At 38.9% G+C, this 558,601-nt stretch overlaps 2 protein-coding genes across 11 annotated transcripts; one reads left to right on the top strand and one right to left on the bottom strand.

Annotated features, from left to right (window-relative positions):
• Positions 1–14,433: 14,433 nt before the first annotated feature.
• On the top strand, positions 14,434–41,379 carry TMEM242 (transmembrane protein 242). Its single transcript, XM_081944101.1, has 4 exons — positions 14,434–14,635; positions 17,698–17,798; positions 22,109–22,246; positions 40,865–41,379. The coding sequence occupies exons 1-4, from the start codon at positions 14,497–14,499 to the stop codon at positions 40,961–40,963; spliced, it is 477 nt and encodes a 158-aa protein (XP_081800227.1). The 5' UTR covers positions 14,434–14,496; the 3' UTR covers positions 40,964–41,379.
• A 75,625-nt stretch (positions 41,380–117,004) lies between these two features.
• On the bottom strand, positions 117,005–542,154 carry ARID1B (AT-rich interaction domain 1B). 10 transcript variants are annotated; one of them, XM_081944091.1, is made up of 24 exons: positions 538,918–542,154; positions 504,732–504,926; positions 437,136–437,273; positions 410,780–410,890; positions 311,385–311,426; positions 248,491–248,734; positions 222,133–222,258; positions 221,381–221,470; positions 195,708–195,887; positions 186,214–186,541; positions 184,085–184,213; positions 160,839–160,984; positions 152,098–152,204; positions 151,149–151,307; positions 143,175–143,384; positions 141,417–141,621; positions 134,172–134,310; positions 132,571–132,743; positions 130,494–130,644; positions 126,357–126,473; positions 124,291–124,387; positions 122,327–123,119; positions 120,843–120,973; positions 117,005–119,924 (listed from the first exon to the last, which is right to left on the bottom strand). In XM_081944091.1, the coding sequence occupies exons 1-24, from the start codon at positions 540,676–540,678 to the stop codon at positions 118,194–118,196; spliced, it is 7,503 nt and encodes a 2,500-aa protein (XP_081800217.1). In that variant the 5' UTR covers positions 540,679–542,154; the 3' UTR covers positions 117,005–118,193. The 10 variants fall into 10 exon arrangements, with proteins under 10 accessions (XP_081800217.1, XP_081800219.1, XP_081800220.1 ...); XM_081944093.1 differs by having other exon boundaries at positions 152,098–152,186; XM_081944094.1 differs by lacking the exon at positions 126,357–126,473.
• Positions 542,155–558,601: the final 16,447 nt, after the last annotated feature.

Below are 558,601 nucleotides of genomic sequence, written 5' to 3'. Positions count from 1 at the left end.
AAACTATATATCCCAGAATCCCAAGTTCATTTTCCTCGTTCCTCCCTCTTAAATCGCCTAGCAATGTAATCTGCGAGGAAGGCAGGGATGGGACAGGAAAGAGATGAGAGATTAAAGGGAAAACGAAAGGGAGGCTGGAGATAATTGATAATTAGTATTAGAACAGTAGTAATAGGTCGCTATTTCTAAATATTGGCAGTTTGCCCGGTGAAATGCTCAGTTCTTATTTATTTGTAAGTTTCAGTTAGATAGAAACCCAACTTAGTTAATATGGAAGTTGTTATTCGCCGTGCCTGGATGGTTCCGAACCTGCGTCAAATCACCGGCTTAATTGAATAAATATAATTGTGTTAAGTCTGTTGAGAACCCACAAATATAATTTAATTTAATACTATTTATACCGTATCCTTTGAGTTTATTGTCATCTGCTTTCGAATTTTCTTCCCTCTACAGTTCTTCTGTTATTCCCATGATATTTCCTATTATAACCCTGTTAATTTTGCCATTTTCTTTTACATTACAAACTTGCCCACACTTTAATTTTTACATTCCATTTTGAGTCATGCTAACACCTACATAGATTACCAAAATGTCTTCCAGAGTGGGGGGTGGGGGGACCGTTATTTTGAATATATTTGAGGGAAGTGGTTACATTAAGCAGGTTCAGTTCACCCTGCTCCATGCTTCTGATGGCTGAAATTAAGGTGTGATCTCTTCCTTTTTTTGTATGAACTACTTGAGATTAGGTATGGGAACAGAATGCCCCCAGGAGATGAGCTACTAAAATAATTTAAAAGCCCAACATTATCAGCCATTTTCTTTCTAATAATATCAGCAAAAAGTCTTTCACTTACTCCTGGTAGATCATAGTAATGTTGCATAGTAATGATTCCAGATTTAGGAGGAGTTTCCCATTTTTGCCATATAATGCAAAGTAAAGAAGCAATTTGAAATAAAAATTATCTAACTGATGTCTGAGAATAATAGTCTTTGTATTTTATTTATTTATTTGTATCCTGCCTTTATTAATTTTACAAATAACTTAAGGTGGCAAACATATCCAACATACCTTCTTCCTCTTATATTCTCCATAATAACAACCCGGTGAGGTGAGTGTGTGTGTATGAAAGAGAGAGAAATGTTCATGAATCTGAAGATAACAATAATTTGTGGAGTAGATCCACTGCAAACAACTGCTTCAAAGAAATTAAAGTCCTATTGATTTGAATGAATATGTTCTAGATATAACACAATCTATATTAAATCTGATTTTTGTAGTATATTTCATGGGCATGAATTGACAGAGCGTGGGAATTAAGAAATTTTAAATGTCTTCAATTTCTTATTTAATCCAATTGTTAGTGCACTTGTGAGGACATAAGCAAATGCCAATTCAGAATTAATATTAGCTGAACTAAGTTGTTGTGTTGTGCTACTGCTGGAACAGGTTTGCTAATAACAATATTAACTCTAGCCCCAAGGGTTTACCTGACATCAAATACAGGAAAGGCAAAGGTCTTCATAACTTTTCTTCTTTCTGCCATCCTACTAGTAATCGAACCAACTAGTAAATAACTCCATAGCATAAGTACTGTTACTAGCCTACTCTTTCTGATGGTAATTATACAAAGCAATTGCCTAGAATTTTTTTTTTAAATGGCAGACTTCATGCTGTTTATCTTAGAATTTTTCAAAGTTGGCAACTCTTAAAATGGACTGGAGAATTCTGGCTTGAGAATTCTGGGGATTGAAGTCAAGTTTCCAAAAATACTGATTTATTCTAGCTGCCATGGCAAAGACATTTTTCCTTACTCTCATGTAACTTAGTTAATGTATTTTCAAACCTGCAAAGAAAGCTTGTTGAGCTGACCTTTTTCTTGTTTGAATAATCCCAGTACTCTTCAACATCTTCATCAATGATTTGGAAGAGAGAATAAATGGGGAACTCATCAAATTTGCAGATGACACCAAGCTGGCAGGAATAGCCAACACTCCAGAAGACAGGCTTAAGATACAGAAGGATCTTGACAAATTGAACATTGGGCACTATGTAATAAAATGAAATTCAATGGTGAAAAGAGTAAGGTTCTACATTTAGGCAACAAAAACGAAATGCACAGGTACAGAATAGGTGGTACCTTGCTCAACAGTAGTAACTATGAGAGAGATCTTGGAGTCCTAGTGGACAACGATTTAAATATGAGTCAGCAGTGTGCAGCAGCTGCCAAAAAAGCCAACACAGTTCTAGGGTGCATAAACAGAGGGATAGAATCAAGATCACATGAAGTGTTAATACCACTTTATAATGCCTTGGTAAGGCCACACTTGGAATACTGCATTCAGTTTTGGTTGCCACGATGTAGAAAAGTTGTGGAGACTCTAGAAAGAGTGCAGAGAAGAACAACAAAGATGATTAGGGGACTGGAGACTAAAACATATGAAGAACGGTTGCAGGAACTGGGTATGTCTAGTTTAATAGAAAGAAGGACTAGGGGAGACATGATAGCAGTGTCCAATATCTCAGGGGTTGCCACAAAGAAGAGGGAATCAAACTATTCTCCAAGGTACCTGAGGGTAGAACAAGAAGCAATGGGTGGAAACTAATCAAGGAGAGAAGCAACTTAGAACTGAGGAGAAACTTCCTGACAGAACAATTAATCAGTGGAACATCTTGCCTCCAGAAGTTGTGAATGCCCCAACACTGGAAGTCTTTAAGAAGATGTTGGATAGCCATTTCTCTGAAACGGTATAGGGTTTCCTGCCTAGGCAGGGTTGGACTAGAAGACATCCAAGGTCCCTTCCAACTCTGCTATTGTATTGTATTGTATAATCTGCAATTGATTTTAGGATCCTAGGTCAACACTGAAAAAGCTTAGTCACTGCTTGTACTACTAAGGTAAAATTCCACAAGCATAAAAATCTATGCAGTTCTACTTCAGCAGATACTAATAAGCTAATTCAATATTTGCCTGTTTGTTAAAGTAGGAAAGTACAGTACAAGAAGACTTAACTGGATCAAGACATCTTCCTAAACCAAAAACTTAAGGATCAAAATAGGAATAACACAACCTAGATTGCCCTTATTGTTGATTCCATCATTCTTCCAATTATAACTCAAGTTTTTGAGGATTGATAAGCGTGAAACATAGGGCACCAGCTTGAGAATTATGAGAGAAAGAATTAATTGAACTCATTAAACTAAAACATACAGCTCCTGGTTCTCCATCAACACCCATTATTGGTGCAACAAAAGCATTTGTTTTAGCGCTTTTATGATTGTTCTTCTTGTACCATATCCGTCATCAGATGTTGTCGATCATGTTGGCAATTCTATTTTTTGTCAACATCCACATGAAAAAGTGCTGCTGAGTTTTGTCCAAACCAATCCCTTATATTTTGAAGCCATGATGTTGTTCTTCTGCCTAGACCTTGTTTGCATTAAAGCTTTCCCTGGGTGTCACATCACCTGTCCAAAATATTGTAACGTTTGCTTTTTAATGGCTTTGATGGTTTCTCTTTCCTTTCCCAGGTGGCTTTTATGATACATAACCTTTAATTTAGGCTGGGGATGTGAATGTATAAACTACTCTTTAGGGTACTCTTTGCTAGATCTACATATCTGCAAAAAGATAGAAACCAAAGCATCAAATAGAGACCAAAGACATTAAGAGAACCCTAACTTTTGCTGCCAATTAATGATCATGTTTGAAGCCCAGCTATGGTAACGTCCTTATAGTAATTGTACCCTGCACCAAAGTATGATTTGTTGAAATTTATACAAGTTGCCAAGTGAAAACTAAGGAAGTTAACTAACCAAACCAGTTTCTTGGAGGTTTAAAATCCAGATCTGACACATTTAGGGATCCAGGGTACAAAACCTTTTGATGCAATAGAAAGATTATCACATTATTCAGCTTCATGAGAGTAAGAAAAAGGCTTAGCTGAATATCACACAGGAGAGAATTTACCTTAACCTATTTTCCAATATCTACATACCGTTATTTCTTAGAATACAGTAATCTATAAGATTTGCCAGAGCCAATGCTAGAGAAGAACAAACATTCTGAAGAGAGAGCCGCTAACACTGACGTTTCTAAAGTCTGAAGTTAGATAAGATTTTTATTCTGAGAAATACCACAATTCTGTGGTATTTATATCTTATGTGATTAGATTAACCACAATACCTTATGCCACCAGGCTTGAAATTTTGGGATTGGCGAAGCTAGAACTACACCAATTAAGGTCTGACCTAAGTGTATTATACAAAATTGTCTGCTGCAACATCCTATCTAACATCAAAGACTACTTCAGCTTCAACTGCAATAATATACGTACAAACAATAGATACAAACTCAAGATAAACCACTCCAAACTTGACTGCAGAAAATATGACTTAGGCAACAGAATGGTCAATGCCTGGAATGCACTACCCGACTCTGTTGTCACATCCTCAAACCCGCAAAACTTTAACCTTAAATTGTCTAGCGAGTTCTTCACCCCTTTTCTAAGAGGTCTGTAAGGCGGCGTGCATAAGCGCACCAGCGAGCCTACCATCCCTGTCCTATTGTCCCCATTTATTCGTACTCATTTTCTGTGTTCATGTCCATTGCATACTTATACCTGTTATCTCATACATGTTTGACAAACTAAATAAATAAACAAACAAAATTCTGCTTTTCTACGTCTCATGCCATCTTATCTGCTAGATCTAGAGTTCCTTGTACAGGAGAAAATTATTGTAAATAATCTGTTTCAAGATTGGCAGGTGTGTTAGTTTGTGAACACCAACACACAAAAACAAAGTATTTGTGCACCTTTTAGACACATTTATCATATTGATTTAGAAAAGAAAAATACAGTCTAGAGTTTTGTTATCACTTTCCTGGACAGTGGCTGTATTAATTTTCAGGACAGAAGACACTTACTAAACTCATTAAGAATCTATGTAACATAAAAAGTTGATATAAGCTGTATCATATGAATTAACAGTCTAGTAAGAAAAGTACTACTACTAAAACAAAGTGCCTAGGAAAACATAAATACTGTATTCATAACTCAATATTCATTTATGCAGGAAATAAGCTAAATCAGTCACAATATCATCTACATACACAAAGAAATAGTTTGTTCTCCATATAAATATAATTCTTCAATCTCAGATTTTTCTGAATTTCTTTCAGTTAGTTAATTGAATTAATTAGTTTAATTGAACAAAACTCATGGATTTGGGAATAGAACATTCCAGGGAATTTTGGATTATGCCAGATTCTTTCCTAAACCATGGTGTTCCAGGAGCAGTTTGACTATGCTCAAAAACAAATTCTCCAAATCAGAAGTCGTTCAGTACATTCCAGTACAGTTCTGTTCTGAATTGACGAACTGAGCATCCATGAATATAGCACAATTGGATGAGCTCACTAAAATATTATGCTAAAGCCAAATGAATCACAATCTTAATTAATTCATAGCATCAGTTTATATGCTGCTCAAGTCCAAAGACTTAAGCATTATTGTATAGTGCAATGTATTAATGCATCTGAGAATATCATGTCCTTGGCCAGGCATTAGAATCAAATACTGTACACAAGCCCTGTTATATAGATATAAAAAATAAAATACTACCTATTTTTCCAGCATATTGCCCCTTTTTCAATGATTCTCATTTTCATATCTAGAGATTTACTAATTGGCTCAGTAAAAGAAATTCCCATTGAAGTTTTCCCTATATGCAGAACTGCCCTGCAACTTCTTGTGTTTCAGGAATGGCACAAAACTTGTTGAAGTCAGCATTTCTTGGGTCTGGATGGAAAAATCTCAAATACCTTCCTTTCTACTTTTCGATGGTGCTGGATTGAAGGGAGATGCCCTGCGTGGCAGGCTAAGAATTCCCCCCCTGGACAGACTAAGGAGTATCATCAGGATATTGGACAAGTGGTAGTTTATTATCATTATTTTTACTGGAAATAAAAGGGTGAGCTGCAGCAGATTTAATTTAAACAAATTGAATAACCTTATTTTTTAAAAAAAAAGAACGCCTAAGATAACATTGCAAATTAGCACGCAAGAGTTCTTGATTCCTTTTCCCTCTGTATCCTTTTTATTCACTGTGTCTTTTTAAAACAAAAATAGTGGACTTGACTTTTTGATCCCTCCCCCCCATGGATAAATAAAACTTGAATAAATTATTTATTAATTTGGGAAACATTACAGAAATCTTTCCAGCTGAAGAAAGGACAGACATCGTCTAAAGTAATGCACATCATAATTCATCAATGAATTTGATGAAATCTTAAGCAGATACATTCCTTTTCCTTCCCTTTTCCTGTTTAAAGACCCTAGTTTGAGGCAAAAAGCATTTTATGGCTGGGTTCACACAGCATGTTAACTCATCATGCACAAATCCATGCATTGTCCAAAATTGACAGATAATACGGTAGCAAACAAGACTTCGATCCTAGTTGGTTAACTTGCCATGGTCTTCCTGAGAGAAGGGGATGCTTTTAAATACAGTATTCAATGACAGTTGAGCCTAACATTTCCATGCAGCTAATATTACTTGAGGAACCACAATAAATGTGGCAATTAATAGCCTAACATCAAGATAGTCCTCAACCTACAACCATTGTGATCATGTGATTGCAAGACCTTGCAACTGGCTGTAAATATGAGCCAGTTGCCAAGGACCTAAATCTCATGTGACAATGGGAGTAGCATGATGGGGATAAGTGCAAATATAGTTCATAAAACACTTTTTCTGAGACTGTTACCAATGTTACCTCAACTTATAAGAGCAATTGACACTAGAATTTTTGTTGTTAAGCAAGGCAGTTGAGTTAATCATGCCCAATTTTAAACCTATTTTGCTCCAGTTGTTAATCACAGCAGTTGTTAAGTGAATTGAGTGGTCCTTTAGTGAATCCTGCTTTCCTCAATGACTTTGCTTGCTGGAAGACAACTAGGAAGGTCGCAAAGAGCAATCAAAGGCTCTGGGATGCTACAACCTTTATGAATACATTCCATTTGTCAAGTGCCCAAATTTTGATCACGTGACCATGGAAATTGTGTGATGGTTGCGTAAGTGCGAGTACCAGTTTTAAGTCACTTTTTTCCGTGCTGTTGTAACTTTGAACAGTCACTAAACAAATGGCAGTAAGTCGAGGACTATAACTTTGAACCATTGTTAAATGAACAATCATAAATAGAATACTACCTAGAATGGAATAGCTTTAGTATAGATTTCATCTGATGGGTGGAATGCTGAGTTTCAGCTTTACATACAAACTTGGCCAGCCCTGGAGGTGTATCAACAAAGAAACAAGAGATATATGGAATGCAGAAAGTGCAGGTCATTATAACCCTCCCCACTTTGCTATTTTCCATTATATCTGAACATTTTGTATATAAATGAATAAATGAATTTGCCCATTGCATCTTTTGCAATATTTTGATTTCTCTTTGGTGTGTTTTGATATTTGTTCAGACCACTTGTCTGAAATGGTATGGGGGTTTCCTGCTTGGCAGGGGGTTGGACTAGAAGACCTCCAAGATCCTTCCAACTCTGTTATTCTGTTCTGTTCTGATATCAATCTGAGACTGAGATTTAAGCCAGTCCTTTTTCAGCAGATGCTCTTAAAGCTCAGAAGCAGTTCCAAGTATGAAATGCTTTGGGGATCACAAGGGACTGCCTGTAATTCTGCTGTGGTATGCAGAGAGACATTGTGGAGTGTTTGCTCAGCAGAAAGACTTGAGAGAAGAGAAAAAAAAGGATCCTTTAATAAAGAAAAGGATTCCATTCCTAGATAATACATCTCACTCAAGGCTACAAACCTAGAAGGAACATTCCCCACATATTCTCTCCCCACCCCAGAGTTAGAAATGATATTTTATGATTAAAGGGGGAACATCAATGTCAGAATCACCAGCTCCTTCCAATGTCAGAATAAAAAACAAAAGAATCAAGTTCAAATCCCCACTACTCAGCCCCACAGATCAGTAAGCGTGAAAGTTGACTGTGCAACATTGAGTCAGTCACTCTTGGCAGTGGTGAAATTCTGCCGGTTTAACAACTGGTTCGGTGATTGTGTGTTTGCGCATGCTGTTCGTGTGTGCCCAGTTTTACCAAAACGTATCTTCCACGTTACTTCTTGGGGAGTAACACAGCCGAGGCGAGGAAATCCGCTCTGCTGCACTAATCAGCTGAGAGGATATAGGTAGGTAAAGTGCAAGGGCAGGCGGGCGGGCCAACCTGATCGTCGGAGTGAACTGGTCCGCTCTCATCAGATTGTCAGAGCTCCAGTTCACCTGAAACGGTCCAAACCGGCTAAATCCCTCCCCTGGCTCTTGGCCAGGGCAACCTACCTCAGGATTGTTGCTGTAGGGGTGGAAGGAGGCAGGGACATTAAAACGTTAGCTCTTAGTTTAAAGGTGGGGTATAAATCAACTAAAAAGAATCTTTTCTCTGTTAATCAACCTCACAAGATTGTTGTGTGGACAAAATGAGTAGGGAAAGAGCCAGATCCAAGCATGCTGTGAGCTGTCTGGAAGAAAAATGTCACATATCAAATATAACAATAAATTTCAACCTGTGTTCCGTGGACCCTGGGGTACGATGTCGTCACAGGGTATCCGCTTGATTTAAATCTTGAGTTAAGTCTTGTGGGTCCGTGGCCATGGTCTGTGGCCACAAAAGGCATTTAAAGGGGGGGACGTCGTGAAGAAAAGGTTGAGAACCCCTGAAATATAACATAAATGAACCTCTTAACTTAGGCAATATTGTGTACAAAATTGTGCCTGAATTATAAATCTTTTTTTCTGAACTGTATTGTTTTAAGTGCCAAGTGAGAATAGACCCTGACAAATGTAAACACTATAGGATGACTCCATCTAAGCAAGTACATTACTGCAGGCAGTTTATCTCTTAATTAGATAAAACTTTGTGTGTATTTATGATGCTGTAAAACCACTGATCAATGCCAGCATGAAATGTTTACTAGAAACCTTCAGCCAGGGCAGCAGAAATGGTTCTGGGAAACTAAAGATAGGCTCACTAAAGAAGGAAAGTGTACATAATGGTTTCTACATAAGAACAGATAAGTCTGATGGAAAGAATTACTGCATAATTTATTTACTTATACATTTTAGGCAATGATTTCTAGCATGTGCGGCTTTTTAAAAAGTCTCAGGCTGATTAGCAATAAATTGGAGACCTGTACAGAAAATGCCCATTTAAAATCAGACTCATCAGACTCCATTCCTCCTTTCAGCTCTAAATTGCATAATGAACTTTAGGTGATTCTTATTAAAATTATCCTTTGGAAGTTTAACCCCAGCAATGAGAGACCAGGATCTTTGGAGCGATTTTGAAATTTGTACAGGCTCATGTAGAAATCTTTCGGGGTGGAGTTATGATTATTTGATTATGTGCATGAGGTTAGTTCAATTCTTAGCAACATAGAAATTTTCTCTAGGATGATTGTTCCCAATCTGGTTTTTCAGGTCTTTCAACACTGCACTCATTGTTTCTAGAACTGAGGCTATCTATCCTGTTGCTAGTCATCCTTTTCTTCTCTTTCCTTCCTTCTTTTTCTAGCATTAGAGTCTTTTTCAAAAACTCTGGGTCTTTGTGTAAAGGTAATGATAACGTTTCCCCTGTTCAGTCCTGTCCAACTTTAGGGGGCAGGGTTCATCTCCATTTCTTAGTCGAGGGAGCCAGTGTTGTCCGAAGATGCTTCCATGGTCATGTGGCCAGCATGAGTATACGACGAGGCATATGAAACGCTGTTACCTTCCCACCGAAGTGGTACCTATTTATCTACTCACATGGTTTTGAACTGCTAGGTGGGCAGGAGCTGGCACAGATAAATAGGAAGTCACCCCATCGTATGGTGCTGGAGTCTGAACCTGGGCTCTCAGCTTTCTAGTTGAGAAGTTTAGGGTTTATATCCGCTGAGCCATTGGTCTTTGTGTAATGTGGCCCAATTGGATGATTTGAGCTTGATAATTCATTCCTCATGTGAGAATTCTGAGTTAATTGGTTCAAATATCCATTTGTTTGTTTTCTTGGCCATCCATGCTACTCTCAGGAGTTTTCTCCAACTCCAAAGTTCAAAAGCATCAATACTCTTTCTAACCTGTTTCTTTGCACTCCAACTTTTGCTTCCATCATATGCCACAGAGAAAAGTCTTAAATAGGATTCCTTCCCTGAAGTCATTTCCATCTTTGCAACAGCACAGACTAGCACTTGTTCAAAAGAGCACTGAACTAAAAAAATAGGTCAAGTGCCATTCAGGCATTTTGTGGGCATATTTCTATACAGAAATTATGTTTCTTGTCTCTCCTGGAGTTCAAGACAAAATGGTCACAGAGAACAGTGGGGAAGGATATCTCCATGACTGCTAAAGGGGAAAATACAAGCCGAGCAGATCACAACCCTGACTACATCAATAACCAAAAGGGGGATTAAAGCAGTTCATATACCCAGCAAAAATAATGTCGAGGGAAGAGAGAAAGCACTACTAAAAAGGAATGGAATGGAATGGAATAGAATAGAATAAGAAAACTTTATTGTCACTTTAAATATAATCAGCATAACATTAAAATGAAATTTTGTTGTATTCAGCTCTCAAAAGATAACCATTATGCAAATATCCACTTATGCATATATGACACAGAGAAACAGATGATTGTATCCCAAGGACTGCCTGTATTAGTGAATCAGAGGATGAAGATGAATGAAGAAAATAACCCAGAATGCCCTGTGCTAGACTCACATGGAATACAGCCACAGGGTAAACACTCTGAGAATGATTCGGGTGTAAGACTGCGTAGCAAGTGTGCAGTCACAACAACTGCTTAATAACAGAAAATTAGAGAGGAACTATAGATAGGAAAAGGGGCTCAATTCTAATCCAGTGATGTGATGATCATAAACCACTTATAAAGAAAATAGATGTTACATTTGCTATTTTAGTCATCCCCAAACAAAACATTATTCAGTGTGGACATTTGGAAAATTATCAGATGAGTGCCATCAGAGAAAGCATTATTGGACTGTTGCAGCTACTGGCAGTTGAAAATACTAATCCTAGAATTTAGTCTAAAATACCTCTCAGTACAAAACATATAAATCATTCAGTTCTCAGGGTAAGGCAGGGGTGGGTGGGCTGCTGCAGGTTCACACGGGTTGGGGTGATCCTCTAGCTAAGGGTCTGCCCAGTTTGGCCAACCTACAAATCCCACCCTTGGTGTCCCCTCCAACCCCATCCCGCCCCTCCCAGGAGTCTCCACGTGAGCGGTTTGGGATGCCAGGTAAGTAAAGGGCCCGCACGGAGGCTTGGAGCAGGCAAAAAACAGGCCTCCTAGAAGTTCCAGAAATGTTTTCAGCTTTCAGAGGGCCTCCAGAGCCCCAGGGAGGCCGTTTTCACTCTCTTGGAGGCTTGAAGAAAGCCTCCGGAGCCTGGGGAGGGTGAAAAACAGGCCTCCCTGAAGTTCCAGAAGTCCAGAAATGGTCCTGTTTCTGGCCTCCAAAGCCCAGGGAAGCTGTTTTTACCCTCCCGGAGGCTCAAGGAAAGCCTCTGGAGCATGGGGAGGGTGAAAAACGGGCATTCTGGAATGCCGGAAACACCCCCCCACACACGCCATGGTGTAGGAGACCAACTATGCCACGCCCGCCATGGCCACGCCCACCCAGCAATTGGGCGGAGAACCTGTTGCTAAAATTTTTGAAGCCAACCCCTGGGTTATGGGCCAATTGTCATGGAGAAATCTATATGATCACTAAGAGTCAAGACCAATTGATAATTCATCAATCATACTCACACTAGAACTTCAGGAAATCAATCTGCTTCAAAAACATCTATATAATAAATGTAATGTCTTCCAAATACATAGGTTTTCTTGAAATCAAGGAAGTAATGGCGCTTTGGATGGAATGTGTTGACTTCATTGAAATCATGGGCGTTATCTGTAAATTGTTGTTTGTATGCACAGATTGTGTGATCACAAGTAAGAAGAAACATCTTTACTTTAAAAGCCAATTTTAGGGACCATACTGTTTTCTTTGTTGACTTCAGGAATAGCTTTGAAATTGGGGTATGGGGAGACATGGTAGATTTTTTTTTGTCTTTTCACTGTATTTTTCTTCTGCAATAAACTTTATAATTATACTTTTGCTAGAAATTTTGCTTAGGATTCCTGTGACCTTGCAATTTATCAAAGGAAGCAAGGAAGCAAGCATGAGCCACATCACAATCTGACTGTGATACATTATCTGATCTTACTTTTATGTTTGAGAAGCACTTCAGTGAAGAGATTTAGACAAAGTCAAAGTCTATTTGATTTAGAATACCACATGTCTGCAGATGAATTGCAGAATTTGATTAATTACTGATTATATTCAGACGCAATAACATTACTAAAAGGCTTGATTTAATAGCTAAGATGATGCAATCTGACATGGTTAGTGAATGTCTGAATCTCCTTTGCCTCATCAGCATTTAAAAAGAAAATGAGCTGCTTCGATTCTTGTGAAATCGTCTGTAGATTCATCCTGCTCATGATAGTAATCATTCAATAATTCTTATCTACACAAAAGGAACTGATATTTTTTTAAAGTCCAGAATTTCTGTACAAGATAACATTTAGCTCAAGCAGGCGCCTGCCTAATTTCATCAGAGAACAAGAAGGGGGCGAAGGTGTTGCAGTCAGACTTCCAAGATCATATTATAGCTAATCTCAATAAAAGTAGTTTTAATTTTCTTGTGGAATTGATTTCCTGGCCTACCTAGCAGGACTGACAGAAGTAAACAATCTGTCAGAGAAACTAAGTTTTCTGTCCTGGATACATTACAAATAAAATGGGAAAAACTCAACTGCTGCAGGGCGCAGAGGAGAGCAACCAGGATGGTTAGGGGACTGGAGACTAAAACATATGAAGAACGGTTACAGGAACTGGGCATGGCTAGTCTAGTGAAAAGAAGGACCAGGGGAGACATAATAGCAGTGTTCCAATATTTGAGGGGCTGCCACAGAGGAAGAGGGTCAAGCTATTTTTCCAAAGCACCTGAAGGCCAGACAATAATGAATGGAAACTGACTAAGGAGAGATTCAACCTAGAAATAAGGAGAAACTTTCTGACAGTGAGAACAATCAACCAATGGAACAGAAATTGCCTTCGGAAGTTGTGGGGGCTTTAACACTTGAGACTTTCAAGAAGAGATTGGACTGCCGTTTGTCAGAAATGGTGATGGGTCTACTGCTTGAGCTGGGGGGTTGGACTAGATGACCTATAAGGTCCCTTCCAACTCTGTTAATCTGTTAAATCTGTTTCACCAGAAAGTGTTTGTAAGCTATGTTTTTTCTCCTTCACACCTAGACACTAGAAGGATGTGTATGTGACTTCTTTATGCCTTTACCTCCAAGGGGCTGAGCATCAGCCTCAGGATTTAGGGACAATCTGTTCATCTTAATAGAGAGATTATGGAAGTGCAATCAAAATCTGGATTATGTTCATAAAAAGATTTTATAAAAATGCCTGAGCCTTGAGTATCTTCCCCTTCAACCAAGGGATGGCGATGGGGAAGGACCCTTGTCCTTTTGTACTGCATCCATAAAGTTCACTTTTCTAGAAATTAGCACATAATTGTTTGTCTTAAAAACCGTATGTACTCATTCAAACTCAGACATTGATCTCAATCACTTTTGTATTGACCAAAGTTTATTTTATTTATTTATCACGCATGTATAAGATAACAGATATAAGTATAAACATGATTATGAATACATGAAATGGATACGAATAAATGGGGACATTGGGACAGGGACAGTAGGCACTTTGGTGCACTTAGGCAGAACTCCCTTACAGATCTCTTAGGAATGGGGTCAACAGTAGACAGTCTTAAGATTAAAATTGTGTGGGTTTGGGGAAGAAACTACAGACTCAGGTAGTGCATTCCAGTCATTGACCACTCTGTTGCTGAAGTGTATTTTCTGCAATCAAGTTTGGAGCATATTTAAAAAAAAAACATTGTTGTTGTTTTAATTGCTGCAGGAGGATCAATGCTTTAAAAAGTGGCGCTGTCTATCCCAAGATATTTAACACATTTCTAGAAGAAGCGCTTTTTTTACCCATCCGTTGATTTCGGAGAACCTCCTACTAAACTAAAGCTTACTGGTTCAGGAATGTCTTACTCCTACACCACTCACGCTTGGAGTAAGGGCCCTCTAATCCCACTGGAATTTATCCTCTACCTTTCCGCCAACGCAAAACCTAACAAATGACAGCCAAAGCTTCGAGGACGACTCCACCATCTACTACACGGCAAAAGCAGCCCCCCCCCCCCCCCCCATCGCCGACGCGCTGCAATCGCTCCGATTGTTTCCGCCGCTGATCCCGGCAGCACAAAAACACGAGTCCGCCTACAGCCGCATCTCCATCCGGGTAGCTGTGGAGGGGAGGCTCGGATACTTCCCTCCCAGGCCCTGGAGTTCCTCCGAATATGGGGCCGCTTGCCCCAGAAGCAGATACGCCGGGTCCCCTTTTGGGGGTCGCCGATACGCGAACGCTTCAGGCTTCGGGGAGCCTTGATCTCAGCACGAGCCCGACTGAAGACGAGCAGCGACGATTCGCAATCAAAGGTCGCTTGCTGCCAGCGGCTAAGTTACAAACACGTGAAAAAGGGGGCAGTTCTGGGGTCGCCGAATTGAAGGGGTCTTCCTGAGTTTTTGAAACCCAGCTCTTAACCTTAGAGCGGGCGGGAATTAGGCGAAGTCGTACTAAAGTATCCTCAAGGAGCAGTTTTTGCACAGCGAGCGTCCTGCTTCTTCATTGCCGCACGTGTTTGAAGGATTCAGCAACCTCATCTCACACGGAACCTGATTTCTTTCCATTAAAATCAATTTCAGTAAGAAGCCGATATTTAGGTAGCTCAGCCATCCTGCTCCCGTCACCAGAACACCATAGGATGTTTAAATGTCTGTGGAAATTCTCATGATTGTCCCAAAGGTGCTTTTTCAAGAGATTAACTAGAAAGTTCAGTTGCCTCTTGAAAAAGCACCTTTGAGACATAGGATGTCTACTGGTTTTATTAGTGCAAAGTTCATCTTAATGGGATGAAGAAGGAAAGGAAAACTCTGATTTTGTGAGTAGGCGCGCATGTGTGATGAAACTGAAACCTTTTCAGTTTTGATTGATTATAGGTGGATTTAATAGTTCAGCTATTTTAGGAGGCTCCCTGAACCTAGAGCCCTCCAAGTATTTTATATTTCAATTTTGGAAACTTCCTTTTTTTGGCTCAGGAGATTATGAAAGTTGAGGGAAAGTTATCAAGCTTCGGTTTACCTTTTATTCTTAAGAAATAGCTGGGAGAAGATGTGAATAGGTGAATAATTTGGAATGTTGTTTTATATCATTAAATCATGGCTCTTGATTAGGGTTGCATTGTAATGTTTGCAATATTAATGAGACCATTTTTATCCGTGAAAAAGAGCGCATCTAATTTAATTGGACATTGATTTATTCTTACTTATGAATATTATTTGAACACGTGGCACTTAATTGAATTCCGAAGAACAAACTTTCGGCTTCGAGAAACTCAGAACTAGATAAATTTGTGTTAGCTTAATTGACCAAAATAAACAATAATTAGGTACACAGGATAAAAAATAGAGACAGAAGTAAAATAAAAAATAAAAAACTGATCTCCTTCATTTTGGAAGATATGATGGAACACTTTCTTTGAAGCATAGATGGTTTTTGTGTAGCAGTTTTATTTCCTGTGTAACCATTTTATGGACATGCAAATACTGGTAGGGTCTTTTACAGTCTGGATGTAGGCCCAGTAGAAAGTTGGGCTCATTTTCCCCTTGGATGACTGTCTTTAATCACAGACTGTTGATTCTGCAGTAGTACATTTTCATGGGTGAACTTGGTGAAATCAGTGTATACCTCTTTTCTAAAGACATGCTGCTTTCATAAAACAAGAACGATCTTAAATAATGTATAACATTAGTTATTCTGATATAAAGACACCCAAACTGCAATCTCGGCTGTTCAATGACACAGTCTTATAAGATGAAAATGAAGATGGTGTTTCCTTCAGAGAAAGAAACTAGTGGTAGTAACTTACAGGAAAGTGTAGTAATGGCACCAGAAACACTTTAACGTGTTACATTATTATTTAACTGTACTTTTTACTAATCTTCCCGAGAAAAGTTATTTTGTTTATTGATAAATGTAGAAACTCACATTCATTCCAAATTCACACTCTGCACTTAGAATTTGTACCATGAGCATACTTGGGACAGCCACTTTACATAATCTCCCAAACAATCTGGAGATTTAAAATGACACGTAGTGCTAATTAACAGAATAACAGAGTTCCTGCTCAGGCAGGAAACCCTATTACATTTCAGACAAATGGTTGTCCAATCTCTTTTAAAAACGTCAGTGTTGGAACATCCACAACTTCTGGAGGCAAGTTGTTCCCCTATCAGGCAATTTCTCCTTAATTCTAAGTTGCTTCTCTCCTTGATTAGTTTTCATCCATTACTTTTTTCCCGGCCTTCAGGCGCTTTGGAGAATAGCTTGATTCCCTCTTCTTTATGACAATCCATTAGATATTGGAACACTGCTATCATGTCACCTCTAATCCTTCTTTGGTTTCTACTAGACATACTCAATTCCAGCAATCATTCTTTATATATTTTAGCCCCCAGTCTCTAATTGTCTTTGTTGCTCTTCTCTGCACTCTTTCTACAGTCTCAACATCCTTTTTACATCTTGGGGACCAAAACCTGATGCAGTATTTCAAGTGCGATCTTACCATTGCCACTTCACATGATCTTGACTTTATCCCTCTATTCTATCCCTCTGTTAATGCAGCCTATGACTGCATTGGTTTTTTAGGCAGCTGTAGCATATTGCTGGCTCATATTTCAGTGTTTGTCCACTAGGACTCCAAGATCACTCTCACAGCTACTACTACTGAGCTAGGTACATCTATACTATACCTATGCAACAGTGGTGAGTTGCAGGCGGTAGGCCCCAGTACAGATGTACTGGAGCCTTCCCGGAGCACTGTATACCATTCCGGTACGGTGTTCCGGAGGGCCCACCCGCCCACTCGAGTTCCTTACCTGTCTTAAGGCTTCCACACTTCCACACACGTGCATAGCGTGTACATCACCTGCGCGATGCTTCACGGAGCAGCTGGAGCATCGCAGAGGCGCTAAGATGCATGCGCACGTGTTGCACGCATCCATGTGGACGCTGCTGGGCCCGTTCCAACCGTACCGGAACCCACCACTGCTATGCAAGTATGCACTTGATTTTTTTTGGTCTAAATATAGAATGTTACTTCTTTCACCATTGAATTACATTTTATTAAATAGCACCCAATGTTCAAGTCTGTCAAGCTCCTTCTGTATCTTAAGCCTATTTTCTGGAATGTTGGCTATTCCTAACACTTGGAATAACAATTCCAATTGTTATATCCTTTTTGTTCTGTTGTTTTTAACCTGTTTATAATAAATAAGCTTATCATGTGCATAGTTTGGCAATTGTGACAGTTTGATACTTTTCTCTCTATTCAGCACTAAAAGACTTTTGTTTCAAATAGAGATCTATTTTTGGTTCTCCCTTTTTCATGATAGAAATGGAACTGATAATTTAATCTTTCCTTCCTTTCTATCTTTGGCAGGTGGGCTTTTTCTTGCTTCCGTCGCTACTGCAGGAATGCTAGCAGGTTTTGGTATGACACTTGCTGTGACGAAAAAGAAAAGTCCCAATTGGTTCAATAAGGTTAGTTTATTTGAAGTTCTTGTGCAGTTCTGATATTTCAAAAGTGTGTCATAATGGAATAATAGTGATGCAATATAGATATATTATGCAATATGATATATGATAAGATATATACAGTATGAGTTATTGTAGGTAAGTGCCTGCTAAAAGAACAGCTTTCTTTTGGAGGGGGGGGGGAGGAATTCACAAAGAAAATATGGATAAAAAATGAAAGCTAAAATAGGGTTAAGTCTAAAGTTACAGTCGCCTAAACATTGAACTAGAAAGGATTTTGTTGAACTCTGCTTTATGGGTGGAATACAGGTCTTTGTATTCCACCCATACAAATAGATAAATAGAACAGTGATTGGTATTTATTATTATCAGCTGGAGTTCAAATATCATTCCAGAAATCCAGTCCTAATATCATCAACGCCATGTGTTCTGGAACTTCCAATTCACCAAGCTCTGCTTATAGCAATCAGGTTTGCCACTAAAAAAGATGATTTCAGATTCAGATAGTGAGGATACAGTGAAATTATACTAAATCGTGAATTCCAAACCAAAACAGAAATTCTGCCTTTTCTTGCCACTCTATTACAAGCCTTTCATGATTATTACCACCAATGGTCCTGTAGGTAAGATCTTTTTAAAATAATATCAATAAATAAAAACTTTAAGCAAAACATTGTTTTTACTTGGATATATTTTTCCTTAATTGTAACTGTGTCCAGTTTTGGTCACCATGATTCAAAAAAGATCCTGAGGTCCTAGAACCGTGATGGCGAACCTATGGCATGCATGCCGGAAATGGCACACAGAGCCATCTCTCCAGGCACGCGAGCTGTTGTCTGTTGCTCTTCCAGGTTCCGGTGTGCCAGTCAGCTGGTCTTCATGTGTGCAGGACCCGTCAGAAACGGGAAGAGCAGCTTCCCAGTGGGCATGCGCAGGCCGGGAAGCTGGTCTTCCGGTTGCCAGCCTGCACATGTGCACCAGCCAGCTAGTCCTCTAGTTTCTGATACATATGTGAAAGAGTGCAGAGAAGAACAACAAAGATGATTAGGGGACTGGAGACTAAAACATATGAAGAACGGTTGCAGGAACTAGGTATGTCTAGCTTAAGAGAAAGAAGGACTAGGGGAGACATGATAGCAGTGTTCCAATATCTCAGGGGTTGCCACAAAGAAGACAGAGTCAAGCTATTCTCCAAGGCACCTGAGGGTAGAACAAGAAGCAATGGGTGGAAACTAATCAAGGAGAGAAGCAACTTAGAACTGAGGAGAAACTTCCTGACAGTTAGAACAATTAATCAGTGGAACAGCTTGCCTCCAGAAGTTGTGAATGCCCCAACACTGGAAGTCTTTAAGAAGATGTTGGATAGCCATTTGTCTGGAACGGTATAGGGTTTCCTGCCTAGGCAGGGGGTTGGACTAGAAGACCTCCAAGGTCCCTTCCAACTCTACTATTGTATTGTATTGTATTGTATATGTGCACACAAAGACCAGCTGGCTGGTGCGCATGCACGTGCCAGAAACCGGAAGATCAGTGCTGAAAAGGTTCACCCACTCTGCCCTAGAAAGAGTGCAGAGAAGAGCAACAAAGATGATAAGGAGTCTAGAGGCTAAATCATAATGAATAGCTGAGGGAACTAGGTATGTTTAACGAAGAGAAGGCTCAGAGGAAGCGTGATAGTACTCTTCCAATACTTGAAGGGCTGCCACAGGGAAGCAGGTGTTGATTTATTTTCCATAGCATTTGTGGGCAGGAAAAAAAAAGGAATGTGTGGAAACTTGTCAGAGGGCGATCCAACCTGGAATTTCCTGACAGTAAGAATGGTTAATCAATGGAACAGCTTGCTCTCAGCTCTCAGGGTGCTCCATCCTTAGAGGTCTTGAAGAAAAGATTGGGCAACCCTTTCTCCAGGACGGTTTAAGGACTTCTGCTTTTGGCAGGAGATTTAGATATTTTTCCCAGTGGACATACGTTGAAAGTCTTTTCCTATATTAAATGATCCAAGCTAGTTTTAACTGAAAGATGGCTTGTCCATTTCATCCTTTAACAAATTGCCTAGCTGCTTCTTGATATTGAGCACTTTGGCTATTTCCATTCCTCAAAATGCCTGAAGATTATAGATAAAGCTGATTCACCTTGCAAAACAAAAAAATGAGAAAGGAATAATTAACCTTCCCCAAACTTTATAATCTTGGAGAAAGAAAGTTTCCTCCTGTCCCTGTTTTCCATGCAAAAAAGAATAGCTTACACATAGCTTCCATATTCTTATTTCATTCTGGGGTCTTTTGTCTAATTGTGTGCCAAGAGTCCATGTAATGCTATAGGATGGGGATAAAGAGCTGCAAAACTGCCAAGCCACTTTCCCCCTTGAAAGACCTGTTAGGGCAGGTGTAAGTAGGTGAGGCATGAATTCCTGAAAATGTGGAAGCAAATTGCCTAGAACACTACAAAATTATACCTTGAAACAACTAATTTTAGGGTGGTTTTAAATATATCATAGGTGACTCTAAATAATTCACTTTAATACTCAAACCAGACTTAAAGAGATCCAGTGTCATGAACTAGTATAAAGTCTTTGTTATGCAAGTATTTGTAACAATCATTTGTTAAATAAAACTGGTAGAAGGCATGAAAAACATGTGTCATGTTGCTTATTCAACTAATTTTTATTTCTGTTAATTGATTAAATTTCTGTCTGAATATCAATGGACTTTATATTATTTAGGAGGAGAATAAAGAATAACAACTACAGAACCTTAAGCAGTAATCAAGTGTATTTTCTAATCTTCAAAGTAGTTCTCTTAGACTCGAGATATGAAATGGTAGCCTAGAAGAGCAACATAAGAGATTAAAGTTAGATTTTTTCCCCATAATATTTCCACCCATGACTTACCATCACTGAGCAAAACAAGCTTTCAAAGTAATGTTACTAAATTATACATATTTGGGGGGAAAGATCAAGTATTCTGCTAGGACTAATGGTGATGTTTTTATATGAAGAACAAAAATCAACAGTTGATTAAAAAGCCCTACAGGCAAACAATAACAAGCATGTGACCAAAGTGCTCCTAAAATAGCAGCTCCTTCCTCCTTTTATGAATGAGATCTTTTCTGTACCACTAGGGAAAAGTCCAAAATGTCATTCTCCAGCCATTTTTTCAACACTTGTTTTGAAGTTCTAAATAGCTTTTGTGTACATCATATGACAGCATTTTACTATGAATGACAGAGTTATTGGGGTATTTTATCCCCTCAAGGAATTCTCTCATGAGCATACATTCCTGAGCTAATAAGCCAGGTCAGCAGTTTTCCATTATCATTCTTCTGAGGCATTCATATTGCAGAAATTCCCATATCGTATTTCATTTTAACTCTCTCTTTTCATGATAAAAAATTGAAAAATTCCTTTGATGTATTATCTCCACATTCTTACCCTATACATAATAAAATCATTTGTTGCATGGTTTTTTGTTTTTGTTTTTACAGAGGAGACGGCCATCTATGAAAACATTCAACAAATAATAAAATAAACATTTAAAATAGCAATACCAGACACTGTAACAGTAACCTAATTTGGTAATTTGTGTTACTTTGACCACTTCTCCAAATTGTACCTCTAAAGTAGCTTTGGAGATTGACTCTCTTCAATAACTCTCTTTAAGTTACTTAAAAGTCTGGTATAAAGTTATCTAGCTGCTGAAAAAACTGCTGAGAATAAAAACATTCATGAATCATACATTTATGAATGGTGACCCATTTTTGTCTGCCTTTAAACTATATAGTTTATTTAAGGATCCTGTAAAAGAAATGTTTAACTTACGTGTTGATAATCTCAAAGGTGCTATTTCAAAAGGCAAGTGGACTTTGTTTTTCTTTGAAGAGGTTTTGCTTCTCATCTAAGCTTAATTAATTATTAATTATTTATTAATCGTGAGAACCGATGAAACTTCTTGGATGAGAAGCGAAACGTCTTCAAGGAAAAACAAATACATTCCAGATGCCTTTTGGGGAAAAAAAATCACCTTTGAGACAACCATGACCTGGATGACTGATAATCTCCATAAACACTTACATGGTGATATGCTTTAATTGCCATGTGTGTATTAACAGATCTTTAAAGGAAGATACTTTAGAGGAAGGAATAAATATGTTTCTCTCTTGTAACCATATTTTTAGTGCTATTAATATTTAGAGAAATTAAGAGCTTTTACCCAATCATAGGGGAAAGTTAATATCATCACATAATTTCTTCATTGCTTTTTATTTATGTATGTGCACAAGTAACGTGTTTTCCTTCACTTAAAAATATATTATTCTAGGGTGTAATTGCCACGGCAACTTTGCCAGAAAGTGGTTCTTCCCTTGCTTTACGGGCTCTTGGATGGGGTTCACTCTATGCCTGGAGTGGAGTTGCCTTGATCAGCTTTGCTATCTGGAAGGCTTTGGGTGTACACAATGTAAGTATCTCCCATTAATGTTGTATGCTTTGGTGCTTTAGAAATGCCATAAATTCAATAAGCATTTCTGTATGTATGGGGATGAGCCATTAGGATACACTTTCTGTCCAATATTAAATTTCTTTAATTCTTCTCTGGTTCTCTGAAATGTGGGAAGCAGCATAATGTGTCTACTTCCGTTATCTTGAGCAATACTTTCTTCCACATTTTTCAAATGTTGGAGTAGTAGCAAAAACCTGCAGCAAGACAAAGAGAGATTAAAAACAATCTACAGTAGATTTCTTCTAGCTCCATTATCAATGATTATTAGTCAGGTTGCAGAGGGATATTTTTCCTCGAATTGACTTTGAAATTATCACTGATTGGTTTATCTACTTAAGTAATAAGGTTGATTTTCTAGAAGATCGTTTTAAACAACGTTATCTACACTACAGGGTATTGGTTTAAAGTTTCTTTTGATGTCAGGAAAGTGAGTAGGGAATTGTAGGACAGATAATTATTTTTTAAATCTCAAAAAACCACAGTGGCATGCTCCTCCTGTATTTTTTTTATTCAAATAAATTTGTACGTTTACTTTTTTTAATTGGCACATCCAAATAAAATTTGACAGAATGATAGAATAGTATCACCTAGAAATGCCCTTACTAAATGGGAATGTGAGAGTGTGTAAGTGAAATTATAAAATAATTGCAAAGGTGAAGTTGCTGCAAAAAATAGAGAAAAATCAGATAGGATTTATGAACAGAAAAAAAAGGATTATCCTGATATTCTGGGTACGCCATTTTTATGCACGTACGGATTTTCCCCACTGTGAAATCATAGCCATAATTTGTGCACAACTCTGATTAAGGGTGAAGAGCCTGTGGTGCTTTAGATGTTGCTGAACTGCAAATCCCAGCATCCTTCACCAAAGATTACAATGGATGGAGATTCTGGAAAGTGTGGTTAAAGAGCACCTGGAAGATTGCACTGCCTTTAACGCTGCACATGGCTATGTTATTAGTACAGCCTGTGTTTTATTTGTCCTGTGAATCTAAAATAATAATAAGAGTGAGATGTTTGCATGCAAGGTTTTACACCTAACACATAGATTGTGGTAATTAGCTACAGGTGCTGCTTTGGGAGTAAATGTTGTTTGCCCCAAATGGTTAGGGAAACTAACAGACTCAATTGCACACAAGAAAAATCATACAAGAGACATAGGCAGTGTTCCCTTTAGGGATTAAGAGCCAATTAACAGATTACATCATCATAGATTAGCTATTTAGAAGAATCTTGATATGAGAAAAAATGTCTGTAAAAAAAAAGTGTTGCTATACTTACTTTTTTTAGTCAGGTCTGAAAAGAAAAAGAAGCATTTTCACGAGTAAGAACTTTAGGGAGGTTGGAAAGTCACTTTTTATTTCATAGATAGAATTTGGATCTGTTAAATTGATGTATTGTTCTCTGAGGTAGTAAACATTATGGAAGTAATAATACTCTGGGGAAGTGATAAGCTTTGTTGCTCAGGGCCATCAGCATATATTTCTAAAAAAAACAGCTGATCTTTTAGCCGGTCTGATGAAAACACAATTTGATTGTCTTGACATACAGTTTTCGTTCTCCAAAGCCTTAGAAAAAGGTTCTAACTGCGTCAGAGGGATCCTCATTGCTGCTGAATTGAAATGTAAAAATTCATTGGAGATGATTAGCATTACTTCCAGCAGAGATTGGAGCTTGGCGCCCCATATTCTTTGTATCTGCAGTTCATGTTCTGTTTGTTCTTTGATTTGGGGAAAGATTGGAGGGACGCAGTATCAGGTGTATAAGAGCTGCTTGCTTTTCTGCTAAGTTGAAAAGATGATGTGGCACAGGTGAAGCTTTATTGGGACAAGGAGGAGAACCTGGGAGGCAGGCTGATAAAGGAGCTCTACCAGTAGAAACTTGGACTCTTGCAGGATCAGAGGTGGGTTGTTCCTGGTTCGGCCGAACCGGTAGTGGTATTTTTACCTGGGTCGCAGAACTGGCAGCGGCCCAGACTGACCACGCCCCCAAACCGGTTCCTTGTCTCTTCTGCCGTTGCCAGCATGTTTCTGCGCATGCACAGAACAATTTTTAGTCAACTGCACTTGCGCAAGCAACGTGCGACCGGCATGCATGCGCAGAGAACCAGTATCAACCGATTCAGGAACCCACCCTTGTGCAGGACTATGACATTCCAGTCCAAAATCACCTTCCCAAGACTTTCAGTCATCTCAGATATCAAATGGGGAATTTGAAGTAGGCTTGCAGAGATGTGATGCCATCCAAGAATGGTACAAAGGCTGCATGTGACGATGACCTCAGCTTTGATTCACACAGTGCTTAAGGTTTTATTTTGTCTTTAGTTAGCTTCTTGTGTGAACTCAGAAACTGTGGTTTCATCATGAATGACAAACATTTAGCAGATATGAGTTCAGTCTTACATCTAGTATGGATCTTTTCGTGTAGGAAATAGAGAGAAAACAAGAAGCTCCAAGAAAATTTATTTTTGAGTTGTAAACTATTCTAAAATGATCAAGGTAAATAACTTCAGCATAGAGATCTCATACACCTCTTCCCAGCTGAACCTGAAGAGGTGTCTTACAAGGAGCAATACTTTGTAAAATATATAAGAAAGGGTAATCTGGTGTTCTTTAAGCTGACCATCTGTCGGATGGAGGTAGGATTATGAAAAAAAATAATTTGGCTACCAGTAGACATTTAACAATCCTATTCAGTAACTATATTATGAGTCATGATGATTGCAACAGCTGTTTAAACCAAAAGGTAATGAGAGAGAAAATTGGAATGGTCCCCAGCCCAGCCTCTAAAGACATTAGTCATCAACATTGTTGGCACAAATGTTAGAATGGAAAGAATAACTGTAGGTGTTCTGATTGCCTCAGATAGCCTAGGACCTTCAGAGACAGAGCATAGTGACATCCATTATCATTAGGTAGCCTTTCATAAAATAAGTCTTGCTAGGAAAAATTAAGACTTATTAAAATGAAAAATAAAAACGGAATGATGCAATAATTTATCTTGGCTGGAGTTGAAGAGGCCTTGGAAAATCCTTTGTAGCACTACAGCTACACCTGCTGGCAAGAGAGTAGATAGGACAACTTTCACAGATTTTTTTTTCCTTTTAGTTTTAGATTTTGATGCATTGTTTTTCTTTTACCATCTCATACAGGTTTACAAAATTGAAAAATTGTTGCATTTTCAGTATTCAGAACCTTAATAAATCAGGGCATGGACTAGATACAAAACTTTAAAAAGTGGGCACTTTGCACTAAATTGTTTGGGGGGGTAGATGCTGAAACAATGGGAAGTCATATACCTATTTAACCAATTTTCTGTTTCAAATGAATGAAAACATCCTAGAGAAAAGATGCTATAGGTTAAAAATAAACCTGGCTCAGGATTAGGATGTAAACCTAGAACTATTTTAAACTATTTAGAACTATTGTCTGTGCCAGATTGAGTTCACAGTCTGGAGTGACCATGTACTCAGTTTTGCTATCTAGTATTGTGATGCGAGCTGTGGACTGCTTTTCCTCATCTTTGCTTGTGCAGCTGTTTAAACCTTTTGTGATTAGATCTGGTCATAACCATATCCATGTGAGTTGCTTTTTCATTGAACACAGTGCCTCCCTAGAAGATGCCTCAGACATCTTCTCATGACCTCCTTTTACCGGTCCACAACAGAAAGCGTCCTCACTTATTGCATTACGGTGTGGTATGCTGGTGTTGAAAGAAATGTCCTTCTGGGTTCGGCTCCCAGGGAAACATAGAGGCTTCTTGGAAATATGGTTTTAATGGTGGACAGGACCACATGGCTTGAGTCCTGAACAGAAAAGGTGATCACATGCTTCAATGTTGGTGGAGAAGAGAAGGAAAGGGAAGGGGCTTAAGAAGGGCTTGCAGGGCTTTTTATAATCTGTTCGGCCCCACCTATCTGTTTCCTGTTCCTGTGTAAGAAATGTATTCTGATTGGTTGTCAGACTCACATGGACCCATGCAAGGGCAGCCCTCTAGGCTGAGTTTTGAATCCAGGTTTGGTTGAGTTCTCAGATGCCATGTGGTGAGTTTGGTAAAAGGCAATATTATCCTGCCTTAATCCCATCACTCTGGAGCTGAAGGGGAGAACTCTTTATTATGTAAAGTGGACTAGCTCAGGCTTTAATGGCTCATTGACAAAGGGGGATGGGCAGGAAGCTGCAGGCAGCTATTCTGTCTTTTAAAACATGTTTCTTCCTTTTCACATCCAGAGAAATATTCTGCCTTTTCAATATTTCCTAGGATATTTCATTTTTCTGGGAGAGGGCTGGGTGATAACTTTCTACAATCCCTCCTTTGTGGAGTGGAACGCACATGTTCTTGACTAAAGATAAAAATTGGTCTGATCAGGGAGGCTTAATTTTTCTGATGGAAAGGCATTGAGAGAGACAGCAGAAGGATCCCTTCAGTGGCTCCAAGAGAGCTTTCAACATGAAGGTCTAGCAACCAGGGCACAATTTCTGGAAAGAAATTTACAATATCCAATTTACCATGCCAATTATTTTCAGATGTTTGATATCACTTTCTGTGAGCTTCCAGACAGGTTACAAGCAAGCAGAAGTCCCAAAATTCTTCAAAGCCATGCTTTTCCTTTAAGTTACAGGCTGCCCATTTCAAAGGGATGGTTCTTGAACCTGCCCTAGCTCTTATTCAAGGCTCAGGTTTTGAAGATCCTTTCTGCTACTCTTCAAGTGGGGGAATTGCCTGAAAGGAATTGACCTTCCCCCATGGGATTAAAAGGGAGATATCACTGTTTAGGCTTTTTTGCAAGGGCAAAAATCAACCTAGGAAAAGTTTTGTGTGGAGTTAAATCAAGGAGATAGTTTCAATCTAATTCTGAATGGGACCTCTCTCTCTCTCTCTCTCTCTCTCTCTCTCTCTCTCTCTCTGTGTGTGTGTGTGTGTGTGTGTGTGTGTGTGTAGCTGCTTCTGCAATATAGAAAATGCAGACATTTTGGACAAACTTTCCCTCTCACCTGACAGAAATCTAAGGTGTTCAGAACTTGCTGTGCTAGCCATTCTCAAATACAATTCTTACATGAATACATTCAACTGATTACAATATAAATGAGACAGGAAAGAAAACCTTACAATAAATTTCTGTGAAGGAGGCAAAGAAAGAAAACTTTACAATCAATTTTCACACACCCCCCCCCCCATAGTCTTTACAGCTGTCTTCTGGGGATAGAAGAGAGTTTTTTGGTCTTTACTTCTTCATCTCCTTCAGGGTTCTTTCATGTCTGCTAGGGTGGCATACTTGGTTTGGTGGTAAGGCTGGTGAGTTAGGCTTCACTCTGGTTGCTGGACATTCAGTGGAGGACTAGATCCAAACCCAATTCCTGGCTCAAATGGATGGAGGGTCTCCTCTAGAGGCATCTGGATCCATGTGCTCTGCTCATCTCTGCAGGGCTGAAAGACATGAGAACAAGGTCCCCTCCCCCACAGAAAAGGCATTGTTGGAGGATTAGAGGTAAGGGAGGGGTGTGGGGGGTAGATAGGTTGCAGGCAGAGTTTGAAAAATAAAACCATCAGTTACTAAACAGATAAACTGGTAACATTATGGGGATATCACAGATGAGATATGGGGTCTGGATTCACATGCCTCAGGAAAGAAATGAACGGGTAAAATCATTTAAACACACAATAAATGCAAGGATGGAACTTTTCTTGCAAATGAACTTAAAACATTTCCTGGGTTGTTACTTTAAGGTATAGGGAAGGAAGGAAGGGGGAAAAAACCCTCTCTTTACTCTGTTTCTGCTGGCCAAACAGACACAAAGTAAAGACCCCCCCCACCTTCACTTAGTTTTCTGGACCCAACAAACTGAGTGAAGACAATTTCTGCCAGTTTACTATTTTGTTTCTTTGAACACTTTAAAATTCTTGTCTTTTTGGATTGGAGACATTTTATAGTTACAATTACCTTGAGGTTGCACAAAGACTTAGACACACATTTACACAAGGACAAGGAGAAAATAAGAGGGGAGGGGGGAAGAGAACTCTGAGGTTTACACATCCTAGTCATTCCCAGCACTAATCTGTTAAATTAGGGAAGGCACAAATCTTAACAAACAAACCACGTAGTTGCATAGAAGACAGAGAAAGAGACAGATTGGAGGAGGAGCTTCCAATGATGATGGCAGGCGTCTCCTGAGCTCCAAGAACACCATGGAGCTCCCGCCCGATTAAGGGTTGCTGCCAGCCCCCGTATCATCCAAGGGGGCCGAGAGTTCGATAGCCCGACCACCCAGGCATGTTTCGGGCTTGTTTTGGCCCGCCAGGGTGGTCGGTGAAGACCGGAGGGAGGAGAGGACTGGAGGGCTGCAAACGGCTGCAAACGGCCACCAGCAGGAAAAAGCAATGGCTGCGCCGGCGGGAAACGCTGAGAAACACCAAGAATAGAAGAGAAACACCGAAAAACCCTAAAAGAGCCGGAAAAGAGCCGGAAAAGCTGAAGGAGAGTGAGAAGAAGGGGGTGAGAGGCCCCGGAGGCATTGGAGGCATTGGAGGCACCGGAGAGATCCCTGAAACATCAAAGGACCCGAGGGAGAGAAACAGGAAACATCTGATAGGTGAGAAGGACTGGGAGGCAGCCGGAGGCTGCTGGAAGAGACAAGGGGAGATGACTGCGACGATGGTTGAATGGAGGAAGTTGCAGCCAGGGACCCCTTGGGATATTTTGTCATCTTGTCATTCCTGGCTACTTGCTTCTGGCTACTCCCATTCCCCCCCACTCCCGGGCCCCTGCTGGCTCGAGCGGACTAACATTGGGAGCCTAGCAGCTGGGCCAAGAATGCCCCCCCCCATCCATCGGGGGGGCCACATACACCATGAAACAGATGAATGGAACTATCACCTATCCTGTGCCTACATTTTCCATTTACCACCTTTGCCTTTCCCCCCACCATCTGGGATATTCAATCATGGCTTGCTCTCCCCCCCCCTTTCTCTCCAAGTTCTAAGTACCACCTGGACATTGAAAAACCCTCCGCCCTCCATTGAGACTCTAGCCCACTGGTTTTTAACTATTAACTTTTATATCATCTGCACCCCTACCCTATCGGGATGGTCAACAGCCTACCAATTTACTCGAGGACAGACCTGCTTCGCTTGCGGGAGGCCCCTCTCTCGCAGGTATGGCCCTTGGCTCTCTCAAGGGCCAGCCTTGATGACGGGTTCGTGAACCCCGAGAGGTGGAAGAAGAGGAAGCTGAGGGGCTTTTTAGCAAAATGTTTTATACTGTTTTTAGGGGGTTCTGGGAAGGGGGGGGGATAACCAGGCCAGGAGGGAAGCCAGTGCCACACGAACAGGTGAGTCCAGGAGGGAAGTAAGCGGAGTGGGGGGGGAGAGGGAACAAACTATTCCAGTAGAGGGTTGTTTTATTACAGCGGTCGCGGGGAGGGGGGGATGCGAGGACAAGAGAAGATCACAAGGTCGGTTGGGAGACCATGGCTGCTGGCTACGCCCGGTCGTTTGTACCAACCCCCGCAACCTAGGTGGTTGGGATCTACAGAGACAGGGCCTGCGGCTGATGCTTTGCAATGCAAGGTCCGTGACCAACAAGGCCCCCCTCATTAATGAGTTGATCTCTGAGGGGGAGCTGGACCTTGCAGGAATAACAGAGACCTGGTTGGGTCACGAGGGTGGTTTGCCCCTCGTGGAAATGTGCCCACCAGGTTTCCATGCATTTCATCAGCCCCGGGCCCTGGGTAAGGGTGGAGGGGTGGCGGTGGTTATACGGGATGGCCTAGAGCCGAGGGAGTTCACTGTTTCTCAGATACCCCGGTGTGAGTCACTTGGTGTGAAATGGGGCCCAGGGAGGCAGTGGGGTCTGCTGATTGTATACTTGGCTCCTCGCTATACGTCAGCAGCCCTGCCCGAGCTCCTCGAGCTGATCTCGGAGACGGCGGTGGAGATCCCCAAACTTTTGGTTATGGGGGATTTCAACCTGCTGTCGACGGGAGCAGCATCCGAGGTGGCTCGGGAGTTCATGGCTTCCATGACAGCCATGGGCCTGACCCAACTAATTCAGGGCCCCACACATGAAGGTGGCCACACACTGGACCTTGTTTTTGTATCTGAGCAGTGGACGAGTGATCTGGGAATAGGGGACTTAGACATTACTCCCCTGTCATGGTCAGATCACTCCTGTCTCCGGCTAGACTTCCCTGGCGCTACCCCCCACCGCGAGGAGGCGGAACCAGTTTGTCCAAGCTGGTACCGCCCCAAGCATCTGATGGAACCTGATAGGTTCCAGTCGGAGCTTGGGCCGCTACCTGTAGCCCTGACCCGCACTCGGTCGGAGGACCTAGTGGCCGCCTGGAATAGGGCGACGGCTGGGGCCTTGGACCGGGTTGCGCCTTGGCGACCTCTCCTACGGCAGCGACCCACCCGGGCTCCCTGGTATACCGAGGAGCTGAGGGTGATGAAGCGCCAGAGGAGACGTCTTAGAGAGCAGGTGGAGGTCCTCACGCTCCGAGTCTGACCGAACACAGGTAAGAGCCTATTTACGGACTTACCTTGTGGCATTGAGAGCGGCCAAACGTAGACATTGTGCCGCTCTTATTGCGTCTGCGGATAACTGCCCTGCCGCCCTGTTTAGGGTCACCCGCTCCCTCTTGGTGCAAGAGACGCGGGGGGCACCCTTACAGGGTAGAGCAGAGGAGTTTGGAGAATATCTGCAGAACAAAGTCGCTCAGATCCGGAGCGGATGGGCCCCCTCCAGTGGTCTGGACAGGCCGTCAACAGTGAGTCTTGTGAGTCCACTCTGGGAGTGCCAGGGGAAAAAAACGCCCTGGAGGAATTTGAGATCAATGGATCGGGCTGATTCCCTTCCGCATATCTTTTGAGATATTAAAAATAAAATAAAAGTCTTTGACAAGTATTCTAATTAATAAACAAACTTTAATAATAAAATAAAAAAGTAAATGAAACAGAAAATAACTAATTGTTACATTTTGATAATAAAAACTCCGGTTACCAAGTTGGCAGCCGAACAAAGAAGAAAAAGAATTCTGGAATGTGTAACGCATGCGCAATAAATCACTTTCAGATAAGAACTTTTATGACCTGCGCAATAACTCTTTCTTAGTTTAACTCTTGAATGTCAGTTCATGCCTAGCAAACTTTTTAACATCGTGACAGGGAGGAGTTTGACTCTGTTGCCCCCGAGGATTTAGACAGGTTGCGTGGAAGGCTGCGACCCACCACATGTTCATTGGACCCGTGTCCCTCCTGGCTGGTACTGGCATCCTGGGAGGTGACACGAGGCTGGCTTCTGGGCCTGGTGAATGCCTCGTTGGGTGAGGGATCCTTACCTACCGTCTTGAAAGAGGCGGTGGTGAGGCCCTTACTCAAGAGGCCTTCACTCGACCAAATGGAGCTAGCTAATTATCGTCCAGTCTCCAACCTCCCTTTTTTGGCGAAGGTTGTTGAGAATGTGGTGGCGCAGCAGTTTCCGCGTCACCTCGATGAATCCGATTATCTAGATCCACGCCAGTCCGGCTTCCGACCCGGGCACAGCACTGAGACAGCCTTGGACGCGTTGGTTGATGATCTCTGGAGGGCCAGAGATAGAGGTTGCTCCTCTATCCTGGTCCTATTAGATCTCTCAGCGGCTTTTGATACCATCGACCATGGTATCCTTCTGCGCCGGCTGGAGGGGATGGGAGTCGGAGGCACCGTGTTACGGTGGTTCGACTCTTACCTCTCTGACCGGATGCAATATGTGTTGACAGGGGGGCAGAGATCGACCCCGAGGCCACTCTTGTGGGGTGCCGCAGGGGTCGGTTCTCTCGCCCCTTCTGTTCAATGCATACGTGAAGCCGCTGGGTGAGATCATCCGTGGTTTTGGGGTTGAATACCATCTGTACGCTGATGATACGCAGCTGTACATTTCAACCCCAAACCACCCCAACGAGGCTGTTGCAGTGATGTCCCGGTGTCTGGAAGCCGTCGGGGTCTGGATGGGGGACAGCAGACTCAAACTCAACCCCTCCAAGACTGAGTGGCTGTGGCTTCCGGCACCTCGGTTCAGCCAGCTGACTCCATCGCTGGCCATAGGGGACGAGCTACTGCCCCCTGTGGAACGGGCGCGCAATTTGGGCGTCCTCCTAGATGACCGGCTGTCAATGGATGACCATGTGGCAGCCGTGGCAAGGGGGGCGTTCTACCAGGTTCGCCTGGTGCGCCAATTGCGCCCCCTACTGGACCGAGATGCCCTACGCACAGTCACTCATGCGCTGGTGACGTCTCGCCTAGATTACTGTAATGCTCTCTACATGGGGCTTCCCTTGGGACGCGCCCGGAGACTGCAGCTAGTCCAGAACGCGGCCGCGCGGGTTATCATGGGGAGGTCTAGATACTCCCACGTAACACCGCTCCTGCGTGAGCTGCACTGGCTACCTGTGGTTTTTCGGGTGCGTTTCAAGGTCCTGATTACTATCTTTAAAGCGCTCCATGGCTCAGGACCTAATTACTTGCGGGATCGCATCCTCCCACATACATCCCTGCGGCCAATCCGCTCTCATAGAGAGGGCCTTCTCCAAGTGCCGTCCACTAGGCAATGCCAGCGGGCGGCGCCAAGGAGTAGAGCCTTCTCTGTGATGGGCCCAACCCTCTGGAATGACCTCCCCCCCGACATTAGAACCACCTCGGACTTCCGCTCCTTCCGTCAAAAATTGAAGACTCACCTGTTCCGACTAGCTGGCCTGGCATGATTATAAATGTTACATCTATGAACTCCTGGTAGTATATTCTCATCTGGTTATTTTAAGGGTAATGTTTTAGTTTTAATTGTTTTTAGGGCTTTTAGCCTCATATTTATTTATTCTTCTGTACAGGACTCTTAATTTTAACCTCCTCCACATACATACATACATATATTTATAGCCCTATTTATATTTGTATTTTATCTGTGATTTATTGTGGACTGTACACCGCCCCGAGTCCCTTTTTGGGAGAGGGGGCGGTTTAGAAATGTGAATAAATAAGACAAGACAAAAGAGAGAAATCCCAACATTTTCCCTTTTCTTTTAAGTACCTTTTATGTAGCCAAATTAGTTTTTTCTGTATCATCTTTCAGCAAAGCCCATTTTTCTACATATCTGTTTTGCTTTCCCTTTCATTCCGGCCAGGACAGGCATCTGCTTTTCATCCCAGGCCCCCAAAAGCTCCCCTAGGGGGGTTTCCGTGGCCACCCACGAGCTACCGCTTCCCATGATCCCGCTCATATCTAGGGCTCACTTCGTCCTAGCCAGGCTTGCCACTTCGTATTCCCGCTTCAATTTCGTGTCCTTAGAGGACCTTTCGCGCTCTCTTAAAGGGACTTTTTTCTCGCCCTTCGGAGGGACTATTCGCGCCCTTCGGAGGGACTTTTCATCGTGCCCTTTGGAGGGTCTTTTCGCGTTCCTCACCGCAGGAACCTTCTTTCGCGCCCTTACACGCAGGGATTTTCTAACAGTTTTCAAGTCTTGGGGAGAGACTCGGGAGGACCAGCCACACAGCTACCCAAGAGGGGTCCTGTCGTCAGCGGGTATGCGCACCTCCTTTTTTCCTCTCTCCGCACAATGGGCATTCACTTTTTTCTCTCTCACAGGACAAAAACAGCAACAACAACAAAAAATAAAAAAAAATCATTCACTTTTCCATCCATTTTCACACGCATGCAGGCATACACACATTTCCCATGCTTTAAAATTACATTTTAGAGAATTAAAATTTAGAGGTACTCACCTTCTTTCCATGCAGCCTTTGAGCTCAAACTCAAAACCCCTTTAAAACCTACATCCAAATGGTTAAGGCCAAGATAAAGTCCACCCACAGACTCAATGGGGTCTGTGCCGGCATGGGAGGCTTACCTGGGCCATATCCATTGGTTAGGCTAGCTAGCTTGGAGTCCCATCTGTGGGGTGCCAATTGTTGAAAGAAGTGTCCTTTTGGGTTTGGCTCCAAGTGGGGAAAAAGACACTGGAGACATGGAGGCTGCTTGGAAATATGGTTTTAATGGTGGACAGGACCACATGGCTTGAGTCCTGAACAGAAAAGGTGATCACATGCTTCAATGTTGGTGGAGAAGAGAAGGAAAGGGAAGGGGCTTAAGAAGGGCTTGCAGGGCTTTTTATAATTTGTTCGGCCCCACCTATCTGTTTCCTGTTCCTGTGTAAGAAATGTATTCTGATTGGTTGTCAGACTCACATGGGCCCATGCAAGGGCAGCCCTCTAGGCTGAGTTTTGAATCCAGGTTGGTTGAGTTCTCAGATGCCATGTGGTGAGTTGGGTAAAAGGCAATATTATCCTGCCTTAATCCCATCACTCTGGAGCTGAAGGGGAGAACTCTTTATTATGTAAAGTGGACTAGCTCAGGATTTAATGGCTCATTGGCAAAGGGGGATGGGCAAGGAGCTGCAGGCAGCTATTCTGTCTTTTAAAACATGTTTCTTCCTTTTCACATCCAGAGAAATATTCTGCCTTTTCAATATTTCCTAGGATATTTCATTTTTCTGGGAGAGGGCTGGGTGATAACTTCCTACACTGGCTTGGCAGCCGTGGATAGAAAGACACTACAGAGGGTGATGAGCCCAGCACAAAACATCATGGGCTTCCCCCGGATGCCACTAGATGAGATAGCTAGGGCTCGCTGTCTTAGAAGAGTGAGGAAAATCCTCAGGGACGACTCACACCCTGCCCAGCATTTCTTTATTCTCCTACCACAGGGTAGGAAATATAGAAGCATAGACAGCTGCAGAAACAGGCTGAAGAACAGTTTTTATCCAGGGGCTGCCAGACTCCTGAATGAAAAATAACCCTACAACAACATAGTATGATTGACTTGCAGGGACGACGCAACACGCAATAAGTTCACATGGTGCAATAGGACTGAATGTCCATTTCTTTTGGCAGCTAGAGGTTGAGATCACGCGATTCCTTTACGGTGTATATGGACTAATTCTGCTTATGACAAAATGTTGATTTTCCTTAGAGTTCTTAACTTCTGTGGTGTAGATCTGCCTATCTTTAATGATCTATTAATGAGAGGTAGACAATGGTATTGTTAGCTAAGGAACATCTGATTTAAAGTAGCTGAGAACTTTCTCGGTTCCACTTCTTGAAACATGGAATTCCCTCTTTGAGAAGTAAATCTGTATTTTTCTACCCTTCTTTTCTGGCATTTGAAAGCAATTCTTTTCTAAGAATGTTTTAATTTACTGGCTTTTAATTTATGATAATTCTTTCTGTCTCTCGGTTATATTTTTAGTCTTGGTCTACTGGGTTTATTTAATGATTAGGTTAGGTGAAAATAGCTTTTCTCTAACTTGGTACAGGTAGTCCTTGACTTATGACTACAATTGAGCCCAAAATTTCCATTGCTAAGCAGGACAGTTGTTAAATGAGTTTTGCCCCATTTTGCAACCTTTCTTGCCATAGTTGGTACATGAATAATTTCAGTTGTTAGTAACACATTGTTAAATGAACCTGGCTTTCCCATTGACTTTGCTTGTCAGAGGGTCCCCAAAGGGAGATCGTACTAACCTGGGACACAACAACGTCATAAATACATGCCTGTTGCCAAGTTCCCGGAGTTTGATCACATGACCATAGAGATGCTGCAGTGGTTATAAGGGTGAAAAATGGTCATAAGTCACATTTTTCAGTGTTGTAACTTTGATTGGTCACTAAATAAATGGTTGAAAGTTGAGGACTACCTATATGTTGCATTGTATGGCAAAAGTACAGATTGTAATACATAGGAACAGATGGCACTGAGATGCCTTCATTATTTAGCCTTACATTAAGAAGCCAACAAGTAAGTACATTGTCTTACTATAGCTAATTTGCTTTCTCAGATTTAAAGCAGCATCATAATACTCTGATGTGTACATTGAGCTGATAAAATGTATAAGTTCATTAAGTTGAAATTAGGTTATGAGATGCTCAAACTGTCCTGGCCTATCTGTCTTACGTTCCTTCTCCTATAGATTTATGTTTGCTTTGAAATTTATATTGGTTTGAGAATAAGAAAATAAAAGCTATGAGTACATTACCGCTTTTCTACTTATTTTCTCTATTACCACTATTCTATTTATTTTTTGTTTCCCCGAAAATAAGACCTTCCTGGATAATAAGCCCAATCAGGCTTTTGAGCACATGCGCTAAAATAAGCCTTCCCCTGAAAACAAGCCCTCCTGAAAATATTTAAACACATGCGTAGCCGGTCCCCACCATTTCTTCTGGTTGCTTGCCATGCAAATAACACGAGGTGAGGAGGTGAGGCTGGAGGTGGGGAAGGGAGGGGAGAGCATGCTCCATGCACATGCCCTTACCTAACAGTCGCTCCCGCAACCCTAGCTACAATGCCCCTTCTGTCATGCTAATGGCCACTGCAAAAAGAGTGGCAGGCCCAGCGGTGCACAACACAGCAGCAGTGATGAGGAGACCATGCTCACCTCCTCCTGCACCTCAAAAATAATAAGACCTCCCCGAAAATAAGGCCAAGCACTTATTTCGGGGGTGGTGGTGGTCAAAAGAAAACAAGACCCTGTCTTATTTTCGGGGAAACACGGTACCCTAGAAAAGCATAGCATGATTTTTTGTAAAGGACAAGGGCATATATGTCACAATTTTTCAAGCTTCTGTCTTGTTAAAATCAGAATATCCACCAAAAATATCCAAAGTACCCACCAAATCCAAAGTGTCAAACTGTTGCGCATTTCCTGACTTAGCCTTCGTCTCTCCAGAAATGTTTGTATTATTTAGAACAGGGTCAGTTTGTTTGCAAATTTACTGTGTACTAAATTGTACAAAAGTTCTTATGTCTTAAGTCAGCAAAGTTTTTTTTTTCCTTTTTCTGAACAACTGGTCTAATTGCAAGGATTTTCACAAATATATTACTTTAAAGGAACATACATAATCGTTATAATCTTTGTGCTAGTTTTAATTTAATTGCCATACAATGATAATAGCTACATTATATCAACAGAAGAACCACTTGATAGGAATGTGTAATGGTTTTCCAGCAGTTACAGCAGAATTGTCGTAATTTATTTTTAGCCAGAGGAAATAAGCAATGTATCTTTGTATTTAATTAAAGCTGCAGTTGTAATGCTTGCCAGCTTCAGGAACGTTTCTGTATTTGCCTCACCTAGCTAATGTTTTTGTTAAAGATAAAAAAAAGGAAGAAACAAAAAGCTTTCATAATTTGTAGTGGTCTATGGCAATTAGAAAGCAACATGAAATAAGTAATGAAGACTCTTTTCATCATGATAGCCTTCATAAATCAGTTTTGTAATCCCTTCACAAAGCAGATACTATCATTTCTTTTATAGAAAGGATGAGTCATAAAATATTTATGAACTTTTAAAAAAAAGTATAATGAGGACTACACATATACAGATGGTGGGTGCAAACCAGATTGGGAGGGATTCCGTGACCTTATAATATATCGTCTTTGTGACAAAATTCATAACATCTTTGTTTTGTATACATACATTAACCTTTAGAACTGCTGTGAGTAGGAAGGCTTTGACTACTTTCACTGTGTCTAATTAAAAGGGAAATTAATTGTTTAACCTTATTTTTTATATTTACAGCCTCCCCTATTTGGTAACCCTGAGTGTCTTCCCCATGATTTAAGAATCAAAACATTTTAACAAAATGAAAGAAAATTCAAAAAGTTTTCAAAAGTCAAGAAACTGCAGCAGGTGTTAAGTATTCCAAATAGAATAAAATAGAATTCTTTATTGGCCAAGTGTGATTGGACACACACAAGGAATTTGTCTCCAGTTTCATAAGCTCTGAGTGTACATACAAGTAACAAGTGATAAATCATAATGCCAATCATCATACAATCATCATAAATCATAAGCTAAAACACTCAGTGATAGTCATAAGGTACAAAATAGAAGCAATCAACATACAAACAACAAATCTGATAATCATAAGATGCTAAAGGAATAGGTAATAGGAAAGATGAGAAGGATAATAGTAATAATACAGCCTTACTACATCTTTTGATATATTAAAACAGTGTTGTGGGAATTATAGTCTCCATGCAGCTTTGATGTCATCAGTGACCTAGGCAGGAGAAAACATGCTGTAGTCAGAAGTTCTGATCGTGGCACATCATCCTATCCGGAAACCAACATATGAGTTTGTGTCCCAAAGTTTTCGAGATACAATTCAAGACAAGACTGTCGCTCTTAATGTAATCAAGTATCAGATGATTAGGACCTCCTTTACCTAATCTTCTACATAAATCTTTTTAAATGGTGTGAGGGCATATTCTTGGTTGTATCCCCCTGCCTGCAAGAATTTCAGCAGCGAAGAAACAGCTTCAGTAACTGTCTCATTCTTACCTACCTAGCTCTTTTTCTTCCTTAGCAGTTAACCAGTTTCATAAGCTTGATCATTTTTCCTTTGGGGTTTGACATCCATCAGTTTATATTAAACAGCTTACCTTAAAAGGAGGTAATTGGCTAATTAATTCCATTTTAATTAGCATCTGATTTTGCCTGTGTAATTAAAAAAAAAAAGTCACCTGCTCCAAACCGTAGAGATAGAGTGTAACTATCCAAGAACTAATATGGTCTCTGCAGAATTTTGTAAAGGGAGAGCAACTCCTTAGCATTTCAGGAATGTCTTTTTCACTCTTTTCCACCCCATTCAGACTAGAATGAACAGATGCCTAATCTCTCTGTAATAGCAGAGTTTACGTTCTCTTCACCTGCTTTGTTTCGCTTATCTACTTTTAAAAGGCAGGATGGAATAAAAAAACACTTTAGGGTGCCTTTATAGTTGTCTGCTGATGAATGAGTGGTGGGTTAAAATGGGAAAAATAATTATTTATCTTTTATGGTAAAAAGGTTGACAGTTTGAAGAGGCCCAGTTGTTCTGGGTGTATGTCTTTCCCAAGGAGATAAAGTAGGATCTCCCTTTCTTCCCTCCCTCCCTACAAAAGTGAAGCTCACTACAGAGAGTTGTCTTCAACATTACTGAGATGACAAGACAAATGTTGTGTAGGGTTCAAAGAATTTATATTAGCCGAAACTAAAGAGTAATGATGGAGTTCACATTTTTGGTGTTTCATCAGAATGTAATAAAGTTAATGCTTACTTTTTAATAGGGTTTTAGGGAGAGATAATTTTTACTTTCCAGCATTAATTACTAATTGTTTCCTTGTTTCTTTATACTTATATCCTGTCTTCTATTATGCAATTTCAAATAGAATCCATGAAGGTTCCAGCACTGTTTTGTTCAGTTATTGACATGAATGCAATTCCTTAACTTCAACAAGGCTGCTGCTAAATCTACTCTATTAGACCTTGCTTATTCTTTTCCTTTGAAGAAAATCTGTGAGCTTGAAATTGGATTATGGTGATGATTTCATATATTTATATGTCCCTTCCTATACAAAAGTACTCACACCCACGTATGGTAAAAAAAGAAAAGAAAACTAAAATACTGTAGTCACAACAAAATATTTCATCCCATATTGCTATGGAGAAAGCCTCACTGAAGAGAGAGATGTTCAACAGGCATCCAAACCATCTAATGAGAAGCATCTCACAAATCTGAGGAAGGACCAGTGCCAAGGTTAGGTACCACCATAGAGGAACGCAACATACAATTGCTTACTCTGTGGTTCAGATAACATGCAGTAAGACCTTTTGCCTGGCCCCAAGTTGTTCAGTGTCTTCTAGGCCAGGGGTCTCCAACCTTGGCAACTTTAAGACTTGTGGATTTCAACTCAGCAAAGCTGGCTGAGGAATTCTGGGAGTTTAAATGCACAAGTCTTAAAGTTGCCACGGTTGGAGACCCCTGTTCTAGGCCATAAGCAGAAGCTTAAACCCAACTTTCGAGTTAATTAACAGCCAGTTCAGTTGCTTCAAATGAAGTGTAACTTGTATAAGTTTTCAGTCATTAACCCATCACAGTCTGCACAATTGGAACGATTGTCCCATTCAACGTGCTTTATAATCTAAGGGTGAGTTTCCAATGTATAGATAATAACTAGACTATCCCTGAAAGGATACAGTTGGTATATCGGTCAAAGCTGGTAATTGGCAGTCCTAATCAGAAATCAGTAGATCTATAATTTTGACGATAGTGCAGGAGCAACACTTAAAATACTAAGTTTGTATTTATTTGTAACTAAGAGTTTTTTTTCTTATTTTCTCTGTTGCATAAATTTTAAATCTCTTTCATGGTTTTTCTTGGCTAAGATGCAACAATATACATGTTTATTATAAATGATATTAACCAGATTTCTTTATAGCCAGGAGTTTAAACCTACTAGCAAAAGTGATAATTTTTACAAGACGAATTTGCAAACTTGCTTGTCTTTCATTTGGTTTGTTTCAAACAGCAATACATTATAGCCTAGTTACACCAAATAACCAATCCATTGTTTTGTTCCTGTTTGTTGATGAATAAAGAAAAACTTGTTTTTCTGTGTGTGTGCATGTTTACTCAAAATAGAAGGAGAAAAGGAGAATACTATCAATGCAGTGAATTTATGGTCTGATGTGGTTTTACATTTGTTTTTTTATCTTTTTTTTTTAGATGAATGAATTTCGGAACAAAATGCAGTCATTATTTCCATCAGTTCGAAAAACTGCAGTAAATTCTGATGAATGGGAGGATATTTGGAAATCTAAGTGAACGTCATATGGAGGAATTTGTACCAAGCCTTACAGAACTACAGAGGAATTAAAATATTCCTATTCAAAATGGCATGCAGTTAGAATTATCAACACATGCCCCCTTAATTTTCCAGGCAAAAGTAAATTTTGCTCTTAGTAGTTTTCACTTTAGTGGTGATTAAGTGCAGAAAAAGATTAAAAGGAGCACAGACCTTGGTTTGAAAAAGCATGCTCAATATGTGGTTATAAAACAAAGACATTAACCCTAATGAAGAGATGACTTGTTGACCAAGTTAATGGGCAAGAGTATCCATATGCTGGTCCCTCCACCACAGTGATTCATAGTGGTTTTTAAAAGATGGTATAAGCCGCTAAAGCAGACCGAACAATACTTGTGAAAAATTATACAAATAAAGTGATGGTCATTAAATCTTACACTTTGTTCACTGGATTAACATGAGCCTTCAAGAACCAGGACTATAAAGATTCTCAGTGCAAAGAGAAACACAACATATGGTGGGTCTATGTGGCAATCCATTTCTGACACTAGTTACACTCCAAAGAAAGAAATTGCTGGGCCTTTGCAGATCTCAGATTTGTTCTCCAAACCATGATGTAATTCAAAGAGAACAAAAGTTTGCTCTTCTGACCAAACAGCCTCTTGGATTGCAGTAACATTCCAATCCGAAACAAACAGTCCTGAGCATTGGATAGTTGTCCTAAAAGTGAGTGTGGAAATGGAGAAAAGGAACCAACTTATTTTTTCAGATTTTGGTGTACCAAACAACCATAAATTAGTATTATTTGGGAATAGCCATGACTAGTTAGGAATGAATTGGTAAACATGAATTTGGTGATATTGGCTGTATGAGAACCAACCTTACAAGAGAGTTTAGTAGTTGAAGAACAGCTGAGACATTTCAATGCATTAATATGATGATGAAACTGTGAAGAGATATTTAGATGTATCAGATACTGGGATATCTTTTGAACCAGAGGATTAACAGACTGCTGGTGTTGAATATATTTATAAAATTGTAAAACAGCATTTAAACCTGCCCTAGAGGGAAAATTATTCTGATTGTTCCAAATGTAAATAATAATAATAATAATAATAATAATAATAATAATAATAATAATAAAAAATATTTATTTCTTAGCCGCACCCTCTCCCGAAGGACTCGGGGCGGCGTACAATAAAACATATAAAATACACATCTAGACAAGACATATATATATCAAAGACGTATACCAAGACGTGTACAAGGAGGAGGTGGGCTGATGAATAAAAACAATTAAAATCACAATGTTTAAAAACCCCTAAATAAATGAATACAATTAAATTACCCAAATAAAAAACCCGTCAGGAGCGATATAGTTAGATCATAGTTGAGCCAGGCCAGCTACTTGGAATAGGTGGGTCTTGAGCTTTACACGGAAGGAGCGGAGGTCAGAGGTATTCCTAATATCCGGAGGGAGGTCATTCCACAGGGCTGGGCCCGCCACAGAGAAGGCTCTACTCCTAGGCGCCGCCCCTCGGCACTGTCTGGTGGACAGCACCTGGAGGAGGCCCTCTCTGTGCGAGCAGATTGGTCGCAGGGATGTATGGGGCAGAATACGATCCCGCAAGTAACTAGGTCCTGAGCCATGGAGCGCTTTAAAGATCGTTATCAAAACCTTGAAACGCACCCGATAGACCATAGGAAGCCAGTGCAGCTCGCGCAGGAACGGTGTCACATGGGAGTACCTAGTACTCCCCATAATTACCCGCGCGGCTGCGTTCTGGACCAACTGTAGCCTCCGGGTGCATTTCAAGGGAAGCCCCATGTAGAGAGCGTTACAGTAGTCCAAGCGAGACGTCACCAGCGCATGAGTGACTGTGCGTAAGGCGTCCCGGTCCAGTAGGGGGCGCAATTGGCGCACCAGGCGAACCTGGTGGAACGCCCCCCCTTGCCACGGCTGTCACATGGTCATCCATGGACAGCCGGGCATCCAGGAGGACGCCCAAATTGCGCGCCCGCTCCACGGGGGTGAGTTGAATGCCCCCGATGGCCAATGATGGAATTAATTGGCTGAACCGGGGAGCTGGTACCCACAGCCACTCCGTCTTGGAGGGGTTGAGTTTGAGTCGGTTGTCATCCATCCAGACCCGTACGGCTTCCACACACCGGGACATCACTTCGACGGCCTCGTTGGGGTGGTTCGGGGTGGAAATGTACAGCTGAGTATCATCAGCGTACAGATAATAATAATAATAATAATAATAATTTGAATTTATTAGCCGCTCCCTTTCCAAGTAGGACTCGGGGCGGCGTACAATGGAGCATATAAAACATAGAAGATGTATCAAAACACATAAACGTACATACATACAAAACACACATGATATCCCACCCCGAAACCACGGATGATCTCGCCCATATATGTGTTGAACAGGAGTGGCGAGAGGACCGACCCCTGTGGTACCCTGCAAGTAAGGGGGCATAGGGTCGACCTCTCCTCCCCTGCCAACACACGTTGCGTCCGGCCAGAAAGGTAGGAGCCGAACCACCGCAAAACGGTGCCCCGGACCCCCAACCCCTCCAGCCGGCGCAACAGGATACCATGGTCAATCTAGATAGTACAATAAAAAAAAATGGCGGGTAGAGAAAAAACAGAAAGAAAAACTCTGCAAGGACTTTCTCAGTCAGAATGGACATTTGTGTGTTTAAATGTAGAGAAGAACACGGATATAACAAAAATTACTGGCGGATTATTCAACAAGCATTATTCAATGGATGAAAAAAAATTAAGGGTATACAGCTTTATCATGATAGAAACATAGGAAAAACGAGAATGTTACTAAAATGGTGTCATCTTACATGCTGATGAAGACATGTCTCACATAAACTTGCATAATGCATGTTCATGGTATAACGAAGCAAAGGATTTCTACTTGGTCAAAGCTTTTGCTTTAGAACAGTTGATATGGAGCCTCACAGTGACAAGAGATAGCTGTTCACTCACTATCTTTGGAGTCCCCAGAGACATTCCTTGCATATCACTGTTGGGACCAGCAGTGAATAGGAAGCTCTGCTACTCTCCACATTTGTGCTTTTTGCAGTTGGCCTGATCCAGCTGGCTTTTGCTTTTGTTCTTACTAGCATACACAATTGTCTTTATTACAAAAGTCAGACAAAACTGGGGGGAAAAAACTGTTCCCTTCTGACAAACGTTTTGTCAACAACATGAAATTAGATTTAATTTTCACCAATTTCCCTTGTAGCACCAATGTCCCTCAGTCCAACTGCTCTAGTGGAGATCCCAACTTCAGAAAAAGGCTAAAAACTGGACCTTCCCTCGTTCTATAAACAGATGTTTTCCATTCTCAGAGAAAGAGTGACTGATGTCCCTATACAGTAGGCTGCTGCTTTTGAAACATTAGAGAAGAGGAAGCAACTGGTGTGAGGCAGTTTTTCTGAGTGGCCAGACCAGTTCTCATTTTTTACAAGGCACTTTGGGAGTCCCAGAGACATAATGTGGATGATTTTCAGTTAGCATGTGAATTATGAGTCAGTACCCTAGAAAATGTGAAAATGTGATTCTAAAACAATGTTCTAATTGTAAGCCAATTAAATGCTGCCATCTGGAAAAATGATTATTCTGTTTAAAATTAATGTGACAGAAGAGTAGGGGGTATCTGTTGCTTGTGTGCCCCTCCCTTATTATTAGTTAATGGGCTATTTGGTTTTTTAAAAAACCTATTCTTATTCTCTTTGTAGAATATTTATTTGACTTATCTGAATATTCCTAACATAATGCTGGTTAGGAATCTGCCTTTCATCACACTTGTTCCCTCAAACATTAAGTACCTAATTTAACTAAAGGATATTTTCATATACTTCAAAAGGCAAATTGTGTATGGCATTCCCCAAGTCCTCTTTCATTGATTTGACCACTGGAGTAATTTAAAAAAGTGTTTTTCTGATTATGTACAGTGTACGGCGGAAAAAATCAATAATTGTTGCTTAGTCTATTGGACTTATTTACATCCTGAAATTAGAAACTGTAATACACAAAAGGGCTTTGTGTATGAAGAAAAAGAACAAAAAAGGAACACAAATCACTCTGATTTTTTTCCATACATGCAAACTTTGATAATTTTCTTGGTGAGTTATCACTGTCATGTGCATTTATAATTTTAAAAAGTTAGTTTATTAAAACAGCCTTCCAGCATTTCTTCTCCAGATGTGTTAGAATTGCAGCCCCCTCCCCAAATTCTCAGTGTTTGATTGTGCTGGCTGAAATTCTCTGAATGCTTGCTCAAAAACATCTGGAAAGTGCCAGTTTAAGAGGGCTGTTTTTAGCTGGAGAAGCAACGATCCACCTCAGTTTAATTTTCCTGTTTATTAAATCTGTTCTAAGACACGTGTGTGTGTGTGTGTGTGTGTGTGTGTGTTTTCAAGTCAGTTTTGATTGTAGACTGCCTAGATTAGTCCCTGCAGGTTTTTTTGGCAAGGTTTTTCTGATGTGATTTAGCCTTGCCTCCTTCCTAGGGCTGAAAGAGAGTGACAACTCAAAGTCACCCAGTCGGCTGCCTAAGGTGAGACTAGAGCTCGCTATTTCCCAGATTCTAGCCTGAGGCCCTAACTGCTCCAAGATGGATCCAGAATTCATTGAGTTAGTTATGAGTACCCGGCTTGGTAACATTGCTGATTTGTGAGCTACAGTATATTGATTATTGGCTGACTTCTGGGTGCAAATGGAAGTGTTGGTTGTCACTTTTAAAACTCTTGTAAGGCTTGGGATCTGGGTATCTCGAAGGCTATCTGCATTGGTGATGTTAGGGATGTAACCCTAGTCTTGGCTTGGCAATGTATATAAGCTATGATTGTAACAAATGTATCTGTTACTTTAAATGCTAAAGAGATGTAATTGGTTTGTTACCTCAAGCAGCCATAAGAGGGAGCCAGAATGACTGTTAGCTCTCTGTTTTGTTAGACGCTCATCGGTGTATTGTGAGGTACTGTGGTTTGCTACTGTTAGCTGTTTTGTGGGCTAGATTGACTATTTGATAACTGAATGACTGAACTGTGTATGACCTGGACTGTTAACTGGACTCTGAATACCTCTATATTTCCACATAGCGAACTACTATATTTTATACTATTCAGTGTCCCTGTATGCTGGTTTGTGCGTGTTCTTCCATACCACTCTCATTACGCTTCTCTGCACACTCGCTCTCCTAATGGGGAACTTACTTACTTAACAAGTGATTTCTGCCAATCCAGTAACATTTGGAAGAGGGTGACTCTCTTCAGGCACCCACACTGACAAAGTGTTACCAAGGAGCATTTTGCCTTGTTCTATTGATGTGAAATACTGTATTTTTCACACTATAAGATGCTCTGGACTATAAGGCACACATTAGCTTTAGAGGAGGAAACAAGAAAAAAAAAAATCTGCCTCCCAGCATCTATCCAGTATTCATCTGGCTAGCATCCTTGCAGCAAACAGCTTAAGTCAGCTTCAGCACATTATCACAGCTCCAGCATGTGGCTCCTCAGGTCTCTGCTCTGTTGCACCCACCACTGGTCAACTGAGCTGAGCTGCTGTCGCTACCTGGAGCCTTTGCTGTCGAGCAGCTGATTGACAATTGGATCGGCCTCCTGATCAGCTGTTCTAGGCGGTGGGGATCGCTGTTGCCCATTCGCAGCCACCCATTCGTTGCTGCCTATCAGTGGTGAATAATGGTGAATGGCGGTATAGGGGTGGCAATAGGCAGTGGTGGCGATCCTGTCACCTAGAACAGTTGATCAGCGATATTCCTGGAGGCCGGTCCAACTGCCAACCAGCTGCTCAGCAGCGAAGGATCCAGCATTCCCTGGCACCAACCTTCCTCCCCCCCTCACAATATTCACTCTATAAGATGCATAGACATTTCCACCCACTTCTTTTGGGAGGGAAGTGCGCCTTTTAGTGCGAAAAAATATGGTAATCAATTTTTGGGAGAAGTTTGCAGCAACTGAATGGACTGCATTTTCTTTGTGCTAGAAGCAATGTAATTTTAATTTAACAGAAAAATGGTGTGACATTGTGCTTTGTGGTGATCCTATTCAAGTTGATTTCCTGGTTGCTTATGACCTCTTCAAGAAATTCATCTTGTAATCTTGTAATAGAGATTATAGACAGACTTTAGCAGAAAATTCATCAGACAGAAAAACCCTGTGTGTAATATTGTAGAAATATATTTCATTAAAATGTAAAACTTCACATGGTTAAAATGGTTATTCTTTATCAAATTTTAAACTTTAATCAATTGTATTATCTGGAGTTCTCTGGAAAATATAATTAGTCTATGAAACAAGCCATGGAAATGGAAAAGTGGTTACTATAGAAAAAATATAGAAGCAACTTCCTGCTACCAACTTCTAATACAGTTTCTCTCACCGCTAATTGGTAATAATAGGATTTTTGGAAACCAAATCTAGAATCTACCATCTCCAAGTCACTGATTGACCTTGCAAGGAAGAATTAGAAAATTATTTCTCCTTATTTCACAGAGTATTATACAAAGTTGTATACTTTACGCAGGAGCGGGCTTCAAAATTTTTAGCAAGGGGTTCTCTCCCAGTTGCTGGATGGGTGTGGCCATGGTGGGCGTGGCCTAGTCGGCCACCTGCACCACAGTGTGTGGGGGGGAATTTTTGCCTCCCCAGGCTCTGGAAGCTTTCCTCAAGCCTCCGGTAGGGCAAAAACGGCCTCCCCAGGTTTCGGAGGCCCGTTGGAGGCTGGAAAGGGGCCTGTTTCCGGCCTTCCCGAAACTTCTGGTAGGCCCATTTTTCACCCTCCTCGAATCTCTGTGCATGCCCTGCACTTACCTGCATCCAAAATGGGCCACGTGGGGACTCCTGGGAGGGGAGGGCTGGGCAGGGCCAGCTAGGAGTGAGGTTTGGAGGTTCTCTGAACTGCACAGTATCTTAGCTAGAGGTTGTCCCAAATCCCTGCAAACCCCCAGCGGCCGACCCCTGACTTTACGGATATGACCATTCAGTTCTTTCCAAGGTAGATTATGAACTGGAGCATGTAAGATTTCACTAATCAGATAAGACAAATGGGGGATTTGTATGATCCTTGACCAGCCTCCATAACATTGTCTTACTGGAGACGACTTCCGGTCCCTGAAGGCGACGGACGTTTGCGTCCGCTGCTCGTCTTCTCGGTGGGCTCCCTTTAAGCTTAGGGGGAGCACAGGGAGCCTTGGAGGGGCTCCCTGCCATAGGGCGGCTTGTTGGGGCTCCCTTGATCAGCGGCAGCCGCAGGGGGGTCTCCAGCTTCGCCCCAGGAGCCGGGGAGCGTGGGGGGTGCGCAGCAGCGCTCCTTCGCTGAGCGGAGCCTGGAAGGAAACAACTAATCGGACGTTACAGCTGAAATGCGGTGAGGTGGGAAGCTTCCCTCAATCTCCTTTTTAACTATTTAATCGATGAACAGCAGCCTTTCTTAAACTGTGCTTTCAACCTTTTGAAGTGTTAAGACTGGAGTGGGGGTTTCACACACCCCTCAGAAAAGCGGCGATTGGAAAATCCCTCTCTCTCGGAAGAGAGAGAGAGAGTGTTAAAAGTTACTTTCTCTTCCTTTAAGCAATGGGAGGATGATTTCTTGCTACAACTGCAAAGGAGGACTGCTGAGTTGATTCTTTTAAACTATTTTATGGAAACTTTGGACGTTGCTTTCTGATCTGAGAAGGGGGAGCCAAGATGGCCAACTTCCTCCTTCTTCTTGCACTTATGAATGAAGTTTCCCTTTTGAAAGAATTTCTGGCTTTGTATTATATCACATCCTAGAGATCTCCAGGAGCCTCTCCTTACACGTATCTCCCTTGATTTATATCACCTGGCTTGGAGCTGTATAGAGACTAATGCTCTCCTCTGGACTTGTTTGCCTTATGACTTCGCCCGGTTGTGTCTTTCCACAGACGCCATTTCTTTGTGCAGACTTATAGCTATCTCTGAACTTAATATGGGCCCTAAAAAACTACCGCCTGGTAAGCCGTCTTCGGCCCCAACATCTTCTACATCCAGCCCGGTCATCCAAAAGACACCACTGGCTTCATTTTTACAACCTAAAGCGACTGAAGAGAGCTCAAAGGAACTATCCATTGAGCAAATGTTTCAAACTATTATAAAGGGACAGGACAAACTGAAAAAACAACTGGCAGATTTAACTGATGAGCTCAGAGAAACGTAACAACAAACAACACAAAATAAACAGAGAATAGGTGTGCTGGAGGAGGGCGCGACTAGGCTGAGGGAAAGGTTAGGTTAATACAATCCAGAAGGGGAATGTAGAATTTGAAAATCATATGATAAAGGTGGAATTTGAGAGAATGTCTTTTTTTCTTAGATTTCAAAACTTGCCAGAAACAGAGAATGAAGATCTCAAGGAGATCATGACCACAATTTTAGCAGAATACATTAAAAGAGATAAACAACAGCTATGGTGGGGTATTGATTTGTTTTATAGAATCAATTCAGCATATGCTAGAACACACAATGTTCCAAGGGAAGTACATGTTAAATTTCTTAGAAAGACTACAAGAGATGAGGTCTTAGGAGCTCAAAGGGTGGGACCACTAAAATATAAAGAGAAAGAAATAACCATTCTTAAACAGATTCCAAAGAAAGTAAGAGATAAGAGGAAGAAATATTCCTCTCTAGCAAAGAAATTATATAATAATGGAATCTGGTTCAGATGGTTATTGCCAGAAGGAATGCTGATTTTTCTGGGAGGGCAGCAGAATTAGAATCAACACAGTTGTGGAGGCGGAGGCCTTTATTAAGAAACATAGTGCCCTCCTAGATGAAACAGGACAGTACACAAGATATGAAGGAGGGAGGGGCTGCGGCTCTGCCAGCAGAAAGGGGGGAGGATGCAACACTCAGAAGACTCAGGCCACAAAAATGAATTGAAACATTATTGCAATTGTTGTTATAATGTAATTTTTGGAAGTGATACAAAAGATGGTTGAATATATTGATGATTGAATGTAAAAACAAAAAGCTGCCAATGTTTATTCAAATTTTGATGTTTTCTTTTTCTTCTTTGTAAAAGTTGTGAGATTTGGGGGGGATTTCTACCTTCCGCATGATGTAGCTGTCAACATTTTCTATACCTATTTACCCTTTTCCTCAAAACGTGTAAAAACCAATACAATTTTACAATAAAAAAACATTTTCTTACTTAGCAAGAATCAACTAAAAATTAGGCGCATTTTGCATATCCAATGAATAGGATCTTAGCTGAAAACTTTTCCTCTTAAACTGACCTCAGTAAGATTAAGTCTACATGACCAAGTAATCCATAAAAATGAGATCTGCTTTACAATTAAAATAATATTCAGACCACAGTTTGTTTACAAGATCTGTAAAAGATAACTGTATCTCAGTCTATTTGATATGTATGAGATGTTGAATATTTTATAATGACTAGGCTTATGTCCACTGTGTTCACTGAAAGCAGCAGCTTCAAAAGCATGCATACGTGTGCACATATGCACACATAAACCAGGAAATTATTTCTTACTTATATAAACGTGGAATAACTTCTAAATGTTGTTTTGAAGACTTACCTGACTGCTAATATTCCAGTTAATGTCATATTTTTTCAAATTAATTTTTTAGCTGAATCTTGAGGCAGACAAATAATGAATGTGAATGTTTCTTTTGCGGAACTAGAAGCAAAAATTCTGAAGAAACTTTAACAAAAAGTGCCGAAGGACACATCTGTGAACAATCAGAAATTCTCAGTGAAATGTAGGAATGTACTCAGAACACATCAGATGTTACTAGAACATTATATTCTCCAAAAGGGAAGAGATAATGTATCAATATTGGACTTTGATGGAAGCTTAGCCATTATTCCATATGTTGTAATCTGGCTCAAAATTAATCTTGGCTAAATACCACTGAACACTAATTATCAAGTAGGACTAAATCCAACTGGCTTGCTTTCATCAAGAGATACGATGTACGCAGAAAGATCTTCTTAAGATTCGTCTGGGCCTGTATTTATTTCCATAAATCTAGAACAGGGGTGGGTTCCAGCAGGCACTACTGCCGGTTTGCTCGTGTGCGCACTTAATGTGCGCTGCCTGCACATGCATAGTGCAATTAAGATTGTTCTATGCATGCGCAGAACTGAAAAGATGGCAGCGCCAATAGCGCTGACCCAGGAACCGGTTCGGGGGCATGGTAGGCCTGGGTCGCTGCCAGTTCCAGTGACCCAGGCCGCCAAACCACTACTGGTTCGATACCACTGATCTAAAATAATAATAATAATAATAATAATAATAATAATAATAATAATAATAATTTAATTTATAGACCGCACCCTTTCCTAAACAGGACTCGGGGCGGTGTACAGTCATATTAAAAACAATGTGGATACAAAAATATAGATATACATAGATACATAAATAGACGGAGGAGGTAGGATATGCACTGTACAATAATAAATTAAAATTCGAATAAAAATTAAAAATTACCCTTAAAAACTACCAAAAATACGATGTTTGCCAGGAGGTTGAAAGTGGGACTATAAGTCAGCTAGGCCAGCTAGTTGGAACAGGTGGGTCTTAAGTTTCTGTCGGAAGGAGCGGAGGTCGGTAGTAGTTCTAATATCGGGGGGGGGAGGTCATTCCAGAGGGTTGGGCCCATCACAGAGAAGGCTCTACTCCTGGGCGCCGCCCGTTGACACTGCTTAGTGGACGGCACCAGGAGGAGTCCCTCCCTGTGGGAGCGGATTGGTCGCAGGGATGTATGAGGTGAGATGCGATCCCAAATGATACAGAGTTTTGAATAGGTTTCAGATTAAAGCACTAAAGTTCTCAGTATCTCTGTTTGTTATTACAAATGTGCTATTAGATGAAATGCTGGCTGAATGTAAGCACTTCAAGAGTAGGAGTGGTATCCTATGGGATAATTAGGCATTATTGTAACTGATATGATCTATGTACATACAACCTATACAACCTGAAATATTTTTAATAGCCATTGGGAATTTGTGAGATTTAAAATTCAGTTTCCTTTGCAAATTTCCTCAAAAAGATATTCCACAACATTCAATGGAATTTCTGCCAAAATAAGTCTGCATAATGTTTCTGCCTTAACAGGAAATATGCTGTTCTGCTGTCATCAATAAATCTTAGAAATGCAGTTTCTAGGATCAATAATACCAGGTCAATATAATCAACCTTCATGAAACCAAGTCATTTTACCATTGATTTAAAATAAGAACTGGGATTATGCTAGATTTCAGGGGCTGAGGTTTAATTTATGAAAAATTTATTGTGATAATGTATTATTTGAAGTGAACCATGTCGGTTTTTCAAATATATTTCTTACTCTGAACTCAGCCAATCCAATCTCATTTCTCTTTTTGAACAGCTGAATGAAATGAACATACTAGTATATCTGAATGAGTGTGTGTGTGTGTGTGTATGTGTGTGTGTTCCAGCATAACTCTGGAATACCTTGAGCAATTTCAACCAAACTTGGTACACAGATGACTTAATCTTTGGAAACAAATACTGTGGGGGTAAGACACCCCTAACACCCCTCGTGTGTGTGTTCTGTTAAGATACAGCCTGTTGTGCCTTAAAATTACTTCTACTGTACTGCCATAAAATGGCTTGTACTGTACAGTGCAGTGGAGTCGTCATGGTAACGGCTTCACAGTACTCCACAAGGGGTTTCCCTCTGGTAAGGGAGAAAATCCAACATTAGAAATTATGTTTGGTCCGGACATTTTCAACACAATCAGGACTTTTCCTGTCTAATACAGGATTAGGATAAATAAATACCCAGGCAACGCCTGGTTATCAGCTAGTCTCATATAAAAGGTTAAAAAAAAAACCTATGGGCAGAGTGGAGAGATGGTAGCTTGAAGAGTCATGGCTGTGCCTGCATTCATGTTATTGAAGCCCTGCCTTCTTTTTGCATGTATTATACATTAAATGTGGGAATGACAATATGGGCAGTCCTCGACTTACAGCAGTTCATTTAGTGACCACTCAAAGTTTCAATGGCAATGAAAAAAGTAACCTATGATCTGCCACACCTACAACCATTACAGCATCCCATGATCATGTGATCAAAATTCAGACGCTTGGCAACTGACTCGTACTTATGACTGTTCCTGTGTCCCAAGGTCATGTGATCACCTTTTGCAATCTTTTTACAAGCAAAATCAATGAGGAGGCCAAGTTCACTTAACAACCATTTACTAACTTATCAACCACGCTGATTCACTTAACAAGTGTGGCAAGAAAGGTTGTAAAATGGGCAAAACAAATGTCTCGCTTAACAGAAACGTTGGGCTCAATTGAGGTTGTAAGTCGAGAACTACCTGCATTACAGATAGTCTTCATCTTATAACTACAGTGTGAACTAAAATTTTCATTGCTAAGCAAGGCAGTTGTTAAGTGAGTTTTGCCCCAGTTTACACCCTTCTTTGCCAGAGTTGTCAAGCAAATCACTGAAGTCAAGTGAACCCTGCCGTCATTAAGTGATTCTGCTTTCCTCAATTGACTTTGCTTGTCGGAAGGTGGCTGGGAAGGTTACAAATGATGGTCATATGATCCCAGGACAGTGCAAGGGTCATAAATACATGCCTGTTGGCAAGCACCCAAATTTTGATCACGTGACCATTGAGATGCTACAATGATTGTGTGAAAACCGGTCAGAAGTAACCTTTTCAGTGCTTCAGTAGCTTCAAATGATCCCTAAACAAATGGTTGTAGCAATAGCAATAGCACTTAAATTTATATACTGCTTCACAGTGCTTTACAGCCCACTCTAAGCGGTTTACAGAGTCAGCATGTTTTCCCCAATAATCTGGGTCCTCCTTTTACCCACCTCAGAAGGATGGAAAGCTGAGTAAACCTTGAGCCTGGTGAGATTTGATCTGCCAAACTGCTGGCAGCCGGTGATCAGCAGAAATAGCCTGCAGTTCTGCACTCTAACCACTGTGTCACTGCGGCTCTTGTAAATTGAGAGCTACCCATATATGGTCATAGATGCCAACTTGATTTTTTTGATTCCTCTGTAAAAGACAAAGAAAAAGAAGGAAAATCACTTAAGGTTTCTCCATATTTTTAAAGATTTATAGACATGATTTATTCCATTGAACCTTGGTACTGATCCTTCCAGAATCTGCTAGCTGTTTTTATAATTTTAAAATGTGGGACACACACACACACACACACACGAGAGAGAGAGAGACAGAGACAGAGACAGAGACAGACAGACAGACAGACAGAGAGAGAGAGAGAGAGAGAGAGAGACCCAAAATATACGCATACACTTTGGCCATGACATTCCTCCTTTTTAATTGAGGATGCCACTGATAGAGCATCAGGCACATTTTCCTTTTGAAGTCATCAAAGATGTCCCAGGCTTTTCCTTTGAAGAACAAACAGTGTAACTTCATTATTCTGCCAGTATAACTCCACGGAAATTCGGATGGTAGGAATCACTGTCTCCGTAAAGCAGAATGATAGGCAGATGTCCATGGACGCCCAAAGGATTTCTGAAAACAATGTGATGATTTTTCCTCATCTCCAAATACTAGATTCCATTAATGAAGACAAATCTATGCAGAATTCTTCCTCGCTACCCTTTCTCCATGATAAATAGTTGTAACTTCAGGAAAACACCAATCAACCATGACCACCTGTTTGCTACAGAGGCAATATTCTTCCAGTATTTGAAGGAGATGATGGATATAATTATCAAAGTGACATATATTCATCTCTGCATAAAAGAGTGAAAAAGTCTAAGAAAACAATTACAGCTTCTTGTAAATGTATAAGTTTCTTCAATGTAATAGTATTAATCAAGGTCTGAAATAACGCAATTTTTCAAACAAAAAGCTGAGCAATCTAAAAAAAAAATCTATATCAGAGGTGGGTTCCTGCTGGTTTGGCCTGGTTTGGCTGAATCAGTAGTGGAAGTCAGGCCTGGGTCGCAGAACTGGCAGCGACCCAGGCCTGCCACGCCCCTGAAATGGTTTCCACGCTGCCACTTGGCTGCCGGCATTTTGGATTTTAGTAACTGGGCTGCGCAGTTAATTGTAAATTGTTCTGCGCATGTGCACAGAACAATTTACATTGATCAGTGCACACGTGTGCAGCGCACGTTGCAAACCAGTAGTAAAACCAGCATAAACCCACTCCTGATCTATATCTATATCTATATCATCTATATTTATATATTTATCTATCCAGTGGTGGGTTTCAAATTTTTTTACTACCGGTTCTGTGGGCGTGGCTTATTTTGTGGTCATGGCTTGGCAGTCATGTGACTGGGCGGGAGTGGTTTGGCGGTCATGTGACTGGGTGGGCATGGCCAATTTAGCCATCCATTTTGCTAATTTAGCAGTCCATTAAGCAATACACACCAGCCCCCTTTTCTATTCTTTTTAATACTGCATAAAGTTTTGCTCTAGGTTTTTGTTTTTACTAGTGGGGATTTCTGGGAATTTCTCTTCTGTGTTAGAGGCACTAAAATAACCAAGATGAGATAAGGTCTGCTGCTGGAGGGAGTTGGACTAGATAACCTCTGAGGTCCCTTCGAGCCCTGATTGCTGTGCTGTTTAAAAGCATCCTCTGAAGTTGCGTTTAGTGCCAGGTTGGTGGTCCTTCCTTCCTCTCCTTTTTCTTCCTCTCCCTCCCTCCCTCCCTCCCTTCCACTATTGATTAGCGTAGCCTGAGCAAGGATAGCTAGACACACTTTCAATAAGCTCTCAACTCCATGCCAGAGGTCTTGAAACATGGCAACTTTAAGACTTGTGGACTTCAACTCCCAGAATTCTCCAGCCAGTAGAGCTTCAACTGTGGAGTTGAAGTCCACAAGTCTTAAAAAACAAGGTTAATTTCAGACAATAGTTTACTTTTAATAGATTTATTTAGTAAAATAATTATTATAAAAATGACTATGCATTTCCTGCTTTCAAAACTTTTGGACCAGTGGCTTCTCCTTTACATTTCGGAAATAAAGTCAAATGTAGTAAAAACTACTTATGTTCCATTCAGATATTATATCGCACAGTTTTTGTCTTCCAGAACTACTTTTCTTCCTCTTGCCTATGTAAATATGAAATCATATTTGTGTGTTTGCTATTACAGAAACAGTTTCTGTTACAAAAGTTTTGAATAAAACCTAGAAAGTACGGTAAGTCAATTGGCCTAAGTCTTTGCAGCCATGAGCATTAGTGGAGGAAAGCTGATCTTATTTGATTGTCTTGTGAAATTGGCAGCTCCCCCCCATTTACAAAGCTGAATAATTTCAGCCTTTCTTTTTCACTTTCCCCTTTAATTCACATTTACTTTAGAAAACAGCTTTCTGTTGGAAAAGAAATCACTTGTTGTTAAATAATACACCTTCATCCATTGTCCATTGCCTGTCTTTCTTTATTAAGGGTTAGAAGTTTAAGCTAAAAGTCTTGGAAATAATCTCATTGCTTTCAGAAACCATATTCAACATTTCCTATTTAGCTACTTGGCTGTTCTTGCGGGTGGGGTCCTGCCTTTAAACATATTTCCTGAAACCCTAATAATTCAAAAGAATCTACAGGTTCTGAAAAATGGTTGGTGGGAAACTGCAAAGAAGTAAGATTTGGAAATAATGTGCCCGGCCTTATTTTGCTCTTGATTTTGGTTTAGATGAATTCTAATCTTTACAAAAAGACAGTACAAATCAGGTCTGCTTAATAAAATTTATCACAAGCTCAGAACATCTTTGCCATTTTAAATTTTTTATTAGCACTACGATCATTTTACAATTACATTCATTATGGTTGATTGTCCTTCGCCACTTTGAGGATCCTACAAGAATGGGAAAGTCATATACAAGTTTTGAAAGATTATCTGCATATATTGAAAGAAAAGAGACAAAAATAAACAGATATAGAAATATGCCCAATCAATTTTAGTTTTGATCAGTAATTCTTATTGGTAATATCCTAAACTCGTATAGGATGCTTGTGTAGATGATAGGATGACATGTTCCCTGCAAATTCTGATTTGAATGCTTCAAATACCCACTGCCAGATGAACGTGCAAATGATGGGATTTAATAAATGATTATATTCCACTGAATAATCAATAATCAACACCATTCTATTCCCCTGAACAATCAATAATCAACACAATAAAGCTTATGTTTGAGGGGAAGATTAAAAAGAATAGAGGGAAGAGGCTGCAAGATGAAGGACAGACAAAAAGAGATATTTTTATACAACGTGTAATTCACTAGTAGGAAATAAGGCTTCTAGCTTGGTTGGCTTCAAAAAAGGGTGGGGCAATTCAGAAAATGGTGGGATTGTTGAGTTTGGTGTTTTTCTTGCAGACATTTCATTACCAAACTAGGTAACATCATCAGTGCTAGGACTCATAAAAGTAATAGGAATGCCTCTGAAGGCCATCTGCTGGGAGATTAACTTGCTTCCTTGTCCACTGTGAAAACAGGCTACAGGTCTAGAATCTACAGGATCTGGAATCTGATTCAGCAAGGCTCTGCTTTTATTCCAATGTTATGTTTCTTAGATACTTATGAAGAATGGAATGGAGTCTTCTCTTGTAGAACTATTGACATACCGCTGGCTTGAATACTTTAAATAAAGATGGTACATTAAAGTATGAAATGAACAGCTTATTTTCTCATTCTAAAACCATTACTCATTACTTAATTACTCATTATTACCTTATAATTCAAGCTTTGTTGAAGTCAGGTGACTTCCAACTGACGCATTTGGCTCTCAATTTAGGATTATGATGCCTTAATTATTTCGCAGTAAGAAAGAATAGGTTTTATTGTGATAATTACATAGGATGGCCCAAGAAGCTTCTGCAAAGCTTAATGTACTAATCAATCCCTTCAGGGAGACTAATGACCTAAATGACGTTTTCTTCAAATTATTTTAATATGTAAATTTTATCGCTACATAATGTGAACTGGGAAGAATGAGTTTTATGCAAACAATCTACTGTATGTTAAAGTCTTTGACAAGATGTTCAGTTGTGTTTGACTCTTTATGATATGATGGACAATTGGGCATCATTTCTGCCAAACACTGTTTTTGAGTTCTTGTACCTGTATGCTTATATTTCAGCTCTTCAAGGTAGGCCAGGTCAGGAAACAAATACTGCAAAAACTACTGGAACTTTACAACAATATTTCTCAACCTCAGTAACTTTAAGATGTGTGCACTTCAACTCCCAGAATTCCCAAATCAGCATAGAGAATCCTGGGAATTTAAATCCATATAACATAAAGTTGCTGAAGTTGAGAAACACTGCTCTATAATATATTACAATATTATAGTGATAGCATCTTGAAAGCCTGGTGGGCCACAGCTTCCCCAGATCTGAGGCAATTATTTTCTTTCTCACATTTCTCACATCTGTCTTTTATTCTTGGCTTTGCTAGCACCTCTTATATTCCTTCACCAATGTTAACTTTTCAGTTGTCCACACCATGTCATTAGTAGTAGAATTTTGTTTCCTCCCCTTTCTGTTGATCTCCCAATCATTAGGGTCTTTGCCAATGTTTCTTGCCTTCACATTACAAGCTACTTAAGCCTCTATTTCATTATGAGTGCTTCTAGTGAGCACTGGTTTTACTTTAACTAAGAATGAATGACTTATTTTTCTTGCTATCCAGGATATTTTTTCACAGTTTTCTCAAACACTGGGATTCCAAGTCATCTATTTTTCTTTGTTCAGCCTTTCTGATGAACCAGCTTTCACAGCCATTTGGGAAAACGGTGGCCTTGACAATACTTATCTTTACTGTCAATATGATGTCTCTGCACTCTAATATTTTGTCTAGACTTGTCATATTCTTTCTCCTACGCTGCCTCGGCACAGAAATTCAAAGATATGGTGACTGTATCCATGAAATAGAGAGCATGTGCCATGAATATGCCACTTGGGGGAAACGATTGTGACAGATTGAGACAAAATATTAAAATTCAGAGATAACACAATGACAAAAACATACATACAAGGCCATGGTTTTCCAAGTTGTAATAGATGACTGTGAAGGCTAGATCTACTATTACAATCTCTCTGCTTATTTGCATTGGATTGCACTACTTGTTAATGCAACCTTATGGCTTTCTTTAAAAAAAAACATTGAGCAAGAGACTGGCATCTGAACTCTGTTCTTTTGCCTTCAACAAGTGATTCTTGAAGAATTCCTCACTGCCAGCCATCAAAAATGGCATCATCAGCCTAACTGCTGTTGTTGATGTTTTCCCTCCCAGTTTTAATTCCAGTTTTCAATTTTTCTAGGACAGCTTTTCTCATATGCATTTAGGTAAAAACAAATGACCAAGGTTGGTGGTCTCCTTTCCCAGTTTTGAAGCATTTAGTGGCTGCTCCATACTCCATTCTGCTTCCTACCCTTCATACAATTTCTTTAACAGGCTCTGCCCATCTTTTAAAAAGTTATCCACAAGTTTTGATATAATCAATAAGAGACATCATTATTGGCACTCCTTTGCTTTTATCCCCTAGAAGTTGTGATCTCAGGTGCCACTGTCTTATCGGTCCTTATTCCACGTATTGCTGAAGTCTGAAAAATCTGAGCCGATGTCTTTGCGTAATAAGAAATACACACAATTGTTCAGCAGTGTATTTCTTGGCAGTGTCTGATGAGATAGGTGGTATTAACGCAGCTACGCCTTTTCTGCATAGTTTCACTGGCCATTCTTTCTGGGGCAGAAAACAATTATTGATAGAGGACACAACTTTTTATGTGTACGAATGGATATACATATGTGTGTGTGTGTATGTATGTATGTATATATGTGTGTGTGTGTGTGTGTGTGTATATAAGGTGTGAGCCCACAAAAGCTCACACCTTTTTGTACAAATTGTTACGCAAAAAAGATGTTAACCAGATTCCTCTTGAACTGTCTGCCTACACACACACACACACACACGTCTTTATAGGAATGCACTTACTTACAGAGCCATAGAGTGAATGACTCCTAGAATTGGAAGAGCAATTTGGCTTCCTGAATCCAACCATCGACCAATTTAGGAATCCAAATTAAATCACCCCCAGCAGATGGCTGACTTCCTTCTGCTTGACCCACCCAGCGAAGGGGAGATTAACACTTCTCTAGGTAATTAATTTCATTGTCAAACTCATCTTGCTGTTAAGACATTTTTCCATACAAATCAAATCTCCAACTCATCTGCAAATCATGTGTAGCCCTATCCCTGGCTTGATTTGCATTATGCCGAGAGCAAGCTTCCAGATGTTTTCAGCTCTAACTTCCAGAATGCCAGGCTATTGCCATAGTAGCTTATGAGTGTCACACTTCATGACTTCCTGAGTGCACTGTGTTGCTTGCCCCTGATTTAGACATGCTAGAATCTCGCCAGAGAGTTGGAGCCGTAGATCCAAATCATTTACCAGTCAAACTCTCTTAATGCTGTCTGACAGCTCTTCAAGTAACCAGGAGGAGTCAGGTAGAACTTTTTCTGACTAACACATTTTATTAAAAGATGTAAGCATCTGATGATGTGAGCTGCAGCCCACAAAAGCTCACACCTTTTTACACAAATTGTTAGGCAAAAAAGGTGTTAACCAGATTCCTCTTGAACTGTCCGCCTACAATCTTTGCGCATAGTAACGCTAGAATGATATGTTCATTGAGGCAACTTAGTATTTTTTCCTCTGGAACAAATGTATGCTATTTTTGCTGAAGCACTCCCTGTTAAAACATTAAAAAACTTGATAGACGTCCAAATTCTTATTTAGCTTGTGGCATATGTTTGTAGGAAAGGACCTTCCTATATTTGCAAATATTCCATTGCTAGAGAACATGGTATGCTCAAGCCAAGAACAAATGTCCAGGAAATGTGAAATCCATAAAGATAACAACCAGAAGGACAGAGAGAATAATATTTTGCAAAAATAAATAAATAAATCAAAGGAGTGGCATTTTATTCCATGTCCAGCAGAGGGGGGCCTAAGCATACTCTAAAACAATCAAATCAGATTTATTTAGTGTTGCTTCCTCTGTAACCTCTACTAGCTTTTAGTAATTTGGAAAAGAAACACTGATATGTACTTTCCTAAATTGAAGGTATAATAAAGAATAAGTAATTGAAGTATTTAAATGTAAAAGTGCCCTCATAGAGAGATGTACATTTTAATAAATTTGTTATTATGTAAACTTTAATAGACTAACATTCAGGTCACTTATATAATGAGGTACCTTAATCCACAAAGCAGCATTTACCTTAACAGATGTAAATTTTATCTGGATGACACATTTTTCTTTTTCGTTTAATAATATTTTTGACTCTGGCTTTCACCCTGAGAAAAAAGACTTTTTAAAAACCTTGTTAAGTACAGGTTTAAGCTGTAAAGAGAAAACCTCCTCATTAATTAATGTGCACTACATCTAACAAGATTTTTAAAATTACATTTCTACTATATTTTTACTATTTACAATTTATCTGGTTGCTATATTTGATCATATATATGAGAAATCTGCAGATGACACAATCATAGTATATTTACTGAGAATTTAGTCCAATAGTTTGGTTTGCAAATTCTCATGAATGGAATTCTTTTTATGGGCAACTCTCACTGATTTAAGGGATTTTTTTTACTCTTGAAAACTTCCTGTGTATAGGAAAGTGTGAGAGGTGACAATTAAGTTGTTACTGAGCTGGTGTGTTGGTAAATTTTATTTCATCTGTGTCAGAATGGAGGAATAGCTTAGGATCCAACAGGGCTACTATAGAAAAAATAGAATTAGTAGGATTACTAGGGGTACCCAATCTGGACTGCAAAATTGATAATTCCTAGAAGGCAGCAAAGAATTTTTTTAAAATTCTGTATCTGGTGGTCATCCATAATTTCACAGCCAAGATCTGATATTTCTAAGGACTGTGCATATTTTTATTTATGTAAACTATGTGGTAAAACACAATGCAAACCCCAAATAAAATGTTGGTATATTAACCAATATGACTACACATGTGTGCATATAAGAGAGGATGCATTAGGTTTTAAAGAACAAGGCAACAATGTGGGTTTAATAAATAGTAGAGGGAGAATGTGTATTAGCTGGTTATTATGATATTTGTTTTAATTTTCTAGAGGCATCAATGCCATTTAAACAGGGAAAGAACATCTAGAAAGATAAAGTAAAGGTAAAGGTTCCCCTCGCACATATGTGCTAGTAGTTTCCAACTCTAGGGGGCGGTGCTTATCTCCATTTCAAAGCTGAAGAGCCAGTGCTGTCCGAAGATGTCTCCGTGGTCCTATGCCGGCATGATTAAATGCCAAAGGCACATGGAACGCTATTACCTTCCCACCAAAGGTGGTCCCTATTTTTCTACTTGCATTTTTACATGCTTTAGGGCTGCCAGGTTGGCAGAAGCTGGGACAAGTAACGACAGTTCACTCTGTTATGCAGCGCTAGGGATTCAAACCGTCAAACTGCCAGCCTTTCTGATTGACAAACTCAGCATTTTAGCCACTGAGCCACCGCGTCCCATCTCTAGAAAGATAGTTTGTATCAAATATTGCCAAAATCAATTCTTTTCAAAACTGAAAAATTCAGATTAATATTTTGCAAAATCTTCCCATTTTCTAATGAATCACTGGAAGACCCAATGGAATGTACACTGCACATTCTTCTAATAATGCAGTCTTGTAATGTTAGTGCCAAATAATTTGATTCATACAACAGGCTAAATTTTCCACCAAGCTACCGCTATTCTGAAAGGATTTCTTAACTTAATTTCACTTTACTAAGCCCTGACTAGAACAGAGATTCTAGCCATGAACACCATTATGAGACTGCCTCAACATGTCATGTTGCAACTAGAATAGAACATGCATGCATTTTAAAATGTTAAGAGTCCTTCACTGCTGGGCATTTGATAGCACTGAAAGTCTTGCAGTGAAAAAGAATCTAGCAAATGCAGTAGGGCTGTTTCAGAGATCTGACTTGGAAGTTGGTGGAAATAAAAAAAAGGTCCCTGTGACGTTCAGATAACACTGTCACTAAGTAAGTCATTTAAAAATGGAGTCTTTCCAGTGTTTAAGTGCACTGTCTATAAAGAGGCGATGTTTCCCTTTCTTTAAGTTTCCAGCAAAACTCAGGTTTGGCTTTACAGTATATTTGTCTGACTTCTGTAATCGCTTAGACAGTACATTCACATCCTGCCTCTTCTCTGAGATTTCAAAGAAGTCTTTCTGTCATTTTTCCTTCTTTTGAGGTAGGATTGGGGTAGCTGGGGCTCAGAGTAACTATTCTCAATGATCCAGACAGCTTTGTGGTTGAATGAGACTCGAACAAAATATCCCTCTATAAGATCAACAGATTTACTCTACATTCTGTTTCTTTAAGCTGCAGAAGTCAGGAAGGTAGGCAGCTCTTAATTTCTATTCCATTCTTTAAGATCTAGAAGCTAGGAAGCTCTTAATTTCTGTTCTGTTCTTTAAGTTCTAGAAGCTAGGAAGTCATACAGGTACGGTATTAATTTCTAGTTTGTCTAAGGCTTATTGTAATGGTAATAAACACAAAGATGCTTCAGGCTAGGGAAAAGTGGCACATATTTAAAGGATGTCTGAATTTTTTGAATAGCAAGCTATTTTTAAACGTTGTGTAGCAGTTTATTCATGTTGTTGTTTTCTTTATTTTACAATCCATATCAAGAATACAGAAGCTACATAGTCAGAGATGATTCAAGATGTGTTTTTTTCCTGAGACCAGCAGCAAAAATAATCCCTCACTTTCTTGGTTTGTAATGACTCACACTTAATGTCAAATAAAATCTACACAAGCATCTTTTCCCATCTATGATTGGATTGAGAATAAAATAGTACCAAGACAAAAATCAAACAATTGCCCTTTTGTTGCACCCAGATGTGTTGATATTTCATTTTACTAACGCCCTGTGCATATTTTTAAAAAGTAACAATAATGGGTAAAGTCAAAATTTTCAATTTAAAATAAGCTAAAAATTAGCTCGTTGCAATTGAGGAAATGTGTTATTAATTACATTCTGCTTAATTGTTCCTTGTTGGCTTTTCCTGCCAGTAGAAGCATCTAAACAAATTGTGTTTAGCCAGTTACCATATTAGGATTGCAGAAATTCAGTTGGCCACAAGATTTTACTTTTACTTTTATTCATATTTCTAGACCGCCCCCTCTCCCAAAAGGGACTCGGGGCGGTGTACAGTCAATAGAATACATAAAAAGATACATAAATAAACAAATAATTAAATATTTAAATACTTAAATAATTAAATGCTTAAATAGAGGAGGTTAAGAACTGTACATTCAAGTAAAGCATTTAAAATACAATATTTAAAAAACGACCCCTAAAAATACCCCCAAAGAATTAAATTTAAAATAGTTCCCCAGAAATTCCAATTAAAAGTATCTCCCAGGAGGTAAAATAAAACTATGGGTGTGCCAAGCCGGCTAATCGAAACAGGTGAGTCTTTAATTTTTGTCGGAAGGAGCGGAAGTCGGTGGTGGTTCTGATATCGGGGGGGAGGTCATTCCAGAGGGTTCACAGAGAAGGCTCTACTCCTAGGCGCCGCCCGTTGGCATTGCTTGGTGGACGGCACCAGGAGAAGTCCCTCCCTGTGAGAGCGAATTGGTCGCAGGGATGTGCGCGGCAGGATGCGATCCCGCAGGTAGCTAGGTCCTGTGCCATGGAGCGCTTTAAAGATGGTAATCAACATCTTGAAACGCACCCGAAAAACCACAGGCAGCCAGTGCAGCTCGCGCAGGAGAGGTGTTATGTGGGAGTACCTAGTACTCCCCATGATGGCCCGCGCGGCTGCATTCTGGACTAGCTGTAGTCTCCGGGCGCGTCCCAAGGGAAGCCCCATGTAGAGAGAGTTGCAGTAGTCCAGGCGAGACGTCACCAGCGCATGAGTGACCGTGCGTAGGGCATCCCGGTCCAGTAGGGGGCGCAATTGGCGCACCAGGCGAACCTGGTGGAACGCCCCCCTTGCCACGGCTGCCACACGGTCATCCATCGACAGCCGGGCGTCTAGGAGGACGCCCAAATTGCGCGCCCGTTCCACAGGAGGCAATTGCTCGCCCCCTATGGCCAGTGATGGTGTCAGCTGGCTGAACCTAGGTGCCGGTAGCCACAGCCACTCGGTCTTGGAGGGGTTGAGCTTGAGTCTGTTGTCCCCCATCCAGACCCCGACGGCTTCCAAACACCGGGACATCATTTCGACAGCCTCGTTGGGGTGGTTTGGGGTGGAAATGTACAGCTGAGTATCATCAGCGTACAGGTGATACTCAACCCCAAAACCACGGATGATCTCCCCCAGTGGCTTCACATATGCGTTGAACAGAAAGGGCGAGAGGACCGACCCCTGTGGCACCCCACAAGTGAGTGGCCTCAGGGTCGACCTCTGTCCCCCTGCCAACACACATTGCGTCCGGTCGGAGAGGTAGGAGCCGAACCACCGCAAAACGGTGCCTCCAACTCCCATCCCCTCCAGCCGGCGCAATAAGATACCATGGTCGATGGTATCAAAAGCCGCTGACAGATCTAATAGGACCAGGATAGAGGAACAACCCCTATCTCTGGCCCTCCAGAGATCATCAACCAACGCGACCAAGGCCGTCTCCATGCTGTGCCCGGGTCGGAAGCCGGACTGGCATGGGTCTAGATATTCGGATTCGTCAAGGTGTCGCGGAAACTGCTGTGCCACCACATTCTCTACAACCTTCGCTAGAAAGGGAAGGTTGGAGACTGGACGATAATTAGCTAGCTCCATCGGGTCAAGGGAAGGCCTCTTGAGTAAGGGCCTCACCACCGCCTCTTTCAAGGTGGTTGGTAAGGACCCCTCACCCAACGAGGCGTGCACCAGGCCTAGGAGCCAGCCTCGTGTCACTTCCCAGGATGCCAGTACCAGCCAGGAGGGACACAGGTCCTTTAAACATGTGGTGGGTCGCAGCCGTCCACGCAACCTGTCCAAATCCTCGGGGGCAACAGAATCAAACTCCTCCCAGAATGGTCTCACAAGACTCACTGTTGACGGCTCGTCTGGTCCACTGAAGGGGGCCCATCCGCTCCGGATCTGAGCGACTTTGTCCTGCAGATATTCCCCAAACTCCTCTGCTCTACCCTGCAAAGGGACTTCCCGCGTCCTCTGTGATAAGAGGGAGCGGGTTACCCGAAACAGGGCGGCAGGGTGGTTATCAGCGGATGCAATAAGAGCGGCGCAGTGTCTGCGTTTGGCTGCTCTTAATGCCACAAGGTAGGTCCGTAAATAGGCTCTTACCTGTGTTCGATCAGATTCGGAGCGTGAGGACCTCCACCTGCTCTCTAGGCGTCTCCTATGGCGCTTCATCACCCTCAGGTCCTCGGCAAACCAAGGAGCCAGGGTGGGTTGCTGCCGTAGGAGAGGCTGCAAAGGTGCAACCCGGTCCAAGGCCCCAGCCGCCGCCCTATTCCAGGCGGCCACTAGGTCCTCCGACCAAGAGCGGGTCAGGGCTACAGGTAATGGCCCAAGCTCCGTCTGGAACCTATCCGGTTCCATCAGGTGCCTGGGGCGGTACCAACTTGGACAGTCTGGTTCCGCCTCCTCGCGGTGGGGGGTAGCGCCAGGGAAGTCCAGCCGGAGACATGAGTGATCTGACCATGACAGGGGAGTAATAACTAATCCCCTATTCCCAGATCACTCGTCCACTGACAACAAAAAGATGGCAACAAAAAGACGCATCCAGGACTCTAACTCTTTATTGCTACCTGGTTGCCATTTAGAATTTTGCAGACTAAATATACCCTGCTTTCCACTTGAACTGGAGTTTCTGGCTTGCTCCTGACAAGAGACAAAGGGATAAGTCAAAAATAAAATTTGGCTTATGATTCTGGCTTCTTAAGAAAAAAAAAACCCTAAACAAGAAATGTCATCAGTTTCCTGTTCTGCACAGCTTCTCCCAGCCAGCAAGAGAAGTAAAGAAGATGCAAATGAAAAACACGGTCACTCCTAGCAAACCAGAATTCTCAGTAATTCTGGCTTACAGCCAAATCAGACCATTGTGGGGCGTTTTTTTTTTTTTTTGCTGTTACTGATGGTACAGACTGTCTTTTAGAAAAGTTTTAAAAGCAAAGTAGAGGTTAGATCCATTATCGATACTCTAAATTAAAAGAATAAATGAATCAGCCAACTGTAGTTAATGGGCAATTAACATAATTCTGGACTGGTGTAGCTGAAAGATAATGAAAAAGCTGATTGCAAATGAGTCACAAGTAATGTGGGAGGCTGTAATAATCCTCCAATTCTGAATGAGAATCCTATTTCTCCTTTAATTCTGGATGCTCCGATTGGTGAGGAGCTTTACTCTGCCGTGAAATTCACCCATCAGGAAGGGGGATCCATGTGTCAAAGAAAGGTTACTGTCGCTTAGAAAGTTTTGTATTCCCTGCCTATTGCAGATTGGGGCTGTTTAAAAATGAGCAGTGTGAAAAAAGGGAGAATGGGAATTGACTAAGGAAATTTTACAGAAAATAACCAATCTCAGCATGAAGTCCTACACATATTACAGGTAGTCCTCTACTTATGACCACAATTGAGCCCAGAATTTCTGTGGCTAAATGAGAAATTTGTTACATGAATTTTGCCCCATTTTACGTCTTTTCTTGCCACAGTTGTTAAGTGACTAGCTGCAGTTGGTAAATTAGTAACACGGTGGTTAAGTGACTCTGACTTCCCCATTGACTTTGCTTGTCAGACGGTCACAAAAGGAGATCGCAGCAACTGTCATAAGAGTGAACTAGTTGCCAAGCATCCAAATGTAAATCATTTGATCATGAGGATGTTACAACGGTTGTAAGTGTGAAAAATGGTCATAAGTCACTTTTTTCCAGAGCCATTATAACTTCAAACGGTTACTAAATGAACTGTTGTAAGTTGAGGACTACCTGTATATACAGTCCTACATACATTATGTGTTCTATCTACACACATTATAGACCGCTGGACTTTCTTTAGGACAGCACATCTGGATTTGGGTTTCTTATTCCACATGCATCAACTTAGTATTGAGAAGTGTTCCTCAACTTTGTCAACTTAAAATTGGGGGGATTGCAACTCCTAGAATTCCCTAGCCAGCCTTAATACAATAATACAATAGTAGAGTTGGAAGGGACCTTGGAGGTCTTCTAGTCCAACCCCCTGCCTAGGCAGGAAACCCTATACTGTTTCAGACAAATAGCTATCCAACATCTTCTTAAAGACTTCCAGTGTTGGGGCATTCACAACTTCTGGAGGCAAGCTGTTCCACTGATTAATTGTTCTAACTGTCAGGAAATTTCTCCTCAGTTCTAAGTTGCTTCTCTCCTTGATTAGTTTCCACCCATTGCTTCTTGTTCTACCCTCAGGTGCTTTGGAGAATAGTTTGACTCCCTCTTCTTTGTGGCAACCCCTGAGATATTGGAACAATGCTATCATGTCTCCCCTAGTCCTTCTTTCTCTTAAGCTAAACATACCCAGTTCCTGCAACCGTTCTTCATATGTTTTAGTCTCCAGTCCCCTAATCATCTTTGTTGCTCTTCTCTGCACTCTTTCTAGAATCTCCACATCTTTTTTACATCGTGGTGACCAGAACTGAATGCAGTATTCCAAGTGTGGCCTTACCAAGGCATTATAAAGTGGCATTAACACTTCACGTGATCTTGATTCTATCCCTCTGTTGACGCAGCCTAGGACTGTGTTGGCTTTTTTGGCAGCTGCTGCACACTGTTGGCTCATATTTAAATGGTTGTCCACTAGGACTCCAAGATCCCTTTCACAGTTACCACTACTGAGCAATGTATCATCTATACTGTACCTGTGCATTCCGTTTTTGTTGCCTAAATGTAGAACCTTACTCTTAACCCATCTAGCTGTAGTTCCCTAATTTTATGCCTTCTAAAACTATTGGATTTTGTTCATGTCAGGTGGCTGTTTTCGGTGTTAACATCCAATATAACTAATGTTTGTTTATTTATTTATTTATTAAACAAACTTATGCAGATGTCTCTTATAAAGGGAACTTTGAAAAAAACAAAATAAAAACACAGTACACTAAAAAGACCATTTAAAATAATAAACAATCACACCCTCTACGGTGTTTTGTTTTTTACTCTAGAGCAGTGTTGGTGAACCTTTTCAGCACCAAGTGCTGGAACAGGAGCGTGCACATGCATGCGCGAGTGTGTCAGAAATCAGAAGTGTGTGCGCATGCACACACCGGGCGGCTGCTTTTTTGGTTTCCAGCGCACACATGTGCACCGGCCACCTGGTCTTCTGGGTTTTTTTGCGCATGTACATGCGAAGACCAGCTGGTGGGTGGGCATGCGCGTGCTGGAGACTGTAAGAGTAGCCGCCCAGTGCGGATGAGCACTGGGCGGCTGCTCTTACATTTTCTGGCACTTCCACGTTTGTGAAGACCAGCTGGCTGGCATGCTGGAACCTGGAAGAGCAGTGGGCGATGGCTCACGTGTCCAGAGAGATGGCTCTGCATGCCACTTCCTGCATGTGTTCCATAGGTTCGCCATCACGGCTCTAGAGGAAGCTCTAATAGTGGGAAAGATGGAAAGAAAGAGAAGAAGACAACTAGCAGCAAGATTGGATAGATTCAGTTACGGTGTTGGTGGGTGTACTATCGAAAGACCTGAAACCACAGTTTAGGGACATCCCATCTTGGAGAATATCTATTTCCTCAACAGGAGTTGAAAATGAAAATAAATCAATCAATTAATCAAGGTGAGGTTCCCATAAGCTCCTTTCACTTATTCTCAAAAACCTTGGAAGAGTACATTTTAGAACAAAACAGTGCAGCAACATGATGGTAGGTGGTCTTCATTTCTTTTTAAGCTTATACACCTAAAGGTCTCCAGGGGTAAAGAGAGGAGATGGCACTCTCAGTTCTGGCCAACACTTTTAATCAAATCTAATGGATCCTGAGGTTGAAACTTTTCATATAATTTTATCTAATCAAGGAGAGAAGCAACCTAGAAAAAGGAGAGATATACTAACATTGAGAACAATTAATCTGTGAAATGGTTTGCCTTCAGAAGTTGTGGATGGTCCATCACTGTAGGTTTTTAAGAAGAGACTGGACAGTGGAATGGTATAGGAACTCCTGCTTGAGCAGGAGACTAGAAGAGTTCCAAGGTCCCTTCCAGCTCTGTTATTCTGTTATCCCTGCCTCCCCTTTATCTCCAGTGGATTTTGCTGTCTTGTTCCTTCACTTTTTTAAAAAAGCCAACCATGATGTCGTAACATTGGCAAGTTTGAGAAAAATCAATTTGTTTGAGAAAGATCCCCCCTTTTCCCCTTCTCGAAAAAGAGGAAAAATTCTGCAAACCTCTAGGAATTCTGGCCCCAAATTGTCTGCCAGAAGAGGTATTTCATCTACATACAAGTTATTGCTGGAGACTGTAATTATATCCCCCACCCCCAGTTCAATCCACTACATTGTGGTGTGTTAAGGGTAAACAGTGTACATCAATTTTACTGGATCTCTTTCATGGAAGTGTAGGGGGATATGAAGGGGATAGGAGGGAGGAAGAGAGGGAGGGGGAGAGAGAGAATTTCAGGATTTGTATCAGTGGTGGGATTCAAATTTTTTTACTACCAGTTCTGGGAGCGTGGCTTGGTGGACATGGCATGGCGTGGCATGGGTCGGTGGACATAGCTTGGGGGCGTAGCAGGGGAAGGATACTGCAAAATCCCCATTTCCTCCCGATCAGCTGGGACTCAGAAGGCAGATAATAGATGGGGGCTGGGCCAGACAGAGGTGGTATTTATTGGTTCTCCGAACTACTCAAATTTTCCGGTACCGATTCTCCAGAACTGGTCAGAACCTTCTGAATACCACCTGTGATTTGCAAGTATCTCATACTTCTAATAAATATCAAATGTATCACATAACATTGCAATGATTTAAGACTCTAGTGGTTAAGTCAGCAAGCCAAAAACCAGGAGAGTGAGTTCTAGTCCCATCTTGGGCATGAAAAATTGGTCAGGTGACTTTGGCCCAGTCACTCTTTCTCTCAGCCCAATCCTCCTCACCTCACAGAGAAGGTAGTCATTGTGATAAAAATAGTTTGTCACCTAGTTTGTATTAGATATGTTTGTCACTTTGAGTTTCTGATAAGGTAATAAAGGTGGGATAAAAATAAAAGAAACAAATTAAGTAAAATTGTACACCTGCAATAGAGAATTGAAGAGCGCTTTGTGTCTATCTTGGCCAAGTTATTCTGTTCTGCTTTTATACACAGCCCCAATAACTATCATTGTATACTGTATAGTGTTATACTCTCTTTAAATTTCCCAGCCAGCATTGTAAATGATACATAGTAATGTATCATTTACAATGCCGGCTGGGAAATTTAAAGAGAGTTTAAATTCACACATCTTAACATTGCCAAAGTTGAAAACCACTGCTGTATAGGCTTGAATTGTGAGTCATTGAAGCTCACGTGTTAATCCTTTAGTGAAATAAATGATACTTTGTTTCCCTAAAAAAAAAAAACCCTACCTGGATAATAAGCCCGATTGGGCTTTTGAGCACATGCGCTAAAATAAGCCCTCTCCTGAAAATAAGCCTTCCCTGAAAATATTGCAACACAGCAGCAGCCATGAGGTGACCAGGCTCAATGCCTCCTGCACTTCAAAAATAATAAGACGTCCCCGAAAATAAGGCCAAGTGCTTATTTCAGGGGTCAAAAGAAAATAAGCCCCTGTCTTGTTTTGGGGGAAACACAGTACTGTTGGTTTTTTAATATTTCCCCTTTTTCCCCCAACTGTGGATACAGTTATGCACAGGAGGCAATATGAAAACATTTCTGAAAATCAAAATAATTTTTTGGGAAAGTGAAATTTTAAGTTTTTAGGAATGGGGCAGTTTTATTTTTAAATTGTAACTGGCTGAACATTGGACGTAACGGTTTTATTCTCCTCCAGGTGTTAAATCAAGCAAACAAATAGAAAACATCAGGTGGCTGACCAAATGTTCTTGAGCCAGAACAAAGAGGGGGGGGAACCATTGGGGCCCTCTTGTGTTGAAAAGGTGAAAGCTTTCCACTGCTTGAACAAGTGTAGCACTTTGTGCACGTTACAAATGCAGGCGATGAACGATCTCTTGGAAGGGGAAGGAATACCCAGCCCATTCTGAAACGGAGCTTTAAATGTTCCCACTTGAATCCCTTGGCAATCAAGCTCTCTGAACAAATTGGAACAGAGACTGTTCAGATGAAGAACTTTCTGCAAGTCTTTGTGGTTCTACATTTGGACTTGGCCTGGAATAAGCCACATCTCCCCCCCCCTCGCCTTTTTTTTAAACAAACAGCAAAAGAATTTGGATATTATCTGTTTGCATGAAGTGCTGCTGGTGAACAATCCTTCAAATTTTGGAAGTCAGGGCTTTCATAATAAGGCCTGATTTTCTTCGCAATCAAACGCAGGCCCATTCATACACATCTACCACATGTCTTTCTGAATAGAACTCAAAACAGCTGCAACGTTCCAGGAATTAATTGGATTCCATATCATTTGCATTTTACATAGTTTACCAATAAAAGACAGAGAGAGTAGCTTATTAATGTGCAAACTAAATTCCTTCATAAATAAAGTAAGGAGCATTTTGCCGGGCTGTAATCCAAATTTTAATAAGGACACTCCTTCCTTTCCCTTCTCTTGCACTCCTGATAATACCGCCGGGTCCATGCCAAGGTGGGAATTGATATGCAAGACCGAAACTCAGGCAGCTGTGGAAGACGCCTCGTGATTGCTCCGGGCTCTTCCAGGACTTCGTCTGGTTAGGCGTTATGATTTGGTAATGGCCATTTTTAGACAACACCAAAGGCAATTCTAAGATCTGCTGTCACAATAGATATACTATAAATAAAGTCAGCATAACTAGATTAAGAAACTGGCAAAATAGCAATGCAGAAAGAACAGAAGGAAAACAGAAACACAGGATGACAGCTAAATGCATTCTGTACTGGTAGAGAAGAAATAAGGGAGCTGGTGGAATTTGTTGGAATTATTCCATCTAGCTTCGGTCCTTATCAGGAGGATGGTGATTTTGTTGGGAAAAAAATATTCAGTTTCCATTGAAAGATTCTTACCTACTAGTCTATGTAAGGAACTCAAGGATGCAACATGCTTGACCAATGGGTTATAAAATTTGCTGTAATTTTATATGAGTGACTTAAGATATTGCAAACCCAGGAGAGTTGTTGATTAAGTGGGGATTTTAAAATACAAGCTGTTGTTATAGCATGGGTTTGCTCTGCCAGCACCAGCCTAATAAGCAATACCAAGCCACTGAGTAGCAATGGGAAAAGGGTAGAACTTTGACAGGGTGTGAGTCCCTACTCTGCTAGGATATTAATCTTTAGACCTAACCTGATCCATTGAAAAGGGTGAGTTGCAACTCCCTCTAAGGAAATGATGAGAGTTCAATCAACACACCTGGGAGCATTAAGTTGGAGATGTCTCCAAAAATTATCTCGCATTATTCTGTGAAGACAAGATAAACCATCACATCCTGTGATGAAACCATCAAACTACACCTGCCTATCCATATCCCAGGTCCTTGAGAAGGATTTTCTCAGAGGATAAAAATGCCAAATCCAGGCTAAACATCTGGCTGACTGTGTACCAATCAATGCTGTCTCTGGGAATTCTTTTATGTTTGGTCATGATGAGTATCCTTCCCCTGTTGTGTATGCATGATGTAGTTATCTTTTGGAGAGACTTTTGGGCAGAGCCAAAGGGAGGAGTCAAGCAAGGAATTAGTTTAGAGTCTTTACGTAAGCATAAGAGAGAGAAGTCCAGAGCCCTTGAATGCTGTTGAACTTTATCTCGTTTCACCCAGATGCAAACCATTAATCTGAGAAGATTGCAATGTGTAGTCTTGAGCAATGAAGCAATAAATGGAACCCTTAATGTATGGACCTGGTTGTTTACACCTAACATTATCCAAGATGTCTTTTCTCTTATCTAATTAGTTTTTGTTTCAATCATCAGAGATAATGTGGACAATTTGGGCAATAAGTGGCAATTTTTGGTCTTACACCTGCCACAACAACAGGTGAGATTCAATCATTTCATCTTCCATTTTCTTATATGCCTCCCCAAAGAGCAAAAAAGTGGCCTTGGCAAGTTATTCCTCACCTGTTTTTGCTCTTCAGTTGTGTATGAGATAAAGTGGAAGCGGGGTAGTTGTATGTCTGTGGAGTATCTTTGAGTCAGTTTTGACTTCTAATAAGTGCCTGGATAAGTCCCTGCCATAATGTTTGGCAAGACTTTTCAGACATGGTTTGCCATTGCTTCCTTCCTGGGTCTGAGAGTGAGCGACTGGCCCAAGATCACCCAGGAGGTTTTGTGCCCAAGGTGAAACTAATACTCATGGTTTCCCAGTTTCTAACCTAATGCCTTAACCACACCAAACTGGCTGTCACATGATTGTATATGTATGTTAAAAAATCAAAATTACTACAGAAACAGTTGCTTAGAGGGAACCCGTTTTCAAGATGCCTCTCTACGATTTCCTCTTGTTCATGGACTTTGGAAAAGCAATTAACTCTGAAGTAAGTAGTTCAACTAAGTCAGCTATTTATGATGGCTATGAGCAGCACAGATTGACACAGGAGGAGTTAGTTGATTGGGCAGGGAATTAGTTTATCTTCAAATGAAACTGTGTCTATTTGGGGCTAAATCTAACCTCCTCAGGATTAATTGGCTAGGTCAATTAATTCAGCTTTGGAGTTTGCACAGCCTGCTCTCCTCACCTGACCTAGTTAAAAGTGAACAGTTTGACTCCCATGTTAGGACTTTTTTTACTAAGAAGAAAATCAAGCTGACTTCAATGAGGCTTATCACCAAAGAAAGATATGCAGAAATGCAAACCCAGGAAGTAAGTTGTCACATTTTCCGAATACACTGAAACCGTTGAATATTTTCAGTATATCCATATCATACCAGGTCATGAATCATTGACTAGAATTTTTAAAAGGTAAGATGACCTACAGGCAGCACTGTTACCAACATAAATATCCCAATATAGTAGGAATGATTATGTACCAGAGCTCAACATCATAAAGGTAATTTTTTGAGATTCATTAACCATACCTCGATATCTGCAAAATATTTATAATTCTGCCAAATAAAGCCAGTTTAATATGTATAACAGCTTGGAAGGATTTTGAACAATTCTGTTCTTTTAAAGCCATTGCAGATATATATGAATATATCAGCATGACTATGACATGCTACATTCTGTACAGAAAGAGAAGATGCCATTTCCAAAACAGATTTGTTTGCTTTGCAAGGAATGTAGGCTGATACTAGCTTTCTCACATTCTAAGGGTGACTGCATTTCTGTTTGCACTACATACAGTTTCCAGAGCACTGATTGAAAGGATGATAGCTATGAAAGAGGGAGTAGGAAGCAAAAAAAAATCAGATCAACCTGCTGAGATACACAAAAAACAGACTCCATGAAGAAGTGAAGTAAATTGCTAGCATGTTATTTGCAACCCACAGCTAAAGGGTTTGGGAAAAGTGGAAGATTGGATGGGGGACTTAAAGCAAACAGCTTATAGATTTCATTCAGGGATTCTCTTTCATTACATTTTTTTTCAGGCTGCCCTCAGACCTGTTCCTGATTTGATTCTTTATTTATTATATGTATTAATATCAACTGAATTACTATTGTTACAGCCAGCCATCCCTCAGTAACATTATCAGTTGCTTTCGGGAAAGTTTATTTTACTGATCTAAGGCGAGGTGGTATTCAGCCAGTTTTGACAGGTTCTGGAGAACCGGTAGCAGGAGTTTTGAGTAGTTCGGAGAACCGGCAAATAGGCTGGCCCCACCCCTGCTGCCTCCCAGTCGATCTTCTTTTGTTGCCCTGAACAGGAGAATGGAGCTGGAAAGCAGGTTAGGGAGTGGTGGGGAGGGAATGGGGATTTTGCAGTATCCTTCCCCCGTCATGCCCACAAGGCCACACCCACAAAGCCACACCCACAGAACTGGTTGTAAAAAAAATTGAATCCCACCACTGGCCTAAGATGATATTTAAATATGTCATTGTTAAAAGATGTGGTTTGTAAAATGGATGAAAGGGGATAGGCATTATGATAAGAACAGGTTTTTTTTTTCATCCTATCTCATAGGAAGTTCATAATGATTTAATCTTGTGAAAACATTTTTCCTTCTTTTGATGAGTTTCACATCAATGAAATATGAAAGATTGATAAGATCTGGTGGAAAGTGCAAGCTGTGGCCTGTTTTTCCCCCTAGATGTGGATGCTAAAATCTTGACAACAGTGCTGGCAAGGAGTTAGAGAAATATTATTATATTACAGGTATTTTTTGACTTACAACCATTCATTTAGTGACTGTTTGAAGTTACAACAGCACTGAAAAAAATGACTTATGGCCAATTTTCATACTTATGACCAGTGCAACATCCCCATTGTCACAAGATCAAAAATCCTGATTTCCAGCCATATAAATAGATTGCATTTTGAATTCTAGTTCTTTACGGAATTGAATTGAAGTGATTTTTCATAAAAATCACTACGTACAATAAGCAAGTTACGACTTGACATCTTTGATAACTTGGTAAGGTGTCAAATGTACCTGTTCTTCCAACATTGCAGACTGAGAAACAGTTTTGGAAAATTTGTATCATTTAAAATTTGATCCTTGTTCACTTGTCCAAATTTTATTTTATTTTTACAAGTTTGGGATTAAGAAAAAGTGCTTAAAGACAATTAATAATATATTGAATTATATACTGACAATTTTAACTTTATGGCTTTTAAAGAATTGTTTAAAAATATCAGCAACAGCATCAGGGGTGGGTTGCTGCTGGTTTTACTACTGGTTTGCAACCTCTGCGCACTGTGCGCTGCACGTAAATTGTTTGTAAATTGTTCTTTGTGCATGTGCAGAACAATTTACAGCAAACTGTGTATGCGCAATCACTAAAAATCAAAAGGGTGGTGGCGAGGAAACCGCTTCAGGGGCGTGGCAGGCTTGGGTCGCTGCTGGTTTTGCAACCCAGGCGTGAATTCCACTACCGTTTTGGTCAAACCGGGCTGAACCAGGAACAACTCACCTCTGAACATCATGCACAAAACAAACAGAAAGAAAAAAAAAGAATGCAGAAAGAAAAAAAGAACAAATTAAAACTTAAAAATAAATAAATAAATTAGAAATGCAAGGGGTATACTGACAGCTGTATATACCTATAATAATAATAATAATCCATAACTATTCTACATCAATAAGTACACAATAACAAACACAAAACAGGCACTGTCTTTCCCACGTTATTCAACATTTGTGATATGAGTGAGAAAACAAACACATTGCATGCATAATGTCACATGTACATTTGTGGAAGTTTGTCAGGAAGAAGTAAATTTGGGGGGATTAACAATATTATGCATTGTTTGGAAATCCCATTGTGTTCAATGAGGCCTGGTCTTTAAAACTAATAATGCTATTATCAAAAATGTGGAATTTCATGGAGCTACTTGAAACCAAGGACAAGAGAGCCAGCCGCTCCGTGCCATGATCTAACTAGACTTCATTTATTTATTAAAAAATATATAGTCATAAATCAAAAAAGGGAAGAGAACAATGTTAGAATAAAAAATGTCTACGGTAAAAAGAACCTCTTTTAGCAGATCTAAGCATGTTGGCATCATCTCCAGAATCAGTGTTTTTGACCACCATTTATTTATTATCACTTATCATATTCGTATGTTGCCCCTCTCACGTGAAAATGACTCTGGATGGCACATAACATTCATTTAAAAATGCATAAAGAACAGTCACAATTTAAAAAGTAATTATAGGAAGGTACACAAAACAAGAGAGGATATTAACTATAATAAGGCAGCCATCACAGTATCTCCCCTGTCTCCTGCGACCATGTGCACAAGCGTCCAGGATGGTGGGCGGAGCTTCCCCCCACCGCCACTACCGTTTCGCCCGATTCGGGCTGAACCGGAAGCAATCCACCTCTGTTGTTTATGTGTATTGTGTGAAAAGCTATTGGCGGATGGGGCATCAGATTCAACATATACATTCAACATATACATATAGCCATCCTGGTTTTTGTGTAGGTTTATTACCAGCATTTTGATAGGGCAATAGAGAGAAATCACTTTCTGGAAAGGGTGAGAAGTTTGCATGCCTGATTTGCATGGCTAATTGCCTATAATTTGGTTACCTGTTGTAGAGGTTTTTTATGTTACCTCCCTCTCTGCCAGTAGCCACCTCCTTTTTCTGGTCTTTGAAAGATAATATTCTGATTAAGGAATGCCCCAGAAACTTTTTCACATTCATGAATCAAACAATCTAGCAAGCATTTGTACTCATTTTTAAAAAATTTCTAAAGCCCTATTGTTAACAACATATGTGAGAGATGCCAAAAAGATCCAATGTGCTCTAGACAGTTTCCAAAAAGAAAGCTCTATATAGGACAGGGCTTTCAAGATATATAACTTCTAATTCATATGTTCGTAATCTTCTAATTAATATATAACTGGCACTAGGTTGCTTGGGGAACATTCAATGTTACAATGGACCATGTAAAAGGTACTTACAATCAAATTCTAGAGTTCTGACAGTGCCCTCCCACATGGTCACATTTAGGGCACTTATCAACTGGCTTACTTTTATGGCCCACTTGCAATGTTCCACAATCATGTGATACAATTTATGGTTTTTTTAAAAACAGGAACTAGCTTTCACTTAACAACAATTACTGTGTTCACTTTACAATTGCAGCGTTCGCTTAATGACCACAGCAAAAGGGATCATAAAATCAGGTCAGTCACGTGGATGATTCAATTTAGCACCGTCATGACGTATGATGGAAATCCCAGGCTTCCTTACAGTCATAAATCGAGGACTATCCGTAATAAATATACAGGGAAACTTTATCAGTTCTCTACCTTCTCTCTTTCCCTGCTAAGTGCATCCACCTTGCATGGATTTTTGGTACAATAGCAGCTGACATACAAGTTGCTCCTGTAGAGAGATACCCTTTTATTAAGCCTATCAAGAATTAGCTAAAATGGCTTCTGGGTGATGCTATAAGTAAGGCCTCCCTCATTGCTGCATTGCTTGAATTATGAAAATGGAAGGGGTAATGGAAATAGCGGAAGCTCCCTATATTACCTTCTCTCAACCCAACTTTGTTCTAGTAGCAGCCTCGCTGAGGTCTTCTTGTCATTATCATCCCTGAACAGCAACATCAAGAAGGTGGTACAGTCATCTCCAAAATCTTTGGACATTTTTCTCCATCTATTCAAGGCAAAGACCCAGGAAATGAGAATGGATACAACCTATTAATTTCACCACCTTGAAAAAAATTACTGGTTCAAGCAAATTTTTCCAATACTGATACACTTTGCATCCCTAGCCTATTCCATGTGGGATAATTGCTCTGGTTATTATTTCAGAAGAAATGGATGATTACATCTCCACTACCTCTGAAGAAATGCGGGACAACAGAAAAACATGCTCATTCATAGTATGATGCTAACAATGCCACATAAAGACACCATATTTGTTTTTATTTGTTTTCTTATTATGGTATAATACCAGATTCTAGAATGAAATGCTTTGAATATCTTGAGCTAAGGGGAACATAGAAAATGACGAGGCCTTCCAAAGTTCACACTTATCACATACGTTGGCCTGCCTGGTCATCTTCTGGTTTTCGGTACTCAGCAAAGAGGAAAAACTTGATGCACATTAAGTCACAGCTGGGTAGCCATAGCTGATTGATTGCTCAGCTCCAAGAATCAAATGTAAGCAGTTGGATTTATGAAACATCTTCTCCTACATCTATTTAAGCAACCAGCATCCCAGATTATTTAAAAAAAAACATTTAGCATTGTAAAGGTGCTTCAGGACATTACCGAAATTCCCAGACCTCCTTCACTAAATCATCCATCTTTCCTCTTTTAATTTCGGAAATGAAGTGATAATTTTTTGCTCACTTCCCAAACTCTCTCTACTCCATCTTTGGACTGTCAGTAAAGCTATTAGGCTAATGTTTGAGGACTGGCAAGAACCTCCTTTTCTGTTTTGAATTGGATTTCTGCAAAAGTCACGATTGTGTTAGAAGTGTACATTTCAAATTTGAAAAGAGTTTCTGGGATTGCTAATATTTTAAAGCCAAACTGAACTAATATTACTGTATCAATGAGATTAATGAGCTTTTATACATTTATAAGAAATAAAATCAGTGGCATTGAAACATGCAACAAGGAAAAAAAATATCTTGATAAGCAAGACTTTTGGGTTTCTCTGAATCTCTCATTCTTGACTATAGGAAACAAAGTAAGACAAATGTGTTGATTTTTACTCTTAGATCATTGCTTTGTAAATAGCCAGAGCCTTTTCGGCTTATGATGGTCTTTTCTTTACTACAGCTCTCAGGGTCTGGGATGGGCTGATTTTCCCTACATAAATGAATTGGCAACAAAGAAGAAACTAAAAAAAAAAGTTTAATATAGAGACTGAAAATGAAAAGGAGAAAAACAGTTAAGTTAGAATCCTCCAGTTTGTTGAATGACATTTGTATTTATTTGAGAGTAGGCTGTACGAGAAGAATCAAAGCCCTTAAAAGTATCTATGAGTTCCAAATAAGTACAATTTATTAATGAAATTATACATTTTGACAGAAAGATTGCATCTATGAGGTTTTGGTCCCCCGTGGGGAATGAAGAAGCAAAGATGATGGCGTGTTCTTCATGCGAAAGCTTACTGAAGATATGACCAGAACGTATTTCTGTAATGGTATGTGTGAAAGACCCTGGGGGACTTGGCAAGGAGTGCTGCCAAAGGAACCGTAAGATAAGAGCCTTCATAGCGCTCAGATGGATAGTGGGTGGGGCAAGGGACTCAGAAGAGACTATCTCTAGTTTCTTGGGCTATAGAGTTTCATACTTTCATACTTTCAGAGTTGCTAGATTCTCTCAATGTAGCTTTACTATGTAGTAGAATTGGTTGTTCTGGTTATGATTCCTTTGGTTTATGCTTAGAAGATTGACATTTCCAACCAGAAGAGCAGAGAGGAAGACGTGAGGAATGAGAGGACCAAAGGCTTGGAATCTGTATCCCTAATGCCCATATGTGTAAATAGAATAAAAGAAGCAAGTAGCAACTTACATCTTACTTGGCTGTTTTATCTTTCTAAATCAATCAAATTTGGGGCTGGTGGTCACGTTAATAAAAATGGGTGAAGGCATAGAACATCAGGAAAAATAAACACATTAATAGATTAAAAAAAAAAACAGCAGGCAACTAATTCAACAACCATAACTTTGAGGGCATGATTAGCATGCAGTTGGTTCCTGCTGGCTGTTTTTTCAATGGGCCACTCTGTTCCAAGCAAGATGTCAAATGGAATCTCAAGCAAACTGAAGACATCAAGTTTCAGAGCAATAGCATCAGCACTTAGACTTCATAGTGCTTTTACATCCCTCTCTAAGCGGTTTACAGAGTCAGCATATTGCCCCCAACAATCTGGGTCCTCATTTCACCAACCTCAGAAGGATAGAAGGCTGAGTCAACCTTGAGCCGGTCAAGATCGAACTCCTGGCAGTGGGCAGAATTAGCCTGCAATACTGCAGCCTAACCACTGCGCCACCACGGCTCTTGAAATAGGCAGCCACCACATCTCAGCATCCTGGTGATGAGCTGCCGTGCCATCTTGACAACCAGTGGTTTCTCACAGAACTACAATTAGTCCTATACTTATGACCACAACTGAGCCCAAACATTTCTGTGGCTAAGCATTTTACAGTATAGTTGTAAAGTGAATCACTGCAGTTAGTAATATGGTTGTTAAGTGAATGCGGCTTCCTCATTGATTTTGCTTGTCGGAAGATCGCAGAAGGTGACCACAGGACACCGCAAGCATCATAAATGGGAGTCAGTTGCCAAGCATCTACATTTTGATCACCTGACCATGAGGATGCTACAATAGTCATAAGTAAGAAAAACCATCATAAGTCACTTTTTCCAGTGCTGTTGTACCTTTGAATGGTCACTAAATGAACTATTGTAATTTGAGGACTACCTGTAATCTAATGACAGATTTCAGATAGCACCTGAGGCCAAAATCCATAGTTTGCAATATTTCCACATGATATGAAACATCATGTCCATTGTGTTCGAAGAGGACCTTGACATCTACTAGGTATTGGGAGGATGTCAAGACTTGTGTGTGAATTGGATTAAAGTGAGGGAGAGGTGTGCATAGTCTGCCGCACTCTCTCTTCCCAGACTCCATCTTGCTCCAATAGCAGGACAAGAGTCGAGACAGTTGGATATGGGCTGGGCGCAGTGGTGGACCGGGCGTCTTTTGTGTCTTGCTGTGCTCTTAGCATACCACATCGCTTGCAGAGACCGCCTTCATGACCTTTGTCTTATTCTAGTAGGTTTCATCCTCTCAGTCCACCGGAATCTGTCTTCATAAGCTTGGGATAGATAAAGTCCCTATCTCACTGAAGATCAACGACCCAATGGCTACTCTCAACCTGGTTGGCCAGCCTGTTGAAGCTGTTGTCCAGGGTATGGCCACAGTGCATGCTGCAGTTACTAGGAACCACAGGTGAGAGCTGAGTGACAGATGTGGACCAAACAGTGGTGGGTTTCAAATTTTTTTAGAACCTCTTCTGTAGGTGCGGCCTGCTTTGTGGGAGTGGCTTGCCTGCCATGTAACCGGGTGGGAGTGGCTTGCTAGCCATGTGACCGAGTGGAAGTGGCTTGGCAGTCAAGTGACTGGGTGGGCGTAGCCAACTTGTAAAATGTGGTGAAACTTACTTAAAAACGCTCTTGCTTAGCAACCAAAATGTTGGCTCAGAAACTCTGGCATTTGAAGCACGCAAGTGTTAAAGCTGTCAAGTTACAACACCCTTGCACCCCTACGCCTTTAGAAAAAAAAACCCAGGGGTGTTCAAACTTGACAGCTTTAAGACTTGTGGACTTCAGCTCCCAGAATTCCTCCTCTTGCTCTTCGTCTTGATGATGTGCGGACGGGCGGGAGAAGGGAGCTGGAACCGGTTCTAAACGGCACTGTAGATTTGTGGAACCTCTTCTATAGAATAGGTTAGAACTGGCAGGAACTTACCCCTGGGACCAGAGGTGGACAAGCTGCCCTAAAACGAGCTGCCCTAACAGGACATGACATGCCCCTACATCAGAGGGGCTACCCCTCCCTGAACACCCTATACACTCCATTTCCACATACACATTCCACATACACATTCCATTAAAGTCAAACCAAACACATTGTATGGTTTTTCCATGATGTGACCCCATGATTGGGTTAAACTAGACAGCTCATATGCACTGATTTTTAAAGGCCCTGGTAGGGAACACAAGCTTCCATTTCCATTCCACCGAGTGACACTAGGGGACTCTTGACACCGCTTATTTTAAGCTTAGTGCCTGTTTCCATCCGTGGCCCCCGCCTAACTTAAAATTGGTTGCCGCTAAGACGTGAGATGTCTCTATCTGTGGCCATTTGTTTCTTTTGTTTTGCAATGCACATCAAAGATGCCTGGAAATGCTTTAGATCTGTGCCTAATTTTTTCATCAGTGACTAAGCACCTCTCTGCCATTACCAGAGCCATTAATTTAAGTATCAGCCTTGTTGGAATAGCCTGTTCTTCTCCAGTGCCAAGGATGTCCAGGCAGCCATTGATTTAGGAGACAATATCACTGGCTTCCAAGTTTATGAGGCAATAAACAGCTCCCGCATATTGATGACTGAGAAGGTGTTTGCTCAGCACATTTGCAGAAGCCGTTTATTACCAAGGGCTGTGCTTTAAAAGCAAATGAAATCACAACGATTCTCCCTCCAGTCTCATGGGGTGGGACGGAGGAGGAAAGAAAATAAAACCTGTTGTTTTTAATTCATTCTTCCGCTTATCTTCCTCCTGCAAGTAATTAATATGATTGACGTTATCCCTCTGGTTTCTTGCCAGCAGAAGGTCTGACGAGAAGGCTCGGCTTTCTTATGCTATTTGGAGAGAAAATACTTTATAGGAAAAAAGGAGCAGGCTTCGGAGCGCAGTGATTTTGGACTAGCAAGAAGCTACAGACTTTGGCTTTGGACCCAAGAGACAAACATTTCAAATACATTTTTTTAAAAAATGTTGTTTAGGACAGAATAATTACCCTGTTTTTACTATTTTTTTCTACCACTCTCTTTTTCAACAGATGAAACACTAAAAACAACAACACAATTTTAAATTTTTGGCTTCCTCCTGATGACATGTCAGTGTTTATAGAAGAGGGTTATTAGTCCTATCATGCCCCATGGAAGAGCTTTGCAGACTCAGAGGGGTGAGAGGCTAGATGAGCTGCTGGATGTCCATCAAAACATTATGGGGAGGGGGGAATTATGGTTTGGTTTGCATATATGCAAAGAAGACGGGAGGTTGGTGTTAGATATTAACACAAGCTACTGTGGTTTCCACTCCAGTCCTCTGTTCAGGCAGGAACAGAGGTTTAATCTGATTGGTTGAGAGGTCTGACAGCTCCCTATAAAAGGAGAGCTGTCAGACCTAACTGCTGCTGGATTGTACATACTTGACTGTTGTAATAAAGAGCTGTTGTTGCATTAAACCTGAGTCTGCCTTCTCATTGCCCTATTGTTAGATTTGGGCAATGAGAGAACAGACTCCGGACACGTAGTGACTTAACAGCTCTTTATTAGTAGTAGTAGTGATCCAGCTTGCTCTGTGGTCGGAGGGTTCCCCTTTTATAGGGATCGGGTACGCCTCTCGACCAATCAGAGTGATACCTGTTTCCCGCCCTAGCGGCGGACCTGAGAGGAGACTTGCTGTGATATATGCTAATATCTAACACCCCTCCCCTCTTAGATGGAGCATTCCGGTTAGTGACATAGTCCTTTAAATATGTAGGTGCTTGTCTTACACGGGTGGAACGCCTTAGTTCGGTTTGCTCTGGGGTGGTTGCAGGATCGGGTTCGACTGTTCTTTCTGCTTCGCGTTCGGGGGTTGGTAGGCTTTCATCACGTTGATGCAGTTCTGGTTCGCAATCGCCCGCTGGCTCAATCCGGGGTTCTAGGGTGTCGTGCTCATCTGTATTTGAGTTTTCGGATGGCTGACCTAGCGCTGGCAGAAAGTCTTCGCTCACAGTTCGTAGGTCTGAGTGTGCCAGGCGACCCCGTAGCTGATCTATGTGTCTTTTCCAATTTCTTTGATCTTCTAGCTCTAGTAGATATGATCGTGGACCCGTGATACCAATTACCTTTGCCGGCATCCACAATGTTCCCCCTGCATAGTTGTGGGCGTATACGGAATCCCCTATGCTAAAGTTCCGAATTTTACTTGTAGAGTCTGGGGTGACGTGGCAGAGTAATTTGGGTGAAGACAGTCCAGGTGAGACCGTAGACGGCGGCCCATGAGTAGTTCAGCGGGGCTCCTACCCGTCGTTGCGCTGGGGGTAATATGTTGAATTAAAAGGTAATGATCAATGTGTGTTTGCCAATCACCTGGACCCATCCTAGCGAGGGCCTCTTTTGCGGATCGCACCATTCTCTCCGCCTGACTGTTCGATGCCGGATGGAATGGCGCGACGAGGGCATGCCGAATTCCCTGACCTGCTAAGTACGATCCAAATTGCATGGCCATGAACTGGGGCCCGTTATCGGATACCAGGAGGTCGGGCAGGCCATGGGTGGCGAAAAGTCGCCGTAGTACCTTAATGACTGCCTCTGCCGTGGTTGAAGTCATTAGGACTACTTCTAGCCATTTGGAGTATGCATCCACAACTATAAGGAAGGTCTGACCTTGGACTGGCCCTGCGAAATCGATGTGCATTCGTGACCAGGGTGCTTTAGGCTTCTCCCATTCTGTGGCGGGAGCTTCAGGGGGTGCTGGTCTCGATTCTTGGCACGGATCGCAAGTGGCCACCCATTCCTCTATCTCTTTGTCCATGTTTGGCCACCACACGTAACTTCTTGCTAAAGCCTTCATCCTAACGATCCCCGGATGCCCAACATGTAACGCTTCTAGCACATTTCTACGTAACGCATAAGGAATAACAACTCGATCCCCCCACAATAAACAACCTTGCAACACTGAGAGTTCATCCCGTTTTGCCCAAAACAGTTTGAATTCCGGGCCCACGTTTCCCTTCGGCCACCCCCTCCAAACCCATGTTTGAACTTGCTTTATTATATTGTCCCTAGAAGAGAATCTGGCAACGTCGCAGGAAGAAACCGGTCCTGAGTCCAAACAGTCAATTAACAGCACCGGTACCTCTGGAGTGGGGTCTGGCAAAAGATCCGGGAGTGGGCAATGGCTGAGTGCGTCTGCGTGTCCTAGAGTGGAGCCCGGTCGATGTATCAGCTTATATGAGTACGCGGCCAGGAAAACAGTCCACCTGGTCATGCGTGGCGAAAGGGAGACTGGTGTGGGGCGGTTTCCCGCCAAAAGTCCCAACAGCGGTTTATGATCAGTAATTAGCTCGAAATCGCGCCCGTAGAGGTATTCGTGGAAACGTTTAACTCCAGCGACAGTGGCTAACGCTTCCCTGTCCATCTGGCTGTAATTCCTCTCGGCCGACGAAAGAGTCCTGGAGTAGAAGGCGATGGGTGCTTCGTTCCCGTTTGGCATCCTGTGGCTGAGGACTGCGCCGACGCCGAATGGGGATGCATCGCAGGTCAATACTAGTGGTAGCGTCTGGCTGTATTGCACTAGCAGCGAGTCGATTGTGAGTAGGCGCTTGACTGCGGTAAAAGCTGCTGCTTCGGGTCATCCCCATCTCCATGTTGCGTTCTTTTGGAGTAGTCGATGTAATGGCTCAGCAACGGTCGCCTTCTGTCTCAGAAAAACGCTGTAGAAGTTAAGTAGTCCGAGGAAGGCCTGCAACTCGGTCTGATTTCGTGGTGTGGGGGCGTCCTGGATCGCCTTAATTTTCTTTGAAGTGGGGTGTATTCCCTGACCATCGATTCTATATCCCAGGAATTCTACGCTAGGCACGTTAATTTGGCATTTTTCTTTTTTGAGGCGGAGACCCTTCTCTCTAATTCTGGTCAAAACAGTTCTGACTCTTTTTAATAGTTGCTCCTCGTTTGCAGCGGACACCAAGATGTCGTCGAAATAGGGGACGACTCCCGGTATCCCTTGCAAAAGCCGTTCCATGACGCTCTGGAACAGACCTGGGGCAATACTCACACCGAATTGTAGCCGGTTGCATTTGAATGCTCCTCTATGCGTCACTATAGTTTGGGCCTCCGCCGTGGCACTATCCACAGGCAATTGCTGGTAAGCTTGTGCCATGTCTAGTTTAGCAAATATCTTTCCAGGCCCCAACGAGTGCAATAAGTGTTGTACTACTGGCACAGGATATGCGCTTTGTTGTAGCGCGACATTAATTGTGCATTTATAGTCCGCGCAGATGCGGACTGATCCGTCTGGTTTGACTGGGGTCACGATGGGAGTTTCCCAGCGCGCGTGATCCACCGGCTCAAGGATTCCTTGCTCTACTAATTTGTCTATCTCTTTATCTATTTTTGGGCGGAGTGCAAAAGGCACTCGTCTCGGTTTGAGTCGGATTGGCGCCACTTTGGGGTCTAAATTGAATGAAATAGGTTTACCCACATACTTACCAAGACCGGGGCTGAACACATCCTCGAACTCCTTAAAACTCTGTTCAGCGCTGCTGTTCTCCATGGCGTTGATCCCGGTAACTTCTAACCCCAGGGCTTCAAACCAATCTAGTCCAAGAAGGTTTTGTAACGGCGCGCTGGCGATGGTCACGGGCAGCTGGGCTACGATGTCCTTGAAACGAATCTGGAACGTGCCTTGGCCCACGATGGGGACTCGGTTCCCCTGGTAGTCTCGTAGCAGGATGTCTGGTGTACGTAGTTGGCTCTTTTTGAGGCTAGGGATAGCCTTTTTCATGGAGGCCCATGAAATGATCGTCAGGGACGATCCTGTATCAACTTCCAGCTCGCAAGGAGAGCCCTCCAGGAGGACTGTGACTTTCAGCTTTTTAGGTCGCTTGGTGCGGACCTGACTTATTGTGGTGAGATAGGTTCGCAATTCCTCTCTCTGGGTCAACTCTATCTCTGCATCGGTATCCTGGGAATACTCTCTCTCAGCGTTTTGGTAATACGCTCTCTCAGCTCTTTGTGTGTAATCTCTCTGGGAATACGCCCTTTCAGCTCTTTGTGAATAGTCTCTCTGCGTAAACTCTCTTTGGTTTCTCTCTGGGCGCCCTTTTTGATTTCGCCAAGTCCCTGGGTTGGACTTCTGTTGGCGGTACATTGGAGGCTGCCGTGAGGAGGCAGGGACTTCGCTCCGGCACACTCGTGCGATGTGCCCAAGTTTGTCGCAGTGCGAACAAACAACGTTCCTGAACCAACAGGTAGACCGGGGGTGGTTTCCTCCGCAACTTGTGCAGGGTGCAAACGGAATCCGGATCTACCCCCAGGCCTCATGTGGCTGCTCCGCATCAGGTGACTCTCCTCGAACTCGTGATCCTCGAAGTCAGGATTGATGTCCTCGTAGTGGACTCTTGCGTGTCTGGGTGCTGTTTGGCCCGCGCTGAAACCGCGTTGTATGGTTTCCGATGATCTTTCCGCTGATTCGGATGCCCTTGCTTCGTTGAGTGCTATTTGTAGGGTTAAATTTGGATTGGCCAACAGCCTTTTCTGTAATGCAATGTCCTTTAACCCACAAACAAGTCTTGCCAGGATTTGCTCGTCCAGATCCCTGAACTCGCAGTGAGTTGCTGCTTTACGAAGGGCTGCAACATATTGGTTGATTGATTCTCCCGCCTTCTGGTTCCGCGTGTTGAATTCCTGGCGGCAAACGTGGCGGGAAGGTTTTGGCGCGTAATGAGTTAGCAGAGTCTGTTGTAGCGCCGTCCATGATACCACTTGTATCGGTGTAGGCTCGGAGAGGTCTCTGGCCGTGTTGAAAACTTCTCGCCCACAGTAGCTGAGGAAGATGTTCTTCTTTCGGGAGTCGGTTATCCCTGTGTATTCGTTTGCTTCGAGGAAGCACTCGAAACGAATCATGTATGCCTCCCATTGGTCGTTCATCGGGTCGAACGGGGCGGGAGGTGTGTGCATCGCCATCTTCTCTGTGTTGAATTTGCCGCGCTGCGATGGCCTGAGATGGCTGCCGGAATTTCAGGCGAATTCCTGGGCTGGATCGAATCCTGGGATTCTGGAGGTAGTTTCTTCATCCTATCTGTCTCTCTATCCCACCTTCGTCGCCAATGTTAGATTTGGGCAACGAGAGAACAGACTCCGGACACGTAGTGACTTAACAGCTCTTTATTAGTAGTAGTAGTGATCCAGCTTGCTCTGTGGTCGGAGGGTTCCCCTTTTATAGGGATCGGGTACGCCTGTCGACCAATCAGAGTGATACCTGTTTCCCGCCCTAGCGGCGGACCTGAGAGGAGACTTGCTGTGATATATGCTAATATCTAACACCTATCTAACAGTTGGACTAGAAAAAGATGAGATGGGGCAGAATAATTTCACAGCAGTATGCCAAGAGTGCAGTTATGAGCATGTCAGTCAGAGAAACAACACTTGAAAAATGAACATTGCCTTATCAAAGAACTGAAGAAAACCTCCAAATTGATTTATAGGAACAGTAACCTCCTCTCCAATGTTCCTTATTTCCATCGTAGTGAGAGGTCTGGACTTGCTTTTCCTCTGAGATAGTCACTCTGATCAGTGGTGGGTTTCCAAATTTTTTACTACCGGTTCTCTTTCTCTCTCTCTCTCTACTGCTCCTGTTTATGTGTACATCTGGGAAGTCATCTTGTTTCCCCAGTAAAGGTTCATTAAAAGGGCCAGGACTCTAGGTAGGGGCATGCACTACTTTAGATTCAATTGGGAATAGGAGATTTTAAATGCATGGGGGCAAAAATGCAGCCTCTCTCCGTGACTCATTCATGCAACCGTGTTTCTTCCTGGAATTGAACAGCTACAGTAGAAAATGGCCTTTTTGTGTAGCCGGAGATTATCACATTGCTTGTTACTTTTTGAGAAACTTTATTATTTATTTATAGAATGTATCTCTACTTTGGTCCATTAATAGACTCCAGGTGAGTTTTCTCAGCAGGTAACACAGCAACCAAACAATGTGACATGGATAGGAAGAGAGGCATTGTCTCACAACTTTCATTCAAACTCCATTAAAATCCTCTCATGGTCACATGTGATCTTCCAAAGCCAGCTGGCATATCTAAAGAAGTAACAGAATAACAGAGTTGAAAGGGACTTTGAAGGTCTTCTAGTCCAACCCCCTGCTCAAGCAGGAAACCTTATACCATTTCAGACAAATGGTTGTCCAATCTTTCCTTAAAAACTTCCAGTGTTGGAGCACCCTTAACCTCTGGAGGCAACTCCTGAAGTGAGGAACTGTGATCTTCTCAATTATATTGAACCACAACTCTCAGCAACCTGAGGCGGAATGTCAATAGGATGGTGCTGGGGATTATTAAAAAAATATGGTGGTCCACAGCACACGGACAACCACGCTGCCACAATTAAAGATGTTCCGTCTGCAGTCTTCCTACATCAGCCTTTCATCTGCTTTTTTTTTGCCTGAAGTAGGAATTAATAAGATTTCCTGCACACCCTTCAGAGCTAGAAATGAACACAACGTAGTTATTTCCCAAGTTAGTCTGAGATGTTTGAGAAGACAGACCATTTCCACCATTTGCCCAACTTCTAAAGCACCATCATTGCTATGCTATTTCTTTTCTGGCAAGCAATAGCTGGCACAAAATAAGAGTGGCAAAGAGAAAGGAGAGGAAGATGATGTTTTTCCTGTTTTTCTCCATTTCACTTATTCTTTATTCTCTGGGATTCTTTCATTCATGGAATGGTTCTTCAAGTTGGATCTGTTGAACTTTGGTGACATTTCAGTCTAAAGAATCACTAGAGGTTATTTCTCAGCTACCTGTGCTCAGGTCTTTCAAAATGCTACTCAACATAGATTGAAGAGTTTGCCATGGAAACACACACACAAATGCATACACACTCACACAAACACAGAGGCCATCAAATGCTGTGTTGTAATTACTTCCCAATTTTAGCAAGCCGTTTCATCAAGAAAATTTCACATCAGGATTAGACATTATTTCATGGCTTTTGTTATTTTAATCATGATTTTGGGAAAGATATTACTGTATGCGATGTGCGTCTTTGCAAAGGTAGGTGGTCCTCAAGTAACTGATTAAGCATTTAAAAATCTGCACAACCTACTCAATTTTTAATTAGTTTCATAAATTATCACGAGGTGCCATAAATCCAGTACTATCTTTATTCTTTATTAGAATAATACGTTGCCATTGAGCTGATTTTTTTTTCATTTGTAAAGTATTTTAAGAGGCTCACTAAATAATCCTGTGGGGTAAGTAATTATCTCTATTTTGTAGATGTGGAAACAAAGATCAAGACAAAATTATTTAGTTCTTCTAAATCTCTCTTCATAACAGAAAGAATGTAGGAATTATTCCCTCCTGATCATTTTTTCCCCTTACAACAGGGGGGAAACAGCATAGCTGGCTGGGGAATTCTGGGAGTTGAAGTCCACAAGTCTTAAAGTTCCCAAGTTTGGACACCCCTGCCTTACAAATAGTGCTTGACTTATGACCATTCATTTAACAACCGTTTGAAATTGACAATGATGATGAAAAAAAGTTTGACTTGTGACATGTCCTCACACTTACGACGCAGTGTCCCCACGGTCATGCAATCAAAATTTGGTCACTCTGCAACCCACATGTATTTCCAAACAGTTTCAGCATCCCAGACTCATGCCATCACCATCTGCAACCTTCCTAGGAGACTTCAGATAAGAGAAATCAATGGGAGGGGGAGTCTGATTCACTTAATGACTGTGATGTTTCACTTAACAAGGGATAGAAGTTCCCGTGCCAATTATGGTAGTAAGTCAAAGACTGCCGGTATTGTTAAATCATTCTTTCCTTAAAATGCGTGAGCTCAAGATTCATTCCTCTTTTGCCAGACTGTAGCAAAGTCACAACATATTTGGTCTTAACAGTAGTCCATTAATGAGCCATTTTGTGCCCATGATTGTCAGTCAAGATTTTAACTACACAGGACTTAAGCACTTGTGAAAGGTTATAGTTACTGGGACCTAGAAACTGAGTGATGAAGAACTGTCTTCTTAGATTCATGATCCGGAATTACTGACTTTGCAACTGTCAGGCCTGTAGTTCTGTTCCTTTTAGGATCTTTGGCCTGCCACACTTTTTATTAATTTCTTATGCTGTTTCATTTAGTGTAGTAGTTGGGAGGGGGGAATAGAAAGGAGTAGGATTGTGGAATGTATTGTTATGGATTTTCTTAGAAGCTCAAGCTCGTCTTTTGTCTCCGCACCTCGACACCTGGCCGGAAGCAGAGGGGTGTACATGCCAGCGTGGAAGATGAAGATTGGACCATGTGATGAATTATGGGGTGTGGGGATAGATGATGAACTTTCAACTGGGTGAACCCACAGGATGTACATTAGAGTTGAAATTTTATAGCATAATGCCAACATGCCTGTCTTATTAAATTGGAGTTTTAAGGATAACTTTGCTTTGAACAATGATTTAATTCTGCATGATATTTGGAACGCTGACAGCAACATTATCATAATATACTGTTATTTATATGATCTCTCAAAGGAGAAAAAATCACTATGACCCAATTTACAAGAGCAGACCACAAATCCACTTGAACCATGTTTATGTGAACAGTGCTGGGGAGAAACTACAGGGTCTTGCCCACTTAAGGAGAGTGCAAAGTGCCTTTATATAACCATGTTTTCCCAAAAAATAAGACCTACCCCGAAAATAAACTTAGCATGATTTTAAGTACCACATTTTTCAGAGTATAAGAAGTACCAAGGTTTTGAAGAGGCAAATAAAAAAAAAAGTTTTTGCACTCTGCAAACCTCCCAAAAACGGCCGCCTGTTTGTTTTCCAAAAAAAGGGCATGAATAGTCCTTAGGAGGCTTGTAGATTTCCTGGTGGGTGGCAAAAATGAGCAAAAAACAGCCCAATTTTAATGAAAACAGGCTTGTTTTTTGTTTTTTAAAAAAGGGCATTAGGAAGCTTATATAGTGCTCCTGGGGGTTAGAGGGGGGGCAAAATTGAGCAAAAAACAGGCAATTTTCTGCTCATTTCTGTCCTCCCCAGCCCCCAGGAGCTCTCTGAAAGCCTCCTACAAGCTATGCATGGCCATTTTGGTGAAGGGGGCGGGGTTTCAGGAGGCAGAAAATGCTGTATTCAGTGTATAAAATGCACCCAGATTTTCACTCTCTTTTTTGAGGGAAAAAGGTGTGTCTTATACTTTGAAAAATACGGTATGTGCCTAATAGAAGCCCAACCCCAAAAATAAGCCCTAGTGAAGAGAGTGGACGTTGCCAGCATAGGAGGTAGCTCAACCATGTGTCCCCTCACAAAAACGGGCAGAGATCCCTGAGGTGCGGCAGATCTTCCCTTCCCCGGTCACCTCAGCCCCTTAATTGTGGCCCTGTGGATCAGGGCCTTGGCCCAGTGAGCCAGCAAGAACCAGGAGCTGCCATCTGGGCACCTGGAGTTGTTTCTGGCACACTCTCCCCAGTCCCAGCTCGGTCTGCAGTGCCAAGTAACCTCACAGCTGAGGGCCTCTCTCTTCCTTAGCTGACCTTGCAACTCTGGAGCAGGCAGCGATCACAATTTGTGCTCCGCCAGGCCTGGAGCTCAGGTCTTGCTCAGGCTGCTGCTACGATGAGCCAGAAGGCCAGGCGGAGAATCAGGATCACCTGAAAATAAGGCCTAGTGTTTATTTTCAAGCCCAAAAGAAAGTAAGACTGGGTCTTATTTTTGGGGAAACACAGGAGTTGTATAGTAAATGCTGACCACTATGAATGTCAAGTGCCAATCATAACATGGGTTAGATTTTCTGCTTAGATTGAGATAAACAGGATAATAAAGTGGAGGTCAACATAAGTCAATCAATAGTTGCTTCCTAGTTCCCATTTAAAAATACAAGTCTTGATTCCGAGATAATTCAGGAGGCATCATCTCCAAATAAGTGAATAAACTATTTAAAGGTGGTTTACTTGAGTTCAGGGTTTTTGGAAGTTCAGGTGTTTGTTTACTCCTTCACTTCCCATCTCCTTCCTTTAGCCATATATGGGGAAGGGACACTTTCCTTCCTTCAGTGTTCTTCCTGGGACTCATAACACACATTAGCATCAAGCAATGCTTTATGACTTATGCAGAAATATAACTCGAGGTGCATTATTCTGGATTTTCATGTATGACTCGTCTCTCTCAGCCATTGTGCTGCCCTGTAAACATACAGACGCTTCCTGCAGGTACATTGGGGAGTCACATAGCTGGAAATAGGGAAATTTGTTTGCAAATGGTATTCAAGAGCAGCAGGATAAGATTGTGTTTAGTTTTGTGTCAGCTATTTTTATTTTTCTGATACCATAAAAATATAGTCCAGAGAGAGCAGTAAGAAAATCATATTTACAAATTTCTGTGTGGGTATGCATGTGTGTTTCTTTTGATACATTTTCATAAATGCTGCTTTAAACAATCTCTGCAAATATTGACTTGGTTTTTCCATATATAACATCGTAGTTCATGTATAAGATCATATTTCAAAGCTAATCTAGTGCTATTTCATGATGACTACAATTTTAAAAGTCTCTTAAGAGCCTTAAGCTATCAACTTTGGCCCATTTATTTGAACATTTGCCTCATTGAACCCAGTGGAATTTATTTTGAGGGGACCTACAAAGTATTTTGTAAGAAATCTCCTTGACTTTCAATGAAATCCCAACATTTTGAACTGTTTTTTTCAAAAAATCACATCCTGTGTTGATCAATAAAGCGCCTTTTGCCCATGATTGGTCAAACTATTATCCACCTGGCACTAAAGTCACAAAGCCCGTGACTTCTGCACACAAAGCATGTGCTCTGTCACTGTAATGGAATGTGTGAATAACCTTGGGGAAAGGAGGGAAGAGATGCTGCCTAGGAAATAAACAGACAAGAGAGGCCAGTGGCTTAACAGTCAGGAAAAGAAAATTGAGGAGGATCCACCTTAACAAATCAAGCAGTTAAAAGTGATGGTGGGAAATTTTGTAATGACAGACTTGCAAGATTGTGTTAATATAACCATACAATAAAATAGATTTAGCCCATCTATGCGTGTTTTCTGTCTGGTTTAGCCAGGAAAACTGACAGTCACAGAGCAATAGCTTCTTTCGTGGATAAACAGACATCTTGATCTAGGTTTCGTGCTTTTCAGCTTCAACATTAATCTGCCATAATTTTATTTCATCCTATACTCCATCTGCTTTCCAACCCACATTTTTAGTGCAGTGACAATCATTGTGCTGAATTTAATACATAGTGAGTCACAGATAACGGATTTGAAGAGCCTTAAACATTTTTAGTGGGCTTTCACCATGAATATTGTGTTCTGGCCATCACACTTTAAGATGAATTCAAATAAAGTAGAATAGAGGGGCTTCTTTTTGTGCCATATCTGTCATTGGACGTTGGTGATCATGTTGGCAATCCTATTTTTATCAACAACTGTCCCTCATAGACGGGCAACAAAGTCCAATGAAGAAAGATTGAAGTTATTGAAACTGTTTAGCCTTTGATATAGGCTATGATGGCTCTCTTCACATATTTGAAAAAAATAAGATCTGCTTTCTATTCTTCAGGTGTCATGACATGAAATAGACATCCAAGGTTTAGGAGGGTGAACTGCAATTGAATTATGAAAAAATAATCTTCCTTAGATTTGTCTGAATTTCACTGACTTGGGCTGGATCACTGATTCAGAATTATAAATGAAAAGAATGACACAAAAGTACTGTTGCGTTGCGTTGCGTTGCGTTGCATTGCATTATATTGTATTTATTTACTTGTGCAATACCTCTTCCAGGTATTCTAGTAAATGCACATTCATCAGTTAATAAAACCATACAATAAAATGACTTATGTAAAGAGTATCACCAGCCATGTTAATTCATTTACTACTACAAAACTATTGCTATTCCAAAGATTCTGTGACAAAGTGGGTGTTGTGGTGCGCTGGCAGCCTGCGGAGCTCACCGCAAAGTCGGACAACGAGGAGGTTGGGGAGGAACATGGGCCAGTCCTCGAGTCTGGGGAAGGCTCAGAATGAGAGCTCTGCCTCAGAGGCAGAGAGGGGCCCAGGGTCATTTGTGAGTTATGTGCTACCTCTGAAGCCTCCAGAGTTAGACAGCAGCAAGGCAGAGGAACAGGCTCCCCCTGTTCCCAGTGCGCGCATGTGCTGAGCTGCCAGAAGGCAAGAACAGTTAAGATAGAAAGGACGACTTGGGAGTAAGACTTGGAGGTGTTTGGCCCCTCCTATAGGACATAAAGGAGGGGCAAAGGCATGTGAGCCTTTGCAGGAAGCAACTTGGTTCATGCTGGTCAGTTTACCTTCTAAAGCTCCATTTTGACTCTTTGATCTGTGTGGCCTTGCCACGTTAATTGCCAATTAAGACTTTGGCAGAATTTCAAGGAATATAAAGGTGGGTGTTTATCAGCCTTACCCCGAAGTACTTTGGCAGACTACTGTAGGACTCGTTACGACTATTTGGGACTCATTATGGGCTGTGAATGAACATAATTCACAGCCTTTGAATTAAAAAGAGGGTTTTTGGACTACATGTGTGCTTTTTACTGTAGCAGGAAGCCTAGATCAGAACAGCAATTTTCTTGAATGGTAACAAGGGAGAGGCCACTCTGACCTCAAGGAGCAAGCTATTTCCCATTCCTTGGACAGCGTAAGAGGGAACTAATCAATATGCCTACTTGGCCATCATGTATCAGAGGGTCAAATTGTAACTGGAACACATTACTACCAGGAGTAATGGGACCCAGTTTTATAAATAATAATCAGCACCTTGACCTAGGCCTGGAAATCAAGTTGAAATCAATACAACCTCTGCAAAATAAATGCCACCATACTTTACTGGCTTTTACTTGCCAAGAAGAAGGTGGTTGAATATTGCATCAGATATAGTTTCCAAAAGTATGGAATGACCTTCAAGGGTAGCCACATGTTGAATGAATTTCAACTCATCAGAAAATGAAAATGGCATTAGTGCCTATAATCATCATTTCCTGGCCCAAGAGAATCTGCAACTGACAAGCCAGTGGTACTGGTCAAGGATTCTACTGGCCACAGCAGAAGTTACTATATATATCAATGAGAATTGCCAGATGATCCACCTGCTTTTCAGGGATTCTGCCGCATATTTAGAGCTAAACATGCCCTAGAACCAGAGGCTTCTGAATGAACAGAAGTCACCTTGCTGGATTCATTCCAAGCCCCCTTTTTAAAATTCCAACTTGTCATTTATAGCTTCCAGTGGGTTAACCATGGGCGGAAAAGGCTAACTGCCTTGAGACAAATCAAAAAGCACAGTCGTAGGACAGAGCAAACATAGGTGCTGTAGGCATGGGGATAGCATAAGAAAAGGCCACCATAAGGTATCGATAGACATATAGAAACACATCCCATTTACAAATCATTCAAAAGAGGCAATAAAAAAGCTAAGAAGAAAACGAAAAGAACAGAACACATCTTCTCTGGCAACCTACAACCAGATAAGCAGGGATTAACACTATATAATCAAGCAGAATAGAATACCCTAATCAAGGAAAGACCAAGGAGAAAACAATACCCCAACCAACACTGGCAGGGCAAGCTATTGTATATAAATAGGGAGCAAACCAGAGGTGGGTTCAGCCCGGTTCGGCTGAACCGGTAGTGTAATTCAGGCCTGGGTCGCAAAAAAGGCAACGACCCAGGCCTGACATGCCCCCAAACTGGGCGTACCGCTTGGATGCCACCATTTTGAATGTTAGTGACTGTGTGTGTGTGCAATTCACTGTAAATTGTTCTGCTCAAGCACACAAAATAATTTACATTGAACAGTGTGTGCGTGTGTCTGCCGCGCGGGTTGCAAATCGGCAGTAATGCCTGCAGCAACCCACTCCTGGAGCAAACCCCACGCTCACTCATACTGATGATACTACCTAGTTGGTTAATGAAACGTCTGCAAGCAAACAACCAAACTCAGAGACACCAAGGATTCAAGAGTCAAGGAGAATTAACACAACTGGATTTGGGAGTCACATAAGTAGCTTTGTGCTTTCTGTGAACCCAACCAAATGTTGTTTATTCAGTAAACAAGGTAAAGAAAAAAATGTGCCTGGCATTTAAATTATATGTACACTAGATTATGATGTTAGATGAAATGCGAAAATAGTTTACAGTCATGTATACCCTGGTTAGAGAGAGTTAAGTGTATGGATAGACTCCTGCCCCTAAGAATAATTGCCTGCATTTATGCAACTATAAATGCCAGTTTAGAGTGAGATACTCTGATTTAAAATGTGGAATTCATAGGTGAAATTTGCTAATTATTTTTTTATATTATGAGAGCTGGAAATAATTTAAGATGATATAACAGATAAAAGAAACACTGAAAGCTAAATTGCATAGGATTATCTGGTGGAAAAATGTACCTCCATAAAATGAATTCTTCTCATAAAATCTTAAAATAAAATAAAATCACTATTGAGTAGCTATTTTGATGCTTCTAAGGGCTGAACTAGTGGGGCATTATGGCTCATCAGTTAAAGATGCTGAACTTGTCAGCTAGAAAGCTGACAGCCGAGGTTTGAGACCAGAGCACCATGTGACAGGATGAGCTTCTGTTACTTGCACCAGCTCCTGCCCACTAGTTGTTCAAAACCATGCAAATGTGAGTAGATAAATAGGTACCACTTTGGTGGGAAGGTAATAGCATTCCATGTACCATGGCACATAGTCATGCTGGTCACATGACAATGGAAGCATCTTTGGACAATGTGGGCTCCTTTGGCTAGGAAACAGATATGAGCACTGTCCCCTGGATAGAAGAAAGCTTTGCATTTTTAAGGGTTAAGCTAAGGTTATGTTCATAGACGGACTCCATGTCTCAGAATACCTAACTGCATAAGAAAAAATTGCTATCATTAAAGAACCTCTCAGCAGAGAAAACATCTTTTCTCAAGAGCTGAAGGCAAACATTTAATACATAATACTTCAAAGTTTGTTAATTATGAAAGGAGAAATGTAATTAGTCATCATAATTTCAGAGTTCGGTTTATAGCCAGTCTTTTTCAATTAAAATTGCAATCTATAATTTTCCTGGAGGAGTAAGATGGCTCAGATCTCAGCAGATTAAATTCAGCGTGTATTAAGAAAAGTTTCATAAAGGTTGCCATAGAGAAATGAGTTGGCGCAGTTGGATATAAATGTTAGCTTACAATTGTTCTCTTCAAAAGCTAACTTTTGATATTTATGTGGCTTACAAAGCACAAGCCCCACTGAGACTCACTGAGCCTTTAGAATATTGACTAATATTGATTTTTGCTAACTTTATTTTTGGAAGATCTTTGATTTACTTTTCCTGAATCTGTTTTATTCAGGTCCACTCAAGCGTATTTGGAGCTATGTCTGCGGACCAGGATTCTATAGACTGCAGATCCCAAATGGAAATGTTCCATCAACATCAATTACTGGAATTCTGGTGTAAAGCTGGTCCACGCCCTGTGATGCACCAAGGAAAGGTGCAGAAGTACCAAACAGAATGAACTAGCAACCTAGACTGCATTAGGTCTAGCATTTGTAGATTTCCCTGACAATGATATGCTAAATAAATAACTGCAATTCATTCCATTTATCCATTCATCTATCCTTTTATAGCAACTGGTTGAGACTTTTAAATAAAAGTAAACATGGAAGAAGAAAGCTCAGACTTCTACTGCTGCTATTATCAGAGTTAGGAGTGATTGCAAACCAAGAATAGCAATAGCAATAGAAAACAGCACTTAGACTTATATACCGCTTCACAGTGCTTTACAGACCTCTCTAAGCAGTTTACAGAGTTAGCATATTGCCATCCAACAATCTGGGTCCTCATTTTACCATCCTTGGAAGGATGAGTCAGTCTTGAGTCAGTCTTGAGCCAGTGAGAATTGAACTGCTGAACAGGTGGCAGCTGGCAGTCAGCAGAAGTAGTCTGCAGTACTGCATTTTAACCACTGTGCCACCATGGCTCTTATACCTTTTCCCTTCTTTTTAAACATTAAAAATATGGATTGCTTTGAATGTAACCCAATATTCATCCCCACCCACACTATCAAGCAGAGAAAGAAAAGAAGATAGATCCATTTCTTCCTTTCCTACTCTATCCTACTCTATTCCTTCCCATAAACGGTGGCAAGAGAAGCAGAAACATGCTACAGCACATTTGAGTCTTGTACTATCTTACTGATGTACAGTATTCCTGGATCTTCTGGGCTTTATTCATTACAGTGGCTTTGACACCCACCAGACCCCTGACTGCACACTTTCTGTCCAACGTACCGCCTCAGGGTGTTGGACATGGGGTGAAAACCTTCATACATTGTGAGGAACGTCTGGATCTTCACATTGGCAGCTTCCATGTCCTTTTTTTGGCTACTTCATGTTCTGGGCAGGATTTCTGATGACTTGCAGAGCATACATGTTGATGGCATAAAACTCGTTCTTCCCATTGAGCTAGCTCTTTAGGTCCTCTTTGATCCTTTGGTGGTACCTGGATGTTGCTTTCTTTCTTAGATCCTCATTGTGGTTCCCATGCAACTGTGGGATACCAAGGTACTTGTAACTGATCTATATCTCTGCTATGTGATATATTCTTATTACCACAATTTGTGTGTGTGTGTGTGTGTGTGTGTGATCATATATGATTTTGGGGAGAGTAATAACATTTAAAGATGTTGCTCTGAGGCTGAACTGTGTGGTAGATTGAACATTTGAAACTTATCAACACATAAAGAAGTGGATTTATTGAACCTCGAGAGAAGGAATGAACATTATTTTATTACAGTAGAGTTAGGGTTACAATTTAGGTTAGGATTAGGGTTAAGAAAGCACCATTACAGAATCTTGCACAGCTGAAATTCTATTCACTCTCTCCTCATGAACCATTTATTGATGTAATGAAAAGATATTCTACGTGGGTAAGGTTTAAGAATGGAAGAGGGTTTTTTTTATTATTCTCCATAGTATATTCTATTTGTTTCTGGTTTTATCCTTTTATCTTTATCTTTTGGTTTTCTTCTTATATCTCAAAATAGTAACGACAAATTCCAGCAATTCAAGATGACCAAATAAAAGCATTATCTCTGTCTGTAAAGGGAAACAAACTATCATCTCTCCATAAAACAATGCTTTGGATGTCACTTCCAAGCTACAAGACATTCTGAAAAGTGGATGAAATGAGTGGAAAAGCCAATGGGGCGATGTCTCTGAACATATTTGGTCAAGGCCAAATAATATGTCACAATTGATTATGTGATCTGGCTGCATATGTACACTAATTAATTAGTGTCAAATTGTAAGAGATAACTCTTGCTTATTTTGTAATTGCTGAAATGAAGATAGTAGCCAATCCTTTAAAATACAACATTCTAGCTATTAACATAAACATAAATGTGCAAAACATTTGGCCAATGTTTGATGACATTTTTGACTTGGAAAAAGTGGGTAACTGAACGATATTGTCTTTTAGTATGGAAAGCTACTAATCCCTATCCTTGTAAAAGAAAAAAGAATATACTTGTATCAGAAAAAAGAATATACTGGAGAAATCATGCAAAGAGTCTTGGGTGATGGTTATTTCACAAGTCCCATTACACAGACAGGCATTTCTTGGCAGAGACTTCACTTCAGATGACAGAGTTGGAAACCCATTGATAATGCTTATAAAGCTGTGCCCATATTTCACTGAAACAAATATTTCTCCTTGCAAACCAACTATAGCGATGGTTCTTCTGTTCTTATGGGTTCATTACTTGAGATGCCAATGGCTGTAATGAGCTGAGGCAATTGATTCTGGATGAAGCATTTTGTCTTAGACCAAGGAGTACAGATGGGGATGAATTAGCTGCAAACTAGAATTAGAAATTTGGGATCAAAAAGAAGCCGTCCTTTGGGCAGAAAGGGAGATCCAAGCGTAGAAAATTTCCCTAATAAAGAGTTTTGGGATGTCTGCTAGTTTCTCTGCCTTGTTTTCTCTAAGGTAAAGGTAAAGTTTCTCTATGTGCTAGTTGTTCTCAACTCTAGGGGCGGTGCTCATCTCCGTTTCAAAGCCGAAGAGCCAGCACTGTCCAAATATGTCTCTGTGGTCATGTGGCCGGCATGACTAAACACTGAAGCAGAGGTGGGTTGCTTCCGGTTCCGCCCAGTTCAGCCGAACCGTTAGTGGCAGCGGCGGGAGGCTCTGCCCACCCACCAAGACAATTCTGGGCATGCGCACGAGCGAACTGGTAGTAAAAATGGTACAAACCCACCACTGCGCCAAAGGCGCATGAAATGCTGTTACCTTCCCACCAAAGGTGGTTCCTTTTTTTCTACTTCCATTTGTACATGCTTTGAACTGCTAGGTTGGCAGAAGCTGGGACAAGTAATGAGAGCTCACTCCGTTACGTGGCACTAGGGGTTCAAACTGCTGAACTGCTGACCTTTCTGATTGACAAGCTGAGCATCTTACCCACTGAGCCACAGCATCCCTAAAATTGCTTTCTCTAGAAGCTGTCTTTGTCTGCCTCAGTAGAATTAGCCTTTGGAGCATGGTTTTCTAAAGAGGTCTTTGCTGACCAAAAATGCAACCATGTACTGGCATTTTGCCTAATAGTTTAAAAAAAAGAGCTGAGTTAACGTAGCACATCCGAATTGACCTTCAGATTGTATATGGTGAGCCACCAGCATGGAAGGGGGAATTTTTTTGAAAGAGCTCTTTCAAGAAAACTCATCAGATTGAATGAAAGTATACCCTAAAGCATTGCTTCTGAAGATGAATTTACACCAGAGACATAAAACAATATCACTGGGAATTTAGCTGGGAATGACTTGGTCTTGTTTCTTCTTGCTTCAAGCAGATCTGTAACGAACAGAAATGAAATCCAGAATGCTTTTAATTCCCCTTGAAAGAATCCTGTTCATGTCTGAAAATTAAGATATGGCTCAAATGTTGGGTTTTTTCTTTAGTTTTCCCAGCAAAAGAATTCACTTAACTATCCAATTTCACATGCTATGGTTTGCTTTTTTGTTTCAAAAGTTAATACATTTATAAAAAGCAGGATATCGTTCATGATGTTTATGACAACCTTGTCTTGGAGAAGCCTGTTGGTGTGCAGAAACTGCTTTCAGCAAATAGATAAGAGCCACAATTGGTTGCTCTGCTGCTAAACAAAACTGCATCTAGCAGATGACAATCACGGGTGTACTGAGCCTGCACAATGGTGCCATCAGTTGGGTGTGTTATCAAAATTGTCTGTGCTGCTAGCTTCGACTTGCTCAAGTTTAGAGAGCAAGGGAGAAATAGAATCACTTTAGTTCAGTCCTTCCCTTGTGCATCCTATTACTTGAAAGGTGATCAGTAATCCCACTTCAAATAAGGTTAGAAGTCTTTGAAATAGGTGCCATGTGTGAGGCCGTCTAGAGATTCACCATTTTGAACTTTGTCATTTACTAATCTTAGGTCGTTCAATAGATATTAACCTTTATTCTGTCTTTAGTTTAGGCTTGGCCAATGGTTGACATGAAAGTGCCCCTCTTTAAAAAAAAAAGTAAACAAGCAGATTTGAACCCAGCGATCAATGTCAAGATGAGAAATAGGAAAGTATTTATTCCATCTCCCTCGTCCTCTGAAATACACCCTGTCTCTTAGAAAGCATAGATCCGCTGGAATGAGAGACTTTTAATAAATAGAGTTAAAACAGCATTGTCAGAATGAAAGAAGTCTTCCCCATGTCCAAACCAAGAAATAGATCCAAATAATGAGTGAGCAAACTGCTTTCCAGTGTAATACAATTGTCAGTCACAGCTGAGTAGAAAACCCAGACAAAATAACTGTATTCACTGCTCTGTCATGGGGTTGTTTAGATAGGGCCAAGGCCCAGAGGAAGATATTAATCTGCAAATGAAAGAAAAGCAGCTACAATAAATGGATTGACAAGGTTCATTGAAATGCTAGGATTGACAGAATAGCAGCTGATAGCAATTGCTAACAGCCAGTTGAATGTGTCTACTGCCAGGAGGGAGACAAGGAAAAACTAATTGCTTAAAGGAGAGATATGTGACACTTTCTGACTGAAAGATACTTTGGGTGGTCTGCTGCCGAGCCAGGCTCTTAAATGTGAGGGAGCCCACACAAAAGTAAAAATGAAAATACAATTTAAATTTCATTTAACACACGGCATTAATTAAATATTGTTAATGCCCCTCATGTGCTTAGTAATGTTCTTCTTCCATCACTTTAAAAATTATAATTTGGCATTACTTTTTCAGAACCCAGCCAAATAGCTAAACAGACAGATACATCTTTGGCATCTCATATGCATTTTTGGAGGAAATAAGGAGGATGAAATAAGTATGTGACTTAAACGTTGAAAAACTACCCCCACGCAGGTTTTGGAAAGGAATGGAAACCAAATGTTACCTCAGTTCCATTTCTTCTTTGTAGAACCTTCCCTGAAATACAACAACACATAGCTAAATCCTGAAGTGGCATCTTCTTTCTCAGATTCCCATTTTTATAAATCTAGATAGCCAGCTCAAGTCTATACATACCTATTGATAGACAGGTGTGTTGTCCAATCATGTCATGCTTCTGATATATAACTTTTATTATTGGCCAGTGATAAGACAGTGGAGATGTTGACAAGGATGACAGATGAGATGTTTCTCCTGCCATATGGCGAGGTTGGAATCTTGTTGAGATTCCGGCACAAGGAGAAGCGTGACTTCTTTTCTCTGCTACTGTTCAAACCCAACAATCAGGGCTTGAAAAAAAAAACTTCCATTCAGAGCTAATCTGAAGAAAAGTCCAGTTGTGCTACAGAGGAAGAAAATGATCATCAGTTTGAATCACAGATATTATCTCTTTGCTAGGTTTCATCTTTATCATGAGATTGATCAGCCCCAGAGTAGTATGTAGGCTGAAAAAGCCATCTGTGGAGAGCCTAATTTATAACAATCCCAAGGGGCAGGAGAACACTGGGGGCTTCTGGGGACAATAACAGTGGGCAGCTTCTTGCCTGTACAACACAACAGAGATGGTGTTGGGGGGATTCAGGTGTTTAAGTAGAAATTTGCAGAGTTCCTATGCTAATAGAGTTAACTGGCTGGCTTTAGGCCATTCTCACTTTCTACTAGCCTACTTAACAGGGATGTTGTTGTGGACAAGGATTAGAAGGAGGGAATGCTATGTATATTTCACCAGCACCTGCATAGAAGGTGAGGTATAAACTCTAATAAATAGCTATACCCATTGTAGGACTTGAGTTAAGTCTCTCACCCACTCCCTGGACTAAATTGGCATCTGACTCAGAGGTCAACTTTCTTCAAGTCCTAATGGAAATTTTAAATGTTTCTAGAGAGGCGTGGGGGGAAAAAGAGCTGCCATCATCTCTGTATAGCAGTTGTTCATTTTTCCATCCCAATGATTTCCCCTTCAAGGTTTCTGACTAGAATTTAGATGGAAAAGTTGTGTACATGTATATGTGTATGTATGTATGCATGCATGTATATGTATGTGTGTATGTGTATGTGTGTGTGTTTTCAAAATAATGTAATGAACGTCAGAATGGAGGGTGATAACTTGCTCCTGCTGTTCTTTTCTTCTAGAGAATGGAAAGTGAGCTTGTCTGAAGATTCACCTAAGCTGTTCCACTAAACATGGCACTCAGCCCTTATTAAACATTATCAAGATGAAATTTATGTGGATCTGCAGCTGCATGAGAGGGACATTCTAAGATGAGAATGAAAAGTGAAGAAGCCCTGGCTATGACCAAGAGGAAAGTATGGGAGTTCTTATCTAAGATTAGATCAGAGGAAAAAGAAAGCTGGCATAAAATTCAGACTGTTCTTCCATTGTCTCCTTCATTCTTCATTGCTATCACCTTTCTAGTTTGGAAGTGTTACAGTCAAAAAGTACAATTATAAAATTGCCATGAAGAGCCAACACCCTAAAGTGTTGGTTCGGTTTGGAGAGGTATGGGTTGAAGTAGAAGAGAATAGAATAACAGAGTTGGAAGGGACCTTGAAGATCATCTAATCCAAACCCCCTTGCTCAGTCAGGAAAGCCTATACTATTTCAGACAAATGGCTCTCCAATCTCTTCTTAAAAACTTTCAGTTAGGGAGCACCCACAATTTCTGGAGGCAAGTAGTTGCACTGATTAATTGTTCTGTCAGGCAATTTTTCCTTAGTTCTAGGTTGGATCTCTCCTTAATTAGTTTCCATCCATTGCTTCTTGTCCTGCCTTCAAGTGCTTTGAAGATTAGATTGAAAGCATATCCTTCCCCGTGGATTCCAAATGACAATTCTTTATGTCAAAGAAAATGCTGCCTGACAAGGTTGTTGTTTAAAGGGACAAATTAGGAGAGACTATTTACCTTGAGCTTCTGAAGAAAAGCCAGGACACTGACTGACTGACTCAATAAATAATTATTCATGTTACTCTACATCACAATTATCTCCAATTCTGGTGTACATTATAATTACACTATAGTTACAAATAGGTCCATAGCCTTCACACAATTTGGTGTGATTCTAATGCTGCTGTGAGTGGAACAGGAGCAAGATATGTGCTCATCTCCTAAAAGCAGCTGTGCTTGGCCAAAGACAGCCAGGGGAGTGCTCAAAACACGGGACAATCAATTATTCCTGGGTTAAAAGCTTAACATGTTTAGGTACTGTACAGGAAATGTCAAGATCTTGTGTTGTGCAGCAAAATGATTCAGAGGGAGCCAAAGCTTTCTAGAACAGGTGGGAGGAAAATGAAGCAAGCAGCAAATCTTCCCTTTTATCTTTGTGTTGAAGAGTGTGCTAATTATTAATCCAGGCCAAGCTACATTATTATTATACGTGGGTAATCTACAGTTATATTCACAGTCTATTGCTGGTGGAAACTTAATAATTAAAGTGCTAACCAAGGACCTAAGAATTATTAAGGCGGTGTCTTAAGAATATAGACAGTTCCAAACAGGATGGTTTTGTTTTTGCTTGTTTTTGTAAAATTAGAGTGTTCAAGTCTGTTAAATTCAATATTTGCATATACTGAGGGGAGGGTTGTTTTTGGCTATGGCTCTGAGGGTTCCGATCACAATTGGTTGTATAAAAATGGATTTCTTTTTCCATAAATGTCTATGGAGATTCTGAATTATCTAGATCATGATTATCCCAAAGATGATTTTTTCCAAAAGGCAACTGGACTTTCTTGGTGTCTTCTTTGATAGCGTTCCACTCTCATTCAAGACGCTGAAGACTTGAAGAAGCTCCTTGGATGAGAAGCAAAATGTCTTCAAAGAAAACACCAGGAACCTTTTGGAAAAATAACACCTTTGGCACTTTTTCCATAAGTGTTCAACTTCGATCTGTAAGTTCTGATATTTTATAATTTTACTCTTGTTTTTCCTCAGCATCACCCAGACTAGCAGCATCAATTAATCATACTTTATTCTTTTCAATAACTGCTGAATCAGGCATGATATGAACAAATGTCTCTTTGGATCTTAACGTCCTATAAGATCTTAACCCACTCATTTCTCAAAGCTTTCTGAACTTGATGATCCCAGTAGTTTTCAAATCCAAGCCTCTGGCAAAGTTTCCAATAATTCTGGCAACTTGGTCATGATGCTCCTTGTGATTTTGTGAATTTTATTATAGCCACTAATCAACTGGTCAATTATTTCAACCTCTTTACTGCAAAGATGACATTTGCAGTTGTTTGCTACATGTTGCATTTTCACCTTCATGCAATTAGTTGGCAAAGCTTGTTCTTCTTGGCTAAAATAAAACCTTCAGTTTCTTTTTGTAATACTCCTGACCTTAACCAACATCATGTGGAGTTTTTATCAAATTTTCCTTTCGTATCCATGCTTTGTTCTACCAAATGATCCAGTTTTTGATTCTCTCTTTCCTCTATTTCAACCTCTTTACCCTTGTTATTTTCAAGAGCTTTCCTTGATTGACTGGCTTCAGTTCTTGGCTTTTCTTAATGTAGTCATTCAGGTCATGCCTTTCTTCCTCCATCATTTGCTTCCCGTGTAGAAATCTTCTACTCTTGTTGGCTCATCAATATCATTTTCTGGATGCAAACCATGATGCATTAGCTTTCTTATCTTTTGATTCTTGTTATCGAGTTCCATCTGGCTCCTGTTAATTATTCCTGCTGTGTATTTATATCAGGGACTGGCCCAATATTAATTGCTTCAATGATGCTTCACTTTTGATTTCAAAATTTTCCAAACTCCCAAATATTTGTAGCCTGATGAATCTTCATCATTAAGCTCTATTCCATCATCTTCAATCATGCTCCCTACCTTTATGTCTATGGTGCACACTAATATCTTTACTTAATTCTTCTGTGCTTGTTAATAAGGAATTTAGTTCAGCTTTTGTTTTTCCAAATAATTTTAAATAATCCATATGGAGTAAATGTGATATTTTACTCCTTTTCTGCCAATTCATATTCAATTTGTCTTGCTTAAAATTGTTGTCAGTGTGGCCATTGATACTATAAAGAGATAGTTGACAAGTATCTGGATGTATATAATGAATTGGTTCCACTGTTAAACTGCCCTGTTAGGTCATTTCCTCCTAATATTCAGTCAGATTCCATTTTCCTGTAACTTAAATTTGTTATTTTTGGCCTATCACCTGAAACTGTAAAGACGCTGTATAAAATTGCTACCAATATGCCTGTCAAAGCAACAAAAACAAATCTGAGTTAAAGGAACGAAAATAAACTCCTCCAGCCGAAGTAGACTCAAGCTATTGTTTGTTACGATCATATTACTCCAGAGGCTTTACCTTCCCACTTTTCTTTTCCAAAGGTAATGACAAGGATAGAGAAATAGATCTTTTTGCTCTTAATACAAGAAATCCACTGTAGGTGCAACAAGTCGGTTTCTCAGTGAATGAGGTCCTTTGGCCTCCTTAATTTTTGCGAGTCTAGGTTTAGGATGCCCGAGTTTGCAAATATTTCTTTTCTATGAATAAGTAGGAAATCAGACACATCTCAAATAACATAGCAATATTATTCTACAATACCATGAGCCAAATGCTCACTTCTGCAAGGATTTTAAAAAAAAAACATATCCAAAAGATGACCGTCCAGCCTCTGGTTACAGACCTCACCATTTCATTTAGCAGCCTACTGCACTGGCCAACAGCGGAGGGAATGGGATAATTTGGCACAACCAACTTGCTGTGGCCAGCTCATCATGGCCAACTCGCTGCGGGGCAACTTGCCGTAGCCAACTCGTCATGGGAAAACTTGCCATGGACAATTTACCAATTTTATTTAATTATTTAAAATAAATATTATTTTAATTTTTGCCATCGCATTTGATTCGCCCTCCTTTTGCATCCTTTCTTTAATGATTCTATTCCACCAATTCTTTGATATTAGTGTAACTCTTGTCCCGCAGCAAGTTGTCCTGTGGAGAGATGGCCACGGCGAGTTGTACTGCAGTGAGTTGGCCATTGCAAGTCGGCTGTGGCGAGTTAGCCATGGCGAATTGTCATAGAGCGGGTGGGTTCCTCTTGATATCTGAACCTTTTTTGTTGTATTTCTATCCCATTGGTTCTGATCCTGCCTTCATCCCTTCTTCTATGTGTCAGCCTTTAGCTCCCTTTAAACATAACCATAGTCAGTTCTCTCTTTGGTAGACTAAATGTATCCAGAGCCTTTAATCTTTCTTTTAAGTGCTTGATTTCTAGATCCTTTACCATCTGGAACTTCTATTTGTCACTTTTTTTTAATTGTGAGGTCTGCTCCGGAGTGGAACAATTATTTAATTAATAAACTTATATGCCACCCAGCTCACTATGTATAGCGATTACTGAATGGCTTATAATGCAATAAAACCGTAATCATGGAAGCATTAAAATTAATTTCCCATGCTTTGAATTCTGCTGCTGTTACTGCAGCCCAAGTGGCTCATATTTACTCAGATCTTTGCCATATGTGCTACTGAAAGTCAGGTATCCTCCATCCTCCATTCATGCTTTTCCTTTTTCCTGCCCAAATGTAGAACTTTTACCTTTGGTTAAATTCTATCCAATCCGTTTCAGCTCAGTGCTCAAGCCTCCTTAGATCTTTTTGAAACTTTCAAGGTGTTCATTTTTATACTGGGTTTTTTAAAAAATCACCTTTTCCCGTAAATATGGAGGATGCTTTTTTTTTTCTCAATGGATTTAATTTCTTGATAATATGTAAGAGAAAGAGCCCTTGATCTCTAATTATTTTATTGACCCTGCTACAGTAGACAACTTAGATCAGATACCTGCTTAAATTAGCAGAAAAAGTACTGACCAGAAAGATCTTCTCACCATTATTTCCAAGTTAACGCTGGTAAAATTTCAACCAATTTTAAGTTAGTAACATTCCAAAATATATCCTATCATTTAGAGCATACGTTGCACAGCCAAATGGCACTTATTTGCTTAATAAAGACCTATATGAATACAACTTGAGAGTTCTACTAGTAAAATATCTTGTGGGTCAAACACCAGCCAGAGATTATACTGATTGTTCCACATGTATTAATGCTATTAAACTTTTCAAGTTTGTTTTAAGTTTGTGCTTCCCCCCCCCCCAAATTCTTTTTCTAACAGAGCCATACAAATTTAGTATTAAATAATCCAGTCAATGATCATGCTCCATGCTTGTTCCAATGAGCATATGAAGTTGCTTCCTTCTTCATCAAACACTTTTATAGCCAGGCTGTAGCTATCGCTGAGCTGAAAAAAAGTGTCAAGTTGAACATAATTTTGTGCAGCACCTTTTCCCAATGCAATAAACTCAAATTTTACAAATCCCAGCCAGCATGGCCAAGACATTTGAAGGTTGTTGCATAACATAATTAAGAAAGAAAAGGACCCCAGAATGCTTTTATAGCTTCCTAAATCTGCCTCATTTCATGAAGGGCAGTTACAAGCGGGCTATAATTTAACATACATTTCTGATTATATTGTTAGGTGTAAATTAAAAAGATGAACGAGACTGTTACCCATGCAAAGATTATAATGGGGGGGAGGGGAAAGAAGAAAATTGCATAGTCAGGGGGAACACAAGAAAGTTACATGGTCAATTTGGATAATAATGGCACTCATTTTGCCTAGGAAACTACCTTGCATCTTTGAACATGTCTATTGGGGGGGGGGGGGGAGGGGTAACATATTTTCCAGAAATCCCAAGATCAGTAAAAAAGTAATAAAATTATCATATACAAACAGCTCCTATTGCCAATTTAAGACAAACAGCAACAACTTTGTGCCTGTACAATACTCAAATGAAATGAACTAACAGTGAGGAGCAATTCTTACTAGTCAATTCTGCAGACCTCACTGTTAGTCCAGGCCAGTAGGTGATACGTTATTTCTGGCAACACGCCAAGCCTCTGGTAGTTGTGCAAGGGGGCCTGCTTTTGCGTGGCCTCTGGAGCCTCCAAAAAGAGCATAAGACCAGGACATTCTTTCCTGCTCTTTTCAGAGGCTGCAAGAGCATTCTCTGGTGTTTCCAGGCCTGGAGCTGCCTCAGACAGGAATTTCAAAAATATATTTACAATGATGCAAGTATTTATTAATTAAATAATAAATTTATTATTCTTTACTCTGAATTGTTTCTCGTTTGTCTGTGTAAGTGTGTGCATGAGAGAGAGAGAGAGAAGCCATCAGAGTCTGCTTAGGCATTTTCTGCAGTTTTGATATGCTGAGCTCAAAGGGTTCGCCTTCACCGTCCTAGGCCAGGGATCTCCAATCTTGGTGACTTTATGACTTATGGACTTCCAACTCCCAGAATTCCTCAGCCAGCACAGCACAAGTCATAAAGTCACCAAGGTTGGAGATCCCTGGCTTAGGCCATTTAAGAGAGTTGTGTAGGCCAACACATGCTCAGCCACAACATGAGAGCCTGTAGCATTTTTCTCTAGCACATGGTGGATACCAGAACTATGTCGTATTTCTTGTCTAGGGCAACTATACCAGCAAAGAAAGAAGACCTATCTTTGATCATGTTCCACAGATTCTTTGAAGTTTACGTTTTTGGGAAACATGGAAAAAATGCATTAAAAACACTACTTATGACTTGAATCTCATGATTATCAAGATTGGAAGTATAATACACTTCAGCTAGAAGGACCCCATCAAAAGATCTGCCCGCACTCTGATCTGCCTCTGCTGATCTTGGAAGCAGGATCTATCATGTTCATTTGCATGAGGAGAATTGAAATTGAACATGCAAGAGAGAAAGTGTGTGAACAAATTTTCTTTCGTGAAAATGGGTGCGATAGCTATTATGATATTATGAGCAATGAACTCCTGTGACTAGAACATTCTGGATGCTTACAGTATTGCTAATTTCTATGAACTTCCTAGCACTGCTTGAGAACCCAATACCCGAAGGTATCTTCTGCATCGTTCTACTCGAAGGTTGCTCTCATTTATTTTTGCATGTTGAAGTGCGATGAGCATAGGTAATTCCTTGATTTGCAACCATTCATTTAGCAACCATTCGAAGTCACAAGAGCACTGAAAAAAGTGATTTATGACTTGTCCTCAGCTTTAACAACTGGTACAACTTTCCCATGGTCACGTGGTCGAATTTTGGGCATTTGGCAATTGTTAGGTATTTGTTACAGATGCTGCATTCCAGGGATGTCTTCCAGCTGGCTTTTGTCAAGCAAAATCAATGGGGGAAACTGGATTTCGGGAGTTCATGGCTTCCATGACAGCCATGGACCTGACTCAATTGATTCAGGGCCCGACACACGAGGGAGGACACACCCTGGACCTTGTTTTTGTCTCTGGCCAGTGGTTGAGTGATCTGGGAGGAGAGGACTTAACCATCACTCCCCTGTCATGGTCAGATCACTCACTCCTTCGACTTGACTTCCCTAGTGCTACCTCCCGCTGCGGGGAGGCGGAACCGGAAAGCACTAGATGGTTCCGCCCCAGGCGCCTGACGGAACCAGATAGGTTCCAGACGGAGCTTGGGCCACCTCCTGTAACCCTGACCCGCCCCCGGGTAGAGGACCTGGTGGTCGCGTGGAATAATGCGACTACCGGGGCCTTGAACCGGGTGGCGCCTTTGCGGCCTCTCCGGCGGCAACGATCCACCCTGGCCCCTTGGTTTACCGAGGAGCTAAGGGTGATGAAATGCTGCAAGAGACGCCTAGAGAGTTGTTGGAGATCCTCCCGTTCCGAATTTGACCGAACACAGGCACGAGCCCATTTAAGGACGTACCTTGTGGCATTGAGAGTGGCCAAACATCAATATTGTGCCACTCTCATTGCATCCACAGAGAACCGCCTTGCCGCCCTGTTCCGGGTGTCCCACTCCCTCTTGTTTCAGAGGCCGCGGGAGGCCCCTTTACAGGGCAGGGCAGAGGAATTTGGGAAATATCTGCAGGATAAAATCGCTCAAATCCGGAAGGATTGGGTCCCTGTCAGTGGTCCAATGGAGACGTCCGTGGTGAGTCTTGAGGAATCGACCTGGGAGGAGTTTGACTTGGTTGCCATCGAGGATTTGGACAGAATGCGTGGACGACTGCGACCCACCACATGTTTATTGGACCTGTGCCCCTCCTGGCTTGTGCTGGCATCCTGGGAGGTTACACGAGACTGGCTCCTGGGCCTAGTGAACGCTTCGTTGAGTGAGGGGTCTCTCCCTGCCGCCTTGAAAGAGGCGGTGGTGAGACCCTTGCTCAAGAAGCCTTCCCTGGACCCCATGGAGCTGGCCATTTATCGTCCTGTCTCCAACCTTCCCTTTTTGGCGAAGGTTGTAGAGAGTGTGGTGGCTTACCAGTTTCCACGACATCTGGAGGAAAATGATTATCTAGACCCGCGCCAGTCCGGCTTCCGTCCTGGGCACAGCACGGAGATGGCCTTGGTCGCGTTGGTGGATGATCTCTGGAGGGCCAGGGGTTGTTCCTCTATCCTGGTCCTATTAGACCTCTCGGCGGCTTTTGATACTATCGACCATGGTATCCTGTTGCGCCGGCTGGAGGGGTTGGGGGTCCGGGGCACCGTTTTGCGGTGGTTCGGCTCCTACCTTTCCGGCCGGACGCAACGTGTGTTGGCAGGGGAAGAGAGGTCGACCCTAAGCCCCCTTACTTGTGGGGTACCACAGGGGTCGGTCCTCTCGCCACTCCTGTTCAACACATATATGAAGCCGCTGGGTGAGATCATCCGTGGTTTCGGGGTGGGATATCATCTGTACGCTGATGATACTCAGCTGTACATTTCCACCCCGAACCACCCCAACGAGGCCGTCGAAGTGATGTCCCAGTGTGTGGAAGCCGTACGGGTCTGGATGGATGACAACCGACTCAAACTCAACCCCTCCAAGACGGAGTGGCTGTGGGTGCCGGCTCCCCGGTTCAGCCAATTAATTCCATCTTTGGCCATTGGGGGCGTTCAACTTGCCCCCGTGGAGCGGGCGTGCAATTTGGGCGTCCTCCTGGATGCCCGGCTGTCCATGGATGACCATGTGACAGCCGTGGCAAAAGGGGCGTTCCACCAGGTTCGCCTGGTGCGCCAATTGCGCCCCCTAATGGACCGGGACGCCTTACGCACAGTCACTCATGCGCTGGTGACGTCTTGCCTGGACTACTGTAATGCTCACTACATGGGGCTTCCCTTGAAATGCACTCGGAGGCTACAGTTGGTCCAGAACGCAGCCACGCGGGTAATTATGGGGAGTACTAGGTACTCCCATGTGACACCTTTCCTGCGCGAGCTGCACTGGCTTCCTGTGGTCTACCGGGTGCGTTTCAAGGTTTTGATAACGATCTTTAAAGCGCTCCATGGCTCAGGACCTAGTTACTTGCGGGATCGTATCCTGCCCCATACATCCCTGCGACCAATTCGCTCGCACAGAGAGGGACTCCTCCAGGTGCCGTCCACCAGACAATGCCGAGGGGCGGCGCCTAGGAGTAGAGCCTTCTCTGTGGCGGGCCCAGCCCTGTGGAATGACCTCCCTCCGGATATTAGGAATACCTCTGACCTCCGCTCCTTTCGTATAAAGCTCAAGACCCACCTATTCCAAGTAGCTGGCCTGGCTCAACTTTGATCTAACTATATCGCTCCTGACGGGTTTTTTATTTGGGTATTTTAATTGGTTTTAATGACCAATCCGCTCACACAGAGAGGGACTTCTCTGGGTGCTGTCCACTAAACAGTGTCGGGGGGCGACACCCAGGAGCAGAGCCTTCTCTGTGATGGGCCCAGCCCTGTGGAATGACCTCCCCCGTGACATCAGGATTATTTCCGATCTCCGCTCCTTCCGTGTACAGCTGAAGACCCACCTCTTTCAATTATCTGGCCTGGCTCAACCGTAAATTTTTTCTTATTCCTCCTGACAGTCCTTTTAAATTTTTAAATTTTAAATTTTAAATTGTGTTATTATAATTGGGGTATTTTAACGGTGATTTTTAACTGTCTAATGTGATGTAACTTGTTACCTCCTCCGTGCATGTATGTCCTTGTATATATGTATGTTTATGTGTTTGTATATATGTTTTATGTTTTATATGTTCTATTGTACGCCGCCCCGAGTCCTATCTGGAAAGGGAGCGGCTAATAAATTCAAATTTATTATTATTATTATTATTATTATTATTATTATTATTATTATTATTATTATTATTATTATTATTATTATTAATTGTATTCAATTATTTAGGGGTTTTTTAAACATTGTGATTTTAATTGTTTTTATTCATTAGCCGACCTCCTCCTTGTACATGTCTTGGTATACGTCTTTGTTATATGTATGTCTTGTCTATATATGTATTTCATATGTTTTATTGTACGCCGCCCCGAGTCCTTCGGGAGAGGGTGCGGCTAAGAAATAAATATTCATTCATTCATTCATTTGTTAACTACAGTTAACGAATAACACTAAATGTAGTGCCTCACTTAACAACCATGGCAAAAACATCATAAAAGCAGGCATGACTCGCTTAACAAGTAACGTTGCTTAGCCACAGAAATTCTGTTAAGTTGAGGACTACCTGTAGGTGCATACTAGTCTTGCTAGATAATTTCTTTTGGAGACAGGTCTGTCAGGAATTCTTTCTCTTATTTGTTTCAGCACTGGGGAAATAATCTCTTAATTCTCTTAGCCCTTCTTGAAAAATAGCCCTTCTTTACCAGTTTGATCTCTTCTATTTCTAACTTTTAGATCTCTGACTCTTTTAGTCACTGTTTTGATTATTATTACATTTAATGTTGTTTTTATTGCCCAGCTATTTATAATTTTATAAGTTAATAGAAATAAATCTAAGATGAGAAGTATAACTCGGGAAACTGAAATATAAGCTAACTCAATCAAATTATGATTGCCATTTTTACAGAGTTTTATTCAAGCATATATACCTTGAGTGCAGCAACTTTCGTAGACACAGTGAAAATCAGCAAAATTATCCTTATAAGTAAGGATAGAAAAAAATAAGGTTTTTGCTTGTTACATTACCTGAACACTAGATGAACTCAGAGAGAGCAGAGCAGAGCAGAAAAACATAACCTTCGCCATCATTGTCTGAAACGGTTGGGATTTCATGAAGAAATGAGAACATTATTCAAGAACACCCATCACAGTGCTTAACAAGATTTAATGTACATTTATTCTTAACATGTGGAACATATAAATTTTATACTGAATAAATGATATTCATTAAGCCAGAGGAAAAGGAGGAATTTACATCAAGTTTTTTTGTATTTTTTAAACTACATTATTTTGAAATACAAATGTGTATTCTTTGCACTGAAAAATCTTTGAAGTTGTGTTTTCTTTCCCCCCCCCCCCCCCATATATGTTTTTCTGTAGACTGGTAACTTTTCTTAAATCAATCCGTACGTAACCATTTCCACATCTTGATTTATAAAGTAAGTTGTGAGCAATTGCTCTCCCGAAATAGAGCATGACTTTATACATACAGAAACTTGTACATTACCCTCGTGGTGTTTTTTTTCCTTAGTTTTTGGAGTTATGGCCCAAAGAAAATAATAATAATATAATAATAATATAATAATAACAATAATAATAATAAAATTAAGTCTACCATCACTTTGTAGTTACCACATCATGAAAAAAATAAATCCTTGTACTTGTTTTATTTTTTTTTAAAAAAGATGAGGGTATGTTTAATGTACAACTTCTATATACAACACTGCCTTTAGGCAATAAAAAATATTTTTAAAAAATGATTTAAAGGAATTGTGATGAATTGTCATTGTGGAAGGTCAAACAATAGATATTGATGTTGACAGTTCTGGTGAGGAAGCAATTTGTGTTGATCGTCTTCAGAGTTATGTTTTTACTTTCTTAAAGAATTGGTTTTGCTCCTAGCATAGTGTAACCGTTCTCCTACAGAGAACCCCCAAAAATGTTGTGGGCAGACGAGGAACTGACGGTATTTCCTTGACCATCCACCACACCTACATCACTATCATTCTTCAATTGCACACAGTGCTTTGGGCAATGGCAGTAAGGATGGTTGGAATTTCTTTTGTTCTTAAAAAACAAAAAGCACATTAACTCAGCATATTTTCCCTCCACTTTTGCATTTGACAGTGGCACGCCCCTTTCTCCCAACATCAAATCATATTTTGCTATATCCTGACACCCCCCAATTCAAGGTTGCTTCCCCTCCCCCAAAAATATGATTCAAACATGGGAAAAACAAACAGGGACAAGGATAGCTATGAAAAAGAAATGTGATCTTTGAATGTACTAGAGAGAGACTTTGGTTAAAAAAATAAAATAAAAAGATGTACTTATACACATAGACAGCAAATATTAATTCCATAACTGTTCAAATTAATGTTTTAAAATTCCCAATTGGTAAATAGCGAATGGGGCAGAGGAGCAAAGATTCTTTTTCTTCTTCTTTTTTTCCCATTCTTCCTACACTGGATAAACAGGTACAGAAACCAGCCAGTTATATGTGACCCTTTAATCTCCACTCACACATGCTTGCGTCTCACTTGTGTCATAACTGCCCTATCTGAAAGAGTACATCACAGATGACAGATGCAACCATAGAGTTCAGGACAGCTGATATTGAGATATCCAACAAGCGGCCCTCATGTAAAAGGAATTCGGAGCGGTTTTCCTCCACCCGGGCCATGGCCAACAAGGCCTTGGCTGCCCTGCACATCATGTCCACGCTTGGTGGCTCCAAAGGCGGAGGCTGCATGTGCATAAGGTTATGCTGGCTCTGCTGGTACTGGGCCATGGTGACCCCATCCTCAAGGAAGCTTATCAAGTTTCCAATGCTTCCCTTCTGCACAGCTATTGCCCTTGCCACTAACGTGTCCCCTCGGGCGAGGTTTGATAAGAGCGCCATTGACATTTCTCGGCAGACAGGATTTTTGCGTTCCCCGACATACCTAACTAAAGTAGCATACAGTTTCTCCTGACGACTGAATGGGGGCGTGGCCAATATAAGGTCCACATTATTGTCTTGGATACTGAGTTTACACAGGGTTTCCAGTACAAGTCTCTGAGGCGAAAGGATTGAGTTGGGCCCCACAGTTGGAAAAGGATCTTGTGCCTCTGCCGAGGGGCACACCATCCAGTGCAGTAAGCCATCCAAAATTGGCAAACAGATGCTTTCTGTATAAGCAGATAAGTCTAGCTGCCCAGAAATGTTGGCTAGTGTGACCAATGTATTATCCCTCAAGACCTCAAGGCAGTCCCACCACCACTCATCCTTGCTGCAGGCCACCCCTTTGTCCACTTCTTCCTCTTTTTCATATGTCTGTGGTGTACGCTTTCTTTCTGGGTGCTCATGATGAAGAAGAATCAACTTTCCCAAGATTAGCACCAAGCCTGCATGTTTAGACATTTCCACATCATTGCCAGGCACAAAAGATAAGCTACGGACAATATTTGACACACAGATGCAACGCTTGGCCAAAGAATCTTGCCAGTGAGTAATGGTACATAGAGGAGTCTCATCTCGACTCCTTGGCTCATCTTCCAGCAGTTTGATATTTCGATGACTTTTCACTTGATGGATCCCAAATGGAAATTTATTACTATCTGTCTGAGAATTAGAGTCGGGGTCTTCAGACAATGCTCCCGGACGAGCTGACAAGACATCATCAATAGTGGCTGATATGCTTTTGTCTTGCTGTTCCTCAGATTCTTCTTTCCCCTCTATATTCTTCTTTTTACCTGAGGAGACTGATAGAGATGGCCGTCTGCAAGGAGGAATCTCCATCTTACTCTCAAAGTGGGTCTGAATGTGTTCAGTTGTATCACCCCCACCAAGTTGCCAATGAAGAAGCCCACTGTTGAATTCCTGAACGTGGCCCAGCCTATCAGATCGGTCAACAACAAATAAGTTGTTTTTCTTTACAATTTTTATTGGCAACTTGTCAAACTTACTGGCTTGTTTTGGCCTCTCACTTGGATCAAGAATGGCACCAGGTGGAGCAACAAGAGTGCTCTTTCCTTCCTCTGTGCTCTCAGTTTCATCTTCTTCCTCTTCCTCCTCCTCATCTTCCAGGTCATCAAAGTAATCGATACATTCACCATTGTTTTCTTCCTCTTTCCTGACATCCTCTGTTACAGACTGCCCATCCTCATTCAGAGATGAATTATGATCTTGCAGTTTTGGTCCTGGATGTCCCACTTCATATTCCATAAGGATCCCAAAAATATCAATCAGGCATTTTCTAAAATATTCCACCAACAGCTCAAGAAAACCAGATAACTGAGGAAACAAACAGAAAAAAATGGTAAAAAGAACATTTTAGTTTATTATAGAATTGTGAAAATAAGAAATGATTTGTTTTAGGAAAAAAAGATCTTTAGATTCCCTTTTACAAGATTCAGAATTGGTTAGTCCTTTCTTCCTATTTAATCTGTAGATTAGAGTTATAAAGTTCAGAGCACACCATAATAAAAAAAGTTAACAATTATGAATTCCTTAAAAGTTTACTTTTGAGTACTATTTAGTTCATGTGATTGCAAAAGTGAACTGAGTTTTCTTTTCAAAGAAAATTTCTTTCCTTTTCAAAGCATGTGACCATTTACATATAATCCTGAGTTACAAGTATGAGTATAATGAGCCTTGATGGTGCATTGGTGCTAACTCTGCTCGTTGCCAGGAGTTTGATTCCTTCAATCCTGACTGACTCAGGTAGACTCAGCCTTTCATCCTTCTTAGGTTGGTAAAATGAGGACCCACATTGTTGACTCTGTAAACCATTTAGAGAGGGCTGTAAAACACTGTGAAAGTATATAAATCTAAGTGCTATTGCTATAATTGTATAATTATACAATTATTTATATAATTCTTTGTCTTACCTTATTTTACTTTAGCAGTCAAAACAAGAAGACTCATAGCTTTTACATTCACAGATTGGTGTAATACAAGGAGTTGAGCAAAAACTAATGCCATGGCATGACAATGTGCACCTTTACCTCCCCATTACATTACAGGAAAATATGCCAGTTGTTGATCCACCATCTATGAGCTGTATATCTTCTTTGGTCTTTGGAGGACTTGCCCTACTCCTAAGGGGAACTGGATGGCTCAGGCATTGGAAAACATAGCAGCAAAGAATGTGGGATTCCCCTCCATTTACACATTGAATGGTGACATCGAGATGAAAAATAACCAACCTACCTGTGAGAGATTGAAAGTAGCAACCGTACTGTCATCGTACAGAAGAATGTTAATAGTGTCTAATGCCCAAGTACTTTCTGCAAGAAGGCCTGATTTAAGAGACATCATCACTCGCCAGGCTTCCGGACTCACTGAAAACAAACAAAGCAAGAAAGCATTTATTAAGAAGAAATCTGCAGCATTGGAAGCCTGAAAACAGAGACAATTTGTTTTTTTTAAAGAGCAGAGTACTATACTTGCACAACTTCCAAAGTATGTCCAAATAATTTTTGATGCCCTATTATATAATCATATGAAAAGAGGTAGACTATTGTGAAACTGAAGGGATGACCTTCTCTAAAGCCTAGGAAATTGACAGAGACATTAAGGTTTTATCTCAGTTAATTTGGAAATACATACGTACATGTGTCACACATGCTTTGTGGTACAGAGTGAAAACTCTGTATATTCTGATGAAATGCTCCACTTTCATTTTGTAAAATGCAGTTAATCTCCACATCTTTAGAGTAGGAGGGTGGAGAGAAAAAAAAGCAGCTTTATAATACCAGTAGAAGAGGTTGACAGGGGAAATATCAAACTGCTCTATGTTTATTGGTTTCTTCATCTTCAGAAAAATTAAAATTATGTTTGCTTCAGCACTCTTACAATGCTCACTTAAAGCATACATTTATAAAGAACCAAAGTAATTTTTGTTTTAAAAAACTGCTAGGTATTTCTCCCTAGGAAACGAATTCTCCTGGAGTTTCCTTTTAGGGAAGGAAAGCTACCAAGAGAAGGATAGTTTTTGCAGCTTGAGTGATATCCAAACATATCAATATACCTCTGTAAGGTGCAACAAGATACTATTCATCAGCAACTTCAGAAAATGGGGCATATATCAGTGCAATAAGACTATCTTTGCTTTCTTTCAGGAAAGAAGATGACTGATCAGCATGTCCAGAATTTGTCATATCATATCATATCATATCTCATAGATCAATTTTCCAAGCAACAGTACCGTTATACTGCTCCAAGTCAAGCTTCCTCAGCTTTACATATATTTTAACTGTTTCCTTTTGTTAAGAGTTACTACTCCATTAACAACTTTACTCCTTGAAAAGAGAGCTTCCAAGTTAAAATTTCAAGTGTTTTTTGTTTAAGTTACTAGATATAAGATACATTATATGGGAATTCAGACTTTTGTTCTGAGATCATAAGCAACCATTAATTATGCACAATATAAAATACTATGAAAATACATAAGAACAATATCATCTTAAAATAATACAATATTGTACCTCTTACCACCATTATACTTCCCTAAATATTCAGTAATCATTTGTATTTTGATGATACATAAATCATCATTCCTACCACGAAAAAATTTGAGCTCAGCTTCAATTTAATAAAACTAATTTTTTAAGTGAATTAATAGAAATAAATACAAGCTCTACAAAATTATTGTAAAAAGTTTCTTCCTCTGTAAGGACAATAGGAAGACTTACCGATATCTTTTGAGGTAATCTTTCGCCTTGGTTTTAAAACTGGTTGGGATGCTTCTACTGAACCTGGAGGAAAAGTGACTTCCCGCCTAATAGATGGTGGTGGTTGTGTTGGAGGACCTGTGACCTGCGAGCCTGGAAGAGTGGGCATAACTTTTGGCATCTTCATAGAGGATAGGAATGGAGATTTACTGGGAGACATACGATTTTCATGAGAGCGTGGGAAAGATGCAGGGCTAGGAGCTCGAGATATGTGGTTTGGCATTGATGGTGGCGTCTGATAGGATGACTGAGGAGGTCGAGTAATAGGCTGCATGGAAGCAGAGGATGACATGTAAGAAGGCTGTCGCTGGTTGACATGAGAAGGCCACTGGCTTTCATGGTTTATTCTCTGGTCAGGTACCATCATATCATCAGTACGATTCATCCCTGGATAAGGTGGGGCCTGCACAGGGCCTCCGGGGCCTTGCCTGTTCTGATATGGGTAAGACATATCATTTCTTGTGGGCCACACGTTTTGTTGGGGGCTTTCACTGGAAGCTGATGACTGCATTGGGCCACCAATCATCTGTGGAGGTATTCCATGTTGTTGCATTTGTCCAGGAGCCTGCATCCTCTCTCTGTTATAAGGATATGGATACTGTCCCTGGATGGGTCTCCTGTCTGGTCCAGAGTAAGCACTGCTGTACTGGTTAAACATCTCCTGCTGTTGGTTGCTATATTGCATGTTAAACATATCTCCATCATGCCGTTTTGCTGGAGGCCCATACATGCCATCCATATGACGTTTGTAGCTCTGAAAAAATACACACCAAATATTTAAAATAATATAAAGTGTTATTTTTGTATGTTCTTATGCATTTGTGTGATAGAATATCTGAGCATGTTCTTTCCCTCATGCATACACATTTTCCTTGTGATGATTCTTATGTGGCTAAATGTTGCCAATAACATTTATTTATTTTGAAACATACACAATACAAACCCCCAATTAATAATATGCAAGAAAATTAAAAAACAAATTATAAAAAACTAAAAACAGAGGAATGTATAACATGCAATAACAAGTAAAGATGAACAATCTAGGCACATCATTTGTACAGTATATCAAGCATTAAACAGTATATGAAGAGTTCACATTAGGAAAAAAGAGAAAACTATATTGTAAATGATGCTTGTTAGTTAAACAAAGCCCAGAAGAAGAAGAAAATCCTCATTGCAAAATTTTCTTGTAGGTTCCACTTATTTTTAATTGCAAATAATTTACTTTGAAATGTTATTAGTTATGTATCAAACAATCAATAAATATAATTGGAATGGTGTGGAAGAAAGGTTACATCAACACTAATTGCTCAGTTCTATTATGGAGGACAGGCGATGGCAACTTCTGCAAATTCACCTTTCTCCCTTCTCCCTAGTTGAAATATCCTTAGAGCTTTTAAATAAGAAGGCAGAATTATCTTCCTTTCTACTTTTATACAACAGTAAAATAGTCTGTTTATGAAGGCTATGGGTTCCCCATGTCTAGAGATTTTTAAGATGCTGGTCAGCCATTTTTTATGAGTGATTTAACTGTTTTTCCTGCACAAGGCAGAGAATTTGACTAGCTACTCCTTGTAGTTCCTTCCAATTTTACAATTCTCTGATCCTACAAATCCCCCCCCCCCCTCTAAATTTAATGCTACCACAATTTAGTCATTGCATATGGAACTATTTGGGATAAATCGTATTAATTATCGATGCTTTCTTATAAATTTCTCAATCAATAAAACAGAATAATTTTAGTGCAGGTTCTGTATCATAACATTAGCCAATTACTGTTAAGAACCATTCCATATAAAAGGATACAAATATACACTGTTCATAAGTAACAAACATTGTTGTCCACTGTTTACTTTTTTTGCCAGTGCCAAATTAGATTTCTAGAATGAATTTTGCGAAACGAATAGCACTATAAAACTATTTACCTGCTGCTGTGGAAACATTCCAGATTGGTGTCCTCCATAGGGGGGTTGTCCAGAAGGAGGAGCTTGCATTGGATACTGCGGTCCATACGTTTCATGCCTGCAATGAAAAATATGAGCTGTATGTTAGTGCTTATGATTTCCAAAATGCCCCAAAATATTGAAACTTCTTATCCCATTAAGACAGTTTCTATCTTTCATGAAGCCTGAAAATCTCCAATAGCACCCTCTTTTTTCATATCAAACACCCTCCACCAAATGTAGTACAGTTTGTTTTAAAAATGAAGTGGTTTTAATATTCGATTTCATACACTCAATTCCACTCAAACGTATTCAATACAAATGTAACAGAGTAAATCAGTGATCAGTCTCTTAGAATAATTTACAAAAATATATCAATATTGGTAAAAAAAAAGTGATGTCTCTGTATTCAGGATTGAAAGTGCCTACCATCAGATAAAAATAACATGTGGCCTGGATGCAGACATGTTTCACCTTTCTTCGGATGACTTAGCAGTTTATGATACCATATTCTTGAATCTCACTTGGCAATGTCTACATGAGCTTTAATACAAAAGCATCTGACTAATGTACTGTAACTGAGAAGAAATGCAACTGACTGGCTGAAGCAGATTCCATACTTGATATTCAGAATGTTGGCAACAATATATGATTACCTAATATCGCCAGAGTACTACAATTTTAAAATCATTTATGTATAAATGAGTAATGCGTGACCTAATAGCCATTCTTAGATTTTTTTTTTAAAAAAGATTACAAATCTGAAGTGGAAAGATAGTTAACTGGAATACAAAGAAATAATGGAATGTAAAACAACAGTAGCAATACTATGATTACATATCTAATAAAATCAGCTAAGACTCACTCTTTTAAACGATTTCAATGAGCTTATTATATCTATTGGGCTCCAAACTTAGGAGTTTTAGGTGCAGCCTCAAACTTACCTGGAATTGATGAAAAGCACCATCTAACTATATTTTATCCAAATAGATAAAACGTTTACATTTGTTCTTACAATGTGACATCTAAATGCAGTCATCAAATTCTCCCATACCAGGTTGAATGCATTCAGCATTGGATGTAAGCACCATGAGCTCACCCAGGATATCATACTCCTGAAGTGGGCTAGCTAATATTATGGTAACAGCACAAATATCATGATCAGAAATGTCACATAGTACAGCAGAAAAGTACAGAAAATGGGGCAAGGGAGAATGGGGGAGTTTTGATTGGACACAGCAATCTGTGTGCTACTCCTGAGACGTACGTCTAAAAGATAAGGCACTTACCCTGGGAGAAAAGAGAGTGAATTTCCCAATTTCCCAAGCAATGCAGTTTCCTGGATTATTGCATTGTTGCATTAAATACACATATGGTTGATTTATAATACCTCAATAAAAAAAATCTATATTGCCCCAGTGATCTAAAGTGGAGAAATCTGCTAAAAGTGAAAGTAATTGAAATTTCAAGAACTTCCGTGATCTACTTTGTCACTAAAAATATATGCGGCTTAAATTGTGTTAAATAAGGGTAGAGATAATAGTCATGTTATCACTGTATAGCGATACGTGAAACAAATTTATTTTAGGGTTTGAGAGAAAGGAGCAGCACCCTGTATTTCAAGCACATGTTCAATTAATTTATTTATGAAACGACATCAACAAAGAAACATCTGAGAACCTCATTGTTTTACAAATGAATGTAAAGTAAAAGGCTGAGAAAAGTATACTCTGGTGAATGGTTTTATAATGTGTAAAAATGCTGTAATCTCAAGTTCTCTACATAGTCCAAATGAATCCATCTCTAGAATCCAAACTTTTAAAAGCTTTCAAAAAAGCCAAAGGAAAGCATAAAATTATCTACCAAGCACTGCAGCCAGGCAACCATCATTATTCTCAAGGAATTTATGCCAGTGTCTTGCAGAAAATCCGAGAGCATGAAATGCAACATAGCAATCCAGTATAGCAAATTGCACCTCCTATCCAGTAATCCTTAAAATTTAAGTTTATCTGTTAACACAGGTATTTTAAACAGATTAAATTATTCACCTTTGTTGCCCAGGATAACAGTTAGGAGAGTACATGCTTGGGTCACTGTTTGAAGGCACCATGTTGCTTTGACCAGGTGCTCCCATACTGCCTTCAGGACCCAGCCCATGATCCAACCTAAAAATGACAAAGGAAACCTCACACTGTAAAAAACACTTATTCTTCAAGTCTGGTGAATTAAAATAATAATAATAAAAAAAAACTTATGGAATAGCCAATTTCAAATCAACATTTTCTCTAAGACTGAAAATGTTTTATAGGCCACTGCAGATTTTTTGATGAATAAAATTTTAGAGGCTAGCTTTTTGCCTGATGTATAAAGAACTATGCAGTTGCAAGTTTCATATCTATTCATGAAACTTACTTAGGATTCTATGTAATTAATAACTAAAAAGTAATTGTAGAGAGTAAAGAGGATGGCCTCGGTATTTATTTACTTGTTAAATTTATTTGCCACCTATCTTGCCATGGGACCATTCTGGGTGGCTTGCAAAAATAAAACAAAATTAAAATGGTAAAAAAAATGTAAAAATAACAATAGTAAAGGAATAAAACAATAAAAATAAACAATGGAAGTGCAACAATATGAAATGAAAAAGATAGTGGAGGGGAAGCAGGGAGCTCGGGAGGAGATGGGCTTAGTCACATCCAGTGTTGTATTTCCCCACTTTCCAAGGCCAATTATTAGGTTACAAATTGAAGAACACATTTGTCCAGATAGTGTTCGGAAGCAGATCAGAGAAGCAGCTCTATCATTTATTGAACTATAAAAAGGGGAAGAGGTACAATAAAATTTGCAAGGTTCTTTTATTATAGACCCTTGATGGCGAACCTATGGCACGTGTACCACAGGTGGCATGTAGAGCCCTTTCTGCTGGCACGCATGCCATCGTCCCAAGTCAGATCTCCTTAGTGTTTCTTTCATGAGGTTCTATTTCCCTGCAAACAATGAAACAGAAGCTCATGAAAGAAAAAGATCTTACCTCTTGCCACACTGTTGGGATGCCCTGCCTCCCGCCCCAGCCAGCTGATCTTCAGTCTCTGCTGCGCATCCATGCATGCCTGTGCATGCACGTGCATATTCACGCAAATTCACGCATGCACATCTCTCAGTTTGGGCATGCGTGCATGCGCAGTTTGAGCATTCGGTGTCTAAAAGATTCGCCATCACTGTTATGGACAATCTCAATGAAAGTAGTTTTAGCCTTCTTGTGGAATTGACTTTTTAGTTTGGTATACCTAATGGTGTTGACCTAAATCTTGCAAATCTGTGTTGTTACCACTTTACTGAATTAGGAAGCTGCTTCTGAATGTTATGAACTTTACTCTATCACCTTGGCAATGCACCCTGGGTGCCTCCCTCAACACCGTTGCTCCTACTCTATATAGTCATTCTTTTTTTTTAAATAATGTGATCATTTCCCCCAAAATATCATAATCCTAATGATAATCCTCATCATAATCCTTAGGGCAGGGGTGTCCAATCTTGGGAACTTTAAGACTTGTGGACTTCAACTCCCAGAATTCCCCAGCCAGCCATGCTAGCTAGAGAATTCTGGGAGTTGAAGTCCACAAGTCTTAAAGTTCCCAAGTTTGGACACCCCTGCCTTAGGGGCTACATTTACATGATGAGTTAAACCATTTTGAAACTGATTCATTTTAGCAATTTTGGGTATGAAAATCCACAGGCACTTCTAATATTCTGATCAGTGATGGAAACTAATTTGAATTCACTACTTATCTTTTTAGTAAAGTATAATGACATAAAAATCTCTTCGATTGCTTTATAAAGCAAAGTTTATTGCTCAATATGCATTTTCAATAGTCTTTTTCTTGCTGTCAATTTTCTTAGTAGCATTTTTCAAAAGTTATCTATAAAGAAGAAGGTGCTTCAACAAATGAGCCAAAATTACAATATATTGCTGCTTTTCTGGCAGATAGATAATGCTAAACCAGAAAGCTCCCACTGCCAAGCTGCAGAGAAAAAAAAACACATTCTGCATGAATTGTTTTTTTCCCAGAACACTGAAACATGGCAAGAAGCATTTACTGGTGTAGCACTAATTTTTATGCAGTTGACTGTTACTGTAAATGGTATAATTTTGAAGAGGATAAATAAATAAAAAGGTTCTGCTACTTTATGCATTTTATCGTGCTTTTACAGCCAGTGTTCGCCATCCCCTCCCCTTCTTTGAGGGGAAGAGTTTGCTTTTGCAAAAAAGGGATCTCCCCTCTACTGAATTCCAGCCAATTAGCAACTCCTCTCTTTTCTTCTCTCTGGCTATGGTCTTATGACTAGGGTGTGTGTGTGGTGGCCTAGTGGTTAAGACGCTGGGTTTGTCAAGCAGAAGGTTGGCAGTTTGAGACCCAAGTACACAGTTCAAAGGCATGCAAATGCAAGTAGTCAAATGGGTACCACTTTGGTGGGAAGGTAACAACGGTCCGTGAGTGTCTTTGGGCAACATTACCAGCCAGCTTTAAATGGCTGTTATGAATGGGTGTTGTTGTGGGGGGGTGGGGGTTGTTGTGTGGGTGAGTGGGGGGGTTGTTGTTGTGGGGGGTGGGGGGGTTATTATTTTATTATTTATATTTATTTTATATTGTGGTTTTAAGTCCTGTAAACCACCGTGAGTCACCATGTGCAAGTAGGTGGCAATATAAATAAAAACACTGGCTCCTTCAGCTAAGCAAGAGAAGAGCATTGCCTCCCCTAGTGTCGGACACAACTGGGAAGGGAAAATCTTGACCTTTTTATGGTCTTATGATGCTAACACAGAACTAAGCTCTCAGGGTGGGAAATAGACTTGGTTTATAGAGTGAACTCAGCGTATGCTAGAACACATAATGTACCCAGGGAGGTACACATTAAATTTCTCAGAAAAAGTACAAGAGATGAGATTCTGAGTGCACAAAGGGGGCAAGAATTGAAATACCAGGACAGGCATATAACCATTCTGAAACAGATCCCCAAGAAAGTGAGGGAAAAAAGAAAAAGTTACTCGCAGCTAGCGAAGAAACTATACCAGAAGGGGGTGTGGTTCAGATGGCTGATGCCTGAAGGTATGCTAGTATTCTGGGAGGACACAAGAGTTAGAATTAATACACCCATAGAGGCAAAGGCCTTTATGGACAAAAACAAAGCACTCTTAGAAAAACCAGATGACCCTACACCAGACACACAGGACACGGGAGGGGCCGGAGCTCTGCCAGCAGGGGGAGATGGGGCGACACCGAGAAAAACCAGATCACAAAAATGAATAAGAAAACTTTCTTGACATAAGTTGACCGAACTTATTAATTGAATTTATATGCTGACTATATGTAACTATTTAGTAATGAATTTTTTTGCAAATGTATACTTCGAGTATGGAGGGAGGGGACACCTACCACACATTTCAACCGTCAAAGTTTGTACTTATCCACTACCTTTTTCCTTGTAAAATTCTAAAAAAACCAATAAAACGTTGTTTAAAAAAAAAAAAAGAACTAAGCTCTCCCATTGGCTTAACTTTGAATTGGGTGTGGGAGAGGATGGGAAGGAATATATCTCTGTTACCTATCAGAGGTATCCAGTTTTCCCTTTCTACATTGGTGAGTGTGTATTGCTTGCCTGCATACCAGAGGATATTGATTCCAACCCCATGTCAGTTATGTGTGTTGGGTCACAATGTGAATGAGGATATGCATCCATATGGAAGTATTGTTGACTTTATTGAGGCTGGGATGTATTAAATGACTATCCTGAAAATGAGAATCTTTGTTTACGTAGATTTTTGTAATGTACTCCTCTACAACAGATAGCACAAAATCATTAGAACAAGGTGCAATTTCCCAGTGGCTGGTTCATTAAGCATACACATACACAAACATACACACAGATACACACACTGAATAATAATGCTGAAATCTGATTAAGCAAAAAATATATCAAATATAGCTCAAGGCGACTCCTTGTTCAGCACACACTCACTTATTAGTTCTTACTCAAAATGGACTCAGTCTCTATTAGTGGTTCTGCTCTCGCTGATTTTCTGAAGAGCATTAAATGGCTCAGCTAAATGGTCTGTTAGAAGAACAGTGACAATGCAGAATCTTTTCACCATTTTTCTCTGTGTTTTGAAGCTGATGAAGTCTCACCTCCGGTCATAACCACTTCCATAGGGAAACTGTTGGCGTTGTCCTATGCCCATGTTGGAAATGGTTCCAGCGGGACTCTGGCTGTACATATCCTGCATGCCACTGTTGGGCATTTGTCCAGGGGCCATGAAGGGTTCACTATTTCCAGGCACTATGAAAGAAAGAAAGAAAGAAAGAAAGAAAGAAAGAAAGAAAGAAAGAAAGAAAGAAAGAAAGAAAGAAAGAAAGAATATATGGCTTACCTATGTTATTTGAAAGATATATTATTAAGAATTATTAAATACCATTTATGTTCAGAGAACTGAAGCAGAATAATTCAACAAACAGTATCACAACTGAGGAGATACAAACTTCAGCAACAAGTGCTATTATAATGCTACTGGGTATTTTACTGTGGTTTACAAAGCTGGGACCACATCGATACTCTAAGCACACTGTATTTTATAATTTTAAATCCAAATAAAAATCTCAAGCATTTTTTATGTTTTCTGCTTTTTTTTTTCCTCAAGAAAGGAGTCTACTACTAACCAATAAATTTCCAATGGATCAAATGTATTAGCATTATGATCACAGCTATCCTTGTTCTCTAAGATCAGCCTACACAAATGAAATATATATCTCCATACCTATTTGTGTACTGAATTTGGAAAGGAAGATGTCTAAATATCTACTGGCTACTGGATAATGGATAGTTTCTAAAATATCAATCTACCGACAAGTAAGGTTTTTCTCCCTCCTGGAAGTGGACATAAAACACAAATCTCTTCCGTTTTTGATGTTGGCAGGAAAAAAAATGTAAGTGACCAGGATTGGTAAATCTGGGCACTAAATAAAAATGTTTTTCCTAAGTTCTTTACAGCTTTTGATTTGCTCATTTTAAATTTCTGCTTTACCACTGCTGCTCTTATTTTATTGATTTACTTGTTTTATTGCTCTATTATTTATTCCTGCTTTCAGATTTCTAACTGGAAGTCACTTTGGAAATCTCCTTGGGACTTAAGAGTAATAAATGATTTCATAGATACAGAATATTGTCTAGTATAAATCATGACTCAGTCATTATCTCTCATCTTGAAGTATACAACAAGGTTCTTGTGAATGTAAAATAGTTGTTGTAGCTGTATATACAGATACCTGCCTACATACTGTACATACATAAATAGAATCTAGCTGTGAAAGATACTCTAGAGAGGCATTTTTGTTCAGGTTTTCTGAAATAATTGAGTCCTGCTATACAGTCAGAATTTTGCTTAAAGTACAGCATTGCTCCACAAATACTGCTAAAGATTCAGTATGACTTTTTTGTATTTTTATGTATCTTCACATATGACTGTTAAAGGGATTTGAATCTTATTAGTAGAAGTCATGATATAAATGTTCTATTTAACTCAAATCCCTATACATTTTAGACATTGCTGAGACTTTTGTCCAGATCTAAAAATCTAGCACTTGGAGCAGGTTCCCATAATGTGGAACTGTTGCAAAAGATCCTTACTTCCATGTCAAAAAAGTTTTCCCCAAGAATATTATAGGGTAGATACCCATTTTTAAACCACTACATAAATTTCTTTATACTTAGCATGCCAATTTATTCCTGTAAACTTCCTATAGCAGTTCTATCTTATCTAAGTGAAATAAGACAATGACAATGGGTGATTACTGGTACATTAAGATTTAGACTAAAATAATATATGTTATATAATTGTATGTCTTATTAAACTGGCTTGTATATAATCTGAGTTTACCAAATCCTGTTACTTACAGAAAAGTAATAGGCCTAAATTGAGAGTATTGATATAATTCGAACAATATAATTTTAAAACTCTTTCATATAATTTTCTGTATCATACAAGGAACTTCTTAAACTTATTGGCAAAAATTCTCTGCACTAATCTGTTAACTTCCAAAGTTACTTATGAAAGACAGAGAGACAGAAAGACAGAGAAAAACAAAGTAAAAATATTTTTTATACCTTTGTAATACAAAGATGGAGAATCCCATCTAGGAAGTGATAATACACAAACATAGAGTCTATGTGCGTGCCCCCCCCGCCCCCCCAAATAATGTCAGCAGATACCTTTTCTCATCCCACCAAAAGGATCCTTGTTCGGCTCATAGGGCATTCTTCCCATCATATCTGGCATATTCATTGATTGCTGATAGGGTGCATTTGGAGTCATGGAGTTCCGCTTTGAGTATGTGGAATCACTTATATCCGAAAAGGGATCATGTACATTGACTGAACTATTTCTAAAGAGATAGAACATAAGAAAGTATTTGAGTTATAGAGACACAGTTATAGATGAGCAATGCCTGATCAGGTGGTGATCCATAGAGTTCAAAAAGTTAAACTGTTGTGAAAATCACCACTGTTGCCTTAACAGTATAGGATATATAAGATATTCAAAATATATAGAACAAGTGGTCAAGTACCTCATTCTCTACCTGTTCAGAGTGGAATATGAGAACACCTATTTGTCCAAGGCCCATAAAATAAACTTCATAACAGAACTGGGATTTGAACAAAAGTTTCTTAAATTCAATCCAGCAGTCTAACCATCCCAACACAGTGCCCCCTTTCCATCATTTATATGTATCACAGGTCAATCCTTGGTTTCAGAATTTCTTAATTTATATCAAGAGTATTATCCCTTGTGAAAAGGCACTGTATGGTTAATTTATTCATTTTAATTGCCCCAAAATTAAATATATGAATATAAGCAGATAACCTCTCAAATTTAGTTGACAGATCACTGATCATATCCAGCTTCTGTTCATTGAATATTCCCCAAATTTTATAAACAAAGAAATACCCATTTGTATGTATGGAATAACACGCATGGACAACACCGGGCAAATTTAAAAATCAGTGAGTAGGGTTGTACATGAATGTGCCTGTGTGTTGGTAGATAAACAATTCAAATTGTGCACAAATAATTATTTCTGAGAGGGGCTGACATGTTTTTTTTTTCTCAATGCCAGATGCTGCAGGAAATAATGGAGAAGTCCTTTTAGGGAAAAATAGAAGTTTGTTCTATTTACCAATTAGTTCTCTACAATAGGATTAAGCCAGGATAATGGTTTACTTGGAATTGCTCGATAATTTTCTCCATTTTTTCTGGTTGTTTATGCATGCATCTGGACACAGTTGCACACATATCTATACATACACACAAAGAGTTCCACAGTGAAAAAGCAGAAACTTCATCCTGCAAACTCACATGAAATTACTCTTAAGGCAAAGCTTTTTTTACAGTTTTAGTTCTGCCATCAATGAAGCTCTAACCAAAGACTGAAGAGTTTGGGGTCTGTGCGTGTAATGAGGAAATTGAAATTAAAAGCAACTTTTTCACACATCAGTTTGAACCTCTGCATTTTCAGATCCCACAACTCTCCTTTTTTCATTCCTGGTCAGGGGGAGGGGTGAGATTGACAATATGGTGGCAAAGAAAGATGGGGTAACTGCCACTCACCATCAATGATGTCATGGGCAGCATCCAAGAAATGCCCGTGACACTCATTTTCCAGATACCAATAATATTTCCCACAACATGTTGCATTTTGAGTCACAGGAAAATGCAACATCCCTGAAAGAGAGAGAAGGTGTCTGGATTTGGGGCAGTGACTGCACTTGCCAAAGCACAGATCCAATATCCTGAAAGGCTCTAAGAAAAGTACCTGCTGCTCTGTGTAGGGGTCATCTGTCCATGAGGTGTGGACGCTGGTGTTGGAGGCTTGAGGTCACTTGGCACTTCTGTCATAGAATTGCTCCCCGTAGACTGAGGGGTCTGTGGACCCTGGAGAGAACCCGAGTTAGCTGAAAAATTTTTTAAAAAGAAGAAGGAAGAGGAAAAAAAATATCAGGTGTGAACTCTTGCATGGGTAGAAAGAAAACCGAGGCACAGAAGCAGGAAAGAGAGGTGTTTGTGAAGAAATATCTTTATTTTATTTGAATATACCTCCTAGATGAGATGTGATTTATTTTATTAAATTCTGCTATGGCTAAGAATTAATCATTATATACTGCTTAAGCAAAATTTGTCCAGGTCTCCTTCAAGTTGATGACCAACAGGGCAGATATAATGGAATTGTACAGGTTCCCTGTATCTGAAACTCTAAACTCCTTTCAAAATATACTTGACTTGTAAAAATAATAGATTCACAGACCACAACAGAAAAGTCGGAAACACCAAGTTAATGTTCTTGGATCATTTCCATAGAATCCTAGATGGTCTTTGAGGTTGGTTGTTTTCTTGCAGACATTTTATTATCCAACTAGGTAACATCTTCAGTGCTGGAGGAATTGGTATTAGCTCTTGTTTACATATAGTGGCTTGCCCAGCCAAGTGTTGGTGGGAGTATTGTTTACTATATTTGATTGTTTGTCTGAATTGATAGTTTCAAACTCAAGACAAACTCAATTCAAGGTGGATCATTTCCCTAGAACTGCTTCCAGAGTCTCAAGCAAAATAAATCAATGGACCTTATATTTACAGGGTCTTATAAAGGAGAAACTTTGGTAAAGTTAGTGTTCTAATATCTTGATGTGAGGATCCCAATATATATATACTGTGGAATCATAAATACTTAGGATGAAGCTAATAGAGTAATCTTCTGCCAGGCAACGAAATGTCTAAATTAGCTCTTAAAATATGGGATTCCCACCCCCTCTCATTACTGACTTGACCTGTTCACTAATTGCTCCCTAAAATATGGTGAAAATAGTAATTTCTGCTTCAGCTAGAAAAAAGAGCTCATATAATGTCTGCCACAAAAGATCTATTATGTTACACACTTTGTATATAACAAGTTATTAAGCAAAGTTATTTATTTACTTTACAAAATTTATAAGCTGTCTCAATCCTAAAGGTCAAAAGAAACAGTACAAACAACCATTACCAATTACGATAAATCATCCCAAACCTAAGTATGATAGGCACCAATAAAACTAAACTTTCCAAATGCTAAATATATTCTGAAACAGAAGTGCTTTAATTTTTGTATGAAATATTAGGAAGGTTGGGCTGTGGGTACGTTTGGGATATGGGGAGAAGAGCTGTCGTCTGCTGCATGCCCCAGGCCCTTCACAAAACTGGGATCTGCATCAAGACATGATAGCATTGTTCCAATATCTCAGAGGTTGCCACAAAGAAGAGGGAGTCAAACTATTCTCCAAGGCACCTGAGGGTAGAACAAGAAGCAATGGGTGGAAACTAATCAAGGAGAGAAGCAACTTAGAACTGAGGAGAAATTTCCTGACAGTGAGAACAATAAATCAGTGGAACAGCTTGCCTCCAGAAGTTGTGAATGCCCCAACACTGGAAGTCTTTAAGAAGATGTTGGATAGCTATTTGTCTGAAACGGTATAGGGTTTCCTGCCTAGGCAGGGGGTTGGACTAGAAGACCTCCAAGGTCCCTTCCAACTCTACTATTGTATTATTGTATTGTATTAAGCCCTCTGGATGACCTGGATAGATAGCAAAGACAATTCTGGCAAGGGTGGTTTGATAAGTCCCAGGGTTGTGCTGTATAGGCTATAAAGGTAATGACCACAACTCTGAAATTAGTTGGGAGGCCTACTGGTAATCAATGTAGCAACTTCAAAGTATATGTTACTTTAGTCCAGGGAGGACAAACCTTGGCAACTTTAAGATCTGCGGACTTCAATTCTTAGAATTGCTGGCTGGGGAATTCTGGGAGTTGAGTTCACAAGTCTTAAAAGATGCCAAGGTTGAACACGCCTGCTTTAAAGAACAGAATAGCATTATGTTGCACAACTATCCCATACTTCAAAGTTACCACCAGAATGGAGCATATATAGTTTGACAAGATTAACATCTAGGTATAGAAAGAATAATTTGAGGTTTCCTCAATAGATGAACCTTAATTCTACCGTATCTCAAAAGCATCCAATTAGACTCGTTGGCTAGACTACTGTGCAGTTGTACATTGCTCCCTGAGGCTCGGCCAGAATCCACAGCAATTTCCAAATCACAACTGCATTGAAATGCCTGTCTTTTTTTTATACTGTCTCAAATATCCAGTTGATAATACCAGAGAAGGGAGAGGAGGGTGGGAAGCGGGGAGTGAATGAAAGCTTTCCCATTGCCTAGCAATTCCCCCTTCCTTCCCCCCCCCCCCCGCCAAATTGGAAGAAACAAATAAATACATGAATGTAGCCACTTGGAACTCTATTAATAGGAGGCCTAACATGCTCTCTAGGATATCCCTACCTTTTGCCAGAAGCTACAAATGTATAAGCTAAAGTAAACAATGGAAAGGTTACTGAAGGTTAAGTACATTCACATACTTCAGTCTTAACAGCCAGACGCCATGCTGGGAAGATAATTTACACAGCGTGAACTCGGTGCCCTAATTCTGACAAGGGGGGAGGGAGGAAAAAGCGGTGGGAGGTTTTCTAAGAAACATCACATGTCCACCGTGAATGAAGGTCAATCAAAGGGCACCTTTGTTTATAACCCAGCCCCTTTCCTCGTTTATCTTCCGCTGGGGATTCCCTAGTTGGCTGCCTGCCAGATTTTGTGACATCACCTGTCAGCTAATAATAGAAATGCAGTCAGCCACCTGCCAGCAAAGATAGATGGGTTTTTGGTTACAGACTGACTAATTAAAAGACTGCCTTAGCCCTCTGTGCTCACACTCCCCTCCTTGTTTCCCGCTGCCAAGGAAACCCTGGGCTCTCTATAAACTGAGGCTCAAAGTTTTCTAAACTAAGCCTGCTGAGAACATTGGAATTACAGAAATGTTGGCCGGGGGGGGGGGGTTGGCTCTTTTCCTTCAGTCAGTTGAAATGAAATGCAAAAACAATTGGCCTGAATTAAGAAGCCAGCTCAAGACTGCTACAATTTCAAAGGATAGAAACATGTTTTGCAAATTTGACTTCTAATAATATATTGGGACCGGAACCTTTGTCAGTGATGTGGTAGTTAAGTGAGTTGTATGTGATTTTATGGCCTTTTTTTGTTGCAGTCATTAAATGAATCACTGTCTGTCGTTAAGCGATTCATAAAATTGTTAAGCAAAAATGGCCCCCCCTCCCTTGACTTTGCTTGTTGGAGGCCTCCTGGGAACGGCATAAATGGTAATCACACGATCCTGAAACACCACAACCATTAGAAATTCATGCTGTTTGCCAATGTTATGTGACTACAGGGGCGTTTGTGATGTGAGACTTTACCAGCCTCTGTGTCCATGTTATTTCTTTTTTCAATCTGTTCCTAACTTTTTTCAAAGTTAGGAAGATCAAAAAAAGCAAAATAATATACCTGCTTCTAGTACATCTTAATTAAGCTGTTAAGCTGTTAAAGTATATAGGCAGTTCCAAATAAGGTTTTTTTGTTGTAAAGTCTGAATATTCAGGTGTGTTAAGTTCAAAATATCCATGTATCTAGGCCACCCTTTCGGTATTGCTCCAAGGGCTCCTATCACTATCGGTACAACCATTTCTTTCTTTCTCCACAATAGCTCAACTTCATTTTGCAGATAGAGGTATTTTGTTATTTTTTTCTAACGGTTTTTCTTCAATTTGTGCATCACCTGGTATTGCAATATCAATGCAAGACTTTTTTTTCTTTTCCATAGTGATGTCAGGCTTGTTGTGGGTCAGGTATCGGTCTGTTTGGATTCGAAAGTCCTGCAAGGTTTTGACTTGCTCTATTTCAATAACTTTGTCAATTTAGTTCTTGGTGTTCACATTAATTTTTGCTGCCTTTGAACCCAAACCTCTGACAAAGCTTCTAATGTGTAATTCTGGTGTCAATCATGACATTGTAGCTAATCAATCTGTGAGATTTTGCTGCAGCCACTGATAAAGTCATCCATTGTTTCATCTTTCTCATTGCATGAAAGGTATTTGCTGGTTTTACTGACATTTATTATTATCATAATTATTATCATCATTATCATTATTACTTAAGATTTAATCTTCAATTTGATTCACATTCTAGGACAGGTAACAACTTAACAGTTCAAGTCCTAATGAAGAAATTATTGTTGTTTCTGTTTGTTATTGTTATTATTGTTGTTGTTATTGAACGTGAAGGATATTTGGGCGCTTTGTCTATCATGCATGTTTTTCTGAAGATTCCCAGTTTGCTTTTTATTAAATGGATACAGAGTAAAAACTGAGCATCAAAAGAGCAAGAAGCTTGTTCTCTACCTCTACATTGTAATCTTTTTCATGAGAAAGTTTATTTTCTTTGAGCAGGGATTTTGTGAATGGAGTCATGTCCACAATGGCAGATATTTATGAATGGGAAAGTGCCACCATGGTGGCTGTTTTGTGTCCTGATGCTTTTTCAGCATTGCAAATTAGCATGCAGTAAGGTGAAATTCAATTATAGATACAGCAGTAAGTTAGGAAAAATATGGAAAACATAATTTGGTAAACACACTCCTTTCTCCCCTTCAGTATATACTGAGGAGAATTCTGTTTAGTAATTGACTTTTTATGAATAAATTGTGATTCAAAGAACTGAAAGCTGAAACACTAACAGTCCTCTATTTCCTTTATTCAAGCACCATTATGCATTGTTAACTCTTCATATATTTTGCACTATTGGTGTGTCCATAAATTGCTTGTACAGAATAAGTGTTGAAAATTAGGAAACTGACTAATCCTTATATATTTTATAAAACCCCTAACTCAGCAGTAAAATCTATGAACAACAACTCATATTTGATGATATTTTTCCCAGATGTAGTCATGTTTTTGTTTTAAAAATGGAGTTTCTACTTGGTCTAAATATTTTTTTTGAACTAAATAGGATACTGATAAGACCTTTAAATGTGGGCTAAATGTTTACACCATGAACTCTGACATTTCTCTGCTTTACCATTTACTCAAAGTAAAGCTAGATTTTCCATTTGAAATCTGTTTACTTCAGGCTGTTAAGAGGGTATTGAGGTGTAAACAGTTATGATGGAAAGTAAATAGTGGCACACTGGTTCAACTATATGGAAAATCATTCCTAACACTAATTCTTAGTGTTTACGGAATATCCATCTAAACTAAACTGTTCCAGCACCATCATTGACACGATAGGGCTTTCAGAGAGATATTACAGCAATGGAGTTGCTATTCAATTTATCCCAGTATTTTAAGTTTGCTGTTTCACTCCACAGCATACGATTACTTCCATTGCAACAAAAGGCAAGTTATCTACAGCAAATGTTTTTCTAGTATTTCTGCTGGAAAAATAGCTCCCATCTCTGGAAAGTAATATTTTAAAGACTGATAGCTTTATTTTGTGATATAAACTTTCTTGGACCGAAGCCCACTTCATTATTAGAAATAAATATTGCTCTCAGTTGGCAAATATGTTTTTATAGGTGGGTGTGTACATACACACAGAACATACTTAAGTATTTTCCTAAGGCAATAGCATCCACAGTAATATTAATTCCAGAATGAATAAAATCCAATTTTATGAATAATTGTCTAGTTTGGGAATTTTTCATTGCTGCCTATAAGTGAAGTATTTTTTGTTGAAGTACGGTCACCTTGTCAGACAAAAGAACTAAGAGATCTAAGCATTCTTCAGTTCGTTTCTCAGTGTTATTTTTCTATTCTTTTTAAGGAAACTGACTGTTTGTTCCTGTCCACAAGCGCTAGTATATAATATCATATTGGAGGAACAATTGAATGGCCAAATAAAATAGTAGGTTGACTGAATTATATTACAATACACTACCTATGGATACCTCATCATTTTAATCTCTCTCTTTATACTTCTAGCATGCATTTTTTACATTCTACATTTTATGGCCTATGGTAGGCTCCTTATTATGCTTCCTCCCCTTCCTTGGGTGTCTCAGTCTTCTTGCAGCTACTAGCAATTTTCATTTTTTTTCTTTTTCTTTCCATACACCTCTCAATAGGTTACGCACTCTGAAATACTCTAGATGGCTATTATGTATTATTTCACTTTCCTATGATCCCTGTTTGGTCCTCCTATTTTTGTAGGAGCCGTGGTGGCACAGTGGTTAGAATGCAGTATTGCAAGCTACTTCTGCTGACTGCTGGCTGCAGTTTGGCAGTTCAATTCTCACCAGCTCAAGGTTGACTCAGCTTTCCAACCTTCCGAGGTGGGTAAAATGAGGACCCATTGTTGGGGGCAATGTGTTGGCTCTGTAAACCATTTAGAGAGGGTTGTAAAGCACTGTGAAGCGGTATATACGTCTAAGTACTATTGCTATTGATCTACAATTTGCTGCCTCTATTCTCCTACTTTCACTTTTTTCTAATGCTGCCCACAATTCTATTCTCAGATTTCTATTATCTCCAAAACAAACAAACAAACAAACAAAAACTGTACATGCTTTCCAAGTTTTCTGTGATACCAGAGCTGATGAGCAAACCACTGTCCCAAACTTCATCACTGATGGTAAAACATTTGTTGTCAACATTAAATGTAGTATCGATGAAAATAAAATGTTACGAATAAAAAATGTAAAAACAACAGAAGTCCATAGAAAGATTTTACTATATGCTGTAAAGTATTTGCTGGAACAATGCCATTAGAATTTTGCAGATCTAAAAAAGTTAAATAAAAATGGAAATACAGCTTGATTCTGCTTCGGTAATGTGGAGTGCATTTTCCTTCCATTAGAAATTAGTAGTAAACATTTTAATAGTTATTAATGAAGTTAAATTTAATATGTAGAATGTCGGTACAGATTTGACAGATATTTGCACGTGTCAATATGAATATATGCAAATCCTTTAAGAGATCTGTTGACATAGATAATCAAGAACTATTAAAATCTCCCTCATTTATGAGCTCCAGAAATTAATTAGGAATATCTACATGTGGCAGATGTTTTTATGAGATTTAAGTTTTTAGTAACTCCATCTCCTATGCAATTTTTTTAAAAAAATGTTTCTGTAGTTCTTCAACTTACCAGGAGATGGCGGCTGAATCTTAGCTTGTTTCTTAGTATCTCCAGTGCTGAAGACTTCTGGAGGGGGTTCCTCCCCTCGTTCAATCTTGCATTCAAAGGCAAAGAGGTATTGAATATATTGTTTTTTCAAGGAACTGGCTGCACTGCTCGAAGTGCCAACGTTTAGGTTGGTAGCCAGCTCACGCCACTTCTTATTTTTATTAACCTAAGAAATGAAGGAAGGAACAAATACACAAATAAATAAAATAGCAGGTTGAAAATGAACTGCAGCAAAGTAGATTGATTAAAAAAACTGAAAAGGGAAAAACCTACATGTAATGTCTTTCAAAAAACAAAACAAAACCCTAATGCCCATTATTCCCACACTTAATAATGCATAAACATTATCTGCACTTACCAAACCATTAAAAAAAACTTACTTTAGCTATATAAAATGCTTTGCTATTTACATCTCTACTTTTTATGCTTTCAGTGAGCTTGAGATGTGTAGTGTGATCAAATTTATTTTATATACTTTGTTCCTCTGACACACAAGCATGCAGTCTGAGTGTTATTATTATTTTTTAAATCAACTTTTAAAAACGAATTTTAAATGGCAATAATGAAGATATTGAAGTGCTTTAACATCTTTCAAACTTCTTCAAAAAAGCAGCTCCAGATTTGTTTAGCTAGTATTTCTGGTTCAGGGGCTAAAACTCCAGGCCCTCTATAAGGGAGACAAGCACTAACTATGCAGAAATAAAGATGGATTATGAATTTATTTTAAAAAAATCTACAGAGGAAATACTAATGAATGAAATAAATGTTATTGGTAATGCATGACACTAAAATTCTAAGAATTGCTTAAATAAAATTGAATGATTTATGAAGACCAAAAATGAATACTGTATGCATCCTTTATGTAGATCTATTGTAGCATATTTTTTTCACTTCCCGGTTATGTGTATATGGTTAAAAAAAATCTAACCAAATATGCATCTATATATTTTCTCAATTATAGCATACACAGCTATGTGCTTTTCTTTCTATATCTGTATTTGAAATCATATGTGTATGGAACAGTCATTATTTACAAGATGTTCCATATTGGGGTACAAAATTTTATTAGGCATTATTTATATAAGCAGTCTCATTTTACTGATTATGCATGAAGATGAAATTCAATACTCATCTTCCCCCACCCACCCCTGTCCCCCCAGCAAAATATCAACATAACCAGTTTGGAAGAGCAGTTTAAGGCGCTGGTTAGAATTCAGGGGACCATGAATTCTAATTCTGTTTTAGGCAAAAAGCCAACTGGATGATGTTGAGCTAGTCACTCCCTCGCAGCCCCAGAAAGGAGGCAATGGCAAACCTAAAAAAAATTGCCAAGAAAACCTACAGGGACTTGTCATAATTTTTAATATGAAAATGAATTTAGTACCACCAGAAAAGTGTTATTTGGGGGGATGGAGGTTGGGGATAGCTACACTGGACAATTAAGAAATCCAAGGTAATCATATCTTTTAAATATATTTTAACACTTTTCTTGAGATTATTCACTCTGAATTCTGAATTGATATGCTTGCCATTCTGCATTCTGAGGTTCTCTGTGTATGCTTAAATGTCATTCTTGAAGCCAGAGGTACCCTATCTTCAGTCTTTGAAAATATGTAGATTAGAATAATGTTAAGTTGCATTTCAAGGCTAGTCTCTACTTTTGCCTGCAAGGTAAGGTTAAAGTCATTTGACAATCTGGCATCACTCACAATCACTCACCTGGGCTAAACCTCCAATCTCCTTAACACAAATATAGAGTCTAAAAAGATCCAGCGGCTTCTTGCCAACAGCAGGGAGACCAGCTACAGGTGTTCCCCTTTCTTCCATGAAGTTGAGATAGCGATCCACCCAAACTTTCCGCTCTGGCTCAGTTCCCAGCTCATACATTTTGGTGATCTTCTCCCCGGTTGTGTTGGAGGAACTTGATTTCTAAAGCAAATACATTTCAAAAAGAAAGTTGGGGAAGGGAGGGAGACGAGAAACGGTAGTAAGAAACTAATACAACATAGATAAAGGAGGATGTTAAACTAAAGCTATCACACAACAGACAGGAATGAAGGCTACTAGTTCAGGCACAAACAATACATTCTGTCCACATGCTGCATTTCATTTATAAAACAAAGGGCCCAAACTCCCAATTTCATTGTTTTCATATTAATTCAGATAAGCTTTGGATCTCAGAATGCAAGTTTCTGATGATGCCTGAGGCTAGTAATAATTTCACTCTATTAAAAAATGAAACCCTGAAACACAAGATAATTCAAACGTTCACATTCAAATCAGTTCTGCTGTAATTAGAATTAAAAGAAATCTAGTCCTTCACACCACTAGTGAAGCAAACAAGGAAACTACAACTGGCAGTAACTTCATAATACTATTCACCATAATTCCTAATTCAAATATAAAAACACATATAGTTAAATACTGTTTCCTGACTTATTAATCTTGGATTTGAAAGTTGAACGTTTCATGGTTCTTTTTCCATATGCCTGTTTACTCCACTTCCCTATTCTGTCTATATGGTTAAAAACATTTAAGAAATGTTTAAATAATCAGAGTAGTTATTTACAATCTGCCAAAGTTTCACATTCATTTTATTTTCTTTATTGATTTCTTTTTCTATCATCAATGACACTATCCTGATCATTATCATGTGTAGGAGAATTACTCAAACATGACCTGTAACTTTATCTAAAAAAGAATTTCTCTTACTGATTTTAACCCTTGGAAAAATCGGTGCATTTGGCACTGGAAACTTAGCACATGGTATTCTTTTTCAGGATGAATTTAGCTTTTTAAAGACTATTTTTAGACAACTACGGTATTTAAAGACTTGCAGAGTAATAATCTAAAACTGTATTGACTGTGAAAATGTAAAGAAGGAATTCTATGCTACAGGTGGAGGCAAGGAGAAAAAGGGGACAATTACTAAATACACGAGGAATACTAATCCATCTGTAATTAAAGAAACTAGATTATGATTGAGTTTAAATCAAATTAGATCAGAATTACTTATTGCTTTCATCTTGCCTACTTTAACCTACCCTTGTCCAATTCTTCGAAGATGGTTATTCGACTCAAAGACCTATGTTGTTTTTGATCTGAAAATTATTGCACACCCCTACACTAATGGTGCAACAATGTTACATGTGGGGTTGACTATGAAGCCAGTGGTGGGAGAGTACTATGTGTTCCATTATTTTTTAAAAAAGTTAAAGGCTTCCTGTCCTGTCATATTCAACTCTAAGGAGAGATGCTCATCTCTGTTTCTTAGTTGAGGGGGACACCACTATCTGAAGATATGTCTCTGGTCATGTGGAAACCATGACTATACGCTGAGGCGCACAGAACACTGTTATTTCCTCAGCGAAGTGGCACCTATTTATCTGCTTGCATTTGCATGCTTTCAAACTGTTAGATTGGCAGGAGCTGGGGCAAGAATGGGAGCTCACCTTGTCATGTGGTGCTTGGGTCTCAAACTGCCAACCTTCTGGTCAACAAGTCCAGAGTCTTAACCCCTAGCCCACTGCACCCCTGGTTCCATGGTATAAATGCTAAAAAAGGACTGAAGCATTGCATGGTGAAGCATTGCATAGCCTGCCATCCATATCCAGGCACTGAAGCTTATTCTTACATCATTCAGTAAATATGTAAGTAATTTTATCTCTCGCCTTGTGTCTAGCCTATGGAATTTTGTAGGTGTTTGAAGAAGATGGAATGGGATATCTTCCGCAACTCATCTTTCAGGCTGTTCCAGGGAAAAAAAAAATCCTATTCCATTTCCTTCAATCCAAAATTTCTGTTGGCTCCAGTGCCTCCATGAATAGAATTTCTAAGTTTCCGTTTTCATACCTGGAGTACTTATAACTGTAATCTAGTCTGTTGATTTGCAGAAAATGAGTAATTATGTGCCTCAAGAACATCTGTCTGTACGTTCTAGCTGGTTGCAAAACTGGATTATCAATTTCATAAAGCCCCTACATTTGGAAAGTCATCTGGCATGAACATGAAACATTAACACTTACTAGATATTTAGATCCAGATTTTTATTTTTTATTTCAAGTGATCACAGTATTTCTAAGGCCAGTCAGAGGCCATTTCCCCATGAATAGTTTAAACATCTAGCATCATCTAGCCATTATTAAGTGATATAAAGCTTGTCTCCATTATTGTTATTTTGGCAGAATGATGGTTGGATGATTTAGAAGGCAGTATAAGCTGCTGGCAGGAAAATGAGCAGAGTCAAACATTTCTAGGTCACATTGATTTCACAGGAGATTTAAAATAAACTTAGAATTCTTCTGCTGAACTATACTGTTTCATTTTATGTAGACTGGGTCCATGGCTTTTAATTAACTAAATTATCCTGCCTCTAAAGCTTTTTACCTTACATACAGAATTCTAATTTATTCACTGTAATGCTTCCTGGCTGTAACAGTGTCTATCACATTGTGAAATAAAGGACAATGTCAGATCTCCTTTTAGCATATTTAACTATGGGACAATTATTAATTAACACAACTGAATTTGCTTTACTAGATGCCAATAAAGAGCTGCAGCAACAGAACATCCTAGCATAAAAGCATATAACATGGTTACATTTCTTAATTCATTAGGATGCTATTTCCTTCATATATCAGGCATTCAAAGCACTATGTAGCAAGCTTTTTTTTCTTTTTTCTTTTTAGAAAACAGTTTGCTTCGAAAAAGAAACAAAAAGAATTCTAGCTACGCTGCGGATATTAAATGTTCTTTTGAAAAGGTCACTTTCAAGTTGGAATCCAGTTTTCATTGTACTGTTTTGAACAATAATTCAGAAGAAAGTTGACAAAAATGTATACTCTCCTGAATAACAAATTATTGCAGCTAATATCAGCATTGCTCATTAGTTTTGGTACTTCCTCATTCATGATATCACATGTTTTATAATGGCATAAATGTTATCTAAGTTTAATACAATCCTTAATAATTTTTCACTCTGCTCCTGGACCAATTGCTATTACAAGGAACATTCAGGCTTAATGGCCAAATAGAGGTTTTCAATTTTACACAGTGAAATACTTCTTGTTACAACACTAAATCATCCAAGAATGGAAAGTAGCCTCAAATCTTTTCTTTGCTGGACATTTGTACTGTCTACATACATAAAGAAAAGTCACTTTTCAATGAGATGGTGCAGGCCACAAAGTGACAACTTAATCTGAAAACATCACAATTTACAGAAGGTAAGAAGGACTTCTCACTGCAGGAGCTTTCAGGCTGTCAAGCACAGTGAAGTGGTGCAATTTTCTTTTAAAATGAAATATTAACTTTGAGAAGAAAAAAGAGGAAATCTTCCCATAGAAAACTTGATTTTCTACTGCTTAAGCCCTACAGCAAAACACATTAAAATTTCACATTTTGCACATGCTGCTGTTCAGTCAAGCACAAATTACAGGGGCCTCATATAGCCAGGCTGAATGGAAAGTCCATCTTCCCTTAGAGGGAAGTCTTTATTTTATAAGGTTCATTATACCCTAAATCTACTAAATTATGAACTAAATTCAGTTTAACAATCTGAAGTAAATAGTAAAAAACAAACAACCACAGGTGAATTTATTTGATACACAATAAATACTTTTGAGAGGATAAAAAAATATCCTGGTGCATGATGAAAAATTATTAAGAATTTTTGGCAGAAAATCAACACATCCTATAGGGCTACATTCAAAGCTGCCCCATATGCCTCTCACGTCTGTTCTAAAGGACCACCAGCAGCTCCCTACAACAGATTTTGGGCTCCATGGGCAAACACAGAGAAAGAGGAACATTGATTTGTGTCATTACTTCAATGGAAATGAGGCATAATACGATGAGATAAAACTTATCACTTCTGCATCTAATATATTTTAATCAGTAGTTTCATTACAAAACTATGTTAATGGATAGAGATAATATTTCTCTTATCTTTTTATGTGACAATTTATACACCTGGGGGTTGCATTTACAGATAATCCTCAATTAGTGACTGCCTTATTTAGTGACTGTTCACTGTTATGAGATGAGACCCAGTTTGGTGATGAGAGTGAGTTTGGTTTAATGGTTAAGGTGCTGGCCTAGAACTAAGAGACTATGAGCCTTAGTCATGGAAAACTCTCTATGTGTCTTTGGGCTAGTCACTCTCTCTCAGCCAACCCACTTCATAGGATTGTTGTTATGGGAAAAATAAGAGAGGAAGGAGTATTAGGTATGTCCATTTTCTTCAGTTATTTATACACAATAATAAATAAATAAATAAATAGAAAAAGTAACTCTTCGACCAATCCTCACATTTATTACCTTTGCAGTCTATAGGAAAGGTCAAATAAGACCATAAGCACAGTCATGGTTTAACAGTGATACCGTCACTTAGCAACCAAGTTGCCAGTCCCAATTGTGGCTGCTAAATCAGGACTACTTGTACTAGCCCAAAGTTTGCATATTCTCTTCATATAAGATGTTCCAAAGACATTGCACTAAGCAGGGGTGTCAAACTCACAGCCCGCAGCCCAGATGTGTCACGCTCTGGCCACGCCCAGTTTAGCGAAGGGAGAAAAAGTCGCAATACGTCACGTGATGACACCAGTTTGACATCCCTGCACTACAGTCTTTGCATGTGTACATGCAAGACATTTCAGCTAAAGTTATATATTGTGACAATGTGGCACATTGTATAGGGAAATACAGCTATTAGAAAGAGAATACATTTTTAGGACCTTATTTTTATCTACGAACATCCTGCTGTGAATACTGCATCTTCCTCACTGTAAGAGTCCTGACTATTTTCTATCAGTTTGGAATTTGTATCTGTTATTTGGATTATCCAAAATGCAATACTGACAGAATGCCAAACCCAGCTGCTGATTAGTTTGTGTGTCTATTGTTACCCTAATCATTGCTTCTTGTAATTACAATTACATAACAACAAATATTTGATATTTTTATATATATTAGGTGTCCATCCGTTAGATGCATGACTTTTGATATTTACTGATAATTGTAATTATTAACCTGTTCAGGATGTCATGTATTTACTCTAATATTTATATTAATAATGGATCCTTATTGTAACCAGCATATTGCATATTGTGAAATGTATATATATTGTAATTGCACCTGGTAGGAAACAGAAGTTACTTAATTTAGAAGTATATTTATTTAAATATTTATTAAATGTATGTGTCACCCATCTCATCTATAGTATTACTAAGTAATACAAATATATCTAGTGACATTCACACAAGCCCTTTAGCCTGAGATTGTTTTTTCAAATAATGACCCAGATTTTCTACTTTCCTAAATCCTTTCACAATGTTGCCTTTTGTTAAAGTTTTGAATTAATTTCTAAAAACTCTAGAACATAACAATGTTTACTTCAATTGAAAATAAGGTAATTCCTTCCATTTCCTCTAAAAAAAAACCAGAAGTGGATCTCTTTTAATTATTGCAGAAAGAGAAATATGCATTTCTAATACTTTCCCTGGGGATATATAATAGCTAAAAAAGCACATGGATGAATATTTTCTCCCCAAAGATCTTTTACGTTCGTGAAAAATGCTTTAAAGGATTGACATTCTGTGCACTTAATGTATCCCCATCTAATATAACAACCCACAGTTTGTAGAGTTGGTATTTAGACTTCTAGTTGGGAATAGCTATTTTTGAGCATAGAGGGAACATACACCAGAAGGATGCCTTCTGAGACTCAAAGCCAATTGTTCTGAAGGATTCAAACGTTATTAATTGATTTCAACTCTTTTGCCTCCCCTCAGTTCTTTTCTGTTACTGCTGATGTTTTTACATTAGATATAAAGGATTCTGAGCATAGATGTAAAAAAAAATATATCCGATGATCTTTTACACTGGACTTTCTAATTGCATTTATATTTTCTTTGGAAAAAATTTAGAGAGAAAGAGAGAGAAGGAAGGTGTTTGGAAGTACTGTTTCCAAGACATCAAGTATTCCTAAACTTCACCTAAAAAACTAGAAATTACCATTAACCGAAAGATCTCAAGGAAACAGGTCTGGAATAAAGAGTAGCTCTCTTTGCCTCCATAAAGTTTAAGTAGTCTTTCTATAAACCAAAGGTAATCTTTGATTTACAACCTTTCGTTTAGTGATTGTTTGAAGTTTAACAGCAGCACTGAAAAAAATGACTCATGACCATTTTTCACACTTATTTTGATTGTGTGATCAAGATTTGGATGCTTGGCAACTGGCTCATTACTTGTGATGGTTGCGGTATCCCGGGGCCTTGTGACCACCTTTTGTGATCTTCTGACAAGCAAAGTCAGGGGGGAAGCCAGATTCACTTTACAACCATGTTACTAACATTTGCAGTGATTCAATTTGCAACTGTGGCAAGAAAGGTTGTATAATGAGGCAAAATTCACTTATCAACTGTTTCACTTAGCAAGAGAAATTCTGGGCTTAATTGTGGTCGTACGTCGGGGACTACCTGGAGTATGCTGAAACTGCAATTGCCAGAACTCCTAGTAAGGAAGGAGGGGGGGGGGTTATAGCCTCAACATATTTGAGAACACTAAGCTGGGAAGGCTGATCTTGTGTACATGTCTTAATGTCAGAATATTCCATGATTATCTTTCCCCCAATGATGAGCAATTATGTGGAGTGGGCAACAGCATTTCCCCCCATTTTTTAAAAATATATAAGCAAATTAGTTTTTAAAAATGGCAATTTGGCATGAGCTACTTTTGGAATGCTGATTTTGGAGGCCCCTAAACATTTTGTGACTGATGCATCAACAAGGTGAAAATACATATTTTTTAAAAAAAATTTTTTTTAAAAATACTGCAGAGAAATAATGTTTCATTTTATACATTGTCTTTCATTCTTGTCTTTTCACATATTCCATTAAACTATTTTTGCTATTTCCATTAAACGTCACATAAAAATCAAGATATGGTTGAAAGCACTCTGCTGAACTTTATAACAAATTAGAGATACCTTTCACCATTCATGTTATCACACAGCAAACATTTCTTAAAAGCAGAAATGTTTTTCTTAATGTTACAATAAAAATTAAAGTAGTTGAGGAAAATTAGTTAAGCTTTGGTATCTGAAAACTTTGTAACAAATAATGTTCTTGTTAAAATGCTGTCTAAAAATTATATTTACACTTTGCAAGATTTCACCCATTCCAAAAATAACTTTCTAATGTGGCAAGTACATATTGCTGCTCAGAAATTATCTGAATTGTTCTGTAATGAACGCAAGTGAGAACAACAATGTTTTTAAACCAGAAGAAATGAATTTTTAGCGCTATGCTATTTATGACCAATTGAAAATCCCTTTAGTTTGCTAAGAGTTTGGACCCCATAACAGAGACAGAATGTCCTGATCAACACAGAAAGCATGCTTTGTAAGCTGATGCATTATGAGAGAAAGATTTGCTTCACAACATCCGTTATTTAAAATTGGGCTGGGCCAAATTTTGCCCTCAGTCAAGCAAGCTCAACCCCCACCTAAACCTGAGCCAAAGAAGGGATGAGCTGCACATAGAGAACCAAGAGCAGAATTTAGCCTCTGCTTACATTAAAGAAATCCTTTAGTGGATAAATAATGAACAAAAGAATCTATAAAACAGACAAGCAAGCATTAAAATATTAATAAATATTTAAAAAACCCAAAAAACAAAAGCCAGAGCCACTTACAGGGCTTGATGGAGTCTTTGGCCAGCCTGGGCTGCCAATGCTATCACTTTCATCTCCATGAAATGAGGAGATGCTAGCAGAACTTGGGGACATTGGGGAAGGGACTGGCAGGTTGCCTGGGGTTGGGGGCTGAGAAATACCCTGAGAGCTGTAGCTATCCTGTGGTAGAGGAATAAAAAAAAGGACAAAGGCAGGGCAAACTTTTATTAAAAAGGAAAAAAATACAACCAGTTTAACAGACTGACCATTTTTTTAATTATATGAAATATAAACAGAGACACACAGAGAAAAAAATACACACGTACAATATACATATGCCTTATGACAACATTTATCATATAATCTTGCAATTTTGCTGGATGCTTAGCTTAAGCTGCTATGCCACCATGCTTTCGTCAAGCTAAATGAAGCATCAAGCAGGGATTTCCCCTCATGAGATAAAGAGAGAGAAAGAAAGAGACAGAAAGAAAGAAAGAAAGAAAGAAAGAAAGAAAGAAAGGGAGAGAAAGAAAAAAATATATAAAGAAAGCTGATCATCTTATTTTTATCAAATAAGGATATAAAGCAAAGGATTAAAGTATGCTGTGGCTATTGAAATGGCCAAAACAGGAAGCTACAATGGAAGACAGAGGAAACATGGCTGCTGCCAAGTACCAAGGGCAAAATAAGATCCACTTTTCCCCACTCAGGGATTATTTGAAACCCCCCCCCCCCTTAGAATATTTTATTGAGCTTTATTTCCCCACCTCCCAAGGTAATGCCGTAAGAACTAGTAACTTTCAGATCCAGATAAGGAAAAGAATAAAACCAAAATAATAGATTGCACATGAATGGGGAAAAAAAACATGCAGGAAAGAACTGAAGGGGCAAGCTCAAATCAGAGAATGAAGGACAAAGCCACAGAGTTCTGCTGTGCCAAACCAAGAATGCATGCAAGGGAAGGAAGTACCTTTTTGCTCTCTGGCTGAGGAGGTCCTTCTTCTTTTCCATCCGGTTTGAGAGGAACAGGCAATTTGGACTCGCCTTGAGTCATCAAATCTGCAAGACCCATAGGTGCTAATTGAAAACAGGAGACATGATTAAGGGTAACTTCCTTCTGCCCCCAACTGATGGAACAAGACGGCCAGAAAAGGTGGATGTTCTTTCTCTTATGGAAGCTGGGAAGAGTTTTGTATCTCAGCAAATAGATTTTGAAAATGAATTAAATGTTTCTTAAGGGGAAGCAATTACACAACTCTTTACAGCCACACATGCCACATTCATTCTGGAAAATGACGACCAACTTTATTAGGCCCATCTTTGATTTGTGAGCTGGCAAACACTGTTGAAGCGTTAGATGAGTTATCTCAAATATAACTATGTTCAATTTTATGAGAATTTTTATCAGTCATGCTACTTTCGCATACAGAATGCAGTCACCCATTATGGAACATCAGTATTACTGAAAAGCTGCTGTGATTAGATGCATTTACAATAAATGTCAAAATACTGAGTATTTCTTGAACAGAACAAAACAGCACACTGAAGCACGGGAGACCAAGAAAGCTGGGACTGTAATAAAAGAGAAATGCGTGATTTGTTTATTTAAATTGATTTAAGTGATTCTGATAATCCAAAGATTTACTCTCTCTTTATTCTCATTTCTAATCTTAAAACGTTTTTTTAACAAAAAAAGTGGGTATGTGTATCAAACTTCTGCATCCATTGATCACTTTACAGATCCGATAGGACTTTACTAGAAGACACAGATACCAATCACTGTCACATCAGCTATTACAATTAATATATTAAGGCACTGAATTGGAATTTGCAATGCATTATAGTTTCAGAAGTAGAATGAAAGCCTTACAATTACATTAGTAAGCACTTTGTAATATTCTACTAACCTTCTAGTTAACAAATGCCTGGTCTGCAATAGACTTAACTGTGCTACATTCTTTAATAGGTAAATTATTTCATAGATCTCTCAGTGGCTGACATGAACATTCAGCTCTAAAGATGCCAGCTGGGAATACAGTGTAGTGTAATATTGATAATTCTCGTTCAAGTAACACTTATGCAGCCATATCACAGAGGTATGCCTCAGAAATGTTCATTTTCTTCCTAGTGTTGGAAGGATGTGAAAAATAAGTTGTAAGGCCATGGCTGCTCATCACGGAAATTTCCTATTTCAAACTTCAAGAGGGAAATAAATAGTTGAATCAAAATTATATCTTGTCTTTCCTTTTATAGTATATTCACATATTTAAACAGCAGAAGTGTTTAAGTTAAGGTACTTTCTTGATGAATCTCCATAGCCTAAAACTGTATTCCTGAGTCAATCTTCTAATCCCTTTTCCATTCTCTTTTCATGGTTCTTCTATCTTTGCCTCTTTCTCCTATGATTTTCCTACATTCTGTTTTGGATTAGGAACAGGTACCAGTAAGGCTGTGGGATACACTCCATAGACACACAACTGTGTAGAATTCAAGATATACAGTTGTGACTATATGTGCTTAACCCTAAAGCACAAATAAAAAAAGCAACTCATCTTATACTTGCAAACATTTTCTAGAAATAACTGAAAATCATACAGGTTGTCCTTGACGTATGACTGTAATGGAGACTGTCCATTGTGGTTATAAGTCATGATGGTCATAAAGTGTGTCAACCACATGATTGACCTGAGTTTTAGTGGGGTTCATTAAGTGAATCACTATATTCATTAAGCAAAATCGCTAGCTTTAAGCAAATCAGCAGTCATCAGATGAACCCATTGTTTGCTTCTGGAGCTTTTTTTTGTGGGAAACTGGAAGTAAATGCCAGTGTTTGATTAAAAAAAAAGGTTATAATTCACAGTCAGGATACTGTGGGATGCTGCAAATGCCCATAAATGCAGGCCAGTTGCAGGCGGTTTCCAAGCACCCAAAATGTGCACATGACTGGGGGGGGGGAGGGGAGGAATGAAGTTTAGAACTGGTTTGTCAGTACCTTTTGAGGGATTCATAGTAATTTTGAATGGTTGCTAAAGATTGGTCATAAGTTGATGACTACCTGTAGTGTATACTAGATAGCCTGCGCCTTGTTGGATCACCATTTCAGATATATTTAATTACCTAAAGAGAGGAACAGTATGACTGTGGGTAGGGCAAAAAGCAGTGGAACCAGGAATGACTTCCAACTTCCTGCTGGCTTCCCCATTGTGTTTTCTTATGGGAAACTAGCAATAAGCACTGGAAATCAACTTTCCTCCCTTCCTTCCTTCCCTTCCCCTCCCTTCTCCAGCAGGTAAAGGTATCTTTGTTGATAAAGTTTTGCCCTATGACATAGTTTTATACCCAGTTAAAGGTTACAGATAGGAAAGTTTTACATATATATATATATATATATATATATATATGTATGTATGTATGTATGTATGTATGTATGTATGTATGTATTGCACGCGCGCGCACACACACACATGTGGGTGTGTAAAATTCATTCAGTGTTTCCTATAAAATCAAAGTTTCACAGCAAATGCTATCAGTAGTTACTTTTTAAAATTCATTCTTCAACAGACATTAAAAGCACTCACGAATAAAGCTGAATGCACATGTCCCCAGGATAATGTTGCAGGATCCAATTGGGATCGGTCAACAAGAGGTTTTGTCTTCTGAGCTTTTGGACATTTGTGCTGGAGCCCATCCTCAGGGAACTTCTCTCTTACTCTGCTCGGGAGAAGTTTCCTGATGAAGGGTTCTGGCACAAGTCCCAAAGCTCCAAAGACAAAACCTCTGGTCCTGGTGACTGACTCAGATTGCAGTAAAAACACCAACAAACAGCTTATTCTGGTATCTATTTAAAATTCATATAAAAATCCTGAGTGGTCAAAAAAAAGAAGAAGCTAAAAGTGAAATATGCCAATGATTACAGGCCCAGAAGCTTCAGCCTATGGTTTTTGGGCTGCTTTTCTTTTCTGCAACAGGGTAATGTAGCATTCCAAGCAGCAGCCAACATGTGGGAGAACAAGCCAAAGGGAAAGGGGGAGCTTTAAAAAACACTTTGCAGATTGCCCACTACAAAATGATTACTGCACATATCCATGTATTACTATGTTTTAGGAAATAATTAGTTTTAATTACAGCAGTGAGAGAAGGAGCAAGACTCTGGCGGATAAGCTGGCAAGCTTTGTGGTGCTAATTTGCTAATATTTTTAGCATCACTTCACTGCAGGTTGGGAGAATGGCTCTGCCAAAAAAAAACTTTCCAGCATGTGCCCCAGGAGTATATAGCTAACAATATATTGAATATGGGTCTGTGAACTGTATCTGTAGGCCAAAGAAGACCAAATGAAAAGGGAGCAAAATTCAGAAATTATAATACAGCTTTCCTACAACCTTACAAGTAGAACATATTGTTCTTCTCAACTAATGGAACAGTAGAAAACAAAGGGATTTAGGGATCAGGTAAACATGCCAGTTAATATTTTAATAAAATGAATAAGAAGTGCAAAATGCCCTCTCAAAATGGAACATGCCGATTCCAGATCAGAAGACCACTTTGAGTTTAGCTGGCATCTTCTCCACTGCCCCCCACCCAAATCAGACTATAATGCCAGTCAAAGTTATTTGTGAATTCGCTGGTATTAGGTGTACATAAAGCTGCTGCAAGCCTTCCAAAAGAAGCTTGAACAATGAGTTACACAAAGAATGATAATTTCTGGTACTTCTAATTCAGGTAACCATTTGAATGATTGCACAAGAGCAGAACAATTTGAATAGAAAAGTGTAATCTAAATCTTGGATGATATGTTATGGAAGAAGAATCATAGGCAATCTATATCCTCTGAAATTGATTTATTTCTTGCCTGAGTCAGCAAGAGAGCTTATAAGACATCTGCCACATATGTTTCCTCTGTGAATTATGAAGCACATCTGGATACAGGAAAATTGCCATCTGTACTGTGATCCATTGTCCAAAGCTACAACTAGAGCAGAGCTATTGTCATCTTGAGAAAGAACAACTAGTGTGGTTTGTAAATAGATAATAAATTCTAGCTTTCTTGTGGCATTCTCCATCTTTTGCTGCAATGTTCTTTATAAGGTCTCTTGAGTCCCTTTGCTTTCAAGTCCAATGACAAACTGAGGGCATCATTTTGACCCTGTTTCAAGCAGTGAAAGAATGCAATTGTCACTGTTCTGGCAAACTCTAGCGCATACACATTAACAATCCAGCCCATAAATTGTCAAAAGACACAAAACGTAAAAATGGAAGATAACTGTGACATCTATTACTGAAAAAGTATTGCTGTAAAGAGTGAATAGGCTCCAAGAAATAGCCTTGGGCTTTTTCTAAGTTGAAAGTTGGGATAGTTGAGAAAAGAAAATATGGGTCAAGGTTCTGAATGACCTACATCACACCAAACTTAGCACACTTAAAGGCAAATACAACATAATTTATATTGCAGTCAAGCTGTCTGTGTTTTTCCCCCTATCTTCTGATAATGATATTGTTGTCGGTGTCAGAAAATGTTCTCAAAGCTAGTGGTAACTCTAGCAACTTTGCTAGAAGCAATAAAAATCCCAATACATCGGCAGTTGAATTATGCATTTACTGCCTTCTAGAATTAATGGGATCTTACATGGGGATCTCCTTTTATTTTGTCCCCATATCAGTACAACTTTGTAATGTGGGTTGGGTTCAGAAGGAAGGGCTGATAACCACCACAGAGTCTTCATGGTTAAAGATGGGTTTGAATTTAACTTCCTCTGGTTAAAGAATAACACTTGGACTACTATGTCACCTTTAACTATCTTATATTGAGTCAGGCCACAAATATATCCATTCCCTACTCAGTGCTGAGACAGAGGAAGCTCTTTTTCCTTGAGCCCAGTCTAAAAGAGCCTATTCATCCTTACTGTTTGAGATTAAAACCTAACAAAATTGTGTGCATGTTTACTTATCCAAAATTCTTATTTATAAGCAGTCTGCCAACGGCTGAAGTAATGTGTGATAGCAAAGGAAAAAGAGGAAGGACACAATCCAGAACGGGCTGAGAGATATTGTGATGTGAGCTTACCAGCTCATCCTTTCTTGATCTTGAAAATGAGGAAATTGGCTAGTCTAGATGGGATTACACTCTCTCTGTAGCAGGAACTCAGTCTAATGGTGTTCCTAAAAATAATACTTCCAACATAGTATTCTGGGTAATCCATTATATTTGATGCCTCCCCTTTGATGCACCACAATGGCTCATAGTTCAGATGCCCTGTAGTATCATCCCACAAATACTTTATGCAGGTTTTTGCAAAATAAAAAGGTTGGTTGTAAAAAAAGATTGGTTTTGAGATCTAAATCCATTGTCTGTAGCTTGTGTTACGTTACATTCTCAGTATAAGGAATTCACAAACTGTCTATAGACTCATAGCTAGAGTTCCTATATTTTCTGAAATAAGCCTGAACACTTTCTGTGGATAGACAGATTCCTGGATCAAGGCAAATGACTACCACAGTGACAGATGTGCTTTGCTTGGAACAGAACTGCTGAAGTGAGCAGCGGCAAAGCTGTAAAGCCAAATATAATATTTTGTGCCAATTTACTTAAGCAAAAATAGAAGAAACGCTGTTTGTGGCTAGAACAAAAATTACCTTAAAATATAATTACATTAATGGCAAGTTTATACAGACTCAGCAATATTGTTATGCAATACTTTTTAAAAAAACTAAAACAAGCATAATGAAAATTAATGTCAGTAGTGAACTAGAACACGAAAAAAATGGGGAAAATACCCAAAGTTATAGCCATGAAGTAAAATTTTAATACCACTTCCTTTTTTCAAATGAAACATTTCTCATGCTTGCAATTTTTTCCTTGGTATTATAACTGCAAGGCAGTTATATACATACTCACTTTTGTTTCTCTTTCAATAATTATTTAATTACTAAGGTCTATAACAATTCATCTCTACCCAAGAGGCTACTTGAAATGCTTCCTATCTTCCAAGATCATCTAAGGGGTATTGTTTTTATCTTCTATATTGCACTAATGGAACAGAGAGATAGTTAAAGTGCCAGTTATCTGAATTAATGTCTTTGGATAATTCTATTAAACTATTATTGGCAGAACTACAATGTCCTCTTTCGAGGCAATATATAGATGTCTCTGAAAATTCTTGCATGTGCTCAGAATCAGAGAGAAAGAATGTAGTAAGCCCTGCTAAGCCTTCCTGGCTGGTGAAAAATTCTTGAGCTAGGATTATTATTAACACCAGTACAACAATGCTGCTTTGTTCACATTACAAAACTCTAGTTTAAATTAGTTAAATTACTTAATTAAAGTAAATTTAAAAAATACAACTAAAACAACTTTGCGCCTGCTCCAAACTCGTACCATCCAAATATGTGGACTTTAGCTTTCAGAATGTCTCAGCAATTATGTCTATTGCTGCAAATTCTATAGCTTCAAAGGCACAGATCTAAAGGATGACAAAGTTGGGAAATATTCATTTAAGTCAATGATTCTTAAACTTTTTTCTCTCAGGATCCCTTTTAATTTAAAAAAAAAACCTTAGGGAGGAGCATAAAAGAGCTTTTGTTTCCCTGGGTTACATTTATCAATATTTGCCATATTAAAAATTAAAATCGTTGCATTCACTTCTGCTATTACTTCTCAAAATTGTTTGATGGGATTTTAATATTGTATTATTTTAATTAACACCAGCTAGGAGTCAAAAGACATAATGAAATGTCCTTCATCTCACAACACATGAACAGAGTCAACCATAGTTTCCACTTGGAAAATGTGAACATCCTAGACAAAAAGGCTAGGGAATTATCAGAAGCTTGGCATTCAATAAATCAGCCATTAATAGACACATAGAAATAAACACATTTGCATATCATTCAAAAGAGATAATAAAAAAGCTAAGAAGGAAACAAAAAGACCAGAACACATCCTCTGAAGCATCCTGCACCCAAATAAATAGGGATTACCACCAAAAGAACAGGTAAGCAGAAAACAATATCCTAATAAAGGAATTACTGGTACTTAGGAAAAAAATCACACATACACTCACCCCAACACTGGGAAGATAAGTTATTATACATAAACAGGGAAAAAACCCACACTCACTAACACTGATGACGTTGTCTAGTTGGCTGATGAAATATCTGCCAGAAAACAAGCAAGCTAAAGGACTCCACAGTTCAACCCTGAGCTACATATATTCTCTTCTATGATTACATTACTGTAAAAACTCAATTTTTCAGAATGTGTAATGTAATAAAAATACAATGACTACTGCATACAAAAGACATATGATAAGTGATTTTGTATTGAATAGATTTCCACTGCATGAAGTAATAAATGGCTGAACTATCTGAAGAAAAAATCACCCTGTGTATCTTTCTTAAAATTGGTTATTCTTTTGCAATACATAAATCTTAAGGCAGAACATTCTACCATCTGTTTGCTTGTTGGTGATGTTTGTGGATCTAGGAGCCAGAGAAGCTAGGGTAAAAAAATTACTGCTGCTAAGCAGAAAGCTAGAATTTATAGCGTAGTTTCAATGCTCAAAAGTAATTTTATTTCAGCCAGGCAGACAAAATAGGTAACTACATAACCCAAACACAGTAATACCTAGGACAATTTTGGTGAGGAAAAGAAGATGATTATCACTTGCTTAACAAAACTTTCCCTTTTTCAACTGGAGTAAAAGTGTGCTGCTTGTGCCTAATACTAAAAAGAAGCTATTTTATATTAAAAAAAAAACCCTTCCTGCATGATTAAAAGTTTTCATACCTCTCCTTATCTTTGTTGAAAACACAACATAAAGCCATTATAAATAAGACCAGTGGGAGTACCTCTGTTAAATAGTTTCCTAGAGGGTAAAAAAAAAGCAGGCATAATGAGGCCATAGGTCAATAATGGTTATTTTCAGTTCCCAGAAAAATACTGCAGAAAACACAAAATATGCAAACAAAAACTTTAAAAGGTTGTGGGGAGAGAAAAAAAATGGGGGTGAACTACAAATGTCCTTTGTCTGCCTATTTATTGGGAAACTATTCCTTACGTGACTAAATAGTCCCTTTTTACTAATAACTCAAGACAACATGGCTGCTAGAAAACCCCATTATGACAGTCATTGGAGGTGGAAAAATGAAATGGATAATGTAAGTCTGAATATTATCGCAATGAAAATGAGCAATTAAATAATCTCCCAGGGAACAAGATGCCTTGTAATGATATTCCTGCAAACAAAAATAAATGCATTTTTGTGTATTGCAAACAAAAATAAATTTCAGTAAATTTTACTGGAAAAATCAATTTTCTTTCTATTTTTGTAGACAAACATACTACCTGGGTCTTTCATAAAGTTATCCTTGAGGTAGATAAGAGACGTATTATGAAACACTCTCAGTTATTTTGGCCAAAAATATTGTTTAACCATAGGAATCCTGGTTTCAAGATCTCTGCTACATTTTAAGCAAAAGTCTTCTTCTAGACCTACCAGCTGTCAAATGGGCAAAACCCATGTTTTCAAGAAACAAAGAAGAGAAAGTAGAGATATGGCGAAAATATATCTAGGAGTTAATTGGAAATTTTCAAATTCTTACAGCAGGACTTTGAGACATGCATATGCAATTGTACCGCTGTCAAAGAGAAACACTTTAGATTTCTACCTTTGAAAAAGCACCCTGCTACTCCTTGAAATGTTACCAGTCATTACCTGTGGAGCTGTTCACCATGTTAGGTGCTATGCTGTAAGGAGGAGCTTGAGGGTTCATCAAACTTGAGTTGCTGTTCATTGGTTGGGTGTATGGAGAGCTGGATCCCATGATGCCACTCTGATTGATGACAGGAAAACTGCCTTGCCTGAATGAAGAGAAATGATACACACATGCACAAGCTCTTATTAAATTTCTTACTGTACGGTATATCTCAGTTAGTTATAAAATTCATACTTCAGTATTCACAGACACCTACAGAAGATGTAGCCAGTTAGTTTTTGCTTGCGTTAGGAGCTTACTATTGGATTAGTAATGAACTTATTCTGAAGTCCATTCTAAAGTCATATATCATGCAGATCTCTAAGCAAAATAGATGTAATATATGTTAATTTAAAATGGATAAATCTGAATACTATGTAAAGAAGTTGAGATTGGACATGGCCAACACATAGTGATGAAAGCACATACAAGAGAATAGAGTGCTCACTATAGAAGTTAAAAAAAGAACTCAAGATAAGTTAGCTAAGAGCTTTTGATTGTATTTTGCCTACCATACTAAAAAAGATAATAAAAAATAAAGCAACTCTCTCAAAGCAAAACAAAAATGCATAAACAGATTGAAACTGTACTACTTAGATACACAATTAAGAAATGGACATTCATCTTGTTTTAAAGCGTTTACTATAATTGTAATCACTGAATATATAGCTATATTAATGGATTGCTCTGTGGTAAGCTATAGTTTATAAAAAATCAGAAGAGCTTTGAGCAAAATAAAAAAATGTTTTTTTTTTAATTGAATGTAGTACATCTTAACAGGGCTACCTTTTATGGGTGAGTAAATACAAGTACATACTCACACAAGTGTTAATGAATGAAATCTCAAATATGAAGGATTATATAGTCAGTATACATTTGCTTGTCAGAAATATTCACCAGAAACAGCAACCATCACAGAAATAGCAATCCTCTGGTTCTTCACACCAATATAATTATCCAGTTTATATGAATCCTTTTCAAGTTATTTTTGTCTATAAGGGTAAAGGTAAAGGTTCCCCTCACACATATGTCCTAGTTGTTCCTGACTCTAGGGGGTGGTGCTCATCTCCCACATCTTATGACTAAATACCAAAGGCGCACTGAATGCTGTTACCTTCCCATCAAAGGTGGTCCCTATTTTTCTACTTTTTTACGTGCTTTCAAACTGCTATGTTGGCAGAAGCTGGGACAAGTAACGGGAGCTCATCCCATTATGCAACTCTAGGGATTCGAACCGCCGAACTGCTCACCTTTCGATCGACAAGCTCAGCATCTTAAGCCACTGAGCCTGCATCTCCTATAAGAAAGCTTAAATTCACAATTTTAAACAATATAAATGCTTAAGACAAATGCCATTTTTTTCACTGTGATTGAAAATACAAATTGAAGAAAACCACAGTATGGTTTGCCTGCTTGTAGTTTAGAGAGATTTTTTTAAAAAAAATCATTGAGGTTAATAAAAGTAACTTATGACTTAGCCAATTATGGTTTATTTTAAAAATACTGATGTAATGCAAAGTGTGAATTTATATGTTTTCTATATGTTTCTATATTTTGCATGCTTTCTAAATCAAGGAAAGTTTTTCTTAGGTGAATTTGATGTGCTAGACAGTTCATTAGTTAGTAACCTAGTATTATTGACGGGTATTGTGTTTAACCGTCAAATGCTTTTATGAAATTCAGAAGCTCTATTTGGATTTTTGTTGCAACTGAAGGATCAAAGAAAATAAGGATCAAGGAAGCTGAAAAAATATGGAAAAGAATATTTTTATTTATTAACTAATATCTTATTAGTTTAATCACTTTAATGTAAAGTATGAAAAAGTTACTAATCAATACTAGATTTAAAAATAATTTTACTGAAACAAGTATGGAACTTTTGGTATAATTAATGTTTTTTCCAAGTTGGCTTTGTCCTCTATTTCTGTAAAGAAGAAAAGGATTTCTTTTGATATGAAGGAGACCACTGACATACAATGTTATTCCCCTGATGCAAGTTTTGATGTTCTAAATAAAAATACTTAAAATGCACAGCCATACATTTCTCTTCCACTCCCCCCACCCTCAAAAAGAAAAAAAAATGGAGCAGGAGCATTTGCAAAAACTTTGGAGGATTTCTCTGAAATAAAATATTCTTTGTGTATATATTGTCAATAACTTTTAAAAGCATTCTGAAAATAGGATTGAAGCTATAATGTAGGATATTACAATCTCTACTTTTCGTTGCAATAATAATCCTTATGTATTAGTAATAGAAATTATGGAAAAGGGAAATGCATATATACATGTACACACAAAATGAGCATGTGTGCGTCCATGCACGCGCGCGCACACACACACACATATTCTGAACTAGCAGCAACTCATTAACATTTACTGCCTATTTCTCCTTTACATTAAGATGACTGTTATCAAGGCTGGTCCAGAGTAAGCCATTGATCTAACAATTAAGCAAAATAACGCACTAAGGTTTACAACAGGACTGTTACATTTCAATGTTTCCTTTGTGCCTGGTGCTACTTTGAACAGCCTCTTTGTAAATAATCTTTCTGAAATCATTGTGCTTTGCATGACTAATATGAATGTAGGTCTCTAAAAGAAATTAGATTGCATCTTTTAGAGGAGCATATATATATATTAATGCAATTAAATTAACTCTATTTGACATATTTTTAGAGTTTCTCTATGGCTTTCCATGTAGACAAGTAAATGGACACATTTATATTTTAATGAATTAATTTGTTAATAATATTACTATTACTAATAATTACTGTTATTAGCTAAAATTATGAACAATGATAAAATTTAGATATTTCTACAATGTACGTAAAACATTAAAAGGAGTTAACAAGTGTAAGTATTACAATGATTACATAAATTTTGAAATTATTTTTAAGCTTAAGACAATTCAGTTTTGAGTCTTCTATCAGGCCTGAACTATCAACTCAAACTATACCAAAATACTCTGTTAAACGTTTATTTATTAAAATACACTATCTGAAAATTACAGTTTAAATGACAGTATGCCTCCTGAAAGTCAAAATCTGAGAGTTGCTACTAAGATGCTGCCAAAAGTAAATGCTTTGTGGTTAGTTATTTTTTGGGTGTGAAAGAAACTACCTTCCAAGCATAACTATTTTAGTAAAAAATAACTTGTTGAAAAAAATAGTCTTGTCTCTTCTAGTTAATTATTACAACCCCCCCCCCCCCTTATAGTATTTGAGAGCAAACTAAAAAAGAAAAAAAAAGAAAGAAAAGCACCACCATCAAAATGTTACATAACTGAACATGAGACACTTTGGTAGATTCAAAAACAATCCAAATAACAAACAAAACCTGTTGTCCATTTTAATGCATCATCAAAATCGATATGCTAACCATAAGTATATTTGATTAATACTTATTATCCTAAAGCAAACAATTGTTTATTCACCGATGCAATCAAATCAAGGAAATAACGCTCTTGAACATCTATAAAGCAACATAAATCTCAGTTTTAAATTTCTTAAACAGAGTTACAATGGCAAATCTATATGCAGAATTGTTGGGATAAAATATTAATATGTGCTTATACAGATATACCAAGTATATCCCTTTCGGGAGAGGGGGCGGTCTATAAATACGAATAATAAATAAATAAATAAAATAGATATGACTGTCTTAAGATCCAGATTTGGGAAGTAGCAGCTATGCATACAAATTAAGATGCTAACAATTAGAAAAATGATTTTTTGGGATGGGTTCCTGATTTTCAGGGAAATTTGCTTACTGGAGCTCACTGGATAAATTGAACTTACCGTAGTCATTCTCTCCCAGTATCACCTACTCTACAGGTTTACCGCGGAGGAGGGGAGGAGGAGCGGGAGGAGACAGCATTATGTAATCTGTTTTGGATTATAAGGGGATAGGGTAAAGGTGTGTGTATATGTGTAAGTGTCAGGATATAAATCTTACAGATTTTATTTTCATTATTATCCTGATGCATGATCTCTTGGTATTCATAAAGGTAGAGGCAAAGGAGGAACAGAAGCCTGAACCATTATTACAAAGATAAGGAAAAACCATGAATCTAATATGAGATTGCAATGCCACAATAAATATTTTAGAGCATTAGTAAGTGAATGGAATAATCTTAACATATCTAGTTAAAATATCTAGTTATATTTCCCTATGACAAAAGAAAAGACATAAAGGAAATACGCTAGTGGTAGATACAAGTATCTTAAGCTATCATGTGTAAGATGCATCCAACATCTGTTGAAACCAAGACCTTAAATTAATACATAAAAAGCTGAGAATTAGGGGAAAATCTTGATTTAAAAATTACTGGACAATCTGACTATAACAATGGCTGATTCGCTATGACTAAAAGGTTTCAAGGTGTGTCTTTCCACTATTAAGCAGTAGTAGTTTGTACTGTTTTAATTAACTAATTGACTAGATGACCTATACACCTCTTCCAAATATTTTTTTTATTCGATGATTTCCAATTAGTCAGATATATTAAATATATTTTATGCAGTTTTTGTGCACCTCATACATAAAAGTATGACTATCTTTCTCATATAGTCAGTGTATCTTTACATATAAAAAGTTTTTTTTTTAACCTATGTGAACTTTTCATGGGGGATAAAGCTTTGGAAGACAGTTTCCAGAACTAATAATTCAGACAAATTTTATCTTTTTATTCTGATTCCATGGCATTTGGTCTCTAAGTAGAATGATAACTGAATATGACAAATAGTTTTACATTCATTTTGCATTGTCAAGTAGAACCCATTAAGAACTAAACTGAAATTGTAAGATTTATTCTCATTAACCTTTGGGCACTAAACACTAATAGCTTGCACAGCATTCGTTAAATATATTTATATATCCTTAAAGTCATAGAATCATTTGTGGTAACTAAAGAAAGAAATGAAGGAAGGAAGAAAGAAAATATGCTTCTGTCAGTACTATTTTCACTGAAGAACTATTTGAGCTGCTCTAACACATTTTCAGCTTTCCCCCTGCAACCTAAACTCCATTAAGGTATGAGGCAAAGTTAATATTAGTTGTTGAAGTGTATAAAACCAATTTCCAAAACTGTTGTGGCATTTATGGATGAAAAACGTCAACAGTGGAACAAATTCAATGTACCACAGGCAATATTAGGAAAGGTGTAAAATAATACCCTGGTTGCATTCAAGGTAGTTATAGTATTTTTAGTAGCTAAATCAAAAGTTTAACTTTAGCTCAGATAGTGTCAAAGCTAGCCCTGTAAATAAATCGTAGACTTCTTTCTACTTCAAATGTTGAGGGTATTTGAAATAACTGTGAGGGACACCTTTGGAACCATGCCTGAAATGTACTCTTTTAATTCATGTTTATTTATTTAATCTCTGTAAACTGAAAAGTATGTTCTAAACTCGGCAATTAAATATCACTCTCACATGATGATATGAAATCTCTTACTATAACAGAACTTTTCAAGATTAGTAAAACTAAAGGAGAAAAAAAAGCTGTTTTAATATTATACCCAGAACTTTTAATATCAAATCATTAATATTTATTTCTACTTCATTTCCTGTCTCATATTTTAGTAAATGAATTTCATTCCTAAACAAAAAAAATAATGTTGATGTGGAGAAATGCTATCTAGGTGCTGAAAATCTCTCTGAAGACAATCACTAATAGAGGCAACCCAAGAAGGCGAACAGTTTCTCCCAGTCAAGTGAGGAAATTGCATCTTAATATGCTTATGCTTGTACATGGGAGCCTTCTCTTACATGATCTTTTTAATTAACGTTTTCTCAAACATAAGCATTTTTTAAAAAGAAACGTATATGCATTTATGCGTAATATTGTATGTAATGACTCTATGAACTCTGACATGGTTGCTAATCTGCATATTAAAACAGGCAAAGATGAGCAGAGATTTAGTCATTTTTGGAAATTAACCATATGAAACAAGGTGCAGACCAGAGGTGGGTTCCTACTGGTTTGGCTGAACTGGTTGTAACTTGGCAGCCTGGGTCGCTGGAACAGGCAGCGACCCAGGCCTGCTATGCCCCAGAACCGGTTCTCTCCGCTGCGCTTATGGCGGCACCATCTTGTTTTTGCCTTCTGCATATATGCAGAGCAATTTTTGTTGCACTGTGCATACATGTGGAGTGCGCATCAAGCACGCACGTGGTGCAGACAAATCTAAGGAAATCTCCAAAGATCAAAATTAAAATACAAGAGACCAACATTGCTTACTTTCTCTTGCTCTTCTCATTGCTCTTGTATGAGCAATGTTGATATAACTGATCTTCAAACTTCTTGGAAGTTACCAAGTTGACTCCCGTGACTGCAACATTTTAAAATGACAATAGGAGTGAAAGGTTTTAAGCAGGGATATTTTGTAAAATACTGACAATCAATAAGCCTATCTACTTAGTTACCAACCATGAAAATGCCTGCTGGAGACACACACTAATAAGCATACTGACCAAACTGCCCCATGCTTTATCTATGCTGTATCTGCCACATGACAATATTTCTCTTCCTTTTAAATGTCAAAGAATGATTTGAAGGTTGTTATTTAAACACAGTGACCTGTACAATAACCAGATGTACTTCATTTAAATCTATGTTGAGCGAGGTCTAGCAATAAAAAGCTTCTAATCTGTCATACCCTGACATCAAATGGGTTATTATAATGAGAGTAATTCAGAGGTGAGATCTGAAAACATATTTTCCTGCTGGGGTTTTCTTACACTCTCTCATACATATAATTTTGTTGCAGCTTTTCTTCTCTGTCACAGTATGAATTTTCTAAAATCAGACTGTTACCAACTATTAGAGTACAAGAGGTTGCAAGGATTTGTGTGTGAGAGAGGAAGGAACGAAGGAAAAGATGGAGAATGGAAAGAATATGCTTAATTTTTATGTCATTTTGTTAATGTTATTGCTTCAGAAGGCAACCATTTAATGAAATACCTCTTAGATAAATAATAGAGAAAATACATGCACAAATTTAAATTCTCGGTCAGTATTTCTTATGAAATATGGGAAAAGATATCTTAATGTAAGTCAAAATGAGAGTTGCCAGATCTGGACTACAAAAATCTGGATTGCCACCAGATACCTCTAGAGGTATCCAGATTTTTAGAAGCTAGTTAGCTAACTCAGTCAAAAACTAGAATACCTTTTTCAATAATATTCTGTGGCTTGGCTTCAGTTTTTGAGGCACAAGCCAAGGTTGTAGTTTTTTTGCTTATTATTTCCTTTAATTAGAGAAAGAGAAAGTTTGTGGATAAATGAACACTTGGCGCCTTATATGAATATGAAATCAACAGCCCTCTACATTCCTCTGTATATTCTGGGGAATATACAGAATTCCTAAATGTACACATCTTGACAACACAAAACTGTTTGTGCACTTTGGATCCTGCTAGACTTTCAAGTGATCATAGTTATATTACTGCAAATATCCCCTTGTTTGCCTGACAGTGGGTGTGAAGTATAGATAATGCTATTGTGTTGTGAAATACTAATGACAGTCATATTTAAGTCAGAGTTATTTTTGATAGCACTGTAAACAGAATTAACCTGAAGCAGGTTGCTTAGTGACTGTGCATGAAGGACTCAGTAAAATGCTTTTATCATAATAAGAAACTAGTGCACAGCAGCTTCTCTTAACCTACTGCCAAGTAGCCAAAATGTACTAGCTATTAGCTTCTATAGCAAGAAGTAAGCAGTGGGGGTATGGTGTGAGTGTGTGTGTGTGTGGTGTGTGTTCGCATGTGCTCTATGTGCATATAAGGGAAAAGGGAATGTGCTATCTGGAATCAATAGTAATACACTCTGAAAATATACTCGCTATTCAGAGAATGACACTGCGGATGGTTGGCTTGATTCCAAATCACCTGGAGATGGAGATGAGAAAATAAGGCAGGAACAACAATTTTAGCTGTTTTAATCAGTGGCATTAATTTTAATGGAACAGATATTGGTCAATTGTGTTTGCATAAACATTTAACATTTTCTTCCCCACAGAACTTTAAAAAAAGAAATTTCAATTTGGTTAACGTTATGACTGAAACTTATGGGACATGTTCTATTGATATTAATGGTCTATGCAATGGAAATCAATATTTGCTTATTTCAAGCTCATCCCATTGTGTTCAATGAGGCTTATTTCTAGTAAATTATTCTGAGAATTACAGCCCATTCCGGAGGAATTCATTCACAATTTATAATCAAACAGCATTTACAGAATTGTTTTGTTTAAAAGGCTCCAGTTTAGCATAAAGAGAGATGCATCTCAGTTAAGGCTGACTTCAGTTTCCAAGTTATTCATAGTTCTGCTTAAAACTCAAGGGATTTTCCAAGCCATTTTTTTTTTTTTGGTCAAAAGCAAGATACAATATTTCTTCTCAGTTTTGGATCTAATGCTACCTTGAATCAATTTCTGTTGCTCTGCCAATGTATTGGAATTTTTCTTCACCACCTGCAAGTCTCAATATGATCTCCTTGTTTGCTCCTAAGGGATAGGAGTAGAAGAGGAACTGTATTTCTGTATTTGTGAGATTAAATTTGTTTAGATAATTTTAGATGTCCTAAAATGTTTAGATAGTTCTATTGTTATACCAACCATTCTGTCAGATGATTAACCTGCTTTGTAACTGGGCTCAGAATCAGGACCAAGTTCTAAAGACACCATGATTTGTCCATGCTGGCATTTTAAGTACTGAGGTTTTTAGAATAACTTCAAGTTGGCTGCTGGATGCCAAGGTAGTAAAAACACAATAAAAATGATGCATCAATACATGAAGGAAAATCTCTTAGAAGATAAGCAATTATCATAACAAGGCTTTAACTTGGTACTTTCTAAATTTAATTCTATTTGTATCTTGGACTACATTTTAAAAAATCCCAGAGCAGATAATAAATATATTACAGTCAGCCAACTCAGATGATATTAAACATAATAAAATAAATTACACTGCAGAGAGAAAGTTAGATCCAAATTCCTTTACTACTATAGCTACTAAAAAGTACAAAATCCCTCAAATCAAGGTTGATGCCTGCCAAATATTTTCTTGGCAGCATTACAGAAGTGGTTTGCTTTCCTCTGAGAATTTTCTTCTCACTTTTTAGTCTAGCCAACAGTCCTTCATAATTACCCAACTAAGTCTCACTAACTGGAATTAGGGTCCCATCCTAGTGATTATTGTCCAGTGACAGGTTCTTCATGAATTTCCTTTAAAAGTGGGAGATGTTTTACACCCTCTACCCCACCTTCATATGCTGCATTGTGGCTACTGTACTCTCCTGCTCCATTTTATCTTTCTTCTTTATATCCTCCAATCCAAAAACTCTTGGTGGCTTACATAAAATATAAAAACCAAACCAAACATTAACAGTACAACATATGAACAGTAAACCAGCCAGACATGATACTACCATATGTTCAATAAAATGGAAAGTAATCATGACATGATAAATTCAAGGGAATGCTCTCTGATATAATTCCATCTTTTTTTTAAAGACATTAAAAAACATTAAGAGAAGGGTAAGCTTAATTTCTACTGGGAGATTACCAGTATTATGTTTTAGTAATATTTGTATAATAATTATACATCACAAATAAAAATATTCAGTGGCATACAATTCAAAAATATAAAATAACTGACATAGAAAAACAATAAATAGAAACGGAGAACATATACAGTATTAAGTTAGCTGGAATGACATGCAGATTCAGTCACACAATGGTGTCCTTAAACAAAGCTAAAATGTGCTGTGATAAAACTGTCTTAACCAGGTTTTGCAAAGCAATCACCATTGGAGCAAGTCTTCTCCCTAATTAGAGGGCTGTTCCTTGATATAGGGCAATGATGAAAAAACCAGCACCTCTGGCCTTAGTCTTCCTAACCTCATGGGAGCAGAGAAAGATAGCAATTTTGCAGAACACATGTACCAGCACTCTGCTGGAGAAGATGGTTCTACAGGGATCTCAGCACTAAGCCAAATATAGCTACATAGGTCAAAATCAGCACTAATTGTACCCATAAATGTACTAGTAGCCAATTTGCTCTATTGGCATTAATACAAGGACTGTTAAATTTTGCGCCAACTGCAGTTTCTGAATGGTCTTTCAGAGCAGTTCCAGGTAGATTACACTGTATCGTCCCACTGGTTGGTAGTAGGAGCATGATTTATTGAGAAATCCTTCTACTCCATGTACTGGTGCATCAGCTACAGCTAGACAAAAGTACTCTTTGTCATGACTTCTATCTGGCTGAGCAGTATCTACCCCATTGTAGAAGGGGTTACACAGTCCCTAGGGAACAGGCACATAATTTGGAGTACTTCTGAATCTAGCATGGCTGCTAAAGCCTTGGAATCTTATGTGACTTTTATCAATTTAGAGTACATCCAACAATTATAACCACCCAGATAAATATAACTTTGCAAGCTAAGCTCCTTGTAAGAGGGACTGCCTTTCCCAACTACACTGTTAACTGTAATTGGCAGATGCAATCATATTAAATGAGAACACTGACAACTGCACCGGCTGCTAGTCCATTTCTGAGCTTAATTCAAAGAGACAGTATTAGCTTACAAAGCCCCAAAGGGTTGGGACAGGCTCTCTGATGGAACACCTTCAGTTTTACTTGAAATGCTTAAGATATCCCCACATAATCAGGCCAAGTGGGAAGGGGAATGTTTACCACTAGCAGTCCTCAACTTACAACCAAAAACTCATTTAATGGTAGTTCATAGTGACGAAGGCACTGAAAAAATGACTGATGACTTGTTCTCAATGTGACAACCAATGCACCACCCCCATGGTCACATGATTGCAATTTGGGCCCTTGGCAACATTTATAACACTTGCAGCCTCCTGCAGACACAGGATCACAATTTCTGGGCTTCCCAGATGGCTTTCAACAAGCAGTCAATGGATTTTATGTCCTGGTTTCAGTGAAGGGAGAAAATGCTCAGGCAATAAGCAGGTGAAGATCACATGAGATGTGAGCCCCTGGGATGGGTGTGTGAGACTTGCAGAGGTGTCGGGTAGGAATACACATATATACATTGTGTTTAGGAGTAATACGTTTGCAGTGAGACTGATAAAAACACCAGGAATGTTTGTTTGGAGAGGCATTAGCAAATAGACATATGTTGGACAAAAGAAGAATTGCAGGAGCAGGAGAACAATACCTTACTAGAGGATGAGGAGAAGATGTAATCCAGTAGATCTAGTAATCTAATACCACAGTATAACTTGAAAAGTAATAATAATAATTAATAATTAATAATAATTTGAATTTATTAGCCGCTCCCTTTCCAAGTAGGACTCGGGGCGGCGTACAATGGAGCATATAGAACATAGAAGATGTATCAAAACACATAAACGTACATACATACAAAACACACATACACGGAGGAGGTAACAAATTACATCATTTAGACAGTTAAAAATCAGCATTAAAATACCCCAATTGTAGGAAACCCAATATGCAGTTAAAAATTTGACATTTAAAAGACAATTTAAAAAACAGTTAGGAGGAATAAGAGAGATTACGATTGCGATTGAGCCAGGCCAGATAATTGAAAGAGGTGGGTCTTCAGCTGTACACGGAAGGAGCGGAGATCGGAAGTAATCCTGATGTCACGGGGGAGGTCATTCCACAGGGCTGGGCCCATCACAGAGAAGGCTCTGCTCCTGGGTGTCGCCCCCCGGCACTGTTTGGCGGACGGCACCCGGAGAAGTCCCTCTCTGTGTGAGCGAATTGGTCGTAGGGATGTGTGGGGCAGGATGCGATCCTGCATGTAACTAGGCCCTGTGCCATGAAGCGCTTTAAAGATCATAATCAAAACCTTGAAACGCACTCGGTAGACCACAAGAAGCCAGTGCAGCTCGCGCAGGAGAGGTGTTACAGGGGAGTATCTAGTCCTCCCCATAATCACCCGCGCGGCCGCGTTCTGGACCAACTGTAGTCTCCGAGTGCATCTCAAGGGAAGCCCCATGTAGAGAGCATTGCAGTAATCCAGGCGAGACGTCACTAGCACATGGGTGACTGTGCGTAGGGCATCCCGGTCCAATAAGGGGCGCAATTGGCGCATCAGGCGGACCTGATGGAACGCCCCCCTTGCCACGGCTGTTACATGGTCATCCATGGACAGCCGGGCATCTAGGAGGACGCCCAAATTGCGCACCTGTTCCATGGGGGCTAGTTGGACGCCCCCGATGGCCAGAGATGGAAGCACCTGGTTGAACCGGGAGGCCGGAAGCCACAGCCACTCCGTCTTGGAAGGGTTGAGTTTTAGTCGGTTGCCATCCATCCAGACCCGTACGGCCTCCAGACACCGGGACATCATTTCGACGGCCTCATTGGGGTGGTTCGGGGTGGAAATGTATAGCTGAGTATCATCAGCATACAGATGATATCCCACCCCAAAACCACGGATGATCTCGCCCAGCGGTTTCATATATGTGTTGAACAGGAGAGGCGAGAGCACCGATCCCTGTGGCACTCCACATGTGAGTGGCCTCCGGGTCGAACTCTGCTCCCCTGCCAACACACGTTGCGTCCGATCAGAGAGGTAGGAGCCAAACCACCGTAAAACGGTGCCCCTGACTCCCAGCCCCTCTAGCCGGTGCAACAGGATACCATGGTCGATGGTATCGAACGCCGCCGAGAGATCTAATAGGACCAGGATAGAGGAACAACCCCTATCTCTGGCCCTCCAGAGATCATCAACCAATGCGACCAAGGCCGTCTCCGTGCTGTGCCCGGGTCGGAAGCCGGACTGGCGCGGGTCTAGATAATCATTTTCCTCCAGGTGACGTGGGAACTGCTGTGCCACCACACTCTCTACAACCTTCGCTAAAAAAGGAAGGTTGGAGACTGGACGATAATTGACTAGGTCCATTGGGTCCAGGGAAGGCTTCTTGAGCAGGGGCCTCACCACCGCCTCTTTCAAGGCGGCCGGTAGAGACCCCTCACCCAACGAGGCGTTCACCAGGCCCAGGAGCCAGTCGCGCGTAACCTCCCAGGATGCCAGTACAAGCCAGGAGGGACACGGGTCCAATAAACATGTGGTGGGTCGCAGACGTCCACGCAACCTGTCCAAATCCTCGATGGCAACCGAGTCAAACTCCTCCCAAAGCGGTCCCTCAAGACTCGCCACGGGCGTCTCTACTGAACCACTGAAAGGGGCCCATCCCATCCGGATTTGAGCGACTTTGTCCTGTAGATATTTCCCAAACTCCTCTGCTCTGCCCTGTAATGGGGCTTCCCGTGGTCTCTCAAACAAGAGGGAGCGGGTCACCCGAAACAGGGCGGCAGGGCGGTTATCTGCAGACGCAATAAGAGCGGCACAATGTTGACGTTTGGCCGCTCTTAATGCCACGAGGTACGTCTTCAAATAGGCTCGTGCCTGTGCTCGGTCAAATTCGGAACGGGAGGATCTCCAACGACTCTCTAGGCGTCTCTTGTGGCGTTTCATCACCCTTAGCTCCTCGGTAAACCAAGGTGCCAGGGTGGTTCGTCGCCGCAGGAGAGGCCGCAAAGGCGCCACCCGGTCTAGGGCCCCGGTAGTCGCACTATTCCATGCGTCTACCAGGTCCTCCACTCGGGGGCGGGTCAGGTCCACAGGAGGTGGCCCAAGTTCCGTCTGGAACCTGTCTGGTTCCATCAGGCGCTTGGGGCGGAACCATCTAATACCTTCCAGTTCCATAGTAAGTAGTAAAAGATGAATCAAAAACTTGGTCAGTAATAAACCAATGTCAAAATGAAAGCACCAAGAATAGGAATTCATGAATCAGAAAGTCAGATGCTGAAGATGCTTCCAGGAATGGAAGGTACTCTCTGTGCGGATTATATCCTTTCCTGGCGAGCATACGCAGCTGAAGCATTCCCTGCTCAATGGTTGCCAATAAGGATTTGGACAGGTTGCGTGGACAGCTACGACCCACCACATGTTCAATGGACCCATGCCCCTCCTGGCTGGTACTGGCAGCTTGGGAGGTGACACGAGGCTGGCTTCTGGGCCTGGTGAACGCCTCATTGGGTGAGGGTTACTTACCAACCGCCTTGAAAGAGGCGGTGGTGAGACCCTTGCTCAAGAGACCTTCGCTCGACCCAATGGAGCTAGCTAATTACCGTCCAGTCTCCAACCTCCCCTTCTTGGCGAAGGTTGTTGAGAATGTGGTGGCGCAGCAGTTTCCACGACACCTGGACGAATCCGACTATCTAGGCCCACGCCAGTCCGGCTTCCGACCCGGGCACAGCACTGAGACAGCCTTGGTCGCGTTGGTTGATGATCTCTGGAGGGCCAGAGATAGGGGTTGTTCCTCTATCCTGGTCCTATTAGACCTCTCAGCGGCTTTTGATACCATCGACCATGGTATCCTATTGCGCCGGTTGGAGGGGATGGGAGTCGGAGGCACCGTTCTGCGGTGGTTTGGCTCCTACCTCTCCGACCGGAAGCAATGTGTGTTGACAGGGGGGCAGAGGTCGTCCCTGAGGCCACTCACTTGTGGGGTGCCGCAGGGGTCGGTCCTCTCGCCTCTCCTGTTCAACGCATATGTGAAGCCACTGGGTGAGATCATCCGTGGCTTTGGGGTTGAGTACCACCTGTACGCTGATGACACTCAGCTGTACATTTCAACCCCAAACCACCCCAACGAGGCTATCGAAGTGATGTCCCGGTGTTTGGAAGCCGTCGGGGTCTGGATGGGGGACAACAGACTCAAACTCAACCCCTCCAAGACCGAGTGGCTATGGGTACCGGCACCTCGGTTCAGCCAGCTGACACCATCGCTGGCCATAGGGGGCGAACAACTGTCCCCTGTGGAGCGGGCGCGCAATTTGGGCGTCCTCCTTGATGCCCAGCTGTCACTGGAGGACCATGTGGCAGCCATGGCAAGGGGGGCGTTCCACCAGGTTCGCCTGGTGCGCCAATTGCGCCCCCTACTGGATCGGAGTGCCCTGCGCACGGTCACTCATGCGCTGGTGACGTCTCGCCTGGACTACTGCAATGCCCTCTACATGGGGCTTCCCTTGGGACGCATCCGGAGACTGCAGCTAGTTCAGAACGCAGCCGCGCGGGTTATCATGGGGAGTACGCGTTACTCCCACGTAACACCGCTCCTGCGCGAGCTGCACTGGCTACCTGTGGCCTTTCGGGTGCGTTTCAAGGTATTGATCACCATCTTTAAAGCGCTCCATGGCATAGGACCTAGATATCTGCAGGATCGCATCCTACCACACACGTCCCTGCGACCTATTCGCTCACACAGGGAGGGACTCCTCCTGGTGCCGTCCGCTAGGCAGTGTCAGCGGGCGACACCTAGGAGTAGGTCCTTCTCTGTGATGGGCCCAACCCTCTGGAATGACCTCCCCCCCCGACATTCGAACCACCACCGACCTCCGTTCCTTCCGTCAAAAGTTAAAGACTCACCTATTTCAATCAGCTGGCCTGGCACTTTCTTAGTTTTACCTCCCGGGGATTTATTTTAATTGGGTTTGGGTTTTTAATTGGGGATGTTTTTAGGGTTTTAGAATATATTTATTTCTTGTACAGCCTATCTCCTCCATCCAAATGTATTTAATTGTTTTATGATTGTATTTTTATCTGCATTGACTGTACACCGCCCGAGTCCCTTTTTGGGAGAGGGGGCGGTCTAGAAATCCAAGAAATAAAATAAATAATAAAATAAAAAATAATGATGTATTGCTTGCAGAGTCAGCATCTTTCTGCTGCTTGCGAGACGTTTATTTTCTCAGGCTGGGAGCGTTTGCCCTGCTTCTTGGCACCTATGTTAACTAAAGAAGGATCAGTATTGGCCCAGGAGAGACCTGAGAGTCCATTCAGTGGCTATGAAATCATTAGGGTGCAGAACCCAGCGGAACCTGATTTTACCATGACACTGGGAAAGTCAGCAAGGAAGGCTGCAAATTGCAATCACATGATATCTTGCTTACCAACTGCAGCAAAAAAAGATAGCAAATTAATGTGTAGTCATGTGAAGTCTCACTTAATGACCATACTGCTTAATGGAAAATGATCCTATCCCTTTTATGATCATAAATTGAGGACTACCTATAGTTATGTCCTATCTGTAGAATGCGCTCTTCGAAGAGCTCCCTTAATGCTTACCTTGCAGTATTTTCTGCACCAGATTAAGATATTATAATACTTTCCCCTAGAGATATAAAGAATGTTTCCCCCATATTTTAAAATATAAATAGTTTACTGATAACTGTTCGTACTAGTGCCCTTCTTTTTGATCTTATTTGCTGCAATATTCTCTGTTTAGGTTTTATGTTTGCTATGGTTTATATCTTTCTACTTAAGAAAATGTTTCACTGACTGAACACTAGTTATTGGTTGGTATAAAAGTACACTGACTTGTCAATCAACCCTGTGAATTACGAATAATAGCTTAATGGATAAATAGAGATTCCCTCTACCCCCTGCAAAATTAGGTTTCCTAAAGTCAAATTGTAGACTAATTTGCTGTTATGTGGATATTACTATACATTACATAAATAACATGTCCTTTTCTTAATAAATTTGTACTAAGTAAACTGTAAAATTGTCTGTGTATGTGTGTATTTCTGAAAGCAAATTATAAGCAAAATGTCTTAGATTTGAAGATTTTACTAGATTTGTGAATTTATACTGTGATTCTGAGAAAGCAAACTAAACCAAAACAACATTTGTTTATGAGGTATACAAATGCATAACTGACAAACACGGAATTGAGTTTCTATGTCAACATAGAAAGCAAAAACAAATCAATTATTTTGGTAAAAACATTCCTGGAATGATATTCGTTTAATCCATGTTGCTTCTGCAATCACTTTATGAAATTATGTGATTTTTGATATAGTACAACAGTTACACAGAGAACAAAAAACAGTATCCTTGGAATAAGGTCCTTTCTTACTTTAACCTGTGAGCAAAGAATCTTTTTGTATTTTCTTGATAACCATTTTTTACAGGGATGTCATTTAATTGGTTATGGTATCTGCATTCTGGTATAACATTCCACCAGAGAGCTATATTCCTCTTGCCTTAATGATTTTCTGAAACTATTAAAAACATGGTTCATCCAGACCTTGGGATAGGATGGTTGTGGAGCCCCTATGGGTTGTGTCTCTCTATGTGTGATACTGAGTTAGCCTTCTTGCTTGGCCTGGGGCTGGCCAGAGCTGTTCAGAAGTTGGGCGGCCTCAAATCATAAATAAAATTACGATGATATGTAAAAGTCATTTATTTGACCTACACATTTAAAATTTGCCTAGGAGACTTAACTATTTCCTAAAAGACCCAAATAAAAGATAATAGTGCTGTGTGTAATTTATAACATATATAATACATAATATAAAACAATGCAGATACTCCTATTAAAAATGAAAGGAAAAGGTGAAAAGAAATGCTGGGCCACCCTCCTCTCTCTTTCTCTCTCTTTTGTTTAAAAATGCACTTGTACATCTGTTAGAAAACCAAATAGGAACAAGCATGTACATATTTTGAGAGCCACTCAACAGCAGGAATCAATTCCTCCATTAATGAACTGAAGCCAGGACTGAGGCAGAGAGCAGCAGCTGTTTAACAGCTCATACTAATGCCATACAGTAATTTAGGCCAAGAAGCACACTCTATGTTATCCAACTGAGTTTTCAAGGGGATTATTTTTGGAAGCCAAAATACAGCTGCTTTTACTGCAAGTTATTGCTTAGACAATCAAGTAATACCAATGAGAAGAATTATAATTTTATATACTGAGGTCCATTAGAAATCTCAACTTTGGGAACTGCAGGAACAGGTTCCTGTGCACAGAAAGACTTACTTTAGTATTACAGAAATTAGGATGCCACAATCATACAAAAACTAGTTGGAAAGAGCCATTTAGTTTACTGCGTCCAGCCACTTTTTTATGCAGTTAAAAACATCAATGATGAACTGCTGTCCAGATTCTACTTGAGCATAATACAGGTGAGTTCCACCTTTCTGAAGTATTAATTCTATTTTAAATTGCTTTCACATTTAGGAAATCCATACTGATATTTAATCAAACTCTGCCTCCAGATAACTTACATTCATTATTCCATAATATGCTCTGCACATGATAAGATAATAAAGATCAGGTCCTGGTTTTCTTCTGACATATTTTCAGGTACCTGTAAAGTACTAGTGTATATCATTCCAGTCTTCTCAAAATTAAATATTCCCAGTTACTTATCAAGGAACACGGCTTCTAGAAGTCTATTTTCTTTCCTGTTATTCTCTGAATCTGTTCTAGCTTGTCTCAATTCTCTTTAAAATAAATCTATAGAACTGGACACAAAATGGGGAAAAAACTTACCAATAATGGCGGAATAATGTAAAACAAATTTTCCTGTAATTTAGAAAATATATTTTTGCTGATGAAGCAAAACCCATTCATAATTAGCTTGGAATAGCTTTTATTCCAAAATCTCTATCACAAAGATTACTGCCAAGCTAGATATCTCTTATTGTATATCAGTACATGTGATAAACAATTCCAGATTTTCATTAAATTTTATTGTTGTTTTCAGCCTATTTTCTCACCTACCAGCATTACTTTCAAATTTGTGTCTTCTTTAACATAAATCTAACCAATTCCATGTCTTGCCCAATTTGATAAGCCTTGCATCCACCCAGTTATCAGTCAATAAAAACTGAATTCAAAATTAACTATAACAACTATGAAGTGCTAAACTACTAGAAGTTCTTCTTGATCAAAAAAATCACTAAGTTATTAATATAAATCAGGACAGAGATTGGTTTAATATGGAATTCATTCTCCAGTTCTGCATCTATAAATAATTTTGCTTACTATACAGACATTGGGACAAATACGCTGGGAACAGTAAACTTCTTATGGAGAAAATTGGAAAATAAACTTCATATTGAACTAGTGCAGAAACTAAAAACATACAGCAACTGCAGATTTTGTATAAATTCATTCCACTGCTTTTAACTTCTTTTGCTGTATGAAACGTGCATGCTATGAGTTGTTTTTAAAATTGTAATCTCAAATCAAGCATCAAGATGAAATGGATTGCTTCAGCCAGAGTTTTGTGTAAATGTATATATTCAGTAGAGGGAAAATCATAGCCTTATCAAATTCAACACAAGCATATTGCTTTCTAAAACTTTTTGCCCTATTTCTTCTCTTTGACATGTAAATGTATTATGTCTATTAACAATATTTCCTTGCCAATGGCTATTGGGCCATCAGCAGTCTTACATGCTCAGGACTCTGGAGAAATGTGAAAAAGTGCTTTGCTAGCAACAGCAATATGAAATATGAATTACAAACAGAAACACAGCACCAGATAATGCTGATAGAGGACCCAGTTATTTGTAAAGAGATATTTGTGTGTGTGAGTGTATGTGTATACATAGCATGTGTGTTCACACATGCATGCTCCCTCTCTCTCTGACCCCGCCCACACAGAGGGTCTGTTATTTAAGTTTATACTGTACATAGATAATTTGTATTCTGAACTCATTCATACTAAAAACAATACATTCATTTGCATTTACAGAAATGTATATAAGAAAAAAAGAGCTATATTATATAATATATTCAAACATATTATTTGAGAAAGAGCATATATCCAAATATATTATTTAAATTTCAGCATCACCTTGCAAAACACAGATTTGCTATATCACCACCTCACTACCATAAAGCCATGAGGCTGAACAAAAGTGATTACATTCCTGTTTCTCCTTGTCTGAGACACTGGCTATTGGCACGATAAAATAAATCATTATTTCCTCAAAATGCCTTACATGCTTTCTTTGCCTGATGTAACATGTCATCATATCTCAACCCCAAGTTGGCATGCATAGAACAGAAGCCTGAGAATGCAGCAGGCATATGTGTGACAGTGATATGTGATGTACAAGAAAAAATCATGGGTGATCAGCATGATACATGTTCAGGTTACAATGAAATTTGATGCTCAGGCAACAGAGAAGGGCCTAGTTCTCTTGCTTGAGCACAGATGTTCATGTCTTCTTTCCCCAAGGGAGCCCTGTCAATTTCTAAATAGGAATCTTCCTAGAAGCACTCTGTGGGACAAGCAGCTGCAGGTAGTAGCAAAAGCAGCCCAACTCCAACAAGGCCCCTAGAAATGTCTTGCAAGGAGAGGAACATGTCTTACCCCAGCTTCCTAAGGACTTCAGTACTTATTTTTTTAACAGCAATACAAGGGTCTGGACAATCACACAAACAACCATGGCTTCTCACCCTCTGTTGCCATGACTTTAGGAAACACCTAAATCAAACTTTAACTGCAACCTAGATGAAGCATGAATGGCACCAGAAAAAGACTGTCCCTTTCTGACAGTGAAACTGCTTAGTAGTCATTGCAGAGCACCTGAGAGGTTCATTTAAAAATAAAAATTCAATTTTATTAGATTTCTGCTGGTGCTGTCTCAAGGCCTAGGCCCTATGTAGTCCCACATCCTCTCCTCCCCCCCTCCCCCAATATTGAATAGCTACTATCTGGATGCCAAAGATGAAATTCACAAGAAAGATCGTGTTCATATTGTAACTGATATATACTGTAGCAACCTGGTTAATAACAATATCTTAATACACATTATGGTTTTTTGATTTGTGGCTGGGATCATAAATGAAGCCACCTAATTTTTTTTTGGAACTAATTCTTACAGGAGTTTACTGTGGTAATGAATCAGATGCTTGGATGCTGCAAATAATATACTATGTTCATGTTTAATAGCATTCATAGTCTCAACTTTGGAAATGTCCAAGTTGGTCAACATCACTATATTTTAATTTTATTATGGGCTGTGTTAAAAGTTATTTTCTTTTATTTGTCCTGAATTTTCCACTGCACTTCATCAGAATCCACAATGTATTATAAGAAATAAACCTTATCCATGTACTCCACTATGCATAATTTGATAGTTTTATTGCATATTTTCTTCCTAAGATAGTGTTCATTTATTTGCCATGGTAACATGCCAATCTATACTAATAAATGCTATCCGTGCTTTCTATTCAGCAACAATCCTGTGGTAGGAAGGGGGGGGGGGGGAAACAAGGATCTGTCTTCTATTGTTTAAAGGAGTTTATTAACTCCACAAAACTAAAGACGTTTCTTTTACAAATGTTAAAAGCTACAATGTGTGGACTCAACAATGTCTATCTGAGCCAGTGTATCTCAACTTTGATGCACATCCAGAGACTTTCAAAATTGGCAAACCCTTAAAATTTTAATTTCAACTTTGCTGCCTTTATTACTTCGTCGTATCTAAACAGTTGAGAAAGTCTAAGCTCACTTCTTGCTGTCATCCTTCATTTTTATAGTGCACTCACTGTATCCTTCCATGGTAATTGCAGAGATTTGTCACATCTGAGCATACTCTCCTTATCCATTATATACAGCTTCTAAATGTCTTTATAGGGGTGGAGGCAGAGAGGGAAGAAGAAAAAAGGAAATCCATTTAACTCTTTATGACACCTTGCTTTTTCAAGGTTATTTCTGTTATTTAAGAACAAATTTATTTGGAATAATGTTTCAAACCACCCGTACAGAGAAGAAACTCTTAGTGCTTTGATTGCATAAAATCCACAGAGTTCAAACCAAATCCAAAGAAAAAAAATTAAGAGCACCAAGGACTCCTCATTTCAACCCTGAGCTACAAATATTCTCCTTTAAATCTTATCCCAGAAATAATACAATATGGTACAATGTTGAATATATTACTAACACATAGAAATGTCTGAACTGTGTTTTTTTAAGTGCAATTTTGTAGGCACTTGCCTGAGTAAACTTCACTGAATAGAATGAGACTGATGATTATATATAAAAATGCTGTATGTTAAATCTTTGATATTAATTAGAAAAGAAACGTCTATATCAAGATAAAGGATATAACCATCTGAATCTCAAATCTTCACCCTCCAAGTTCTGGTTAGCTAGCACTGATTTTCTGCCTCACTTTCTGAAGTGAGTCTTCTCTGATGCTTGCCATTTAAAGTAAGTTAACAAATTTATTTAAGGTGACTTGCCAAGGGGGAAAAAAGGTCAAATTTGCTTTCTGAGATTAAATGGATTTTGAAAGAGCCTGGATTACATTGCATCTTCTTGTAATCCCTTAGAGAAATTTAAATGCCCCCAGTTTTAGTGCAAATATGATTTGAATATTATACTTCTCAGCAACACTGATTTTCAAGTGGGTCATCCCACTTGAAACTTACCTATTTTATTTATAAAATGATTTCATAGCTTTTGGAATATGTAAACACACACACACAAACACACTCCACTTTGAGTAAGCTTCAAAGGCTCTCCAAGGAGGAATCTTGCCTATTTAGACACAGATGCAAATAAACTTCTCACAGATCAAAAAGTTGTAATCCTTGATTTCCTTGGTGGTGGTGGTAGTGAGTTGTAGGCAGACTCAGGATTAAAAAAAATATTGATTTTTCCAGGTGGCCAACCCTTTAATTATGAAGTAAAACACTTATGTTTCAAAACGAAGTTATAGATTGTTAAGTTAGTAAGTGATGCAAAAATAAAACCCACAAGTCTTATAATAGGAAAGTTATGGCATAAGATAATAATTAGAAAATAATTCTCTCTACCTCAGATACATGCTAGCAAATTCAAGTTACTCTGGTGGAGGAATTAGTAAGTTTCCCCACCTGCTTGACATAAACTGTCTAAATGTTGATATCATGGCACTCTGCGTAAGCCTTTTATTAACTTAGCTTCTGCAATATTCTTTTCCTGTCAAAAAGTAGAATGTTTTACTCCAGGGGAGAAATGAAATGTGATGATTATCAACAATACAGTCATGGAAATATCAGAGTTTCATGGTATTGCTCCTAGACATCAATGAAAAAAAAATGGAGGACAGGTAATGGTGCAGAAAAATGCAAAATTTAATTCATTTTCAGCCGATGAGAATCTTGCCTTCCCTTTCAAGCATGAAGGGAAAAAGCCATGCCACAAGCCATGCAGTACAGGTGACATGCAGATTTTAAAAATCATATCTGACACAGTTAGTAAAACAAAAACCAAACTGCTTTTCTGATGCGAGTACTGTATTTGCTCTTGGGTGCTTTTGGTAGCTAAATGGCAGTACAGGGGAAAAAAAAATCTGTCAAGATTCCACAGCAAGTCCAGTTGATACGGCTACCTACCCGTACTGGTCAGGCTGATGCATCATGGGACCCTGAGCGTTGCCATAGTTGGGGTGCTGTGAAGAAAACATGGGGCGTCCGCCAGCCCCAGACTGGCTGGGATAAGCAGGCGACCGAATGTATGGTGGCCTAAAGCAGAACAAAAGAACAACTTCTTTGTATTTGTATTGGACCACAAGCTTGGACCTGATGGCAGGATTCTTCTTGTTTGGAAAACAGCCGTATTGCTTTCTCTTACACTCTGGCAATAAGTAGAAAAATGTGGTTCTTCCCTAGCCTTAAATGGCGGGGTTCATCTCATACTCCCGACAGATGTCTGAGATTCTCAGTCATCCAGGTTATGCTTGTCCCAAAGGTGCTTTTTCAGGAGGCAACTGGACTTCCTTGTTTTTTCTTTGAAGACGTTTCGCTTCTCATCCAAGAAGCTTCTTCAGCTCTGACAGGATAGTGGGGAATGGAAGGATTTTTCTGCAAGGAATATAAATCCTTCCATTCCCCACTTCCATTCATGTCAGAGCTGAAGAAGCTTCTTTGATAAGAAGGGAAACGTCTTCGAAGAAAAAACAAGGAAGTCCAGATGCCTCCTGAAAAAGCCCCTTGGGACTCGCTACAGGTGTTTTCCTTTTTGCTATAAAAGTATTGTAATGACTTAGCCTTTCCTAAGGTAAAGAGTAAAAGAGGGTTTGCTAGAAGATGAAAAAATATATAAAGCACTGTATCATAGAAAATAGAAACTGAAAAGCAAATTCTAAAAAAATGGAGTTGCAAGATGTCTCATTTATGAACCTAAATGCTACATATATCTTACATTAATTATAATTATTTATATCACAATTGATGCTGTGAAATGCAACACTTGATTTTACTGCAAATGGCCTTCTTTTAAAATTAAGAGTTATTTTTGTTTTTACACCCAGTTTTCACTTCTGAAAAATATGGATTGTTCAAAGCAAAAGAAAAGAAAAAGAAAAAAACAGCAACACTAAACCCATCGGCCTGCTAAATTGCACAGGCTTTCAGTTATTTTTATGAAACTGTTGGTTTTACATATTAAGAGAATACATTAACAAAAACTAAATTGCTGTTTTATAAATTATATTCCTCACAGTTCAAACAAGATATACATTCTTAAAGTAATAAAATAAAGGTCAAGCAATCTAATAAAATATTCTTATCCTTTCTGGTAGTAATGGGATTATCTGCATTTTGAGCACTTACTGGTAATGTATATGTAATGCAATGAATGTTTTTTTTAAAAAATAATATCTAATGTTTATACCTTTTCAAGTATTATAAATATGCATGCTGTTTTATATGCATGCATTAAATATACAGATGCATATAATAGTAACACTGTTTTGCAAAGTAATCATGAAATTCATTTTTCTCTTAATGATATTTCCACTTATTTTAACACAGTGAAACCAATAGATACAACCAAGAACATGAATTCATGTGTTTGCAATAGGTGCCTATGGAGGAAAGACAGCATGTGCAAACACAGTCTTTGCATTGTTTGTAGATCTTAACAAACTTCAATTCAATCAATAGTTTAAGGGTCTGGAAATATTATTCCAGAGGTAGGAGGCTGCAGTTATTGTATCTAGAAATCGAATAGATGACTTGTCCGTTTCCTTATTCTAAAATGACCGGAGAACTTGAGTATAGAAATCTAGATGCTGGACCCACTTTGTTTCTCAGGATGGCAGATGCCAATCAGATATTCTAATTGATTTACAAAGGTTGGCTGTCATTGAGTTCCTTTGCCAATGGCTGCAGATAAATATTCTGAAAGCCTAAGATATCTTGCTTATCTTTCCAGTAATGCTGCCTTTTTTCCACAATTTATCTCATCAGCTTTCCCAACAATTTATTGTACCACTTGCATAGATTTAAATATATTCTTTCAGAGGCTAAATGCAGATAGTTTTTGTTTTAAACGGTGGGATTTCTGCCTCTATGTATTTTTTTGCTATGAGAGAAAACATGCTATAAAACCTCCAACACTCACCCTTGTCATTTTGGTTTGGTTCAGCCCACTATACCGTTCTCTTTCTTTTATACACAAATGTGTTCTACTTAGCATGGACATTGTCAGTGCTTTCAGATCCTTCCCCTTGGAAGCGTACCTGCTCTGGGCGGAGTTGGCAGCAGCTTGCATCACTGCTGCAGCTGCCTCCTGGGCCTTACGGTTCACAGTTGGCATGGGTGGTCCCATCCCGGGGCCTCCTTGTTGAGCCATGCCCGGAGAACTGGGTGTCATACTGCTCATATTTCCAGGAAACGGTCTGCTTTGCATCGCAGTTGATGGCATTCGTCCCAAGGGAATGGTACCACAAGGCTGACCTGGACCCTGTCCATGCATCTGGTTGCTGGCGTTTATACCCATACCAGGTCCTGGTCCACTGTAACTTGCGTTGGTCACTCCAGAGTATGTTGGCTGTCTGGAGTAGTTCCCTAAACAAAACAATATAGAAGAGGAAAATAAAGTTACTAGTTCTGAATCTATGGAAAGAGCCCTCTGGAAAAAGCTGTGTGCATTACAATTATTTAAGCAGGGTAAAATATGCCCAAGTATTCTTAGCTAGTATTCAGTATCTGTCAGGCATTAGCATTGCTGGAACTATATTTCTGAAAAGTATGTGCCTACATCAACAGGGATATATAGCAAATATATGGAAAGCCTGGTAGACAAATGTGAACAAAGGCAATAGCACTTAGACCTATATACTGCTTCACAGTACTTTACAGAGCAGTATACAGAGTCAGCATATTGCTCTCAACAATCTAGGTCCTCATTTTACTGACCTCGGAAAGTTGGAAGGCTGAGGCAACCTTGAGCCAGTGAAAAAGTAGGCCGTGGGGGAAACAGTTGCTGCCTTGTTAATCATCTTGCAGTAGCCAGAGCCACAGAATGGAAAATACAGAAGTAGCAACAGAATGACACAAAGGGAGAACTCATGATGATCTAGCGGGCCTGGTACAAAATGGCTCCTTCTCCTTGTTCTTTTTTTTTTTTTTTAAAGATTTCACTGAGGAAGACTCCCACAATGATTATACCCCCTCATACACATTCTACTTAGTGTAAGAGATAGACAGCAGAACAAGTGTGGCATCTCATCTTATTATACAATTTACTTTTCCTTTTTAATAAGACATCTAGGCTGTGGGTTGTTTCTTACACTGACTGATAATGGGACCAGAATACCCCATGCTTAAACATTACAGCCCCATTCTATCCTTTAAAAGAAATCAAACATCATTATACATTTGGTTTCAGAAGGCAAGGATACACATGCGATTGGCATGTTGGGTTCTCACCAGGGAAACATTTATTTAATGTACGGACTATTTGCCCCATTCCAAATGTGTCTACACTACTTTACAACTTTAAAAGAACAATAAATACCAAACAATCTCTAGTGCCTTTTATTTGTTTTTTTTTTAAATGTAAGATAAAATTTATCTTAAATGTTTAACTCCTGGTGACTACAAATATTTGTCTATGCTGTTCTTGGCAAGAAGCTTTTCTCTAGACCAGTGTTTTTCAACCTTGGCAACTTGAAGATGTCCGGACTTCAACTCCCAGAATTCCCCAGCCAGCATTCGCTGGCTGGGGAATTCTGGGAGTTGAAGTCCGGACATCTTCAAGTTGCCAAGGTTGAAAAACACTGCTCTAGACATCTGATTTCCCAGTGTAATGCTCAGTTTTAGGATTTCCTAAAAGTGATTGGTGGTTCCCCCAACCAAGTGGATTCAGCAATCTTCTTAATCTAAACCTCCCACTCTACTGACGTTTCTATAAAGCTTTAGGTGGTCACTCAAGTATGATGGATAGTTACAGGTAATTTATCCACTTACAACCATTTGTTTGGCCACAGTTCAACATTGCAAAGAAACTGAAAAAAGTGACTAATCCTCATACTTCAACCATTGCACATGCAATCTGGTCACTTGTCAACTGGCTTGCACTTGTGACAACTACAGTATCCTTCAGTCACGTGACTGCCATTTGTAACCTTCCCAGCCACCTTTTGAAAATCAAAGCCAATGAAGAAGCTGGCAAGTCACAAATGGCAGTTTGGTAATGTCTCGCTTAACAATTGTTCCACTATATGACAATTTTCCAGTCCCAATTTGGTCATTAGTTGAGGATTACTTGTATTTTGCTCCCATTTAGCACTGTTTGATACAAGTGAAATCATAATTAACAGAATTAGTCTACACTTTGCTATTTGCACCATGCTTACACCTATCTATTAAGAATCAGGTTTTATTCTGCACAACCGTGTTTGCTGAAAGCAAGAAAAAATGTTTCTATGTCTATCAGAGGTCAAACAGAAAACTACCTCTAACTTTTGTCTTGGCTATTCCTGATTTGGCATTTCACCTTAAGAATTTCCTATATAACTGCAAAGTCACCATATAGCAGCTATGAGGAAACTTGGGACAGACTAACAGATCTTATAAACCTTTCATTCCCTAATCCTTCTTTACATAACTTTTAACCAAATACTGCATTCAGAATGACATAATAATTAAAACAGACAGCAGATAAGACAGCAGATTTAGTGTCTGCATTATAAAGTACAAAGCTTCTGTAAGATAGAAACCTGGGTATCAATAATGTGATAATATTTAAGAAGAAGAAAAAAAAGGTAACTTCTTTCAACACCTATATAAATACCAACAATAAATGACAGAGAAAGCCAAGAAAGAAAAGTACAAATTTCCATGTTTTTCTAATAGATTCATAATTTGCTGGCAGTGGCTTTGACAGCAAGCAGATGGATGCACCATTAGATTCAATGAATGGAGCAGATGCTGAGCTAGTCCCCATCAGCTGGGATATCAGGCAGCCAAGTGCAAAAAAGCCCACACTTTTTAAGTGAGTACTCTTTGGCCAACAGCCTTGGAACGTTAATAAGCAGCCTATTCTTTCTTCAACCAATGGAGCTCATTTCAGCTAATTAGAATGAAATCCAGAGGATTGGAGCCTCATATGTAGGAAGAAACTAAGTTGCTTAGCACTGGAGCTTACATGTATAAGGAAGCCAAAATATAAAAAAGAAAAACATTAACATTCTCTTATAAATAAAATTTGAAAGAAAAAAATAGGAGTTTAAAACTTTGTTTCTCCTTGCTATGTTTATTCCTATGTGGCTCAGTTTAAATTGGCTTTGCAGAATTTTGCATTCAGGGCCAAATTAAGAAACATGTTGTAACTCCAGTTTGATTTCAAGCGGTTTCAGCATCCCAACCTTTAAAAACCTTTCATTGCCTTTTACATGATTATATCTGGCAAATAATTAGATATATTAAATGTACACCAATAATGTGGGTTAGCTAAATTTATTTGCAAGTCCCTTTGGGCAAAATCTGTTTTCTTATCTGTGTAGCACATGCTCAATTTTAGGTGCTAAGATAATAATAGAAAATATTCCAGTATCAAACAAAGAAACAAGTTATAAAACTATCTTTATTTCAGTAAAAGTTTTCTACACAGATTCTAGGAAATTTGCTTGTTATGTACCATACTATTCATTCATTTGCCAATGAACTTTCACTTATAAGTTAAAATTAAAAGCAACAGTAGGTTCATACACACATGAACTTAGAAATGAGTCATGCTGTTTTTAAAATTTAGCCTAATACAAATTGCAAATAATTTCTTGTCTGCCACCTGCTCATAACTTCTGGCAGCCAGAACATTGTATGTGAACTGATAGACACTATTATTCAAATACTGGGTTTACTATGCAACAATAGCAATGTTCCTGAAAGTGGTATTTCACTTCTTATTTACTCTTTAAAGTTACAAGTGCTTCAGAAGTTATGAATTCAAACTATGGAAATTAATGTTTTTTATGTTTCTCATTCTTGCCTGAAGCCCAGATATTTATTGCAGTGGCACATGCAGCATAAAGTAAGCCTGTGCTGATGTATGTGGAATGGTGAAAGATGATGCTTTCAGAATTCAATAAGAAAACAGAAGCTCAGGAATAAATGATTAATTGCAGCGGGTTGTTTTCTTCAGCGCTAGCATCTATTCTAAAACTAAATAATCAACCATTTGTATTATTTAGGATTTTAAATCTGAGCTGAATTCTACAAATCAAAATAGAAATTCCAGTTGCACAATTGCTGTCACTCAGCAGGAAACCCATTTCACAATTCTGAAATATCACAGCACAGATATTACATGGCAGGATTTTAATCAGAAAGTAATCATTTTTGGCTGATTCCAAATCAATTATGGGAACTAAATACCACAGATTTATAGGGCAGAACTTTTTAAAAATACAAACTGCAGAACGTAGAGGGTTGCTTGTGTGTTTTATTATGACAATGATCTACTTTTATTTATTGACTTTTTTCCTACATACACGGTGGCTTTTTTTTTTTTTTACTATCAACCATGGTACATCATTCCTGATCAGCTCAGGTGGTTGCTAGTGGACAGCACCGTATTGTGCTGTTCATTTCCTTCCTCCAGGCTTGATTCCAGTCAGAGGTAATAGGGAAGGAGAGGTCTTGCCCTTGGCCCCTACAGTGTGGAATGCCACAGGTTTTGGTGCTTTTTCTTTAACACCTACATGAGGCCTCTGTATGAGCTCATGCATCACCATGGGATGAAGTATTGTCAGTATGCTGGTGCTACCTAATTATATATATCCATCCTGGAAAATTAAATGATATCATAACCATCTTATCCTGGTATCTGGAACCTGAGCAATGGGAATATCTCCACTAGAAGAACCTTTTCTCCCCAAAATGTAAGCTACAAACAATGCGTGTTTAATGTGGCATGTACAGCTTTTCACACACAAATTCAATAGTTAGATAGCTCCATGGTGAGTTGCTGAATAATGCAAACTGCTCCAGCTGTTTATATTCACAACATACAATAGTTTCAACTACTTGACAGCTAACAAAACTGTTTACTGCAAGACATATTTCTTTATTTGGTTTGAAGGTTATTTACAATCCACTTGTGTAATTTTAATTCATTTTTATTCCATATATTTCTTTGGGATAGGAAACAAACATTGGTCTAGTACAAGTACCATCTTGGCAATGAGACCTAAGTCTTTGTTGATGTACTGCCCCTCCCCCCCTTTCAGTTGTTAGAAGCCAGTTCAAACCATGGAAGCCTGGAAGCCAGTTCAAACCATGATCCAAACCTGTTTCAAAGACTATCTATTTTGAAATGCTGCTGTACTACAAGTTTCATTCTCCCCCATCTACATGAAATCTGGTTAAGAATCATAGAATTGAAGTCCAATAATATTTGGGGATCTAAAACTAGAAATTACATTTTGCCTATCAATATCTTCTATTACAAACAAGAACATAAAATAAGGGCACTGAACACAAGGCAGGTCATGACAGGGAAACAGAGGGTGTATGTTGAGGAATTTTAAGAATTCCCATAGACTTTAAAATGAGAACAGTATTACTATTGTCTTTTCCTATCAATAACTGATTTATCTGGAACCAATCTCTATTTATGAATCATCCATAACTGAAATTAACATATTTAAAAAGTATACACTACTCTGCAACATCTTTTTAGGCAAAAGAACTTGGAAATGTATTTATTTTTATTTTATCAAATTTCCACACTTCACCTAAGTGAGTCTGGGCATTTAAAATGCAAACTAGCACAACAAAAATATTTTGACTGACAACAAGCTTATAATTGTTATATCCAGAAATACGTAATTTTATCTCACCACCAAATAAATGAAGGGAATAAAAATAAAAAATCCAATTTGAAACACCACAAAAATGAAGACTTCATATCATCAGATAAAGGTAATCCTTGATTTACAGTCAAAATTGGGACTGGAACTTTGGTTGTTAAATTGTTGCAATTGTTAAGCAAGTGATCACATGACCAGACCAATTTTATGACTATTTTTACTATGGTTTTTAAGTATATGATTTGGTTGTTAAATGAATCAGGCTTTCACAATTAATTTTGATTTTGGAAGCCTGCTGAGCAGATTACAAACATGACTGCAAGATGTTGCAACTGTTGTAAATACCGGGCAGGTTGTGTGACAGTCTTCAAGGTTGGGATGGAGATCACTTTTTCTGAGGCCATTGTAAACTGTTGTTAAACCAACATTTATAAATTGAAGACTGTCTGTGTAGTTCTTCTCAGTTCATATAAGGGCCAGTGTATACATTGGAACCTTCATTTAGAGGCTACTAAAAAGGGCTTCCTTTTGGAGCGTTCAATATTTCAGACAATATTTAATCATTTATATTCCTTCAGTTTTTTAGCAAATCCAGCAAATCTTTCTCCATATACTTGGCTGAGCTAGTGCGCGCTATCTCCTTGACTCAGCACACAAGATGCCAGAACTTTTAAAGAACCCTTGCTTTAAAAACAATTTAAAAAAAGCTTTGGCCAAATGGCAGGCAAAGTATCTTTAAAAGTTCAGACACCTTCTGTACTCTGTTATTGAAGTATTTTTGATTTTTATTTACAAACATCTTCATATCAAGCTAAAAATCAGCTCTGACTGCTATAAAGCAGTGTGCATTTCTGCCAATAATTTGGAGCATGTCCACCCTTCCTTAATATTTAGCACTACTAGATGACCTACAAGGTCCCTTCCAACTCTGTTAATCCGTATTATGTATTTAGGTAGATAAAATAACATTCTACCCTAAAGACAGCTGGGGGTCTTCGGAATCCTTTTAAAATGAAGACTGCAATGTTCTTGTGATTCTTGTAAACAGCTGCAAATTGTAAGACTATATTACTCTGTTGTGACTGAAGCTATTATGCTGCTAATTTTATCCATGTCTACAGTCATCATATCAAAGGTAATGAAGTTTATGAAATCTATCAGTAAAGATCATCATAGTCTAATCGTACTTCTATAGAAAAGCCCTAAAGTTTTCAGAAGGAATCCAATGATCTTTTTGTTATTTTAGGATAACTGTTTCAGTAATTTAATTATATATTATTGATTTTATTGCAAAGTACTTTTGATTGTTGTGAGCCACCCACAGTTGAAAGCTGGATGACATACAAGTTAAATAAATAATAATTGACTTTCTAATCTGTTTAATGTTCTTGATCTCCATCACAATCATGCATATCACACCATGTCACTGAAATATGTCAATCTCTTTCATATTATATATGCTAACAACAGAGAGCTGCTTTAGTCTAGTAAAGTTGCTATGATGAAAATGAGGGGATAGAAAACACATTTAAAGTTGGGCAGATAGCAAAGCAAAGATGCAGAATGTAACATTCAACAATGGAACCGAAAAATTGTAAGCGGAGCACATGGCTGCTTCATTGTGTCACACATTACTTACAATGTCAGGCAGCCCACACTCAGCTTTATGAGATTATGTTATAGTATTTTCTCAGAATATGCCATCATCTGCTATGGTAAAAATAAGCTGGTATCACCCTGATCCACACATGAAAAATGATCTAATTTATGATGGCAAGGTAAATGAAAGCTGCAGAATCACTGCAAGTCTTCTTCAAACTGAGCTTGATTCATAGTGACTTTGTGGAGATAGTCATATATTTTCCCTTAATAACAATATAGAAGGGTTTGTCACTACCTTCTGGGATTCTTTTTCAGCTTCCCAGTCTAGCCTACAGCTTTGATATTCCCAAGAGATCTCTCTTCCAAATACGAATTGGATCCAATCCTGCTTAGTTCCAAGCCTAAGTCAGTCAGGAACTGCTGCTTGGCTGAGAAGCCAAAGCATGATATTTTTGTTTTAAATTGCCAATGAACTGAGTTAAATTGAACCATCTGTGCCAGAAATAAATTTTAAAAAAATTGTTTCAAAAGAAGGGTCCTCATTCAGTTTGCTGGTTGTTACTGTCACATGGATTTAAGCCAAGCTTATCTCTTTGCATTAGCGGTTGTTGCTTTGTAAGAAAAATTTGACACATTTGGAAGGTTGAGTTGTATCATTGCCATTTTTTGTATTTATATATTAAGAACTAAACTAATACTGATCATCCAATGAATCTCAAATACATGCATGATACAATCTATCCCAAAATATTAACATCTTTAACTTGATGAGTCCGAATTGGTATCTTACACATATAAATGTGAAATGCACAATAATACAATGCAAATATTTCCCCCTTAATTTTTTTACCTACTGGGTCCATCAAAAGATATATACATATGTTCTCCAGAATAAAAAAAAATCTGATGCAAAATGTGAAAACTACTGTTGAGTGTGGAAGATTAATAAGAATTTATTACAAAACTATTTTGTATCTTCTATGCATATAACCAATCAACAGTTTTCCAAACAGGAATGGTTTTACTACAAAAAAAAATCTTCTGGAAAAAAAATGGTATTACATAAAGATTAAAATAGTAGTTTTAGTTCTACCCGATTTTTGTTTCTGTATCTGTCAAAGAAGCATTTTGTTTCTGGACCACAACCTGCTGTTGGGGTTACACTCCTGTCACTCTGGTGGATCCACTGGTTGGAGCAACTACAAGCTATCCAGGTTGCAATTATCCATAATAACCATGGTGGAACTCCAGAGCAATGTCAAACAGCATGAAACTAACTTCTGAGGGCAGAGTCAGTATCAAACTGGAGACGCTGAGATCCTGAAAACACCTGTGGTAGATGCCAAACACCTGCACCAAATTATTCTTACATCTTACATCAAGCCATAAACATTAGTTAAGAATAAGGAAAGAGGAAAGACTTATGAACTTGTTCTTTACCCATTGCTGAGGTTCCCATGTGAGAGATACTTACGTTAGGTGACATTATTAAGATAGGCAATTGCAACTATGATAACTTTTTCAATAAAAAGAGAGAGGAAAATATTTTGCCCCAACTCAAGAGTATGCAAATTCTGGTGTATTTCAAATCAGCTTTTAATAAACAAAAGTTGGGTAGTAAGTACATATTAATATTTCTTTGTGCTAGCACTTTTAATAATGATATAGCAGGGGGGGGAAATGAAAGGACACTCTCAAAAATACATTTTATTGCATTTTGCTAGAATTTTAAAGGGAAAAATGGAAAAGCTAAGCATGTTTTAAATAATCATTCTGCAACATAGTCAAAAATAAAGTTAGAATACACACACACACACACACACACACATACACATATAAAAGAAAAGATATGACCACCATCTTTGACATATGTCAACTTATGACCACAATTAAGTCCAAATTTGTTGTTCCTAAGTGAATCAGTTGTCAAGTGAATTTTGTCCCATTTTATGACCTTTGTTGCCACAGTTGTTAAGTGAATCACTGCTATTGTTAAGTTACTAACATACTTGTTAAGTGAATCTGGCTTCCCCACTGACTTTGCTTGTCAAAAGGTCACAAAAGGTGTTCACATGACTCAGAGTCACTGCAAACATCATAAATAAGAATCAGTTGCCAAGCATCCGAATTTTGATCATGGAACCATGGGGATGCTACAATGGTTGTGAGTGTGAAAAACGGTCATAAGTCACTTGCTTCAGTGCCTTTGTAAGTTTGAACTGTCATTAAATGAACTGTTGTAAGTCGAGGAGACCTGTAACACATTTTTTCAATAGAATAAGTCATAGAAAATTGATTAATGTTAATTGTTTTACCTTGTGGCCCATACTGGCTCATCTGAGCTCCATAAGTACCACTTGAATTACTTTGTGGAAAGCTCCCGATTCCAGAATGCATTTGACCTCCAGGTGAAGGATGGGGTGACATAGAAGGTCCAGTCTGCTGAGATGCATATTGTGACAATTGAGGGTTTCTTTGAATGCTTGTCATAAAACCTAAAGTTAAATAAACATGATAGAGAGAAAAATTAGGGACCTCCCTATCATTAACTTAAATTAAGGTAAATATTGAATGTTGATAGTACTTTCTTTTGAATCTCATGACATTTGAGTTTACAGAAGCTATAGAATGAGTTGCAGCATGAGTTATAGAAGAGTTTAAATCTTGGAATCCCAAGTAGATAAACATGGCATTATAACTACAGTAGTAATGCTGTGGTTTGGATTTTATCACATCTACACAAATAAGACAATGTTATACGAAGATGATTAATAAATCTTAAAATAAAATTAGATGAGAAGACAGGAAATTCTAATTATACCTAATAGCAATTTCTCAAACATACTTTTTGCAAATCCCTTCCAACCTATATGAGAAATATGACAGTCTTTCAGAATATGACACAATAGACATTCCTAAAACTTGTCTGGCATCCATTGTTCATCTTCTGACTTTATAACCAAAAAGATGCCATTATTGTCCTGTTCTCTATTTTGGGAGTTGGGTCCACTGTTATTACAAAAAAAATATGCTTTAGGAATGCTTAGGGCATGATTAAAGGGAGAATCTCAACCATATATTAACAATTCAGATGGAGAAGATCATGGTTTTGCTACATCCATATGAATTATTAATATGAATTTGAGTAGACCTTTGCATCATGTCACACCTACTAATTTTGCCTGCTTTTGTCCTCTACCATAATACAAGACCAGTGAATACCTCATTTCAAAAAAATGATACTTATCTCTGCTTTAAGTGTACTGCTAGAAACGAAAAACCAAAGTTCTTTGGTTAATGTTAAGATATACGAGTATTAATTTTACATTTTAGTCAAATACTGTAATTTACCACAGAAAAATTATACAGAGAGTTCTCAACTCTGAAAATACTTTTGGCCATTTGAGTTCCTTCAATTGATCACCCATCAAATGCAATGCACACATACACACTGGTCTGACAGATTAAAAAAGATATATTCTCGTGATATTTTTATATCACTTTTGACTGAGTTGATGCATTGTCGCTAGGAAAAAAAATTGCATTTGGTCTGCTGTCTCCATCTCAATATTGGTTTTATTTATTACTGAATTTATACTTCTCTTTTCAGTCTATCTATACCTTCAATGTGACTTACACAAATTTAACTGAAATGAACATTTAATACCAATACCAGTACAATAGAATTGAAATAAATATAAATTAAAAGCTTAAGAAAAATGTCATGCTGTTGTGACTTTCCTAAATACAGGGAAAGAAGGAGTCAAACTTGGGGAGTGTATTCCACAGCCTAGAAGCATTATAGATGAAGCCAATGTTCCATTGGTGGATGATCTCTGGAGGGCGAAGGATGGGGGTTGTTCCTCCATCCTAGTCCTGTTAGATCTCTCAGCGGCTTTCGATACCATCGACCATGGTATCCTATTGCGTCGACTGGAGGGGATGGGGGTGAGGGGCACCGTTTTGTGGTGGTTCTCCTCCTTCCTCTCCAGTCGGACGCAATGTGTGTTGGCGGGGGAGCAGAGGTCGACCCTGAGGCCGCTCACGTGTGGAGTGCCACAGGGGTCGGTCCTCTCCCCTCTCCTGTTCAACACATACATGAAACCGCTGGGCGAGATCATTCGAAGATTCGGGGTTGAGTGGCATCTGTATGCAGATGACACTCAGTTGTACATCTCTACCCCGAACCACCCCAACGAAGCCGTCAAGGTGATGTCCCGGTGTCTGGAAGCCGTGCGGGTCTGGATGGGTGACAACAGACTCAAGCTCAACCGTTCCAAGACGGAGTGGCTGTGGCTACCAGCGCCCCGCTTTAGCCAATGTGTTCCATCTCTGGCCATCGGGGGGGAACAACTGCCCCCAGTGGATAGGGCACGCAATTTGGGCGTCCTCCTAGATTCCCGGCTGTCGCTAGATGATCATGTGACGGCCGTGGCTAGGGGGGCATTCCACCAGGTTCGCCTGGTGCGCCAATTGCGCTCCTTACTAGAGCGGGACGCCCTTTGCACAGTCACTCATGCCCTAGTGACTTCCCGTCTTGATTACTGTAACGCTCTCTACATGGGACTCCCCTTGAGATGCACCCGAAGGCTCCAGCTGGTTCAGAATGCAGCCGCGCGGGTTATTATGGGGAGGTACTCCCATGTAACACCTTTCCTGCGTGAGCTGCACTGGCTGCCTGTGGATTTTCGGGTGCGTTTCAAGGTGTTGATTGTCATCTTCAAAGCGCTCCATGGCTCGGGACCTAGTTACCTGCGGGATCGCATTCTACCCCATACATCCCTGCGACCAATCCGCTCTCACAGAGAGGGTCTCCTCCGGGTACCTTCCGCTAAACAGTGCGGGCGGGCGGTGCCTAGGAATAGGGCCTTCTCTGTGATGGGCCCAACCCTCTGGAACGACCTCCTCCCCGATATTAGAACCACCTCGGATCTCCGCTCCTTCCGCAAGAAACTCAAGACCCACCTGTTTCGATTAGCCGGCCTGGCCTAATTGTAATTGTAATTGCATTTACAGGGAACATCTATTACTAACCTTCCTGGATGGCTTTTTAAATTTTAAATTGGGGTTTTAAACGGGTTTTTAAAATTGTTTTAATTATTTAAATTGGTTTTGGGTTTTATACACAGACGGTATGTGTGCGTTGTTTTGTTTGATGTCCTATGTTATGTTTTGTTGTCTTGAACATGAACTGTCTGTACACCGCCCCGAGTCCCTACGGGGAGAGGGGGCGGTCTATAAATTCAATAAACCTTAAACCTAACCTTAACCATGTACATGACAGATGAACCTTTGGCCATGAAGGACAGGCACTATTCCAATAACAAAAGAGAAGGAAAAAGTGCTCCAAAACAGCTGATTCTGTAAAGTGCAATCCCACATACCAAACTGATTCCATTCAAGCATTACCAATATTATGTTGACTTCTTGGGAGTTAATTTCAGTTCCTTAATCTAGATCATCATTAGACTAGGCAACATTCAAGAAGATTGATTACTTTCTTGGGGCTGGTGAACTGCGAGATTGGTTGCCATCAGGATATTGATGTAATTGCATTCCAAAGCTTCAAAAGAACACCATTAGCAGCTATTTCATTTAGACGTTAAGCACCATCACATGCCTATAGTGTTCCAGCACCCTTTTTAAGGTAGGAACCATGCTCCCATGGACATAGTGTCTTTAGATCCAAACCCACTGGTGTCTCAGAAAGATATCCTACTTGATGACATTAAAATTGCTGAGAGATCCTGGAAAGCTAGCAGGGTCATACTAACAACATCTACATCAGGGTGTGACCAAAGCTGTCTCAGTATTGGCCACCACTTTCTTAATCACCATATCTAAGAAAATAATTATTTAAGAGTAGTAAGGCAGGACATTTTTTTAAAAAATCAAGGAGACACTGAAAAATCCCTTCAATGGCCACAGGGTCAAGCTAAAACCTGGCCAATTTAAAGGCAAAGTCTGAGCAATCAGAAGATGGCCTTTAGCTCTCTATATATTATGTCGCTGTCCTGAAGAAATAAAAGCTGAAAAACATTCCATATGAAGAGGATAAGCAGTTATCAAGGTTATCTAAAAAGGTACCCTATGATCTACCTCAACACTGGAAACTGCTGCAAATCTGATCAATTTCATTTGAAAAACAGGTAGAAAATTGTTTCAACATTTCTGGATTCTATCCCCCAATATCTTGATGGATATACCATACAGTGAAAAAAAGCATCACTACTCGGTTGAGTCATTGCAGACTGAACTGAGGTCAATAAATTTGCCCTGTTTAATTGTGGTGAGTAGTGCTGTTTTCTTTTTTGGCTAAACCACTTAAAGTACCCCAACTGCATGTTTGATTTACTGTAATCCTTCCTGAAAATTCCTTCATTTGCATTTCCATCTGCATTATGGGTTATGTTACATTTCTCCACTACAGCCATTTCCTTACTAATTTCATTACACTCAATTTGTTAGTACATCAAGATGTGTCTTGAGTTCCGTTACAACTAGTTGTACTTAGAAGCATTAGTGTCAACTGTTAGGGCCATCTCTGTGTTCCACAAATTGGCTGGTCTTCAATAGAATTGCTAACACCTATATAGGGGTATATGCTAATCTAAACAGCACAGACAGAATGTAAACTGTTTTTGAAAAAGCTCCTCCACTATCAGACCATCAGTATAGAAGTTTTAACCCTAATCCTGCTTTGAGAAAGCTATTTTTCATACATGTCTTAAACAAAACATGAGCACTTGGAGAATCAAGCTACGAAAGGAAAGTCATAGAAGTCACTAGCACTATTGTGTCTAAAAGCAGGATTATCTTAATTAATGTTTCAGTTATATTGTGTTTTAATCCTAATAAAGAGTTATATTTCACTGATATGTCACTCTCTCTGTATAAATCAGTTGTTCATATATAACTTTTCCCAGAACTCTGCTAATAAAGCAGAGTTCCCAGAGCTCTGAATTTATACCTAGTTATTTGCGGGATTGTATCCTGCCCCATACATCCCTTCGGCCGATCCGCTCACACAGAGAGGGACTCCTCCGGGTGCCGTCCACTAGGCTGTGCCAGCGGGCGACGCCCAGGGAAAGGGCCTTCTCTGTGATGGGCCCGACCCTCTGGAATGACCTTCCCCCTGATATTAGAACAACCACGGACCTCCGCTCCTTCCGCCAGAAGCTCAAAACCCACCTGTTTAATCTAGCCGGCCTGGCCTAATTCCAGCTCTCCCACCGCAGTCTGTATTTTTAAATTTCACGGGTTGGTCTTAAGGCTAAGTTTTTAATTTTTATAAACTTGTACAGGGGTCTAAAGTTTAATCTGGTTTTCATTATATTTATTACTGTTTGTATAGTTTTAATTTGGTACCTGTACACCGCCCTGAGTCCCTTCGGGGAGAGGGGGCGGTCTAGAAATCAAAATAAATAAATAAATAAATAAATAAATAAATAAATAAATAAATAAATAAATAATATATTTAAAAAACAATGAGGGGAAAACTATATGATTAAGACATGGAAAATGGAAGTGAAAACATTCTGAATAATTAAGACTCCTAATATTTCACACAAACATTCCTTGCTAAGGAACACTATTTGCAAGAAAGTACTTGAATATAAAAAGCTATTTTGATCGGCCAACTACAGTCACAGTCCCTTACAAATATAATATTTTACATGTTTCAGTGACAATTTTTGATTTATTACTGAATCTGTTGGCACCTAATGACAGTCCTTCTTGTACTAAGAAAACCAAACATGAGGCTGATAAATATATTCTAGCATGCACACTATTATTAAATGTACATTAACAGTAATCAAATCTGAACAATCCGGTGAATGAGAAGATACTGATAACAAACACATGATGCTTCAGCAACAATGAATTTTGATGGAAAAGGTATATTAGGCTTAAATGTTGAAAGCGTAACTATCATAGGACAGAAAGCAATTCTAAAAGCAAGTTCAGATGGATTGGCTGGTTGTGAAATACTGTAGCTACAAACATTCAAAAGAGTTTATCTCCTCAGAATATAAGATACCTTAAATGATATTTATGGAAGACAGATTAGATCATTAGCAAAACACTATCCTTTAAACATTTGCATTAATAGAGCACTTGCCTCACTGGATAAGATACCATAGAAGGTACATTATAAAATCAATTGGAAAAGAATCCAAGAAGCAGTGGGAAAGGAAGGCAGGTGCTCTCTTAACTAAGTCTCTAATAGTACACTATCAACCACTTCACAAAATGTCAAATTCTGAATTTTAAAACCCGGGAAGATGAGGCTATAAATGACTATGGGAAGAAAAACCAGGTCAATGCAAATCCTGACTCATCACTTTCAACCTTACTGATATCTCTCCCTGCCCCCCACCCCTCCACCTTTGCTTTCCAGTTATTTTATTTTTGCTGGTACAGCAGCCACAGAAATTAAGGATTTTTGGCAAGCAATTTTATTAGCTAACATAAACTTCAAGCTGTTCTAGTGGGCATTTTTGGGTAGTAGTAAGCCAATAAAAATTCACTGGGCTACAATAACAAACTTTTTGTTCAGCACCCTGAACATTTAAATAACGATTGCTAAGATTTGCATCTTGCTGACACAGCTTTTTGCATAAATTCAACTAAAGATGCTTTAAAAATGCTTCTTTGGTGAAATAACTCTCACACAGCTTGTCATTTTTGCACATTTGTCTTCTACTGAAAAGGCTGCTTAGAATGCCAAATTTGTTGAGACTAGAGACGTTTGTTCTATGCTTATATATTTTAAAATCCTCTATTTTAATTCTGTATTCGGTCTTTGGTCTTTATTTGTTTATTCATTCTTCTTCCCAAACTGAATTGCTTTGGTGAAGGCAGAAAATAATGACCCAACCAAAGCTTTACCCAAGGCCCCCTGGAGTTCCACCAGCTGTGCTATTAAGTTAAGTGGCTAAATCTTTCAACCAATTCTCTTTCTGATAGGACAAAAACCTCATCTACATACAGCAGCAATGATATTTAAGTATATCCCCTCCTTTTTATTTTCTTCCTGTCTAATCCTTAAAATTAATATCATCTATCATTGATAAATTGGAATTGGAGGAAGGATTAGATAGATCCCCCAGATGGTAGTTTGGGAAGAAAAATCCAAATTTTCCTCATACAAATCTTACTTTGTAAGATTTTGATGTTGAGTAAACTGTAAAGCAATGCACAAAGGAATTTATATTAAAATTATATTATATGGCCTAAGTGCAGGACTTTATTTTTCTCACCACAGAACTGCATCTTGTTGGATGGTGTCCAATGCTGAAGTCTGTCAAGATTCTTCTGAATCCTGAGTCTGTCTTCTAAAGTGTTGTCAATTCTGCCCAGCTTGATGTTGTCTGCAAATTTGATGAGCTCCCCTGCTAGCCCCTCGCCTAAATCATTTATGAAATTTTGAAATGTACTGGGCCTAAGACAAAGCCTTGGGGTACCCCATTGCATGCTTCCTCCTATGAAATTCAAGAAATAATGTCTTCTTTCTGTTGCCAATTATGATTGCTTCTCTAATTATTTATAATTAGAAACGGAAGAGAATACATCTTTCCAAACTGGCAAGTTTCTCCATTCAGAGCCTACTCCAAAGACATATGGCATTTCATTATACACATGATAATACCTAGCTGAACTATGTGCTAACTGTTGTGATGTCAGTGCCAATGTTTCAGAGTTTTAGGTTGTATCAGCTTTATTGTCTACCTGGTCTAGGTACATTGTCATCACCAACAAAATATCTGAAATATTATTTCTAGAAAACCAAAAAGGCAAGCAGTCAGTTTGAGTATCTTCTAACTTTCTAGCAACTATGCTAGAGAAGGATGAATGGATGCTTCCTTGCTAAGATCTGCCTAAACTACAAAGAATAGTGAATCTATAGATAAAGGTAATTGAAAACAGTCAATCAAAACTAAAATGCATAGTAAACTGCTTAATAATTTGCCAAAGAGTTGTGCAGAATTGTTTGGAAAATTGAAGTGGCTTATAAATTGAACAAACAAACAAACAATGTATATGGAATGGAAAGAATGGAGTCTGGTTCCCTCCTAAACCAAAACTTATTATGAGTAAAGACATTTTTGCTGACTTTTGGCAGTCATGATTTTGATTGTACTTCTCTGTTTCCTCAGTGCCTGCTAGCTAAGAGGGCAGAGAGATTCTTGGCTCCTCTAAATAATCATTAACTGTGCCACATTTGTTTCTGCCTATCCAGAAAGACAGTAAGTTGAGTGAGAGAGATATTTATTCTGAATTCAAAATGAAGATAGATTAATGGACAAGACAGGTTCAAAGCAATTGAATTAGCAGGCTGCTGGCAGTAATTTGAATGCGCAACTAATCTTGGGAACCAGAGAGTAAAAGCGAAATGCAAGGATTTATCATGAAGACAGAAAAGGGTAAGAATTCAAGGAAGGGAGAAGAAAGGAAGGAATGTAAAAGTTTCTGGAGGAGAGGAAGAATATGTTAAAAGATAAAATCCAGCTATGTCACAAACAGATTTAAATAAAGATCAGCTCTGAGTATCCTTTGAACATACTGAGAAACCCAGGGGAGAAAAATCATGTGAAAAATGAGGGCTTCCACATGCATTGCCAATGAACTCAGTTGGGAGTGTGTGATAAGAATTCTGAACAGTAATTTTGAAAGTGGCTGACAAGAAAAAGGAAAAATAACATTTTGTGTTCTGTGAATAATTATTAAATCTACCTAGGCAGCATTGAAATGTATACAAGATGAGCTCATTTCCTAGAGTAACAGCTTGGAACTCTCCCTCCCCACCCTACCCCACAAAAGCTAATCTTGCACTGAGAAAAAAAATAGGATCTACTACACTTTGGAATGTAGTTGTTGTTCTTAGAATGCAAAAAATGTGCTGACTTTACAGTGTGAGGGACATCACCTGAGAATCTTCAGATATGTCCAGCGTTAATAGGAACAATGAAGATGAAGTCCTCTAATTTAAGGAAATGAGCAAAGCATCCAAAGAAGCCATGTTTTTTTGGAACACATGAGGCAGTTATCTGCCTTATGCTAACCCAGATCACCTTAGAATTATTTACATTAACTAACAACAGCTTTTCAGAATTTTTGCCTGAGGTTTTCTCCACACTCTACTTTAGAAAGGACAAGGGCCTGAATTAGGAAACCTTTGAAAACAAATTGTGTGCTATAATATTAAGTTACAGTTTCACAGTAGCACTTTCTGAAATAATTATCCTGAGTACAAAAGGCTCAACAAGACCAACAGACTGCTAAGAAACAAACACACATTTTTCAACAAAGAATGATTCTGATTTGTTTCTCATTAAAGTCTGGGGCTGATTTTTCCATTGAGATGACTTTTTGTTAGCAATTGTACTAACGCATAGCATAAGCCAGTTATTCCTCTTTCTAAACAACAATAACAAAGATTTGATTTTAGTTTTTTATTCTGTCCATACGATTATTTAATTCAAACATGTCTTCTTCCTCCAAGCAACTGATGAAAATGCTGCCTTTTATCTTTGCATACACTCTGCCCATTCATTTCTTTCTGCATCTAAGTTTTTTTCTCCTTCTATAGATTTAGTAATTAATCAATTGGATTTCCAGATGAAGTTGGTTGAGGACTTGAAGCTGACACCTTCGGGTTCTGAAAGTGGCATTGAGATTCTCCAAGAATAGATCTAGTTTGGTACTCTAACATCTCTTTTAAAAAAAGGCAGCAGCAAAAGAAAACTTTTGTCCTTGACAAACATTGGGTGTAACCAAATCAAAAATTAGCATGGTGACACCCTAAACAAGTGAATGAATTCTCAAAACCACATGTCTCTAAATCCTTGAGAGGTTAAGAATCAAAATTAAACTGGAAGATACTACCAGAATACAACTGCTTTACAATGTTGATCATGATGACTGTCCTCATCTCCCTTAATTTTGTGAGTGAAGCATTTGTCCTACTCTTCTCCAAATAATCTAATTTACTACGTGTGATCTTGTCCTCTAGAGCTCCTTAAGCTTTATAAAGAATTTCAAATAAATTCTCCCGTACCCTATAAAACCCCATTATTAGAGGTACTTTTTATAACTGAGAACAGTTATACAGAAAATATCATATTTATATAAATTGTCTTTTTGATTTATCAACCTACTTAAAAACCCACCTTGCTTCTCAGAGGGGAATATTTGATTAAAAAAACAGGGCCTTTTTCCTAGTTGCCCCAAAGCTGCTGAATTAATAATCTTTAGAAACTTCAATTGATCCACTCAATTGACTGCTACATGATCACTGCACAAATGATTATATGCATCTAGAGCATTTGGGTAACATCTATATAGTGGAAATTACTTCTGTCTCATAGCAGACTAGTGGTAAGCAAAGATACATTGCATACATTTGCATATAATTACTTTGCTCCTTTCCCTGTTCAAATAAACCAGAAAAAGAAGACAGCAAAGTGCAATTTTGCATAGTGTCAGCAAATTGGGAACCTTGCTGGAGACCTTTCAGACAAACCAGATTTAAAAGCAAAGTTTAAAATGTTACTGTACTTCTGATTTGGATTTTAAAAAAACCCTCAAAGAACATAAAACCAGAAAGTAACTGTATACAAATACAAAGTAACAGTGTGAATAGATTTATTATGCAGCAGATCAGTTGTAAATCCTCTTCAGAAGAAAAACGGGATAGAATATCCTTTTATGATCAAAAACAGTCCTACTACAAAATGCTTTTTGAATTGCAGTTTGATTAAGATTTTTATTCCTTTGCATCTGACTTAGAGATGGCAAACAGATGTTAGGAAAAAGAGACTTTTTATCAAATGTCAGTGCTAAATGATGATGGAGTCGAGTGGGGAATGTGAGAGAAACATTCCTTAAATTGTACACATGACTTCCATAAGGATACATTTATTAATGTTGCATTAAATGAAAATAAATGGATGCTGAAGTGACAGGATATAGATATTATAAGAAAATGAAAAGGAGTAAGTAAATCAAGAACACGAAGCAACAGAAATTGTTTGGTATTGTGCATCCAAAAAATAAAAAATAAAAACCCAAACATAAAAACATCAAAATGCCAGAGTGCATCCTTTCTGTTTTTGCTTCCTCCTGGATAATAATCTCCACTCCACTGAAATTTACTATATTACAACTCTTAATAAATATCATGTCTTTGAAGATCTAAAATTAAATAAGAGCTTGATTTTGAGTTAATGCTTACATGCAGGTGTGTCAAAGGTTTCCTTTGACAACACCTGGATTCTATAAGGCTCCAATTTGTTACCCACTGTGATTCTTTGCAATCCGCTTATTTCTTTTCAAACATGCTTATAGACCTCTTTCCTTCCTGCCCCTCCCCCTGCAAAAACCATGGAATGGGGGGGGGGGGTAGAGAAAGATGAAACACTAACACTATCATACAGCACATAAATGAGGGGAAGGAAAAAAGAAAGACAGACCCCAGAGGAAAAAGAATGTAAAACGGGCTCTTGGCAAAGGATGGTGAATTTGAGTTTTTGTCAGAAACTGTCATGATGGGTACCTTCCGTGCAGATCTGTCAGGCACAGAATGGTGCCATGAAACTGCCTCCAGCTATGGAATACATTTTCCAGCATATCACAGCATCGGAAATGGCATCAGATCTACTTGTATTCCATGTCCAAATAAGGAGGGAAGGAAGGTTCTCAGTAGTCCTATTTTAGTGCATCTCAAGGACTAATTAAATCCTCATTACTTTCTTCTAATTATTCCAGAGCTTTGGGATTTTCTGAGGAAATCTCTGATGATGCATCAGATGAAAAGGGTTAAATAACCTGTGTTGATTTTGAAACTCTAGACCTTTAGTGTATCATCAACATTATCATGAATATTTAACTATGTACTGCTGCGAAAATTATAAAGAGAAAACAATTAAAAGGTTTTTTTAATTAATCCTGACCCATATATATTTTCCTTAATAAATAAAGGCTTATAAAGCACCCTCTTCATGAAAATATATGCCAGAGTAACAGCATGAGACCATTTAAAGTTTGCATTAGATTCTGTATTTTTAGCTATTCCCAATGTACTATTTTAATCCAAGCATGATGAAAGAGGGCATACTTATTTCAAACCAAGAACACCAAGGGTGCCAAACAAATGGGTTTTGCGGGAGTTCTCCAAAATATATGGATATAGTTAATCACTTTTCATTAATCCTTTAATAAAACATCAGTTTTATATTTTATTCGTATTGAGAAATTACCACTTTTTTTTAACCTGTACAAAAAATTGAAAGAATATTTAACTATTTTATGTTCTGGTAATATCTAGAATACAAAAGATTCATAATTAAGCCCTAAATTGTGTCCATTTACCTTGCATATATCTGGTGTGGGTGCGTGTGCGTGCGTGTACTTTTATTTTGTTTATTTTGTTTATTGTTTAAAGTTATTATAGCTGCTTCAATTCCAATGGATTCTGAGCATGGTACAAAACCAAAAATATCCATAAAACAGATAAAACATAACTCCACATAGACAACTCAGATTAAAAAAATATAGAAACAACACAGATGAAACAAAAATAGCAAAACCCTCCCCCGCCCAACATCATCCCCAAGCCTAGGAGAGGGGGCACTGTCCTTATCTCTAGGATGCTATTCCAGAGGGTGGGTGTTGTGACAAATAAATGCATCCATACCAGGGGTGGGTTCTGCCCAGCTATACTGCCAGTTCTGCCCAGCTTTTCTTTGCGCGTGCATGTGCAGTTAAATTTAAATGGTTCTGCGCATGCACAGAACTAAAAAACAAGATGGCGGCAGCGACGGCAATGAGGGAACCAGTTCAGGGTGGTGGTGGGTCACTGCCAGTTCCAGTGACCCAGGCTGCCATACCACTACCGGTTCGGCCGAAATGGTACATACGAAATGGTACCACTGATACATACTTGGTTCCACAAAATGATGTTTAATGGAAGGAAGGAACCTGAAGCACACCCACCAATCTGCCATAATGTGCTAGGTGGAAAAAACTCTTGGAGATAATAAGTCCCTCAGATATCCAGCCCATATATAATACAACACTTTATAGATAATAACCAGCATCTTGAACTACACTTAGAAGCCAATTGGTAACCAATACAGCTCACAGAGCAATGGTAACATATGGACAGACAGGTGCCTATTACTACTTGCGCCACTGTATTTTGAACCAGCTTCTTCTTAAGTTAAGTGAATCTGTTCTTCTGAATGGGTTGCTGGTTGACATAAACCAGCCCCAAACACTGAAAATCATGGTCATGTGACCATGGGATATTAAAATCAGTCATAAATGTGAGCCAGTTGCCAAGGTCCAAAATACAATAACTGCAGGGGGAGCACCACTTTGAGAACAGATCTTAAGTAGCTTTTTAAAAAGTTAAATGATTGGGTTGTAAATCAAGGAATACTTTATATTATTTTAAACATGTTTTTCATTACACTGTCATTACGAGTTTAAAAAATAATGTAATGTATACAAACTTTAATATAGATATAAGAAAATAAGAAAATACATTTTTTTTCCATTTCTCCTGTAGTTCAAGTAACAAATCACTCCCCCAAAATATTTTGAAGTAACCTTTATACTCTAACCTAGCAATAGAGCAATAAATAATTCCTTTTACTCTCCTTTCTTGCTTTGCCCTTCCTTTTGTGTTTAAGGCTGATAATATCCTCTATTTCTGCTGAGGTCTAGTGATGATTCCTATTGGGGGGAACCAGACTCATTTTTAATGGACCACAGCTCCTCAGCTTCAGCAGGGTGACAGCCTGTAAAAGTGTAAATGGGAGAAAAGACACATGCTTTTTTGCTGTGCTGTATCTAACTTCCTCTAAATTCCATCAGGGATAGAGAAGAGCAGCTATCTTAGCACTGCATGCTTCGGGTGTCCCAGCTGGGCCTTCAGTCTTAAAAAGCAAAGAAAGCTTTTGTGGTCTATCGGAGGACTGGCCTGAGCTCAAAGACTAAGCTTAGAATTGCCTAAGTTGCAGAATGAGCGAAATCAGGCCGGTAGGCAGAAACAGGAGGCAGGTAAGCATGACAGAAACTCCCCCCACCTCCACTGTACTAATTAGGATAAACATCAGATGTCAGCAAAGACCTACAGATAAGTCTAAGTCTCTGCAAAAACCTAATGTCTGTCCACATTTTTACTAGCCCCAGGACCGATCTACTTTGATAATGCTACTCGATCTTTGCTTCCCAGAGATGAATTCTTATAAACACTGCAATGGTAATAGACAGCAAATGAATTCTGAAGTAACCAGTCTAATCAAGTTTCTTATTGATCAAGTGTGGGCAGCATCTGTATCATACACACACACACACACACACACACACATACAAACAATACGATACAAAATATTTGTGGCGAAGCACTCTGTTAGAACGTGATGCATTATTTTTAAGTTTAGAAACATGAACTATTCAACTGAAAATAACAACATAAAATTAGCTTCCATGGGTTAAAAATAATTGTGATTTATCTTCTATTTATTTTCAAGATTTATAGGACTTCCCAGGTCAAATGATGTAATTCTGGGTGGTGTACATCATAAAAATAATAAATAAAAAGGGAACATATACCAATAAACATATACCAATAAACACAATACATAAATACAAAATACTACATAGCGATTAGTACATGACAGAACAATCAAAGGGGGACTCTGACTTAACTGATCCCTAATTTCTGTGTTAGAGTTGAGTCTTAATGGCTTTCTTAAAAGTGAGAAGATTTGGGGTTAGTCATATGTTGGCCATGCCAAGAATGCTTACAACAGCAAAGAAAAACCCATAAACTACTCAACTAATAGAGCACTGAGATATTTTAAATAAATGCATTAGTGCTCTTTTATTCATTCTTTCAACACAGAAAGAAAATATGGCACATTGGCTAGAAGGAACACAAACACTGCCAGAAATTGGAGGGTCCTTTAGTATTTTCACTTGGAAATGTTTGGATCAGTAAGTGAAGTGTTTAAACGACTGCTATGGAGCCCTGCACTTTAGGTATTTTCAACAGGAAAAATTTTCTACTTGAGTTTTATCAGTGTATGACAAACACCTTTCCCTTTGAATACCATACTGGTACTTTCCCTCAGTTTTCTAAGTTCAGTAGAAAACGGTTCAAACAAGTTTTCCATTTTAAAGAGGTCTCTAATCAATGGTAGGGAACAAAAGAGAGCCTAGACATGTTTATGTGTACAATGCTCAGAACTAACAAAAGCTTTGGAGAAATGTGTTGGCAAAATCAATGTAACTTCACTGGTTACAAATGTTGTTTTTGTGGCATGAAACAAATGGGCATTTTAAACAAGTTAGGTCACAAAAGATCAGCCATAGCATGGAAAGGGATTAAATAAATATTCTGAATAAAAAAGCCAGCTCTCTTGAAGATAAACATCAGGATAATGCATTGGAAACAAAATGGCAGTAAACTTGTGCCAGAAGAGCAATTTGAAGATTAAGGTTTAAATTTTCAAAGTGCAGGTTATGATAAATTATTCATAAAAACAGCATTTCTGTTTGGCCCTGTAACTCAAGAGTTGGATGCTATTCTCTGCTGCAGTTCATCAGGCTGTCAGTCAGTGAAGATGCTGGTGTTCAATCAATAATTTCAGCTGGAAGCACCCCCAAAATAGAGAAAAGCACAGCATGAAGGATCATGGAGCACAGGACCTACCACTCTCTGCAAATCTCCACCACCCCCTCCCTGCATTAAGACTTACATAGTTTTTTGCCCTAGTTTAAGTGGACACAAATGTCCTGGTAGAACACAAAATAATAATTAGCAGGCAGTGGACTTTGAACTTCTTGCACAGGTGCTTAGAATTTTTCAGGTTGTGATAGGCAAATCTGCAAAGTGACAGCTTGATTTTGGGTATAATTTTCACACTTGTTCTAATGGGCACAAACATGGGCTCTTCGGTGAATTGTAAGAGTATGGCAAAGACTTTGTTCACATACAATGAAACAATACAACATCATGGACACACACCACATCAATTGCATTTTCAATTATCAGAGTAATGTTATCAGAATGACCATTGGCTTACCTGAAGGGTCCTTTTCTGTGCACCGCGGGAGAGTCCAAGCAATGGGTTAATTCACTCTGGTTGCCCTGGATACTGAGGAACTTTTTTTCTCCCTTTAACCACACCTCCTCGTGTGATTACTGCCAGAATAAATTTCCGAAAGGTCAATCTGTCGAGAGGATGGAGCGAAGGCGTCCAAGGAGTGTTCAGTTGAAAAAAGAGGAAAGAATCCCCGGGCCGAAGACCAGGGTGGGTTGGACTCTCCCGCGGTGCACAGAAAAGGACCCTTCAGGTAAGCCAATGGTCATTTTCCTGTGCACCGCTTGGAGAGTCCAAGCAATGGGACATACCCAAGTTATTGTCCGATTGGGTGGGCAGAGTCAGAGTCCCGGGATTCGGTCGAAGACACGACCCCTTGAAGTACCCTCCTGCCAAAGGACGCCTCAGCCGAGGCGTAAACGTCCAGTTTGTAATGACGGATGAAGGGCGACGGGGAGGACCACGTAGCCGCCTTACAAATGTCTAGTATTGATGCCTGGGTGGCCCAGGCCGCAGTGGTAGCCGCGCTGCGAGTGGAGTGCGCAGTGATGCCTCGGGGCACCGATCTGGACTGACTTTCGTAGGCCAGGGCGATGCAGGCGCGCAGCCACCTGCCAACAGTGGAAGAGGAGATTTTCTTGCCCAAGGAACCTGGATGAAATGACACGAATAAAGACTCCGACTTCCGGAATTCGGAGGTGCGGGCGATGTACGTTTTCAGCGCCCTTCTCACGTCCAACATGTGCCACTGTCGTTCCCTGGGATGTGACGGTCTCGGACAGAAATCAGGAATCACAATTTCTTGCGTTCTATGAAACCAAGTATTAACCTTTGGAATAAAGGTAGGGTCCAGTCTCAACACCACCCTATCTGGGTGGACGGTACATAGGTCCTGGCGAACTGACAGGGCTGCCAGTTCTGAAATACGACGAGCTGACGTCACGGCGATGAGGAATGCCGTCTTTAGTGTAAGATGACGCAGCGACGTAGTACTGAGAGGCTCGAAGGGTGGAGCGGTGAGCGCCTGCAGAACCACGGACAGCTGCCAGGTGGGGTAACGGTGGACCGTGGGAGGTCGTAAGTTACAAGCTCCCTTGAGGAAGGAACGGACCCTGGGCACCTTGCTAAGGGGCAAGACCGGGTCACCGGCCCAAACGGTGGAGAGGGCCGCCACCTGTCGTCGAAGGGTATTTGGAGCGAGGCCCTTGGCAAGACCCCCTTGTAGGAAGTCCAGGACGCGGGAGACCGGAGCCGTCACCGGATCCAAGCGTAAGGTGTCGCACCATTTGGCGAAGGAGGCCCACGAGGCATCGTAGATTCGAGTGGTTGATGGTCGCCTAGCTGCCTGAATGGTGTGTATTACCTCCCCTGAGAAGCCCTCGCGCCTCAGCTGGTCCCCCTCAAGTGCCAGACGGCCAATTGTAGCCATTGGGGCTCTGGATGAGTTACGGCCCCCTGGCTGAGGGAGACTTGGTCTGGAGGAATCTTCCACGGAGGTGACAGGGAGAGGCTGACCAGGTCGGCGAACCACGAACGACGGGGCCAGTGCGGGGCCACGAGGAGCACCTCCGCCTCCTCCGCGATGATCCTGTGGATGACTTGTGGAATCAGGGGCAGCGGAGGAAAGGCATAAAGTAGGCCCCGGGGCCAAGGAGAGCGAAGGGCATCCGTCCCTTCCGCCCCCGGGGACTGGAAGCGGGAGAAATAGCGGCGAAGTTGAGCATTTTCCCTGGATGCGAATAGGTCGACCACGGGGGTGCCGAACCTGCGGGACAGCTGGCGAAACAGAGCCGGATCCAGTTTCCACTCTGCCGGGTCTATGGTGGTCCTGCTCAGCCAGTCCGCCTGGGTGTTGTCGACTCCCGAAATGTGGTCGGAGCGAAGAGATGCCAGATGCCTCTCCGCCCAGCGCCCCAGGGATTCCGCTTCCTTCATCAACGTCTTGGATCTGGTGCCCCCCTGGCGGTTTATGTGGGCCTTGGTGGCCACATTGTCCGTCATCAATAGGACATGTTGATGGAGAATGTCCTGGCGAAAATGCCGGAGTGCCAGGCGGGCCGCACGCAGTTCCAGAAGATTGATGCTGCAGGAGCTCTCTGCGAGTGACCATTTGCCTTGCACCACTAGATGACCCATGTGTGCCCCCCAGCCGGCGAGGCTTGCGTCTGTGGTGACCACTAACCGGTTGGGCTCCTTGAACAGGTGGCCCTTGAGGAGTGCAGGGGACGTCCACCATCGGAGCGATCTCTTCACTGCTGGGGGAACGCTCACCAGTCGATTCGAGTTGCTCCTTGCGGCCCTCTGGTGAGGAAGGAGGAGCCATTGGAGAGCTCTGGAGTGAAGGCGAGCCCATGGGACGATCGAGATGGAAGAGATCATTTTTCCCAACAGCTGTGACAGGAGGACGATCGGTACCTGTCTCGCGAGCATCACCTTGCGGGTCATGGCCACTAAGCTGTCTAGCCTGTCCTGGGATAGGAAGACCCTGCACAGGGAAGTGTCTATGACCGCCCCCAGGTGGATAAGTCTGGTGGTGGGAACCAGATGGCTTTTCTTCAGATTTAGGGAAAAACCGTGGCTCCTCAGGGTTCTCATTGTGATGCGGAGGTCCCGCAAGGCCTGCTGCCTGGACGACGACTGGATCAGGATGTCGTCCAGGTAGCACTGGAGCCTTATGGGTCTGCGCCTCAGTTGGGCTGCTACAACCGCCAGGACCTTGGTGAAGGTCCTGGGGGCCGACGACAGGCCGAAGGGAAGGGCCCGGTATTGAAAATGCCTGCCGGCATAAAAAAAGCGCAGGAACCTCCTGTGCTGGGGACGGATGGGGATGTGTAGGTAAGCCTCCTTGAGGTCGATAGAGGTAAGGAGGTCTCCCTGACGGATCCCCGACAGGATGGACTGGAGGGACTGCATCTTGAACCTCCGGTAGGCAATGTGCCTGTTGAGGTTCTTCAGGTCCAAGATGGCCCTCCAGCCCCCCGAGTTCTTTGGTACCAGGAAGAGGATGGAGTAGAACCCCTTCCTTTCCTGGTCGGGGGGAACCTGCTCTATCGCGTCTATCTCCAGGAGATGGCGAATCTCCTGGTTCATAAGCTCCCTCTTCAGAGGACAGGAAGGAGTGGGACACCGGATGAAGTTCCGGGGAGGGGGGGATAGGAATTCTAGGGATAGGCCCTCCCTCACGATATGGAGGACCCAGGCGTCCTCCGTGGTCTGGACCCAATGGTGGGCGAATAGCTGGAGGCGCCCCCCTATGGGTGACGGGCCCGGGCAGTCACTTAGATTTGCGGAAGGGCCTGTTAGAGGCACCTCCGCGGTTGGATTTACGGAAACCGAATTGTTGTCTACCTCTGTCCTTAAAGGAGGACCTGTCCTGGAACCTGTCCCCTGACTGACCGGCCGGTCGGTAGGGCGGGGAGAAGGAAGTAGAGGTAGAGGGTTCAGGGGCACGAAAGGGCTGCCTCCTGGGGTATGGAGCGGACTTGCGGTCCTGCTTTTTCGTGGTGGAAGGCAAAATCTTCCTTTTATCTTTGGATTCAATGAGGAGAGGCTCAAGCGCCTCCCCAAATAATTTGGCGCCCTTAAAGGGGGCTGAGGCCAGCTCCCACTTATGCTTCTGGTCCGCCTGCCAGTGGCGGAGCCAGATCAGGCGGCGTGAGGTGACGTTGGCCGCCAAGGCTCTAGAAGCAAATTTAGAGGCGTTAAGGGATGCGTCCGCCGCATATTGGGAGGCCACAATAATTTTTGAAATATCCTGGCGGAGGCGCAAGTCTCCTGCCGGGAGTTTGGTCAACAGTTCCCTTAGCCATATAACGGAGGCCCTGTTAAAAAAGGAGGCGGAAGAGGAGGCTTTGATGGCCCAGGCAGCCGCCAGGTGGGCCTTATGGCACACCCTCTCTGCCTTCTTATCCTCCGCCTTGAGCCCATCCAGCAGTTCTGCTGGGAGGGAAGAGTTGGAGGTCAGGGCAGTGATAGGTGGTTCCACGGCTGGGAGAACCAAAAGGTCTTCCAAGGTGGGGTCCATAGAGTAAAGTTTCCTGTCTGCCCCGCTGGGGGAAGACAAGGTGGCTGGTTGGGCCCACTGGCGTTGGATTACGTCCAGGAATAAACCCGGAACCGGGACCAGCTCCTGTTGGGGGGCCGGGACGTCGAACATGGCCGCATTGGGATTTTCGGGAACAGCATCGGCCGAAGGTTGGACCGGCTTAGGTTTAATCCCTACCCTGGTAGCTAGTTTGGCCTTACGGAGAATGGACTTAAAGAGAGTGGGTTTGAAAAGTCCGGAAAAGGCAGGGGCGTCCGGGGGGAGGCCCTCGTCTTCAGATAGCTCCAGGCCGTCCTGGTCAGCGTCCTCGATGGCGGAGGTTTCGCTGACCACGGATGACTCAAGGGATGGATGGCGGGCACGCTTGGCTGGAGGAGGGGCCGCCGGGCCCCGGGAAGTGGTCCCTGGCCCCGAAGGGGGAGGGGAGCGCTTTTGGAGGCCCTCAGCAATGCCTCTGGCGATAGCACGATCGACCAAAGCCTGCACGCGCGGTGACAGCTCGGGCTCCTGATCAGAATCTGATCCCGGGTCCCTGGGGTCTTGGAGATGGTAGGGAGAACCCCCAGCCGGGGGAGCCCTGGTGTGACCCTCTGGGACTGGGTCCTGCTCATATGACCAGGACGGGGCAGGAGAAGTTGGCTCCGCCAGTGATCTGTCCGGGGACAGATCCTGAGACTCTACCTCCTCATTCAGCAATGCCAAGATATCACTTCTGGATGGAGGAACGGGGGCCACCTCTGGGGGGGACCCTGTCCCAGCCTGGCGCCGGGCCTTCTCAAATTGTTTATCAAGGGCCCGCTGGCGTCTCTCAGCGTCCTTGGTTTCGGCTGCAGTCGGGGCCTTGACAGGGTGCCTATGGGTGTCCCCTGAGATGCCCTTGCCCACACTCCCACCCCTACTGGAAGGGGGATCCTTGCTAGGGGCCTGAGAGGGGCCGGATCTAGCCTCAACGGAACCTGATGGAGGGAGCTCCATGCCAATGACTGCACAAGGATGATGCAGAAAACACAGGCAAACGGGTGGGCTGCAGCGGAATTCGACTGGCTACACTGAAAGGCCTAAAGAAAAAAGACAATTATGATTAATAATACAGGTATAGGAAAAATTAATAAATCCATTTCAGCCTAACACCAGTAGCCAAATGGGAGGAGGACACCCAGGAGGCTGAGCTATGAGGTGGGCCTGCAGCCCAGGCTGCAGTAACCCTTGCAGGAGAGGCAGGGAAGTCAGTAGGCCAGGAGACTAGAGCTTAAAAAAAGGCGAAGGCCTGGCCAGATCTTAAGGATAAAGAAAATCCTTCCCTGTGCCGGTGCAAAGGACACGTGGTGGCCAAATTACCAGCGCCGCTGATGTCCAGTGGGTGGTGGCCGAGGGTCCGTTGGGCGGGCCCGGCGAGGCCCTGTAGCCACCAAGCGGCCTCCTGCAGGAGCGTGGCTGAGCGGCAGAGGCCTAAAATTAAAGGCGCGAACTTTTCGCGCCTAAAAATGGCCGCCGCAACAGCGAGGAGCTGGGCGGAGAGGAGAGCGGCAGCCAGGATCAATCCGGGCCGCTCGTAGCTCCGCGGGGGCTGAGGGGTGTAAAAAAACGCAGGGAAGTCAAAAAAACGAAAAAACTAGGCCGGAAAATAACAACCGGGGAGGGAACCGACCAAAAAACAAAGAAAAAAACCCCTTCGCCGCTGTTGCCGCGCTCTGGGAGCAAGCGGCAAGTTTCCAAGCCTGCAAAAGTGCGAGGCTGTGGAGAAACAACCTCCCCCACACACGCTTACCTCCTGGCCTCCTAGATAGCTTATGTTGATTGTAGAAGAATAAAAGGCAGGGAGAAAAGTTCGTTTTGAAGAGGAAAAGGTTTTCCAAATTTTTAGGAGAGTCCAAGCCAAGGATTAATAGCCTGAACTCAAAAATACATCCGATCTGGGCATGAGGAAAATTATTCTGGCAGTAATCACACGAGGAGGTGTGGTTAAAGGGAGAAAAAAAGTTCCTCAGTATCCAGGGCAACCAGAGTGAATTAACCCATTGCTTGGACTCTCCAAGCGGTGCACAGGAAAATAGCAGAGGTTTATTGATGGGTTGGGGTTTTTTGTCTTAAAATAATGCATTTCTTCTTCCAATTCAGCTTTCCTCTATATATATTCCACATATAACTTGCATAAATAGAGTAAACAACCTTTTCTCACTCGTTTGCCAACCTGGAACCATTCTGGTTCATTGAGTTCTGACGGATTACAGCTTCCTGATCTCTATATATTTTTGCACGAGGGCAATGAGATATTTTGGGATTCCCATTTTCCTAAGTACAGTTTGACATGATTGACATAATCAACAGTCTCTGTAATCAATGAAGCACATGTTAATTCCCCCCCCCCCATTCTTTGGCCTCCTCAATTATTTGATGGGCATCAGAAATAATGTCTCAAAGGAGATTTTTCAGGAGGCAACTGGACTTTGTTTTTTTCTTTAAAGATGTTTTGCTTCTCATCCAAGAAGCGTTTTGGAAGGCTCTTACGGATGAGTCCGTGTTGTCTGCATCTCAAACTGAGGTGCAAATGGTTCCTGTAATCTGCAATTTTTCTGGAAATCTCTTCATACTCCATTTGAATGGAAGTATGAACGGATTTCTAGAAAAATTGCAGACTACAGGAATGATTTGCACCTCAGTTTAAGGATGGTTTAAGGATATTTTACAATAGTTAGCACACACTGTTAAGTCTTCTTTCTTTGATATTTGTACAGTATTATCCCTTTGGGAGTCCCTTTGGGGAGAGGGGGCGGTCTATAAATTTAATAAAATTAAAAATTAAATGTGTAAACAACCAGACCCACATGTGTAGAATTCAACCTACCTGATTAGGTTCTGCCTAAAATACAAGAATCTCCCCAGTCTGGCAGCCTATTCCTGGGAACAATTAGATAGATAGAAAGGAACTTGGGAGGGAGTCAGACCTAGCCTTTTTTGTGGTTGTGCAGTGACTCCAGGCTAGTCTGCGCTTGATCCCCCTTCCCTGCCAAAATTGGTTGCTTCCCAACAAGTATGTATGCTGACCTGTATGTATGCTGACCAATCTGTCAGTCACTGTCTTATTTTTCTGATTTGTTGGCATAGTTGGTTTAAAAAAATGAAGGGTCTTCTTTGGTTGCTTTCTGCAGATATTCCATAAATATCTGTAATTTTCCAACTTGGATTGATGAAAGTGCTGACCTAACTTCACTTTGTAATACTATAGGTTTTTAATACTAATGTATCTACTATATAGAATTTAACTATTATCCTTCCATCTTTGTTTTTATTAGAATCAATCACTACCTATCCATCAACATCCTTTAGAATACCAATTCAAGGTTGGAACTTCCTTCTGAATTTGGAGATTTTTTGGGAAAGAATTTTCTTATTTTCCTGTGTTTGTTTCCATCTTCATTGTCTTTACTATTATTGTTATCATTCTGCTTCTTGTTTTAGCTCTTCCTGAGATCTTTGTCATTCTTGGCTTTGGCTTCTATTCTCTTTCATGGCTTGTTCTAATATTCAGTTTGCCATTTTCTGTTTCTTGATTTTTGTCAGTCTCCTTTCTCATTCATCCATAACAACATCCTTAGGTTCAGGGGTGGGTTTCAAATTTTTTTCCTACTGGTTCAGTGGGCATGGGTGGATGGGGGGGCATGTGTGGGCATGGCCAACTTGCCATCACTCATGCACACTCAGTCACATGGCCCCCTCACCAAGCCATGCCCACCGAAACGGTGGTGAAAAGTTTTGATGGGGTGGCGGGCGGGCTCCACCTGCAAACTACTCAGTAAGAAAAAAAGTTTTTGTCCTCCCCAGGCCCCAGGAACACTCTGCAGGTTTTAGCAGGACTGGGAGAAGAGAAAAATGCCCCCGTTTTTTCCCTTCTCCCAGCCCTGCTGAAGCCTACAGAGTGCTTCTGGAGGCTGGGAGAAGGGAAAAACGCTGCCACCTATCCCTCACTCAACCTGCTGCTCAACTTCCCTCCTGCCTTCACCCAAAGCCTTGTGCCACACCAGGAGGCTAAAGTTGGAATTTCTTTTTCCCCCTGTTGCGTACCTTGACAACAGGACTGCTTCTCTGCCTCCTTTTCCAGCCAAAAAACATGCTGGCAACGGCAGTGGTGACTGAGGGAACCAGTTTGGGGGCATGGACAGGCTGCTATTACTACTGGTTCGGAAAGGTACGCCAGATTTTTACTACCTACCTACTAACTCTGGCTGTGTGTCAATAAAGTTCAGAACTTCAAAGAAATATCTGATATTTTCCCTGAAAATGGTGGATGCATGTTCAAGATGATATCATGGAAACTGGTTGACCTTCTTCTTCTTTAGCTTAATTTAGAACTTGCACATCAAAAAAAAAATCAATTCATTATCTCTTTTACAGTCAGCCCTTTCACATTTTCACTGTTATAAATGAATGCTATTTCATCTCCTTCTATCAATAATGTAGCCAATTTGACTTCTGTGTACTCCTTCTGGTGTTATTCATATACAGTATATAGTATTCATTTTTGTTGTTAGAAAACTGCGCTGGCAATGACAAAAAATCATTAGATTGTCAGAAACTGTTGTTCTACTTCATTTCAACTTCCTAGGCAATACAGTCAAACTACATTTTCTTTCTTAATGTTTCCAACTTTGGCATTCCAATCTCCAATCACAAGCATCACATCTTGCTTCCATTTTCTGCTGATTTGAAACTGAACTCGATCATCAAACTCGTAATCCTTTTCATTTGCATCAATAGTTGAAGCATACACTTATCCATGAAGTCTAATCAATATTTGATCACTGATTGCAATGTAGCCAAGTACTGTTCTCGCTGTACTCTTTTTAACTATAAAAGCAACATTGTCCCTTCTTTGTTTTTCAAGACTTGAGTAGTAAACAATGCAATCTTCTGATTGAAAATATCCAATCCTTAATACTTCAATCTCTTCCCCAGTAGCATGTTGATGTTATCTGACATGAGCAGCACTGCCCTGTCAGTGGTTTGGTATTTCCTATCCATATGATTTTCTTGATAAAATAAAGCCGTGGTTTACCACTGCCTTCACCCACACACTGCCTTCTCTTCTGTCACTAAAGTGCTCTTTTGCCTCTAGCATCTTCCTATATTGCTGCTGTCCAATATAGGTACCGTTTCCTCTGCCTGGGCTTCCTGGATTACCCTGAGTAACCCTGCTGAGATTCTGTATTTTTGTCATACACTTGCAGGTTTCATCGCTCATCCACACCCTCCACTCCACAATGAGACAGTACAGCAAGACCATGATAATTTACTATGGTATTAAAAACCCTTATTCAGAAAAGATTATTCCTGGTGTGTTTGAAATTTGACAAAATACAACACTGGCACTTTTTGAGAAGAGAAAAGCAAGAATATTCATTTCCAGCCTGTTAGCTCCATTCCTACTTTTTAAAAAGAAAATAAATGTAATGGTCTATGTTCAAAATCATAATAATACTTCCTTACTTTGAAAACTATGGGAACTCTTGTTTGAAAATGAGCTAACATTTTTATCCCACAGAGACTACATTCTAAGCCAGATATTTATAAATAATGTTTCCTAAAATCCAGATTTTAAAGTGCCATAAACTATCTACCAAGATCTTCTGATACAGAGTGTTTTTAGAACAGTCAGGTCTTTTTAATAATCTTATAGATAATCTTTTTAAATTTACTCTTCCCTTGGGAAATTGTCTTGCTGAGAAAAGTTTACATAGAATTTCCTGGTTCTAATAGGCAGATTAACAAATTTTGCTCTTCTCTTCTTTTATTTTGTTATGCTCCACAATTATTATTTTTCAACACAAACCTCGATCCTGGGGCATTGGGGATTGGCTCAAGGCAGGATGGGAGCTAGATTCTGATTGGGTACCAGGAGTCTGTGATGGCATCTGGCTACCTGCAATATACATGGAGACAAAAAATAAATGACTTGTTCCTAACAAGGAAAAAGAGGTAATAAAAATCATACAGGTATTCTAAAAAGTGGTACACACAACTGTGCTAGATACAGTGAAAAATGTAGTATCTATTTCAAATATACATTTTTCTTTTATATAATCCATGGAAACATGCATAACGTATTTAATCAAAAAGCATCCTGAAATGCTTTATTTTGTACCGAGTCTGTTTTCAAACTTATTGACATAATTCAATTTATAGCTCTTGAAATATATATTTTAGGAAGGAATTTACAAAATCCAAGGCGGATGAACAGTGGGATTCATCCTATTAGCTTGCACTGGCTTACAGCCAGGAAAACATGGACAGCTGCCAACCTTAGAACCAAAGATAAATTCTATCTATGTTGTTTGGAAAAAAAGTCCACTGAATCAATGGATTTAATGTTGGTGCCAAGATATAACACAGTAATAAACCAATACATATCTAAAGCCTGTGGTGTGCACTTTGTTATCCAAATAAGAGCTTAGTTCATAATTTACATCTGGTAAAAAAAACAAAACTAGCATGCAAATTGGAATAGGACGGAATCCAAGTCAGTGTTTAACCAAAGGGAACATGACTTCATAAATAGCAACACAAGCAGATTTACATCTTGACCTGAATATCTGCATAGCTGTGGGCAAAGTGCAGACAGAAAGCTTGGTTCAGCATCGTTGTATCTATGAGGCGATTTGGGTTTGCCTTCTTTTCTCCTCTTTTGTTTCCCCCTCTTACAATAGTCACCTAGGGAGGGATGGAGAATCCAGATCAGGGTTTTGTTTTTAGATTTTTGCTGTACTGTTTTCCTACTGAAAATCACTCCTCAACTGCTTCACTCCTGTGGGTTGGCTCCTACCACCAATGTAATGAACCCTTTGGCTGGAATGAAGCCTGCATCTACCTATAGCTCCTTGCTTGGCTTCCAAATCTGTTCTGGAAAACTGGGAGAACTTTGAAAGCAGGTTTAGGAGTTATGTGGAGGTAGGGGGCTGGAAGGAAAAATCTTGCCAATTAGAAGACTACTAGAGCAGTGAAGAATTATTTAACACAATAAGGAAAACAGCTCGCCCAACTATGCTGCCCCCCAAATGTGATCAGAATATGACTTGTTACATAATTATTAACAAAGCCAGCCATAAACTGCTGGCAAGAGAAGTGACTGCTTTAATAAGATATTCCAAAGCAACTGTACTGTACTACCCCACTGTACATATTGTTAATGAGTCTTTAAATTGATATGCAGGTTTCAAAAATACAAATACCCTTTGTTTGGAGTGGCTGATAATAATCAAAATCAAGGCAAGCATGAAGGGAAAATTTAATCACATTCACCACTGCTAGGTCCTAAAGAAAATCCCTCTTGTAAAAGTCCTATTTCGATTAAAAGGCAATCACTTGCCAGTCATCCCAACCACATTTACAGTCAGGCCCCACAGTAATAGAGGAAATTTATTTATTTATTGTTGATTTTATATCCTGTATTTCACTTTATACACTAAGGTGATTTATAGCAACCAAAAATGTAAATGATAGACATACAAGTAAAAACAATACAATTACAATCAAGGTAAAATGAAAACCAGCACCATTAAAATAGAAATAAATTCAACTGACAAATATTTGGTGGGGGAAAAAAAGAGTCCTTATTTCCCTAAAATTTGGGGAGGGGGACGCAAGAGAAATCCCTTTCCTATATAGGCAGCAGAGAGATTTTTAAGCAATCTTTTCCTAATGACTTAAATCACGGCTGAGCAACCTTTTGGCTTGCCTGGGCCAAACTGAGTGAAGAGGAATTGTCTTAGACCTCGTGCAAATATATATAATATAGTTAATATACATCAATAACAAACTTTCTTTATTTTCCATATTTCTTACTATTTTGTGGGACCAGCTGCAAAAGATTTTGCAAAGTTTTTTGCAAACTAACTTTTCCCTTTCAGTAAATCTATTTGATATGATTCTGATAATTTGTTTTCCAGGTTGTGAAGAGCAACTATGGACTTAACAGCAGGCCATCTATATTAAGGTTACAACACATTTAAATGATTCAATAAACAGGCATTGTAATCTGTAAGCTGTAAACAGTTCATGTTAAGAAGCAACTTAGATGCAAATGTATTGTGTCACACTCTGATTATCAATTCACTATGGAATGTATTCCTTTAAAAGTAAAAGTATTGATTTGAAAGCTGAGGTTCTTATGAATGTAACAAATATTTCAATATAACACCTCCTGATGGTGACCAAACAACTAGGTTTTTGCAGGTTTATCTTAACATGAAAATATATTTCTCTGAAGAGCGAAAGCCTGCTGGTTCTGTAAAATGCTGAGAAAAACTTGAATCTAAATACCATGCCACCAGCAGTATACCATTTTTCTCTTAACATTCTGAATTCTATATTTCTTCTTGAACTCTTTTTAGCGATTCTTATTTGGGCTGAATTACTGACCTCTAGAAGCCAAATGACACAAGGGTATGAGATGTAATTTCACTTATTTGAGACTAAGAAATTTCTGTATTTATTATTGAGAGTTTTCCTGTATAAAGGGATAGTCCTCATTTAGCAACCACAATTTGAATTAGCAACTCAGTCATTAAATGAAACAGTCACTAAGTGAAACCATGGATATGCTTATAATCTTACTTCAGCTTTCATTTGATTTACAACACTGTGAAGGTTGTAAATATGAAGATTGATTGTAACATTATTTTTTTTATTACTGTCGTAACTGCAAATGGTAGCAAAACAAGGTGGCCAAAAATAATATAATCTGTATTATATATTTTGTTCAATTTGGTTAAATTGAGTTTTAGGAAATGTTTCTGGGATACTAGGAATGAACTAGTTAACATCTCATTCCACACATCTGTATATAGTCTAAACAGCTATTAAAATAGAACTGTACTAGCATGGGAAAATACTCTCAGTTATCTCACCACAGGCTACATTACTTAGGCAAATATAAATATAGTAAAAATACCATTTAACGGACCTTTGTTAACTGGACTTGATACATTGAAAACATTTTTGATTTATCTGTTAAATAATATTTACATCATTTATGTAAATACCCCAATACATTGATGCAAATGACATAATTTGAATATAATAGATACTCCATCAGCCTGAGTGCTAGATTAAATCAAGATATGAGGGTTTTTGGAAACCAGTGTCAAACTCTTGACAGCCCACAACAGAAAGAAATATTCTCCTTGGCTTTGTTAAAACAAGAATAGATTCAAGTTATAGAAATCTCAGCAACTGGATAATTTTCACTTTCACAACCTGATATATTCCTAGCTACTTAAGACATATTTTCCAATCTTTTCCTAAGGGCCTCTATATGAAATGATAGGAGGTGATTTTCTTAACCGTTAAGAGTACAATGTTCAGCGGACCAGGGAAGTGAACTGTCTCAGGCTGTGAAACTATCATTACACCATAACTGTGAACAACATAGTTCAAATGGCAGATAAAGCTAATCACTCAAAGCATTTCCAAAGGCAAGTCATAAAGTCAATTGCAGTATTTTCCTATCCTTCCCCACTCCCCTCCATAAGCAAAGAACACGAAATATTTATTTCTGTAAATCTCATGTGAAGTTCCTCCTAGCCCAAAACATGATAATCAGATGTTCTCAGCTGATATTGTGAGATCGGGGCCAAGGATAAATAGTTGCAAAGGTCTTTTTCTCTTTTCATACATTGCATGATGCATCATTTACAAAAAAATAATAATCAACCAATTGTTTACACAATTGAATTTCAAGGAGAGCTGTTAGAATGATACAGAAGAAGAGATTTATAACTAGAAAATTGCTGAAAAGTATTTTTGGCAATTATTGGCAATTCGAACAGAAACTATTTCAACAAAAACCTTAGTGAACAAGATGTGTCAAGAATTCTAATGAATGATACAGCCCAACATTATGTAGGTAGTTTTGAATATATTATAGATGAATGGGATAAGTCACTTGTTGGTCTTTAAGGTATCAATCAATCATATTTACAAAGCTACCTCTTTGGAACCTACCACAGATTTACTAAAATAGGCACAAAATTATTCAATTACTTTTTAAAAATTGAGCTATGTGCTTACAATATATACAAGCTAGAATGTATAAAGGTACTTCAGATTTATGTTGGAAATGCAGAAAACATGAGAGATCATTGTTTTTATATATTACAACTGCTGCATGATTATATGCACAAAAATGGAAAGACTCTGAAATACCCACAACTGAGGAATGGCTGGTAAAGAAGTCAGCAGAGACAGCAAAATTGACTTGTTTTATTAGAGAAAGGACAATAACTACATTTATTAGTTACTCAAAAATTCTTCATGGACTATTCTGCTGCAACAAGAAAAAATGAATTTGTGATTTGTAGGTTTGATGATTAGAAATGGTAGATTATGGAAAGAAGTGAATTATTTTTTGCACTAAATAGGCCTCATTCTTAAGCAGGACTGCCATTTAAGTAACTGCAACCGAGTAGATGATTCCTTACACTGTTACATTAATCTAATGTTTTACCCTTTGGGATTTTCAGCTTCCTATAGGGATATTTTGGGTAGAGAGATTGTAATATTACAATAAGTTGTAATAAAATACCTCTACATTCTGGCAAGCTTTTGAGGTGAGGCAGAGATCATAACCAGACAGTAAGTACTATTATAAAATCTTTAATGCTCACTATTTTTTCACCAAAGTTCACTTAAGAATAAGCAAGTCTCATCAAAACAAAATACTAACTTTATTTTTTTGATGAGATGATATATTTCTGCATTAGAATGAACACAAGGCAAATTCAATGATTCTCAGCTGTGAGCAAACTGTAATTTCTGGTAAGAGGCAATACAAAGGTTCACCGTAAATATGTCTAAAATAATCCTGATAAGATATTCAAGGAAATTTGAAAAAATGTTTCAATGATCTATCATAACATATACTATTTCAACGCAAAACTGTAAATATATGTATTGGATTGTCTTAATTTTATATTTAGCCCCTAGCATTCATGAGACTTATGTTGGCTTGAAGCTAAGCATATCAGCTTGCCTAAGACTTGTAGAAAGATATATGGGAGAATTGAAATTGTTTAGGATTCAATACAACTGTCTACAGTTGAATGGGCTCAAAACAAATATGGTATTAACCCTGCATGGAAAGATTATAATGTGCATGTATCTGTAGTAAAAAATAAATCTCAAAATTGATATGATTACAAATTGTTAACAAAGTTAATAAAAAGTATAAATTCAATAAAACAACGTGGATGGCCTGGTAATGACACCGTAGAAGAGGAGATAGCAAATTTGTTATGTAGTTCTACCGCAGGTTTAATATTACAGTATTAACCAAGTGTAACCATAATGATGAGATTGTACAAAATCAAATTTATTATGTCATCAATTGTTATATGTTTTCTGAAGCAATATCAGAAATTATACTTGATCACTTTCCGTAAGAATACCAGATCTGGACTGCAAAAATCCAGATGACCATTAGATATCAGCAAAAATGAAGCATTTTCTGTATCACTTTGCCTCTATCCCGTTTTTGTTGGGTTGTTTCGTAGCCAAGAGCTGGTAACCGTAACTTTCAGAACCTTCTACAATTCTGGCATTTCATGAAGGATTTTAGTAACTGAAATAAATAGACCCTATTTTAACTTACTTTAGGTCATCATCAAATGATATAATGATGGTTATGTAGCTTTGAAATACCAGCATTTGTTTTTATTTCCACTAAAGCAATTTCACCTTACAGAAGAAAACACCTTTGATCTAGAAGCTGAAAAACCCATTACAACTAAATTAATGTTGGCAGCCAACAAATTACTTTGGTTTATTTGTTAGCCTTTGTCTTAATTCAGCAGCACTGTTCTTATATATTAGTGGTTCTAGGCAAGGATAGCAGTCTATTGGCATTTATATTTATTGGTGCTCTTACCACTAATATAATGGAACCAGAAAACATCCAAAGAACATAGTACAAATTATGTGGGCTATTATATGTGAATAAATAGCTGTTAATTGTAGCAAGTTATAAATGCTTTTTTTACGGAATATATTTTAAAGGTTTTATTTTACTTTATTGTTTCATGCACTAACAGTTGATCAAGGAAATTAAAAACATCAAATACAGTATTTAATGGTTATACCATTTAAAATAGATTTCTTTTTTTAAATAACTGGGATATTCAATACAATACAATACAATAGTAGAGTTGGAAGGGACCTTGGAGGTCTTCTAGTCCAACCCCCTGCCTAGGCAGGAAATCCTATACCATTTCAGGCAAATGGCTATCCAACATCTTCTTAAAGACTTCCAGTGTTGGGGCATTCACAACTTCTGGAGGCAACCTGTTCCACTGATTAATTGCCCTCACTGTCAGGAAATTTCTACTCAGTTCTAAGTTGCTTCTCTCCTTGATTAGTTTCCACCCATTGCTTCTTGTTCTACCCTCAGGTGCCTTGGAAAATAGTTTGACTCCCTCTTCTTTGTGGCAACCCCTGAGATATTGGAACACTGCTATCATGTCTTCCCTAGTCCTTCTTTCTCTTAAGCTAAACATACCCAGTTCCTGCAACCGTTCTTCATATGTTTTAGTCTCCAGTCCCCTAATCATCTTTGTTGCTCTTCTCTGCACTCTTTCTAGAGTCTCCACATCTTTTTTACATCGTGGCGACCAGAACTGAATGCAGTATTCCAAGTGTGACCTCACCAAGGTATTATAAAGCGGCATCAATACTTCACGTGATCTTGATTCCTCACTCATTCTTAACTTTAAACGTAGATCAATTACTATTATAACTTAAAACATGAATATAAGCAAAAAACTATTACCTAATTACCTAAATCACCTAATCTAAAACTCAGAATTAGAAAAAATGAGTATGGATCAGGGGGGAAATGCTATAGGTTCAGACCAGTTTCCCCGAACCGGTAGTAAAAAAATGCTACCGGTTCATCCAAACTGGTAATAAAAAAATGCTACCAGTTCATCCAAACTGGTAGTAAAAAAATGGCAACAGTTCAGGCAAACCAGTTGTTCCAATGATCAGCTGTGTCACACGATTTATATTTGCTAGAAATCAGGAAATCCTGCTTTCTAGCAAATCTAAAGTGTGCGGCACAGTTGTCCCTATCCCCCCGCTGTTCTACTTACTTTTGCAGACTCAGAAAAGGCTTCTTAATCCTTCTTTTTTAGTGCTATGCAGTAGCCCCTGTGGTGTGCCTGCATGCATGTGCACAAACCGTGCATGCATATATGAAACAAACCAGTAGCAAAGCAAACCGGTAGCAGGTTTCAGAGCATTTTACTCCGGTATGGATGCATATGTTTTTGTTTTTAAATCAGACTGTGTTTTGATTAAAAACCTCAATTTGACTGAAATTATTGTTGGTCCCTGGCTTCTTTGGTTTTGTCAACAACAAACCATCCTGTATGAGACAGAGGAAAAAATCAGATAAAAAACAGTAGTTTCCTGAGACTGATTTTCTCTCACTTGGATTTTCTTTCTAAATATATTGTGTTTTTATTTCTGACTGTAATTTCTAATTTTTGTATAGCAATTTAAAGCACTCTAACTAGGAAGTAAGACAATAACAGCAGTAACAGCAAACAAGAAAAGTATTATTTCCTTTATTACACTACATGCTCAGTGTACTATAAAAGATTAACATATATATTTAGATAGACATTTCTCAATGTCAGGGAACTTTTCTGTTTTTTTTTTAAGGACAGTTACTTTTGATTACTGATTACCCACAAAAATAATGCAAATATAAACAAAATAGATGCATCTTCGTAAGAATTAGAGAGTCAAGCATTTCCAGTAGTACATTTAATCAAAAGATCACCGATTTTGGCACAATGTTATTGCTGTCAACAGGCACGTTAGAAACTAAAAATGCTAAACTGTTATTTATCTTTATTATGATATGAAACATAACACTGTTTGGTATTTGTCACTGCTAATATAATCCAGTTTGTTTTACAAGAAAGCAACTGCCTGAGGTATTTCAATTTCTCAGACATTTTCAAAATTTGCATTAAAATAGGCAGATTCATTCAAAGATGGAAATTGTTATCATTTTTGTGGAAATGCTACTGTACTTTTTAATATCCATAATCGTCAAGAAATTAGTGCAGATTGCCTTGATTTCAATGGATTTCAGTATTATTTTACAGAATGAGAATGTATGCTTGTTCGCAAATATCACTAACATATTTCCATGAGATTTAAAATAAATACCATGTAGAGTTTTAGCTGTTCAAAAACATGGAATCTGCCACTGCATTCTTGGCTAAACCTATTGAGGAAGAATATATTTTGTTTGTTAATGTCCAGGAGTCCAGCAACAGTTTTATTATCTGTTTTCGGAGTGCTAAAGGAAACTACTTTTCCTTTTCAACAATTTCTGTACCAAAAAGTTAAGTTTTGATCTGCTAGCTTTAAAGTGTTCTAATCATCTTCCGGTTCCGGCGGCTACGGCGACGGGCAAGTTTTTGCCCGCTCCCGCTCTCCCGGTGGGCTTCCCCCGCTTCTGGGGGGGCACAGGATGCCCCGAAGAGGCATCCTGCCGAGGGAGCGGCTCGCGGAGGGCCCTGGCATCGGCGGCGGCTGGTGGGGGCTTCTCCGCTTTGCTCTAGGCATCGGGGAGCAGTCTTGGAGGGCGCAACAGCGTCTCGCTCCATGCCGATCGGGCAGCGTAAAATTGAAGGAAGCAGCGGCGATATGGTGAGGTGCTTCCTTTCTCCATTCCTTCTTTGTTGAATTGATGGACTTTTCAGCAAGGTTATAAGTTAAACTTTCGGAGCTTCGTTGGAGGTGCGGTTAGAGGGGGGGATTTCCCCCCCCCCTTGGACAAGCGGCTTGAAAAAATTCTGCTTTTGCCCCTAGGAGGAAGGAGGAGGGGGGAGAGCCAACTAATGATGCCTCACCCCTGTAAAAGTGATTTTCTCTGGACTTAGTTTTATAATTTGTTGATGACCTGAGAACTTTGTGAACTTTTGAAACTTTATTATGCCTCTGAGCCCAAAGCTGGCAGGGCAAGATGGCACACTTCCGTTGTCTTCATGAACTGTGAAACCTGACTCCACCTTTAAAACTCAGGCTTCCGGTCTTTGTCTCCGTACTACCCAGAAGAATCTCTTGTGGATTGCTATTTCCTGAACCTTCTGGAGAGGAAACCTTTTCTTAACGCTAGATTGACCAAAGAAACTCTCACTTGTTTGGATTTTCTGCCTCCTGGACTCATCTGCCTGCTCTACTTCTCCAGCTGTCCAGTCTCTACACTGACTGACTTCTCTGTTTTATAAACTATGTCTCCAAAAAGACCACCACCTGGAAAACCTGGCTTTGCTACTTCTGCACCGACATCTGCAACATCCAGCCCTGCCACACAGTCAAAGATTACAGAAATGATGCAACCTAAGAGTACAGAGTTGGATTTGCTGCAAATGCTTCAACAACTCATACAGGGCCAGGAAGAAATTAAGAAACAATTAAAGGAAATGAAGGAAGAAATTAAAGAGAATCAAGTCCAAATTTATAAGAACTCACAGAGACTAGACCTTGTGGAGGGTGGGGTGGCGGAGGCGAGGGTGGTGGTGGAAGTTTTACAGAAGAGTAACAAATAACTTGATATTCAACTAATGAAAACAGAGTTTGAGAGAATGTCCTTTTATCTTAGATTTCAAAATGTTATAGAAACAGATGGGGAAAATATAAGGGACATTATGACCAACATTTTAGCTGAATATATACACAAAGACAAATGGACACAAAGACAAACAGATGGAGTGGGAGATAGACTTGGCCTATAGAGTGAATTCAGCATATGCCAGGACACACAATGTACCCAGGGAGGTTCATATTAAATTCCTTAGGAAAAGCACAAGAGACGCAATTCTGGGTGTACAAAGGGGGCAAACATTGACATACCACGATAGGGAGATAACCATCTTGAAGCAGATCCCAAAAAAAATTAGGGAGAAAAGGAAAAGCTATTCGCAATTGGCGAATAAATTATACCAGAAAGGGGTGTGGTTTAGATGGTTGATGCCTGAAGGGATGTTGATATTCTGGGAGGAGACAAGAATTAGAATTAATACACCCATAGAGGCTCAGGCCTTTATGGAAAAAAATAAAGCAAACCTAGAAAAAACAGAAGACTCTACAATGGTTATACAGGACACGGGAGGGGCCGGAGCTCTGCCAGCGGGGGGGGGGGGAAGGGGCAACACCAAGAAAGCTCAGATCACAAAAATGAATAAGAAAACCACATTGCTATAAACATACCGAAAGTAATAGTGAAATTATATTTAGAAAATATGTTATAATATATAAGTTGATTGAAAACTTTTATTTCTATATGCTGATTTTACATGATTATGTATTAATGTTTTATACTTAGATGTATACTATGAGTTTGGAGGGAGGGGGCGTCTGCCATACTTGCAACTGCCAAAATTTGTATATTATTCCACATACCCTTTTCGTAGTAAATGTGTTAAAAAAACCAATAAAATTTTCTGAAAAAAAAAAAGTGTTCTAATCATGATGGCAATTGTATTTTTTCCTTGCAATTCACAACTAAGGTGTCTAATTTCACTATCACATCTGTTAAAAATGCCAAATCAAGCAGACATACTGTTTGATCATTGGATGGTGTCTCTGTTCCTTGAGTCAATGAAAGCTTTGATTTCTGGCAAAAGTGAAAGAAATCAATACATTATTTTTGCTGCATTAACCCATTGGATTTCAATGTGCACTGAACAGATTGGCAGTCTTAGGTGATGATTCATTGAGAACTGATTTGAAGCTTGGCTTTGCATGAAATGAATTGAAAATAGTATTTCTACCAAAAGAAGACATAAAATATAATGGGATCTTTTTACACAAATTATCTGTTGATTGATAATACAGATAATTTGAACACATAGATAAATGGGCATATTTTTGTTATTTTGAATGAGAGAGATAAAATAGCTTTTGCGGGTTTTTTTTCTTTTGACCAACCATTGCATCCATGATATCTGTAGTATTATTTTTCTTGCTGTATATTAGCCATTGAAAATTTACCATGATAGAGATAAAGGAATAGCTATGAACAAGCCCTGAATATAATCTCCTCCAAATGGTCTCTGGCACAGCTCAGTTTCATTAACTTGCAAAATGTCACCAGGGCATATGCTAATCTGGCCTCAAAGGGGAAGATATTCCATAAAATAGGGAGCTGCGACTGAGAAGCAGTCTTTAGAATCCCTGACCCCTTAATCTTTCCCCAAAGGTATATCACTATTTCTGCTAGGAAGCAAGCACCAGATTGGTAAATTCCATTGGGACTAGAGGTACCTAAGAGCCCAGCTATACAAGGCTTTATTGCAGCATTCTGAATTGTTTCTTGGCAATGGCAATTTTCATTCACCAATAAACAGTCTACTGCATTCTGAACCAGCCAAAACGCCTGGGTGATCGCCATTTGACTGACCTTCATCTGACTAAGCAATCAATACTGATTCTATGCTACCCTAAGTATGAATCTCAAATTAAAGAATCTGTTTCCCCAAGGGTATCTTACCATCTTCTTATCAACTTTCCACCAACAGTTGAACACTGTAGATAGGATAATTCTTGTTCAAAATGGGCGAGTTGAAGTGAGGGTTCTTCAACATATTACTCAGTTGGATCCTGAGATGTCAAGAATGGAGGTCTGCTCACAGGTTGTTTAGTTGATAATTTTTCATACAATCCACGGTAAGTCTTAGTTATTTGTTTTTCTTCTGGCAATTGGTTTTAGGGAGATCTAAAGTAACTTTTTCTTGATTAAATCATAAATACTCAAATCTTTTATTTTGACTTTTGCCTTCCTAATTAATAGTATTAATATTATGTTTCCTATAAAAACTGAACATTATTTTAGAGAATTTAAGGCTTGGCGTATATATAGCTAGAAAATATTAAAAAAAAATAGAATATTAGTAAGAGGAGGAGAAGAGTAAGGAGACAGAAAATTTATGTATGAATGAATGCTGGTTTGAACGCACAAATTTGCATACTGAACTGTGTTGCAGACCTTACTGCTTGAAAGCTCTGTCTTTTACCCTTCCTTTAATTTGTCTGCAGAGCTAAATGGATAGATTTTCCCTTGACAGTATTTTGGTGCTCACCTGGAACCAAGCCTGGGACCCTGATAATTGCAATGCATTACACACAGACTAAACAGCCTTCTAAAGGCCAGATTACACCTTGGCTGATTGGTGTCATAGCGACAATACAATGCAGTCATAAACCCTGTGAAATTGGCCATTTAAGCTGTGTTTATGGTTGCTTTGTGTGCTGATAAATCTAGAATAGAAGTGCCATTCTCTGTGCAAAAACAATTGCTATATATAAAAAGATGCCTCAAGCAAGTTTTCTCTCACTGTTTGTACAGATCTAGCACAACCTGACCTGATTTTCATTTTAAATTCCTGGTTATTAACAAAATACACCATGTTAAGTGATTTTCCCAAGGAAAGTAAATTATTAATCAATTTCATATCTAAACTACAGTTTCTCTCACAGAAGGAATGAGAAGTAGATATTTGAATTTCCTTACAGTACACAATGTCTTCTAGAGTAGCTTTATACATGTGTACTTATTTTCATAATGTGAAATAATAAATTTTAGTTTCTTGTATAGGCTAAAACTAACAATACGAAGAAAAGTGAAGTAATGAGAAAATACCATAATAATTCAGTGACAAAAAACTTGATCTAGGAGTTTGGATAATATACTCAGACTTTTCCCATCCCTATATATTCTTATACGTCATGGATCCCCAACCCCCGGTCCATGGACTGGCACCGGGCCACAGCATGCCAGAAACCAGACTGCACACACATAAGCGAAGCCCCATCTGCGGGATGCAGGCAGCACATGGAACCATGCCCTCTCCGGTCTGCAGAAATACCTCCTCCACAGAACTGGTCCCTTTGCTCAAAAGATTGGCGGCCACTGTTATAGGCTACATTTCATACTTCTCCAGAAAGAAAGTACCATAAAAAGAGAGCTCCCCTGTCTGGACATAATTTATATTTATTTATTTTCGTTCACACAATTACAGTATGTCAAAATAAGGTTCTGGCATCGTATGAATTTCTAGTGACCAAAATTGCATGTAACATAGAAGTTTGTGGGGTAAGATTATCAACCTTACTGTCAAGCAAAACCAAGCAATTAATAGTGAGTGCCATACCATGTGCACTAATCAAATAGGTGGCAAGAAAGTAGGGGCAGTCAGCACAACACAGGTTATGTAGACAGTTAACACAAGGTCAATCAAAATGGATTCAAATGTCTATACACCAATGCACAGAGTATGAGGAATAAACAGGGTGAATTAGAAATTAAAGTAAATGAGGGCAGATATGATATTGTTGCCATTATGGAAACTTGGTGGGATGAAACCCACAAATGGAAACCTGATTTGATTTCAGGGGAGTTGTCTCCATTTAGGTATGCATTGGACTTTGAAACTGAACAAAATTAAAAACTCATGTGTGGCTTTCTATCACACTACCAACATAGCAAACACTAAAATTAAATGGGGAATTTCAAAGTAAGTAATCATCAAGCGGTATTAAAAGTAAAGTAATAGAGTTTAAATAAAGTGCAAGAAAAAGGAATTTAAAAAGAATTAAGAATCTACTTTGGAGAGAGAAGGAAAATGAACAGGAGGGGAAAATAAAAAGACCTAAGGCAGCTTTGGCATTTTCAGCAGGCAGAACAATCTCTAACCCGCCTGCTCTTTGTGACCCCTTTTCTTTTGTTCTGCTTTCAAACATATCCTTTACTTCTCGGGTGCTTTCTGCTACACTTTAAGTCTCTTCATCACTTCCTCTTTGGAAGATGACAACATATGGGTGCAAAAGGAAGGTGTTAGATCGGGCAATGAGAAGGCAGACACTGGCTTAACGCAACAACAGCTCTTTATTCAGACAGACATATGTACAATCCAGCAACTGTTCAGTCTGACAGCTCTCCTTTTATAGGGAGCTGTCAGACCTCTTAGCCAATCAGATTAAACTTCTGTTCCCACCGGAACAGAGGACCAGAGTGGAAACTATGGTAGCTAGTGTTAATATCTAACACCCCTCCCCTCTTGGTCGGGATGTTCCTATTGGTCACATAGTCTTTGAGGTAGGCGGGTCTTTGTTTCGCTCTACCAGACCTGCGCAGTTCATTTGGAACCGGTTCTTCAGGCAGGTCGGACGGACCTGTCTGCTCTCCAGCTCCGCTCTGTGGAACCTACTGGAACTTACCCCAGGCCACGGCTGGAGTTCCCTGGCTTTGCTCGCTTGGAGCTCGCTGTGGGCCTGCAACAAACTCAGATAACTTTTCCGGACCTTGCGGGTTTGAGTTGGCTGTGGAAGGAGTGAATGTTTCCTCCATTTGGGTAGGGCCTTGGCTGCTTTGTTTCGGAATTTCGTCTGGTGCCCTAAGATTGGAGTGGGAGAGGTGACCACGGAGTTGGTCAATATGCCTCCTCCAATTCCTACCATCCTCTAGCTCTAATAGATAAGAGCGAGGCCCGGTGATGCCTATCACCGTAGCAGGAATCCACAGAGTTCCCCCGGCATAGTTGTGGGCATATACTGAATCCCCTATGCTAAAGTTTCGAATCTTGCTTGTGGAGTCTGGGGGCGATGTGGCAGAGTAGTTTGGGTGTAGCCGGTCTAAGTGGGACCTTAGACGGCGACCCATGAGAAGCTCGGAGGGGCTTCTCCCGGTGGTGGCGCTTGGCGTAATATGTTGGATTAGTAAATAGTGATCAACCCGTGTTTGCCAATCACCCGGACCCATTCTGGCGAGGGCCTCTTTAGCTGATCGCACCATTCCCTCCGCCTGACCATTGGAAGCCGGGTGGAATGGCGCTACCAGGGCATGCCGAATTCCTTGGCTAGCTAAGTAGGTCTCGAATTGCAAGGCCGTGAATTGGGGCCCATTGTCAGAGACCAAGACGTCGGGCAGGCTGTGCGTGGAGGAAAGTCTCCGTAGTACCTTGATGACCGCCTCTGCCGTGGTAGAGGTCATCAGGGCTACTTCTAATCATTTTGAATATGTGTCCACACTATGAGGAACATTTGGCCATGAATGGGTCCTGCGAAGTCAATGTGCACCCTAGACCAGGGTGCTTGAGGGTGCTCCCACTCTTTGGCGGGCGCCTTTGGGGGAGCTGGTCTGGATTCCTGGCACGGAGTGCAGGTAGCCGCCCACTCTTCTATCTCCCTGTCCATGTTAGGCCACCAGACGTAGCTCCTAGCCAAGGATTTCATCCTGACAATGCCAGGATGCCCCACACGTAATGCCTCCAATACTGCCTTTCGCACTTTACTTGGAACGACCACCCAGTCCCCCCACAATAAACAGCCCTTGATTACCGACAACTCATCGCGTTTAGTAAAAAACATTTTAAATTCGGCCCCAACAGGCCCCTTGGGCCACCCTCTCCACACCCAGTTCAGAATCTGCTTAATAGTAGAGTCTTTAGCAGAAAAACGGGCAACGTCATTGGACAAGACAGGTCCGGAGTCCAGGCAGTCAATAAGTAGGACCGGTGTCTCGAGAGTGGGGTCGGCCAGCAGTTCAGGTAGGGGACAGCGGCTCAAAGCGTCGGCATGTCCCAACGTGGAACCAGGGCGGTGAATTAGTTTGTAGGAGTAAGCAGCCAGGAAAACAGTCCACCTGGTGATGCGTGGAGACAAAGAAACCGGGGTAGGTCGGTCCCCAGTCAGTAGCCCCAACAATGGTTTGTGGTCCATTACAAGTTCGAAGTCTCGGCCCTAAAGGTACTCATGGAACCTCTTGACTCCCGCCACAGCAGCCAAAGCCTCTCGTTCCATTTGACTGTAGTTCCTTTCAGCCGGAGACAAGGTTTGCGAGTAGAAAGCAATAGGGGCTTCTGTGCTGTTGGGCATGCGATGGCTGAGGACAGCGCAGACGCCAAAGGGGGATGCGTCACACGTTAACACCAGCGGCAGGGTCTGGCTGGACCAACAGGGAGTCAGCAGTCAGAAGGGGTTTTACCGTGGCAAATGCGGCGGCCTCGGCTCGGCCCCAGGACCATTTGCCGTTCTTGGAGAGGAGGTGATGCAAGGGCTCAGCGACGGTGGCTTTCTGCTTGAGAAGGACGCTGTAGAAGTTAAGGAGCCTGAGGAATGCCTGCAGCTCGGCCTGATTGCGAGGTGTGGGGGGCTTCCTGGATAGCTTTTACTTTTTGGGATGTCGGGTGGATCCCAGAGCCATCAATCATGTACCCCAGAAATTCTACCCTGGGCACTTTAATTTTGCATTTTTCTTTTTTGAGCCGGAGGCCTTTTTCACGAATTCTGGTCAAAACAGCCCTAACTTTTTAAAAAAGTTGCGCCTCATTTGCAGCCGATACCAATATGTCGTCGAAATAGGGGATGACTCTTGGTATCCCCTGCAAAAGCCGTTCCATGATACTTTGGAACAGTCCAGGGGCAATACTAACTCCGAATTGCAGGCGGTGGCATTGGAATGCACCCGTGCGTCACGATGGTTTGAGCCTCCGCTGTGGCGCCATCTACAGGAAACTGCTGGATGCCTGCGCCATATCTAATTTAGCAAAAAAATTTCCTGGCCCTAGCGAATGTAGTAGGTGCTGTACAATGGGCACAGGGTAGGCGCTTTGTTGCAGCACATTGTTTATTGTGCATTTATAGTCTGCGCAGATGCGGACTGACTCATCTGGCTTGACCGGGGTCACTATAGGGGTCTCCCAGCGTGCATGGCCGATTGGCTCGAGGATCCCCTGGCTCACCAGTTTGTCAATTTCCCTATCGATTTTAGGGTGGAGAGCGAAAGGTACTCTCCTGGGTTTTACCCTGATAGGCGCTACGTTGGGGTCCAAGTTAAAAGATATTGGCGTCCACACATATTAGACGTCTTCGAACTCCTTAAAAAATGCCTCGGCGCCAAAGTCTTTTATGGTATTGATTCCAGTGACTTTCAACCCTAGGGCTTCAAACCAATCGAGCCCCAGGAGGCTCTGTAGCAGTCCGCTGGCCACAGCCACGGGAAGCTTGGCGCAGATGTCTTTAAACTGCACGCCGAAGGTGCCTTGGCCCACAATGGGGACCTGGTTCCCCTGGTAGTCATGCAAGCTGATGTCTGGGGTGTGAAGATGCCATTTTTTCAGGCTCGGGATGGCTTGCTTCAGGGTCGACCAGGAAATGATCGTTAGGGACGATCCAGTGTCGACTTCAAGCTCACAGGGAGCATCCTCAATGAGGACTGTGATTTTCAGCTTTTTTGGCCACCTAGTGCGGACTTGCCCCTATCGTGGTTTGATAGGTCACTTTAGGTTCTCTCTCTGGGCGCCCTTGGGTTTTCCGCCAGGCCCCTGGGTTGGGCCTCTGTTGGCGGTTTGGTTTTGGCTGCCAAGCAGTGGCAGGGAATTTGCTCCGGCACACTTTGGCAATGTGCCCCTTCTTGTCGCAACACTGACAGGTTGCGTCCTGAAACCGACAGGTAGACCGGGCATGGTGCCCTCTGCAGCTTGCGCAGGGTGGCAGGCACGAGTTGAATCTTCACGCCGGTTTTGTGCGGCTACTGCGCATGCGGTAGCTGTCATCGTCTTCGCTGTCGGAGGGTTCTTGTTCAGCGGCATTGTGATGTACGTGCGTTTGCTTCTGCATGGTTTGTGGTGCGTTGTTTTGGCGCTGCAAGGCTTCCATGGACTTGTCAGCAGATTTGGATGCCCTGGCTTCGTCTAGTGCGATCTGTAGAGACATGTTTGATCTGGCTAGCGAATGTCTCTGCAGATTAATGTCCCGCACGCCGCAGATTAAGCGGTCTAAAATTTGGTCGTCCAGGTCACGGAAATCGCAATATGTTGCTGCTTTTTGCAAGGCCGCAACATATTGGTTTATGAACTCTCCCTCTTGTTGGTTCCGTATGTTGAATTCATGGCGGCGAACGTGCCTCGAAGGTTTGGGCGCGTAGTGAGTTTTTAGAGTCTGTTGTAACGCCGCCCAAGGAACCACTTGGATCAGAGTTGGCTCCGATAAATCCTTCGCTATTTTGAAGACCTCTCGGCCGCAGTAGCCCAGGAAGAGGTTCTTCTTGCGGGAGTCGGGAACCCCCATAAGGTCGTTTGCCTCGAGAAAGCATTCGAACCTTAACATATACGATTCCCAGTGTTCGGCCACCGGGTAATACGGAGTTGGCGGGGCGTGCATGGCCATTCTTGACTGAGGCGATTCGAATTTGCCACTCGAAATGGTCACTCGATGCCGCGCTAAAGCTCCGGGCTGGATTTACTTGCTGGATGTCTCGTTGTTCGTTTCTTCGCCTATCTGCCTCTCAATCCCACCTTCGTCACCAGTGTTAGATCGGGCAATGAGAAGGCAAACAGTGGCTTAACGCAACAACAGCTCTTTATTCATACAGACAAGTATGTACAATCCAGCAACTGTTTGGTCTGACATCTCTCCTTTTATAGGGAGCTGTCAGACCTCTTAGCCAATCAGATTAAACCTCTGTTCCTGCCAGAACAGAGGACCATAGTGGAAACTATAGTAGCTAGTGTTAATATCTAACAGAAGGACCAGACTGTTTTGCGCTTTATGGGATCACAGTAGAGATGGTCCAAAAAGCGTAAAACAGTCTTTAGTAAAACGTCTGCAGAAATTTTATTAAATGTATAAATTTCACCCTCTGCTTATTTGTCACCTACATCAAGGTATCAAGTGCAATGGTGCGGTAATCAGATGTCTCCTTGTTCTTCCCCTCTGGCTGCTATGCATACTAGCAACATCCTCTGCTGATACACACGTGGAGAGCAGAATGCTGTCACGCCAGGGGATATGTTGTAAAGTGTTGCACTTAACTTAAAAGGCAGAAAAAACCCCAATCTTCTAAGATGTTAAAGCAAGTGCCTCATGCCAAACATTGCTCATTTCAGAATTCTAACTAGATGTCAATTTCAGTGTCAATGTAGTTTTCCAGATAGCTGACTAACAAAAAGGATTAGAGGAATGTAAACACATTTGAAAATTAAAGATACAGTAGTAAAAAAGAAGAAGATGGTGCTACCCTCTGGACCAGGAGTGTCAAATTCAAGGCCTGCAGGTCGCATCTAGCCCACAGGCTGCTTAAATCTGGCGCACAGGGCCGGCCTGGAAATATCAAAGGACTGGCCCACGGTGCCTTTGGCGGCTAAAATGGGCTGCATGCAGGTCCCCCGCAGCTCATTTTCACCCTCCATGGGCTCCTACAGCACTCTGCTGGCCAAAAATGGGCCAAAAGGTGGGTTGAAAAGGGCCCAAAAAAGAGCTGAAAGAGTGCTGCGGGAGTCCATGGAGGATGAAAACAAGGCTCAGGTGGGTCGCGTGCGAACCCTCGTGCTCCATTTTGGCTGCCAGGGTGCTGCAGCAGGCATCTGTCCTTCCCCCAGGTGCCATAGAGAACTACAATGTTGATCTGGCCCTTGAAGAAATCCAGTTTGACATCCCTGCTCTAGACCGTCAGAATGAAAAATGGAATGATTTCCCAAACCATCAAGGCCAGTTTTGGGCAAGAAGACTGATTTTATATTAAGAGTTCACTGACAAGAGAAAACAACTGGAGAGTTTATGGAATTTCCTCCCAATAGGAAAGTCTGGTCAGGAACACTTTCATTACAATCTTGGAGAAGAAAGGTGTGTTATAAAATTTTATGATTCTCTATTTCTTTATTCAGGCATATTAATAAAAACAATGCTGGCTTTCTCATAACCACTTGCCTATTATTCTTCCTCCCCACTATTTATTCCTACAGCATTTACTTTTTTTTGTCTGAAAAGCTTAATATTTGGCTGCCCTCTGAAGGAAACAGGCATATTTGACAGATAAAAGATTTTATTCATCATCTAATTCAGAATATGGGGTGGAATGGGGGAACAAATCAACTGCTGTGCATTTAAGATTCTAACAACCCTGCACTTTTGTATAGCCATTTCCCTCCACCCCACCCCACCCCATTCTTTCGAAGAAACTGCTTTTATTCTGCTAATAACTAACCACAGTTAGAGCAGCATGGATCCGATTAGTAGTTCTTATGGTACAAAAAGGAGGGGGTAGCTGCGAACACAGTTGCCAATTTGTCTACCTGGGTCTCTAGGAAAAAGATTAGATGAAAGCTTGCTCTTTTATTACTGACTTCATCTCTCGTCTATACTTGGGCCTTTTCTGAGCTGAGGTACGGCTTTTTTAAAGGTCTAATTTGACCACCTCAAAAAGCTTCCCTTCGATTTACCTCCAGGTACCTGAGAGCAACTTACAGAGGCGTACAATATTTAAAATGAGCAAAAAATAAATAAAAAAAATCCCCTCTACAGATGTCCAGTATTTTTCATCACATTTATAGAGTAAAAGTGCCATCTTTTATTACTCAATGGTGGCAATTGAGTGTGCTTTCTGATAGTTTTCTTTTTGAGCCAAAGAGACTGTCTTGTTCTTAAGCCAAGTTTCAAATTTTTAAAATTGTTCAAGGTGGATGGATGAGTTGCAAAGGGTACAATGCTTTAAGATCTGAAAGACCCAGTTAGGAATAGATCATCATGGACAACATTTATCTATATCAGGGGTGGCATTTAATTTCTCCCTGACTACCGTGGAGGGCTGCCACCCCCACTGCCCCATTGCCACTGCCCATCCCAGCCCTGTCTCCTAGTCAAAGCTGTACTGCTCCCCTGCCCCCTATCATTGCTACCCCCCCCCCCCGCAGCCATGCATCAATTCCTTGCCACCTTCTCTCAATGCTCTACCCCTGCCACTGGCCGGACTGGGATCACCCATTGGCTGGATGTGGCTCACAGCCATAAAATGTCCAGGTCTGATCTATATGGTTGTGAAGAATCAAAAATAACCTGATAAAACATAATCAATCAATCAAAACTTCAAAAGCAGTAGATGGTTTACTGAGGAATCATTCAATGAGACAAAAAACAAACAAACACGTGTATATCCCTTTCTTAAGTGCTTTGTTGAATCCTATCTAATATGTGAAGACAGCCATGAAGATACAGCCAGCATCAAAATTTGATGAGTGGAAAAAATATGTATATCTTAAAAGGAAAAACTAAATCTTGATGTTTTTATTCACACTATTTTCACAAAAACATAGAAGAACTTGACCCTATTTACCTAAAGGAGATAGTTGTAAGAGAGGGGGAAATTATCTCTTCCATTTCCACAAAGACAAAACACAGAGAGAATGTTTGCGGGTTCAGATTATTTAACAGTAGATTAGCTAAAGCATTGAGGAAATTATAAAGATCCTCCATATGCTGGAGAAATGGATGTTAAATCTGGTGAAAATGCTAGCTAATGCCACCATTCTCAGCTTTCAGAACTACAGCATTTCTTCTCCCTGGAGGAGAAAATGATAGGGAATGCCGTCATTCTCACAATTATGGGGCGGGGAGGAGTAGTTGGACTGTGGGTGTGGTGTGAGGTTTGTGCTCTCTCTCCATCCCACCACACCAGGCTGGACATGAACCCTCATCCCAGAGTTCCTTTTAATAACCCAAGCAGTCATCTAACTTGGAGACCCGGGATTGCAGTTATTGAGCAAAGCAGTCATGTGGCATCTTGCTTAACAACCTCTTCATTCAGTGAGCGAGATTCTGAACCCAATTATGATTGTAAATGGAGGACTACCTTTGTACTGTATTGTTTCCAATCTATAATATAATGTGAACGAGAGATAGAGAAATATGAGCATTATACATAAAGGCTACCTACAGTTCTTGCACATTCCACTGTATTTTTACAGTTCTATAAAATTTTAAATGGCTTGAAAATAGCTTAAGTAAACCAAAAGACCCAGTAATCCAAGAAGAAAAAAACAGGAATCGTTTACCACATATAGTGAAACTGTAACAGCCACTATATAGAATAAACAGGCAGAGTCTATCCATGAACACCATCTAGCAATCAAGAGACAGAATGAAAAATCCTTAATCACTTGGAAAAGTCCTAAACACTTGGACAGATTCAACCATTTCAATTGAGAAACTGTGAGTATCCTAAACCAAGTTGAACACAAACAAGCTATGTATTCAGGAAGCTTGGCATTAAGACAAGTCAGCCATCAGTAGACACACACAGCTAAACTACATTTGCACATCATTCTAATTTTAAAAAAAGCTAAGAAGGAACAAGAAGACCAGAACACACTTACATAAACAAGGATTAACTCCCAAGCAGAAAACAATACCCTAATCAAGGAACTATCAATGAGAAAACCATACCCCCACAACACTGACAGGGCAAGCTGCTATATATAGACAGGGAACAAAACTCATATTCACTAGTTATTGATGATATCTAATTGGGTGTACAAGCAAACAACCAAGTTTAGAGAGCACCAAGAACTCCAGAACTAGAGTAATATACCTACAATCATAAAGAGGAATTCCTTAATGAGGTTTGGATCATTAATTTAAACTTCTTTGCAAGGTCACATAAATGTTTACCTATATTTCTATAGTGTGGTTTGGAATTTCTCAACTGTTATGTCAGTTTTTGTTTGCAAGGGAGAATAACAGCATTAACAACTTCTGGTTATATCATTTATAAACATGGAGATGTGGATTATTAAAGATTAATGCATTTCTGGATTGGTGTCGGCATTCCGTTTGTCTCATGCTGAAACTAATTCTGTTTTTCATTAGTCAACGACAACTCACATTGCTCTGTTCTGGAAGAGAAATCAAAGGTACATGTGTGAATTTAGAATGAGCAATGAAACTGATTACTAAGAAAGTTAACAGCTGTAATAAATCAACACATCACAATAATTTGAATCCAGCACTATCTAGGGATAAGAAAGGAACAAATCCACTGGAGAGTTTTCTTTTATTATTGTTAGAGCATACCCTTTTAAATAAGATTACTAGTGACCACTAAGGGATTTGAAATTACTTCTTACCTATATATAATTAAAAATGAAAAATTATTATGGTTTAGCATTCATTTCCAAAAATGTTGCTTGTTTATACAAAGTTATGGTGTGGGAGAGAAAATGGGTGAGAATTAAACATCCATTCAAATATTTACAATGACCTTGTAAACCAGACTTATGGTTTTTGATATTTTGATACTGATGAGGCGTGGCGTGACCGGAGCGCCCTTCGCACAGTCACTCATGCGCTTGTGACGTCCCGGCTAGACTACTGCAACGCTCTCTACATGGGGGTCCCCTTGAGATGCACCCTAAGGCTGCAGCTGGTTCAGAATGCGGCCGCGCGGGTAATCTCGGGAGTCTTTAGCTACTCCCACGTAACACCTCTCCTGCGCAGGCTACACTGGCTGCCTGTGGCTTTTCGGGTGCGTTTCAAGGTGTTGACCATCATCTTCAAGGCGCTTCATGGCACAGGACCTAGTTATTTGCGGGATCGTATCCTGCCCCATACATCCCTTCGGCCGATTCGCTCACACAGAGAGGGACTCCTCCGGGTGCCGTCCACTAGGCTGTGCCAGCGGGCGACGCCTAGGGGAAGGGCCTTCTCTGTGATGGGCCCGACCCTCTGGAATGACCTTCCCCCTGACATTAGAATGACTACGGACCTCCGCTCCTTCCGTCAGAAACTTAAAACCCACCTGTTTCAGCTAGCCGGCCTGGCCTAATCCCAGCTTTCCCACCTCAGTTTTATTTTTAAATTTTTCTGATTGGTTTTATGGTCGAAGTTTTTAATTTTTATAAATTCGTACAGGGGCTATGTAATCTAATTTTAGCTATGTATACTATTGTTTGTATGGTTTTTTAATTTTATACCTGTACACCGCCCCGAGTCCCTTCGGGAGAGGGGGCGGTCTAGAAATCCAAATAAATAAATAAAATAAATAAATAAATGATATTTATCTAGAACAGATACAATTTATTTAGTTCATAACAACAGATTAGTTCTTAACCTTTCATTGAAAAAGTTGTAGTTATATCTAGTCAAGTCCTAGTCCAGCACCCACATTTGAGAAGTCAAAAGGACTTTTTTCACCCACACTATTCAACTGTTCATTCACACTAGCAGCAGAAATTAAAAAGAATATCTCCTTGATTCATGGTGGCCTTCAATACCATTGGCCACAAAGGGCTTCCTTCTCCAAAAGGAAGTACTGCAAACTTTTATCCATGCAAACCATAACGCAACCCATTTTCAAACATATTCTTTTCTTTTGCTCTCTCACCAAATTTGGGTGTATTTTGTTAAATTTTCAGAGATTTATCACCCTCAAGAATAGACAGATGGTGTCTTGGCTCCCTTTACATAATTTATCTTGAACGTTCCAACAAACTATACCCAAAAGACTAAAAGGTTTCCATTTTAAACTCAAATTCTAACACCTTCATGATATAGGAATAAAATGTGCTGGTTTTTGCTGCCTTCACGCTAGAGTACTCTTAACTTGAAATAAACATACTGCTGTTTTTCCTCCACCCTAAAAAGAGTATATATATATTTAAAGCATTTAAAAAAAATAAGTTACTTTTTAGCTCTACAGATAGTCCTTAAAACTGGTTGTTTAATCACCATTCAGAGATATAATGGCTTTGGAAAGGATGTTTTATCACGTATACAACATTAGCAGCCATTGAAAAATGTTGTACGCGTGCACACACACACACAGGACATTTGGGTATTTGGGAACCAGCTCATATTTATAACTGGTTGCCACATTCCACAATTACGTGACCAGGATTTGTAACTTTTCTAGACTAGACTAGACTAGACTAGATTCTTTATTGTCGCTTTGAATGTACACTAATCGGTATACATTAAAATGAAATTTTCGTTGCATACAACTCTCAAAGGGTCACCACCAGTTTCTGGTGATGTTTTGCTGGTTTCTGACAAAAAATACCCATTTGTGAATAGATTCAAACTTATGGTCATGTGATTCACTTAACAAACTCATATGGTCATAAATTTGAGTCTGGTCTTATGGGTGCCTTGACTTACAACCCTGCCCCAATTGCAGTTGTAAGTTGAGGACTATTTATATAGCACCTAACTCAGTTATTCTGAAAGTGCTTGAGTCAAATACCCCCCCCCCCCCCCGTTTCAAATAACACCCTTACTTCCACAAAAACAATATTGTTTTACACAAGTATCTGGACAGAAGCAATCCATAATTACAACCTCAGGTCACAAACAAGCATTTAGAAAGTGTCCCATCATCTCAGGATATGCCCAAAGAACTACTAGTCTAAAACTCCCTTCTTTTACCCTAAAGTCAGAAAAAGATTGCTGCATCTATTTTTTGCTATCCCATTTCATTGCACATTTTTTGTTATGTAAGAAAAAATAAAAAGGAACACATACAATCCCCTTTCTTTTTAAGGAAAAGAGAGGAACATATAAATGACAGGTAAGACTTCAACGGATTCTTTAATAGAGTGCTTAGCTGCCTTACACTGAACTTGAAACAGGATAGAGGTTATTTTAGGCAATTTGTACATGTCATAATTAGATTTTGGAAAAGAGCATTTCTGAGCTTTTGGAGCATCTGGTAAAACATAATACTAGTCCATTAGAAACTGAGAGCTGGCCACAGAACGTTGTGATCCCAGCTTCCTGCTTTTTAACATTTTTGCTTTGTTAGTAAACTGAGACTTTGGGCTCAGGAAGCAAGCCAAGCTAGCACTCACTAAATGTTCTGGCATCAGCATTGCATTTTGATGTAATGCCATGTCAGCTTTCACTCCTCAGTCATCATTTTATTAAAGAGATAGAAAGAGAGAGATCATCCTTCTAAATGGCAATGCTAATATTAACAATATATTGGTAAAAATGGAGTGATAAACCTGGAAAAAACTGTGCGTTGTATAAAGTTCTGAAACTACTTTAAATAATTTCTATATTTTACAATATGAATTTGTTTTATTTCCATGATAGAGAGGCTACCGTTGATGAGGACAGAATCACATAGTAAGGGATCCCTTTCTCAGCTCTATATGCCCAGCTTTTTTAATGGGGAAATAACTAAATAAATAGTGCTATGTATATAATGTGATTAATGTAATACAATTTCATTCTCGCAAACATGATCAAGATGAAAAATAAATAACAATACAATGAAGAAGATAAGTGGTTAGACAATATATATAGGCAATCACAGCATTTAGAAATTCAGTTAGGGTTATTTATATTGTTTTATTTATTTGTTAAATGTGCATTCCGCCCATCTCCTCGGTAAGGTGACTCTTTATGTTCTTTTAATACTTCTCTAGGTGTCAATTTCTTCTTGGTTGACAAAGGTATGAGATAAAGAATGTTTTTATACCTGTAAGCCATCGAAACAGAATACCTTAATTTTAACAACCTTTCATGAAAAAACACCCCCTGCTAAATCTTTGCATTGCTGACACAGTATCAGCAATACAACAGTTCCTTGTTTTATGATGACTTGCCAGAGGGGGAAAATGATTGGGGAAGTCAGTCTATGTCATTTAGAGAAGCTTGTGGCAAGACTAAATAGGAGATCAGAAGTTGACTGAGATCAGAAGAGAGAAACTGGCAGAGAGGCAGAAAGTGACAACCAAGATTAGCCCAATCTCATATGCATGTGTATTCAAAAGTAGGATCCCTTCTGAATAAAATGAAACTTACTTCTTACAGCAGCTGTGCAAAATGCACAAATTTATTTTTGATCACTTGCAAAACAAACATTGGTGACCAATTCTTTTGGGGGGAAAAGGAGAGGGGACATATGAATTGAGGTGTAACAATTTATAAAGTTTTCCTCCTGAACAAGTTTAAGTGTTTCATTCTATACAAATGATTGATAATGTGACATACGCCTGGGATGGAGAAGTAAGAAGAGCATACAAAATATTGGTAAAAAACAAAACAGAGCACCACAGATTGCTGAATGTATATAGTATGTATTTAAAGCCCACCATTTACCTGGAATACTTGCAGGAGAAATAGGACCAGACCTTGACTGATTGCTTCCAGCTGGTGAGCCCACGGGGGAAGGGGACGGGCCCCCAGGGATGCTGGAGAGATGTGGAGAGGCATGAGGGGAGAAAGGTGACTGTGCTGGGTTGCTCTGTTCCCCTTGACTGCTGGTAGAACCTGATGCGCTAACGGCTGAACTCAATGTTGCTTCAGTTCCAGTAGGCAGGTCATCAATGGAGCCTGATAAATCCTGAGAAGAAAGAAGGGGGGAAATTGATAAAAGAGTAGTAGCCACCAGCATTCACAAAAAGGTACGTGTAATATTGGAACATAGTTGAACAAATTCCAATTTGGGACTAATAACAAGCAATAAAAATGGAAATGAATTCCCTCTTTCTTATATAAATATGTACAAAGTATACAACTTGCACATGTATCAAAATTTTCTCAGGCATTAGTGCAATTAAAGGGACAACATATAAATTTCATTTTTTCTAATATGGTTATTAAAATATAATTATTGCAACTGAACTACGGCGGAATCTCTTCCACAACTCATTCGGGTTTTAGTCTATATATTTTCCCAAATTATGTTGACATTGTACAGGAGTTCATTCAAACATATTATTTATGCTCCAGCAATGGTTTCCTCTTATCCGCTACCGGTTTGGAACTGCGAGCGTGCATGTGCTCATGGCGCTTCTGGGTATGTGCAGAATCTTCTGCACATGTGCAGAACATCCCTGATGACGTTTGGGTGGGTGGTTGGAGCCTTCCGCAGCCGCCCCTACCGGTTTGCCTGAACCAGGGCGAACCGGCAGGATACCACTTGTTATGCTCTCAATATTTAATTCTGTGGCCTTATTAGATGAATATCATCTACTGATATTTGGGAGCTCTGCAGAGTTTGACATAAGCTGGACAACTATGTAAATATTTTAAACAAACAAATAAATAAATAAATAAACTCTATTAAGCATAAATTTTAAAGAATTTAATATATACTGACAAACTACAATATTTTTATACTTTCTGGGTTTTTTTAAAAAAATATTCTGTATATAAATACATTTATGATGTCCTGTGAATCCCTAGAGGCACCAAAAATTGAAAACGTTTGGGAGGTTCTGCCCTAATGTCTACTCGAGGCAGAAACACATTAATGCAAAGTTTGTTCTGATGCACTGTTTGCACACCAGTGTAGAAAATACTCAATCACTTAAAGTTCCTCTTGCGCTCCAACGGTTGTGTTTTTATTTAATTATTTTCCCAAACACAAGTTAGGTTACTCAAGGAGATTGCTAAACCAAAACTGTTACAAATAATATAATACAATTAAATTTGGTTTAGGCTCTTACAGATAGTATTATAGTTGCACCAGATATACGCAATCACAATGCCAATAAGCCACTGCTAATACAAAGCATATGAATGGACAGACCCGGGGAAATGATGAAGCTACAGCAGAAGCCAGTAAGAATCTTAAGCAACCTTAGGAAACGGTCTTAACTTCAACAAACAGGTAGCATAAGAAAAATACACCAATCAGATGGAGTGCCAGAATCCTGATTATTTCAGATCCCATGCTTGCTCCCCTTACAGATTTTGATTTTCTAGTATGATTCTGCAATACAGTTGCTTTGATGATGTAGACAAACAAAGTTTAAGTCTGAGGAAGTGAATACCTCCTGTTAGAAATATCTCTCCTTTTTTGCACTGAAATGCAATCACTTTTCCAAAAAGAATGTTGCTTTTACTGTTGTCCTTGGCAGAAAATCATAGCATTTTTTTCTTTATGTGAATGCATTGTAAAGCAATCATACTTCTAGCTCTTTACAAGTCTCTTAATTAATTGCTTCCTAAATTTGTGAAGTCCAAGAACATATTTATTTCTCTCAGTATTTAGCTGCCCACAAAGAATGCTGTGAATTCCTGGCTATGTGAGCAGGTATCAGTGGTGCCAAGGTCTTCCAACACAAACATATTGCACATACTTCCTAACTAAAAAGCAGCAGGAAAACCTTTCTAAAAATGAAGTCAACATCATCTGCCTTTCACAATACATACGATTCGAGAATCCACAAGATTCTGGAGAAAGGGAAGAAAGAGAATTTTTCAATTTTGGAATAAATGCAGTACAAATCTCTTATATCTTGCAGTAACTTATTATTCAGAACTATTACTGTTTTCTTATTGCAACCTTACGTGATGCAAAATATAATGAGAAAGAGAGCTGGGGATGTGCCTCTACTTTATCATTAAAAAAAAACTTTGATCAAGAAATAACATGGTAACATAAAGAAGGAGAATGCTTAACCAAAAAATAAAAATTGAGAAATATCTGACATTTTATGGGAGATATGAAAAAACAAATAACATAATGGAAACCTTCAATTGGGCACATGTCAGAATTCAAAAAAATTCCCTTGTTTAATTTTTTCCCCAATCTGTTAAATTCAGAATAATAATTTGGTGGCATATTTGTAGATTAATGTAGTATAGGGAATTGTCTATTGACAATTGATATTAGTTAATTGACACCAATGCTTGAAAAATAGTTAGATATCATATATATAGAAACATAGAAACATGGAAAACTGATGGCAGAGAAAGAGCAGTCCATCCAGTCTGCCCCCAATGAACATAAATCCCTATCAGGAGGAGAATAATGTTGATTCTGGGATAAATAAAATCAATACTGTTATGTATTTCTCCAGCTCAAAATATGCATATCTTAGATCATTTTTATAAATAAAGATTATAAGCACATAATGGAGTTATATACACCTGCATAACATGTAATAACATCTGACTTGAATTTATGGGATATAGCAGTGGTTCTCAACCTTCCCAATGCCGCAACCCTTTAATACAGTTCCTCATGTTGTGGTGACCCCCCCCCCCAACCATCAAATTGGTGTCTCGGTTCCTAAGACCATCGAAAATATGTGTTGTCCAATGGTCTTAAGCGACCCAGGTGAAAGGGTCGTTCAACCCCCAAAAGGGTCCCGACTCACAGGTTGAGAACCGCTGGGATATAGGATTCACCTATCCACAATGGATAGAGTCTTGCCTGGGAACAGCCCATATTGTAATATCAATGGGTAAGATAACGTCCAGTGAAACTCCTTTTTCTCTCATGTAAGGATCCCCCTGCAGTGTTCTATCACTGGAGGTTTAAAGAAGAGATTGGACAACTATTTCTCTCAAATGGTAGAGGGTCACCTGCTTGGGAAGGAGATGGGACTAGAAAACCTCCAAGGTCCCTTCCAATTCTGTTATTTTGTTATTCTGTTAATCTTGGAATCTCTTGAACTGGGCAATCTATTTGTACAACACAAAGCTAATGTCTCTTCTCTTTTCTCTCCATAGCAGACAGCACAAGAGGTAATCAGGGCACATTTTATGCAACTGACACCATTAGTCCTCTCAGTGCTACAGTGTCTAGAGATTTTCCTTTCCCTGCATAATACAGCCACATTTACCAAATCTCTCTCTCCTTACCAACTATACACAACAGTAATTATGGATCCCAACAGAGTTACCCAAGCTTCATTCTCATCAATCACTGGAAAACAATAATAATTACTAAATAAAACTGAGTAACCCATTTCCTTTGCAATGATACTGTTGAAATATTTTTCCTTCAAAGCTAAAACACATTTGTTTATTAATTACTGTTTCTGTGAATTATTATTTTTTACTCTCAGAACTGTAGGTTAGTCAAAATTAAACAAAATTTCTTACTGTTAGAACACACTAAATTTATTTATCTAGTGCCGTGATGGCGAACCTGTGGCACGCGGAGCCATATGTTAGGGAATGCGAGGTGTTGCCCTGTCAGCTCCAGCGCGCATGCACACGCTGGCCAGTTGACTTTAGCCTTCTTTTTTTTTTGCCCTTCCTTGAAGCCTCCGGAGTGCGAAAAACCAGCCCTACGGGCAAACCAGAAATTCAAGAACAGACTTCTGGTTTGCCCTTAGGGCCGGTTTTTCACCCTCTGGAGGCTTCAGGGAAGCTCCTGAAGCCTCTGGAGGGCCTGGGGGGAAGCTCTTTTCGCCATCCCCAGGCTCCTAGAAAGCCTCTGGAGCCTGGGGAGGGTGAAAAAAGTGCATCAAAAATGAGGTTTTGCGCTGGTTGTGCGCAGGGGGATTTGTGCGCATAGCATTATGGGTGTGGGCATGCCCACACACGACCCTCCCTGCACTCCCCCGCTTTTGGCAGGTGATCCATAAAAGGTTAGCCATCACTGACTTAGTGTATGGCATATCATATGTGGATATTTCACCTAGATTAATAAAACATAATAAAATATAAGTGTTAAAAAGGTCTACATTCAAATACCAATGTCTAGGTCATCTAATGATTGAGTAACACATTAAAAACAATGCTAATAGAATTAATATTTTTATCAAAAAACCCTAACTTTTTAAGTGTTGCACAAATGGATTCCTTGCCATTGCTGCCTCCTGGAAATCCAGAAACAATAGAAAATCAAGCATCACATCCAAAGTCACTCTTACTAATGGAGTGCAATCCCACACACAATAGACTGATCATGACAGCATGCATACCTAGTCACTATGACACTACAGTGACATTTGTGCAGTGATATTACCTAAATGCTGCCTCTAGTACTTGTATCTCAAGTTCTGAGGCGACGATGCAAGTTACAGCATTATATCATGGTATCAGTATATACTTTTCATCCTTTGACCCTCTATGCTTCCCTCCCTTTCCCCGTACAGATAACCATGATATAATTGTAGCCTACAACATCTTCCTCTTATTCAAATTTAGGTTCATGTGCATTTAGACTATTATTAAAATATATGTGATTATTAAGGGGAATCAACTGCTTCCTGGACTTAGTTGATAAGTAGCAGAAGACCGGATGACACCAGCATATTGATGGCACTTACTTCAGTGCTCTGCATAACTTTCCATTGTTTTCACATAGATGTTAAGTAACATAGGGGACAAGAAATAGCCAAATAACATTTATCTCTCATTGCTACATTCTTGGCATGGTTTGATGGACAGCACCAGATCCATGATAAAACTGTGCTCTTAAAGGCTAAATTCAAGGTCCAAGAAGAATACCAATGGTACTGAAAACCACCAAGAAGCCTAAAAAACCTAGTAGGGTCAAATGCCTGCATCCAGTTTCTATTGCAGATAATTCACAACTAAATTGTTCTCAGTTACAATATGTTGCTTAAAAGACAGAGTCACATAGGTCCAGATAAACATTATTTTCTTGATGCATCTGGTTTTGCTCAGCCGCCACATTTTTAATCACCTAAGTCAGAAAAGGCACATTTGAGACTGATTATTAATTTCCCAAATCCTTTAGGTCAAGTAAAACTTCATTTAATAATAGCCTCCTTTAACTCTGAATGACCATACCAATAGCTATTCTAATGCTCACCAGGGAGTTCTCTGCTTTGAAAACAGAATTTACACAGTTGTTTTATCATGTCTGACTTGGTTCCACAGATTCCACCCAACCAGTCTAACAATGATTAATTCTGGATCCCTTCCATTATTACTATGCCTTACTAGAAATGAGGAATAGTATTTCAGAAAATAAAAGAAATGCTTTGCCATGTTTATGATATGTACATAAACATTATCTTTTATGCATTTAGATAAAAGTTTTGTTTAACAATACTATACTCGTTTAATTACATTTTTTTCTTTAAAACAAGAATAGTTCTTTTCATATTACCTTACAATTCTGTATTATGAAAAGTAAAACATGTTAGGATCACTTCTATTTTGTTAAAAAAGACACTGAATTATTTTCATCATAAAAATAACATCTGCTAAACGATATACAGGCAGAGATACCTGTTTTGCGCTCCCCCCTTTTAAAGCTTTATTTTCTAACTATAAAATCAAGATGGAAGAATTTAATCAGAGTAAATTCATTAGGGAGATATTTTTATGCAACAGACTATATGACATTCAGATAATGAAGTAGAGCCTTGAATGAAGTCAAATGTCTATTAAATGCGGCAGCATAGCTAAAACAAACACTGACGGCACAGAATACAATGGAATATGAAAACAATCCCCTTCAAGATACGTTCACTTGTTTAAAATGAATACAAAAAAGAAAAGAAAGAAAAGAAGAGATGAAAGAAATCATGCACCCCCAAGGGATAAATTTGGGGCAGTCATTCCCTTCAGAGGACAGCCAAGACATTGATAACATTTTTTGAATCGCAGGTAACCCGTTTTGTAAGGCCAAGTAATGCTTCAAAATGTTATTACATATGCATCATAGTGAAGGATAAAATGATCTGCGGTTCGAGGATCAAGAAAATGCCCAAGAGACTGCTGTAATGCAACAATTTATCTTTGGCTCACTCCATGAACTATGTGAATGAAAGAGGAGTGGAGGGTGAAAGTGAAAGAGGGGTTTACTTACCCCTCCCTGCAAATCAGATCAAATTACAACTTTTCATTTTACTAATCCCTTCGGAAGTGAAGTGTGTGACAAATCTCAGGCATTCCCTCAAGTGTGTGCCTTCAAGGGATTTCCTCACAAATCTGACAAAGCTCATTCATAAAATCAAAAGGGCTCCACATGATGTAATTCTGTTTAAGGAATTACATTTTATCCCTCCCCCTCAAAGGAAAAAAAAACAAATTGGGGGGGAGGGGGGGGGAGAAGAAACATAAGTAGAGCTTTGAAATGCCTTGTGTGTATTTTTGCATTACTCCTACTGAATCTTTCCCTTGCCCCCAATTCACCTTTCCTGATTTCCTTAAACAAAACAAAGCTAAGTAGTATTTCTTTGTCATGTTGCATGGAACTACAAGGATATCTTGAAATGTTATTTAGCTTCTCTATCCTCAAATTTTACACATGGAAATCTAAGCATCAGTCCCATGGAATTTCTAAATAAACCAACGCCATGAACATTTTAACAGAAAATTATGTTTTTCTAAATTATCTGCCAAGTTACCAAGATTTAACATGCTAGTTATTCCAATCAAATATACAGTGGTCATACAACCGTGGTTTGCTACCTCAAACAGATACAGAAGGTATTTCTGGGAGAATCATATATGCCTGTTAATATGATATATATATAGCCATCCACCTACATGGCAAGAAACCATTAAAAATATGACTGTCTACCACAGAAGCAGAAGTTAATTATTAGGCACACCTGCATCACACATGACCTATATGGAGGATTTCCACAATCATCCTAGAAAGATATTTCTGTGTTGGAAATTTCATCCTGGGTAAAAATGTACTAAGTAGTTGAATGCAGAATTCTGGAAATAACAGAAAAAACATGTAACAATCAGCACTTTTAAAAAGCTTTTTTAATCTTAGCAATCCTGCCATGCCCTTGTTTATTTATTCATTCAATTCAGACAGTTGCCTAGCTCACATATGTGACCCACAACATTGAAAAGAATAATTTTGCTTAAGGCTCTGTACCATTTGAATTTAAGAAACACAGAAAAAGAGGGTATGTAATTTATGCATGTACAAGCATATGTATCTTCATCTTTATAAGTACAATTTTCTAAACCAATGATATAGTTATTTGCCATAAACATATCTGAATATACCCAGTTGTAAAGTTACTGCACAGACAGATGGTAATAAAGTAAGAGTTCCATAATAGATTACACAGAGATCTTGTTAAAAAGAAAGAAGAAAAGCTCTGTAACTGATACTTCTCCAGAGAATAATTTAGTCAGCAGGGCACCAACTTTGTCCTTTCAGAATGACAGTCAAATCTACAACACTTGTAAAGAACAACAAAAAAATCTTACTGCATTTTATTCAAAGTAAGACATCTTTTCATCCTAACAAAGTTCTCATTTATCTTTTTAACTGTTTATTTTTGGCTAGTTTGATCACTGTATGGAAAGGAAGTCCCCAAGCAGATTCCAAAGGCCTGCTGGAGCAGGCATTTCATTAATCTCAAAAGCTGGGGTTGTCGTATCCCTGGAAGTAAAAATAGGTAACAAAAACATCAATACTTCTCCCTATTTAGATTTGTTTCATACACACAGTATGTTATTTTCTTACAATGATGGTAAGAATTTTGCTCGCAAGTGGAAAAAATATTTTGCTGCAACACTTTCCAGTTAACAGATGTATTCCAATATTAAGTCAACCAATGGATTATATTAGCTACTACATCTTGGTCAATTCTTACATTGTTTACAGATTAAACTTGACTGCAAGCAAGCCATCTTTGCTCAGGATTTACATTTCTTAGAGTGATATTTATGGTTATCTCCTCTCCAATGCCTCCATCTATACACAACATTTCTTGTATTCATGTGACAAGGGTAAAAAGAAGATCATGTTTAGCTTAATTTTTTTAATGGCACGCTTTCTTGGTGGCATATCTTATCAGACTTCCAACGGGATCACTCTTGAAATAATTCACAATTGTAGCACAGTCAGCAAAGAAATGAATGGCAGTAAACTACCTACAAAGAAGCAGAAAACCCAAAGCAACTCACCAATGAATTGGAGAAGGGAAGGGAGACAGACACACATGGGTAGATAAATCAGAATGCTCAAAAATATTGCTAAAATGCTCCTTGAGTATATTTCACTGGTGATAAACTTATTTTTAATGAAGCTAGGTAAATACAGCTCTAGTCTCTTTGCTGCAATACTTTAAGAAAATACACACACACACACACACTAAATCAGTTCATATTAAGCATACAGGAAGCACTTCAATGCTAAATGCTGTAGTTTTGTTTAAGAAAACATTCCACTGTACATCATTGAAAGGAAAACACAACACCCACCACACATGAAAGATAAGATTGTAGCTATAATTAGTTAGGTAGCATTTGGTCACTAGTTGTTGAATATCAATTTGTATTCAGACATTCATAATAGTTATTAGCTTCACACTATAAAAATACCACAGCTAGGCAATAAATTAAAGTGGGTTTATTAAATTTAAAAATAACATGCTGTGTTCCAAACTTATTACTAAAATCATTCAGAATTCATACTCCATCCTGGAGTATGATTTCTGTCTGTTGGTTTTTCCATTATATCTACCTATCTGTAGATAGTTCTATCATCTATCTAGTCAATTAAAAAAATACACACATTCCGGTGACTGAAAAATTTCAGGAAGTGTTCCCTTGGAAACTTTGCACAGTTAAGTAGTCAAGCGTTCTCTAATCAATTGCTGAAAATCAGTGGTGAGTTTCCTTCTTTTTTTTCACTACTGGTTCGCTCGTACCTGCGCGCTTGCGTGAGACGCTTCTGTGCATGCGCATAAGCATCAGGACAGGTGGGCAGAGCCTCCTGCCACTGCTACTACCAGTTTGCCCGATCCGGGTTGAACCAGGAGCAATCCACCTCTGCTGAAAATGCAGGAGGATATAGACAAAATTACATAATTACTGAACAGTGCTACCTTATATCCTTCTTGCTTTGGAACACAATCTTACATCAAAACTTTATCTATCCTCTACATAATCCTGATAAACAAGTTTCCAAACAATGGAAGTTCTGTGTTAAATTCATAGTCTTCAACATCTGGTGGCAATTATCCTTATTATGGACCTTCGATTTGTATATTCTCTCCATGTAAATATACAAAATAGCTAGTATTTAATGCACATTGATCAGTCAATTCTTTTCTACCTCTGTACTGGGTCACTTAGACAATAAATGATTACTACAAATTATTATTTGAATGGTTTGGAAGATAATGAAAAACACAGTGATTAAATAAACTTCATTATTTTTTCCAGTTGACATGGCTGGCACTCCTACCAAGCCCTAGTCTCTCTATGGAATGGTGAAATGGCTCTCAAATGTCCTTTTGAGCATTGTATTCTCATCAGAGAATAAAAGGAAACAAAAGAATGATGATGACAGAAATGCGTAGGGCACCAATCACAGGATCACACAGTACACATAACTTGGGTATGGGGTAGGGTGGGGAGAGTGAGTTATGCAAATTCTAAAATTGAGTTAATTGAACTGGGTAATATTCCCAAAAAAAGTTACATTGAGCCCCAAACAAAGATTTCTGAAGATAAATTAACTCTACCTATATTATGTGGACTAATTCATGTGTGTGATCCAGTTGAAATCTTTAAAAGGCTCCATGACTTCTTTAAGGCACTCTTTGTAAAGTTCTCCCACTTCTGCAGCGATCATAGATCTATTGAACCTAGCCAGAGGGATATCTTATTCTTCACTTTCATTTAGTACCTGTTTGCACTTTTTAAACTCTAGAATGAGATGAAAACAAAATACAGGAACTGGGATAGGAAATGACAAGCTTATGGAAGAAGTAAAATACTGGTTGTAGGCAGAACAAGTCATCCATGACGAAGTGTAGCTGGTGTCCAAAATCAACAGACTGAGCCACAGAATATAACTAAACATACACAGGAGTACACATTGTAGTAAAGAGAGAACAACAATTTTATCACATTACATCTTTAGAACAGTATTTTTTCACATGGTTAAGGAAATATTTGATTTACTTCTATTTGTGTATTGTCCCAATTATAAGACTTTGATATGGAGCAAGCTGTTTCCTAAAAATAGTGCAGCCATGGATCAGGTAAGTTTAATGGGTTCTTGCCTCTTAGCCATATCAAGTGTGGCAATCCACAACATGCTGTCTGCAACTTGAACATATAAGATTGGCAGGTTCTAGGAGAAAATGTTCCTGAAGGGGGATCACAATCTCAGCATAAAAAAGTTTCATAGGTAATAATGAGCCAATTTGGTCTGGTGGTTAAGGCAACAGGCTAGAGACCTGGTGTTCCAGTTCACACTTTAGGTATAAAAGATATATAAAGTGCAAAGTGATAAGGGCCTCAGTGACTGTCCTTAGGGCACTATGCTCCAAGAATGGACATATATGTTGAGAAAAGGCTCTCCTGGACAGAGCCTCTTTCTGCCCTGCCAGCAGGAGCTTCAGGTCCACGAAAATCCCCAAAGCATTAACTTGTGAAAATTATTTTAGGTATGCTGGCTGGGGAATTCTGGGAGTTGAAGTCCACAAGTCTTAAAGTTCCCAAGTTTGGACACCCCTGACTTACATAGTTCCTTCACTTGATATATACCTTAAATCAGTTGCTTTATGGACAAGAACACTAGAAAGATTTGTTCAACTGCTTTGGATTTTGGCCCTTTTATCTCCACCATGATACTAAAGGAAGATTTGGGAAGATTTAATGTCTTAATATCTTTAGTTTTAAATTTGTTTTTACTTCAAATTGCAGAGAGATTCCAATGATCAGTAGCCTACTGAGCCAGATAGATGGATGAATAGATAGACAGACAGACATATTTATAATTATTTCAATGAGAGTTAGCCCAGTTATTTCAAATGAAGTAATTGTGAGGTTGTTTCTTTAAGAAATCTTTGCTGGACCAGAAGCTTACATTTCTAATCACTCTCACAAAGATGTTCAAGAAAATGCTACTGCCCCATTTTCAAGCATTACTGGATAAAAATGGTTATTTATAGCTATTGCAAACAGAGATTCAGCTGTGGTGTTTGATGGAACAACTTGGGGACTTGGTGTTTGATTTATTGTCATGTGGGGGCACCTCCTCACTCCAAAATCAGATGAATTATGAATCATTTCTTTTTGTTATCAGATTCCCATGCTGTCTGGATGTGCTGAATTACTCTTCTTGTACTGAATTACCCATAGTAATGGGCTGGATGAGTCAACAGAGGTACTGCATAATATGGAAGTAGTTGAGTCTACTAAGATGATTTTTAACTTTTACTAAAAGGAGATGCACTACTCACGACAGATTTGGGGATATTTTTGGTATAAGCTTTTGAAATCTTGAGGTCTAAGTGAGTACAACTGCTTATGTTCTTGGCTGCAGTCTTCCTGAATAAAGATTACAAACATCCCTTTCCTGGTAACTTACTGGTTGAATTATTATAATACAGTAACTAATTTTGGTTAATGTGTTTTAACTAATACACGTTCTGTTACAAGAATTGTTTGGTTTGCTAGGTGGGGTTTTATTACATCCATTTTCAACATTCCACACTGACAATCTCTTTGCTATTAAGTCCAATACAAGGTATTTATGACTCTGGATGTCTCTTTCCATATTAATCTGTCATACAGTATGTGATCACCAGAGACTGCATTTCTCTTTTTTATTAGTGACTAAAAAGAGAGCTGACCTTATGATATCGCCCTGATTAAAGAAAAATATAAAACTACAAGTAAATAAAAATAGATTACCCACAATTTCTATATAATTTATATGTGTCTAGAACATGGATGGCATATTCCAATATACTTGGGAAAAGGTTAAAGAGAATGAAACACTCAGTTTAGTAAGTGAGATTTATTTAATTGTGGCAATTTAGGCTGTATAGTGAAAAAAACTATAAGGGATCAATTTACAGTAGATTCCTCACTGTTTCTAAATGTAAGTTTAATTTTTCACGCAAGCCAGCAATTAACAATGTATGGCACTGTATGTCAATAAATCTTCAGGAATCCTGTTGGTCTTGCTGTCTACCCAACAAATGAATTAAAGTTTAAGCTACTACATAATTGGAAAAATATACAAAGGCACAGGAATCAGAGATCAATTGCAATGAAGAGCAATTTTATTTCCAAATTTAGAGATATCTAAATCCTGATTCATGATCTATAATCTAAAGATGCACTTAAGGAAAAGTGTCTTAACTGTACCTAACTAATGTTTCTTTTTTTAACAGCCCACATTCTGCTAATTTTCAAAAATATGCTTCAATAAAGAGAGAACTTTAATCATATATTATAAAACAGGCAAGATTTTAGAAAGGAAAATATGTCACGGTGTACTTTGCAATTATAACATAATGGATTTGAACCAAAACTATAAATATAGAGAGGTACCACAGAATCTTTCTTGTGTTAGAAGCATTTTTTATATGGCTCTTTTGGAAAGAAATTGTAATATATAATAGAATTTTGAAGGATAATCTAAAAATATTTATGTATATAAGCATGCACACATCAGTACCCACAAACACACATAAACACCTCACTATTAACATGCCATATAAAACAAATGTTACTAATTTCCCAGATGCTTTGTTTTCTTAGAAAATAGATTCTAAAACAAATTCATAACAATACAAAGATGATAACTGGTTCAAATTAACCTGTTATTTAATAGCTCATTGGCGCTATTGAGTCAGCTATTGTATTCTGCCAAATTCTGGTACTTAAAAAGAAAACTGAGGAAAATTTGGATATATTAAAAAAGAAAATAAAACCTCTCCTAGAAAAATCAATCTTTATGACCCACAGGTATTTTACAAAGCGTAACAAGAACTATAAATAGACCAGACAAAAGATTTTCTCAATACATGTATTTTTAAAATTGAATGATAATAATAATTCTTTATTGTCAGTGCACAACATTTGTACAATGAGATTGGTCGAGCTCCCTCAGTGCAGCCCCCCCCAACACAATACAACTCACAGTGAAGACAATAAATCATATTAACAAACACCCAGTCCCATTACACCAGTGTGAACATGTTACACGTTGCGCCGGCCCTGCAAGTCCATTGTATTACTTAGTAATTATGTTATTTCGCATTCAGGAGTATGGCAGCCCACAAATAAAAACTGTTCTTCAGCCTGTTTGTGCGGCTGATTATGCTTCTATATCTCCCTCCCGATGGTAGGAGGGTAAAGAAGTGCTGAGCAGGGTGTGAGTCGTCCCTGAGGATTTTCCTCACTCTTCTAAGGCAGCGAGCCCTAGCGATCTCATCTAGTGGTGTCAGGGAGCAGCCCACAATATTTTGTGCTGTGCTTACCACCCTCTGTAATGTTTTTCTATTCACGGCTGTCAAACCGGCATGCCATACCGTGATGCAATAAGTGAGGACGCTTTCTATTGTGGACTGGTAAAAGGAGGTCATCAGTTGTTGTTCCACACTGTGTTGGTATACATAATATATTTGCAAAACTAAAAGCAACAACTCAGTAACACATCGATTCTTAAAAGTCGAGACTTTTCATATTTATATAGAAATAAAAGTATTTAACATGGGCAGTTTTACAAATTAAAAAATAGTGAATAGAGTTTTTTCCCCTTCAGCAAGTATTTCCATAACCATGTAGATTATTATAACTACATCAGAATACTTTTTAAAAAGTGTAATGCCTCCTCCCCAATTTCTATTTTGAGAAAATCTGCTTAAAAATATCTATGCTCCTCTAAGTTTATAAGTATTGTTCTCAAGCCCACTTAATTCAACAGATTGTCAATAAGTACATAGAAAGGGAAAGATTAAAGGTTAGGAGCTATAATAACTGGAATGGAGCCTCTATATTCAGAGCCAGTGCTTAACTGTCTGAATATATAATGGAGGCTCTAACAAACAAGAGCAGATTTATTTGCTGCTGTTGTGTCCCATCTGCCTAAAGCAGCATCTAGAGCATTTCCTCATCCAATTTTAACAACAGCCCTGTAAGGTAGGCCAAGTAGAGAAAGAGTGACTTGCCAAGGCAGTAAGCTTCCATGGCAGTAGGTATAATGAGTGTTTGTCCAATGGCTTGCCCACTACAATATCTTGCCTCATCTGTGTTAACTCGGACGTATTTAGCTTGTAGCTTCCTACCTGTTTTTGGTCTGAATTAATGGTAACATTAATCATATATTCTAAGGCTTTTCAGTTCAACAATTCTCTACTAGTCACACAAAATGAGGCTGAAGGAAGTAGGCATACTTATACACTCTTCTGGTAATCCTAGCGCTATCTTACTATATAGTGACTTTGAGCCAGTCAGTCTCTTGCAGCCCTAGCAAAAAGGCCATGGCAAGCCCAAATGTACTCAAAGGTATTTGGAGTGGGAGTTTAGGCAAATTATTGGGGGGAGGGGGGTATATAAGTGTTCTATTGCTAGGCCATCTCCTTTAGGAAGACCTCAACTCTAGCATGCTGGTTTGGGAATTCTGGGAATTGAAGTCCACACATTTTAAAGTTGCAAAGTTGAAAACCACTGCTTTCAAGCTGGAGAGGCAGCATGGGTATCAAGATAGAGGTTTGGCAAGATAAACATAAATATGTAAAATGTTAGGTCCTGCCCTGTGCACAGCATTCTCAGTAGAAATACAGTTGAAATACAGAAATGTCTTTCTTGAGAAAAAATAACTTTTGTTTCTATTATAATTTTAATAATACTGACTAAACTTTTTATTTCTATTTTAATTGAGGTTATTTTTATTATTTTTATTGTTTTCTTGTTTTTAACTGATTGAGTGTAAGATTATATAAGTAGGCTCAGTTTAATACGGAAAATAAATCAAATTATTTGATATACTGATGGGTTGCATGTAGGATACAAAACTAGTGAATCTCTTCCCTAAAAAAACAAAACCCCACTGTATTCTTTCCAGCTGTTAAATATTTTTCACCTCTAGATCCCTTGGTAACCTCAGCATTATTCATTATCATGGACGTTCAGTTAAAGAGTAGAAGTTGGAAAAGAGTGACATCAATCTGATTTAAATTATCCATTCAATTCTTTTGTTAATCATTTTTATTAGATATTGGTCTTGAGTAAATATTGAAAGCTTCAGATTCTGAAGAAGGAATGAACCAAAGGTTCATAAAATGATATTTCCCTCCATTTATACTAAATTTCTCTTTTGAAGTACAAAAAAAAAAAAGGCTGGCCATATGTAATCACCAAACTCTCATAGATTTTAAACATTTTTTGCCAAGTTCTCATTACTTTTATGTAAGAACTTAAAGATGAGTTCACAAAATCTTGTGTGATTTTGTTGGCAACTGTGTTGTGGTGATGGCAGTGGCAGTGAGGTTATCTGAGTCCTTATGTGTCATGCTATCCAGGGCTTGAAAAGTTTATTGACATGTGAAACAAATTGCATGATATATAACTGATCAGCTATGGCTACACCATAGTTGTAAATAAGCTAGAGAACATAAAGGAAAACATTATCACTGCATCATTTTGTTTGTTTCATCTTTACAAAGATTATATTCTGGGATAGTAGTTGTTTTAGTTTTTTTTTTTAAACACTTGTCCACATGCTTTCTGGCAGTATGTTGGGAACAGCTCCATCTTCAAAGCATACTGTTACCTACAGGTGCTATAAATTGGATCTGTTATGCCATCTGGTAATGTAAATTTACAAACTTTGTACTGCTTGGAGTTTTTTTTAAATAATACATGGTAAAAGGGGACAAAATACTTTGGTGCTGCAGGAGATAGGAATAGCGACTATATTTCCAAGTAATAGTATACCAATGGTAAGAGTTCAATAACTGTTGAAAATGTGACTATTAAGCAAGTAATAGTTTGTGGAAGATTGAACTTTGATGAATTTATATGATTTATATTTCTTATCTTATTTGTAAATTGTTTAAATCTACTTGAAGAAAATGTAATCAATAATAATACAATACAATACAATGCAATAGTAGAGTTGGAAGGGACCTTGGAGGTCTTCTAGTCCAACCCCCTGCCTAGGCAGGAAACCCTATATCGTTTCAGACATCCAACATCTTAAATACTTCCAGTGTTTAATCAGAGTATAAACAAGCAAACAACAGAACAATCTGCTTTTAAAGATGATATGATTTCCCTTGGTGTAAGCTGACACATCCAAACTGCAGAGAGCCAAGGACTTGATTCTCACTTATTTGCACCAGTATGTTTTAAGAATGACTATATTCAATCTAATACTTCAGTGCACTTGTAAGAAAAGCCAACTATGCAGAAGCTATTATGGTATCTACAGAAGCCCAGCCTATTAATGGAAATGGAATCTCAAGATACAGTATATGTATTTTGAATAAAATGCTCCAAATATAGGAATTCTGTAATATTATTAAAATCTCAGAAAAAAGGAGATGAAAGGTTTCACCTTTCAAGTAAGAAGAAATGAAAGTATCACTTCCATGCTTTTTATGGTCCTCAAATCACACACTTTCTTTGGTTTGTCTAATTCCTAATCAGTAACGGGAATCAATGTTATGCTTTTCTGGCAATTTTCTCATCATGCCTGACATAATCAAGTCATTTTTACATGCAAAGGAATGAATGAATGAAACAACTCTCTAGAGGGGTTCCCTAATTTCTTAAGAGATTAAAGCATTTTTTTCCAAGCTAAGAAAAAATCTTTCTACAATTATTAAAAAGGCCAGAGGAGAACTTAATGTGGATTACATTTCCTTCTAGTTCCAACTATGACATTGCACTTGTTGATATATCAAACAATGCTATGCATGTATAAATGGAAGTTTTAGAGAGGCTGGGGAAATGCAAAGGGCTGACAAAGTGTGACAATTCCCAATAATAAATTCATCCCACTATCTCTCTGACTCCCAAATCTGTGACAAAAGGCATACCAATCTTCTAAAATAGATAGGCAGGGGCAAGGAATGGGTGAAAGGAAAAGGTGATGGACATTATTTGGTCAGCAAATGGACCCTTCCTGAATACAACCCAAATGGCTCTGTGATATATAATAAAACTCATCACACAGAGAACGGTAATTAATAGAAAAGGTTTCTCTTTCCTTCCCTTTAGGAATATAGTGGCTTGAATAGAGATCAATTCACAGCACAAGGAAGGACAACAATATAGAACAAGAAATGCAAATCAAAGCAACATTATTTCTCGCACCAATTCATTTCAATAGATAATAAAGAATCCAAATATAGCAGTTTATTTTTATAACACTAATGCTAACATTACAGGCAGAATCGTACATCAAAACTAATACAATATCCGCTAAACTTCAACCAAAAAGGGAAATAAAATTATAACGTTATGTATCAATAAATATTAAAAATGGAGGGCCTTAAAATGGAGTTGAATATATTATTAAAAATAAAATATTAACAAGTATCTGCAGAAAAGTGAAAAATCCAATTTTTTTCCTGTGTCCTGCCTGTTGTTTTCTTTGAAAGTAATTTTAACTTCCCAATTGACCCTGCCACTCCAGTATTTTCTATAGGTTTCTCATCCAAATACTAACCAAGCCTGATACAACTTATTTAGCAGGGGGCTTGACTAGAAGACCTCCAAGGTCCCTTCCAACTCATTTATTCTAGTCCAAGGTCCCTTCCAACTCATTTATTCTAGTCTATTCTATCTTTTTTGAGATCAGCCAAAGTCAGCTTGGTGCTGCCACCTACTGGGCCTTTGAAAATCTGAAGAACACATTCATTTGCCTGGCAAGTCTTGTCTCACAATACTGTAGAACTGTTTCTACGTTTTCCTTGACCTCTTGATGGCTCTTGCCAGCAATCACAATAACATAAGATGTCATTACTACAGTAGTCTTCCTCTTTCTTGATATAATATTCCCTGTGGCTTTATAAATTCAGGCTACACACAGCCCTACATACACGGGCTCATATACTGCAGATAGCAAAATAAGTACAAAGTGGATTTGACGAATTCTGACCACCTAACTTAGTATTTTTAAACTTAGAAAGTATTTTGGAAAAACAACCAATTAAACAATGAACACAAATATCAAAAGCTATATAAAATCAAAAGCAATCACGCCTGTCTGCTAGAAGCTGAACCACTGCCAGTTTAGTGGGCCTTTGGGCACCATAGGATTTCTCAGCATTGTGTCGAACTCTAGCAATATTGTAACCATTAGAGAAGAACCTCTCACAAGAACTAACAGAGGCAGAAGTCATAAATAAACACAGCAGGATTGCCTTGTCAGATCTCATTATTAGCGCTGCAGGCACTTGCTTTTCTATGCTTGCGGGTTCATTTAAGTGTAAGGGCTCCTCCTCAGAATCTCACATGCATACAAAATGAAGAAATCATCCCTTCAGCTGGGAAATGAAAATGTGTGCCAAGTGTGAAAGAGGGTGTGAACTCACCTTTGCAAACAAAACACACGTTTACATATTGCAGATGAAACTGAATTTTAGGCAGTGACTAAGAACAAATGTTAACGTTTAGTCTCTGTAGCCTTCAGTACAGCTTACCAGCTTTTGACAGACCTCGGCTCTAATTAACAAAAAGTTGTACTTTCATACTATAATAATGGCCATCAGAATTGGCATCTGAGCAGAAAATGAAGCCAAGCTCCTAAACTGATCCTGACATCGCTTATATTACCAGAAAAGCACAGCTGTGTGACCATTACTTCAATTACAAAATGACATTTAATGTTAACTTACTGTTGCTGCAGAGGAAGAACCAACAGGTAATACATGGAAGGGGGAGATTATTTCATGATGTTTAAAACAATGCAAAATTCCAAAAGGGTCCCTCTCCAGACTCAGTGCATGAAATAGTTCAAATCCTGCCCATTGAAGAGGCAACCTGAATTTCACATATACTGTTACAAAGTTCTAGATCAGGAGTCCCCAATTCCCAGGCTGCAAACCGACATCGGTCCATGGTTGGCCAGGAACCGGCCATGCAAGCGAGCAAAGCCCCATTCGTGCACGCGTGGGATCCAGGCAGTGCACAAAATCACACCCACACCTCCCAGTCTGCAGAAAAACTGCCTTCCATGGAATCGGTCTCTGGCACCCAAAAGGTTGGGGCTGCTGTTCTAAATAACAACCCATGATCAGGAAAAAGGATATGGAGATGGCATAACATGTGTGGATTCTTAAGCAAAAGCTCCTAAAGGGAAAGCAATTCCACACTGAGGAATAGTTTAGAAAATAAGTCAGACCCTTGACAAAGAAACTGTCTGCAATTGCCTTGTAAAAATCTGTAATGTAAATTCAGCTGAAATTGATCTGGATATCACATCTGGTTGTTGCATAATGGGAAAGAGGCACCCTAAATTGATCAAAAGTTAAACTAGTTACAAGGAATTGGTTAGGGCTTTCAGATTTTATCAAATAAAAATAATTACCATAACAAGGTAAATATTTCCTCATCTGCAAAATTGGCAAATGTTTTGAGAGCTTCCCTTGCATTGATGGCAAAAGGTAAGCATAGGTTTCATGGTGTGATAGGATTTAGGTATTTGGGTATGGTGCTGGAACACAAGTAGAAAAAGCTGAGGGTAATATTATAAGCCCATTTTAAGAAAAATCTTCAGATCTGAACTGAATTTCATAATTGACTGTACATGGTAAATATTTAGAAAAAGCAGCCAAATTTAGGCTATATATAAGTACTGCAATTTGCGAACCGGTAGGGAAGGTAAGTGAATATCACCCCTGGACATAATGGCTGAAATGATGAAGCTTTTTGGATTTCATACATACATACAACATACAAACAACACATACACACATGCATTCTTTATATATTTTTGTTTCTATTTCTTTTCCTTTCCTTCACCTTTTATTTTGTTTCATTCACCTTTTATTTTTTCGTTTATTTTCTTTTTTATTTTCTATTAATTTTTACTTTTGTAATTGTAATCTTTAATAACATTAGTATAAAAACAAGCAGATCAAGTTTTTATAGTAACATTCATGTAGTAGCAGTAAAAGCTGTATACTTCTCAGTAAACTATTGGAGTGACTGAAAAACCATAAATTTCCTGTGTCAAATTTCTACACAATCCATATGCAAGCCAAGAATTCAGTAAATACTACAAGGGTTTTTTTGTGAGAGAACTTAGTTTTTTAATTATAGTACTTTATCCTATTTGGGAATTGCAGTTACTTCCAAAATGCTATTCACTTCTAGGTACCAAGCGGTCTCCACACAGGAAGTCTGCACAGTGGATCAGTTGAATCTCCTTCCTGAAGGCACTCTTCAGTAAAGGTAAATGAAACAAAGTATGAAGTGGAGGAAGGGTGGGATGAGGTCTAAGGTTATGGGACTCAGTGGAGCAGAAAGCTGGCCCAAAGCCAATGGCGCTCAGTTGGGTGAGAGATAGGCTCCAGGAATCCAGCAGGATGAGATGAGGTATATAGGCATGTGGGGGGCCACTGCGGTGTGGTTGGTTATAAGAGTAGTCAAACTGACAAACATCCAATTTGACAGCAGGGGTGCTGCAATGACTGAAGCTTTGGTATAGGTTGAAAGTCCCTTCATCAAACATTACTGCAATTTTTAACTGTCACTGAACCAATGGTCGTAGATTGAAGGCTACCTGTAATCCAAATGGAAGATGACTGATGTAACCAGATGGCAAAATAATACTCTTCAAAATTGAAAATGACTTGGAGTTGTCTATCCTCCTAAATCAACATAAGGACACTTGAAAAATTTCCAAGTAACGATCTAGATGGTAATTGCTTGATATCTGTATTTGATATTCTTGTGTTCTTAGCATTTGGGGAAGCAAAGCTGAGAAACTACATGAGAAGAGATAAGAATGGTAAGAGACTTGCTTTCATTTTTCACTGTATTCAGTATTGGCTTTTAAGTAAAGAGGTTGGACTACAATATTACAAATGATCTTACCACAATGATTACAGATAGACACATTCTTCTGATCTCAATTTGTGCATTGTCAATTGTATTGTCTACCATTTTTTTCTGAGTCAGTGTTAATGCCATTACTGAGTTTAGACAGAAAGCCAACCGCTACTGGTATTTATTTCTTAATTTTTTGCATTTATATCCTGCAATTTTTCTGAGACTACTTGTACATGTCACTATTTCCATTCCATTAGAGTAAATAAAAACACTGTATCCCTTGATACAAAATGGAAAAAAGTAATTAAAAATGTTCCTGCATTTTTCATGCTTGCTCATTTCTTGTGGAAAAGGGGAATAATTTTTTTTAAAAAAATTATACGATACCAATTAAGAGAAGAAGTATATATGGAATTCTATTAACAATACCATTTTCCCCTTTTACTATCGTGATTGCTCATTTTGATGTTCCAACAGACAGCTCTTACAATTTCTCTTTGCTAAGTCAGGCAAACGCTGCACTTAAAAGATCTCTTGATACAGTTAAAAGTTCGGGAACAAGAAGGGGAGATGAGATAAGAGCTCCCTCCAATGAGAAAATGAACTACCCACAGTTTTACTACTGAGAAATAAAAGCTGCTTTTGTGTAATGCTCTAGCCAAGCATGGAATAAATCAGCTACCTGCCAAACTCAGTCGCCATCATAGGAACAGAGATCTGGAGCAGCTTTTTAGTTGGTGCAGAATCCTCAGGTAGAGATCAAAACACCAAAGATGTATATGGGGCCTCACTTAATTTCATCACCCAAACAATAATCTTGTGAATGTGGCTGGTCCTACTCCACTCTGTAAGCGCCATATCGTAAGCGAGTAGAGAAATGAATTCACTTTCCCCAGTCAAAGCCCAACACTACAACCATTACATTATAGGCACTACACTAAGAATAGAAAATTCTATAACAGCGTAACCATAAAAATGGAAACTAAGTAAAAGGCTCAGCTTTTAGGTTTCTAAGATCTGTAAGCTTTATTTTTACAGTCTATTTACTGCTTATGTATAAGGAGTAAAAACAGTAAGATAAAAGGGATTCAAACATTGCAAAGGTTTGGCTCCTCTTGAAAGTTTTAGAATGTGTAGTTATATACAAATAGCACCTTTTTTCATAGATTGGGATAGCCAATCTCTGTATTCACTGTATTCTAATTGTTTTTTATTCATCAGCCGACCTCCTCCTTGTGTATGTCTCGGTATATGTCTCTGTTATATGTTTGTTTTGTCCACATATTTATTTCATATGTTTCATTGTACGCCGCCCCGAGTCCTTCGGGAGAGGGTGCGGCTAAGAAATAAATATTTATTTATTTATTATTATGTATTTTCAGGGGTTATTTTCAAGAGTTATATTCAGGGGTCATTTCAAGAGATTCGAAAATGAATCTGACAATAAATTAGCAATGTTTTTCCATTATAAAGCAAATGTAATCAATTATAGCAATATATAAAGTTAAAGGTTCCCTTTGCACATATGTGCTAGACATTCCCGACTCTAGGGGGTGGTCCGTTTCAATGCCGAAGAACCAGCACTGTCTGAAGACATATCTGAGGTCATGTGGCCAGCATGACAAAATGGCGAAGGCGTACAGAATGCCGTTACCTTCCCACCAAAGATGGTCCCTATTTTTCTACTTGCATTTTTTTAATGCGCTTTTGAACTGCTAGGTTGGCAGAGGCTGGGACAAGTAACAGGAGCTCACCCCATTACATGGCACTAGCGATTCAAACCACCGAACTGCCAACCTTTCTGATCGACAAGCTCAGTGTCTTAGCCTTATATAGGTATGTATATAGAGATATATACAAATTAAATAAGCTGAAGTATATCTGAGGGTTTTTTTTTGACAATGAAAAAAACCTCCCAACTTTTCTAATTCTGAATGAAGCATTTAGTAAAACCGTACTTATATGTGACACATATTCGCACATAAAAATGCTAGTGGAGGTTAGTCTACACTATAATTTATCAATTGCATATTATAATTTGAACATTAAAGTATATAAAATACTTTCTTATATTCTGTAAAATGTGTTTGTATGTGTGCTTGCATGTGTCTCTGAATCAGGGTTTGCCATTGTCTGGCCCAAGGCCATCCAGCTGCCTTCATGTCCCTGGCGAAACTAGAACTCATGGTCTTCAGTTTTATAGCTTAACCGCTACATCAAATTGGATGTCATCAATCATAGACTGATATTAAATTCTGACAAGTTTTGAGGTTATTTCTTTCACATTAAAAATCTATTAACAGTATTTTGTTTCTATTTTCAAATGAAAGAAGGATAAGAGAGCTGAGATTTGCAAAAAGATTGAACAGATGAAAATGTGAAGTTATTGATTTTATGCAGCAAGCTATAACCTCTGTATAGAACACACTTACTTGGAGTTTCAGTCTTAAAGGAAATGGAAATTATTTCCAACTAATGTACAGTATGGTTTGGTTCAAGACCTAACTGTTAAAATCATTTATGCTTGTAGGTTTCAAACAATTATTTATTTTTTGAGGACAGGATAAACTGAGCTTAAGTAAGTTGGTTTCAAAAATGTTATCGACAAAAGCAAATCCATTTGATTAATTACCTAGGGATTTCTACTATCTTGCATTAATTCTCCCTTATATTTTATCCACTTTTACAGAAGCAGCAAACTCATTTTAAGGGTGAAGACTCATGCAATGACCCTTCAGCCACCTACCATAAGCCTTCCAGTTTTCTTATGTTTTCCTATAAAATTAACTTATAGTACTCAGTATTAATCAAGAAAACATGCAGAATTGCAGAAATGAAATCAGTACACAATGAGGATAAAGTTATATTGCATTCCGAGGCAATAGTGCAAGTCCTAAAGGATTTAAATCTTTTAATTTAAAGATTATTTCTCTTGATGTCATGCATATGCAGTAATCCTATGAAAAATAGATATTAGTCTTTTCATAATTAAACATTGTTTTATCAGGTTCCTTGGAACTTAGAAGAAAATTCCCACCAGTGTGGTATAATGATTTGGTGCTGGGGGAAGAACTTGGGAATCACAAGTTTAGGTCTTTATCAATCATGAAAATTCTCTTATTAACTTTAGATTATTAACTTTATTGACTCTCAACACCTCAGTCACAATATCCCATTAGTATTCTTACGGAATAGGAGCAGAAAAAGAACATTCAGTTCTGTTTCGTGACGGATCTAATCTAAATCTATTAAATGAACGAACAAATACAAGATGCCGAGGTCTGCAGGCACAACTTCAAAGGTTACAGAAAAGCATTAAATCAGTTTCATATTTGGAGCATTTTCCTGAAAGAAAATAATTAAAAGCATAACAATCCCATAAACACAGACAAGTGGATTATCAATTGGAATAGATGCCTTCCCATCCTCTCAAATTTAAAAGTGAAGTTTCCTTTGATTTTAAACTCAAATTGTAGTGACTTCATAAACCTGACCATGAGGTTTTATTGGCAACAATACAAAAGTGGCTTGTAATAATCCTCTTTTGGGATGTTTTTAATTTCCTAATATAGTTTTCCTACAAATTTTCCATTCAAATAGTAATCATATCCAACCTTGTATCACTTTTATTCCAGACAAGGCCAGCTAGGTGCTGTCAGTACAGAGACATAATTTCCGTGTGTGTGTGTGTGTATACATTAATTAATTAATGTATTTAATTTTATCCATACCAAATTACATTAAATCAATGTTATTTGATCAAATTCTTATCTGTTTGTTTCCCCCAGCTCTGACAGCTTTTGAAATGCAAACATTGGTGTATCAAGTATGGCCCAAAACGATATTATGTACCCTGAATCAAAGGGTTAAAAACTAATCCACTTTCCTAAGTTTTTCTGAAGTATCTTTTGATCTCAATCTCTTTCCCATAAGTTTGTGATATATCCAAATCTTTCCTTCCTATTTCCTATTCCTATAACAGTGTTTTTCAACCTTTTTTGGGCAAAGGCACACTTGTTTCATGAAAAAAATCACGAGGCACACCACCATTAGAAAATGTTAAAAAATTTAACTCTGTGCCTATATTGACTATATATAAAGTAATTCTCTTGAATAGGAATCAAATAAACACAAAGAAAGTATTTTATAATTACTTAATTATGAAATAGTAAGTAAACAGAAATATGAAAAATTATAAAATACTTTATTCAGTGCGCAACCTGGGCCTGTTTGGCTGAACACAAAGCTGATATTCTGGCTGGAATTGAAGAAAGACACACACGTAGCTCTTCGTCAACAGCTCTCAGTCTCTCTCTGTATTTAGTCACGCTGCACCTGCGGCCTGGTCTGGATCCGGATGTGGTCTCTCTGCAGTGCCGACTCCCGTCGAGTCCTGGTCTCCGTCCGTCTCCTCCTGCTCCGGTCCTCCTGGTGACTCGAGTCGCGACGTCTTCTTCTCTCCGCTGCTGCGCACACTGTGCTCGGGCAGGAAGGAAGTCGGAATATGATGTCCTACTGTGATAGGTCCAGGCTGGAGTCTGGACCAATCACAGCCCGGACATCAGAAAAGTGGAGGGTGTCCCCCTGAGGAGCGCCAATCGGCGCCCCTGCTGGCCGAGGGTGGGGTCAAAAACCCCACCCCCCCATACCCAGGACACAGTCCGGCGCCCGCCTAGTGGGCGAAAATTTGACATTTTTTAAAAAAATCTTTCGAATTTTTCAATTTTTCCCACGGCACACCAGGCAACATCTCACGGCACACTATTGTGCCGCGGAACAGTGGTTGAAAAACACTGTCCTATAATACCAAATGACATTTTAAGTTCATCATGTTTGTTATTAAAAAAAGAACATTTTGTGCCATTATTGCGTACTTTAAATTCATCATAAAGACTTCTGATTAATACATGTAAGACTGTATGATCCCAAACCTACTATTTTTAAAAGTAACAAGACTATTCACTCTAAAAATGAGCATCGTACAACAATCACAGCACATGAGATAAAGAGCTGATAAAGTTACTTGATGTGTTTAATAAAAATATAGGGTTGAAAAAATCAGTATGGTTGATTCCCCTCCCCCAATGACAATCTATTGAGCCTGGGAATTCTAAGGAATAAGGAAAGTTGCAATCATGCATGTCCAAGGGAGGAGGATAAATGCTGTCATATGTGCCACATCATTATCCAAATGATGTGAATGATGTAATTCTGGGCATCTCTGGCTTAGTGGAATAGGACTGATACAGATTCCCCAAAAATCATTTTGATGAATTCACATCTAAAACACCCCCAACATTTTCACTAGCTAAGTCTCACACAACCAAGCAGATCTAATGAGCAACACTGAACACAAAATCAATGCTACCTGAGTCAATACTGAGCTGATCAGTCTTTAGTTATTCAGAAGTATGTTAGGAAATCCGAGTGAGTCTGAAAACCTATGCACTTTTGTATACTTGATAAGGCAAGTTGTAGGATTAAAAAAACCCATACTAATTAATTAATACTTGGAAGGCAGCATAATTTAATTCGAAAACGAGAGACTTCTAGTTATAGTTGCATTTTGCTATATAAGCTTTGTTTGGTTTTTTTATTCTTACTTCTCACTATTTACAAGCAGAGGGAACAATTTATTACAATGCCCTTCACATCACAACACTTCCATTTTGCCATTACATGAGCCTGGGGAGCCTATCACTTGGGCAGTTTTGTTTGAAGTGCTCTTAACTGGATTTTCTAAAGAACAAAGCAGTTTTATATATTTGTCTATAAAATACAAAACACTTTCATCTGATAGCTTTTCTTATTTTCAGCCCATCAGTAAGAGGCACAAATATTCTACAGTTTACTGTCACTTATGAACAGAAAAGGAGCAATCAACCAAGCACAACTGCTGTGGAGTTGCCATTCTTGTTAACAGATTCCCAACAATTAAATGAAAAGAAGTTCTACTGAAGGGTCTGATGGATTATTTACCAATTGCCTCTCACAATATTTCTCCCCAAAAGGCGTTAGGAACTCTGTATTTTGGTCATTTATATAAAAATTTTAAAATCTCAAATCTATGTACTAACAATCAGAAATATAAGCTCTATGTTTTAAATACACATACACAAAGACCAATACTGATTTTTTTTTTTGCTTTTCTAGATGAAAATCAGTAATATGTTTTTTTTGAATTTTTTTATTGTTTTAATTAAACAAAACACACACAAAAAAAACATTCTTCATTACATCTTCCAGAAAGCACGTCGATTGGTTACAAATAAATTTCATGCGTTACTACCACAATCATTCTTTATAATCCGTTCATATTGGATTGCACATTTTAAATCAAAAATCTCTAAGTATTTTACCATCAATGTACCATCATTCTCATTTAACTATAATTGTTTAAACGTGCTTTTATCTAGAATCATTTATATTTAAAGACACAACCATATGCTGGCATTCCTTAGCTATTTCTATAAACCTCATGCTTATATCCAATTGCTTTCAGCAATACTAACACATATAAAATAATTAAACATTATCCATTAACATTTCATTATTATTATTGTAATTATCTAACATTTTTATAATAAATCTAGACAAAGATTTATTAGTAGAATTTATAAGTACCCCGGGGAGATTATATCTTTATAACAAAATCTAAACAAAAAAGTATTAGTAAAATTGATAAATCTTTTTCCCAGGTCCCAAGTTATAGTTTATATCCAAATTGTTTTTACTAATTAAAGTTATTATTTCATTATTATTATCATCATGGATTATTTGTTAACGAATAAACATTTTTAAAAACAAAAACATTCTATAAGCCTGTACAAAATCCTACTTATTAATCAGCAAAGATTAACTAAGTTTTTAATTATCAACATTCATTGTCAACCTATGTCTTTCCAGTAACAGAACAATCTTATCTCTTTATCCAGTAACATTTCATTATTGTTATTGTAGTTATCTAACATCTTTATAATAAATCTAAACAAAAATTTATTAGTAGAATTTATAAGTACCCAGAAGAAATTACATCTTTATAACAAAATCCAAACAAAAAAGTATTAATTAAAAAATAATTAATCTTTTTCCCAGGTTCCAATTTACAGTTTATATCCAAATTGTTTTCACTAATTAAAGTTATTATTTCGCTATTATTATCATAATGGATTATCTATTAACAAATAAACATTTTAAAAACAAAAACATTCTATAGCATCTACAAAATCCTACTTATTAATCACCAAATATTAACTAAATTTTTAATTATTAGCATTCATTGTCAACCTGTGTCTTTCCAGTAACAAAACAACCTTATCTCTTTAGCCAGATGTTGTGTCAATTTTCTTATTAACTTCTTTATAGAGTTCTTAAAGACTTCTCTCCGCACTTTTTTTGCTCAGAAGATCTCTCATATAGTCTCTTTGCCCTTCAGTTGGTATTAAAATTAACATGTCTTTGATTATCAGACGTCTTTCTAAATCTGTTTCTCTTCTTAATTCCATCATCAAATCCATATCTTGACAAGAGGGGTAGAGCTCCAGATAATCAAATTCACTTTTCCATATCTTTCCACTTTCACTCATGGGTGCTTCATTATTAGGTTCATCTGTTGTCTTGCCTTTATCTTCTATATCTTCTATATCTTCATTCTCTTTTTTAGTTTTTGGGGCTCCAACCCCTTCATCTTTTGCTGCACATAACAATAATTTCTCCAGCTTCTCATCAAATCTCTCGAATCCTTCCAATATATTTTGAGGTCCATCCAAAACACCTTGGAAACTTAGGGCTTCCTCATCCTTGTCTTCTTCTTCATCTTCATTCATTTCTTTATTTTCTGGGACTCCAACTCCATCATTCTTTATTGTAGGAGATTGTACTTTATCAAATTTCTTATCAAAACTCTCAGATAAGTTTTGAATTTCAGTCAACAAATCTTGAAGACTCAGTTTTTCCTCATACATGTTTCCAAATTAAAAAAAAGCAAGGGGGAGAAAAAAAATCCCTTCCCCTGCCAAGAGTGTTTAAAAAAAAGGCAACTCTGCCCTTGGGTAGGCTTCTTATCAAATTGCACAAGATAAGGTGCAAAGCTCCAAAGCTTACAGAACTGCAAAGCTCTTCGTTACAGCGTCAGTGGAATCGGAAACAATGTTTCAAAGAGAGAGAAAAAAAACCCCAGGTTCTAACTTCCAAACGGCAGATTCAATTCTTCTCCTGTTTATCTCAAGCTTATGGAGAACAATAATCTTTAAAAGTTTTAAATAAAAGTTGATGAGAAGTAGCAAGACAAATTATTATAATAAAATAGGTTTTAGTTTCAGCCAACAAATAAGGCAGCAGAAAATAGGAGAAAAGAGAGTTTGTTCACTTACGAGGAGAAACAAAGAATGTTACAATCACTTCAATCCACAAAACATCGTTAACAAGAAGAAAGAGAAATAAAAACTTTCCAAGGCAGTCCAATAAAGATAAATTCCACTGCTTTATTCATTGTTTAAAGGACTAATTTATCTTTAAAAAAAAATCCTTTGGGCAATCATTTAAAAAAAAAAAGCCTCACCAGATGGACTCACTTTCAGCTGCCATCTTTCCATGGCCGTCTCCGGCTTTGTAAGCACGGGGCTGTCTGTTTATCGCCAACTTGGAGCACTTTCCTTGGGTCAATTAGGGACTTTGCGATGTCCCTGAGACTAGCAAGGATTTGTCTCCCTATCACTGTCTCTTCGGGATGGCTTAGGTCCGTTGGGACAATGTAGCAATAAAAAAATCAACTGCGGTCTTGGGACAATCGAGACCGCACATTGTGTCATCGCGACATTGGCCACTCCCTCCAAAATCAGTAATATGTTGATCATTTCATTTAAGCTAGTCCAGAGAAAGTATAATTATCTGCATAGTATAAATGCTACCCAAACATTTTTCATGGCACTTGCTAGGATCTCTTTCCCACCAGAATTTAAATACTTGAAGGACATGTTACAAGTAAATAAATGGCCTGCAGCACTGCAAAACACCATTTTGTTAGCATTGTTTTTATTTCTAGAAGTATCTCTGGATCCTATAGCTATTCTTAAAAAATGAAAGTGGTGAGTGGATACAGCCCAGGACTTTGTTTGAAAAGGTATTATTCTCCATCATGTTTTGCTTTCATAAGCTAGGAGAGCATAGTGAGAGTGCAGAATAATTAGTGGAGAGCAGCCTTTCCCTTTTTACCTTCAGGTAAGCAAATATTTTGTGACTGATCCAATGTCTGTAACAGCAGCCATTTTGTAAACATGTTAAGTCTCTCGAATGGTAGCCATTTTATAACCTAACAAGCCCTTTTATGAGAACATCTTCTTGAAATGCTGAACTTGTGTAAATGTACTTTGTCAGTTTTGAGAAAATGTTCGTGCTACAGTGATTTCCAGACTAGTTAATCTATGCTCCTCCGTTTGAAAGGCTTAGACCTTTCAGTGACCGTATGTCTGAGCAAATCCCATTGTTCTTTAAAAAGAAAGAGTTTCTAGTACTAGAAATTAATTCCTAGTTCTTTATACTGTAAAAGTTCATGAAATTTAAATATACCTGGCTAAGGATACCATATCTGGGTTGCAAAAAATATGGATAGCTATCACATGGCAGCAACCATATGGCATCAAAGAGCTATAGAAGATTTTTAACTCTAGAATTTTGCAGTCCAGTATAATATGACCACGAGAATGTTGATTTCAATTACAATTACAATTACAATAGCAGAGTTGGAAGGGACCTTGGAGGTTTTCTAGTCCAACCCCCTGCCTAGGCAGGAAACGAAACCCTATACTGTTTCAGACAAATGACTATCCAACATCTTCTTAAAGACTTCCAGTGTTGGGGCATTCACAATTTCTGGAGGCAAGCTGTTCCACTGATTAATTGTTCTAACTGTGAGGAAATTTCTCCTCAGTTCTGAGTTGCTTCTCTCCTTGATTAGTTTCCACACATTGCTTCTTGTTCTACCCTCAGGTGCCTTGGAGAATAGTTTGACTCCCTCTCCTTTGTGGCAACCCCTGAGATATTGGAACACTGCTATCATGTCTCCCCTAGTCTTTCTTTTCATCAAACTAGACATACCCAATTTCTGCAACCGTTCTTCATTTTTTAGTCTCCATTTCCCTCTAGTATGTGCATTGGAAAAATGAAATAGATAATAACCCCCTGTTAAGTGCCTAAAGTAACAAAGTGGGGCTATTTTAAAATTATGTTTTACATATTGTCTCCAGCTTCTGTATTGAGACGATTTTGTGCTTTTTTAGATGAAATAAATGATATCAGCTTCTGGTGTCTATTTTTTAGAATGCTATGGAGCTTGTAAGGTTTAAGGAACATTATTTTCTGAGGTCTTCATGTTATATTACAATTTTTAAAAAACCAAAATGTAGCCTGGGAAAAAATGAAAAAGTGAGAGAACTCCCTTACTTGTGGAAATGCAAGGCTGTGTTTACATAACAGCATACAGTAGCTTTCAGCACGTTTTGTACAGATTGAAGGACTTTTAAGATCTGAACTTATCATTGGTCTACTTACTGCAAGTATTTAGACAAGCAATTGGCAGCAACATTTCTTTTGCACTAATTACATTCTTTTTCAAAAGTTCACCCTGCTTGGGTGTCCAGGTAATTGCAATTAAGGCAGGAATCTGGTTATTAGAAATTCAAGTGCCCTGCCAAGAACAATACACTTCCTCTTGACATGCTGCCTAAAGAACTAATTTACTTGGAAAGGACAGAAGCTGATGTGAAGTGGCAGAGTAGATGTTTATTAGGCAACAACCGCAGAAATAGATTTCCTCTTTCACCATTCCCCAAACAGCACTAGAAAGTGTATTTTTTTCCAGTAAAGCCATTATTATTCCTTTTTTATTTTTATTTCCAAAATTCAGAATTTCACATCAATGATTCATCATCCACTATTGGTACATAGTACTAAGTAAATCCCTTAAAATCTATTTTAATAAATCTTTGATTCAAGACAATGACAGATAAAGTATACAACAAAGGCCGTAGCTAACAATGTAAAATTATTACATTATTCGAGATCTAACAGTACAAATGGGCATTGCTAAGTTACCTTACTTTAGTTAAATTTATAGCTTTAAATATTATCCATGTTTGGATATTAAATGGTGAACGTATTCATTTTTATGTTATCTCTAAGTACAGATTTTTAAAATATAAAGATGCAACCTCAGGGTTGATCATAACAATTTACATCTCTGTTCAGGAATAAATTCCACTTAGTTCAACTTGACTTATAATATTTAAATCGGATTGTTTGAAGCCATAGTTGCACTTAACTTCCATTAAAATACAATTATCAATTAAATTAGTTCCAATTATGGGATATGTCTCTATCATAAAGTCATACAACAGGTGCTCATACCTACAGAAGATTGTAAGCACACCTATTGCGTACTGGAGACTTCTATTAAACTATAAACTATTAGTTTATAAACTACTTCTGCCCAGTTTAATTTGTATTTCAAATTAAAAGTATGAAATCACATTATGTTGTAAAGTGGGAAGAATATAATATTCAAGATACCTTGGTATCATTCATACATTCATACCAATGTATGAATTAATTATCAGCTATAGGGTGTTTGGTCATTAACTTTGCCAACTTGAGGATTAAGTAACTTCATGTATAGTCAAACTAAATATATATTTTCTTTTAGAATATCTGAAAAAAATATTTTTACAACTATCATGTATAAAATAGCATTCAATCCAAAGTACAAATTCTTTTCTCCTTGTTAAATATATTATATGAAATAAAAAGAGATGCCATAGAGCATCTTATACCAAAATCTATTATGTTAAAACTGGGCTTCAAAATATCCCAGACATTTATTTTCTTCAGTACAAATTCCACTTGACACCAAAAGCAATTGTTTTGCCATGTAACCCAAGTCAAAATCCCCACTTGACTATAAAGTTTTGAGTTTGCTAGCCTATCTCTCAACCAAGCCTATCTCCTATCATCATAACAGAAATGTTATGATGATAGGAGAAAGGTAAATAGTGTCATACTACCTCAAGCTCCTGGGAGAAAGATCCTTTGAGTCAGCCTTCACTAAATGACAATACATGGATGAGCCTGCACAGGTTTCTCGCATTTTTCAGAAGTAACTTGCCACTGTGGTTTTTCTAGTGCTGAGAAAAAAGTGACTGGCCCAAGTCACTCAATTGTTTCCATGCTTAAGGAACAACTAGAATTCAGAATGCCCCAATTTCTAGCCAATGCCTTTAACCACTACATCAAATTACAATACAATACAATACAATAGTAGAGTTGGAAGGGACCTTGGAGGTCTTCTAGTCCAACCCCCTGCCTAGGCAGGAAACCCTATACCGTTTCAGACAGATGGCTATCCAACATCTTCTTAAAGACTTCCAGTGTTGGGGCATTCACAACTTCTGGAGGCAAGCTGTTCCACTGATAAATTGATTATTTTATATTCATACATACAAGACTGGGGGAAAAATTAACTGGGTTAAGATTCACGAATGGTGAATATATGCGTCCCAGGATAATGTTGCAGGATTCAATCTGGCTTGGTCACTGGGGCCAGAGTTTTAGTCTTCCAAGGTTTCAGACTTGTGTTGGAGCCCATTCTCAGGTAATTTCTCTCCAGCAGAGTGTGTGCTTTGGGCTATTCTGAGTGTGGTATTTATACGGTGCCTGGTTATGCATGGCTTCTTAGTAGTTGATTATGGTATTGATGGCTGGCTATTAAGTCATTGGCTGTCTTTTCCTTGTGCTACAAGCCCTTGCCTCCTAAGTATTTGATAAGCTGATGGTAAATCAGCACTCCTATTGACTGATTAGGGGCTCGTTTCCCAGGCTTCAATCATTTCCCTGGCTGTTTTTGTACATGCTCATCCAACAATCTTAGTAGATGCAAAATTGAATGTATGTTCTGATTCATTGCAAATGTGAGACTACCAATGAGTATGGGTCTCCTTGTTTGACCCTCGCTTGTATTCTTGCAATTTGGTGGATAGCTTCCTCCACATCTGTCCTACATAGTCACTGGGACAATGTGTTAAGTTTGTTGACATATATTTTGCTACAATAACTTAAATAGCTAAAAGGCTATGGAGATTCTCAGTCATCCTGGTCATGGTTCTCCCAAACATGACCTAAGTACAAATGGGTTTGGAGACTTCTTGGCTGCAAGATGGGGTCAAAAAGGCCATCTATGTCAAAATTGAACAGCCCTCTCTCAAAAGAGGGGTGTGGGATATGACAACATCTATCTCCAATCTACAGTCCTTTCAACAGTTCCAAGGAGACTCTACACCTATTTGCACGACTCAGGTGACCCTGATGACACAGATAAACCTCCAGGTAACCTTATTGACTCACTAAAAGAATACAAATGACTAGCTGTTTGCAAGGAGTATATATCCTTCCAATCCCCACCATCCAGTCAAAGCTTAAGAAGATTCTTGAATGAAAAGGAAACATCTTCAAAGAAAACCTTCTCCCACTTCTGCTTCCCCCAGTTGACCTCTGCTAAGCCTGGCATCATGCATTAGAGAAGTGCATTGGGATGGAGTTGGTGAAAGAGTCTTATCTTCACCATGAGGATGAACAGCCCACAGACCATGTAGAGTGCATTGGGACGTGCTGGTGAGATGCAGCACACTCTATTGCTGGATGAAGAAGGCAAGGTGGAAGTGGCTCCCTGGATGAAAGTGGCAGTTTTGCAGAGGCATTGTTTGGGGTTCCTCTGCTTCCCAGAGGTGCAGTGCATATTCTACAGTGCATATCGGAAGCACTCCTGGAGAACTTGCAAACTTCAACGTGTTGGAAGCTACTGGGCCTTTACTTCCTCCAGTTCAGCTCTATCCCAAACATTGCCTATTGTAATTAATAATAGACTCTCAAATTTGCTCTGGAGGTTTGGGGGATTGCAAAGGAACTACAGAATTTCCTATCTTCCCATTCTGTTGATAGTATTTCTATCAGCAGAGGAACACTGTTGGAAACTGTGTCTAATAATGTAAGATTATAGTTATTTTCTGATATTCATGAACAGTACAATATAATGTTTATAAAGTTGTATAGACTGATACACAGATTGCAGAGATATAGACCGATGCACACTTTTTCAGAATTAAATTAATAAAATTATCTCACCTTTGGTACACATTTATATTACGAATCAGATTCTATTAAAAATGCTTTCAGACTATCATGTTTGCAGGATATATAAAATGCAGTAGCATCTATGTCAGTTTCTCTTCATGAGCCCGCAGACATACACATGGACACACACACACACACACACACACATCCTTTTCAAGTTCAGAAAATTTACTTGCTCTACTACAGAGCCTCTTTCTTATTACCCAGTGGGCTACAAGGATTCCTCAGATCATAGCCAGATACAGCTAGTGAAGGAACAAGCTGAGATCATCAAAACTTATGACTGAATCACTGAAAACAAAAATAAAAAGTACAGTTTTCATGGTCTACCCCAGAAATACATCAAGAGAACAGTACGAAAAGTCTACAATACAAAATTACATCTCACAAGCTCCAGCAAAACCTCAGGAGTTAATAATACAAGAAATAAAGCTACTGTTATGATTGATAGATCTGTTAACAATTCTTATCACTTATTTTCAACAATGTCAGTCAAATATGTTTCATTTATTCCAAGGGAAAGTATCTTATAACTTAGATTTGTTTTAGTTTAAGAACAAATTCCTCACATTATTCTTTTTGAACAAGAAAATCTGTAAGATGATCTTATAGAACTCTATCTGACCTAGGTTCAAATATAAGATTCAATGAACAGAGAAAGATAAGACAGAAAACATATGAATTCTTTTTTGATTTGTGGACTTGCATACTACAGACTGCAGTCTTTGTTCACAATCACAACGCATATCACTATGTAAGTACTCCCTTAATTACAAAAAAAATAGAAGATGAAGATTCACCTTGAATCCTCTTCCAGAGCCTCTCACTATTCTCTGCTAAGGAAGGCGAGATCTTATTCATTCAAGACACTGATGCAGGCTCCCCACTTCTCATTAGAGCCTTCTCATGAGAGGGGGATAATTTTATTCACTTCATTTATATGACATTTTTCTACTGTAAAAACTGTACTCATCGCTGTGCTCATCTTTCTGTAACATCATCAGACCTAATCGGATTTCCAGAGCTGCTGAGGCACAGCAGAGCTCCAAATGCAACCTTGGGCCACAGACAAGGTTGATGGTCAAAAGCAGACTTGAGGCAACTTGCTATTAAGTGCTGAAAATTTCAAAGATTAACATCAGCATTGTAATCTGAGCCTTAAAAATGTATCTAACGTAGTCAACATAATTTTTATATTATGAACTGTGAAATGCAGCTTAATTGCTTAGTTCCAGGCAAAAATCCAGGAATTGCATTTTGTACTAATGGCAGTTGCAGAACTGTGCCCATGGTGAAATAGAGTAAGCCCAAGATTGGGTAGAAATTTGTGTGTGTGTGTGTGTGTGTGTGTTATGCTGAGGAATGTAGTCAAAGAAAAATAGGAACAAGTAGAGTAGTAGTAGAGAGGAAGAAGAGGATCAATCTAGAAAATGGAGAGGTTTTAATAGACAAGATAGCAATATGTATATACATTTGCTCCAGTGCTTCATCTCCTTTTCTTAGAACTGAAAATGAACTATAGCACCTATAGATTAAATGTTCAACAATTTTGAGTAAGACATTACAATTGAAAAACAATACATTCTGTAAGCTAAACAGATCAACTGCAAAGGTTCTTTTTAAATTTAACCAACTGTAAAGTGAACACCTAAGTCCCAAAGACATGTTGCACCTTCATAGATGTTTCACTGGTCTTTTGTCTAACACAAACCATGATATACAACAGTTGCCAAACAGCTGGTCACTGACATTTATTTTCTAGTGGCAAATGGGAATGGACTACATTCAGAACAATAAACAAAAAAGGTTTAATTTCACTGAAAGGTATCGTTATTGGCTTCGGAAGATAAATATGCCTATATTCTAATCCAAAAACAGTTAATACGAAAACTTTTCCCCTGTTATATAGTTATGAACTATATGTATATGTTCTTCTTTCTTGGCACCATAGTTTCTCCAACAATGACGTCTGTCAAGCATCCTGGAAACAAACCCCAAGGCTTCTCATCAGACACAAGCTGCCACTGGCAGTCAATGTAAATGGCAAGTCAAGAGAAGGCAGGACACAGAAGATCCTCTTGAAAGCTTGAGAGCACCTACTCAGCTTTCCAAAATCCAAATGAAATGAATTGAGGAAGTGAAGTTAGAGGCAATGAACTCTTTTCTCTTTCTTTGCTTTCAGGGTTTTTTTTTTTTTTTTTTGCCCAAAATGTGTTCTGAAATTAAGAGAATTGCCTCATCATTAACTGCAGCACTGATATTGGCGTGGAGTCCAGATGGAGTGGACTTGGCTTAATGGCACAAATAGAACCAGCTTGACAAAAAAGTGACCTTTGGCCTTATTTTTTGCTACTCCCTATTGCTACAAAACTAATGATTGCCTTTTAGCCCAAATGTTATTCATTTAATGTATCCACAATGGCAAACTGTTGGGGACCTTTGCAGTGAAATGTTTCATGTAGTTTTAATGTAACACTATTATTTTATAGCTCTCAAAATCTTATTAGACTGGGATATGTATTTCCTTACTATAAATTATGTAAAAATACAACTAGAATTTCACTATATTTCTTTTAGAAATTGTCAGGCATCTCTATGTACCCTTGGCATATTACTCTGCATCAAGTCAAAGCATGGAAACATGCCAAAGTAGAAGTACTGGCATTTTACAAATATCAAATTAACCAATGCACACCAACCAATACAAACCACACAGTACAAGAGAAAAAAGGTGCACAAATTGCTTTTTTGAAAAGTAACCACTTGAAAGTTAGCAAGTTCACAAAAGAACTGAGTGTTTTAAAAGAACTACAATCACTACATTTGGGGATGAAAGGCCAGATGTAAATATATTTCATTTGCAAAACAAGTGTCAATTACATATGGGTCACATAATTGACATTAACAGGAACTATTCCAGTGAGTACTTTCTTTACTGAAACTTTGTGTACATTTCAAGCACTTAGTTTCCCAACAGAGAGCCATTAAATATTTAAAAATGTCTTTCAGAGCAGTTTGTTAATAAACAACACTACACTGATAGCTATAATTCCATAGTAGTTTGGACTTCTTAGGACTGGCTGGAAAAGAAAATTTTTCACTTCTATACCGATTCAGCTTTTATATTTTGAGATGTAATTCTGATTTATAGAAACCTCCAAGAATTCCAGGAACATCAACTCTTGAAACATTGGTTGATTTGGAGTTTATTCAAAATGTCAAATAAATAATTTGACAAATAAGAAGATTATATATTTTATAGCATGACATTGATAAGCCAACCCATTGCTGACAGTACTCTAATTGCTAATTTATTTTTTTATTTTATTAACTATACTTCATATCTGGAGATGTAAAGTCTCCAAGATTATTCAAATTATTTATTTCATATACATTGATCTAATAACAAAAATGTATTCTCATACACACACACACACACCATAACCTGAAAAGATTTCAGGACATCAAAATACCTTATCTGAGACAATATTCTGATGTAATTTTTTTTTCTGGTAAAGATTGCAAATTCATTGAACTTTTATGTTCATATTTATTGAATGTTAAAAGGATTTTTCTTATGCATTCAAATTGATAGAGTAAACTGCCCTAAAAGCTTTAGCCTTGTTTTGCTTGAGTCTGGTGCTTTGGTTTTAAAGAACATTTTCCTTTATTTCACTTTTCCACAACCCATAAAAAAACTCATTTCTAATTCATCCGTTCGTTCAGCTTAACCTCTCTTCTCAGCAATTAAAGCACTCTGTGCATCCCTCATCTATCACACAGCCAGCTAAATAATGCATTGCGTCCTCTGCTCATCTTTTATCATCCCAAATGACAGGTATTAGCATATCTCCCCAGTCAATTACAGTGCAGTAGAATAATCACAGCATAATTGGGCGAAAGCCACTCTAATCACCAACCCTGCAAACTCACAGAATAAAACCTGAGTGGCAGTTCAGACAGGCCTTGCTCTTGTCCATGACTCTAGCCAACAAGCTTGGCAAGTCCCTGATTCCTTTTTGCCTTCAGTAACTTTCACTTTGAGGTAAACTTCTAAAAAAAAAATCAAAAAAGAATCTAAGAAAAAAATTCCAAAAGAAAACAAATGATAATTGATGTCAAGCATAATGCTCTATAACTTCTTCAAAGACTGAAAAAAATCACATTGTAACAATTAAGTTTTTGAAATGGTTTTAATATTTTATTACTGAATAGTAGAATTTGAAAAATATGTAATTATTTTGATCTTAATTTAATAATAAAGTGCTGCAAAACAAGAGTCTTACTCTTTTCTATTGTTCCATTGCGGAATTAACATATGACAAATTCTTTTCCTAGTAGGAAAAAGCCCCTACTTTCTGAAGATATCCAATATAACCCTGGCATTTGAATAACAATGATGATCATGTTGATAAATTATTTCCTAACTTGGAAAATATTCAGTTTCTCAGAAAATACAAGAAAAGAAGGTCTACTTTAATAAAAGCTTTAAGACTCTTACACAGCATTTTCATTTGAGTTTATAAATAAACGGTCAGTCACCTGGAGTTGACAGTAGATTAGATTTTATGTGTCAATTATGTACAACAAAAGACAAAAGTAAGGCTTGTGGACCACCTTCCAAAGACCATCCAGAGAGGAGATGTAATAAAGTAGATGGAAAAACTAAAACATTATGGATAATTAAAGCAAAATCTAACTACTTTGCAAAAGTGTGCAATTGATCCCTAAATGAATAAAATGAACTTTTGGCGAACACTACAGAACTTACACAAGCATTTTGGCTCCTGAAGCACTCAAAGATCCTGAAACTGAAGTGCAGCCAAAACGAGGACAGTTCAAATAAAATCATCTTAATTGTTGATTTTTCATGACAGCAGTACTTCTGCCCTGTCTGAATTAATTCTGGGCTTGGAATTGTATAATGACCACATAGGGAATATATTTTGTGAAGATGTCCAATTAACACAACAACAACAATCATCATCATCATGGAAAAATAACTGGTAAAAGATCATGAAAAATTGCTACCTGGCCATCGAAACTACGTGATTATGGATGAATAGAACTCTTCATGCATGAACTTGGTTGTTCACATCTGACACTGACATGTAAATGACTTCTGCCAATAGTTTCATGAAGCTGGCGTGGGTGTGGTTATCGTCGTCGTGACGCCCGGCCTGGGGTCTCTGCAGCTGCCACTCCCCACGCCGTGGTGTCATCCTGGTTGCTCCCCCCTCCACCTTGCTTATGGACATGATAGATAGGATCAGCAGGGAGTGGCTGAGGCAGCTGGCATGGATATTGATGCCAGCGGAAGATGGCTTCGGTAGTTGGCGTGGGCGCGGTTGGAGTGGGGGGGTCCTTCATTGTGGTCCCCTCCGGTATCACCGCCGTTGCCTGGGCCACAGTACTGTGCCATTTGGCCCCTCCTCCTGTGACACTATGGACTGGGTCAACAGAGTGCGGCCCTGGCATCAAATATGAGCGCAGCTGTTGTGGACGGAGCTTGGCTGTTGGAGTCGTTGAAGTTGGAGCAGCGACCGCTGTCCTCACCGCCGCCATCACTGGCCGCTTCACCACCTTGCAATCTATTATCTGCTGCGATTTGACAGGTGGCTGTTATTCTTACATACTGTCCTTAACAGCGACCATTTCTATGATGGACACAAGCTTCCCGCTAACCCCTTGAACACTGTTGACTCCCTCCCCATGGACATGTCATCTCCTCGTTCCATTTCCCCATGATGTCATCCCATTTGGTTGTTGCCACACTCTCCTCTATGTTATACTGCGACAGAACTTTACTCCCTCTGGGAACTCCCCCTTTCCCGGGGATGGCCTTCTTGCCTATCAAGATGCTTCCTTAATGACGGATCTTGGTATCCCGAGAGGTGGCATGCGAAGAAGAGATTTCTTTGGGGTTTTTTACAGGTTTTTTTAAATTTTAAGGGGGGGCAGGGGGGTTGATTCGGATGGCTCAGACAGGCTTGGGGGGGGGGAGTCTGCCAGGGCACAGGCCAGAGCTAACTAATGGGCGTGGGTCGGGAATGCTGGGAAGGGTCGGGATTCCGGGGGAGACATTAAGCCATTCCATTGCAGGGTTTACTATCTCTACTGTTTGTGGGCGAGGCAGATATGGTGGGGGCTGAGGGCCAAATTATGTTCGGGGGACGTGGGTTCGCTGTTTAAGAGCGATCGCACGTTCTGACCGTCATCGCCCTTCTTGCACCCAGAGGTGCTCGGGATTACAGGACCCTGGTCTCCGGCTGGTGTCGCTTAATGCCAGGTCCATGGTGCATAACGCTCCCCTCATTTACGACCTCATACAAGAGGGTAGAGTGGACCTGGCGTCTATTACAGAGACCTGGTTGGGCCATGAGGGGGGTGTTCCCCTTAGTGAACTATGCCCATCAGGCTTCCGGGCGTTTCACCAGCCGAGAGCCCAGGGCAGGGGCGGCGGGGGTTGGGGTGGCGGTGGTGGTTATTAGGGAAAGTCTCAGACCTCAGGAGGTCACTGTGCCTCAAATAGGTGGGTGTGAGTCCCTTTTTGTGAAATGGGGCCTTGGAGTTCAGGTGGGCCTTTTTGTTACGTACCTGTCTCCCTGCTATGTTTCATCGGCCCTGCTGGAGCTGCTGAATGTATTAGCTGGATTGACGGTTGATTTCCCCAGGCTTATGATCCTGGGGGATTTCAATCTGCCTTCCATTGGCGAGACATCCGAGTCAGCTCGGGAGTTCATGGATTCCATGACGGCTATGGACCTAACTCAGTTAATTCAAGACCCCACCCATAATAGGGGACACACGCTCGACCTGATTTTTGTCTCTGGGCAGTGGATGAATGATCTAGATTTAGGGGATATTTATATTCAACCCTTGTCATGGTCTGATCATTTCCTCATCAGGCTTGACTTCCATACTGCTACCCCTTGCCACAGGGAGGCGGAACTAACTAGATGGTTCCGCCCCAGGTGCCTGATGGACCCTGAAAGGTTCCTGATGGAGCTTGGGACTTTTCCTGAATCCCTTGCTCACAACTCGACCGAAGCCCTAGTGGAAGCCTGGGATAGGGCGGCCACTGGGGCCTTGGATCGCATTGTGCCTTTGCGGCCTCTGACCTGGTGTTGATCCCGGGTGGCTCCCTGGTTTACCGAGAAGCTCCGGGAGATGAAATGCCGGAAAAGAAGCCTAGAGAGTGGCTGGAGGGCCAGCTGGTCCGAATCTGATGGAACACTAGTAAGAATTCATATTAAATCCTACTTAGTGGTGATAAAAGTGACAAAACGGCAACATTTTTCCGCTCTTATCGCGTCCGCAGATAACTGCCCAGCCGCCCTGTTTAGGGTGACCCGTTCCTTACTTAAGCAAGGAACTGGGAAAGACCCCTTGCAGGGTAGGGCTGAAGAATTTGTTCAGTATCTGCAGGATAAAATCGCTCAGATCCGGACAGATTGGACTCTGACTGGGTAGATTCGGGTGAGTCGATGGGATGAATCTTGTGGAGACAATCTGGGATGAGTTTGACCCTGTGACCACCGAGGGCATGGACAGGATTATGGGGAGACTCAGTGCTGCCACTTGTGTGCTGGACCCGTGTCCCTCTTGGTTAGTTTTGGCTTTCTGGGAGGTGATACGAGGCTGGCTCCAGGCGATTACCAACGCTTCATTGAGAGAGGGGTTCTTTCCCACTGCCTTGAAGGAGGCAGTGGTGAGGCCCCTCCTCAAGAAGCCATCCCTGGACCCAGCTTCTTTAGCCAACTATCGTCCGGTCTCCAACCTTCGCTTTGTTGCAAAGTTTGTCGAGAGTGTGGTAGCACATCAGCTTCCCCAGTACCTGGATGAAGCTGTCTACCTGGATCCGTTTCAGTCGGGTTTCAGGCCCGGAGCACGGAGATGGCATTGGTCGTGTTGGTCGATGATCTCTGGCGGGCCCGGGACAGGGGCTGCTCCTCTGTCCTGGTCCTATTAGACCTCTTGGCGGCTTTCGATACCATCGACCATGGTATCCTACTGCGACGACCTGGGGGGTTGGGAGTGGGAGGCACCGTTTTACGGTGGTTCTCCTCCTACCTGTCGGATCGGTCGCAGTTTGTGTTGACTGGAGGGCAGAGATCGACCCCCAGGCGTGTCACTTGTGGGGTGCCCCAGGGGTCGGTTCTCTCACCCCTCCTGTTCAACATATACATGAAACCGCTGGGCGAGATCATCCGTGGTTTTGGGGTACGGTATCATCAATATGCTGATGATACCCAACTTTTCATCTCTACCCCAAACCACCCAAACGATGCCCTTGACGTGATGTCCCGATGCCTGGAGGCTGTGCGGATCTGGATGGGGAGGAACAGGCTCAAGCTCAATCCCTCCAAGACTGAGTGGCTGTGGTTTCCATCATCCCGATTTGTGCATCTTGTTCCATCTTTGATGATAGGGGGAGAAATTTTAGCCCCTCAGAGAGGGCCCGCAATCTGGGAGTCCTCCTGGACACACGGCTTAGTTTCGAAGATCACCTGACGGCCGTGACCAGGGGGGCCTTTTACCAGGTTTGCCTGGTATGCCAGTTGCGCCCCTTCCTGGATCGGGATGCTCTATGCAGTCACTCATGCCCTCGTCCTTTCTCGCCTGGACTACTGCAACGCTCTCTACATGGGGCTGCCCTTGAAGAGCATTCGGAGGCTTCAGCTGGTCCAGAATGCGGCTGCGCTGGTTATCATGGGGGTACCTAGGTGCTCCCATGTTACACCCCTTTTAGGCTGCCTGCACTGGTTGCAGGTTGTTTTCCGGGTGCAATTCAAGGTACTAATTATGACCTTTAAAGCGCTCCATGGCTTAGGCCCGGGGTACCTGCGAGACCACCTACTGCCACCAGTAGCCTCCCACCATCCAGTGCGATCCCACAGAGTTGGCCTCCTCAGGATACCGTCAGCCAAACAGTGTCGGCTGGCGATCCCCAGGGGGAGAGCCTTCTCTGTGGGAGCGCCTTCCCTCTGGAATGAGCTACCCCCGGAGATTCACATAATCCCCGACCTCCGGTCCTTCCGAAGTGCCCTAAAAAGTTGGCTTTTCCAGCAAGCCGGCCTGGCCTGTTAATTTTATCTAATTTTTAAAATGTTAATGTTATATTAATTGGGTTTGTTTTTTGGATTGTTTCTAATTTCCTTTTAACTTTTGTAAGATGTGTTTTTTAATGCTGTATGCCACCCTGAGTCCTTTGGGAGAAGGGCGGCATATAAACCCAATAAAACAAACAAACAAAACAAACAAGATGTTAAGAAAATGAGAGATAGATTTTGAATATTAACTATGAGATTGATCAGGGAACATCAGCCTTACATTCGAAGACTGATATTACAATCACTAATGGAACAACTGAAAAGCTATTGTAGACAACTACTCCAGATGCTGGGCATGGTCAATGAGATGAAAAACTACTCATACAAACACCTAGAAGAATCTAGAAATAATTTAACCCAATTAATTCTTGCTCTTTAATTCTCTTGCTCTCTTTACATGGTTCCTTTAAGTTTGAGATTAAATAATTACACTCATTAAAAAAAAGCTTAAACAAAGAGAGGAAAAAACCCAGGAGACCAAAACAACCTAATAGTTATGTTCAGATAACTTTCCTCAAAAGTTAATTCAGGAAATAGGGCAAAGAGGAGCACCACTGGTTCCGCATTATGAATGTGATACTTACTGATGTCAGTGTCAGATGTGAACAACCAAGTTCATGCATGAAGAGTTCTATCAGTTGATTTACTTCTGAAGCCTATAACACATATATCTTATTGAGTTAATAGTCTGCACTTGGGTGGTTCAATGGCATTCAAATGTGGGGCAGTCAGACTTTACCCTGTTGCACCCATGTACAGATTCTACATCGAGTCTCCATTTGATTCCTCACCATGGTTTGCCAATCTCGCTTCTACAGTCAGAAACTAAATACTTGACCTTTTTAAAATCAAATTTTTATGGACACTATATGAAATTTACTTTTGATTGGTAGTTAATATAACCAACAATATACTTAACATTTACCTTAAGTAAGTCTTTATGGTTTCTCACTGTTATTTAGTGAACATAAGAACAAATGAAACAGGCATGCTAAAATCCAATTAAATAGCTGTTAATGGCTGGATGGAAGAAAAAGGTAGCTTGAGTTCATAAGAGAAAGCATATGAAACATCCAAGTTATTCTGTTTTATAGCCCAAAATATTTACAAAAACCAACTTTGCAAAGTTGCCAAAACCCAAATTCTACTTTCCAATCCAGAAACTGCAAGAAGAGAAAGCAAAAGACTAACAGGTTCCACAACCAATATTCAGCAGTAGTCTAAAAGGTCAATCCAAGAATCAAAACCAGAACACATGAGAATACAATGCTGAGCAGCTCAGCTTTGGTTGTTTGCATTGCTTGAGTAATGTATAAGTAATTTGTGAGGCTGAAAATTAGTCAAGGGTCCTGCAAAGTCTTTGTTTCCAGCAGGAATGCCTGCTTTCAAATGGCTTCTGTCTCTAATACTAAGGAAGAGATACTCTAGAAATCACTTCATTAGCTTCTACATTCTCTGCAGGAGAGAGAATGAGTTGCAGTGTTTCTTGGCTCAGCTCTTTTTCTTGAAGGTATGAACCTGTAGATTCCTCTGCACTCAAAACTTACACATTCACATAATGCACTAGGCAAAAATATAGTTCCTATTTTACAATTCACTGTGTTCCGTGAGCACATTCCTAGAGTAGCATTAGGGTGAGATGTGGAAGAAACCTCTATGTATCTGTGAGGAAAGCCAAACTAATTTGGTTGAATTCCAACCATTTGTTAACAAAATAATCATGTAACATTAACTAACCAGAACGTTTTGCTACCAATCTTCTCTGCCTGTTGCATCAAGAAAGAAAAAGATAATCAAAGTATGACATTTGACTTGTGAGATAGTAAAGAATGGCTCCAGCTTATTTTCTTTGATAAGACATGGCAATATGCATGCCTCTGTGCTAGCCCAGGCTTTTCCAGTCAACACCATTCTGAAATCTCCTCTTGAGGAAACCTCATTGATCAAAATTCTGTTAGAGTAAGGGGAAAGACTGCGCTGAACTGAGGCAAGCTATAGACTTCATTAAGCATGCAGAACATAAACTGCTGACACAAAGCAACAGTGAATGTGTGGAAAAGCAAAGGAGAAAAAAACTAGCAAAGAATTAAGGGGCGAAGGAGGCAGGGAGAAAACTCTGCTCTGTGTTTTTCTATTATGATATCTTTTTATCTGATATATACTGCACAGCAATACTTATTTTTAAACAACCATTGACTCTGACGAATATATTTAGCTATTTTAATTTTTAAAAATACGTTACTAGTCAAATGAAGAGTCTACAGTGAAAATATGTCGAAACAAAGCACAGATTCTACAGAAAACGGATTTTTATTTCTAATACTGAATATCCATGTGCCATTACCCCCACACATAAAACTCTCCACAAATCCACTGCTGTCCAAGTAGCTAGTGTTCATTTTCCTAAAGAGCCAAATTGCACTGGTGTGTTATTTCAGGTGAGAAGGCAAGTAACTTTTCCTTCAGTTCTTTGCTCCGAGGAAGGTTGCTTTTAATATAGAAGATTAGGTAAATTTAAGAATTAGTTAATTCTTATAACTGTCCAGTTGCATATGTTTCTTTTCTACAGAAAGTGCAAAAGAGAATGATGGCCCTACAGTTTCTGATGGTTTGGGAAGAAAGGGATGATTTGGCTGTAACTTTCAGTTGTAAGACTGAAACAGATATGATCGTCCAAAAGGGTATCTTAATCTATTGAGATAGGGAATAAGGAAACTGTATGGTGTTGCTTTCCCATGATCTCCGATCAATCTTTGGTACTACTGAGCATGTTAACCTGGCCTGTTTCTGGGTTTGGAAATTGGGTTATAGTCCCAATAGTGGCTCTGTAGTTATTTAGAGGCCATGTCAGAATACAGCCTTCGACAACTATGCCCTGGTCTCATGGTAATCAACATGTAGGATTCCATGTAGTTTCAGACTCTCCCTAATTATGTTAAAACACTATTAGAAATGACTAGAGTTAATAACTGTTTTGGAACGTAGTTATGACTTAGTTATCCTTTATTCATTTGCTTGTCCAAGCGGATCAAACAGATAATTTCTTCCACACCCTTTATGAGGCTGCCATCTGCCTTAAAATGTTTTTTCCCTTTTCTCAAAAGTCTTCCCCACCCCTTGGAACTGGGGTTGGGGAAAATATTGAGATCTGATTGGCTTCATCTCTCTTAGACTTTAGGAAAGCTATAATGACCTATCTGCTTGATATAATTGAAGGTGGAGTCTGCAAGTACATGGTTTATACTTTCCAGTTTTTACCTTCTTTAATTTTGTTTTTTTAAAAAAAAATAATATTTAGAGTTCTTTCATCTTTCTTGTGGACATTACTTTATGCCAAAATTGTTAGCTACTCAGAAAGAGAACGAATATGGTGAGGTAAATAAGACCTTGGATCTAGTCTTCCGTTAGTGCGGGAAGCCAGCCATGTAACTTTGGTTCAGTCACTCAACCCAAATCAAAGTCAGTAATAAGCTGGCTGAAAAATAAGATGACTTGTTGCATTATGAAACAGTATATATATATATATATATATGTTTTCGTAGATTTTCACGGGTATAGGTATGCAGGTCTTGGTGTATTCGGGTCTTTTCCCGTGTAAGATTGACAGTATCTTGGCAACGTTTCGACAAGGTCACACTCGTCATCTTCAGGCTGGTGCCTTTGGCTTCGTGCTTGTGCGAGCAAAGCGTGATTGGAGCTGCCCTTACACCCCCCACCTATATTTATAGAAAAATGGCAGCTCCGATCACGCTTTGCTCGCACAAGCACGAAGCCAAAGGCACCAGCCTGAAGATGACGAGTGTGACCTGATCGAAATGTCACCAAGATACTGTTAATCTTACACGGAAAAGACCCGAATACGCCAAGACCTGCATACACACACACACACACACACACACACACACACACACCTCTTCTATATGCTGATGATGATACTCAATTGTTATATCTCTGTATCAGCTGAGAGACTATGCATACCCTGGAATTATTTCTGTACATGATGTACTAAATGAGGGTGAATGACATATTGCAACTTTATAAGACAGAAGCAGTGCAAGTAGGCAATTCTCTAGTTCCAAAATTAAGGTGGTTGATTTTGTGCTCCTCCTGGAGGAGCGGGTGCATATTCTAGAAGTGTGCAAAAATTGAGGCTATTAGTTGAAGAGCTTCTGACACACCCTGCCTTTTCTTGGCTTTAGCTGGTTCCTGGATGTCACTCTGATCCAGTGGCTATTATTCCAGTATAGTACATACAAGGTTAGTGAAAAACTGCAACTAGACTGCTGGTGAAGGGGGCTACCTGCACCAGCCATAATCACCTATGGTAGCATTGCTTCTCAATTTCCTAGTGTGTCAAATTGAAATTTGAGAAGCAACATGAAAACCTCTATTTGTTTAGGACTGAACCACCTTCTCCCATATCTGCTTCTCAGGTAAAATCTAATCAGACCAGCCAATTGAGGATTTATTATGTATGCAAATTTGGGTATGTATTAGAAGTGCTGTGCCTTTCTAATACATCTTATTATAGTTGTCTTCTGTTACAGAGATAGTAAGTTGTTTACAGACTTTAATTTTTTTATTGTTTTTAACATTTTCATTTTAAAAATAGGCCTCTTACTGTGTTCTTATTCGGGAATTGCTTTTAATGATTTTTTAAAAAAATGCCTGTCTACCTTTGAAAGAAAGTGTTTGCTTTCATTCATGAGCTACACGCAACTGCAAGAAGTGAGCCAGAAATTGAGAAGAAGGTGGAATTTACTTATGCTTAGGTACCAAGCTACTGAATCAGAGATGAATGCATAGAAATACACATCAAACTAGAGAAATGTATTGCTTAGGCAAGATTCCCAGGCAGAAGAAAGGCTTTATATGGCTTTGTAAGGGCTCAGTAGCCAAATGTGGTAGGCAAGGTCACTTCTGAAAATATTTCAGTGCTAGCAAGATACTCTAAATTCCCATTCTTAGACTCAGCAGTATACCAGCAGAAGGGCTCCTGGCAATTTCTGACACTGAACAGGACTGCTGATGATTCTCTGTTTCAGCAATTATTTTGCACACCGCTGAATATGAGGCTGTTGTTGTTGCTACAGAAGACAGCTTAAAACAATTAAAATGTACACGAACAATGCAGCTGACTAAAAATTACAATATACTGATGAATGCATTTTAATTCATCCTTTACAGAATATGTTCTATAAATTTACTGTGTGTTAAAACATAACTCCCCCACAAAAAATATTGCTGAATTAGAACAGGAGTGCCAAATTAAGATCCCAGAAACTACAGCTAGATTCAGATTACACAGAATACACTGAGAAAACAAAATAGAAATAAATATGAATATGCTTAGTCTTTCTATTGACCTCTTAGCCTTAGATTTATTTATATACTGTTCATATCCCAAAACTTCAGGTGGTTTCCAACATCAGTATAATAAAATCTGATAAAACATCCAAGAAACTAATCACAACACCTATCATAATTAACTCACTACTAATCACTATTGTTCCAGCGCATTGGGCCAAACGAAAAAGATTTGCCTTCGAGTCTGATCTTCTCACCTCTCAGAGTCAGGAACGTAAGCATTCCTTCTCCTGATGACCTCACAGAGCAGGCCCAGGTTCTTGAAGAAGGAAGTTCCTAAAACAATCTGGAACATCACCAAATAAGCCTTTATAGATTGCATGCGCCACTTGGAATTGTATCCATGAATCTACTGGTTTTTGCCAACTTTAACTTCTATGAGGTACACATATTCAATTTCCAAATTTTGTTATCTACTTCTTTTCCCCAAACTTACCTTCTCTGAACCTCTGCAAATCAAACTTTCTTTGTTGTGAGCTGCTGCAGGACCTCAAAGCCACAGATCACCGTTTTAGGAGGAAGTACTGTGTGTCCCTGCCTAAAGCAAATAACCAGAACAGAACTGGAGCTAATACAGAGTTTATCTGAAAATATGACCTACTCCGAAATTAAGTCCTAGCTTGATTTTTAGATGTGTGTTCGCCTAAACTGGTAGTAAAAAATGCTTTAAAAGTTAAAAAAAAGTTCCGAAAGCAGGATTTCTTGCTTTCTAGTTAATATAAATTGTGTGGCACAGCTGATTGTCGGAACCCTTTTAAAACTTTTTTTAAAGCATTTTTTTACTACCGGTTCGGGCAAATCGGTAGTAAAAAATGCTTTATAAAAGTTTAAAAAAAGTTCCAATGATCAGCTGTGCAACAGTGTGCCACGCGATTTATATTCGCTAGAAAGCAGGAAATCCTGCTTTCTAGCGAATCTAAATAGTGCGGCACAGCTGTTCCCCCCTCGCTGTATTATTTACCTTTGCACTCAGAAAAGGCTTCTTAGCACCTGTGGTGCGTATGTGCGCAAAGTGTGCGCTTGTCACGCATGTAAATTCACGAAGCAAATTCATAGAAGATTTTAGAGTATTTCACTCTGGTCCAAAATAAACCCTACCCCCAAAATAAACTCTAAATAAGACCCCACCCAAACGAAGGTGCTGGACGAGGTGCACGGGTAAAAATTAAGCTAGGGTAAGGATGGTGGTGGAGAAGCTGCCCTACTACTTATTTGCACACCCTGATACTTGCTTTGCTTTGTTGGCCCAATTCTTCTGCAACCGCTTGCTGCTACTCATGCACATCACTCCTGGCCTCTGTTTCACTGTCAGAGGCCCTTCTGGAATGCTGTCTGCAGCCAAGGTCGATCTGGAGCTCTGTTATCGGCTGCAGAGGCCCAGGGGTGATGTGCGCAAGCAGTGGAAAGTGGCTGCAGAAGAAATGGGCCTGCAGTGGGCTCCTGCTAGGTGGGGCTTGCCACCGCAAGGTGAGTCATTGTAAGACACACACCTCTCCTCCTCAAAAATAAGACCTGGTGCCTTTTTTTGTTGGGAAAAATATATAAGACCAGATCTTATTTTCAGGGAAACACTGTATGTTTCTGGATATTTTGCTAGGATTTCATATTAGTTACTTTTGCCCCATCTACTTTTGAACATCCTGCCATATTGGTGCAAAAATCCCCAAGCATCCTCACTAAACCTTTAAGATCCATCAGGTGCCTGGGGCCGACAGTCATAACTGATTCCCTGCATTTACAAATGTGGAGACTGCCCATGATCCAGAATGCTGATACACGGATGCCTGTTGACACTGTTACCTTGCTATCAGTACATGAATGCAGCTGCCATCTAAGAATAGTTGAAACAAAGGAATATAATAAAAAATTATTATGACCATAAAATATTTAGATCAAATAGCTGCACATATTTCTTCAGAAGTAAAGCAAAATGAATATTTGGCTTAGTATGCATATTTGAAAAAAATGTTATATCAAAAATGGCGTAGAAGCAAAGTCTACAAGACAGAATTTTAAAACATATGTGCAATTTACTGGTTGCAGCACCTTTTGTAAGGTGTCATCATCTGGAGTCCTATTAGGAAAAAACCTGCAAAGTTCCAATCCTTGCAGTAGGAATTGAAAAATTATCAATTGACCTCATTTATATCCCACCGCATTCTAATGACTCTTGGCAGGATACCAAGTGCAAGGTGAACTTAGAACAAGTGGCGTGTAGGATCTAAAATATATTTTTAAATTTACTATGAATCGACAGGGGAGCCAAAGGCCTTTTTATATTTGCAGTCACTTTCTGAGCTTAAATAGCTTTTTAATTCGGAGAGAGCTGTACAAAACTGCCTACAGTACAAGCTTGAATAGGCACAAATGAATCCAAAGGTGTACAGCATTTTCCCTGAGCACAAGAAATAAGCACTTATCTAGGAAAGAGATCCACAATGAATCACTGCAGGGTAGAATCAAACACATCCTGAGAACATACAAGCTCTTTTTATTATTACTGTAACAGCTGAAAAACACTTTATAGCTAAAGCTCTAAAAATGTTATTTTCAACCAACTAGTCTCTTTACTATCCACACTATCATACAGGTGAAACTCAAAAAATTAGAATATCGTGCAAAAGTTAATTTATTTCAGTAATGCAACCTAAAAGGTGAAACTAATATATGAGATAGACCCATTACATGCAAAGCAAGATAGTTCAAGCCGTGATTTGTCATAATTGTGATGATTATGGCTTACAGCTCATGAAAATCCCAAATCCACAATCTCAGAAAATTAGAATATTACATGCAATCAATAAAACAAGGATTGTACATAGAACAATATTGGACTTCTGAAAAGTATAAGCATGCATATGTACTCAGTGCTTGGTTTGGGCCCCTTTTGCAGCAATTACTGCCTCAATGCAGTGTGGCATGGAAGCTATCCTGTGGCAATGCTGAGGTGTTATGGAAGACCAGGATGCTTCAATAGCGGCCTTCAGCTCTTCTGCATTGTTCGGTCTCATGTCTCTCATCTTTCTCTTGGCAATGCCCCATAGATTCTCTATGGGGTTCAGGTCAGGCGAGTTTGCTGGCCAATCAAGCACAGTAATCCCACGGTCATTGAACCAGGTTTTGGTGCTTTTGGCAGTGTGGGCAGGTGCCTAGTCCTGCTGGAAAATGAAGTCAGCATCCCCATAAAGCTCGTCTGCGGAAGGAAGCATGAAGTGCTCCAAAGTTTCCTGGTAGACGGCTGCATTGATCCTGGACTTAATGAAACACAGTGGACCAACACCAGCAGATGACATGGCTCCCCAAATCAACACAGACTGTGGAAACTTCACACTGAACTTCAAGCATCTTGCAGCGTGTGCCTCTCCATTCTTCCTCCATACTCTGGGTCTTTCCAAATGAGATGCAAAAGTTGCTCTCATCAGAAAAGAGGACTTTGGATCACTGAGCAACACACGAGGTCTGTTTTTCTTTAGCCCAGGTAAGACACTTCTGATGTTGTTTGTTGTTCAGGAGCGGCTTGGCAAGAGGAATATGACATTTGAAGCCCATGTCCAGGATCCGTCTGTGTGTGGTGGCTCTTGATGCACTGACTCCAGTCTCAGTCCACTCCTTTTGAAAGTCCCCAACACTTTTGAATGGCCTTTTCCTGACAATTATCTCCAGGCTGTGGTCATCCCTGCTGCTTGTACGCCTTTTTCTTCCACACTTTTCCCTTTCATATAACTTCCTATTAATGTGCTTTGATACAGCACTTTGGGAACATCCAACTTCTTTTGCAATTACCTTTTGAGGCTTTCCCTCCTTATGGAAGGTGTCAATGATGGTTTTCTGCACAACTGTCAGGTCAGCAGTCCTTCCCATGATTGTGATTCCTACAGAAACAGTCTGAGAGACCATTTAAAGACTCAGGAACCCTTTGCAGGTGTTATGGCTTAATTAGCTGATTAGAGTGAGACACTTTGAGCCTAGAATATTGCACCTTTTCACAATATTCTAATTTTCTGAGATTGTGGATTTGGGGTTTTCATGAGCTGTACTTTCATAATCATCACAATTATGACAAATCACGGCTTGAACTAACTTGCTTTGCATGTAATGAGTCTATCTCATATATTAGTTTCACCTTTTAAATTGCATTACTGAAATAAATGAACTTTTGCACAATATTCTAATTTTTAGAATTTCACCTGTACATGGTAAGAGTCAAGGTTAGAAGGGAAGAGACTAAGGAAAAGATCAGCATTTTTCAGGAAAAAAAACCTCTGAAATAATGAAAGTATAAATACTCTTTCAAAGCAGAAATTGAGCATTGATGACTTTGGCTAGATTTTCTATTATTATACAGCAGTAAATACTCTAATAAATTCTTTCTAGATACAGTAGGTTGAAAATTAAAATTTATTAAATATTTTAATATTTATATGCTATGCTTTTTATTGTGTTTAGGGATTTTTATAGGACATAAAAAGCATATAACCTTATGACCATTAACAGTATAAATGGCATGTACTTGATTCTTGAGCCGAAAAGATTCTGCACTAAAATAAATATGGTTTTTCTCAATTTGGAAAACGTATTCTAATGACCTAAACTCTGAAAATGAGATTATTCAAAAGTGAGCTAGCTAATAAAAAAATTATAATCTTGCTCTTATTCTGTGTTCACCTAAGGTAGGATAAGAATCCTGCACCTATTTTACATAGAAGCTAAATTCAGTGGGATTTGCTCATTAGTAAGAAGAAATAGGGTTGGAAGAAAACTGAAGTGTATCTACTGGTAAATGCACTTATTCTTAAAGAAGAATTTAAAGTAACCAAAGACCTGCAAAATATTTTATTGAGGTCTCAAAAGTAAGTTTTCAGATAGTAGTAATTTGTGCAGCAAAATCCACGAGGCGTCTTGAAGCACCTTTGTGACCAATTTATTATTGTGTCAATTCTTCATGACTACAGATTATAATCCTGCAAACTCCTCATATGGGTTGGGACACAAAGTTTTTAACACTACCTCATTTTTGGCAGGCATAACCATATAAATCTTAATTTGGGCCACCTATGCTTTTGGGCCTAAGCCACTGTTTTAAGATTTTACAGCCTTACTTATTTGCCCAGTAAAGACACATTTAATCAATGGAAGCTATTCTCCAGATTTGGTTGGCTATTTCAATCTTACCTGTTGCAGATAATAATGGCAAGATGATAAGATTTCTTATTAACAACTCCAAAATTGTATAAACTACTTCCAGGGAAATGTTACCATATTATAAGACCTCATTCCTCCAAGATGCCATTGATTGAAAAACAGCTTTATTATTATGTATTTTTATAATTATACTGATTTTGGTATAGCTTTTATTCTTTTTTATTTTTGATGGGTGCATAAAAGCTTATGGGAGAGAGATTAATTAATTTGCACTGAAATACAGTTTAGAATTATTTTTATATCAGTGATGTCCACAATTTATCTATTTAAATATCCTTCTTCTTCCCAGATTCTATTATTGCAATTTCTGCTTCCACTCAAATAGAACATATGTTCTCCCTGTCTCTCCCCAAAATTAAAAAAGAAAACCCTCGTCTTTTAATTCACTGTGGCTAAAAAAGGAACATTGCTTAGCACTGGTACAATAGTACACAGAAAAAAGGTCAACTTCCAGTTCATTTTTTTCTTTAAAATAACAGCATCTGATGGTTTTGTTTTGCTGTATTAGAGCATATTCTGAAGTAATTTCATACTCAGCAAAACTAGATAATCTTTGCTCAACGACAGTATAAACATAATATTTGTACCAAATTATCATTAAATGTAGGATTTAAATGGAGGATTCTCATTAAAAAGGCCAACACAAAATCAGGGTCAGAAATCAGGCACCTTTCAATCTAATTACCCCAACCATCAATGTAAATTATATACTTCCTAAAATACACACATTGCAAAATCTTCAAAAATTATTTGATGCCGGTGTAAGATTTTAGCATTAGCACTTAGACTTGTATACAGCTCCATACTACTTAACAGTACTCTCTGAGCGGTTTACAATGTCAGATTAAGATGCTGTATTAATGACATTTTTTTATTTTTTAAATATTTATAAAGCAATCTTTTCTCCAAGCCCAATCAATGGAATACAGACTCCTTTATGTTATTAAGTCTAAAGGAACAATATCGAACAAACTGTGTTTCCAAATCTTGCCTTTTTCAGATAAAACGATAAGTAATCAGCAATCTGTTTTCACACCTGTGTAATATTATTGAAGTCCGACAAGTTGCATGCCAGGTTACTGCAAAGCATAATTTAAGGACAAGCATACATTAAACACACTCATCAACAAATCAACAAAAGTAACACTTAAAACATCAATATGATAAAGGTTAATTAGATTTAATAAAATGACACTGCCCTTTCAAGATGTACATTAGTCTGTAGCCAGCTGATGGCAGAAGCAGAGGCTACTTTAACTGCTCCTTGCAGAAAAGAATGCCAACTTGCTTGAAAACATTGCCTAGTAATAGATATTTGTTATACTTTAAAAATGCATACTCAGACATTAATTTCTTGAAATAAAGAAAATAGAGCTGGCCACTTCCAATCCATTTAAGTCTCTGTTCTCCAATTAATTTTTTTATTGAATGTGTTCCTGTGTGCCTTCAAGTTTGTGTTGGCTCCCTGCAGTTTTCTTGGCAAGATTTCAGAAGTGGTTTGCTATTGCCTCGTTTCTAAGACTGAGAGAGAATGACTGGTCCAAGGTCGCCCAGCTGGTTTCATGCCAAAGGTTGGACTAGAACTACCAGTCTCCCAATTTGTCTCATGATGCCTCAGCATTTCTCTTATTAGTACTGAATACTAACTCAAAAATATATGCTAGACTCTCATTTTGAATCTCAGAGTGGCCTAGAACAGTGGCCCGTCCCATTAACATGACCCTGTTAATACTTTTAAATAGGTTTCAATGACAACAGCAATTGTAGCGACGACCAAACCATAACAATAACAACTTTTCTTGTCCATCTATCGAATCCTTCCCAAGGACCTAGATTGTCAGATATTGTTGTTTCATAATATTAGATATCATCACAGGATGCAAACTGTTCTAAGTAAAGTTGCTTTTTGCAATAAGATGGTAGTGATTTTGTCAGTGCTGATAGTGTTCAGTGATGCAAATAAAGGTGATTTCCCCCTCCCAAGTCATCCTGAAATCCTCAATGCCGAGGATGTTCAGGGTAGAGTTGAATATGCACCTCTGCAAATCACAGTTCAACCCCCTTCCTGATCTCTCCTTTCTGTTATTTAGGGGCAACATCTATCTTGGCATATGATAATACATTTTAAGTTAGACATTATGAAGGCAAGAGAAATAATTAGTGCTGATGTGGTTTGGCCCTGTCATAGGACTATATTGCCCACACAGATAAAAGATATGATGAGTAATAAGTTGTTGCTGGAAGTTTCTTGAAGGAATTAATTGCTGAGATTTACATCTCAGACTGACACTGCTAATGGTAAGTTGCTGTTTCAGGTATGGGACACTGGGCTTAAAGAAGAGCAATTTTCCAGGCTCCAAATCTTGTTTAACTTAAAAATACCAATAGCAGAAGGCATAAATATCATTCTACTGGTTTTTATATTGCATTTTTCCTCTAGTAGGTGACCTTGATACCTGATTTTCTTTATTCAGTTTAGCACCAAAGGTTTAAGAATGCCCAGTGTAAAATCTTGCAAGCATTTATTTATGTTCCAAGGAGTGAATAAAATATAGCTATATGACAAGGCCTACTTGTAGATCACAGAAGGCAGCTGGCAGCAGGCATGCATATATAACATTGAACAAGTTTCCAGGGCAGGATAGTTTTATCTAGTAAAACTGCTTCCCCAAAAGAAAACTAGCTGCACTGTGTGGGTCTCAATTGGTGAAGTATTGAGATGGATTCCTAGAAAAGGACCTCTTCCTTTTGAAGATATGCATCACATAATCATCTTAAGTTCAAAAGAGACACATTGAGATAGACACTGAAGAAATGTTGATTCTTATCAGTCATAAAAATATTGAATCTACTGTATTGAATCTACATGTTAAATGCTATGAAATATTTATGTGAAATATGAACATACAGTCTTACGCAGCAACTGTCATTTTAAGTTAAACCCCATACAGCTATTTGAGAAATCAACACAAGAAATAGGTGGCTATAAGAATGAGAGATGATATAAAGTATATAGATGCCGTACATATAACCAGATACTGTATTTCTGCTATCTGAAGCTTGTATGGAGTACTGACTGAATATGTGAAAATATATTTAAAAGATTTTTAAGATTAATTAATTTCCAGTAAGCACAACTTAATTCTTTATTTACAATCTATTTTTTCTCTCTTCAATAGGTAAGGTCCTATTATCTGCTGTAGAAAGTTATACTGCACAGTATAATCATCTATATCAGGGGTGTCCAAACTTGGGAACTTTAAGACTTGTGGACTTCAACTCCCAGAATTCCCCAGCCAGCTATGCTGGCTGGGGAATTCTGGGAGTTGAAGTCCACAAGTCTTAAAGTTCCAAGGTTTGGACACCCCTGATCTATATTATTTGAATGTTGTATCTTTACCTTAAAGGAAATTAGTCAGATTCTTCTCAAGTAAGTTTATAATGTCAATGGAAGTTTTGTATAAATATAAAATACATAACTCCGATGCAGAAACTATATATTTTTATCCTAAGGTTTTTAAAATCACACTAGCATATAAGGAGAGGACCAGTTTGGAATAGTGGTCAAGACATCAAGGCAAAAACTGGGAGACACGAGTTCTAGTTCCCCATCTTAGACACAAAGCCAGTTGGGTGATCTTGCGCCAATTACCTTCTCTCAGCCCTAGGAAAGAGGCAATGGCAAACCAGTTCTGAAAAAGCTTGCTACTATTTTTTTTTTCCAGACAGTGGCTGAGAATCGGACATGATTCAACAGAAAAAGAAAAAAAAGGGTAAAAGGTATAGCTTAAGTCTATGGATTTGTTCATTCAGTTTTCTTATTAACAATATGAATGTTTGCAATTACAAAATCCAGAAAATAATAATGTTGCTATTTTCTAGTGATGACACTTACTAAAAAGTATGGCCCTGCACAGTGAAGATCAACTCATCAAAAATGGAAACAACTGCTTACAATTATTTTTACAGAAATTAGTGAAACATAGTGGTGATATCTCATTGAAATGGTGTGGTGAAAAAAATGGAAATATTTAGGATTTGCTTTGTTGCTTGGCTTCTTTAATCAAATACCAAAGTACTCCATAAATAAATAAATAAATAAATAAATAAATAAATAAATAAATAAATAAACAAACAAACAAACAAACAATAAATAAATAAATAAAACTGTTCAACTGATAAGGAGGCAAGCCTGTGGCTTAGTGGCTAAGACTCCTGCCTAAGATATAATACAGCCCAGGTTCAAATCCCAGTAAGGGTATGGCTAGCTGATGAGAGCTAATTAGCTCGAAATAAATCTATACTAGTCTCCCTTTATTTATTTATCAGTACATCAGTACATCAGTACAAATACAACATATATATATAAACATATATATATAAACTTATATATATATAAGTTTTTAACTGTATATCGTTACCTATATATTATTGTAGGTATATATTACTATAGGTAATATATAGGTAACTCAGTTCATGTTATATAACAAACCAAGTGTCTGTCACTCACACTGCCTCGGAATAAAGGATAAAATTTCCAATTAAGAACAAAAGGAAAACAACTGTAGAGTATCATCGACTAAAATTAAAAAAGGGTTAATCCCCATTCTTAACTACAAAAAATGCATCCATGAAAATAATTTGTCAACTATTTAAAATAATATTTCGAGAAAACCTGGATGGAATTATTTTCAAGGATTGTTTCATTAGTTCTTCAAAAATATTTAACAGAGGATGAGACAGTTCATATGAACATATTTGAAATTCAGCTAATATAATATTAATTCTTTCAAACTAAAAGTTATTAACATGGTGATTTAGGACTATTTATGGAAAATTTAGTTTTTATAGTTTAGAAACAATTATTTTTTTCACACAATACATATTGCCTATTCGATATGTTGAAGTGTATTTGTTTCCCACAACTAGGCCCCATTTGGCTAAGAATTTCTTGGCTTATTCTGGATGAATCTTTTGTCCGTAGGGAGCTGGGCCAGTTCTACCAAGCAGCAAAATGAAGCAAGCTGCTTAAGGAAACAGCACATAGGAGGTATGATGAAGGTAGCAGTTGAGGTCTGAATGGTACAAAAAGGCTTTGTTAGTTGTATGAAAATTTGGTGTTAGGTTTGCAGTAGTAAAATGTCTTGAAGCACCATTAGTAGAAGATTAAAAAGAAAATTGTTAATAAAATGTGGTGGTATTGTTAATAAAATGTGATTGTTCAGGGACGAAAATAGAAAGCACAGGATGCAATAATATAGAAAGTATGTGCAATATCCAGTGAAGTTTTAAGTTAAGAAATAAGTTACTTGACACAACTGTTTCAAGAGTTTAACATTCTTCCTCTCCCTCAGTGCCAGACCAGAAAATAAAGAACATAAACTAAAAACAAATATTTTTTTAAAAAGAAAATCAACAAATACTTCATGCTTGTTTGGTAATCATTGATGCAACAAGTTTATAATCTCAGATTTGGAGGTCAATTACACAAACGATTGTAGAAGATAAATTGCATTGAATTATTCAATTTTATATTATAAGGAAGCAACAGTTTGATAGAGGCAGGGATGTCACAATCTCATGAAACATAATGAAATAAGCAGGTTCCAGAAACATTCCATAGGACTAAAAAGAAAACTAGGATTTATGTTATTGTAACTGAAATCCTCTAATAAAGTATATGCATTCAGAACAGCAAAAGCAACATTATTCCTGAAGTGGCTGTATCATATGAGGACTGGTGAATTGCTTATTCATGAAAGCATTCTATGCATACTTCCTTTTAGAAAATATTTACTATGTGTTCTAGCTTAGTCATCTATAGTAGTAGTAAACCCAGAATGTGACTTTGAAGCCACTTATGTTAATGCCAAACAGACATAGCTTGATGCAGTATGTCCTAAGTGCATTCAAAATGAAAGTGAAAATTTTACTTGGCAAATACTTAGCTTGTGCCATGTACAAATTGATCCTAATATCTTTCCCAAAGTTCAATTTTAACCTTAAAACAATAACACAGTCTTTTCCAAAATGAGTCAGACAATGAGAGCTATTGGCTACAATAATCTTCAATAATACTTCTGTTTACTCAGCTAGCATGAAGGATTATGGAGATGAGTTTGCAAAAGCTGACCCTCCAGGTTTATTAAATATTCAGTGAATGTTCTGTATGCCTGCTGCGTATTAAATACAAACTAGAAAATGCTACAGAACACCATATGTTAAACACTTCAAACAATTTTGGAGCAGCTCTATTTATTTTTAATAATTTATTTTAAATCAGTTTCCCAGATATCACAACACAATAAAACAGTAGTAAATCATAGTGTCATAAATATTTACTAACTAATAAAGTGGCAATTTTGATTCCCCTCCTCCCAGAGTTAACTATGCGCATCTTTTTTTTTAAATCATGAATGTTGAGCTTTATTCTTTTTCTACTAATTGTTCTTACTTTGGTGATTACTCAATTTCTATACTTGTTTGAAGTATTACATCATATGGATATTTAACAACAGAAAATTCATGATTTAAGATTAAGTTTTCAGATTTATACTCCTTTCCCACTATCCAATCTCTTTTCTCACTAGTCTATTTTATAGCTCCATGATGGCAAACCTATGGCACATGTGCCACAGGTGGCACGCGGAGCCATTTGTTAGGGCATGCGAGACGTTGCCCTGTTAGCACCAGTGCGTATGTATGCACTGGCCAGCTGACTTCGGCCTTCTTTTGAGGCAGTTTTTCACCCTCCGGAGTCTGAAGCCTCTGGAACGCAAAAAACCAGCCCTATGGGCAAACCTGAAATTCAGGAACGGACTTCCGGTTTGTCCTTAGGGCCGTTTTTCGCCCTCCAGAACTTTCAGGGAAGCCTCCTGAAGGCTCCAGAGATAGAAAATCGGCCCTATGGACAACCCAGAAATCACCATTCCAGAACTTCCGGGTTCCCGTAGGTCCATTTTTCGCCCTCCGGAGGCTTTAGGGAACCTCCTGAAGCCTCCAAAGGGCATCGGGGAAGCTGTTTTTGCCCTCCCCAGGTTCTTAGAAAGCCTCTGGAGCCTAGGGAGGGCAAAAAAAACATGCCAAAAGGAGGGGGGGTCACGCACATAGCATTATAAGTGTGGCACACGACCGCCCTGCGCTTCTCTTGCTTTTGGCACAGGAGCCAAAAAAAGGTTAGCCATCACTGTTATAGCCTATGTAAAATTTACCATTAAGAACCACCATTTAAAAAAATAAGATTGGTAGCCTAATTTCATTACTGATAGATAAAGTTAATATTTGTAAAAGTAAATCTAGAACCTTAAAAAGTTCTCTTCTCAGGAATTTAGTACTAGGCATGCAAAAGCTGCAAAAGTGCTCAGAAATCAACTTCTGGGTCTCAGTACAGAAGCATGAGCCACATTGCCAAACTACAAAACAAAATGTTATACTTAAAAAGTGATTAGCTTTAGTTTATAATATGTTCTCATATTCCAACCTGATCTCTCTTGCAAAATTTATTTAGAAAAAAAGTGGAACACAATATGAAATGTCCTCTTGACTGCAATAATCTCAAGTAAATATTACAGGATAGGAACTAATGATATAAATTTCAGGAAAAGTAAATGTTCTCATATAAAATTAAATCAGTTGTTTTAAACTTAAGAGTACCCAAGAAAAGAAATTTCATCATCTACAGACCTTGAGTCCAAATGAAGCATCCTCCGAGGCTAAAACTTCAACCTGAAATTATAAGGAGAAATAAAATTTCAAAACTAGTCACTTAAAAGTGAACAGAGCCACAGAGTTTGTGAGGAAAATACAAGCGAGAACAGACAGTGTCACTTAAATCCATATATAAAAACAGCAGTGCTGATCTAAGCAGAAATTATAGTTAGCAAAATAATAAAAACACTTTTTTAGGGCAGGAGGAAGAGAGGAAGACTTAACAAATTGAGTTTTTATGCCCTAATAAAAAGTAGCCAAATAAAATGTGGCACAATATATATTTATGCAATAGTTTGTCCCCAGAAGGAAAGTTGTACTCTTGTCTTGGATGGACTAGCATTAATATCAGAAATCATTCATATTTATTAATGAGGCGCTTATATTAAAGGGGGAGGAAGCTTCAAAACTGTACTTTTTTAAAAAAACTACAGGTAGTCCCTGATTTATGACCATAATGGAGCGTAGTTGTAAGTCACCACAGCCGTAAAGTAGGTCATCACCCAGTTTTCCAAATTTGTTTTGCTTGGTTGTGATTAAGCAAGTCCTTCCCTGAAGGAGATGGACTGTCTAGAAATACAAAATGTAAATAAATAAATAAAAAAACAAAAAACAAAATCACCATGGTTGTTAAGTGACTCTCTAGTCATTAAGTGACCATCTTGGTCATTAAGCAAATGTATTGTCCGCTAAGTGTTTTGGAAATAAACACCAGTTTTTGACAAAACATCATAAATTATGATCAATTGACCATGGGATACTACAAACAGCTATAAATCATTTTGCCAAGTGCCTGAAATGTGGTTATGTGACTACAGGGGGAAGGGGGAAATCAGAACTCTTGAACCAGGTCATAAGTACACATTGGGTTGGATGGGTCCATCATAACTTTGAATGCTAGATAAGTGATCAATTATAAGTTGAGGACTATATATGCAGAACTCTACGAAAATACCTGAAAATAAACTACCTGAATCCTGAAGTTTCTTACAAGAAAATTTTAAAACCTAATGCTTTAAAAAGAGTTCACTGAGTCACATAGCAGTAGGTAGCTCCCAGGGTCACATTTTTCCTACCTTCACAAATAGCCTCTGCTTCAACTCCCACCACCGGCTAATCTCTCACCTTGTCCTCCACTGCTACCCACGCTGCCATCCCAGGTAACCCTTGTCTTTTTCTTCCTCCTGCTACTGTCCTGGGAATCAGGGGCTTGTCAAGTAACACCTGGGACACACACACAGCAAGTGCCGCAAGGCAGTGGAGTCTCATCTGGCAATGGGAGTATGCCAGGCCAGGAAGCTGCTGGAAGACCTGGAAGTGCACTGGAAGCCGCTGACCCTTTGCAAGGCTTTGCAGGAAGAGAGCTGGGTCAAACAAGTAGAGGGCCTACAGGTAGGCTCTATTGGCACAGGGCTCACCTCCATCCCTGACTGGAGCCTCCAGGAAGATTTCCATCATAAACCACATCCCTGCACTTCCTCCAGTTCTGCTGCCACTCCAAATAGTCCTTTCCCACAGTTTCCCCCTTTGCCTGGGACGTGCCATCTCTCCTACTTCACCCAGTGATGGAGCTGCTCTACCCTGCCTTTCCAGCCTGTCCTGCTACGCTCTTCCACAATCTGCCAGCTATCAATCATTGCACTAGCAGGAGAAGATAAGACTCCTCTGCCTATCCTATCTCATCCACTCTTTCAGTCCTGCTTCCTCTTTGCCCAGAGCTGGAATCTCAGGCTAGCAACACGGAGAGAAAACAGGAAGGTCAGTTGGGAGGATTGGTGGAATACAGCAGGAACAGGTAGAAGAGTGCAGGTCAGCCAAAAAAGCAGAGATGGGAGAAAATAGTAAAGCAAGAAGACTGAAGTGGAGGCAGTTTGCACAGGGGCAGGAGAAATTTGAGGTCCTAGCCTAACAACCGTGCAGTTCTGGCCTGATGATCGCAATCTGGGCTGCCATCTCTAAGCACAGGATCCTTTGCTTAATGGCTGCTTTGCTTAGCAACAGGAATTACAATCACAATTAGGGTTGTAGTCTGAGGACTACCTGTCCTCAATTCTCTGATACAATATTTCATCTCAGGTCAAGAGCAATCTGGTAAAATATCAGCAAGTTTGATTTGTTAATAGGAAAGGATTTTGCTCTCCGTAATATACGCATACTCTTTTTAGTTATATGCCATCACCCTTACAAAAGGATACGTTTGTGAAAGCACACAGTGGCAAAATAAACCCTGCTGGGCACTCTTGCAAAATGTAAGGACTGCAGGAATTGCTCTTAACAGATCACAACCTTGTTCGGAAGGAATCCCCCTCTAGTGGAAGCAGAGGAGTACTTCAAACAGTTTAGGAAAAGATCTTATCATATGCCTAAGGAAAAAATAACATCTCTTGGCATTACTCACCTGTTTTTTACTGATCAAAGTAAATAATAGGTTCACTTATGAATTCAAGTAACCTACTCTTAAACAAAGGCCATTTGTAGTTATGTGGATTCCACTGTATTGAAATTTTTTCCAGCTAGTAATAACATAGTAGAAAGTGGAAGCCTTAAATTCACTTTTTCCTCCCTTGAATTTCTTAGGTGTTCATAGGGAAAAATTCCCAAGCCCTCCCCGCTTGCTATTATGATCTATCCTGAAAGTTGATTATGCTGGATTTCTCATTAGTACTTCACAATGACGAAAGCAGCAGGGCATATGACACTTTTTAATTTGCCACATTTTGCTCAGTGTAGATTTTGAATAGTAGCTAACATTTTAATTGATACAAAGTTTGAACAAGAGCACTACAACCTCTATTTACAAAAGCTCTATACAGGTAGTCCTTCTCTTACATCCATTTGTATAATGATGTTTGAAGTTACAAGGGCATTGACAAAAGTGACTTATGATCATTTTTCACACTTACAGCATCCTTGTGGTCATATTATCAAACTTCAGATGCTTCGCGACTGGCATGTATGACAGTTGCAGTGTCCCGGAGTCACATGGTCACTTTTTGTGACAACCCTGTTACTTAATAATCATGTTACTAATTTAACAACAACAGGGATTCACTTAACAACTATGGCAAGAAAGGTAATAAAATGGGGCAAAATTCACCTAATGACTGTTGCTTAGCAACGGAAATGTTGGGCTCAATTGTGGTTCTAAGTCAGGGGTGTCCAAACTTGGGAACTTTAAGACTTGTGGACTTCAACTCCCAGAATTCCCCAGCCAGCTGACTGGGGAATTCTGGGAGTTGAAGTCCACAAGTCTTAAAGTTCCCAAGTTTGGACACCCCTGTTCTAAGTCGAAGACTACCTTTACATTCATTTTTAAACCTAAAAATTAGCAAGAGGTTACACAATTCAGTCAAAAAATGCCTAAAAAACAAGCAAAACTAAGAATAAATTAAGACGTTATCTAAGCAAAATCAATTCTAGCCATTGAGTTCCCATGTTTTTTGTACATGTGAACTTACAGAAAATAGCTCTTCCCATGCATTCATGCACGAGGGGGAAGGGGAGTCCTGAAAAGACCACTTTATCCATGAATGGAAAGAAAGCCTTTGAACTGTGTTTGGCAAAGTATAATTACTCATAATTTTCTCATTAATGCATGCAAATAAATGGTCTGCTGCTTAACATTTATAATCCTAGTAGCTGAAATTTTTGCTTCATTTGCTCTTTTACATACCAAAGTAGATTTGAGGGCAATGGTATATAATAGAAAAAGGTTGCTTCTAGTAAAGAAGAACATATAGTGTATTATTATGATTATCTTATATTTCCCCTGAAAACTGCTTCACTTACAGATCTATTGAAAAGCAGAAATAACTCATACTAGGAAAACAAAAATTGGCTGGGGAGCAGTATTCAAAGCTATTTTACCAGTTACAATGTTTTCAAGACATAATTTTGCAAGAAAACACTTAACATGATGCCAGGACATTATGATGCGTATGAGTATTTTGCATAGTGATAAATTTTTAAATCTCAGCTTGGCTTTCTCATTTGTATTTACTCCTCCAGATTTCAGTGGGAGTCTGTTAAGTAAGAAATATGCCTCAAAACTAACCTCAAAACATGACCCAGTGCTAACAATAAGAAGTAGCTAGTATGACAAATTAGTATAAATATTTTCAAATTTCAGTTATGGTTTCAAAACAAACCATCAAAACAATTCATATCAAATGGCCCTTTCTTTCAGTTGTCTGTACAAAAGGTTCCTCCCCTATTCTTACGTTAGAGTTTAAGCTAACTAGGCCTAAAGATCTGGAATGCAAAAATTCAGATGGATGCTACGTAGCAGCAGGGAAATGCAGAAAACTAACTTCGTTGCCTACCAGTGGTTGTCCCAAATTTGCAGGCCATATGCAACAGCCCCATCTTAGCTGGTGTACAGAGGGTCTAATAAATAGAAAAATGCAACATTCACACAAAACAACCATCAACGTAGTCCTATTTTTTTCCAATTTCCTTTCTCAAAGTAATTTTCCAACAACTGAAGTCTCCTCACTTGCTCTCCACATTTATTTACATTTGAGCAGAAATTTTATACTGGCCTGAAATGCCATTCCTTATGTTGAAGCTGAGTTGAGGAGACAGAGTCAAGTCACAAAGTGATTTGTGATTTCTCAAAATTTCTTAACAGAATTTACCTAACAAGGGTTCCTGCTGGCTGTTTGTAATAGGAGTTTCCCCTCTCCTGTCATGTGAGCACCTAAAGCTTCCACAGGAGAGGTGAGGCATCACTCTAATAAGTGAATATTAAGGAAGTTGAATGGTGGATATGCACAAGTGTGCTAAAATCCCTTATATGCAAAATGGGATTTGGGGGCCACATCAAGGTAAACATGTACTTTTTCATTCAATTTAATTAATGCATAAATTTAGGAAACTGTCTGCCTTAACCTGCGAGAGAGGCTGTACATGAATGTAATGAATAAATAAATAAACAAACACACACACACACACACAAAGCCTCAACTCTTTTATCATGACACTAGAATGATCTAAAAAGGACATATATGGAGAAAACCTACTTATAAATGAACTAATTAACATATGTAACATGACAAAGCTAAAGATATAGGATGGAAATTCATTTGTTTCATAATGGCATTTGTTTTTTAATTTCCTTTCTCGGGATTTTTAATGGTTTATGAAGAGTAACATTCTGACCTCTGATTTGTGTCCACATTCTTTTGCATTAAGTCTGGCCTCCTTGATTTTCATACATGAAATGCATCTGGATAGAATGCAGGATAGATACAGGCACAAAGCACAGGTTTGGGTCCACAGCAGAGTTAATTTTGTCTATTGTGCTGGTGAGCAGTGTTTTAGCTATCTATAAACATAAAATTCTACTATCCGAGGCCTTTATCAGAGAAAAATCATTGTCCAAGATCAATTGTACGTTATTGATACATTTGAGTACTTTCAGCTGGGAACCATAGTCTTCATGGTCAATCCGTAACATATTATTCTTGGAGACTACTCTGACTTGATTCTGATTTCCAATATGGGGCAAGATATCACTAACATACAGATGACACCCAGCTTTATATTTCTACTTCAGATCCTCTGAGTCGTGCCATGAATGTCCTAACCTACTGTCTGAAGGCTGTTGGGATCTGGATGGGGCAAATCAAAGTCTGACTTAACCCCAGCATGACTGAGTGGCTGTGGATATTTGGTCCCTCTGGTGACAAGATCTTTCCATCTTTGGTTCTATATGGAGCAGCACTGCCCAAACAGGCCCAGTATGCAATCTAGGGATCCCCTTAGATTTTACAGCTCCTGATCAAAGAGTAGTGGCAGCCATAACTAGAACAGTCTTTGCACACCTTCAGGTGATGTCCCAGTTTTACCCTTTTCTGGACTAGGGAACTCTGTTACCATAACTCATGTTCTTGTAAATGTTTCATTCAGATTCAACCTTCTACATAGGGCTACCCTTGAAGAGCATTTAGAAGCTTCAAATGGTACAGAATACAGCTTCTTGGATAGTAAATGGTGTTAGATACATGGCACATGTAAGCACCACTGGCACGTGAGTTGCATTGGCTATTGATATAATTTCAGATGCAATTCAAGGTGCTGGTTGTCACCTTTAAAAACCTGAATGGCATGCGACCAGATTTCCTGAGGGACTTATTCCAATTGAACTCATGCAATTTGGTTTAACAGATTGGGTATATATATTATCATCAGCCAGAGTGTTGCCTGGCAGGTACCAGAAGATGGATCTTCTCTGCTGTAGTCCCTGCCCTATGGAATATTTTCCCTTTGGAAAGCGTAATAGCTCCAACCCTGTTGTGGGGCTCTAAAACTTGGCTATGTACCTGGGGCTCCAAGTATGTGAAGGATCCCATCTTTGGCTTTAAACTTGATATTAATTAAATGTTTAAACGTTTCAGAATTGTAAGCTGCCCAGTCACCCTTTGTGATGGGCCACTATAGAAATTAAATACATAAACAAGAATTTATTATGATGTGAAACTAGAAATACATGATCACTTTTTAATTTGTTTGCACTGAATATGTGGTTGGAGCAGTGTCTTTATTCCTTGTATATTGATTTTAAATGTGGTGACTTTTTATCATTAAGAATAATTCCAAAGCAAAGTACATGAAGGAGAAACATGTATCTATCTAAAAACAAATTAAGAAAAATATCACAAAAGCAATAATGACAAAACATAGTTGCAAAAAGGCAGCCAAGTGTCTGGGTAAGCAAATATGCTTATCTTGTGCTGAAAACTTACAGCATTTGGAAAGAGTAATAACTAGGAAGAGATGGAATTCCACAATCAGTGCCATAATTAATGAGTCATTTCTGACATCACTAATAGCCCTACAGCTTAGTTTAATGCTACTTTAACAGCATGTAAACACAAGAAGTTGGCCTTGTTTAGCATAGTAATAGGGCCCGTATTCAGAACAGGTCCGCTCAAAGGAATGATGTAGTATTTGATGGAATCATACAGGTCAATAATTTTAATTCAAGGCAATAAAACTAATTAGTTAAAATAAAATCTGAGGGTGTTTGCATTCCCTTTTATTGTACTTAAAAATCAGTTGTGATATGTTGTTATTGAAAACAAGTACTGATCTGCGTATTGACAAGTATTGATAAAAAAGTGCTTTGCTTTGTTTTCAAAGAGTAATTATTGTTTTTTTTGTTTAAAATTATTTTTACAAATTGGAAGCAACTTTGGGAGATTATCCTGACAGGTGGAACCTTAATGCTCAAAAAAATTTCAATGAATACATATTTTTGAAGTTTTAAATATTTGTTAGTGATATATTGATATGAGCAAATGGAAGGAACAGTCATTTCTATTGTAATACCACGGCATGAGCAAAGTGTCCTTGAGCTTCTGTACTGTCGGAATATGCTAACAGGGAGAATGAGGAGAATTTACAAGAAGGTATGTGATGCAGGGAAAGCAGGGCAGGACAAAATGATTTAAATCAAAATAATTTAAATCACCCCAGAAAAGACCTGATTTAAATAATTGATTAAAATCAATTTTCTAATTAATGTATTTTCTGAATAAGCATGCATACAAATTGCTTGCTTGCTAATTAAAGCATTGGTGTTTGTCACCCATTTCTGATTATACAAGCATGTACCTTCAAAGCTACAAAGTTTAGGTAGCGATAGTGGGAAAATTGCTAAATCAAAGATACCAATTCTATTTTTATAATGTTGTGTAGCACTAACCAAATCATATACATGTATTTTATTCAAAAGGAAGATTCATGGATTTCAATGGGATTTTTCTAGATCAGAATGGCAATCTTACAGGCATTAATTAAAGGGTGGAATAGAGTTTATAATGGAGATTAAAATACATGTCCATACTTATTTGGATGGAAAATTAAATATTAATATTTTCAGAAATTATCATAAATCTTGTGTTGGGAATATACAATACTTCTAACAGCTGAGCTCTAGATCAATTATTTTTGCTACAATTGACTATTTAAATTGAAAAAAAAACGTTCAGCCACAAAACTCCTCTCTCCCTCCAAAAAATCTTATCTGTATGTTCCCAGGAGCAGGCAATATGAGGAGATTCCATAGGCAAAAAAATATAACTCTACAGGTGTGAATCTGGTTGCTTCAGCCTCACATTTAATTGTACTCTGCTTTCACTTGTTTGTGCACATTTTATTTATGAATTTTTATCGCATATTGTTTCTCGTGTTTCTTGGTGCTTTTCAGTGGTCCATCAATGTAATAAATAAACACTCATAGCTTACTCATGGCTCCTGTTCAGATGTTAGATTGCCATTTACCTAGCAACAAACAAGCAGTAGGTTATATACATCACATTAGCTGTTATGTTTATTTTTGACTTTGTTCTTTGAACACATTCTGCTTTATCATTTCCCCCATCCTATTCCAGGGCCAACCAGAAATCATGCTGACTTTGGTGCCATCATAGTGCATCCAGAATGAGTCTGTGCTGCCCCTATAACCGTAACATACCACATTCTAAGGGCCATTATTGGTGAATTCCTTGGCTGAAATTCTGACCCTATCATAATTCACCACGTGAAAAGCCAATCAATTGGCACACATCTTGTTCTTGTTATTCGATCACTTTTTTCCCTTCCCCATCTTTATTGTCAACCAATGTATCCTTAATTCCTATTGCTCGCTAGTCATCTGTTTCACCTTTTATCCACTAGGTAGAGAAACCAAGTATCTCTTGGCTACCATCTAGTGATTGCCTGGCTTTGTGCAACTACTGGATAACTGCTTTCAAGACTGTTGTGAAGTGTTTGAAAAAACTAAGGAAAGGCAGCAACGGAGTTATTTGTATATAAAATATTAGTGAGAACGAATATTGAAATAAATAATATTCATGATACACTGAATGCTATACAACTGAGAGGAACACAATTCCACTATGCCTTAAAATTCTATCTCAGACAGAATCAATATCGTTAATAAATAATATTTTGCTATAGTTGTCAGCTTTTAACTGAGTTTTATAACTGTCAGGAAAAATGGTTTGAAATTCATAAAAGAGGGGAAGAATCAAATTTTTAGCATTTCATTTAATTAAATGGAAAGAGGAAGTGTCCATATGTACAAATATATCTCATAGGAGGTATAGATTGTAGTTTCACTGATGGCTTTCAGAATGCTTGCTGGAAAGAGTAAGGAAATGACTGTAAATTCCCTGTCCTCATTTTTGTGAAAATATATAATTCCACAACTGTTTCCATCCTACATAAGTCATACATCCTTAGCAGTAATATAGGAGTGCTCACGTAGGAGCTATCCTTAAAGCAGCTGGATCTTTTATGCAAATAGCTAGGAAGTGTGCAATGGCTGAACACAGCAGCCTATCTTTTCAATCACAAGATTTTCTTGGGACTCATAGAGCTGCCAGCAGCAGTGATCCCAAGAAGTTGCATTTTGCTTAAGAACTTGCTAAAGGACTTTTCTGCTTTTGATCTGAAGCATATTTGATTAAAACAATGAAAATTGCACAATGATAAGAGATACACTATAATGTCTATGACAAGTGAGTTTAATAGTATAAGAGCTACTGCCTTCTAATGACCTACTTCCTTTCAGAAGAAAAATGAAATAATTAATAGGTACTATACAAAAGAGAAGGAAAAAAAACAAAGCAAAGAATATTTTGTTTCTAAGCATTCTAATTCTGAGGATCAGATTCTGAAGTTATAATGATGCTGGCCTTTAAGGATAGAAGATGCTTTAACTTAATATAGTTTACATAATTTCTTAATCTGTGACGAACATTTGTATGCAATGTGATTTGCCAGCAGCTAGAGAAAAATACACAATTCTGAATGAGTGACCATTCCAGCAAACAAGATAGGTTTCTACAATGAAGCAAGATGATTACAAAATATATGCAAAATAGAGTTATGCCAACTGGCAGGATTTACTTCTATGAGATATTTTAAATTGCATGGAACATGTTATTTCTCACTGACATACAGGGTCAACGTACCTTCCTTTGTTGAACTGCTTCACATCACAGAATGCACTGTTCCACTTTTAGAAGTGGGCGAATCACATAACCTTATGAAGCTGCTTTGAAGGGTTGTTCTGCATAAAACGTCCTTGAAGCGCAACACCTGTTCAAAGATTTGTGCAGGGCTAAAGTAAATCTTCTATGTGAGAAGCAGAAAATTGGTTTTTCTTTAGTGAGGAATAGGGTTTTGTGTAGACATTAGGAAAAAAAAATGGAAAAAGCAAGGGAAGGAAGTGGGAACCGGGCAGGGAAGAGCTGGAATATGTGGTGATCTGGCATCGTTCCCTTAATGGCAAGGCCAGGGTACAAAGGCAATTGTGGTTTCCTTTGACATCCTTATGTCTTTGCCAGTTGCTGGAGAGTGGCAGATGCTGAGCTGGCTGGCTAGCTGGCACTAGAGCCACATCGAAAGAGCAGATCTGTGAGGCATTTCTGATGTTCTGAGAAAATGGTAGTGGAAGATGAGAGGTACACAGTGTGGAAACACCAAAGGGGAGAAGGAAAGAAACTGATTTCCTTCCAACTGAGATGCCCTGGGAGGCTATCATAGTTTGGGATCACTGCATCTTCTCTGTACTATGGCTTGCCCTCAGGCATCAAGCTGCATTTCACTTTCTGGTCAGAACAAGGACTATCAAGCTGCTGCTGTACTTCTTTTGTTCTGTGTGTGGATATGGTTTACACAGAATGAAGGTGTAAGCCACACAAAATGACCTGGAGGGCTGCAAAAAGGCCTGTGGGTTGGGATTCCTATTTTAAATCCCTTTCAAATTCTGACATCTATTCTCTATTCCCATTTGTTAATTGTGAAATGATTTATGCATTCAGAAAGGGTAGTGCATGATCATGTGCAATATAGGCATTATACTTCAGCAACAATCTTTTTTTTAAAAAAAGCCAATTCATATGGGAAAAAAATCCTTCCTAGTTTTAAATGTGATTGGCTAACAATGCAAACAAAAAATATACTTATTTCGCAATGATAAAGTAACATACAATACAGGGTGACTTTTACACATGTATTTCTCCCCCACCCAAAACTATAGATAGTCCTCAACTTACTAGCACAATTGGGACCAGAATTTAAGTCATTGAGTGAAGTGATTGTTAAGTGAGACACCCACGTGACCATTGGGCTCAACAATCACAATCCAGGATTTCCCAGAACCTGGGTTGTTAAGCAGACTGAGTGACAGAGGGAAGGCAGCTTCCTTCCTTGCACAGAAGGGAATTCCAGAGGCTGAAGAAAGGAAACTTGGATCCTATTGCAGATGTTACGCCAGTGCCCAGGCATGGGGTGGGTGGGAAATCCTCTGGCAGGGAGCAGCAGTTTGCAAGATTCCTTGCTGGCTTTTTCACTGACTTTCTGGGGAAGATTCAGACATCACGGGGTGCTTGGCAACCAGTTGTAATATCCCAAAGCCCAAAATATAATCATATGTCCATCAGGGGCAGGGTGGCAGTTCTAATGTCAAGGGCAGATCATTAAATAGCTTTTTAAAAACTCCATCGTAAGTTGAATTACAGGACTACTTGTAATTCAAGATAACAGCTAATAAATGCAAGCAGAGACATTAACATATAGCATTAGACTACAGATTCAGACATGCACATGTGATTATGTGAAGGCAGCAATTCTGATAATCTCTATACGTATTTTCATTATTTTGCCTACATATGTAAAATCCATAAATATAATAGAAGTGTAAACACTTTATACAATACTTTCAAATCCTATAACTAAATTTATATTCTCCAATAACAGTCTATATCAGTTCTGCACTTTGGGGCTGAAAGTACTGAAGACTGGGCACACACCAAGCAGCTCATTTTACACAGGCTTTGAGGAAAGACTCAAAGTGCAGCCTCAAAGGTGAAAGGCTAGAGCTTTAATCTCTAAACTATCTAGCCTTGGCAAATCTTTTCTACACTTTCATGTTTTTTACAGTTCATTTCATGCATACAAATGTATTCCACACAACAAAAAAGTGGTTCTTTCAAATAAAGAACTTGTGCTTCAGATCAAATAAAAACTAGTCACTGATAACCTTCATTATAATTGCCTTTTCAAGGAGTTTACAAATATCTGCAGTTTAAGGGACTGCATACTAAACAATTATAGCCTAAGCAAGGGTAACATGTAGAAAACTTTTTGCTTCGGCTACAGGATTATACTTAGGTAGAATACTTAGTTTTACTGAGAGCAAGAGAAATGAATGAAGGAAATAAGTGAGCAAGTCAATAAACAGTTGAAAAACATATTTCCATATTGTATGTATCTTGAAATCCAGATCTTTAATATTTACATGGATATTGATAAAATGAATATTACTTCAAATATAAAATGCTGAATAAAATGTTCATTTCAATGCAATTGTTTACAAAAATGTTACTATGGTAATTTAACAATTAGTCTACATCTCCTGCTATATAACAGTAGAATTTACATGGTGAAATATATTATAGTTAATATGACTTGTAAGGTATTTTTTAAAGGCTAAATATAAACTATGTTTTCAATGAAATAATATTTCTGTAATTATGTTACTTTTTTAAATCTATGAAACTGAACAATTATTTCTTGCTTAAGAGGCATACCATACCCCAAACATTTATTTCAAACTAAATGTGATTATCTACCAGGCTACTGTAGATAATCTACATTAAGGAAGATAAGCAAATTGTAAGTGTTCTCAAAATCTTCAGACTGCAGTTGATGAAAGGCAAATGTATTTATTCTACACTATTATCACTGCATTCTCTGATGACATTTAATTCTATCCCTATATATAAAACCAAAGAAACATGTATTTTTTAAAAAGTGTGAGCTTGCCTCTTTAATTAAAATTCACAACAGTTAGGAAGCACTGTGGACTCAAAATAATTGATTTGTGCATATTTATATAGCACCACTGAAGATAAAGTCATACTTATATATACAGTATATCTATATGAAAAAAACTGGAATCCAATAAAACAGATGACCCTACATTGATTCAGTCCTTGTCCTGTTGCATTAGTTCTTCATCTGCTCTATAGACTGGGATGGGGGTGGGTGGGTGTTAAAGTTCTAGGAACATCATCTATAGTAGTCTAGCAGAAATGTGGAATTCATTTGGAAATGAAATCTCTAAACTCATCAGTTAAAACTAGTGTGAAAATAAAAAATAAACATCTAAAGTCAAAATATAAAATCCACATTTCCCTTTTTAGTTATAAAAACAAAGCAAATCGTATATATACGGTAATTTGAGCTTCAAAAATAAATAGAAGTTTTTGAAGTTTTGTTTCTATATTTCAAGGTATTTTTAAAGCCCATCTAATATAAGGACGTAACAAAAACATTTTCTTTCTGCATTTTTCAATCTTGCTTTATAAATCCTACCATATTCTGTGTGTGTATATCGCCTATATGTATTATATGTATTATACACACACATATGTATTACACACACACATATGTATTATACACACACATATATATCACAGTGTGTGTGAAACGTATCCATTTGATTTACAGTATTTTTACAGTATTTACAGTATTTTTCTGTCTTATTTCTTCTTAAACCTGTTTTTTTCAGATACACCTTCATTAGTCTTATTTTTACAGATGTAGAAAAGACAGCTGAAATTTGAAAGACTCTAAAACTCAAATCAATACTCAGCTGGCACACAGCTCAAAGATGCACGTCCTCATTATTCACAATTTGAATTTAATGTGAAAGGGTAATAAAGAGTCAGATTCAAGCAAATTCAAAAGGAGGTAAGAGTAACTAATAGCAGGTTCATACAGAATAAGTAGTATTAAGATAACATACATTTGTAAAGTCTTAAGGAGAGAGACCCAGAGAGGGAGAGAATTCTAGGGATATGTCAGAAGTTAGAGGGAGGGAAATGTAATAACGAACTATGCAAAAACCCTATAACATTCAAAGGATCTGCAGGATAGGCAAAGCTCTGTTTTACAGGACCCACAAATGCCCTGAGTCGGTTTTCCCGCCAGTCAAGGTTGATGAGGCTGCATTTGGCTCCGACGAGCAGTTCGGAGAGATATGGAACAAGCGAAGCGCCTGGGCAGCAACCGGCCTCGTACGCTCGTCTCGCACAGCTGCTCCGGAGCCTCGGCAAGAGCCAATGACAGAGAACCTTCCCAGCCCCCATTCCGGATCAGACCCGACCTGTTTTTGTCTGCTTCAGCAGTAGCGCTCCAGCGCTCTCCCAGCTCTCTTCCTCCCGCCGCCAGCCTCCCTTCCCTACCTCTCCCCCCCTCCCCCGCGCTCTTATTTTCCCATCCTGTTCCAACCATCATCCACTCTTTTTAATTACGCAGAACGAGTTGCAACTCATCCGCCTGGAAGTTATATTAAAGGGGGGGAGGGGAAGGTGAAAAAAAAGAAAGGCTCCAAGAGGAACAAGCGCGATGGGGGAGAAAACAGGAGAGGGTGGATTTGTGCCTCTAAAGATGGCACGATAAACAGCCCTCCTCACCGTAAATTATCCCGGCAACAATTTTATTTTAAGCACATCCTCCCTATGCCTGCAGAAAGTTTCGACCCAAATTCCTCCCTGTCACTCAGTGCCTCGCTTTGTGCGCGCCGTCGGCGAACGGCAGAATTCACCCTGAAATGTGGCGCATACGCACGCACTCTTTTTGAAAATGTGTAAAAAACAACTTAAGACGGCAAAAAAAATAAGAGGAGCCCTCAACTCACTGCGGGCTGTGAAATAAGAACAAAGCAAAGGAGACGTGGGAGCAAATTGGTTGCCAGAGCTTTTATGAGTGCGCGACTCCTAGGTTTATTATAGAGGTTTAAACTTTAAAAGCTAGCTCTAACCCTAATGCAGCAAACGACAACTAAAGAGGAAACAGAGCGCGGGTGGAGGGGGGGGGAGGGAGAGCTCAGAGGGAGGGGTGCCTTTAAGAAAAGAGAAACGGCCTGCCATTTGCATTGGCCCCGTCCTCGGGAGGGGAGGATATCTGCCCTCAGCACGCAAGCCTGCTCAGCATTTATACAGATTTACAAAGGCACATCTGTGTCTGTTGGAGGGCCAGCCTGACGTGTTTTTTTCCCCCTCTAGCAGCAGCTGCGGTTTCTGAGGAAACAAGGCTGATTTTCTAGTCAGGCTGGAGGATCTTTTTTCCAAGAGCCAAAGCACGGGGGTGGAGAATAAGGCAGGAAAGGGAGGAGGAGAGCGGGAGAGAAAGCGCTGCCATAAAATCTCTAGGGCTCAGCCGGGGGAGGGACAGGCCCGGAGAGACTGCTGGGAATTTTCGGCTGCTGGCTTTCTGCACGGAGCTCTTTAGTGTTGCAATCCCTAACGTTTAGCCCAACTTCCGAAATAAACTATCTTTTTATAGTATAGATTTGTATACTGAACGGAGGCCTCACATTTCCTACACAAGCAGCAATAATAGATCTTCCCACGATTTCATAAAAGTTAAATGCTTGGCTCGTTCTTTCCTTCCAATGGGTCCTTCCTACAACCTTTGTGATACATTGCTTTGACTTGGGTCAGCCACTTGAACATATTTGTCATCTATAATTCACAAGAAAGTCAAGCCTCTTATGAAAATAGTTGTTCCCAGGGAAAAAATGCTTGCAAGCAGAAAGATGTTTTCTTCACATTTCAAAAACACACTCCCCTTTCAAAAGCAGTTCCTAGCCACCAATATAAACAGTTAAATTATCATGCTAATGAATGATTAACTCTGCCGATATGTGGGCCAACATGGAGAGGGAAGGGAAAAAAGAGCCTGGGCAAGCAACAGCAACACAACAACACACAGAGACAGACACATTTAACTGAGTGAAAGAAAGGGGCCTTTTAGGGAGGTTGTAGTAAAACAACAGCTATTACAGTTTTCAACTGCCACTCAACAATTTCTAGTTACAACTCTAAATTATTGTGCTAACTATAATAATGTAATCATATAATAATTGCCCAAATACAGTTTAGTTCAAGTAAAAATTGGGACATCTGGCTGGAATTGAAATGTAGCCTAAATAGATATGGTAACTCTCAGATATCAGATGTTTTCTTCATCTAGTAGTATTTCCTAGTTTTAGTTTCCAATACCCTGTATTACAGGCTCCCATTATTGCTGGCCACCGGGGCTAAGGGTCAGTGGAAATGGGAGAGGTTAGTTGAACAGCACCTAGGGATTCAAAGCCAGAAATCGCTGATTAGGGGGCAGCTATTTTTTGCACTTACAGGTCTGCTTTAAGGTAGATCACTGTGATTGAAAACACACAATACAGGCAACAAATCTAAAAATCTTAACACAGGAACATAATAGTAAAACTGAGACATATGAGGTAACATCTATGCTTAGAATATAAAAACTGAAACTCTGCTTATTCATAAGAAACTCAGTAATGTAAAAGGAGTTGCCTCAGATCTTAAGAGATAACCACTTCTCAGAAATCTTAAAGAATGAACCTGACAGGCCACTAACACACCTGGATTAAAATAAATGGAGTAAAAAGTTGAAATAATGCTGCAGCTGTTATCTTCTACTGAGTGTCCAACCAAAATAAAATGTGAACAATGCTTTTTAAAAGCAACTGGCAGCTCTTCCAAGGAGACATGAAGAACAGTAATGCAGGATTTTAATTACTCCATCTGCTGGAAAACAGCTTAGCCAAGCATGGTTCCTCCTGTTAATTCCTGACATATCCTTCTCTCATTCAGAAAGAAGACACAAGTGGATTGGCTATTCAGCAGATGCAAACCAACAGAGATACTTAATCAATGAAATGAAGGTAGCAGTAAAGACAGGAAATGGCTATTCAATTATAAAAAAAATATTAACATGAAATGTAATAAAAATAGTACTTTGGTCTTCAAGAAAGTAGATTTTACTAATTCAGAGCAATACTTGCATAGATTCAATGAAAGGAGATGGGAAATGAAACTCAAGTAAATTCCTAAATAAATTGAAAGCACAACTGCAAATAATTCCAATGCTTAAAAATGAGAAAGCAGATATTGTTACCTAAAAAAGTACCGAGAATAAAATAAAAAAATACATATAGGAGGTAAAAAAGGAACTAGTTACCAAGGAAGAGTATGCACAGATAACAAAAAATTGGACAATCAGTGTCAGTATCACAAAAGAAGAGAGAACAACAAAAAGGACTTACTCAGATATGTTCGAAATAAAGAAATACAATGCGTTCAGTAAGTATTCGGATCCCCTTCACTTTGTCAATTTTGTTATGCTGCAGCCTGATTCTACAGTTGTTTAAATTCTTTTTTTACATCAATATGCCATAATGACAAAATGAAAACAGCATTTTAGAAATTTATTAAGAAAAAAATAAAATATCACATTGGCATAAGTATTCAGATCCTTCACTCAGTACTTTGTTGAAGACTTTTGGCAGCAATTACAGCCTTGAATCTTTTTGAGTATGACACAACAAGCTTTGCCTGGATTGGGGAATTTCCTCCCGTTCTTTTTTGCAAATTCTCTGTCAGGTTGGATGGCAACCGTTGGTGGACAGCGATTTTCAAGTCGCTCTAGAGACGTTCAATAGGGTTCAAGTCAAGGCTTTGTCTGGGCCACTCTAGGACATTCACAGAATTGTCCCTAAACTACTGTTGTGTTGTTTTGGCTGTGTGCTTAGAATCATTATCATGTTGGAAAGTGAACATTTGGCCCAGACTGAGTTCCTGAACACTATGAAACAGGTTTACATTGAGGATATCCCTGTATTTGCTTCATTCAGCTTTCCCTCAACCCTGACCAGTCTCCCAGTTTCTGCAGCTGAAAAATACGTCCACAGCTTGATGCTGCCACTACCATGCTTCACTGCTAGGATGATATTGGGCAGATGATGAGTGGTGCCTGGTTTCCTCCAGACATAATGTTTAGAACTGAGGCCAAACAGTTCAATCTTGGTTTCATCAGACCAGAGTGTTGTTCCTCAGTCTGACAGTCCTTCGGGTGCTTTTTGCACACTCCAATCGGGCTTTCATGTGTTTTGCATTCAGGAGAGGGTTTGTCTAGCCACTCTGCCATAAAGCCCAGATCGGTGGAGGGCTGCAGTGATGGTTTTCCTTTTGGAACTCTGTTCTATCTCCACACAGCCCCCTTGGAGCCAATCAGAATACCCATCAGGTTCTTGATCACCTTGCTTACTAAGGGCCCTCTTGCCCAATTGCACAGTTTGACCAGGTGACCAGTTCTTGGAAGAGTCCTGATTGTGCCAAAGCTCTTCCAGTTGAGAATTGTGGAGGCCACTGTGCTCTTACGAATCTTCAGAAATTTTATTATAGCCTTTCCCAGATCTGGGCCTTGCAATAATCCTGTCTCTGAGCTATGGAGGCAGTTCCTTTCACCTCATGGCTTTTGCTCTGCTACAGTATGCATTGTCAGCTGTGAGGTGTGTACTCTAGAGAAGAGAAATGGGAGGCATCTGAGCTAAATTTCAAGTGTTGTTGCAAAGGGTCTGAATACTTCTGAAAATGTGTTATTTCAGTTTTTTCTTTTTTAATAAATTTACAAAGATTTCTAAAATTCTGTTCTCAGTTTGTCACTATGAGGTACTGAGTGTAGAATACATTAATGACAAAAATGAATTTCAACAACTTGTAGAATTAGGCTGCTGCATAACAAAATTGACAAAAATGAAGGGGAATCTAGATATTTTCTGAATGCATTGTAGCTGCATAAAATAGCTCTATTTTGCAATAAAATGGAAAAAAAGATTTGGCAATTGTGAAGAGCACTTTGAAAGTAGAGGATTGCAGCATAAGGTTGATAGAGAAGTAATCTTGAAGTGAGGTTCTAAATTACTGAAAGAGAGCAAACACTGTTCCTATATTAAAAAAAGAATAATAAAAAACTATAGACACTCAGAAATTTAGACCAATTAAGTTTTTGATCTGTAAACTAGACATTAGACATTAACAAGGATTTATTAAAAACAATTCCATTTTTCTTTTATTGAGTAATTTTATTGGTAGACTGCAGGAATGATGGACATATTTCAGCAAAGAATCTGATAAATTACCCCAATTCTAGTTGCCAAGCTCTTTAAACATGGGTTGAGTAGCATGATAATTAGATGAATTCATAACTAGCTTGAAATAATCTATATGGTTGTATCAACATTTGAAGGTAAGATAGTCATGATCTGTTGTCTACTGTGCAATAGAAGAATAGGTCTAAATTATAGGAACGTAGATTGTAGGAGAAAGTTAGGAAAATACTTATAAAAGTAAGACTAATGTGATATGAAACCAATTAAACCAGTGATGCCTTCCCAATGTTGGACAAGCAGACAGTATTCAGCTCTGCTTAAGGCACTTTGATTCCTACACCAAGTGCCTAAATAGTGAGTACCAAAAATAAGGGAAGAGTATGTGAGATTGGTAGCTATATCAATTTAATTTAACAAAAAAAATATATTGCTGTATGAAAAAGTGTTTACTTTTATCTGTCAGTCCTCTACTAGTTTTATTAGATGATGCTTGCTTCTAATAGCATAAGCAAAACTATATTCTCCATATTATCAATAATTTAATATATTATTAAATGTATTAAATGTAATAATGTAATAACTTATTACATCATCATCATCATTATTATTATTATTATTATTAACCCTTCAGAGGAGCTTTACCTTGGCGTGCTTTAGTGATCCTAAGGGCTGTGCTGAACAGGTGCAACCATATCAGACAGGTCTTAGGTGAAGGGCCAGACAAAATTTGCTCCACAACCCATTCAAACATGGTGAATACAAGAAAAATGAAATTTATGCCAGCTGAACCGTCACCCGGATTAACAAGGGTTCCGTTGGATGCTATGGCTCCTGAGCATTCTTGCAAAATGAGCTACAGGGCTCACCTCCCTCTGCTGGGCAACCAGGGCATGGAGCTGACAAGCTACTGGAAGAAAAAGCAAAAAAGCGAAAAATCTGGACTAGGGAAGAAAACATCTCTATTATGGAAGCTTATTATCAGTCTGAGTCAGAAAAACGTGGATTTCAAAAACAAATGTATCAGATTTGGAAAGTGAACCACACGGACTGTGATATCAGTAAACAAAGGCTAATGGACCAACAACGTGTAATTCTGAGCCACATTCACTACAGCAGAATTAACAGGAATCAAAGAGAAAGCAACTAATGGTCTGAGTATACCAACAAAGAGTAACATCAAGAATGATTTGCAGATTCAAAAGCAAACTGAGGAAGAAAGGAAGGAAGAGGCTGCTGAAATGGATGAAGATAAAGAACAAGGAAGCACTGAAGAACAAGCACCAACAGATAAGTGCTCAATTAGCTGAGAAAGTAAAGCATCAAATGGAAGATGCTAAAAGAACACGTTTGCCAAAGCAGAACCAAGTGAACCGGAAAGAATTGAGAAATGTACTAAAAAAGGTCAATGAGGCTGTGCAAACCATTCAAACCACTACATTAGCTAAACGAGTCCCCTGCGGTGCATCTGTAATCGCGGCAGGCGAAACAGCCCCATTCTAGGCAGCCTGCTTGGCGCATAATTCAAAGGAAGCTAGATGAATGGGAACAAAAACATCGAACTCTACAGAATGACTATCTAACACACTGAACAATTTACAAACAATGAAAAGCTACACTATACTATCTAGGAGAGTCCAACTTGCTGCTCAAGGGCTGGAACTCCCCCAAAAGTGTCCTGTAGGGCTATACAAACTTTGAACTCAGTCCTTGGGCAGCAAGCTGAAGTTAACCCATGCTTGGACACTCCAAGCAGCGCCTAGGAGAATGAAGAAATGATAAAGGCTGTAAAACCAGAAGAAGGCTACAAGTACTTGGGGATTTTAGAGACCTCTGACTTAATGCATAATAAAGTCAAAGAATTAACCTCAGCCAAGTACATTTGACGAATTCGCAAGATATTAAAGTCCAAACTGATTGGAGGAAACATCATAAAAGCCATAAATACCTGGCCTATACCTGTAATTCGATACTCTGCGGGAATAATTGACTGGACCCAGATGGAGTTGGACAATTTGGACAGAAAAACAAGGAAGCTTATGACAATGAATCATGCTTTGCACCCTAAAAGTGATATTGACCGATTGTATCTACAAAGAGCAGAGAGTGGTCGAGGACTCCTACAAGTAAAGCAGACTGTGGAAGAAGAAAGACACAGCTTGAATAATTACATACAAAAAAGTGAAGAACCAATGATTAAGGAAGAAAATAAATGAGGCCTTTTGAAGACAACTAAGTTAAAAGCCGGATATAAGAAAGAAGTAATTGAGAAGCGAGCTGAAAATTGGAAAAGCAACACTATGCACGGCCAATACTTGAAAAGTATTGAAGGTAAAGTTGACCAAAAACTAATTTGGAACTGGTTAAGATCAGGAGTACTGAAAAAAGAAACAGAAGGCTTTATTTTAGCAGCTCAAAAACAAGCCTTAGCCACAAATTGCATGAAGGCAAAAATTCAACATGTTACCACCAACAGCAAATGTCGCCTCTGTAATGAGAAAGATGAGACATTGATCAGTGAGTGCAACAAAATTTCACAAACTGACTATCTACAACGCCATGACCGTGTTGCTAAGATTATTCACTGGTAATTGTGCCATAAGTTTGGATTTGAGTACAGCAAAAACCACTCGGACCATCAGGTTGAGAAGGCTTAGAGAATGAGAAAGTCAAGATCTTGTGGGACTTCAGAATCCAGACTGACAGGCACTTGGCCTACTACACACCTGACATAACAATAATTGAAAAGACAAAAGTATGGTTCATTGACATTGCAATACCTGGTGATGCACGAATTGAAGATAAACAGCAAGAAAAAAATCACAAAATACCAGGACTTGCAAATTGAGGTTGAGCGACTGTGGAAAAAGAAATCATGTGTTGTTCCAATTGTAACTGGAGCCCTTGGAGCAATACCTAAAGCGCTACCTCGCTATTTGAAAATTCTAAATTTACCTGACTTGAACATTCTGACTCTACAAAAAACCACCCTACTTGGAACAACTTATATGCTCCGACGTTACCTTAACAGTTCCTAGATCCTTGGTTAGGACTCAAGCCGTTGAGCTACCAACCAGTCCCAAAGGCTGTGAATGTCACCAAAGATTAACCACATAATAATAATAATATCCTATTGTAGGCTAAAAAACTCTGAACGCCACAACCTTTTTGTCAGTTCCTTGATAGTTTTTGTGGCCTTTCCCCATACCTTTCTGAGTCTATATAGCTTTTTTGATCTGCTACTATTGAATTGAATTTATAAACAATGTTTCACTCTAAATTTCTACATACAGTGAATATTAAATTTCTTACTCCCTTTCTACTGAATTGAAAGATGGAATTTACTGTTTTTATATCACAGCAATCAATATTACTATGGAGCAATACCCCAAGATTTCTTTGCTGATTTTTTTTCTGATTCAAAGTAATGAAAGAAAAGGGCATAACTGCACATTTTCATCATTTTATGCTTGTTTACATGTACTACATTTGTCAATTACTGAACAATCATCCAGTGTGAAGATATTCTTTTACAATTATAATTTGTTTTAGCCATGTTAACTAATGTAATGTTAATATGGTAGTAAACTTAGCTGTCTCATTGCTCTTCCTAATTCCAGATCATTTAAGTTAAATTGAAAACTCCTATTTGGTTTATTACAGGAATTATCCCTTATTCTTTGTTTCTATTCTCAGTTCTTAACCATTTATCCATTCCTTTTACCCCCTGACAGTTTAGCTTACTGGGGATTTTTTATTAAAAACCTTTCCAGCATTTTAATAAACACTGTCTATCCACATGTGTATTGACACTATTGGAAAACATATCACAACAGTGTATGTGATAATTCCTAATAAATCTAACTTCCTATACCACATTAACCTTTGATAAATAGCTCTACTTTCCTAACTTTTCCTATACACCGAATACAATTTAAGTTTGGAGTCAATATATTTACAATTTCTCTTCACACCACCTCAAGTTACCTGTATAGCATGTGAGATCTATAACTGATGTACAAGCAAGTGCTTCATCAAATACATTCCATTCAAATAAAAAAAAAACAGACGCTAAGCAGACTTGCTTTAATACTTGCATATCCGTATAGAAAACAACATTTTAAAAATGATTGAAGCAGTGTATCTGCAATAAGATTGCAGAATTAGAACAACTATCCAATTTACTGCCTTAAAAAATTAAATGCAGCATAATAGAATAACGTTAGAGATTATGATAAATGGCACAATGATGAATCCTGTGTCATACCAATGGAACATTAGCTCTGCTCCTCCTGTACATGCACTGTAATGTCATATGGATATGTAAAAGGACAGAGTTTGTGTCACAATAGCTCAATACAGTTTTGATGATTTTGACTGGATCCTCTGGACATCATGAGTAGTAAACTAATTTATCCATGGAGGGAAACAACACTGGAAAGTTTTTCTCCTTGCAAATCTGGGAGCTGTTTTAGTAGTGAGGGAAGTGTAAAGGAAATGGCAAAAGAAAAAAGTGAAACATTTAATCTTGCCTTTTAAAAAAAAACATTGAAATTGAGATGGTTGAAATCACAACTGCAAAAGAAATGACTGTCATATACTTTACTATGTATAGGGAAATATAACTACCTATGGAGATTTATAGATAGATAGGCAGACATTTTGCAGGTTAAATATACCATAAATAAATGGTTTATATGATAAACTATACAATATGAAAGTTTTTACGGACTTCAGTACATAATACGTGGGGATTTGAAACGCTAGAATGCACCATGTGGAATAGTAAACATAGGTACTATTTTATTTTATAACTGAGTTAATTTGCTTTACCATACAGGTAATCCTCATCTTACAACAGCTCACTGAAACAAGTAACATGATCATTTTTTCACATTTACAAATGTTGTAGCATCCCCATGGCCACGTGATCAAAATTCAGACACTTGGCAACTGGCTCATATTTATAATGGTTGCAAGATCCCAGAGTCATGTGATCACCTTTTGTGATCTTCTGACAAGCAAAGTCAACCGGGAAGCTGCAGTGATTCACTTAACAACTATGCCAAGGAAGTTAATAAAAGGGGGAAAATATCTTGCTTAGCAACAGAAATTATGCCATCAACTGGTCATCAGTCGAGGATTATCTGTATTTTCATGCCATAATAAAATTTCAACAATCAGTTATGCATTATGTATATGCATATTCAGTATTATTTTATTCTGAGAATACATGATACGCAAAACAATTTCTCAGGGTATATATTTTCTTATTTCATGTTAAATTAGAATGAAGAATAATATTAAACTGAAATCTTTAAATTTCTTGTAAATGTTATTTTGGTACAATTCTATATCTATTTGTCAACATTTTGGAAATTTTATTTATGGCTATTAATGTGGCACCTCAATTCTCATGGACCCTGGATGGATTATAGGTATTAAAATATCAATAATAAAATACATTTTAAACTTCAATAACAAAAAATAGTAATATCAAATAATAAGAAAAATCACTGGCACCTACAGAAGCATTAGGGTAGATTTAGCCTCCTAGAAAAAAACACTTAACTTGATTAGATGAGCAATGCCTAATAATTTTGTTCTCTCAACAGTGAATAAAATTATTGTCACCAGTGTGACTGCAGTAATAGTATCAGTAATACACTGCTTAAATTGAAAATTAATCTAGTTAATGAAGCAATATTCCATTTTGGAAGAATATACTATAATGAACTTGAGAATTGCAGAATTCTTTCTAGTAGGACAAGGAGAAATAATTGGACAATGTTGTGTTATTTACACATACAGTATACCCTACATAATCAGATGTTCAATGAATTTATTGTTAGATTCATTGTTGTTGTTAGTAACCTGCCAATACTTTCTAAGATTACTTGTGAATGATATTAGGAAATGCCTACATACCAATAATTGTGCACATATTGAGATATATAATATATCTGAATCTCTGCAGTATTTTTGAGATTTATACTAGTATGTTTTAGAAGTTGAAGGCTTCCTTCCTTAATATATTTAAAGTATCTTGAAAACTCTTCTACAAAACTCTAATAACATTATCTTCCCATAGAGATGAAAAAAGAGAAGCAGGTGCAGACAGATCCCAGCAGGGCAAGCACATAGCAAACCAAATTCCTGATGCAAAATAATACTCTCATGGAATTATGAAATCCACAGGACTATGATTAAGATGAACGAATCAATTGAAACCTCCCGCTGCTACTGTTTGAATATCACTCCAATCAAAGATATGCTTCAATGCACTGGTTATGTATAGTGCCCCCCCCCTTCCAAAATAAGACCTAAGATTCTAATTTCAGAACCATGAAGTAATCTCTCCAGTATGGATGATAATAACCAAAATCAATACCCTTCTCAAGCCCATATGCGGAGTCTATATTTTGTAATCAATGATCCTTTATGTTTGGCTTCTATTACATTTGGACCTTCCTCCAATCCTGTTTTTAAAGTGAAAACAGAAACTTCACAAACTCTTCATTCCGCCTGGCCTTGTGTCTTGTATTTTAGGTGCAAAGATGTGAAGTTTTCTTTTAGTAAGCATTTAATCTTGGCCAACATATGTATCAAACTGTAGGTTTCTGGCAAATCCTGGGTATATTTTAATAATATTTAAATATTTTTTTCTGCAGTAAACTTCCTATATTTGTATTTTTCCACCTTTTTAAGGATTAACATTATTACAAATAGTTTATAAATAAAAATAAAGCTCTATTTTCCTCCACTAGTGCTCTGAAATATAAGTGTTCCTATTAGATAAATGTATTTTGATTGTTCATTACCTGCTATCAAGTCAGTTCCAATTCTTAGTTACCATACTGACAGATTTTTTTCAAGATCATCTATTGCAGGGGTGTCAAACTCAAGGCCTGGGGCCCGCATCTGGGTGCTTACATCTGGCCCACGGGGCCATCCTGGAAACAGTGAAGGACTGGCCTACGGTGCCTCTGCCAGTGAAAACGAAGCGGGTGGCCCTCCTGAGCTCTGTTTTTGCTGGTAGAACGTTGCGGGAGGCTGTCACAGCCAAAAACAAAGCTTAACCATATGCACTGCTTGGAGATTCCATGCATGGGATATACCCAAGCATAGATGATCAAGGGCGGGTGACAGGCTGATCCAGGGCCCCCTCCATAGAGAGAATCCTTTGTAGCATGTGTTGTTCAAATGCCGCCTCCGCCAAAGCAAATGAGTCTAGCCGGTAGTGCTTGATAAATGGCGATGGTGAGGCCCAGGTTGCAGCCCTTCAAATGTCCTCACTGACACCTGAGTTGCCCAGGCAGCAGTAGTGGCAGCATTACGGGTCGAATGAGCTGTGATGTGAGATACGTTCTGAAGTGCTGCTCATAAGCTAGGGCTATGCCAGCCCTCAACCACCTACCGATCGTAGCTGGTGAAATCTTCCTGCCCATTGTGGCAGGCTGGAAGAACACGAATAAACTCTCTGTGTGCCAGAGGTCAGCTGTTCATTGTATGTAACGACACACTGTCCATCGTACGTCTAACTTGTGCCATCTTTTCTCCAACGGATGAACAGAGTGAGGACAAAACTCTGTCAGGATGACCTCTTGTGCTATGTGAAACCACATATTCATTTTTGGAAGAAAGGACGGGTTGAGTCTTAGAATGATCCTGTCCGGTCAGATGAGGCACAGTTCTGGATGTACGGAAAGCGCTACTAGTTCCGAAATTCTCCTAGCTGAAGTTATGGCCATGAGAAAAGCTACCTTGATGGTAAGAAGTCTAAGAGTCATGGATTTTAATGGCTTGAAGGGAGGAGCCGTATGCTTGAAGGACAAGAGAAAGGTCCCAGGAGGAGTACCTGTGTGAACGTAGGTTGATAGCCCCCCTGAGACAACTTCGCACCTTAGGATGGTGTGACAGGGAAATGGAGCCCTTGACAGATAGTACAGTAGCAATGATGGCCACCTGCCTCCTGAGAGTGCTAGGTGCCAGGCCCTTAGATAGGCCCTTAGATGTTGCAAGAAGTCCAACACCTGCGGAACGGTAACCAAAGGAGCATTGATGTGTGCCCAAAGTTGCTTTCAACACATTTCCCTTCTTCCATTTTCCTCACAGCAACAATCCTATGTCTTGGGCGGAGAGTGAGCGATTGGCCCAAAGTCATCCAGCTGGTTTTCATGTGTAAGGCGGGACTTGAATTCAAGGTCTCCCGCTTTCTAGCCTGGTGCCTTAACTATTAAGCCAAACTGATTATGTTGTATATTTGTTTTCAAGGTTCTCAAATAAATCAATTTGTTTCAAGCACATATTCACAATAATAAAAATAATTTCACCCACAAAAATTATTTCTGTATGAGCACATATGCAAGCACTATGTATAGCATTTTCTTTTCTGTTTCACGCAAAGAAAAAAATCATTAACATTTACTAAAACGATGCAATTCATTTCCTTGATATGGGAGAAATGTTGTGGTTAAACATGAGCAAACAAACATACTGTGGGTTGTAATTTACTTTATTTGAAACTTGACTACAAGATATCTAGAGAATTATTAGCAACTTGCATAAATCTCCTCCTAAGGTAATACCATCCCAACATTTTGAGAGTCTGCCAGATTTTATGCCCTTCAGAAAAAAAAGCATTATTTGTAAATTGAAGATGTTTACACACACAATTATACTGCAACTCAATAATCCTAAATATTGGGGGAGAGAAATAATAATGCTATATTTTGTTGCTAATATTTAAGTAATTAATCTGACTATCAATTGCTTATGACCAATCTTTCGAATAAAGCCCCACACATATTTTTAAAATATATATATTTATTATAAAATATATATTTTAAACATGGTTGAAAATCAAGCATGCAAATATTTAAGAAATAAAATGTAAGAGCAATGGAAAACATTTTTTCCCCATATTCAGGTACTCCTTGTTTTATGACCATGATTGGGGCCAGAATTTCTGCTCTTAAGCAAGGTGATTGTTATGTGCATCACACCCAATTTTCTGTCACAATTGTTAAGCGAATCACTGCAATGGTTAGATAACAAAAGGTGGTCATTAAGCCAGTTTCTCCCATTGACTTTGCTTGTCAGAAGATGGCTGGGAAAGTTAAAAATGGCGATAACTTTACCTGGGATGCTGGAACTATTGTAAATACATGCCAGTTGCCAAGACCCTGAATTTTGCTCATGTGACCATGGGAATAGTGCGAGATTTGTAAGGACCAGTTTTAGATCACTTTTTTCCATGCCATTGTGACTTTGAATGGACTGATTGCAAGTTAAGGACTACCTATACAACATGCTACTGGGGACTTTTTAAAAGAACTTTAATTCCCTAAAAAGAGTTATAATTTACCTTCTAAATATTCTATATTATGCTTGTGTTTCCTTAATTAAAAACTGCATATATATATTTTTGCTATAGTAATATTCTACAAATGAATATTGTACCAAATTTTAGTGAGGCGTCTACTACTATAATTAAATCAGAATTAATTTCTACAATATTCAATAAAACATATTTGGTAAGTACATATAGGATTTTAGCACAGTATTTCAAAAATGTCTTTTTAAAATTCATATATATGAATTTTTGGGCTTTTCTGTCCTGTTATTCTGTTATTCAATGTAACCAATTGCCATAGAATGTACAGTAATCTGATAGTAATATTGTATGGACAGATAATATCCACATTTAAATGCACATAAAATTTAAGTTAGATTTATGCCAATTATTCCTGTTCTAGGAAGTAATGTAAAATGACTGCCTTCATATAATGTACCTAACTTGTTTACCGGATTAACTCATTTTCTAAATCTGCACTATACATTCAGCCATGCCTTTTCTCCTCACTATGCCCATACTTCTAAAATGGAACGAAAAAGCCTGTGGCAACTCAAGACTGCAACAACTGCCATGTGTATGCTAAACCCAGTTAGTATTCTCACTCAATTACATTCTAACATGCAATCTTCTATAAATGAATGAATGGCAGAATAACAGAGTTGGAAGGTCTTGGAGGCCTTCTAGTCCAACCACCTGCTCAAGCAGGAAACCCCATACCATTTCAGATAAATGGCTGTCCAGTCTTTTCTTAAAAATCTCCAGGATGGAGCACCCACAATTTCATTCCACTGATTGTCCCAAAGGTGCTTTTCAAGAGGCAACTGTACTTTCTGGTTTTTCTTTGAAAATGTTCTGTCCAGGGCTGAAGAAGCTTCTTGGATGAGAAGCAAAACTTCTTCAAAGAAAAAACAGTAAGCCAGTTGCCTCTTGAAAAAGTACTTTTGGAACAACCATGGCCTGGATGACTGAGGATTGCCATAGACAGTCCACTGATAGTTTTAATTTTAAGGACATTTTTTCTTTAGTTCTAGATTGGTTCTCTCCTTGATTAGTTTCCATCCATTCTTGTCCTGCCTTCAGGTGACTTGGAGAATAGGTTGACCCCTTCTTCTTTGTGACAGCCTCTTAGATAGTGGAACATTGCTATCATATCACCCTCTACCCCTTCTTTTCATTAAACTAGACTATACCTAATTCCTGCAACAGTTCTGCATACGTTTTAATCTCCAGTCACCTAATCATGTTTCTGCACTCTTTCCAGAGTCTATTCCTGTCAGCTTGGTGTTGTCTGTAAATTTGATGAGTTCCCCTTCTATCCATCATATAAATCATTGATGGAGATTTTGAAGAGTATTGGGCTTTGGGGTACCCCACTGCATATTTCCCTCCATGTAGATGCAGTTGCATTAAGAACCAATCCAATTGATAGTCAGTTGCAAATCCATCTGGTGGTGATGCTGCCTAACCCACATTTTTCTTTCTTACAGGTATCACCTAGGTCCAAGTAAATTATATCCACAGCATTTTGCTGGTCCACTAAATTTAATATTTTGTCAAAGTATGCAATAAGATTTGTCTGGCATGATCTATTTTTGACAAATTGATGTTGGCTTCTGGTTGTGATTTTGTTTGCCTCTAGCTGTTTGCAGATTCATTGGTTGATTACCTTTTTCTAGACTCTTTCCAGGTGTTGATGTCAGGCTAATGTCAGCCCTTTTACAGTCATGTGATAGTTCCTTGATGCCCCAGTTATTCTGAGATCTGATCTGCCAATTCTTTCAGAACCTTGGAGTGTAATCAATATGGTCCTTGTGATTTAAATTCTTCTAGAGTGGATAGGTGTTTTCTTACCATTTTGTTGCTTATTTTGACTTGCATTCCTAATGTGCACTTTACAGCATTTTTTGATAGGTGGGATTGTATTTTCCTTTTGTGTGAAGGACAGATGCAAAAAATGAGTTAAGTAGTTCTGCTTTCTCCCCGCTGCTCGTCATTTCTTGCCATTTTCTCCCATTAATGGACCAATTGTTTCCTTGACTTTTAGTTTTTTTGTTTTTCTACCATGTGGAAATAAGCTTTTGCTGTTACTTTTTATTCCTTTTTGCAAGTCTTAGTTCATTTTGAGACTTCACCTTACTGACTTCATCTGTGCAGGTTCAGGCTACTTGCTGTCTTAGTTATGCACCCCTTTTTCCACTTTTTATACTTGTCCTTTTTATCTTTCAAGTTTATCTCAGAATTGTTTCAGCAGCCATGCTGATTTCTTTTTCTTCTTCACTGAATTTTGCTAGACTGGGCTTTTTATAATCTCATTTTCAAGGTTTCCCAGCTTCTTGTGCTGTTTCTCCTTGGGATCCTTCTCATACCCCTTCTAGGTTTATTGAAATCATTATGAATATCACCAGACTGGCTACTGGATATTGGCTTCTGTTGCTGAAGTTAGGCGGCATATAAATTTCATAAAAGTATTTATTTATTTATCAAATTTATGCAGTTGCCCAGTTCACCATTATCAAGTCATTCAATAATAATAATAATAATAATAATAATAATAATAATAATAATAATAATAATAATAATAATATTCTGCATCCCATGAATATTTGAGACTTTCACATATTTTAAAGAAGAAAACAATATATCAGTTTATCAGCTTTAGTTGTACCCATGCTATACGAAGCATCGCTTACTAACAGTAAGGAGACCATCAACCAAATACAGTGCATTTTAGCCAATAGTTTGAATAGAACGAATCTCAGTTTTATTCCAAGAATATTTATGCAAGCAAGGATATCTAATTTTGAGAAGCTAACATACTATTTGCATGCATCCCAACAACTGATAGTTACGTGAACTGTACTGACAATTTCATTTGCTTAAAATTAGCAATTTGATTCCTAGGAACAAAAAGAACACAACAGAAAATTTTCACATTTCTTAAATGTGGTTAAGAAAAGGTTAAGAAAATAATTCTTAAAACTGATTTTTGTACTTAAGTGCTCGAAAAGAACTTCTATAGTTTGGGCTAAAATTGTCAACTAATGCGGGATTCTGAAAATTGCTTGTAAAAGTGTTCTTGTATGCAAGGCCCACAGAAGAAACATTCTATAGGCCATTAAGTGATATAACTTTATCTTGGCATACAAAATCAAATAGTTCATTTACATGAGAAATTTTGAGCATCTAATTGTGAGTATGCAAATTGACACTAAATTACTATTAAATATGCTATTTAGTCATGATCATCAACACTCAAATTAGGACTTACTCTGATCAAGCATATATAACTTAAAGAGAAGTGGCTCAGGAGTTTCATAAATAAGATATTAGTTTCATACATTACTTAGACTAGGAAAAAAACAAGGATGCTGTATAAATTTGAAGGTGAGTTAATTAAATGAAGTCTTTATGTCTGTACATTACATAAATGTTTTATTCATCTAAACAAACTATTTAGCCAGAAACTGGAAGAAAACCCTATATTTACCATTTTTCAATGTTTAAAGTCCTTAAAGTTTATGTTTTATTATATCTACTTGAGCTACATTTTGAAAATAGGTATGCAAAGATTACTGTAGTATAAATATACTTGGCAATTCCAGAACATACTGTCCACATGAGAAACATGTACAGAGGTCAGGAAGCCGCAATGCAGAAGGAATATGGTAAAACAGACTCAGTCCAGATTGATAAAGGAATAAAACAAAACTATATGCTCTCTCCAACTTATATGCTGAATGCTGTATATCAGCGATGGCGAACCTTTTTTGGCTTGCGTGCCATAAGTGGGAGGAGTGCAGGGGGGTTGTGTGTGGGCGTGCCGCACCCATAATGCAATGCGTGACCCCCCAGTGCGCATGCATGGACTACAAACGCTCCCCCCATTTTTACATGCTTTTTTTGCCCTCCCCAGGCTCCAGAGGCTTTATAGGAAGTGACTTCCGGTTTGCTCGGAGGGTCGTTTTGAGCGCTCCGAAGGCGTCAGGGAAGCTCATGAAGGTTCCAGAGGGCCTCCGGGGGGTGGGGCGGGGGAGACTCTTTTTGCCCTCCCCAGGCTCCTATAAAGCCTCTGGAGCCTGGGGAGGGTGAAAAATGGCTTTAGAAAAGGGTAAACTCAGCTGACAGGGCAGCGCCTCGCATGCCCTGATAAATAGCTCCGCATGCCACCTGTGGCACATGTGCAATAGGTTCCCCATCACTGCTGTATATATTGAGAGAAGTTGAACTGCAAAAAAATTGAGTGTGATTTTTATATGGAAGGTAGAGTCCCTGTGGATTCTAATCTGCTACTCATGGCCAACTATAGGGCACGGTGCTCATCTGTTTCAAGGCCACTGAGCCAACTCTTTCAGAAGACATTCCAGGGTCATTTGGTCAGTTTGATGTCATTGTTATCTTCACACCAAAGTGATACATATCTACTCACATTTGCATGCTTTCAGTTGGTAGGAGTTGGGGCAAGGACTCAACAGGACTCACCCTGTTGCATGGAACTCAGGTCTTAAACCTGGGCTGCTGGCTTTTCAGCTGATAGCCCAGCATCCTGCACTATGCTGATGACTCTATTCTGACAGCTAAAAATGTCAATGATACGAAGTTTTAGTTAATAAAATTGAAGGAACACATTAAAATTACTGGACAAAGGTTAAATACAGAGAAAACTAAACTAATGACAAGTTAAAAAGCCATCTTTAGAACTCACAAGATACAGAAGTGGTAGATAACTTTTACCTTTTAGGATCAACAAATTGTAAATAAATATGCAATCGAGAAGTATGCTCAAATCAGGATTTGATAAAGGCAGCAATGAACGTCTTAAAAAAAGATATTCAGATTCCAGGATGTGTCTATAAAGATCAAAATTATGCACTTTTACAGTGAAACCTACACTTTGAACAAGCTGAAGACAAAGAGTATTGGCATTTTTGAACTTTGGAGGGAATACCATGGATGGCCAAGAAAACAAACAATTAAATCACTGAACAAATCAATACTGAATTCCAATCACATTTCATATGACTAGAGGCTCAAATTATGATATTTTGAACTTATTATGCAAAGATCTAGCTCATTAGAAAAGTCTATAATGCTTGGAAAGGTGAAAAGAAAAGGACAAACAACTTCAAGATGGCAGCCTTCAGGGTAGATCAAACTAGGAAACTGATACCATGTAGGTTGGTACTATTTTTATTATAAAGCTACAGTAAAAGAACCTTGAAAATCTAAACATGCTTCCTCTCCCTCTCTTTTCTTTATATAAACTTGAGAACAGCCTGCTTGAGAAGTTACTCATGTTTATTTCATGGCCTGGGCTTAAGGCTCTTTTTACTACTGTGTTTCCTTGAAAATATGACCTACTCCAAAATTAAGCCCTAGCCTGATTTATGCGGATGGGCGTAATACAAGCCCTACCCCAAAATAAGCCCTAGTAAAGGGGGCGTGGCCAGCACAGGAGGCAGGCCTTCCCTTCCTGAGTCACCTCATGGAGACTTGGCCCTTAATCTCTGCCCACAGATCAGCTGAGCCAGCAAGGGCTGGGAGCTGCCTCTCATTCTGTCTCTCTGTGGAGGCCTCCCACTGCAATGCTCTGCCACAGCTTTGGAGCAAACCTTCACCTTCCCTGAACAGGATTGCAAGTCTGAAGGCTTCGGAGGGAGCATTTTTGGGATGTGTGTCTGTGCAGAGTTCCCCAAGGATAGAACGATTGGCAGGGAAATGGGGGGATTTTCCTGCTGATCGGAGCAAGGTGAAGTCTCCGGCAATCCTCTGCAGGGAAGGCAGAGGTATGCTCTAAAGCTGCAGCAGAGCATTGCACCAGGAGACGAGGGTAACATTTCTGAAATGTTAACTTTTAACACCGTACTCACAGGAAAATCCCCCCCCCCCAATGGTTTGATTTGCTTTCTGTGAAGCTTTGTGCTGAGAAAGGTCCGTGCTTTCTCATTCCCTTCTTTCCCCTCTCCTCCTCCGGCTATCCATTTCAGCTTTTGCAGAAAACTGTCCACCAGGTTGGAGGATCCCTTGTGGGGTGTGATCGAACTTCCAACCCCAACAGACCCAGTGGGCGCAAGCTACCCCAACCCAGAAAGGGGAAGGAGCTGATGGGAGGCTGTGGGAAGTTCTGGGAGTTGAAATCTACAAGTCTTTAAATGGCCAAGCGGCAGCACTTTCTGCCCCTCTCATTCAGTGCTACAGGAATCAGGCTTACATCTATTCTGAGCCTCGCACTCTTTGGGCGCTGGTGGGCGTTGCAGATCTCTTATCGGCTCTGTCTGGGGCAGCATAGACTGTGAAAACGACCGTTGGCTTACTTGAATGGTCCTTCTCTAGGCACTGCGGGAGTGTTCAAGCATGGGTTAACTTCAGCTTGCTGGACAAGGACTAAGTTCAAATCTTTGTGTAGCCACGCCTCCTGCTCCCTCCAGGAGCTCAGTTTTAAAAACGAAGGAATCCGATGAAAGGTCGCTGTGTGTAATGTCCATGTCCCTTGGTGCAAAGTCCAGCACCTATTCAGAGAAACGACCCCAGGGTGGGGTTGGACACTCCCGCAGCGCCTAGAGAAGGACCATTCAGGTAAGCCAACGGTCGTTCTCCTAGGCGCTGCTTGGAGTGTCCATGCATGGGACATACCCAAGCTATATGGTCCCAGGGTGGGAAGAAGGAACTCTCGTTTCCAGGGGCCGCAAGGATCCTCTGCAAGACCCTCCTTCCGAATGAGGCCTCAGCTGAGGCAAAAAGGTCCAATCTGTAATGCCGGATGACGGCGAAGACCATGTAGCCGCCCGGCAAATTTCTTCAATAGAGGCTTGAGTGGCCCAGGCGGCTGTCGTTGTGGCACTCCTCGTGGAGTGTGCTGTAATACGAGGAGGAACAGGCCTGGCCTGTAGCTCATAGGCCAACTTTATGCATGCCCGCAACCAGCGGCCAATGGTAGCTGATGTCACCTTCCTGCCCATCAACGTAGGTTGGAAAGACACGAAGAAGGACTCGGACTGACGGAATGAGGCTGTCCTCTTTTTGTACACATGCACGGCCTGGCGCACATCCAGTTTGTGCCAAGTCCGTTCTCTGGGGTGTGTAGGGTACGGGCAGAAATTGGGCAGAATCACCTCTTGTGTTCTGTGGAATAAACTGTTGACCTTTGGCAAAAAGGCCGGGTCCAATCTCAGAACAACCCTGTCCGAATGGATGATGCACAGGTCCTCCCTCACGGAGATTGCGGCCAACTCTGAAATTCTGCGTGCTGATGTGATGGCCATGAGGAAGGCCGTCTTGAGGGATAGGTGCCGTAGGCTAACCGAACGAATAGGTTCGAATGGCGGAGATGTTAAGGCCTGTAAGACGATTGGCAAGTCCCAAGTCGGATACTGGTGCATCGTTGGGGGGCATAGGTTGGAACCCCCCTTCAGGAAGCTGCGGATCCTTGGGTGTCTGCTGAGCGGCAGGGAATCAGCCCTGGATAGGATGGTGGCCAAGGCTGCTGTCTGCCTCTGAAGCGTGTTGGGGGCAAGTCCTCCTGCAAGAATTCCAAGATTTGTGGAATAGTCGCAGCCGTGGGCCTGACTTGATGGGAGCGACATCAGGAGGAAAAGGAAGACCACGTTGCCTCATTAATGCGCATGGTTGAGGGTCTCCTGGACGCCAAGATGGTGCGTATCACCCTGTCTGAAAAGTTGTCCTGTCTCAGAAGCTCCCCCTCAAGTGCCACACGGCCAATTGGAGCCATCGAGGGTCCGGTGAGAGAAGTTCCCTTGGCATAAGACTACTTGCTCTAGAGGAATGCGCCAATGCCTGACTACCGATAGACTGATCAGGTCGGCGAACCAGGACCTCCGCGGCCAGTGTGGGGCCACTAGCAACACCTCGGCCTCCTCCTGTAGTATCTTCCTGATCACCTGAGGAATGAGCAGGAGTGGCGGGAACGCATAGAGAAGACCCGGGGACCAACGACACCGAAGGGTGTCCGTCCCTTCCGCCTCGGGACAGTGGAACCGAGAAATGAACCTTGGAAATTGGGCATTTTGGGGAGTGGCAAACAGGTCGGCCACCGGAAGGCCGAACCTCTGAGTCAGTTGCTGGAACAGAGCCAGTTGTAGCTGCCACTCCGAATTGCTGATGGTCGTCCTGCTCAGCCAGTCTGCTGTCACATTGTCCTGTCCGGATATGTGGTCCGCTCTCAGGGACTCCAGGTGGCGTTCCGCCCAGTGCCCCAACGCCTCCGCCTCTGTCATCAGGGCCATAGATCGAGTGCCCCCTTGATGATTTACATAGACCTTGGTTGCGATGTTGTCCGTCAGGATGAGGACATGGCGGCCATCAATGAATTGACGGAAGTGGCGTAGAGCCAGTCTGGCGGCTCTGAGTTCCAGCCAATTGATGTTGTGGGCGAGCTCCGCCTGCGACCACCTGCCCTGCGTTACATGAATCTGTAGGTGGGCGCCCCAGCCGTACAGGCTGGCGTCTGTTGTCACGACCAGGCTCTCTGGTTCTTTGAAGAGGGACCCTTTCGTCATCGCCGAGGACTGCCACCACCGAAGCAACCGAAGTACCTTCGGAGGAATTGCGACCACCCTCTTGGAGTTGCTGGCCTTTCGTCGTTGGATGGGGAGAAGGAACCATTGAAGTTCCCGTGCATGCAGCCGTGCCCATGGAACTACAGCTATGCACAAGATCAGTTTCCTCAGTAGCTGGGAAAGAGTGACCAGGGGAACTGATCTGGCTGATCTGACCTGGCACACGAGGGATGAGATGCTGTCTCTTCTCTCCAGAGTGAGCAACACCCTGCAGGTTCTGGAGTCGATCACAGTCCCCAGGTGCTGGATCCTTGAGGTGGGCTGCAGGTGGCTCTTCTCCATGTTGACGGAGAACCCGTGCTGTTGCAGCGTGTGGATGGTGGTCTTGAGGTCCTGACACGCCTTCTGTCTGGACGCCGACATTAACAAGGTGTCATCTAGGTAGCAAACGACCCTTACTGGTCGAGCCCTGAGTTGTGCGGCGACAGCAGCCAGGATCTTGGTGAATGTCCGGGGGGGGGGGGGGCGATGATAGGCTGAAGGGGAGAGCCTTGTACTGGTAGTGCTTGGTCGCAAACTGGAACCTCAGGAACTTGCGATGCACTGGGTGGATGGGAACGTGCAGGTACGCTTCCTTCAGGTCGATTGAAGTCAGGAAGTCGCCCTGCCTGATGCATCCCAAGATGGTTTGGAGGGATTGCATCTTGAAGCGCTTGTACTCTAAGTAGAGGTTCCGCTTCTTGAGGTCCAGGATGGCTCTCACCCCCCCACGATGCCTTGGGGACTAGGAACAGGATTGAATAGAACCCACTGCCTTCCTGACCTCTGGGCACCTGTTCTATGGCTGCTATGTCTAGTAGGTGTTGGATCTCCGCCTGCATCATCTGTCGTTTGAGGGGCGACTGAGGTATGGGGCAACGAATGAAGGATTGGGGGGAGAGGATAGAAAGTCTAGGGTGAGGCCATGACGGACTGTGTTCAGGACCCACGCGTCCATAGTTGACTCCTCCCACCTGTCGGCATAGAACTGTAGCCGACCTCCGATGGGAGGAATCCAGTGCCGGTCACCTGGATGATTGGAGCTATTAGAGAACCCTCCTCGGAAGGACCTACGGAATCCCTGCTGTTTGGACCTGTCTCGGAAGGGGGCCCATTCCTGGTTACGGTCCTGTGACAGAGAAACTCCCTGATGTAGAGGGGGAGTCATTGTTCCGAAAGGGCTGCCGACGAAAATAGGGGCGGCCCTTGCAATCCTGTTTTTTGGAGACCGCTGGAAGGATCTTCCGTTTATCCTTGGACTCAATTAGAAATGAGTCCAAGGCCTCCCCAAATAGCTTGCCACCCTTAAATGGAGCCGAGGCAAACTTCCACTTCATATCGGCCTGCCAGTGTCTTAACCATAACAGGCGACGGGTGGTAACGTTAGAGGCCATGGCTCGAGATGAAAATTTTGTGGTGTTAAGTGAGGCATCGGCCAAGTATTCGACCGCTGCGATGATTTTGTTCACGTCCTGGCGTGATCTGGTATCTCCAGCAGGGAGGGTGGCCAGCAGTTTGCGAAGCCAAAATAGAGCTGCCCTGCCGAAGTAGGAAGAGGCGGAAGAAGCCTTCATGGCCCAAGCGGTGGCCATGTGGGTCTTATGACAGGCTTTCTCCATCTTCTTGTCTTCCACCTTCAACCCTTCCAGCAGGTCAGCTGGGAGGGCCGAGGTGGAGATCAGCCCATAGGGTCATCCACCTGTGGGAGCTTGAGGAGCTCCTCCATGGCAGTCTCTACCAAGTAGAGCTTCTTGTCCACCCCGCTGGGACTACCCATAGTCCCAGGCTGGAGCCATTGGCGCTGGATGATATCCAGGAACAACTGGGGTGCCGGGACTAATTCCTGGGGAGGGATGATTTCCTTGAAGAGTCCCTCACCTGGATACCCCGGCCCAATGGTGCCCTTGTCACTAGAATCGGTTGTAGCCTTATCCGATTGGGCGGGAAGTCCCATCTGGATGGCTGAAGCCCTTGCCTTAGTCAAAATAGCCTTAAACATAGAGGGCTTGAATAAGCCAAAGAAGGCGGGGGCATCGGGGGTCGGATTCTCATCTTCTGAGAGATCAGGGGCCTCCTGCCCAGCCCCCTCCTCATCAGATGCCTCGCTGACCGCTGAGGAGGCTGGAGGGGAAGCCCCAGAAACCAGAGGAAGAGTGCCAGGGTTAGCCCTTTAGCTTTGGTTCTGGTAAGCAGGGGCAAGGTTAATCCTAACTGCTGGATACCACTAGCAATACCCTGTGAAATTGCTCTCTCAACCACCTCCTGCATTGCCAGGGTACGGCAGAATTTTCCCCAGCCCTACGTTCAACTGGGGGGGGGGATCTTCCCCCAACAGGGAACAGGCCTCTTCCTCCTCTACCACCCCTAGTGAAGAATTGAAAGACCTGGGGGACGACATGGAAGGATTGGGTGAAAAACCAAAATCTCCTTCCTCAGCCAAGTCAGGGAGGCCTTCCTGTGGTGCCTGTTCCAAGTCACTCTCTGTAGGAACTGGTGGAACAGGCAAGGCCCTGTTTTGCACAGCCTGTGCACTAGCTGCCTTCTGGAACTGCCTCTCCAGGGCCTTCTGTCTCCTTTCTGCCAATTTCTCTGCAGCTTTGGAAGTCTTTTTGGCTTGTGGCTGCTTCCCCTTTGCAGGGCAGCCTGCACTATCTCCTTTGCAGCAGGGTTTGGTTTTGCTGCGCTTGCTGGGGGGAGGCTCAGCTGGGTCCCTGGTTTCAGCCACGTTCTTGTTGGCCATGGTACCTCTTTGCCCTGAAAAGAGCTTTAGAAGAAGCAGCTCCCAGTAAGTAAAGGCCCTGCAGGTAGGCCTCTTCACTTCAGGTCACGTCCTGATGGGAATGGGGCCTTGCCGGAACTCGATGCAGCTAGCAGTCTTTTGGCGCCAAAAGCAAGGTTCCAGGCAATGCAGATTAGCATATTAGAGAAGCGAGGAACGGCCCGAGAGAGCCAAACTCCTTGCTGCCGCCCACACGTTCTCCCTGGGGAGGGGAGGGAGATCCTGCCTGGCGACCCAGGGGAAAACCCAAATTAAGGTCCTCCTGGCGGCGATCTGCTTTGGGCTGCGGCAAAGCAACGGCTTGGAAATGAAGTGTGCCACTTTTTTTTCCAAAATGGCCGCCGCAAGCTACAGAGCGCACCGGGGAGCTGCCAGCAGATCGGAGAGCTCAGTAGAGCTTCCGATCGACGATTTAAAGGCCAGGCAGCGAATTTGAGGGATTCCTGGCTACCTACCTACCTGCCCTCGGAGCTCGTCAGCAGCCACTAAGGAGCCTCCCGGTGGAGCCTCAAACGTGGTGGTCGCGGAAGGCCCATGCGCTTTGAGCGCCTGTCCCACGCACTCACAGCTCTTTATGGGATCAACTAAATTAACAGATCTACACTAAACTAATACAAAAATAATAAAAAAGAGGCTATACTAACTATATGGAGAGTTCAATTTGCTGCTCAAGGTCTGGAGCCTCTCCAATTGCATCCTTTTAGGGCAACTGAGTTTTTAAAACTGAGCTCCTGGAGGGAGCAGGAGGCGTGGCTACACAAAGATTTGAACTCAGTCCTTGGGCAGCAAGCTGAAGTTAACCCATGCTTGGACACTCCAAGCAGCGCCTAGGAGAAGGAGGACAGGCAGGAGAAAGCCCAACCAGACATAAACCCTGCCTCAAGCCGCCTCTTTATCGTAATGAAACTCCTCTTTGAAAGGAATGTATGCAGGTGGGGAGAGGGAAGATACCCTGCTTGCTGGAGATGGTAGCTTGAGGGGGCACCAGCAAAACACCTCTTTTGTGGATGGTGTAATAGCCTGCTGTAAAACTTTGGGAAGCTGGCCGAGGGGTCACTCATCCTATCCACCCCCGCCTCCTAGCGCTACATGGGGAGGAGAAATTAAGGCTTCCCCAAAAAGATGCCTTACCCGTTTTTTCGATGGTCAAAAGAAAATAAGACCCGGTCTTATTTTCGGGGAATTACGTTATTGTCTTGCTGGTAGCTCTTCCTCCTATTCTTCAAGGTTACACCCTCTTCCTTCTATACGAGGGAGATGGACTCTATTGTAACAAAGATGATTACACCACTGGATGATCTGAATGATCACACTGAATGATCACATCATCCTGGTTTCTAAGAGTTTTCAGAAAAACATGTTATACAATCTGAGAAATAAGAAAAATATAGTTTATCACTTAAAATAATGTAAGATCCCTCTGACAGGTATAATTTCTATGTTTGAGAATACAAGACAAGCTTTTTTATTGTAAAGTTAATGCATATAGAGAGTTAATGCATCTGGGAAGTTTCCAAAATGTTTATATAAGAGAGGGGACTTGAGAGTAGTCATTTCTAAGAGAAAAATATGAAATTTTTAGTTCAGAAATCTGTAATATTAATCTAGTGTATGAGCTATAGCAAGATACCTTCATACTTAATTCCTGGAAAACAGGACGATATTCCATGCTAGCATTAGGAATTTTGCCTCCGCATGTCAGATCAGGAAGCCTGTAATGGCTCTGTTCTCAGTAATTGTATCATTTCTTTTTAATACAATTAACAAGAGGGGAAGTTGCTGCAGATTGTAAAATCCAAATACTTCTATTTGAAGAAACCTACAACAAAATGATTTCATTTTTACTTGATATTGCTTAATAATTACAAATTGCAGTGCATTTTCTTCTATTTCTTCTAAGTATCTTTTTATATGTAACTACAAATAAAAACTCAAACAATGTAGTTCAATCATAGTGCATATATCCAGAATACCTTTACTCTCCCTAGGGTTTCAATTAATTTTCATCTAGCCTCTGTCAGTATAATTAACGTAATTATTGAGCAGCATGGTACTGTTTTTAAAATGACCAAGTTTATTTAAAGAGTTGCACCTGGATCCCAACAAGAAAACAACAAAACAAGGACAAAATTTGTTAGGAAAAATGAAACAAAAAAAACCAAAAAAAGTAAACAATAAGCTTTCTGAGTGGCATACTTGATATATGATTATAATACACTTTATTTCATAGTTCTAAATAAAATGTCAATAACATCTCTTTAATATTTTGCAGTACTAATTGTCCAATTTCTATAATTTATTGTAATATTACCTGTCCCTACATATACATGACATACATGTGAGAAAATTATAATACATTTTCAATACTTGTATCACCAGCCCGAAGTGTATCACCAAAGTCAAATGACAATATGGGACTTATGCATATAATATTTATTCCTCAAGCATACAATGTAATTTAATATGAAATACAGGAAGCTGAAGTATGTTTATTACACTTAGCATGTTACATTCAGTGCAAAATGAGATTCCTGGAAAGTAGACTAATACTACTAATCAATAGATCTGACTCAGTGAAAAGTCTTGAAATGATAAAAGGAGGCATCAAACATGAGGACAGATCATTATCTGATCTAGCAGCTGTCTATCATTTACAAAGAGGTGAAAATGGCTTCTTTAATATATCGCCAACTCACTTCAAACTGAAACACTGTTTCAGAAATGTTCTCTGAGGGTCTAGTATTGCCTTTTCACTAAAATTAGTCAGGTACTCTATTGCAATTGCCAGGAACCAATGTTAATAGCAGTGGTAAAGGAACTTTTAGAAAGAGTGTTTGAAGTTCCAACTTGGAGACAGTCAAATAATCCGTTATGTCAGATGCTTCAATATTTAAACGGGTTGGCAAAAAGAAAAGACTGCTTCTTTATGTCAAAGAATACATTTAAAACTGTAATTACTCCTTTTAGCACATATATAATTCAGCTCCTATTAATTTTACTAATAATATAATAATCAATACTAATTTGATTCGCTGAGTAAAACAGAAATAAGTATATGAAAATGTTAGTATATATTTGGTAATATAAGATGTAGGGACAAGGTTTTTTTTTTAAAAAAAAATCCACTACCTTGCTCTTTGACTGATAATTTAACCTTGACTCCTCACCTGTAATAAAGAATTTACTCTGACTCCTAAATAAATTCCCGAAACACTAAATTGAACTTTCCCTAAACTTGTTTCCTATGTGTTGTTCAATTTAAATCATTTGCATCCACTATGACAGGGGTGGTGAACACGCGGCTCGTGAGCCGCATGCGGCTCGCGGCCAAAATAAATGAGGCTCTTTGCCTCTTACCATTATTTAGTATACTGTGGCTCGGATCGCGCGCTAAACCCGGAAGTACGGTCGACGCGACGACGCTTGCCTGCGCTCCACCAGCTCTGAGCTGGTCGTCGCGTCGACCGTACTTCCGGGTTTATCTCAACAGCGCCCTCTGCTGTTGAGATAAACCAAAAAAATAGTGCTTCAAAGTCTAGCACAGTTGCTGCAGGATTCCGGTGAGGTTCTAATGATTGCTCAAATTAATAATAATGGTTGCATATTGAAGCTCTGGGTTCAGGAGCAGCAGAGTTTTAAATAGGAGAAAACATTTAATTGAATTTCCATGGTTAGTATATTTCCCAAAATTCTACGAGTGTTTTTCTCACAGCCTGTAATTGTAATAGATATCAAAGATAATCCAAACTCATATATATATTATAGTACATATATTAGGTTAAAGGAAGATAATATTAGGACCAGGCTTTACCCATGTATAGGTTGTACTCGATTTACAATCACAATCTCGTCACTGAGCAAAGCAGTCATTAAGCGAGATATGTGACTGCTTTGTTTAATGACTGCAAGTGTGGCATTCCTGGTTGTGGTCATCAAGTAATCTTGTAGGTTGTTAGGTGGACAGAGATTCCACTTATTTATGGATTTAAAAGTTATACAGCAGCTCTAATGGGTTTATAAAAATTTATAACAAAAAACACCTGACTGAGCATGTTATATTATGTGTTTAATATATTATTGTTAAAATTATATGCTTTTGTGTGAGTGTTTGTCTGTTTTGGCAGGTCACTGCGTGGTGTGGCTCTCTGACTCTCACAGTTTAAAATTTTGGCTCTTTTTGTCGAACTTGTTCGCCACCCCTGCACTATGACATCAGATGAGGTAAAGTTAATATTAAAATCTTAAGAGAAGTTCTGTAAAATCCCCTTAAATGATAACGACTTTATTCAACAGTTTTGCCCACTGGACAGTTAGTTGGTTAGTTTATTTATTTATTTATTATTGCTTGTTTGTTTGTTATTTATTTATTTAGATAGTTTTTTATTTTTTCATTTTCATAACATATAACCACATGTATACTATTATATAGCCAACACTGTATTGTATTATTAAATGTTTACATTAATTCATCTTACCATCAACTCCCAAAAACAATTATTGGCTCTTCTGCTCTCCATACACCATATTTGTCACTTTCTTCTCCCTCTCTCCTTCCCCTCCCTACCTCCTTTCTTCCCTGTCACTCTTGTCTTCTCTACTTCCTCTTCCTCTCTCTTTCTCCTCTCCCCCCTTTCCACTCCTTTCTCTCCTCCTCTTCTCCCCCTTGCCCTCTCTATCCCTCTCTTCTTCCCTTACCTCTCTCCTCTACGTCACACTCTTCTCATTTACTTGGTGTATTTCAGCTTCTGAGAGAGCTCCATTTTATGTTGATGGTATTTATAATTCCTTTTCAGTATACATATTTAATTTTAACATATTATCTTTCTCCCTTTTTTTAAAAGAGAGAACAAAAAGGTATACATATATAGTCATTATATTTTTAAACACCACCACCACTACCACCACCAGCCTGATTTTGGCCGAGATATAGACCTGGTTACAATTCCCAGCTATTCTCATCATTATGTTTATATAATTATACATCCTTACACGCCCCCACTTTGTAATTCTGTCTTTAAGTCTCAATAGGTTCCCATTGTAAGTATATACAATACAATAATATATTTCATGTTCCCTCTCCATTTTTCCATATCTTGGTTTAGATTACCCTTAATTGTCTATAAATGGATATCCTTACTGTTCAATGTTCATTACAATTCCCTTAATCTACTATATAGAATAACAAGCGGTACACATCTCACTTTGTTCATCATCTTAAAAGTTCTATATATGTCCATGTTTCATATATTTTAAGCCATGCTTAATTGTCCTTCTATTCTCATATTCAATCAATTAGCAACTCAGTTTATCATGTATAAAAGTGAATCACAAACCTCTGCTTTACAATCTCCCCATATCAGTTTCATATTTGTCCATATTACATATGTTTTAACTTTTATTTAATTATCTTTCTATTATAATATTCAGTCAGCAGCTCCATTTTATTGTCATATTTAGGAATAAACCCCTTATCTTAGCTTTACATTTTCCCATATAAAGAGATCTTTTATATTTCCCTCCTATTTCAATTTTCCTTATACCACTGTCAACCTCCAAAACATCTTTTGCTACTGGACAGTTCTTTGCTCTCCATAGTCTGTTCCAAAATGGGTGATTGTCGCCAATAATAACATGCCAAAGTCATGGCACCTTAAAAATTAATACATCTAATACACAGTAAGTTTTTATGGAATGTATACTAATTCAGTAGATGAAGAAAAAAAATTCTGAAATAGTTATTTTTAGCTCTGTATTTCATGCATACTCTTATATATGCTGGCTGGACTGTAAAAAGATTCAGACATAAATGAAAAGAATGGGTACATATAGTGAAAGTTGCCTATAAACCAATCAATAAAACAGGTATGACATTGATATTCTTGCATTTATGGTTTGATAAGAGAAATAAGCTTGGTAAGAAAAAAAATTCTATTTATTTTATCCATGAGAAATTATATTAAGTTTTGATGAATTTTAGCTCAACTCTTTTACATGTAAATCAGTCTTTATGATTGCTATAGATCATTTGAACAGGAAAGCTAAAAAAGAGATGCAAAACATTTTTGAAGGAAGCTGACAGTTTTCCTTTGGTGGGGAGGGGAATGATCAGGTGCTACATAATGGTGATGGGTAGAACCTTGCTGTTTTGGGTTATCTCTGCCTTTCCCTTGTCTCTTCCTGTTCTTGCATATCCTTGACCATTCATTTGTTTTCTCACACACAAATTTCATATTTTTGCCCATATGAAAAAGCAAGAACAGCATATATTTAGCTATACTATCAATTCCCCATTGTATTTCCTTTTCTGAATTCTTCTTGACTCTTATCAAATATTTTGAAGAGTATTTTTTTTCAAATGTTGTTTTACTCTACACTATCCCCTCATCCTACCTCCTTTCTTTAGTGCTATCTGACCAAACTCCCTCTTACATATTTCTTCCATAAAGTCTGCCTATAAGTCTGTCATTTTTTACCTTGAGATGATGACTTAATTGTATAGTCCTGAAAGACAGGATTAATGAGGTTTAAGACTATATTTTGTTTAAGGATGAAGATAATTTAATGTATAGGTCATTTTGTTGTATGAGACTAGCCACTCAAACATTATTTGAGCTCATTGATTGACTTGGGCATTTACTATCACTCTATTCAACATTCATAGTAGAATGTTGTTTTGTATATATGGAATTTAATTGGCTTTTTAGAAATTGAATCTATGATTAATCATGTTCTGGTTGTACAATTTTTGTTTTGGATAAAAAATAAACCAAAGATATGCTTTGCTGTAAAACATGTAACCTAATGATCCCACTACAAAAGAAGAAAAAAAGATGCAAGAGCCAACAAATCAGCAAATTCAGGCACCAAAGATTAAATGTTTTATATAAGACAGGTTTAATAGTGATGAACTCATGGAATGGACTATGTACAATCCTTAGCTTCTTGAATATGAATAATATTGTTATTTAACACATGGTTTGTCTATTTTAGAATTTCTGATTTGCTTTATAGCTTGAATTCAGGGCCATTTTCTAATATATGTTAAATTGTTCATGAAGCTGCTACTTATAATGTAAATTGTTTGGGGGAGAAAGTAGACTAGTATAATTTTGTTCAATCTATTGCTTTCCAAATATGCCGTAGGACTGCTACTCCCAATATTTCTAGCCAAAATAGATGAAGGCCACGATAGCTGATAACTGCAATTGCTAAATATTGGAAAGCAAAGGTTTGGGAAGGCTATTTTAATATATTGAATAATGTAGAATAATAACAACAGTGGCACTTTCAAAACCTCGACATTAAAGTGATGTGTGTCGTGTCCCCCCCTGCAATTAATTTTCACTGACCAACCTTGTTTAAGGAGATGTAAGTTGAAAAATAACACCATTAATAAAATATGAGTTGTAAAATTCCAAAACATTTTTAAAAGGACACAGGTGGTTTTTTTTTGTTTACATTCCAAATATACATGTGTGCTCTCTAGTTGTTCCTTTAGCTCACTCAGAATTGATCCATTCATTTTCCACATCGGTTTGATGAACAACTCAACATTCTCCCTGCAGCAGTATGCTATTCTTTCAATCCCCTATCATATAATTTCTTATTCACTCCACATGCCAGAAAAGAGAACTTTGCTGCTTTGAACTTTTCCCTACAACTTTCAAAGGACTGAAAGGGAAGGGGTGGGAGAGAGAATAGGGACGTAAAAAGTAAGAAAGAAAGGACGCATCAAGGTGAATTAGATTTCCACATCATTTATCCTACAGAAAAGCATATTCTTTAATCTACCCTTAAGCGGACAGAGGCATCATTAGGGCTGCATTTTGTCTACAAAGCTAAAAGAACAGCAAATCTTATACTTCTGTGTTGATCTAGTTTGACCAGTTCTGCAAGTTCACTTAAAAGGGAAGGCATGACATTTCCATTTGTGCTGCTTTGAACAAAGCCTGAAAGCTAAGCTAACAGGGTGGAAATGGTTGGGGTTAGAATATGGGATTTTATAAATTACTAACATGTCTAATGAGAGATTCACTTAAATCAGGATAAAAATTAAAGTTAGTTATGTACTAGTCTAAACCAAGAATACATAATGTGTTAAAAGAACCACAAGAAATAATGGATATGATTGTTTATACATTTCATTTTTAAACAACAGTTACATTAGTATTGGGGATTGAAATTAAGACTGGTGGCCTGGCTGCATACCTTTTAAAACTCCGTAACAAACAAATAATTATTAATCCAATATAATCTTAACATTTCATATATGTTAAATAATTAAACTTGCACGTGAATTTCAGGAAAGTATGACCGTTGCAAAAAATCAGTATAAAAGACAAATAATGTGTAATACACAGAGCAAAATACACCAGCAAAGAATGAAGTAAGGAGATTAAGAAACAATTCAGTTTAAAAAAGGAAGTGAAAATGAAGGATTATTTTGATGGGAATAAAAGCATATTTTGGAAATGGATTAAGAAAGATCCACAATTTGCTAGTTAATGGAATTAAACATAAGTAATATCACTTGTGATGAAATCAATGTGAGGAATTGTTGGAAGGAGTATTTTAGTGATACTGATGGAATGTTATTGATGTGTTAAAGAATATAACTAAAATAAATTACATATGCTGGTGTGCCAGAAAACTGATGAAAAATAAGTCATAAATTCGTATAAGGATGTTGCAAAATCATAAGGCTGTAGACAGTGTATCTATGCAAATGTTAAAATATCTGTGGGTTATTAAGGAAGGATAACGATTGCATCGGTGCTGAAGTTTTGCAAAATGTCATTATTTGTCCTCTAAAGAGAGGGAAAGCTAGCATGAGTGAATGCAAAAACTAGACAGAGGTAATTTATTAAGGGTACTTCAAGAAGGGTCAAAGTGGAATTCTGATTAATTGGATACCAGTTGTAGCAATGAACAACATTTGGGAAGTTCAGCTTATGCTAGGTACAGAATTTTTAGATTTTTGCTATTCAACAACTCTCTGAAAAAAAATCTATTGAATATGGAAAAAAATGTTTGCTGATTTACAGAAAGAATATGATAACGTGAGTAGGATTGCACAGAGATGGAATTAAAGGCTGGTTGCTAAATATGGTCAAGAGCAGTAATGTGAGAAGAAGAATGTTATTTATCAAAAGGCAGGTAGAAAGACAAGGTGTGATATCCCTTTGACATTAATATAATTTAATATTTCATTTTAAAGTATTTTTTGCTATACTCTTAATATTCCCTTGATTGTTTATAATGTGTCCTTTTTCATTAAAAAGAATTTCATTTTAGTTATTAATATAAGAAAACTAGTGAAAATATTCAGCTTTTTAAAAACTCCATTAACTTTGACCTAGACTTCATGTAAACTTTCATTTATTAGCAGAAAGTATCTGGATTTTAAAAAGTCAAGATAGATTAAAAGAAAATTACAAATGGAGAAAATAAGAGAAAATATTTAAGAAATGTAATGTTTCAAGTTAAAATGTTCTAATATCACAGATCCCACAGTATGATATTGAGTATGGATACAGTATGATATTGAGTACATGAAATCTAAAAATATCAGCATAATAGCCTCCCAAAATTAGGCCCCCTCTGAACAAGCACAGAGGGAATGGTGATTTGTATCAGAGTTAACATGCTGTGGGTGTATCAAAGTTCATGAGATCTATTATTTATATATTAAAACATTATAAATACTTGATTGTGCAGTTTCTATGCACATTAATTACAAAACTATGACAAGTGTTATTTTTAGTAAAATGTTATTTCAGATTTGAGCTGATGATTAGCTATTCTTTTCCAATTGCTTCAACTAAATACATATCCCATTAATTCACTTTGCAAAAATTTTAATTTCTTCGTCATGAACAAGAGGTCTTGTTACATACCGATTCTATTTTCAACTGTGCACTAATCCTTTCTCCACCCTAAATTTATAATACCAAGCCAGAAACTTTGAAGGGAACTGCTTTATTAAAATGCAGATCTTCACATGGAGGTTGAATGGGCAATATGTCCGATCTTATCCTCAATCCATTGTGGAGCTCTCACATACGCAGGTGAGGGTGTCCTTGCTCCATCCTTATTCAATGGTAAAAGGAGATCAATGCAGCAGCTTCCTAATCATAGCTCAAATAATCAAGGGTCAAAATCCAAGCAAACTATTCAAATCCTAAAATAACATTTCAAAATAGTAATACACTGGTGAAAACAAATTCACCCATATATTAATATTTAATTCAGATTAGACAAGGGTATTCCAAATCAATCAGATGGAGATAAAGGACTTCCTAACATATTTAATGCCATTCTAAATGGAAAGAATATAAATATAATACAAATGTTATTTTTCTCTTGATTTCCTTCAGTTTTGCACAGTTTTGATAACACACAAGGTGTTTGGATATTTTCATGGCAAAACAATTTGCTACAGTGCATGAGAAAACACTAACTTTGGACTAGCTGCTTGCCGCATTGTCTTCTGCTCTAAGGAGGACTTTGAACAGGTGTATAGCACACTGCTTTGACTGAAAGAGGATCCATTAAGAAAGCAAATACATGGATTTCTGCATAGGACATCACACATTAAATAGGAAAACATAAACTTAACACAACACGTATAATATTTGGTGAAATAAGCAATTAAATGATATTAATAGCCAACGAACATACCAACCTAGAAAATTACAACAAATCCATTAAAAAAATCTCTTAAGAAGGGGAAAAGAAAAAAGAAAACAAGTTAAAAGGACAACTGTAAATGCCATCTGTATCTGGGAACAATCTTTTCAGTCATGGTACATCTAGAATTGCCAGAGAAATCCATCACAAATTTCTTTTCAACCAAACGTGTGTGCTCTTTGCCAAAGCAGTATTTGCTATGGCACAAGTAGGCACACAATTCATTATCTGCTAGTGACATATCAAAATACTGCACAGCTTAAAATTTCTCACAAAATTTTATGTATTACAGAAAGGTATGTACAAAAATTTACATAATATCAACCTATGTTTATTAGAAAAGCATACCTATAAAATATAAAATGTAAATTAAAAATAACACTTTATAGAATGAAATTACTTCATCACAAATGTATGAATGACTAAGAATATGTAATAGTAACATTACATAAATATTAATATGTGGAATGTCACATCCACTTGTAAGAACCTTGAAGGTCTGTATGATGAATATGTCAGCTTTATGGAAGTTGTCCCCCTTTAAAAACCCTTCAGATTTTAAAATTTAAAGCCAGTCTTTTCAGTTGTATTCAGAAAAGAATTGGAAATCAAAGATGATTTCCAGGCAAAGAACTAATCCACTCACCACTTTGTGGTGATTCTTTAACTGTTTCGATGTCGTATTTGGAAACAGTTGAAATTTCCAGGAACTTTCACAGACTGTATTACAGTGATCATCTTAAGATATTCAACAACGCAGTCTTCTAACTCTTGCTAGGAGTTTCCAGATAACATTATTTATTGGAAATAACTATATGAAAACAAGCTCCTTGTGAATATATGGTGAAAATGACTATGATATTCTATCCTTCCTTTATAAGGGTTGACATTACATATTTATTTTATCCATAACTGGTACTATGAATATAAATTTAACAAATCATTTGCAACTTACTAGCATTTTCAGCATACAATTATACTATGGGGAAAGACACAATTCTTTATTGGCCAAGTGTGATTGGACACACAAGGAATGTGATGTGAGGCTCATATAAAATGTTAAGGTCCAGAGGCCTTTGAAAAGAAACAGGCAACTTTCTGATCAGTTGAAGGAAGAGATGGATTAAAGACAGCTAAGACAGCTGCTGTAAATTTTATCACTATACAGTACAGGCCTAACAGATGGAAACCAGTTCTAAAGCTTTCTGAAACAATAAGCAAAGTCCAGGATTCTTGCTCTTATTCTTTCCTCCCGACTAGTTATCTCTTCCCTTTTTATCTCTGTCAGTTCTACTTCCTTCTTTCTTCCTCTTTGTTTTCAATGTTTTCACATTGCCTTTTTGATTTGCCTCCTTCTGTTCTGCTTCTCTTGGAAAGGGGTGCACATGTGCATGCACGAACACACATATACATATGCATATATGCATATATATGTACATATACAGTATGTGTGTGTGTATGTGTGTGCATCTACATACATACATTAGATGTTTTGTCAAGGCACCTGGTATGCCCCAAATATGGGAAGGAGCATACTGCTTTATCAGTGACGTGCAGTCAGGTGAGGCAAGTGAGGCACAGCCTCACCACTCTCATCATGAAAAAAAAAGTAAAAGGAAAAAGCTGAGCTAGTTGCTGCCTCACCGTGGATTACTCTGCTTAACCTCACTGGTGCTCTCCCTCCCCAAGTGTAGTGACTTCCTCCCCAGGCCCCCATTCATTTCTCTCTCTCACACACACAGCTGGATAAAACTATATAAAAATCTAGCCCAGCTTCACTGATTACAAGTTTGAAAAGGCAACGTGGCTCCACCTGCCATCAAACTACACTTGGGGAGGGAGAGCACAAGCGAGAACTGAGGAGACCACAGGAGGAGACAGGAAGCCAGGCAAAGAGCCATGCTGTAGTACCCACACTTCCCCCCAGCCTCTTTCTTTTGGAAGGCTCAGATTGGCTCCCCTCCGGCTTCTCTGCCTCTCCTCTCACCCCAGCCTGCCAGCAGGAGGTGGTGGGTGGGCTTTATTGTGTTCCAGGCATTTCCCACCCAGACAGCAGGCTGCATTTGCAATGGTGGAGGTGTTTGGGAAAGGCAGCAGGGGAATGGGGGTGGTGGTGGTGGCAGAGGAGCTGCTTTCAAGCCACTGGAAAAGATATCCAATCCAACTTTTGTGTGGGGCTGGTTTGTTTGAGAGTGAGTGAGAGAGGGAAGGGGTAGGAGAGATAGTCCAATCCAACTTCTGTGTGTGTGTGTGTGTGTGTGTGTGTTTGAGAAAGGGGGAGGAAGGGAGAGAGGGAGGAAGGAGGGGAAGGAGAAGAAAAAGAAAAAGAAAGAGAAAAAGAGCAAAGGAGAAAAACAAATGCTGTCGCTTTAAATTGGAACTGAGCATGCCTGGCTGTGGAATTCTGGGAGTTGAAGTCCACAAGTCTAAAAATATTTGAAACCCAGCACTGTGTCAGTGCCTCACCAGTCATAAACCTCACCGCACGTCACTGTGCTTTATCAACAAAAAATTCAATACATACATGCATGCATACACATAAATATGTAAGTATATGTACACTGTATGTGTACGTATACTTACGTATTTCGTAGGTGAGAGAATAGCTGATATGAACAAGATGAGGGATCAATTTTATGAAATATTTTGGAGATAGGCAATTATCTTTAATAAGTACTTATTGCTATTTTGACCTTGCTCTTTTTGGCACATACTCCTGTAGTTATATATGTATACATATATGTACAGATAAGTATAGGTCAGTGATGGCGAACCTTTGGCATGTGTGCCACAGGTGGCATACGGAGCCATCTCTCTGGGCACACAAGCCATTACCCAGGTCAGCTCCAGTGCGCATGTGCATGTGCCTCCCACTGGCCAGCTGATTTTCGGGTCTCTGCTGGGAGATCCGTGTGCATTCGTGGGGGTGGGGTGGGTCACACGCATATGCATGGGGGGGGCTATGTGGAGGCATTGCATTATGGGTATTGGCATTCACACACACGCTGTCACGCACTCATGTGCACTTTCGGCACCCAAGGAAAAAAAGATTTGCCATCACTGGTATAGGCCATGAAAACTTTCACTGGGGAGGAGGAATCTTTAGGATTGGTTTAAATCGGGGCTACCAGCTATAGAATGACAAGTTAGGAAATCTGAGACTTTTTTAGTCTATCGTTAACTAAGATTTTAATTTTTTTTCTGTCTGTTCTTCCTTGAAAAATAGGCCATCTTTAATCCAGGGTTTTATTTCAGGTACCTGGTTTGTGTGTTTGTGTGTTTGTGTGTGTGTGTGCGTGTGTTGTGATCAAACGGTATATATATCTGCTTTTTTTTGTAAAAGCTTGCAGGCAAATACTTAAATTTCCCAAGGAATTCCCTCATGCAAATACTTGTGGAGGATGAATTCTCTTAGCATCTAAGATTAATGCATCTATATAATGCATGGGCAAATTTTTAACTCTTGCAGAAATTCAATAAAAAGATTGAACAAAATACAGTGGCAAACAAATGGAAATCCATTAACGGATTTTAGCAAATGACACTGTTCCAAATGGGGTTAAGTATTCTCATACAGTTACCTACTTAGTTTTTCTACTGAAAACATCATGATATTGGCTTTTTCTATTTCTACCAAATATTATTTACTGAGAGAAGAATCTATGTTAACCACATTACTAAACACTTTGAAAATATTGGTGTTAATATTTCAGATCAACTAGAGATGAGTAAATAAAGGCTAAGTAGAGGAAGCCACAAATGGGAAGTCAGAAATCTGCCTCTGAGACCCTAGAGGTAGACCAAGAAATACATTGCATTCAGTCTCAAATCAAATTGAATTTAGGCATTAATATAGTTTGTCTTCTTGAGATGTGGAATATACCAATTTGCTCAACTTTTATGTTAAAAGTTATAAATCAATAAATGAATTGATAAGTATAATGAGAAAGAGTTGGATCTGAGGAGAGAGACAGCAAGCAGGTATTCAATCCATTACTGTAGCATCCTGTACAGATACCACCCCCCAAACCAGAACTCATTCCACAGGCTCTGGCAGAGGAAGGAGGAGGTGAACAAATGTTCATGCCACCTGAGGATTGAATGGCAGGCATGGAAAGACTGTTCATTTCAGGTGTGGATTTAGTCAGAGGTTTCTTGTTCCGGTTGTCCAGAATTCTGTTCCATAAATACAGGCTGAGATGGATTAGAAACCTTGCAGGCAGTAAACTCACCGCTTCCCTTCTATTGTCAAAATTAAGTTCTGTCCCTTCTGAATTTTGGGTGGATAGGAAGGCCAACCAGGAGATTTGCAAGTGGAACTAGCAAAGTAGGCAGGGCCTATGGAAAAGTTGTGCTATTTTTAAAGAGTTATCTGTATTTGGGTATCTTTTCCAATGATTCAGCTATTCCAATTTGATCCTTATGCGCTGGGAATCCAAAATAGAGATTCAAATTCAAATGGGATAGAGAAAAACTTAGAGTCTTTCAATGTTTTTATTTTTATACCATACAAGCACCATTCCTGTCTGTTTTTTGATCTGGCCTTCCTCAAAGAGCTGACTTTGGGTGTATTTGGCAGAGTTTCTTGGTGGGATGTGTTGGGAATAGGAACTAGCTCACTATATGCATTCCAAACTAAAGTGAAAGCATGTTCTTGGCAAGGAGGATCTGCAATAGGAAGTTCTTGTAGGATCCATTCATTCCTTCAGGAATATAGGTGTTGTCAGTATCACAATGTAACTATAGATATGTGTATTTATTTAAGGACAACAATTCTTTTACAGAGAAAGAGATAATGGAGGCTTTTTGTTTCTTTACTAAGTACAACAGGAAAGGAGTTCTGTCTTCAGGTAGCTCTAGATTTGGAGTAGAGGACATCTCTCTGAATGGGTTTTTGTTTCTCTCCTCCTAGGGAAGCTTTCAGCTGTCTTCTTTCTTTGAGGCCAGGAACTGATTCCTGCACATTCCAGTGGAACAGTACATATACAGTCATAGCTTTCTTCTGCTGCCAACTTCTCACACCAACTCTCCAATGGCACTTTTTACTTCAAAGCCTTAGAGCAGCACAGGATTAAATATGACAACATGCCTCTCCATCTCTAACCTCTCAACCTTCTTTTAGAGTTCAAACCAGCAGTATGATCCCCAGCACCTGAGGTTAGTTTCCCTGCCCCCCTGGCTTTTAGTCCCCCACAACTATATACTAGGCATGGCCATCCAGAATACTACTTTCATTTGCCCCACAATGATCCTGGCTAGCACCCATTCTGGCAGCACAGCTCCAAGGTCATAACAGAGCTTCCTCCCATCCGTTCATCTCTCCTTCTGCTGACTTATACCAGCACAATAGTAGGAAGCCTAACCATAAAACGTATATTCTACATTCAGAGATAAAGAAGAGTGGAGCAGACTCTGACAATGGCCCTAGGTGTAGCTGTAATATGCTTGAAACTGTCATAGGTAAATAGAAGAATGAACCAAGTTGTTATAACTCAGCCATAAGCAATAGATGGGTGAGTTGTATCACTCTTAGTTTATACAAAAAAGGAATGGCTCCAGAATCACTTCTGTCCTATCTGTCTTACCACTAGATTATGGATGAAGTTCCAAATTAAAATTAAGTTTAATTAAGATTTGGAAGTTGACAAAGATCACTCAAAAACCAGTCTTCAAAATAAGATGAACACTAATATCTGAGATAAGATGATTGAGCGTAACTTGATATTGGAAAACATGGTAGATGAACGCAGTCTCTGCTGTGAAAAAAATGTCCTTTAGAAGGAATGACATGAGCCATTCTTGAGAAAAGGTCAGTGATAGCTAGTGTCTAACACCAGGTCAATAATGAAACCCAATATTACAAAACTTCCAAAACATAAACATCTGCCATATTAGAATATAATTCATTCTGGCAAAATACATCTTAGTACCTTCAAAAAAGATATGGGACACTAAATAATCCAAATCAAGTAAGTTCAATGGTTCTCAAGCTTAGCATACAAGTTGTATGAGTGAAATCATTCAAGAACAGTATATTTCAGAGCTGTTTAGTGTACATAGATGGATCTTCAGAATAAATCTGCCAATTATCCAAATGCAGAACCAAGTAAGAGTCCGAAATATTATGAAAAATATTTTTCTAGATGTAATAAATGCTGAAGGAGAATTTACTTAAAATAATTTATTCACTTTGTTTTCAGAAATATTGTGGTCTTATCTGATAGTTAGGGCAATTGTTCAGGTGAAGACAAATTCAGGGCCTGTTATAACTACTCTTTATTAACCCACATCCCACTGCAGAAGGCTCTGATCTAAACTCACTAGAAGGCCCAATTAGTTCCTGAGAACAGAATTAATACTAGTGAATATAAGAAACTGGAGACAGGTTGAAATGCTTCCTTGAAGGGCATATTGTAAATGAAAATTCACAACAGAAGGAATTGATTGTGAATGAAAATAGTCCAGCATTTCTAACTGAGTTTACAGTCAGATCACATACAACAACCACCAATTTTGTAAGAATGGGTAACTGCTACTTTAATATAAGCTTTCTGCTGAGAGAAGAAATAGAATCTATCAGCTAGGAGTTTGTGTGATAAGTTACCTTTACACATTCTATCCGGACTGTTGACAGGTATCTAGCAGATGTGTTTGCTATTTAGTCTCTGACCTTTACCTTTTCTTTTTACTTAACTTATTCTGTCTGTCTGAATATCTGTCTAACTCCCTTTTTAGAGTTAGTATCTCCTCATCAATATTTTATAGAGTTTTACTTTCAAATTTACAACTTTGTCATTATTCTGAATCCCTACCCTGATCAGAATAGGCCACTCATTTGAGTTATTTTAACATTTCTGGATTTCTACTACTTTACACTTAGTCCATGGAATAATATTTTTTGAAAGCCTTTATGAACATGACACTTTTGAATTTGAATCTGCCTGTCTTTAATCTACTTAATAGCTACTACTGTTAGGTAATAAACTCCCAACATATTCACAAATGAAAATGTCATTCCATTATTCAGCTGCATTCTCCATATGAAGTTAAATTGTAATCAGATTATCCATTATAACATTATAAATGAGAAGTGGGAATAATCAAGTCAAGCAGAAAGAAGCATTGTAGCATCTGGGTCCACTTCATAGCAAATGTGACCAATTGCATTATAGATTTTCCAAAAACATTTTAAATCTGGTGAAAAGAAATATCAAGGAAATGGAATCCAAATTAGCATTGCTTCATGGACATAAAGGAAAATACTTTACCCTCAATCTTCTTTCACCTTTTTGCCAACTTTAAGCATTCCTGTTATATAAGCATGCCAGCCATTACACAGAAGAATCTGGTATATCTTTTAATTCAATTTTGTTAGGTTATCTCGCAGTTTGTTTACTATAAAGCATATAGATCTGCAAAGGACCACATGTGAGGTAAAGAGGGAAAGAAACAGGACTCCATCTCAGAAAACATATTTTTAATTAATTTTATAAGAGATTTAATAACACTGCCAAAACATTATTTCATTATATTTTTAAATAATTTTCAAATCAAGGATAATTTCTTATAATTTATATTATAATGAATAAAAATTCAAAGAAAATGTTGGGGAACGCATCAGCATTTTTTTTCCTTCTATTCAATCATGTCCAGTTCTTGGAGACGTCCTGGATGAACCCTTGCAGTTTTCTTGGCAAAGTTTTTCAGAAGTGGTTTGCATTGCCTCCTTCCTAGGGATCAGAGAAAGTGACTGGCCCAGGGCCATCCAGCTTTCATGCCTAAAGTCAGACTAGAACTCACAGTCTCCCCTTTCTAGCCTGATGCCTTAAGCAGTACACCAAACTGGCTCTGAGATCACCAATAGAATTTAGGTAATACTAATGGGGACATTATTGTGTAGTTCTCTTTCAAATATTAAAAAAAACTGTGGAAGATGGTCAAGAGCAGAAATAGAATACTAAGATATTTTAGTTCAGAGAAACTGGAGGCAGACATTTCAATTATAAAAAATGTTGATAAGCAAGTTTAGAAGTAATGGAGTAAGGGATTCCTACTGATATACATCATTTAATTTTACAAACATAAAGAGAGTAATAGTGTTTATGCTGAACTTGCTGCCTTGAAGGTATTTGCTCCAAAGTAATAGCTGGAGAGTAGGCTAGATCAGGGGTTCCCAACCCTCGATCCATGGACCAGCACCGATCCACGGCATGCCAGCAACTGGTCCATGCAAACAAGCGAAGCCCCATCGGTATACAGGCAGCACAAAAAACTACACCCTCTCCAGTCTACGGAAAAACTTTTCTCCATAGAACTGGTCCCTGGTGCCCAAAAGGTTGGGGGCAACTGGGCCAAAGGGCCCATGATACACAAGCGCTTCATGATCCCCCTTATAAAGGAATACTAGAGCAATGAAAAATATAATTCAAAAGTATCATGCTATTCTTTAACAATTTTATACTGGGTGAAGGGAACTGATAAAACAGCTACACACACTCAACAGAACAAAAGAGAACAAAATGCAAGAAAACCACATTAAAAACAATTGTTCTAACTCTTATATTTTCTGTGAAGAGCTTATTTAAAAATAAATCTGTTTTCACTGACATAGATGATAAAAGTAACAAGAGGAAATTGATGTTTTATGGAATCTCATTCACACTGTCCAGAAGATATGTATCCACTATAAATACTCTAGACCTGGGATGGCGAACTTATGGTGAGGTGTGCCCTGTCAGATGGCCAGTGTGCATGCGTGCGCTGGCCAGCTGAGTTCAGCCTTTTTTAAAGCCATTTTTCTCCCTCCCCAGGCTCCAGAGGCTTTATAGGAGGGCGAAAAGAGCCTCCCCTGCCCCCCGGAGGCCCTCCGGAGGCTTCAGGAACTTCCCTGAAGCCTCCAGAGCACAAAAAAACGGCCCTATGGGCAAACAGGAAGTTCGGGAACGGAAGCCTCCTAAAGGTCCCTGAAGCCTCGGGGGGGGGGCGGGGGAGACTGTTTTCGCCCTCCCCAAGCTCCTATAAAGTCTCTGGAGCCTGGGAAAAGCGAAAAAAAGCATACAAAAAATAGGAGAAGTGCCTCTCATGCACGCATGCGCACTGGGGTGGGTTGCACATTGCATTATGGGTGCGGCACGCTCACACATGACCCCCCTGCGCTCCCCCCTTTATGGCATACGAGCCAAAAAAGGTTCGCCATCGCTGCTTTAGTCTAAGGGAAAGTGCATTTTAGCACACAGATGACTATGTAAAAGCAAGATTATATAAACTCAATCTCACTTCCTTCCTGTATTTTTAGAATATGCAAAACTTTCTTTTGGGAGATAGAGATAAATAAGAGAGAGAGGGAGAGGGAGAAGGCATCCGGCTACCAGGAGACTATAGCTCTAATCCCACCAGATTAGATTAAACCTAGTTGGCTTTCATGGCCAAGCTGGACTAGAACTCGCTCCTGGTTTCTAGGCTGGCATTTTCATCAGTACACCAAACTGGCTTTAGAAAACTTTTAATCCTTTATAGATAAATAGAAAAATAAATCTCAATTGAAGCTGAATATTTGTTTCCGCAGAATAAATTTTAGTAAATGCTTAATTTGTGGTGAAATAGCCAGCAAATTAATCTATTAAATAAATAATACAAACTTTATATTAAATCAGTTTAAACTTTAAGAAATAAATTTGATGTGATCAGGCTTTAGCTATGGTATTGTCTCACCCTGATTTATTTTCTTGTTCATTTTTATTATATTACATGCAAAAGATGTGGATTATACATTTGTTACTTGTAAGTATTAGGCAAGTGGAATAAGCACAAGCCTTCCTTCTGACTTAGAACAGAATATCCTCCCAGAACATTTTCCTAATGTATTTTGCCAGGCTAATTTAAACTGATTTCCCTTAGGACATCCATATTGAAAAATGTATCATTCATTCCGAAAATAGATTTGTTTATTTGCTTATTTGTTTCTTGGTTTAGTAACTAGCCTGTTAATAGGAAGAAGCAAATTTAAACTGGTATAAAAACATATTATAGTATGTATTTGAAATGCTACACTTACCTTATGCCTTAAAAAAATAATCTGGATGAGTACCTTCAACCAAATTGCTTTCATAATGAGTATAGAAGCTTTTTCAAAAAAATCTTCTGGGAGCTTTACTGTATAAAATCTTCAAATAATGAAGCCATACGAGATTATTATTCATACTCCTTAGTGTATCACAAGGGAGATATTATGAACTCTTCCCTTTTAGTGAATGTCCTTTTTAAAAGAATACATGAAGTTAAGGTTATCATATAATAGTTCTAGCAAGTAGGGTGTGTAAGATGCCCCTGAAATGTGGGAGTGGCCACAATTATGAAAATTCCAGAGAAAAGATAAAATCTTTTTAAAAACCCAATCACATATTCCTTTGAAAAAATGTTTTTATAGAACTTCAATGTCAAAGAAACCCTGAAATGGCATTTTGAGAGATTTACTCTTCAGTAGCCTAACAATTATTTTGAATAAAAATGTACATTAATTCTACACTTGGCTAACATCACCTGGGAGTGCATAGGCTAATGTTTCAAAATGAGAAAAAAGCACTTTGCACACAACTGACATTGAAAGGACGTATAAACTGTTTCAATATTCAAAGTTAGATTTTTACTGAATATTCTTTTTTTTTTACTTTAGCCAGATCATTCTTGCAGTTTTTTGTTTGGTGAAAAACTAATATAACATTGTAATAGGTAATACCATGAAATATAGTTAACTTTTCTGCTTCCTCATCTTTCCTTAAAAATATTTCTCTATAATAAGACATTAAAATGATACTTCATTCTAAATAGCTTGCAAATGTATTATTGTTGACATATAACTCTAGTTTTTATTACTGCATTTATTTAGAATGTCCATATTTTTATTTGCTGATTTAATTTTATTCCACAGAAATGTTTTGGGATACAATGTTTCCCAAGTTTTATTGAACTCATTGGGACTTAGTTCTGTTGATATTTATATGCTAATACAGTTATTTATCATCCTAAAAATGCATTTAGAACAGCATTTATTCCATATCAGTTGAAATAAGGACTAACGTCATAGGAATAAAGCTAGGGCTGTTTTTTGTTGCTGTTATGTTTAATGTTTATCTCAGGAAGAACCACTCATACACCTTCCAGAAAGGACACAGAATTTTATCATATTTGGCAAAAGTTATTAAGAATAAAAGAGTTGGTCCTCCTAGTCTATTATTGATTTTAATTACTAGCAGCTTATTTATTTTAATTGGTAGCTATATTTTTCTACACTCCTTTACCTGAGGTCCCTTAATCAAAAGCAATGTGCTAAAGATTTTGGAAGTCCAACTAGACCTGGTGTCTGCAACCTGTGGCTCCCTGTCAGGTGATCCCACCACTGGCTGGCCCCATCCTTCACCCTCCTCTCTCCCAGTCACTCCTTGCCTGACCTGAGAAGGTATAATGGCAGGAGATGGAGAAGTGGCCAGGGCTGATTCTCTAGCGCCTAATTCTTGCTGGAGCTTCTTCTGGCCCTTTTTGGTGCTGGTGTGCCTCAGTAGCTTGGGAAGACATGCAACCTGCTCTCTGTCGAGATACTGGCCTGACCAAGCTGCGACTGACGCCAGCTTCACTAACATGAGGGGTGGTGGGGTGGGAATGGGATCTGGGAGGAGGTGATGATGGTAAGGGGGATGGGCCCTCAGCGCCCAGCCACAGGTTTAAAACTTGCACGGGGGACTTTCATTACCAGGAGGACACTTTTCAATGAAAGCCATCGATGGGCACCACTCCGCTGGAGAAGTAAAGAAGCTCAGGGCAGTGGGAAAGGGGGGCTGGTCCTGCCAAACCTCGCACACCCACCCAGGGGTCAGGCTCGAAGAAAGCTGGACCATTCTTGCCAATGACGCTCGCCCATCAGTCGGTCTCTCTCCCCCCCCTCTGTCTCTCTCAGAAAGTGGAGGCTGGGCCAACCCAGCAAGCTTTCCTTGAGGCTCTTTGCTACTCCTTTTCTTCTTGGCAACTTTTTGGAAATCTGGGCTGGCTAAGGAATGAGCACGAGTCACAATGAAGGCTTCTCTTCAGGTGATTCTCCTCCCCCTCCTCCTTCTCTTGCAACCACAGCAGACCAAGGAGAGACATAGACACACACACACACACATACACACAGGGAGGGAGATAGAATGGGGGAGACACAGAGAGAGGGGAGAGGAAGGAGAGAGACATAGAGAGAAACATAGAGGGGGAGATAGAAGGGGGGGGACAGAGAGACACACAGAAAGAGGGGGAGGAGAAGAGAGAGGTGGAGAGGGAGATACACAGAGATATACAGAGAGAGGGGGAAGGGGGAAGAGAAAGAGATACAGAGACATACAGAGGGGAAGAGAGAGAAAGATATGTCAAAAGGGTTTTGTGGTTCCGGGTGTTTTTTTAACAACCTCTGCCCTAATGACTGACTGGGTAGGCATAGCTAGTGTGGACATGTGACTGGATAGGAGTGAGTGACATCGAGTTGGCCATGCCCACTCAGTGTTTGTGGTTCCTGGTGTTTTCTTTTCTGTGGGAAACGGGTCCAAATAGTTCTTTGAGTATTTAAGGTTGCAGACCCCTGAATTAGACCAATCTGCACTATCCAGGAACATGTATGCAGGAACTAGACCTTGACCTCCTCCGCCAGCAAGATACTTAAAACCGAATAACTGATCCTAAACTCTGGGAAATTAATATTTGCACATTTTAATGTCCCCCCAATACTATATCCATTAACACCCTCCCCCAAAAGTTTCTGGTTTCATCTTTACCCTCATTTTAAGAATTGTCTGTATTCAAATATGAATCTTACTCCAACATTCATTTACTTCTCCAACAGTCATTTGAAAAACACCTTTATACAGTCTAGATAACTTATTCTGTGTTAAATACCAGCGCTACATCATCTTATTAAAAATGTCTTTGAAATTATAATTTAATTATAATGGAAAAAGATTTGGAAAAAAAATTGGAACTTTGATCTTATATATCAAGATAATAATATCTTGATACAGCAAGACTACTGTATGCACAAAAATGGAAGGACATTTTGATTTCCCATGTGGACAAATGGCTACTGAAGCAGATGGAGTTGTCAGAGAAGGATAAATTGACCGTTTTGATCAAAGAAAAGAATATAAGTACTTTTGTTGCTTCATGGAGACTGCTTCTCGACTTTAATAATAGTAATAGCATATAAAAATAATGATTGCAAACTAAGATTGTGTCCTTGTGGAGGAGGATCCATTGAATTTATTGCTCGTATCCTTTTACATTACATCTGCTGTAAAGATGAAAGAGCCTTACAGTGCTGAAATACTTTTCAACAATTACTTTCACTGTTTCCTTGAATGTCGCTAAATTTTGTGACACTGCCACATCTAGACAGGCCCTCATTGCCTTGATGACCTAGTTATAATTTTACATTGTCTCTTTATTTAAATGGATAAACTTTTATTATTGTAATTATTTTGCTAATTTGCAGGATTCTTAATGGCAATTATAATAAAGGCTATTGCACCTCATGGTGTATTATTCATATAAATACTAACTTTTGTTTATCACATTTGGCACAAAATTATTTTGGACAAATTATTAAGAATCAAGACATTGGTCCCTGCAGTCCCATGATGGTGAATCTGTGGCACGCAGAGCCATATTTGATGGCACGCCAGCAGTCGGTTCCGGCATGCATGTGCGCGCCGGCCAGCTGCTTTTCGGCCTTCTGGAGGGCCGGGGGTGGCCATATTCACCCTCCCCAGGCTTCAGGAAAGCCTCTGGAGCATGGGGAGAGGTCGTGCGTGTATGCGTGGGGGGGTCATGTGTGCATGCGCAGATGGGTAGGAAGGATTGAATTGGTGTGCGCGCACACAATAGCACGCTACACACAATTTTGGCACGCCATAAGAATAAGACTAGAGCCATCACTGCTCTAGTCAGCTAGTACATATCTGAATTGCTAGTGACTTTACAAGATCATAGACTTGTACACTCACATCAGAAAGAACTTTGTATTGTAATATACATGGATTGATATATTACTGTTATAAGTTACTAACACACAGCAGTGGTAATGTGAAAATTTTGATATGTTCTTTAGTGTCTGTCCTTTTGCTTCAGTTTATAGAAAATTGCTGTGAATTGTGTTACTATTATTCGTAAAATGGAAGCATGCATTGATTATTCATCATTACATTTTAGTATTGAATTTTTGACTGCCAAACAGGTCCTGTCAATTGAATTTCACTGTCAAATGAAGTATTTTTTTTAATGGAGATGACTGTGATGACATGAGTGCTATGTGTAGTTGGGCAAAAACATGTAAAAAAGGTGACTTTGTTAAGAGCTGAATTGTGCGATCAAGAATAAAATTTGCAACTTGTGACAGCTGATGAGTTTCACATGAAAAAGGTTGTTAACTAATTAAGAATAACTTGAAACACAAGAATGTTGCTTCAATAGAACATTAGCCTTCTTACTTCATAAGTAATCACCCAATTCATTTTCCATGAAAAAACAAGCAAATCAGAACCATTTTATTTTTACCACTATGTAACTTCAGCCTATATGCAATAGATTTCACAGAAAGAATGTAAAATCTCAGTTTCAAATTATTTTAATGAGCTCCTGCACAGTTGGTATGACAATTGGCACATATGAATACAAGCAGAACTATAAAGGGATAAGTACTATTGGAAGCATCCATGCCTTCCACTCTTTCTCACTTTCAAAACTGAATTATGGCTCAAGTTACTTGAAATTTTTATTTATTTGTTTGTTTGCTTATTTATTTCCCACCTTTATTATTTTTACAAATAATTCAAGGCAGTGAATACCTTCCTCCTCCTATTTTCCCCATGACAAACTTGTGAGCTGAATTGGGCTGTGAGAGAGTGACTGGCCCAAGGTCACCGAGCTAACTTTCATGGCTTGACATTACAGTCTCTTGCTTTCTAGACTGGTGTCTTCACTACTAGACCAAACTAGCTCTCAATGTTATGGCAATAAAGAAATGAAGGCAGATTGAGAATTTTCTTCTCCGTTATATAGAAAGCCAAGAGCAAAAAATGCAAACTCTATTTCAAAAGCTTAATTCTCCATTCCCCATACAGCAAGTCATTCATTTCATGTTTAGCACAAAAGCTCAGCTGGATTTAAAAGTATAATAGTACTTCACTTGTTAATGTAGGCAACATTACAATACAAACTTTCTTATAATATACAGATATATATTTATGGAACAAAATTTCAGCAAAAAAAAATTAAAATTGAAATAAGTACCATATTCATTTATTTTAATACTATTCACATTATTTAAAACTAATTTGCAATATAGAGTTCCTCTTGAATTTTGCTTGATAACACTGAATAAGATGGATACAATGTTAACAGAAATGAGAAAGGCATTTGATTTTTGTATATAGCTTCAACGACTATAAAACAGGGAACAATAAAAAGAACACATGCAAAAAAAAACCAACAACCCTGTAAAATAAAAGCATGAGGAATGACATATACATTCTTGTGATAATTCCTATCCTGTTTTATTGCTCAATAATGATCTTACATTGCTATACTTCAGTGATCATTGCTTGAATTTAAGCTTCATTTCCTCCACATATGTTAAACACCTTTGACTTGAATTCATTCATATAACTTTCATTTACTTTCTTTTTAGTGTGAAAGGAAATGGAATATAAATACTGAATAAAGACAAATAAATCAATATTATTGTTCTGTTTTATAGTGTTAGGAAATTCCTTGAGTAGAAAATCTATCATAGCAAAGCATGACATTAAAATAAGATACTCAATGTTCTAAGGGAATGCCTTGGGCTAAAATCCACCTTGCCCAATAGCTTCAAGGGCTTAATAAATAATTTTTCATACAAAGAGATCTTCGAATAACAGGACAACAGACTGTACTTCCTCAGGACATAAGACACCCACTGAATCCAATTACTCAATGCATGCTGACAACCTGAATCTAAACATTTTTATTTGGAAGTAAATCCTTAATGTTACTTGTCTAATACTCTCAACGTGTGAAATTTCTGTATTAATTTTTGGTTTCTTTTATTAAACATGCTAAGGTTTAATATAATACAGAAATATACTTATAATAAAATATATTAGTTGTATACAGTCAGCAAATAAGTATTGTCATACTATTATAGTATGTTCCTATAACATGAAACAAGGAAGTGCTGGCATGAAAGGTCCAGATTTAAGAAAGAGAGAAGGACAACAAAAAGTAATTGATAATGGAAAAGAAAAAGATAAAAAACAGAGGAATTTAAATGTGTCTATAAAAACTAGTCTATGCTGAAGATTTATATACCTTACACTTATTCCTACTTTTTTACATTCAACCTGGAGGATATTTATTTTTCCTTAATGTAAAGAACTTTAGCAATGTATAAGATAGGGTAAATGATTAAAAAAGATTTAAAAATCCAGCAATAATATTTTTTTTAAAAGTCAGGAACAAAAATGCTAATACTCTTGTATCTAAAAATATACTACAGAAAAAACATTAACCTCTGCTGTCCAGTGAATACATCCCAGCTAGCAACTTGTTTTAAAGATGTAGAACTATAGCCAAAAAAATCTCTCTCCTATGCACTCTTTAACCTCAATCTAACTGCACAATGCTGAATAAATGAGAACATCCTAACTTAAAATTGTAGCTCAGAAAAGGAGAAACCCTTAAGTAACTTGGTTCCAAAATAAAATATCGAAATCAACACGATAAACTCGAACTTGAAGGGCAATTATAACTGGGGCAGGTGAGTCATAAAACTGATGCCACGTTTCTCTTTTCAACTCAGAAATTAAATTTTCACCATTAAATCAAATTTTCGAGTTGTCTTTTTATATATAGTCTGCATACAGTGCACTTTAATCATTTATTATGATGTCACCTCTGCACAGATAATCAAAGAAAAACCATCATTCTCCATTCCTGGTTGTAATGGGTGTACCAATCTAAGCAGTCATTGTTGCTTGGGCAAATTCAAGTAAATTCTGTGTTGTGCACTTGAGAGAATACAACTGGTTCTGAGGTCAAACATAATTCTTTATTCAATTCAATTATTTATACTTCTCATTAGTCCTATGTTTGGATTGTACTATATAATGTACAACTGAGGTTAAATAGTCTGTGTCGTAATATAACAATGGGGGCATGAAATATAAATAATATTTGAATGTATAAAATTGCTTTAATAGGGACAAGCTGAAATATCTGGTACAATAATCCTAATATTTTAAAAATCTAGGTTACTAAACCAGTTACTAAAGGTCTAAAGCCTTATTTTAGCTAATCATAACACTGTATGCAATCTGCAGCTTCATCATTACAATTCTTATCATATCCATTGGTTATTCTTCTAGGGCTCAAGAAAGTTGAGAATTCAATAACATCAGAAGTCTGTCCCTGGCTTTTGCCTTATCTGTTAAGTATAGCTGTGAAGGAAAATAGGAAACTTCAGCTTCATCTTGCTCCTCTCTGTTATAATAATCAATATACCTTTCAAAAAGCAAAACGGCTGCTACAAATGAGATAAAGCAAAGCTTATCATCACTCACTGTTTGTATTTTCTTTAATCAATTGCAATGGCTACTTGCAATCAATTCATGAAATTTTGCTTTCCTTTTTCAACCTCAATTCCAACCATGCTTTTTAAGACATGTGTCATAATAGAGAGGGAAATTACAATCTAGACAAAAGGTTCCTATATCACATATAGAAAAGAGATTTTCATTGAATTTTGCATGATGAAGATGGAAACCATCCTACCCAACAAAATACAAACAAGTTTTTAAAATGGTAATAAATCATCTCATATATAAAATGTTCTCTTATAAACTAAAGTATTTAAAATGACTAGATAGTTATGAATCGGTTTGTCAACCTCATTAGATCCACTGGAAGCTATATAGCTGATGCTTAATTTGGCTCTCAGTATTTTTCAAAGTAGTCTCCCTTTCTACTGAAACAGCTAAGGTGATGTGATATGACACAGAAAGCCAATTTTTGTTTAAACTTTACGATCATGCTAATTTATCTTTAAGAGAGAATCCAAACACAAAAATACTAAGCAATTATTTTCCTATGGAAATTACGTGAGGTACTCATGTCAATTAATACAATCAGTCCAGGTGATGATAAATGTTGGTTACTGTTTCTGCAGAATAGCTATCAAAAAGTATGGAATACCAGTATCTTCAATTAAAACATATTGTTGTATAGATACAGACTGCTATTTTTAACTGTCTCAGAATCATATGCTACATGAAATTGCGCAAAAAATGGTTATGTAATGCATGGCAGAGATGGGATAAGTTAGCAGGAATGATGCACATTATTTGGTAATAAAATCTATAATACTGTTCAGAAGTAGAGTAAGGCACAACGGGGTTCCTTCTAAAACTGTTAGTGGAAGAGAATGTACTCAATAGATTCTACTTGTCCTCACTTGTAAGGGCATATATTTCATGCCAACTACATACTACTAATTTAAAAAAAAATAAACACTTTTAAACAAAGTTCTGAAAGAAGCAACCATTTGTTGATATAATGGTATACCACCATAACCAAAGACTCCCTTTCACTTCTTAACAAGAGTGACACCTAATGAGGATATCTGAATAACACAGAAAAGAATCATTTAAGACACTGAAATGAAAAGCCTGACAATAAGAGCTTTAAATATTATTTACCTTGTAGAAGGATGGTCCTGTGGAGAAAGGGGTGTCACAGTGGCACAGTGGTTAGAATGCAGTAACACTGGCTAACTTACTGCTCATTGCCAGAAATTCAGTCTTGACTAGCTCAGGATTCACTCAGCCTCTCATCCTTCTGAGGTCAGTAAAATGAGGACCCAGTTTGTTGGGGAAAATATGCTCACTCTGTAAACCATTTAGAGAGGGCTATAAAGCACTATGAAGTGGTATACAAGTCTAAGTGCTTTTGCTATTGCCCTATATCCCCTTCCTTCACCATTCCTTTTAATCCCTCCTACCTGGTGAGATAAAAACAAGAATGTATACTGTAGCTCAATAGAAAGGTATGGAAGAAGAGGTTTTTTTAAAAAAAATCCAATTGGAACTGGCTGAACTGAGAGACATTGTTTCTTCATGAAGAGGCCAAGAATTTTCCTTCTGAGCTGGAAATTAAAATGTGGCTGGAAAACAAAAAGTTAAAAAGCCAGAAGACAATAGCAGCCAAGGTAAGCTTGCCTGAAGCTGGAGCTACAGACTGAAACAGTATCAGGTCCAGGAAAAAAACAATCGAGCAATCTGCCCCAGGGCAGCGCAGTGCCACCAGGTCTTTGAAGAGGTCTGTAATCAGAACTTCCAGGAAAGGCCAGAAGAGGCTCAGATGAAGTGCCCTACAGCTGTATGTTATACTGCAACTGAGGCCAAGTGGAGGGACCTCCTGAGTAGGCCAGAATAGCAGAGAGTGGCTGCAAGACAGGGCTGACCAGGATACTTTCTTGGAAGAAAGCAGTTGTGAAATGATAGATCAAAGTGAGAGGAACCTCTGAAAACCCACTTGACCTCAGTAATATAAATCACCATACTTAATTAAGGTAGGAGGAACAGGCAACCTAGTTCTGACTCTCAAGACAGATTAGGAAAAAAATGTGTTACATACTTGCAACCAATCTGACAATAAACAGCCTGATTTATGAAAACTTTAACTCTACCTGCCTATGTTTGATTCCATTATACAAAAGCTCTTTGTTAAAGAAAATATCCTGACATAGAAGGTAGTCCTTACATACTGAATGCAATTGGGACTGGCAACTCAGTCACTAAGTGATGTATTTGTAAAAATTCATCAGTTCCAGCTGTGGCTGTGGTTAAGTGAATTACCATGGATTGTTACGTGTGATGTCATGTGACCATAACTTGCAACTTCCTGCTGGCTTCCCCACTGACTGACTGCCACAATGGCAATCAGGTGACTGCAAGACACTGTGACCATCGTAAACATGTACCAATTACCAAATGTCTAAATCATAAATTTGACTGTAGGGATGGCCACAACATGAGGACTGGTCACAGTCTCCTTGCTCAGCACTGTCACAGCTTCAAACAGTCACTAAGTGACTGGTCAGAGAGGATTAAGAGATTGAACAATTATGTATTCCTAACCAGGACATGGGCACAACATGAATGTACTTTGAAAAGGCCTTCCAGATTGAAAATATATGTTTTGCATAACTTGACATAATATAAATATTAACTTGCAGAGTTAAATATTAACTTGCAGAGATGCAGTACATTTAAGTTAACTTGGATTCTCCCACAGAGCAAGATTTCACCATTGATTGCTAACTCGGTGCTTTAGATAGTTTTCAATCAATTGTTCAAGATTATTACCTATGAAGCTTGGTGTAAAAATGCCCTGAAAATGGCCTTTTAAATGCCATATCTCTCTTCTTATAACCACCTATAAGGAAATATGAATATTTTCTAATCCTTCCAAACTAGAAAAACTGATCAGAATCTCACACAGAAACACACATACACACACACAGTGTGAATATCTACTTCACATGGAATAAAATAATCATGCAGTTGTATATTCAATGGAAAAATAATTGTTATGAAATATTCATTTGAAAAGTAATTAAGGCTTCAATTGAAAAGCTAACCTTTCACAACACAAAATAATCACACAGCTTGAAGATTAACACATTCTGTGTCTTCCAGTATTCATTACAATTTATTTAAGATTTCAGCTACACTACTGCTTGGATTGTTTTTCTGTATTTCCCAAATGTTTAAATGAAATCTAATGAAAATTTTAATACTAAAACCACTTCTTAATAGTGCTACAATCTTCATTCTCAAATGTATCATTGTACCTTCTGACAGGGTTAAAAATTTGTGACATGAAGAATTGACAATCCATCCCTCTAAACCATGATAGTGCAAACCATGGTAGATTATTCTACCAAGAGAAGACATTTTAAAATTCTTTTGAATTTTATGCAATCAATAACACCAAGTATGCTTATTTCCATGAATTTATAAACCATTAGTATACAAATTATTAACTTATTTAAAATTTCTCTGTTCAAATGATTTCTTTTGTACTATGCATCTTGTAATGAAATCTTTTGCAATGTACATCCTTTCACTATGGAAAGGAAAAACATGATTTTAGGCTTCAGTGGCCTGATGGTGTTATTAGCCTAGTTTTTGCTGGGAAAGTGAAACAGTCTAAAAGTGCTATCAACACATAGCAATACATTTGCAAAATAAAACACCTGCTCTTGAAAAGAAAAGACTGATTCAGCAGATCTATGTCATTCATTAAAGTCCCATATCCACTTCTGATGTCACATAATATACAGGCAATGCACAAGGCTGGAAATGATGCATGGATTAAGAAATTACTTGGCTGAGTCTAGTACAAAATAGGGTTGTGCGTTAAACAATAATCAACTTTATGTAAAAGCAGCATTCAGAATTTGGATAATTTAACGGAATACTTCTTCAAAAATTAATTGGAAAGATGAGAACCATTATTTCATTCAAAAACTCTCTGATCAGCCCTCCAACATTTACAGATTGTCTTTTAAAAGATCAAAGAAACAGTGAAAGTCTAATAATACATAAACATGCAACATTCTATGGATACCTTTTGAATGTCATTACACAAGATTCTTCTGTCTGTCACAATTTCCTATAGCCCACAGAATATATTTTCTTCTCAAATAATGAATCAAGCTAATTATTAGAACGTAAATCTTTGTTTCTATTTATTAGAGGTGTATTTTAAAAATGAAGGAATGTTATTTTTTTCTGCAAAACCGCAAAGGAACCAGGCAACAAGTAAAAAAACCAATCAAAATATCTAAGAGTAAGTATTTCCAAATATAAAAACAACACATAACCCTATCTTTACCAGCAACCCAAAGAACAGTGTGAGTAGTTGGAGATATATCTACATCCATATCTTTACATGTGAAGAACTGTTAGTTTAACCAAATTATGATATTATATGAAACCAATTAGGATATATATATATATATGTGTGTGTTTGTGTTACAACCCCTGGTATGACTTATTTATTTTATCAGCACAAATACAACACAAATATATATATATATATATATATATATATATATATATATATATATATATATATATATATATATATATATATATATATATATATATATATATATATATATATATATATATATATATATATATATATATATATATATATATATATATATATATATATATATATATATATATATATATAATCCTAATTGGTTTCATATATATATATAAAACATGTATGTTGTATTTGTGCTGATAAATAAATAAAGGGAGACTAGTATAGTATGGCTAGCTGATGAGACCTAAATAGGTTGAAATAGATCTATACTAGTCTCATGCAGTAGAAATTAATTTTTTTTCTTATATCTGTATCATCCCAAATATGCTACAAAGAGTTCCTCAGTTCTCCACAGCAGAATAAAACATGTGGTGGCAGACTCAAGCTGGGAGCAATATAATCTTAAATATAACCCTATGAACTATTTCGTCTGTACATTTTAAGCATTAAATGAAAAATAGAAGCTGATTTCAGGCATTAAAAAGATCATGTTAAATTAGCATAATCCTTTCAAAACATATACCTGTTTGTTACATAGAAGTTCATGCATCACAAAGATCGTTAGCTATTTAAATTCTTACTTCTGATTATCTTGAATCAATAATAGAAAAATATAGGGTTTCCCCATTTCCTTTCAGTATCTACATTTTTAATTGACAAATTGTAGATTTCTTTTATATTTCACCTGTAATTTTCTATATAAACCTCAGTCTGTGGAAAAAGAACTCATTGGTTTCAATTGTAATACTTGATTACATAATGGAACAATGAGGAAGGATTCTCATTGAAAAAAAATACAATCTCCATGAGCTGCCAGGAATTTGCTGAAGCAAGTGACACTCCCACCCTCCTCCCCAAAACACAGAAAATAATTAATGCGGAAGCTGTAAAGCAAAGAGGGAATTAGGTAAAATTGTTTCCCACTCCTCTTACCAACAGATCCATTTTGTTTGTGGTCCAAATCATTAGAAAGCTAAGAACTTAAAATAATGCAAAATATACATGTTTTTTAAAAGCAGTACCCCAACCTTTTTCTTTCGTTACCCAAAATTACTTATCAGAAAATCTTACCGAACTTTGAGGATTGATGGTAAGACCTTTCATTCAACACAATAGGAACGTAAAAGGGTAATTGAACAAGTGTTTGTAACTTGAGGACTACCTGTACTATAAAAACAACATCACTGAATGAGCTTTACGTCATTTCAACGTATTACTATTGGTAATTTTTATTCATTTTTGAGAGATTTTCAAGTAGATTTTACTATACCCGATAATTTTAAGTCAATTTAAATTTCCTTATTGTGATGGTTAATGAGTTTTTGTATCATTACCCAAAGAAAAAACACTTTTATTCAATTTTGCGTAACTTATTCAGGTTTGGAAAGCACTGGTTTAAAGCAACATAAAAGTTATAGAGTTAACAAAAGTTATACCTTCATGTAGTTATTGAACCAAGGTTCAAATGATATGTGGGATTCACCCATTAGTAATGTTTTAGAAACATAAGATGTACAACTCTAATAATCATTGATGCCTTTTTAGCAAACATCTATCATTCAATATCAATTTTAGCCAACCCCTTTATTTAAAATTTACCACTCCAGAGCAAAAGAAACCAATTAGGATATTTTTAAAAATGAACTTTTAAGTAAAGAAAAAAAAGTTGATGATCTGAATTTTTGTCTAAAGTTCAGATCACAAAAGGGAGTAGAAAAATTCATAACAAAATAATTCACTTGGATTAGATTAGATAGATTTAAACTAGCTCTAAGAATTCTGGGCATCCAACAAAACTCCTTTGTCAGTCTTTTTTCTTCTAAGTTACAGCATGATATAAAGATTAGTGCTTCAGCAGTTACACAAAAGAAGGACAAATACCCACCCACACATGCATCCAAATGTGTTTAGATAAAATCACATGGTTAGAATAGTAAAACATTGGATTCAGTGATCAATACACCTGCCTCCAAATCTGAGGTGTTTGTGCAGTCAGACCAATGCTGCTTAGATTTTCTATTCATTCTTCCTCATGGTTATCCAATCAATCAATCCTGAATGACTGCAGATGATGTTTTTGGGAGTTGCTGACATAGCCTAGCAACTGATTTATTTTTATGGGAAAAAACAAAACACTAAATCAATTCCTCATATGTCATTACAACTCCTCACAATTTGTTTTACTAAAAGAGGCATTGTCATTTCTTACAATATTTTTTTTCATTCCATAGAAGCCTAACAACCTATTTAACATTTGTCATGATGTTCCACATTAAATGTAGTATTATCACCACAAATTTAATCATTTTCTAACAGCTAAAGGGTGAAGGAACAAAACTGAAGGAATATAAAAACCCTGCATCAATTTCATGTGAAGTTTAGAAAGCTTCTCACTTAATCATAATTTAGTTTTCTGATAAACGGATAAATTTAAGGTGCCTATGATTTTTCTCTTCTAGATGGAAAAATGGAGTTCTCTTTTTCTAATGTCAATTTCAGAAAAATAAATCAGACATTGAATCAGAATGAACTAATTCTGGAATAACTTTGATAGGATGGCTTATATGTTTTGATACAATTCTTGGATTTATTCCAGAGAGATTTCTGGCTTCATGCATTTTAAAAATATATTGGGTATAGCAAATGTTGAAGGTCAGATAACTCTCAAAACTGATAGTTGGAATACAAAAACACTGTCTCATTAATTAAGCACAGAGGACAGTAGGCATGCCATTGTTATAAAGTTATGTTCTAACAGTCTAACTATATATTATCTTTGATGTAACTTACATTTATTTTTGTGACCCTGCTTAAAAGCAAATATGTAAAGGCTTGAAACTTCAGTGTCATTTCTATGCTTTCCAAGAAACTTTTTAAGGATCTTCAGTTCACTAAAAAAATAATCAATAATCAGCTATCAATTATTTATTCATAGCATTCATCATTTGAATGCTATCAAATGCAAATAGTTCACTATATTTACCTGGAAAATCCTCTTCAGGTTTTTAAGCAGTTTAAATTTTTATATGGTTTGAAAATGAACATGTCAAAACAAGGCTAATTCCTGGTTAGTGTTATTTTTTCCTCTTGTATAAAACTTATATATTGGAACAAAAGTTTAGAGAGAGAAACAATTACTTGATCAGGACCACAAGCCATATCAGCAATGCATCATAACCTGGACAGCCACATTCAATCTACATATTTTAATTGCATGTAATTAACCTTCTCCATATCATAGTAATAAACCTAGGAACTAAGCCTACAGCTTCAATTTTGTGCAACTATTCAGTTTTGTTAATTACTTCTAAAAATGCTCAGATGTAGTTGTGAGTCTCTTGCATGAATCAAAACTATATATGTTGTATTGCCATTTAGATTAAAACTTGAAATCTTGTCAGTACTTCAAATGGTAAGAATATGAACTGACCATAGAAACATGATTGTTGTTATTATGTTACATGTGATAACAGTTATATTTGAGGAGGGAGGGAGGGAGGGAGGGAGGGAGGGAGGGAGAGACAGAGACTCAAAGCCACTCAGCTTTGTGTCAAAGGCAGGATTAGAACTCATGGGCAAACTCGCACCACCATGTTGCCATCAGGTAATGTTTTTTCCCTTCATGGAGCTGGGTTGGGCGTGGACTGCGCACGCCACATCCGGCCCATGGACTGCTAGTTTGACACCCCTGGTCCATAGGCAAAGGGAAGGAAGAAAGGCAAACACTTTCCACTGAACATCAAACTATTATATGAATTATCAGTACTCTATTAAAATATACAGTATATATTTAACTAGAGTTTTTTTTTAAAAAAGCTACTTGAAAGAAGCTTAGCAATAGGATTTAGGGAAAAATAATTCTGTTAATTATAATATAATCTCACACACCTATTTGTCTTTCAATAATATAGAAGAGCAAATGCATTTTAATAATAAAATGAGGATGGGCTCCAGCATGAGTTCGAAAGCTCAGAAGACAAAACTTCTGGTCCTGGTGACTGACCCAGATTGGATCCTGCAACATTATCCTGAGACATGTAACATGTAACCTTCATTTGTAATAATGAAATAATTTAGTTAATCCGGTCATATTTCTTTAAACTTATTATGTACTAGGTTCTTTTTGCATTAAGTTGCTGTATTCGGAACCTCTTGCCCAATTCATCCTAATTTTAAAACATAAAGCTATTTCAAACATAAAAGAAAGAAAGTTAACATTCTAATTAACTTTATTCTATTGAATAAAGTCTAAATAATTTCAGTAGAATTCTGTCATGGAAAAGACACTCAAAGGTTATCAAGCTTCAATGATTCTATTAAAAGCAGCACTAAAATAAAGAACAAAACAAAATAAAAAACACTTTTATCAATTACATTACTGATTGTGAAAACCAAACTTTTATTCTATGGCATCTATGCAGTCATATTCTGGTGGTTTGTTTAACATTATTTAATTATATCTAACTACAAAGGAAAGGTCTATTTGATATCTTTAGTAACCTCAAAATCTTTAAATAAAACAGCCAAACATGTTGCATGATATAAACAACAAGGCTGATTTCTCTGACTTTCTTTATGTTAAACCTCTCTACAGTATCATTATTTACAATGGAGAGTTAATCAGGTAATAATAATATTCAGCTTAACATAAAAAATGACTTAAATATTTTAAAATTGAAGCTCGCAAGGCTTTTTTCACCCAAATGCTTAAGCCAAAAGATGTGAAACTTATTAACAACTGGGTCAATGGCATTATTTATTTATTTATTTATTTTATTGAACTTATTAGTCGCCCCCTCTCCCCACAGGGACTCGGGGCGACGTACAGAGCAATAATCAAGATAGCACCATAAAATCATGCAGAGGAGGTAAAAATAAGTCCATAAATAAGCATACTTACAAAGTTTAAAACCCCAAAAATATTAAAAACAAAATTTCCCATTGTAAAATGACCTGGGGTGGCAAGATAGTAACGTTATGCCAGGCCGGCTTGACAAAACAGGTAGGTCTTCAGCTTCATACGGAAGGAGCGAAGATCGGTTGTTGTCCGGATGTCTGGGGGGAGGTCATTCCAAAGGGTAGGGCCCACCACAGAGAAGGCCCTACTCCTGGGCACCGTCCCCAGGCACTCTCTAGAGGACGGCACCCGGAGTAGCCCCTCCCTGTGTGAGCGAGTGGGTCGCAGGGATGTATGGGGCAGGACGCGATCCCGCAGGTAACTAGGCCCTGTGCCATGGAGCGCTTTGAAGATGGTAACCAGTACCTTGAAGCGCACCCGGTAGGCCACAGGAAGCCAGTGCAGCTCGCGCAGGATAGGTGTTATATGGGAGAATCTCGATCTCCCCATAATAACCCGCGCGGCTGCATTCTGGACCAACTGCAGTCTCCGGGCGCACCTCAAGGGGAGCCCCATGTAGAGAGCGTTACAGTAGTCCAGGCGGGACGTCACCAGCGCGTGAGTGACTGTGCGCAAGGCCTCCCGGTCCAAAAGGGGCTGCAACTGGCGCACGAGGCGAACCTGGTGGAACGCCCCCCTTGCCACGGCCGCCACGTGATCTTCTAAGGTCAGCCGATCGTCAAGGAGGACGCCCAAGTTGCGCGCCCCTTCCACCGGGGCTAATTGTTCATCCCCGATGGTCAGCGATGGAATATGCTGATTGAATCGGGAAGCCGGGAACCACAGCCACTCTGTCTTGGAGGGGTTGAGCCTGAGCCTGCTGTCATCCATCCAGATCCGTACGGCTTCCAGACATCGGGTCATCACTTCGACAGCCTCGTTGGGGTGGTTTGGGGTGGAAATGTACAACTGAGTATCATCAGCGTACAGATGGTAACTCACCCCAAAACCACGGATGATCTCGCCCAGCGGCTTCATATATATGTTGAACAAGAGAGGCGAGAGAATCGACCCCTGTGGGACCCCACAAATGAGGGGCCTTGCGGTCGACCTCTGCTCCCCCGTCAACACACATTGCGTCCGGCCAGAGAGGTAGGAGTGGAACCACCGTAGCACGGTGCCTCCAATCCCCAACCCCTCCAGCCGGCGCAATAGGATACCATGGTCGATGGTATCGAAGGCCGCCGAGAGATCTAATAGAACAAGGATGGAGGAACAACCCTCATCCTTTGCCCTCCAGAGATCATCCACCAACGCGACCAAGGCCGTCTCCGTGCTGTGACCGAGTCGGAAGCCGGACTGGCGCGGGTCTAGATAATCATCTTCCTCCAGGTGACGCGGAAACTGCTGAGCCACCACACTCTCAACAACCTTTGCTAAAAAAGGAAGGTTGGAGACAGGACGATAATTTGCTAGTTCCTTTGGGTCCAGAGAAGGCTTCTTGAGCAGGGGCCTGACCACCGCCTCTTTCAAGGCGGCCGGCATCCGGCCCTCCCCCAACGAAGCGTTCACCAGTCCCAGTAGCCAGCCTCGTGAGCCCTCCCAGGAGGCCAGCACCAACCAGGAGGGACACGGGTCCAGTAAACATGTGGTGGCCCGCAGTCGCCCGCGCAACCTGTCCAAATCTTTGATGACAACAGGGTCAAACTCCTCCCAGCATGGTCTCTCAAGACTAGTCTCGGACGTCCCCACTGGAGCACTGGAGTGGGTCCAACCTCTCCGGATATGATCGATTTTATCCTGCAGGAACTCTCCAAATTCCTCTGCCCTGCCCTGCAATGGGGGGTCCCGCTGCTCCTGTGACAGAAGGGAGCGGGTCACCCGAAACAGGGCAGCAGGGCGGTTCTCTGCGGACGCTATAAGAGTGGCACAATACTGACGTTTGGCCACTCTTATTGCCACAAGGTAGGTCCTTATGTAGGCTCTTACCTGTGTTCGGTCAGCTTCGGAGCGGGAGGATCTCCACTTACTCTCCAGGCGTCTCCTAAGGCGTTTCATCGCCCTTAGCTCCCCGTTAAACCAGGGGGCTCGGGTTGATCGTGGCCGTCGGAGAGGCCGCAAAGGCGCCACCCGGTCCAAGGCACCGGCAGCCGCACTATTCCATGCGGCTACCAGGTCCTCAGCCCGGGAGCGGGACAGGTCAGCAGGAAATGGCCCAAGCTCAGCCTGGAACCTATCCGGTTCCATCAGGCGCTTGGGGCGGAACCATCTGGGATAATCTGGTTCCGCCTCCCCGCGGTGGGGAGTAGCGCCAGGGAAGTCAAGCTGGAGAAGTGAGTGATCTGACCATGACAGGGGCGTGATGACTAAATGCCCTCTTCCCAGATCACTCGTCCACTGGTCGGAGACAAACACAAGATCCAGAATGTGGCCTCGCTCGTGAGTGGGGTCCTGAATTACTTGAGTCAGACCCATGGCTGTCATGGAAGCCATGAATTCCCGGGCTACCTCGGATGCCTTTCCCGTTGACGGCAGGTTGAAATCCCCCATCACTAGTAGTTTGGGGGTCTCAACTGCCATCTCCGCGATCCGCTCGAGGAGCTCGGGCAGGGCCGTTGATGTATGGCGGGGAGCCAGGTATACTATCAACAGGCCCAACTGACTCCCTGGACCCCACTTTACGCCCAGAGACTCACAACCAGATGTCTGCGACACAGTGAATTCTCTCGGTGCCAGATCGTCCCGGATGATAATTGCTACCCCCCCCACCCCTACCTTGGGCCCGTGGCTGGTGGAATACACGGTAACCTGGAGGGCACATTTCCCTGAGGGGCAACCCCCCCTCCGGGCCCAACCAGGTTTCCGCTATTCCTGCGAGGTCCGGCTCCCCCTCTGTGATCAAGTCACTGATGAGGGGGGCCTTGTTAACCACGGACCTCGCATTACATAACATCAGCCTAAGGCCCAGGCTCTGCTGATCCTGTCCACCTAGTCTGCGGGGGTTTGTACAAGCGACCGGGCGTATCCAGTGGCCCCGGTCTGCCAACCGACTATACGTTCTTCTGGTGTCCTCGCGCCTGCCCCTCCCTACGACCGTCGTGATTGGAATTCCCCTTATAGGGATGTTATTTCCTCCCACCCGCTCCGCTTCGCTACCTTCCGTCTTGACCCTCCCTTCCGTCTTGACCCTACATGTTGGCCTGGTTGTATCCATACCCCAGGGCCAAACCAACCCTCCCCGCTCCCTGGAACCCCTTAAAAGCTTTACAAAACATTTTACTAAAAAACCCCTAATCCCCCGCTTCCTCCACCTCTCTGGGTTAATAAACCCCTCATTGAGGTGGGCCTTCGTCAGGGCAGGGGGGCATGCCTGCGAGAGGGGGGACCCTCGCAGTCGAAGGATGTCAGACCTTGAATAAGTTGGGATGATGACCAATCTATGATTATGGCTATGGCAGGGTCTCTCTTTGTAGCAGGTCTAGGATGTAAGATTAACAAAGAATGAAGTAGAGAGATATTTAAAAGGCAAATAATAAGATGGGAGGGGACAGACCTCACAGTCCACAATAATCTACGTTCCACCAGTGAGGCCCAGGGCAGTTCTTTAGGCAGTTCTTTAGGCCCAGAGGCCCAGGGCAGTTCTTTAGGCAGTTCTTTAGGCCCAGAGGCCCGAAAGCAGTTCTTGGAGTATGAAGGAATCGCACCTCAGCGGGGGGGGGGGGGTAGACGAGGTGCCAAGGCCAGCTGCTCGACCTATTGCTCTTCAGGGGTCGCCCCGAGCCTCCGGCGACCCCCCCGGCTTCCCTCTTCGATCCCTGCAGCTTCTTTCCCGACCTCCAGCCCCCAATGGCCTCTCCACCTGGCAACGCAACGCGGTCCGAGAGACAGTTGGAAAGAAATATGGCGCCCGATATTCCAGCGCCGCCTCAGCCGCTCCGTCGCCATCGCCGGTAAGATGAGGTCTCCCTGTACGTTGTTTTTAATGAATCAGATCTAAAATGTATCCAGTCCAGCAGTGGTTTATCTATGGATCTAACTGTGGTTCATTCAGTAAACTTTGGTTAACAAAAGCAAGATTGCAGGCATTTACAAGGAGCTCAGAGAAGTCAGGTGATAGCTGCAATTGTGCAATCAAAGCCCCACCTCACCCCAACTCCATAATGACAATCCAAATTCAAGATTTCTTGGAATATTCCTACCATATAGTTTTTCATTCTCGGTAAAATGAGGACCCAGATGATTGGGGGCAATATGCAAAATCATGCTTTTACATTGTAAACCACCTAGAGAGTGCTGTAAAGCACTACGGGGCGGTATATAAATCTAAATGCTATTGCTAATGCTATTCTGGAATGCATTTCCCCAACTGTTTAATTCCAATTAATTGGAGGAAATGAAGAATAAACCCAATCATATGAATATTAGACAGACTTCTGCTAGCACATGAGCAACTTCTTTTATTCCCGACCTTCAATATTTCAGTGCAATTACAAAATCTGCTGTGGAAAGACTTGGGGGCTTTATGTTTTCTGCATATTTTTTTCTGAAGAAAAATCATTAAGTTACCTTCTCTAGCTCTCAAATGTTCTGATTTCACATAATATCTTGAAACTATCATAGTATTCAGGTAGTGCTTATCTTACTACCACAATTGGGACTGGACTTGTGGTTGCTAATTGATGCAATTGTGAAATGAGTCATCATGTGACTGGACCCAATTTTACAATTTTTATGTCATCAGGACATAAAATATTAAAATATTGTCTTAACTAAAATAGTAATGTAAGTTGTATAATTTTACATCATTATTAAAGAAAATAAATACAGTACGAATGACAGTATAGAAAAGAAATAAGGATACCACTGTAGAATTATTTCCCTATGTGTAGGTATATTGGAGCGATTAACAGCAAAAACCAGATTTTCCTACTTCCATTATTAAGGTCAGGAAAGTACATGTAAATTTAAATTTTATTTCAATATTTTTGTAGCATCAAGTCTGATACTAAGCAGAATCAGCATCATGTCTATGAGGGAATACAATACTTTGGAGCATTCCTCAAACACAAATACGATCTTTAGCAGTCTCCTCCTCCTCCTGCTCCTCCTCCTCCTGCTCCTGCTCCTCCTCCTCCTCCTTTTCCAGCAAATAAACCATACATATTGCAATTGTCCCAATGCCCAAATTTGGGTATCATTAAACTTCTTTGAAAATTGTTAAATTATAAGGTAAGTGTAAGAATGGCTGATTTTTGGCTCTTACGGTGATATGTAAAGGCTGGAGAAATTCTATCATCTCAGAAATCCTTTCATCATAAACAAATATATATAAAATCTATCTCGCAGGAATATTACAGAGCTATAGTAAAAACATAAAGCCAAGATGTTCAACTAAATTCATTAACAGAAGAATGATTTAGAAATTAAATAAATGTTCATTTAAATCAATACTGATGTTTTAACAATTTTAAAATAAATATGACTACTTCAGATATGTAAAAATAAATGAACAGAAAAACCAATTTCGTTGTATTTAAGTACAATGACAATAAAGATTATACATACTAATTATGTGGAAATGGAATCAGCAATAAAAGCAAAAAAAAAAAAAAAAAAACACCATGTCAGGGAAAAATGAATATATGGGAAGCCAATAGGAAACTGGCCACTCTCAAGAAGCCATTGAAGCAACCCATGTATCAAAGGCCTTGCAAGGTTGGTTAAATTTGCTAGCAGAAAATGCGTCATTTATTGGCTCATTCTTAACATTGCGGATGCACTGCAGTCCCAAATTCAGTCTATCACTAGCTAAAAGGATCTCCAAAGGATTGGAAACTTGAGAAGTTTGAGAACTTGAATAACTGTTGCTAATCAGAATGCATACTGATATTGTTCATATTTAAATGTTAGCTGCAATATCTATATTCCATGAGTAACAATTGCTGCAATTGAACACATATTAGAAATGTACACAGAGCAACAAAATGCAATAAAGCTCTATTTCTCATCGACAGATATACCTTCTCTTCATTAAGATTTTGCAACAGGTTGTGGCAAGAGATTGCTGTTGGCATCACTACTCAGAGTTAGGACTAATCCTCAATTCAGACAAGACTTTAATGCTGCCTGGCTACGGATTATACATGGAAATACCATCTGGGCTTCCATCCTGTTAATATTTTGTGTTTGCTACTAGTAATCCGTCCATTTTGCTCCTAGCAAAATATATCTAGATATTTTTAATGGTTGGGAACTGCTTTAAGGTTTTTTTCCTTAAAAAATAATAAATGTGGCATTTTTAAATGCATAAAAAGTGTAAAATCTTGCTTAGGCTAGAAAAAGCCAATCCATATTTTATAATTCTTCCCATAGTTTTTTTGCAATGCCAGACTGAAAAGAAAAAAAAACAGGTAAGCGCTCATTAAAGAAAATCTAATTAAACCTGATTCATCCTATCTTCTAATTCAGCACAATAATCTCTCTAAATGTGTGGCAAAATGTGTTAGATTATTGCTAACTGAGATGTAAGGACAAGATGGGAACACAAAAAAAGATAAAAATAAAAGGATAAAGTAAGACAGATGCAATATGAGAAAAGAAAATGGAAAAAAATTATTTACACAATCAAGAAAGTGGCCTTAAGAAAATGTAATAGTGATCAAAGTTGATCTTCTCTTTAAAAAAAGGCACTCTGAGAAGAATTTGTGTATATGTAACTGAATTTGATACACTCTTAGTTTGCTTTTGGAAGTGAAATTTAACAAATTTAAAATATCCATTGTTATGGGTTAGGTATAGTATATTCATATTAGGGAGAGAGCAAGATAATTAGGAAAAATTATTTAGTAGCTCTTGGTCACGTCTATTACTACTTTCTGTTTTGAAGACTTTACTTTCAATCTTCCCCGCCCTCTCCCCAATTCTCATCTGCCATCTGTGTTTTCTTCTGTACTGCTCCAAATACATAAAGCCAAGGAATGCAGGAGGAAGGTAATGGCAGTGTTAGAGAAGGCAGTGCTGGCAGGGAGTCTCGAACAGTTGTCAGGGTTGCTAGCTACTCTACTCAAAGCACTGCAAAAACAGTGTTATGAAAGGTAGCTGAGATCCTTGGAAGTATGAATGTTTTCATTATGTAAATAAAGTTGCCTATCACAAGAAAATAGGAAGAAGTTATTAGTCTTACATTAGTTTTCTTTTATGTGCAATAAACTATGCAACAAACTTACTAGGATGCTGTTGGTGCAGTCTACCAATCATGCAACTGGCACTTTATGTAGAGCACAATAAAGCATATATTACTAGTAATATAAAGCATATATTACTATCGGATACTGTCATTAATGCTAGTGTGTGTTATTATTTGTAACACTAAACATAAATTTAGGGCCAGAGACATGTGAACTAATTAATCTGAAATACCTGCTATTTAGTCTACAAACCAAGTTAAGCAATATACAAATTATTATGAGAATATAATGCTTTCAGCTATCCAAATTTAGGATTTGTCTTTCAAAAGGTATAGTCACCACAAATATTTCCCACCTTCTGTTTCCTACGGTCTAGTATTTTTCCTTGAAGTTAGGAAAAAGTGCAGTCTTTATTACACACACACACACACACACACACTATAAAGTATGGTATAGACTGTATTGTGTGTGTGTGTGTATGCTTGCTTTATAAATTAAATATAAAACCAGTACTACAATATTCAAAACATTATACATAATCAAAAAAAGTAATGTGACAAAATTCAGACCAATTGCAATCCCAAGAATAACACAGAGTTGTATAACAAGAATAATAATATTTAAGCACACCAGTTTGATTACCTTTTTCAAACTCTAACCAGATACATTTCAAAAACATCCTGACATTTATTTCAAGCTGGCCTCTTACATTGCCACAGGAAAGAAGGCTCTCAGAAAAAGGGTTAAACTGTGAAAATAAAAGAGCAGCAGAGCAAATCAGACTGCATGTTTGAAAAAGCCTATAAAATGTTACAAGCAAAACAAGAAAGCTTGGGTTAATAATGCATAAACCAGAAGAGGGCGGGGGGGGGGGGGAAGCCACCACATTTAATGGAATAATGCTTTTTATCCTTGCAGTTAAAATGAAATAAACCATGACTATTAATCTGGTAAGCCCATGTAAAACTGTAATTTTTAAACATTTACTAAAAGGGGATAGTTCAGTAACCACTCTAAAAATCAAGGCCTTGTGTAACAGCAGCATTCAAACACTAAATACCAACCTCCTCTCTGCGGAGGCCATTACCCGCCTTGTCTCTATAGCAACGCTAACAGTGTGTCTGACTTCAAAGACAAAGATGTAATTTCAGACTTCCAGCAGCCAGAGGGAGTGGTAAGAATATTCTGCTCAGGCTCTGTCAGCTGATGACGAATTATAAAAATATCCAGCAAGGTTATGAGGTGGACTCTACCACCTCTTAAGAAACTCTATTTCTTTTTCCTCAAATAGAACCACAGAGCTAACTACCTTGGAAAGTATCTCCATGGAATGGGAAAATGATAGCACCAGCAGCTGTGCCCCCAAAGTGACTATAGCTTGGTTTGCCCCTTAGCTCAGTCCAAAGGAGGAAGCCACCAGTTCTGCTGCCTTTTCCAAGAGGCCTGGGAAACGTTTCTAATTAATAGTGTTTATTGTTCTAGAGCCCCAAGAGTCACTGCAAACTATTTCTCGGTACTGTCTGTCTAAAGAACCAATAATCGGAGAGGAAGATCCATATATTTAAGGATCTAAACGTGGAGCCAGTTAGTATTTTTAAAAAGCAAACAAGCAGTTAGGGACTGAAAACTTATAGGCATTTTGCTGGGGGGGGAAAAAAAGGGGGGGGGAATATGAACTGGTAATTTATGGATTTGATTATTAGAAAAGGTAGCTTATGGAAAGAAGATGTCTTCCATGGGGGGCGGGAGGGAGGGAGGGAGGGAGGGAGGGAGAGAGAGAAATCTACTTGAAAGCCATTTCTTTTTTATTCTTCTTTTTCTTTATTTTCTTTATTTTTTTCACTTTTATATTATTTTTCTCATTTTAACTCAAAATATTACAAAATATGTATTGTTTTTAATTCTGTGGAAATTTTTTTGTTAATAAACAATTATGTATTAAAAAACAAATAAACACACTGCTTATCTTATGCAGTTCCTACACTAGAGATTATTAAAAGATGGAGGAAATTAGAGAGATGACATTAGGGAGTGGTATTTCCCAAAAATACATTAAGATTACTGGAACAGACAAACCAACCCATCATTTTGCTTCTCAAAACACCTTAGAAAAGGTTGATTTCTTCTCACCTCTTTTGTCCATCTTGTTCTCTAAAGGGGGCAAAATCATAACAGACTATCACACAATGCTGACTTCAACATCAGTGAAACAGGCTTGGTTGCTTCTTTAACTAGGTTTCTTAAAAATAAAAGAACACATTGAGTACTGATGCTGCATTGCAATTTTGCCACAGAATCTTTTTCCACCCGCAAAATGTTATATTAGGGGTGAGAGGGATATGTAGACCATGACAAACAGAAGCCAGCTGACAAGCACTTCACTTCTTTCATTAACTGACAGATGCAATAGCGACTGTATCAGGTGAGGATAACATAAGCTGTTTAAAAAAAATATTGGCTAAGCGTAAGAGAATGAAGTTTGACTTTTTGACATTGGTCATCATTAGAATTAATTTAAGCTACAGGTGCTGAAAAATAAAGCACCAACCACAAATGATCTAAAAATGCAATGCTATAACAAGAATAAGAAATTACTACAAAAACCAGGAATAGAGCTAACCTGGGAAATTAAAATAACTACACTTCCAAGAAAAATATAATGATAAAGTACTTCCATAGCTTATATAGCTGCATCTGTGAAATCACCAGAAATCTGTCTTTTACTTTTATTCAAACTATATCATTTAAAGTTTATGGTACATATGAGCGAAACAATCTTATGTAAGGAGGGGATTCTATTTATGTTAATGCTTTTCCAATCTCATGTTCTGCATAAAACACAAGAATGGCACAGGGGGATCCTCCTACCCACCCAGCCCTTTGAAAATCAGTCTCTACTTTCTCTACTTGATCATTTTGACAAATGAAAAGAGACTTATGACTATTGGCCTACCTAAAGGGTCCTTTTCTGTGCACTGCAGGAGAGTCCAAGCATGTGTTAAATTAGACTGGTTGCCCTAGGACTGAAGAATCTTTTTTCCTTGGCCACGCCTCCTGGTCCTCCTTAACGCCAGATTTTTGACCAGTTCTGGGACCAGTGAAGGCTGATGGTGTGATGAAACAAGAAAAGGCGTCTGAGATTATATGATGGCCCCGAATCCCTGGCCCCGAAGACCCTGGGTGGGTTTGGACTCTCCCGCAGTGCACAGAAAAGGACCCTTCAGGTAAGCCAATGGACATTTTCCTCTGCACTGCTTGGAGAGTCCAAGCATGGGACATACCCAAGCTAAGTGTAACTGGGGAGGGAAGAAAGTCTGTCCTGGGATTCGGTCGTGGAAACAACCCCCTGCAGAACCTGCCTGCCGAACGATGCCTCAGCTGAAGCATGCATATCCAATTTGTAGTTTCGGACAAAGGGCGATGGTGATGATCATGTAGCAGCTCTGTAGATTTCGGCTATTGTAGCCTGGGTTGCCCAGGCAGTTGTGGTTGCGATGCTCCTTGTGGGGTTAGCAGTGATATGTCGAGGATTCGTTTTGGACTGATGTTCATACGCACTTGCGATGCATGCTTGTAGCCACCTGCAGACAGTAGAAGATGTTACTTTTCGTCCCATGGACTCTGGCTGGAACAACATGAAAAGGACCTCAGACCTGCGGAAGTCTGCAGTTCGTTTAATGTACCTACGCAGGGCCCGTCTGACGTCCAGGGTGTGCCAGACACATTCCCTCAGGTGTCTGGGGCATGGGCAAAAGTTCAGTAAAATTACCTCTTGCGCCCTATGGAACCATATGTTAAATTTTGGGATGAAGGATGGGTCCAGGCGAAGTACAACTCTGACCGGATGAATGATGCATAAGTCCTCTCGGACAGAAAGGGCCACCAGTTCTGATATTCTCCTTGCAGATGTTATAGCAATGAGAAAGACTGTCTTAAGTGTGAGGTGCCGGAGAGAAGTCGTACGAAGAGGCTCAAATGGAGCTGAAGTCAGAGCCTGTAAGACAACCGGTAACTGCCAGGTCAGGTAGCGGTGGACTGTCGGAGGGTGCAGATTGGAGGCACCCTTGAGGAAGCACTCAACTCTTGGTAGTCTGCTGAGGGGCTGAGCCGAATCTCCAGACCAAATGGTGGACAATGCAGCGACCTGATGATGAAGGGTGTTGGGAGCAAGTCCCTTATCGAGGCCTTCCTGTAGAAAGTCTAATATACAGGGCACAGGTGCTGTGACCAGATCAAGCTGGAGATTGTCACACCACTTGGCAAAGGTGGTACACGTGGAGTCGTAAATTCTGGTCATCGAAGGCCACCTGGATGCCTGGATGGTACGTATCACCTCCTCCGACAGGCCGTCCCTCCTCAGGAGATCCCCCTCAAGTGCCAGGCGGCCAACTGGAGCCATTGGGGATCTGGATGAATGATGGCCCCCTGCCTGAGGGAGACCTGGCCCTGAGGGATTCGCCATGGGCTGGACACCGACAGGCTGACAAGGTCGGCTTACCAGGACCTCCGGGGCCAGTAAGGTGCTACCAGCAGCACCTCCACCATCTCCGCAATGATTTTGTGGATCACTTGTGGCAGAAGTGGAAGCGGAGGGAACGCGTATAACAGTTCCTGAGGCCATCTGCAGCAGAGGGCATCTGTCCCTTCTGCCCCCGGCGGTGGAAGCGGGAGAAGAATCGCTGGAGCTGCGTGTTCTTGCGAGTGACAAACAGGTCGATCACCGGGGTGCCAAATCTGTGAGACAACTGGCAGAACAGGACCGGGTGCAATTGCCACTCTGCATTGTCTATGGTGGTCCTGCTCAACCAGTCCGCCTGGGTCTTGTTCACCCCCGAGATGTGTTCGGGTTGGATGGATTCGACATGATGCTCCACCCACCTGCCCTGGGCCTCTGCCACTGCCATGAGCTTCCTGGACCTCATGCTGCCCTGGCGATTTATGTGTGCCTTAGTGGTCACATTGTCCATCATTAAGAGAACATGCTGGTGTAGAATGTCTTGCTGGAAGTGAGGCAGGGCAAGTCTCGCTGCCCACAGCTCTAGCCAGTTGATGTTGCAGGCTGCTTTGGCTGGAGACCACTTGCCCTGAGTCACGCAATGTCCTATGTAAGCGCGCCAGCCGGCAAGGCTGGCATCTGTTGTGATGATCACTCTTGCAGGTTCTTTGAAGAGATGGCCCTTTAACAAGGTTGCTGATCACCACCATCTGAGGGACCTCTTCATGACAGGTGGAAGATGAGCCTTCATGGGGGAGTTGCTTCTGTTGGACCTCTGGTAAAGCAGGAGGAACCACTGCAACTCCCGGGTGTGGAGTCGTGCCCAGGGAATGATTGAGATGCACAAGATCATCTTCCCTAACAGTTGTGAGAGGAGCAGCACAGAGACCTGCCTCAAACCCTGAACCTTGTGGATTAGGGAGTGTATGCTGTCTATCCTGTCCTGGGAGAGAACCACCCTGCAGATGGAAGTGTCTATTATCGCCCCCAGGTGAAGGAGCTTGGTGATGGGTGAGAGATGACTTTTCTCTAGGTTCACGGAGAACCCGTGGCTCTGAAGGGATCTCATGGTGACCTGAAGGTCCCACAAGGCCTGTTTTCTGGATGACTGGATGAGTATGTCATCACTGGAGCCATACGGCTCTGCGCCTGAGGTGCGCTGTGACAACTGCCAGAATTTTGGTGAAAGTCCTGGGTGCCGATGACAAGCCGAAAGGCAGGGCCTTGTATTGATAGTGTCGGCCCACGAAGGAGAACCGCAGGAACCTTCAGTGTTGCAAATTGGGATGTGTAGGTATGCCTCCTTTAAATCTATGGATGTTAGGAGGTCCCCTTGGCGAATCTCTGCTAGGATGGTTTGCAGGGATTGCATCTTGAACGTCCTATATGAAAGGTGATAGTTGAGGTTCTTGAGGTCCAAGATGGCCCTCTTGAGCACCAGGAAAAGGATGGAATAAAATCCCCTCCGCTCCTGGTGGGGTGGTACCTGCTCTATGGCATTGATCTCCAGGAGATGAAGGATCTCCTGGGTCATGATCTCTCTCTTGAGAGGACAAGAGGGGTTAGGATATCTGATGAAGTTCCTTGGGGGGGGGCGTGAAACAAACTCTAGCGAGAGTCCTTCCCTCACGATCTGCAGGATCCAGGCAACCTCCGTGGTCTGTTCCCATTGGGAGACAAATAGTTGAACTCGTCCCCCGATGGGAGGAGTCCCTTAGTGGTCACTTCGATTTGCAGAAGGGTCTGTTGGAGACCCTGTCATGGTTGGATCGGCGATAGGAATATTGCTATCTACCCCTGTACCGAAAGGACTGTCTGTCCTGTGACCTGTCTGTTGATTGATTGAAGGGCCTGTTGGCCATGGAAGAGTTGCAGGAGGAGTCATTTGCACGAAAGGACTACCTCCTACAGAATGGGATGGACTTGCGGTCCTGCTTTTTAGTCAAGATAGGAAGGACCTTCCGCTTATCTTGGATTCAATTAAGAAGGGATCTAAGACATCTCCAAAAAGTTTGGTTCCCTTGAATGGAACAGAAGCAAGCTTCCACTTGGCCTTCTGGTCGGCTTGCCAGTGACGGAGCCAGATAAGGCGCCACAAAGTGACATAGAGGCTAGTGCCATGGAGGCAAACTTTGCCGAGTTAAGCAAGATGACGGCCGAGTATTGCACAGCAGCAATGATTTTGGTCACATCCTGATGGAGACGTGTGTTATCTGCTGGAAGTCTAGATTGCAGCTCTCGTAGCCAAATGATGGATGCCCTATTGAAAAATGAGGTGGAGGAAGATGCCTTAATGGCCCAGGCCGGCACTAGATGGGTTTTGTGGCAGGCCTTATCTGCCTTATTGTCCACTGCCTTGAGGACTTCCATTAGGTCTGCTGGAAGAACCGAGTTGGATGTGAGAGCTGCTATTGGGGGATCTACCAAAGGTAAAGCTAATACGTCCTCTAGAGCTGGTTCCACTGAATATAGCTTTTTATCCCCACCACTGGGTACGGCAAGGGAGCCGGGTTGGCCCGACTGCCTCTGAACTACATCCATGAAAAGGCAGGGAACAGGAAGCAGAGTCTGTGAAGGAGCCTGCACCTTAAACATGCCCTCATTGGGGTTGGAGACAACCGAGTGTGAGGAACTCTGGCCTGTTTGAGGCTTAGCACCCAGCTGTGTAGTGGCTTTGGCCTTGTGTAAGATAGATTTAAACAAGCTAGGCTTGAAAAGGCCAGAGAAGGCTGGGGCATCCGGAGGGAGATCCTCGTCCTCCAAGAGCTCCTGCTCCTCCTGGTCTTGGTCCTCCAAGACAGAGACCTCACTAATTACGAAGGATTCCAGGGAAAGAGGGTGGACCCTGCAGCTAACGCTAGAGGTTTCCTTCCTGGATGTGGGCGGAACCTGTTTATTGGGCACCTGATCCCTCCTCTGTAACCCTTCGGCTATGCCCTGGAAAATGGCTCAGGCGATAACTGCCTGCATTTGGGGGGATAGCTCGGGCTCCTGATCTTCTGTAGGCCTATCCTCGTCCTTAGCCCTGAAGGAAGATGGTCCATGACTCTCAGAGGGTGGGGGTGGCACCCACCCCTGATGTGGGGCCGTGTTCCTAGGCTCAGATGCAGCGGAGGGTGCAGGGGAACTAGAATCCATTAGAGAATTGTTGGATGACAAATCCTGTGACTCCACCTCCTCCTCAATGACCCATAGGGGGTCTCTAATGGGAGAGGGGGGAGGGACCGACGCAACCCATGCCATGGTCTGCGGGCTGCTCTTTGCCGCCTGGCGCTGGGCCTTCTGAAATTGTTTTTCAAGGGCCCTGTATCTGCATTCCTATCCATAGCTGTGGATGATCTTTGGTAGGGATGACTGCCAGTACCTGCCACCATGCCCTGCCTAGACTTCCTGCCCTTGCCTGGGCTCTTGGCCTGACTAGGGTTTTGCGGGGGACCTGGTCTACCGTGGCAGGATGAAGATGAACCAGGCTGCTCTGGATTTGCAGAGGCAGATGTTTCAGCCATCTCGATCCAGCGAAAATTTGACGAAAGGCAGCTGGCTTTTAGGGCTGGAGATGTCTGCTGCAGCGGAAGTAGTCAGACAGTCCAGGAACCAATCAATCAATCACTCAATTGGGGAATGGCCATAGGAGGTTGTGTGACCTAACAGATCAATCAGAGAGGGGAAAAAAACTAATTCACCCTCTCTGTGCCGGTGAATGACCAGTAGGCGGCCAAAGCACCAGCTGAACATAATGAGTGGCTGTGACCCAGCCGGAGCCCCGAAAAGGGTCAGCTGGCCACTCGACAATGATCTGTAGCGGAGACGGACAAGCGGCAAGGCAAAAGTCAAAGGCAAAAAAAGGGTGCGAAAAATGCTCCTTTAAAATGGCTGCTGCACCGAGGAGAGGGTGAAGGCAAGAAAATGGCGGCCACTAGTTGTAAAGGCGGCTGCACCCTTCTCCACAGTGAGGCGGCAATCCAAGAAGTAAAAATGCGAACCACTGCCCGCTCCCGCTCCCCACAGCCACAAAGAGCCGTGCTGCTGTCGGGCAGAGAAAAACTTTCCTGATGAATCTCCGCTGCCGTCCTCAAGCGGCGCCGTTAACAGAGCACCCTCCATGTCTGTTCCTACCTCAATGAAGCTGTCAGAGCTAGAAAAATTAGAGAAAAAATGGGGGAAAAACTACAAAAATAGAGAAAAAGATACCTAAAGCTAAGAAATCAAAAGGTAAGGCAAAAAAGGCAAAAAAGGAAAAGAAGAAAAATTTCCTAATTTTTTCTAAAGGAGAGTCCAAGCCAGAATTAAATTAAATTTGGAGCTCCCAAATTCAATCCTTGACAGGCCAGACTGAGGAAAAAATCTGGCGTTAAGGAAGACCAGGAGGCATGGCAATGAAAAAAGATTCCTCAGTTCTAGGGCAACCAGACTAATTTAATTCATGCTTGGACTCTCCAAGCAGTGCACAGGAAAAAGGAAATGTCAACGGTTATGCCTTTCTCTTATGCACTTCTTTTATCTTATACATAAAGAGGAAAAAGCAAATCTTCTCTAAGTATCTGAAATTTTGTCTTCAGAACTCTAGAAGGAAGGGCATAACATAATGCATTCCAATTGGAATCATCATCCTATTTAATCAATGGATAATGCAGTAAAATCAATAGTTAAACTAATTTGATGTAAAGTAAATTTAAAATGTGACCGTAATAAAGAAATCAACATAGGAAGACTCATTCCCATAGATAATCTAGTAAAATAGAAGCCACAATCCCTATCAAACCTATTGAATTAATATTTGATTTTCTGTATTAAAGAAAAAAGTTGGGGCGGGAGAGAGGGAGGAGGAAGAAGAAAATAACTTTCCAGATCAAATATTATAAAAAGTCTTCATATATTACTATTATATTTGTATGAAAATTGCAGATGCTAAGAACATCTATCAAACAGTATGGACATTTATTTTCCATTCACAGAGGAACTTTTTTCCAAATAAAAACTAAAAAAAGCAAAAGAAAATCTGTAAAAAGCAAAAATTCTTTTTGTAAATGCAGTGCTGAATGCTATATATAATAATTTAAATGACTTCTGTCTTTGTTGTTGGATTGATGAAACTTGTTTTTGTGGATCAGATATTTTGGGAGTATTTACTTATTGAAATCTAATAAAATCTAATAAAATTAGCACACAAAGTTATACATATACATACACGCTTGTATGTAATTTTATTAGATTTCAATAATTAGTAAGTATCCCCAAAATATCTGATCCATAAAAACAAGAGTTTCATCAATCCAACAACAAAGACAGGAATCATTTATTTTTTATGGGTATAAATATTTAAATGATCTTGATTGCAAATAGTCTACTCTACCAGATATTCTCTTAATAAATTGTTATAATTCTACATAATTCCTTAATACTTATTTATGAAATAAGAGGTGTAAAATTTTTGCGAAACCAAATCTAAGTTCGAATTTTCAACTTTATTCTTATATTGCCATACAGTAATAGAGAGAATGGTTTAGGAAACCCTAGTCACTTTGTTTGGACCATAGTGCTTTCCCCTTCTTTTATTCTAGGCTTAAAACAAAGTTCAGTGGGGCATCAAAGTGCCTCAGTCTTAAATTACAGTCTGTACTTTAAAATAGAATGGATGCACAATATGTTCCTGAAGCTAGAGGGTGGGAGTGTTATTCACTGAAAATTGAAGGCTTGTTGAGTCAATAATCTTCTTTAACAATTTTCAGCTAAAATTTCTTGACCCAAACAAAGAAAACCAGTCCATTCAGTTATTTTACAATATTGCTGAAGGAAGCAAAATAAAAGAAGGAAAAAACACTATTCATTCCATACTGGGTAAAAACAATGTGACATTTCAAGCACAAAAATTACACAATAAAAACTTTCCTTATTTTAATTTATCATATTTCCAAATAGTTATTTTCAACACAAATACTGAATAAAAGTAAATAACCAGGGGTAATGATTGGTACCAAAATCTGTTCATGTATCAGTTGCAGGCTATATTTAACTCACATTATCAAGAACTAGCTTGTTGACATTTCTGCAAATCAGCAATAATATCCCTAAATAGTAAGGTATTTTACTCATTCTTTTATTCCTTTTGTTTGTAAATTCATCTGCAAATTTGGCTTGCAAAATAAATGTGAATCAAATCTGCTAGTTTTTAAATTCTAATAGCTTTTGAATTCTAGAGGCACTGCAGCAGCTCTCCCTACATTATTTTATATTTCATTTTGTGTTTAAAGCAAAGGCTACACAGCAGAAATTGTTGCAAAAACTATTATAATGTGTCCTTGGAAAGTGTCCTACTATGTGTCCTAATATAAAGGCTGGTTTGTATACATTTTTAGCCTTTAAACTGGCTGTTTACCAACACAATGGAAAGAGAGGACAATAGGATTTTGTGCAGTCAAGGTTTTATTTGTTGTTTAAAATGTTTAGCTTAATGTTCCTTACAAGTTATGTAACTGCAAATTAACTGTAATTTCTTTTTGTTTTTTAAATATTACTTAATATTTTCTCTTTATTTCCTTTTTTTTTCTTTTGCATTTTGGTATTTTAGAAATATTTTGTGTCATTTCTTGTGTTTTAAAGCAATAAAATATAAAAATAAAAACAGGGACCGAATTAGTGCTACTATCCTATAAACTCAGTTACAGTAAAACACATTGATGCTCTTGTGGGAACAAATGATTAATATTCACAGGCAACAGTAGTGGGGAAGTCACTTGTACCTTTATGGCTTTCAACTCTGTGAACAATTCCCAGCTGCATGAGACAGGGCATTGAAGAACAAAGAGTATAAAAAAGTCTGAAGCATCTAACTGTGCATCATTTTAGTAGAGGTTTTATGCCTCTGTGCAGTTCTTCTCTGTTATCTATGCCAGCCTTTTTAGTCCCTTCCCATATTTTGTTCTAGTGCGTAAGAGTTCAAAGCCAGAGTCCTGAATGCTGGATTTGCAAATATAGTTGCTTGAGTTGTTTGTAAAAAAACCAACAAACGAATCCTGATCAATCTACCAGCTGAACAACTATGAAATTACACTGGTGCCTTCCCCAATTATTCACTTGCTATTTCCCTATAAAATTAAGGTTTATATATCTGTGATGTATGTATGTGTGTGTGTGTGTATGCTTGTAAAACAAAAGGTAAAATTCAGGATATTTCTATGTAGAAACTAAAAGTACTCAGAAAATAAAATTGACCATTTAAATTAATAGTAACCAAAATTGATTATAAAAATCTAACTTTGTCACGATAATTTAACAGCAGCAGAATTACTAGGATGGAATTATCAATGAAGATATCGGTGTTCATTAGATTTAACATTTTGCCAAATCTCTTCCAAACACCAGTGAAGTAGCAAATATTTTTTTAAAGTATATATTTTTTATCACTTAACTACTTAGAATACTTTTGTTAATACGATTCATGAAATTCCTTTGGCATGTATTGATTTGAAAACATGAAGTGCATCATGGGAAACATTTTAATAACAATTTATTTTATAATATTTTATTCATTTTAGAATTTAAAAATATTGACTATTTGGTTTAATTCTGTTAGCAAAGCTTGAAGAGCAAATCCTTATCTGCAATATTCTCAGAAGCTCAATCATCTTCTTCATCATTATCATCATTTTAGCCATTGTCTATCCACTGCATTGCAAGATTTAAATATATATGTTAAACAAACTGAACACTCATTTTTCAAATATTAAAAAAAATACTTGGGAAATACAGTACTTTAAATGGCCACCTAATATCCTTTACTCCTTGGCTCTGTTTTTTATGTGAAAGGATGTTTCAAAAATATAAACCATTAGTTGCTTTAGAAAGTTGTTTACTTCCACCCTTCAGAGAGGTTTTCCAAACATTTTGTGGTGCATGCAAGCCCTGCTAAAGAGTTCACTAGTTGTTCTACTTCCTTCACACATTATATATAAAAATCTTGGCACAAATGTTCCTGTAAAATTCAAGGCAGATGAATTTGTACTGTGGGCTGGAAACAAATGGCTACAAACAAACCATATTTTCATTAGCTAATCCTAATGACTTGTCAAACAGTATAATAAATTATCTTTCCTTTTGCTCCTCAATTATCTAAACAGTTTGACCTAGATGGATTTGAATGTGTGTCAAGTCTTTAAGAATCCAATTAAAAATCACATATTCTAATGCTTCTAGAATTTTTATTTAGTTCACCATTATGAGGCAGTATCTCACTTTTATATACTTTACTTGATCAGAGGAAAATAATGGATCAAGGTGAAATTCGCAGGGGAGCAGCAACCAAATGGCTGGTTCACACTAGGAGTAAAATTCCACGCTATGTTTCTGCTGCTGCCACATGTGCCCCTTCCATTACCCTCATAATTTGGTCTGGAGAATCTCCCAATTTATCTAAACATTTTAGGAAAATGCAAAGCCTGAGGATAGTACTCTGCACAGTCTCTTCATTTTTCACATATATGCTGTTGGTCAGCCACAAATATATGGCAGAAAAACATGGACATAACTATACTGTTAGGTAGCTTCTCGCTAGTTTTGTAACTTCTATTATTTTACAAATATTCAATGGAACAGATGAAATAATATTACTTGCTCACCTGAAGTTTCTTGCTCTCACTTAGAAGTTTTGTTTTCATGTACCCAACTCAAATTCATGGTACCTGAATTATACTCCATCCAAGTGGAATATAATTATCCTTTGTTTTTATACTTTCTTGGATTTTGTAATACGGAATTAAATAAATCATAGATATTACAACAACTGCAGACATATTTTTGTTTTATTTGTATCTAAAAATGTATGTATATAAGATGAGAAGTAACTTAGAACTGAGGAGAAATTTCCTGACAGTTAGAACAATTAGTCAGTGGAACAGTTTGCCTCCAGAAGTTGTGAATGCCCCAACACTGGAAGTGTTGGATAGCCGTTTGTCTTTGTCTGAATATAATTACAAATGAGTCTCAAAGAAATATAAAATCAAAATGTACTTGATAAAGATAATAATTCTCTACTTAAATGCCCTGATAAAGCTTCAATCTGGAAAGATTCTTCATCAACCTGAAAGATCAAAGTCTAATTTCTGATAGGAGGATATTAGCCATAGAAGATTTTGAAGACTGAACATGCAAATTTACTATCAAGACACTGATATTAATAAAGTATAGAAAACTAAAAAAAAAAGTAAATAGCTATAGAAATCCTGAATTTTGGTAAGTAGGGATGTTTATTGTCTTCTCCAAAGCATTACTAATATTTTACTATTTTGAAAACAATGCTATTCTTAAAAGAACTAAATATAACTATTACCTACATGAACACTCTCAGTGGGTTGCTCTTATAGACTTGAATTTAATTTTAAACATTTTGACATCCATATAAATCCCAACAAGTTTAATGAGCCTTACTTTTTAATCAATGGTATTAGTTCTAATATGTGTTTCTACAAAGCAGCCATAAGCAAACTCTTTGGATTACAATGTAAGTTTACTATTAGTATATTACATTTTCCAAATTTCATCATCATCACCATTGTACTTTTCTGAATAACTCTAACAATATGGATTAAATAACATATTGTTTTAAAATTACGTAAATTTTGAATATATTGCCAGTCACATTCAAATACATTCAGCAAAATTAATATTGTAATTAAGAGGTGACAAGAATATTCATATGGTTTTTTATCCCACTTATTCATGTTTTCAATATTGCTTGAATATGATATGCTGACATGATACACTACAAAATAATTAGGTCATGCTGTCATAGCGTGAAAAACATGGTTTGTACATATCCACAATAATGATCTGTGTCTGAGATTCATCCACTAAAATGTATTAAGAGAAGCACTAAATTCAAGCAATGACTGTTTGAGATATAAAATATACAGCAGAACATTTTATAAAATTATATTTTGTTTTAAAGCATAAATGTTTAATATTAATATAGTTTTATACTTTTCTGGATTATAAAGTTCAACAGTATCCATAAGCACATCAGAAAGGATTATTATTCTGACATAATTAAAATGACTTAAGCATTTATTATTATTTAAAGATTATCCAATATTTATTATATAAATATTATGATATATTAAAACATAGCATAAAAATAACTAGCTTTCTTTGGTAATTAATTTCACAATAAATACATGCATGTAAATAAAATCCAAGGATAATTCTGATATTGGAGCTCTTGAAATAGGAGAAAACATTAAATGTAAGTTTTACTAGAAATTATTATTTTCAATGTAAAGTATGAAACTATCAAATGGCAACAAATTTCTTACTGGTAAACTTGAAGGCCTCTCTTGTTGGATTAGGGTCAGTTCTTCATGGTTAGGTTTGTTCTGGGTGACTGGGGGTTGAGACCTAGTTCCATAGCCTTCCTGAGACATTTCCTAGATAAAATATACATTTACATGTTAGTAATAGGAAATACTAGCAATGATAAAGGAAAGAAAGGGAGAACAATTAATTATAGGACTGATCAAGTTCTATGTTGATGCCTTTCCACCCCCCCTCCCCACAATTTCAACTAAACCTCAGTATACTCTCTATTTGCTTTGCACACATATTCAGTACATACAGTACAGTGGTGGGCTGCAGGTGGTACGCCCCGGTACTGGTGCACCGGAACCTGTCCGGAGCACCGGGTATCTTTCCGATACGGTGCTCTGAAGGGCCCATCCGCCCGCCCAAGCTCCTTACCTGTCCTTTAAGCCTTTGGAGCTTCCGCACATACAGCACCTACGCAACGCTCCACTGAGCATTTGGAGCCTTGCGGAGGCGTCACAGGCAGGTACGACGCATGCCGGGCCCCTTTCCAACCGTACCGGTTGGAACGGGATCCAGAACCCACCACTGATACAGTATATACATGCTATAGCTCTAAAGAAAGCATCCTATAGATTTCAGAGTGCATCCTATTTGATTAAAAACAAGTTGTAGTGACGAGAATTTAATAGCATGCCATTTGTTAATATTGTATACAGGTTCAATTCAATTTAACTCTAGAGCAAAGTCAAATTATACTGCTTGGGGATGGAAAAATATAAATGAACACTGAATAGTAAAAATGGTTACTAGATATTGTACCTCTGCTTTTTCAGAAGATTTTATGTTTTTCTTTTTTTTTTCTAGCAGAACAACCAGATTCTGTGACAGCTTTGTTCCCTATGCCATCTGTCTGCTAAACTTGCAAGATTCATTTTTCTTGCCATGTACATGTATCTAGAATCTAGATTGTGTGGTTTTTCTGTGTCATATAATATATGTGGGTATATGCTCATTCATTCATTCATTCATTCATTCATTCATTCATTCATTCATGTTTATGTAGTGTATATTGGAGGTGGTGACCCTTTGAGAGCTGTATGCAATGAAATTTCATTGTAATGTATGCTGATTGGTCTACATTCAAAATGACAATACAGTTATTCTAAGTCTTTAGCAAACTGAATACACGGGGTGGGGCAACCATTGGCTAAAGATGGAACTGCTGCTCCAAGCTTGATATTGTCTTCCCTAGCCATTTTGTTAGAAAATTGTATAAGGCTACTTTGAAGTTGTGGGAAGAGAATATTTTATCTTTCTATAACTATATATAACAGCCTCCTTCAGAATAGTATAAATATCAGAAGACTCCTGAATTAGCATTAAAGGAATAATCAAAGCACCATTAAAAAAAACAATAAATTAAATGTTTAACAAAATTAAACAGAACTGATTTGTCCATAGCACATGAAGTAGATCATGCAGCCTTTAGGATAGATAAATATTCCCTATATTTCTGTCACAATCCCTCTATGATATTGTCTTAAGAGTGCAGATTGGGGTTTTAGGAAAGTTCAATTTACGTCTGTGTGAATAGATGTTATTTCTACAGTGGTCTAAATCAAACTGCAAAAATCAATCTATGTCAATGGGATTTATTTGGACTACAGTATAATATTCAAGTGGAAGTCAGAGAAATAAAAGAACAACCAGGCTTAACTTCCAAGAATAAAGGATAACTTTTTTCCCCATTCCCTACAATCGTATACAATTCCTGGAGACTGCCTGGATGAATTTCTGCCATTTTCCTGGCAAGGTTTTTCAAAAGTGGATTGCTACTGTCTCCTTCTTAGGGCTAAGAGAAAGCGACTGGCCCAAGGTCAGCCATCTGGTTTTGTGTCTAAGGTGGGACTAGAACCCATGGTCTCCCTGTTTCTAGTCTGATGCCTTAACCACTACATCACATTGGCTCTTGAGGATAAATCAACATAACTTTAATTTCAAAAGGAGATGAGACTTTATTGTTTGTTTATCTTTCTTCCCTATTGGTTAATAAATTATTACTTTAATTTCTTTTTCTCTCTTGCCTTTTAGTTGGTAATTTTAATAAACAACTGAATGGAACAATTATTTTTACATGAATCATAATTAGCATTGAAAACATGGAAATAATTTTTAAACAGCACTTTCAACAGTTATGGCATTGCTTCTTATTGGTATTCTGTCTGGAGAGGCAAAATGAGTTGATCAACTGATTGGCCTTCTGCCATTACCACAAGACTAGCTGGTTAAAGATTTGCTGTGTGCATTAAACAGGTACCAAGAGAAGATGGGAAAGGCAGTGAAAGGTTCTTAATCTTTGAAGAGGGGCTGCATTTGGAGATGGATTTCCTTTTCGGGGAAGTTGGTTGAGAAGGTAGCTGTTATGACAGCTTCTTAGGATCTTGGATCATCAGGATTCTGACCTGATATGGGATGGAAACAACATTATTTACACTTTTTGATGATCTCTGCTGTAGGCAGGATGTGGGTTGTGAATCCATCCTTGCCCTATTTGAACTCAGGCTTTTAACCATCAATCTTGGTATCCTTCTCATTGGCTTAGAAGATTGGGGTTGGGTGGTGCGATGTTGTGAGGTGCTTATGTTGATCTTTCCCCTTTCTTGATTGATGATGATTGGCGGGGATAGGTCTCAGCTCCTACTGTGTGGGAGGAGCCAAAGAGTTCCATGTTCTCTCCTGCTTGATTTAACAGTTATATAAGGCTGCTGTGTGAGGTCATTCATCATCACGATGTGAGGTACCAGTATGTTAATGATACCTAATTACATATTTCTGCCCCAGCAAATAAAGTGATGCCAAGAACATCACTTAATTATCCAGGTGTCTATGGAGATTCTCAGTCATCCAGGTCATGGTTGTCCCAAAGGCCCCTTTTTTTCAAGATGCAACTGGACTTTCTTGCTTTTCTTTGAAGATGTTTTGCATCTCAACCAAGAAGCTTCTTCAGCTCCGACTTCCCCACCATCCAGTCAGAACAGAAGAAACTTCTTGGATGAGAAGAAAACCATCTTCAAAGAAAAACAAGAAAGTCCAGTTGCCTCTTGAAAAAAGCATCTTTGGACATCTTATCCTGATGAGAGTCTGAATGGGGAACAACGGACTTCAGCTGAAACTCAGCAATACACAGTAGCTTTGGGGTCTAGGTTTTAGGACTATGCCATTTTTGGTGCTCGATGGGGTTGCACTGCCCCAGATAGACCCAGTATGGGATTAAAGCTCTCCCAGATGTACGATATCTGCTCAAAGAGTACATAGCATTTGTGGCTAGAAGGATCTTTGCACAGCTTCATGTTGTGCATCAACTGCACCCAGCCTTAGATTGAGAGATTCTGCTCAAAATCTCTCATGCCTTGGTCACCTTCAGATTGAACTACTACAATGTGCTCTATATGGAGCTGCCCTGGAAGCTTCAGCTCGTGGAAAAATGCAATACAGCCAGTTATGTGTGCTCCCACAACATGAGCTGCTTTGGCCACAAATCTGATTGCAAATCCAATGCAAAGTGCTAGTTTAAAACCCTTCATGGCAGGGGGCTAATTACCTCTACTCAATTACATCTTCCTTATTGTATCTGTCCATTGCACTGGATCTGGCAGAGAAAGCACGCTCGGGGTACCATTTTCTAGGGATTTGATTTTGGTGAGTCTGGGAGATGGGTTTCCTCTCCGTGATTTCTGCATCATTATGAGACATTCTTCTCCCCTCACACAAGTCAAGTTAGCTCCATCACTGGTAACATTCAAGAAGTCCCTCAAGACCTTGCTATGTCATCAGGATTGGGTGTCCCAGAGAAATGGCAATATTCTTAAAATGGCTCCACTCTTATGGTTGATATATTTACTTTCTCCATGTCTTGTAGGTTTGTATATTTTAATTTTTAATTGTATTTTAATTGTCAATAATGATTATTTTATACTCTGTACTAATTGTTTTTATGTATTGTTGTTTTAGTTTATTGTTGTACTGTCGAAGGTTGCCCGTGGTGAGATGGGCAGCCATATAAATTTAATAAATAAAAACATAATTTATTATTTATTTATAACATTTATTGGCCACCCATCTTATCTCACTCGCTATTTTTTATTATAAATAAATGAAATAAAAATGTTACCAAAGGGTTCCTCCAAATGCAAAATATAAATTTGTATTTTTAATCATCACTGTCTTCTCATTTTGACAGATTAAGAGAAATAACAATTTTTGTTCCAATTTAAATGGAAGTTTAGTGCAGTCAAGTCAGCTAATAATCATAGTTCAGTTTAGTAATTTCATTTATTCTGATTGCTAGCGTAAAAATGTCAATTGCAGTTTCTATAATGTAAAACAGATAGTGTTGGATTTAAAAAGTTGTAATGAAACTAATCAGCTTCTTTTTTGACTTCTATTCTTCTTTTAACTATGTGCCAAAAATAATCTTAGAAATCCAGCTTTTCCCTTTGGTTATCACCAGTTAGGTTTAAGAGTGACAGACGCTGATGGATGAGTGATTATTAGTTTTGATCACCCCCTCTTCCTCCTCCTACATTGACACAGCCTTCCTGCTGGGTAGGCTAGCATGATTTAAATCAACAAATGGCATTCAGCCCTCCCTCAGTTAAAAAGCAAGATAGCTTTCTAGTAGGCCAGTGCTTCTCAAATAGTGGGGCGGGCCCCCCAGGGGGGGCGCGAGGCTCCGTAAAGGGGGGCTCAGCTCAAATTATTTTATATATTTTTGTTTTGCAGGTTAAAGTTTTTTTTAATATTGTGTTCCTTTAAATCCTGTGCTCCTTTAAATCTTTTCTGCTACAGTTAATAAAGCTATTCTTTGTTGTAAATTGATCCACATTTCTTTCTTTTTTTATTCTCTTATACGTTAATAAGGATACAGTGTTATGCAGAGGTGTACTTATAACAATTTTATAGACAAATGATACTATTTACAGTCGCGCGGGGGGGCACAAAATGTTTTCTTCTTCCTAGGGGGGGCATGACAGAAAATAATTGAGAAGCACTGTAGTAGGCTAACAAATGAGCAACATTTTTCCCCTTTAAATTTACATCCAACCTCAGATAATAGTGTCTCTAATAAACCCTCTGCAACATTACAATGGAGTTGAGCTTAAAGTTTGAAAACACGCAGTCAAAGTGGAGAGGAGAGAGACAGTGACAAAGAAAAGGATTGTAGAGGTAAAGAACCAGACCTATATTCTGCATTTTTCGTAGCCAGTTCCTAACATGGAGAGGGAAAATAGTTTAGATTTAAAAGCCTTACTAGTAGTCTAAGAATAAAAAAAATCATCAGATGATAAGTTAAGACTTAAAGAATACTGCCTTTAACAATAAAACAGCATGAATTTCTATGCAATATTAAGTGCAGAGTCTTGTTACTACTTGTATTACAGTGTAACCATTTCCTAATGCATCTCAGACTATTAGCTTTGTAAAATATGATCACGAATTACATTGTTATCCTATTCCAGGCCTCACATAAGTATTTTTGCATTGCCATTGAAGACCAATTCATTTAAACTGCATATTGAATCAGATCCCTCCATTAAAATATACATGTGAATTTCTTACATAATTATATTGATTTATTTGTTTAAAAGTTACATCACCAAATATTTTGGAAATAACACATTACATAGATTTTCTAACTTGTCTAATTTTTGCTTGAGAAAAAAAAATGTTTTTACTTGGGTGAAATATGTTAGAAAGTGAGAAGGCTTTGTATTGTACAGCAATGCTACTTTAATCTAGGTCAATTTTCCACAAAAGTTCTAACAGAAGAAAAATACTCTCAGTAAATTCAATCCAGTAAACCTATCAATTTTAACTGGAAAGGGCATTTAAAAGTATGAACACATGAACCCATACTGAAGAGGTCCTGTTCTTTATAAATGGCAAATTAATCATCTACTTATTAATTATAAATTATTATCTACTAAGACTGTATTACTTTTACTCTTCCTTCCTAGTACCTTTCTCTTTCACTTATGACTATAACCATGTTGCTTATATCTTTAAATTTTATATTATCTTCTTTGTTTCCTAGTATAATTTGATTGCTTATTAGTAACTTATGACTATCACTAAGTGTTGTATCTTATGATCCTTGATTAATGTATTCTATTTTATTTTTCTTTATGTACACTGAGAGTATATGCATCAAAGACAAATTCTTTGTGTGTCCAATCACACTTAGCCAATAAAGAATCTATTCTATTATAAATAAAGAATAAAGAATAAAGAATCTATTCTATTATAAATACTGGGAGCTGCTGATCAAGCATGCTTTTTATAAATCATTTTCCCCCTTCCAATTTTGCCTGGTTTATCTGTCTTTCTGTCATTAAATATTGGTATGTGATTTTAAACATGTTAAGACCAGGGATCTTATTCGCAAGTAGTAAAGTTGTAAACCTCCGATGATGTTATTTGTTTAGAAATTGCTATGTCACTAGAATACAAGAATACTTTTGGCAAAAAGAAATGAGAAGCCAAATTAGAGGACATGGCAAGCTGGATAATCCTGGTAACTTCTGGTGAGGACAAGGTGAGCTAGCCGTCCCTGAGGGACAGGGATGATATTACAGCACACATTATTAGCTGGAGAGTGGCTCCTGTATTGTGGCTCTGCAAATCTATCTGGAGAAAGGAAGGATTCTGAGGTAGCCCACATGTACTCTATACAGCTCCTCTACAACTCTACAACTTCATTAAAGCTACTTTAAAGTGAAGAGATAGCATAGGCATCTGACATCAGATTTCCTAAACCAAGTTTGGAACAACAGTATAACCTCAAAGGATAGACACAGAATTTCAGTCTTAATGACATTTGGAAATTACCACTTTAGATTTAATTCTTGATTGGTGAGGACATAGAAAAGGGAAGGATGTATGATAAATATATTATATAAACATATATACAAGGATGTATAGATTTTTTTTTGTTCTCATGTGCATCAAACTTGCAGAGAGGCAGATAAATTTGGATGATAAGTACAGGCTTTAAAGTACTTGGCTAAAATTTGCATTCAGATTTTCTCTATTTTGGCAGACACTCACAGACTCATCAATTATCAATTCTAAAATAGCTGAAAATGCAATTTCAGAATGCATTATGAGTTTCTTTCCAACTAGGGCACAGGGCACAATGCACAGGAAGCAACATTCTGTAAAGCCACTTTAAAGTGCCTGCAAGAATTAGTGGCATAGAAGCCCAAGTAAACAAATAAGCAAATAAATAAATAAGGTTTGAAAAACATAGCTGTATATTCTTCAAATCGCTATATTGCAATCAACAGGATTTGGAGGGAAGAATTGGTAAAAAGCAGAAAGATGAGATTTAAAATATGATCCATCTATTAAATAATATGGTACTTGTGTTTTACTTTTATAAAAACCTTTAGGATAAAAAATATGAAATGGGAAATAAATTAGTTCAATTAAAGGATGTTGTTTTCTTAGGAAATAACTCGGCAAATACTTCTAAATAAGATCAGACAAAAAAATACTATACCTTACAAAACGATCATTCACATAATTAAGTGTGCTTATCCAACTTAATATAGCATTTACAAAATTCTGATTTAATAAATTATTTACAGCCTCTATTTCAGAATAATACACAGAAGATACATTCATGAATGCTGTCCAGAATTTAGAATTAACCCTACATAGTTGAAAGATTTGGCAAGGATATTATTATTATTTAAGTTTTAATCTTCAATTTGATTCACGGTTTGGGATTGGTAAAAACTTAAAAGTTCAAATCTTAACCAAGGACCTAAGAGCTATTAAGGTAGCATCTGTGTATATAGGCAGTTCTGAATAGGGTTTGTTTTTTTCTTGCAAAGTCAGAATAGTCAGGTTTAATAAGTTCAAATTTTCCATGTATCTACAGTAGGCGGTGCTTTCAATATTGCTTCAAGGCAGTGGTGGGTTTCAAATTTTTTTTAGAACCTATTCTGGAGAAAGAAAGAAGGTGTGCGAGAAAGCAGCCCCACTGCCCAAACATGTGAAGGAAGGAAGCGGCAATTTCCTTTGCCCTTGGCTACGCGCACCTCTTTTCGTTCTCCGCCTGCCCGAACGAGTGAAGGAGGCAGGCAGAGAATGACCATTGGCTTACCTGAAGGGTCGTTTTCTGTGCAATGCGAGGAGAGTCCAAGCATGGGTTAAACTCAGCCAATCTGCCCAGGACTGAATTAAAACCACGCCTCTGGTGTTGCCTGGACTGCCAGTTTTTTCAATGAAGGCGTGGATCTGTACGCATTGAAAGTACAAGAAAGTCCATAAAATGTCCAAAATATGTATTGAACAGCTGAGAAAGACCCCAGGGTGGGGTTGGACTCTCCTCGCAGTGCACAGAAAATGACCCTTCAGGTAAACCAATGGTCATTTTCCTGTGCGCTGCTTGGAAAGTCCAAGCATGGGACATACCCAAGCTAAATGTCACTAGGGTGGGAAGCTGATGAGTCGAAGGTCTCTCCACTGGTATGAATACCCTGTAGGACACGCCTCCCAAATGCCCCCTTCGCAGAAGCGAATTTGTCCAATTTATAGTTCCAAACAAACGGAGATAAGGAAGTCGAAGTTGCCGCCCTGCAAATCTCCTTTATTGGTGCCTGAGTCGCCAAGGCTGCATTGGTGGTGGTGCTCCTAGTAGAATGTGTGGTAATATGGCATGGCACTGGTCTGGATTGCAGGACATGAGCGAAGGCAATGCATGTGCGCAGCCAACGTCCGATGGTAGAGGAAGAGACTTTGCGGCCTTTGGATGCAGGTTGACATGAAGAGTGACTCAGAACGTCTGAACGTTTCTGTGCGCTTGATGTACCTATGTCTTGAGCCCCTCAAGTAGGTCAGGGGGAAGTTCAGAGGAGTGAGTGTGTGCACCAGCGCGTCCACAGGATGCAACTTCAATAAGTCCTCCAAACTAGCACCTACAGTGTATAGCTTCCTGTCACTACCACTGGGGGTGGCAAGGGTGCCAGGTTGCGCCCACTGCCTCTGTACTACATTTAGGAACAACTTTGGGAGAGATACTTTTTCCTGCAGTTGAACCAGTTCCTCGAAGAGGCCCTCACTGAGGTCTGTGGAATCTGGAGCTGTCTGGTCAGGGGTGGAAGACCCAATCGGGTCGAGGCTTTAGCCTTACCTAAGACAGTTTTGAAGCTACCATGTTTGAACAAGCCAGCACATGCAGGCTTGTCAGGGACAGCACCTTCATCCCCTGAAAATTCGGGCATCTGCCCTGGAAGGATGTCCTCCTCCCAATCCGACTCCCCGCTGTCCAGCGAAGAATGGGGCCTGGTCTGCCCTCTGCAGGTCAGAGGGACCTGGGGTAGGCCTAGGTTTCTGTGCGTGCTTGGCCTTGCACTGCATGCCAGCCTCAATTCCCTGATTAATGGCCCTGGCAATGACCTCCTGCATTTCTGTGGAAAGCTTGGGGCCCCGATCCTCCTCGGGGAGGGCCCTTTTCGGCAGTGGGGGTAAGGCCAGCTGAGGGGCTAAGGATCCCACTGGTGCGACCTCCTCCTCCTCCTCCAGATGGCAATCAAAGAGGTCAGCATGCTCAGTCACCGAGGGCCAGGGGGAACCTGCTGTGACCAAAGAAACCTCATGGGAGAATTCCTGTTCCTCATCCTCACTGTCTGAGACAGGAGGGGTGGGCCTGACGCGATCCATCAGAGAGGCCTCTCTGGCAGGCTCCTGAGGGGGGACTGTGGCCTGAGAGAATTGTTTCTCCAGCGCCTTCTGGTGGTGTAAGGCATCCCTGCCCTGGCCCTGCTTCCAGCCCTGCCTGGAAGAAGGCAACATTTCCTTAAGAGCTCCCTAGCTGCCCTGCCAGCTTGCCTGGAGACATTCCTGCTAGTAGAGGGGCCCAGCTGCTCAAAAACCCCGGGACCTTGCTCTGCTATCTCTGCCTGGTGGGCCCCTTGCAAAGCAGTAGGTAGACCTGAGACTGAATCACTCACCATCTGGTACCACAGCAAACAAGAGGCTGAAGTTCTCCTGCAATGGAGACAATGAGGCCACAGGGTGAAGCCGATAAAGGAGGGGGGAAAATTCCCTGGTGCGAGCTAAACTGCTCCCAGCACCAGTGTAGAAGATATCTGAAGGGGTATGACCAGGAGAGGTCATAGAAACCCCCTTAGCCACTCAGGCTGTTTGTCCGGCTAAGGAGCAGACCTTAGCCAGACAAACAAAGGCCAAAAGGATTTGGACAGGAAAGCTCCCTGATGTAATCTGTGCAGAGCTAGGCGAGCCGGCAGGCTATCTCCACAAAAGCACACCCAACAGTAAAGAAAAAAGGGCCGCAGCTACAAAAAACGCCCCCCAAAAGTCCTTCGTGACAAATTTAGACCTCAAAATGGCCACTGTGCCAAAAATGAAGGTCCAAAATGGCCACTGCGCCAAAAGGAAGTTCCAAAAGGAAGCTCCAAAATGGCCACCATTAGCAAGGAGACTCCAAAAACCTCTGACGCTAGCAGTGAGGGGCTCTAAATCTCTGCTGGCTGAGGCTGCAGCCTTAAAAACAGCCGATTCCAGATGCGGCGGACCTGCGGCGATAGCGTGGAGCTCTGCATGCCGACCATGTGCTCCTCACCTCTGATAGCCTGATGGACAGTAGCAGGCGCCCCGGCAACCCCAGGACACTTGAAACTGTACTGGTGAGACAAAAAAGGAAAAAACTCACCAAGCCTGCTCTCTGGGAAGAAAAAAGAAAAAAAGGTAAAAGGGAGAAAAAGTTTACAGCAAAAACAAAAAAAGAGAGTCCAAGCAATCTGCCTAGAACTGAGAGAAAATGAAAATGCGTCCACCGGGCTTTGACTGAATTGAAAAAACTGGCAGTTAAGGCAACACCAGAGGCATGGCTAAAGTTTCAATTCAGTCCTGGGCAGATTGGCTGATTTTAACCCATGCTTAGAGAATCTAAGCAGCGCATCAGAAAACAAAAGGAGGTCGCGTAGCCAAGGCAAAGGAGCCTGCCGCTAGCTTCCTTCAGGCAGTGGGGCTGCTTTCTCAGAGAAAGAAAGAAGGTGTGCGAGAAAGCAGCCCCACTGCCCGAACGTGTGAAGGAACGAAGCGGCAATCTCCTTTGCCCTCGGCTACGTGCACTTCCTTTGATTCTCCACCTGCCTGAACAGTGAAGGAGGCAGGTGGAGAATGAAAGGAGGTCATGTAGCCGAGGGCAAAGGAGCCTACCGCTTGCTTCCTTCACACGTTCGGGCAGTGGGGCTGCTTTCTTGCACGCCTCCTTCAGTCTGCCCACCAGCGTTCAAACCAAGCTGCCTCCTATCTCCCCACATGGGCGCTCTGAAGGGGGAGGGAGGGTCTCTAACAAGACTTGCTTTCCTTACCTCGCGGTGCAGTTCCGGGATTGTGGGAATGGGATTTTTTTTCGCTGGTAGGGGCACATAGCCTCAACCCCTGCCTTTCTGCTGCCTCCAGTCCAGCCCCACGCAATCTCCCCGCCAACTCACTGACATCTGAACACTATGCTGGACGGCCTCTCCTTCGCATCCTGTTGCCGGCTGCAGCTGCGTCTGGGCAGGTGCTGCACCCCCAAAGTGGTCACATGGCAGTGGCGGGTGGGCTGCTGACCATCCCAGGGCCCGCCTGGTTTCTTCTGGGGGGGGCAGGCAGACGGGCAGCATTCCCCCCACCTGCCTGCAGCCTCGGCTGGGCGGGCAAAGGAAGTGGGTGGATGCGGCAAGCATGGTATGGACAGGCGGGGCAATTGAGCATCGACCGGGGGGAACGAGCGGGGGGTGGGCAGGCTAGGAAAGGGAGCATTCTGGTCCGGGGCCTCGGGAAGAAGGGGAAAGGGAAGGCACCCTAAATTTCACCAACCGGTACATACCGGTTGAAACCCACCCCTGCTTCAAGGGTTCCTATTATATTAATGCAACCATTGATTTCTTCCTCCATAGTCGCTCAACTTCGATGTCACAATATTTTGTTATGTTTTCTAGCTGTTCTCATGACTTTTCGAATACAGGTAAGGCATATTTTTACATAATGACCAGTGGATTAATTTAGCAACTAGGTCATGTCTAGTTTTGTTGCACTCATATATTAAGTGTGAAACAGTTTCAACTTTGTCATTGCAAAGTTGGCAGTTTGGATTGTCAATGGATTTTTGTATCTTCGCTTTCATGGCATTAATTTGTAGTGCTTGTTCTTGAGCAGCAAGTATTAAACCTTCTGTTTCTTTCTTGATTGTTCCCATGTCAAGTTGTTATTACATTTTCCTTCAATGATTTTCAAGTGCTGTCCATGCAAAGCTTTGGTTTTCCATCCATTTAATCTGTCATCCAGCGGTTTTTCCTTATATTCTGCCTTTGTTTCTGTTGTTTTATAATGTTCTCTGTTTTCACAGTCAGCAGCAATTTTTCTGTACTTTGGTTCACATCATTCAAACTCCATTTTCCTTCCAGAGGTTTTTTTTTTTTTTGCTTTCACAGAATTGGTTTACAGTGCTTGTTCTTGGGATCATCATCAGCAGCAGCATCACATTTCCTATATACTATATTTAAATTGTTTCTATAGCTCCATACAAAAATAAGTAAAACCACAGTTTGGTATCTTTTAACATGCCATGGCATTCTCCTATTTGGAAAGACCCAAATAGGCAAACTTTACTCTCTTCAGAACTGAAAAACAGTATAAAACACTTTTCTAAACATGCTTCAGATGCCTGTAAATCACAAAATATTATGAGGACTGACATATTAGATGAAAAAAACTAAACAAGTAATAAACTTGTTATCTATAAAACTTTTATCTATAAAAACTGCCATTAAAAATCATATTGTCTTCTTTGAATTAAGCCAGTATTATCAAATTCTGTATTTTTAGCAACAGCATCCTAACTTTTAAACAGAAGTCCTAGGTGAAATTATAGAAACAATTAATTTCATATGACAAAAAGAAAAAAGTGATATGATTAAGTAATATATAAAAGTGATAAATAAATGAAGTAACTACTTGTCTCATTTTTCCAACTTCATTATGAAGTATACAAATTAACAAGTAACATGGGAAGTGATATAAATTACTTTTCCATAACAATATTTAATTCTCATTATACAATTGTTTTAGATATTTGCACAATGTTTATAAAAATAAATATAAAGTTCTAAATAATGCCTTGGTAATGGCCACACTTGGAATACTGCATTCAGTTCTGGTCGCCACGATGAAAAAAAGATGTGGAGACTCTAGAAAGAGTGCAGAGAAGAGCAACAAAGATGATTAGGGGACTGGAGACTAAAACATATGAAGAACGGTTGCAGGAACTAGGTATGTCTAGCTTAAGAGAAAGAAGGACTAGGGGAGACATGATAGCAGTGTTCCAATATCTCAGGGGTTGCCACAAAGAAGAGGGAGTCAAACTATTCTCCAAGGCACCTGAGGGTAGAACAAGAAGTAATGGGTGGAAACTAATCAAGGAGAGAAGCAACTTAGAACTGAGGAGAAACTTCCTGACAGTGAGAACAATTAATCAGTGGAACAGCTTGCCTCCAGAAGTTGTGAATGCCCCAACACTGGAAGTCTTTAAGAAGATGTTGGATAGCTATCTGTCTGAAACGGTATAGGGTTTCCTGCCTAGGCAGGGGGTTGGACTAGAAGACCTCCAAGGTCCCTTCCAACTCTACTATTGTAGTGTATTGTATTGTAAATACGTATATTCTAAAGGATGATGATGTGAAATTTCTGTGTATCATTGGTACTTTTTTCATTCAAAATACTCCTACACATATTTCTTTTTTGGTTAATTCAGAATCTTTTACACAGATTCTTGGTTACCACATAAATGGGAAACCACTAAGAAATCTCAGAATTGTAAAATTAACTAGAAAGTGTTTTTTTTTAAATCCCAGAAAAAGGAAAATGATGAACAATGGTTCAACATCCACATATTTTTATTAATTTAAAAATAACATTACAAAGTAACATCTATGTCTAAAATTATCATGACATTAAGGGGTACACATATTTCATATTGCTATAGATTCCTTTGGAATGGGCAGCCTTTTTCAAATCTAATAAATATCATTATCATCCAACCCTGAACAGCAGAAAAATGAAACGCTTTCTTCAAAAATTACATTTCAGAATGTTTAAAATGCACAGCATACTGTGAAGAGAGAGAAAAAAAACCAGTACAGTGATAGCCAAAAGAAACAAAAGAATGAACAGGAAGTCAGTATGCCTTAGGTTGCTCCTTTGCTCAAAACCAAGTTCCTAAAGCTGTATTTCATTAAAACATGAGTCTCTGTTGCAAGAATTCAGAAAAATAATTGGTTTAGTACCTAGAAATATAAGTTTCCAATTAGTTTATCTAATTCTGTTTGTACAATTTAACCACTGTCCAGGTCAACTTTCCAGTGTTTCAAGAAAGTTTTCCCATGACTGTTGTATTACAACTACTAATGATGTAAGGGATTCCACACTTAACATTCATAACATTGTATAATGACCAAAATATATTAAGGATACTATCATGCATGTCCTCTGTGAATGAAATTTCTAATTTAGGAAAATCATAACTGAATAATGACAATACATACGTAGAGTATGTCTATTTCATTTTTAAAAAGCACAGCAATCCATCTTCAGATATAATTTAGAATGTCAAATATTCTGGGCCACAAAAATTAATATAGTAGTTCTTTTTTGTTTACTAAAGCTAAGCACAACACAGAAAAAAAAACATTTCAGTGTTTTAAAAAATCAACAGGGAAGGGGCAAAAAAAAATCAACTGAAAGAACACATTTCATATTTAACTAAAAATATTTTATCGGGCAATATTCAAGTCTGTAAGATCAATATGAATGACAGGGGAGTTTGCTAGGGCTACTTTCATTTAATTTAACATCTACCAAATTGGACAAATATTTTACAAAAATACTTTTTTAAATAAGTATTTTAAATATACTTATTTAAAAACATTTTTAAAATACTTATTTTAAAAAACACTTAAAAACACTTAAAAAGACATTAATGAAATTAAATTATTTCTGAATTAAAAGAGGAAAATCTATTAATCTTGAAGGAAAATTTGTTATAAGATTTTTATATTTTTCTTTCTATTAAAAAATTAGCATGGCAATTGTTGATCTGAACTATTTATTTGAACTATGTATGTGCAAAACTTACAATATAATGTCCAAGAACATTCCAGAATGTTCCATTTTTCCTCTGGCTCATGCAAGTCAGCCATTCTAGGATGGTCTGGATACTTCTGGAAGTTAATTCTCCAAACTGTAAATAGTTTGTGATGTTTCCCAACATTGGGAAAGAAGGTAAAGTACACAGTTACATAGAGTTACATAGATAGAGGATGGCAGTATTTTCCTAGATAGAATTTTCATCTATTTTTATTTAATTTGAGCAATTACTTTTCAATTTTCTTTCATTTCTATCTCAAAATATTGGGAAACTACACTGTTAACTTCTGGCAGTTATGTCACTAAAAGCCAAGGAATGATCAGAAGAAACCATGGGAGATTGGCACAAGGGAATCCAATGCCTGTAATAATACAGTAGTGTTCTTAAAATCATTTGGAACTATTGATTTTCCATTACTGTTTCAAAATGTCCAAATGTTATGAAAAGGAAAATCATGAGAAACTTACAATAATTAGCATAAATTACATGTTACGATATAACATGGAGAATAAGCCCTTTTACTTTAGATAGGAAAATAATTTGAAAAATAATGCAAGAGTGCAAAAAGAGCTGGAAATTTTATGATTTATTTGTATACATTTTTCATTGACTAATCACACACACACACACACACACACACACACGAAACACAGGAAAGCCTATTCTTAAAAATGAAATACAGAACCACTTGTTCTTGGGTAATGTTTGCGGTAATGTTCAATACCCTATCTTTCCTCTTCATATCAATTTAACCATTTGATTTTATTGTAATGTATATGAGTTATTACAGCAATATGTAAGAACACTATTGCATTAGCATTTTCTTCCTCCCTCCCTCTTAATAAAAATATGGATTATATATCTATATACCTGTATCGATTGGATTCTATGTGTTTTAATAATAAATTTTAATGAATTCTACATATATATTCTCTTCCTTATACATATTCTTTTCTGGCTTTTGTTTTTTGTGCTAAATGTGAAAGACACTTTTAATCGCTGAGAGTACCCTTATGGATAAACCAATGTGTGTGTCTGCACACACATAAAACAAACAAAGACACACACACAAACACACATATGCATATCAAATTAAGATAATTAAAAGCCTGAAATTACAAGCTATGAAAACATAAGTATTGCTCAAATTTGAAATTGACACTGTAGCACTGTTTAAATATTAGAATTTTTTTTAAAAAAATAGCATGGGGTTATCATAATACAAAATGTGATTCTTCAATGTTCTCTTTTACTCATATGTAGACTGTAAGACACATTCTTCCCCCCAAGTGCCATATTTGCTGGAAGTCCTTGAGGAAATACTTTCGTCTGATCCGCACGAGACAGAACTAGAGTTGAAGATTCAAAAGTCAGCACTATCAATCAGTTCAGGAGCTAAACAAAATTACAATCTCCAGAGGGTGACAGCTTTAAGCTATCTTGCTGTGCAAGCAGAGAATTTGGGTCTCAGTGCTCCACACAGCAGAACACTCCATCAGCATGCCTCTGCAAGTGAATATGAACCCCAGGGCTCGCTCACATAAATGAGGTCATAGCACTGCCCCAAGCTTACAGCAGAGTCAAACCACTGCTGATGCTTTTCTGAATCAAGCAAAAAAGCAGTTCCACAAACAGATGGTTCCTCTGGCTAATAAAGCTACTAACTCAACGATGTTAAATTGCAAAGAAATGTATTTAGTTTCTTCTCAGGAATTTATTTATAAACAAATAGGCATGGAGAAATGTAAGACAGGCTTCCAACAAACATCTTTCTAGTTAAAATATGCCGTTATTTTTTACATGGAATTAATTATAAAGCTTTTTATGTGTGCAAAACCCAATAAGCTCTAGGATTATTAAATAACATGGTTATTTTTAACATAAAACTAGAATAGGTTTTCTCAGTTGCCAAGGATAAAAATATGGCTGAAGCCATCAATGTGTAATGTGTAGTTTAACACTATACGCATCAGTGAAGATTCTGCTCTTTTTATGCCAATTGTTTCTTCTCCATATTATTTAATCCAGTATGAGACTTGAACTGAGTTCAAGTCCTCAGTCAGTGAGAGAGCAAACTGGGTGGGTGAGAATCTATAACTATTCATAACCTTTGTATATGAAGTTTATATTATTATTGTTGTTGTCGTTGTCATTGTTATTGTTGTTTATTATAATATAATATAATATATATAATATATATGCATTATATCCAATTTTTCTCTATATTTTATTATAATATATATAATAAAACATAGAGAAAAAAATGGATATAATGCTATCATAAATTTTAAAAACAACCATATAAATGGTTGTGAAGAAATCCTAATATTAGTACTGTACCTTTCTACCATTATTTACGTGATGAACTAAGATTACTGAGATATTTCCTTACCTAAAGAGAGAATCAGAAACAACCATGGGCCAGGCAGGCAAAAAAGCAGTGGGAGTAGGATTGATTTCTGACTTCCTGCTAGAGTTCCCCCATTGGCTTTACAAGTTGATTGAAAATTATGATCGCTGGCTAAGCTCCAGTTGCCCTACGTTTCCAAGTACAACTATTCAGAAGTTCCTTGGAATTTTAATTTCACAGGAATCATAAGTCCCAGATTTTGGAGATATTCATTTGAGGTACCTTGCTTCAAAAATGTTGTGCTATGATGCACCCTTTTGTCTAATTAAGCGTAACAAATAGACAAGTGAACTGAAGAATTTTAGGTCTGTGTGTGTGTGTTCACTTGGAAAGGAAAACAAGTGTACATGCCAGTCAGCAGCATGATGTCTCAATAAGTGTAACCGACTTGCTACTCTTAGATAGACTTGTCTTTCTACTCCAGCACAAAAACCCTATGATGTTGTTGTTATGCCGAGGAGAAGAGACAAGGACAAAACAGAAAGAAAAGCACAAAGTAAAGAAGGATGTATGGAACAGAAAAGTGATACTGTACTTAGTATAGTTATTCCCCCTTGTAAAATATATAAAAAGAACAAGAAAGAATTAGAGAGGAAAAAAACATAAAAACTTTTGAAAAATGAGAAAAGAAAACATCAAAAGTAATCTTTCGTAAACTTTCTGTATACAGATTCTAAGAAGAGAAAATCAACACGAAAAATTTAATAACACACTAGTTGTTTCTGCAAGATAATTGCTTTTTTCATTAATCTTCTAAAAAAAATCTGAAGAGACATTAGAAATAATACTGCAGTTCTTTTATATTAAGTATATTTTAATAGTTTGGTTAATACAATGGATCTATTACTAAAAAACAAAAAGGACTTTATGGAGGACAATCCATGAATATTGCTGAACAAGGCTGATATATTATATTTAAGAATTTACTAAAAAGCTTCCAGGTCTTGAGATAGGATGGTTGTGGACCTTTTTAGTTACATTTGGATTATAACTGGGTATATTGTTCTAGTCAATCATGGTTTCTTTATAAACCAGTATATTGTTTTTTCCTCAGGAGCTGGGGCAAAGATGGAGCTCAGCCTGTGGTGTGGCACTCAGGTCTCAAACCTGGGCTGCCTGCTTTCCAGCAGCGATGGCTCAGCAATTAAGACACTGGGATTGTTGGCTGGAAAGTCACCAGGTTCAAGACCCGAAGTCCACATGATGGGGTGAACTCCCATTCTCACCCCAGCTGTTGAAGAAAAACAATATATAAAAAAACTGTGATTGACTAGAAATACAATATACCTAGGTAGCATGCAAGTGCATGTAGATAAATAGGTACCACTTCAGTGGGAAGATAACAGCATGTTGGCCACATGACCAATGCTCACTCAATGGCCTTGAAACAGAGATGAGCACCACTCCCTCTAGTTGGCAACTACTAGTGGATTAAAATCCGCAGGGAATCCTTAGATATTGGAAGACTGGCTATCAAGTCATCCCTAATGCTTCTTTTCATTAAATTCCTGCAACCATTTTTCATGTTTTAATTTCCAGTCCCCTAATTATTTTTGTTGCTCTTCTCTGCACACTTTCTAAAGTAGCAACATTTTTTAATATCATGATGACCAAAACTGGAAGAATGAAAAAAATTATGATAAACTACTGATTCAGAAAAAAAGTGCAAACTAAGCATGAGACTCTTCTTCCGGTTTCTCTTTAAATAGGCAAAAATATACTTTTAATTCCCCATTTTAACTCATTTTTCAGCAAAATATTTCAAGGAAATTTTTCCTTGAACATACAGATACATACACACATACATATATACAGGAGAGGGGGGGGGAGGAGGGAGAGACTAGGTAAGGTGTTTTTCATAAAAATGAAAGTTGTGTATGTGTTTCTTCCAAGTAAAGAAGCTTTTAATATCTGATTTTAACTATTTTGTTTAATAAAAAAAAGTGACAACATATGTATTACTAATAATTCCTTCTGTTGGGAATACCTTTACCAGATTTCATATAGATATAAAGAATTTATAGAAAAGTAAGGGGTTTTTTTTCTCAATGAATTATATTTCTCCTTCTGGGGATGCAAGGGCAGTGATTGCCAGGTATTGCAGTAGAAGCTGAAGATAATTTTGCTGTTTTTTCCCCCCAATGGAATATGTCAGTTGTTTCTAGGTCACATCAGTGAATAACACAATTTAGGATCATCCAGTTTCCCAAATAATCTGACCTCTTTTTAAATTCCGTGAAATATTTCAGGCATAAGATGAATCTGACACATACTTCTATTTACAACTGAGTAATAAGTCAGGTACGCTACTTTATCTAATTAAACAAATGTATGCATCCAATTATTTTCGGCTCAAGTTAACTTGAAATGTCACTTATCCTCATTACCCAGTGGAAACCAAAGTGTTTCATAAGCCAAAAAGATCCCCACCAAAATTTTATAACAGTTCTTGCTTTTTGAATATGAATATTAATCATAATTATTATCATTTTGGTAATAGTTGTTCATATTAAACCTATCTGCTATGTAGTTTTAAATATTTGCTTTCTGTGGAGAATATCACTAATTTTGGCAGGATTAAACAGCCAGGAAAAATCATTCATTCTGAAAGAATTGTCCCAAAATATGTCCTGTCTCAATTTCCTTTTACAGGGCAGTGGTCAACCTATGTTATTAAACTGAAAATCAAACAAGCATTTAAATAAACACCTAGATTTTGTTGTACTATATTTTCTACTCTTTATTGATCACAATAATGAAGTTCTTTGTACACCATTTAAAATTCAACCAACTTCAAGATTCAGTAAATAAATAGAAATAAAGAAACTAACTATATCCTGCCTTAGTTTAGAGCTATAATTTCCACATAGGCTTCATTGACAATATTCTTATCTGACAAATATTCTTTAGAACAAAACAATCTCATTGCAATACTTTATTAAACTAATTAACAGGTTCTTGAACCAACATCTGAATGTTAAGCTATTAATGCTACTGAACTATAAATGGCATTGTCTATGCTCTTGCAGCAAAAATCTTACAGAGAAAATATAATTCTATCACTTCAGAGATTTAACACATATCTTGTGAAGTCAATATCCTCAAGCAGTTATAGAATAAACAGCTATTTTAATTAACTTTTTCTGGTTTAAATAATGGGAAACAGATAGATGACTAAAAATAATTAAACAATAATAAGGAAATGTTTCTGCACAAAACATAAACCATAGATATTTGATTCTTGCATCTTAACAAGTGTTTACCTTTTAAAAATGAAAATGCACTTGAAGGTGTTTTCCTTTTTTAAAAAAACCTACAGCTTTCAAACTATGCTTGTGCAATGCCTTTCAAACTACACTACTTTTAGTTTATTCTTTTATTGCTTTTAAAATAATGATAAACAGAAAAAAATCCAAACCAAAAGTAAAAATACATGCATTGTCAAATAAAATAAAAAACTTTAAAGTGTTTAAAAATGAAGTGAAAAATAAAACAAAAGAAAAAAGGTATATCATTTTAGTTATAAATAGTTCTAATTCATAAAATTGTTTCCATAACAATATTGTATATGATCTACTGAACCAAGGGGGAATATTTAACTGAGAATCTAATAAATATCCTCAAATAAAGTATTCAACTCAGCAGCACTTTCAATACCAAAACTTTTCCAAATATTTACTAAGAATCAGTTAAAGATTACTTTGTTGCAAAGTAACAAAACAATTAATACTGCCGTCATGAAGTTACAACTTGAAAGTGCCCAGTTCTAACAATGTAGAAATATTCATGAAAATAATATGAAAGATTGAACATAACTCAATAGTTCAAATTACAGAAATAGCCAAAATAAATTTGGAAGTGCTTCACTGTGTTTCTTGGTTTGTTTGTTCCATTATTCACACTACAAATATACATCTTCCTGATAGGAGCCATCTTTGTCAAATAATTTAAGATAGAGGATAGCAAATCAAACATCAACCCCAAACCTATGCTACAATTTCTGATGTCAGAAATACTTCTCTTTGCTAGTTCCACCGAGTTGACTCTTTATTCTCCTTTTACTTTCAATACTGATCACATGTTGAGAAGTACAAAAGCAATTGGGGATTTTAGAAGGTGAAAATTGTCTTTAGTAACTCTAGGAATGACAAAGCATGTTCCAAGACTTTTTTTTTAAAAAACCAGACTTCTTAAAAGAAAGAGGAGGAAGAGGGAGAAAGAGGGAGGGTAGCATAGGTGGTATTCAGCAGGTTCTGACCAGTTCTGGAGAACTGGTAGCGGAAATTTTGAGTAATTTGGAGAACTGGTAAATACCTCTGACTGGCCCCGCCTAGTCCCAGCTGATCAGGAGGAAATGGGGATTTTACAGTATCCTTCCCCTGCCACACCCACCAAGCTACGCCCACAGAACCAGTAGTAAATTTTTTTGAATCCTATGTTATTAAACTGAAAAGGGTCAGGTTGTCCTAACATTTCATAACTTTCATATATAGTCTGTTTGATAGTGAAAATGTTTCAAACTTTCAGCAATGCAGACATTCATTTTTTAGTGGTAAGATGATATAAGTTCAATTGAAAGAAGGATATTTATAAGTTTAAGCAAACCAGCTTTCATACAGTTAACAGATTCTACTTGAAATTTGTAATGTAGTCTTTGGATCTCCCAAAGGTACTTTTCCAAAAGACAACTGGACTTTCTTGGATGACAAGGGAAAAAAACCAAAAAAGTCCAGTTGCCTTATGGAAAAGTACCTTGACCTGAATGATTGAGAATCTCCACAGACATTTTACCAGCTGGATCCAAATTTGTATTCAGTGACATTGTTCCCTAAAAAGAGCATTTGATCTCAATCTGATGTCTTGAAATCCATCGTTTGTAAACAAAGCCTGAAACTGGATCCAACTCAACTGAAGAATATCAGATGTTTTTCACAAGATGTAATGAAAACTTGTTAATTTTCACCAATTTCTCATTCCTCATTCAGCCACCTGAAAACATTGCTTAGAGAGCTGAAGGTTCTCTTGAGAAAGCATGGGAAATACTTCTGGCAAAAGGATAAAAAAATGAGGAATTACAGAAAATTGCCACCGTGTCATCTGCCTCTCTGTGGAAGATTCTGTTACTTCTTAGTTCTCTCCATAAATACATGTATCAATCAAAATGAGGAAAACAGATCCCTTATGTTTTATCATGTTACAGATATGCAATATACAAGATAGAAGTATTTATTTTGTATGGGATTTGAACTATTTAACAAGAAAACTTTAGTCACAATGTGATGTATGCATTTTATGAGCAGTTCCAAATACATTATAGCCGAGTACCCAATATAAACTACATTTTCTTATAGTTTATAGCTGAACACTTGTAAAGAAACAGAAAGAGATGCTGCCATCAGTTAGCAGTTTTACAAATGGCTTTAAATTGCATACAATGCCCAATACACTCTGCACATTGTGACCTAATTTAAGATTTGGGAGCTGACTGAAAATTTTGTTGCTGTTTCAAAAAACACAAAAACTATTTATGTTCTGGAATATAATAAGCTTGTGGATACTAGATCATGAACATTTAATCAATTCCCTACAAATAACTGAACTTAGTATGACCCTCAAATGATTATTTCTTCAAATATAATCTTGCTATTCTAGATTTGACCTGAAAACATTTGTCAAGTTTTATGTTTTTCATTATGAACTCACAGTTCAGCATGTGCGTTCCCTTTAGATAAGCAAAAATATATTCATGAACAGTGGCGAACCATATATAGCGCTGCCGAAAGAAGGCTGCTAAAAATATTAAGTCATTTTGTATGAAATCTCAGTATAACATACTTCAGTTAAAACTGGGAAATACATACATACATATTGTTTTAAAATTACTTGGAGGAACACATGATCAAGTTTAAAAGCTTTCACTTTAAGTTAATAAAAATAAAATAGTGTTGCTTTGTACTGTATGCTTGGGGGGTGGGGGGATTCTATATTCCAAAGTGTGAATTCCAAACTCACACTTCCTTCTGGCTTTAATTATACCTCATTATACATTAGTATCCACTTCTAAATTAGGACCCACTTCTGGAGTGCATAGAGATGTAAAAGTTGTATCAATCTGCAACTCTTAAAGCAACTGTGTATTTTTCTGGAATTGCACAGCCACACTGCAGTCTGGGAAGATAAACAGCTGTGTTAAAGAGTTGCAAGAGCTGCAACATTCTTATTCATGAATGCTTCAAAACATCTGATGCACCTTTCTATATAGCTCTATAAATTTAACGTAAAGGTAGGCCTTGACTTATGACCACAACTGAGCCCAAAATTTCTGTTCATAAGCGACACATTTGTTAAGTTAAGTTTTGCCCCATTTTATTATCATTCTTGCCATAATTATTAAATGAATCACTAAAGTTGATTAAGTTAATAACATAGTTGATAAGTGAATGTGGTTTCCCTATTGACTTTGCTTGTCAGGTCACAAAGGTGATCTGACCCGGGGAAATAACAACAGTCCTAAGTATGAAGCAATTGTCAAGCATCTCAATTTTGATCACATGATCATGGGGATGCTGCAAAGGTCATAACTGTGAAAAACGGTCATAAACCACATTTTTCAGTGTCATCGTAACTTTGAACATTCACTAAATGAACTGTTGTAAGTTTGGGATTAGCTGTATCCTATAACAGACAGCTTCATATTATTCATTCATTCATTTATTCATTCCACTAGCTGAATACCCATGATCCACTACAAAACTATGCGATCGGGCCTGATAAATGGACACTTACAGCTTGAAAATTAATGAGTAGTTACCATCAACCTCTCCTCTCCCCTTCTCTCCCTCAGGCTTGCCCCACAGAAGCCTCCCATATCCTATCCCCTTCTCTCCCATAGCCTTGCCCCACAGAAGTGTCCCCTATCCTATCCCCTTCTCTCCCTCAGCCTTGCCCCACAGAAGCCTCCTATATCCTATCCCCTTCTCCCCTCAGGCTTGCTCCACTGAAACCTCTCCTATCTTATCACCTTCTTTCCCTCAGGTTTGCCCAACAGAAGCCCCACCTATCCTATCACCTTCTATTCCTCAGGTTTGCCCAACAGAAGCCCCACCTATCCTATCCCCTTCTCTCCCTCAGGTTTGCCCCACAGAAGCCTCACTTATCCTATCCCCTTCTCTCCTCAGGCTCCTCTCCAAACTCCCAGCCAGCAGATTGGATGAGTATCATGCTGGCCATGCCCACGTCCACGTCCAAGTTTTCAGGTTGGGAGGGGGAGTAGAATGTCTAACCCTTTAGCATCAGTGTGTGTTAATAGTAATATACAAAGTACTAATACTCTGATGGTCTTTTTGAAAAATCCTTTGTTACCGAGGACCTAGAAGCCAAGAGGAACATATATGCCAAATTTCAAGTTTGTAGGCTTACAGTTCTGGAGATTTTGTAATTCCTGTGTGAGTGTTTTCGCGTTTAGATAGATAGATAGATAGATAGATAGATAGATAGATAGATAGATAGATAGATAGATAGATGATAGATAGATAGATAGATAGATAGATAGATAGATAGATAGATAGATAGATATGGCTGCCCATCTCACCAAGTGATTCTGAGAAGTGAACATTTTTTAAAAAAAATAAGAATAATTACAATAATGCAAACATTAAAATATCTAGGAGCTAAGAATAAATTCTATATCATAACCCCTAAATTAATTAAGAACTTAAACATTTTATTTTATATATTTGTGTATTGCACTATAATTTCATGAAAATATAGATATTTCACATTGCCTTCGCAAGTATAATCTCACACTCTGCCACTAATTTTCAGTGCAGTGGACAGTCTCCCTTTAATATATATTACAAAACTTGTAAAAAACATTTATGTAATTCTTACCTTCTGTAAGACAAACAACTAGCATGTAATAACACTGTTCACTATAATGGAACAGAAAGTTTTGGTGATTTCTGGTAACAGGAATTGTGGACAAATTCTACCACCACAGAAATATGCTGTCAGTCGGAATAGATACTTTAACAGTTTACTCAAATGTATTTATGAGTGCGTAATAAATATATAAAGAAATAAAACAAATACACAGACAGCTGTAGAGGTCATTGCCTATACTTGGTATTCAGCTGTTCAGTACTCTTAGAATGCAAATATAAATTGACTTAATTCATGTTGGATACACTCTATTTTATTCATTTTCCTGTCATCCTGGTGCTTCAATTATTTCTAGAACCATAATGGAGCTTGGTTTACCAACAAATTTATTCCACTAAAAAGAGCAAAATATCTCCAATATAATGAGTCACACTTAATAGGACATCAGTGGAGCCCACATGTACATTTTATTTTTTTAATGAAAAAAAAAAGCAATTAGAAATTCCTGAATACTTTTCAGTGGTTTTAGTGGTGCCTAATGATATAGATCTGATAGTATGCATGAATATAATAGAATGCACAGTATCAAATTTATGTCATTGGACACCATGTATCAAGAAAACAGGCAAGTGGGAGTGATAACTTTTGACAAATATAGGGAAATCAGAAGTATCACTCTGATCCAAAACCCAGGGCAAATTATGTGATATAAGTTAAAATGAAAATAGCTGCTTGGTACAACGGGAAAAGCAGGTCTTATTTCATCAATTAAGACTTCTTTCATCAATCCTCTTTTTTTAATATATGATTTATCACCAGTGTTCTAGTCTTGAAGAATTACTGCTGGGCTTACCTGCTGCGTCTGGTACCTTTGCTGGGCCTGGGAGAGGTACTGAGTCTGAGGAGGCAGGTGCTGAGGTTGTGGTTGCTGGTTGTAATATGGCTGTTGGCAGTAACCAGTTACACCTTGTGGACCATATTGAGATGGCATCTGTTGGGGGGGGGAAAAGCCAATACAGTTAGGAATTGAGGACAAAAATCTATGTGTTCAACTCCTAAAGATCATAAACATAATACCAAATGCCATGGTAAGAAGTCTCTCCCAATGGAACGAGTTAATTTTAAACTTTCAATAAGTTTTAGAGAAATATTATTATAGTATCCTTAGATCAAAGGATATACAGGAGAGTTAGTCTTTTGAAAAATCAGTTAAATGATGTACATTTGCAAGTCCATCCAGCTGCAAAGGGGAAGGATAGCACATATTTATAGATATATGTTTTGACTGGTATTTTAACAGTTAAGAATTAAAAGGATGTGTAGAAAAATGGAAGATGGGAATAATCACAGACATCCCCCCAAAAAATATACATAGAAGCTATAAACCATAGAATGAAATTCAGAAAGACTAAAGCAACTGAAAGGTAAAAACAAAAAAAAAAATGAAAACTGTGTTAAAAAGGACCAAAGCAGAAACTAAGTAAAGAGAGATTTAGGTATAATATGGCTAATACGAACAAGTTGAAGTTTCTGGAACTAGATACTTATTATCTGGATACCCTGGTCATCTCAGGGAACTGTGAACCTTCTACCTTCTTTGAAGAATCAGTGGGAACATTTAGACTTGTCAGAGGATTGGAGGCAGTCAGATATTGTTCTTAAGTTGAAAAGAGCATGAAGATGATCCAGGTAACTACAGACTGCTTGACGTGAATAACAGACAAAATTATGAAACAGATTATTAAACTGTCAGTTTAAATACACTAAGAAAATAATGCATCACTCTTTAGTCAGGATGGGCTTATTAATAATAAATTAAGCCAAATTAAACTGATCACTCTTTTTGATAGTGTACTAGTTTAGTCAATCAGTGGGATGTGGCAGATAACTTGCGTTCTGCAAATCAGGCAAAAAAGTTTGATATTCTAGTACAAAAGATATCAAATACTAGATGATTTGTGCTAGAATTAGATAGATTCAAAGTTGATTGTACACCAATGACTCCAAGTCAAGTGGAAAGAATGTGTTAAACAGTGTAACTTAGAGGTTTGTGCTATTCTATATATCTATAAATTACTGGTTGTAAAATATTATAAGATTGTAAAATATTATTATTAACTGTAGATAATACAAAGGTGATAGTAATACTTTAGAAGACAATATCAAGATTCAGGAAGATGTCGACAGTGGATAGGAAGCAGTAGGCATATGAATTTTCGAAGTAAAGTCCTTTTTTGGAAAAGAAAACGGCAACTAGGACATGGCAAAAAGAAGATGGAACAAGCATAGGGAGCAGCAGTACAAGTAAAAAAGATGTTGAAGTCTTGGTGGATTGAAAACAGAACATGAAAATCAAAGAGTGCTGAAGCTGCAAAAAAGGAAATGCAATTTGACCAAAATCATATTGCATCCAGTTCTGGGCATTGCATTTTAGGAGTGATATAGACCAACTGGAGCATATTCAAAGGAGAGTGACCAAAATGATAAGGACCTAGGGAGAAAAAAACAAACTTGTGAGGAATAGCTAGAGAAAAACACGTACAGTTAGCTTGAAAAAGAAGAGGGAAGAGGAGAGAAAAACATGAAAGCTGTTTTTTTAAAAATGGAATAGCTGTCATGTAGAAAATAGGGTAGACTTTTCAGTTATTAAAGATAAACCTAGAAACACAGGATTTAAATTACCCAGGAGCAGTTTTAAACTGGAGATCAAAAAGAATTTCGTAAAAGTAAGAGCTATTCAAGGTGCTGAATTCTCCTTGGTGGAAAAATTTAAACAATAATTAAAGTATGCTATCTATCAGGGATTTGGTAGTGGATTTCTTCAATGGGCAGGGTGTTAAATTGGGTGATATCTAAGTTTACACCTCATAATTTTATAACCAGGTAACTACTATACAGTATTATAAGTAAATTCATAATATTTGGTCAATAAAATTGACAAGTTGCCAGTCCTTCAACTGAATAGAAGGCGCTTCGTTGTATTTGCAGATTCCAAGGACTGTTTCCCAACCACAAAATCAACATTACTGAACCCAGATTTCCTCAACAGCACTGAAGCAATCGCAGAGGCCTTGATTAAAGCCGCAGTAGTGACAAAGAGGACTAACTGGCCTTTTCATAAATACTACAGCCTAGCGAGCTCCTGTCTGGGGATGTGGAATTTGCTGCTGCACTGAAGGAAAATATTTTCAAGCTCTTAAGATGCCCTCCAGACAAAACATCCTGATGGTGCTGGATCTGCCAATAGTCCAGACCAGGGATCTCCAACCTTGGCAACTTCCCAGCTTTGCTAGCTGAGGAATTCTGAGAGTTGAAGTCTACAGGTCTTAAAATTGCCAAGGTTGGAGACCCCTGATTCAGACCATCACAATGATGGTAATCATTGAGATAAAAGAAATGGAGAAGAAAAATGAAATCCAGCAATCTTAGAATAATTTTTATCCATGAGGATTTCTCCTGCTGGTATAGCTATGGCAGTTGAAAAGAAATTGATGTAAATGCCAAATAATGCCTTGGACATGCATGGTAAATTGGAAATAGTTTTTTATCCTATGGAAGTTCAGGAACAGAATACAATACAATACAATACAATACAATACAATACAACACAACACAACACAACACAATACTATGAATGATGCCCTGTGCGGGCACAAAACCTCATGATGGTGTGGTACAGAAAGCACAAAGATCAAATAATGATCTATAATGACATACAAAATCTTGAAAGAACCATTTCTCCACCTCTTTTACAGTGACAGTGGTCTTAAGTTTTCTTTTTGTAAAAAGGAGTAGGTTTTGTGAAAGGTAATATGCAAAACTGCATCAGGGCTAACTTAACCAAATTCAAATTTGTTCTCTTTTACTTTCAATATTAAATAGCAAATTACTTCAACAAGTTCATGTGTCTTGCCTGAATCTCTCCAATTCTTAGTTAGGTAGTTTTTGGCAGGGGATATGTGAATATTCATATTCCCTATTCCCTTACCTTGACATTAAAACAATTTTCAAGGGTTGATTCCAAAAATTAACTCGGTGAACAAAACTGCTTTCCGCTCATAGTGTTAAACCCTTAAATCCTATTGCAATTATTAAATACTTGATTAAACTGTTAGTATATCAAAAGAAAATTTGTCTCACCTTTCCAGAATTAAATACTGGTATGTTTGTTTATTTGATTTTTAAACTGCTTTTATTTTTGATCAATTCAAGGCAATAAGGATACCTAAGCTCCAGAATTGGGTTCCTACCAGTTTGGCCGAGTAGGTAGTAATTCGGACTGCCATGCCCCTGAACCAGTTCTATTGTCATTGCCACCATCTTGATTTTCAATTCTGCACATGGGCAGAAGAATCCGCATTTCAAAAATGTAATCCCCCCCCCCTTTTCTAAAGTTGTGCACATGAGTTGCGGGCATGCACAGACCTTTTAAGGTGCAAATGCATGCCAAACCGGCAGTAATGCCAGCAGCAACCCGTGCTAAGCTCCCTCCTTCTCCTAGTTTCTCCATAACTGGTTCTATAACTAGGCATACTACATATTTCCACAAGATTTAGAAATTGGATGGTTACTTTCTAAAGCATTACTTTGCAACTTGCAGAAAAATGCAGACAAATAATTTTTAAAAGCAAGATTATCACACATTTATTTTTCTTTCACTGCAGGGAGTTTGGATTGAGATCAGCAGATACCAATGTAGCAGCAGATACCTACTGGCCAGGTTGCTCAAGACCTTGCTCAACCCGCTGATTTGTGTCCAGAATGCTGGTACACATAGTTGTTGCTTAACAATGGCAATTGCGATTGATAACTCTGTTGCTAAGCAACACAGTCATGAAGCATGATGTCACATGATTATGCCAATTTACAATGGCTGTCTAATTAAACAAATCCTGCACAGTCATCTGTTCCAACTTCACATGATTGCCATTTATAACCTTCTGCCAGCTTTCCTATTTTTCCTATTTGCTTGTTGAAAGCTGGCAATGAAAGTCAAAAGCAGAGATCATGTGATAGTGGGACACTGTAATTGCAATTGCTAAGCACCCAAATTGCAATCGCATGACTGCAGGGACACTTCAACAGCCACAACTACAAGAGCCAGTAGTAAGTATCCTTGCTGAGTACTGAAACTACTAACTTCCGAAACATGCCTGTTGGAATGGAGGAAAGGCCTATTTAGTGCAGCATCCCGGCTTTGCAGCCTGCAAGTCCTCTTTACTGAAATCCGAGTGGAAAGCAATAACTTTCTGGGTAGGCTGGCAGAAGAGATTGCAAATGCTGATCACATGATTTCAGGTTGCTTGGCAACAAAGTGCAGAAGGACCAACTTATACGACCAACTGATAACTTTCTGTGCCAGCTTCCCTGTTGAGTTTGCTTGTGGGGAGTTGCCAGGGAAGGTTGCAGGTTATGACCACGCTAACCATGGCTCACTCTAATATTACAATCATGATCACGCGGCTTGGGGAATGCTATGACAACCAAATTTTGCAGACCAGTTGCAAATTCCCCCTTGTTGGGTGCCACTGCAATTTTGAATGGTTGCTAAAACACGGGTCATAACTCGAGGACTATATGTATCACCTCTATTGTATCATGCCCATTATTATGCAAATGAAATAATAATAATATGTTCCATAAATAATCTTTCTCAGTGCTTATTTATTAGTAAAGCTATTTAAGAAGCCTAGCTGAAGCAAACTGACATTTTTTTCCGATTAATCTCCCTTCAACCATGCACTTTAGATTTCTTGCAATTTTATATCAGTTCCGCCATACCTTTCAGCGCTGCTCCAACCTGTTTTCAACTTCCTTCGTTACCAGGAACATACTAATGGACCATATGCTTTTGGATGACATAGCTTTGACTAGGGGAAAATTCAGTTTTTCTAACAACTCATTATAATGTGGATGAATGAAATACCAATTTTACTACAGCAAAAAGTATTATACTAAGTGTTGCCTGCTTCTCATTAACAGCCATTTAATAGTCTGTGCCATCACTGTTGTGGGCACATAGTTCTTCCTTATATAACTAATGCTTCAACAAATTAAAGTACCTCCCCATCCCATTAATCTCACTTGTTTTTTCTTCCAAGATTGCATTATTTGGCAATGCAGAAATGCTTTGACTCCTGAAGTATACAGCACTAAAATAAGTAAAGTCTAAACACTCCCTCACTGAAAATCCTCCCTCCTATACTGTTATGTGTCCTCGGCCATCAAGTAGGAATGATTATACTGGTAATGGATGAGACTAACATGAGACCAATAGCACACACAGCTATTCCCATCCGAACAAAAATGTATTTGGATTTCTGTAGTATAACCTCTTGTATTAATTTATACTCTCACCCCACCTTCACAAAAATGAAAGCAAAAAGAAAAGTCATTTTATTTTTGTTATTAATAATAAATATGGGATGCAAATAAATACAATATATTTATTTATTAGAGATGCAAAGTGGCGTGGTGGCCTAAAGGTGAAGGCAGTTGTCCTCCCCTCGGAAGATTGAGAGTTTGATGATCCTAGGCAGCGGCAGGCATTTCTCTATCAGGGGGCAAAGAGAAAATAACTGCTGCAAAGTCTACTAAGGCGTCAGGAAGGCCAGTAAACACTCAGCTCCACCCCAAAACAAAGGGATTACAGGGTCATTAAAAATTTATTAGAGATACTGAATTATGTTTTATTTGCTCTTGTATATCTATTTTTCTGGCTGCAAGAACTATGTTATTGGTTAGCTTAGAAACTCTAATGTTTCTTGTTTGATAGTAAATAAAGTATATGTACATTTCAAAATCTAAGGGACTGGTTTGGACAAAACTCAGCAGCACTTTTTCATGTGGTTGTTGAAAAACAATGGGATCATCAACATGATTGCCAACGTCCAATGACGGATATGGCACAAGAAGTAGATGATATGTACATTAATTATCATCTATCGGAAGGCGCATACTGTCAGATTAAAGACTGCAAAATAAATGACTCTAGGTAAAATAAAACAAATGTGTACTATTAGTTCTTTTGAGAATTTAATTTCTTCATTCTTTCAAGATATTTCCAACCACCATCTTTTATTAATTTTGTGAGCGGGTAGGGACATATTTATTTTTTCATTTCCACAATATGAGAAAAACTAGTGATTTGCCTTTCAGTGTTTAAATGTTGCCTTTTGAGTAATCATCTGTGATTTCACCTCTATGGGAATTCTTGCCCTGTTCCACAGTAAAGCAAAACTTTTACCATTACTTTCGTTCTGAAGAATTTGCTGAACTATCTTCCAAACCAGGGGATATCGTAGTACAATGCAAGATTAACAGCTAGTAGGAAAGAATTATGAGAGCACAGCACAGCACTGAGATAGCATACAGTAACAATGCTGAAAGACCATTGAGACCAAAAGTTTTTTTAAAAAAACCAAAGCAGGAAAGATAGGAATAAACAGAAAAGGCAAACTCACAGGGGGCATAGGCAAATCTCTATCAAAGACTACTCCTCAAAAAGTATTTGTATTTGCTAACTATTTTATTAGTTGTGTTCTATGATTTTTGATTTTTAATGTTTTTAATGCTTTCATGTTTTTATGCTGTAAGCCACCAGTCATTGAATACGAGATGGGCAGCAAATAAATTTCATAAATAAATAAATTTCTTACATACGTACATACATACATACATACATAAATAAATAAATAAGTAAGCTGACAGACAATAATGGCTTAAGGTACCTAGATGGCAGAGTAGTTGCATGAGATTATAACATTCTAATTCTAATATAATCATTCTTATCAACCATCTGGTAGAAAGATCTTTGTTTTATCCAAAACAAGAAATAAACAAGTTTGGATCCTTACAAATGAAAAAGTCCAAAAAGAATGCAGTAGTCCCTTTGTGTTAATGTGGAAAGACTGCTCTAAGGGAGTGGCCTGTTTTTAATATGGAACTTGGTCCTTAGTCATGTTCCATGCCGCATAGCGACATTCACCAGCATCTTGCAAGCCAATCATCACACCATTGTAATATTTTTAAAATTATATTTTATTAAGCGTTTTTGAGAAAGGAGGGGGACCAAACAAACAAGGCAAAAAGAGAGAAAACACAATGAATACCTAACATAAGTTAAAAAAAAGTATTTTTATCCTTGTAAAACATTCTTATTTTAAAAACGATAAATCACTATTAAAATCTAAGCAACATATAAATATCTATCATAAAATGACATTATATGTTACAAGAAACCTACATTTATCTCTGGCAGAAGGCCATACATAGAATTAAAGTCCAAATTGAGTTAAATTCTGTGTCAAAACTCATACTTGGAACTATGAAATTACTTTGGACATCAAGGCATACTCCTACAACTTAATTTGCCATTGTTCTACAGGATCATTCCTTGCAACATTAATCTGTTATTTCATAATCTAAACCACCTCATTACTGAATGTTACAACTGCCTCTTGCACATCTAGGCAGCAAATAAAGAAATGACAATCTCTACAGAAAGTGTTGCTATTTACAAGCAAGTCTAGTAAAGAGGTTTTTTTATTTTATTTTACTGCACAGAAACTGAGGGTATATGAGAAATACCCTTTAGGTATGTTTCTATGTTTCAAATGCAGCAATGCACTTAAAGAGTAATGATTCAGCTGGTTCTCAGCTTCAGCATCCATGATTGTTGGAAATCATGACCCTTAACTGATCACTTTTCCGCACCTTGGGAAACCAAAACCTGGAGTGATTACATCAGTACAGGTTCTCATGTCAAGCTCTGTTAACCCTGAGCCTGTTAAAAGGTAGATTTTTAATTTGCAGCAGTATTAAACATAGCTCTCTAGGGAGATCTAGGTATTGACAGGATAGAAATAGAAAACTCTTCATACCAGCACATTACATATTTAGTATTATCTGTCCAACACACTGCAGGTCGACTTTAATGTGTCTACGTTGGAGAAAAGGTATAACAATATACTATCACACAGCAAACCCTTGTGATTTGGAGGAGCCTGAGATTCTAGCCCTTTGATCTTTCTGTAACAAATTGCATCACACTCTCATAACTCTGTGTGTTTGCATATGTTCCACCTGATAAAATAATGATTTTAATTGCTTTATGTTATCGGAGGATATTTTTAATGCCTCCAAAAGAGTTGCAAAATATGTTAAAATGAAATGCGCTCATGTGGCCATGGTGAGCGCAAGACGACATTTTACAGTAACCTGGAATTACTTTATGGGCTGTATTATGGTTGATATCCAAACTGGAGTTTTTAAGTAATGTAATCTTTTAACCTTTTCCCAATTTAATAACAAAGCCTCCCTTATATAATGTCTTCTAAAATAACCATATGCTTTAGTTCCCTTACACCATAAAAAGCATGCCATCCCAACAATAAATCATGACCCTCTACATTCAATAATCTAGAGTTTTTTAGTGTTATCCACTCCTTAATCCACATCAGGTTTGTTGCTTGATAATATAACTCCCAGTCAAGTAAGGCCAATCCTCCTCTTGTTCTGGCATTTTGTAGCAACTTAAGTTTTATTCTTGCTTTTTTCCCCGTGCCAAATAAACTTCAAAACTATTTTATTTAGATCTTCAAAAAAGTCCTTGCCTAATCTGATTGGAATTGTCTGAAACAGGTATAAGATCTGGATAAAATGTTCATTTTGATTGTAGAAATTCTTCCTATCATTGATAGTTGTAGTTTTTCCCATTTCATCAAGCCAGTCGCAAATTTGTTGCTTTAGTCTAGTATAATTGTCCTCCTTAAGAGTACTATATCTAGCTGATATCCCCAAGTATTTAACCTTGTTTGTGATTTGAATCTGTAAAGCTTCCGTCAACTCTTCCTTTTGTCTTAATGGTATGTTCTTTGTCAAAATCTTTGTTTTGTCTTTGTTTATTTTCAAGCCTGCTACTTTTCCGTACTCCTCTATTCTTTCTAACAATTTGGGTGCTGTCTCTAGTGGATCTTCAAAGATAAAAACTGAATCATCTGCAAACGCTTGTAACTTATATTCTTCTTTTTTAATTTTCATTCCTTTTATTTCTGCTTCTTTTCTAATCTTTCTGTTTAAGACTTCTAATGCTAAGACAAATAGTAATGGTGATAGTGGGCAACCTTGTCTCGTACTTCTCTTTATTTCAATAGAGTTTGTCAGTTCTCCATTTACCATTATCTTTGCTGTTTGTTTATGATATACCATTTGTATAGTTTGAATAAATTTCTTACCAAAATTCATCTGTTCTAATTGTAAAAACATAAATTGCCAATTCATGTTATCAAAAGCCTTCTGCGCATCAAGTAACATCAAAGCCATTTGTTTTTTTGGGATGGGCCTCATAGTATTCCAAGGTATTCAAAATCATTCTCATATTGTCTTTAATTTGTCTCTTTCGTAAAAAAAGCCATTTTGATCAGAAAGGATAAAACTATTTAGGTACTTTTTAAGTCTCTCTGCTAATATAGATGCAAATCTGAATTTAATAAAGAGATTGGTCTGTAGTTCTTGGTTTGTGTTAAGTCAGTCTCCTCCTGTATTTGTCTTTTCTTTAAATTTCTCTTCCTTACGTAATCTATTATTAGACCTGTAATAATAGCCTTCATTGTACCCCAAAGGTTCTGCATTAATGTATCTTCTTTTCTATTTTCTTTAAAGACAAAGGCCAATTCTTTTTCCATTTTCTGTACAAAATCTTTCTCTTTCAATATGGTAATATTTAATGTCCATCTAGATCTTGTCCTTTGGCCCTTCCATTTGATAATTGGATTATGATCCACCCAGGTGCTTGATTCAATCTCAATTTCTTGTACATTACAAATCAGTTCAGTTGAGGCCCATATCATATCGATTCTGGAAAATGATAACGTCTATTTGAATAAAAAGTATATTGTTCTTCTGTAGGATTTCTTTCTCTCCAAATATCTTTCAAATTTGTTTCATCTATCATCCTGAAAAAGGATTTCGGAAGCAATTTTCTATTTAACTTTGTTGTTTTGTGTGCTTTGTAGTCCATGTTCTGGTTTACAATGCCACTGAAGTCTCCCATCATACAAATATCAGCATAGTCCAAATCAGAATTTTTTTTGTGGAGTTTTTTGTAAAATTCATCTTGTTTTTCACTAGGAGCATAAATTGCAATTAAAAGTATTTTTTTAGTATTACCCATAATTTCTACTATCAAAATTCTTCCCTCTTCATCTGTATAAATTAATTTTGCTGGAATATTATCTTTAATATAGAAGATCACTCCTCTTTTCTTACAGTTCACCAATGTAGTAAACATTTTTCCAAGCTTTGGTTGTGCTAATAAATATTCATATCTCTTTTGAATATGCACTTCTTGTAGGCAAATTATGTCAAATTTTAGGTTTTCTAATTTGTGAAATATTTTCCTTCTTTTGTTTGCTGAGTTAAGTCCATTTATATTGATTGTGATCATTTTTCTTTCCTCTATGTTTATACTTTATATACAGGATTTATAGCTCGTTGATCTGGGTTTTCGTTGTTCTCTGAGATTTACTCCACCCACCGCGCCTTCTTCTTTATCAATTCCGCCTACAGCACCTTCTATCTTTTCAATCTCAATTATAGATGCCTCCAGTAGTTGCACCAATGATTCTTCTTTTCCAGTTTTCTCATCTGTTTCTCTAAAATGTTCTGCATAGAAAACTTCTGCCTTATCAATTGTGTCTATTCTGTATCTTTGTCCTTGCCATATAAATAATAGGCCTTCCGGTATGAGCCATCTATAATTAACCCCTTTTTTAATCAGAGCCTTGGTCAAAAATTGATATTCTCTTCTCTGTCACTCTTCTCGGAATTTGTTTCAGAACTACAATCTCCTTACCTTTATATTCTAATTTTCTATCTCTCGTTTTCTGTAATATTTGTAATTTAGTTGCTTTCTTAGTAAATCTTACATGGACTTCCCTTGGAAGAGCATTTCTCATTGCATGCCTTGTATATACTTGGAACGCTTCATCTATGCTGTCCATCATCTTCCATCATCTTCTCTTGGGATATCTCTAATACATTTATCAAAATTTCAGATATTATTTGTACTAGGTTCTCTCCTCTTTCTTCTTCTATGTTTTGAAATCTTAAACCAGAGATTTTTTTTTATTGGGAATTATACCAGAAATCTACAATAAAGACTTGAAATATTTGATTATAAACGTTTTAACAGCAGCTAGAATCGTATTTGCAAAAAATTGGAAAAATGAAACACTACCAAAACATGGAGGAAGTTATTTGAAAGATAATGGAGTGTGCTGAAATGTGTAAGTTGACATTTGAAATCAGAGAACAACAAGATGAGCAATTTTATAAAATATGGGATTTGTTTTATCAGTGGTTGGACAAAAAAACCTGGAAATGAAAAATGCCTTATTCATGTTTGTAATTGAAGGAGATAAGTGATAATACAATTATGTTGTTAAATAGATTAATAATGATACAAGGTAAGACTGACATACATATGAATTGAATAATTTAGAATACTTTGTTTTAAAATGAAGGATAAGGATAATAATGAATCTGTATACATTTAATAGATGATTGGTGATATTATGTATAACTCTAGGTAGTGATGTATATTATAAAGATATCTTGTTGCTGATAAATAGTTCAATAAGGAAGTAATGAAAGATTGGTATATTTATGAAGTGAGTATTTAGAATACTTTGTTTAAAAAGGACTAATATTTTTGTTTGAATGTACAAGGATAACAATGAACATAAGCATACTTGATGGATGACTAGTGGGATTATGCATAATTAAAAGTAGTGATATATAAACATAAATAGTTGGTAAATTCTTTTATACTGTAAAAATAATCAGAACGAGATAAGTGATTACATAAAGGTATATTGTTATTAAACAGACAATCAAGAATGCAAGGGAATTAGGTTTGTTGAAATAAAAGAAATATTAACTGTAATTGAATATATGATGTACAATGAAAGTGAAGTATCTAGTCATATTAGATGGAAAATTTGTAACTGTATATGTAACTGAAAATATGGATACACAAAAGCTTGTAACCAAACGACATACTGTATGTAATTGATGAGAATTTTTTATGTTGTCTTTTATGTTTAAAAAAAAAAAACCAAATTACAAATACAAATATCTATTAAAATAACAAGAAAAAGTCAAAAGAAAATTAAAAACATTCTAACATGCACATAAAATCATTAAATTTATATAAAAATCTGTTTTAAAAATGCTATTGTTATAATATACCATGAGATCTATACTGAAAGGAAACATATTGCATCACTTTTTAATTGGTAGAAAAGACTGCTTTTCAAAAAATGGATAAAGTATCCATCTCTCAAATCCAGTTCTTAATATACACTGTAAAAGTATTTTTGCCATTTTTCAAAATAATTTACTCTGGCAGATGCTCATGCTCATTGTACCTCAAAAACATTTAAGATGTTACATTTTATGAAATTTCATGAGCTTACAAAAAGCTTATGCTTTTAAATAAAATTTGCTAGTTAGAAAATGTGTTACCATATTATTCCAAATACTTTTGCTACTATAGACTAACAAGTTCACCATTCTCTTAATGTCTATTTTTTTTACATAATCCAAGATAACAATATATTTATATTTGAGTAAATTAGCCATAAATCTATTTATATCTTAAAACACTGTTCAAAAAGTGCCAATAACTTATAAGCCCGAATCATAGTCAGTGCCTTCTAATTTTTTTGGCATCACCCACAAAAAAAAAAAAAAAAATCTGATGTCCACCTTCTCAAATACATTATTGAATCCAATAAACTCATATTTTTGATGTATCTTTTCCTTTTGAGGGAAGATTGTTGGAATACTTATAGTAAAGTTATATGAGCTATTTTTAACTTGGAACAAAGCATTTAGAATTTGAAACAAAGTGTTCCAAGCCCATTAAACAAAACTATCTATTTTTTCCAGCATTCTTGCGCCTTTAGCTTTAAATCCATCATAGCACAAAGACTTTGCATTCAAGATGTTGGTGAACATTAGTGTGCTATATTGGTATTCACAAAAGATTTCTATGGAACTAAACCAAGATTATAGGTTAGGGACCCCCAAACTCTTCAGCTCATCAACCTCTCATGAAATTTCAGATTGTTCATTGACACCCATACATTTATTATGTGAAAATAATTTAGTAAGTAATACTACTTTAACTAATAGTACCACAAATAATAACCATAATCCTAGTAATGACACAAGGAACAGTTGTTTTCATTGATGATGTTGGTGATGCTAGGACTGAGGAAAAAGAATAGGAAAATACCAGAACTTGCTGTTTGAAGTTGAACACTTATGGAATAAAGTAATCCATTGTTATACAAATAGTGACTGGGGCCCTTGGAGCAATACCCAGAGAACTTCTTTGGTATCTGGAAATAGTGAATTTAACCTGAACAACCTAATTTTATAAAACACCAACATGCTTCTTCAAGCTGTCTATATTTTTAGATGTTATCTTCATAATTCTTAGTTCTATGGTTAGGATGCTAATTACTATATTGTCACCAGTCAGCCTGTGAATCTTAACTGTAGATTACTGACAAATAATAATAGCAATAATAATAACTACATTGATGTGGTTGTGAAGTTTGAATGCTCTGAGGAGGATGACATCTATGTCAGAGGTTCACTGATGATATTAACTAGTTTGGGTAATGAAATGTCTGTAAGAAAACAAGCAAACTCAGAGAACACCAAGGACCCCTCATGTTAACCCTGAGCTACAAAAATTCTCCTTTATGAATATAATTTACAGAATCCCATATTGCATACATCATAACATGTGTCAATAAAGACAGTACTAAGTGTTGGATTTCCTGGATATATAGTGAGAAATGAGCTACAGGATCAGGACACATACAAGCACACACAGAGACAGAGGGAGGGAGGGAGGGAGAGAGAGAGACAGAGACACACAGAGAGAGAGAGAGATGATGATGATGACGACAACGACAACGACAACAACAACAACAACACCTGCCAATGGCTAAGAGAAGGAAAGTTGAAGAAAGAGATTCTGGCTGCATAAGACCAAGTTTTAAGAACAAATACATACAAAACCAAAATTAAGATAACAGCAACAGATAACCAATGCCACCTCTTCAAAGAAGCTAAGGAAACAGTGGTATAATTGGCTATTGCAAGAAGATCTCACAGACTGACTACAAATAGCAACATGACAAAGTAGCAACAATGGTGCATTGAAATATGTCCAAGAAATACCATTTGCTTGCAAACAAAAATTAGTGGGATCATAAACTAGAAAAAATGATCAAAATGGAGAAATTAAAGTGCCCTGGGATTTTAGAGTTTAAACAGACAAGCAACTGCCACAGAACACCTCAGACTTAACTGTCAATATTGATCGATCTAAAGTGATGCTTATTGGGGCAAAATTTCCCCATTTCATATACACATCAATAAGCTCTGGACTGTCTGATTTTCATTGAAGAAGATTTTTTTATTGTGATGGATAATTTAAAGAAAATGGCAACTCAAACTCTATATACAGATGAAAAATTCATCTTAGTTATTAAGATAACAAACAACTCCCCATGCACATTATTATTTTTTTGAAATACATCATAATTAACCTTCCATACATTTTAACTTTTAACTTTCTCCAGGTCAAATTACCAACTGATGGTGTTCTTTATGACAGACTGCTATAATGCCTTCTCTTGAAATAATAAGGCCCCAAAACAAATATCCCTGAAGGAATTATATACAGAGCAAAACTTCATCATTTCAGTTCACCATTAGTTAAACTTTGCAAGATGTGATTGTTTATTTTTCCTATTTCTTATATAGAAAGTGAATGTTAAATGTACGTATATGCATATATAAACACAGAAACAAACAAAAAATACTGCTAAAATTCAATATTGCAGATGATTTAGCTGTAAAGTCCATACAATATACTCCTGTGTAATTATTCAAAGTAACTGTAGTATGAATATGTTTCTCATGTCAACATATTTTCGATACACTGAATTTATAAATAAGTTTGCTAGTTTTCATGGTGAGATTCAAATAAATGAATCTACTACAAGAAACCAGTCAATCATTTCTATGAAAAAGTAATTTCTCTCTCCATGAAAACACAACTACATTGTCACGAACTGATAAAAACTGTCTGTGACAAATACTGAATGTCATTACAAACTATTTCTTTTTCTGACCGAATGAACAATAATACTTGTTACGCCATGCATTCATAAATAAGGATATCTGACCACACTGTCATTTCATAAATGGAACTTAATTTTTTTAAAAGGAGATAATGTACCTCACGAGCTGCTGATATAGGTTGCTCCAAGATAACATCTGTGAGATCCAAAATTTCTAAATCTTCAAGACAAATTTCTTATAAAATCAAGCACCAAAACCTTTAGCCAGGGACATTTTCACTATTCTGCAAAACTAAGAGATGGTAACTGACATCTGAAACAGCATCCAACTCTTGATATAATTGGTTTTGAATTAACTAGCTTTCTTTACATTTTTGTTTTGGTTTTCTAAGAAGTTAAATTTCACTGAGCCCAATAGGCCTTACTTCTCAAATAAACAAGTACAGTATTTTTAAAAAGCATTTAAAGCTTGATGCTGGAAATGTAAAAAGGTTTATGGGTCTGTCTGTGGGAGTGTATCTGTGCCTGTGTGTATTAAAGGTAAAGGTGCCCCTTGCACATATATGCTAGTCTTCCTGACTCTAGGGGGCAGTGCTCATCTCCATTTCAAAGCCTAAGAGCCAGCACTGTCCAAAGACGTCTCCAAGGTCATGTGGCCGGCATGGCTAAATGCCAAAGGCGCATGGAAAGCTGTTACCTTCCCACCAAAGGTGGTTCCTATTTTTCTACTTGCATTTTTACATGCTTTCAAACTGCTAGGTTGGCAGAAGCTGGGATAAGTAACCGGAGCTCACTCTGTTACACAGCGCTAGGGATTTGAACTGTAAAATGCCGACCTTGCTGATCGACAAGCTCAGCATCTTAACCACTGAGCCACTGCGTCCCTAATACACCGTGTGTTTCTTAGCAATATGCTAAAGGTATCAGGATTTCCATGTATCCAAAAGTATCTGGCATCTTCTCCATGCTACAAATAAAATGTTATCCATCTTTTTAATGGGTGTTCTTTTAATTCACAAATTGGTTAAGCAGTTGGTATATGCTGTTACATTCACAATAAAAGAGTTCATTCTCAATTACAGATAGTGTTGAACTCACTTACAAGCATGTAAAAAATTAACACACAAGTGTATAATTGTAGTTTTATGCTCAAGTACCCTAATTATGCACTTTAAAGCACATTCAAAGGAGCCATTGAGGGCATTCAATACCTCAGCTGTATGAAGTCTACAGAACACTTTCTAACAAGACAGCTGTATAAAAAAGAAATAAAGCAAACTTTAAAACTGCATTCAAACAAAGATGAAACTCAGAAAACAAGATTGCATTGTACTTCCAAATAAGGATCCCAGATCTCTAGGCCATCACACTATACCCAAGCATGAAAAGAAATCAAATTCTCCCCAGAACAAAAAATGCTGAAGTCACAATATGGCATTTCCAAGAATATACTTGGAATTATATTCTTCAACATTTGCAGCATATTAAAAGTTTCAGAATTACTTTTCTCTGTGAATTTTGTATGTCACAGAAAGAATCTTCCCTAAAAGCATTTTTTGAGAAGTTGCTATATTTTTAATCATTGATTAACACTGGGGATATTCAAAAGAGGATATTTTTATTTCCCTAATAGCTCAAATCAGGACACAGATGATGTGGGATCAAGTAGATCTGAATCCTTATCAAACTAGTATTCAACAAAATACTCAAGAGCAGCAGTCAAGGCAACCAAGACATCAGCTTGAGCCTTCTGTTTTGTTCACCGTTAAAAACTCATATTAATCATTCATATTTTATTTGAGAGATAATTATTTCTAGCAGAGAGCAATTATAACTCAAACGCACACAAAATGTTTATAAATGGATTTCCTTTTTATGTGCAGCCTTCAGTCATTAAATCCAGCTACTGGCAAGATATGGCTGATTTTTGTTAATCTTGGAAGCTAAATTGAATTGTACTTGAGTACTTGGATGGTACACCAACAGGAAATGCAACTCAAAAAAAAATCTGGAAAAAGCACATGGAAAACCACTTCCATGCTATTGTGGTAAAAAAGCTCAACAATTTTCTCTGTCATTGGAGTCCAATGACTTGAATTGAAGAAGACTGGGCATTTTATAGATAATAAAAGAAATTACATGATGAAAAATCAAATGTTTCTTTTCCAAACAGCAATTTTAAATACCCTCCCTACAAAAGAAAAAAAAATGTAGCAAAAGAAATTCAGTATTTTTTCACTTTTCAGAAACACTAAAAAATGTCTTTATTGTTATTTTTTAAAAATTGCAAATACAAGAAGGTAGAGACTAAGGTTTTCAGTTGTATAGGTAGTTCTTACAACATTTCATTTAGTGACCATTCAAAGTGGCAATGCCACTGAAAAAAGGGTGACCATTTTTCACACTTACAGCCGCTGCATCATTCCCACGGTTACGTGATCAAAATTCAGCTATTTGGCAACTCACTGTTTCCTCCCTTAGATGAGCAATATGAATGTAACTAAATAGTTCACTCCTAGCGGTTGTTTCAGCACATCTTATTTAAGAAAATACGGGGGGAGGGAGGAGCTGCCCTATACTTGATTCAGTTATTTGCATTAACCAAAACTCTTTCCCATCATTTGCCACTTCAGAAGTTTCTGATTGGAGGAACATATGATCTTCATATTTTGATACTAAGATGTGATTATTCCTTAAAGGCTACTTTTCTACCAAGCAATCCCGAAAAGGAGTTTTTATAACTGGCAATGTTTTGTTGTATTACACATAATAACTTTTTGCCTCACTATTTAAATATGTATAAGAACCAGTTTAGTGTAGTGCCATGATGGTGAACCTATGGCACATGTGCCAGAAGTGGCACGCAGAGCCCTCTCTGTGGAAACCTACGCCATTGCCAGCTGCTCTTCTGGTTTCCGGCATGCATATGCGCATCAGCCAGCTGACATTCGCATGTGCGGGAGCTCTGGAAACCTGAAGACCATCTGGTCTTTGTGTTTCTAGCGCTCTGGCGTGCATGAAGGCCAGCTGGCCGGTATGCATGTGCATGCCGGAAACCCAAAGACTAGGTGGCTGGTCCGTGCACACACACGGGCCAGCTGGTCTTTGGGTTTCTGGCGCTCCAGTGCGCACATGTTCCGGTGCACACACATTCCGGTTTGGGCACTCAGTGTTGAAAGGGTTCCCCATCCCCTTACAATATTGCTTACAACAGGTGTCTGTAACTTCTAGTCCCATCCTAGACACAAAGTCAGTTGGATGACCTTGGGCCAGTCATACATACACTCTCTTTCTACCCTATAAAGGAGACAATAGCTAACCACTTCTGAAGAACCTTGCCAAGAAAACTTTTGGGGCATCTTCCTGCATTTTCCAAAAGAAAAACTATGTCAGCCCTCATGCTGGCAGAAATGGCGGCTTTTCTGTGGCGCCGCTATACTCCCGACCTCCACAAGGGCTTCCTTGGCAGGGTACCCATCCGGCCGCTGCCAATGCCACACCCGCTCAACTATGCTTACACGCACCAATGCTGCTGGGGCTGCCACCAAAGCTCTTTCCCTCCTCTCTCTGATGTCGGGGAGCCTGTGACTGCATGCAGGCAGCACGGCTCCTGGGCTGTCTCCTCCGGAGCGGACTCTTCAGGGTCACGTGGCAATGCATAGCATTGGCTTCCCTCACAACTCTGCCATGGCTTCCCTCACAACTCTGCAGGCGCCCCTACTCTGAGGTAACTTCTACTTGGGTGCAGCCACCTACTCTGGAGTAACTCTTCTACTCGGGTGCAGTCGATAAGGAAGGAGCAATGATGACACTGAGTGAGGGTGTGGCTGAGAGTGGCTGAGTTTCATGGTGATTGGTGCTTGTGATTAGGGGTATCATCTGGGTAATTGGGTGGTTTTGAGGGTGGAACTGGGTGGGGTAATTGTATATATACAGTGATGTGGTTAACTTTGTTATAACTGAATTGGATTTGCTTACCTTTGTATCATAGTCATTTAGTGCCGATTATTACATAGTTTCTTAGATAAAGTTTTTCACCAAACAAACTGACTGTCTGTTTATTTTGAATGTGAACGCCAGTATGGTAACTCAGTGGTGAAATCCAAAAATTTTCCCTACTGGTTCTGTGGGCATGGTTTGGTGGTCATGTGACCGAGTGGTGCAGTCAACTTGTAAAATGTGGTGAAACTCACTTTACAAACCTGCATCTGGCAGTGGCGGTGCTACGGGAGGGCAGGTGGTACACATGTGAAGCAGCCCCAGGACATCCACCCGACACCTGCCCTCCTGGACCATCACCATCACCACCGCTGCCCCTCTTAGCCCAGAGCAGCGGCTGTGTCTCCACCAAAGGTTGCCCGCCTGCCCACTGGCTGGGCTGAGCTGGATGCCGACCTCGGAAGGCAAGCAGGTGTGGGGGGGGGCACTGTTAAGGCAGGCAAGCATGGCAGGACTGCGGGGAAGAGAGTAGGCTCCTAGCTCCCATCCCTATTGATGGCTGGCCCCTACATGCTTGCTTGCCTTCCACGCAGCCCTCTGTTTGCCTGCTTTTGCAAGCTGGCCACAGGGACACCAGAAAAGCCGCATGAAAGGCAGGTAAACATGGCAGGGCTGCGGGCCGCGGGGGAGTAGGGGAGGCAGGCTGGGACAATGGAAAGCAGAGGCTGAGCTGGGCAGGAAAAGCGAGCAGCGACTGGGGGACCAGTTCAGCGGCTTGGCCAGCCAGCAGTCTCTACTGGTTCAGCGACCCAGACCCAATGTCCACTACAAGAGCTGGGCTTTGTTGAGATACATATAAGTAGGGTTTTTGTTTCCTATCTGTGTGAGAAGTAGTATCTGAAAGAATGGAGTCTCCACTGTATTATGCTCTTAGCAACCTAATTTATTACAAAAGCTGTCAGTCAATCCTATGTTATCAAGTGGAAAAGTAGAACATGTAGTTATGATTAGAAGGCATCAAGGTATCAACTGTGCTAACAGTTCCTTCCTGATTTATGCTGATTCTCTTATGTAAGTCTACTGACACTTGGAAGGAAACATTTTATCGGTACTGTATGGTTCTGTCAAATGAACAAGTGAGAAAAGCATCAATTCTCCAACAAGTTCCACTCTGCTAATTTACCACAGCTTACTGGTAAAATAACAAAAGCTTTTTATCTGTTGTGGAAACAGATTCATCATTCACACATGAGAAAGTAACAAATTCCATCAGCAGGAACTACAGATCAGATTTTATTTATTTAAAATAAAAGCAAGGAGTTGTGAGCAATAATGCAAGCAAGATGTGCAGGAAAAATGTAGTCCTCATCGTTATCATGAGGAAAGGCTTGTTGTTATGCTTCAAATATTACTTTTCTACATTCTCCCAAGTATCCTAAACTATTTGTTGGATAGTTTAGTATAAATTTTGAAAATGAAAATCTGGATTATATGATACAGTACAGTACTTGGGGCCAATACTTATACCTAGAGTCCAGGAGCAGAACTGGTACTTAATTTAATGGAACAATTAGAATGGCATGGAAAATAAGGCAGCCAACATATTTTGCCAGCAGATGTATTCTAGTGATGGAATAGCAAAAATAGCAAAGTAGGCACACTCAAGAAAACCAGAAAACATACAGTTTTGATTCAAACATTATACTGGTCTGAAACTTAACAAAAGTCCCTCACCTTTACCTGCTTTTATTATTTTTACAAATAATTCAAAGTAGTGAACATATCTAACACAGATGTAAACATTACACAGGAGAATATAACTCAGAAGAAAAAGCATGTGGGTATGTATTTTTGATCTTATAGAACACTCAACTGCACATTTTTAGAAATATTTATTGAATATCTCTTAGTAAACATTCTTCCCTGGGATTCCAAACTCTTCTCTAACCCAACAGCAGGAGGTGAGAAATTGGAGGATATTACACTACCATAACAAACAAAATGAGATCTGCCAACTTTAATGTCTTCACTATCCACTCCAGTTCCTTTGCCATACAGAATCGAAAGACTGTGAACCCTTTAGAACTTTCGGCAACTCTGCAATATTGAGACCTACAATGTGAATAGAGCTTCACCTAACTCCTATTAATAGATAGGGAGATTTTGGTTAACAAGCAATACACAAAGCAGTGTAATGTGTCATGTTTTACTGAACATCTTGAGAATGAAGATATACAATCAGAACAATCTGTTATCATGACGAAAATTCATCCATAATCACCAGAATATCAGAAAAACTGACCAGAAGGGACCTGAATGTTCCTGGCAGGTATTAATTTACTGTAGTCTCCTCTATTCTGGTATTCTGGCATACTCAATGTCAAGCTACACCACTATCAACTGAAGCATCTACTTATGATAAGTGGTAGGCAATCCATATACTTCTCTTTCAGAATGTATTCTGTCCTGAACACTACTCAATAAATGCTTTGCCTTTGTGTTGTGGTTGCCCTGACAGTGACAGGAATATTTTGCCTTAACCCACAATAGGATCTGGCTACAGAAATCTCAGGAAGTCAGGAGATTAAACAGAAAAGCTGAAAGGCTTGAAAGCAATACCTCTCTTCTACCTGATTATTCAAGGTCCCCAGAGTATGAGCTTTTGCAGAACATCCTTGCAATGCAATTAGGGATAGAAGAAAACAGGCTGAAATGGGAAGGACCAAAAGGAGAAGGAAGGAATTGCTGTATACAATATATATTGTCAAAGGGTGTGGGCTAAAGTACCATTAGCAGCAAATATATTTTTTATTTTTAATAATGCCCCTAAATTTTTTTACCTAATAGATACTGGAAAATATAAAATATAATGTTCATGCTAAAATATAGCGATACAGTACATCTCAAAGACATTTTTATTTTTGACAGGTATGTAATAGAACACAATTATATTTTTATACTAATAAAATGAGTCAATATGCCTAAGATTCATGTTTTATATGCAGAAAGCAAAAGCAACTTAAAAAGGAGGTTTATGCAAGGGAAAATAAGTTGTCTTATTTTGACAGGTCTTAAATCCCAGAAAGTCAGTGTCTGTAAGCCAAGACATGGCAATATAATATTTAGGCACATAAGGGAAAAATGCTTGTGAATTCTACTGGTCCAATGAACAGAGACACAGTTTTCATAATTTTATCACTGTATTCCATGGCTGACTGACTGTCAGACCAGTGCAAACTACAAGCTCCCATTTGAGTGACATATGGATTCAACCAACCAAGGATATGTTAGAACATTAAATACCACAAACAGACAGGACAAGAATACAAAATGCCAAATTAGCACTCATATAACCGTATAGTCTAGTAAAGACAAAGGATTATTTACTAAAACCTCAAGCCTTTCACAACATAATAAATGATATTTCCTCTAGATAAACAGTTACAAACTTCATAAAATTAATATATTCTAAGAAACAAAATTTCAGAAGGAATTCTGTAGAAAAAGTACTAAGAATATAACAGTCATTGAGAATGAAATTTCTCTTGACTTCTTTGCATGTTAACAATTTTAATAGCCATTTGTTATCTGGAAAATAAGGTATATAGCCCTTACTAAAAAAAATTTGGGGGGATCAAAAATCTTTGGGTCTTAACTAGTCACCTATGATTTACATCTTAGAGAACGTGTAAAATAAATTGAAGAAAAGCAACAAATTAGTTTATAGTATAAAGTAGGAAATGTTCTTTCAGGTTTAAGCATACTGGAAAGGAGGTGGTGACAAATTTTATAGTAAAATACAGGTAATCTTTGATTTACAACTGTTCATTTAACAACAGTTCAAAGTTATGACCGCCGTGGAAAGAGTGATTTATGACCTATCCTCACACTTCTGAGTCTTGCACCATCCCAACAGTCACATGATTACAATTCAAGTGTTTGGTAACCAGGACACATTTATGACCAATTGTAGCATCCTGTAGTCACATGATCACAATTTGTAACATTCCTAGCCAGTTTGCAATAAAAATGCCTATTAGGAAAACTGGATTCACTTAAAAATCATGTGTTCACTTAATGACTATGGTACAAATTGTTGTAAAATCAGGTTCAATCACGTGATGACTTGTTATACAACTACACTAATTTATGACTGAAAATATAGTCCAAATTGTAGTCATAATTTGAGCACTAGTTCTTTGTTATTATCATGATGTGTAGTTTATTTATTTATTTATTTATTTATTTAAACTTATTAGTCGCCCCCTCTCCCCACAGGGACTCGGGGCGACGTACACAAGCAACAGTCAGCACAGGTGTCATACAGAGGAGGTAAAAAATAAATAAATAATTACAATACTGAAAAAGGTTAAAACCCCAATAACATTAATAGTTTAAAAACTAAAATTGACAATTAAAAATGACCTAGGGGTGGAAAAGTTGTCGAATTATGCCAGGCCGGCTAGCCGAAACAGGTGGGTCTTCAGTTTACTGCGGAAGGAGCGGAGATCGGTTGTTGTTCTAATGTCTGGGGGGAGGTCGTTCCAAAGGGTAGGGCCCGCCACAGAGAAGGACCTGCTCCTGGGCACCGCCCTCTGACAATCTCTAGAGGACGGCACCCAGAGGAGACCCTCTCTGTGTGAGCGAATGGGTCGCAGGGATGTATGGGGCAGGACACGATCCCGCAGGTAACTAGGCCCTATGCCATGGAGCGCTTTGAAAATGGTAACTAACACCTTGAAGCGCACCCGGTAGGCCACAGGAAGCCAGTGCAGCTCACGCAGGAGCGGTGTTATATGGGAGAACCTCGATCTCCCCATAATTACCCGCGCGGCTGCATTCTGGACCAACTGCAGTCTCCGGGTGCACCTCAAGGGGAGCCCCATGTAGAGAGCATTACAGTAGTCTAGGCGAGACGTCACCAGCACGTGAGTGACTGTGTGCAGGGCCTCCCGGTCCAAAAGGGGTCGCAATTGGCGCACCAGGAAAACCTGGTGGAACGTCCCCCTCGCCACGGCTGCCACATGATCTTCCATAGCCAGCCGGGCATCAAGGAGGACGCCCAAATTGCGTGCCCGTTCCACCGGGGCTAATTGTTCATCCCCGATGGCCAGCGATGGAATGTGCTGGTTGTACCGGGGTGCCGGAAGCCACAGCCACTCTGTCTTGGAGGGGTTGAGCCTGAGCCTGTTGTCACCCATCCAGACCCGCACGGCTTCCAGACAACGGGACATCACTTCAACAGCCTCGTTGGGGTGGTTTGGGGTGGAAATATACAGCTGAGTGTCATCAGCGTACAGATGATATCTCACCCCAAAACCACGGATGATCTCGCCCAGCGGTTTCATATATGTGTTGAACAGGAGAGGCGAGAGGATCGACCCCTGTGGGACCCCACAAGTGAGGGGCCTCGGGGTCGACCTCTGCTCCCCTGTCAACACACATTGCGTCCGGCCAGAGAGGTAGGAGCGAAACCACCGCAATACGGTGCCCCCGATCCCCAACCCCTCCAGACGGCGCAATAGGATACCATGGTCGATGGTATCGAAAGCCGCCGAGAGGTCTAATAGGACAAGGATGGAGGAACAACCCCCATCCTTTGCCCTCCAGAGATCATCCACCAACGCGACCAAGGCCGTCTCCGTGCTGTGACCGGGTCGGAAGCCGGACTGGCGCGGGTCTAGATAATCATCTTCCTCCAGGTGACGCGGGAACTGCTGAGCCACCATACTCTCAACAACCTTCTAAGTTATTAGATATACAGCCAAAATAATCAAAAGCTGTGCACTGGTGTGAAATAAAGCCACTTCTACTTAAGAAAAGAACAATTATTTTGCTCTTAAGACTCACTTGGAAAACATAGAATAGTGTATAAATAGAAGGACATATTGCGGATCCCATCTACAAAGGAATATAACCTGACAGGACCCGGGAGGAATCTTTTCTTTAGGGGGCCCCCTTTGGGACATGATCCCACTGAGGTGGATTAATAGAATCAGAAATCTCAGATAGCAATTGTAAAACTGCATTCTAATTCTGTTTTTCAATTTAGTGACTTCATCAATACAACGATACACCAAAAATCATAGAACAAAGATTGGGTAAGAATATTTTATATGAATGTCAACCTGGAGTCATCTCAGTCCCAAGAATTTAATCTTCGCTACCTAGCAGTTCTGAATGATCTGAAGGTGGTGTTTGTTATATTGAATTTACTACCATGCTTGAATCAATTCCTGGTCTGTCAGAGATGACCCTCTGCTCAGAACCTGTTACAATTGGCTGAATCCATTCAATTGGGTCCACCTAGGCACCTCCTGGATCCATATGTATTCTGGCAGTAATATGAAAGGCAGTTTTTCCAAGTGCCTAGTTCTACTATTTAAATTGGAGGTGACCAGGCCACTTGAGACTGCTCCCAAGTTGCTTCTCTGCTTCTGCAAATCATAAAGATATCCGTTGAGCCAGTGGTGAAATTCAATTTTTTTACTACTAGTTCTGTAGGCGTGGCTTGGTGGGCATGGTGTGGCTTGGTGGGCATGGCAGAGGAAGGATACTGTAAAATTTCCATTCCCACCCCATTCCAGAGGAAGGATATTGCAAAATCTCCATTCCAACCAATTCCAGGGGAAGGCTACTGCAAAATCTCCATCCCACCCCACTCTGGGGTCAGCCAGAGGTGCATTTGCCGGTTCTCCGAACTACTCAAAATTTCCGCTACTGGTTCTCCGGAACCTGCTGTATTTCACTACTGCTTTGAGCTCAAGATGATGCAGTAATGAAGAAACACTTCATGCAACTGAGAGATTCTCCTAGACTCACAATTACTGATGGATAGGCAGCCAAAGGCTATGCTGGGGGAGAGGGAACCTTTGCTGAGATTCAGCTGATATCCCAGATTTTACAGTAATATATGTATTTTTGTTAGATCAATGCAATATACTCTATATAGGGCAACCTTTGTGGACTACTTGAATGATACAACCGGTACAATATGTAGCTACCTGCAGGAGCTGATTTGGTTATCCTCCTGTGTTGCAGGTGCTGGCTGGTTGCCAAAAGGCATTCGGAAACAATTCAAAGAACCTATATTGACTTACAAGGTCCTACATGGCTTGGCATCCAGGTATCTCTAAGACCATTTACTTCTAATTGATCTTGCCCACCCAAATGTTGCCAGTGGCAGGGGGGCATGCCATAGGTTTCTTCTCTGCAAGAAGGGAAGAGCAAGAGAGAGGTATTTTTGTTTCATAATGCCAGTCCTGCTTGAGTCTCCTGCCCAGTATCTGGATGGTGCCATTGCTCCTGAGCATTTGGAAAGCTTTGATAACATGAATGGAATTTGAAACATCTGTTAGCAGCTTGCTTGCTTGCTTACTTAATTAGTAATATTTATTTGCATTCATATTTTATGTTTTATTAGTTGTATTAAAACTAGTTGATTTTCGTTTGATAGTTATATGTGTAATTTCATGAGTTTGGCTTCTTCTATTGGTTGTTATTGTGTTGTTATTTTAGTTGAAAATTACCCTGAATTTTTGGGAACAATAGCTGTCTGAAACTATAAATTAATTAACAGATTGCTTAATTGCAAATTATTATAAATACATAGATGGTAAAGACTGTTCAAAATCAATGTCTGGGCATGGAAATGAATTAGATAAAAGCTACTGAAATGAGTTTCAGTTCAGTCAATAGAAGAATAGACTACTTATTTTGTAATTGTATTTTATTTTTTTATGGATAGACTACTTCTGAATGGTTTCTCTGTCTGGTGGAGTAAAACTTGTCCTGTTCCAGAAAGAGTTTCATTTTTAGGACATTTGGCACTGACTCTGAGGTGCAAGGGGCCTTGATATCCTTTTATCTCCTTTAGTTGATGGTTCAACTACGACTTTACACATGTAAAGTTAGTCTTACAGTAATTATTCACACAGAGAATATTCACATAGAGACAGCTTTCTGTTTGTGCTATTAAGGCTGTCCTTATTCAAAAGCTTCAATTAGTTCAAGAGGCAGACTGCAATAGTTGCAACTGGCTGACGTGGAAATAGGTCAGTGTTTTACCACCTGTACCAGCTACAAGTCTCTTTCAAATTGCCTGAGGAATGTTTTTCCAATCTTTAACCACTAGATCTTAACCTGAGAGCCTTCTTCAGATAACCTCCAATACGCAGCTAAATGAATTAGAGAAAGGGATATTTTCAGGGGTATTCTTTATTTATTCAACATATTTTTGTGCCACCACAATCAAATGACTCTCAGCGATTCATAAAGAAAAAAAAAAGATATAAAATCCAAAGATAAACACACAACAGTGCTACAGTAATACAAAATCAGAAAAATAACAACATCAAATCAAAGAAAATCAAGGGAAGGCTCTCAGAGAGATCTCTGTTTTCTTTTTTTTCCTTTTTTAAGAACATTTTTAAAAAATGTTTGAACAAACACAAACGGACAGAAAAAAAACAAAAACCCATAAAGCATCTTGCATTACAAATTATAGAAAGTGTGTCAGTTGGTTACAAAAATTCTGTGCATCCCTTCCATAGTCATCACTTGCAATGCATATCAAATCACATATTTTTAAATCAAATATATTTATATATCTATTATTGTACCTCAACCTTCATTTGACTATAGTTGCTTTTACATCCTTTTATATGAAATATTTTGAATATAAAGTAAAATTATATAATGGTATTCAATTAGATCTTCCTAAAAACATCCAATAACATTACATCTTTATAACATGTTCCATTCAGTTTAAAAGTAGGGAACATTTGCAAAAATTCCATCCATAAAAAGAAAAATTAATAAAAGATAACACACTTAAGTTTAATGTAGTTTAATTTCGCAGCTTACTCTCTTCTGTCTTCAATTTTAATTTAGCTTTGATTTTTTGGGTGGTAGTCTCTTTTCTAATAATAAAATTTCCTCACCAATTTGACAAGCTTTCTTTTTCTGCTTTCTTTCCGTTCCAGAACTGTCCCAACTTCAGCAGCTTCAAAGGCTGTGTTTCTGTCATCGGAAATAAGAGCTTCTCCTGTATCAATCAGGGACTTTGTGGTGTCCCTGAGATCAGCAGGACATACTCTTCACTATCGCCATCTCTGCGGGACGGTTCAAGTCCAAATGGACTGTCCAGCGGCAAAAATATCGACTGTGACCTTGGAGCTCCAAGATTGCATGTCGTGTTGTCGCGACGTCAGCTCCTCCTCTCTTGAGATCTCAGTTTTCAAAGGTTTTCAGAAGACCAGCAAAGAGGGAATAGACTGATCTCCACAGAGAGGTTGTTCCACAATGTCAGTGTTGCCACAGAAAAGCAGCACTGCTTCCCCTCAGCCTCCAGAAATTCAGAATTTGTAAGCAGGTGAAAAGCAATCCTCAAGATATCTAGGTACCAAGGCCTTTCTAGGTCAAAACCAGCACCTTAAACTAGACATGGAAATCAAATAGCAACCAAGATTGGATCTATAATAAATATGCTCCTAATGTATGCAGAGTAGTGCATTTTAAACCACCTTTAGTTTTCAAATCCTCTTTGGATATCTCCCAAAAGAGCATTTTATAGTAGTCCAGGTAGTCATAAGGGCATTAGTTACCTAGGTATAACCACAACTTACTGATGTGGCAGGAACTGTGAGTCCAAAACCATTCTCCAGTATGAACCTGCTTCATGATCAACACTGCCTGCCCATCAAGAAGTAACACCAGCAGTACAGCAGTATAGAGGATCCTGATGTATCAGCAGCAACGCCAACTTGCCAGGCTCAAGGTCACTCTATTATCTCATATCTAGACCTCCAGGCACTTGGAAACAGATTGGCAGCATTGCCAACATGGCCTAGAGTGGGTATTGGGTACCATCAACATACAGGTAGACGTTGAGTTACAATTGGTTGTTTTATGACCATTAAGAATTTTTTTCCTTTTTTAAGAACATTTTTAAAAAATGTTTGAACAAACACAAACGGACAGAAAAAAAACAAAAACCCATAAAGCATCTTGCATTACAAATTATAGAAAGTGTGTCAGTTGGTTACAAAAATTCTGTGCATCCCTTCCATAGTCATCACTTGCAATGCATATCAAATCACATATTTTTAAATCAAATATATTTATATATCTATTATTGTACCTCAACCTTCATTTGACTATAGTTGCTTTTACATCCTTTTATATGAAATATTTTGAATATAAAGTAAAATTATATAATGGTATTCAATTAGATCTTCCTAAAAACATCCAATAACATTACATCTTTATAACATGTTCCATTCAGTTTAAAAGTAGGGAACATTTGCAAAAATTCCATCCATAAAAAGAAAAATTAATAAAAGATAACACACTTAAGTTTAATGTAGTTTAATTTCGCAGCTTACTCTCTTCTGTCTTCAATTTTAATTTAGCTTTGATTTTTTGGGTGGTAGTCTCTTTTCTAATAATAAAATTTCCTCACCAATTTGACAAGCTTTCTTTTTCTGCTTTCTTTCCGTTCCAGAACTGTCCCAACTTCAGCAGCTTCAAAGGCTGTGTTTCTGTCATCGGAAATAAGAGCTTCTCCTGTATCAATCAGGGACTTTGTGGTGTCCCTGAGATCAGCAGGACATACTCTTCACTATCGCCATCTCTGCGGGACGGTTCAAGTCCAAATGGACTGTCCAGCGGCAAAAATATCGACTGTGACCTTGGAGCTCCAAGATTGCATGTCGTGTTGTCGCGACGTCAGCTCCTCCTCTCTTGAGATCTCAGTTTTCAAAGGTTTTCAGAAGACCAGCAAAGAGGGAATAGACTGATCTCCACAGAGAGGTTGTTCCACAATGTCAGTGTTGCCACAGAAAAGCAGCACTGCTTCCCCTCAGCCTCCAGAAATTCAGAATTTGTAAGCAGGTGAAAAGCAATCCTCAAGATATCTAGGTACCAAGGCCTTTCTAGGTCAAAACCAGCACCTTAAACTAGACATGGAAATCAAATAGCAACCAAGATTGGATCTATAATAAATATGCTCCTAATGTATGCAGAGTAGTGCATTTTAAACCACCTTTAGTTTTCAAATCCTCTTTGGATATCTCCCAAAAGAGCATTTTATAGTAGTCCAGGTAGTCATAAGGGCATTAGTTACCTAGGTATAACCACAACTTACTGATGTGGCAGGAACTGTGAGTCCAAAACCATTCTCCAGTATGAACCTGCTTCATGATCAACACTGCCTGCCCATCAAGAAGTAACACCAGCAGTACAGCAGTATAGAGGATCCTGATGTATCAGCAGCAACGCCAACTTGCCAGGCTCAAGGTCACTCTATTATCTCATATCTAGACCTCCAGGCACTTGGAAACAGATTGGCAGCATTGCCAACATGGCCTAGAGTGGGTATTGGGTACCATCAACATACAGGTAGACGTTGAGTTACAATTGGTTGTTTTATGACCATTAAGAATTATGACAACCTCCAAACAGGTGCTTTATGTCTTGTAACTCACCTCTGGCCATTGTAAACTATCATACCTCCCCATAGTCACATGACCACATTCCAGGTGCTTAACTAGGTCACCCTTACAACCAGTTACAGTGGTCCATGGTCACATTACTGCAATTTGTGACTTTTAAAAAATCTTTTAAAATTATTGTTTCCATTTTGTATTTCTTTTTTTAGTATTTTTTTTTCATTTTCATAACATATAATCACATGTATATTAATACATAGCCAGCATCGTTTTGTATTATTAAATGTTTACATCAATTCATCTTACCATCAACTCCCAAAACACAATTATTAGCTCTTCTGCTCTCCATACACCATTTGTCCTTATCCATCACTTTCTTCTCCCTCTCTCCTCCCCCTCCCTCCCTCCTTTCTTCTCTGTCATCCTTCTCTACTCTACTTCCCCTTCCTCTCTCCTTCTCCTCTCCCCCCTTTCCACTCACTTCTCTCCTCCTCTTCCCCCCTCCTTGCCCTCTCTCCTCTTCCTCTCTTCTTCCCTTACCTCTCTCCTTTTCTTCCCACTGTTCATCTCATTTACTTGGTGTATTTCAGCTTCTGAGCAAGCTCCATTTTATGTTGATGGTATTTATAGTTCCTTTTCGATATACATATTTAATTTTAACATATATTCTCCTCCTTTCTTAAAAAAGAATAGAACAAAAAGTATACATATATAGTCATTGTACTCCCCCCCCCCCAGCCTAATTTTGGTTTTCATAAGGAAGAATATTCACTGAAAGTTTGGAATATACAGAATAATAATACTTCAGCAATATTAGATTGTATAGAAATCACTGATTATTTTTAAAAAGCTGGAATTTTTTTCTAGACAAACACTTTACATAAGTGCCTGGTTTCCAATTATTGCAATAATGAATGACTGGATATATCTTCAGCTTGAGCATTTTAAATGGAATCCCCAAATTTACTAACTTCCTTGTATTATAAATTACAATATGCTGGTATTAGCAAATCCAGATCTTTAACACTTTCATATATTAAATACTTAGTTTTGGGTTAGAAATTTATGACTATCTATAAAATCTCACTAAACAACTTTGCTGAGTACAACACAAAAATGTAAACATTTTTCAGTTTCATGTAGCACTATATCCAACATGCAGCACCAGAGCATTTATTAAGCTTCAATTGACCAAAGAGAGATAAATTTTGGATTAGTCCATCACAATCTGAAACACAACCTGAAATTAAATTTAAAAAGTTAGGTAAGAAAGTAAATTGCAATCTTAATGTTACTTAGATTGATTGAATGAATGAATCTTAGTATTACTGTTAATATAATATTTTACATTAGGGTTATGAATTCATGATCCAGAACTCTCAGCCTGCAACTCATTCCCAAATGCTTGATTATTGTTGTAAACAATAACAAAAACTTATTCAATTTAAGCACTGCCCAACTCAGGAACCATTCTGGACAGTTCATAATAGAACGGACAAAATAATTTACAAACAAGAAAACAAAATATGACTAAGAAAAAAATGAAAATAAAAACATCATGGCAAAACTGGCCAACAATATACACAACATATAGTAATACAGTCCACAACAAGTTCCAGCCACCCCTATGGTCAAGGAGAATAGCCGGGTTTTTAAGCAACTTGAAAGATTACATCTGGTTTTTTTCCCCTGACATATTAGCATACATAATTTTAGTGTGGAACAAGATTTGGATTCAGAGCACATGTGAGTGTACCCATTGCACCTACTAGAAACTTCCTGAAGAAATGTTATTTTACCCGAGTTCAAAAAGACATATTGGAATTAAAGAGGTATTGACAATTTGATATGATTATAGACCATGTGACAGCCTTATATAACTATAAAATACAATTTTATGTCTAAGTTACAATAATGTATAAATGTGGTCTCTCTTTTATATTTTCTGATTCCATCCTCTATTGGAGTTACTGTGATAGCTAAAGTTTTCTGTGAAGTCATATAGTAAGCGAAAATGATTATGGTGAAACATAATTTGCTGCTAACCAGAATTAGAAACCTGAAGAATCACCTTTCAGAATATTTTCAAATATGCTCAACTTAGTTAAGCATATTTCAGGAAATTCTTTCAAAATGTACTCAATAATAATCAGAGAAAGAGGAGGCGGGGCTGACGTCGCTACAACACAACATGCAATCTTGGAGCTCCAGGATTGCTATTGATATCTCTGTTGCTGGATGGTCTTTTTGGACCTAAACCATCCCGTAGAGATGGTGATAGAGAAGAGCATATCCTGCTGATCTCAGGGACATCGCAAAGTCCCTGATCGATCCAGGAAAAAGCTCTTTTTGCCGGCTACAAGAGAAGCAGCCATTTTAAGCTGAATAAGGTTGGGACAGACTCTTGAACGAAAGCTGAGCAGGAGAGAGAGTGTGTCGAAATTGGTAAGATAAATTTTACTATTAGAGAAGAGAACACCCAAATGACTTAGAGTAAAGTTAAAATTGAAGCTAGAAGAGAGTAAGCAACGAATTAGCTTGAATTATAACTATTGTGTTATCCTTTTTTCTTTTGATTTCGTTTCTTTTTTATGGAGGCATTTTTACAAATGCCTGTTACTTTTAAATTGGACTGGTCTTTTTTTCCTTCTTTCTCTATTTTTCTCCATTATTTGTATTTGTGGACTAAGAATCTCTTTCTTCTGAATGTTCGGCTGGATCGGAATTGCTAAGCAAAAGAGAGACCTAAAAACAGAGGAAAAAGAAGTAACACTGCCATCTAGAGGCTGGAGGCTTGGTTACATCTGCTATTTCAAGGCCATTGGCTTTGCATACTGAAAGGGACAGAGAGAAAATCACGTCTTGTTTATACAGGTGCTCTTTTGAAGTAAAGAGGAAGCCCTGACTTGAAAGATTACACTGAATTTATTTGAAACCTAGCAAAAAGAAAATTGATGATAGTGACAGCAAACCGAGAGTGGAGGGAAATGATACATATGGAATACTGAAAGGAGAGGTAGACGAACTGGATCTCTATCTCATGCTTCAAAACATAGATGAAGAAAGGGGAGAAAGCTTAGCAGAAACAATGAGAGTATCTTTGGCAGAAGCTCTAGTGATAACCAAAGGCAAGCAGGAATAGATGGAGGGTTTTGAGTCTTTACAAAATATGCAATGAACAACAAGTTGCCAAAAGAAATTCACATAAGACTATCAAGAAAACACCTAGAATACAGATTTTACAAATGGCAAGAGATATTGGACTGCACTACTACTGGAAGGATACAGGATGATGAAATGAAATGTCACAATAAAATTAAATTAAACTTAGTTAAACTTTGAGTATTATGTATAAGACAAAGTAATAATAGTTATAGTCAAATAAATGACTAATAATGATAATAATGCATTTATATATACTACATTGATATATGGAATTTTATATAAGCTGTAAATGAGGACCATGGAGATGATGTGGAAAAGTCTTTTTTTTTAAATAAAAGATAAACAATTCTATATAGAATAGAATACAAAGATGTAACACCATTGGATGAGTCCAGGATGATGTAATGAAATGTCATAGTATAAATTTACTTTAAATTTAGTATGCTTCACATAAAAAGGATGTCATAATAGATATATTTAATGAATGTTTAATAATCATAATTGTATGCATATATATTAGATTGATGATATGAGCAATGGAATGTGCGAAAAGAGTAAGTTGACATGAAATTAGAGAACAAGAAGATAAACAATTTTATAGGACATGGGATCTATTTAATTAGTGGTTAGATTAAAAAAATATGGAATTGAAAATTTATTAGAGAATGTTACCAACACCAAAATAATCGAATGATTTAAAATAGGTTATAATAAGTAAATAATAATAAGTAAATAATAAATAATAATTTATTATTGGACATATTGAAGATGATGTAACGAATTATTATAATATAAATGAACCCATATTTAGAATACCTTGTTTAAAATGAAGAAACAATAGTGACAGTCAAACAAATCAAGTACTATAATAATAATGTATACAAATATTCTTGATTGACAATATATTATTTTATATAAAATTTAAGGGATTACTACGGAAACGATGCACAAAAACCTTGTAACCAATCGACACACTGAACGGAATGGAAGATGCTTTTATGTTACGTGCTTTGTTTGTATATGTTTGTTTTAGAGCTGCATCAGCTTAAATGCTTGGAGTTTCACCGAATGCTCTTGCAATGAACTCCCCTCCCGCCCTGCTCTTTTCCTTGAATAGCCTTCTGTTCATTTGTACTTAGTATTGTTCTTTAGTTGTGATTAAAGTTAGAAAGAATTCACTTCAAACCAAAATTATTCATATTGCATAAACTGATATACTATGTCATAATAATTGTATGATTTTGCATTGCCAAAACTGAATTGCACCATTAAATGCTCGGTAATTATAACTACGGTCAATCAACGTTGTGTACTTTTCCTCCAAGCCATAGCAAATAGTAGAAATAAATTAAAAAATGAAAAACATTACTACAAATGCATCACTTTTTAAGAGTACATTTAAAAACATTTGCTGTCTCCATCTGTCCTCACTAAAAGCAGAGCTTGCTCATCATTGACTCATAATTTCATCATTACTTCACATGATATACTGAAACAAAAAAATATTGGAATAAAGTCTGCTCAATGCTTTTGAATTGGTATCTATACAATAACAACAATGTATTTATTTATTAAAGTTGTATGTTACCCATCTCCTATCATGAGCAATTTACAGAATATTTTTTAAATCCCATTTCTTATTGGGACTAAAAAATGGATAATTAGAAATAAATTATGGAAGATTGTTTTTAAATACAATTGCTGTAAGATTATTGCATGCACAAAAATGGAAAGATTCCAAATACCCACCATGGAACAGGCAGGTGAATAGGGCAGAATTAACAGGGATGGCAAAATTGACTTTTTGATTACAGAAAAGGCAACTAATTACATTTATTAGTAACTGGAACCCCCTTATGTCTATTGCTGGGGGGAAAATGAACTTGTGATTCAGGGGTTTGATGATATAAAGGATGAACTGTAGAAAGAAGGAAATTATACTGTAACTTTAGAGATGGGGGAGTAGAATATAAATGTACTTTTAACTATATAATTCCTTTTTTCTTTCCTACAGGTAGTAATTGATTCACGTTCACAATTAGGACTGCAATTGCTATCGTAAGATAGTACAGTCATAAGGCGAGATGCCACATGACCACATTGACTTACAACAGCAATCCCGGAACGCCTTGTTGTGGTTGTTATCAGAGAATCGCGGGTTGGTAAGTGACTTCCCACCTCAAACCAAGCTTTTCAGGCTTGGTACTTCTCAGGCCTGAGCCTCAATAATATGAGGTACTGCCGCCAACTTCCCCGATCTGCATATCTTCCTCCCATCTCTGTCCTTTGGCCACCCTTCACCCTGCCTTTTGGGGCAGCAAGCAGCCCAAACTACCTGGTTCTAGGACTGCTTGCCACACCCTGGGACACCTCAGACAAGCCAGAAAATATTCATTTGCCAAGCTTCTTCTGTCCCAGCTCCCCGCACCAATCTTTTCAACTTTTGTGCTGCCTTACCGCTTTCCTTTTTAGACCCAGCTTTTCCTACATGTGACTCCTTAAACCTTTGGAAGAGTATGCTATCTTCACAAAGCTGTGCTGCTTTGGAACTGTCATCCCTCTCAGGTAAACAAGCGGGAAAGCAACAAGATGAACAAGATGATTCTACTTAACGGAATTAAGAATGGAATTAATGCTGTTAACGGAATCTTGTAAGTATAAAAGTATAAACTTCCTTCCACCACATTTAGGTGCTTGATCCATTAGGATGGGTCCTTCCTAAGTTTCTTTCTCTGACCATTAAGCCACTGAGGGCTCCTGCTCCTTTTGTTATTATTTCTTAAGCAGTAATTCTTCCCCCAAGATCATCCATACATTCCATAACATCAATGCTGTGCTATGTTCATAAGGAAAGCTGGAAGGAAGGTGTTGGAAAGGCTCAGGGAACCATGTGCATGAAACATTCGCAGGAGAAGATAGGTTCAGAAAATAGACAGCAAAGGTAGTAAGGCCTCTGCAGCTGGGAGCAAAAGGTGAAAAGTTGGTGCGGGGGGGGGGGGGGACTGTAATTTTAAAACCAAACAGAGATGAATTACACTTCAAAAATGGTCAAATACGATAATAAAATATAATAAAGTATTACAATTCTATTAAAACATAATATCCTATACATACAACAACATCAAAAGCAGATTCTCTTTGTTTGGAATGCCAGATCAAAATCATCAAAGTGATCTCTTGAGGTACTGCACATTATTCCTGATTCGCTCTTACTTCCTCACTATAAACACTTTTAAAGAAAACAAATAAAATCATTAAGAAGTACAACACGATAACGTTTTGTATAATTTATTTAGTATGACAACTTTTGTTTGATTTATTAATTTAAAAGCTAGTACATCCTCACAGACAGGAGCTCATTGATTCTGTCTGGATTGGTTTGGCTGTAAAAGCTTCCAGGTTTAGTTTTACATATATGATTGCATCATTGCTGTCTAGACAGCTATATCTAGCCATCCTCTAGTCTGGGGGCAAAAGGATTCTTAAGACTCATACAGATGGATGTTGAGAGCATTCATAGAGCAACAGATATTCAAGCAGTATAATTCATAAGTAGAAGGTGACTGAATGACCTACAGAATTCCATGTGGACATGAAAAGAATCTCTGCTTGAGTCCCCTTTGGACAAAAGCATCTGCGTAGAAACCTATTCACTGTAAGGTTGATCTTATATTTCTTTTGTGTGAATCATCTTTAATACAAAATGGCATCCAGGACCATTTTTGCGTATTTTTTTCTTCTTAAACTTGTATGCCAAGAATCTATTCTAAACTACAGTACTCTGTAGTTCTGCTATGGGCATAAGAATTCTCTGCTTGACCAAAATCATGCATGTTCTCTTTAGCATGGACGAGAAAAATATATATTGAGAAAACAGAATAGTGGAGTTTGAGCAGTAGCCCAAACCATCTCCTGATAATCCACATCTAGAATTAAGGGGCAATTCTATTATTAGCTACTATTAGTGAAATTTAATATTAGCTACTATTAGTGAAATTAAATAGTTACTACAGTTATTACTAAACTGTAACAAATTTATGCTCTCTCCGTTTTCAAATCATTTTAAAAAGCCTGGTACACAGTGGTCCATCAAATAATTTGATAATAGTAAAATTCCATGTGGGAATTTGGGTCAAACTTTGGTTTAACTCTTGTTATTTACTTGGAACAGGCAGGAATCCCACTTTATTTGTATTTCTGTTAATGTTATAAATTGAAATACTGAACCATATTAAACTTCATATATATTAAATTATACTGAATATCTACAAAACTTCCAGCTAATAGAGACATTTTTCTCCATAACTAGTCCTATAATTTTAGCCTTTCCATACTACCTCCAATCCCATAATAATTTTATTTTCCCTTTCCGTGGCACCAACAGGACAACACAAAACAAATGTAGAGACATTGTTAGGTTTTTTCCTTTAAAAAATGGCATGACAATCCTTGCTGTGTACTGAAATTCCCAATTTTAGTCACTGAGCTAATGCAGTCTATGAGTCACCAAGAATGACTAATATCTATTTCAGCATCATGAACATGGCTTGAAATCCGTATGTGAGCTAGGTTTTGAAATGAGCTAGGTACACAAAAGTCTTCTCTCTGTGATAACACAACTATGAGGCAGTGATGGAACTTACAGGCATTTCAGGTAGCTACAGAGCAACACTTGAGTAGGATACTTCTCCACTGTGTAATCAAGGAACCAATTCTGCTTAATATAAGAGAAAACTCATACACACACACACACACTTAATAAACAGAAGAATACTATTTGCCTGTTACTAATTTATAGATGGGAGGGAGGGAGGGAGGAAGGAAGGAGCGAGCATTGGGTACAAAGGCTCATTTTTTACAACTCAGATCTACTGTGAAACTATCAATTTATCTTACTATCTTTTTATTGACATAAATCTCACTTTCTAATGCCTGCTTTTTTCCTGCTTGTGAAGAATTATTGGACAGTTTATACTAACTGCTTTCCGTCATGTTTCATTTCAAAATACCATCTTTTGTCAGTTTATTCCAATCAAATTCAAAATGGATCATTAAAGTGAATAAAAAAGAATGGTCTTCCAACATCATTAATAATACGATTCGAATAATACTTTCAAACCCTCCTAACTGCCCTGTAATAAACCAACCTGGAACAGATTCCAGAAATCACATACATACATACACTTGTATTTTGTTTTTTAGATAATTAACGCCAGCAGCACACAATACAGATAGTTTTCAACTTACAAGAGTTCATTTAGTGACTGTTTGAACTTACAATGGTACTGAAAAAAGAGACTTATGGTGGTTTTTCACACGTATAACACTGCATTATCCCTGTAATCCCACGAAAAAAATTCAGGTGCTTAGCAACTGTTTCGTATTTATGATGGTTGCAGCATCCTGGGATCACATGATCCCCTTTTGTGACCTTCTGACAAGCATAGTCAATGGGGAAACCAGATTCACTTAACAACCATGTTACTAAATTAACAACTGCAGTGGTTCACTTAACAATTGTGGCAAGAAAGGTAAAGGTAAAATGGGCAAAATTCAACAAATGTTTCACTTAGTTACTTACATTTTGGGCACAATTGTGGTTGTAAGTCGAAGACTACCTGTATTATCTGAAGGAGTACTTTCTCCAATCTTTATCTGTCCATCTGATCAGACTGAAGAAACAACTCCTTTCTGGCCTCATTTACAGGATGTCCCCGACTTACAACTGTAATTTAAACCAGAATTACAGTCGTAAGTCATGCTGGTCATTAAGAAGTTCATCATGTGATGAACCTGATTTTAATGACATTTTTGAAGCAGTCATTAAGTGAAAGCCATGGTCATTAAATGAACCCACTGTCCACAAGGAGCACTTTTGCTGGAAATTAGAAATATAGTTAGTCCTCGGCTTACAGCAGTTCCTTTAGTGACTGTTCAAAGTTAAAATGGCACTAGTAAAAAATGGCATGACCATTTTTCATACTTACAACCTTTGCGCCATCCCCATGGTCACATGGATTTCCATACAAATGCTGGTTCATATTTACCACAGTTGCAATTTCCCGGGGTCATGTGATCACCTTTTGTGAATCAATAGGAAATCAATAGGAAAGCCAGATTCGCATAACAATGCAGTTACTAATTTAACAACTACAGTGATTCACTTAACAAAGGTGGCAAGTAAAGTCGTAAAATGGGACAAAAGTCACTTAACAAACTTCTCACTTAGCAACATAAATTCTGGGCTGAATTGTAGTCGTAAGTCAAGGAGCAGCTGTAAACAACTGTTTCTGGCAAAAAAAGGGGGGGAAACCTTTTAAATTTCAGTCATGTGATTGTGAGACATTGCAAACAGTAAGGCAGTTGCCAAAACCTCAAAATGTAATCATATAATATGAGGGGGGGGTCTTGGAAACTTAGAATCCAGGTATTAAGCACCTTTTTGGGTCTGTTACAACTTCAAATGGTCGCTAGCGACTAGTCATAAGTTAAAGACTACAGTTGAATACACATAGGGATTGTATTCACTTAACTTCCCTACCGGTTCGCAAATGTGACCGTGCACATGTCCGCTCAATCTTCCGAAGTGCATGCACTTTGGCTTTAAAAAGGGCCTAAATGGGATGCCATAGAGCGGGGGTGGGTGGGCAGGGCCAGCCACGATTTTTGCTACCAGTTTGGGCAAACCGGTCCGAACTGGCAGAATACTACCTCTGACTTTCATCTGGCAGGGTTTTGGAATCACAGATTGATCATTGTCCCTAATACTTTTGAATTCACTCCCTACAGAGATCTGATACGCACCATTTGTCTTGGGTTTCAGGAGAGCAGAGTAAGGCTTGATTGTTCCTAGTGAGGAATGCAGGAGGGCATATGTTAAATGAAGGCTGGAATCTGATAGGCACATGGCTTCATATATTTTATGTTTATTATCTTGATACTGTCAATGTGTTTATATTTATGATTTTTGAGAGTGTTCCTTTTTATTTTATTCTCAATCTGTCCCCCCCAACCCTAAAATCTCCTACCTTGAACTATTAGACAGTCTTTATACCTTTTTAAAAATGATTCCAGGCAATTAGAATGCCCAAAGTTCAAATATTGATAGTTCTGTTCTCTTGCTTCTTTTTGAGATTGGTGGGATTGTTATTATTTGGCAGAGATGTGACTCAAAAACTGTTCCAAATTTTTTGACTAATAAGAACATCAAAAATATTTTATTTACCATTGTGAAGAAAAACAGAAACGCTGCAATTACAAGAGAAAAGATTGTTCCATAACCTGTTATTACCATTTGGTACAATTCTGAAGAAGACAGGTTAGATACAGCTTATGTTTGAAACTTCTCTTTATTTGCAAAAAATAGAAAATGAAAAATCATCTCGTAAAGAAAAATTGTCCATGGTTCAATGATTGAACTCTCAGAAATATTTAGCAGTTTATGCAATGTCTTCTTCCTTATAATAAATGAAATCACATGCTAGAATATCACCAATATATGTACCATTTGAGAAAATGTAAATTAAAAAATGATTTCTAAATGTTTTTTCCCTTTTTATTGTTATTATAAGTCTTCATACATTGGTTACCTTGATAACCACTAACCTTTCCTTTCTTCATACAACAATAACAATAGTTACCCTCAATGTAAAGGATATAAATCAACAAAAGATTGATACAGAAACCCTTAAATAAAGAAGCAGTATGGTATAGTGGTTAAGGCACTAGGCTAGGAACCAGGACACTATGAGTTTTAAATTAATCCCCCTTTAGGCATGAAAGTCAGCTGGGTGATTTTGGGCCAGTTACTCTCTGTTAGCCCAGTTACCTATATAAAAATAATAAAAGCAGAATATAAACAAATAAACAAAATTCTACTTACTGATGTGGCTATAAGAGATACACACACATGCTATCCAAATGACTTTACAAATTTAGGGTTATTTCAAAGAAATATCCACTGTGGTCAAAAAGCTTACTTGACATAGTTATTAGGAAAAAAATGGAACGTAAACAATATTCCTTAGCTGGTAATATCAACTTGCTTGAATGAACTCCAGCTAACTTGGGTTATTTCTAGGTCATTCTAAGGTAACACACTTGCTGTGTCAATGTTATCAATGCCAGGTCCAGAAATAAATCAAGAGTTCTACATACACTTTCTGTTCTACTTGTGCAGCTGTAAGGAGATTTATTGGTCTTTGGATTGTGGGATCCTATATCATAGGAGCAAAAAGTGAAAGCACGCTGTAATTAAATCCAGCAGGTTATAGACATAGTGGGATTGTGTACATTGTAGGATAGTGGATATAGTGCTGTACATAATTCCCAGCTAGCAAAACCATTGAAAGGCACTAGTTTAGGGAAGGGTGAATTGGACGACCTAATTGTCTAATTCAATATAAAGCAAGTTTAGCAATCAGATATGAAGTTTTGCTATATCATACAGCAGGACATTAATTATAAATGCAGGTTAGCTTAGTCTAACCAGAATGAGATGGACCTAATGGTGATCTCAGCTACTCGTAGTTACCCACTTTTAAGATGTGAAAGAACCTGTGGCAGGGAGACACTGCTTTTTCACAGCACATGAGTTCTGTGAAACAATCTTTCAGCATTGATCAGACTGTCCCTCTCTCTGATGGCACTCAAGAGGGTGCTGAAAATCAAATTAATGCAGAGGACATTCTAAGAATTTGGCTAGCTTTTCATTCCCCCCCTCCTTTCCTTAGTCTATTTGGATTTCAGTGGTTATGATCTGTTTTGTTTTTATTTGCAATGCCATGTAATGAATTGAGATGGTGATAATGATGATGATGATGATGATAAATAGAAGTAGTAATAAATAGTAGGTAAGGTATTAGCATAAGTAAATTACCGAGAAGCTCTTGGATTATGGTGGGACGTAAAAAAAACCCTAACAACTGAATAATCATTGCATCCAGAGATATGCCATGCTTTTGATGGATGGGCCAATAGAACTAGCCTGAAAAAATCTGGATATCTACTTGAGTCTAGCAATTGTTTCTCTTTGCTGCCATTAATGGCCATCTGTAACCAAGATCTGGTAGCGCCAATGATTCTGTTATCTTTGTTTCTTATAAGCATATCATTGACTACATTTTTCCTCTGAACATTTTCAAATAGCTTATTTTTGAAATGCATTTAAAATTATTAAAATATTTAAAGTTAAATAATTGAAATCCAGTAATATAATGCCGAATGTATTCCTGTTTTACACATTTTCCTTGCAATTCTTGGGGCAATTCTATACTAAAACAATAACAAATGAATTAGCTTAACAGTAATGTTGTTGCAACTGATTGTAAGCAAAGAGTTGTACAATCAGATCCAAAAACTACAAGGGTTCTTTGCTCGTATTTTGAATACTCTCTAGGTCTTTTAGGCAGGCATACATAAGTATAATAATACTTATTCCCCCAAAGACTCCTTCACTTCTCCCCACTTCATCCTGCCTTTCCCTTCAAAATTTCAACAGTATCCCATTCATCATTTTAGCCAAGTTACCTACATTGCAAATATTCTTATGTTTGGATGATGACAAGGGAGCTATCACTTTGACTAGGAGAACTCAAGGTTTTTTGAGTATTCCCAGCAAGCTTTTATTTTTGTTTAATCTTTTTTTTTCTTTCAATATCAGGCACTCTTATTCAAAAAAACTGCCAAGGAATTTTCAAGGAACTAATTTAATCAAGCCAGAGTTCCATTTATAGAAACATTGTTTTATGTTTTCCTTATATGTTTACATTGCCAGAGAAACCTCACCCAGCCATGAAAAGTAATTAGCACACAAGTCTTTTTAACAGTAAACATCTCCACAAATTTTCATAAACAACTAGCATCCTCTTTCTCATTGCAAATCAAATTCTGTTAAGCCTCTTAAAACGTGACTTTTACTCAAATCAAAGCTGATTATTTACAAACCTGTCTCTACTACATAAGACATGATTCTTATGTCTTTCTTTAACCTACCTATAAGGATTAATTAATCTCCATGCATATACGTCATTATTAATGGTAGCAGTAGGGGGTGCCTTTTATATTTGCTCATAAGCCTTATAAGAAAGTTTAAATTATGCATTTGTATGACTACAATATTATAAAGGCTTGTTTGCTTGTTCTTTGCTAATGTTGCACTTTTTTTAAGGGCATTGATTTTTCATATATATAACTTGCCATTTCAATGAGGTAAGAGTTTATAGATAATCAAATCGGGGCTGTGCTAGGAATGCAGCAGTAAACCCTCAAAATTGGCAGATTGTCAGAATGAGACAATTCCTACAGACTTCCTATTTTCACATGAACTATGATTTAAAAAAAGGGGTAGGATGAAAGCCATTATCATTATCTAGAGCCATTCTGGTCTTCAATCCAACATTAATTTCTATCTCTCTGGCAGTTTACATACACATTGTATATAAATACAAACATCAATATATAAATACACAGAACCTGCACAGATTTTCCAGTGATGATCAAAGTGCCTTTCTGGATCAGGAGCAGGAAATCCATCCTGGCTAGCTTTGTGGAGGGATCCTATGTCTACGAACAAGAAGACCTTGAAGCAGCTATGTTATTTTGTTAGCATGCTCACCACAAGATCTCATTATACTAAACACGCTACAGTCATTGCCTATCCATCACACAAAATTAAATAATGAATTAAATGATGAATAACATCATTCCCAGTTTTATTTAAGGAAGTATTAGTTTAATATTGACTAAATTAACATTATTTTAATTTCTTAATATAAAAACATCTGAACAGTTCTTGACAAAATCCCAAAAAACTATTGTCCATGAAGGTAAATAAGTGGGCACAGACCCTTGAATAAAAATCATATTGATTCCAAGAAGGGCAAATAAGTATTTGCTATAAAACTATTATCCTTAGTAACCCTCACACAGGACTACAATAAATGAATACTCAACTAAAGAGTTTGTATATTCAAATAAGACTTATTTGAAGTGAAAGAAATCTTCTGAATGTGTCTAAATCTGGTTCCTCTCTAAGCTTTGAGGAAATTTGGAGGGATACAGAAACATAAAGTGTTTGTCTCCAAACTGTCTATATAAAGAAAATGCTAGGGGCTATGGAAGATAGGAGAGTATATTTTGGTAAATGCTGACTTGAATTTTCCAGTCATGGAATCCACATTTTCCGTTTTTTTAAGCAGGGAACAAATGTGCAGTTTGTTTTTTGTTTACTTCTAGCAAGAAAAGAGAAAACAGTAGTTCTCTGTTCCCTCTCCTTGATTAGTGTGTGAACATTTTTATAGGCTGCTATCAGGCAAGATTTTTAGAAATCATAAAACAGTCACAAAGTGCAGAGTAAATATTGAAGCTATCTATTACATTTACACTACTAACTATAGTGTATAGCAAGTTCTGGTAAACCTGGTAAAGTTATTCTATAAACAAATAGGGTTTTATAGTTGTACCAAGCACTTCTATTTCTATGTGTGACACTAAATTCTGAATCTTTAAAGGTTCTCCTTGCATTGTCGTAGCTCTGCATTATACTTTCACACAATTTTTACTGTACTATGCATCAGGCAATATTACTATTATTCTTCTCATCTTTCCTATTACCTATCTCCTTTTCTAATTATGACTATACCTTGTTGCTTGTATTTTTACGATTTATATTGTTTTATTTAGTTTCTTAGTATGATTTATGTTGATTGCTTATTTAGTATCCTATGATTATCACTAAGTGTCTTATAAGTGTATCTTTTAATTTATGATGAATGTATTTTTATGACTATGATCATGATTTATCACTTATAGCTTTCATGAACACTGAGAGCTTATGCACTGAAGACAAATTCCTTGTGTGTCCAATCACACTTGGCCAATAAAGAATTCTATTCCTTCCCATTCCATTGTTTCCATCTGGTGTATCCAAGAGATCCTGGAAATATCTATATTTGCTTACAAAGATTGGACTAAGCACTTTTGATCTTCAGGTGGGAAAGCCAGCTTCTAAAATAGCTTGGATATTTTTTCTTTCATCTTGCTGTTGTTCTTTGAACAGGTCTCTGTCACTGAAGGATGAACTTGAAGAAATGGTGGATCAGCAATCTCACTGCTTCCCCATCATAGACATGCTGTAACCCATAAAGGAAAGGACCTTATACTACAAGCCTTGGAGCTGGCAGATTGGGCGTTGGTTCTTACCTGATACGCTCATTCTCTGTTGAAGTGGAGACAGCAGCCCGACTGGGTTTGCTCCGTCCATTAACCAACTGGACTGAGTCTACACTTATGATGTCATTGGGCCCTTGTGGCTCCTCCCCAGTTCAGACGAAGGAAAACTGTAGACTCAAGTGAGAATTGTGAGAAAAAAATGTATATGTATCAAGTCCATAGTCTCTGTTTCTCTCTCCTCCGCACAAAAAAATTCTATTGCATGGCGCACCCCAGGGTGGGGCTGGCTGCTATCTCCACTTCAACAGAGAGTGAGCATATCAGGTAAAAACCAATGCCCATTCTCCTTTCTTATCGTGGAGACAGCAGCCAGACTGGGACGTACCAAAGACTGGGCTATCAACTAGGGTGGGAATACTAAAGAAAGTCCGTTAAGGCACAAGTACTTGTTGCAACAGCCTGCGCCCAAAAGCCGCATCAGCCGACGCATACTTGTCCAACTTGTAATTACGTATGAAGACCGTGGGAGACGTCCACGTGACTGCCAGGCAGACTTCTTCCAACATGGCTTGCGTGGACCAAGCAGCAGATGTTGCAGCACTGTGTGTAGAATGAGCTGTAATGTTTAGAGGAACCTGCAAGGACTGAAGTTCATAAGACAGTTTAATACAGGCCCTGATCCACCGCCCCAGACTCGACGATGAAGCCTTGTTACCCAAGGAAGCCTGGTGAAAGGATATGAATAGAGCTTCTGAGTGGCGGAATGAAGCGGTGCGGTCGATGTAGATCTTGAGGGCCCGACATATGTCAAGAGTGTGCCACTTACGTTCCCTCTCATGACGGGGAGATGGACAGAAGTCATGCAAGTTTAACTCTTGACCTCTGTGGAAGCAGCTATTCACCTTCGTATGAATGTCGGGTCCAGTCTTAAGACAACTTAAGGTGTTGATTGTCATCTTCAAAGCGCTTCATGGCTCGGGACCTAGTTATTTGCGAGATCGCTTCTACCCCATACATCCCTACGACCAATCCGCTCACACAGGGAGGGTCTCCTCCGGGTACCCTCCGCTAGACAATGCGGGCGGGCGGTGCCCAGGAGTAGGGCCTTCTCTGTGATGGGCCCAACCCTCTGGAACGAACTCCCCCCTGACATTAGAACTACTGTTGATCTCCGCTCCTTCCGTAAGAAACTCAAGACCCACCTGTTCCGGCTAGCCGGCCTAGCCTAATCGTAATCATAAGTACAATCTATTACTGACCTTCCTGGATGGCTTTTTAATATTGTAAATTTTGGGGTTTTAATTTGGTTTTAGACTGGTTTTAGACTGTTTTTAACTTGAAATGAGTTCGGATATTTTACAGACCGTATGTTTATGTTGGTTGTCTAATGTTTTGTTGTTCTTGCTTTGTTGTTTTATATGTACTGTCTGTACACCGCCCCGAGTCCCTGCGGGGAGAGGGGGGCGGTATATAAATTTAATAAAATTCAAAACTCAAACTAATAAAACAACTTGGTCTGGATGGAACACGCACAAGTCATGCCTGACTGAAAGGGCAGCCAAATCAGAAATACGTCTGGCAGATGTTATAGCTACCAAAAACAACGTCTTAAAGGACAACAGTTTCAAAGACGCGGATCTCATAGGTTCAAAGGGAGAGGAAATCAAAGCCTCTAGAACACGAGGTATGTCCCAAGTCGGATACCTATGGATGGCAGGGGGATGCAGGTTGGATGCTCCATGGAGAAATCTCCGGATCAAATGATGAGAAGGTAGATGTTCGGAGCCAGATCATCTAGGACAGAAGCCAACGCGGCCACCTGTCGATGTAACATATTAGGGGTAAGGCCCTGATGAAGTCTCCTCTGTAAGAAGTCCAATAGCTGTGGAATGGACGCTTTAAGTGGGTCAACAGTCTGGTTGGTACACCACAGTGCAAATGCCCACCAAGTGGCATCATAAATGTGATTAGTAGAGCTTCTGCGTGATGCCTGAATGGTAGCAATGACATTGAGGGAGATGTTATCGGCTGTTAAGGCTTGCCGCTGAATCGCCATGTGGTTAATTGTAGCCACTTTGGGTTGGGGTGACAAACAGACCCTTGGTATAGACACAGGAGAGACCATGGAATGTGCCATAGAGTGGAGATTGACAGAGTCACTAGGTCGGCATACCAAGGCCAGCGTGACTAATTTGGCACTAGTAGAAATAGTTCTGCCTCCTGCTCCAACATTTTCCAATGAGGGGAAGGGGCGGAAACGCGTACAGGAGACCTTTGGGCTACTACTCCTTCTGTCCTGACAAGCTCCTTCAGACTGAGTATACGGTCATTGGACAGAAACGCCCTCTCCACCACGGTGTCTATCAAGACCCGGAGGTGGAGAATGTGAGTGCCGAGAACGAGGTGATTCTTCTTGAGATTCACCCCGAACCCGTGATTCTGCAGGGTGTGAATGGTGAGAGCGAGATCCCTTTCTGCTTGAACTGGAGACCTGGACAACAAGAGAATGTCGTCCAGGTAACAGAGAATCCGAACTGGAGATGACCTGATGTGGGGGCCGAGGACAGTCTGAACGGAAGAGCTCGGTACTGGAAGTGCCTCCACCCATAAGAGAAATGGAGATATTTTCGGTGGTCTATGAAGATGGGAATATGAAGGTAAGCTTCAGTCAAGTCCATCGATGTGAAGAAGTTGTCTTTTCTGACTCCCTGCAGGATGGTGTGCAGAGAATGCATTTTGAACCGCCGGTAGACAATATGGCGGTTCAACGATTTTAGATCCAAAATTGCTCTCCATCCCCCAGAATTCTTTGGTACACAAACAGGTGGGAATAAAAGCCCTGCCCTTCCTGATGGGGAGGCACCGGTTGAATGGCCCAGATCTCCAACAGGTGCTGAATGGCCTGTTCCATCAATGACCTCTTATGAGGACACCGAGAGACCGAGCATGGCACGAAGTGTTCCTGGGGGATGGAACGGAATTCCAGCATGAGGCTGAATTTGACAATTTTGAATACTCAATTGTCTGCTGTGGTCTCTTCCCAGCGGTGGGCAAAGAACACCAGGCAGCCTCCAATTGGAAGAGAGTCCAGATAGTCATTTTCAACGTAAAAATTGGTGGTTGCTTTTTCCACGGTAAGACTTTTTGGAGGGGAAACGCTGTACATTTCTGTTAGATCTGTCCTGGTGAGATTCCTGTCTGGGAGTGTAAGATTGACATTGTGGACGGGAAAAGGAAGTTCCCCTGTCCGCCGGCCGAAAGGATGACCTCCTATAGTACGGAGTGGGACAACTGTCCTGTTTCTTATAGATGGATGAAAGGACCTTGCGCTTGTCTTTAGATTCCATGAGGTACGGATCCAAAGTGGTACCAAATAATTGGGTGCCACTGAAGGGGGAAGCCGCCAGGCGCCACTTGGTATGCCTGTCATGGCTTGAGCCAAAGCAGTTGCTTGGCCGTGACCGAAGAGGCCATGTCTTTAGAAGCAAACCTGGCAGCATTGAGAGAAGAATCAGCTGCAAATTCAACACCTGCCCTAATCTTGTTGAGGTCCCTATGTGATCTAGTGTCAGTAGGAGCAATGCGCTCCTGAAATTGTTCAATCCAGACTAGAGCCGCTCTAGAGAAAAAGGAAGTGGCAGTGGAGGCCCTAACAGCCCAGGCTAAGGTTTGGTCTGACCTTTTGTCCTCAGGCTTGAGGACTTCTTCAGGGGCGCCAGAGATCACATTAGGGGATGACATGGCTGCAGTCAGTGTGTCAACTGGGGGAGTATCGAAGAATTTGGTGAGTTCCGGTGCAATGTTATAGAGGCACTTGATGAGGTTGATTGGCTGTAGAGCCGTGCCCAGGGACTCCCACTACTTCTGGATCACGTTCAGGAAGATCTTGGGAACAGGGATCACCTTCTTTTCCACAGTAGGTTCGGTGAATGGGGTACTGGGACCCTCAGTTGTAGCCGGTTCTGTTGGTTTCTCCTGTGAAGTAGAAGCTGAAGCAGAAGGTAGTAAGTTAGCAGATTTAATGGCCTTAAGTAGAAGGGATTTAAAGCGATCGGTTTTGAATAATCTGGCAAAGGCTGGGGCATCCGGGGTGACCACCTCGTCAGACAGGTCTGATCCCGCAGATTATCTTGCTCCCCACCAACTGAAGCCTGAGAAATAGAAGCAGAGGGATCAGGTTGTTGAGCAGTTGCAGAAGATTTATGCTTGTGGCTATGTGATGGAGCAGGTTGGGGGCGCTGTTGCAGGCCAGCAGCCATGACCTGTTTAATGGTTTCAGCAATGATGTTGCCATATCTGCAGAAGAGGTGTACATGGCTTGGGGAATCCCAGAACCATGTGCAACAGGGAGGGAAGCCTGTTCAAAGGTGCATTCCCTATTGAGAGGGACATTAAAGAAATCGCCTCTGTTGTCAGGTTCTATAGAAGAGGAGAACTCTGAAGAACACAATTCCCCATCTGAATCAGCCAGTGAAGGGTAAGGGTCCATGGGAGGCAAGACAGGTGGAGCTGGGGAGGCAACTTAGAGATCCTCAGGAGGAGTTGGAGAGGGCTGGGCAGTTAGAATTTGTTGCTGTTTTGAGGCCCTCTGAAATTCTTTCTCAAGAGCCTTCTGCCTGCACTCTTCTGCCCTGGTGGTGGCTTTAGAGACTCCTGAGGAAGGAGCCTCTTTGGCTTGCCTCTTCCTATTGCGCTTTGCCCCCGATGGTCCTGCCTCCTCTAATCCTTTATCTGCAGCCACAGTTTGGTCAGCCATCTCATCAGACATAAATCAATGCCACAATAAAGATAGGCAATGGTCTCACCCATTTGAAGGCCAGGTGCTCCTGATCCGGTCCACCTGGGATGATCCTAGGTCGCTGGGCACTTCTAACAGCTGCTTCAGAGTTCGCGCCTTTTTTAAAATGTCCAAAATGGCCAACTTTTTATCTCTGAGCCTTTTCCGAGCCTCAAAATAGCCACCGCTATCTTCCCAGGTTTTTCCAACCCGCAAAATGGCCACCGACACCCAATGTGGCCGAGCAATCCGCAGAATGGCCACTGACTTCGCTGGAACTGCTGTGCGTGAAAGGTCTGGTGGCGCATCCCTCCGAGAGCCCAGAATCACGGAGCTCCGTGGGGAAACAGCTCCAGAGCCGTAGCTCATGAGCTGGCCGATCCGACTGCAAGGCAGGCTTCCTGAATGAAAGGGTAAGCGTCAATAGTAAGAAGTAGTGTGAGGTTCTGCCTGTCGATAAAGTGAAGTTAATACCTTGCGCTTATCTCTAGATTCTATGAAGAGGAGCTCCAGAGGGTCCTCGAATAGGCAATCCCTCAAGAAGGGAGGTGATGCCAGCCTCCACTTATGTCTGGAGTCCGCTTACCACTGTCTGAGCCAAAGAAGACATCTAGTCACCAACGAAGAGGCAATGGATTTTGATGCAAGCCTAGCAGTGTTCAGAGATACATCCACAAAGAACTCCATTGCCGCCTTCACTTTATTAATGTCCTGGTGGGGCCTAGTGTCACCTGGGGGAATCCTATCCTGCAATTGCTTCAACCAGAGCAGGGAAGCCCTGTTGAAGGAGGAGGAAACCGTGACAGCTCTTACCGCCCAAGTGACGGCTTGATGACTCTTGACGAAGGTCTGTTTTGATCTCTTCTCCTCCAGGCGGAGGCCTTCCTCTGGAGCACCAGAGGCAACTGAGGAAGCTGACAGGCTCTCCAGAAATGGAAAAGGATCGCCTGTTCCACAAGGAGCCTCTTTCCCTGATCCCGGGATATAACTGGGGCATCAGTTGTTGGAACCTCTAGGGCAGTGATGGTAAATCAATGGCATGCGTGCCATAGGTGGCACGCGGAGCCACTTGTCAGGGCACGTGAGGCGCTGCCCTGTCAGCTGGCTAGCGTGCATGTGCACACTGGCCAGCTGAGTTCACCCTTTTTTAAAGCCATTTTTCACCCTCCCCAGGTTCCAGAGGCTTTATAGGAGCCTGGGTAGGGTGAAAAGAGCCTCCCCGCGCCCCCCAGAGGCCCTCCGGAGGCTTCATGAGCTTCCCTGAAGCCTCCGGAGTGCAAAAAAACATTCCTACGGGCAAACCAGAAGTTCGGGAACGAACTTCTGGTTTGCTTGGAGGGTCGTTTTGACTGCTCCGGAGACTTCAGGGAAGCGTCCTGAAGGTCCCTCAAGCCTTCGGAGCGCTTAAAACGACCCTCAGAGCAAATGGGAAGTCACTTCCGTTTTGCTCGGAGGTTTGTTTTGACTCCTCCGGAGGCTTCAGGAAAGCGTCCTGAAGGTTCCTCAAGCCTTCGGAGCGCTCAAAATGACCCTCAGAGCAAACCGGAAGTCACTTCCGGTTTGCTTGGAGGTTCGTTTTGACTGCTCCGGAGGCTTCAGGGAAGCGTCCTGAAGGTCCCTGAAGCCTTCGGAGCGATCAAAACGACCCTCTGAGCAAACCGGAAGTCACTTCTGGATTGCTCGAAGGGTCGTTTTGACTGCTCCAGAGGCTTCAGGGAAGCGTCCTGAAATCCCTGAAGTCTCCGGAGGGCATCTGGGGGGCGGGATATGCTGTTTTCGCCCTCCCCAGACTCCTATAAAGCCCTGGGACCCTGGGGAGGGCAAAAAAGCATGCAAAAATGGGGGGGGGTCGTGCATTGCATTATGGATGCGGCACGGCTGCACACTGCCCCCCTGCACTCTCCCCACTTATGGCACGCGAGCCAAAAAAGGTTCGACATCGCTGCTCTAGGGCCTTGGCTAACTCTAGGTCAATGTTATAGAGGCATTTGTCCTGGCTGTTTGGGAAAGGACCCGACCCAGGGAAGCCTTTCTACTACGTGCGGGAATAGCCTGGGGGATGGAACCACCTCATTTTCTACTGCTGATTCTGCCAGATGGCCTCCGAGATGATGGCTGCCATGTTGGGTGGATGTACAGTCTCTGAAGGCTGCTGAGGGCTGTTGGTAGTGAGGGGCAGCTCCCAATTGGTTGGAGACTGACCTGCTCTCTGGATCATTGATCTGAGACCCTTTTGGCTGCTTCCCTCTGGGCTTTGGTAAATTCACAGTCTAAAGCCCTCTGGCACTGGCTCTCTATCCATTTTGTGGCCTTAGAGGCCTTTTTTGAGTGCCCCTTGGATCGTGAGTGAGGGGCTGTCCGCTTCCTTGCAGGCCTTGATCCTGAGGTCCTTGCGGCATGTCCTCATGCCCCCTGCATGATGGGGGAACAGTTGAGGGTCTTCGGCCACTGAGGCTGGGTCCTCCAAAATGGCATCCAACATATTTAAGGCACCGCATGACAAGGGCGTCCCGCAAAATTACTCCTGTTGCCCCTGTGAAAAAATATCAAGCTCTGGTGTCCAGAGGGGGCGGAGGGCAGCGGAGCAGCCTGGTTGTGACAGGGTCCATGTGGCATGAACTCTCACCTGGCTCCACGCCACTGCGAAATGGCTGCCATTGTAACTGTGTTCCAAATTGGCGACTGATGTCTTCGCACTTTAAAATGGCGCCCATCCACTTCTGTGAATCAAAATGGCGCCTGTCACTGTTGGAAGCCTGGGGCTGAGGCTGCAGAGTGAAAACTTGTTGGGACTGCCGCACAGCATTACCTGCTGTCGTAGAGTCAGCGTTGCCCATGGGAGCTGCCCTGTGTCAGCCATAGGCTGAACTGCCGCCTTGTGGCCTTCAGCAAAATGTGGCTGAAGCCCTAGTTGCTGGATTGCAGATGCTTTAACCTGATTGTTAACAGGGAGCAAACCTCCAGTTGTGAAGATATAATTATTGTTCCTGTATAAATGTAAAGAGTAAAAAACATGTCTAGTCCTAGGATAGACTGAGTCTAAAAGCTGGGAGGAGCTACCGAGGAGGCGTGTCATCACAGATTGCAGACTCAGTCCAATTGGATAACAGACAGGGTTAACCCATTCCTGGATGCTATCTCCACCAACTATGGAAAATAGGTTAAGTTTCTATAGCTGGCTTTTAGCTGTAGCCAGACTTCTATCTCTGTAACAGTTTTTATCAACAGCAAGTCATATTCCCTATGTCTTCTTCTGATGTGTTTGTTTCAACTTAGCCCAAGCAATACCAAGAACCTGGAATTGGTAGGGTTTCCTTAATTCAAGAGGACATACATTAGAGGCAATGAAGCAATATCTTAAGAACACTGATGTTCAATTAGATCTGATGTCACTCCTTAAAGATATATTTTAAGTAGCTGTTGCACTCCTTTCAGATCTATTAGATATCTAAATTAAATTACTATGTGGACAGTCAGGAGGGTGCTAACCCTGGCACAGCATAATGTGCTCCCATCCATTTTTTGAGTTGGAGATATAAGAGCATTCCATTGGAATCTAGATTTTGCCCTTTCAGAAAAGCAACCAGTGAAATCTTGAGACATATCTTGTTATGCTGTTTGTTTTATGTTGACACGCCTTGAGCTTGTAAGTCCATACCAAACCAAATTCCCCAATAATTTTAACCAGTTTCATTCCTAACCGTTTCTTTCAGGCTCATAATTTTATTTCTTTAAATATGCCCGAACTTTGTTGCAATACTACTGTATATAAACTGCAAAACATTTGGATTAACATGCTTAATGAATTTCATAATTAGCATTGGTTTCATGTATGTAATGTGTTCTACTCTTTACCTGTTGTTTTGATATTTTTCCACTTTGTCCCTTATATGGTCAAACCGACGCAATATATTATTTTTATAATGGTTGCCCATAAATCTGGTAGCCAAAAAAATCTTTTTTCCCCAAATTTCCAACTGAAAATAATTTTCTTACACAGAACCCTCTGATACCTATACATTTTGGTAGCATTTTATCATTTAATCATGTGAAAAAGCAACAATATCTATAAATATTGCCTGCCTTTTCTAAGAGGTGCTAAAAAGAGACTGTTCTTATATAAAATCCAAAGACACCTAGCAGTAAATATCCTGCCTTTTATGTAATGCTAATAAAAAGTGTTTATAGCCACAGATTTCCCAGAATAGTTGTTTCAATTCCATGGCAAAATGTGTGTTTGGTCCCAAGCTAAGCATTTAGTCAAACAATGTACTGAGCATCAGGATTCATACAAAACCTTGCTACTGGGCATCTTTTGTCCATGGGACACATCCACAAATTCTAGATTCAATTCCTCTCATAATAGCTGGTGCTAGAAAATATCTTGCCTGAAATGCTGTTCATCCACCACCAATCAGATATTAATAATTCTGGGCTAGAGGGATCAGTCATCTGATTTGATGTAAGGCAGTTTAAGACTCAATGTGAAGACATGAGAATGTGAATAACTGTAAAGCTAAGATGTTTAAATGTTAATATAAGAATAGGAGGGTAATTAATATCTAATTAACCCTTTAGAGCTCTATTGCTTATAAATCTATTACATACTTACTGGTAGTAATTTTATTTCTACTTGTGCTTCTACTTCTATTTTCATCTTGTGCAATACAAGGATTCTTCAGAATATGCTACAGTTCAAAACAAAAATGGGTTCATACTAACAAAGATTGTGAAGATTTATATCCCCTAGCCAACAATAGTTTGCTTTAGTCTATTCAATATTTCCCACTGCTATCTTGCTTTGTTCAAAAAATATATGCAATGATTCAATATGATAGCTCAGAAATTACTTACAGACCAGTATTTAAACTGAAAAATGATTGGCAAACTTTGAAACAGATCAGCTTAGATAATGCAAGGAAGGCATTCTTTCCTAGTGGTAGGCGGCCACATGTCAAGCAGCTATGTGCTAGAACTTGTCCTGTGCTATCTGTTCAAAGAGAACTGCACAAGAGTATTTCAAGCTCTGACACATACTACTCTGTGCAAAAGCATCCACAAGAGTATTATAAACAAGACAGCAACAATGTTTCAGTAAACCCTGTGACATAGGAAAATATTCTTTTGCATTTTCATCAGCAGGAATAAAGTAAATGATCATGTCTTACATAATCAGTAGCATTAATACTGATTTTCAGCTCTGGCATTCAGAATTCTGCCCAATTTTTGTAGATTAAGATCGAAAACTTCACAGTACCATGGGTTCTTCTTCTCCAAAATGTCCAATTATATCAGTATCTTTGTTCCTCTTCTTTAAAATCCTCTCCCTCAACCATAAGATAGTCCTTGACTTACAATAGCTTGTTTAGTGACCGTTCAAAGTTACAACAGCACTGAAAATAGTGACTTATGACCAGTTTTCACACTTATGACTGTTGATGCAAAACTTAAAGCAGCCACTATTTCTTTGTAAACTGAAGCATGAAAAAAGATGGGCTGCTTTAAAGAACACCAGAGAGGAGCGGTGCTCATGAAAGGTCCAACGTGTTTCTTCCAAATATTTTCAAACTGTGCATAGTCCTATCAGATACCTCTAGGAAGCTTTCTCTCCCACTGTTCATCCCAGCAGATGGTATTCAGTGGCATGTTGCCTATAAACATAGGAGGCTCAATAAAGTATTCATGACTAACAGCAATCTATGGATTTTGTCCAATTCTCTATTAAAGCTATCAAAGCTAGTGGGCTTTTACCATATGGCAGTGAATTACGCAAAATATGAACGAGTTTCTTTTTGCCTCTGCTCCATTCTACTGAACTGGATGATCTCGAGTTCAAGTACATACATACATACATACATACATACATACATACATACATACATACATACACACAGAAAGAAGAGCCTAGCCTCAAAATGAATATATGCATTTTAAGAGGTGTGTGTGTGAGGGGGGGGGGAGAAAGAGGAAGAAGGAGGAGGAGGAGGAGAAACATTCCTAGTTCTTGTTTTAATATTTATACTATCAGCTTCAAATGCTTGAAGTGAAGACAGTTTTGTTTTTCCTTTTACAGGGGTCATCGACTTAATTCAAAGTTACTATACCACTAAAAAAAAAAAAGTATGACCAGTTTTCCCACTTATGACTGTTGCAACATCCCCATGGTCACATGATCCAAATTTGGGAATTTGGCAATCGGCCTGTATTTATGACAGCTGCACTGTCCTGGAGTCACGTGATCACCCTTCATAACCTTCCTAGCCAGCTTCTGATAAGCAAAATCAGTGGGAGATCCAGATTCGCTTAATGACCACATAATTCACTTACCAACTACACTAATTTGCTTAATAATTGTGCCAAAGCGATTGTAAAATGGAGCAAAACTCACTTAATAACTGACTTGCTCGGCAATGGAAATGTTGGGCTCAATTGTAGTTGTAAGTTGAGGATCAGCGATATTTTGAAAAGGTTTATTAAGAAGGGCTGCATAATGCCAAAATAACAGTTTGGAACTTTTCTATTAAATGGAAGTTAAGTAGGTAATGCCATTAGTAATTTATGTAGCCCTAATTTTCAAGTTTACTTTATGTGCTTTCCTACATGTGAGCCAATAGTCTATTTCAAAACAAAAGTGATGGTAAATGTCAAAATAGAACCTTGAAAAGAGAAAACATGAAATCATTAAAACAAGCTAACAATGAATTTATTGCTACATTATTGCTCTTAGCAAGCACAATCAAGGCCTCTAAACTAGAGAAACCTGCTCTGTGTGTGTGTGTTTGTGTTTGTGTCTATGTGTATACGCTGAATGTTGGCATTTTATGTTGGCAAGTAACATTCATGCAATAAGATGTCTACCACTTTCTTCTTTTGGATCACTTTATCCCAGGGCTGTCAAACTCGCGACCCACAGGCCAGATGAGTCACGTGCTGGCACATCCATGCCCGATTTAGCGAAGGGGAAAAAAATCATGATATGTCATGCGATTACAATGTAACGACATGAGTTTGACACCCCTACTTTATCCCAATTTCATATGCAATAACTCCTCAATTTCTCCCACCCCTTCAAAAAAAAGGGGGCATTTTGAAGAGCAATACAAGGGAAAGGGGAAATCCATTCTGTCGGCCCGTATTTTCCTCTTTGTTTTTTATCCCACTTTTTCTTCCTATGCTATTTTTCCCCAAAGAGTATATTATCTGACCTGAGCCAGGGAGGTTTTATATCAATTAAAGGAATTCAAAGCAAAATAAACAACATATGGGCTACAACTCTTAACACATTATGTAATTAGAGATATACTCTTAGATTTAATCTCCAAGCTGATGTTGACAGCAATGCTAAGGTTTAAACATGTTCTGTTCTATATTCTGATTTAGTTTGTTCTATTTTAGGATACATTAACAAGCCTGATCTTAGAATTACAAGGAAAGCAATATTATTTGTTGCCTTGTCATAAATATTACCAGCAGATCTAATTTATTTTTCCCTAAAGAGCATCACTTCATACTGAAAAATAAAATTTATTTTCTAGTATAGAATATGATATTCTTCAACTTGTTAATATGTAAGAGAACATCTAATACTTATTTATGATTTAACCCTTATAGGTAAACTACATAAACAGTACAGAAAATTAAGAGAAAATGTCAAATAGTTTGACTCCCTCTTCTTTGTGGCAACCCCTGAGATATTGGAACACTGCTATCATGTCTCCCCTAGTCCTTCTTTCTCTTAAACTAAACATACCCAGTTCCTGCAACCGTTCTTCATATGTTTTAGTCTCCAGTCCCCTAATCATCTTTGTTGCTCTTCTCTGCACTCTCTCCAGAGTCTCCACATCTTTTCTACATCATGGCGACCAGAACTGAATGCAGTATTCCAAGTGTGGCCTTACCAAGGCATTATAAAGTGGTATTAACACTTCACGTGATCTTGATTCTATCCCTCTATTTATGCAGCCTAGAACTGTGTTGGCTTTTTTGGCAGCTGCTGCACACTGCTGGCTCATATTTAAATGGTTGTCCACTAGGACTCCAAGATCCCTTTCACAGTTACTACTACTGAGCAAAGTACCATCTATACTGTACCTGTGCATTCCGTTTTTGTTGCCTAAATGTAGAACCTTACTCTTTTCACCATTGAATTTCATTTTATTAGATAGTGCCCAATGTTCAAGTTTGTCAAGATCCTTCTGAATCTTAAGCCTATCTTCTGGAGTGTTAGCTATTCCTGCCAGCTTGGTGTCATCTGCAAATTTGATGAGTTCCCCTTTTATTCCCTCATCCAAATCATTGATGAAGATGTTGAAGAGTACTGGGCCTAAAACAGAGCCTTGGGGTACTCCACTGCATACTTCCCTCCATGTAGATGCAGTTCCATTGAGAACTACACGTTAAGTGTGGTTGGTCAGCCAGTTACGAATCCATCTGGTGGTGATGCTGTCTAACCCACATTCTTCTACTTTATCTAGTAATAAATTATGGTCTACCTTATCAAATGCCTTACTGAAGTCCAAGTAAACTATATCGATGGCATTCCTCTGGTCTACTAATTTTGTCACATTATCAAAGAATGCAATAAGATTAGTCTGGCATGATCTGTTTTTGACAAACCCGTGTTGGCTTTTGGCTATTACTTTGTTTGCTTCTAGGTATTCGCTAATTCGTTGCTTGATTATTTTTTCCAGAATCTTTCCTAGTATTGAAGTCAGGCTGATAGGTCTGTAGTTTCCTGGATCTGTTTTTTTTTCCTTTTTTGAAGATGGGAACCACATCAGCTCTTTTTCAGTCCTCTGGTAGTTCCCCAGTGTTCCAGGATCTCTGAAAGATATAATTCAGTGGTTCTGAGATCTCGTCTGCTAGTTTCTTCAGAACCCTGGTGTGTAATCCATCCGGTCCTGGTGATTTGAACTCGTTTAGGGTAGACAGATGCTCACTTACCATTTTCTTCCCTATTTCAATTTGTGTTCCTAATCTGATTTTTGTGGTGCTGTTTTTGATAGGTTGGACTGTTTTATCCCTTTGTGTAAAGACAGATGCAAAACATGAGTTAAATAGTTCTGCTTTCTCCCTGTTGCTTGTCACCTTCTTGCCACTTTCTCCCAGCAATGGACCAATTGTTTCCTTAACTTTTTTGTTGTTTTTAACATGTTGGAAGAAGCTTTTTTTGTTATTTTTTACTTTTGTGGCAAGCCTTTCTTCATAGTGAGCCTTAGCTTTCCTCACTTCATCCTTACAGGCTTGGGCTATTAAAAGAAATTAAAAGAAATCTGATGATTGCGCAACATTGCGCAATCACACCGCCCCGGGTCCTTTTTTTTAGGAGAGGGGGCGGTCTAGAAATGCGAAGAATAACTAAATAAATAAATAAATTGGAAAAAAGATTTTTTACCGACAATTGGTCAATGGACTCAGAAGGTGGCGGGGTTCGCTGAAATGGCAAAAATTTCAGCTTTTTTTAAAAGATCAGAAGCAGGAGAATTACACACAGGAATGGGTAAAATGGATTGATTATATACAGAATAAATACCAGACTAGGAGGTATCATGTAGCCTTTAGGTAAGAATGTTTAGACTGATAGATGATCAGAGTAAACAATACATGGGATGCTTGGAATTGTTAGAGTGGTGTATAGCGGAAGTCAGGGGGGGTTGAGTGGGAGGTGGGGGTGGGTTAGGGTGGACGGTGGGGTAATATATATGTATAAATAAACTAGAAGATGGGATTAATGAAATATTGTTATTTTAAGAGAAATTTATATTATGATTTATATATGTTAAATTAGCTTAGAAGATGGGATTAATGGGCTATTGTTACTTTAAGAGAAACTTATATTGTGATTGCTGGAAGGAGAGGGGGTACAATATGTGAATGAGTAATTTACTTTAAGACGGGGGGAGGGGAGGGGAGGGGGTAAAGTATTTGGTATAATATTTGAATGAGAAATTTTTGGGGGGGGTTGGGGGGAGGGGAGGGGGTATAGTATCTGTATGTGATTTATACTGTATGGTGGGGGGGTTAAAAGGGGGAAAATTTGTTTGTATAAAACTTTTTCAATAAAAAAAAAAGAAATCTGATGCTTTTGCTTATATCCACTCTGCAAAAGGAGAAACATAGGCAAAAACACAAACTTAAATATGTTGTGCTCCTTGAACATGTTTCACTGACTCGTGATTGAACATTATAATTGCTCTGGTTCAAGATGATCATTTTGCACAGGCAAAAAATTCCAAACGTATTTCCACTGAAGTTGTTCTTGCCTTCTCAAATGGATATAAAATGCAGTGACAAAAATGCATCTATCGTGAGAACTTTGCAAGATATATGCTAACTCTGACTTACTGCTACTAATTGCATACTTAATTACCAGGCCAAGGTCTGCACAGAATATTAACATATTAATTCTGCCCATCAGAAAAGGAAGTGAGGAAATCCGAAGGAAATCAGTCTTTAGCAATTGCAGCTCTGATGGTATCCATTAATGGTACCATACGGGGTTCTTCTGCTGTCATATATACTGTGTGGATTTCTGTCTACAACTGATAACAATTCTTTAATAAACACAATGACTTAGTTTTTGGTAGACATTTAATGCAATAATTTCAACAACCAATTTACTCAAATGTATATATTGAAAGACACAAGTGTCAGCTCTAGCCCTAATGCTATTTCCTGATACTATTGTGTCATCTAATTCAAACAATATTACTCTCTCAAGACAGCAAGCATTTTCTTTTTAACCGACAATTCCCTACATCAGTTTAGAGGAAGAAATCATTGTACTGTTTCTAGTTTCCATAATAATTCAATTGTACTGCTTTTGGGATTTTATTCAGTAAACATTATCAATGACCACAGTTAAGATGTAGAGCTAAGCTACCATAAAGTTTCTTTCTTGTGTCAAATTTGATTCTGTGATTATCCGTAATCTATGCTCACCTCCCTCCATAGAGCGAATTATACTTAATGGAAAGGATAATTCCAAAGGAGACAATACAACATAAAACCTTATCCTGCTATGAGCAGCCTTTTTCAATTTAGTCAATGAGGCTTAACATCACCAGAAAGGGGGAAACACTAAACATTTCCCAGCAGTTCAGACAGCATTAGTAACATACCCCTACTTAGAGAATCTTATACATAAAAATTTATAAGGCCGTGTAAATTCAGGCTTCTGCATAATCCATGGAACAAATGGGGTAATTCTGTGATTATGTGTAATCTATGATTGCACAATTCTTAAGGTGGCCTTTTAAAAAGTCTTGTCCAATAATCACATTATTTCTTATTGTATAGCCTCATTTTTCATTATGATGAACCTTTGACTTACTAAGGCAGATATCTTTAAGTAGACAATCTGCATGGTTGCAGCAATCTCTCGCCTCCAGTTCAGTATGTGGTGTTTTTGGGCTCTATATTACAACACAAAATGCATCTTTCTGTATTCTATTAAAGCAGCAGAATAAACCAAATCCTAAGAAATTGAATACATTCTGATTTTTAAAAAAATATGAATTAAATATTAAATTCCTTTCTTATTAAAAAAGAGCCTTTAAAATTAAATGCTATCTCAACATCGTGGAAATAATGCAATCTCACATGAATGAATAAAAGACACATACTGTGCAACCTACCAGCATCGACTCCTATTTCAGTATTGCATCTTGTGAAAATCATTCCCTTTTTGAAATCCCTCAATTATTATTTTTATTGAAATAAGGCGACAAACACACAGGAGTTGCAATTATAAAGATTATACAAATATGTTGAACTGTGTTCTGAATGAATGCATTTTAGTGATTAGAATCTCTGTTTAAATCATTATCAGTGGAAAAGATGATTCAAATCGTATCAGTGAGTTAAATCAGCATTTTTGCTTGGTAATTTACACTGGGTGTTCTAACTCTCCTACTAGAGCTTTTACTCTTAAACTACCAATTCTGTTTCTTAGAATTGGGTTTAAGTCTTATTTTCAGAATATGATCAACATGAAAGTACTTTCAAAAGTCCCCAATCCTACCAAATTATCAGTCTGGATTCCCTTCTCTCCAGCTTTCCAGCTGTTCAGAATCTTATTCTACAATAGGTAGTTGTTATCAGGGTTATCCCTTTAGGCCCAAATTACAAAATTAGGAGATGTATCCTTGCAACCCATATATACAGTACTCATTTATTTCTTTGTGACTACAAAAGATATAGGTACCTACAGTTTTTAAAATAATTTTTCAATCTATAACAAATTAGAAATCATTTTGATAATTTTTAAGAATACATTGGATTTCCCGAGGTAGAAAATTTAAAAAACAATGTATATGTTTCAAAGTAACTAATTAATTTTTAAATATATTAATGAGAGCTGCTTTTATTACATCTTTATTTTGGATAGAGTAAACCAGTATTTTGGGTTTGAAAGTAACCATTGTCATTTCACAGAAAACTTTCAAAACTGAAAAGCAACATGTCTTCCTTTAAGCAGATGAATAGCATTGGGCAATATGTCAAATTCTATTAAGTAGGCTCACAAATGTTTAGTATCCTTATTAAATGCTGATAACAGCACTTTCTAAGTATGCTTCCATATTACAATTAAAGAATTTGGGGGTTTTTTCTACAAATATACTAAATACACACAAAAAACCCAACATTTAATTTGAAAAACACATATGCATATGCCTACAGGATATACTATAAAACATGAGCTGTTTTCTGACACTTCAAAATGCACTACATGTGTAAAATGAAAGACTTCAAATTCCATTCAGTTTTGTCATAATCTTTCTTTGCTAACATTCTGCATATCTGCCACATCTTTTGAATTTTATTTGCTAGATTTATATCCTCCCTGACTGCAGGAGCTCAAGGCTCAATATCTCCATTTTATCCCCACAACAAAATATGATGTGGGTTAGGCAGTCATTGCAGGGATAGGGAGAGGGGGGAAAAAGATTTCTATTCTCATTTTCAAACCTCAATCTTAACCCAAGTTTCAGATTGCCAAAGGGCCTTAATTTAAGCTAGTTCCTTTGTATGGCAAGTAAAATATAATAGGATAATACCTCTTGTGCAGAAGCTATATTGGCTGCCAATAAGCTTCCAAACCACATTCAAAGTGAATGCCTTATACCCGTGATGGCGAACCTATGGCACGCGTGCCACAAGTGGCACGCGGAGCCATTTGTCAGGGCATGCGAGGTACTGCCCTGTCAGCTGGCCAGCGCGCATGCGCGCGCTGGCCAGCTGACTTCACCTTTTTAAAAGCTATTTTTCGCCTTCCCCAGGCTCCAGAGGCTTTATAGGAGCCTGGGGAGGGCGAAAAAGAGCCTCCCCCGCCCCCCCCGGAGGCTTCAGGGACCGTCCCTGAAGCCTTCAAAACGCTTAAAACCACCCTCCGAGCAAACCGGACTGTCAAAAAGTGACTTCCGGGTTGCTCGGAGGGTGGTTTTAAGCGCTCCGAAGGCTTCAAGGACCGTCCGAGGCTTCCCTGATGCCTTCGGAGCGCTTAAAACGACCCTCCGAGCAACCCGGAAGTCACTTCCGGTTTGCTCGGAGGGTGGTTTTAAGCACTCCAAAGGCTTCAGGGAAGCCTCTGGACAGTCCCTGAAGCCTCCGGAGGGCCTCCGGGGGGTCGGGGGAGGCTCTTTTCGCCTCCCCAGGCTCCTATAAAGCCCCTGGAGCATGGGGAGGGCAAAAAAACATGTAAAAATGGGGGGGGTCGCACGTTTTGCATGCATACGCACTGGGGGGGTCGCGCATTGCATTATGGGTACGGCACGCCCGCACTCGACCCCCCTGCGCTCCCCCCACTTGTGGCACGCGAGCCAAAAAAGGTTCGCCATCACTGCCTTATACAGTCCTATGTGGTATAGCAGGGGTTACCAATCCTCAGGCTGCAGTCCACTACTGAGCCGTGGCTGCTTTGGAAATGGGCCACCCAAGCAGCTGGCTGGTGCACAGGAATGTGCAGTTCAAATCGTGCAAGTGGCAGATTGGCGGACATACGCAGCTCAAGCCATACGAGCGGCCGACTGGTGCATATAGGCATGCATCAGCCCACCACTTCCACGGGCCAGTTTCCCCTCTCCCTCCCCCCCCCTGGACTGCCGAGCCATAAAAGTTGGGACTGCAGAGATGGCGAACCTATGGCACGTGAGCCACATGTGGCACGTGGAGCCATTTGTCAGGGCACGCAAGGCGCTGCCCTGCCACCTGGCCAACGCGCATGCGCACGCTGGCCAGCTGAGTTCACCCTTTTTTAAAGCCATTTTTCGCCCTCCCCAGGCTCCAGAGGCTTTATAGGAGCCTGGGGAGGACAGAAAGAGCCTCTCCCGCCCCCCTGGAGGCCTTCTGGAGGCTTCATGAGCTTCCCTGAAGCCTCCGGAGCTCAAAAAAACGGTCCTATGGGCAAACCAGAAGTTCGGAAACAGACTTCCTGTTTGCTCAGAAGGTCGTTTTGACTGCTCCGGAGGCTTCAGGGAAGCTTCCTGGAGGTCCCTGAACCTTAGGAGCACTTAAAACGACCCTCCGAGTAAACCGGAAGTGACTTCCTGTTTGCTCGGAGGGTCGTTTTGACTGCTCCCAAGGCTTCAGGGAAGGCTCCTGAAGGTCCCTGAAGCCTTCGGAGCGCTCAAAACGACCCTCTGAGCAAACCAGAAGTCACTTCCGGTTTGCTCGAAGCATCGTTTTGACTGCTCCGGAGGCTTCAGGGAAGTGTCCTGTAGTCCCTGAAGTCTCCAGAAGGCTTCTGGGGGGCGGGGGAGGCTGTTTTCGCCCTCCCCCGGCTCCTATAAAGCTTATGGAGCCTGGCAAGAGCAAAAAAAAGCATGCAAAAATGGGGGGGGTTGCACCTGTAGTGCGCGCATGCGCAATGGGGGGTTGCACATTGCATTATGGGTGCGGCACACCTGCAAATGACCCCCCTGGGCTCCCCCCACGTATGGCACGCGAGCCAAAAAAGGTTCACCATCGCTTATCTTTATGAACCAGATGCTTCAGATGAAATCTGTTCACCCAACGGAGTTTAGCTGAGAGGGGATCCTATGAATACCCACTTCTTGAGTATGAGGTCCATATAGTTTTATTACTGCAAGCTACTTAGAATCTGTTGAATATAAATAAATATGTACATATCTGTTTTTTTAAAAAGTTGAATTAATTTATAAATCTCACATAACAATATCTGCACATAGTAAAACTCATTCAAATTCTTAAGAAATTCCAGCTTAGTTTTCCTTATAGACACCTGTCTCCACTGAAGATATCATTGGCAGGTCTGCATTCTGAAATTTTAACACTGTTTATTTTTCATTTCGACATATAAGATATAAGCACTAAAGACAAGAACTGGATTTACAAGCTAAATATATGAAACTCTGGAGCCTGTCCAAACAAAATTATCCCTAGGTGTTGATGTCCATTTAATAAAAAATCAATGTAATTATCTCCCTACTACTTCCCCAAAGAGTATTAGTAGTCATAACCATATTTCTCATCCAATTATTCTAATGCAGCAAAAAGACAGATAGGGACAGTGGCCAATTGCTGCATAAGATCACTGCCTTCTGACAGATCAACTTTAAAAAAAATAGCATTTTTCCACAAGTAAAAAAATGCAACACTACGTTTAAGATAGCAATAGTCCTTTCCAAAATAAAGAGCATCGTGGGATAAACCAGTAGTAATTTTAATTAAGTTAAGAAGTAAATGTTGTCTTCCACTTTGTTCCCAAGTAACAGCCAGGTTACTGACTTTTAAAATCTATCACTTGCAATTGCATTAAGAAACACCAAAATAAATTTCTTGCTATTGTTTAGTGAAGCTCTCACAAAGAAGTCACCTTTACTGCTATACTCTTAGCAACCTAAACCTCAAGCAAATTGTATGGCAAGAGATTTATGAATCACGCGTAGTCAAGAAAACTGTGAATGCACAGCTAATTATTGACTATTCCATGCCAATGCAATAAATATACCTACCCGCCTATTCATTATTTTCCACTTTTGCCATATTTAACTTCAAATTAAGTTTTTAAAAGTAATTATATTTAGCCCTATGCTAACAGTGCTCTTTCTAAAAAAAAAGCATTTGTGAAAAGCAGTCTTCAATAAACAGCTTAATCAGAGATTTACCAACATACTCTAATCTTTTGATAGCTTTCCTCTATTCTGCCATTTCAAAAACACAAATGGCTTTATCCAGACGATGAAAATGTAATTGACCTTCTTGAGAACACAGGAAAAGAAAAAAAATTGACATCAACTGCAAAACTCTAACCATAGATTGAAATGAAACCACTATATCCTTCTTGTTGGGCATAAGAAAACTCTTCCCTGCTGTTTGAGCTGGAGGGAGAAAGAAAGATGTTGTAATATATACACATGTAAAGTATGCACTACTTTTTATGTTTTCCAAGTACTTTATTGTAAATTGCAACAGTTGTTGTACTGACCAATAGCATATTCATTTCAATCAATCTGCCCTCTTCAGTATTATTATTTATGATGAAGAAATGACTAGCAGCGGAAGGCTTATGGCAGCTGAATGAATGAAAAAGATCACAAATCCAGAGAACGCATTTGATGAATAATATAATCCTCTTTTTAAATGGATACATTCACCACTGACAAAAGAAAATAAAAACTAAAAAGAAAACTAATAAATTACAAATTAGCTTTCTCTTTCTTTTCCCCACTCCTAAATGAAGCATATGCTGAGAGAGATGTTGTAGGACTAAGTATCACTTTACAGAATAAAAGCAATCAGAAAGGAAGGTAACAAACCTGTTGCTGTGGATATTGCATTCCTGCCATGGAACCAGGAGTTCGGGTCTGCATTGCCATTGGAAAACGCTGAGGACCTGGTGGCCCATATGACTGTCCTGGATATGGACTGCTGGGCTGGGACTGGGCATGGGGGCTGTTGCCGACTGCAAACAACTGAGGTCTTTTCATTACCATTGGATCCATTGGGTTGCCCTATTGATTAGAGGAGGGAAATGATAAAAAACTATGTTTTAGTCCACTGCATTTTTGAAAATCACTTGGCTGGTGCAGTTTCAAACAGTCTTCATTCTGAAATGAAATATGCTAACATACTAAAAAAAAGTTTTATTTTTAATTTTCAGTTTAGGTTCAAGAATTATATAACTTAGTTCCAGAGAAACATGTTCATATAAGTTACACAGCCAATTGCACAAGGATGGAAACTCCTTAAGGATGCATCGTTGTCAATGGGGATATTTTACCAAACAATAGTTTACATAATCTAATTGCTCCATCTTCACCACTGTTCACAGGGTGTTTTTTTTTTCATTTTTTTATTCCAAGTCAATAAGCAAATCACACAATATGGTTCACATCAAAAGTTTTGATTTTTGTTTTGAGTTCGGAAAATAACAATCATATCCTGGTTTTTGTTGGTGGAACATATAATACTGTTACAGCTTCCTTTTTTATTTATTTGATTTATATAGTTATCCATCTCACACTGCAATTCTTGGCAGCTCACAATGAGTATAAGCAATGCAAAGCATAGTGCAATATGCAATAACATACATATCAGCTACTGTTACTCAAATATGTAGTAAATGGCACAAATATTTTTAAAGTTTTCACATCTCACTAAAAGTGAATGACAATATCTGTTCCTTTCTATAGACAATTAAATTATCCAGTGTTTTTTAAACTGAGGAGTGAGCTGTTTCTATTTACTTTTTGTATGGAATTTAGTAATTCAACAAAAGTCAATTTATTTAGAGGACAATAACAGAAAAATGTGCATATCCTCATACTCTTATAGATTCATATCTACAAACACTATTTTTATCATTATTATAGCTGTTTTCAATAGCAATGGATTTATAATTTAATGTGACATTTTAAGTAGATCATAATTTTCCATTATATGCTATTTTGTTGTAGGGGTCTTCTAACATGAACAAATATTCAAAAACTGATTTTCCTGTTTCTAATCTGTGTTGCTATCTGAAACTTTTTCACTACACTTCAATATTGAATTCTTTCAGGATTTAAGTGACCAATACAATTATGATGTGTTATTTTTCCTTGGACCATTGATTTCTGACTTCACTTGTATGCAATACATAATTTGACTAATATTTTTTCTTGCACCATTTAATGTACACCATTAAAAGTATGTTTTAATCATCTTGGATAAATGCAACTCCTTTCATGCAGACCACTGACTACCCCTTTGTTCTGCCCTTCACATAGGATTATCATTTACTCCCATTAGCAATATCACTTAGACTTGTATACCACTTTACAGTGCTTTACAGCCCTCTCTAAGCGGTTTACAGAGTCAGCATATTTCCCCTAACAATCTGGGTTCTCATTTTACTGACCTCGAAAGGATGGAAGGCTGAGTCAACCTTGAGCTGGTCAGGATCAAATTCCTAGCAGTGGGCAGAGTTAGCCTGCAATACTGCATTCTAACCATGACTCACCGTGGTTCTTAGGTCTTATTTGGGATTTTAATGGTGACTTTCCAAAGCAGCCAGAGTTTAAAAATTAGAATTGACCTTTTCATATCCACTTTTTTAATCCACTATAGTTTATTGGCTCTCATGAAACAATAATTTAAAGTAACCATATATTATTATTTTGTTAGGAATTGGATTCAGATGTATGGAGCTTGCAGATACTATCTATTAGTAAACTAAATTTACTCATTCAAACATAGTTTTGCTTTCTTGTCCTCCTTAGTCTCATCTATGTTTTCAATATTAATTTGATTCAAAGTGTATATTTACCTGGGTAACTTAAATTAATCCATGCTACAGTGACATGGCCGTAGTTAGATACCCAAAAAGAAAATGGTTACTGGCATATTAAAAATGTGATTAAATCTTATTAGTATTCTGCAGTTCATCTTAAAAATACAAAATAAGATTCTACAAAATTAAAATCAACCAAATTATAATAGATAGTAATTATTGCAACATTTTTCAAAGACACTATCACAAATTAATTACAAAAATTGCAACAGCTAAATGTGCATAAACATCAACATGCATGTGCTAGGAAAATATACTCCTCAGATGTGCATTTATATATGAGAGCCATTGAGAGTCAGTCTGCTGTAGTGATTAAGGCACCAGGCTAAAAACCAGGAGACCATGGGTTCTGGTCCCATCAAGGCACAAAGCCAGCTTGGTGACCTTGAGCCTGTTTTTCTCAGCCCTAGGATGATGACAATGCCAAACCATTTCTTGCCAAGAAAACCACAGGGTCTTGTCCAAGCAATGGCAAGGAGCCAAAACTGTCTTGAAGGCACAGGGTGGGGGGTGGGGGAATTACCTCCATATCTATACTCACAGTGAATGTTGGGTTAGAGTCATGAGTTAAAGCTAAAGATATGCAATTGGTTCCTGTTAGATACTCCCCCCTCTAGTTGTTGCAAGGACAATAGTAGTTTCCAGTCAGGTCCTCTCTTTTCAGGTGGGAACAGAGAGAGACCTGATGGCTGAAGCGCTGGCCAGCTCCTCTTTAAAAAGGGAGCTGCCAGACCTCTCACTCAGTGGATGCCTGTACTTGACCAAATAAAGAGCTGTTGTTATCTTAGCCTCTTGTGCCTTTCATTACCCAATCTAACAGTTCCTACCATGTTTTCCCCAAAATAAGACATGCCATGCTAATAAGCCCAATCGGGCTTTTCAGAGCATGCGCCATAATAAGCCCTCCCCTGAAAATAAAGCCGCCCCAACTATTTCAGCGCATGTGCAGCCGGTCCCCGCCATTACCACTGTACCACCTACTGGTACAGCTTGCGGGGCAAAAAGAGGGCTCGCCGCAAAAACAGCGGCAGGCGAAGCAAAGTGCTTCCATCTCCCGCCCTTTTCTCCCGCTCAAAAAGAGCCCGCTGCAAAAACAGCATCAGGCGAAGCAAAGTGCTTCCACCCCTCTCTCTTCCCTCCCACTCAAAAAGAGCCTGCCGCAAAAACAGCAGCAGGCCAGCAATGCGATCATCCCCTCCCGCCTGTTCCTTCTCGTGCAAAAAAACACTGCCTACCCCAATGGTAAAGGCAGCCTGCTTGGTTCCCTTCCCTGCCATCCCTTTAGCGAGGGGTGGCAGGTGGGGAGGGGAGAAGCGAGGTGCGCCTCTTACCTTTCCAGCTTCGTCGCATTCCTCACCCTTTCGCCCACTGAATCCCCTTGGAACGCGACACAGCTGGAAAGGTAAGAGGCGCGCCTCGCTTCTCCCCTCATCTGCCACCCTTCACTAAAGGGACGGCAGGGAAGGGAACCAGGCAGGCTGCTTTACCATTGGGGCGAGGTGGGCGGTGTTGGGCCGCGAGGCACGCCTCTTACCTTTCCAGCTCCATCGCGTTCCTTGCCATTGTGTTCAGGGAAGCCCCTGGTAAAAAAAAAAACATTCTTGCAATTTCAAGATGTTTGATTGAACTCGCAAGAAGGTTTTTTTTACCAGCCGCTTTCCTGAGCACAATGGCGAGGAACGCGACAGAGCTGGAAAGGTAAAAGGCGCGCCTCGCTTCTCACCTGCCCCAGAAAATAATAAGCCCTCCTCTATAATAAGCCCAAGGCCATATTTCGTGGGCAAAGAGAAAATAAGACCCTGTCTTATTTTCGGGGAAACACGGTATTTACAAAATGGACTTTTCTTCCTGCAAAATTCCAGTACAAAGTTTCTGCAAATCTCTAGAAATGCAATTACGGGACTTCACAGAATAGAAAGGATGTGATTAGTGATACATGTTCTGACTCTGGATGAACAATGTTTCTCTAGTTCTTGACACTGCATTTTAAAAAGTATTTGAAGCAGATGCAGAGAATGGAAACAAAAACAAGGGATTAGAAAACTGAAGTCCCATAAAAAGAGACTGGGTGAAATGGTAATATTTAGCGCTTTGACAGCAGAAGACTGAGAGGAGATATGACACCACCCTTCAAATACATGAAAGAACATCACACAGCACAAGGTCAAGATTTGTTCTGCACTTTTCAAGTGTGCAGAACATGAAATAATGAATTAAAGTTGGAAGAAGGCAGATCTTATTTGAATGTGTTTTTTTTTAAACCCTTCCTAACTGGAAGAATAGTTTGACAGTGAAACCAATTACCAAGAGAAGAGGTGGGCTTTCCTTCACAGGATGTGTTCAAATGAAAGAAAACCCAGAAAAAATTACATTGGTTTGTTGAACTGAGCAGTGGGTTTGACTTGATGACCTAACTTGCCTCTAACTCCAATGATTTTACTGCACTATATAATAGCAATGAGGAGGTTTTGCCATATTTCTCCTGGGAGTTTTAGAACTGTGGAGCAATGGAGAGAGATATGTCTTAAAATATTAAATAGAAATCTATATCTTTCCTCAGTCCAAATTGATGGCCTTTATAAAATAAAGCAATGAAATTAAATGTCACTTCCTCCAGTTGCATGTTATACATTTATTCTAATTGTACTTTTAGAATACTGGGGTTAAGGTATCAACCAGTCACAGGTAATTTATTATATTGTGGATAAATCTATTATGGGTATAGAGCAAACAAATCACAATCAACATCTCCCATCCCTTTTTAATGAACTACACACAAGTTGACTTTTTGCAGTGCCGTTGCAGAGGCACATAGAGGTTAAAATAACATTTAAACCCAATTACTCACATCTATTCCACCTGATGGCTGAAAAAATTCTAGGACTGAGAAAAACTAATTACAGTACTTGGCTTGCTTGTTGTCTATAATGTTACTGCATTATTTACGAGTAAGTTATAGTATCTATAGTGTTTTCCTCTATCTGCCTCCCTACTTCTGGTTTATTTTTAATCCTGACTTTCTGTTACCTTGAACCATCACATCAAAGTCCTCTTGAAATCAATATAAAGAACCTTCATCCATAAAGGAAGAATTATTCCATTTTTTATTATATCTGAAAGTTTTACTCTTGGTTTCTAGTCTTATGTTTCAGGAGTTTGGAACATTTGACTGCTTTTTTTCCCTGTTGCTCACGAAAACAATGACAAATGCTTTGATTACCTACCAGGACTATGCCAGCTGCATTCCCATATCTCCCCCAAAGGCTGTTCCTGAGGATGAAGGGAAGCTGTGGGAAGCTGCACAATGGAACATATGGTTGCAATAGACAAAGAAACTGTGAGGAATTCTATCTATGAAGCATTAGTAGAAGTACCCAATGTTTTCATTCTGCTACAGAATACATTTCATTATTTTGATACATTGCATACTACTTCGTGTGCTCCATGGAACATGGAGAGGTTTTAAAAGTTCATTTTTAAACAAAAATGAAAAGCAATACAGAAAGCTCTAATGGAGAATGGAAAACTCCAATAGCATTGTTTAGCTATGATATATTCCACTTCAAGAGGCTCATATCTCTATTCATAGTCGGTTTAAAAAAAAAACCTTACCTAAGAAATACATTTTCTCATAATTTATTTTGCTGTAAACCAATATAATTCAACTACTTCTCACATCTATGGCTGCATGAAGATAAACTGCCTAAAAGCAACACATTTTAAGTAACTCATGAGCCCTGCCCTAGTTGAAGCAAATTCCCCTAGGGAATCTGCACAGATTCATAATATACACTCAGCATTCTGATTTCCAGATTTAAAGTCAAAGTGCTAGATGAATGTTCATAACATTTTGAATAAGAGCCTAAGTTGAGGGCTTGCAAGAGATGAAAGATAGAGAATAAATCAAATAAAGAAAGGTTAGGAAATAGTTTCTAAGTATAAACTGTCTGATATGTTCTTCCAGAATGTTTCCCTATGATTCTACCTATATTTACACAATATATAAAATTGATTTTGTTCTCATGTAATAAGAAGGAAAAGAGCAGTCTAGCCTATACGCTCAGAGTTATCAACTTATAATGGAGGTACATAAAAGCATGAATAAAAACTTACTGAGGCTTATGATGGCTACTCGGTATTGAGATCAAGCTTTTAATTCTTCAAATGCCGTATAGCTCACGATCTGCAAGACTGATGTCTTTAACTGTAGAGGTATTGCTTTGCTACTGATAAAGAGTAGAAAATTCCCAGCATCCATACTATTTTCAGTTATGCCAGTTACCAATAACAATTCCAATATTGCAGATTATGTCCTTGTTTCTGCATCTAACAAGTTTTGTGATACACTCAGTGAAGAGATGGGGAATGTGTGATACTTAGACATGGTTTGGTTTCCACCAGCTCTTTCTTGTACAACCAACAGCAAGGGATGACAGAAACTCCAATGCTACCATCATCTCAATGGCCATATGCTGCACATTCCTATCTTAGCTCTATGTTGGCTTTTTAGACTAAATATTCCCAACCTAATGAGAACAAGAGAAGCTAAAAAGAGAGGGGGATTAAACTGTGGCCATGTGATTGAGCTTGCAATCTTGACTTTGACCCTCCTGCAGATGACCCTAGGGACACAGCTCCCTGCCTTTAATAGAACTCACATTAACATTGAGAAGAGCAGCTACCTGAGACACTGTCCGCTGCCAATCTGGACTGTGCAAGGCAACACATTCTATTTAATGCAGCCTTGGAATATTATACAAAACAAATTGCTCTGTTAATAGGTTTTGAAGTCAGAGGTGGGAAAAACTTTAGAGGCTAAGTCACACTGGCTTTCACATTGTGGAAGGGCAGGTACAAAAATACATCCACTCTATTTTCTCGAGTTATATATTAACATAGAAAAAATGTATGCTGGCCATATATTCTCTGCATTTATGGCAAATTATTAATCAAGTCCCACCTGAAACAATTTGTTAAATTGATTTTAATCACTCGGCCTCTCATGTGAAGCTTTGTATAATCAGCATTTCATTTACAAAATTAATTGCCTGATTGATTCTCAAGAGGCAGTAGCTGTCATTACACTGCTGTCATAACTTTTGAAAAGGGGTGTCACAGCATGGAATTCTGACAGTATGAAAAGCATTGCTATTTAAAACTGAGGGTGGGGGTGAGAATACATGCAGTGGCTTTACCAAATAGTTTTCTAGCTTGAAAGAAAGTTTTGTTTATATTCTCTCTCTCTCTCCCCCCTCTTTCTCTCCCCACCTCTAACAGTTTTAACCAGACTTGTGACTCCTATCCTCCATTCAGTGAATTAATTTACCAAACTACTATTCAGCATTTCTTACTGTGAATCACTGTCAATTTAAGTCAATTATGCCATGCCTTTTCTGGATGTGTATAATGAGCCTGTTGGTAGATGGGGGGAGGGGATTGTCAGCCAATCAAAGGTCACTGCTAAGGCCGCTGATTTTGCATTTTTAAAACAAAAGTTTTCTACAACTTCACAACTTTTTATATTGATTTTAACTGACCAGCTGTTTCCTTGTAATAAAAAGCATTGTGTCTGGTGCACACTATATTCATATGGAACTAAGCTAATTTTTTTTAAAAAAATATTATTTTTTGAGGATGATCGAAAAAAGTTCCCTTGAACCACCACTGTGCCATATTAGTTCAGTATGCGGTCCCAGACAACATCACCCAGAGGCAATGAAGACAAAAATTATTCTATGACTATACTACTGCCCCATAACACAAAGAAATAGGAAAGAATTTTGTCTCTGCTTTCAGCTGCAGTGGTTCCGCGCGCACATAGACAGACAGACAAATAGATTCTCTCTCTCTCTCTCTCTCTCTCTCTCTCTCTCTCTCTCTCTCTCTCTCTCTCTCTCTCTCTCTCGTCTGTCTGTCTCTCTCTCTCTCTCTCTGCAATTTTCAAAGATATTTATAGGAACTCATAAAAACTAAATAAAGAGGAACTGGGCTTTGTTAGAAACAAGGTAAGAATAAAATGCAAAGCAATGATAAAGATTCTCCTCATTACTTATTCTTACCAATCTTTATTCAGTGTCTTAATAAAGGAGGCTGTCTATTCACTACAAGATTCCTGATAGATTACTTTGTTTGAAAATCTTCAGTGATGCAGTATGTTTTAAATAAATAAATTTCACTGATAGGCAGCTGTTACTCTCAAGCCATTCTTACTAATGTCTGCTCTACATCCTTGTAGTTTCTTCCCAATTGTTCTAGTCTAACCTGTGAATAAGTCTGAAACATCTACAATGTGATTGTCTTTCAAATATATGAAGATAATCATGTCCCCTCAACTTTTGCTTCCTCAAGTTATCATCACGGGTGTCAAACTCACCGCATCACATTGCCATCATGTGACGTTTCATGACATTTTCCCCTTTGTGGAGCTGAGGTGGGCGTGGTCTGCCCGTGGCACATCAGCTCATGGGCCGCCAGTTTGACACCTCTGCTATACATAACTAGATATTTTAACCATTCCTCATAGGATTTGATTTCCAGTCTTTACATTATCTTGGTAGCCCTTCACTGAACAAGCTCCATTTTATCATTGTTCTTTTTACACTAGTGTTGTAGAACAGACACAATTCTCCAAATAACATCTGACCAAGGCAGACTATAACAAGATAATTGCTTCCGGCAATCTGGAATCTCTGCTGATCTCCTCCTAATGTTCTTCAATATGTTTTGGCTTTCTTTGCAGCTACATTACACTGCTGGGACATGTTGAACGTGTGATCCACCAATACCCCTAAATCCTTCTCATATGTGCTGCTTGAGCCAGATTTCCCCTATTCTGTATATGTTCCTTTTGTTCTTCTTATCAAAATGTATGATTTTACATTTCCCCTATGAATTTCATTCTATTTGTTTCTTCCTAGTGTCCTAGTCTTCTTGAATGTTTTCCCTCTCTTCCCAAGTATTAGCCAGCCTTCCTAGTTTGTATTACCTTCAAACTTTGTAAATATTCCCTCAACTCCTTATCATTTGTAAACATACTGAGCAGCGCTGGGCCGAGAACAGTGGCATCCCCCTCAAGATGGCTCTCCAGGTAATTTGACATCATTTATAATTTAACTTTGAGTACGCTGTTTGAGCCAATTATGGATCCACCTAAAAGTTGAGTTGTCACCCCATATTTTATCATTTTGTTAAAAAAGATGCTATTAGACACTGTCAAAAGCCTTGCTAAAGATATATTTTATTAATGTCCTTTCTCAAACCAACTAGCCTAGTAACTCTATCATTAAAGGAAATCAAGTTAATCTGATATCCTTTGTTTGGCATAAATCCATGTTGGCTCCTGTTAATTAATGAACTCCTATCTAAATGCTCAAAGACATACTGCCTGATAATCTGCTCAAGGAGCTTGCCTGGGACTACTGTCAAGCATATAGGTTTATATTTTTTTTTGGATCTTGCTTCATCATATTTTTTTTGAAAATAGGAAGATCATCATGTCTTTTTCAATCTTCTGGAACTTCACCTGTTCTCCAAGACTTCTCAAAGATTACAGAGAGTTGTTTCTGAAACTATCAATGCCAGTTCCTTAAATACCTTAGGGTGTGATTAATCTGGCCTGGAGACTAACTTATTTACATTAGCTAGAAATTCCCTCACTTGCCCTTTGCTTATCTTGAGTTTTAATTTATCCCCCTTCCATTTCCCCAGTAGCACAGTGAGGGAGAACCAAGGGCTTGTTCCCCTGAGATAAAACAGATGCAAAGTAGGAGTTGAGAAATCTATATTTTCATAATCCACCTTAACTATTTCACCATTCTCTCTCTGCAGAAGACCTATTGTCTCCTTGACTTAGCTTTTGCATACCTGAAAAAAACCTTTTCAGTTGTTTTTGGCATCCATTGCTAGCCTAACCTTGTACTGGGCTTTTAACTTTTTTCGTGCTAGTCCTTGAGTTTTTACTGTTCTTCGGATATATTCCTGTGTATTCAGTTTTTCTACATTTCCTTTTTCTCTTTTAAGCAATTTATAAAGTTCAATGTGGATCCAGTTTGGTCTTTTTAGATGTCTACCATTATTTCTTTTTGTAAGAATTAATTGAGTTCATACCTCTAGAATCTTCTTTTGAAGAAGCTCCAAGCCTACTTGGGTATTTTTCTCCTTTCAGCTATCAAGCCATTGTATTCTTCATACTATTCCTCAGAGTCCCTCAAAGTCTGCTCTTCTGAAGTCCAAAACTAAAGTCTGACTGCTTGAGTTTCTCCTTCCCAAGCTATCTGAAATTCCAGGATAGTACGGTCACTGCCTCCCAGGATCCAGGTGATTTTATTTTCCCAAACATTTCCTCCTCATTAGTGAGGATTAGCCATGGTACAGATCATTTTGTTTCCTTTTCTCCCTTTTGACAAATGAAATTGTCTGCGAAAGAGGGTTAGAATTTCTCAGACCTATAACTGTCTGAACATAGCTACAATCCCCCATAGTCACTAAATCAGGCTTCCTTGATAATTGGATCATGTGGCACATAAAGGTTTCATCCTCTTCTTCATCTTGCCATAGATTCCCACAACTGTATTCCCACAACTGTATTCTTTTTATTTCTCTTTCCTTTTATTGTTGCCCAGGTGCTTTCAAAACCAGATTTTTTGTAGGTCCATGTTTTCTTCATACATAAGTCAACATCTCTTCCTTTTTGTTGAGCCTAGTACTTTTTAAGTTTTAGCATTCCAGCACTGTATTCCATTCAAGTGTATAATTCCACCATGTTTCAGTAATACCTATGACATCATTTTTATGTTCCTGGCTCTCCTTTGTTCCCTGTACTTTATATTATGTCTTCTGTTACCCCACAGGATGAATTGTGGATCCATGTTTGTAAATTGTAAGACACTAGAAAAAGCTAATGTAAAGTAAACCTACGTAGTAGTAGTCTGATGAAAAGAAGGACTAGGGGTGACATGATAGCAGTGTTCCAATATCTCAGGGCTGCCACAAAGAAGAGGGAGTCAAGCTATTCTCCAAAGCACCTGAGAGCAGGACAAGAAGCAATGGGTGGAAACTAATCAAGGAGAGAAGCAACCTAGAACTAAGGATAAATTTCCTGACAGTTAGAATAATTAATCAGTGAACAACTTGCCTCCAGAGGTTGTAAATGCTCCAATACTGGAAGTTTTTAAGAAGAGATTGGATAACCATTTGTCTGAAGTGGTGTAGGGTTTCCTGCCTAGGCAGTGGGTTGGACTAGAAGACCTCCCTTCCAACTCTGTTATTCTATTCTAGTAAAGTGTCAGTAAAAATGGATGGATGGATGGATGGATGGATGGATGGATGGATGGATGGACAGACAGACAGATAGATGATTGATGGATATATATATAGATGGATATAAATATAGATACAGACATAGATATATAATTATTTAAAATAATGTTCCAGTTTTATTTGTTATTCTCTATATAGAAGACTAAAATTTGTAATGATTTTCAAATGTTTATTTTAAAAGCTTAACTTTTAAGCCACTCTGAGAAACCAAAAAGAAAAAGAAACAGTATTATTCCCTTACAACTAAATCAAAAGTATAAAAATTTTAAGATTCAGCTTGAAAAATACTTTATACACAATTTATAGTATGAATACCAGCCTTTAAATGAGTCAAGAATGAATAAGACAATTTTTAGACATTGTTTAAAATGGTCAGCTCTTAGATAATAATTACGTTCTTTTAATCCCTGGGTCAATATACTATTAAAAGCAAAATAAAAGATTTAGAAAATATATATCACTAATTAAATATTTTCAAAGCACTTGAGAAAACAACATTGGGAAACCGATTTATACTTACTCTTCATTTACAACAGATCTATTTTGTAATGGGATGTTTCTCAGGTATTATTTTACAATTCTGATTATGACTTACAAAACATGTTTATTAAATAGTTTTTCTTAGACATGCAAAACTGTTAATTTGTTCCAACTAAATCATTTATTGTCTGGAAATATTATACTACAATGATGGAATAGCACTCTGGACAACACATTTCATATGGATTTTAAAATTTAAGTCTAACATTATTCAATTCAACATACTTACATATATAGCCATAATACTAGTCACTCTTGTCATAAGCAATGTCATGCATAATGTACACAGATATAATGTTCTATCCTTGAACATAATGCGTGCATCAACCACATATCTGTACTAATTCATATTTTTTCTTTTGTTGCTTAAATTTCTCACCTCCTTTTTTTTTGAAGGTTTCATCAGCTGAATAAAACCACAAATTCCTCTGTCTTTTTGTTCATCTCAATTCATTTATTGTTGCTTCATATAATTTGTTTTGCAATTATTTCATGCTGATCACCATTTTATCTTCAATCCACATTTATTCAGCATCCATTCATTTTTTAATCTTTCTGTTTTACCACATATACTCCTTAAGTAACCCATTTCCACTACATTCAAGTTACTGTTTCTCCTGACATACTCAATTTTCACTACCATATAATTGAGGAAGCAGAAGGATCAAACAATTTTTGGTTCTTTTGAAAAACAACATTCATTCCTCACAACAAAGCATATACCCACTATTCTTCTTTTTTGCATATCTTCACATTTCCCCATCTTTAGTGAAGGTTGTAAGAGGAATTCATTCACATGCTCTATACATTCATTCATATGCCCAATATTTCCCTCCCTAAGGTATAAACTACATGCAACACACATATTCGAAGTGTATATTTTACTTGGAGTTGACTTTGAAAACTAACCAGATACTGTACTTGATCCAAAACGCACTAGCTCATGTGTTGGTAAATCATAGGTATCATGTCCTTATAACATATATATTGCAGCCACCTTAATAGTTGCCAATAGGTTAAAAATGCCAGTCAAGCTGGTGGTTTTAATCTATAAACTGCATATGGTTCGGGATCCAGATTCCTGTAATAGATCTCTACACAAAACCGATATTCCCAAATCAGATAAAAACACATAATTAAAACTTACAAAAATAGCAGGCTGATAAATGGGCATTTTTATTGAAAACTAGCAAAAACATTTTAAATCATGATCTACATGAACATGGGATACTTACTCCTAAGCCAAGGACTAACTCTATTGTTTTCCCCCCCTTGACTGTCTACCTAGTCCTATTTCTTGATGTGATGACTACTAAAGGGGTTGTGTTCTAGGGTCTGTACCCCAAAAACCATCACTTTAAATCACACCTGGAAGCATACAGGTTACCAGTGCAAGCTCACAAAATAGGGTTGTTGAAATGGCATACGAAAATAAACCCGTAGTTACCCACACTGCTATATTCTGGACTAGACAGCTCCATGTAAAATTTGTGTTATGTTCAACTCGGCAAAAACAATGCCTGAGCAATTATTACCAATTAGGACTGCACATTAGGAACAAATTGTGATTTAAATACTTGGCTTGATGGGATTATTCACATCACATTTAGCTATAGTATCAAGCAACAATTTGAGAATCACCCCTGGGAAGGAATTATGATCCTAGGAAGGGCTGGGTTTTTCTCCCTACTTTTATCAATTTTGTATGATTTTAGTAGGGGACAGAGGAGAAGGCAGTCTCTATCTCGCATTGTGAGGTAACTAGAACTTTTTAATGGATACTTTTCAGGGATTCATTTGGACAATGCAGGGAGAAAGAACCTATCTTTAAAGACTGATATACAGAACCCAGAATAAAATGGGTCAGAAACGGATATTTTAAATGATATTTGATATCTAGTAATTGCTTTAAGATCAATGTAGAAAGACAGGATATTTTACAGGCAATGTTGACCTAAGGCAGTGATGGCGAACCTATGGCACGCGTGCCACAGGTGGCACGCGCAGCCATTTGTCAGGGCACGCGAGGCGCTGCCCTGTCAGCTGGCCAGCGCGCATGCACGCGCTGACCAGCTGAGTTCACCTTTTTAAAACCATTTTTCGCCCTCTCCAGGCTCCATAGGAGCCTGGGGATGGCGAAAAGAGCCTCCCCCACCCCCCCAGAGGCTCTCCGGAGACTTCAGGGACCGTCCAGAGGCTTCCCTGAAGACTTCGGAACACTTAAAACAACCCTCAGAGCAAACCGGAAGTCACTTCCGGTTTGCTCGGAGGGTGGTTTTAAGCGTTCCGAAGGCTTCAGGGACCATCCGGAAGCTTCCCTGACGCCTTCGGAGCGCTTAAAACCACCCTCCGAGCAAACCGGAAGTGACTTCCGGTTTGCTCGGAAGGTGGTTTTAAGCATTCCAAAGGCTTCAGGGACCGTCCGGAGGCTTCCCTGACGCCTTCGGAGCGCTTAAAACCATGCTCCGAGCAAACCGGAAGTGACTTCCGGTTTGCTCGGAAGGTGGTTTTAAGCATTCCGAAGGCTTCAGGGACTGTCCGGAGGCTTCCCTGACGCTTAAAACGACCCTCCGAGCAAACTAGAAGTCACTTCCGGTTTGCTCGGAGGGTGGTTTTAAGCGTTCCGAAGGCTTCAGGGAAGCCTCCGGACAGTCCCTGAAGCCTCCGGAGGGCCTCCGGGGGGGCGGGGGAGGCTCTTTTCGCCCTCCCCCGGCTCCTATAAAGCCTATGGAGCCTGGGGAGGGCAAAAAAAGGCATGTAAAAATGGGGGGGAAGCACGTTGTGCGCGCATGTGCATGGGGGGGGTCGCGCATTGCATTATGGGTGCGGCACGCCCACACACGACCCCCCTGAGCTCCCCCCACTTGTAGCACGCAAGCCAAAAAAGGTTCGCCATCGCTGACCTAAGGGATTGAGTACATTTATGTCCTACTTCACTTTTTAACCCATTCCTAACCTGCATTAGAGTGGTGGTTGTGATGGAGTTTTTTGCCGTTTTGGAAGTCTTAAAATACCAAAGTCAATCAAAAATAAAAAGATCTTACAGTTACACAACCGCCATACTCCATGATATGGAAGGTTTCCTGATTATGGGATATAATAACAATGACAGATTATTTTGATAGTACATTACTAAATTGCTGGGATGTTTCTAATTAGCATAAAAAGAATTAAGGCATCGTTCTACAGACACTTATATAGATGAAGTTGGATTTGCTGCATAATAAAAAGGTATAACAGCATGCACAGGAGTGAAACACAAATGCCAAACATAATCAAGGGATACAAAACATTTTTTAAAAAGCTATTCCATGCAGAAGGGCAGTTACTATACCGTAACATATTTTTTGCTTGAAAATGTTTGAAGAAAATTTTGGTGGAAAATTACTAAAATTGAAAGTTCCTTACATCAATCTTTCTTCACTTCTGTCTAGTGTATTTGATAGAGCCATCATATCCTTACAGTTTGACAGTACCTGTGACATCTCCCATACAAATTTAGGCCCTTGTAGTATAAGGAAAAAGTGGTGAGAAACCAGATATAATGAAGCAGAAAGGTGCTGTTTACGCTTTTATCTGTTAGGCTCACACCTTTCCTAGTGTGCTGTTAGCTACGTTAAACAGCAAGTGCCGAAATAACTTGGAAACTATCCATCTGACAATTTGATTCACATCTCATTTACTACTGAATATAAAATATTTCAGAGAACTTTGAGCAACAGCTCCTTCTTTAAAAATATATGAAGCTACCATAAAAGCTATGAACAAACTACTATAAGAAACTGGCTGTTTTAAATGCTATCTGAAGTGGCAATAGACACATATACATTGTGATTACAGGTTCTGCACCATTTTGAGGCTCTTGCTATAAGAGGAGTTTTTTAAAAAAGTATACATGATCGTGACATCAGTTAAATATGGAAAAGTCATTTACTTTTATCAAGTTGGAGCTAGAAACGTGGAATGATTTTTATTCCATCAGTATTTTAATGCAGAAATCCTATGCATATTTCATTGTTAAGTTTCCAAATTAGTCTGCATAGATAAATTTGCTAACATATTTTGGTGAACAATATCCCACATTTATTTTTATATAATAAACTCCAACCCTAATTCAATGTTAGGTACTATTTTTAAACACATCTCCTTCTGCCTTTGAAGATAAGTTTTATCTGCATAGGTTTTATCTGCATCATTAGAGCAACAGGCAATGGGTAATATGTCAATAATAATAATTTTAGAATAATATAAAATTCAAACCATGTAATAGCTCATCAGCAAGATGGCATATATTCAGACATGCTCTGTTGCATAGGGTGCAGGTAGATGTTATATGTGAAAATTTATGGCTAAATATATATATAAATCTTAATAGTTCAAAAGCAACCATTGCCATATTGCTGACAAGTACATATTTACAGATCAATTCCAAGAATATTAATCAAAACAAAACAGACACCACCATTTTTCACAGAATGAATGGAACAACTGGAGGCATCTGGTCTTCTTCTATAGAATATAAATATGCTGAAAAATACTTTTATCTAACACACATCAGAACTTCTAAGTGTAATTTGAATTCTTTATGATTGGCAAGTCCACAATGGAGAGTGTAGTTATACTGAAATACTAAATGAGAAGACAACCAACTAATACCAATTAAAGAAAGCAAATATTTCCCCATTCACTAAATTAGCTTCATCAATCTGTAGCCAAAATGCAATCCCATAAACCATGGATGAAAAAAACTAGACTAACCCACCTGCTATAGTTTATCAGCCTTACTACCTTCATTACCTTGCAAATTCACTCAAGGCCTTCTTTGATAGCTCCTCCATCTTTCAATATTATTTTTGTTTTCCCGGATCTCCCAGAGAAATCAATATGTGAAGGTTCAGAAGATATGAGGGAAAGATAGTATGGAGCAGGAGATAAGAACTGAAATACATGAAGACATTTTTTTGCATTTTTCTTTTTATTGCTAGAAATCCTGTTCTCAATAATGTCTACTTTGAGTTTCTCTTTCTCTTCTCTTCCTTAATGCTCTTTCCTCCAAAATGTATGGATGAGAGGGAATATGCATTTATTGATCCTACCTCGTTTGGGATTGACTCTATCCATCATCTCTATCTAGTTTGCAAAATTTTATCTCTGCTAACCCAACAGGATTCCCCATCATACAACTGATGAACTTCAGCATCTTAGTTATACACAAATAGTATGTTGAATAATTTGTTTATAGTTACCAAGTAATGTTTTAAAAACTAATTACTGAACAATTAATTTATGTTCAAAGAGAGTTGTAATTTTTTAAAAGAAGAAACTTTCTGAAATATCATTTGTTCACATTAAATCCACATTTAATTTAATGGCTTGGTTCAAATGCAAGAAGAAATAGGAAGCCTCGGAATCATAACAATTCAGTGAGTAAAACTGCCTAAATAACTATTAAAAAACCAAATTACTATTTAAAAATGAATTCCCATCTTTTCTAATGATACTTGCATTTTTTTTCTAATGCTTGAAAAGTTTTCAGCTGTTTGCAACAGGTGTTTTTGTTTTACACTGGTGAGGCAGGATCATATTCATAAAACTGAATCTACTGATCCTGCTCAAAACTTTAAACCGTTTCTAACTCTTAGATGACACTGTCCCTTGGAGAAAAGTATCTTCCTTGCATACAGAAAATCTAAATACAGAATGAAAAGCAACTTCAAATATACTTGAGATATTTCATTTTCCCAAATGCAGAGTCTTATAGTGACTGTAGACACATGGTGCTCGCCTTCTCTGCAGGAGGTGGCAGTTTGAGATATAAAAAAAGATTTTTAAGAGGGGAGGACAGAGAAGGGCAGCAGCAGCAGAGGTGAATGAATATCAAAATCTCTATAAATGAAAATGTCTTAATATTTGGTGCCTTATTAAGGGAACTGCAGCACTTTCGATAAACAAGTTCACCACAAATTCCTATATATTTACAGAAAATAATAATTTTCTGTAAATTTTAGAAAAACAAACAACATATTTTAAATAAGTACTACCAAAAACGATAGCAAGCTTTGTTTTGATGCTCAAGTGCATTTGCTTTTCCTTCCTCTCTACAACCATTCAATTTGGGCCTATACAAATCAATGAAAGTCCAATGTCTAATTAATTCAAGCTATCCCACTGAGTTAAAAACAAGGAAGCTCTTTTTATCATAGACAGTAAATGCTAAGATGAAAAACCTACCGTGAACAGCTGATTCTAAAAATAAGTGGGAATGTCCAAATGCATTTGAAATTAGGAGGGAATTTTTGGAGAGAAGAGTAATATCAAGAAAAGCCGACAGGAATTTCTTTGGGGCAAACAGATGAAGCAACTAAGACGTTCCACTTGAAAGCTTGAGGGAAAGCCAAGAAATTAGCAAATGTGGGTTTCTCTGTTCAACAAGAAGATGGCAATTCTAAAAAGGTATTCCTCTATCAGGCTGGGCCTGCCTGGCCAGGGAATACCTCCTAACTTACTATTCGTTTTAAATTATTATATTTCTGTTACACATATTATTCAATATCTCAAGACAGAGTTCTCAAAAAGATAAGCAAAGTTGGATTCACCTAGCATACTGATGGAAGGCCACAACAGGATGCAGGACTGTTATCAAGAATGGATGATTGAAAATACATCCCTGAAGAATGCAATGCAGGTTAATTAATTTATTAATTAATATAGTTTCTAATCAACTTTTAAAGGATTGCAATCAAAAATTAAAACAACATATATAATTGCATTAAAATAATAAAACTAAAGTCATTGAAATATTAAAATATTAAAAACAACAAAGACTAATACAAACCTCTAATGTGCAATTATCCAATCTTATCCACCATCCTAATGCTTGGGGAAAAGCCAGGTCTTCAAAGCCCTGCAGAAGGTTACAAAGGCCTGCCAAAGTTTCAGGAACAGAGTATGCCCTACAGCAGAGGCTGAAAAGACTCAATGCCTGGCTCCCATCAGATGGCAATATTTAGGGGAAGGGATTGGGAGCATGCATACACTATTTGAACTGGTAGGATGGTTAGATGTCTTTAGGGAAAGGTGGTCCCATCAATAACCTGGCCCTATGCCATATAGGATTTTAAAGACAATGATCACCCTCTGGAATTGCACTGAGAAAGAAACTGGAAGTCAGTGCAGCTCGCACAACAGAGGTATTAAACAGGTAAAACAAAGGGGTACCTATCATAGTGTGCACTGTTGCATTCTGGACATGCTGAAGTTTCAGAGTGGTCTTCAGGGCACACCCATGTAAAGCACATTGCAGTAATCCAAGGTGGTGACTAAGGCAGGCTATAAGCAAGCCTACCTGTCCAGGAAGGGCCGCAAATGTCACATTAGATGAATCTGCTGCTAATAAAAACACATAGATATATCCAAGAAGTAAACAGAAAACATTATTATTAGACTTTACATGATCAGCTAATTTTTTTTTCTTAAAATTTCTGGAACTGTTCCTCCCAAGGGCTGGGGGAAAGGTGCTATTCTACAGTAATAGACAGTCTCCAGAGTTTCTAGGAACCTGGAAGCCGATTTCCTATTGCTGCCCTGATCATTCTGCTGAAGATAGAAATGTCCCAGGTAATTGTCACAATTGTTCCTAAGGAGCCTTTCCTCCTTTTCAGAACCCTTGTAGTTCCTTAGTGACAGCTGAGAATTTTAAAAAAATGATATAAGATGACAGATGGAGTACAGTAGTAAAAAAATATCGAATCTGACATGAGTCTACTTTGTGTCAACAAGAGTGGTAAAGGTATTTTTTCCACTTCTGCTGCAACTTCATAATGTTGTCTTGTGTAATTTTTTCAGGTATGGAGAGGTCTATTGGAATCTGGCTTAAAAGGTTTGTAGACTGTGCTATCACAGAACTGCTAGACCATTTGAAGGTAAAGTGACTCAGGTCCATCACAATTTATACTTCATCTTTAGCATAATTCAATGTCCAATGACAATGTAATGTCCAGACAAGACACTCGAAACTTAATCTTAAATGACCCAACTTATGCAAGATGTGAATATAGTTAAACAAACTGGAAACTACAGTACAATCAGTGCTGTCTTTCTAATTTTTTCCCTATCGGTTCGGTAGGCGTGGCTGGGTGGGAGTGGCTGGGTGGTGGTGTCATTTGACTGAGTGGGTGTGGCCAACTCGACGTCACTCATGGCAAGGTGGGGTGGCACCACCCCACCAAAACACGCCCACCAAAACCACATCCACAGAACCCGCAGAAAAGTTCAGCCGAGTCTTCTAGCATTCAACCTGGGTGCTTCTTGCCTCCTTCTCATGTTTGTTCTGTGCGTATTAACCAAAGAAGGAGAAGAGAGGCAGCCACATTGAATCCTGTGGCAGAGAGAAGCCAAACTTTTCTACCTCCCTTCACAGCGGAGCTGCTTGGAAGGCAGCTCCTTTGACTGCCTGTCCCTTTATGATCCCCTCCTCCCCCCGCATCAAAGTACCTTAAAGACAGAGGCTGGCGGCTGTCTTCCGAGAAGCTCTTTGTGACACTATCCCTCCAGCACAGCAGGCTGTTCTCCTGCCTGGGTCCAGCCGCTGGCCACAGCGGCACCAGCAGGCAATGGGGTGCTTGTGTGCAGCCAGCGTAAACAGGACGGTAATGGCAGTGACGGTCATGGGACAAGTCCCGTGACCATTGCCATTGTCCTGTTCTTCGTGCCAGCCACTGGACCTGGCCAACAAAACAGCCTGCTGTGCTGGAGGGACGGTGTCTCAGCAGAGCTGCTCAGAAGGCAGCTGAAAACGACCAGTGGCTGGAGGCTTCCCTTCAAAAGTGGCCGAGCTCGCCAGGTCCTCCCCAAACAAAGCGACTGGAACGGAAGGTAGGTGAGCGAGGCAGAGGGTGAGCAGGTGGCAGCTCTGAGACAAGGCCGGAACCAGGGAATGGTGTGTTCCCTGATCCAGCCGAGGTAGGCAGCAGCTAGGCTGAAGCCCCAGCCCCTGATCCAAGGCGAAGGGCAAGCAGGCAGCATGCTTACTTATTCTTTGGTGAGCTGAGCTGAGCAGAGCAGGTGAGGCATGGAGATAACTGGCAATGCATGTAGCTGGGCTGCGTGGCGAAGCTCAGGCAACATATAAGGCTGGGATGGGCAGGACAAGCAAGGGTCAAGCGAGCAGGTGGGGAAAGAGAGCAGGCGGGGCAAGCGAGCAGGGAGGGTGAGCGAGTGTTGAGTGAGCGGGCGACAACTGGGCGATTAGTTTAGGGGTGTGGCCAACCAGTAGTTGCTACCAGTTTGGTGACCCAGGCCAAATTTCTGCTACCGGTTCATGCAAACTGGTGCAAACTGGCTGAATACCACCTCTGAGTAAAATTATATAACCATAATGCCAAATTCAGTCCAAACATCTGGTTGACTGGGCAATCAACCATCACAGTAACCATCACAGTTTGGTGACCCAGGCCAAATTTCTGCTACCGGTTCATGTGAACTGGTGCAAACTGGCTGAATACCACCTCTGAGTAAAATCATATAACCATAATGCCAAATTCAGTCTAAACATCTGGTTGACTGGGCAATCAACCATCACAGTAACCATCACAGTTTGGTGACCCAGGCCAAATTTCTGCTACCGGTTCATGTGAACTGGTGCAAACTGGCTGAATACCACCTCTGAGTAAAATCATATAACCATAATGCCAAATTCAGTCTAAACATCTGGTTGACTGGGCAATCAATCATCACAGTAACAAATATAGCAGTGATAGATACAGAAGAACTGGATATCAAAATAGAAAACCAAAAGCAAAACCATACTCAATCCCAAACTAAAACATTAGGCTGGCCACAAGTTAAAATAATGAAGATAAGATGCAAATCATTAAAAAAAATATGAAAGAGCAAAAAATGAAAAATGTAAAGATCAGAACAAGACTAATAAAAAAAAGATTGGTTTAACATCAAAAATTTGAAGCTTTGGGAATTATAAAGCAACAAATAACTAGTAAAAACAAATAGCTGGTTAAATTAAATGCTACATCCAATTTAAGCAAAATCAGCAATTTTGATCAGACAAGGGATGATTCTACCAAAATATAAATGACAACAGAAATTCTGAAAATGGACAATCAAAGTAAAAAGAAACAGTCCAGTTTTGAAAAGATGTGTGGGGAAAGTCCAAAAGGCTATAATCAAAATGTTGGAAGGATAAAAAAATTTGAAGATGCATTTAGTAAAAATCAAATAGAAGAGCTAATAGTAATAGCAGAAATTGTTACGAATTGAGTAAAAAGGCTTTAAAATGATACATTTCCTAGAAATGATCAGTTGCATGGCTTTTAGCATAAATATCTGACTAGCTTACATCCAGTTATAGCTAAGTAGCTTAATGAAGTATGGCATAAAAGAGACATCAGTGACTGGATAATGACTGACAAAATGCATCTGATTCAAAAAGAGCCAGCACAAGGGACAAAAACACTAAGCAATAGGCTTATAACATGCTTGCTTACAATGTATAATCACTCACAGGCACAATAGGGACAGAATAACAGTATTGGAAAGGACCTTGGAAGTCTTCTAGTCCAACCCACAGCTTGAGCAGGAAATCCTATAACATTTCAAACAAATAGTTGTCCATTCTCTTCTGAAAAACTTCCAGTGTTGGAGCATCCAGAACTTCTGGAGACAAGATATTCTACTGATTAATTGGTCTAACTATTAGGAAATTTCCCCTTAGTTCTAGTTGGTTCTCTCCTTGACTTAGTTTTCATCCATTGCTTCTTGTCCTGCCCTTAGGTGTTTTGGAGAATAGGTTGATTCCCTTCTTTGTGGCAGCCCCTTAGATATTGGGAAACTGCAATCATGTCACTTCTAGTCCTCTCCCCCAATAATCTAGACCTGTGATGTGAACCTGTGGCACACATGGCACACGGAGCCATTTCTTAGGCCATGCAAGGCATTGCCTTGTCAGCTGGCCAGCTGATTTTGGCCTTCATTTTCGGCTGTTTTTCGGCCTCCGGAGGCCAAAAAACAACCCTACGGACAACCCAGAAGTCTGTTCCCAAACTTCCAGTTTGTGCGTTGGGCCGTTTTTCGCCCTCCGGAAGCCGAAAAACAGCCCAACACGCAAACCAGAAGTTGGAAAACGGGCCATTTCCAGTCTCCAGAGGGCCTCTGGGTGGTCGGGGAAGGCCATTTCCACCCTCCCCAGGCTTCTAGAAAGCCTCTGGAGCCTGGAGAGGGCGAAAATTCCCCCCACATGGGGTCACTCGCGCATGCACAGTGTGAGGGTCGCTCACACATGCGCATGTGGCTGGGCACGCACATGCACACACAGTTTTGGCATACCTTTAGAAAAAGGTTAGCCATCCCTGATCTAGACATACCCAATTCCTGCAACCATTCTTCATGTGTTTTATCTTCCAGTCCTCTAATCATCTTTGTTGCTCTTCTCTGCACTTTTTTTTTCCTGGAATCTCAACATCTTTTTTATAATGCGGTGACCAAAACTGAATACAATATTCCATGTGTGGTCTTACTAAGGTATTATAAAATGGTACTAAAACTTCACATGATCTTGATTCTATTCTTCTATTAGTCTAGGACTGCATTGGCTTTTTGGCAACTGCAGCACACTGCTGGCTCATATTTAACTGATTGTCCACGGCTCCAAGATCCTTCTCGCAGTTTCTCCTATTGAGCCAGGTATCACCTATTCTATACCTGTGCATTTGGTTTTTCTTCCCAAATGTAGAATTTTATTTTTCTCACCATTGAATTTCATTTTGTTAGGGCCCAGTCTTGTCAGGTTTGTCAAGATCATTCTATATCTTAAACCTATCTTCTGGAGTGTTGTCTATTCTTGCCAGCTTGGTGTCGTCTGCAAATTTGATGAGTTCCCTTTCTATCCCCTTGTTTGAATCATTGATGAGGATATTGAAGAGTACTAAGACAGAGCCTTGTGGCACCCCACTGCATACTTCCCCTCCATGTAGATGCAATTCCATTAAGGACTATATATTGAATGCTGTTGGTCAGCCAGTTACAAATCCATCTGGTGATGTTGTCTAACCCACATTTTTCTATCTTATCAAGTAAAAAAATACCTCCCTACTTGTAAAAAAGAAAAGAAAAGAAAAAGCAGAAATACAAAAGATCAAATTTTGGTTGATAAAAAAGATTTCTGGAGAATTGCACAAACTGAAAAATCAATTTACATAGGAACTGGATTGACTATAAAAATGTTTGATTCAATATCACATAGTTGGATCATCAGATATTTGGAAATGAATGTCCTTAGTAAAAACATTAGAATATTCATAGAAAAAATAATATACCAGTAGAAGACAGAATAGTGGTTGAAATGAAAAATATGGGCTAGTCAACATTAGGAGAGGCATCTTTTAGTGTGACACTTTATTACCCTTATTATTGATCTGTTCTGTCTCAAGCCTCTACAATATATATGGACGCAGACTTGGCTGTCTGCCACAACTAAGGAGGAAGATAAAGAACCCCTTAGCTGGAAACACAGAAAGCTATCTCTATGAAACAAGGCTTGAACTCACAAAATTCTCCCAATCTTTCTCTACGGCTGGATCAATAAATTGTTGCTTCCTGCAAAATTCCCCTCCCGTCGCCCCACCTATAAGCTCTCCAGAAGGGGCCAATCAGTGGCCACCCGTTCCTATTTCCTTCTGTGATCCTTTTTCCAAAGCTGCTCCCTCCTCCTCACAGCCCTACGCATACGTACGTCAGGGACAGCCTCCCTCTGTTCTTCCTCACTACTCCCTGACTCAGACACCACCTGGTGGCCAATAGGCCTCTCTAGTCCCTGCTATGATTCCAAACACCCCCCAGAGTCTTCCTCAGCCTCTAGGGCAGTCCCATAGTGTCAGATTCCACCAACAGCTCAGCCGGCCACTGTTGGGCCACAACATGATCCCACTTTCAGTGATTTTGAAGAAAACATAGTTTGGCTAATACAACCTCACATTTGTTTTTTATGATCTGACACTTTATGGAAAATCAGAAATTGAAATCCAGTCATTAAAAACATTTAATTTTTAGTACAAATATAACAATGGAATTTGGCAAATACAAATATGCTGTAGTAGCAATAAAATGGGATAAAATCATGAACAGTAATGAAATTGAAATACCAAATGACTAAACGATAGAGCGCCATTAAGATAAGGTATCTGGTATCTGGTATCTGGACATTTTACAGTTGGATAATATCAAGCATGGACTAATTAAAAACGTGAATAATAATAAAAAATATCCAAAGAGTAAACAAATTATTGGAAACAAAATTGAACAGTGGAAACACTTATCAATATCTGGGCCATACCTATGATTAGACATATTGCTAGATTAACAGACACAAGCTGAATTGAACATTTTGAACCAAAAAACAAGAAAAATAATGACTATTCACTATTCATTATAACATCACCATAGGGATACTGATAGATTACACTGCCCTGGAGAAATGAAGGTTTACTTCAGGTCAAACAAATTGTTGAAAAGAAAACATGCATTGGCTGATTATGTATAGGACAACCAAAACAAGCATTAATGCAATTTAAAAATTGGAACTTACTTAATGTATAGGAAACAAAAAGTGAGTATTGAATTAATGTATTAAAAACATGATGGCAAGGAAAACATTACATGGTCAATTTCTACAAAAGATCAAGGAAAAATTAGCTAAAGATAAAACCTGTCAATGGCTTACAAATGGAACATTAAAACATTAAAAAGAAAGAAACCGGAGGCTTGATTTTGCCTGCTCAAGAACAAGCTATTCAAACTAAAGAAATCAAGACAGAAATGAAAAATTATAAAATGATTCAAAGTGCAGATTGTGCAAAGAAGCAGAAGAAAGAGTATATTCAGCTTGTATGAGAAGACAGCACAAAGTGATGATAAAGAACAACATAACACAGTTGTCAAAATGAATCACTGGAACATTTGTAAAAATTATCTGTAGTAGTATTGAAAAACTGGTGGAAACACATAGTTGAAAAAATATTAAAAATGAATAGGTTAAAATATTGTGGTACTTTTCAATATAGACTGATAAAGTCTTGATTCATAATGCATCAGATATAACTGTAGTTGAAAAAAAGAAAGTATGGAATTAATGTGGAAATACCAGGAGATAATAGAAAAGAAGACAAAGCATTGGAGAACATCACAAAGTATCAAGATTTGAAAATCAAAATTGAAAGATTATGGCATAAACCAGCTGTGGTAGTTCCAGTGCTTATCAGTGCCCTGGTGCCATACCAAAAAATCTTGGACAGCACTTAGAAAACATGCAAATTGACAAAGTTTCCATCTGTCAATTGCAAAAGGCCACATTGCTTGGATCTGCACATATACCAATTGCTACAATACAACATCCTAGATACTTGGAAAGAATTTGATGCGTCTGATGGCCATCATCATAAAGAAATGGATCGATTTTGTCTGCCCACCAGCAGGAGAGCATCCCACCTTCATTGGCTTATGCTGCCTAAATCTGTCTGGAGCATTCACTATATTCATTCAATCTTATATATACCTATTCATGAGTCTTAATCTGGCAAATGGGTAATACGTTTGCAATCTAAATCTCAATTATCTGAAAATGATGCTAGCATTTTAACTTTATTGGCAATTTAAAATGTGTGGGTGATAATATAAAACATAAAAGTTTACTCCAAAATATTTTTATAAATTTGCATACTATATTAATGTTTTGTGTAGTCAGCCAAAAACTAAAAAAAACCTCCCGTTTTTAGCAACAGCTACAGCTGATTAACAGAAAATTTCATTTGCACCCAATCACACTGTACAAATTTAGGGTTGTTTTTCACCCTTTTGGAAAAAAGACTATTGGCTACATACATTGCTGCTTGTTTGCCTTCATTATCCTTTCAAATTACATAAGTAAATGTGTATATGTTACAAAATTAATTCTTCAATAGTCATTATAATCATATATATTTTAATGAATCTACCCATTTAAAGGTTTTTAACAGATTCAGCCAGGACTCAAGTCAAAAAGAAGAAAGTGTCTGACCAAAAAACAGAAAAACCCAGACCCCTGTAACTGTACAGTTGAATAACCAACAGCCAGAAACTATTATAGTTCTCCAAATCAACAAAACATCCCCTCAAACTTCTCTCTTTGCATGTCTTTTTCACAGCATCCAAATCAGCAGCTTATCTTTGTGGGCGAATTAGTCCTTCCTCTGCCAGGCAGGAGAGCGACTAGTCTCTGAATCCCGCCTGCCTGTTATCTGTATACGCATTCCATTTGAATCCAATTTCCTTGCATTACCTCTGCCCAGGTCAGGGATGAATGGCTGTCAAATTCCCCCAGGAATAAAAAGAAAACCTTTTCTTCCTGAGGCAGCAAGTTTCAATTCACAGAGCACATGGCTAATCTACATATGTGAAGGTCACGGCACTTCAGTCAAGGAGGTTAAGAATGGAACAGCTCACATAAGGGGCTGTCTTAAACATCTTGGCAAGGCGCCCAACAGCGAAGATTGTTGAAAAGCAATAGATAGCTTCTGGCAGCACTAAGGGTAAAAATATTTTGATCATGTGATGCCAAGCAAGCAAACCAACATGCTCCAAGAGAGAAACTTTTGCAGTCACTAATCGTGCCATATTTTGAATTCTCCACAAAACAGTCCTTCCCCCAGCTCTTTTTCATGCCCTTTCTATAATCAGCAGGTAAATGATGTAATAGTAAACTGTTTTAATAACAATTGAGATAGAGAAATATATAAAATACACACACACACATACACAAACATCAATCTGTGTTTTAATGGGAAGAGATACAGAATGAATAAAGCAGAAGTGCTGGACTTTTAAGATGAAGAAATGGGACACAGTAAAAGGACTATGTTCTTAAAATAAATAAAAGTAGAAGAATCATGAAGACACTAAAAGTTGCTTTTTTATTTCTTTTTTATGGATAAAATGCTAGTTAGTTTCTCAAAGCTTAGATATTTATCACCATTATAAAAAGTATTGGTTATAAACAATTCTATTTCCTTACTAATGACAATGCTGAATAGAATTGAAACTGATACACAAACTGTTAAAATATAAAGAGCATATCAGATTATCGAAGTGTGATTACCTGTTGTTTATAAACTTTCTGACTCTGTGTAAATGAAATTGACAAATTTGTATTCCAAACAGAAATTTAATTAAGTCCATTTCAAATATACTGAATTAAGTTGTTTTAAAAAATATAAATCTTCAAACTCAATAAATGTGAAATCACTGGAAAACCCCAATCCTTTTATTGTTCTCTTTCACTGTTATTGTCAATTAAGAAAAAAAATCAATTGTTGTTTGTTTGGCAATTAACGCCCAATTTTGGCCAAAATAGCATTCTATCACAGTCTTTATTTACAAGAGTATCATCTATCATAATCCTCTAAACTCACCATCTTTACTAACATACTCCAGGACAGAATCTGGAATAATTCTGTGAAATGCATTCAGTATGTCGGCGAGATCTTGTTTTAATATTAGTTTGCAATGGCTAACATCCTCAATAGAGGTGATCCTTCAAGTGTAATATGAAAAAGTATAACATACCTTTGTTATTTCATATTTAAAATTATTCAGATATACAAAAATAAAAAACCTACCTATACTGTTTATTTAGTTGGCCTATCAAATGAGCAATCAGAGGAAATCATAGCAAGCCAGGAATAACAAAAAAAAAACAACAACCTGAGAGGATGTCCCTGTCAATTACCTTAATAGGAACATTTGAAAAAAGAAAAGAAAAATGCAACTGATGCTACAGGCTCAGATCCATGAAAGCTTGTGGCTAACAGATTTTTTAGTCTTTAAAATGGCAAAGTCTCTCTATTAGTTTTACATTTGAAGAGAATTTCACTGATTTTGAAGACTATTGAAAGAGTCTATGTTAAGCTCCAAATTATCTGACTTGAGATATTAATGCAGTGTCATGCTTTATGATGCTCTGCGTGACATAACTCATGGAATATACCATCCTAAGCTCTTTTGTCCTGGCAAACGAATGCTTCAGGAAAGTAGAAACTTTAGCACATTCATGCTTTTTTTTTTTGAACAAGCATGTGTGTAATCCCAAGGGAACGGCTTGTGACAGCACTTCTAACTTTAAATCTTAATAAGAGAAGCAGAGCTTTGGATCAGGCTAGGATGTGCAAACAGCTTTAACTATTAAAACGAAAGAATAAATCAATTCCATGATTACCTTTCATGAGTTCATAAAAACATTGCCCCTCTATTAATAAATGACACAGATCATCAAGACTGAAAGTAAGCATTTGTTCATGAGAAATATATTAAGACTCATAGGACAGGAGATGGCAAATTTCAAATCTGTATTGAAATGTGATGCCCTACTGGAGCCTTAGCAAGCTTGAGGACAATTATATGAATGAGAATACACATAACATTGCTTCATAACATGCAGTATGTGAACATTTCGGGTCAATCAGACTAGACTAAATATGCTGACTAAGCATAATTAACCTAAGAGTGTAAAATATGATGATGCTCATTTTATATGCTGCCTTTTCCCCAAACACACAAATATATGCTTTTTCATTTCCAGCAATATGGAAGATACAGCAATTTGAATAGTGATTTGGATTTATTTTCGTATAAGGTAATAGATTTATTTATCAGCATTCACTGAATTGAAAGAAATGTCTTTGCTTGAACTTCCTTTCTAAATCTGATCTTGTATTTGCCTACTGGAATAATAAAAAGTTTGCATTTGGAACAAAGGGAAAGATATATGCATGCTGCTCCAACAGCATGCTTATATGCACTAAATATTAGGGCAAATATTCATTTTAAAGGTGCAAGTTAAGGTTCTACTCATGTCAAATCATGGTGAGCAGCACACTGCAAACATCCTACTATTTTGTACAACAATGCCAGGGGAGAGGCCAGAGGTGGGTTCTTACCGGTTCGGACTGGTTCAGACGAACCGGTATTAACTTGGCGGCCTGGGTTGATGGAACCAGCAGCAATCCAGGCTTGCCACGCCCCCAAACTGATTATCTTGTCTTGTTTTTGCCTTCTGCGCATGCACAGACATTTTTTGTATTGTGCATATGCGCAATGTGCACATCAAGCACACACACACAAGTGTGCATCGAGCACATGCATCGCACATGCACAGCATGCATCGAGCACACGCAGCACGCATCGAGCATGAACACACAGCACGTCCCTGAGCAAAACAGCAGTAGCCGGGGTAAACCCACCCCTGGGAGAGGCCTACCCGTTTAATGAAGAATTCATACATATTATGGGCAGTTTGATCTACTGATTGATCTACTACAATTACATTTATATTTTATGTGTTAGGAAAGCATAAGCTTGCTTCTTAGAGAGTACCTGGTGGAAAAGTCTATAAAACTGACTATTTAGCTCAATAGTTACCTCAAGCAAAGTTGAATGTAAATTTCAATTGAGAACTCAATATTCCAGCATCCTTACTATTTCAAAAATCAATAATATGCACCAATGTGCTCACTATTAATAGTGATAATTGTAACAAAGAAGCTATTAATTATATTGCTCCATTACCACAGAATTCATAATTGAGAATTTTAATCAGAAACTAGTATTGAACATATAATATAAAAGGCATTGTTTTCTCATATTGCTACTAATAATCTATAGCTATAGAGCTGATATTCATCAGTGTGTGATCCTGCAATTTCACATTACATTCAAAACAATGAATTACAGCTAATTCGGGGAAAAAAGAGAAAGGGGACTCCTTTAGAGGTAATTTATTCCTATAACAAGGGCTGTGGTTTTTAAAAAAACAACAATCAACTACCTGATATTTTTCTAATCAACTATTATCTAGTGAAGTCAAGAGTTGAAAAAGAAAGGAAAAGATAAGTAACAACCATTATGCTTTATATAATTTATTGATCTATAACATATGTAATAACCTCTGACACCTGAAATGTGAAGTATTTCTTTAAGTCACTTGTATCGTTGACTCTTAATCTCTAGCCTGTATAATCACAAAACTAGTAAATAATCAAATTAAATCTGAGGCTCTTATGTACTTCTGTCCTAATTGTACTACTTTTGATCTTATTTGTAACTATAGATGCTGCAAAGATGGAGCTTGAATAGTCTAGGCTTCGTGAGATTTTCATTTTATTGTTATATTTGGTAATCTTTTTACATTTGGAAAGGGCTATGACTAAAATAATTTAAATTGTTTTCTTAAACAAATGAGATGGGAGTATTTTGTCCAAAACAGAATTCAACTCCTACATATTGAAAACAAACATGCCTATAAGCAATAATGCCATCAAGCATCTAGATAGTGCTCTGGCTTCTATTTTCTTTATATTACAGAGAATATTAAAATAGTTACTGCATATCTGGACTGAGCATTACATTTTGCACATGTGTACAGGTATATCTGTACATTTATTTGTGTATGCATGGGCGTTTATAAATAGATACATCTCACATATATGTTCTGGTAACCATTTTATTCCACACTTTTCAAATGCACATGTTTTTTGCCTACAGGAATACAGGAGAAGTATATAGGTATAATTTTAAGAATCTGATCCAGAGAAAAATATATTTAAAAAATAAATATATATTTTGATAACCTTTTGCTTTTTAAAATAGAAATATCATTTTAAGTCTATTATTCTAAATGATTTCAATTGTAATAGAAAAGTAACAAAAACATTACTAATGAATGATATTCATTATGAACATTAGTACCAAATGCTCATTTTTTAAAGAAACTTGTCAGACTACATTTTATAAATTGCACCCACGATATGACAGTGGCGAACAAGTATTTGCCCTACAAGCAGGATATGCACCAGTTAAGTGTAAAATCTATTTCCAAGGGTCATGATAAGTTCATTATGATTCTGATCTCTTTTTTAGTTAAAATTGAGAACTCACAATTTTCCCATGAAGATATCATATAAAATCCAGTTTCTCTTTTCAACATGTTAAACTACATGCTAGAATAGTCTCTTGCTTACAGCACAGAAAATAAAACAAATATTTTAAATTGAACTGGGATTATATACACACACACATGTTGCTAATGTTTTTATTGATCTTAGAAAATTAGAAGAAAAAAAGTTAATTCTTTGAATTTTTACTTCCTCATAAAGGATGGGGAATAGAAGATAGTATAATATTAAAGCAATAGCCCTATATTGAGACAATAAGACAAATATGTTTTCAGTCTACCCAAGATTAAAAATATTTTTCTGATTAGCCCATCACTCACTACTGCAGTCAGTTTCTATTCCAGAACACAATCATTTAAATTTTATTTTAAAACTGAGCCATTTGGTATTTCCAAATAGTATATATGAAAATCTACTTTTCGTACTCCTGTTCCTTAAAACAGATTCAAAGATTTAGCATTCATAATAGCATAGTCTTAGTAAGTAAAAATGTCCCTAGTAATACTAAAATATCACTCTTTTTAAAAAATCATTTATTTTATTTCAAATTAAAATATAGGTTTCCATTTTATCTTTTAAAGATGAAGAATGAAATGAAGCACAGTAATTTATGTTTCCAGCCAATAAATTACAAATACAAAACAGTTTTTAAAAAAAAATAGTTTCCTGAATGTTAATATAATTTAGAAGCAAACAAAACCCACAGACATTAAGCAATATTAATGTTATCTAATAGCTATATATCTAAGGGCGTGAGCGATACAATTGTAACCAATGTAGAAATAAAATTAACATCGCACCAAAAATATATATCTAATGCTAAGGTAATAAGAAATTCTATAAAAGATCAATATTCAGCAAGAATTCAGTCACACAAATACAGATCTAATAAATGTGGCACAGCACAGCACAGCAAAAAACGCAAGTAATTGGCTACAATTCTGTTTGTTATCAGTCCCAATGATTTAAAATTTTAAATATTTAGTCATGCTATCAGAAGGAAGGAAATTTTCCAAAACCATTAACAAAATAACAAGCTAAACAAAAATGCAAAACAAAAGGAAGAAGGAAATTAATCTCCCTTTCAAAAAAGACTGTTCATTATTATTGCTAATGTTTAATATAATAGGTAGTGGTGTGCTAAATCCCACTTAACCTCAGCTATCTATCGATGACTGACAATTATTTCAGCTTCTTCTAAGAACATGTAACCTTGCATCTGTGAGCAAAAGTGCTCAGTTATTATTTGTGGCAAGAATTTTTGTGACTGTACTGCTCAGCAATTCTATTTACATCAGCAATGCTAAATGCCCAATGGAGAAAGGGGAGCCAATCAGATGGCAGATTAGATGTCAACTCAGAGGCAGCTGTCTGGAGACTATTACAGCCAGTTTACCTCCACAATTCAAATTCCAAACCTCGCAAAGGAGATCAAGTCACTCTTTAGGCTCAGACAGCAGAATAAGAAACATCAAGGGCGCGGAGTTATTTCCTACTGTTTTAAAGGTGCTAAATAGGAAACTTAAGCAAGCATTGTTCAATCACCATCTGATACCTATTAATTTGGCAACCTACAAGATACATGCAATCAGAAAAGATGTGTTAGTCACCAGAAACCCTGACTGTTGATCTCTTACTGCACTCAGGCCTTTTCTAGTTAAAAAAACAGGACCCTTTTCACAACGGATTTTTAATTATTTTCCTCTATAAGCTTTCAAACTGAGTGTATACAGACTGGAAAGGCAGGAGAAACATGTAAAAAGAAAAGGTCATTCAAAGAACAATGTGAGCCTTGAAAATTATCAGTGGTAGGGCACTATACAAGCTACTTAACCTGTTTCTGCTGGTTTCAGAATACAACTGCATTCAAGCAAAGCAATGTGTTAATAACTTTAGAGGTCTTTTTCTGAAATAATCAGGACAGGATAAAAAAGAAAGAATGTTAACTGGCACAGCCAATAAAATGACACTGGTCCCTCCCTTTCCCACTCCAAAGTGGTTCTCCTCAGGGCCTTGTGTGTTCAGATTTCTAATAAGTCTAGAGTAGCAGCACTGGGTGGGGTAGAGTGGGTCTCTTGTATTGTTCAGCGTCTCATAAAAATGGTCTTATTTTTTCGAAGAAAAGTCATTCCCCCTGTGATGCCTCTCTAACCTAATCAGAGTCAGACATTGTGCATTATCCAATCCTGTTAGGGAGGCAGCAAGCAGTGGAGATGGAGTAGTATGGGAAAAGTAAAGCAGAAAGTAAAGGTTGCATCGGACACATTAACACACGAAGTTAAACCACAACAACGGTTTGCTCTTTGGGGTTCTTATGGTTACCTGGTTCCTGCTGAGGGTCTGTCCAGTGCTTCCAGGGCTCATAGCAGGGTGATTTCTTTGTTGTGCAGCTGCCCAGGCTGGGTTTGCAGCTCCATACTGGGAGCCCATGTCCTTGCCCATGACTGCCTGCTGACTTCCTGGGGCGGCTGCGGCGGCTGCTCCCTGAGCCGGCTGCTGCGATGGGGCACCGCTGGGGCTACTATAATCAGGATAGCCCGTGCCATAGCTCCTCATCATGGGGCTGGGGGAAGTCAGCAGCTGGTTCAAGGTTGGGGTGGCTCCAGACGGGTGTTGGTTTTGCCCGGAGAATCTTTGGAAACCCGCAGCCCCGCTTGCCTTTCCCAAGCTCCCGGCGCCGCCAGGGCCCAGCATCATGCCCTGCTGGTGCTGCCTGGGGGAACTCAGCACCCCAAAAGCAGAGGACGAGCCCCCATAGCCGCCTCCTCCTCCTCCTCCTGCAGCCGCCGCCGCTGCCGCCGCCGCCGCCGCCGCCACGGCTCCTGTTCCTGTGTTAGTGCCGCCGCCAGGCCGGCCGTAAGCGCTCGAGTAGTGGTTGTACTGACTGTTGGCGTAGCCTTCGTGCGAGTTGGGCAGGGGGTCCATGATGTTGGGGGCCGCCGCGGGGTGCATTAGCCCCATCCCGGGGCTTTGTTGTCCGCCATGTTGATCAAAGCAAGGCCCGGCCCGGCTCGCTGAGGAGGCGCCTCCGCCGCCGCTGCTGCCGCCGCTGCCAGCGTTGCCGTAATAGCTATTAAACTCCGAGACACCCACCGCTGAGGGGCCGCCGCCGTCTCCTCCTCCAGTGCCGCCGCCGCCGCCGCTGCTGCTGCCACCCGCTCCCTGAGGTGGTAGCGGTGGTGGAAGCGGTGGAGGCGGCGGCGGCTGCTGCTGCTGCCCGCCCAAAGGTCCCAAACTAGGGTGGTCGTAGCGACTGTTGAGGTGCTGCTCGCCCATTTTGTCCGGCGGCGGCGTCGCCTCTTCCTCGTCCCCGCCTTGATTCAGCAGGGGCTGAGGCTGCGGCTGGCTTTGGGGCTCGGCCTGTCCCCCCAAGCCACGGTCTTTTCCTCCATGTTGCTGCTGCTGCTGCTGCTGCTGTTCCATGTCTGCGCTGCTGGGCTGAGCAGCGCCGCCGCCGTTGTTGTTGCTGCTGCCGCCGCCGCCGCCGTTGTTATTCTCCATCGGATGGTGCTGAGGCGGCGGCTGTGGCTGGAATTGATTTAGCTCTTGGTGTTGAACTGCATGGTGGTGGTGGTGGTGGTGGTGGTGGTGGTAGTGAACGTGGGGATGCTGGGCACGGAGGTGAACTGGGTGCTGGTGCTGGGCACGGGAGTGGTGTGAAGGTGCGGCGGCTGGGGGATCGCCTCCAACGCTTTGCAACTTATGATTAGGAAGCAGCCCTGTCTCCATAGGAAAAGAAGAGGAAGATAAGCCCGACGCGCTTCCAGGGTCTTTCAGAACCAGTTCCGAGGAAGAGCTGCGGCCGCTGCTGGTAGCGTTGTTAGGAACCGCGGCGGTAGAAGTTGCATTACTGGGCATGTTCACTTCATTATCTTGGTGGAGAAGATGGTGATCTACATTATTCAATCGGCTGCCGCTAGTCCCATCTACGACCCCCAGGAGGGAGTTAGATCCAGCAGCTCCGACGGTGCCAACCACGGGAACCCCAGAGTTAAGATCTTGGCTTAAGTTACCCGTCAAACTCTGGGTTTTGACCTTGCTCTTGCTCGCACTCATCGGAGCCGCTGCTACTTGCGCGGCCATGATCGAGGAGAATCAATTATCTCCCTCCCCTTTCCTCCCCCCCCCCTAGAAAAACGGGAAAAATAAATAAGGGTGTGGAATTGACAGGAGCAAAGACAATTCAAAACTGGCCCCAAAGCACAGGAAAACAGATTTATTTGATGAAAAAGTCAGTATGGTTATGGTAGGCGCGTCCGCGCGCGCGCGCACTCGCACGCAGACAGCAAGGGCTTTTTTTTTTTTTTTTTTGGAAAAATGACAGAAAAGTCCCCTCCCAAAGTCCTTGATGGAGATTAGAAATTGAAGAATGCCTTACGCTCCGTGTCTGTCCCTGCTGTGTGATTTCATAGTGAAAGTAGTTGTTTTGTTTTTTAGTCTAAATGAAAGTTTTTTCTTTTCTTCTCTAGCCCGGATATGGGTAAATACACGTCTGGCTGAGCCTATCAGGCCCAGCATGGCTGGGGAGAGAGGGGGGGGGAGGAGTGGGAGGGAGAGGCGAGGAGAACGAGTTCTAACAATTATTATCCACTTCTCTGATTATCCTGGTATGCGTGGAAAACGCGGACTGGATTTCTCTTCCGTTTCCTGCTGCAGCTCTTATGGCAAAGAGGATCCTCTGGAAAAGAGAGACGGGCAATTCCCAGCTTCTTTTCGGCAGGCTCCATCCAGGACCAGGAAAGCTGACATAAAGCATTGTAAAACCAGGGACAGAGGCTGCATCTCCCTGTTTTCTCTTATTCAAAGACATGTAAAAGGGGGGGGGGGTGCCTTCAAATAATAAAAAGAGCCCTTGGAATAAGAGGTTAGTTTTTCTAAAATATATCACTTTTCTATTCCCTTCTGGCTTAAGCAAGGTTATTTAGAAGAGGAAGAGGAAGAAGAAAGAAAAGAAAAAAGGTGCGAAGAAAGGAAGGAAGAGAAAGAAAGGAAGGAAGAAAGAAAGAAAGAAAGGGACTCTGGTGTGAATAAGAAAAAGAAGAACCAATTAATTTTTGCCATTAAAACTATCTATGGGGGTATTTATTTACTTAATTTAATGCCACCCAAATTTCAAAAGTTTTTGGTAACTACCACACAACAATCAAACAGTCATAAATTATTCCACATCTATCAACATTTATCACACAAGGTGCACAAAACTGTGTAAAAAATTAGGCACATGAATGAATTCTAAACTCACAGAACACCAGGCTCTATAGACAGGTATAGTCCAAGTACCATATGTGATAAGGCATGCATGTAAGTCTACTCAGCTCAAGATAAGCCTTTAATATATGCATAAAGGGATCTTCATTCAAAGGACTGATCCAACCTACTTTTGCATAATGGGTTTCTTTGCTGGATTAGACAGAAATATCTGGGTCAGTAAGACAAATGTCTGCATTTGCTATTGTATGGGAAGATAAAACATGATATAAAGATGTCTTCTTTTTTACTTTCTACATTTAAAACCAGAATTTGTTCAAATGCTATCACATTTTTCAGGGCTGATTATATTATTATTATTATTATTATTATTATTATTATTATTATTATTATTATTATTATTATTATTATTATTATTATTATTATTATTATTATTATTATAAACTGTTAGTGTACATCTTTTACAGGGTAAATTTATTTCATGGCTCCTGAATTTGTTTATTCAGTAAAAATTTCATATAGCACATATAACTTCCAATTAATAATTTCATGATTGTTTCTAAGGCTGCTACTCTATCTCCCTTTACCTGGGAATGAGCTACAATAAATGGACAGGGACTTATTTTTAAGGATGAAACTGTTCTGCTGACTACAATCCTCATACAATAATTTTTAGAATATATCATTCTAAAGCCATTAGACTTACTTTTGAGGAGTGTATTGCACAATATTTCTCTAACAAGTATTAGGTGAACCTGCCAAGTGGGGGAAGGGTCTTTTTGGGCAGAGGCCAGCCCACCAGTCAACCGCACCTTTTTTGGGTGGCCTTATCCTTTGGCATGAATGGAAATGGTATACACTATAAAAGCAATAACTGGTGAGTTGCACAATGTGTAAAGCAAAGCTATCAAGTATCATTGGTATTGACCTGCTTAAAATGAACTTTAATCCATTAATTAATTGATAGATTGATTTAAAAGCAGCTCAGGCAGCTGCTCAACTAAAATTGGCTGACATCCCTTGAAAATATGTTAATCTAGATCTTTCACCCTTTCAAGTACAAAAGGATGCTAGAATGGCCACTTAAATTATCAACATGGTCTAATTATTCTAAATTGGATGCAAAGATTGCTGCTTCTGCAGATGATGCTATGTTTCCAGATACAAATAGTTGCATATGAAGTGTGTATTTAAAGTACTTTTACTTTGTTACATGCTAGATGCTACCCATAGCAGTTTGTTGATAACACATTAGTAACACATAAATATTTCTTTTACTGCAAAATAATTTCTTTTTTCAATTCCCAATATTAGTTTGTTCTGTCAATAACACTGTTGCCAAGTAATAATACATTGTATATCTTTTTGCTGATTATATCATTTTCAGCAGCATGTGTGACCAGCAATCTGTGGCAGCAACAGTTCTGAAATTGCTACTGTGTCCAGCTGTCTCAAAATCCTAATAATCATTTGCATTAATGATGCTCTTAATACAATTATTATATACAGGGCTGTTTTCAACATGTCCTATTAATTTGTATGCATAGCAAGAATTTTCTGAATAGAGTAAAATATTTCCAGCACTATCGTTATGTCCCTTAACAATGGAATTACATTTGGTGTATGTAAAACATCTTTGATGATCGAAAGAATGATTACTTCTCATTTTGTTAAATTATTAGGTATAGAAATGACTTGCATTTATATAATAGCATATTGCCACTATTAGCATTAACAAATTAAGGGCTATTTTAATGTAATTAATATACACTGTACAGTGATATCTACTAAGACTCCATTTCTAATCCACCAATTAAACCAATGAGAGCTACAATGTTATCTCAAAAATAAACAGCAAATCTTGGTTTTAAGTTTACAGTTTAAAATATATGGTTATCTATTAACTTAAAAAGATGAAATCATTACATTGGAAGGGACCCTTTGGACAGCCAAACCTAACTTTTTCAGTAAGGAAACCATATTAATTTCTGGGTTTTCATTTGTTTAAACACATTTAGTGAAGAAAAGTCCACCACCTCTCTGGAGGTGTTTCACTGTTGTATTGCTGTTATTAGGTAGATTTTTCCCCCTGACATTCAGTTGGAATTGCCTCTCTATAACTTAATATTTTTCCCCATATAGTGCTCTCTGGAGTGAGAACAGATCTTGACCTTTTTTCTACATGACATCCTTTCAAATATGTGAAGAGTGCTGTAATATTCTCCCTTAGTCATCTTATCTCAAGATAAAACAAACCCATCTCCTTTAATCTCTCCTCATAGGACTTCGTTTCTATTAATTTTCACTGCTTTTCAAACCTGTTCCAATTGCTCTAGATCTTTTTTATGAACTATGGTGCTTAGAAACAGACACAGTACCTGAGCCAGGGTGTGACAAAGCAAAATGAAGTGGAATTATTACTTCCTGTGATTTGAAAATTGTATTTCCATTGATACAACCTAAAGATGAATGTGCTTTCTTTGTAGCCAAATCCCACTACTAGCTGGTCTTCAAATTTACTATTTTTAATAGTACAATACAATTACTTTTTGATTGTAGTAATTGATGGAGGGAACCTAGTTACTAGTTATGCAAATGTTATAAATGTATCTTGACTTCAATAAAGCATCTCACAAAATATCCTGTTATATATAAATTAACAATCTAGTAAATATGGGCTGAATGACATGAGAATTATATAGACCTAAACTTGACTCAATTTGTAATCCAATAATGTTAATAATGATTCCTTATCTAGCTGGAGAAAACTATCAATGGTGTGCCACATAAATCAATCCTGGGGCTTATTGCATTCTTCAATATTTTGATTAATGATTTGGGTGAAGAGGCAGTGAGAATGCATATCAAATCTCCACATGATCCCAAAATTAGAAGGAATGGTTACAGAAATAAAATTCAAAAGATTTGGTCCATTGGGCTAAAGGTAAATGAAATTTAATGGAAACAAGTACAAAGTTCTTCACTTAGAGGGGAAAAAAATCAAACATACTTAATAATTATCCTTGGACAAAAGAACTTGGAATAGTTGTTAACTGAATTCTACCACAATACCACAGGTAAGCTAATTGTGTTCATGACACCACCCATTCATTCCATAGACTATGAACTTTGATTACAACCTCTGCAATATTAATTACAACTATGAAATCAATCATTTGTTATTATGTGCAAACTTGCCCCACTGAAATTGGAAAGACTTCAGAATGGACAGGGATAGAAATAAGATTGCACTATAAGAATAGCTTAAGTAGATTTAATTGGAAGTATGACAGAATTCTGCTTGATTATATATGTATGTATGTATGTATGTATGTATGTATGTATGTATGTATATACATATATATGCTGTATGTATGTATGTATATACATATATATGCTGGTTTTGTTGTATTCGGGTCTTTTTAAGCCCACAGCTTGAAGATGGCAGGTGTGATCCTGCCGAAACGTTGCAAAGACAATCTCAACCTTACATGGGAAAAGACCCGAATACAACAAAACCAGCATACCTACACCCGTGAAAATCTACGAATATATATATATATATATATATATATATATATATATATATATATATATATATATATATATATATATATATATATATATATATATATATATATATATATATATATATATATATATATATATATATATATATATATATATATATATATATATATATATATATGTTTTCAGATATTTCTAAATTCTTCAGGTACAGTATAATAAATCTTATATTTCAGTAACATTTTTCTATACCACAAAAGTCAAAGTTGTTACATGGTTAGAAGCGGATAGAGTAGGGAAAATTGGTAAGTAATTCTAGTAGGAAAATCAGGTGTATACTCAAGGGTCATTATATTCTGTAACAACAACAAATTGGAATTCTATGCAAACTCCTAGAAAGAGTATATATTTCATCTTTGTAGAAGAGAGAATAACGTAACTGTAACCTAAATTCATGCCAAGCAATCCATCAGCACTTGCCAAGAGAATACTAAGTATAAGTATAATCTTTATTGTCATTGTACTTAAATACAACGAAATTGGTTTTAACCTCACTGGTGCAAAATTATAACAGAAATGAAAAAAGAAAGAAAGAAAGAAACTAGCATGTGCATGGAGTGGTTGTGGTTGTATTTAAAAATCTCACAGCCCAAGGATAGAAACTATCTTTAAACCTGTTTGTTCGGCTGGCTATATTTTGATGCCTTCTGCCTGATGGTAGAAGTGCAAAGAGACACTGACCAGGGTGTGAATCATCTCTGAGTATCTTCCTTACTCTGCTAAAGCAGCGAGATCTGGCGATGTCATCCAGTGGTGTCAGAGGGCAACCAATGGTTTCTTGAGCCAAATTGATCACACTCTCTAGTGCCTTCCTGTCCGCAGCTGTTAAACCAGCATACCATGCTGTAATATAATATGTGAGGACACTTTCTATGGTGGACCGATAGAAAGAGGTCATCAGCCGTTGTTCCATCTGATTTTTTCACAGGCTCTAAGGAAATGAAGTCTCTGTTGGACCTTTCCAATCACCAGAGACATGTTGTTTTTCCAGGTGAGATCTTGACTAATAACCACTCCCAAGAATTTAAAAGAGGAAACCCTCTCCACACAGTCCCCCCCCCCCCCCGGATATACAGTGGGGCAGGTTCCTCTCTATCCTTCCGGAAATCTAGCACCATCTCCTTTGTCTTACTAGTATTTAGATGTAAGTTGTTTCTTGAGCATCATGCGGATAGCTTCTGGACTTCTTCCCTATATGCTGATTCATCCCCTCCAGTTATGAGACCCAACACTGTTGAGTCATCTGCAAACTTTATTATGATGTTGGATGGATCAGAGGATATGCAGTCATATGTATACATCGAGTACGGGTATAGGCTGAGCACATAGCCCTGGGGGAGCCTGTGCTGAGCTTCAGTGTGGAAGATGTAAAGGACCCAACCCTTACTGTTTGTGGATGATCTGTCAAGAAGTCTTTGATCCATTCACAAGTGAGGGGAGGGAAATTCAGGTCAGTCAACTTTTCAATGAGAATTCCTGGTAAAATGGTGTTAAACATCTTAGTTATTGAGCCTTTTTGACATTTTCTTCTAGATTTTTTTTCTTTTCTGTATTCAAACTCTAATTATACATACAATACAATAGTAGAGTTGGAAGGGACCTTGGAGGTCTTCTAGTCCAACCCCCTGCCTAGGCAGGAAACCCTATACCGTTTCAGACAAATAGCTATCCAACATCTTCTTAAAGACTTCCAGTGTTGGGGCATTCACAACTTCTGGAGGCAAGCTGTTCCACTGATTAATTGTTCTCACTGTCAGGAAATTTCTCCTCAGTTCTAAGTTGCTTCTCTCCTTGATTAGTTTCCACCCATTGCTTCTTGTTCTACCCTCAGGTGCTTTGGAGAATAGTTTGACTCCCTCTTCTTTGTGGCAACCTCTGAGATATTGGAATAATGCTATCATGTCTCCCCTAGTCCTTCTTTCTCTTAAGCTAAACATACCCAGTTCCTGCAACCGTTCTTCATATGTTTTAGTCTCCAGTCCCCTAATCATCTTTGTTGCTCTTCTCTGCACATGTTAAACTTCATGTGGTTATTATTTAATGTTTTCATATATAAATAGATATGTATATGCATATTCTAAAATACTCGCTTATTCATTTATTCTTTCATATATCCACACTTAAATTGATGTGCATGTGTAATTTAAGACTCCTGATAAGAAATATTGGCTCAAACTCACTGGGGCATTACAATGTTTCCTCACTTATTTTGCAGATAGTTACAGACAGGATTATAAAATGCAGGACACCAAGGACACATGATTTTAAAAGGCTGTTTTTTCCAGACATTGGAATGAAAAGTGTTAGTGTGTTTTACTCCAAATATCTTTGTGCCCAAGCTAAAGATGGAACATTGTACATCAGTTTCCAGCACAATTAAATTAACCTACCAGAAAAAATACATGCCAATTTCCCCGCTCCCCCAGTGGCAGGTACCACAACCATTAAATAGCATTGTAGTTTCTTTTTTTAATTTTTTAATTTTATTTTAAACAAACACAAACAGACAAAACAAAAAACATGAAACCATCTTCCATTACAAATTACAGAAAGTGTATCGGTTGGTTACAAGTTTCTTGTGCATCCCTTCCATAGTCATCACTTACAATTCATATCACATCACATATTATTAAATCAAATATATTTCTATGCATTACTATTATTATAACTCTTTTATATCACATTTATTTGACAATTTAAACAAATTCTCATATCAGCAATCCAATATATTGTATAAAATTATTATAATTATTAAACATTCATTTGACTATAATTGTTTTTACATCCTTTTGTATAAAATATTCTAAATTTAAAGTAAAGCTATATAATGGCATAGCATTGTAGTTTCTGAGTAACATACGAATACCCTAGTATTTTTTCACACTGCAAGTCATTTTTTAAAAAATCCTCAAAACATAAAATTATAGTAAGGTAAAGGTTTCCTTCACACATATGTGTTAGCCGTCACCGACTTTAGGGGGCGGTGCTCATCTCCGTTTCAAAGCCAAAGAGCCAGCGCTGTCCAAAGACATCTCCATGATCATGTGGCCGACATGACTAAACGCCGAAGGCGCACGGAACGCTGTTAATTTCCCACAAAAGGTGGTTCCTATTTTTCTACTTGCATTTTTACATGCTTTAGAACTGCTAGGTTGGCAGAAGCTGGGCCAAGTAACAGGAGCTCATTCCATTACATGGAGCTAGGGATTCGAACCGCACACAAGCTCAGCATCTTAGACACTGAGTCACCGTGTTCCTCCATAAAATTGTACCTGCATAAATTTAATGTTTTTAAGATTATGCCATAATTGGCCATTTCCACATGTAGTCAGTTTCTATCTGCCAGTTAGTCCTTCAGTCCTTCATTCTTTTTGTTCTGGCTAGTTCTGTAATATTATTCAGTAAATGTGTAAACATTCTTGCATTAATCTTATCTTTAAAATATTTTCTCTGCAGCTAGTTTTTTCAGAATAGTTTTTAACAGGTTTTACATTAAACAGGTTTTAATTAATTAGCCAGTGCAATTAATATATTTTTAATTGTGAGGTTTTATATAGGGATAATAGTTTTGTAGGAAAGCACCCATCTTCGTGGATTAAAATCTTTGGGTAGTCCAGAAAACTAAACCATATTTGTAAAAAACAATAACCCTAAATGCATCTTTTTTTTTTCAGACTATTTTTGCAAGGGTAACTTTTCATCATACTCAAGGCAAATAATGCCTGAATGGCAAGGCTTCTCTCGTTCATGCATATTTTTAAAAGAAATCTGACACACGTTTTAGACAAAGAAACATCCGTACTTTCAAACTATCCTTTAAAAAAGAAATCTTAGGCAATCCTTTCAGTCAGCAATATGGAATAGCTCATATATTTAAGCATGGCTGAAGAACAACAGTTGATTAAGCAAATAAACTGGTTCTACCAGTTTCTGTTGCAATACAGTCATAAGCTGAATAGTGTTTCTATCTTGCCTGATTCAAAAAAGTGATAATATTTTAGAGGAATGTCTTTTCCCTCAAACACTGAATGACAGTTTTTAAAATAAAAAATGTCAAAAGTTTCTATATGTAATGAACAATTATCTTCATTCATGATTTTTTTCAAATACTAGAAACAGTATGTGTAAATATGTATATCTTTAATTGGTTAAATGATGAATTTAACTGGCTGTAAAGAAGAGGCAATAATTGCTTCATTTTAGAAATGACTTATTCTTTAGTTTGACTTCAGGCCAAATCAGCATTATAAAAGCAGTTCAGCTGCTCAGTTGTGGTACAGTACACATTCTCTGTTCATGACTGATTGGAAATTCATAAAAAGAAGATACTTGGAGCCCAAACAGAACACAACGGGGTTGGCCGGGCAAAGTAATGTTTTAATTTTGTTACTATTTCCTTATTAAATTGAGTGAGAATTTGTTTTCGGTGTTTCACCAGGTGGCAGCATCTGGCTAACCTTGTCTAGGCTGAAAGAATCTAAACAAGATTGGGCCTTGTTAATAGCTGGATGGGAGACCACAAAAGAATTCCAGGACCACGGGTTATTTGAAAAATATAATGGAAAGTGGCATGGGTGAATCATTGCCAATAAAATTCCGTGGATGTGTCCTTGAATTGTGATTGCAATGCAATTAGATTTGCGTGGAAGATGCCTTTCCTTACTTTTTTTCAGCGCCACGAGTACTTCGTGAAATAATTTGATTCTGAGCATGACAAAGTAATGTTTTTTTTTCCCAGTAGGAACATGCACCTCTTTTGCCATTCAGCTGAAAATTTATTCAGTGACGTGCAAAACAGCCTGATTTATTTCAGACCACTTCAAAATGCTCATGTTATTCAATATGGGCTTCCCATTGACGTCCCCTGAAATAAAAATAATATTTTTCTAAATACAGACAACTGAATAAAATTCAAAAGAAACAATAGTTCAATTGTTCATAGAAGGCTGAATCTGCCAAAGTTCAAAATGGTAAGTGTGTATGTACTGTTTGCACAGACACAAATTCTTAGTAACTTTCTAATTCATTGATTGAATTGGATGGATTTTTTTTGAGACTCCCCTTCTGACAATCAAGAAATCTACTTATGATTGTAAAATATGACATTGTGGGTGGCATATACCTTTTGGGTAATAAAAATAATAAATACCCTCTCTTTTTGAGGATATTTCAAGTTTATTATAGTCACAGACCAGCATCTTCTGAAAACATTCCTAAGAAGTGAACCTAACTAGGAATTTGGCAGACTTTCAGAAAGATAGCTGCTGTCAGCTGTACCAGGTAGATCAGACAGCAAACATGACCAGATTCTACTTTATTGAAATGTTACATTAACAGAATCTTGCAAATCTGAAAGTACTTCTCCCCCCATGTGTCCTTAACAGCCCAAGAAACCAGGGAGGGTCTTTTCTAAGCTTCTTGCCCTGCCCACATTCCTGCTGTGGGCTAAGCTGACTTTTATCTGACGGTTCCCTTGGTTGTATCTTGTTGCCCAGACTTCAAGGTCATTCCCACATACCATTACAGCTGTACTGCTGTGTTCTTTTTAAACAAGTCCCCAAACAAAGGAAGTTGTTAGCTTTTTCTATACTGTCTTCATTTTTTAAGTTTTGGGGAACAATATGAATGTAAATATTGAACAAAACTGAGGTATCTTTGGCAAGAAACCTTACCAAAATTCAAAGCCCAAGTACACAACCTACAGTACTTAGTTATGTTTAATGACAAACAGTTGAAAACACAGTAGAATGGAGAGATGCCTAATGAGACACACTAGAAGAAACATATGAACAACCAAGATTTTCTGAAAAATCACCCAGTGCCCCAGTTCCGAATTTTTCATTGGCAACCAAAATATCTGATATTTATGCTTCTAAAGAGAGAATTAAAGTGTTAAAGAGTTAAAAACAAACTCCAGCACTCAATAGTGGAAAACCTGCAATATATTACTTTAGCACCTCTCTTCAAAGCTTTGTGGTGGGGAGTCCTGCTAAAACTATTTGCAATGAGCTGTCAGTTACAATCTTCTATTTTTCCTTTCTCCACTCTAATACCTTCCTTGCATCAGTTCCTGGAGGAGTAATACATCACAATTAGGAGACACATTGTCTTTGTCTCTGAATAATTTCAAATGCTAATGAAGCTTTGGGGGAGTTCAGATTCCAATTTGGATTGCATGGGAGAAGCTCTGCTTTGATTGACCATATCCCAAATCTTTAAAAGTAGCTTAATTCTCCTCTGGATTTGGAATCCTACAAACATGTCTATATTGCATCCAAAAGTCAATTAAGCATCCATGTTTATAATTTGTTTAAAATATTATATTTAAATACATGGATTTTATGAATGTGAAATTATATTTAAAATTATATATATTTGCAAGCCTACCAAGACCAAGTGGTACTGGGTATTTGGGCTACCCAGATCAAGGGATATTCCATCTTTGACCTTGGATGCTGCAGGAATTCCCCCTTGTTGGTATACAATCTGAGGGGCTTTCTGGACTCATAGCTCCTGCTTTGAAGAGCAGCTGTGGTTCAGAAGGCCTTTGCATAATTTCATATAGTTAACCAGTTGCACCATTTCCTAGATGAGTGGGGGGTTACACAGTCACTTATGCCCTAGTTGCCTTGTGGTTTGACTACTGTAATGGATTCCACCTGCGACTTTCCTTGAGCTTCAACTGGTCCAGAATATGGCAGCACAAGCTGCACTGATTGTTAATTTGATCTTATTGCAATTCAAAATACTGGCCGTTAACTCCCCCCACCAATTAATGTGAAATAGAATATTAAAAAGATTGAAAATCATATGTAATTTCGTTCATTAGCTGTGAAATTTCCCCAAATTGTATCCTGAGAACAAGGGCCAATGTGGGAGCAGAGCAGAATTCTAAAAGCCTACCTTATTCTTCTGTGCCATCATCTCTCTTCTCATGGTCTTCTTCTCTCTATAGATATCCTGTTGCCCTTCTGGTCCAACCTCAATTTCCAGTCCAACACATTACTTATCAATAAGCTGAGGACAGAAAAGATCCAAGTATTCTCACACCACTGGATAGCAATGATGTCAAATTCCTTACTTGGAAGGAGAGCTGATTATTTCTCTGAAATTTTTATATTTCATTTTAGGAACTACTAATAGAAGAAACTCCATTTAAAGAAGGAGTAAAGGAGTACAATAATTGTGATACAATAGACTGGTAGTTCTTAGAAACTATGTAATTGCTTTGGGTAATTCACCTATTCATGTTCATCATTTGACTATAAATAAGACCTTGTGAATGCTTGCCGTATGTGAAATAGCCGTCAAAGATCAAGCATCACAGAAAAGCACTGCTTAATAAGTTAACTTTATTTCAAAAGCATTTGAAATAGTTTGTCATGATTGTCTGTTCAGTTTGGGGTGCTGTTTTATACACAGCGCTATTATCTTTAAAGGATGGATGTAGTAGTAGTAGTAGTAAGAATAAGCTTGACTAATCTCATCAGAGTTTTTTGAGAAAATTTGTAGTCAGAGGATAAAATATTCTGGTGGGCCTCATGGACTCCCCAGTATCTCAGCTACAGTCTTCAAAATCCTCAGAAAGAGCAACGTTTTCGGGCCTTTTTTATTTAGCCTTGGCATAAGAGGGTTTAATGGGCAAAATGGACTTTTTTTTTTCAGCAGCAAAATATGCACAGAAAATTTACTTGCACATTGTGGCATATTTGTCCTGGGTAGAACTTGACATAACAATTTTCATAGTGTTAAACTTTACAAACGAATTAAACATTACACAACTCAATTCATGTTGTACACTTTAAAAAAGGTAAAGGTTCCCCTCGTACATATGTGCTAGTCGTTCCCGCCTCTAGGATGCTCATCTCTGTTTCAAATCCGAAGAGCCAGCGCTGTCCAAAGACATCTCTGTGGTCATGTGGCTGGCATGACTAAATGCTGAAGGCGCATGGAACGCTGTTACCTTCCCACCAAAGGTGGTTCCTATTTTTCTACTTAAACTTTTACATGCTTTCGAACTGCTACGTTGGCAGAAGCTGGGACAAGTAACGGGAGCTCACTCCATTAAACGCCACTAGGGATTCGAACCGCCGAACTGCCGACCTTTCTGATTGATACGTTCAGAATGTTAGCTACTGACCCACTGTGTCTCTCTATTGCACACTTTAGGCCTCAACAAATTGTGCAGCATAAAATAAAGATGGGCTCAGGCGGCTCTCAAAAAATATGATAACATTGCAAACTTTGGTTGTGGAAATGCAGAAATAGCACCCATCATCTTAATAAAAGCAGTTCTACCTTGAAAGTAACACCTTGTCAAAATATCCAAGCAGGTATGTATTTTGACAAGAGAGCAAATGCAGTGCTCTCCTCCTCAATACGTGAGGATCAGACAGAGAAGAAACAAGAGATACTTTATGTGCTTTGTTGATGTCTCTAATCAGGACAGTAGGGTTGCTGCAACACAAGAATAGCCCTAAGACTTGGTGATATAACAAATAACACCTGCCGTTTGGACTGTGGTTGCATGGCCAAATATTCCTCCCTGGCTGCCTGCTATGGATGGCCAATCTTTCTGCAAGTAAGTGCAGCTGAGTTTTTGTGAAGGCATTTTTCTACTTTCATTGTTATCAAAGGAGAAGGGACTAAACTTTTTGAGGAGTGGGGTTGGTTTTTTTGCATTTATTAGGATTCAATAAAACCGTGCCCAATAAAATAGGGATTCTACTGTTTTATTGCTTACTTGTAAAACCAAAAAGTATTTTAAAAATTGCACTGCTTTAATTTGGCAATGTGCTGCTGAATATCGGTGGTGCAATCTTGAGTGACTCTGTAAGGTGTAAAAAAAAATCTGTGGGAGGCATGAGCAACTTACAGATCACAGGTTGTCCCACTTTGATATAAATGCTCAAAATGACATGCACTTTCCTGATCTATATTGTGCAGGTGTTGTTTTGTATGTTAAAATATTGAATCGTATGATTCTTTGTTATATGCATGCAAATCCATGCAATTTGAATGTCGGTATCCCAAACTATCTCCGAGAGAATTGTAAAAGACTTTCCCTATTCCACACTGGTGTTTTACTCCAAAGAAGAAATCCATTTTATTTCCCATAAATAAACCATGATAGCATTTTCCTTATTTCTTTTCTTACAGGTTCAGAGTACTTTCTTACTAAATCTAATGCTAAGCTTACTTGTACCAAAAGAACTCTACAACCCCCTTTTATCCAAAGAAATATCTTATTTCTTAATGAATGTCAGAACATTGGAGGGATGAGTAAAGCCACTGCTTTTTCTTTATAGCCCACTAAAGAAACATTTGTGATTAACCTGAAAAGAGAACTAGATTGATTTCTTCAGCTGGAGGCAGTGGCCTCAATAATGTTCTCTCTTCATATCTGGCCTCTTTCAACTAAACTGTTCGAATTGCCATGTAAAGATTCGTTAATACGGCCCTAACTACTTATGAAAATGAGCAAAATTACTAGTCTTCGCTTAGGTGGGTTTTAGAGAAACTCTTATCAGCAAATGTGTTTTTCACAGGTACTGCAGGGCAGGTTATAAAATTATCCTTCAAAAGGTCATTTATGTAGGAAATGGAGAAAATTATTAATTTCCTAGGATCAAGTGTGGGAATATTTTTCATCACAGTGACACCTAGCTTTAGAGATATTTGTGAATAGCAGGAAATAGGTTAGAATAATTCACCAAATAGAACAGCAAAGAAAGAAAGAAAGATGTATGTCAAAATCCACATTTTTATTAATTTGCATATGAGGCTTGAGCTGCTAGACCAGGGGTGTCAAACTGGTGGCCCATGGGCTGGTTGTGTCATGCACAGGCCATGCCCATGGTAGCTCAACGAATGAGAAAAACACGAAACATCACATGATGGCAACGTGACGCCATGAGTTTCACACCCATGCTAGGCCATGTAAATCAACATTGCCTGTATTGCCTGAATATCTTAGAGAAGTAATTCATAGCCCTTGCTTCAGATGACTGAGCTAGGGTCTGCTTCATCAATGGCTTGGCTATGAGATAAGATACTTGATGGCGATGGTTAAAATACATCCCACAAATGTATGGTAAGGATTTTATAATAGTGTGACAACCTAGATAACTCAGAATAAAATGTGAAACAAATATATGAAAATCAAATACATACATTGTGCAAATGTATATATACTTATAGAATTCTTGTAGGCCTGGAAGATTTTTCAGTAGTATTAAAGAAATCACCAATAAAACTAGTATCAAAACAAGCATCAATCAGTACTGTGTAATAATGATGGATACAGATAGTACCCTTGAGTTTGCAAAGCACCATCTAGTGGCTAACGTGTTCAATTGCACTTGAGTGCAGATAATTAGTGATGGGTATGTTTGGAGACATAACCATGGCTGGAAGCAGGAAGCATAAGTGAGAAAAAGAAAAGAGCAAATATAAATTGTTCTCTTGTACATCTTAGCACAATTAACACATTGGTTTTGTTTCCTCACTGTGATGGCCTCTTCTTTTCTGAACTTCCTGCTTTGTAGATTTATGTCTTTAATAATGTTTTTTTATAGTTAACAAGTATGTTAAACCATCCCATACATAGTTCCTCTTAGCAGCAGAAAAATAAGACGGCCAACCTTCTTATAGTAAAGATTCTTTCAAATATGAGTCATCCCATTTACACCGGTGAGTTGCTAGACATTATATGTATCTCATTCATCTGATTGAAAATGAGATTGTTTAAAAGAATTCTCAGCAGAGGTACAGTTTACTTAAGGAGACGGATAAGTTGAAACAGAGCAGGTCACAGGGGCCCCCTCCTCTATTATTACCATAATACCATTGCTCAAGACAACAGGGCTCCAGTGCACATTACTCTGCTAGCACAGAAACAAGTTTCCGTAAGAAAACCAAAAGAACCGACAACAGCATAGAGAAGTCACAGGCATTGGTGGGATTGAATATTTTTTTTTACTACCAGTTCTGTGGGCATGGCTTGGTGGACATGGCATGGCTTTGTAGGTGTGGCATGGGAAGGATACTGCAATATCCCCATTCCCTCCGCACTCCTGAGCGAAGGTTACTGCAAAATCCCTATTCCCTCCCCACCCCACTAATCTGCTTTCCAGTTCCAGTCTCCCGTCAGGGCAACAAAAGATCAGCTGGGAAGCTGGGAGGCAGCATGGGTGGGGCCAGCCTATTTGCTGGTTCTCCGAACTACTCAAAATTTCCGCTACTGGTTCTCCAGAACCTGCCAGAACTGGCTGAATATCACCTCTGGTCACGGGTAGTTTCCTTGGATAGAAAATCCCCCCCCCCGCCCCCTGCCAAAGGTTGAAGCTTTCCCTGCACCTTGGAAAAGCCTGGATTTGACCAGCCCCATGTGATATAGACAACACTGAAATGAACTCGTACTTGTCATGGCAGATGCCCCTCCATAAGGGGGGGGGGGGCACACCATCATTGAATTGTGGCAAACTATCCAACACATAATGATAGAGTGTCAAAACAGACCATGTAATGGAGATTTTGATGATTTTCTGGCTGAGACAAATGAAGTATAAAAATTATATTTGTAGCTTGGATATACTTTTGGAGTCTTCTTGTTAAGGTTTCAGACTTTATATTCTGTTTTATATATTTATATCCTTTTTTAATTGAAATATGATGTGAATGTGCCATATGATAAATAAATAAATATCCTTAGTTTCTTTTCCTATAGCAGAAGATTGGACTAGATTTTCCGTGGTCCTTCCAGCTCCACAATTTTGGGATTTGCTGCCCAGCTGCAAGAAGGAGGGAGGCTTATGATAGGAAATCTAACCATATCAGTAATATCTTTCTTTTTTTGTATAAAGGTTTTTTATTTTTAGACCAACAAAGACAAACAAAACATGAAACATAAAACCATCATCAATTGCATATAGCATGTCATTTGGTTACAAGCATTTGTGCATCACAGATTGTCCATCAAGTATACATAGGTACGTTATTATCATTATAGATCATATGTTCAGCTTACAATTGTAAGGGATCGACAGGATATACACCTACCTGTCACCATCACTTTGGGACGGTTTAGATCTGGATTGGATCGTCCTGTGACTGGAATTTGGCGGTGATCCCGGAGTCTCGGGAAAGTCCATCGTTTCACCGCAACATCAAGGCCTCCTATCAGTAGTTCCTTTCATATGTTCTTGCCAGGGACATGCGGTCAGGGGAGGCAGGGGAGGCAGAGCCTCACCTCTCATCATGAAATAATAATATACAATAATAATATCCACGAGGGAGTTTCATATATATAAGAGGAAGAGGAGGGAGGAGGAGGAGCGCGCGCGGGGCGGTGCCAGCTGGACAACCGGCAGAGGCAGGGGGGTTCTCGGAAGCGCCAATAACCTTCCTGCCTCCACTGTACTTTGCGCGCTCCTCGCGACTGCAATAGACGTCCAGAAGTGGCAGGGGCTTGATGACGTCGCCGCAGCTGCCATGCGCGGATGGACGGAGGTAGCCAGAGTGGCGCCGAGGCAGTCCAGCGGACAAGCGACCAAGGATCAGGCTGCCTGATCCTCCATCGCTCGCTCGCTCGCTCTTTTGTCCGCCCGGACCCCTTGGCGCCGCTCTGGTTACCTCTGTCCGGCCTCGCCCAGCAGCGACGTCAGCGACGTCATCAAGACGAAGTGGCTTGGAGGCGAAGTGCTTTTCAATTTTAGGTAGATAGCCGGATGTCCTAAATGCTAGACACACAGAAAAGCACTGAAAAGCAGCTGCTGTTGGGGATCGCGGAGCGCGAGCCGGCAGAGCGCGCTCAGGAAGGCGGGGAATGGGATCACGTGTGCTGGAGGCTGAGGCAGCTTCAGTCTCCAGCACACGTGGTCCCATTCCCCGCCTTCCTGATGACGTCACCAGCCTCACCAGCCATAAACCTCACCGCATGTCACTGGTTCTTGCAATATGTTTTGGGGACAATGTGGGAAATCATTATGTAGCAATGACTTTCTTACCCATGAAAGGCAACTAGGAAGAAGTCTAGGGATGGGATCTAGTTCAGTCATGCACTTGATACTGCATGATACAAAATGGTAATGCTTGAAACCGAAATCTTCCATTTCCAGATTCCATTCATACTTGGAATGGTTCCCTGAGTGAGATTAAATCCCATCATTATTTGGGGCTGTTGATGAAATGATACCGTTTTAATCCAGGC

This window comes from Natrix helvetica (genome assembly GCF_964273705.1).
Source record: "Natrix helvetica genome assembly, chromosome: 2".
Classification (NCBI taxonomy): domain Eukaryota; kingdom Metazoa; phylum Chordata; class Lepidosauria; order Squamata; family Natricidae; genus Natrix; species Natrix helvetica.
This window is presented reverse-complemented; position numbering and strand designations above follow the sequence as displayed.

What these genes read in the sequence shown, in the direction of transcription:
- ARID1B (XM_081944091.1), bottom strand. Translation starts at nt 540,678, where the DNA reads ATGGCCGCGCAAGTAGCAGCGGCTCCGATGAGTGCGAGCAAGAGCAAG. An exon ending in ATGCTTCATTTGGACTCAAG is followed by an intron (nt 248,735 to 311,384) that starts GTCTGTAGATGA and finishes CTTTCTTCTCAG; the next exon opens with GATTTATCAGGCTCCATTGA. An exon ending in ACAGCTATGCAGATATTCAG is followed by an intron (nt 221,471 to 222,132) that starts GTCAAGATGTAA and finishes TGTATATTGCAG; the next exon opens with GTAGCCAGATGCCATCACAG.
- TMEM242 (XM_081944101.1), top strand. Translation starts at nt 14,497, where the DNA reads ATGGGGCCGCTTGCCCCAGAAGCAGATACGCCGGGTCCCCTTTTGGGG. An exon ending in GCGACGATTCGCAATCAAAG is followed by an intron (nt 14,636 to 17,697) that starts GTCGCTTGCTGC and finishes TATCTTTGGCAG; the next exon opens with GTGGGCTTTTTCTTGCTTCC. An exon ending in AGGCTTTGGGTGTACACAAT is followed by an intron (nt 22,247 to 40,864) that starts GTAAGTATCTCC and finishes TTTTTTTTTTAG; the next exon opens with ATGAATGAATTTCGGAACAA.